This window comes from Biomphalaria glabrata, chromosome 3 (assembly GCF_947242115.1).
Source record: "Biomphalaria glabrata chromosome 3, xgBioGlab47.1, whole genome shotgun sequence".
Lineage (NCBI taxonomy): Eukaryota > Metazoa > Mollusca > Gastropoda > Planorbidae > Biomphalaria > Biomphalaria glabrata.
This window is the reverse complement of record NC_074713.1, coordinates 3,371,190-3,947,905: the sequence shown is the minus strand read 5'-3', so window position 1 is coordinate 3,947,905 and position 576,716 is coordinate 3,371,190. Positions and strand designations below refer to the sequence as shown.

Sequence of the window (576,716 nt, the reverse complement as noted above, 5' to 3'; positions counted from 1 at the left end):
CTACTCAATCAAGAGAAATTTTATTTAAAACGAAATATTTTTTTTCTAAAGGAGCATACTACTTCCAGAAACCTGATATGATTGTGACTAACTTTCAAATTGAAGATGATCTAGCACAAGTGAGATTATTTTTTACTTTCTCCAATAACATTGTATGTTGTATTTTTTAAATATAATTTTTATCTTTAAATTATTTGCTATTGTGAAAAAAATAGGTAGAAAGTCACTTTAAGTACATGTTATATTTAATCCAATGCATACATTTTATTTAAATTACCGGTGTGAACAGGACAATTAGTAATGCGGTAGTCTTACATTTTTACTAGCAAAGATATATATTTATAACAAGTCTAAACTTGTTTGAATTTCTTTTCTTTTTTTTTTCTCAGCTGCTCATGGATTTTACGATTGTACAGCAAATAAAGAAACAAATTTTATCTGCTTCCACTTATACAAACAGCATAGAAAAGTGCTATTGTATTATATTAAATCACCCATTATATACAAAGTTACTTAATGACACTCTCAAAAATGTATTGACTCTTTCAGTAAATCGCTTAATTTAACTCACATTTAGAATATACATTTAAAAAAAAAATAATTGTCAAATGTGATGAAAAAAAAGAAAAACAAATATTCCAAACTGGCAGCACCATACAGCATCATGCAATCAACACGAATGTCGCAAAATAAGTTTATACCGGAAGTACTGCGCCCTGAAGTTTTTGATAAACAAAACTTATCCTTAGTTACCATAGTGTTGGCAGTCCATGTATATATATATATATATAGTCTATGGTTAGAGCTACCGCCATGTTCTGCAACTTATAGCTTGCTCGGTGTGCTATAATGCAATTTGTTTTTTACTTGTGGGGTGAAGCGTGAAGGAATGTCTGGGCGAAGGTTTCCTTGCTGCCTTTAGGCGCTCATCAAACACAACTCAGCTCAAGTAGGGATTCAAACTAGAATCCCCTTGACACAGGCCAAGCAGTTTTTGCCACTCAGCTAAAGATATCCAAAAAAAAAAAAAACGTTATTTAGAACTGAATAGTAGTTATCCTATCCCAAGACACAACAATCTGATAATAATAATAATAATTTTATTTATAAAGCGCTGTTAACAAACAAAATGTAGGCTCATGGCGCTGTAATAACATTACAAACACAAACACGACAGTTAGAATGACAGTCAATCTAAAAAAGATTTAAACAGATAGGTCTGAATGTTCTTCTTTAAAGTGGTGTAGCATGTTGTCTGTCTGAGATCAATGGGGAGTGAGTTCCAAACTTTTGGTCCGTGAACTGAAAAAGCCCGCAGACCGTAGCTTTTGAGGGAGAAACGTGGCACTACTAAAAGCGTTGAGAAAATCTGAAAGTAAATCCATCCACAAAACGAAATCTTCCAAGTAGGAAGAGAAATGAGTAAAACAATATTTCTAATCATTTAACCTCTCTAATCTAGATTCGATCTGAATTGTAGATCTAGATTTAGAGACCACTTAATGACAATGTCCTCGATTCCGTATATTAATGATGAGTTATTTGAATGTTTCACTAATCATATGTGTTGACATGACTACGCCTTCGGTATACGCAGAACCGTGAATGGCTTAAACTTTAAGGTATACACAGAACGTGTTCCTGTTGCGACTTCACGGCTTTTGTAAGTTTGTCTGCTGTGCTGTACGAGATGCGGAAAAAATACATAGATTCTGAAATTCTAGAACAACAATAGATATATTCCACTTAATTTTGTAGCATAAATCTACTAATCTCATCTCTAATTGGTAGCTGTAGATCTGCTATAAGATTACCAACGCATTCATACAGGCTATATCTATACCAATTAAGAGTTGTAATTTAGATCTTTACGGTATGTGTGTTAACGAATAACGTTACACAAGAAACGAACCTGGGTTTTTCTAAATTCTGATACTTGGTGTGTATTACGATATTTAAATGATTTTTTTAAAACAAAAATGTCTAAGATAAATAGGAAAAATTTTGGAAGACAACAGCCACCCGCTCCATCATAACTACGTCTAGTCGTCGCGAAGTGGGCAACTACTGTCAATCAAGACAAGAACAGAGCGGTACAAAATACAAAAACTCGTTCATACCTTGTTTTACATGTTTCGGATGTTCCTTCAGAGTTGAAGATAATTACTTCCTAGTCCAAACCTCCCACAGGACGACGGGGGATGGGAGCGGGCAGGGTTTGAACCCGGGACCATCGATAAATCTGAACGACAGTCCAGCGTGCAAACCGCACGACCAGGCAGCCATCCAGTCTTTATGTAGATTAGGTGAAAGAATCGTCTCAATTGAAAGTATTTAAGAAAAAACATCCAACAATGGCAATGTAGTTGTTACAAACAGATTGGATTTAATGATGTTGAAAAATAAACTAGCTATCTAGTATTTATTCATTCCAAAATGTTTATAATTATTTATCAAAGACGTTTTACTAGTTCATAATACTTAACAAGAAATATATAAGATAAACTAAGGAAGTGACAAAAAATAAGTGTATAAAAAAAACCATTATTAGTTATAAACTTCAACTATCAAAGAAATGAATTGAATTATCAAAAGGAGAGATTAATAATAATAATAATAATTTTTATTATCAGTAAGGAAATTTGTCTTACAATTTGTGCATTACACCAAACAAAAAACATTATAACTATAAGAAACCAAAGTGTACATTCACACCAGACTCACTCATAATTTACATGTGACAAAGTTTAAAATGTTTAAAAAAAAGTTAGCAGATAATAGTATACTTGACTTAGAGAGTTACTAAGCCAATGCTAGACAGATTGATGTAATAAAAAAAAAACAAGTATCATTCTATGACACCCCCTTTTCATTGCTTGGATCCTCCTCTGTAATTCCACAGGTAATGTCCAACATTCACAAGCATACAGTGATGTCGCAATGACCATGGGGCGCATCAGTTGAATGTAAGTGTGAGGGCTAGGCCTTTGTCTTTTCCATATTGTCTTTAGCTTTGTAAGTGAGCCTAATAAATTGTTATCCTGTTTTTTTTTCTTCTATGATTGGATTATGATCTAAATCTCTTAATTCAATACTTATATCCTTTATTGGCCTAATACGTCATTAAATCCTGAATTTGACCGCTAAGAGTCAATCCATGCGACTATATATGCACTAAATCAGGATTGGATTATGTCAGTTTATCTGTATTATATTTGTAAAACACCACTGACTCACGGGCTGATTTACTGTTAAAGAGGTCTCGTCAACTGCCGTACGGATTTGCATTGATTGGCCAAAAGCATGTGTGCATGTGTGTGTCGTGCGTGTGTATGTGGGGGGAAGGGGCATTATGAAGTGGGTAGTTCCAAATCATGTCAAAAGTCTATGTCGGAAAAGTTACGAAGCTTAGGTTAAAAAAAACAAAATGGGGATTTCAGAGAGAGAGAGAGAGAGAGAGAGAGAGAGAAAATAATTCAATTAAAGTGTGTGTTTCACCTTCACCTATCCCTTAGTCTATTGAACAGTTGGGGTACCACACAAGGTTATTTGAGCGTCTTTCTCCATTTCTATAAAGGGTGGATCTATATCGGAGGATACTAAAACAAAGTAAAAGGTTGTCATTGTAATAATAAAAATGGACCCAAAAATGTGAAAGCGGTTGTATGTGTGTGTAGGAGAGGGGGTCACGGTGAAAAAGAAACATTATAAACATTGAATTAAGAAGCCAAAGAAAAGTTAGATTGCAAGTAGAAGTAGCTTTTTTATTGTGGATGAATTGGTTGGGGGGGGGGAGAGAAGGGGAGAATAAAAATGAAACTAGAATTCATGGGTCTAAAGCATGTATGCGAGTAGGTGTCAAGGGCGAAGCTAAGTATTTGGAGGCCCGGGAGGGCTGGACCTCTTTAGCGGACCCTGCATTTTGACATTCGACATCATGACATGAGAGAATAACGTCATATTCAATGAAAAAACAAATTCCAAACACTCATCCTCCCTCAAGTGGGGGGCCCGTGGAATTTTTTAATTCGGAACCCTTCCTCCCACCCGAGGTACGCCACTGGGGGCGCGTTATAAAGCGTGTTTTTTCAAATTAAGTCAGAAGTCTATGTCGGAAAAATTACTGTATGCAGTATAAAAACAATACAAAATGGAGTTCAAGAGAGAGAGAGAGAGAGAGAGAGAGAGAGAGAGAGAGAGAGCGGGTAGTTAAATTTCATTGTAATAAATACAGAAATTTACGGGCTGAAAAGTTGAAAAGGCGGATCATTAAAACGTGGCTCATTTATTGAAATTTCAAAGAAAAAAAAAAGAGGGGCTCTTACGAGTGTAAGAACATAGGAATAAAAAAAATGTAAAAATGTCTTGTGATACTACCACAGCTGTTGCGCCAAACCATTCATTGTCTCGTTTTCAGATTAAACCGATTAACATCGCTATCAAACGAGTAAGTAGATTTGAGCTTTTTTTTTTTTTCAGGCAGATTAAAATAAGCATTAAAAAAAAAAAAAACAATAAATATCTGCAAATCTCTCCTCACCATTAATTTTTAAAAAATTTACTACATGTTTGGCATTTTATTTTTAGAAAATCTGGTATGTCTGACATATAGGGCATTAGCATTAATCTCCCCTTTTGCGGCGAGCAACGCCCCTAATAGGCCTACACGCATTCTGTCCTCTATAGTGAGTCTATAGCAACCAAGGAAGACATATTGCTCCATCTCAACGCTATACGCTTTAAAAAATCCATTACCGATACATTCTTAGAGATTCATCTACAGAAGACATGAGACCTGCTAGTAGTGTACACATCGTCTTGCTGGTCATCTTGTTTGTTATCATGGGTACGTTCAAAGTTCTAGTTACATTCTACATAGCATTTAAATTGAGTACATAGCATAGCCTAATTCCTTCATAAGTCGGCTGCCTTGCGAAATGGTTTTAAGAAACTCTCAAAGACACACTGTTGGCAAAGGAGCATCTGCGAAAGTTCCAGATTAATGTTAGTGAACGCTTTAATTAAATTAAAATACAAGCAAGCAAAATATTTTAAAGAAACGCAATAGTAATTTAAAACAAAACACAATGCAGATCTAAGGGGAAGCACCGCAAAATCATATATCACAATACTGAAAGGCTTAACTCCCTTTTCTATTTAAAACCATTAATCGATTAAAAAAGTAAAGTTCCCCTTTCTGACTTTGCGATCTTTAGGGCAGATGATTGCATCTGTTTCTGTGGCTCTCGGTTAACGAGGGTGTCATGTGTTCAGCACAACGACCAACTGCCTTTACTTTTCGCAACTAACGTCATGTACCCATTAGAGCTGGTTGGACTCAGAGGCGACCAAATATCTCGAAGATAAAATTCTCAGTTTTCACCATGATTCGAACCCGGGACATCTTATCTTATCTTATCTTATATAATACAGACGTTACTTCAAAAAAGAAGATGATTACGTCCTACGCGTCATGCATTTAGTCATGCAAATTAACCAATGACTTAAGTTCTGCCAAGTCACTGGTTTTCCTGGCTAGCTCAGGCAACCCATTCCATTCTCTAAAAGCATTAGGGAAGAAGAAGTATTTGTACAAATTTGTCCTAGCATATGGGACGAGGAATGTGCCTTTATCTTTGTGTTTTGAATCACATTCATCTATTCCTTAGTATGTTGTGGCACCATACAAGAACTGTCAACCGCCTTTCTCCATTCCTCTCTGACATCTGCCTTGGATAGTATTTCATTCAATGACAGGCCTGTCCATTCTTTGATGTTGTCTTCCCATCGCTTATTCTTCCTGGTACAGTCCCCTGAAGGAGGGTCTGTGCGGGCCCTGAGGACCTTGTGATTTGCCATTGGTTTTGAGTTGACAGTGGTTGGCAGGTCATCATGGGATCCAATTCATGTTTCTTATCTCTTCATTCATGATGCGGTCTTTGTAAGTGACACCAAGGATCTTTCTGTAGCATTTCTAGGGAGTCTCTTCTCGAGATATGCAGTCAGCGTCCAAGATTGGCATGCATATAATAATGTGGCCGTGACCAGGGAGCGCTTCAGTCTGAATTTAGTGTCGTGGGGCTATGCCTTTGTCGGTCCAGATTTTAGTTTTGCAAGTGCTGCTGTTAACTGTGTAATTCTACCTCCAAGATATTTAAAGCTACTGATACTTGTCATCTTTTCGGCACCAATGCTGATGTCCCTTTTAATTTTTTTGTCCACGCTTCGACGGATTTCTTCATTTTGCTCAATACTATTTCACTAACCTGTTATGATTAAGTTTCAATAGTTTTTTTGTCGTTTGTTGTTAGAAAATGTTTTATTAGGTAGAAAATTAAAGGGGAATGCATGCTCTTTTTATATAACACGAAATAAAGTTTATAAAATTAAACGCTAATGAGGTCAAATCAACGACAGGAGGGAAAGAGTTAAAGCCCTCTTAGGCAAAAATAATTGCCCTATAAAGAAGGTGTTGTCTTTTAAAAATATTTTATGTTATGTAGGAATTGGAACCAATGAGCTGTCTTAGTCTCAGAATGAGCAATTTAAAAAAAAAAAAAACTTTCTTTACTAGTTCATGGACAAGTCGCCCGATGGAGTAATGAAAGGCTAAATAAGAATTTAAAGAGAGTTTCTTGCAGTAAGAATCCAGCTTTCGGAGAAATGACTTTTACAGGTGGTAAAATGTGTTGCTTTTGGTCAGTCATCCCCAAGACATTTGCAGATGCCAAAGCAGATTGTGAAGGTTTGTTTGAGAATTTGATCACATCCTAGAGATTCTCATGTTCTAGCTATACTATTTATGCTCTATACGGAGACATTTTCATCCTAGAGACTCTCATGTTCTAGCTATACCATTTATGCTCTATAAAGAGAAATTTTTATAACATCTTATACATGTTCATTTTTAATCGTTTTTGAGTTACCGGCTAGTGATGTGTGACGTAAGGTATACGGCCAGTGATGTCTGGCTGAGTGACAAGAGTCCCTTGGCTACTTTCCAAATGGTCTCGAGCCGAGTTATGTTTGTTGAGCGCCTAAAGGCAGGATGGAAATGTGCCGTTGTATGATATTGTGTTTTAAGTGCTTTATAAATTGTTTCCCCTTGAGCCTTGTAGGAAGCTTTTACTTTATTGATAAAGCTAATTCAGCCTACAATAAGATGGTGCGCTAATTTAATTAGGCCTAATTGATTCATTAAAACTTGTTCATGTTTGCAAAGAAATATTTTAGTGAAATGCTGTAAGCCAGTGACTTAAATGGTGCCCAGTTTTTTCCCCCTTTCTTGCTGTAGGCCGAGTGACGTAAGCAGTGTCAAGTTTTTTTCCTCTGACGTCATTTGGAAAATTTTTTATTCATAAAACATTCTAGCCAAACTTTTCGATAATGAAACATTTTCAAACCGAAATAATGTCTAACTCGATGTGGTCATAGATTTGAGATTTTTTTTTTCTCATTAATATACACATATCGTGAAATTTTAAAGAAAATCGTTAGAGTCGTTTTCGAAATTAAAGTGTATATACATATCAGGTTCTACAAAAGCTTACAAAACAAATAGACATCGATCTTCATGTAATATTGATACTTTAACGAGCGATACATTTTTGAGCATACGAATTTTGCTATGTATCATACGAGGCACTTTAAACATATTACATTTCTTGACAACTTTTTTTTACTTAAACATTTTTTTGAATTGCAGCTAGAGGAGCGAGACTTGCAGTCTTCAAAGGTGCTGACAAAATGGCATTTCTGATAAGTCAGTTGAGCATTTGGGCAAGAGACATTTGGATAGGACTAGATGATATACAAAAAGAGGGCACCTTTGTGTGGCATGATGGGACAATCCTTTACAAACACGAATATCACCCACTTTATTTTAGTAACGGTAATGAATACCATAATTGGTATTTTGAATATCAACTTCATCTGTGTGATGAACGTTTATGGGTTAAGAGATATTGTGCAAACATTTTCTTCAGTTACATATTAATAAGCAATATCTGATTTCTTAAGCAATATCTGATTTCTTAAGCAATATCTGATTTCTTAAGCAATATCTGTATTCTTAAGCAATATCTGATTTCTTAAGCAATATCTGTATTCTTAAGCAATATCTGATTTCTTAAGCAATATCTGTATTCTTAAGCAATATATGTATTCTTAAGCAATATCTGTATTCTTAAGCAATATCTGTATTCTTAAGCAATATCTGTATTCTTAAGCAATATCTGATTTCTATGCAATATCTGTATTCTTAAGCAATATCTGTATTCTTAAGCAATATCTGATTACTAAGCAATATCTGTATTCTTAAGCAATATCTGTATTCTTAAGCAATATCTGTATTCTTAAGCAATATCTGATTTCTAAGCAATATCTGTATTCTTAAGCAATATCTGTATTCTTAAGCAATATCTGTATTCTTAAGCAATATCTGTATTCTTAAGCAATATTTGTATTCTTAAGCCATATCTGTATTCTTAAGCAATATCTGTATTCTTAAGCAATATTTGTATTCTTAAGCCATATCTGTATTCTTAAGCAATATATGTATTCTTAAGCAATATCTGTATTCTTAAGCAATATCTGTATTCTTAAGCAATATCTGATTTCTAAGCTACATTTACGGTGATTGACAATAGTTCATTTCCAAGAGCAATAGAATCGTTCTCTTCATTTCCGACATTTAACTCTTTCTATCCTAATTGACGATGCCAACTTTGATTTGATCCCATTAAACTAAGTTCATTTTTAAACTTTAATTTGTGTTATGTAATGCGAGCATGTATTCCCATATAATTTGATACCAAATATAACAATTTTTTAAATAACAAACAAAAAAGGTATTGAACATTTATCATAACAGGAGCGTGAAATACAAATGAGCAAAATGAATAATTCTATCGGAACGAGAAAAATAACTACGGAGAGAAAGAGTTAAATAAAAATAATTCTCCTTTCAGTTAGTCTAAACTCTAAACTAGAAGAACTAGCTAGCCTTACTCTCTAACTATGCATACTCAAATGCTGAGATTTCTTGATACATAGGCCTACATGAATCAGTCAATCAATCAGTCAGTGGTATTTGGTAATTATATAACAGATGAGATTAATAATTCGAAAACAATTTATTAAACAATGAACTCTTCATAATTTTAAGGCAAAGCGTATTAGAGGCATGATATGATTTTATGTTGTTATCAATTCAATCTAAATCTAGATTAATCTAGCATTAAAAAATGTAGTTGTCGTTTAAAATGGGTCATTATCTTATCTTATTACAGACGTTACTCCAAAAGAGAAGCTAAATACGTGCTAAGAGTATCCATGCATGTTAATCAATGACGTAAAATCTGCTAAGTCGTTGGTTTTTCTGGTTGATTCAGGCAACCCATTCCATGCTCTAATGACACTAGGGAAGAAGGAGCACTTGTATGAATTAGTCCTAGCAAATGGAATAAGATATATTTCAGTGCATAGCTTCCGATATTCGTGCTAAAAATGTTAAAAACCTGTCTACCTGCGATTTGGACACATGGGCGTAGACGTATGGGGCCGCCTAAGTTTGTTTTGTTTATGTGATAACACAAACTTTTTTGGAATATTGTTGTGTTTTTTTTACTAGAAAGTTAAAAATCTTTCAGACTAACGAGTCCCATAAACTAGTAGGCCATATTTCCAGAAAAGGGCGCGGTGGCTTAGTGGATAACCTGGGGTTCTGAGACGGATTTTAAAATTCTGGATTTTTAGGGCACCCATGTGTCTTCCCAACTCCAATATACACCTGACTTTTGTTGGGGAAAGTAAAGACAGTTTGTCGTTGTGCTGGCCACGTGACTCCCTGCTTGTTAAACGTTGGCCAAAGAAACAAATGATCTTAACGCCAACCGCCCTATAGACCGCAAGTTCTGAAAGGGAAACTTTTTTACTTTTCATTTGCAGACTGTGCATAAAATGAATCTTTTAAAATGTATAATCTACATGAAGGTGTGAGACTTTATGATGTGTTTATTTCTAAAGACATATTTGAATCATAACCAGTAACGTAACGTCATTCTAGCTGGAACAGAGCAGACCTGACCTTGACCCACTGGCGGATCCAGAACTTTTGAGGGGGGGGGGGCGCGATTTTTTTCCAAACCCTAACCCTAATGCCCAGTAAACCCTAACCCTATGCAAAAACGTGCGTATATATATATATATATATATATGAGAATTTTTAAAAAGAAGCATTTCTCAACCTTTGGTGAAAAACAAAACAACTGAGGCAGTGCTATAAGGTTCCCTAGTGGGGTTCGGGGCGACAAAAGATCTTTTCTTGCTTTTTTCACTGCAGAAAAGTATTCTCCTTACATTTACAGCTCATTATTCATCAATGGAGTTCGGGGCGAAGCCCCTCCGCCAAAAGCGTTTTCTTGCATTCTTCACTGTAGAAACGCATTCTCCTGACATCTACATCTAATTATTTATCAATGGAGTTCGGGGCGAAGCCCCGCCGCCAAAAGCGTTTTGTTGCATTCTTCATTGCAGTAACGCATTCTCCTGACATCTACAGCTCATTATTCATCAATGGAGTTCGGGGCGAAGCCCCGCCGCCAAAAGAGTTTTCTTGTATACTTCACAGAAGAAACGTATTCTCCTGACCTAAAACTCATTATTCATACTATTAAAAAAGGACTTTTTGAATAATGTTGTACTTGAAAAATATTCTAATATGAATTTATAGGCCATTAATACATTGCAAAAAATCCGATTTGTTCCTTGAAAAGATAAGATACCCCACATATTTAGATTTTGGCTTTGAGGATCTCCGCCGAAAAAAAAATTCTTCAATAAATAATATTCAATAAAATCAAAGTATAAATTGTGAGTTTTAGTCCCAAATTTATTTAACTAGAAAAATATCAGATTGAGTAAAGTTTAGAAAAAGGCGACTATGAAAAAATGATTTGAGTTTAGAACTCATCTCAATCGTGACTCTTATACTGAAAAATTTCGTTTGAATTCTAATTTTTTGAATGCAAAGTCTTTCTTAAAATAGTTATGATAAATTCATGTGAAATTACATAAACTCTGTCTGGAAATGGGAGGGGCGGTAGAGTGAAAACGATTAATTTCTGCTAAAGATTGCATTTGGCATTAAAGAATATGGGTGTGGCGACTCGATATAAGAATTTAATTTATAGTATATATAAATTATATAGTGACAGATGTTTTTGTTTTGTAATTTCCTAACTGTAATACAAAAAGAAAAAGTATTGGTTTGTCCGATGGGGAAATGGCGATTGCACCTGGTACAACCCTTTTTCATTTAAATTTTACTAATGACAAAATTTGAGATTAGAGTGTGGTACGACATAATATACAATGAGTTTACATATCAATATGTAGTTTATATTATATAGATATTCAACTAATTTTGTTCACAAACTATGATTCTCCATAAAAATAGGACCGCCCCCCCCCCCCCCACTCAGAGGGCTAGAGTGGGGAGGGCAGTACATGCAATTTCCCCCTCCCCCAACCTCACCGAAACGGCCAAGATACAAGAAGCGAGCGACATAATATAAATCTATATATTAATTCAACTAATTTTGTTCACAAACTATGATTTCTCCATTAAAGTAGGACCGCCCCCCCCCTCAAAAGGTTTAGGTGGGAAGGGCAGTAGAGATAAATTGGCAAACAGGGAACGACATAATACAAAGATCAGTTAAAATATCAATAACAAGTTTTAATCACATAGTTATTTAATTGATTCTGTTAGCAAGCTGTGATTTCTACAAAGAAATTGGACCGCCCCCCCCACTCGAAAGTTTATGGGGGGGGGGGGGGCGGGATTGATACCATCGTCCCCTCCCGACCCCACCAAATCGGCCAACATACTAGAAAGGGGGGGGGCGAAATAATCTAAAAATAGGTTGAAATATAAATAATTAGTATATATTATTAACATAAGTAATGAATTCGTATACAAATTGTGTGAATTCTATACTAAAATTCGTCCGCCCCCCCCCCTCTTCGGGGGAGGGTCGGCCGAGTGGGGGGGGCGATCGCCCCTACCGCCCCCCCCCCCTGGATCCGCCAGTGCCTTGACCTAATCTTAATCTTCTTTAAAGTATGATAGGAACAATTAAGGAAATGTCTTCTACGATTAAAATGTTAACAAAATGGCGGAAATAGGATGTGCTCATAGACATAAATAAATATATGTCTATGGATGTGCTTTAATTTTTTTTTAATTTACCTATTTATAATTTTCTTGATTAAACAAAAATTATCTATTCGGATGATTTGTTGACAACGTATTCAGTTATTGTGTTTTTGGGTTGTGATTTTTAGATAACCCGGATAACGATGACAACCAAGATTGTGTTGATCTTTCGTGGTCTTATTGGAAGTTCGACGACGATTCCTGTTCCAAGTCAAAGAATTATGTCTGCGAAAAAGTACTCTAATGAGCTGGTGAAGATTTAAATATTAATATCAATGATTGAAATAAAAAAAATAAATGCATAATGAGATTTCTTTCAGTTATTCTTTTTTTTTTTCATCGCCTTCCTTACGAGTAACTGAAGTAAAATGGAAATTTATATCTAGATCTTTTGTTTTTGAATCTCCTTTATTGGTTGCGAGCTTCCGTCATGCGCTGCAACTGATAGCGTGTTCAGTGTGTTATAATGTAATTTTTGTTTTTGGACATGTGGGGTGAAGCGTGAAGGGGTGTCTGGGCGAAGGTTTCCTTGCTGCCTTTAGGCGCTCATCAAACACAACTCAGCTCATGTCGGGATTTAAACTAGAATCCCCTTTACACAAAGCCAAGCAGTTTTTGCCACTCAGCCAAAGATATCCAAAAAACGTTATTTACAACTGAATAGTAGTTATCCTATCCCAAGACACAACAATCTGATGACAATCTGAAAGTAAATCCATCCACAAAACGAAATCTTCCGATAAGGAAGAGAAATTAGTAATCTAATCTAGATTTGATCTGAAATGTAGATCTAGATATAGAGTCTACTTAATGACAATGTCATCGATTCCAGAGGTTAATTATGAGTGCAGTGTTTACTATTTATTTAAATGTTTCACGAATCACATGTGCCCATGTGGTGACATTACTACGCCTACGGTATACGGAGAGCCTGATCCTGTTGCGAATTCACGGCGTTTGTAAGTTTGTCTGCTATGCTGTACGAGATGCAGAAAAAAAAATGTAGATTCTAAAATTCTAGAACAACAGATCCACTCCACTTAATTTTTAACATAAATCTACTATTGTCATTTATAATAAGTAGCTCTAGATCTACTATAACATTACCAACGCATTCATACAGGCTATATCTATACCAAAAAAGAGATGTAATACGGTGTGTGTGTTAACTAATAACGTTACACAAGAAACGAACCTTAGTTTTTCTAAATTCTAACACTTGGTGTGTATTACCATATTAAAATGAACTTTCTGAACAAAAAATGTCTAAGATAAATAGGAAAAAATATTGGAAGACAACAGCCACCCGCTCCATCATAACTGCAAGTGGTCGCGAAGTAGGCAACTACTGTCAACCAAGACAAGGACAGAGCGGTACAAAAACTCGTTCGTACTTACTTGTAAAACAGTGTGGCAAGATATAGGTCACAGCTGGGACTGCGTATCCACGGAAAATACTGCATTTCTGATTAATCTTCGGACTCGAAGACAAGCCTTATTATAATTAATAGTTAAACAGCACTTACCTTATCATAAATATAAATCAAATACCTATATATACTATAGGTCTGTGGTTTTATATTATATAACTTTCGTAATTTCTTTTGGGCTATTAGCGTCTAATACGTATATAATTTTTACGTTCAGAAATATAGTCCATTGACGCAGTGGCGTCATGCGGGGGAGGGGGGGTGCGGGCCGCACCGGGTGACACCCACCAGGGGGGTGACACTCAAGTCGAAAAAACGCACATTTACGAAATGCAACTTTTAGAAATGCAACTTTTAGAAATGCAACTTTTAGAAATGCAACTTTTAGAAATGCAACTTTTAGAAATGCAACTTTTAGAAATGCAACTTTTAGAAATAAAAATGATTACCACGAATGTCTCTATAGTTTAGTATCAGCATGTCCCAATCCTTCTTAACTCTTTCTCTCCGTAAATTTTTTACCACATTCTGCTGCCATCAACGCTGGTATCGTCAGTTCGGAGAGAAAGAGTTAATTTAATTCTATTTGACTAGTAATCTTCTTAATTATGAGAGAAAAATAATGAGTTGTAGACGCCAAGAGAAAGAATTTCTGAAGCTCAGAAATGTAGAAACACGCTTGACGCAAGGGATTCGCCCCGGACAACTCTTAAGGAGCTTCTGACGCTTCCCAAAACATCTTATCTGACCATTTGAGTGGCAAATGTAACATTTGATATTGTAAAATGTTGAGAAATACAACTTCCCAGCTGGTGCCCACGAAATTCAGTATTTCTATAAAGGTGTGACGTCATGTTAGACGTGAACAGCCATGTTTTTTGCGTTCCTCTTTTCGACTCTCATGTTAAGGCTGACTTTGGTCAACGTGTATTGTTTTGTCGAATAATGTATCACAAACAGAGACGGGCTGGGTGTCATAATCGGCCCGGTCATTTCTATATCATATGATGGACATTTCTAGACCTACATGTCCTCAAAATCATTAAGATTATTAAGTTTGATAATGTATCATATGCATGCATACAGGGCCGGCCTTAGGCCTCTGCAGCCTATGCGGTCGCAGTGGGCCCCGCGCTTTCATAGGCCCCGCGCTTATTATAAGTATTAAACTAAACCAGTGATGCCCAAAGTACGGCCCGCGGGCCAGAACCGGCCCGCGACGTAGTTTCATCCGGCCCGCCGAAACGTCGGCACAAAAGTAGAAAATCAAATCCTCACCCCTTCAAAACTGTTAGGGCCTCCACTTTTTCTCTGAAGGATTGGTACCATGATCTTTAATGATTGTGCGTTTATGAGTTTATGAAATGGGAATCTACCGAGAAAAGTGAATGGATCTTTTTTTGTGGAACATGATAATTAGCCAGCATATTTGTTTTGTAAAGAAAGTCTGGCTGTTTCAAAAACAAGAACATATACATATACAGCGGCATTATAAAACAAATATGAAGGCCTTTTTGGTTTGAGCCGCGTATAAAAGATTGGTCAAACTACGCCTAGAGATTGGAGGGTCGATGGGAATATTAACCAAAATGAGACAAGAAAATAAGTTGGTGGTAAAGGTAGCTACAATGTCGCTCACATTTTAAGTAGAGAAATGATCCCATTTTTAGACGCGTAAAAAATTATGACTTTAAATATCCCATTAATTAATACTAGATCCAATATTTTCAAATAGTTTTTGGAGAATTTGGATTTCATTATTTTACCTTTTATTGATGTGGCCCGCGACACGCGTGTCGAAAGTTAAAATGGCCCGCAGGTCGAATTCGGTTGAGCATCACTGAACTAAACCATTATAACGTAAATAAATTAACAGGGTTTTCGCGACCTCCTGATTTTCCAGGGCCTCCAGGAAATCTCACGAAAAGGCAAAATATGCGATAAAGTCCTGAACTTTTTTTTGAATTTATTCAAATCTCCTGAATAATAGACCAAATTGACATTTTGGGGTGCCAATAAATAAAAAGTGGCATTGCGAGCTTTCATTTGATAAAAATGTATTGCAAAGACGAAAGTAGGCCTATTTTCTAATTAAAATTATTTTTTTGACATTATGCTTATCCCTACCCAGACTAGGCCCCGCGCGATCCGTTTCGCATAGGGCCCCACAAATGCTAGGGCCGGCTCTGCATGCATACAGTGAACTCTTTATTCTTATTAAAAAAATATAGGCCTTATAATACTTTTTAATCGCTAAGTATGTAGGCCTTAAAAAGATTAATTCCACTAGAAGCACTGTCTATGAATGAAGGCTATTATATTATTTCAGAAAATGTGTTAAATTAAAATAGTATTGCACTGTAGAGTCTCTGAAAGATTTGTTTTTAAACACGACGTTCAGATGGCCTTTTGATAAGAGAATCTGATATGTGCCATTCGGTTGCTCTACCTGCCCATTATGGTACCGGCCCACCGGGCATTTGCCCAAATGCCCATATAGCCAGTCCGCCCCTGATCACAAATGTCAATCGACGTTCAGTAGACACTTTCCTTAGAGGGCGAATGCCTGTGCGGGCAAAGATTTCTCTATCGGTAACATTTTCTCGGTACGTTATTCTTAGGATACTTCCCAGCCATCACTGCTCAGCCTCTTTTCAACCTTCCGCGTCTCGAAGTGTAGGTGATTGTATTGAGTAGGTCGTACGTGGATGTTAATCTCCAGGCGAATTGATTTTATGGTTCAGATTAAGGTCTTACTTTTGGAAAGAAGGCTCCTGCGTACCTATCCGACATGCAACACCATGATATGCATCTTCGTCGCTGAGACAACACTGCCTAAATAGGTTATCCTTTCTCTTTGTTCAGGATCTGCATGACCAATGTTGATGGAGGTAGGTCTGCTGGATAACCTGCAGCCAATATGCATAAGTTATAGTCACTGTATGTGTAAGCTCCTGGAAAAGTTCTGGTTTAATTAGCTTTATTGATGCTAGATTTGACCTTAAAGTCTTAAACAGGACATTAGTCGATCTGGTTGTGAGCTAGCCAGGAAAACCAGTGACTTGGCGGAGTTTAGGTCATTGGTTAATATGCATGACTAAATGCATGACGCGTATGGCGTAACCAACTTCTTTTTTTTTTTTTGAAGTAACGTCTGTATCATATTAGATAAGATCTTACATTGTGGAAAAGTAAAGGCATTTGGTCGTTGTGCTGGCTACATGAAACCCTCTTTAACCATGCGCCACAGAGATGACCCTAACATCATCTGTCCCATAGGTCGCAAGGTATAATAATAACAAAAACCTTATAAACAAAACATAAATAGATCAGGGGAGATAATGCTTATTTTCTTTAGGTGCTAATTTTAGATATCACGTGATATCTTTTCCCTAGGTCCTTTGACTTGAGACTAGTTAGCTAGTTACTAAGTCGTCTAAGTTAGTTAAGTTAGTAGATCTAGAATTCTAGATTATTCTACATTCTAGATCTGGACTAGATTCTAGATCTATACGATTTACAGAATTACTTTGTATTGAACCATTTTACGATCTCTGTTTATGATTAATATGATGCTCATGACTCATGCCTCATTATTTAAAAAGTGCAAGTCAGAAGTCCTGAGAAGTCTTGATTAGTGAATTTGAATTATAATTAGGCATTTATTTTTAATTTTACTAATTTTAGGGACTTAAGTTTTAGTCTATGTAGGACTCTAGAGACTATGAATATAGTAAATAGTATGATAGGTATCTTAGAATATCTAGTATAATCTAGATTCTAGATCTATATAAATATAATAATGTAGTGTAGATTGTGGAGGCATTAAAAGATGACAGTCGCTATAAGATACATTTGGATAATAAAATTATCTCCAAAAGCTAATGCAAATAAATCAACTGTAACATACATAAGGTAAAACATAAGTCATGATAAGTTTACATAAATAATTGACCTGAAAAACTAAGGGCTTATGGTCGGAAATTTTTAGCAAAAAATCTAAATTCTAATACTTTGTATTTAATGAATAGATACAAACATAAGATTATTTATCTATGACCTAGAGCTCATCTTATTCCTAGAAAAGAATGTTTATAAAGCAAGTAAAACATGATGTGAGTGTAAAGCAATTTAATTAAACATGGTGTGATAATAAAGCAGAAGCATAAATGAAACAATTGAAACATGGTGTGAGTGTAAAGATTAAGATGTTGACTCATTATGGAAATAAAAAAAATGTAATTCATAAATCGTCTGTGCTTAACACAATTGTTCATGAATCAAGACATAACGAGAAATCTTCATTAAACTCATACTTTACTATCTTTTTTTTTTCCACAGACGATTTCCAACAGTTGAAAAAAGAGCTAATTTGTTACCTGGTAACATTCCTGTCCCAGACATATCTCAGTTGCATCCACTGCTGGTTCAAGAGATTTCACAGACTTATAATGTATCGCAGGCTAGTGGGATTTTCAGTTTTAAAAATGAAATTTTACATTTAAGAAACAATTATGTTTCTTTTGTTTCTTAAGTTTGATGCTTTATGAAACATCTATATTTAAACTAAGAGTCATCTGATCACCCATTCATCCCAAAACAACCAATAGAACAATCAATGTGAAATGCTCTTCCAGCTTCTTGAAACATGCATATGAAACATTTCATGTGGTTTGTGCTCTGGACCTATGTCTCGATGGTCTAGGATTCAGACCCTACCCGCTGCCATCCCCCTTTTTCTTGTTTGGCAGCTAGGATGTTATAATCTTTGATTAAGAAGGAACATCCGAAGCATGTAAAACAAACTTAAAGTTATGACCAATTATTAATGGAAATACATCAACATGTAAAGTGTATTTTGTAAATACTATGTAAATAGACTTACATTTTTTTTCTTCAGTTCCTTCCATCCAGAGACAGATGTGATTCTGTGGTTCAGAAACCTGTTTATCAAATCCAAACTGAAAATGGATTTCTTTGGCCAGTGGTTGCTTTAGAGAGGGTTAGTTATACATTATCTTGTAGTTACCCTACATTAATACAGTTTTTAAGTAGTTTATCTTTTTGTTTTATTCCGTTAAGGTTTAACAAGAGGAGGAAGAAGTCATTTTATGTCTTTTTTTCAAAGCTTTTATCAACTCTGTCTGGTACAAATTGTGTACTAGTTAGTTCTACCACTTGTCATTCTCGGATCAAGTTGAAACTTTGCGCAATTATTTATTGTCAATACATGAATAAAAAAAAACAACAATTAGTCATCTAGTGGTAATTAATTAGTTTGTTTTGTATAGACAGTCTTGCAGTATTGCTGTAAGAGTGAAGTTCTTTCCTTATATAAGCCATGTTTTATACATGTAATGTATTTTTTAAATTTTGAGTTTATTATATGTCAGTATACATTTCCAAGAAAACAATACAAAGCAACAAACAAGATGGCAGCTCCCCATGGGCGCACTCGAGAACAAAGTCTTATGATCACTGAATAGTTTAGCTCGCTGATAAGCCATCACAACTTTTTGTTACACAACACATAACTGTTTTAACATTAATGTAGACTGAACATTCCATATGATCTTTCATGTATTATAGATGTGGTTTTTTTTTCATCACAAATAAGGTGGCTTTTTTAATTACAAAGCTTACACACTGGGATGTGATGATTTTTTCATGAATTATTTTAGAGTCAATTATTCAGAAGAAATGAAGAAAGTAATAGTGAATTGAATAAATGAGAAATGGACAAGCTCTCATTTCAATCACAAGAAAGAAGAAAGATGACGCCTACTATAAGCTATCCCCACAAGATCAACATTTAATCTTTGGCCTCAGAACTAGGACACAACAGAATGAGACGACATATGGAATTGGAACCAGTCAAATCTGCCCATGTGGAGTGTCACCAGAGGATACTGACCATGTCCTTCAAAACTGCATTCTTTACCAAGAGGCCCGAACAAGACACTGGCAACAACACATCCCAATAGAAAGTAAACTATTTGGAGAGCTCCCTGATTTGGAAGCCACTGCGCGGTTCATCTCATATATTGGTCTAGTCGTCTGAACACTCCAACATAAAAAAAAGAACGAGGAAGAAGAAGTAGAGTCAATTATTTGTAGCATTGATTACTTTATACAAAAAAAAAACAATGACAATAAATATGTGATTCGCAAATGCTTCTTTTTCCTTTTTTTTTTCTTCTTTTTTCGTTGTAACATTCATTGGAAAGAATTAGCTCTCTTTGTTTCCAGTGTATTGGCACAGAACTATCACCTATATTTTCTTTCTTTTTCTAGGCAAATATTTTATATTGTTGTCTTCCTCTGGTAGAGCCCCAAGGTCTACCATCTCAAGACATCACAAAGATGCAACTGATTAATATGTAAGTTTAATTAAGATCTTTTTTTTTAAAAGTATAATTTTATCTTAAAATATTTGTACTGTATGGCAACCCAGTGGAAATGTACATCAGAGAAATATAGGGAAGCAAAAAAAAAAAAAAAAAACTCCACTGGGGTGCCCAATGGAAATGAGCTCATTGCACTGGCAAGGATGGAAGAGACCCCCAATAACCCTGTCACAATCCACTCACCATTTCCCAAGGAGCCATTTTCAAGGCAGACCTCACACAGCTGATATGGTAGTGAGAAGGAAAGCGTGGGGGCCTCCCCAGGGTGCTCTTCCTTCTGCCTCTAGTCCCTAGTGTCTTGGGTATCCAGAAAAAAAACAACAGGTGTAACAAATTAGCATCAGCGCTTGTTCATACAGGCCCCCTAGAGGGGAGCTTCCATTGGTCTAGAGTTTCAAGAGACGTAGTCTCAACTCTTAAGACAATAACAAATCTGTGTTTGTGTGACATATACTAGAACACATTATTATTATTATTATTATATCGCATTAAGATTATATTTGTTTCTGTTTTACAGTCCATCAATATCACTTGGATTTTCACTCTTGTGTGTTTTGTCTGAGTTCCTTAAAGTTCCAAGCCAGGAGGTAATAGTTCTTTATATAACTAATTGTTTTAAATGTTTACATTACTTAGGTTATCTTTGTACATCATATATATTTTACAAACATAATTTGTTATATTGTACAATTAAAAGAAAATCAAAATTGTTTTGTGCATAGTGGCAACTAAAGTCAGTATTATTTATTAGAATCTACTAGTCAACAAATGCAGCTAGAATCAATATAATTCAATGCATTTTGTTAAGAATTCTTATGCAACTACAGTCTGCAATAATTGATGTAATATATTGTGTTATAATCAGTGTTGGTAAATGTTATATTATCACAATACACTTAACAATACTGATGTTTAAAGTTACACTCCAATTTTATTAACATGAAACAGAGAGAACAACCAGTAGAGACTAATACACAGTGAATACACACTACTGACACACTTCAGAGTAAACCGTGAAAACGTGAACATACTGAACAATAGAACAAGGGAGACTACAAGAAAACAAACACACACACAACATACATAAACATAAATTAGGGGTGCACCGGATAGTCCCTCCGGCTTCTGCCGAATATCCGGCATTTTTTACTATCCGGTGCTATTCGGCTCCGGTCGGATATCACTACCGGATAGTAAACCGGATAGTAAAAAATACACCTATTTAATATGCATAAAGTGGACCTCGTTCCATTAATGTCTGTTGTAGAATGTATTAATGTTTATATTAAAACAAAATAATGTGCTTAAAAATAGAGCCATTATGAATATGCACCAAACATCGTTTATTATAAAGACAAGGCATGTAAATAACTTAATATAAATAGAAATGAAACTTTACATCATAAATGCGCTTTACATACAGAGCAGCAATGGCTGACACTTTTTTCAATTTTTCTTGACCTTTGAGTAGGTTAGTTAACATGTTAAAATGCTACATTCCTTGACTACGTCATGCTGATCAGACGTCTGTCTAGCTGTGCGAGTATATCTCCAGAGGAAGAGATGAACAACTCCCACCCCTTTTTATTTGTTTAGTCCATCACATTGAGTTTTTTTTTATAGGCAGTTGACCACAAGTTAAATACGATGGACGTAGGTTTAATGTCAGCGTATTGACACTCTCTAGAGGTCACACCTTTCGAGGGAACTGAGTTTGTTTATTTAGTAGTTAATCTTTATAAGGGGGGGCTGGACTACAAGAGCCACACCTCTAAGGTAACTAGGTATATTTCCAGATGAACTCCCTCCCCCTTTTATTTGTTTAGTCCATCACATTGAGTTCATTGATTGACAGGTGACCCCAAGTCAGATACGATGGACGTAAGCACTCTCTAGAGGTCACACGAGGGAACTATGTTTGTTTACTTAGTAGTTAATCTTAATTGGGGTGGGGGGGTGGACTGGACTTCAAGCAAAACATCTACACGGGTATCCGGACAAAGAGTTTGCTTATTTGGTTGGTCTAGAGGCCACACCTTTTCAAGTGTGCTACGTTACTTGAACATAAATCTCAATTAGTAAGCTGGACTAAAGATCACACGCACCTAAACGAGTGACATTTAGCTACACAGAACACAAACCGCGAGATTATATAGCCCAGTAAGCCAGTAACTAATTATTTTGTAGAAGACACGAACAGGGCTATCTTTAAATGGAGAGCTAAACACCCCCTACTCTTTATTTTATTTCTTTCGTCATTGACACCCAATTTATTGATAGACATTGACCATTTTTAAGCCAGAATGAAAAAAACGCAACTTGCTAACAAAGGATATTACACTGTCAATAAATATTAACGTTAAATAATTTTTCTAACGTGTCAACTTGAATATTACTCCTGCAGTTAAGTGTCTTGATTTGATAACAATATTCTTAATAATTTGTGACAGTCAATTAACTCCTTGTTATTATTATTATTATTTTTTTTTACTTAAGATGCGTACTTAGCCTCTGTGTATCAGGCGAGGACGACTTTTACACACCTGACATTCATAGGATTACTATCGTTCCCTTTTGTAACAGTTACTGAAACCACGAATAAAATAATTAATAAGTATTAATTAAGAAAGATGTTTCAAACATACGATCTTTGCATTTAATGTTTCTTACGTACGTTCTTTGCACTTTAAAATAAAACAAAGATGTGCATGTTTGCGTGTGTGTATTTTTGCCTTGTATTAAAACCTTTAGAAAGAAAGCTAATTTCATTATTTAATTCTTTTGATTTAATAAATAACGGAAAACCTTACAGTAAATTTTTAAATCGCATAAAATAAATTGAATAATAGTACCGCAGTTAGATCTAGTAAACAAAGAAACAATATGCTGGAGCGTAAAAAAACAAAACAACCCTTGACCTCTAACTAGTGGACGGGTATAATTTATCTATATGCTTGACTGGCCATGCCAATGTGTTATCTTTTTTTGACTGACACCCAACTCTATTGCGTGCGTATGCTCAAGGAAAAAACAATGCTTGATGGTTAACACAAACAACTATACACACTACTCTAGGACTACATGTGTAGACTCACTAGGTATATCTGACCAGGTTGTTGCTCTGAAATGCATGAACACATACATCCGACCACTATATAAGGCAGATTGCACTTTACTTATGAGAGATTTACATTAGTAATTAGTTAAATATATACTAACATTATTTACATTGACCTTCCTACACATCCTTTACAGTTGGTGGTATCGTACATACACACAGACACACTCATGCTATACAGATTTTTAGAAATACTGTTAAGTTTGAATAAATCAATCAGTAACAGAGTTTAAAACACTAAGGTATATAAAAGGAAAAAAAATAAAACCAACCAATATAGGTATGTTATTTAACAGTTTCGTAAAATGTTCAGCAACACAAACTATTAACAAGACACTTAGGTATCCGGCCCCGGCCGAATATCAAATTTTACTATCCGGTCATATCCGGCTCCGGCCGGATATCAAAAAGTACTATCCGGTGCACCCCTAACATAAATACACATATAAATGTAACATCCTCCGGTGTTTGAGGTTAGTTATATACATAGTCACCGGTTCTTGTGGATTTGACCACTCGGCCTAACCTAGTTGTATAGGTTGTCGACCTATGAGACCGTCTTATATATGGCTCTCAGGTCTCTGAGCAGTACTTTCATCTGTGCTGGGTGCATCCACAAGTGCGGGATTGTCGGGCTCGGTCGTACCTGTTGGTGTAGGCGCATTCGTTTCAGCAGGCAGTGGGATTCTTCGTAAGTGAAGTCTATTTCGGCGATAAACTCCTCCGCCCGATTCAACTTCATATGACCGTTGCTGTAACTGACGAGTTATAACTCCCTTTTGCCAACGCTCGTGGCCACGCGACCTTGACTTTAGTCTCACCTCTTCACCCTTAGCAAGGGGAGGTAAAACCATGTTATATTATCACAATACATTTAACAATACTGATGTTTAAAGTTACACTCCAATTTTATTAACATGAAACAGAGAGAACAACCAGCAGAGACTAATACACAGTGAATACACACTACTGACACACTTCAGAGTAAACCGTGAAATCGTGAACATACTGAACAATAGAACAAGGGAGACTACAAGAAAACAAACAAACACACACACAACATACATAAACATAAATACACATATAAATGTAACAGTAAAGTCAATTTTATGTAGTCTGATGCACTAATATTCATGTTATCTGTTGTACATTTTGTTATAAAGATCTACACTGGCTTACATATTTATAACAAAATGTTATTGTTTAAGTTTTAATTTATTAAAGTTATTCTTTGTCAGTTAGCTGCCAGAGTTCAAGATCTTACAGCTTTCATCAATGAGGCAGCACCATTTGGAATTCTTAGAGATGTCTCCACTGAGAATATAATTTCCAAACTTTCAAACAAGTCAATCAATGTATCCAAAACACAGAAGGTAATTATGTCCCATTTGTTTGATTCATTTCATGGTTGCACAGGTTCCCCTTATGTAGTTTATAAAAGGCCTTGCAAACTGTGCTTAGTTGCCACTTGCTCCTGAGTTACCAGCTTGACCACTTGACCTGTGTTGTGTATAGTATTTTTTCTGTTAGTGGTTGTGTGTCATGGGGTACTCGGAGAAGTGTGCCCTGCTCTGGAGATCTTTGGGCTAAGTATATCTTTAGTATTATTGTATATTATATAAGGTATTTATAAGTAGATATAGCCTCAAATGATTTCCAGGCAGTATATTTTTACCCTGATGTTCTGCATCCTGGGGTACTCTCAAATGTGACATATTTTTGTAGCCTTTCTCTGAGGGATTCAACCTGTATTGAATCATCAGATGGGCTTTACCAAACGGATGTCTATAGGTGGGATTCTATGAAGCTTGTAGGCTCATAGGTTTCCCTGAAGCCTATAGTTCATCATGACCATTTTGTTTGTTTTTTTTGGCTAAAAGTGGCTAGTATAAGCCTGAAGCCTGTAACCCTAGAGTAGCCAAAAGTGGTAGTGTTTCGACCTGAGGCATGTGACCTAAATTTAGTTGGCTGTGTAAGCCTGAAGTTTGTAACCCTAGAGTAGCCAAAAGTGGTCGTGTTTCGACCTGAGGCCTGTGACCTTTATTTTACTCTTGTAAATGTGTATTCTCCAGAATGTGATGACAATGTAACATATGACTAGGGCTGTGTGCCATACTATTTTTGAGTATCTTTTGTTTACTTTTTGTTGTGTTGGCCTGTGAGTGGATGGCCCTTTATTTACACATTTATTTTACTCATGTAAATAAACTTTGTATATATGTTTACCTGCGACTTTGTAAAGTCTTTTGTTGCATACATTAGTTGAATTGTATACCTGGAGGTTATACCTAATAACCTAGGCAGTACAAGAAGGGACCAGTACACCTCTGGACGAACGTGCCAGCACACTTTTAACACTGATCTATTGATCTAAAGTACCTAAGTCTAGCTATCATTCTAATAGAATATTTTTAGCTATACCCACTACTAGGTAATGTGAACTGATCATATTGGTTCATGAATCCTTGGTAGAGCTAATTTAATTTTTGCATTAAATCAGCTGTAGATACATGTGTTATGAAGTGTGTGTGTGTGTGTGTGTCCAAAGCGATGCATAAAAAAAGGTGCTTTGTAGTCTTGTAAAATGATGCAAGATAAGTTGCTCTGCTCTGTTATAATCTATAATAAGATTAGGAGATGACTCTAGGATGCCAGAGCATATATACATGTTTTAACTGTGAGTTATATTTGTTTAATCATCTGCTTATTTTATTTTATCTTAAGCTGAATTTGTCTATATTGTAATAGAAGTTATTTCTAGTTTTATTCACAAAAGAAGTTTATTTCAAGTTCTATAATTTAAAATCTAATAGGCCTTCATTGGTTTAGTTGTCCACTAGCAATCTGGTGCTATAAGCTATTGGTAGATAACAACAAGTCTGACTATATTGAAATAACTCTGCCCTATGCACTTCCAATCCTCAAATTATAGTGCATTATGGGGCAAGAACATATTGTTAATACAGTGAAACCTTCTTCCACCTGTGGCGATGCGAGCTCCTTTTGAATGTGGGTTCATTATAATTGTGCTTATATTTCTTGGAGTTCCATTGCCAAACAGTAAAGACGATATAATAGTAATGAGAACATTTATTTACACAAGTATAAGTTTACAATCAATGCTTCTCTAGTCTACACCATAGTTTACTTCTGACTTGACACACTGTTCTTCCAATCCTAGCTCCTACAGGCTACTTATCAACAAACACACCCACGTGACTAACTGTCCAGTCAACAGGTACACTATATCATTTCTTCAGCGCACACAGGGGCACTTCTCTTGACTGGGTGTCATGGTCGGTCACCGATATCGTACAATAACTGTGTCACCACACCACCTAAAGTAACAAGAAGTAATCAGGGAGTCTATTGTTACAAGAAAACATTCTTCATCTTGCCTGATAACAGCTTGTGGATCTGGAGCAAACACTTGAAAGTGTGTTGTTGGTCAGGAAAGAGGTTAGGCAGAAAGGACAGGCAAACCTGATAATGAGAATTCATGGGTGACTTGAAGGCTTGACTGAGATTCCTCATATGTTTACTGTGTTTTGAAAATCTGTGTGCTATTCTAATCATTTGTATCATAAAAAGTTATGAATTTATTGAGATGTGAAATACAACCATTTCACAATGCCATGTTTGGAGGGATCATTAACACACACACACACTTATCATTTTGGTTTTGACACACTCAACTAAACAAAGGCCAGACTCATTTTTAAAGGGGGGTTGTACATTTATAAAATCTATTTTTTTTATTTGTCATAAAAAAAAGAAGGAAATCACATAATTAAAGGTAATTGACAGATGTCAAAGTAGGTGATATAAAGTTAAATTTTACTTTAAAAAAAAAAAAGATTATTTTTAATGATTGAATATAAAAATTAGAACTTGATGAAACTCATTCACCTAAAATATATTTTTTGTTTCCCCAGTACATACATAGATTGATTAAGATTTGCAATTTTCATTTCTGAAAGTTTTCATGAAGATTAATTATGCATAGCAATGTGGAATATCATTTATGGATATATTTAATTATGCACACTTTTTTTTTTAAATCTTTCCCACAAACCACAGTTAAATGTTATAGGTGAAGGTCTAGTTTTAGCAGAGTTTAAAAATGTTGAATACTTTGATGTATTTCAGCTTGCAGCCTGGAGAGCATCAAACTTTAAGGGCAGGCAGACACTTCAACTAATCATCTCAGAACATGTCAGTGCTTCTCAGGTGAAAGACATAATCACTTTCTACTTGTTTTACCTTATTGTTTTAAATGTTCTTTTGTGTGTTTCTCAAAGTTATGAAATCAGCACACCAACACATCAGCACATCTATATCACCAACAAACACAAAGACTATAAGAAATTGAAATTCTTGCGCCCACCCTTATGAAACCGTAAACCATATCCTCTTTGAATGCCCCTTCCTAATCCACCTTAGGCAGAAGCTACATCCACTCCAGCCCAACATAGCCAACACCCTGTACAGCAGTGCTGAACATCTGAAGAAAACAGCACACTTTTTTTCCTTGGCACAGTCTGCAAAAGAGCTGACAGCTCAGCAGCAATAAGGCTGGCTAGAAGAAGAAGTATATTGCCAAACATTGGGAGAGATTAATACACTGCTTTTCAGTGCTTGAGTTAAATCTCTAATTTTTAAAATAGCTAGCACCCATCCACATTTAAAGACCACCTCACAAACCAAGAGATTACAGAAAGGGTTACTGCAGCAATTGGACCCCATGATGACCTGCTAACTATCGTAAAAAAAACGCAAGCTAAAAATCTATGGCCATATTACAAGGTCTTCGGGGCTCGCAAAGACCTTCTTTCAGGAAACAGTACCAGGAAAAAGAAAAAGAGGCTGACAGAGAAAGCGATGGGAGGACAACATAAAAGAATGGACGGGACTGCCATTGAAAGAGATACTAAGGCAAAGACAGAGAGGAATGGAGAAAGATGATTGACAAATCTTGCATGGTGCCCCAACAGACTAAGGGATAGGTCAAGGTAATAGCATCCATCAAGACTTGTACTCAAGACTTTCAGTTCTGCAGTCAAGCAGTTTATGCCACACATCACATATGACTAGAGCCAAGCCACATTGATAGATTCTTTCCATCCAAATTTATTGATATTTGTTTTCTTTCCTTGACTTAGTGTGCGAGGGAGACATGGCAAGACAGCTTGCAGGTGTTTGGTGATGTTACATGTCGGGCTGAATTGGAAGGAGGAATGACTCACGTCACAATTAGTTTGTCCCACCAAGGAAGTGGGATCAATACACCCCTTGACTTGCTTGTTGTCCATCCCTGTGTGCAGAAAGCAGACTGGCAGGATCTCAGTGAGTAGCCTTAATTACCAGTAGCTTTCTTCATGTTACTGTTTCTTGACTTGGTATGAGATTAACTGAATCCAACCAAATGCCTTTTCATTGTTTTTATTTGGAAAAGTCAAATAAATGTAGTGACAAAACAGGTGATCATACTCATGAACAATTAGTTTTTCCCACCTTTGTGATGATCAATCAATATTCACAACATAATCATGGCATCACGTAAGATAAGCCATCACTATAACATTGGTGGCACTGCCATGGACTCACATAAGATAAACCATCACATTGCAGCTTGTATCAAGCGAATACCATCTAAGACTCCATGACTCACCAGGGAAGGCTTGAACCATCAATCAAACTGCATTTATCAAGTACAATTGATCTTGCCTAAATGATCATCTAAAACATAGAAGTGGTTTCTTGTTGGGACAAAAGCCCTTGCAAAGCTGGGGGCACATGAGATACCATGACCAAGCTCCCTTCCCCAATACTATACAGGCCTGAAAAAAGCTATTATATCCTAAATGGAGTATGGAAAATGCTTCATCGGTTCTTATTTAGCATGATTCAGTCCAAACTTTGACAAGCTGTGTCCCTACTATGGGGTGAAAGAAATCTTATGTTCTTTTTGCCGATTCCAGACTTTAAAAATTGTATTTGACAGATTGGGGATGTAACAAACTTGCTCTTCACCTATATGGAAACAAAAACCTTTTAGGTGCAACTGCAGAATTTTTATCTAGAGATTTTCAAAGGGAGGATTTAAACAGTTTGAGGATGAAAGTATATTTTTGAATGTGTTTGATTAAAGAGTTTTTCTTCATATTCATTCATTTCTTATTTAAAATCTTCACCAGATTTGTCTCATGACGTGGCACCTAGAAGAATTCGCTTCTCCCCTCCTGTTGAGAGTTTCACACTCTGTCATTACACAGTGAAAAGACTTTTAGAGTTGCCAGTATTTGGTGTCTATCACATGAAAGTGGGTTCCATAATTTATTTAGAATTAAAGACCTTAGGAGTGATAATTCTACACATCATAATCTCTTTATTGGATTTTTACCTTGTTATTTGTTATTTTTATTTATTTATTTTTATTTAGCCTGAAGAAACCCGAGCATCAATCAATATTCAACTCAAACTCAATGATCAAATCAAAAATAGCTTTGAGTTCTGTGAGCTTCGTATTCCATTTTATACCAGGTAAATTAGCAATGGTCCATAATTTTTCAAGGAAAGCCTTTCATTATTGTTACATAGTGGAATGGTGCGATTGGGTGTTGAAGGGGAGAACCAAAATGGAGGAATCACAGACCTATATATATATATCATATCTATACAGGACATGGAGATCTCTTAACACTACAAAAAAAAATGTGTGAAAATTCTCAAAAAAGCTGAAACAATGCCTTGTTTTGTTATAAGAAGTAAAGTTTTTTTTTCAACCCTAACCTATGTAACAGGAAATGGCCTTGTTTCATATATTTGCGGGAATAAATAGTTATGTGATTAATAGCCCATTTTATTTTAAAAATCCGGAAAATGGTATTGCATTATTTCTAAACTTTGAAAACTAAAGATCAGTACTTTTCTAAGACAGAGAAGATTGATTTTCCTAGATTCGGGATGATTTCCATTACAGCTTGAAAAAAAAAGAGTTACGTACATAATAATCTATATATATGTCTGTATTCGTTATCAGATAAGATTTTGTTTCCGTTTTCCATTTTGTGTATTATATATATATATAGGTCTATGGGAGGAATATAAACAGAAAAGTGTTTATAGTGTTAACTGCTAAATTAAGCTTAAATTATTTATATAACTATGATTTTGACGTTTAGTATTGATGTATTGCTAAAGAGAGTCTCATCACGTAACAAAACGTAACAATTACAAACTAATCAATAATATTGAAGGTTATGTCAAACTATGTAAACCCAAGCATTCAACAAAAATGTTTTTGTTTGAGAAAAGCTCTCTTGAAGCTGAAGTTAAATGTACCATATTGATAAGTAATGACAAGTTAAATGTTCCATATTGATAAGTAATGACAACTGCTTAAGGTTTTGAATTGTTTGCTTTATGTTGAAAAAGTATTGAACTATGATTGTATATTGTCATACATGTTTCAGGGCACCAATACTTAACTATGAAGGCACACCTACACAGGGGTCCATTTCTTTATCCTCAAACAAAAAAGAGCTCATCTGGAATATAGGTAAGGGCATACAATGCTTTGATTTCAGTTTTTGGAATAATACAGAATTCAATAAAATACCGGTATGGAAATATGGCGCACGATTCATCCTGGTATTATAAAAGTCGCAGGTTTGAAGTAAGTCTAATATACAAGACTGGTCAATATCATCATGCAAGAGACATTAGAGGTAGTAATTATAATATAGCATACATACAAATTTAATAAGCCTGATTGGTGTTCAGTAAGACTTCTTGTTGTAGACCTTATTTTTTGTTGCACAAAGTCATCAACATAAGGATGTACAACTATAGAAAATTTTGCCATTTAGGCTCAGGTGCTTTGGGAAGAATCATGTTACTGAAGACATTTTCAAATGCCTTCCAAGAGTTTTGAGTTATTGTCTTACAGATGCTTCTCGTGAATATGATATAAATTGAATACGTTGCTATTTGAAGATGAAACATGGTTTACTTAAAATATTTTAACTTTATTTTATTTAAATTTTATTTTGCTTAATTAATTTTCAAACATGGATTGATAAATACAATAACAATTTTTTAAAGTTTGCCCCTTGAAAAATAAATTGTCTGGTTAAGCCCCCCAACGCATTTTTTTTGTGTCAGGATTTTGCACCTCTGTTGGCCATCATTACATCATGGTTTATGGGATTAAATCCATTTTTATTAAATGATTTAAAACCATCTTTTAAAAAAAGAAATCAAGGATGCTGAATTAAAAAATATATAGTCAACTTTATGGTTAAGTATTATTATTATTATTATAGCTTTTATATAGCGCTACTTTCATGCTTATAGCATGCTCAGAGCGCTTTTGGTCCAATCTCATTTGTGGACCGGTGGGGGGGAGGGGGTATCTAGGAGTTGGTTTTCCATGCTGCCTTTAGGCGCTCAGTAAACACAACTCTGCCCGAGTCGGGTGTCGAACCTCGAGCCCCCTTCTAGGAAGCCAAGCCAAGTTCAAGCGCACTTGGCCTCTTGACCACGCTTCCCACCGTAAAGGAATCAAGAAGTAAAAAATATCATTGCACCTGTCTGTGGATGTCCTTTTTTTTATAGTTTGAATGGAAATATTCAATTTAAAAGTGCAATGAAGGCTGGATTGCAAAACCAAAAGCCCAGGTAGATTATTTCTATTGGCTATCAAAATATGCCTCAGTTCAACCATCAAAAAAATGTTATTTTCTATCTACCTCAATCCTCGTGATGTAAGCATTTTGATACAGAATTATTTTTTTTCTGTTTTGGAATACCTTTAGGGATAGTATTCACCGTCACGTTCACCTATCCCTAAGTCTGTTGAACTGTTGGGGCACCATACAAGATCTGTTGACCGTCTTTCTCCATTCTTCTCTGTCTTATGCCTTGGATAGAATTTCTTTAATTGACAAGCCTGCCCCATTGGTTTATGTTGTATCATTGTATCAGGCAATGTCTTCACATTTCTAAAAGAAAAAAAAAGAATTGAATCAGAGTTAGTAACCAACTTGAATCTCTTTAAAGATAGCCATTCCAATCACTATTAGAAGCAATACTAACAGTTGGAAAGAGTAAAAATGCAGCAATAATTATTATTATAGCTTTTATATAGCGCTACTTTCATGCTTATAGCATGCTCAGAGCGCTTTTGGTCCAATCTCATTTGTGGACCAGTTGGGGGGGGGGGGGGGGAGGGGGTATCTAGGAGTTGGTTTTCCGTGCTGCCTTTAACAGTAAACACAACTCTGCCCGAGTCGGGTGTCGAACCTCGAGCCCCCTTCTAGGTAGCCAAGCCAAGTTCAAGCGCACTTGGCCTCCCGACCACGCTTCCCACTATTATGACAAATCCTGCTTTAACTGTGTATGAAGCGGACATATAAAAAAGCCAGTGCAGAACAGTCAACAACACTAACGTCTGGTACAGAAACAATACATACCAGAGCAATAAGTATGATAACAAGAGACATAGTAGATCCACACAAAGCTATAGCCCAAGTAACAGAAGTAGGCAATAGAATAGCAGCCCCAACAACTACAACGTCCAGAACTATCCCAGACAATCCAGACGTGATGGCTATGATCTCAACAGATACAACAAGAACGCCATGAACAGATGGCAAAATAATAATAACAGCAGAAACTGTGGTCATCCTAGCAACAATGTCAACACAATTGCAACTGTTGAGAGTCATGAACAAGAACAAATAACACTCAAAGTCAAATGAGGCTGTGACAATCAGAGTATTAACTCTTTCTCTCCTAACAGATGATACCAACGTTGATTCCACCAGAATGTGGTAAATAATTATGGAGAGAAAGAGTTAAATATCCCAATATTCAAAATCTTTTAAATAACTTATTTATAATGCTTTGGTTTAAGTTGAACCATAAAGCTTTTTTTTTTGTTCTCTCCATATTATTAAAAATATAAAAATGTGGTTTATAGGTCAAAAGTTTACAAGTAAAGATCAACAAGCCATCCTGGCAGCTACTGTTGTGTTTAGTGGATCAGATCAAGGGTTGCCAGCGCCAACTGTAGAGGATGCTTTCTGTAGGGGGAATAACTCTTATGCTCAGGTATTAAAACATCAGTTGAAAAAGGATATGATTCACTCCAGCATTACATCAACATCCTCAACCAACATCCTACATTTAAATGAGGCTATGCAGTGTGCTTTTTTCATTGCATTTCTTTTAAATTATAAAAGGTTTTGTTATAAAACCACTGGGTGGCTCATCTTTTAGTATTTTAGTTTACATGACTTAATATTCAAATTTTATTTCAACCTAATATGGCCCTTTCTTAAAAAAAAAAAAAAAAAAAAAAAAATAACTTTAAATTCTTGAATTTACTTTAGTCATGTGATTAGAAGCAAAGTAAGCAAACGATTTATGAAAGTAATTACATTTTTCTAGTTCCCCTTTCAGACCTTGTGGTTTATAGGGCAGATGATGTAAAGGTCATCTGTTTTCTGTGGCCTACGGTTAACAAGGGTGTCATGTGGCCAGCACAACGACCAACCGCCTTTACTTTTCCCCAACTAATGTCAGGTACCCATTAGAGCTGGGTGGACTCAGAGGCGCCCGAAGATCCCGAAATTAAAAATCCCAGTCTTCACCAGGATTCGAACCCCGGACCCCGGTTCGGAAACCAAGCGCTTTACCGCTCAGCCACCACGCCTCCTAATTAGATTTATCTAGTATGTTAACAATTAATCCCATTCTTCTAAAATATATTTTGATCCTCTCTTCTGTCCCTTTACTATTGTCATAAGGTTGCTGTTACAGTTCTTATGTCATAAGGTTGCTGTTACAGTTTGTGTAATCAAATGCTTCCAATTTTTCCAGTCAGCAGCTTGTTCTTTGCAGGATATCAAGAGAGAGTCTGGTCCATTCTTTGATGTCCAGCCAGTTTTACTTTGGATGACCCTTTCTTTGTGCTTTCTCTTCTCTGTACCTTAAAGTATGACTTTCGACATTGAGTCATTTATTAAATATGACCAAACCAGCTCAACTCTCATCTCTTCAAGTAGTTTCTCTTTATTGCTTAATAATTGAAAGTGTTGTTGTTGTTGTTGTTGTTTTTTGCCAAATTTAGCACAATTTTTTGATAATCAATAATTACTTTCATAGAAAAACAAATTCTGGCTTATCTTAAGTGCAAGGTTTGTGCTAAAAAAAGTTCCTCTGGCTTTATGCCAAAGTTTCTAGTTCAGGTCATTGTTGTTGTTTTTTTTTTATTTCTGAGACTTTTAAATTAACTGACACATATCTTTGAAATGTGTGTCTGTGTAACATCACCTAGGTCTGCTGTATACATCTTAAGTAAAATAGGTCATAAATAATTACCGTTCTGGTATTCAGAATTATTAACCACATTAAACAAAACATGGAATTCAATAGGATGGCTGCCTGGTCGTGCGGTTTGTGCGATGGACTGTCGTTCGGATTTCAAACCCTGCCCGCTCCCATCCCCCGTCGTCCTGGACTAGGAAGTAAACTATCTTCAACTCTGAAGGAACATCCGAAACATGTAAAACATTTTACAAACAAACATGACTGTTTTACTTGTATAGGACATTATTTATAAAACTTATTATTTGTCCTATCATCCTTTATATGCTCCAATGTTTTGTTGTTAATGTTTTTAATTGCTTTCTCACAAATGGAGTAACAAAAATATTGCATGATAAGAGAAATTCTGTAATTACTAAAAAAATATTTTAGTGATTAATTTTAAACTTTGCAGGCCCAGAATGTCTTGCATGTGAAGTTAGCATAAATGCTAATGCTTCCAATTGCATTTTTAATCAAATAATATATATTTTTTAAATTGAGTTATATATATATATATATGAAATACATCAGGTTCACCTACTTTTTAACCAGAATTGATTGAACTAGTTATGTACATTTCAAAATCTCTTTTTAATAATTTAGAACTATTATGTTTTTCTTTAGCTTTTGAACCATAGAATTCAGGATATTCAGAATTTGTTTTATCAATTTTTTTACTTTCAGCTTTCATTCAAAATCCCAGACTTCACTCACTCTGGTTGTGGCATTGATGCAAAGTCTGTTCAACTTTTACCTTCAACTAAATTTAAGTTAAATTTGAGTAAGTTTTGTTTAAAATTTAAACTCCATTCGTTTATCACAATAGAAACTAATTCTAGTACTTTCAACCAGTTGATGGTTGCCTGGTCTTGTGGTATCCACACTGGACTGTTGTTTAGTCCTCTCAATGGTCATGGGTTCATACCCTGCCCTTTGCCATTCCGCCATGCTGCGGGAGGTTTGGATTAGGAAGTAGATTACCTTCTACTCTGAAGAAACATCTGAAACATGTAAAACATTTTACAAAAAAAACAAAACAATAGTTTTAAAAGTCTTAAGTTTACAGCTTTAAATAAAATGAAAGACACTTTGAAAAATAAAAATAAAAGCACCATTTATAATATACTGAATATATTTATTTCACTGTATAGTGCAAGTTTAGAAAAGGAAATGATTTATTATTTAAAAATTCAAATTATAGAAAAATAGAGGATTTCTACTATGAAGAATACAGTATGAAATAATGTAGAACATAATTTTTCCAATCTATGAAATGCAGTGAATTAAATATTTTAATATCACAATCACACCAATTAACTGCACTATTCTTGGATTTTGTTACTTATGCTTGCAAACATTGCTGGCATGTTCACACAAAACAACAATGTAACATGAAGATAGTAATAAACTGTTATAACTGTAGTGGCCACTCGATAGAGTTAACTGTGTGTGGAATCAGCTGACACAGGTCAGTAAGATAGGTCAGTGTGCTGCTAAATGGTCAACTGTCTCATAGGACAAGGGAACTCTCCACATGTATACCTGCGATATGGACTTGTGATTGGTTCTATCATTTCAAGAAGGCCTTCGGGGACAAGATATGGAGACAGAGTGTTGTGTTATGAGAGGCAGTTCAGATCAGCGACTGTTAGTCCACAGTGAAGTCAGACGAGTACTGTGAATCCAGAGTGTAGTAATGGGAGTTTCAGAGAGACCAGTAGAGTTTAGTAGGACAGTACAGTTATGTACAATGAAGCATACATAGTCAGTGTATTGTGTTGCCAGTTGTACAGTATTGGCTGTTGATATTATTAAACTATCACTTTATTTTTGGAACAATTTCAATCAAGCTTTTAAGTTAGTTGAATAGTGTTTGCAGAGAGCCTGTTAGAGATGTAACAGTACCAATCCCCCATATTCAGTCACACTTAATCAACAGATTCTCAGATTGTTTAGCAAGGATTACCTGTATTTTACTTTCTTTAATTACACAAACTTAGAACTTGATTATACCCAGATGGGTGACCATGAACCTTGTTTGCTGTAGCCAAATGAATAGTACTTAGTTACAGCGCTAATGAAGGAAAAAAATGAGTTGCTGTGTCACATCTGCAAATGGTAATATCAAGAATAGACAAGACTCATCAAATAGTATTTTAAAAATATAAGGAAAGTGAACAAGTTTAAAGATTCATTTGGAGATTTGTTCATCCGTTGTTTCTTATTCATATTGCAAGTTTGGCTTAACATATCTATTTTATGTAATTTCACTAAAGTGGTTCAAACATATTGTTAAGTATTTGCATTTCAACTTGTGGATAAATCTAATTGGTTTATTTATTTCAGTTCTCATTGTATTTATAATTTTTAAAAATCTACACCACAAATACAAATGCACATTAAATAATAGCACAGTGTTATACAAATGTTTAGTGATTGTTGCTTTTCTTTTCTCCAGGTAGAGAATATTCAACAGTTGATTACAAGATTTGGAATTCTATTGGAGAGGCACTGTGTACATGACCTCTATTTTAAATTAGTATAAAATTAGATTATCTAATGACAAGTGCATCAAACAGACTTGTCTTTCAAGAGCTGACAGAACAAGGATTCACATGTATACAGTCTCAGGGTATCACAAATATATATTGCATTCTCCATGCTAATACAACAAATGTGTCAGACATTTAATTTAAACATTGTGCATAGATGAATTAAATTTATCAGGACAAAACAAATGTTCTGTTTGTTTGTTTTTTAAATTCTTTTACTATATTAGTGGATAAAATAAATCCCAGATTAATTTGCGTTTCTTTTAGCATAAATATAAACTGATTTTTATGTTCATTAACTTATGGTACCACTTATATTTGAGAATAATAATAATAGTAATAATAATATAAATAATAATCTTTATTATCCATAAGGAAATGTGTCTTACAATTTGTGCATTACACCAAACAAAACATAACTATAGAAAACCAAAATATACATTCACACCAGACTCACTCATAATTTACATGGGAAAAGTTCATATCAGATAGTTTAATTTTATTTAAAACTTATATAAAAAAATATACAACTTTAGCACTTGTTTTCTGTACAACTCATTAGCATATTACACAAATAGCAACAACAGATCACAACTTAATTTATCTGTAGATCTGGATTTTATGTAATATATTGTAATTCTGGGTTTTGTAACTTATTCCTAAATCTGGGTTTTTGAAATCAACTTATCTTCTTGATGTTTGCCATAAAAGATTTCCTTTGTACCTTTATTAGCCGGGGGAGGGGGCGTGGTGGCTGATTGGTTAAGCACTTGGCTTCCCAACCGTAAGTCCCGGGTTTGAATCTCGGTGTTGCAAGAAAATATACCAGAAAATATGTAGCCAAGTTTGTGACCATATAAACTTAATTTTCTTGCAGTAATATCTTAGTGGTATCAATTCACATTTTTCTTAGTCTGATGCCACTGTATTGAGCATTGACTGTTGTACGCTCAGTTTTCTTTTATGGCTTATATTGCTGCTTGTGTACTGATGTGGCGATTTTGGGCAGAGGGAGGGCAATATACTGATTGTTATTTGTTATTGTAAAACCAGCTAATTTTTTTCTTACCACTACCCAATCTTTAAAATGTGTGCGACCCTCAATTTTCGGTCACCCTTCTATGGGTAGCAATTCATTTCTCAGCATTCTTTTTTTTAAATGTTTCTAAAAAGCTTTTGAGGTACTCCTGTTGGACTTCTCAGCTAGTACTATTTACACTTTAGTTCTTTGGGAACTTTACTAGAAATACGAAATCTATAAATAATGAAGAATGTGCAATGTTTAAATAAATTTGGAGAGTAAAATTTTTGTTGCTAAAGGGAAGTAATTTTTAAACGGAGATGGTTTGAAAAGTAATACTAGTAATGTCCCTTCCTATGCGTTTGAGGAATAATCAACAAAATAGGCTTACACTCAATTTAACAATGTCTCACCATGGTCTCACTTTTTCCAGTCTTACCGAAATTGACCTCAATTGAAAAAAAACAACAAAGATTTCTCAATAGGTAAATTAGGTTTATTCTTTGTGATTGGAAGCTATGAAAATTCGAAGAATATTAGTAATACATGTATTGAGAATGAATTTACTCCTCTTGTACCGATGAGAATCTATTTTTAAAATAGTATTCACCAGAGAGTTGAGTTGTTTCTTTTATTTTAATTATTTCTTGTACTTTATAATCCAATATGGCATAAAATAAGACAGAGTTATTACCTCAGCAACTAGTAAAAAAAAAAAAAAAGTAGAACTCCTTTCAGGGAAGGTGATGTGAAGGTCTTTTTTTTTTCAATGGCTCTTGGTTAATGAAGGTGTTATGTGACCAGCATAGCGACCAACCAGCTTAACTTTCCCCAGTTGTTTGTTACCCATCAAGTTGGCTCGACTCATGGGCGTCCTAACAATCTCGAAATTCAAAAGTCTTCACACCGGAGGGCATGGCATATGGCCTTAATTCTGCCGATGTTCCATTAAATCTAAATCTTCACACCGAGATTTGAATCCCAGACTTCTCGATTCGAAGCCAAGCGCTTTATAACTCAGCCACCTCGACCTTACCCCCAATAACTAGCACAGTGAAAGGTTAATTTGTTTTCTGATGTACCGCCCCTCTTCCCCCACCCCACCCCCACCCCACCCTCCCAGGCTAGTCTGAAGATCGAGCACCATATAAAAGACCATTTACATGTATTGGTATATCTAAGTTCTAAAGTGTCCCACTGCTTCACTGGATGAGTGACTAATTGTATCGATAAGGATGAATAAGGAATAGTTTGCGTCAAAGGTCGCCAGGGTAAACTTCCCCGAACTTTCGCGTTTCTTCCGAGTTAACCAGTCAGCCTCGTTTTCGAACTATTTTCTTTCGGAACCCGGAAGTGGCTACGTGAATATCCGGACAAGCTTTTGCCACCAGACACGTTAGACAACTGTCCTACCCATGTTCAGGGTTTGAGATAGAAGGCTTCTAGATCTAGTCATGTTACGACATGTATTTTTTTCATCAGGATTCTAACCCGAAATCATATTCTTTCCCACGTGGTGAAGATTTTGTTGCGACATTCATGGAATGAAAGAATACGCACATTAAAATGCGAGAAATCTTCTAGAAGCTTTGGATTACAAACTCTTGTCAATGAAATGACCTCATTAGCTTGTGACACCATTAATCATTTTTTTTAATCTCCTTTCAAAGAGAGGGTTCTGTGTCAACATGCGTACTACGTCATCTGAAAGTAGAGTGAATGTCGTTCTCTAATCATGACAAAGAGTGCACTGGAAAAGAGCGAGAATAATTAACAGCAGATGAATATCAAATTGTTTACCACCTCAATCATTTAGTCTACACAAGGAACCACACCGTTTCAATACAAGGCCAACTAGACTTTTTTTAAAAAAAAAAAGCTGCTTTTAAAAAGTGTCGCTTAACTTAGGCTGTGCGCTGAGAATTGTCTGACGGTTATAAACAGTTCTCCAGTCAGTGGCGTAGCTAAGGATATGGGGGCTTGACCTCGTTAGGGGCCCCTGCATTTTGACATTATGGCATGAGATAATGTCGTAATATTTAATGAAAAAAAAAAACAAATTTCGGACACTCATTTGGGTGCCACCCTCAAGTGGGCCGGGGGACTTTTATTATTTGGAACCCACTCCACCCACCCTAACTACGCCTTTGTCTCCAGTTAGCGCCTTGCTTTGCCTAGCTCTTTGGTAACGGTGACTGTTGGTTGGGTCAAGAAAAAGTATTGTGATAAAGCTTTGTTTTTTTTACTTTGGTATTATTGCATGTCTCTTCTTTAATCAGACTCGAATACATTCGCATTATAGTATTTAATTATCATCATGTGTCAATCTGTATAGCCTGCTAAAGAAAGATTCGCCCTTTTCTTTTTGCTACATGAGTGCTATGTGGCGGTACAACTACTGACAGCATTTATCTGTCCCATCTGAAGTCATGTAAGACTACTTATTACAGTAATTGGAAGCTAGACTAATTAGTTTGTTTTTTTTTCGGATATTAAGAACACATCACCATGATTATAGCCAAAAACTTAAGTAACTTTTTTTTTTAAACGTAAGTAGATATTTGTTAAAAGTAGCCTCCCTTAACTTACATTGCTGTCATCTCCCCTTTATTCTCTACAGACTACACTACGCTATCATTGAAGCTTTGTAACTGGTAGACGCCGAACATTAGATCTAAGACTTACTGACTCTGTAATTAGAGAGTTCTATTCATAGCCCATCGTTCTGTCATTCTTGTCACGTGATCCGTCTCGTCAATCCAAATAGTTCAGGGTAACAAGGTCTAGTGTTGCAGCCTGTGACAATCAAATAACAAAAATATATTTTTTTTTTAAAACCTCTAGACTTGGACAAAAAAAAACTAACTCCTCTTAAAGATCCCCCACTCGAAAAAAAAAACCACAATTATTAAGGTAAATTCAATCAAGATTAAATCCCTGTTAATGATATGTTCGTATCGATAAAACTTAATGTTAAATAGCTTTGTGGGTTCGTTTTGCTTTTTAACCCAACAAAACCGCTTTTTCGTAAACCCAGAACATTTCTTTAACGGCTACATGATTATAATTACAGGGTAATTAAGTTAAAAGCCTCTTAAAGACAAGTCTGTCAGAGAGTTAAGCAATAAAACAGAAGGGGAAAAAAAAGTGAAATCAATAAATGATTGCATTAGCTGTGTGTTCAGATCTATTGTTGGCAGGTTTGGCGCAGTGTTTAGGATCATACTAGTCGTTTGTTCCCGTCCAAATGTCGGGAAAGGCAGAATGCCATGACACTTGTTATTAGATTCTAGTTGCCTTTCTGTTCCTTTCTTTTTTGTTTTTGAGAAAGGCCTATTCAATTAAGTGAACATGTCCATTTATTTGTCTTCGTGCTAGTTGTCTGTCTGCATGCTGAACGGTAATATGTGATATATAGTGCGCAAATGCATTCCACAGTAACGTGAGCTTTGACCCTTTTAAATCGTGTGCTTTATATTGAGCTCGAAGTCCGGTGTGACATTTATGTTGTAGCCATTATGAACTACATAAACTGCAGATGTTGACATATATAATATATATCGTTACAGGCTACAGGGTTACAATGATAAAATTATTATTATTGGATTATTACTAGAATCTAGATCTATTCAGACTTAGCTTTTACTTTCATTCAACCTGAATAAGCTTAGCTTTTACTTTCATTCAACCTGAATAAGTTTACAATGTCCTGCCATGACTTGATCTATCGTCTGCTATTTTTTCTCTCACAAATCTTGTTTTCAATGGGAACTATTCTTTTAAAAAGTGTTGCTATTTTTGTAGACCAATATATTGTGGTACAAACATGAACGCTATAGAGATGTACGTTCATACTCAACCATTCATTCAGTTGCCGATGACATTAACTATAAGGTCAAGGATGAATGGATCCTGATCATACCACTCAATTTGTGATCAAGATTTTTCTGGTAATGTGAAAGTCGAAATTCAGGGATACAGTAACTTTCTGTATTCTAAGACATTCAGGGATACAGCAACTTTCTGTATTCTAAGACATTCAGGGATACAGTAACTTTCTGTATTCTAAGACATTCAGGGATACAGTAACTTTATGTATTCTAAGACATTCAGGGATACAGTAACTTTCTGTATTCTAAGACATTCAGGGATGCAGTAACTTTCTGCATTCTAAGACATTCATGGAACCAGTAACTTTCTGCATTCTAAGACATTCATGGAACCAGTAACTTTCTGCATTCTAAGACATTCATGGAACCAGTAACTTTCTGCATTCTAAGACATTCAGGGATACAGTAACTTTCTGCATTCTAAGACATTCAGGGAACCAGTAATTTTTTGCATTCTAAGACATTCAGGGATACAGTAACTTTCTGCATTCTAAGACATTCAGGGATACAGTAACTTTCTGCATTCTAAGACATTCAGGGATACAGTAACTTTCTGTATTCTAAGACATTCAGGGATACAGTAACTTTCTGTATTCTAAGACATTCAGGGATACAGTAACTTTCTGTATTCTAAGACATTCAGGGATACAGTAACTTTCTGTATTCTAAGACATTCAGGGATACAGTAACTTTCTGTATTCTAAGACATTCAGGGATGCAGTAACTTTCTGTATTCTAAGACATTCAGGGAACCAGTAACTTTCTGCATTCTAAGACATTCAGGGAACCAGTAACTTTCTGCATTCTAAGACATTCAGGGATACAGTAACTTTCTGCATTCTAAGACATTCAGGGAACCAGTAACTTTCTGCATTCTAAGACATTCAGGGATACAGTAACTTTCTGCATTCTAAGACATTCAGGGATACAGTAACTTTCTGCATTCTAAGACATTCAGGGATACAGTAACTTTCTGCATTCTAAGACATTCAGGGATACAGTAACTTTCTGCATTCTAAGACATTCAGGGATACAGTAACTTTCTGCATTCTAAGACATTCAGGGATACAGTAATTTTCTGCATTCTAAGACATTCAGGGATACAGTAACTTTCTGTATTCTAAGACATTCAGGGAAACAGTAACATTCTGTATTCTAAGAGAATCAGGGTATGCTGTAACATTCTATATTCTAAGAGAGTCAGGGTATGCTGTAACATTCTGTATTCTAAGAGAGTCAGGGTATGCTGTAACATTCTGTATTCTAAGAGAGTCAGGGTATGCTGTAACATTCTGTATTCTAAGAGAGTCAGGGTATGCTGTAACATTCTGTATTCTAAGAGAGTCAGGGTATGCTGTAACATTCTGTATTCTAAGATATTCAGGGTATGCTGTAACATTCTGTATTCTAAGAGAGTCAGGGTATGCTGTAACATTCTGTATTCTAAGAGAGTCAGGGTATGCTGTAGCATTCTGTATTCTAAGATATTCAGGGTATGCTGTAACATTCTGTATTCTAAGAGAGTCAGGGTATGCTGTAACATTCTGTATTCTAAGAGAGTCAGGGTATGCTGTAACATTCTGTATTCTAAGAGAGTCAGGGTATGCTGTAGTATTCTGTATTCTAAGATATTCAGGGTATGCTGTAACATTCTGTATTCTAAGAGAGTCAGTGTATGCTGTAACATTCTGTATTCTAAGAGAGTCAGGGTATGCTGTAACATTCTGTATTCTAAGATATTCAGGGTATGCTGTAACATTCTGTATTCTAAGAGAGTCAGGGTATGCTGTAACATTCTGTGACTTGAACAGTTATCCTCTTAGCGCTTGGGGTAAAACCAATAATGGACAACCAGTCCCAATTATCTTTGAGTTTTTTAACAAGCGGCTGGCATGTATAACCTTTAACCCTGCCCATATAACTTTCGTAGCACACACACACGCACAGACAAATAAGCTAAACATCTCTCACTCCACCTAAAACTAATTATCGCCTTTGTGTCCATTAACCTAATTTCGGCTATATATTGCCCTACAATCCAATCATAAACAAACAAGGTCAAATAGTCGTGACACGCGAAAGCGAAGCATTCGATTGGTTGATGGTCAATTTAAAAAAAAATTAAATTCATTTATTTTCGTACATTGATTGCTCTTCCTCGACAAGTCAATGGCTTCTAGTTTCGTACTTTCATAATTTTCACAACAATGTCATTTAGATTCGACCTTGCAAAAAGAAAGCTTGTCATAAATAAGAATAAATTAAATATCTGTCAGCAGGAATCGGGAACTTCATTATCAATAAGATCATTAGTAAAATGATGATTAGTATCAACAAGCCAGTCGAAAAGAAGTCTATTTCAAGCACCATCGTAACTAAAGGGAGGGAATAAAGTCAAATACAGTTTCAATCGCTATTTAGACTATCCTTTTATTGAACTAGTCAAGACATCCCAGACCAAAAAAATGCATTTTCGGAAAATGCCTGTTGACAGTATGTCTGAAACTTCGAGTCAGGTGAAAACAATGCACGCTCTACTGCTTCATGCCGGACGCGCTATAATATTTTCTATTGTAACGTCACTAAATGAAGCCTGTGTGGCGCTTGTGCGTCAATGTTTCTCAAACACTTCAACTGGAACCCCTAACTTCATGTCCAACTGTGACCTGCAATCAACCGAGACCAGTCGTTGTAGAAGGCCTGAACAATGGCCTGCAACGTCACAACCTGTGGGCAGTTTAGACCGATAGCTCGTTGCCACGTCTTGTATGAATGGTTTAAACTTTTTTGCATAAATTCTACAAATTTAATTAGAAAAAAAAATCGATTTTAGATGAACGAAAGTAGTTGGTACACTTATTTTCAATACGGCGGGAACAATGTTGCAATCTGATTTTTAATTGTGCTTTATTTTGAGGTCTAAATGTGACAGACTGATAGACAGACAGACTGCACATAACGGTAATGACTTTAAAAGTTCACTAAAGGATTTTTTTGATAGAGAGATACTACAGACTAGTCTATGTCTGCACGTGGTACAGTATGGGTGTGACTGTGTCCATGTCTGCATTAGGAAGAGTATGGCTGTGACTGTGTCTATGTCTTCATGTGGAAGACTATGGCTGTGACTGTGTCTATGTCTTCATGTGGAAGACTATGGCTGTGACTGTGTCCATGTCTGCATTAGGAAGAGTATGGCTGTGATTGTGTCTATGTCTTCATGTGGAAGACTATGGCTGTGACTGTGTCTATGTCTTCATGTGGAAGACTATGGCTGTGACTGTGTCTATGTCTTCATGTGGAAGACTATGGCTGTGACTGTGTCTATGTCTTCATGTGGAAGACTATAACTGTGTCTATGACTGTATGAAAGGCTATGGCTGTGACTGTGTCTATGACTGTATGAAAGAGTATGGCTGTGACTGTGTCTATGACTGTATGAAAGAGTATGACTGTGACTGTGTCTATGACTGTATGAAAGACTATGGCTGTGACTGTGTCTATGACTGTATGAAAGACTATGGCTGTGACTGTGTCTATGGCTGTATGAAAGACTATGGCTGTGACCCTGTCTATGGCTGTATGAAAGACTATGGCTTGTGACCTATGACTAGTGGCTACCTACACGAGAACGACTCCTCTCTTTATTATGAGGGCGTCTGTAAAAAAAAATATTAGCGCCTGCTTATTTCGGATGCACTTTCCCAGGTCAGACTGTTGGTATGATTCACGTGTCATCGATCACCGGATCATTAGCATGTCTGTAATTTGCGCTGATAATTACAGACGTCTGGAAACTTTATCTGGCATCACGGAGACCTGCCTGCACTGAGATTGGGCGGGGAGCGGGAGATATACAGAGAAACGTTTGTGTGTGCGTGTATTTGTGTACGCATGTCTTTGTGTGTGTGTGTGCATGTGAAGTGAGTGTGCGTAAATCTAACAAGATGTGACGTAGGCTAGTTTTTGTGTTCTATATTTAAATATAACTAAGTCTAGTCCAATAAAGAAAAAGATCCCTTTATGTTTTGTCAGTAAAAAAAAAAATGTTTTTATTTAGAAACTTAAAAAAAAATACGACAAATGCGAACAAGTACGTGTTTGACCAAGGATGACCATTTCAACCCACCATCTTGATTATCTCCCTTCCTCATGACGCATAAAATGTATATCCAACACCTGCGTCCTGACAATGATAGCTGCCTGTTTAGCTGCATCGAGACCAATAGTCACAGAAGGCCTGTACACTGACCTACGACGTCAAAACCAGTGGACAGTTTAGAACTTTAGGCCAGTAGCTTGATGGCAGGTCATAGGTCCGACATCACGACCTGTGACGTGGCAACAAGCTATTGGTCTAACCTGCTCACAGGATGTGGTGTTTCGTTGAAAATGTAGATCTAGAATGAAGTTTTACTAACTGAAGTTCGATTCAATCCACACAACAAATATTAAAGTCTATGAATAACCTGATAAGACTTTATAAACTTGAGAAATATCAATTAATACACAATAATAGGGCACAGTCCTAATGTCACAGTTCTAAAAAGAAACTAACATCTTGCTTGCTAAAAGAGTGAGTTCGTTATTTAACCGTCATCTTCCTTTCAATTCCTTATTTTGTTAATTTCCCATCATTCCCTAGTTCCGTCTAAAATAGTCTATTTATAGTCTCGTCATTTTCCCGATCACCATTCTAAACCTATAACATATTTCCGTGTACAGGCCTTCTTTAACTCTTGGTCTCGGTGGACTGCGCTTTAAAATGTGGCTTGGGAAATCATCGTTTCTTGTGTCCGATCAACCACATAAAAAATGTTGGTACCCACGATTCTTAAAAAGTTTCACTATGTATTCACTAAGAAGTTGTTTAATCCATGCTCAGAAAATAATGGAGTTATTTTGAAATCCAGAAGGAACATTTGGTTTTTGTATTGCGTTTCTTCGCTTGATGGACCATGGTGTGACAACCATGACACCAAAAGTTTCATTTCTTGATGGACCATGGTGTGACAACCATGGCACCAAAAGTTTCTTTGCTTGATGGACCATGGTGTGACAACCATGGCACCAAAAGTTTCTTTGCTTGATGGACCATGGTGTGACAACCATGGCACGAAAAGTTTCATTGCTTGATGGACCATGGTGTGACAACCATGGCACCAAATGTTTCATTTCTTGATGGACCATGGTGTGACAACCATGACACCAAAAGTTTCATTTCTTGATGGACCATGGTGTGACAACAATGGCACCAAAAGTTTCATTGCTTGATGGACCATGGTGTGACAACCATGGCACGAAAAGTTTCATTGCGCCCGGGCCAAGAATACTTTGCAACTGCTCCCTGTCGCTTGAGTCTGTATAAGTTAGTCCCTGGTATACGGACCTGACAGTAGAGCCCTAGTTCTCGCTCTAGATTAGTCGTAGGTGCAATAAAAGTATTTTTGTGCTCCTATTGTGTCCCCAAGTAGCCCGCTAGTCAGATAGAACGCCGACACCTTCTTCAGTTGTCTGTGGTTCACCTTCAGTCACCAGAGTAAGCTTTTGAAAGTCATTACACGTATACAAATACAAGAACGCACAATCGCACGTCATTATCTGCTCTGGTACTGCCAAAGACAGGTGTCACGTGATAGGCGTCCCCCTTGATGACAGTCAATAAACTCATCTGTCACCAGTCCACTTGGTGCTCATGACGCTCTTCTGTCAGCGACCCTCGGGGCATAACAGATTAAAAACTTCCAGTGACTTCAACACAGTCACACGACCACTATCACTCTCACACACACACAGACCTCGAGCACATGCGCGCAAAATTTTTTAAAAAAAATCATTCGCTTTCTCTTTAGTGACGTTAATGTGTGTGTGTGTGTGTGTGTGTAGCAGTAGACTTTATTCTGGTGAAGATTAAAGACTGAGGTGGTCACTTGCAGTCAAACTGAATGTCCATTTAATTGGACCAATAAAAATTATCTTATCTTATGAAGAATACTGCCGTTCCATCGATTAGTGAGACTCCAGTGAATAGTAAAGACTCCGTTGTATATCGAGAGCCTTCTGCAGAGTGAGACTCCCCTGTGTGGTGAGAACTATGCGTAGTTAGGCATCACTGTTTTGTGAGAATCCGCAGAATAATGAGAATTCACTATACTGTAATACAATCATTGCATAGTGAAACTCAACTGCACCGTGATTCTCCTTTGCAATGAGACAATTTGCTGCTAGTGAGACTCCACTGTGAGACTTCATTGTAACGTGAGACTCTGCTGTTAGTGAGACTTCACTGTGAGACTCCAATGCAACGTGAGACTGCTGTGAGACTCCATTGCAACGTGAGACCCTGTGGTTAGTGAGACTTCACTGTGAGACTCCAGTGAAACGTGAGACTCCAATGCAACTTGAGACTCTGGTGTTAGTGAGACTTCACTGTGAGACTCCATTGCAACGTGAGTTTGCTGTTAGTGAGACTTCACTGTGAGACTCCATTGCAACGTGAGTTAGCTGTTAGTGAGACTTCACTGTGAGACTCCATTGCAACGTGAGACTGCTGTGAGTGAGACTTCACTGTGAGACTCCATTGCAACGTGAGACTGTTGTGAGTGAGACTTCACTGTGAGACTCCATTGCAACGTGAGTTAGCTGTTAGTGAGACTTCACTGTGAGACTCCATTGCAACGTGAGACTGCTGTGAGTGAGACTTCACTGTGAGACTCCATTGCAACGTGAGACTGCTGTTAGTGAGACTTCACTGCGAGACTCCATTGCACCGTGAGACTGCTGTTAGTGAGACTTCACTACTCTGATGTAGCTGTTATACATTTACCCTTGTAGCACATTGTGTTAGAGCCTTAGTTACAATAAACAAACAATGGTCGCTAAGGAAAATTTGAGAAGGGTTGAGTACTCCAAAACATCCACTGTGAGAAACTTTTAACAAGTTGGAGTCAAATAAAACTTCAAATGTATCTGTAGATTAAGGCTGTCTAGTTATCAAATAGGCTGGAATCTAAAAATATCTTATCTTACAATAGTTCCTTAAAGTTAGAGGGGTTTGCTACCTGTAAGACTATGGAGTTCTTCATTGTAGTGCATTTACCCTTTACTATAACCTTTATTTTTTTTCTTCAGGGGTCGTGCGCTTTGCATTGAGAACCACCCTAAAAAACTAATTGTACAAAATATAATAACCTTGAGACATTTAAAACGAAAAAAAAGGAAGAACATGGGACGTCAGAATCAGAAATAGCAGACAAACAAATTGCACTGTCTTTTTCGCGCCTTTTTACCACCGCCCAGCCTGAGCTTTAAAAAAAAAAAAAAAACTCAGTTCAATTACCTCCCCCATCTCTTCTCTGTACTCTCCCCTTTCCCCCCACTTGTTGCTTGCGGAGTTTTACACTATGACCTCTCACCACGTCACCACACTCGCCCCCCCCCTTTCCCCCTCGTGTTTTGTCGTAGATGTAAAAAAAAAAAAAAATGAAGGTCGATTTCACAACCGTTTCTACTACGCGTTGTTTGTTCAAGGGGCAGGCAACTGCGTGCACTTGGCTAACACCAAGCTGCTAACTTGCGACGCTCGATTGTGTCCCTTTCAGGGATGTCATTTCAGTTCTAAAAATAACTGTTAAAAAAAAAGGGGGGGGGGGAGAAATTCGGTTTAGGGGAAAAGATAGCGACTTCTCTTTTTTCGAGAAATTAAAAGCAAGTCGGTTTTATAATTGAAGTCAAGTAGATCTGTCTCTAGATCTGTATCTACCTTGGACGAAGTGTGAAGGATGCACAAATATTCAACAAGTTCAGATGATACAAGAGTGTGTGTGTGATGCAGTTGTGACCCTTGTGGATCTGTCGTTCAGTCGTAGACATGTTGATAATAGAGAACACAAATTATGCTGCCTGGTCGTGCGGTTTGCGCGCTGGACTGTCGTTCAGATTTATCGATGGTCCCGGGTTCAAACCCTGCCCGTTCCCATCCCCCGTCGTCCTGCGGGAGGTTTGGACTAGGAAGTAATCTATCTTCAACTCTGAAGGAACATCCGAAACATGTAAAACAAATAAAACAATGTTTAAAATGGATGCGGGAGTCGCCTACGACTAATTGCCCCACTGGTATATAAAACATGTCAATTTGTTTTAAGTGGTGTATGCCACATTTTTTTAAATTATAAAATAAAAACAAAGCGATTTGTTTACAAAAGGCAAAAGATAGCCGCTACACCTGTGTTATAGATGAGACAGGTGCTGGGGAAAAAAGCGTTTTCATTAGCGTTTTAGTGTTTGACATGTAAATGTGACGGACAAACAGCACAAAAACAATGGCGGCTTTCCCCTGGTGAGCCTATAAAGGTGCTTGGCAGAAACGTGAGTATTTTTAGGTTCACAGATTACAAAAGTTGGCTTCGGTACGTCAAATTAGCATTTAAGTTTAGACATTTAAAGAGTCAATGAATACAAGTTACGCCTATAACGAAAGGCAGCCCTTTACCGTTCAATCTTTCGGCTTGTGAGGGTATATATTGTACACATGGTCAGGTATATTGTACACATGGTCAGGTATATTGTACACATGGTCAGGTATATTGTACACATGGTCAGGTATATTGTACACATGATCAGGTATATTGTACACATAGTCAGTTATGTTGTACATATTTTCAGGTATCTTGTACATATTTGTCAGTTACGAAAAACTCTTGGGGAAACCAGTGATGTTTAAAAAAAAAAAATTTCCATTAATATTTTTTGAAAACCCATGGTAAAGCCCTTCCGCGAAAGTAGGACCCTCGAAAGTTAAGGGACCACTGCACTTGTTATTTTATTTATTTCTTTTTTGTTATGTTACGAAACAAATCTTTTGACCCTTCCCCTTCCCCTCCCCAGTTGAAACAAATCGTAACAAACTTTTATCCCCCCCTCCCTTTTTTTATTTATAGTCGTTACGTATTGTTCGAAAGTTCAGCTAAGAGGAACAAACTCTGTTGGAGTAATGTAAATTTTGTCGTATGTTTCAAGTGTCTTTAAATGCTGTGTTCAGTTGTATCGGACGGGCTACCAACGAACGTCCATTCACAGGTGCGATCCCACTACTGCGTGACACGGGGAATTTTGCCTGCTGGGTTTCCCCCCTGAGCCGGTGCTTCCCTCCTTAGTCAACCTGGAGGTCCCACGAGAACGCCATATTGATGCCAGGCTTAGTGCGGACACCCGATCGACACAGTACATCCGAGAGCATAGCTCCCGTCCTCAAACCGTCCAACAACCCAAGCCTCCAAGTAGCTGGATTACAGGAATGGCGTAGTTTTGTATCTGTGGTATTTTATGTTATGATGCAGCAGTTGGGGGGGGGGAGAGTGGCCGTTTTGAAAACAGTTTTTAAACAGCTTACATTTTTCTGGGTATCTGCATTGTCCAGTGTATAAGGATATTTTAGCAATCCTTTTATTTCCCATTTAACTTAATCGTTTTTGATTTCCATCTTCGGGCGACATAATTTATAACAGGGAATAAATGGAGGGGGATTTGCCGACCTTACCCAAGACATTCTCCTGCCACACGCATAAAAGTAAATTAACTCCCTTTTTTTTTCTCTGTCCTTAAATAAATATTGAATAAATTAGTGAACACAGGAAAGTCCATAGCGCGTCAGTTTTCGTTAAGGCACATTCCTGAAGAACGCTTCTCGGCCTACACGTGGCGCTCGGGTGGAAACGATCATCAAATGATTAGACCTAGGGGAAGCAAAACAAAGTCCATGTTGGGGTGCCTAAGGACCGAGTCCATTGCACAGGCGGGGATGGAAGAGAGCACCAACAACCATGCCGCTATCCACACACCGTTCCTCAAGGGGGTCGTTTAATGACAGACACCCGAGCGGCTGATGTAGTACAGAGAATGAATATGGGTGAGTATCCCCCCGGGGCGCTCGACATTCGGCCTTGCCTCTAACCTTATCGTATTATTAGCCAACCCTGACAGAACAGTTGGGGGAGAGTTTCCATGGGCCTAGAGTACCAAAAGTCTACGACTCAACTCTTGGGATATTTACAATGAATAGCATATTCCGGTGTACACCCAAGACCGAAGCCCACTTTATTGAGCAGATGGGAGCCTCGTTTCCATTTCCAAATGGCGAAAGAAGAAGTAGCCAGTAATGTTTATAAGGAGAGCCATGAATTATGTTTCGGTGTAGAACTCGGCATTTAGCTCACATGTTTGGTAGACCACTGCATTTAGCTCACATGTTTGGTAGACCACTGCATTTAGCTCACATGTTTGGTAGACCACTGCATTTAGCTCACATGTTTGGTAGACCACTGTATTTAGCTCACATGTTTGGTAGACCACTGCATTTAGCTCACATGTTTGGTAGACCACTGTATTTAGCTCACATGTTTGGTAGACCACTGTATTTAGCTCATATGTTTGGTACAGCACTGCATTTAGCTCATATGTTTGGTACAGCACTGCATTTAGCTCATATGTTTGGTACAACACGTCAGTTTATTTCATCTGTTTGGTATAGCATGGCCATTAGCTCATGTGTTTGGTATAACACTATATTTAGCTCATATGTTTGGTATAACACTATATTTAGCTCATATGTTAGGTATAACACGATTTTTTTAGCTCATATGATAAAGTACTTTATAAATATTTGAAATGCAAACATTTCGCAGCAACCTAAGATGTATTGGTGCATATAGTTTCTATTAATTCAATTGCTAGACTTCTTAAAGATAATAGCCTACAGCAGTGATGCCCAACCTAATTCGATTCGCGGGCCATTTTAATTTTCAACACTCGTTTCTTGGGCCACACCACCAAAATGATAAAAAAAATGACTTGAAATCATTTTTATGTAATTATTCACACATTAAATACATGTTAGAAATTTATTCGAAAACATACTTCTGACTATACGGCTGCATAGATGAGACACAAAGTCAGAGCACTGAATCCAGACTCTCGTTCGTGATACGAGGATTTAATATTGGTTTCGCCTGTTTCATCACTGAAAAAAAATGTGCTTTTAAACAAGGTGACCATCCTTAACTCTTGTTTCGGGGGATCTAGACAAGTTTCTGCAGGCACCACGGAGTAGAAATCAATTGTCTGCATGGTTAGAAATTTATCAAGAAGGGATGTCTGGCTTTGTAAGTCAATCAGTTACAGTTAGATGTATGTCAGGGCTATTGACACATCGGCCGCTAATGGTTTTTTTAAACAATTTGAAAATCCATAAATCTTTCAGTGAATAATCCTTCATTAGCCTCAGAAATAAGATCGTTGTTTTTTTGTTGGGATAGACACAATAAGCTGTTTGTATTTTTGTAGAGTGGTACGGGCTAGAATGTGACAAGGTGCACCCCTTCCCCTGCTGAACGAAGAGCTGCATTGTCGTTCGAAATCGCTTATGTCAGCATAAGACATGCTAAGAGAAATCCACATGTAATTTGATATTGAGTTCATTCAGATGTGACGTGATGTCTCATAAAATAGCCAAATCCCACAACCTTGTGGGGTAGTTCAGTTGAGATACTTGCTTTGAATGCTCTGTCTTAAATATTGACATTTCATGTTTCAAAAAAAAAAACAACACGATTTAGTACCTCATCATATGGTCCAGATTCAAAAACTTGCCACTGAGGTGCTAGTTGGTGAATAAAGCAATGAAGCCGCAGACACCCGGCTCCTTCTGAATCGACCACCTTTCTAACAACTCTTGCTTCCAGTCCACAGTGGAATCCATCCATACTTCTGGCGCCGTCAGTAGTCACTCCCATAAATTTCTCTCAAGAAAAATATCCTTCATGATGGTTGAAACCTTTTTGAACAGGTCTTTGAGTGATGGTCCCATGCATCCTTCTCATAGCTATTAACCACTCTATTATTTCAAAATTGCTGTTAATACCATAAATACCAAGAGTTTAGAGGTTCAAGATATACATGTTTCATATTATGTTTTTGTTTTTAAAAACATCCACAGTATCTTATCAAACAAATATGTTGACTCACTATCATGTTCTTAAAAAAAAGAAGTAAAGTTCGTTCACTTTTCCTGGAAGATTTCAAATTTAAATTTAAAAGGTCATGTTACCAATCTATATATGAAAGCGTTACTGTCCAAACCTAGGGAAAGATACATTTTCATCCCTTTTTTTTTTTTGGAAAGGGGAAGTTTTTCTACGCTTTGTGCTGACGTTTCGGCGGGCCGGATGGAACGACGTCGCGGGCCGCATCTGGACGTATTTTGGGCATCACTGGCCTACAGTATGTATTGTTATGACATGATTAGGAAGTAGTTAGGAATTAGTTATTTGTTTCGGGAATAGGGTAAAGTTTTAATTAGCGACAAGTGACGTGACAGATCTTTAAAAAATAAGAACGCTCTAAACGACGCTAGAAGGAGGACGCTTATTGTAAAGTAGTAGACTTGAGTACGACATTATTGACATCGGACGATTCCCTTTTGAGTATTAAACATATTGTTAGAACAACATATCAGCGTCGACTACATATTTGATTGTTTCGGCCTTTCGCCGGTGTTACTGAAGTGTTAAATTCAGCGTTACCTACAGTCAGATCTACACTAGACAGATTGTCAAGAATCAACACCGCGCAGAGGTCTTAACAGTATACATGAAGTTTTATGTTTTTCTAGATCGCTGTTACATGATTATCTTGATTTCATATAGCTAATACAGCATTTATAGAAATGTTGACACTGTAGCAGGTTGTCGAAGTAGGTCAAATGTTAAGATACTCGCAAATACAAATTGAATCAAACTTAAGTAGGTCACATGTGAAGATACTCTCAAATACAAAATTGAAACAAACTCAAGTAAGCCTTAAAAAGAGAATACAAATCTCAAGAGACCCAAATCTCATTGATTATACCTGTGTATTTTTTTGTATTTCAAGCAAATTAGTTATACCAGTGTATTATTTTTTACTTAAAGCAAAATGTAGTTTCGTGCTTAGCTGTAAATTTGATTTTAAAAAATGCGTAGTTTTTTTAAATGAAAAAAAGTGTTTTTTTTCTTCTGGAACTATTTTTTTTTTAGAATCCAAATTTAATGGTCCATTAAAGCGTTTAAAAGTTGATATAAGAAGATTAATACTTATACAAATGTGCACAGTTGAATTCATCAGGATGTCATAAGTACTATTGTTAGCTTGTTATCTTCAAGAGCTTTCGGGTAAAGTGGAAAATGCTTGACTATATCTCAGTATCTGAGTTCGCTGGCACGACATCCGCCTTTACATGTACCTCAGAGGACGAGCTCGCTGGCACGACATCCGCCTATACCTCAGAGGACGAGTTGACTGAGATTAATTGACTACTGCTAGGATTTTGGACCGTTTCTTGACTAGAGTTTCTCTCATTGCCCTCCTGAACCTCAGATTTAAGTCCCTGCTTTTGGCTTTCATTTAGATACTCTGGCATTTCTTCGTTCGCCTTTTCAAGGGTCGTTACTATGCTGTCATCGGCTGGCTTATTAGAATACAAGATTCTTCGATCCTGCCTCTGGAATTTCCCACTAAAAAGTTGTGTGGGCTTAGGCTTGACTTCTATGACGGGCTTAGGCTTGGCTTCTATGATGGGGTTAGGCTGTGCGTCCAACATTGAAACGATATGGCTGGTAGTGCTCAAAGGGGCTGCGACATGCCAATCGCGATATTGGCCATTCGGCGTGACCAGCCTCGACGAGCGCTCGTTCTTTAAGCACGTGGCAGATTTGGGCGATGTGATACAAAGCGGTTTATTGTTCACCTTCGTACGCTCGAATGCAGACTTGTGCAAACTCGTATTGGTCAGCGATTTGTAGTTCGATGGCCGTCCTGGATGACCCTTACCTAAGCCTGCGTCGCTGACCAAAGATTTCGTTTGCTTAACGCCGTGGTGGACATTTCGAGCTTGACCGTCGAGTTTCATAGAGTCTTCTTTCATGACCCGCTGGAATTTTTTCAACATTACACGGAAACGCTTGGCATCAACTGGACTTCCTTTGGTCTTTGCGCGTTTTTCCCGTTTTTTGAGGGAGATCTGGTCGTTTGGGAGGGTCATCAGTCTCTCCTCACTTCGAGGTTTGCGCATCCCATTTCTTTTACACGACACATTACTTTGTGTTCTCCGAGCCTCATTCCAAGAGTACGAATCCTTCTCAGGTTTATCTCTCAGCCCTCTCCTCAGCATACCGTTGGTGTGACTCACGCTCTTGCCCAACCTCGACTTGGCCGAATCGCTGCTCAGCCTGTGACCGGCGGCAGCGTTCACAACATTCACCTTGCTGGCGCCTCCACTGGTGTCTCTCGTTGGGATGGCCTGCATCTGATCACCTAGCGAAAATGAGCGAGACTTCGAGCAACCGTCATAGTCTGGGTCAGCCACATCGTCAGAGGACGACGACTGATTAACAGCAAACATCTTAGATACGTTGGTCCAGATGGACCGGAAATATTCGGTAACATTCCCAGCGTTGCTCTGTTCTTCGATCTCTTCCAGTTCCTCTTCATCCTCCTCCTCGGGCATTGTTTGATCCTCTGAAGGTGTCCTGGGTGAGTCGTCTCTGACCAGCAACACCCCGTTTCCCTTTTGATTCTTTTCATTTACGATCGGGTGTGAAGGCTTCCTCTGAACCTGAGCCAACCGAGGCCCAAACTGGCCAGCGTGCATTTTTGAGAATCCCTGCGATTCTTTGATTTTAAGCTGTTCTAAAGGTTCCTTAAAATTTTCTGGGGATATTTTTCTTGACAATGCAATATTGTCTCTCGGGTACCTTCGGGAAAGTTTGGCTTGGCTGTACATAGTTAACGCTGGAACTGTCTTCACTCGATAGCTACCATTCTTTGAAGCTTCTTCCTTGCAGTTTTTTGTGTTTTGCTGTTGAATGGCAATATACTTCTGTACCTGGCTAGATGGAGCTTGCAGTCATTTTTTTTCCTTCTCTGGGTATGACTTTAGCTTTCCTGAGTTATGAGCTTGGACAGGGATTTGGTCATCTCTGATGTCAGATGGTCATTCGGGGAGGGATCAGTTCAATGGAGTAAAACATCTGTATGAGATGGACACGTTTAAAAAGAAGCAATTAGACTTTTATGAAATCTTATTTCAATAGTTGTAGAGCGAAAGAGAGGGAGAGAGGGAGACAGAGAAAAATGTTAAGCGCTTGTGTAGAACAAGAAATGGATGGCAGCTTGTCGTGTGATATGCGCTCTGGACTGTCGTTTTGAGGGTCCCGGTTCAACCCAACGCCTTGATGCCGGGAGTTTAGGCTAGGATGTAATAATCTTCAATTCTGAAGTTACATAAACAATCAAGAAAGAAAAGAAAAACAAAAGCCTAAGGGGAAGAGTTCCACATTCACAATAATGTAAAAGTTATTTCCATTTTTCGATATTAAAAATAATTAATTACCAATAATTAATCGACTAATTGATCAATTTTTAAAATCGATTCATGTTTTGTTAGGTATAATAATTGTGTAAAGCTTCATCTTGATTTAAGAATGGGTGTGGGAGAAAAAAAAAGTGTTCTAAATATTTACCAGACAGACAGACAGACAGACAGAGTGAGTTAATATAAGAATTGTAAAAATACCAAAGTAATGCACTTATTAACTAAGACATGTATACATAACATGCACAGATGTCCGTTTTATTTGGGAGTCTCAACACCACATTCGTCTGAACTTTTATTCTTGTTTATTTATCTTTAGCATACTAGTCTACTCTTCTATTGCTGTGGGGGGGGGGGGGGGTCGCGGCAGAGTGGGGGATTGTAAAAAGGGTTCGCCAAGCTTAAAAGGTTGAGAACCGCTCCGTTAGACGGTAAGAGGAACCCAACAAGCGTAGGAAAGAAAGACTAAAACATTAAAGGGGGTAATGCTATCGTGCCTCTTGACACGCCTCTGAGGTTTGCCAGTGAGTTAAAGGAGTAAGCATCATTTAGTCGAGACCATTTGTTATGGAAAGCCTGAACACTGACCTGCGACGTCACAACCTGTGGGCAGTTTAGACCAATAGCTCGTTGCCACGTCACAGGTCTGTCAAGCCAACGTTCGAATGGACCGTGTGACAAATGCTTTTAAGTCTTACTATTCTTTAGGTCTACAAAATTCATATGAAGCAAAATTATTTCACGGTGACACGAAGACAGTGTAGCTCTGAAGATTATCTTTGATCAGTGCCGTAGCAAGGAATTTCGGGAGCCCGGGGTGCTTGGCATTTTGACATTCGACATTATGACATGAGATAATGTTACTTAATAAATATATAAGTCTAATGTGTAGAATACATGCAACATGGTCACTGATTTACATAACAACTTGAATAGCAAGATAACATGTCATTGGCTTGATATTTAATGTAGAAAAAATTTGGACACTTATTTGGGGGACCCCTCACGTAGGGGCTTGGGGGGGCTTTCAAATTATGATCCCCCCCTCCCTACCATAGCTACGCCACTGTCTTTGATTGATCCCTGAACCCGGTGGACTATTAATAAGATCACATCCAGCGCAGAAATAACCGTTTGCCAGCCGATGGTCGAATGGGTTCTTTTTTCGCCCACTATGTCTGTCCGCGGCAGTAGATTTTTAGGTCTCAAATGTGTATGCCGCGGCCTTTTGTAATACATCTCCAGCTGTGTCGTTCGAACGTTGTCTGATATAAGCAGTCACTCAATACTACTTAACTTATAAATAACTAGATGAAACGTCTAGACTTAGATCTAGATCTATATATAGATCTATAAATATATCTAGATCTAAATTCTAAATATAGAAATATAGATCGATTATTAAAAATGGTGCACATCACAAAACCTAGATTGAAAAGTGAATATCTAACGCTGTTGTTTTTTTTTGTTTGTTATCGGGTTCAAACATTTACCATTTTTCAGATGCCCTTTTAGATGCACGGTATTAGCAAGGAGTAGGCAGGATGTCATCTCAAGTCAACATCCTTTCCTATTTTGAACCAACTTTCTGTTTCAAGGACTGAAGACCTTTCACTAGGACATCTTTTGGGGCGGTTCAAAGTGCTTCGGGGAGCAGACGGTGAGCATCGGATTTTCCCGTAAATCACTACCGACTTTCATAAACATATTGATGCGGTTTAGCACATAATTTAAATACTGATTCGTGGCAACTATTCGGAGAGTTTATGAAAGAGACACAGGAATGTATTCACCGTTGAAGTACCAGAAAAACACCGTAATTTGGTGACTTTCGAAGAAAATGTTACTCATATCGTTGAGCTCAATGATCTAAGCAGCTACGTAATCCCAGCTGTGACCTACATAATTTGCCACATCAAACGTAGACAAAACAGTTGTCTCCTGGTGGTAGATTTAAGTTATCTTGTCTCTTTTGAAGTGTACGTTTGAAATGTACTTTTGAAATGTACTTTTGAAATGTACTTTTGAAGTGTACGTTTGAAGTGTACTTTTGAAATGTACTTTTGAAATGTCCTTCAGGAAAATGAAACTATTTTATGATTAACAGGAAGACGACAAGCGCTTTGAACTCGAGGTCATAGCGTGAAAACTACTTAGTTCTGACCCATGCCCTGGCTAGCATCTTAAAGTAACGAACACTTGAAGGACAGCATGTCTGGACTGACTACGTCAATTATTTTGTTTATCTTTATCTTGGATGCTCACTCACTGTGTTTGCAACACAAATTTATATCGATTGTCGTTTTTGTTTTGTTTTCATATGTTTCTTGTGTTTCGTTAGAATTCAAGATTATTTAAGCGAGACGGCACTCCAGAGAGCATACCACACGATTTGGTAGTTAGCTGAACAAAGACGATTATTTAATTTTGTTATCAACATGTGGGATCTATTTATAGCTTACAGCGCATCGCTCTTCGCTACTATTTGAAACCGACAAAATGTACGGAATATTTAAAAGAATAAATAAATATCGAGACTAGATTTATAGCAGAATAGGCACTCTTGTAAATTTGCCTGTCTTTTAACTCTTTCTCTCCTAACTGACGATACCAGCGTTGATTCCACCTTCTTCTTCGTAATTGTCATAAAATTTGAGTCATTGACTCTTAGAGCTCCAGGCCTATGGAAGCTTGCCTCCATCCGCCTGTCAGAACAAACTTCTGCCTGGGAAAGATTTAAGCAGATGTACATTTTTTACATCCCTATAATCCAGGGGTTCTCAACCTGTGAATAGCGACTTCTTTGGGGGTCGATTGACGATTTACCAGGGGTCGCCTAAGACCATCAAAATGGTGGAAAGTTATTGTCTACTCTTCTATTGCTGTATGTGTGAGGGTGGGTGTGGGGGGGGGAGGGGTAGAGGCAGAGTGGAGGATTGTAAAAAGGGGTCGCCGAGCTTAAAAGGTTGAGAACCGCTGCTATTATCGATGGCTCGACTCGTATCCCAAGAAGCTTCCTTATTCCTTCTCATTCAGCTGTGTGGGTGTCCGCTGTCATGGAATAAACAAGTCTGTCGCTTTGTTACTTTCAATTGAAGAAATAATGTCATTGTATTATTGATATTTGTGATTAACGTATTCTAATAAAGCTTAGCACACGTTTTCTTAATGAGCTTTGAGTTCGTTGCTTTTTCAGTGTGTAGTCTGCACAGGTCTTCAGGTAGATGAATGAAAGAGAATGCGGGGGGAGGGGGGGGACACGCTTTACACATACCAACAATGGGAGGGACTAGGCAAATGAATGAAGTGGCAGAGATGACCTGCAGACGCACCTGGGGACAAGAACTGGAAGCAGTCCCCTATTCTCTTGAGGACAAGACGTTATGGAGATATAGGTTTGGCAGCCCATATCTAGAGTGGGAGGGGGATGTAAGGTGATATACAGTGCAAACCTAAGGAAAGAGAAGGGAAGGGAAGATTAAGATGGAGAGACAAAAAGAGGCACGGGGAGTACAGGAATAATATATCGCCTTTAAAAAGAGAGAGAATGAGAGACAGAAAAGAGAGACTGAGAGAGATGAGACAGTGAGAGAGAAAACGAGAAAGGAAAAAAGAAAGACAAATAGAGAAAGTGACAAACGAGACAGAAAGAGGGAAAGGGGTGGTGGGGGAATAGAGTGTATGCTGACGCCATAGTAAAACACTCATATCTGAAATCGGGCGAAATTTCCTGCTTAATTTAATAAATAAGCGAGAAAAAGTTTGTCTGTAAAATGTTTGACATGTTTCGGCTGTTCCTTCGAAGTTGAAGATAGTTTACTTCCTAGTCCAAACCTCCCGCAGGAGGACGGGGATGGGAGCGGGCAGGATTTGAGCCCAAGGCCATGGATAAGTCCGAACGACCAAGTAGCTGCCGAGGTAGAGAGAGGTAAGGAAAGAGATAGTGCAAGATAGAGCTAGAGAGAAAGTGAGAGAGAGAAAAAAAAGAGAAAGAGAGAGAAAAAAGAGATAAAGAGAGAAAGAGAGAGAGAGAGAAAAAGAGAGAAAGAGAGAGAAAAAAGAGATAAAGAGAGAGCAAGAAAGAGAGAGAGAAAGATAGAGCTAGAGAGAGAGAGAGAAAGAGAGAGGGAAATAGAGAGAGAGAGAAAGATAGAGAGAAAATAAAGAGAGAAAGAAAGAGAGAGCGAGAAAGAGAGAGAGAAAGAGAGAGAGAGAAAGACAGAGAAAGAGAGAGAAAGAGAGAGAGAGAAACAGAGAGCGAGAAAGAGAGAGAGAAACAGAGAGAAACAGAGAGAGAGAAAGAGAGAGACAGAGTGAGAGAGAGAGAAAGAGAGAGAAAGTAACATACGCTCCACATCCTCCGTGTAAAAATAGAAAGTCTTAAACAGTCAAATCAGAGACTTAGTCTTCTACAAATTTGGGGAAAGGGAAGAGGGGGGGAGTCCTCTTTCCATTTGGTCGTGTGGCCTTTAGACTTAGAAATGGAGGCCGGGGGGGGGGAGTGGTGGAGACTCGTCCCAGATGTTGTACACTGCCATCGTCCACCACAACAACAAACACCCAGGTCCGCTGGTAATCGACTGACATGTTGACCAATGTCCACATGTCAACAGGCTGGTTTGAACAGATTTGAACTCACGTGCCCCCCGTCTTTGCTCGAGCCGGACGTTGGTCGTACGCCGTTCCCGCGCGCGGGGCTACTCGCGCTGTCATAAAACGGACATGTCTGTTATGTCTGTTGTGACACAGCAAACAAAAGAGTTGATTCTGTGACACAATTAAGAGTCGGCAGAGCGATTTCAAGTTTCTATTGTCACATTATACTTAATACATGATGTCAGAAGTTACTGAAAAAAAAAAAAGAGTGGCTAGCGCTAGATCTTGGCTGTGTGCATTCTAGCAATGTAGAGTCTATGTATATTTTGTAGATTTCAATTGTTGTACTTTAGCATATCAAAAGCCATGTTACATCTAAAGCTTTATTACACTAAATGACAAACAACTACACACATAGTAGAGATCACAACACGAAATATGGTCAATACACAATCTAACAAATGTTAACAAACACTAGGGGCGACAATCAAATAAACAAATTCACGACACCTCATTGAATAGAAACATAAAGTGATTCATATTCCATAATTAGTATAATTTTTCTTTATGCTAAGGAATATCTCTGGCCTTAAAATACCGGGCGTAGCCAGAGGGGAAGGAATGGCAGTAATAAGAGCTGACAATGTAAAAGCTAGATGGCGAGGTGGCCGAGCGCTAAAATGATTGGCTACCAAACAGCTGGGTCTCGAGTTCAATCCCGTGAAGACATGGATGATGAATTTCGGGCTTTTTAAGACCCCCCTGAATCCCACCGAGACCAAGCGTTATAGAAAGCCTGAACACTGACCTGCAAGTCCCAGGTCTGTACGACGTGGCAAATGGCCCACTGGTTGTGACGTTGCAGGTCAGTGTTGAGGCCTTCTGTAACGATTGGCCTCGGTCCAACCCCAGCCCTAATGAGTACCTGACATACATTGTTGAAGTAAAGACGGTTGGTCGTTGTGCTGGTCACATGACACCCTCGTTAACCGACGGCCACAGAAAGCGGTGACCTTTACACCATCTGCCCTCAAAGATCGATGCTGAAAATGGTACATTATAGCTTTCAATATACGACCTGTTGTCTACTGGTTACGCCCGGTATTTGAAATAGATAAATATTAAGATATTCAGTGTATAATCTTAAATGATGAAAATATCCTCAGGCTACACATCTTTGTTTGAACTAGACTACAATGCAGCTGGGCGGAGGACTGAACTCATTCTCATCATTTAAATGTACGAGATCTACCGTTTGGCCACCTTGTCACTTGATATTGTTCAGATGTTTGAGATCACTCTAAAACACACAGACGTTTACATTCAACTCACAATATGACACACACCAAGGATGCAAACACACAAACAAAGAGATACACACACACACACTAACCTAAGAAAACTATGACTCATTGGGGCGTCCAGAGAAACTTCAGTGAGTATTTTTTTTTTAAATCCTTTTTTTTTCCCCACACACGGTGATATTTTTGTTAATATTGACCTACACACATATACGCTTACGAAGACACACACCTGCAAACAGAGTCAATCACTTAAATATACTCACATTGAAGAGACGCGCAGGCATATGGCTGCCTGGTGTGCGGTTTGCGCGCTGGACTGTCGTTCGGACTTATCGATGGTCCCGAGTTCAAACCCTGCCCGCTCCCATCCCCAGTCGTCCTGCGGGAGGTTTGGACTAAGAAGTAAACTATCTTCAACTCTGAAGGAACATCCGAAACATGAAAAACATTTTACAAAAACATTTACACAGGCATGCACATGTTTTCAAATATACACACATACACAGGCATGCACATGTTTTCTGCTATACACACAAACACACATACACAGGCATGCACATGTTTTCAACTATACACACAAACACACATACACAGGCATGCCCATGTTTTCAACTATACACACATACACAGGCATGCACATGTTTTCAACTATACACACAGAAACACATACACAGGCATGCCCATGTTTTCAACTATACACACATACACAGGCATGCCCATGTTTTCAACTATACACACATACACAGGCATGCCCATGTTTTCAACTATACACACATACACAGGCATGCACATGTTTTCAACTATACACACAGAAACACATACACAGGCATGCACATGTTTTCAAATATACACACAGAAACACAGACACAGCTGTGAACTGGACTCTGTTTCAAGCCGGCGATACAATTGAAACAATCAAACCTGTCCTGCCATCTGGCGACCTGCTTAAATTCCATAAATCTAATGAAGACAACGGTCGAAGAAAGCACTTTTGAGATCTAAATAAAGCCTTTGCTGAATAGATAGTACGTGCGAAGCTGCTTAATTAGGAACCCTTAAACTAAACTTATTGTGTAGACATCTTGTCTATGGAATTAGAAATTGTCGATTTTATAACAGTTGTGACATTTGATCTCTATTCACACTTCTTCCAAGAGGTAGGGGCGACTCCACATGGTCCTCCATCCGACATTTGCTTGTTCACCCCCCCCCCCTCTCTCTCTCTCTCTGACCGCGCATGTCAACTGAATTTATGAGCCATCTTGATGATAGTGACAGTTGATGCAGACGTGAGCACACCCGAAGCATCATTTTTTTTTTAAACTCATTATACTTGTCGACCCGTTTAGCTCCTTTTTTGTTCGCATGTTAAATCAATCCATTCTGTCAAGATGCCCGATCAACTCGTTCATGATTTAGAGATATTCTCGCAGCTTTCGAATCGTCATTGTATTAGTATTGATTGAAAATAAAATAGGATTCGTAGATTCAATGAAAGATTTGTTGGATTTTACCTGTTGCACCTTTTCCATTCACCCGCCCTCATCGTCCCCCCCCCCACCCCCCATCTCCTACGCTGTTGTTATTCGTTCGATGGCCACCCATCCCATTTCCCACTTGCCACCCCTGACGCCAGGGCCAGCCTTAACAAGTGCGGGGCCCTATGCGAAATGGATTGCGTGGGCCCAGTCAGTGTAAGGATATGGATAATAAGTGAAAATTCAGATTTTGTATTAGAAAAGAAATTCGTCTTTATATTTTATTCATTCTTTACTAAATACAAAATCATGATCAAATTTTACTAGCTTTGCATGTCGCCTAAGTCATACAGTATATCATCAAAGTTCTGTTTCCCACCTAGATCACGCCCAATAGCATGAATTACCAAATTGTCCATTCTATCTTCGTGAATTGTTGACCTCAAGTAATTCTTGATTAGTTTGAAGCGCTATAAGCTTCTTTCACCAGATGCCACAGTTACGGGTAGGCTTATTGTTAAAAATACTCTGCAATATAGTAGTTTGGGAAAGCAGTGTATCTTTCATTTGTGGACAGATAAGCTAAAATATCTACCTGGGTTTTGGCGGTATTTGGTAGAATAGGCCTTAAAGATGGAAGTTTTGTATTTTTCAGGAGATTTTTATGGGTTCTCATGAGATTTCCAGGAGCTTGAAAAATCAGGAGGCCTCGGGAACCCCGTTATAAGTTATAATGGTTTAGTTTAATAATTTACATCTAGAATTAGTGCGGAGCCTATGAAAGTGCTGAGGTGCGGTGGCTGAGTGGCCGGGGTCCAGGGTTCGAATCCTGGTCAAGACTGGGATTTTTAATTTCGGGATCTTTGGGCGCCTCTGAGTCCAACCAGCTCTAATGCGGTTGGTCGTTGTGCTGGCCACATGACACCCTCGTTATCCGTGGGCCTCATAAACAGATGACCTTTACATCATCTGCCCTATAGACCACAAGATCTGAAAGGGGAACTATTTACTTTACTATGAAAGTGCGGGGCCCACTACCGCCGCATAGGTTGCAGTTGCCTAAAGCCGGCCCTGCCTGACGCAGTAGTGAAAAGCACTATACCTAAATGCACGCGAATTAAACGTTAAATAACTCAATGTGTTGACCATCTTATATTTCTCATTATGACAGAGAACAGTGGAAGATGACCGGGACCAATGGCATTAATTTGAGAAAGTGTCAGCACAGAAGATAAATATATCAAATATTTGAATGCTTTGCGATCAAGGGCGTACCTAGGAAATTTTCATCATTTGGGGCCCGGGGAGATCGATCTCTTTGGGGGCCCCTGCATTTTGCGTAATATTTAATATAAAAAAAACACTCATCTGGGGGCTCCCTTCAAGTGGGATTTTCAAATCTTCTCCCTCCTTCCCCCACCATGACCACGCCACTGTTTGCGTTCAAGAGTTTTATATATTTTTTAGGTTTATATGTCTGTTCTTGCTTTTAGTTTATATATTTGTTCTAGTAAAACCTGTTTTAGACTTTATATTTGTACTAGTTATGTAGTTTTATGTCTGTTTTTGATTTTAGTACAATCATGGTATAATGTTTGTTTCTTTTAATTAATTAGGTTCTCTTGTGATTTGATCATTAATGGTCATTCTTGTCCGTAACGTTTGTTATGATATAATATAATGCAAAAAGTATTGGACCACCTATAAATAGAGTTAGAGTTTGTTAAGGTTGTGAATATGTATGTGTATGTTTATTACTCTATTGATTATATTGTATTAGTTATCAACAATTTACAAATCATAACCAACATAGTGACAACAATCTACAATTAGTCACTTAGTGATAAAAAAGGGAGATAAACATATATCATTATAGTATCTTAGCGACGCATACGACACGATTACATCCCTTTTTTTCTTTTGTACCAAATACAACTGAGTTGTTCCTGCTGTCCACGCCCCTGACCCGTTAACCGCACTGTCGCTAGGTGCACCTTGTCACAGTGTCACCTTGTGGCTACTTGTGGCTGGCAGTGATACTAGGGGGGGGGGGAGCAACTTGTTCACGTTTCGGTAGATGCGCGCGTGTGTGTTTGTGTGCTAAGGAGGTGGTGGGGGGGGGGAGTTGTGTCCACCTGAGAATACATTGGCCTCAGAGAAAACTAGCCTCGATAGTTAGAACAAAGAGGGAGGAGGGGGGGGTAGTAGAGAGATTTGGTGTTGAAAAGGCTGGATTGGGGGGTGGGGGGTGGGGGAGAGTACAAGCTGCTGATCGTACTTGTGATGTTAAAAACTGGGGGCTTTTTTTTTTCTCTCTCTCTTCTTGAAAAGACGTTTAATTGTAGTTCAATCCGGGGCATTGTTGTCCCTTATTCCCGGCTCGTTTGGGGCTCAATCTGGGCATTGTTGTTCGCGATTCCGGCCTCGTTTCGGACTGCTCGCTTATGACGCTGACCCGTCTGTAATGTTTGCCCAGACACACTACCGTCCCATAGACAAACACTGGTGGTCAGTGGCCGGTGTTTTGCCCGTGAGGTTGGGGGGGGGGGTAGGCATAATGTCACTTTACCGTTTGACAAACTGAACAAGCAAAAAGAAGAAAAAAAAAAGGATGGGTGAATAACTGTGTGTGACAAATAAAAAAAAAGATAAAAAGAGGGGTGGGGAAGGAAGCATAAAGTAAATAATGTTGGACCATCTATGACTCACGACCAGACTTAGAAAGACGAGTTCACATTTCAGGGTCGTTAACTAACAAATGAAGTCATTTTCCTAAATGAAGACAAGCAAGATCTATGACTATTGTTTCTATTGACTCGTTTGTTTTTTCTATGAGTAGTTCATCTTTTTTACTTTCCAGCTTATCAATGAAACATTTTACTCCCCCTCCCCCCCCTCTCTCTCTCTCTCTCAAATTTTTATTTTCTCCGCGTCAGATTTCGGTTTTTTAATTGACTTCACGGACTTTATTTTAATATCTCTCCCTGACCATGTTTTTTTCTTTTCATTTCTCCCAACTGTAACGTTAAAGAGACACCCTGGCAGGGCATAGACAAAGGCAGAGAGTGGTGACATAGCAGAGACATACAGTAAGACATAGGCAGAGAAAGACATAGTCACAGACAGAGAAAGACATAGTCACAGACAGAGAAAGACAAAGGAAGAGAGTGGTGACATAGCAGAGACATACAGTAAGACATAGGCAGAGAAAGACATAGTCACAGACAGAGTAAGACAAAGGCAGAGAGTGGTGACATAGCAGAGACATACAGTAAGACATAGGCATAGAAAGAGAGAAACATAGACAGACAGAGAGAGAGGTGCAAAGAGAGACAGAGACATCACAATAAAGGGAGAAAAAGAGACAGACATAATCAGAGAGGCAAAGACATGGATAGAGATTAACATATACAAAGATATAGACAAAGACAACCATAAACAGAGAGATTGACAGAGAGACAAGAGGGACATGTTAAGAGAGAGAGAGAGAGACAAAGAAGTCATAAACAAACAGATAGATAGATAGAGAGAGAGAGAGAGGGACACATTTACAGAGAGAGAGAGAGACTTGGACATATGGACTGAGAGTTTCTCTTTCCCTTTTTCTATTACTCTCTCCCTCTTTCTGTTTCTCTCTGCCTCTTTCTGTTACACTCTCCCTCTTTCTGTTACACTTTCCCTCTTCCTAATTCTCTTTCCCTCTTCCTGTTTCTCTTTTCCTCTTTTTTTCTGTCTCCCTCTTTCTGTTTCTCTCTGCCTCTTTCTGTTTCTCTCTGCCTCTTTCTGTTTCTCTCTGCCTCTTTCTGTTTCTCTCTGCCTCTTTCTGTTTCTCTCTGCCTCTTTCTGTTTCTCTCTGCCTCTTTCTGTTTATCTCTGCCTCTCCACCCTCCACTCATCAACTAAATTCATAGCCAAAATCTGAGCTTAAAATGCAAGGTTTTACAGTAAATTAATACTTGATCATATTGTTTGACCTTTGCACCTTTCTTCATCCACCCCCCACCCCCAGCTCGCTCTCTCGTATACCTCCGCCTCGTAACAACTGACGTGGTGACGTCACCAGGTTCCATGATGCGCCTCCTCAAACAAAGTAGTTAGCAGAAACTTAAAGACGCGGCAACAGTCTGCAACCAAATGACAGGCATTCCAGCAGAGAATGTTGAGCACGTCTGCCAAACTCTGCATTAAATCAGACGACATACCTGACCAGCGGTCAGCTGGTCCTTCTAGGGTGTCCGCTTGCAATTGCTGTTTGTTCTTTGAATTTGTTCCGAGATTGGTGGGGAGATATTTGCTTGCACAAAGGGAATCATTGTTGTTTTGTTTTTTACAAACTTGTTGGGAGTCATAGAGGTCATATACTATGTATTTCTCTAGGTACTTTATAGACTATGTATTTCTTTAGGTACTTCTTAGACTATGTATTTCTTTGGGTACTTTATAGACTATGCATTTCTTTAGGTACTTTATAGACTATGTATTTCTTTAGGTACTTTATAGACTATGTATTTCTTTAGGTACTTCTTAGACTATGTATTTCTTTAGGTACTATATTTAAAGACTGCGTATTTCTTTAGGTATTTCATAGACTATGTATTTCTTTAGGTACTTCATAGGCTATGTATTTCTTTAGGTATTTCATACACTATGTATTTCTTTAGGTACTTTATAGACTATGTATTTCTCTAGTTACTTCATAGACTATGTATTTCTTTAGGTATTTCATAGATTATGTATTTCTTTAGGTACTTCATAGGCTATGTATTTCTTTAGGTACTATATAGACTATGTATTTCTTTAGGTACTTTATAGACTATGTATTTCTTTAGGTACTATATAGACTATGTATTTCTTTAGGTACTTTATAGACTATGTATTTCTTTAGGTACTATATAGACTATGTATTTCTTTAGGTACTATATATACTATGTATTTCTTTAGGTATTTCATAGATTATGTATTTCTTTAGGTACTTCATAGGCTATGTATTTCTTTAGGTACTATATAGACTATGTATTTCTTTAGGTACTTTATAGACTATGTATTTGTTTGGGTACTTCATAGACTATGCATTTCATAAATTACTTCAAAGCAGAAGCGCCTCACGAACTTTTAAGCTGGGTGGGGCATTTTGTTTTAAAATCATAACCCAAACGTTAGTAAATCCTCCCTCTTTTTGTATTTCTCTAAGTACACCATAGCCTCTGTATTTCTCAAGGTTCATCATAGACTTCGAGTCACAATAGACAACATTGAAACAATGTTAACATTTCTCAAGCAGAGGTATTCGGTAGCTGCTAGTTATGGAGTTGCCCAGTGTTGTCGTTCGGACTCTGGCTTATGTAGAATTTACAGAGAACTTCGGATCAATGCCGAATGTACCACAGGGCAAGACTACGCAGCCGCAAAGAGCCTCCTCCTCGACTGTGTTTTGTCTTTGTAAATAAAGTATCGATGATCTTTTACTGTAAACCCTCATTTATTTGTCTCACCACAGTGTATAATTATTTTATGGCCGTATTTATATTAGATATGTTAAAACTATACTCACAAAGACACAAAAGTTGAATGTCTTACTTTCTCTCAGTATATTTCACACAATGGATTTTAAATTAAACATTGTATTCAATCAGCAATATGTAACGCGCTAATTAGAGTGATTGATTTTCATTGGTCACGAAGTAGAGTGATTGGTTTCCATTGGTTTCAATTCAGGTGAAACGCTTGAGATTTTTAGAAAGTGTCTTTGTGGATTTTGCTCTTAGGGAAACTGGGAAAGTGTAAACGATTGCCCCTTTTTCTTGACCAAATTGACACCCCTTAGACACCCCTTTAACATTTGGTCAATATAAAAAAAAATAAAGATTAGCTTTGCATTTTGTTTATCTCAAGGCGTTGAATTTGAATTAGAATAAAGGTCTGAGCCAGTTCTCTAGGGTAATTCCAGTTAAAATAATGGCCAATTTCTTTAGGGTGATTCCAGTCAATGTAATGGCCAATTTCTTTAGGGTGATTCCAGTCAATGTAATGGCCAATTACTTTAGGGTGATTCCAGTCAATGTAATGGCCAATTTCTTTAGGGTGATTCCTGTCAATGTAATGGCCAATTTCTTTAGGGTGATTCCAGTCAACATAATGGGCAACATCTCTAAGGTGATTCCAGTCAATATAATGACCAAGTTCTTTAGGATAATTCAAGTCAAAACCAATGACCAAGTTTACAAGAGTGACTCTAGTGTCTAGTCGCTGGCCTAGGAACTAAAGTGCAAAATGTTGGGTGACTAAGTTAAAAAATTCCTAGTCTTGCAAGGTTTGAATTCGTGACAAATCGTTGAGAAGTCAAGCGCTCTGCTACTTGACCACTACGCATCATTTTCTTTTATTTATTATGTATTTTTGTTTCTCTCATTATCGACAGATTTTCCACAGACATCAACCACAAATGAAACTAAAAATTAAAGGTATATATATATATATATATATATATATGTAGGCCAACTTTAATAGTGCGACACTACTCTGTCTACAAGAGAACAAGAAGCTAATGCCGTGCTTGTAAAGATTATTTTACTTATTTAAAAGTGTATTTCTTTTTCAGTCACACACACACATGCCAACACGTATACACTTTCTCGCGCATGCGCAAAGGCAACAGTTCTTTTTAAAAAAAAAAAAAACAAGGACAAGGCAAGTGAAGTACGACAACTCTCCTGTCTTTCATTTCTTCATATGATTTTATTTTTTTATATTTATAATTTTAAAAAAAATGCAAACTTTGCATAACTGTATTTAAAACATGCAAAATTTAAAAAGTTAATTTTAATCTTACATTAAGGTTTGCTGTGCTACAGAAGATTAATATTCTGTTCACACATCATACTAAAATACGAAGCAAAGAATATATAGATTATAACACATATTGCAATCCAATTTAAAAAAACAAAAAACAAGCAACAGTCCCATGACAATAGAATACAAAACAACACTATGTTTAACAGAGATTGTAATCGAGTATTATCGAATGTTGTTGGCCTTCTTCAGTCGTAGAACGATGTAATCGAATACAAAAAAGATTAGACGCTGTAATTGATACTAAACAAACAGTAATTAAACATTGAATCGAATACACATTTAGAAAATAGCGTTTACAAATTGTAAACATTGGTAATCGATTTTGTTAAGAAATTGAAAGAATGAGAAAGTCGATTATCAGCTTTGGTTCAGTCGTAACTTATTTATATTGTTTGCAATACTTGGGTTCATTGTATACATATATACATAATACTTTTGTGACGCTTTTAACGGCCTGAGTAGACATGGTGATTGTGTAGAATGTTCAACAAAGTCCTTTAATGCATGGATGTGAGTGTGTGTGTGTCTATAGATTACCACGATGTCAGACAGCTAACTAGATTTAAGAATGTGCAGAAGTTATGCATATTAAGAAAAAACTACGTCGATCTAGAGTGAGTCCAGGCCATATAATGCCAACTCTTCTATGCCGATTCCAGTCAATATAATCTAATAGTTAAGTCTTCTAGAGGGATTCCAGTCAATATAATAGTCAAGTCTTCTAGGTTGATTCCAGTCAATATAATAGTCAAGTCTTCTATGTTGATTCCAGTCAATATAATAGTCAAGTCTTCTAGGTTGATTCCAGTCAATATAATAGTCAAGTCTTCTAGGTTGACTCCAGTCAATATAATAGTCAAGTCTTCTAGGTTGATTCCAGTCAATATAATAGTCAAGTCTTCTAGGTTGATTCCAGTCAATATAATAGTCAAGTCTTCTAGGTTGACTCCAGTCAATATAATAGTCAAGTCTTCTAGGTTGATTCCAGTCAATATAATAGTCAAGTCTTCTAGGTTGACTCCAGTCAATATAATAGTCAAGTCTTCTAGGTTGACCCCAGTCAATATAATAGTCAAGTCTTCTAGGTTGACTCCAGTTAATATAATAGTCAAGTCTTCTAGGTTGACTCCAGTCAATATAATAGTCAAGTCTTCTAGGTTGACCCCAGTCAATATAATAGTCAAGTCTTCTAGGTTGACCCCAGTCAATATAATAGTCAAGTCTTCTAGGTTGACCCCAGTCAATATAATAGTCAAGTCTTCTAGGTTGACTCCAGTTAATATAATAGTCAAGTCTTCTAGGTTGATTCCAGTCAATATTGTAATATCTCTGCCAGTGCGAACGGAATCTGGACGGTGAAGTCCGAAGACCAAGACTGCTATCTATGGGATGCCCTCACAATACCTGTAAATAAACAAAATCCTCTTACAGCCAATTCTCGTTGAGTTGCCCCTCTTTGATTTGTTGCAATAAAATGGCCACGTTTACTTGGGTGATTTCACTCAATTGAATAGCTCTTAAGGGAGTCAATAGCTGATAGATTCTAGCGTGGATAAGCCGCCTCTATGCTGAGTACTGACAATTAAATTTTACTCTGAATTTCTAACACAAAATATTTTTTTTAGGGACAAAAATCTAACTAAGTCTCCCATTTTTTTTTTAAAAGGTTACCTCCCCTTTATATGGCTGCCCAAGAGTTCATGGGCCGAGCAGAAGAGGCAACACCGATACTCCTGTTGTGTTGACCTCGAGCTGTGTTACATTACTGCAGGAGCGGCGTAATGAGTAGGGAGTTGAATAGGGAGAAGGGTCCAACAACAAGCATGGCTAGAAACTCTAATATCCTCGCTTTCATTAGTTCCATTACTATATTTCATGGGCTGTTTTTGGAGGCAACAGAGGAGGAGAAGGGGGGTAAGAGAGGGATGGGGAGGGATGGGGAATCCAATTCAGTCTATTTAAGTTAAGCTTGTAGATGATCTATTGTTAAGGCCTCCGCGCGGTGTTGATTCTTGGCAATCTGTCTAGTGTAGATCTGACTGTAGGTAACGCTGAACTCAACTACTTCAGTAACACCGGCGAAAGGCCGAAACAATCAAATATGTAGTCGACGCTGATATGTTGTTCTACAAATATGTTTAATACTCAAGAAGGGAATCGTCCGATGTCAGTTATGTCGTACTCAAGTCTACTACTCTACAAGAAGCGTCTTCCTTTTAGCGTCACTTAGAGCGTTCTTATTTTTTAAAGATCTGTCACGTCACTTGTCGCTAATTAAAACTTTCCCCTTATTCCCGAAACAAATAACGAATTCCTAATCATGTCATAACACTATACATAAGAGTAGTGAACAAAAAAATGTTTACGTAGTTTATATCTATAATGTTAGGTTGAAACTTCATATCGGATATTTTCATAAATTGCGGACCAACTAAAAAAAAAATCTAGTTTCTGTTGTAACCGGTGTACAAATTAAAGGAAGTGTTGATAAACTAGGCTTTTTTTTTGTTTTAAATTTGTACATTTTTATGTTTGACTTTTTTTTTAATACCGAAGAATCAAATTAAAAAAAAAAACTTTTTTGTTTGTGACACAAAAATACTTTCAATGTGAAGGAAGCAGACGACCTTCACCCTGTGACCTCAAACTTATTTCCAAACAAAAAGGTCACAAACTAGCGGGAATAGAGAAGAATCGGCACGAAGATGAAGTACCAGTGAGAAAGTGTTCAAGATGGATCACTTCTTTTAGTTAGTTGGCAACAGCGGATTTCTATTTAGCGTCCTTGACATTGCTGAGTTGAACTGGAAACTCCTCCAATACTACGGAATCTAGTAGATCAGCGGTTCTCAACCTTTTAAGCTCGGCGACCCCTTTTTACAATTCCTTACTTTGTCGCGACCCCCCCCCCCCACACACACACACATAGCAATAGAAGAATAGACAAAAACAATCCATATTTTCGATGGTCCTAGGCGACCCCTGGCATATCGTCAATCGACCCCCCAAAGGGGTCGCGACCCACAGGTTGAGAACCCCTGTAGTAGATTAAACACACGGACATGTATTATTACCTAGACTGGACATGGACATCTCTAACACTACACAAAAATGTCGTGAAGAACTTCCAAAAAAGCTGAAACAAGTCGTTGTTTTGTAAAGTAGTTATAAAGAAGTGAAATTATTTTTTTTTCAACCCTAACCTATGTAACATATAATGTAATTTTTAGATCAAGATCTCTCGTGTGGAGTTTTTGATCTCCCATCGAGCGCCTCCCCAGGTGGCGGATAGGGGAATGCCCTCCATAGTGGGTACCGGGGAAATAAAATACCCGGGGTGGACCAAAATCAAACCTGCTGCCTTGCAGGAAGTGGAGGGATCCACAAAGGCTATGGCACCTTACCCGAAAATAAAGGCAGCTATCCAGAGAGCTGAAAGGGGCAGCCCCCCAGATGGTTATGCACAGGGCTAACAACTCTGTCATATAAAAAATACTGTTACGAAAGCTAATACACACAAGAAAACCCGGACAGATCTCAACGGAAAACGACCTAGGCCTGGAAAAGGATCTGAAGCAACTTGGGGTTAGGGCGTGGAGACGAAAGGCCCAGGAGAGATCTGACTGGAAGGATGTGTTAAAGCAGGCCAGAGCCCTCCACGGGCTGTAGCGCCACTGGGATGGATGAATAGATCTAGATCTAGTAATTGAACATCGAAATAAGAGCACTATTATTATGTGGCAATTTTTAGATACATAATCTAGAAAGATCTAGGTAATCAATCTATTTAAATGTACATAAGATGACTAAAATCAATAGACGTGCATTATTTCGATCTAGGATTTTCGAAACATTATCTTATCTATATCTTAATGGAAACTAACAAGAAATGGCTTTATTTCACAGATTTGCTCGAATATTTAGTTCTGTGATTAATAGCCCATTCTACTTCAAAAAATTCGCAAAATGGTATTTCATTATTTCTAAACTTTGAGAACCAAAGATCATTACTTTTCTATGGCAGAAAATATCGATTTTCTTAGATTCTGGGCGACTTCCCTTACAGCTTGAAAAAGAGTTACGAACATAACAATCAATAAATATATAGGTCTGTGATCCGATCATTATCAGATAAGAATCTGTTTCCGTGTTCCAGTCTAGGTATAATATATATAGGTCTGTGATTAAACAACAATAATAACCATAGAACTCTCGAAATCCAGAGTAATATTGAATTATATTAATTCCATAGGCATAAATAAATATAGACTGGCCGAAGGAAGTTACTTCATGTAACTTGAAAACACGTATATCTATTGTATTCGGATTTCCGAATTATGAAAAGTTTCATGATCTTCATTCTTAGAGATTAAACAAAACTATTGTAATACTTATATAGGTTATGGCTGAAATGGATATTAATACTTAACTTTTATACTGCTCATAAATGCTGTATAATAAAGTACACAAAATTGCAAGTCACAAATTTTCGTTTCATAAAACTCTTTAATCGGCCAGTCTATATTTATTTATGTCTATGATTAATTCATATGTATATTAAGTTAATATTAACTTTGTGACTACTAATTTCATAATGGCCTGATGGTCTAATTAACTTAAACCAGGTTTTTAAATATCATGACTTTATTGACATTGCATCTGCATGCTATATATAAACTTTGAAAAAACAAACACAAAATCACATTGTCTTTAGAATAAATGTGTCAACAAAAATACTTTGTCGCATCTTTACTTGACATAAAGAAAAAGAAACATTGTTGTAGATATCACTCCGGAGCTGTTAAACATTTTTGTTTTAAATAAAAAATACAATTTGGTTTGTTTTAAAGATATTAACAGAAAACATAGAAATAAAATTGAAAAAAATGTACATGAACATAATGATAACTTTATGGATGTATATAGAATTTTAAAAAAAGTAAACAAGCAAAGTATAAAAATACTTATAAAACAAAGATTATATAAAGGAAACAACTGCACATTTACAACCATTCATCTCAATACTGTAATATTTATTTCATATTTTCTACAGCAAACAGAATTAATTAATTTCCATTTATAAATTATTTCATTATTTTTTTTTTATTGATTCGTGTTTTGTTAGGGACAATGAATAATTGCCCAAAGTTTCAACTTCGTCTGAGAATGGAAAGTTGGAGAAAGGATGTGTACAAAATGTGTACTAGACAGACAGACAGGCATACAGACAAACGAAGCGAGTTGATATTAGCTTTGTAAAAAAGTAACACTATTCATCTTCTTCAGATTTAAAAAAAATACATTTAACTTAACAGACAGACATACAGACAGAAAGCATATAGAAGAAGGAAGGCAAAGTGAACTAGTTGTCTTGTATTATGTAATAAGATGCATGATTGTTTGGATTGATTGCATGATTGTATGGATTGATTGCATGATTGTATGTATTCTCACAGACGATTGTTTTTTCAGACAGTGTGTGTGAAAGGATAGGAAAGAAACTATGTGTGTGAATAATTTGTGTGTGAGTACGTTGTGTGTGTGAATAAAATGTGTGTGAGTACATTGTGTGTGTGAATAAAATTTGTGTGAAAAGCAAAGTTTGTGTGAAAACAGAGTACAAATGTAATCAAATCATCTGTTTCATTCCACAAGCCTTAATTTCAAAGAAAAAAAAAAACAACAGTTGTATCTCAATCTTAAAAAGTAAAAAAAAAATGATTTTAGGATTATAGGTTAAAGTGTACAATATCGTATGTTTTATACATTGCATGAGTGTCTTATCAGTAATCAGTATTGGATTCAATCAAATCATCGAATAAAAATAATCAAATCTGTAGTTTTCAAGAAGAGGACCAATATCTAAATCTTCAATGAATTAGATTCAGAAAGCACAAAATAAAAGTATTTAAAAAATTGATTATAAATCCTCCTTGGACTTAACTAAAATGTACATTAGTAGGGGAAAAGTAAAGGTTTGCTGGCCACAAGACACCCTCGTTAACCGTTGGCTACAGAAACCGATGACCTTTACATCATCTGCCCTATAGATCGCAAGGTTTCGTTGGTTCTATACATTGAATCAAGTGTTTGATCAGTGTTTCAGATCATGGAAGAGTTCACTGTCGCGTTTAATGTGTGGCACGTCATTAGTTCCTCGCTTACTGCAATGCTGCTCTAGCTGTAGACTTGCAACAGCTCAGAATCATCTGAGAATTGAACAAGCTCGTCCTGGGATATGGCCAAGAGAGATGTTACATCGTCCAGTGTGGCTAGATCATCGCTAGGTATGATTTGATCCCTCACGTCCAAGCTGAGCAGCCCATTCGTGAAAACGGCACCAACGTCTTCGTCCGTGGCCATGTCCGAAAGGCTCGGGGCAGCATCTGCGTCGGCAGAAAGCAGGTAGTGGTTGTTGTTGGCCACGTGGTGGGCGTTGTTGTTGACATCCAGGTGCGTGGCGTGAAAGACGTCGTCGTTGTCCAGATCTGGGAGATCCACAGCGCGGTGCTCCTGGATGAGGCTCAGCATGCTGTCAGAGTGAAGGCTTCCATGGGACGAGACGCTGTGGACTGGAAAGTCCTCAGAGGAGATGCTGGAGTGCCTGGCGTCGCACGAGTCTGACATGGACGCAGTGTCCGAGGCGCTGACAGAGGGTGCCCTATGTCTGATGCTGCTGGTGAAAGGAGGCGTCGACCCGACGTGGTGAAAGCCTGGGGATGGTGAGGTTTGGGGTGGCCCTTGCATAGATGGTGTGCACTGCAGAGCAAAGTGTACGGGACTGTGAGAAGTACATACCTGATCAAGGCCTGGAGTCAAACAAGGCAGTAACTTGCAATCATAAACGTCATTGGGCGTACTGTTTTCAAGTGCGTTCCCACCCCAAATAAAACGCTCCTGAGAAGAGTGTAACATCACACAGCTACGTTTGATGGACAGATTGTCCGACTGTTCTTCCATTGGAAAGAATATATTTTCTTTCACCGGAATTTGGCTGGGACTACCCATAAGTCCGTTACCGGATCTTAACGATCTTCTTCTCTCCACGCCATCTTTAGTCGAGAAGACATTTCCGCAGGGGCACATAACTATTTGATTCTCCGCTCTGGTTTTATAGTCGTCTCTCTCCCTTGCCACCTTCTCCAATTCCTGAAACAAGACCTTGTTGACTTGAGACATCTTCTCAAAACTCTGGGAATTAAAACAAAACAAACATAAATCATCAGATAATTTAAACAAACTCATAATGCCCCACGGAAACGCTTTAAAGACAGCTTAGGCGCCAACTTGCGTTAGCTAACATAGAATAGAGCACCTGGTTGCATGCGAATTTAGAACGAGGCTGCTGGAGTCAGTTTACTTAAGGTACTTGAGGCGATGCTGAAGGCCAAACACTATGGGGAGACCTCCTCATTTTCCCTCTCTGTACCGGCCCTTTGTTAAACGCTGCGTGGATTGTAAAAGTGCCGTTGGGGGTTCTCAACAGTCCCCACCAATCCAATAAACTCGGTCCCATTTGTTACGTTGCTACAAATAGCTTCGCGGAGAACCCCCAGTATGAAACAAACATGGCAGTAGCTTAACTTTAAAAACAAAAAAAAAATTGCGCGGGAAAGTCGTCTGCCTCGCACACAGGTGGCGCTGCAGATAAGAAGCTCAGCACGCGACACGCGACACACGAGAAACTAGGGACATGTTTTAATTAGTACCACTCCTGTTTGTGGCTTTCAGTCCGCCCAAACCGTCGCCTCGTGGCGTAAAAGTAAGATACGCGCTGATCATTAACAGATGTACGCCACGATAGCCGATTTTTTTTTTCATAAATGCATGTTTGAAAAAAAAAATAGTCGGTTAGTATGTATGGTGTCTCCTCGGGACGCAAAACAAAATGATGCAACGTCGAGGCGCACTTGCATTGTGGTTGTAATCTCTTTACGGTGGTATGTGAGATAAGTGAAGTAGGTCGCCTAGCTGGAGGATAAAATCTCTCAGTCTAGGGCAGTGGGTACACCAACTATTTTACAAGTTATTCTACTTTCCATGATTAAAATAGTATACTTTTAAAAATATAGACCTCCTATAGAAATCTCAAAATCGCGTAACTACGGTTCCGAGAGTCTTGGGATGAAAGCCCTTGGAAACATAGATGCATCAATTAGCATCGGTTTGAATTCTTTTCAGACAAGAATTAATCAAACAGGCTGAAGGAAACTTCCGCTGACTGGCACTATTAACGAGGAATCTTATAAGGGTAGAAACGGTAGAGCCTTGAGTAGTGGGGGGAAAAGGTATCTGTATATATAATTCCCTACGTCGTCCAACCATGCGGGACACCACGCACGCACGTCGACTCTCTAAGCCTAATATTAAGGTAATAAAGAGAAAAATAGATACTGGGCCACTGGCAGATAAAATATCGAACACATTTGATAGCAATAAGTAGCCCTGTCTTTAAACAAGACCTTCTAGCCCTGTCTTCAAGCAAGACCTTCTAGCGCTCTCTTCAAACAAGACCTTCTAGTCTTGTCTTCAAACAAGACTTTCTAGCCCTGTCTTCAAACAAGACCTTCTAGCCCTCTCCTCAAACAAGACCTTCTAGCCCTCTCCTCAAACAAGACCTTCTAGACCTGTCTTCAAACAAGACCTTCTAGACCTGTCATCAAACAAGACCTTCGTTCCACCATAACATTTGCAAATGGAATGGTGAAAGAAATACGCAATGAATGTATTTGTTAATGGGTCAATGGTTTAAATTCTAGAATAGGCTGCGTTGACATGCAGGGGAACAGATCGACAGCATGAAATGGGGAATGCAGACTTTAAAAAAAAAAAATTCATGGTTTTAAGTTGGCAGCTGGTGGGCTCTTCAAAAGGAATCAAACTTTAAAGTCGGCTGCCTAGATCACAGTAAAGTAATTCTGAATGGACTTACATGAATGGCGTTGCTTTGATTAAGTCTTTTCTTTGTCCTGCACCTCTGCGCGGCCCTCCTGTTCTGCTCCCTACGCCGCTCTTTCTTCAGGATCTCCTCTTGCGTCAGCTGAAACACACGACAGTTGCGTCATACGTGAAGTAGAAACTAAATACATGTCCCCATCAGGAGCCTAACATGTGGGGGATGTAAAGAAGGGGACGGGGAGGGGTAGGGGATAATGGTCAGAGGCTGCAATATAATATGTCGGTCAGGTATTCGGTTAATAGTTTTTATTTCATCGTTCAACAGAGGCGGGTGATATTAAGGTCATCAGTTGTTTTGGCCAACGGTTAACGAGCAGGGTGCCATGTGGCCAGGCACAACGACCAACCGCCTTTACTTTCCCAAAACTAAAGTAAGGTACCCATTAGAGTTAGGTGGACTCAGGGGCACCTTCAAAATCCCAAAATTCAAATCCCAGTCTTCACCAAGATTCGACCCCAGGACCCCACGTCCGGAGGCCAAGTGCTTAACCACTTAGCCACCGTGGCCCCTATTAGAAAGTTAACTCTTTCTCTCCGTAATTATTTTCCTCATTTCGATAGTATTTTTCGTTTCGCTTATTTGTATTTCACTATCCTTGTTTTTTTGTTTGTTATCAGAAAATGTTATAGTTGGCATTGAATGGTAGAAGAAAGCATGATCTTATAACACAACACAAAAGTTTATAAATCCAAAAGTAAATTGAGTTTAATAGAGATTCCCAAATCGACGCTGGCATCGTTGATTAGGAGAGAAAGAGTTAAGGATAAGTCTCTTCTCAGTTATTTGCTTTTTTTTTTTTTCACACACTATCATTTTGAAATGGCGCCCACAAATGATAGTGTGGCGCCCCACACATGCTAACGTTGCGCCTATATTCAAGTATTTTTTTTTTCTGGAACATCGGGTCGGAGGTGTCAGTGGGTCAGGTACAGGAGCTGACCTCTGAGATGACCCGCGATGCCAGGCGCGCTGTGTGGGCCGGCCACGTGATCAGGGTGATCTTGGGTCATTTCATTTACTGGCATGAAACTGGTATGCTATTTAAGTAGGTGGTGTTTACCGGGGCCTTAAATATTTTCTGTCAAAGGATAAAAAGTGAAAGGGGTTGATTTCAGGTTTAAAAAAAAACGCCCCCCCCCCCTCCCCCTTTCCTCGAAGAAGTAAAGAACAGGACGTGTCTGTGTGTGTGTGGGGGGGGGAGTACATGGGTCATTTAAGATTTCCTTTTCATGCAAACATTTGTAAAAGATACAAAAATCAGTTAAAAAGTTCAAAATAGTGGTAAACAATATTTATTTTTCTACCTATAAATAGTCATTAAAATAGGTGAGAACTGAGTAGTAGGTTCGTCGGAATGTATTGAAATGTAATGAGAATGTATTGAAATGTAATGAGAATGTATTGAAATGTAATGAGAATGTATTGAAATGTAATGAGAATGTATTGAAATGTAATGAGAATGTATTGAAATGTAATGAGAATGTATTGAAATGTAATGAGAATGTATTGAAATGTAATGAGAATGCATTGAAATGTAGCTGAAATTGATGTTTTCGGTTAAGACTAAACACAATATTTAAAAAAAAAAGTGTGCTGTATTTGCTTTCGCCCCAGTACAAGATTTACAGAAACATTCAAACTAATTATTTGGAGGTCATGCAGATGACAACGGCGTGATACCGAGAGTAAAGTTCACTGTTTCGTAAATCCTAAATACAAATGTGATGCTAAGTGTGCATCGTTTAACTAAGTTTCTATCTTCTTTAATTGTATGTTCTCTTTAATGTATTCTACACGGCACTCACCTATTTTACGTCATAAAATAAAAAAATTAATTAAAAAAAAAAAAAAAAAAAGTAATGGTATCGATTATAGCGATAATTGGACTGTATTAGAGCAATCTAGAAATATCAACATCTTACAAGTAGCGGAAGAGATACTCATCTACTAGGGAGCGGCTTGTGATTGCGCCAATGTGTCTCGCTCTGAAAACGAGGCATGCTTAAAGCCAATCATACAATTCCACTGAACAAGGGTGACTATTCTAGTTCGTGCCGTTCACACATCACAATCCTTTAGTTGTCGCTAATGATCACACGACATTTTTTTCCTTTCTCCGGAACAATGTTAGTCCCCTCTCAGTCACTAACATCCATTTACATAAGTGAATTGGTCTTCGGGGGGTCAACAAGTTCACTAGCGAATTTGTCCTCGGTAGGAGAGATAGATATAAATACCATAAACTATAAATATATAAAAGGCAGAAATGCCCGACTTTATCATCCTCCAATGACAGATCCTCTAATGACAGCTGTACATATGATGTGCTTATTGGGATCCAAACCAAGTGCCCCATCCCTCAGCCCCACGCCCCCCCCCCCCCCAATAAGAGCTAGGTTAGGTTTAAAAATCGTACTTATAGATCGTATTGAATGAATAAAGAGCAAAATTGACTGCATTGGGCCTTCTCAAACATAATTTAAGACCGCTGGATACTGAGGCACTCACTGCCATAGATCTAAATACGGCAATGTGCAACTCCCTTTTTCTTTATAAAACATAATTAACCAATTACAGCTGATTGTTTTTTTTTTTAATGTTTTTTTTTCTTAATTGATTCATGTATTGTCATGGACTATGAATAATTATGCAAAGTTTCCACGTGATCCTAGAATGGGAAGTGTGAGATTAAAACATGTATAGGATATGCACCAGACAGACAGACAGACAGACGGAGTGAGTTGATAAAATAATATAGATCTAAGCTTTGTAAAAGTCTCGCATGTTTGATGCTATAGCAAGGTACCGAACACATTTTCATTTCTTCTGTCATTCTTGCTGGTGTGGTGGTCAGTGGGATGGGGAGAGGAGGAGAAGGCAGAAAGTGCCTGGCTCCCACAAGTCGTCACTGGAAGATTGGCAAATGAAAACAACTCGACCTACCTCCATTTTTTGAGGGTCCTTAAATTCCACTTTGATCTGGTGTTGACCTCTGGCCTGTCTCCGTGCTATAATGATTAGCTTGAGATCTTCCTTTAGCGTTCTTTCTTTGAAGTCCAGCTCCTCAATCCTCGTGAGAGTGGACATCTAAACAATAAACAATGAGTTCATCGAATCAGTCGTATGATCAATCAATCAACCAATCGATCAACCGATCATCTGCCAATTAATCAACCAATCAATCAATCAATAAATCAAACAATTAACCGATCAATTAATCAACTGATCAATAAGTTGTAGATGGGTCTATCTCACTAGCTGAACATGATAAACGTCAGTCTTTTTCATTGTGTATGACATACCCATCAATCAACTTATTAATAAATCAATCAACCAACTGATCGGTGGATCAACTGATCAATCAATTACTCGATCGATTAGTCAATCAGTCAATCAATTAATCAATAAACTAATAAATCAACTCTAGATAGTTGTCTATCTCACTAGGAGAGGGATAAACGGCCAAAGTCTTTTTCATTGGGTATGACAGATCAATCTATCCACTGATCAATCAATCAGTCAATCAATCAATCCACGACCCATGAATTCCAGATATCTACTTCACTAGCTGAAGTGAGTCGCTGTGATGTGAGGGATAAACATACACAGTTTTTTTTTCATTTGGTATGACAGATCAATCAGCCAACTGATCAATCAATCAATACTAGATAATTATGTGTCAGACTTCAGACTCACTAAATGAAAGGAGTAGCAATTTTGAGAGGGATAAACGGCTTAATCAGTAAATCAACCGATGAAACAATCAATTAATCAGTCCTAAATATTGACTTACGTGTCAGCCACGCTAACTGAAGGGAGAATGTGTCTTAATAGAGACAGACGACGCCCACCTCACACCCTTAAGTGAATTAGAGACCAGTTTTTGAAAGCGACTCGTATCCCAGAATATTTTACTTATTCTAAAGTTGTCCTCTTTTTCCAAAAATCATATTTCGACATTCAACTACGTTCCTTTGCCAGCTAAAAAGTCGGAACCCAATCCTAAAATATTTTTTTGGTCTTCGTAGAAGTCGCCTTGTGACCGACCTCTGTGGGGGGAGAGCGTGCCGCCCTATACGCCGAACGGCCCGGGAAGAAAGTAAGTCACAAGTTTAAGTCTTTGCAGATTTTTCGTTACAAAGAATATGCTTAGTTTTGAAGTGTGACTCGAGTGAAGACAGAAATTAGAGCTCAAAACACTTCCACACTCTGCGGATTTTCACCCTCTCCCCCTCCCCCACACACAGATACGCCTTCGCCCGATTCTGAAAGACCCAACACCTACCTCGGGCTATACCCATGACCACAGGACTTTGGTACATTGCAGGTCAGTGAACCAAAGTCTATTCTTTGAACTGTGCCAATAATTCTCATAAACGCTACTGTAACGGAACGGAAAAAATAACTTTGAATGTCCCACACGTAGTCGAGTTGATAGACAAAAAAAGTTCAATTCAGTTGACTTCATGTGGTGTCATTCACCAAAACGGAAAGGAAATAAAAATGATGTAACGAATATAACATTTCTGAAGGTAACTACAAAAATAGAAACGAAAACGGAAAGGAAATAAAAATGATGTAACGAAAATAACATTTCTGAAGGTAACTATAAAAAAATAGAAACGAAAACGGAAAGGAAATTAAAATGATGTAACGAAAATAACATATTTCTGAAGGTAACTTCAAAAATAGAAACGAAAACGGAAAGGAAATAAAAATGATGTAACGAAAATAACATATTTCTGAAGGTAACTACAAAAATAGAAACGAAAACGGAAACTGGAATGAAAGCTTTGTGAGCTCCGTGGTGAATTGGAGATTTTGCGATAAAACTCAAGAATGTCAAGGACGCGAAGCAAAACTTGAATTGCTGCCAACTAAACCAAAGCTACTAACGGGAGCGCTAAGAAAATTTGATTCTTCAGGGCATCAAAATGCTCAAAAAATTATCATAAAACTTTAAGACAAACAAAAAAAAGCATAACTTATCAACACTGGCGATCCTCTAAAAGCAAATAATCTTGCTATTTCAAGAACAAACTCCAACCACAATATATAGGATCATTTGAGAAGTCAATGGTATTATCAAATATTATAACTAACAGTCAAAACTTTAAAGTAGTCTAAACAGTTACTATAAAGTGTACGTATCTCTCTATATAAAGTCCCACATGAATCTCATTAAAGACTATTCTGTCAGGCCTGGCTGAATGTTTTAAAATATCTACTTCATAGGAGACTAAAGTGTTTTAATCCCAGTAGATGGTCGTCGAATCTTGCATGGTGCCCCAACGGTCCAACAGACTAAGGCAGCGGTTCTCAATCTTTTATGCTCGGCGACCCCTTTTTACAATCCCCCAATCTTCTGCGACCCCCCCCCCACGCTCACATATACAGAAATAGAAGAATAGACAATAACAATTCCTTTTTTCGATGGTCTTTGGTGACCCCTGGCAAATCGTTACTCGACCCCCAAAGGGGTCGCGACCCACAGGTTGAGAACCCCTGGACTAAGGGATAGGTAAAGGTAAAGGTAAAAAAGGTCAAGAAGGTCATGCGATCACGTGCTCATTTTATTTTAACTGCACCATTAGGAAAGATTGTCTTTGTTGACGTTTGGACATTCATGCTGACTTCTAAGATCTTCGAGGTATTCGGGTGCCCTCTTGTCGTAGTCGATAGTTGTTGTTTCTTTTTAAAATCAGGATTATTTTTTTTTTATTTCAGTATTTAATAAATACTGATCAGTCAAAAACCGCTTCTTAGTGAGCGCCGAGGAGGTAAAAGGAACTGTACGAAATTTCATGCGAATCCGTACGACAGTTGATGAGATCTCTTGATCAATCAGTAAGTGAAAACTTCTAAATATATAGAAGAAAACAAGGGCAACAAGGAAATTTGTTTAGGTCCTACAAAGGAACAAAGGTGAACATTATTCCTGGTTCATTGGTTCCAAAAATAAATGATTTCTGACAAGTTCAATGTCAGTGTTCACTCCTAAGAAATCTCAAAAAAAAAAAAGAAAGTAAGGAGCAATAAGTAGCAACTCTAATTATAGATAAATTATTGAAATTAGGAATAATGCTTTTTTAAATTCAGTAGTTCAAAAAGTTTTTACATTGTCAAAAACAAAATTTCATGGTCTCTCATATCATGCTTCCCCAGAAGTTCATCATATTTCAATTGGTTGTCCTGCTGTAGATACGTGTCCTCACGTGCCAAATAATGAAATCGGGATTCATCAGAAGGCAGCCGTGTCGTGTTTCCTTAGAAGCCAAGTAGATACAGTCCCGGAAATTATGTTGTGTATTAAAAGCCGCGATTGTGACATACTTCTCCGCTGTCTAGTAGATATGTACATTTATCTATAGGAGAATTAAATAAAAAATTGCAGTTTAAAAAATGGTTCTTTAAAAGTTGCATAAAAAAAAAACATATCTGAAGGCGAAAGTTAACAGACAGAATTTGGTACATAGGATATTTTCATACATGGCGAAAAAAAAAAAATAGATAGTTTTTAGGTGTATCCGGTGTACAAAATAACGCACGTGTTAATAAAGTGTGCTTTCTTTTAAAGTATATGAAACTTTCTGTGTCGTTTTTAGCACGGCAGAATACAAAAGGCTAAACTCTCTCTCAGACCTCTCTGTTTGTAGAACAAAATAGTTTCAATATTGAAAACTAATAGACTTTCCATCAATGAATTAAAATTATTTAAACACAAATGTCAACTAACTGGAGCAGTGATGCCCAAAATACGGCCCGCGGGCCAGATCTGGCCCGTGACGTGGTTCCATCCGGCCCGCCGAAACGTCGGTATAAAGTGTGTAAAATACAAAGGTTGAAAAATTTATCTTTACCTACGTTAGAGCCCTCACTTTTCCTCTGATACATTGGTACCACGAGCTTTAACATTTGTGCCTTTATGAAAAGGAAATTAAGAATCTACCAGAATCATTGAATTGATCTTTTATGTGGAACATGGTAATAAGCCAACAAACTTTTTTTTTTTATAAAGAAAGTCTGGCTGTTTCAATAAACAACATACAGTATTACAGCAACAGCATAAAAAAAAAACAATTATGACGTGGAGGATCCATGGGAATATTGACCAAAAAGAGACAAGACCATGACTTAATGGCGAGGATAATGACTAAGCTGCTCACAATTGAAGTAGAGAACTAAAGCCATTTCCAGACACGTAGACCTAGAAAAAAAATAGATTAAGGATAAACTTGAACTAAACCAAATTATGAATGTAATTACTAGATCCACGTGTTTTTAATGAAATAGTTTCAGGTCAATTTCAAGGTGTTTTTTTTTTAACTTTTTTTTTGGTCATATGGCCCGCGACACGAGTGTCTGAAATTAAAATGGCCCGCAGGTTGAATTAGGTTGGGCATCACTGAACTAGAGGTATCAACTGCCAAGCATTAAGGATAGTGTTAAAAATTCCATTTTGTTATGTTATTTGGTTGACAAAAAGGCAGAGCCATTTAGCGTCCTTGACATCGCTTAGTCAATCGTAGTCAATTGAAGTCTATAATGTACTATAATGTGCTTTACTACAAGTAAATATAGCTTGTATTGTTCCGGAAAGAGTTCATGACTTGTTTGAAGTCTATAATGTACTTTACTACAAGTAAATGTGTCTTGTATTGTTCCGGAAAGAGTTAATGACTTGTTTGAAGTCTATAATGTACTTTGCTACAAGTAAATGTATCTTGTAGTGTTCCGGAAAGAGTTAATGACTTGTTTGAAGTCTATAATGTATTTTGCTACAAGTAAATGTATCCTATATTGTTCCGGAAAGAGTTAATGACTTGTATGAAGTCTATAATGTACTTTACTACAAGTAAATGTATCTTGTATTGTTCCGGAAAGAGTGAATGACTTGTTTGAAGTCTATAATGTACTTTGCTACAAGTAAATATATCTTGTATTGTTCCGGGACTACGACGGGTCTAGCAACTACCACATGACTATAACACAAGGGGAAAAAAACGCTATTAAGTTCATCTTTTATCTCATGTATACAGTCTGCGCTTCCCCCCCCCCCCCTCCGCCCGTTCTCTCTCTCTTTTCAAAGGGGCGGTCCTAGATTTCAATGTAATGTAAAAAGATAAAAACATGAGTGTATTTCGTAATGCGATAGAAGACACACTCCTTGTCTTGTGACTCTGAGGCCCTCTCGACACAAATCCTGCAGGCAAATATTTACTTAAAGGAAATCGGTGAGACTGTTTAAAACTTCCCTTCCATTCTGGCAACTTTTTTTTTTTTTTACAGCTATTATTTTTATTAGCCAGACTTTTAAAACCTCGACAACTAATTTCAGATTATTTTCCCGTGAGGTGTTCTTAATATGAATTGCTTTCCCTTCCTCTGGCCTTTGTCTCCCCTCCTTGTCAGGACCTATTGCCAGGTAATAGACGGGATTACGCATAAAGCCAGCGAAATAAAAACTGGGCTATTTGTATTGCTTAAAGCTTCTAACCCATATTCCGCAAAGCCTGGCCATTATTAAACACAGCGTGGATTCAAGAAAATGGAACTAGCAGATTAGTGACTTCTTACAATTAAAAAAAAAAAAAAGATATGAAAATATTTTTTTTTCAAATATTACAAAATTAATTAATGTCCCTGATACTAATGAATCCTTTTTTTTTTAAACCTTGGTGGGAATACGCCTAAATAAATGGTCTCGTCATCATCAAACTCCATACGAGTGAGGGCTTGAGAGGCTCAAGTCGTCTCATTCAATAGCCCTGGACCAGGGGTGGACTGGGTGTCTAAATCGGCCCGGGCATTTCTTTACTATCCGGCCCATAAATTGTATATATTCATAATATAAGATAAACGGATGAAACCTACAAGTATGTGTCAGGGGTTCCTTTGTATGCTTGTCTTTGTCTTGGCTCGCTAGGTGGTTCTTCAATACTCAATTACAATTGCGATCTATGGGCAGTGGAGTATGCCCTATCATTATGCCGACCAACTGTCTTCACTCCCCCACCCCCCCAATCAATGTCAGGTACTCATTAGAGCTAGATGGATCCCGAAATTAAAAACCACAGTCACACTAGGATTCGAAAGCCAAACGCTTTACCACTCATCCACCGCGATTCTTGTCTACGGGTGTAGGCTAGTACATTAGTTCGAAAACAAAATGTGCTAGATAAAAGTAGTAGTACACTGTAGAAGATTATTTGAACACGAAAACAGTCACTTTTATAAGATAATATTATAAAACCTCAATCCATGAGGCCCTTTAGATGCCCTACCAGCCCATTTGGGTACCGGCCCACCGGGCATTTGCCCGAATGCCCATATAGCCAGTCCGCCCCTGCCCTGGACAGAAACCCTGCTGTTTTGTGTAGTGCATATATGTCATCATAAAGGTCAATGTTCCTAGACCTGTCGAGACGGAGATCAGCAAGTCTGGTTGCAATCAAATAGAGTATGAGTCACGGCATCATCTTCCCTGCACCATTGAGTCCAAATTTGGCCATAGCCGTGCACTGTGCTATAAAAGTTTGCTCAGGCCTGGGCAGCCTCTGCCATAGCATTTATGTATATTGTGTATCTTTGTATGTACACCTACAATCCTTAATCCTTTTTTTATCTTTTCATTTTATATTTAAAACTCATTTTGGGTCCAGCTTATTTGCATTTTTTCAAATGACACCATTTAATGAGAAGACTGTGATGACCTTGCTCGAAAGGCCGCGTCCTCGCTCGCTCTTACGTAATTTTAAGGTGAAGGTCACTTGGTGGCCTCGGTTGTACATCTTTGCCGACATCCCAAAACATGAGGAGAGAGGAGAGACACGTGTAGGGCTAGGGAAAAAAAGGGGGGGGGGAGAATGACATAGAAAATAACTGAGAATATCAAACAAAACGAAGTCAGATATAAGACCAAATAAAAGTCAATCAATCAATAAATTAATCAATCAATGTTGAATGCACGATTGTTAGACAGCAGAAGCGGAAGTTGTTAAAGATGCGTACAGCGAGAAGAGCAAAACAAAAAACGGAAATTAAAATGGCGCAGCGCAAAACGAAAACGTAAAACCGCGCTTTATAAAATTGCGCCATTCCAGCGTTCAATGTTAGCAGAAAATTTGTGGAACACCCCCCCCCCACCCCACCCCATCTTCCAGAGAAAAGAATCCTGGTTAAGCGAATGTATACATGTATTAGACTTTATTATATTCAAATGATAGGCCTTTACTAAAAGCACTAAATTTAGAAAGCCTTCCGGAGAGAAGACTCAAAAGTAAAGTAGCAATCATACATAAAACACTGAATTATAATCTTCAAATACAAAAACAAAATTTAATAAAATACTCCGAAAAAACACAAAGATAAAGGCACTTTCCTCGTTCCATATGCTAGGACAAATTTGTACAAATGCTCCTTCTTCCCTAGTGCTATTAGAGCTTGGAATTTCTTTTTTTAAATTTACGTCTGTATTTTATAAGATAAGATAAGATAAGATAGAAATGTTCCTGAACATTAATTTATGAAACTTTTAATGAATAGGACATAGACTTAACTCTTTCTCTCCTAACGTTTTTTCCACCAGAATGTGGTAAATAATTACGGAGGAGAAAGAGTTAAATTTTATAAGATAAGATAAGATAAGATAGAAATGTTCCTGAACATTAATTTATGAAACTTTTAATGAATAGGACATAGACTTAACTCTTTCTCTCCTAACGTTTTTTCCACCAGAATGTGGTAAATAATTACGGAGGAGAAAGAGTTAAATATAGGCTATTATATCTAGACTGGAGATGGAGATTTTGTAACACTACGAAAAATGTGAAAGTTTTTTTTTTAAAGTTGAAACAAGGCGTTGTTTTGTAAAGTAGTTATATGAAGTAGTGTTGTGTGTGTTTTTTCAGCCCTAACCTATGTAACATATAATTTAATTTTTAGATCTAGATCTAGTCATTGAACATCAAAAATAAGAGTACTCTCGTCTCATAATTATTATTTTGCAATTATCAAATTTCTAGGAAAATCGTTAGAGCCGTGTCCAGGTTCTACCCAGAAGTTTTTTTCCACGAAGGTATGAGTTGAATAGAGGCATAGTAATAAGAGATTTCGGTGGAGACTAAATTCCCGGGATCTCTTGTACAAGAGATCGCTTTCCGAGAACTCTACCTTACAATAACAAGGAAGGCGGTGTTTACATAGCACTGGTCAGACTAATGGATAACAATAATAATCTAGGTATCCTGGTTATCAAAGACCAACCAACTGGTCAATCAACCTGACCCACATAGTAATGGAGAAATGCCTGACCTCGGTGTAATCAAGTTACCTGAGAGTTACCTGAGAGACAGAGAGAGAGAGAAAGCAGAGTGGATGTTTTGACCCAATTTGATTTGGCCTGACTGACCGCTCGGCTGTCGGTCAGTGACCTGTTTCGTCTGCTAACCGAGCCGAGCGTTACGGAGAATGACCCTGAAGAGTGGCCGGGCTTGAAATGGTTTTGTGAATGGACCTTCCGCGTTATAATCGACCCTGAGAGACGGGTGGTTGAGTGGCTTGGCTACCTGTCAATTGGGGAGGGGGGGGGGGGGGGGCTTGAGTTAGAAGCCGAAAAGTGGGAATTGCCTGGCTTGGCAAGTTTAAATGAATAGACTATTTACTACTATTTGACCACCGGCTACACCAGGCGATTTGATCCAGCAAACTTAAACTGTAATCTTTTTGTTGCCACAGTAGCCATCAACCGACGATGGTATGTGGCCGACACATAGAGCTACTGAATTTAATTTGTGTCATATCAGGCGTCTGTTTGGCTTGACACTAGGGTGATCTCCGGAACTAAATAATAGTTCAGACCTTTTGGCAGCAGTAGATCTACCACTTAGACGCTTCTCTTCCTTTATCCGATAGCTGGGAATTGCGAGACAGTATTATTGCGCCAAACAAAGTAGTGCAGTAGTGAGTCTACATTTTTTTATTCATAATATTTCTTTCTTCCAGACCTTTCATTATTCAATTCATTCTCTTTGATTTCCTCTCTTTCTTTTTTCCTTCCTTCAACATCATTCTCTATTTTTATTCTTTCCTTTTATTTCTTTTTTTTTTTTTTTTTGTTTTGGTTCTCTTTCTTTCGCTCGCTCTAATAAAGTTAATTTTAATTTGGAATCTAACTTTTTTTTTAGTTATCAGTTTCTCTGTATAGCGCTACTAAGTCTATGGTTTCTACTAATTCTGTGGTCTGTGGTGGCATTACTAAGCCTGTGGTTTCTGTATAGCGCTATCAAAGCTATGGTTTCTGTATAGCGCTACTAAGTCTGTAGTCTGTAAAGCGCTACTAAGTCTGTAGTCTGTATAGCGCTACTAAGTCTGTAGTCTGTAAAGCGCTACTAAGTCTGTGGTCTGTATAGCGCTACTAAGTCTGTAGTCTGTAAAGCGCTACTAAGTCTGTAGTCTGTATAGCGCTACTAAGTCTGTAGTCTGCATAGCGCTACTTGTAAAGCGCTACTAAGTCTGTAGTCTGTATAGCGCTACTAAGTCTGTAGTCTGCATAGCGCTACTAAGTCTGTAGTCTGTATAGCGCTACTAAGTCTGTAGTCTGTATAGCGCTACTAAGTCTGTAGTCTGTATAGCGCTACTAAGTCTGTAGTCTGTATAGCGCTACTAAGTCTGTAGTCTGTATAGCGCTACTAAGTCTGTAGTCTGTATAGCGCTACTAAGTCTGTAGTCTGCCTAGCGCTACTAAGTCTGTAGTCTGTATAGCGCTACTAAGTCTGTAGTCTGTATAGCGCTACTAAATCTGTAGTCTGTATAGCGCTAACAAGTCTTTGGTTTCTGTATAGCGCTATTAAGTCTGTAGTCTGTATAACGCTACTAAGTCTGTGGTCTGTATAGCGCTACTAAGTCTGTAGTCTGTATAGCGCTACTAAGTCTGTAGTCTGTAAAGCGCTACTAAGTCTGTAGTCTGCATAGCGCTACTAAGTCTGTAGTCTGTATAGCGCTACTAAGTCTGTAGTCTGTATAGCGCTACTAAGTCTGTAGTCTGTATAGCGCTACTAAGTCTGTAGTCTGTATAGCGCTACTAAGTCTGTAGTCTGCCTAGCGCTACTAAGTCTGTAGTCTGTATAGCGCTACTAAGTCTGTAGTCTGTATAGCGCTACTAAATCTGTAGTCTGTATAGCGCTAACAAGTCTTTGGTTTCTGTATAGCGCTACTAAGTCTGTAGTCTGCATAGCGCTACTAAATCTGTAGTCTGTATAGCGCTATTAAGTCTGTAGTCTGTATAGCGCTACTAAATCTGTAGTCTGTATAACGCTACTAAATCTGTAGTCTGTATAGCGCTACTAAGTCTGTAGTCTGTATAGCGCTACTAAATCTGTAGTCTGCCTAGCGCTACTAAGTCTGTAGCCTGTAAAGCGCTACTAAGTCTGTAACCTGTAAAGCGCTACTAAGTCTGTATAGCGCTACTAAGTCTGTATAGCGCTACTAAGACTAGAATCACATCTAAAAATAATCTTGTCCACTTAAGATAATAGGAAGTTGAAGTCCAGACGACACTCGGAACTAGTCACACCAGGCCGTTCACTCAACAACCCAACTTCTGAGAGGGAAAGATTTCATGCATGGACGCGAGCGGTGTCCCACTATACACACACACATACAGAGAGAGGGAGCGAGAGAGAGAGGGGAGAGAGAGAGAGAGGGGAGAGAGAGAGAGTTCTTCCTACATCTCTATCTAGTGTCAGATATAAACACAGTGGGGAAAAAACAACATTGAACTGGAAAAGAAACAATGGTGGTGGATGGGGGAATCATGGGAGATAATTTCTACTGTTGTGTGAAGTGTGCGTAGGTTGTTGCCCTTAGTCGCTGCGGTGCATGTCTTAAGTGTCTAAATAGCTAATACAAATGTTGATCTTGTGACATTTACTACAGGGAGGGGGGGGGGGATTGATTCGCTAGCCGCTTCCCTTCCCTCAAAGACACACAATTGTCTTCTGCTCCAAGTTTTTTGTTATCAAAAGAATACATAAATATTAAATAAACAAACCTGTAGGACCTAGTGTATCCATTTCATTGCGTATGCTAGTTATTATAATCGTTGATTTGTTTTGCCATAAAGACATCAGTTTTTTTCTCTCTTTCCCCTCACTACCTGTCTCTCTCACACTCTCTCTCTCACTCTCCCTCTCTCATACACTCTCTCTCTCTCCCTCTCTCACACTCCCTCTCTCACACTCTCACTCTCCCTCTCTCACACTCTCTCTCTCCCTCTCTCACACTCTCTCTCCCTCTCCCTCTCTCTCTCCCTCTATCACTCTCTCACCCTCTCTCACACACTCTCTCTCCCTCTCTCTCACACTCTCCCTCTCCCTCTCTCACACACTCTCTCTCCCTCTCTCACATTCTCTCTCTCCTTCTCTCCCTCTCCCTCTCTCACATTCTCTCTCTCCCTCTCTCTCTCTCCCTCTCTCACACTCTCTCTCTCCCTCTCCCTCTCTCACTCTCCCTCTCCCACTCTCACTCTCCCTCTCTCACACTCTCTCACTCTCCCTCTCTCACTCTCCCTCTCTCACACTCTCTCTCTCCCTCTCCCACTCCCTCTCTCACACTCTCTCTCTCCCTCTCTCACACTCTCTCTCTCCCTCTCCCACTCTCCCTCTCTCACATTCTCTCTCTCCTTCTCTCACTCTCCCTCTCTCACATTCTCTCCCTCTCTCACTCTCCCTATCTCCCTCTCTCACTCTCCCTCTCTCACACTCTCTCTCTCCATCTCTCACACTCTCTCACTCTCCCTCTCTCACACTCTCTCACACACTCTCTCTCTCCCTCTCTCACTCTCACACTCTCTCTCTTCCTCTCTCCCTCTCTCACACACACACTCTTTCTCTCTTTCCCACTCAATCCACTTTCGGCCAGAGTGTTACAACTAGTTACAAGATCATCTGTCGTCATCGAGAGGTTCATAGAAGTCTAATTCATAAAGCGCTGGCTGTGAGTGTGTATGTGTCGTATTTGCATCTATATTGTTACAGTAGTTACGCTGAGGCTGTCAATTGTAGTCAAACTGAATTGCCATTTGATTGGATCAATAAAAATTATCTTATTTCCTCACCCTCTCTTTGACCTCTTTTTTGTTCTCTCTTTCACTCTTATTTTCCCCTTTTCTCTCTCTCTCTCTCTCTTTATCTCTCTCTTTCTTTTTCTCTAGATTGCCATGTCATGGTAATCAGAACACTTGATTTGAAAAGATAGCACCAACTTAACTCTTTCTCTCCTAACTGACGATACCAGCGTTGATTCCACCAGAAAGCGGTAAATAATTACGGAGAGAAAGAGTTAATACACAATTAGAAGTATAGTTTCATGTCTTCTCTCACTAAGGCGAACGGATTATAATTGCTAGGGGAAGTAAGGATAATTGAAGTGGGTTACTCGCCCCTGACATTGAGTTCCTTACTACCCAGCCCTAGTCCCGGTCGCTACTCAAGTTACGTCAGCTTCTATTTATAGACTAGTCAACATAAAACGTAGGCCTGCATGTTTGTTGTATGTAGCAGACGTATGTACAACCCTCTCCCCCCCCCCCCCCCTACATACACACAACACGTCGACACACATACTGCAGAAGAAGACAGACTTCAAATAGTACTAGGACATTGTGTTCCCCTTTCAGACCTTGTGGTTTATAGTGTAAATGATGTAAAGGTCAGCTGTTTCTGCGACCTACGGTTAACGAGGGTGTCATGTGGCCAGCACAACGACCAATCGCATTTACTTTTCCCCCAACTAATGTCAGGTACCCGAAATTCAAATCCCAGTCTTCACCGAGATTCGAACCCAGGACCCCAGGTACCCAAAGACACTCCGGCATAACATTATTTAAATTCAAATTGATCGAGTTTGTGAAATGTTTGACATGTTTTGGAAGTTCCTTCAGAGTTGAAGATAATCTACTTTCCAGTCCAAGCCTCCCGCAGGACGACGGGAGATGGGCAGGGTACGAACCCTGGAACATTGAGACGACTGAACGATAGTTCAGCGCACATCCCGCACGACCAGGCAGCCATCCTGAGTCTTGACCCTATCAGCTTGTTATTTCGAGCTTTCAACAAAGAAAGTATCTTAAAATGCTTAAAAATAAAACAACCAAAGGTTTTCTAATGGGAAGAACACATTTACAGCTACTTATCTCAATAACGGAGCAGTTATTTCCTTTCTTTGATATTAAACAAAGTAATTAATAACCAATAATTGGTTAATTTTTAAAATTGATCTCACGTTTTGTTAGGTACAATACATAATTGTACCTAAAAGTGTCAGCTTGATCCGAGAATGTAAGCGAGATAATAACGTGTACATTTATCTAAGGGGACGAAACCCTAAATAGGTTCTTGAAGTTCGGGAATTTTAGGGCGCTTCTGAGTGGCGCCAACTCACATGGGTACCTTACATGAGGAAGTAAAGGGCGGTTGATCTTGCGATGTGGAGGGGGGGGGACATGACACCCTTATTAACATTCGGTCATACAAACAGACGCCTTATAGACCACAAGGTATTAAAGAGGCGCCTCTCTTTTTTTAACCTTTATTGACGAAAAAGTGATGTTTCCACGACAGGTTGTTGTTTTTTTTTTTAAATAAAATTATGTATATTAAAAAAAAATATTAGTGAATTTATTACAGTACAATTATTTGTTATTGTTGTGGCTATTAGTCAAACCGCAATTACGAAACAGTTAGACCCCCCTTGACTAATTCCATGTGATGTCTTCCACCTGTTCTCTGGGACATTTTCAAACTTTCCAAGATCTAGTAGTCTATAGACAGGTTTAGCTTGAGATCCTCTAGGCTGAACGAATATATAAGCACCCCATAACCAAAACTACATTGAGAACCACTGTGTCGATTGTAAAGATAAGCACGTGAAACTGCATCCTCATCTCATAGACGAGTGAATGGATTTGCCAGTACAACGATATCCCCCTTTGAGAACCTCTGTGCCGATTGAAAAGATACGCCAATATAACCATATCCGCGTTGAAATCGTTGAGTGAATAGATACGCCTGTACAACCACATCCGTGTTGAGAACCCCTGGCCGAGTACAACTAATCCGCATTGAGATCACCTGCACTGCAGTGAATAGATCCGCCAGTACAAACACAGCCGCAAAGGAAATAGCGAGGGCGCGACGTGCAACCTCCCCCCACACACACACACACACACAAGGCACCCCAAACCAAATATAATATCATTTAACGAGGCGCGCACTTAAGAGGCCATCGCTGACACTTGTTTGCTCGAGGCTATGTTTTGTTAAATTGTTACATCTGGGTTTAACAGCGGCGCTGGGGCGGGATGTTAGCGTAATAAAACTTAGCCTGGAGATCACTGATATTATTCTATCACACCGTCACGTAACTGCGTTCACACTTAATAATCTCCCCTTGTTTAGGCATTTACTTAAAATAGAGTTGATTCTAGCAAGAGACACTGATTCATTTATCAAATAGTCAGAACAGAAAGGGAACAGATTAGCAGAGAGAGAGAGAGAGAGAGAGAGAGAGAGAGAGAGAGAGAGAGAGAGAGAGAGAGAGAGAGAGAGAGAAAAGATGAACAAGAAAAAAAAACAACTGGCTTAGAGGAGAGGACCTGCTAACTGTTGTAAGAAAAACAACAACAACACAAAACTCTATTACAAGACCTTCGAGGCTCGCAAAGACCTTCCTTCAAGGAAAAGCACCAGGAAAAAGAAAAAGATGCAGACAGAGAAAGCGATGGGAAGACAACATGAAAAAAAAAAGGACGAGGCTGCCGTTGAAAGAGGCTCTTTCTGAGGCAAAAGCGGAATGGAGAAAGACGGTCAACAAATCGTGTGTGGTGCCCCAGTGGTCTAACAGACTAATGGATAGGTGAAGGTGATATACATCGAAAGCGAGAGAGAGAGAGGGGGAGAGAGAGAGGGGGGGGGAGAGAGAGAGGGATAGAGAGAGAGAGCGAGAGAGAGAGGGGGGAGAGAGGGAGAGAGAGGGAGTTACGAGACGGTGATTGAATAATATTAGTGATCTCCAGGCTAAGTTTTAATACGCTAACATCCCGCCCCATAGAGAGAGAGAGAGAGAGCTACAGAAAAGAGAGATTTAAATGGAGCTGCCAATGTGTACACATTTATCGAAGAAATCAGGTGGAACAGCTTAAAATTACATCTAACATTTTGATTGGTTGCAGCAAATACGTATTAACATCCTGGGTAGGGGGAGTCAATCAAAACCCACCGTGACCCCAATCTTGACCCCGAGTTTGTTTGTACCTACAAATCATACAATGCACTTCCTAGTCACCGGTTGTAGTTGCTTTTTTTTTAAGACACCGTAAGTTAAGTACAAACCTGTGTCTTAGAATGACACAAATATTTACTTAAACACACACACACACACACACACACACACATGTGGACTCACACGAGAGTTAAGTCAGTACATAGTACATAGTCATTGTCTGACTCACCTGTCCTTAGTTTCACCGTAAACTTGCATACTCACGCACGCTACACTTAATAGTAAGCGCGAGTTTACTTAAACGGGTCAAAGTTCAACAGAGCTTTAAACACACACACACACACCATTCACTAATGAAAAAAGAAAGATCAACTCACAATAAGTAATTGAATCACAAACGAACTCCTCTGGTGACTGGACACTTTGTCATGAAAGCAAGTCCAGCGGTTGTCTAACTTTTAAGTCCAAGCAGAAGTGTCACAATTATTGAAACTGATGTGTACATCTGGTCCTCTGGTCTGCTACAAATCTGAATGAGGATAAACACAGGACATGTCATTAAATCAGACTGACTCTTCATACGAATCCACACTCGCTTCAAAAACGATGCAGCGATGGCGGTCGGTCGTTGGACAGTTCTCACGCGAGGCACACGGTAGACCTGTCACTTTTCCCTCTCGTAGGCGTGGTTTAAAATGTTGCGAACCAATAATTGGGCTGGATTGGAAAGGAAAGAAAACTGAGTCACACCGAGGATGTTTGTTCGCTGTTAGCGGGACCCAAACACATGTCATTCATCTCGAGAGCATTTTCCACGGCGTTGAGATTTGTCAAGAGAACCAACATTGGACCTGACTCCATTTCTAAAAAGAAAAACATAAAAAACGGAGAAGGGGAGATTATTCAAGATTTGAATGCTGGCAAAGTGTTTCAAAGGGAGATAATTTGGGGATAGGAGCGGTTAATTTCTCTTAAATGGAAGCATTTTCAGATCTGTGAGAGAGTAGTTTTAATCAAACAAAGTCACTTGATTTGTTTTCCTGACTTTGAGTTTTGTTGTGACATAGTTACAATAACACAATATAAATACAATGATTACTCCCTCACTATTATGACTATCGAAGAGAAGAATGTTCAAACATATCTATTTTAAAATAAAATCGAAACTTAATGGAGTAGCTGACGGACTGAACCTAAAAAAGCAACAATATGTGTTGGTCCATTGAAATGTAGTACCACCTGATTACCTCAAAGCTTGGAAGAACTAACACAAGCCAAGACAAAAAAAACCCATAGATATTTAACCGAGGAAATGGATGAGATAAGAAGATGGCCGGAATACTGTTCAGAGTTGTTTAACTTTGAAATCTCAAGAGATCCAGAGATACTAAAAGTCCCTGCAGTATCCAACATCGACGAATATCATATTCTTCGCTGGGAAGTAGTATCAACGGTGAAAGCCCTGAAAAGGTAAAATCAGCCGAAGTTGACATCATTCCTGGTGATCTTTTAAAATCTGGAGGAGAAACCATGATAAACGCACTTTTAAAGATTTTCAACCAGATCTGGCAGTCCTGGGCCCAATCATTCCTCGTACTATCCAAAGAAAAGCAATTTTTTAACTCTGTCAAAAGTACACCACCATCCCCCCTCAGAAGTCATCCCAGCAAAGTCCTGTTAAAAATGATACGAAACCGACTAAAATAGCAGACACAATTTAAGACCAAGCGGGTTTTAGACAAGGACCTAGCACTACAGAACGAATCCTACACATCAGGATACTCTGCGAGATATACCCTCAACACCAAGAGAATCCTTTTCATTTCTTTATCAAAGAAAGCTTTGAAAGAATGTGGCATGTGTCACTCTGGGCGACATAGATGGTCTAGCAGGGACAACAGAACTTGCAGGCTTGGTGAAACGCATTGAAAGGACTTCCGCTACATCTGTTATTCAAATAAATGCTGAAACAACGACAAAAAACACAAATATGACAACTAGCCAAGAGCACTTTAAAGTGGACATCAGTATTGGAGGTAAAAAAAAGTGTCAGTAGTTTTGAAATATCTCGACGCCATCGTCTCAGATGAAGGACCCAACCTTGAACTACTGCTCAAGATGCACAGTCCACGGCAGCACTGGCAAAACTCAAAAACAATCTGGAAAGACAAAATCAAAGCCCACGACACTAGTATCAGAGTGATGCGACCCTGGTCACGGCCACATTGTTAAATGCTTGCGAATCTTTAATGCTGACTGCAGAACTGTTGTCAGCAGAACTGTAGGGGAGGATCCTAGCAATAGAATTGAGATGCTACAGAGGGATCCTAGGTACCTGTATCATACCAAGACCGCATCACAAATGAAGATATTAGGGACAATATGTGTATAGTGTACAGAATAACTAAGCTTTATGAATATAAGTTATATATTGATATAAATATGGATACAGAAAGGTTTTTAATTCATTGCATATTTTTATCTTAATTTTTTATTTTTCTATTTCCTTTGGGTCCACCCAATTCGCTTTGCCTAGTGCCTCCAATAAGATAAGACCGGCCCTATCGGGTGCTATGATAACTTGCTAGCTATTGTCTTAAAAAAAAAAGGCAAAATAAAACTCTATGGCCATATCACAAGGTCATCAGGGCTCGCAAAGACCTTCCTTCGGAGAACAGAACCAGGGAAAAGAAGAAGAGGCAGACAGAGAAAGCGTTGGGAATATAGCATATAAGAATGAACAGGCCTGCCATTGAAATTGATTCTATCCAAGGCAAAAGAGGAATTGAAGAAAGACGGTCGACTTATCGTGTTTGGTTCCCCAACGGTCAAACAGAGTTAGGGAGAGGTGATAGTGAAGGGTGAGACCAAAACTTGAGTTCAAGAATTTGCTCTTTACTTGGCCGTTGAACCCATGTCGAACAATAGTCCCTCTCTTTCTTTCTTTCTCTCTCTCCCCCCTCTCTTTCTTTCTCTCCGTCTCCCCTCTCTCTATCCCCTCTCCTTCTTTCTCTTTCCCCTCTCTTTTTTCTCTCTCTCTCCCCTCTCTGTCTTTCTCTCTCTCTCCCCTCTCTGTCTTTCTCTCTCCCCTCTCTTTTTTCTCTCTCTCTCCCCACTCTGTCTTTCTCTCTCTCCCCTCTCTTTTTTTTCTCTCTCTCCCCTCTCTTTTTTTCTCTCTCTCTCCCCTCTCTGTCTTTCTCTCTCTCTCGCTTCCCCTCTCTCTCTCTCTCCCCCCTCTCTTTTTTCTCTCTCTCTCCCCTCTCTTTTTTTTCTCTCTCTCCCCTCTCTTTTTTTCTCTCTCTCCCCTCTCTGTCTTTCTCTCTCTCTCGCTTCCCCTCTCTCTCTCGCTCCCCCCTCTCTCTCCCCTCACTTTTTTTCTCTCTCTCCCCTATCTCTCTCCCCCTCTCTCCCCCCTCTCTCTCTCCCCTTTCTCTCTCCCCCCTCCCTCTCTCTCTCGCTCCCCCTCTCTCTCTCTCCCCTCTCTTTTTTTCTCTCTCTCTGCCCTCTCTCTTTCTCTTTCTCTCTCTCTCCCCTCTCTCTCTCTCCCCCCTCTCTCTCTTTCACTCTCTCTCTCTCTCGCTCTCTCTTCTCTCTCTTTGGAACCACAAAAGCTTATGAAAGGTTCAGTATAGGTACCTACCATTCATGTCAAGGACAAGGAGAACTTATCTGGTGGACTGGATGACCCTATCACTGGACCAGTCCAGTACACGTGTGCTTCACAGCTCATTGGTCATAGGTACATACTACTTTTACCATGAAGTAACGACCACTTCTGCCAAGAACTTCAAGGAGGGATAACTGACCTGAACATATAACCTGATTACAGTGACCTCAAAAGACTTTCCCAGAAGGTCTACGTGCGTGTTGGATAACATGGCGTTATTTACATAATTTAAGTTGTGGTACTGGCACGCGCAAGCTAATTATCACTTTCAAAATACTGACCGCAGGACATGCAATATTTAGAAATTCTATACTCCTTAATATTCAGACGAGGACAAATTTAATTACATACTTGAATGCGCTGGCAGGTCGGACATTGTGTCTTTGTATTTTGAGAGGTTAGACCGGCAGTAAGCGAATTCAGCGACTGAGGGCTGCAATGAAGGACATCGACACTTTTGAGTTTCTGAATGGCCAAGAAGCTGAATGCCAACTGTTCAAGTCTGTGAGCCAAAAGGTATGGGCCAGTTTGCCTGATGTAACGGCGATCTTCAAAGTTTTACTCAACAGGGGTGTCGCCTAGCCAGTGGCGTATCTACTGTCATGATGTGGTGTCGAACTACTTCGAATAAGAGTCAAACGTTTAGTATAAGATAAATAAAAACATACATTAAGTAGAGAAAGTACATGACTAATTGATGACTAAGTACATGACTAATTGATGACTAAGTGCATGACTAATTGATGACTAAGTACATGACTAATTGATGACTAAGTGTATGACTAATTGATGACTAAGTACATGACTAATTGATGACTAAGTGCATGACTAATTGATGACTAAGTACATGACTAATTGATGACTAAGTGCATGACTAATTAATGACTAAGTACATGACTAATTGTTGACTAAGTACATGACTAATTGATGACTAGGTACATGACTAATTGTTGACTATGTACATGACTAATTGTTGACTAAGCACATGACTAATTGTTGACTAAGTGCATGACTAATTGATGACTAAGTACATGACTAATTGTTGACTAAGTGCATGACTAATTAATGACTAAGTACATGACTAATTAATAACTAAGTACATGACTAATTGTTGACTAAGTGCATGACTAATTAATGACTAAGTACATGACTAATTGTTGACTAAGTGCATGACTAATTAATGACTAAGTACATGACTAATTGTTGACTAAGTGCATGACTAATTAATGACTAAGTACATGACTAATTGATGACTAAGTACATGACTAATTGATGACTAAGTACATGACTAATTGATGACTAAGTACATGACTAATTGATGACTAAGTACATGACTAATTGATAACTAAGTACATGACTAATTGATGACTAAGTACATGACTAATTGTTGACTAAGTGCATGACTAATTAATGACTAAGTACATGACTAATTGTTGACTAAGTACATGACTAATTGTTGACTAAGTACATGACTAATTGTTGACTAAGTGCATGACTAATTGTTGACTAAGTACATGACTAATTGTTGATTAAATACATGACTAATTGTTGACTAAGTACATGACTAATTGATGACTAAGTACATGACTAATTGATGACTAAGTCTGATAAAAGAATGATGACAATTAACGCTAGTAAGTGCAGGTAACTGGGTCCTACACATCAGAATATTTTTTTTCAGTCAGGATAATAAATAACAATTTGTCTGTCATCTGTCAACTGTAGAGATCAGAGGATCAATGCAATACAGCAAATCTTACATACAAGATCATATAAAGAAATAACAGCTTACCTTAATTTTAACTCAACTCATGGATCAGAGGTGAGTCGTCCATTTTTTCTAAACTCATAAAGGTGCACTTTCTTCCCTAGAACCATTACAACTCAGTACGGGCAGCGTGAATCAGCCATGAAACTAAACAACTTAGCAGAGCTTGTCTCCAGTTAACAGGTAAGACTAGATTAGCACATGAATACGCGTAAGACGTCATTATTTTTTTTTGTTTTTAAGGAACGTCTGTAATTGATAAGACAAGTGTTGTTGTTTTTTCAAATTAGCACAGCTCATGAAACACAGGATTCAAACATTAGTTACTATATACTTGCATGGATTTCTACTTCAAACTGATCAAGTGTTTCATTGATGCTAATATATTCAAAACTTAAGCTTTAGGTATAGTCAATATAAATTATTATTATAAACGGTCTTAATGGTTGGGGAAGGGGGGGGGGCAATAATTTGACAGAAATCCATGCTATACTTCACCTATACCGACCTCACTCTGTGCAATCAGAATGGAAACCAGAATTTCCAATATATTGACGACCTACGTGTAGATTTTGTCACCTAGGTGCAACCAATCCACTCTGAAACGACTGTCCACCCGTTCGTCTGTCCTTCGTGTCACTATTGCTGCCAAGTGCCAATCAACCACTGACCCAGTTTAAACCAAAAATCATTTATATTTGTCGCGCGGTGACAAATGGGACACTGACCTGGTTTTTTTTTTTGAGATCTATATTTAAAGCAAATGACCTCATTGATTTAGTCACGCCCTCGCTTCCCTTCCCTCCCCATTCTCCTCTCAAGATTTCGGCCATATTGTTTTGGTTAAATTCAATAAAGGCACCGGTATACATATGTGAGCACTAACACGAAAACGCCCTCTGGTGATGACCTAATTGCTAACTGGGTCGACGCCATTTTGTCTAATTCCATTCTTTTCCCTTTTTTTTTGTTTTTCTGGGCCACGGAGGAAAAAAACAGGGGCGGGTTGGGGGATGGAGTTAAATAGCTCGTCAACAAAAAGTCTTAAAGATGGAAGCGGAAGACAGAACTAGGTCTGGGAGGGGAGGGTGCGGCAAAGATCTCTGGACTTGTGCAATATTTGTTCATTCGAAGATGTTAGTCTCACCAGTTAACCTACTTAAGTGACCACACCTAAAGTACGTGAGTATGATTTTATGCCAGAGAATACTAGCCCTGCTAAACTTCATAACTTTCTCAACACCCCCCCACCCCGCCTCTCTCTCAATCTCCCCCTCTCTCTCTCACACACAGAAGGGTAGATCAAATGAGGTCAGCGCTGGGTGTCTGACCTGGTCTGCTCGGTACATTAAACAAAGGGCGGGCCGGGACAGACCGCCTACTTGACCCCCATACCAAGTGACGTAACACCTTTCTCAAGTTGTTAATTTCTATCTGCTGCTGACCCAAATACTCCGGAACGATTGCTCTCTGGGTAATTCGTCTTGCTAAGTGATCTGAATAAGTTATAAGACTGACAAGCGTCCATGACAATGTCTTGTGGGGGCATGTAGAGACTTTTCAGAAATATAGGTCAGCTGAAGAGTGAAAATCCCCCCCCCCCCGCTACTCATAGGCACCTGACGGAACTATTTCTTATGAATCATCAGAAGAGAGAAACAAAGAATTCAATTTTTTTCTATGTCTGACGAGTTGACACAGTTAGTAGAGCAAGCTGTTTCGCAGATTTTATTAGACAAATTTGAATGTCATAAAATCTATATCGCAGCAGTTCAAGACTTTCTGTCTTATATGATGTGTAATGGTCAGATTTCCCCTTTCAGACTTTACTATGTCTCTGTGCCCGAGGGGAAGCGAGGGTGTCACGCGGCCAGCACAATGACCAACTGCCTTCACTTAACCAACGTATGCAAGGTACCCATTAGAGTTTGGTGGACTAACAGGCGTCCTAGTCTCAGTCGAAACCGGGATTCGAACTATAGACCACCCAGCTTTAAGGCAAAGCGCTTTACAACTCAACCACCCAGCCTACATAAAAGAAAAAGAAATTAAGTATTAAAGTGGAAATAATCATCTTCTTTTTTGAAGAAAAGTCTGTATCATATAAGATAAGATTAGAATTCGAACCCGGGATTTCTCGGTTCTGAAGCCAATCGCTTGACCACTTAGCCACTACGTCTCTGAGTATGTTGAGGGTTCAATTTCATTCGTGCGATTAAACAATGTTAAATTGTATTTACAAGTTCCCTTAGAGTCCCAGATACCTCCAGTGCAAAGTAACGTACAGTCCCTTTCAGACCTTGCGATCTACGGGGCTATTGATGTTATGGTCATCTGTTTATTTAGCCGTCGGTTAACAAGCAGGGTGTCATTTGGCCAGCCCAATGACCAACCAACTTTACGTTCATCAACTAAAGACAGGTACCAATTAGAGTTGGGTAGACTCAGGGGCGTCCCTTAAAATTCCGAAATTAAAAATCCTAGTCTTCACCAAGATACGAACTCGAGATCTCTCGGTTCGGACGTGGACACGATCTTGTTTTAAATTGAGTTAACATATAACACCTTTATAAAATAAGAATAAAAAGTGCCATTAGAGCATGGTACGAGTAGCTTTAGCTATTTGGCTCCGGAACAACGTACAGGACGTTGATTTTAAAAAAGTGGGGAAAATAAAAGGACCAACGTTGAGGGCATCGGCTATTTAAAAATTAATTTTTCGTTTCTATTTCTCCAATTCATGTTTTTATTGCTTAATTTTTTATCTAGAATAGTTTCCCTTTGCTAAACATCCGGAATTTCCTTCATTTACAAGGTATTTATTTTGTACGAAGTTTGTAAAGAGATTACATTTATTTGTACTGTGTGCTTGTTTTTTTAACATTGAGCTTCAACCAAGGCCATATAAACTTTGTAGATCTAAATATTTCTTTGATGAAGAAGTATAATAATTCAGATGACAGTGATTTTGTTTTATCTGATGGTGATATTCAAATTGATAAATCTAATTATATAGATCTAGTAAATTAATTTATAGATTTAGATTCTAGACCTAGGGATAGGTCTAGTAATGATGACGTTTATCAGCTGATGAAGCAGCTCCACCCCCAGCTAATGTTCAATGTAGATCTAGAACTAGTTTAGCTGTCTCTACATCATCTAGATCTAAATCTAATCAGATAGATGTATATCTCTAGATTTATCATCTAGGCACTGAAACAGAACAATTTCAGATTTGTTCCAGTGAGTTCCACCAAGAAATTTGGGTGTCAACCTAGACTTAGTCAGCACTGCATCTATTGAGCTGGAATGTTGTTGTTTTTTCATTGACAATCACATTGTTGATAGTCTTGTCAACAAAATAAATAGCTATGCTGACCATAGGATTAAATTGAACACCTCTGCTAGAATAAGATCCACTTTCAGAGAATGGAGACCTATAACTATAAAGAAAGACAGAGTATGTAAACACTGTAGGTCAGGGAGAACGGTTTATGTTTGCGCTGGATGAGATTCGAACCCACACATTCATATTGACTGCTTCCATGAATATCACAACCAGAAGGACTATTTATATACTATGTACATGGAGAACTTAAGAAGAAAATACTATAAATATATATATGCTGTACAGTTGGACTAGATTTAGGGTAAAAGTTTTTTGTTCCAAAAGTGTTGCTTTTTTTATGGGCTTTTTCGTTTAAGTAGAGACGTTGGAGTATTAGTTCCAGTTTATTATTTTTGCGTCTATTGCTGTTTCTTCTATGGTGTTCTGTAAACAAATGGATAGATTGAGAAAAAAAACTTCTTTGGATTAAATTTGAACAATACATTTCTTGTAACATGCACTTGGATGGATATTTTCAATGTCAGTTGGTGAGTTTTTCATTTTTATTTTTATATTCAAAAACCCAAACTTACAACAACAACATGATTTGCAAACTAGAAAACATAAGAAATGGAAAGAGCATCCATTTCTCTTTAATTCTATATCAAATTTATTATTTTCCAATAATAAATAAAAATGTTATACAAGTTATATCGAAGTAGAGTAGCGCACTCTGAAATGGCGGAAAATTTAATTCCGTCCAAAGGTGTAAAATAATTCCGGAGTAATTCCGGAGTCAAAGAGAAATAAAATCAGCTATAAAAATCAGAAGAGTTAAAGTCTCCGACCATAGCTAATGCTCAGGCATTCATCTCATTTCTATGAGATGATCCACAGTCGCTTCGAGACTGAAGGTGACCTTACAAGATGGGGCAAGTGGTGGATGAGTGGCAAAGCACTTGGCTTTCTGAACCTAGGGCTTTCGGGTTCGAATCTCGATGAAGTCTGTGATTTTAAATTTCGGGGTTTTAAGGACGTCCCTGAGTCCACCCAACTCTAATTGGTACCTGACATTAGTTGGACATTAGTTAGTCTTTGTGCTGGCCACATGATACCCTCGTTAATCGTCGTACATAGAAACAGATGACATTTAAATCATACACATTACAGATCGCAAGATGTGAAAGGTGTACTTTTGGTGTGTTTTTTTTAATACGCGTGGGATGTAATTATCTTGACATTTGAAAGAACGCCTGTAATGTATTTGAAAAAGCCAAAAGGAACATTTGTGACAATAGTATCTGTATCTTCTCCTCTAGTCCTCCTTCTAGACCTCCAAGGAAAAAGAACTACTTCATACAAGAAACAAATGAAACAATATGTTTTAATCAATGGAAACCTTACTTGCCCTGCACTTGGCGTGACAAAGTGATTTTTTTTTAAAAGTACCTATTTCGGTCTTTGCGATCTATATGGCAAATAATGTAAGACTCTTGTTTCTATGGCTGAGGGAAATCATGTGGCCATTACAAAGACCAAACGCCTTTGCTTCCCCCAACGTACCCATAAAAGTTCTGGGTGTCCTAATATCTCAAAATTAAAAATCCCAGTGTTGACCTGGATTCAAAGTCGAAGCGCTTTACACTTGGCCACCTCGCCCCTTTGCACGCTTTATGTGCAGCTGATGAATAATAATAATAATAATCTTTATTATCCGTAAGGAAATTTGTCTTACAATTTGTGCATTACACCAAACAAAAAACATTATAACTATAAGAAACCAAAGTGTACATTCACACCAGACTCACTCATAATTTACATGTGACAAAGTTTATACCAGATTGTTCTTATTTAATGATTTGATTGCCAGGGGAACAAAAGAGTGTTTGTGTCTGTTTGTCTTTGCTATTGGTGTCTTGTATCTCTTTTGTGATGGTAAAATCACAAAATCCTGACACAAAGGGCGTGTTAATATTAGAAGATATATAAGTAATATCAACTATGAAATGTTTTTCTGTCGGAATGACACATAATTAATTATTGGAATGCGGTTTATCCTTAAAACATTATAATAATGGCGTGGTTAGATGTCGGAGACACACTGTGCTACGTTATAATTGACAATGACAGTGACAGTGACAGCGTTAGCCCGGCGGCTTAATTTATTATCCTCCCCCCTGACTTCTGTGACATGACACAGACTTTATACAACATCCATAAGACTCTTGAAAATAATTCCAATTTATTGTTAGTGATTCCCATTAAACAGGACGCCCACAAACACCCTCCCACTCCAGCCCGCTTCATTTAGTTCCAATCCAGTTAGTGTGCGCAGACAAAAAAAAAAAGTCCCTCCTGCTTTCTTCACTAAAAGCTTTAACCCCCCCCCCCCACCCACCCATTCAGCGTGATTCTCTTTTGGTCGTGGCCGGCAGACGATTGTTCTGCTCGGCTCTCACTTAATGGCCGCCGGAGTTTTGTTTCCCCAGCACACGACAATATCAACAGTGTAAGGGGAACGTCACTCCCTGCGTTTTTTTTTTCCCTCTGCTAGCAATAGCCGCGACACGGATCGGGGGGAGCGAAGACCTCTTTTTGAGGAAGACTTTTTTTTTTTTTTGTTTGTGTGCGTGATTTAGAGAGGTGAGGATTAGCGTTTAGCCGGTGAAGTAATTCCCTCCCGACCTGGCTGTACGTCACTGGCGTTTGGGGGGAGACGCAAGGACTTGGGGGGGGGGGGGAACCAAAAAAAGGGTGTGTGGGGGGGGGGAGTGGATTGTTGCATGGTTTGAGAATTGAGATGGCTTTGGTAAGTGCCCCCCCCCCCCCCCACCACCACACACTCAGGCACTTTTTTTTTTTTTTCAAAACATGGGGCGAGATGTAATTGACATCCAGGGAACGAGAAAGTGAAGTTAAAATATTGAATTAGATACCAGTCAGCCAGATCTCATGGGCAACTGGATGTATTGTCCTGGCGAACGTGTCATTCAGGGTATACTTTTACCAGCCGGGGGTTTCAGGTGTGTGCATAGCCTTTTGTGAGACCGTAACTGAGTAAACAGAATCATGTTATATAATAAATGTAATGTATCATACAATAATGTAACAAAGAATAATCTGGCGAAAAAACTATTTAGAAAAATCAGCGCGTGTTCAAAATGATTAATTGGAAAGATTTAATAGTAGCTCCTTACAGACTTTTGATCTTTTGGGAAGATGGTGTTTCTGTAGTCCATGGTTAACGAGGGTGTCATGTGCCCATCCCAATGATGAAGCGCCCTTACTTTTCCCCAACCAATTTTATGAGATGCATGAGTCTACACCACTGGGACGACAGGTTTTGGGGGAAAGTACATTTCTTGTTTGTTTTTAAACTCTCGTTTATAGGGGAAAGAGAAATTAAGAAATTACTGTGATCCGTTTCATTGGGCCTCAAGTCTTGTCAGCGATAAAGCACTTAAGTGAAGTCCCAATAACTAAATCCTATCTATAATCTATTTTGAATGGGCACTCTTCTTGAAGATGAATAATGCCCTCTCGTTCTAAACTGTCCATTGCTCAGCAACTGAAGTGGGTCCAACTCAACAGTGGGATAACATAGTCTCCAAACTGGTCAACAACTTTGTATCAAATAAAAAGTTACAGATCGAATCAATTGATCAAGACCAAACCACGAAGAGGGCTGTGTGAATTCAGGGGCGGAGAGCAGACAAGCTCCGCACTCGACCTCCCCGGTCAGATCCGCCCTCCACCCTCCACCGTCTCGCCCTTATCGGCGTTCGCTAATTAAACTTCAAATAATACTCCACATTAAGATAGCGCCCCCGTGACGTCAGACTAGGGAAGCGGTCGACTGGTGACAACGTGAGGCGGGAAGGCGAGAAAGCAATTCATTACATTCGCGGTCACATCTAGCAGACGAGAACTGTAAACAATGCGGTTTCCTCAGGTGCTCGACCAAAGGACCCGCTAGTCTAAACCATTTTAACGCGGTCACCGACGTATTCAAGGACAAGCTTTAAACACGTTTTAAGGGCACTAACTCAGTATTTAGAACACGCAAATGTTATGAATATTGATTTTGTGGTTTATCTTTTACCTAAGCTTTGATTAGATTACTCTATAAAAAAGAACGTTATGACGTCATAAAGAAAAGTCAGTTAAAGCGTTGCGCGCGGTTTATCCTGAAAGGCAAATTTCAGAAAACATTCACTGTATCACCTTCCATAGCGTACCTTCTGCAGTGCCGTGTTTAGATTTGAATAGGCCCTAAGCTATTTGTGATTAGGGCCGTTTATAAGTCCAGATACTTTGTGTCAGTGCTAAATATTTCTTGGGAGCCCTAAGCTATAGCTTGTATTACCTAGAGGTAAATCCGGCCCTGGACTTCGGAACCCCCCACCTCACTTTCATTGTGCAAGCGAAAATTATTTTTTTTAAATATGCAATGACTTTAGTAGGAGCGGTTGCTGAGCGGTAAAGCGCTTGGCTTCTGAACCGGGGGTCCCGGGTTCTAATCCTGATGAAAACTGGGATTTTTATTTCGGGATCTCCGGGCGCCTCTGAGTCCACCCAGCTCTAATGGGTACCCTGACATTAGTTGGGGAAAAGTAAAGGCGGTTGGTCGTTGTGCTGGCCACATGACTCCCTCGTTAACCGTAGGCCACAGAATCAGATGACCTTTACATCATCTGCCCTATAGACCACAAGGTCTGAAAGGGGAACTTTACTTTTTTTTAATGCAATGACTTAAATCAGTTCGGAAGAACTAAATTTATTTTGTTTGCTTGTTTTAAAGGCAATCATTTACCAGCTGACAACCACACGGGGGAGTCAACTTTGACCTTTTGAAGTGTCTGGTGTTTAATTCTTCACAGCACTTTGTGTCAGGGAAGGACTTGGGAGAGGGCAATACCCACCCCCCGCCTCGGGCAAGAACCGAGATAGAACATTTGTAAATATGACTTAAGGGGGCTGGAGTGCGTGGTCACTGAATAGTCGGAATGAAATAGCTACTGTATACTTAATACTGCATACCATACATTGCCCCAGAGCGTTTAACTGTGTATGTCTATAAAACTTTAGATTTGAACTGTAAAATGGACTGAGAATGACTTTGTTTTATTGTCTTAAGACTCACCTGCTTATAACATATTTATATCAGTTTGTCATTTAAATTATCATTGTACGTTTGCGATGTTCTATCGGCGCCTTGAGTCTACATCAGCGGTTCTCAACCTTTTATTCTCGGCGACCCCTTTTTACCCCCCCCCCCCCCAAACTCTGCCGCGACCCCCCCCCCCCCCTCGACATTCACATACAGCAATAGAAGAGTAAACAAATACAATCCATATTTTCGATGGTCTTAGGCGACCCCTGGCAAATCGTCAATCGATCCCCAAGTGGGTCGCGACCCACAGGTTGAGAACCCCTGGTCTACATTATATTTGTTTAAAGCGTTAGATAACATAATTAGAATAATACTAATTTTGTTTCCCTTTACCGTGGCTCGGCCATGGGAGTGTCAGAGGATGAAAATTAATACATTTCCATAATAATAACAATTATTATTATAGGCATGTTTACCAAGCGTCTTCGTGGGCTTACGAGTCACAAACTTTTTATTGAAGTGACATAATTAAAGCTGATAGTAACAGGCCAGCAAGCAAGTCTGTGATTAGAATTTGTTTGTTGTTGAGTATAAGATTAAAAAATTAAAAAGATGACGTCAATGTACTGGTGTTGTCTGCTATACATTTAATAATAGTATCATACAGTGGTTCATTCTTTCAGGATGGTATAGGCACTGCAGTTCTAAAAACGCCCATAAAAAGTTCTTACGGTCTGAGAAAAAAGGGAAGTAACCTTGCGCTGTTAATTATTTAATTAATTTATTTTTTAGATATTCTGATAATAATTTCTTTGCACTGTTCAGCCAAATATTTAATTATTTTTAATTGGTAGTGTTACGTCACTTTGTTACCTGACTGTTGGTGAAATGTTGACAAACGTGCTAAGTAGTCTGCCCCTAGTTTCTTGGCCCTGGATTATCAGAGTCATCCCCCCTTGTCTACACTCCATTTCTCTCAAACACACATTCGGTGGTCAGCTACGGTGGCTATCGGGGTCATAAATCATTCAGTAGAGGGCCAAGTCACCGAGGGGAGGGGGGAAGGCAATGAACGCTGAGACCGCGAGGAGTCACCGGGGCTACCATTCATGACCGATGACTAATTCAATGGTTTATTTTCTCCCAGGGGTCACTTTAAGATGTCGACCGCGGGAGGGTCAATGTCTATCGTCTTTTTTTTCTACCGAAACAAATCATTTCTTCCTTCTCCCCCTTCGTCTCTTGTCCGCCTCGCTTGACACCTCCCAAGACCCGACCCGCTTTTTCCCCTGCACCCATATTGACCTTTTATGTAGATGACTCGCCCCTGAGTTACGCGCGACATAACAGACACCGGGCGGCTATTGACTTGGTCAGTTTCGAATGTCTACCCACCGCAACCTCTGATTCGAAGGGTCAGCGATTCAATATTGTTTGGACCAGGCCGAGTTGTTCTGTACAAACAAGATATCCACGTTTAGTCGCGGTCTAATCTCAATCTTACCCTTAACCCCCTTAAGCGATTTGGGAGAGAGAGAAAAAAAAAGGGAGGATGGGGACGCGAAGTTTCAAAACGTCCAGAAACTCTTTCAATCTCATCGCCTCCCGATTGTTCCTTTGTTGATGTCCAGTTCCCCGGTAGAGACAAAGATTAGACGAGTCATAAACGGGAGGGAGGGGGGGGGTAGACTAAGAGAGCCGAAACAAAAAAGAAACAACGAAAAGACGTTTTGAAATGTGTCCGCAGAGTTGGCGGGAATGATCTCATCCCGTGACTGACTGACTGACGAGGATGTAAAAATCTCAAGTGGGTTTCAAGGGAGGAAAGAATTGTATGCAGACCTGGACGTTTCGGGGTTCAATAAAGTGGGGGGGGGGAGGGGGGGGATGGGGCAGTCCATAAATAGAGGCTCGAAAATAATGTGCCCAGGGGGGGGGGGGGATGATCGTAAAAAAAAAAGAGAGAGGCCGTAAGGTTTGAATGAATAAGTAGATGTATATATAAGCATTTGTGTATGTGTTTGTACACGGTGGTGGAAGAGATTAAAATATCCTTACCTCAGACCCGCCTACTGATAGCAATGTCTAAAAAATAAACTTTTCAATCGTTAAGATTACATTCGACATTTTCCTAAGACCATTTTGTTTTCTTTCTGTACTTATAGTTGTAACATTTAGAGACATTTAAGATTTGACACGCTTTGAGAAACTTTTATATTAGTAGAACTTGTAAACCTTTGAAGTGCTGAATTTTTTTTTACAATGAGTGGATACCAAATGGAATTACAATTCTAGTGGTTAGAGGCTAAACGACCATACAAGTCTAAAGGGTTTTAACTCTTTCTCTCCTAATCGACGATACCATCGTTGATTTGACCTAATTAAATTAAATTAATATTAATTTTTTAAAACTTGAATTTGAATTATATAAAAAGAGCATGCTTTTCCCTTTAATTCTATACCAAATACAACAGTTTCTGATAACAAACGACAAAGCTATTGAAGCCCAATCAAAACAGGGGGAGTGAAATAGTAATGAGCCAAATGAAGAATTCCTTTAAAATGTGGAAAAATAATTACGGAGAGAAAGAGTTAAGGAATGTGGAGCAATGAAAAAAAAAAAGTGAGTCTTGGACAACTAAATATTTTTACAAAGCTTATATCAACTCACTTTCTGTCTGTCTGTCTGGTAAAAAGTTTGCTCACGTTATTTCTCCCACACCCAATTTCGGATCCAGCTGAAATTTTGCAAAATTATTTCTTTTACCTGACAGCACAAGAATCAATTTAAAAAAAATAATATTTAATTAACTACTGTTTATTCATTATTTTCATTGGTATCTCGAACAAGGAAAAGAAATTGTACTTGACTGATGTGGTAGTATACGTTGAATTAACCCCCTTTCTACTTTATAAGTCTTAGCAGTTTTAAGCCAACAATAGATAACTTAAAACCTTGTATTTTCATAAGCGATTCGCTGGCAGAGTGGTTAGTTATTGTCTTGAGAAGGCTGAGGAGGCCTTAGCCCTGGAGTTCAGCGCTTTCGCCTTGTGTGTGTGTGTGTGTTTATAATTACATTAAAAAAGCGATCACCTAGATATTCCCTTCTTTTTCTCTTCACCCTTCCCTTCCCAACTGGTCCAGACATGTGATAGGATCAGAGCAATTGAGAAAACTAAAAGCACGACATTGCGCTAAACAAAATCAGTTTGGCACAAATAGTTGTAATCGCGCAAATGTATTGTTGTTTTTTTTTGGTTCTATTACAAATTTAAATACATGACTAATGCAAAGTAATTGATACAACTACGTTTAATATACGCTTAGTATTTTTCAAATTTTTTTTGTTTTTGTTTTTCTTGTATTTTATTAGAGACCTGCATGTAATCAAATAAAAAAAAATTGTAGACTATTTTCCTATATCCCTTTTTCAAATCATGCGTCCCTTAACCAAGTAGAGTTAGAGTTTGTGTCAGTCTGTCGGGTGTAAGAAAGAGTGCTAGGAGCAGGGCCGGTCCTACAGATTGCGGGGCCCTGTGCGAAACGGATGGCGCGGGGCCTATTCTGGGTTGTGATAAGGATAATAAGTGAAAATTAAGATTTTGTATTAGAAAATAAATTCGTCTTCGCACTTTATTCATTCTTTACTAAGAACAAAATCACTTTCAAATTAACACTTTACGAGCCATCTACAGTAGAAAATTTAAAAAAAAGCCGATAAACATTCAGATCTGCCATTTAGATTTACTATCCACTAGCAAAATATCCCTTTTTTTTTTTTTAAAGAGTTTGAGATAGATTGAGACCTAGACATAAAATAAGGATTAAGATCCATATGTATATGCCAGTGACTATTAAATTAAATTAAGAATTTGAAGTTCTTGTTTTGGTTAAAATTCGCCTTATTATTAAATTTTTTATTAAATCAAAGCTGGCAATGCCATTTTTTTTTAAATCGCGAGTAGGATTGGCGTTGTCAATACTGAATGACACCCCAAAATGACAACTTTGTCAGTTTTTAAGGAGATTTGCATCAGTTTTCAGATTTAAATAATTTCAGGATATTTTCATGACTTTTTCGTATATTTAAGAATTTCCGTGAATTCCAGGAACCCTTTAATAATAAGTTAAAATGGTTTAACTTTATAATTTACACCTAGAATTCGCGCGGGGCCTATGAAAGTGCGGGGCCCGCTGCGGCCGCATAGGTTGCAGTGGCCTAAGTCTGGCCCTGGTTAGGAGTTAGTGTTATAGTTAGAATGGACGGTATTCATCAATCGTAAATCAATGTCTAATCTTTCGACTAGTGACCGGACACAACAGAATGCGACAACACTTGTAACGGAAGCTCAAAATTGGAACCAGTGAAATCTGCCCATGTGGAGTATCACCAGAGAATGCCGACCACGTCCTAAAAACTGCTCTCTTTACCAAGAGGCCCGTACAAGGCACTGGCCCCATAACACCCCAAATAGAAAGAGAACTATATGGAGAGCTCCCTGATTTGGAAACCACTGCGCAGTTCATCTCATGTATTGGTCTAGTCATCTGAACGCTCCAACATAACAATGAGAACGAAGAAGAAGAAATCAATCGTAAACAAAATACCCTTGAGTCACGTGCTTCACAATCTATTCTACACAACTTACAACCAAATCGAGACAATTCGTATAGTTTGTTGCCACGTCTTACAGACCTACGATGTGGCAACAAACTATTGGTTTAAGCTGCCCACATGTTGTGACGTTGCAGGTCAGTGTTCAGGCCTTCTATAACGAATGGCCTAGACCCAATTCGAAGCAAACATGGATATCACGTGACCGTAATTTTTTTAAAGCGGTTATCACGTGACCGTTCGTTTCAGCTATGTTTCGATGTAAAAATTAGTGTAAATAAGTATCGAAAAAAAGAGAGATGGTAATTAAATAAAAAAGAAGATAGTTGAATCGAATACACTTCAGTGATGGGATCGATACTGAGCTCGATACCTCATCCCGGTCTGTTGGTCTAAAGCAGTGGTCTTCAACGGGGGCGATATCGCCCCCTAGGGGGCGTTTTCGAGATTTTGGGGGGCGCTGAGAGCCAAAGGGGCGGTAGGGGGGCGCTGAGCACAAAATGGGGCGGTAAGGGGGCGCTGGACATAAAGGCGGAAAGAAGAAATTTAAGGTGCTCTGAAACAAAACAAATTAAAAAATTCTTCAACATTTAAGCTGGGAAACTAAATATAGACAAATTATAAATAACTTGCTTCTAATTTAAGAACAGAAACAGCGTTAGAAAAGGAGTTCGGGAATCCCATTTTCTATTTTTAAATTCTTACTCTTTTGCTGTGATCGGAGAGTATTAATGTCCTTGGATCTGGCGCGTATAAATGTTGAAGATTTGATAAACAAACTAGGTAATACGCCTTTTAGATTATAGTTTATTTTATCTACATATGTTAATATATTGATATGTAAAAGTTAATTGCAAAAAATTTAATAGAATAATTTAACTTTTTAAAAACAAAAAACGTTGATAAAATGTTGTTACGAAATCTCACTGGTATGTCATGTAATATTTCCTTGAGATTTAGTAAATTTCCACTAGAAAAAAAGTAAGTTCTACTTTGATCGCATTTTCAGATGAGGTTATGAAACCAAGTCGGCTTCACGAATATATAGCGAAATCCAGATATAATTTAAGAATATTCACGAACAATTATAAAAATCTTCAATTAAAACAATATTAAAAACAAAAAACGGCAAAGCAGGATATGCTTTAGTGGCCTCTTAGAAAAATGCATAGCTTTTTGAAAATTCTTATAATGCTGAAAAATTGATTAAAACTAAATTTATTTTAAAACATATGTAACACAAAAATACTTTTTTTTCTGTTAGAGATGAAATATTATTTCAAAATTATCTAGTTATGTAGCTTCTGAGGACATATAGGAAACCATCAGTGGTTGGACGCTACAATGACTTTATAGGTAATATAGAATAAAGAACAAATCTATTTACTATTCACATTGTGAGTTATGATACACAAGAAAAGTTTAGCCCGCAATTTCATTTCTATATGAATCTAATTATAAAACTGTAAATAAAATACAAACCTATGCCAAAAATAAGCGCATCTTTCAGCAGTTTGGTGAAACAAATGATGAAAAAGGTGTTAGACTCTTGTTGTAAACTGAAGTTCGCTGGAATTTCGAAAGGGGTTTGTTAATTGTTATGGCTCGTTTTTTTAAGCTCTTAAATAATAATTTTTTTTTTTTTTTGAGAAACGGGAAGATTCAACGTTTGGCGATGACTTAAAGCAGGCTAAAAAAAAAAGTTTTCCATACTAGTCATCTCACACAAATGAATGAAACGAACCTCCGACTGCTAGGAAAGAAATTGACTGTCATTGATCATTTTCTCTTTTATCGAGGAATTAAATCTATTTTAAAGAGTTTTACACTCTCACATAACTTGTTTGTTGACAAATGAATTACTGCCCAAGGACACCGATATCTATGCAATTCACATAACAATGCTCTATGAAGAAATTAAGATTCGCTTCTAAAAGTAAAAGTATATATATATAAATGACAATTATTAAACATCTGTTACTGACGTTCAAATTGAGTTGCATGAAAAAATAGATTTACAAAACTATGTCTTCAGTAAAAAGAATGTAAACATAGGAGGCACACAGTGGCGTAGCTAGGGTGGGGGTAAGGGAAAATTGAAAATCCCCCGGGCCCCCATTTAAGGGGGGGGGAGCAAATTAGCGCTTTTTTAATTAATTAAATTAAATATTACGCAAAATGCAACGGCCCCCAAAGATGTCAAGCCCCCTGGCCCTCCAAACAATGGAAATTCCTAGCTACGTCCCGCAGGCACAACAGAGATGTGGCTGCATTTAAATGTTTAATTAAAATTCCAAAACTGTGGTCGAAATAGGAATTATGTTTTAGCTTTTCAGTAAACATGGTTAAGCTAGATTTAGTGTATAACAAAGTTAATGAATAAGCAAAGAAATAGACAGGATGTAGCGACTAGAGAAGACCATCGCCTTGCTTTGGCTAAATTAAAGCTTGAAATTTCTAATATTGTCAGACTGCAGGAAGCACAAGGTTAGCTTAATTTCATTTTGTAGTGAATTCAGCAATAATAATATTTATATTAAAAAAATAAAACTATATTTACAATTAAACTTAAAAACAGTAGGCCCTAATAGTCAAAAATTTAAACGGAGACTATTCTTAGGATTTGAAAGAAAGTCTTTACAATTAATTTTTGTGTGTAATCATTGCAAATTATTTGACATAAGTTTTTGCATAATGATAATATTGGCTGTTTTTTTTTTTTGCCTTTAATTCTGAAGATTACGGCTTAGTCCAGAGTTTCAAATAACTACGCAAACCCAACTGCGACCTACATATTTTCCCTGAATTTTATGCAGACAAAGCCTTTGTATACTGGTGTTCTATTTAAGTTTTCTTTCCGTCTTTTGCGCCTGTCTTCAATAATGGCTTTTCTTTGGGTATCAAATGTTAGTCCCGCAGTTTTTGTAAGAGCTCTCGAACTGTTTCTCTCAGAGGCTATCTGCTGCCAGAGAATGCTGCCATGTACTTTCCTCTATGCCAGTGAAAGCGAAATGAATAAATCTTTATAGCGTTCACCGGGGAGGGGGGCACCTCTGTAACTCAGTCCTCCTCAAAGCTCGTCAGTCATAGGCCAAGGAGTTCACAACAATCGCCTTTGGCATACGGTCGTCTCCCAAGCGGGATAAGTGTTATTGACAGCATAACAATTAATAGATAGATGATATTGTGTTCAAATTTGCCTTCTCACGCTTCTCTATAACTGTTTTTCTTAGAAGGGGGCGCTGGCGGATTTTTTTTAAAGAAAAAATTAGAAAAGGGGGCGGTAGGCCAAAAAAGGTTGAAGACCACTGGTCTAAAGAAATATAACAAGATACTGAACATAGGGAAATATATTATGAATTGAGGTCACTTTAAGAAGCATAGGTGAAAAGGAAGGGGGGGGTTTGAACAAACAATTAAATGAGGTTGTGGAAGAAGGAATGGAGAGGTGGTCTACGCAGAAGAGAATGGGGTGGGGGTGGGGAGACGGGTTGAATGTCGGAAGTAGAATGTCAATGGCTTCAGGTGATGAATGTTGGAGGGAGAAACAGATCTACCACGAGAGGGGAGGGGAGGGTGAGAGGAGATGGGGCGGGGATTACGTGGGTAAAAAACCGGAAATGACTAACTGTCGCGTTTGGCTATAGACTCGCTCCGGCTTAACAGTCAACGACTGGAAGTGTTTGATTTTCAACCACGGAGCGAACCCCACGCTGGGCCCAACACAATGGAGTGTATCAATGAGAGGATTAGAACGTAGGTGGGCCCTGGGACGTGGGCCGTTAGGGCCACCTTGTGGAACGAATTGTCTTTGATTCGGTACAAAACTTTTGGATAAAGCGTTGAAGACCAGTAATAACTCCTTCACCCCCCCCCTCTTTTTATTTAATTCTCGTCTGGGCGTTTGTATTTCTGTCAATTATGTCAGACGGCTTGTCCTTTTTTTTTTGTCTGGTGTCTGTCATCATGTCTGTCTCAGTGTCTGCTTACTTTGAAGTCTTGTTTCGGTGCATAAGTCTTTCTGTTTTCTGGTCTACTCGATACATTTGTTAAATATTTTAATTGTCGGTGCTCGGCTACTCGAGTTCACAATATTACATCAGAGAAACAATTTTAATCTACTTGATACACATTTAATGAAACGAAAATAATATTTAAAAAAATAGCAAACTGCTAACTAATTATAATGAATTAATATTGTATTTTTTGTATGTTAGGTTAAGCTAAAACTCTTGGCATTTTAAATGTAAATAAGCCTTTAAATTTTCACAGTAATTTAATAATTTGTTTAGATCCATAAATATGTATGTATAATAGTAAACACGAAAGAGGAATGCTATCAAAACGAATTTAAATTTTAATTTAATTCTATAATAGGCAAATGATCTTAGACCAGTATTATATCATTTCGTTCGTTAACGTTATGTCCCTTTATTTCTTATAGTACACTATATACTGCACAATTCAACCACATCTTTTTATGGCTTCTAGAATATTAGTGTATGCATAGCTGAATTACTAACTAGATCTAATTATTTAATGAGGGAGGTGTATCATGTCTGCCATCGATAATGGTTTGTGGGTGGAAACTGAAGTAGAGTAAATGAAATCTGGATGTTATGATTGTCATCTTATTTCAGTTTCAGTTTTTATTTCGATTTTACTCTTAATTCAGTTTTTAAGTATTTTCAGTTTCACTCTTATCTCCCTTGTACTCTTATGTCAGTTTTACCGCATTTTAGTTTTACTTTTTATTTCAGTTTTACCGCATTTCAGTTTTACTTTTTATTTCAGTTTTACCGCATTTCAGTTTTACTTTTTATTTCAGTTTTACCCCTTTTTAGTTTTACTTTTTATTTCAGTTTTACCGCATTTCAGTTTTACTTTTTATTTCAGTTTTACCGCATTTCAGTTTTACTTTTTATTTCAGTTTTACCGCATTTCAGTTTTACTTTTTAGTTCAATTGTGCTCTTATTTCAGTATTACCCACGCATTCGTTTCCTCTTTATATTCCTACGTTATTTCCATGCCCCTATCAATTAAGACCAGCTTCGCACTAAATCTAGTCACCCAATGCGGGGCGTTCCCCTGCGCTAGCTCGGGCACCGATACCCAGTTTAAGTGTGGAGTGATGTAGTGATGTCACTTGTCATTTGGCGCCCATTCACTTTGTCCTGTTCCTGTCCCATATATGACATCACCAACGTGCGAGATACCGCGAGAGGGTTTACGAATGGCTTCCGCGGACAGTGCCGGAAGTGAAAGTGGGTAACGCCTACTCGCTATGGGGGGTGAGGGGGGGGGGCATCAAACAGGTTAATGCTTTTAGTAAGCACGGACGGTAGCGGTCGTTAATTGTGGCCTCACCTCGCGCGATGGTCAACTCGCTGGTCAGTGTGAAAGAAATATAAAAAAAAATGACCACCGTCGCGGTAAAGATAAAAATCTCCAAAGAGATGACCGCTTGACCCAAGTCCAAGACTAATGGGCGGGGTAGGCGCTTGACCAAAAGGAAGCTTACTTGAGAACTATGACCTCTCTGCATATTTGTCATTATAGCTTCATTGTCGTGTGGTGTGCGTTCTGGAGTGCAGCATCGATAGTCACAGGTTCAAATCCTGCCCGCGGCCGCCACCGGTAGGTTAGGACTTCGATATAATAATCTTCAATTCTTCTGGAACATCCGAGCATGTAATACAGATAAACATGTTTCACTGTAAGTCTGTATGCCCGCCTGACTGCGGTCTTTATGTTTTTATACTACTCTTCTGTCGGCATGTCTAAAAAAAAAAAATAAAGTTCCTTTTTCAGACCTTGCGATCTAGAGGGCAGATGAGGTCATTTGTTTTTTTTGACCAACGGTTAACGAGCAGGGTGCCATGTGGCCAGCACAACGACAAACCGTCCTTACTATCCCTAACGAAAGTCAGATACCCATAGGGTGGACTCAGAGGCGCACTGAAAATCCCGAAATTCAAAATCCCAGTCTTCCCCGGGATTCGAACCCAGGACTCCAAGTTTGGAAGCCAAGCGCCTAACCACTCAGCCACCTCATCCCGTTTGCAAGTCTATGGTTTAAAATGTTTGATTAGCTTTTCCCGGAAATTCGGCGCTTTCCCTGATAGATGGGCTACACATCAAGGGAGATGGGGGGAGGGAGGGAGTTCGAATCCCAACTTGAGCAGAGACCTCCACTATTGCTATTAATGCCGCTATTAATGTTGTGTCGTCTGTCTGTCGGTCTGTCACATTTGGATCGAATAACAAGAGAAGTGATTTTTTTTTTTTTTTTTTTTTTTTTTTTTTGGCACAAAAAATAAATAAATATATGTCAGAAATCTTATTCTCATTAATAGGTTGATCAGTTTCTTTTTAAGAGAAAAACAACGCCAAATAATTATTTGAAATTGCTCTTCTGATATATCGTTCAGTTTGTTACGAAGCGAAAAAAAAAAAAAAACAACCAATAAAAAACCCTTTAAAATATTATTACTTTATTACGGCAATCAAAACAAATACATAGCTTGAGTTTTCCTAGTCAATGGGTGGGTCTTGCGGGGGGGGGCGGCTCTGAGTTTATGTGATAAAAAAACTCTCTTTGTAATCTTGTTTAAAAAACAAAAATTTAAGCTTCCTCGCTATTAAAATTATTTTGTGCTACAAACGGAAGTGATTATAAAATTTGATTCTCGAGTTCTAAAAAATATGCCCCCAAAAATTAGCATTTACCTTTAAAAGAGTTTATCTTGTACACCGCATGCACCAAAAATCCCGCAGTTAATAATTTCCCGCCATGTATGAAATTTTCCATTTAAAAAAAAATTCGTTGTGTGCTTGTGGGAAAGTTTGAGAGACATTTAACTAGAGGCCTAACCAATAAAATTTGAGACTCCTTGTCACTTCTCACAGACTGGATGACTCATTCAAAGGTTGACTCAAAAAAAAAATTTTTTTTGGAGGGAATTTCTGATATTAAAAATAGAAACATACCTCACCGCTCGTAATGACGTCATCAAACTTTGATGTTGTCTGGTTTCCCTGAACATTTGGTCCCTATCATAGACATAAATAAATATAGACCGGAAAAAGGAAGTAACTTCATGTAACTTGAAAACATGTATATCTATTGTATTCGGATTTCCGAAATATGAAAAGTTGCATGATCTTCATTCTTAGAGATTAAACAAAACTACACTGCCTCCTTATTTACAATATATATAGGTGTGTATAGATATGAATACTTAACTTTTATACTGCTCATAAATGCTGTATAATAAAGTACACAAAATTGCAAGTCACAAATTTTCGTTTCATAAAACTCTTTAATTGGCCAGTCTATATTTATTTATGTCTATGGTCCCTATCTACAACGCTATTCTCTTCTGTCTTATTGGTCACGTACACATTTTACATTCGTCCCGAATCTTGGGATGTATACTGGATGGACCCATGCGCTTTGTATAATTTAGTGACTGATAAAGAATGTTGAGGTGGACAATTGTAGTGAAACTGAATTTCCATTTGTTAGGGCCAATACAATTATTTTATGATAAAGTTGACAGAAGGGTTCTTTTTAGATCAGTAGAAGATTACATGGTCGAAAGCACACAAGACAAGGTAGAAAGTTTCCTGTTCACATTACAATTAGGGTTGTTCAGAAATCGTTCATACATACTATTAGGTGATTTGATTTTAGGCATATCGGCACAATTTAGGCCATGTTGTGCCTCATACTATTAGGTGGCCATTATTTACATGTAAATGCTATAATAAACAAAGTTGCAATTTTTAGCAAAATTTAAGACTATTATAGAAGTCTAAAAAAAGGTTTACGTAATTTGAATATAAGTTTGACTTAGCATTAAGAAAGCGGCGGATGACCTTGTGTGGTGTGCAGATAAAACAACTGAGGATGAAGAATTGGATTTGTAAATTGGAGTCTACATGCACGAGAACATGGCGAGGAGTGACACCAAACCCGAGGAGGAACACGCTATCGATGCGATAATGTGTATTTCGTATCTGTGGTTGACTGGTACGCATGGACCTTATGAAAGAAGTCACCGCATGATCAAAAATATGAAGGAATAGACTGAGAAGTCTCGTGACACAAGACAATTGGACTAGTTTATATTTATGTTCTATGAGTAATCCAGTTTAACGCTTTGTCTCCTAACTGACGATGCCAGCGTTGATTCCACCAGAATATGGTAAATAATTACGGAGAGAAAGAGTTAAAAGAGACATCAACGATGTGGAGAGTACTTCGTAGAAGGGGGAACTTCACTTGCTTTGAAACAAAAATATCCTGTACATGTTAATGTGGGTCTATATATGTTAGCATGGGCCTAGATTGATATGTAATAAAAAAAAAAAGTAAAGTTTCCCTTTCAGACCTTGTGGCCTATAGGGCAGATGATGTAAAGGTCATCTGTTTCTGTGACCTACGGTTAACGAGGGGGTCATGTGGGCAGCACAACGACCAACTGCCTTTACTTTTTTCCAACTAATGTCAGATACCCATTACTGCTGGGTGGACTCAGATGCGCCCCAAAGGTCTCGAAATAAAAATCCAAGTCTTCTCCAGGATTCGAACCCGGGACCCCCGGTTAGAAAGCCAAGCGTTTTACCGCTCAGCCACATTAATATGTGCGTGTGGCTTACAGTGTTCTCTGTCAGCCAAAACCGTAAGCACCAAGACTAGTCAGACGAAAGCAGCTTGTAAATCGAACAGCTTTTAAAAACACAACAGTGCTACAAGGATCATCGTTGCAACCCAGCTTGACCCTAACTCAGAGAACGCTTCAATTATGCTAAATGAGAGTTCTCAGAAATCTTACTCACGAGGGAGTCCTGGTTTAGAGAAAAAGGGAGGTAATCTAGGCTTACTAGGACACAAAAGCCATCTTTGAATTCATAGGAAATGAGAAATGTGCTCATCTTCGATCAGTGTTAAGAAAGGTAACATGTCAAGTGTTATACTTCACTCATTGAGTAATATCAGATCAAAATATTAAAATAAATTAGTCCTGCATCTAACCAGCCTACTTTTCTTGTAGGAATATATTTTGTTTCATAAACCAACGCATGCGTGCTGTCAGTTTTGTGTACATTACAAAACTTCGCCACCATGATCTTGTCTACAAGTATAATTGGATGCCCATCGTATGGCAACATGTGGGCCGGATTGTATACCATTCCCCGGACGATTTTTGACATCCAGTTCGCCATGGATGAAAAGCACTTGTCAACCACTTGATTTGTCTTGTATAGACCTCCATACAATCAAACTAGCCATCACTTTCACGAGGTTACCTACAGCTGTGAACGCGCTGCTCTGTTGCGGGCGACAAGACGAGACAAACAGTATTAAACTGTAACGCGATTGTGAGGGTATAAAAAATAAAAACTAATAGCACCAAGTATTGACAATGCAAATATAAAAAAAAAAGCAGACAAATAAACAGACAAATAGACAGACAAAGATTACAGACTAAAAAAAAAAAAAACCAGACGGGGAGAAAAAAATCAATTTCTCATTTTGCATTGAGCGTTCTGATCATTACGTGGTCACAGCTGCTGGTACAGGTCACTCGGGCTCCTTGCGCCCTCGCGCGCCCTCTACCCTTCTCCTTTTTTAAAAAAATATTTTTTGTGCTCTCGTTTTTTTTTTTGCATTTGTGTGTCTTTGTTTGGCAATCCCATCCAATTCGATACGTGTCGCTATAACTAATTTTGTTTTGAGTTAGCCACCTCGGTTAGTGGCTAGTGAGTGTGTGAGAGAGAGTGAGAGAGGGAGTGTGTGTGTGTGAGTGTGTGTGTGCGTGAGTGTGTGTGTGTTTTTTTGACGTGTTAGGAGTATATGGTGTTGGAAAGAGGAGGGAGCCTCTTGGTGTGGCAAAGCTCACTTTGGAATTGGAATGAGTGTGTGTTGATATGAAGCATTCATAAATACATATCCAATGATTTTGCAATTATATGTATATCACGTGGGTTGTAATGTAAATTTGTTATTTTATGATTTGAGAACTTGTTTTAAAACGGGTTTTTGTAATCTTCCTGTAGACGTTAAAATATATTTTTAAAAAGTCATGACTGATTAATGAACAGAATGAGACTACATATATTCCGAGAGCCAAAAAATTGGAACTAGCGAAATATGTCCGTGTGGAATGTCACCAGAGAATGCTGACCATGTTCTTCAGAACCGCATTCTTTATCAAGAGGCCCGAACAAGACACCGGTTCCAAATCACCCCTATAGAAAAAAAAACTCTATGGAGAGCTGATTGATTTGGAAACCACTTCGCAGTTCATCTCATCTATTGGTCTAGTCATCAGATCGAAACAACATAATAATGAGAACCAGGAAGAAGTAGAACTGATGAATGGACTTTTGAGTGTTTCAAAACGCAGGAATATCAGAGATTGTCTCATTCAAAGACTCTGAACAGAGCGCCTGAATCTCTCTTTGGTGTCAGTGAAATCCTTGCTTACATGTGTTTCAAATAGTGTAGTAAAGTAAGGCTAAGGGAGTAAACCCTAACAGAAAATCAGGTCCTGGAGCCCCGTAGGCGGGGGGACAGTAGTAAGACTACTCTGTGGCATTTTACTTCTCGAGAGACGATCTTTTCCCTTTGCAACTTCTTGTGTGATTAAAGAGGCCAATCCTTGATACACAGCTGCGATCGCAGGTTAGGCATATGTAATCACCAGGCGCCGTTGCATTTTCACCCTTCTTTCTGCTTCTGTTGTGTATGACATCTGCATTCCGTGACCCTTCCTTTATGCTCTCTCTCAATGTGGATCTATCCAGTGCCACCTCTTCCCAGCTGCTTGTGTCGATTTTGAAGAGCTTCATGTCGCGTTTGTATACATCTCTGGCAAACTCCTGTAGCCACCTGTCCCCAAATTGTGATGGCTCGCCATCCCTTTGGACCCGGTCAGTATGGAAGAGAGGCGTGTGCTGACGTGTGGGCAGCCCAGCACTCGCAAATTTACCGCCCAGGCTTTCCCCCCAGCAATAGAGAGGTCACTCCATCTCTGACAGTTATGTCTTTGAAAAAAAAACAGAGTAAAGTACAGATCCCCATGTGATCTACGGGAGCAGTTGATGTGAAGCACATGGCGATGGTTAACGAGGGTGTCACGTCGTCAGCATAACCATCTGCCGCCTTTAAGTACGTCAGTGGCGTCCTTGAAATCCCGAAGCTCAAAATCTCAGTTTTCATCAGGATTCGAACCTGAACCGTTTTGTTTCAGACAAGTGCTATACAAATCGATAAAAGAAAACTACTCACCTGTGTTAAAGAGTGCTTAAAAAAAGGGAAGTAATCCGACTTTACATAATCGTATGAGGAAGAGACCTCGTTGTAACATTTATGTACACCTTTTACATTTACAGAGTAGGTGCAAGTCACTGATGCCTAAACCAAATACAAAACTAATTGAAACACTTAATATAAGCTTTGGTTTCGATTTTTTTTATTATAACTCTGTAAGCAATGTTCACTTTAATTCTGACGACGACCTATTAAGGGGACTAATTTAGCTTATACCACCACTTCACTGAAGTTGACTTATGTACAAACTCTTTCCTTTGTTTTAGATATCAAACAAGATAGTTAATTACCAAAAGTTTATTAGCGAATTGGCTAATTTTTTTATACTTTTATTTTTTGTGTTGTCAAGTAAAAAGTAATAATTGTGCAAAATTTCATCTTGATCCGAGATGGGTGTGGGAAAAATAACATGATTTAATAATAAGGTATATAGTCATTTTAGATTGCTTCCATAACCGCTAAATCTCTTAAGATTAGGTTCACAGGCCTGTGCGACGCGGCAACGAGCTATTGGTCTCCACAGCCCACAGGCTGTGACGTCGCAGATCAGTTGTGAGGCCTTCAATAACTAATGGTCTAGGCTCATTTTAAAATGTTCCATTGTATTCAGTAAAACGTTGAATCATGGAACTATACTAATGGAACAACAGCTCCTAGTTTTTACTAGGGGAGTGCCGTCGCGCATCATTTTCACGCATGGTGCAATATGGAGAAATTCAGGAGGATGCAAAAGAAGAAATTTACTCCTCCAGTCACTTGGACTGACCTTCAATGAGAGTAAAACTTTCCTACGCTTTATTTTATTAGATCTCTAAAAACTTCATCCATTTTCTCACAATGTTTTGTGATTTATAAAATTTTCCTGAATAAGGGATCGTCACAAAAGTTATTTTTTTAAGGCCACCCCATTAAAATAGCTGTTTTCAGTACTTTCACATTTGGGTATTTTACACAAAATCTGGATATTTTTTTATGTACATTAAATCATTATCATCTGTCCCGCGTAACTAAATCCTCCACTTTTCCCGGTCACCAATGTTCTTAACAAGAGAGAGAGGCTGGTCCATTATTTGCGTAGTCCAGCCAGCTTTTCTTCTGACAAACCATTTTTCGTTTATTCTCTTAAAGGATATTTTTTTAAAAGTTAGTCTTACAAAATACAATTCCAAACCAACTCATGCAGTTATCGTCTTTTCACAGTAGGAGGAGTCATCCTTTTTGCCAGCCAGAGTGTTAATTGGCAAAAGTAAAAAATTCATTATTTTAATTTTTTTAGTAAATATTCACAACTATATCTTTTATATAATAATATATTTTTTTAATAATAATATCTTTTATATAGACATGCTTTAATATATCTAATAAATGATTAACGCGGCCCTACCAATATGGGTATATTAATACTTAAATCTGGGTATTTTAAATTTCGAATGCGCATTTTTAAAAAACCGAACTTATCTATAGATCTCTTATATCTAGAATAATCTAGATCTACAACACCCAGACTTAGACTATGGTTCTAGATCTATTTAAAAGATATTTTTTTAAAAATAACTCAACAGATCTAATAAAGTCATGATTTCCACTCTATTTTCTCTAGATCTAGACCATACATGAGGTCAATATGAATGTTTATAGATCTAGTATCTAGTCTACGTCTAGAACTCAGATCTATCGATCATCATCATGACTATAGTATAGTATAGTTGACTATAGACTGAGACTCTACTATAGTCTATAGACTGTATTATACTGTAACTGTATTACTAGTATTATATTAGTGTATAGTGACGGTAATTATAGTCACTATAATCAATAGTGTATTGCCTGTAGATCTAGTACCTGTACTAATATTAGTAGATGTAGATCTATAATAATAATACTTTTTAATAGTAGAAAGTAGATTTATAATCTATCTAATCTAGATCTAAATCTAGACTTCACTTTCACATCACATGATTATTGATACAGACAGTGAATGAAACGAATGCAGTGATTATATTTAATATATTATAGTTTATACTGACTTATAGCTCTACCAGTTGATTATCATCATCATCATCTGAGGTCATCTCGAATAATAATCTAGACTAGTATGTCAATGTCTCTATTAAAATAATTAATATCATCAGCCATATATCATTTTAAATATTAAAATAGTAGACATAGATTTCTATATTATAAATAGATAGATTAGATCTGATCTATAAAATATAATTTTACAAACTTTAGAAATGATTGATTTTATTTTTAATTGATCAGCCTTCTAGACTAGATCTAGCATCTCTAGCTAGACTCTAACCTGTAGTTTGTAGATCTTGGAATTGGATCGAAATTCACCTTCCTAAATTGTCTCTAAAGTCTGTAGCTGATTTGAGAGGCCCAACGAGGCAAGAGTCTATTACTATTAGTACTCTAGGCTGTCTCTTGATCTATCTAGTAGGCCTACTTAGTTAGTGCATTAGCCTTAGCCATAGTGTAGTCAAATCTTGACAACTAGTCTTCTAGATCTAAGCTTCTAGAATAATTAGATCTAAATCCAGTTTAGATTTAGAATATAAAAGTATTTTACTAGCTAAAATACTAAATCTACTGATCTAAATTCTAGATAGATATACAATATATAGATCCAGTTTAGATTTGGAATATAAAAATATTTACTAGCTAAAATTCTAAATCTACTGATCTATACTTAATATTTTAGATATTATATGACATCTACAAAAATTATTATTAAGATATAATTATAGAATCTAGACTAGTTATTTATGTACATAAAATATATAAATAAAAGATAAAATTTATGCAGGCCTAGATCCCATAAATTTATAATTGATCCAGATCTATCAGTAAAAGTTACCTTCGATGGGAAGTTTTACCCAATCTAATCTATACAAGACAATTTATAATCCATGCCTCGCGTACACCCCATACATTAAATAATAGTTCCCATTCCATGCCATGCCCAGACCCATGAGTTCATGAAATAATAAATGATGTGGTGTCAAGTTGGATCTATCCCCTGAAATTCAGCACTTTAATATAAAACTCTCATATCTAGTTAATTATTTGCTATGACACTCTGATCAACTTGGACTTGTGTGATACATATATGTTTCTTATCAGATTTAATGAATGAAGTTTTGGTGCATTTTAAGGCTACAAAAGTATCATCAGGTGCATTCTAACCATTGGTATTTTTCCTGGCAACATTTCTATTCTAGTCTGTGATAAATTATAAATTTAAAAAAATGTTTGTAATGTTTCAGTTATTAACAAGTAGAACCATGCCAACCAGTTCTGATGATGTACCAGAATGGCTCAAGGATCATACTTATACTATTTCTACTCTCTGGGCAGACATTAATAATATTAGCATCCATTCAATATTTATTGTAAGTACTACTATACAATTTTTATTTTAGTTATCTAAAAGATGTTTTATGAAGTGTGATTTTCATGGTCAAGCAACATCCAAATATCGGGGGATGGAATTTAACATTTTTCTCTAGTTTTTTTTTTATAACACTCTTAAGCAAATTCATCTTTCATGAATGCCTAATATACTTGGCTGTTGTGCAGGCCATTCCTTTACAATAAACTGTTAGATGAAATTAGGCAAAATTATGTCTGATAATTTGTATGTTTGATACAACAATGTATTCAATTTAATAATATTATTTTTTAATTTTAATGTTTTCAAAAGAAATTAGCCATTATGCCTAATTGTATAATTACAGTTATGTTTGGAAATGCAAGAAAAAGGCATGCATTCCTGACAAGTCAATGATTGGTTGCACCTCTTAAAGGTAAGGTACTGCAATTTTTCCCTATGCACTTTTCTCATAAGCTGAAGTACTTGTATTTTTGAAAAACTAGTTTTCCATGAAAATGTAAATCATAATATATGTTATAGTTGCTTTTAGATGAGTGCAATGTCCATCAAATTAACTGAATATCTGCCTTCACCTTTAGTAATAATTCATAACTATTAAGGTCAGGGCCATGTCTACACATTAACGCAGTAGCTCCTTTTAGGTACAGACTATTTTTAGAATAGCAAAATTATATAATTATACTTAATAACATATATACGTTTAGCATGGTCAACACATATGTCACACATATTTTTATTTTTTTAAAATCCTTTTATTTATTTTTATAACTAGATAACTTTCTGTTATGAGAAAAGATGAGATTCTTGGACTCCTGCATAGCACCACCAGAAAGGAAAATCCCATCATGTTGCAAAATAAAAGTCTTGGACCAATTTTAATTTAAGATATATATATTATACTGTAAGCTCTATACATATTTATGTATATCCTGTCATTCAGCCAACAGGTTTGGATTTAGTATTTCTTTAAATCTGTTTGATATTGTACTTGAAAACTATTAATCTGAGCCCCATTAAAACAATAGGGAGTGCAGTGAATGAGTGGTAAAGCACTTGGCTTCTGAACTGAGGGTTCCTGGGTTCAATTAAGACTGGGATTTTCAATTTCAGAATTCATAAGGCTAGGGATACATGGCAATAGTAAGGAATAAGTAAAGGCAGTTTGGGGATCCATGGCTGAATGGTTAAGTCATGGGTTTGAATCTCTGTGAAGACTCGGGTTAAATTTTTTTTAGATTTTTGGGTGCCCCTGAGTCCACCTAACTCTAATGGGTAGCTGACTTTTGTTTTGGAAAGTAAAGATGGTTGGTTGTTGTGCTGGCCACATGATGCACTGGCCAAAGAATCAAATGACCTTAACATCATCTGCCCTATAGATTGTGACGTCTGAAATGGGATTTTTTTTCAAAAGGTGGTTGGTTGTTGTGCTGGGTACATGACACCCTCGCTAACCATGGGGCACAGAAACTGATAAACTTTATATCATCTGCCCCATAGATTGCAAGATATGTAAGGGAAATTTTACTTTTTTAAAATTAAAATAAGAATCTATCAAAAGTAAACATAAAATATGGTGCATTCTCCTTAAAACTAAAACCTGGTGCGAAGGTTTAAAATGTTGGCAAAAAAAAGCAACATCATATATTCTTAATTCCCTTTGCAAAACTTACTGAGAAGAACATGCATGTTGTTCCCTCATAATTTTCTTGACAGAGGAAATCTTGTTTATATTAGATTTGAATTAAGCAAATTAAGAAAAAAATTATAATCATTATTTCAAATGGTTGTATCTAAACCTTATGAATTATTTTTCCGTTATAAGTATATTGAGATTAATGGATAATCATGAAATTGTAAAATAATTGCTGCTATCATTCCATTGACTAAAGAACCATAATTTTTTTTTTTTTAAATTAATTTCAAAATGATTTTTTTCAAGCATAGAGTTCACATAGATCTGTGAATTTTTTTTTTTATTTGACTAATGCTTCAATTTTATTGTATCATATTAGTTGTTAATTTTTATTACCCAGAATATTTAAAAAATGAGTACACTATTTTCATGTAATAATGTAACTTGGTATTCACACAATACTCAAAATACACCATAATCTTTAGGCCATACAGATTTGTATAAATTAACTTGTTTAAATACATTGTAAATGTATACTGTTTGGATAAGAATAAAGTTTTTCTGTAGACAATTATTGTTCAAGATTTGTTGATGCTCCTGCTTAATCAATTATATATACAGGTCATTAGTTTTAACACGTCTGATAATAAATGACAGTACAAGTTAGTGAATGAAAATTGGTCATTATTTCAGCTGCTTTAGTCCTACATCAATGTGAGGTACCAGTACTTTGATTGTGTCATGTAATAATTTAAAGCAATATTTTGAAATGAATAGTCTGTAGAATTGACAGTAAATACATTTAAGTGATGGGCTGTGATCTGCGTGAATTGGGAGCTGATCATGTATTAAATTTGTGTTTTTGATCTTTACTTCAAGTAAATGTTAATGAGCAATTAATTTTTAATGAATAAATAATTTAAAAATAAATACAAAAGAACCATAAACATCTACTTTAGTTTAATAATTTTTTTTCATCAGAACAGAATTTCCAACTTTGCATTCTTAAAATAAAATATAATTTATTAAGAGTAGAGTCAGAACACAAAATCATAGTTTTAAAATATTAAGTAAATTAAGCTAAGCTGTGATCTCTTATAAACATTTGTATATAGACTATACACAATTTAATTATTATTTTTCATCAAATTGCAGGAACTAGTAAAACCATAGTCAATGAAATAGTAATACTAGTAAATGAGATAAAAGTAAACTAAATATCATCAATGCTATTGAAGCCACACTTGTTTTTTTTTTTTTATCTAGTTTGGTGGACTGCAATTAAAGTTGCTATTAATTTTACTGATCGTCTTAGCTGAAGTGCCAGTGTCGTCTCTTTGAAACCTAAGCTTATTTTCTTGGTAACTGGAAGTCCAGATATTTGGAGTTTCATTTTAAGCACCTATACTTTCCGAAATGGCATTCCGATAGGCTAAACCATTTGCCTAACATGTCATGCACGTAAAGAGGTACCACAGAAATGCTTAGGCGCCAACTTACTTTAACTGACATAGAATAAGAGAGCACCTGGTTGCATACAGCTTCAGAACGAGACAGCTGGAGGTCACTTACAAAGGTGTGGTATACACCAATGAAAATTAATTGCCGAGGGTAGATGGCAAAAAAAAAAAAACTGATTCTACCACAGGTGGACAATGGTTATGCCTGTGCTCAGTGTGGCATAATATGTAGGTCACAGCTGGGGCTGAGTAGCCTCTGGAAACATAGCATTCCTCATAAGTCTTAGGAATCAAAGACAAGCCTATCATTTTTGTAGCATAGTTTGTAGCTTCTGTAAATGCATGAAATGCCGACACAAGTCCTCTGTGAGTTTGATGGATTATAAACATCTTACTTCTTTGCCTTATATTAAATGGTCCTTCTCTCTGTTCCTCTAGGTACTTGCGTTTATCTAAATATCATTGATATATCGTAACATGTCATCAAAATAAAAGATAGAATCTCTGCAACTCGTGTACAAGTCAGAAGTCATCAATCACACTTGCCATTTAAAAAATAACAATTTAGATTAGTCAAATTAGTGACTTATTATTCGATTCATTTAGGCCTATAAATTTTTTATTTGAATATATAATGATCCTTTACACTTTGTGACTTTACTAGTATACTTTGGAGTAGACTTGTTGAGCTAAAGTCGGAAGTACACATTGAGTTTTACTGTGATCTACTAGATTACTAGATCTAGATCTATATATATATATTATATAGTTATATTGACGTAGAGAGAGTATCTCATCAATAGTATCTGTCATATCCGATCGTGATCAGTAGGCGGCTGCAGGTTTATAGATCTATTCCATGACAAAAACCCTGGCTAGATTTAGATCTACTGGTCTAGACATCTAGATCTAACTAGAATTAAACTAGAAAACTGAATTAGAGAAGTAGCTTTCTGGATCTAGAACCAGAATCTATATTATTAATATTAGATCTAGTTGCGTCGAACGCTTAATTTTTGGTTGTTGTTTTTAATAAATGCACATAAAATACATTGTATTTTGGCAATAAAAATACCCAGTTGGTAGTCAAGTAATTCTAATAATTAATTAATGAATAGTACTATAAGTATTTGTTTTAGATCTATCAGATTCATATGACTATGACTTATTATTTATACTTATTTTGTATCGTTCGTCCAAGAAAATCTAGCTTTAGATCTATTTCATTTTAGATTAGGCTATAGTTGTTTTTTTTTTGGTCATTTTTTTTAGGCTACAATATTACCGAGATGAACTTTTTCTTTGTTTCCCACGAGACATGTATGCCTATAGCCTAGTCCTTTCGATAATAATAATAAAAAAACGATTAGAAATGCGTAGCTTGGAGTGTCAAAACTGTATTAGGCCTCCTATTTTTATTTTTATTTCGTGCAATTTAGTATATCGTAACAAATACGCATTTAGCGGAACGGTAGAAAGGTCTTCATCCAGATTTAGTGTAAATAAACCAAACACAGAAACACTGAAAGATTGTATTTTCGGAATTTAGATTCTATTTTTTTGAAAAAATGTGGCATTTTATAGGGTGGTCGAAAAAAATAACTTTTGTGACGATCTCTTATTCGGGAAAATTGTATCTTTTATATCAGATAGTCAGAAAATGGATGAAGTTTTTACACATCTAATCAAATAGAGCGTACGAAAGTTTTACACTCATTGCAAGGGACTGACGGAGTAAATCTCTTCTTTGGCATCATCATGGATTTCTCCACATTGCACCATGCGCTAAAATGATGCGCGACGGCACTTCGACTCTCTTTGGCTTTGTAAAAAACTCGAAGCTGGTGTTCCATTAGTATAGTTCCATGGTTGAATCAATAAATAAGCGTACATGAACATTTTGCGCACCGTCGTGTGTAGAAGTTCCGGTGCATATACTTTTGTCAAATCATGAGCTGGGCTGTTTCAGAATTTGATTGTGCAAATCTCACTGGAAAGACTCCTTGTATTAATGAAGCCTTGCAAGAAATAAATAGAATGAAAAATGATAGAGCAGCATCATCTTCATTGTAAAGATTTAAAATAATTTTTGGTTTGGTGTAATGCACAAATTGTAAGACAAATTTCCTTACGGACAATAAAGATTATTATTATTATTATGTCAGAAATGAACGAGTAGTCATTCTCTGGTGCTGCCAGGGTCGAGTTTCGTTCAAGAAAAACACAATTCATTGTAGTCCCGTTAACAGCTTCCACTGAGGAATTTTCTGGTGATGTGGCAGGTCTGCAGCAGTACCGCCCTCTGACAGGCAACGAGGATGTTCCTAGGAATGTTAAGGGCCTTGAAGGTGTCTGTGAGGTCAGTTGTTATTATCCCCTCGGTTGATATAGCAATGGGGTATATTGTTATTTTGGACAATTTCCATAGACGCTTAATCTCCAAGCCTAGGTTCCCATATTTTCTTTGTTTTTCTATCTCAGTTTTTCTTAAATTATGAGACAGTGGTACGGCGATGTCGATAATGGTAGCGTTTTATTCTTTTTTTTTATCAACAAACAGAATATTATTATTATTATTATGTTAGAAAAGAACGAGTATTCATTCTCTGGTGTTGCCAGGGTCGAGTTTCGTTAAAGAGAAACAAAATTCATCGTAGTCCCTTTAACAGCTTCCACTGAGGAATTTTCTGGTGATGTGGCAGGACTGCAGCAGTACCGCCCTCTGACAGGCAACGAGGATGTTTCTAGGAATGTTAAGGGCCTTGAAGGTGTCTGTGAGGTCAGTTGTTATTATCCCCTCGGTTGATATAACAATGGGGTATATTGTTATTTTGGACAATTTCCATAGACGCTTAATCTCCAAGCCTAGCTTCCCATATTTTCTTTGTTTTTCTATCTCAGTTTTTCTTAAATTATGAGTCAGTGGTACGGCGATGTCGATAATGGTAGCGGTTTATTCTTTTTTTTATCAACAAACAGAATATTATTATTATTATTATAATTATTATTATTATTAAAGCAGGAATAGTTTTTAATAACTTTTTTTTTATATTTTACTTGCTCAACTAAAGTTGACTTAACCACCTGCTCATGTCACGTGACCTGGTTTTGCTTCTTCCCCCCCCCCCCCAACCTATGAATAAAAACTTAGTCTGCGATTTCATAAAAACTAAACAAACAAACGCCTTGAGTGTTTCTGTATTTAAATGACTCGCCTTTATCTCTGTAGTGGACGGTCGTTGACCTGTAGCACCAAACTGCTGGTAGACAACTAAACTGCTGAAAGGCGTATTAGATCTTAACTTGTACAACTTAAAATAACTTCAATAAATTCAGTGTGAACAAAACTAAATAGAACTCGTATTACTATAGAGACAAAATCAGCTGGAGATGAAATGCAATAAATAGATGAAATGATATTTTGAACAAAATCGAACTCTGTACCAAAAACACGCCTTTTCACTCTGGTAATCTGGAGTCGTGTCCCCTACATAAGACCACTGACGACAATGTCATTTATTTGGCATCATTCACAACCGATCGCTAACCTCTTCCCACCGTCACCATAGAAACACACCCACACGTAAACTCTAACAATCTCCAGACTTCATTTAGTGCTAGGAAAAAAAAAGTTTTCAATACTCTAATACTCTGATTGTTGTGATTGTTGTGAGCTCCTTACTGGAATTATACTTTACACAGAGCGTACTAGTAATACTTCTTTCAATAACTCAACAGACGCCAGAGATGAATTAACAACAAAAATATAACTTTAATAAAAGTAATCAGGGTAACTGCAGCTGAAGACAACGCATCAAACGTTAACTAAATGAATATACACATAATTATAAAACTGACTTCTATATTACTCATATCGTACGACTAGGCTCCATAACTCAGGCCTCTAACAACAACAATAACAAAACGTAAGTGCCGTCACTCTGTCCCAACCAATGGACCAATGAAAAATAGTAAAATCAATAAATAAACATAGAATTCCTTGAATCTTATAACCCAGGTTGTATCAACTGCTGTTTACAATCCTATATACAAACATTATCACCACACTGATACTCTGATACCAAGCATTTTGTTTTCAATATGCCACTTGCCCATGTATCTAGCCCTAGCGTAATATAGGCACAAAACACTACATTATATCTAAGAACCGTTAGGTCTATATTCAATTACTGAAGCGCTCTTGGGATGTTTTGTGCAGCTCGTCAGTCGGTCTGTCAGCAACGGGATAAGGTTATTTACACAAGGACCAACACATTTCAAACGAAAGTACGCTCATTTACATGTTACTTTGAAATACGTACCAGCGCATAAACAAGATGATTGACTCTTTAAAAAAGGCGGCAAAATGTCTAATCGGCATTTGCCAACATGAATGGCAGAAGGGGGGCTAATCAACGGAGCGTAACGTTTGATACTCAGTTATCGGGCTTCGTCTCGTTATCCGGCAATCAACAAGTGTTCCTTTGACCTGTCAGGTTGTCGCTGCTAACACTCACTCCCACAGTGCACACTAATTTATCAGTTACTTGTTAATTATCTATTTCTCCCCTTTCCCCCCTCCCCCTCCTCTTCTCAACTGATTGTAAATCACAGCTGGAAAAAAAACTCTTTCTTTCTCTAGCCATAACTCTTTGAAAAAAAATGTATTGTGCTCAAAAGCTGTTCCGTAAGATCGATGATAATGAAACAGCGTGTGAGTAGATTTACACGTGCGGGAGCCCGACTCTTTGAATCACAGACAAACACCATGTTTTTACCTCTGTGTCTGCGTGCGCCCGTGGCGTGCTCATTTTTGGTAAGAGATCTAAAGGGCGCACACACAATTGGGACACCTGTCGCCCTTGGATCAGACGATTCAAAGTCTTTGATACCTGAGCACATAGAATTAGATCACAAAAATATGACCAACAAACAAAAACTTGGAACGGAGACACAAAAACAGATCCAATTTTTTTAATGTTACTTTTATATATTTGTTATTGAGTAAAAAGAAACGAAACAGAAAGATTTAGTTATTTTGTTTTTACTTTAAAGTGCAATAGTTTCTGATCAAACTGAAACTTTAATGAGATGGAGCTTCTTATAATGACCTACTGACAGAAATAAAGGAACGACCAGCAGAAGTCAAAACAATGTCAAGGAAATCAAAGAAAGCAACATATAAAAGCGTAAGACCAGTAGCCGTGTATGCCAGTGAGACCTGGACACTAACAAAGACAACCGAAAATCTACTAAATACTTGGGAACTGAAAATACTTAGAAAAACCTATGAGGCTATATAAGAGGAAACTGGGTGGAAGACACGCACTTAACCATGACATAATTCTAATGTATGAAGACCAAACCGAAAATCTACTAAATACTTGGGAACTGAAAATACTTAGAAAAACCTATGAGGCTATATAAAATGAAACTGGGTGGAAGACACGCACTTAACCATGACATAATTCTAATGTGTGAAGACCCAACCTTGAGTGACAGATATCAAAAGAACAGACTACGTGGGGCAGGTCACCTTGACAGAATGTCAGAGAACAGACTACGTGGGGAAGGTCGCCTTGACAGAATGTCAGAAAATCGTATACCGGCAAAACCCAAAACGGCAGGCGACCCAAAAGGCAGACCCCGAATGCGATGGATTGATGATGTGGAAGCAGATCTACAACAGTTTGGGTTTAGGGCGTGGAGATGAAAGGCCCAGGAGAGATCTGAATGGAGGGATGTGTTGAAGCAAGCCAGAGCCATCCATTGGCTGTATCGCCACTAAGATGGACGGATAGATTATATTGCTTTCTTCCAATAGACCTTGTAGCTTGAAAACCATATACTAGTTTTTGATAATTGTAGGATTGAATCAATAAAAAGCATATACATTTCCAGAATCGATTACTTAAAAATTGCTATCGTTTCAAATGCTTTAGATGTTCCTTCAGAATTGAAGAGCATTTTGCCTATTTCCTAGCCCAAACCTTCCACGGGACGGTGAGGGTAGGACTCTGAGGTAACAGGAGGCGTCTGGGTAAAAACCTGAAACTCTTCAGGCAACAGTCAGTCAGTCAATTACAAAATTAAATAAAAACAAGTCATATTATACAAATTTTCAGCGTCAAGGGGAGGGGAGAATCAGGTCAATTAACAATATGCACTACAAAATTAAGACCTGCCTGAGGAAAATTCTTATGATCCGCTGGCCAGACAAGATCTCAAATGAGGAACTGTGGCAAAGAAAAAAAAGCAGCAGCCCATTGAAGTAGATATCATTCAGAGACGCTGGAGATGGCTAGGTTTCACCCTTGCCTGCATCCAACATAACAAGGCAAGCTCTAACCTGGAACCCCCAAGGAAAGAGGAAGAGGGAACGGCCCAGGAATACATGGCTCCGCGATTTGGAAGCAGATGCCAAGCAGGTGAGCAAGACGTGGGGACAGTTGGAGAGACTTGCCCATAACCGAGATGCCTGGAGGAAGCTGCTTGGTGGCTTATGCCACAGAAGGGACCACAGGCAGAGATGATGATGAGATGATGACTAAAAGTGTTTACAATTTATTGACTAAATAAACAAGTGAAAAAAACAAACAAACAACTGACCCACATATGTCTAGGAAGATGCCATCAATTACTTGCTTCTTGTTACCTTAAGCCAGGGGTTCTCAACCTGTGGGTCGCGACCTTCTTGAGGATCGAATGACAAATTACCAGGGGTCGCCTAAGGCCTCAAGGAAATTTGTTTTTTTTTTGTTTAATCCTCATTGATAGTTATTATTTTATTTGATCCATTCTAATGTGCTGTAACAAGCTTATTTGAACGCTGCTTCTATTCTAACTAGTTCCTATCCCGTCCTGTTTGAGATTGTGTTCCGCCTTCTTCTTCCATTTCCAAGAACAAATCTTTGCGAAACAAGTTTTTAAAGCTTTTAGTTACTACGTCCGAATTCAGAAGCAGACTTGATGAAGAGGGTGACATTCTTTGTGCTACTAGTTTCTTGATCAGAAACAAGCCCAACCTTCGTACTATCATATGCTTGTTTGTAAATACTGCCGAAACACTATTTCTGTAACAATGTAGTTTACTGTATCAAAGATTGTTATACTTCACCATATTCGTTAAATTATCACTTAATTATGCAACATGTATATTGTGAATACGCAATAGAAAAGTAATAAATGCAAGTCTGAATAATAACATTTAAAAAAAAAATCTTATTATGAGCACAAAAATTTACGGTTTGGGGTCGCCGCTTAGTTGGAAATTTTATTAGGGGATCGCGGAACAAAAAAAGGTTGAAAACCGCAATATTATGAACACATTTTCTTCTAATTCCTAAATAAATCTTGACAGTGATGAAATCTAGTACTTTTTTTAGCTCTAAATTTAGCACCATCTTTTTAATAAAGCTCATCTTATGAATAACCAGCTAATAGTAATAGGCGATATTAGATTGAACAACAGCGAAGCGACTTTAATTAAATACCCATTTCTGAAGATTCATTATGGAAGCTGATAATTCAGCAAAGAGTCTCTGCCCATGGAGCCAGTTGGTGAAAAGAAATCAGAAGTGCCGGTGAGCTCCCCGATTGAGAACCATTGACTTTAAATGAAGCACTGGCCGAGTTGTTAAGTTTCATAGCAGTTCATAACGCCGGAGTTCAATAACGTGCACAAGACCTGGGAACGACAAATACTAGCGCGATGACCAGAGTCAACGAACAGCTAATACACAATTAGGAATCAGGAACCAAGTTTGTGGTCGAGCGAGGTCACTTCGCAAGGTCAGTGCCTGTCTCTGTCTCCCTTGTTCTCACCTTCATTACACCCACAGTTTGAGTGACTTTTCATAGTCCGAAGGGTCAGCGCTTCGTAATTGGCATTTTTATCTCTGGGACAATGGCTAGAGCGTTGTCTGGGTTGCACGTCTGCCATATTGGCACTCTGTCCCTCGTGGTGTCATGTGACCGCTGGACAAACTCGTGTGTTTTGACCTGGCACGCGCCCGAGGTCACGTGGGGTGTCATCTTCAGCTCATTAGGACGACAAAGACTCCCCTGGACTGGGCGAGCGGCGACTCCTGGAAGATTCCAAGCCGCGTGGACACTGTATTCGGTGAAGAGGGGTAACCCTGATCTCAAGGTGACCAGTGGTCATTTGAATAAAGTCCAGCTCGAGTGAATCTCTAGCATGAGACAGGGCGTATGTAGGGTGTCATTGTTTCAGGGCAAGGGAGAATACACACAGGGAAGGGGGGGCGGCTGTAAGAGTTATTTCTCCTGTCATCACATATAAGCGATGGATAAAAAAGAGAATTAACATATTCTGTTACCTTGATGACATGGTTACTTCTTTATTTGTTCATAGGGCGCCATGCGCCACGCCAATCCCCTACCCTACGCACGCATTTATAACTATCAACATTCGCCTACCGACATAAGAGATGACAGATTAACATTCAGGGCGGGGTAAGGTTCTATAAAACGAAGCGGAGGGGAGGTAGAGACGGGTATAAGTCTGTCTGTCGTAAACTCAAGACTATAAGGCTATAAGGTATAGGGGCAAGCGCTGGCATGCATGTGCAGACATCTGACCGCACCCCCAACAGCCTCTAAGGTGACACCACTTTGACCTGCAACTGACGCAGGTGTGACAGGTGAGTGGATGACGCTGATGGCTACATCAAAGTGGATGTTCTCGGATAACTAACTTAATTACACCTGATTAACTGGCGCTGTACCCAAGATGTGTAAACAAAGGCGCCGACAGTGAAACGCATAAAAGGGGACATTAGCATTGAGTGTAAATATAAAAAGGGCCATAATCTAGGTAAAAGCAGAGATGAAAGAGTGAAAGTTACATCGCGATGCGACTCTATAGCTTCCCTTTGTTCAGGGGCGGATAACTCTTTGGTACGATGACCTATAGATGTGTATCACAAGTACTTTAAAATATTTTGTGTACTATGTAATATATAAATCTTTCTCATTTTGAATGACATTTGAATCGGTTTATGAGCTGTGCCAGAACAACTTTGGTGCATTTTTAGACTAAGAAGTGTTACGATAACCATTGTCAATACATGTCCGCTAGAAATGAACAAATGAACCCATATGTAACAAGAGGGACAATAAGGACAGCTACTTTTTTTTTTCATTAAGAGTTAGTCCCCTTTAGTACTTGATTTAAGTCCCTGTTAACTGTTTACAATAGCCACTCTCTCTTGAGTCCTTGAGCTGACCAGTGTAGTTTGAAATAAGTCTCCATAATGTTTAAAACTAATACTTGTGTTGTTGTGCTCTGACTGTATTACTTACTCAACAGGAGTGTGCCACTGTTATGGGAAGAGTGTTTCGATAGTGAGCTAAGTAGACTTTATTTATTTGTTATTAATAAGTTGGTTTATGTAAATAGTATATGTCTACTTAGTCTCTTATCCTCCCTTATATATATATATATATATATTTTTGTGTGTTAAAGACATCTTTTGTTTTGATACGAGACAGTAGTGTGTCTCATGGATGACGTCATTTAATTATCTTGACATGTATTATATTATTGTAAACCACCGTTTTGGTTTCTGAGATGAGACACTATTGTGCCTCTGTGATGCTGGCTCTTGGATTATTTTGAACCGAACCTGTCCTACTATTTGATTTGTTTCATTATTTCATTTTCTTTTGATAGCCTTTAGTTCCGCTTTTTAGTTTACATGATCTATTTCTTTGGTTTCTAAATAAACTCTTTTGTTTTTTGTTTTGTTGCAACTGAAATTTTAGTATAATTACTGTCTCAGTAATTGTGTATATCTAGAGGCTATAGTTAATAGCCTAGATAATATATTTTGGGACCACAGAGTACCACTGGACTAACTTGCCAGTACAGCAGAGGTCACTGGTCTTATGACCTACCGGTAATCAAAATACTAGGTCTCGATAAAAATTGTCTTGTCATTTTACAACGCTTATATCAACTCACTCTGTCTGTCTGTATGTCTGTCTGTCTGTCTGGTAAAAAGGTTTGCACACGTTATTTCTCCCACAACCTATATCGTATCAAGCTGAAATTTTGCACAATTATTTCTTGTACATGCCAACACAAGAATCAATAAAAAAAAATTCACCAATTAGTTAAAGTTTGTAATTAATCGTACTTGACAGATGTGGTGGTATAAGTTGAATTAGTTCCCTTGAGGAATCCTGAGCCCTGAGTGAACTTTTTAAAAATGCTTTTAAATACGATCATGTAAACATTCACCAAGACCCCCCCCCCCCCCTTTTTGCACAACTGGTCCAGACAAGTGATATGATCCTAGTGCATTGAGATAGTTGAAATAGCCCCCCTTTATTGTTTGTAGAAAACAAAAAGGTCAACAACGTTAAAACCTATTTTTATAAGTATCTTCCTGGCGCAGTGGTTAACGTGTTGAACGAGGAGGCTGAGAAAGCGCCTCGATTTCAAATTCAAGTCGCTCACATTTTTTTTTAATAAATACATTTAAAAAGCGATCACCCAGATACCCCATTCTTTCTTCCCCCCCCCCCTTTTTTTCCCATTTCTAACTGGTCCAGACAAGTGATAGGATCATAGCGTATTGAGAAAGCTAAAAAGCATCAAATTTGCGCTAAACAAAAACAATTGGTATAAATATTTTCTAGTCTTAGTCTAGAGTCTAGATCTATTACACAAATGTAATGACATGACTGATCCAAACTAATTGATGCAACTACACTTTCTATAATCTTTGTTGTTCCTGTTGTCAAAGTATTCTTTTTTATTCTTGAAATCGGTAGTCACTTGTTTTAAGTGACCATTAGAAAAATACTGAACAAAATTAATAGCAAAAGGTTCCCAAACTCTCTCTCTCTCTCTCTCTCTAATCACCAAAGTCTAGCCCCCCCCCCCCCCCCAGTTATGGCATACCTCATCTTTATCTTACTCTTTCTCTCCTAATCGACGATACCATCGTTGATTTGGCCTCATTAAATTTAACTAATGTTTGATTTTGTAAAACTTTATTTTCTGTTATATAAAACGAGCATATATTCCCCTTTAACCCTTAAAACGCGTCTGGTAGATTAGCCTCTAAACATCAGAATTGTAATTCCATTTTGTTTGCAACTCTTTGTAAAACAGCTCAGCACTTTAAGGGTTAATTCTAAACCCAAATAAAACATTTTCTAATAACAAACGACAAAGCTATTGAAGCTTAATCATAACAGTTTAGTGAAATATTATTGAGCAAAATGAAAGAATCTGTCGAAAAATAATTACGGAGAGAAAGAGTTAAGGTGTCGAGTGCCTATCATAAGTATCGTTTGTATGCAATTGCGTCTAATAGCCCCTGTACAATCTATCACGAGTGGCGTACCTTTCTTTATGCAGGTAGGTTTTATTGTCAAAATTAGTTTGAATAGAAAGATAAAAAAATGGTCATCGATACTTTATATGACCTCCAAGTGTCCAGTTACCCTTGTTTATCGTCCTATTAGACCCGCGACTCTTCTATCGTCTGCAACAACCCGCGCTAATGACAGAGCCATGAACCGTCGAGCTCAACAATAAATACTCCCTCTACGGCTGACATGCGCAGTGAGTAGGCAGGATCGCTTTATGCAGTTAGCCATTAACTGGTTTTTCTGGCCAGGTCGCCAAGACAAAGAGAATCCCATCCCTGGATCACCCCCCCCCCCTCCACCTCAACTCACCCGTTTTATCGATATCTAGGTTATGTTCTTTTTGCTTTCTGTGATTTGCAAAGGACGTGACCTAATTTCGGTGTCAACGCGTTTCTGAATGAGGGACACTTGGCAGCAGGCTCCAAGGATTGATAGTCTAATACGCCATATTGTTTGAGTTGCTTCATTTGTGTCGAATGTTTGGATTGGATTAGGGAACTAGCTAGAAAATTGAAGAAATAGATGTGTGTTTGCAAGATAGCTGGCTGTGTGACCTAGATTTTTTTAGTAAACAACTAAATATGGCTTTATAGAAATGAGATAATGTCATGGGAACTAGTTCCGGTCTTTGCTGGCCCTTCTACATTGATGTTGCGAATCAAAGACCTTAATACGTTCGAGATTTTTAAGATGTATATATATGTATATAATATATATATATATATATATATATATATATATATATATATATATATATATATAAAGTAACAGGCTAAAGAAGACTATGGGGGCGTGGTGGCCGAGTGATAGAGTGCTTGCCGTCTAAATCGAGGGGTTCTTTGGTTCGAATCACCGCGAAAACAGAGATTTTAAATATCAGGATCTTTAGCACGCCCCTCACATTATTCAGACAGTAAAGGTGGTTGGTCGTCGTGCTGGCCACATGACACCCTCGTTTAATGGTTAGCCAAAGAAACAGATAACGTTATAGATTGCAGGCTCTGATAGGGCGAAATTCACTTAGTTATCTTTTTACTAAAGAAGACTATTAATAGATATATCAAAAAAAATAAAAAAATGCACTATATACTGAACTATACAATTTATTATTTTTTATAATTTTATTTCGATTTTTTTTTTATTCTTGGGTTGAAACTATATTTATATCTATTTCTCTGTAACAAAATAATAAATAAATAAAAAAATATGAAAATTAAGAAAAAAAAAAAGACCTGGGGAAATTACACCTACATTATTTATTTAATTTTTTTTTTCAAAATGTTCAAGTTTTCTTTGATTAGTAGATTTTTAAAAGGATTTTTAATTTTTTTTTTACAATAATTTATTGCCCCCTCCCCTTGTGTTTTTGAATTGTCACGCTTTGTGAGCACCAAGCACAAGACTTAATGGAAACAGACGATGTATGCAGCCATATTGGCCAATCAACTTTATAGTCAACTAGACATATGTTACCCGCGACCCGCGGGTCTTTATTTGCGCATTACTTTCGATATAGTCACTGAGAGTGTTTTGTAAACAATTAAACGAAATAATAATGTAATAAGTAAAGCAAATGTGTCAATATAAAAATAGTGTGAATGAAGCTATCAAATAAAAATAGCTAATAGGCTTAAATCTTTTTTTTTTTCAAATTAAAACATTTGCTTGTATGCCTACATATATTTGATTAAAATTTGAGATGAATAGACTACATTTTGTATGTTCATGTGTATAAAGTATAAAGTATATATTGAGGTAGACATAGATCTAAATCTACACTAATCTAGAGTTAAACATTGGCTTTTATAGAGTTCATTCTGTGCTGTGCATGCGTGACCTTTTTTCATGAATGAATTTATATAGGCCTATCTCAACACGGCTACGCAGCTTTAGCGAACAGCGAACGAATGTATTAAAATGCTTTAGAAAAACAAATTTGAATGTTAATTTGATTAAAATATGAAATGAATGGACAATAATTAGTATATTTATGTGTTAAAGCACAAAACTATCTTTGCGAAAAGAAGTTTTATCATCTTAGAGTTCAATAAGAGTTTTAGACCTAGGCCTAGGAATAGACTCAGTAGAGAGATGTGTTAATGTGTAACCATTGGTAATGTCTAATGAAATAATGTTCGCCAGGAAATCTGTAGTCACAGATATCAGGAACTAATTTATGTAAAAAATGCTTTTGAATAATCTAGTGGATTGGATTTAGATGTATGTTAAACTTAGCTAATAATCCTTTCACGTAATTTCTCTTTCGTTACGAAAATAAAATTAGTTTTGCGAAAATGGGTTTACCCGAAGTCGATACATTCGTATCTATTAAAAACGAAAAGAGCGATAGCTTTGTTAAATAAATGGGATTATAAAGTGAACAATTAAACGAAATTATATTTAGTACGCGATTCATGAATGAATATAAATTTAGGCCTATCTCAACTCGGCTTCGTGGCTTTCGTAAATGTATGTAGCTGTAGAAAACCAAATTTGAATGTTTATTTGATCAAAATAAAAAGTGAATGGACTTTAATTAATATGTATAAGTGTTAAAGTATAAAACTATCTGTGCGAAGAGAAGTTTTATCATCTTAGTGTTGAATAAGAGTTTTAGATCTAGGGATGGGATTATAAAGTAAACAATTAAAGGAATTAATATTTAGTACGCGATTCATTACGGTATTGTCTAATGAAAGAATGTTCGTCAGGAAATCTGTAATCACAGATATAAGGAACTAATTAATGTAAAAAATGCTTTTGAAACACAAAATTGAAGGTTAATTTTATTATATAATGAAATCAATGGATCTTCTTTTGTATTTTCATGTGTCAAAGTAAAAAACTATCAGCGCAAAGTGTATTTCTTAAAATTAGATCTAGGTCTAAATCCTTTCTATCTTTTCTTATGTCAACATTGTAGACATGGCCTAGATCCATAAAATACTATAGCTGTAATAGAGTCGGACAACTTTATTTTTTTTGAGGGTCTTAAGTTTGTTTTAGGGCTACAATACATACACTACGGTCTAAGTTGGTACCCAAGGAACATTCCTGCCTAGTTTTATCAAGATTGGTCAAGCGGTTTTGATGTCTATAAGTAACATACATCCATACATACACCACACATTCTACTTTATAATATAGACAAGAAAATACTCGAAATAAAGGCTTGGCTAATTAGTCTATATTGGCTAAGAAAATCAGTTATGAAGCTTTACAGTTATAGATCTAAGTCAGAAATTGATTTGTGCACACTTACCTCTGTAACATCTTCTTTAACAATTCAGTTTCCATTCATGATTTGCTGTAAAAGTGGTGGTAAAAATCTTCGGGAATGGTTTCTTTATATAGTAAAAAAAATCTACCGGAAGTCAATTTACCTTGCAACCAAGGACGCCTCCGTGAACGGGACTTGTTTATTGAAATATATAGGCTTAGTGCGTAGAGTTGGCAGTCCATGTAATATATAGTCTATGGTTAAACTTAACTAATGATCCTTTCAAGTTTTTTCTCTTTCGCTACGAAAATAAAATTAGGTTTGCGAAAATGGGATTACCCGAAGCCGATACATTCATATCTATTAAAAACGAAAAGAGCGATAGCTTTGTTAAATGAATGGGATTATAAAGTGAACAATTAAACGAAATAATTTTTAGTACGCGATTCATGAATGAATATAGATCTAGGCCTATCTCAACTCGGCTTCGCAGCGAATGCAGTCTCTTAAAAATAATGCTTTAGAAAACCAAATTTGAATGTTTATTTGATCAAAATATGAAATGAATGGACTTTAATTAATATGTTTATGTGTTAAAGTATAAAACTATCTGTGCGAAGAGAAGTTTTATCATTATTAGAGTTGAATTAGAGTTTTAGATCTAGGGATGGGATTATAAAGTAAACAATTAAACGAATTAATTTTTAGTACGCGATTCATTACGTTATTGTCTAATGAAAGAATGTTCGTCAGGAAATCTGTAGTCACAGATATAAGGAACTAATTTGTGTAAAAAATGCTTTTGAAACACAAAATTGAAGGTTAATTTTATTATATAATGAAATCAATGGACCTTCTTTTGTATTTTTATGTGTCAAAGTAAAAAACTATGTGCGCAAAGTGTATTTCTTAAAATTAGATCTAGGTCTAAATCCTTTCTATCTTTTCTCATGTCAACATTGTAGACATGGCCTAGATCCATAAAATACTATAGCTGTAATAGAGTCGGACAACTTTATTTTTTTGAGAGTCTTAAGTTTTTTTTAGGGCTACAATACATACACTACGGTCTAAGTTAGTACCCAAGGAACATTCCTGCCTAGTTTAATCAAGATTGGCCAAGCGGTTTTGATGTCTATAAGTAACATACATACATACATACACCTCACATTCTACTTTATAATATAGATAACACTCATGTCTGTATCTCTCGGGAATATGTCCTGAATAGACGTCGTGGATCAGAGCCAAAGTATAGATAGATAGATAGATAGATAGATAGATAGATAGATAGATAGATAGATAGATAGATAGATAGATAGATAGATAGATAGATAGATAGATAGATAGATAGATAGATAGATAGATAGATAGATAGATAGATAGATAGATAGATAGATAGATAGATAGATAGATAGATAGATAGATAGATAGATAGATAGATAGATAGATAGATAGATAGATAGATAGATAGATAGATAGATAGATAGATAGATAGATAGATAGATAGATAGATAGATAGATAGATAGATAGATAGATAGATAGATAGATAGATAGATAGATAGATAGATAGATAGATAGATAGATAGATAGATAGATAGATAGATAGATAGATAGATAGATAGATAGATAGATAGATAGATAGATAGATAGATAGATAGATGGATGGATGGATGGATGGATGGATGGATGGATGGATGGATGGATGGATGGATGGATGGATAGATAAATTGATTGATTGATTGATTAGAAGGATAGATAGAAAGATAGATAAATTGATTGATTGATTGATTGATTGATTAGAAGGATAGATAGAAAGATAGATAAATTGATTGATTGATTGAGTGATTGATTGATTGATTGATTGATTGATTGATTGATTGATTGATGGATTGATGGATGGATGGATGGATGGATGGATAGGTGGACGGACGGACGGATGGATGGATGGATGGATGGATGGTTGGATGGATGGTTGGATGGATGGATGATTGTCTCCTTCACTTTCTCATTTTCTTTGTGCATTTCTTCTTCTGTCTCACTCTCTCACTCTTTCACTCTCTCTGTCTCTCACTCTCTCTCTAGCTCTCTCACTTTCTCTGTCTCTCTGTCATTCTGTTTCGTGTTTTTCTTCCTCTATCTCTCGCCCTCCCCCCCCCCCCCCGCCCTCATGTGTCCCTCCCCCCCCACCTGATGTGTGAAGCTGCTACAAAGAAAAGCTCCCAGGCCGATCAATTCAACAAGCCTGCCTCTTCTGCTCTATCAGGTGTGGCTCACCAGACCATGATTTTTTACCTCATCGATCCGAACCCCCTCCCTTTCCGTACATCGTTTCTTTGTTTCACCCTCCAAGCGTCGAGTCCTTCGTGTGTCCAGCCAGTCTTCTAGTTCAAGCAGAGATGTTTTTTTCACGCGCGCACACATGCACACACTTGATCATACCCACTCTCTTCCTCATCGTGTTGTCTCTCTTTCTCTATCTCCTTTTCTTTTTCTTACACTCCTTTTCTCTCTTTCACTCTCTCCCCTTCTCCATCTCCATCTCTTCTTTTTATTTCTTTCTCTCTCTTACTCTTTCTCTACTTCTCTATGTTGCTCTCTCAATCTCTCTTCTCCTCTCTCTCTCTCTTACCTTCTCTCTTTCTCTCTCTCTCTCTCTCTACTTCATCTCTCTTCTTCTCTCTCTCTCTCTTTCTCTCACTCCCATTCCTTCTCTCTCTCTATCTCGTTCTCCATTTCTCTTCTGTCTCTTTTCTTCTTTCTCTCTACTTCGTTTTGGCACCGTAAAATGAGGGGGGGGGGGGGTGTTCACAGGAGAAGGGGCGAGGGGAGTGCATCACGAAGCGGGAAATCAGAGACGAGAAACCGTTAGATCCGGTCTTTTCCCGTAGATAGATACACAGCAGCAGTGGAGAAGAAAGCTCTTGTGACCTGGTCGTTGAAGACTTCGTTGACTGCTGAAGCTACTAAATGAATTCTATTTGCTCGCGTCGAGTCCCGAGAACAGTTTTTTTTTAAATGATTTATAAGCTGGAGTTGTCCACCCTTAGAGCAACTCTCCCCCCCCCCCCCCCCGGCCTCCTGTTTTGTGTTGTTTTTTTTCTTCTTTCCTTTCACGGAGAATTTTTCCCCAGGGCATTCAAGGGACGCAACTCTGCTTTTAAAACTAACAGCCGGGGGGGGATTATGGAAGAATATTATTGTAACATTTTTTATTTTTTTTTCGTTTCGTTGTCCCGCTCCAACTTTTTAAATTAGGCCCTGGTCTCTCTGAACAGCATTTGTTCATTTGATGAAATGAGAGATACCTATTCATTAGCTGCAGCTTGTCTGAGGTTCATTCAGCCGTGACACGCCGTGAACACTGGTTGGTCATAAAACAAGAGTTTAATCAGCTTTTAAAGATTACATGGGATCGAGCCTTTGGTCTACAGCTAGACAATAGTCGCATTCGGTTAGGAATGTTTTTAACTTATTCTAGAGTCTAGAGCAGCGGTTCTCAACCTTTTAAGCTCGGCGACCCCTTTTTAAAATCCCCCACTCTGCCGCGACCCCCCCCCCCACACACACACAGCAAAAGAAGAGTAGACAATAACAATCCATATTTTCGATGGTCTTAAGCGACCCCTGGCAAATGGTCATTCGACCCCCAAGAGGGTCGCGACCCACAGGCTGAGAGCCCCTGGTCTAGAGCATAGTGGTAAAGAAAAATCGAATACACACGTCATTTATGTGGTCGCTCTATACTGTGAGTACAATAATTAGCTTTGTGTTGCTTCGACAAATTATAGTAGTGATAACCTTTAGATTGGTACATTGTTTTTAACTAGTGGCTTTGCAGGGGTGTTAACCTTCCGTTCTAGAGTTATGACAGGGTCGGGGGGTGTCTTCAAGTGACCTGCACATCATTCTTTTTCCTGTAATCTCTCTTATTGTTTGATGTTTTCATCTCTTTTTGTCTTCCTATCTCTGTCTCTTATTTCTTTATCCTGTTCTCTGTCTCTTATTTCTTTATCCTGTTCTCTGTCTTTCTCTTCTTCCTTTCTCATTTTTTTCTTCCTTTCTCTTTTTTTTTCTTCCTTTCTCGCTTTTCTTTCTTTCTCGTTTATGCCTCTGTCTCTTTCTTTCTCTATTGGTTGGCTATAAAGTGAGATATAATTAGCTTTTAATCAATCAATAAATTAGCATTAAGACCACATGATCGACCTAACCTAGAAAATCCACAAAATCCAAAACTAATCAACAGTTCCCATTTTGGCAACAATGAATAATGATCGAAAGAAATAAAATAATTTTGCCGCGCATTTTGTTTGAATTCAAATTATCCTTTTCTTATTGGTTAATCTCATAACTGATCCACGTTGATCCCATAATGCAACGTTTAGGAGAGCTGGCATAACGCGAGGAGAAATAGATTAGAGATAGCAGACGCGAAGAAATTAAGTGGCGATCAAGTTCATGACTTTGTCGTTATATCCGGTTTTTGAGCGGCAACGACATGGGGGCTGAATGACGCCGTGGCTGAGCGACATCGAGGCTGAACCACATCGAGGCTGAACCATATGGAGGCTGAACCATATGGAGTCTGAACGATATTAAGGCAAAACGACATCGAGGTTGAACGATATCAAGGCTAAATCACATCGAGGCTGAACATGAAGGCTCAACGACATTAAGGCAAAACGACATCGAGGTTGAACGATATCAAGGCTAAATCACATCGAGGTTGAACGATATCAAGGCTAAATCACATCGAGGCTGAACGATATCAAGGCTAAATCACATCGAGGCTGAACGATATCAAGGCTAAATCACATCGAGGCTGAACGATATCAAGGCTAAATCACATCGAGGTTGTACGATATCAAGGCTAAATCACATCGAGGCTGAACGATATCAAGGCTAAATCACATCGAGGTTGTACGATATCAAGGCTAAATCACATCGAGGCTGAACGATATCAAGGCTAAATCACATCGAGGCTGAACGATATCAAGGCTAAATCACATCGAGGCTGAACGATATCAAGGCTAAATCACATCGAGGCTGAACGATATCAAGGCTAAATCACATCGAGGTTGAACGATATCAAGGCTAAATCACATCGAGGCTGAACGATATCAAGGCTAAATCACATCGAGGTTGAACGATATCAAGGCTAAATCACATCGAGGCTGAAATATATCAAGGCTAAATCACATCGAGGTTGAACGATATCAAGGCTAAATCACATCGAGGCTGAACGATATCAAGGCTAAATCACATCGAGGTTGAACGATATCAAGGCTAAATCACATCGAGGTTGAACGATATCAAGGCTAAATCACATCGAGGTTGAAATATATTAAGGCTAAATCACATCGAGGTTGAACGATATCAAATCTAAATCACATCGAGGTTGAACGATATCAAGGCTAAATCACATCGAGGTTGAACGATATCAAGGCTAAATCACATCGAGGTTGTACGATATCAAGGCTAAATCACATCGAGGCTGAACGATATCAAGGCTAAATCACATCGAGGTTGAACGATATCAAGGCTAAATCACATCGAGGTTGAACGATATCAAGGCTAAATCACATCGAGGCTGAAATATATCAAGGCTAAATCACATCGAGGTTGAACGATATCAAATCTAAATCACATCGAGGTTGAACGATATCAAGGCTAAATCACATCGAGGTTGAACGATATCAAGGCTAAATCACATCGAGGTTGTACGATATCAAGGCTAAATCACATCGAGGCTGAACGATATCAAGGCTAAATCACATCGAGGTTGAACGATATCAAGGCTAAATCACATCGAGGTTGAACGATATCAAGGCTAAATCACATCGAGGCTGAACGATATCAAGGCTAAATCACATCGAGGTTGAACGATATCAAGGCTAAATCACATCGAGGTTGAACGATATCAAGGCTAAATCACATCGAAGGTGAACGATATCAAGGCTAAATCACATCGAGGCTGAACGACATTGAGGCTGAATGATATCGAGGCTGAGCGACCTCAAGACTGAGCCACATCGAGGCTGTAGGAATGTTTCTTTTCTTTTCCCTACCATCTCCCACCACATAAAGAAAATCCCTACAGCTTAAAAAAATACCCAGCATCCCTGACCCAGGACTTGGACCTATGAACCCATGTTCAGGACCTCAGAGACAGGACCCTGACCTAGTACTCAATAACATAATAAAATGGTGCATCTTTACTTTATTTTAATACCATCTAATTTTTGACAATTAGTCACAGTATTTTGTAAATAAAAAAACAAACATTTTTTCCTCATATACTATTTACATGTTGCATACCTATTTTCAAATTTAAGACATTAACTAAAAAAAATATTCTGAGCCAAGAGAAGATAAGCGAGTAAAAATATACACCATTGGCTTAAGTATCATTTATTTTCACTTCGTATGTATTTAGATCAACCACTAACATTTCCATTACCATTTCATTATGCTAATGTCAATATGAGATTTTTTTTTTGTAAAAAAAAAAACTAATAACACAAATACATTTGACGTTCACTGGGTCAAACATTGTCTCGCCCATTGTTTTCAGCCATTAGTCAACATCTTTCTATTGTGTCTAACATTGTTCTCTTTCTCTGGCTTGTTTTTCAACGTTCGAACGAAAAGCTCCCCCCCCCCCCCAATCCCCGGATTGATTCCCCCCCCCCCCTTCTTCCCACCACACTTCAGTCCCTCATCTCTACACAAAGAATATGTCGCGAGCATAGAATAATTAGAAAAAAGGGGGGGGGGGAGGGAAATCCGCGTCAACGAATTGACTTCCTGTCTCATAAGCCACACCCACTTTGCTGTTTTAGATAACTGCTCTAACTGTATTTCCACATGGGGGAGGGGGGGGGGAGACTGGAGCATGACAATAAAGAAAAAAGAAAGTAGCTATTTTCGATTCAATTATACCCAGACCAGAAAGGGGGAGAAAACTCAACATTAAAAGCATTTGGAATAAAGAGCAAAGAACGTAGAAAAGAAAAATAGTCCGTAAATTATCGCGTAATCAGAATTGTATTGACCGATGTTAAGCTTTGTCCTGCTTGGTCTTTGGTCCACACTGGAAGGGAGAGTGGGGCATGGTGGGGCTTGCAGGGGGAGACAAAAAAAAAAGAGTCGCGCAGAGGACGACAGCAGACGTGAGAGAGAGACAGACAGTAGAAGCAGGAGAAAATTTTAAAAAAGTTATAATACGAAAGAGAGAGAGAGAAAGCAACAAAAAAAAAAAAAAAAAGACATGAACGGAAGTGAAGTCGTCTGCCAGTGATTACATTAATCTCTGAGCGCGGAGAGCGGGACTCTACATCTGAGTATCATGTGACGAATCTTATGGAGAGAATGTCCACCAGCGCAGCCTTTGTTGGGGTGTCTACATGTGTGTGTGTGAGTGCGTTGGAGTACGTGAGGAACTAATTAACTCAATTATTAATGCATTGGAAAAATACAGACGACAGGATTTTTTAAAGTTTGAAGAGAATTATAAAAAAGAGGAGAATAAACATAAACAATTTAAATATAATATTTTTTTTTGGTCAAAACCTCGCTTATTTTTGCATCAATTATTATGAATCAGTCACAACTGTACACAATTGGTTGTTACTCTCCTGGTTTTGCGACTGCAATATCGCTTTGGGAGGAGAGTACCGTTCAAACTTTTTACCAGAGAGACAAAGCTGATATAAGCTTTGTAGGTCTTTACCACACTGAATGAACTAACCCAGTAGACATCTCAATTATGTCGTGAAGACATCCCCAAGACGAGTTACAGACACAATGAAACAGAAAAAGAAACACAACTGATACATGAAATCACATTTACCGAACACCTTCAGCATTTACTTTGATACATGAAATCACATTTACCGAACACCTTCAGCATTTACTTTGATACATGAAATCACATTTACCGAACACCTTCAGCATTTACTTTGATACATGAAATCACATTTACCGAACACCTTCAGCATTTACTTTGATACATGAAATCACATTTACCGAACACCTTCAGCATTTACTTTGATACATGAAATCACATTTACCGAACACCTTCAGCATTTGTCAGCTGCCCATTAGAGCTGGGTTTACTCAGAGGCGCCCAAAGATCCCGAAATTAAAAATTCCAGTCTTCACCAGGATTCGAACCCCGGACCTCAGTTCGGAAGTCAATCGCTTTACCGCTCAGCCACCGCTCCTCGTCATTAACTGTGAGCAAATCGATTATTTATTTTTGAACTCATCAATAAGTATCAATAAGTATTAAAGATCTACCTGTGGAAACATTAAAATCAACCAGTCATCACATGGTGTTTATAATGACAACAATCTAACGGCCTGCGGGCGTCATCTATCCCAATAAGGATCACCCATCTCATCTTTGTGATAAAGACATCACTCCACAACTCATTGTTGTCTGTCGCAGCTCATTGATGTCTGTCGCAGCTCATTGATGTCTGTCGTCTTCTCCTCACGCCTTTGACTCATTAACCTAAAGTGAGGGGACATAATTATGTCATTAAAGAGGAGATCAAAAACAAAAGTTATCTTACCTTGCTTGTTTTGACATAAAAGAAGAAAAAAGCATAAACTAACTCACCCAGCCAATATATCACATACACTCAAACACATACACGAGACAGTTAATACAAATATGAAAGCCGGATATGGCCCACGGGACTGTTCCTTGTAGAGAAGTCTTTTCGAGCCCTGTGGATCCTGTGATATGGTCAAACAGTCATAACAGAAGGTCATCGTGGTCATCCATTGTGATCCTGTTTAAAATTTTCTCATTTATGATGCAGCATTTGTGTGAGAATCCTTAGGTGACATCTCTATTCCATGGCTAAGACCCTCCTTTGTAGTTCTGCTGTTTAAAGTCCATGATTAAAGATCCAGCAAAACTTAATTATGTTGTGTTTTGTGTGTGTGTGTGTGTGAGGTCATTATTAAACAACAAACATTTTTGTTGGTGTATTTTAAATGATAAACAAACATCTATAACGGTTAAGAATAACGGATTATAAATGAGCACACTTCAATAGCGATGTTTTAAACCAACAACCATTTCGGGGGGGGGGGGGGGGACATGTACACGAGATCAGGGGGGATAAATCTGACAGATTGGCAGCTTGCGCAGATCAAGGGGCGAGTAATCTCCATCGGAACACGAACTTACCTCTCACTGGAGAGTTTGCTATCTCGTGACCACGAAACAAATACACAAACAGGGGAGAGAAACAAAATCACTTTTATGACACAGATAATTGATTGCGCCCCCCTTGACAGTTTCTCGGTAAAACCATAATCAGGATCTCGATGATTCTTTTGTATGAACCCCTCCCCCATCCCTCCTTCACTCCCCTGCCCCCCCCCCCCCCCACAACACCACTAAACTAATTCAGTGAAGCCATAACTTGATCCATTCACTCCCGTTTTTTTTTTGTATTCCCCCCTCCCTCCCCTCCCCCATTTTCCATACCCGCCCCAGGCTTCTTTGTTGGCTGTGAATTCCCCCCAGAGAGAGAGATTAACAAGAGGGGTAACTACAGACTGCATTGTAATCAAAGCTGTTGCGCGGTCAACAGTGAATTATCAAGTACAGCGTAAATATGTTGATGAATGATAAATCAAGCAAACACGGTTCATCAGTCCGCAAAAGTTCTGGTTCTCTATTATCCACTAGTCCAGGAATGCTTTAACTATGACCTGCGAGCTATATCCGGCCATTCTCTAGCCCCATTCTCAGATCAAGTTGAAATTCTGCATAAGTATTCAGAGTCGATGACTAGAGTCAATCCAAAAATTAAGCAATTATTTTATCCATTAGTAGGATTACTGGATTTTGTTTTATATACCAAAAAAGGTAGCTAAATCCTGCCCTTTTCAGATTATTGGAATTAATTACGCGGTTCTTTCCCCTATATTGGCTTTGTTTTTTAAAAGAGGTTGTTTTTTTTTTGCTTGTTTACTTTTTCACTTTCTCAATTTTCTTTTCTACCTCTCTTTCTTTCACTATCCCATCCTTTACACATTTGATTTCTCTCACTGTCTCTCCTTTCTCTCCCTCCCCCAAAAATGTAAAGCGTAACTTTCGTTTCTTTATGTAACATGTAACATGTAACATGACTAGTGTACTTGAGAGATGCCAAGACGTTTCAATACATATACAACAATACTGGCTGACCTGAGTGTATGTAACATGACTAGTGTACTTGAGAGATGCCAAGACGTTTCAATACATATACAACAATACTGGCTGACCTGAGTGTATGTAACATGACTAGTGTACTTGAAAGATGCCAAGACGTTTCAATACATATACAACAATACTGGCTGAACTGAGTGTATGTAACATGACTAGTGTACTTGAGAGATGCCAAGACGTTTCAATACATATACAACAATACTGGCTGACCTGAGTGTATGTAACATGACTAGTGTACTTGAGAGATGCCAAGACGTTTCAATACATATACAACAATACTGGCTGACCTGAGTGTATGTAACATGACTAGTGTACTTGAAAGATGCCAAGACGTTTCAATACATATACAACAATACTGGCTGACCTGAGTGTATGTAACATGACTAGTGTACTTTGAAAGATGCCAAGACGTTTCAATACATATACAACAATACTGGCTGACCTGAGTGTTGTCACTTTCAGACGTCACACCTGGATATCGGTTTCAGACTTTACACTTAAATCTCACTTTCAGACGTCACATTTAAATTCCAATTTCAGACATTACACTTGGATATCACTTTCAGGCGTTGGAATTGAATATCACGTTCAGGTGTCACATTTGGATGCCACGTTCGGACGTCACATTGGGATGGGTCCTTAAAGCTTGGATCTTATTGTACCACATTCGAGATTGTTAAGTGAAATGTTATTAATATATAACATGTTAATATGTTGTTTTATTTATTTGAAATATTAAAGAGGAATGATGATTTTGTGATGTATAGTTGTGTAAGAGTTGGCTCCTTTAAACGATTAGGAGGTGTGTGTTGTTTGCTAATTAATATGGTTGATTAAAGCCTGCCTGTGTGTTTTGTGAACCGGCCTTATTGTTTTCTATCTCTATTTACACAGCACAACAATTTTTTAACACAAATAGTATTGAGTCTTTGTTTAGAAGAATCCATATGCTGAGTGTATATGTGCATGTACGGTACAAGACGTCTATAGTTTATGACGTATTTGTAAAGTATATTAGAATGGGTTGCAGAGATCATGCATATTTGTATGATGGCCGACGATTAACGACGGTGTCATGTGGGCAGCACAAAAAAAAAACAACCGCCAAACTTTCCCCAACTAATGTAAGGTACCCATTAGAGCTGGGTGGACTCGAAATTAAAAATCCCAGTCTTCACCGTGATTCGAACACGAAACCATTCAGTTCAGAAGCCAAGTGCTTTGCACTCAGCCACACGCCTCCTATAGCGACAAAAACATCTTCATATCACATGGTCCCCTAATGTGTAGGGCCGTGAATGGTCGCTCTGTTCTCGCCCCCCCCTCCCCCGCCCCCGAAATCCGCCATTGAGGCATCCATAAGAGCTAAATACATCGAATAACGTGACGGAAAACAATCCCGAAGCTTGCAGCTTAGAATCCTAACACAGCTCTCTGTCAGACGCTCACTTGTCCAACGCCCGTGTGCATCAAACAATGCTCACCCTTCACCCTGCCGCCGTGCACGCAGGTGACAACTAGACACGCACTTTGCACTTTCATCGTTTTGAGGCAATTTTAAAGGAAAACAAATTCAAAAAAAAAAATAGTGTTGAATATTTCAGTAGCTATAGGAAGTAATCCCTTTACAATGGCTTACAAGACGAAGCAACCCAGGGTTAGCGCGTTCAGACTAAAAGCCTAATTCACATCCTAAGAAAATACATGAACTTATAAAGGACAAAAAAATATAAGAGCGTTGTGCACGCGGCAAGTGTTTGGGACTCAAATGTCAGAAAGGCGTTGTCAATAAAAACCACTTTTATTAATATGTTAGCGGTGGTTTTGCATAATTATCTAACCACAGTATCAGGTATCACCTCTCCCCCCCCTCCCCCATCTCTCTCTCTCTCATTCACTTATTCTTACGCACACGCATTCAATATCCTGCTAATTAAATTCTAATCACAGTCAAAATGATTCCAGCCATCACCTAAACAAAGCCTCCCCTGGCTCATTTTGTGCAATACAAGGGGAGATAAATTGTCCCTTTCGGGTTATGCTAACAGCGGCGAGTTATCCTACCTTTGACACGCGGCCTCCATTAAAACACTGAAACACGAGCCCTGGGGTCTGGCTGGGACAGTAGTGTTTAGTGTTTTAAAACTGTGCCTTGCTTGGTTAGAAAGCGCATTTATTTAAGGGTGGTGGGTAGTGGCTGCTGGAAGTTTACCGGCACGGAAGCTGTTTTTTTTTTCATTAAAGGTTGCAGTTATTCGGTCCAGACGTTGTCCAAATAGTTAATATTATGGGTCTGTTTAAGGCATGTGGTGAAGACTGTAGAGCAGGGGTTCTCAACCTGTGGATCGATTGACGATTTGCCAGGGGTCGCCTAAGACGATCTAAAATATGGATTGTTATTGACTACTCATCTATTGCTGTATGTGTGTGTGCGGGAAGGGGGGTCGCGGCAGAGTGGGGGATTGTAAAAAGGGGTCGACGAGCATAAAAGGTTGAGAACCGCTGGTGTAGAGTGTAGAGATTAGATCACGGGTCGAGCAAATGAAGTTCAAAGTTCAAGACTGATTGCCTGGGGTGGGGGTAAAGTAATTTCTTTACACGCCATTCTAAAGTTAAATGTTTTAGAACCGCTGAACTAATGAAAAACAAAATGTCTCTCGAATTGTTAGAAGCAAGAACAAATGTAGTGAAGTGTAAGGGGAAAAAATAAGCAGCTCACGGGAGACAATCTAGAAGTAGATCAGGAGAGATAATCTGGCAGTAGTTCAGGGGAGAGAATCTTAATGTAGATCAGGCGAGATAATCTAGAAGTAGTTTAGGGGGAGAAAATCTTGTAGATCAAGGGAGAGAATACAGAAGTAGTTCAAGGGAGAGAATCTAAAAGTAGATCAGGTGAGATAATCTAATAGTTCAGGGGAGAGAATCTTAATGTAGATCAGGCGAGATAATCTAGAAGTAGTTTGGGGGGAGAAAAATCTTGTAGATCAAGGGAGAGAATACAGAAGTAGTTCAAGGGAGAGAATCTAAAAGTAGATCAGGTGAGATAATCTAATAGTTCAGGGGAGAGAATCTTAATGTAGATCAGGCGAGATAATCTAGAAGTAGTTTATGGGGAGAAAAATCTTGTAGATCAAGGGAGAGAATACAGAAGTAGTTCAAGGGAGAGAATCTAAAAGTAGATCAGGTGAGGTAATCTAATAGTTCAGGGGAGAGAATCTAGAAGCGATTTGATGTAAGGAATTAGAGGTCAGCTAGCCATCTAAGAAAAGAACAACTGAGCTCAAACCTCAGGCTAGTCTCAAACGTGGGGGTCAACCTCGAGGAAAAATCAGAACTGGATAACTTTCCAGCAGCGTGCGCGTGACAAATTGTCATAGAAACCCTAAACGCTGAACTGCAACGTCGCAACCTGTGGGCCGTGGAGACCAATAGCTCTTTACCGCTTCACAGGTCTGCACGATGTGGTGACAAGCCGTTGGTCTCCATTGCCCACTGAGTACTAGGTCGCAGGTCAGTGTTGAGGCGAGACCAATCGTCATAGAAGGCCGGAACACTGACCTGCAAACGTTGCAAATTGTGGGCCGTGGAGACCAATGGCTTGTCGCCGCGTCACAGGTTTGTACGACGTAGCAACGAGTTACTGTTGCTGGTCAGTTTTGAGGCCCTTTATAACGAATGTTAGTTTGGGGCACATGGTGCTGCATCCTGTCACAACCTGCCTATCTCGAAATGTATTGATTATTCTTATCTTATCTTATATAATGCAGACGTTACTTCAAAAAAGAAGATAATTACGTCCTACGCGTTATGCATTAAGTCATGCATGTTAACCAATGCCCTAAAGTCTGCTAAGTCACTGGTTTTCCTGGCTAGCTCAGGCAACCCATTCCATGCTCTAATAGCACAAGGGAAGAAGGAGCATTTGTACAAATTTGTCCTAGCATATGGGACGAGGAATGTGCCTTTATCTTTGTGTCTTTCTGAGTCTTTTATTAAATTTTGTTTTTGTATTTGAAGATTATGGCTCAGTGTTTTATGTATGATTGCTACTTTACTTTTGAGCCTTCTGTCCTGAAGGCTTTCTAAATTTAGTGATTTTTACTAAAAGTGTTACTCTAGTCAAGTGTGAATATTCGTTTGTTATGTTATGAATCTCACTGCTCTATTTTGTGTCTGTTCCAGTTTCTTAATGTTTTCTTGAGTTGAGGGGTCCCAAAACAGACGATGCATTTTCTATTATTGGCCTAACCAAGGTTTTAGTTCTATGTTCTTATTTGGTTTATAGAAATTTCTTTTAACAAACCCTAATGCTTTTTTTTTTTTTTTTTATAGTTTCATCAATATGGCGATTCCATGACAGTTTAATTAACCTAACGGCTTCCTATGAAGGAGGGGTGGGTACGACAACGTAACTTATGTGCATCCTTCAGGGAAAAGTAACCGGCAAAAGAAGAGGCGAACAGAGAAAGCGGTGGGAAGACAATGTCAAAGACTGGACTGTTACTGTCAGTGGCGTAGCTAGGGTAAGCGGAGGGAGATCCAAATTTGAAACTCGCCTCGGGCCCCCACTCGAGGGGGACCCCTCAAATGTGTGTCCGAAATTTGTTTTACATATTACTCCATTATCCCATGTCATGATGTCGAATGTCAAAATGCAGGGACCCCTAAAGAGGTCAAGCCCTCCTCCCACACGGGACCCCCAACTCCCTAGCTTTTCCACTGGTTACTGTTCTCTGCAGGAAGATCTTTTGATATTTAGCTATGGCGAAAATTGAGCCCTGAGGATCCTGTGACATGAATATAAAGATTTAGTTGCTTTTTTTTTTAACAGTGATCATCAGATCAGATAAGTATGTAAGTTTTGAGGCAATTTTAAAGGAAAACAAATTCAAAAAAAAAAATAGTGTTGAATATTTCAGTAGCTATAGGAAGTAATCCCTTTACAATGGCTTACAAGACGAAGCAACCCAGGGTTAGCGCGTTCAGACTAAAAGCCTAATTCACATCCTAAGAAAATACATGAACTTATAAAGGACAAAAAAATATAAGAGCGTTGTGCACGCGGCAAGTGTTTGGGACTCAAATGTCAGAAAGGCGTTGTCAATAAAAACCACTTTTATTAATATGTTAGCGGTGGTTTTGCATAATTATCTAACCACAGTATCAGGTATCACCTCTCCCCCCCCCTCCCCCATCTCTCTCTCTCTCATTCACTTATTCTTACGCACACGCATTCAATATCCTGCTAATTAAATTCTAATCACAGTCAAAATGATTCCAGCCATCACCTAAACAAAGCCTCCCCTGGCTCATTTTGTGCAATACAAGGGGAGATAAATTGTCCCTTTCGGGTTATGCTAACAGCGGCGAGTTATCCTACCTTTGACACGCGGCCTCCATTAAAACACTGAAACACGAGCCCTGGGGTCTGGCTGGGACAGTAGTGTTTAGTGTTTTAAAACTGTGCCTTGCTTGGTTAGAAAGCGCATTTATTTAAGGGTGGTGGGTAGTGGCTGCTGGAAGTTTACCGGCACGGAAGCTGTTTTTTTTTTCATTAAAGGTTGCAGTTATTCGGTCCAGACGTTGTCCAAATAGTTAATATTATGGGTCTGTTTAAGGCATGTGGTGAAGACTGTAGAGCAGGGGTTCTCAACCTGTGGATCGATTGACGATTTGCCAGGGGTCGCCTAAGACGATCTAAAATATGGATTGTTATTGACTACTCATCTATTGCTGTATGTGTGTGTGCGGGAAGGGGGGTCGCGGCAGAGTGGGGGATTGTAAAAAGGGGTCGACGAGCATAAAAGGTTGAGAACCGCTGGTGTAGAGTGTAGAGATTAGATCACGGGTCGAGCAAATGAAGTTCAAAGTTCAAGACTGATTGCCTGGGGTGGGGGTAAAGTAATTTCTTTACACGCCATTCTAAAGTTAAATGTTTTAGAACCGCTGAACTAATGAAAAACAAAATGTCTCTCGAATTGTTAGAAGCAAGAACAAATGTAGTGAAGTGTAAGGGGAAAAAATAAGCAGCTCACGGGAGACAATCTAGAAGTAGATCAGGAGAGATAATCTGGCAGTAGTTCAGGGGAGAGAATCTTAATGTAGATCAGGCGAGATAATCTAGAAGTAGTTTAGGGGGAGAAAATCTTGTAGATCAAGGGAGAGAATACAGAAGTAGTTCAAGGGAGAGAATCTAAAAGTAGATCAGGTGAGATAATCTAATAGTTCAGGGGAGAGAATCTTAATGTAGATCAGGCGAGATAATCTAGAAGTAGTTTGGGGGGAGAAAAATCTTGTAGATCAAGGGAGAGAATACAGAAGTAGTTCAAGGGAGAGAATCTAAAAGTAGATCAGGTGAGATAATCTAATAGTTCAGGGGAGAGAATCTTAATGTAGATCAGGCGAGATAATCTAGAAGTAGTTTATGGGGAGAAAAATCTTGTAGATCAAGGGAGAGAATACAGAAGTAGTTCAAGGGAGAGAATCTAAAAGTAGATCAGGTGAGGTAATCTAATAGTTCAGGGGAGAGAATCTAGAAGCGATTTGATGTAAGGAATTAGAGGTCAGCTAGCCATCTAAGAAAAGAACAACTGAGCTCAAACCTCAGGCTAGTCTCAAACGTGGGGGTCAACCTCGAGGAAAAATCAGAACTGGATAACTTTCCAGCAGCGTGCGCGTGACAAATTGTCATAGAAACCCTAAACGCTGAACTGCAACGTCGCAACCTGTGGGCCGTGGAGACCAATAGCTCTTTACCGCTTCACAGGTCTGCACGATGTGGTGACAAGCCGTTGGTCTCCATTGCCCACTGAGTACTAGGTCGCAGGTCAGTGTTGAGGCGAGACCAATCGTCATAGAAGGCCGGAACACTGACCTGCAAACGTTGCAAATTGTGGGCCGTGGAGACCAATGGCTTGTCGCCGCGTCACAGGTTTGTACGACGTAGCAACGAGTTACTGTTGCTGGTCAGTTTTGAGGCCCTTTATAACGAATGTTAGTTTGGGGCACATGGTGCTGCATCCTGTCACAACCTGCCTATCTCGAAATGTATTGATTATTCTTATCTTATCTTATATAATGCAGACGTTACTTCAAAAAAGAAGATAATTACGTCCTACGCGTTATGCATTAAGTCATGCATGTTAACCAATGCCCTAAAGTCTGCTAAGTCACTGGTTTTCCTGGCTAGCTCAGGCAACCCATTCCATGCTCTAATAGCACAAGGGAAGAAGGAGCATTTGTACAAATTTGTCCTAGCATATGGGACGAGGAATGTGCCTTTATCTTTGTGTCTTTCTGAGTCTTTTATTAAATTTTGTTTTTGTATTTGAAGATTATGGCTCAGTGTTTTATGTATGATTGCTACTTTACTTTTGAGCCTTCTGTCCTGAAGGCTTTCTAAATTTAGTGATTTTTACTAAAAGTGTTACTCTAGTCAAGTGTGAATATTCGTTTGTTATGTTATGAATCTCACTGCTCTATTTTGTGTCTGTTCCAGTTTCTTAATGTTTTCTTGAGTTGAGGGGTCCCAAAACAGACGATGCATTTTCTATTATTGGCCTAACCAAGGTTTTAGTTCTATGTTCTTATTTGGTTTATAGAAATTTCTTTTAACAAACCCTAATGCTTTTTTTTTTTTTTTTTATAGTTTCATCAATATGGCGATTCCATGACAGTTTAATTAACCTAACGGCTTCCTATGAAGGAGGGGTGGGTACGACAACGTAACTTATGTGCATCCTTCAGGGAAAAGTAACCGGCAAAAGAAGAGGCGAACAGAGAAAGCGGTGGGAAGACAATGTCAAAGACTGGACTGTTACTGTCAGTGGCGTAGCTAGGGTAAGCGGAGGGAGATCCAAATTTGAAACTCGCCTCGGGCCCCCACTCGAGGGGGACCCCTCAAATGTGTGTCCGAAATTTGTTTTACATATTACTCCATTATCCCATGTCATGATGTCGAATGTCAAAATGCAGGGACCCCTAAAGAGGTCAAGCCCTCCTCCCACACGGGACCCCCAACTCCCTAGCTTTTCCACTGGTTACTGTTCTCTGCAGGAAGATCTTTTGATATTTAGCTATGGCGAAAATTGAGCCCTGAGGATCCTGTGACATGAATATAAAGATTTAGTTGCTTTTTTTTTTAACAGTGATCATCAGATCAGATAAGTATGTAAGTAAGTAAGATCATCAGATATTATTCAAGTATCTTATTTTATTTTTTCAATTACAGACGTTCCTTCAAAACAGAAGATAATTACGTCCTACGAGTATCCATTTCTTGTTTAATCATTAAGTCATTGGTATTCCCTGACTGATTCAGGCAACCAGCACCATGCTTTAATGCAATACTCTCTTGAAAAAAAGGGAGCACTTGTTACGACTTGTACCGATTTATCATACCAATGGCTGCCTGGTCGCGTGGTACGCGCTCTGTCTTTCGATGGTCTCAATTGTCCCGGTTCGAACCCTGCTCAATTGTCTCGGTTCGAACCCTGCTCGACGTCAACCCCCCGCCATCTTTCGTTAGTTATGGCTTATGCTAGGATTCTCACAACTGAATTGACACCCGAAACCTGTAAAACAAAGATTAACAACTCATCCGGTTTTATGTTATTTGGGACTTACAGCAGACTAGTCTAACCATAATGATTGTATAAACCTAGCTTACAGGCCTGGCAGAAACAAAAGACAACGTATCGTGCTGTCAGTATGTATTAATTAGATTCGAGTAGCCCTATTTAAACACTCACTTTATCGCGCATTGATTTTCACTAAAACACTGTAAACCCCGAGTCATAAACCAGAGAGATCTTAGAGCTAGTCCCCGCCTACGTCAAAGTCAGCGCCCACCTACTATTGATTTATCCTGTGGCTGTGGGCGGGTCTAAAATTGGTTGACAGGTGGGGAAAAGGGAAAGAACTGAAGCAGACGTCAGGAAAAAAAAGAGCGCGACATCTCAAAACGAGGCAAATTCATACGAAATATTGAGCACTGAAGGTTAGTTAAACTCTAGATCTAGATCGAGGTATATATAATCTTTTTTTTTCCAAATCATTGATTCACTAAGATCTAGATCTATCCCTTTTACTGGTTGTTTGAACTATATGTAATTTAAATTTTGAATTTTCATCATATAGCCTCATTGTAGGTATACTAGTTAAGTATAGTACCGTATAGGCAGTGCCGGCCTTGGGCTACAGCAAAATATGCGGCCGCAGTGGACCCCGCACTTTCATAAGCCCCGCGCTAATTCTAGGTGCAAATTATTAAATAAACCATTATAACTTATAACGGTGTTCCCGGGGCCTCCCGATTTTCCAGGAACTCCTGGAAGTCTCCTGAAATGATTAAAATCTCTTGAAAACCCATAAACGTCTTCTGAAAAATAGACACAATTGTCATCTTTAAGGCATATTCTACCTAATACCGTCAAAACCCCGGTAGATATTTTAGCTTATCTGTCCACTAATGAAAGATACACTGCTTTCCCAAACTACTATGTTGCAGAGTACCCTACTTTTAACAATAGGCCTACCCGTAACTGTGGCATCTGGTGAAAGAAGCTTCTAGCGCTTTAAACTAATCAAGAATTACTTGAGGTCAACAATTCACGAAGATAGATTGAACACTATGACAATTCTTGCTATTGAGCGTGATGTAGGTAGGAAACAGAACTTTGACGACTTCGTTTCATGACAGGCTCGTAAAATTTGATCATGATTTTGTACTTAGTAAAAAAATGAATAACATACAAGGACGAATTTATTTTCTAATACAAAATCTTAATTTTCACTAATTATCCTTATCCCTACCCAGGCTGGGCCCCCGCGCAATCCGTTTCGCATAGGACCCCGCACTTGTTAAGGCCGGCCCTGCGTATAGGCTTATGGCTTATCTAACGGTGAATATGAAAATGTAGCGAGAGTTTTTAAGGAGGTGACAAGCAAATATCAATGAAATGTCATGTAGCTTAGATGTCGATAAGTTAGTTTCAGCTGTCGACCTGACGGGAATGTGATGCTCATACAAAAATGCTTTAATGTCATAAAAAGAACATGTATCCATCAGTCGCCATTAACACATCCATTCATTGAGAAAATCTTATGCCATGCAGAGTGTTTCCCAAAGCAGACAATTAAACTCCAGGCCACTAAACTAGACTCTTGCCGGCTACATAGCCAGCATTAGATTCTTGGCCACGTCAGTTTGACTCTTGGCTACTTCAATTAGACTGTAAGCGATTAGATTAGATTCTAGGCCACTATGATTAGACTCTGGGCCACAATGATTAGATTCTAGGCCAATTCAGTTAGACCCTATAGAAATACAGTTAGACACTGGGCCACGGCCACAATGATTAGGCTGTAGGCCAATATGATTAGACTCTAGGCCACTATGTTTAGATTCTTGTCGACTTCAAATTGACCCTACGCAATTACAACTAGACTCTTGACCACTACGGTTAGACTCTTGGCCACTATGATTAGACCCTTAGCCACTATGATTAGACCCACGGCCACCATGATTAGACTCTTGGCCACTTTGATTAGACTAGACATATCAAACTATTGATATAGTAATAAAATCGAAGTTCATTGTCAAAATTTATACATGTGTATTGTAGAATTTGCCGGTATCCAAAACGAAAAACCGCATTGACTCTAGAAAGTAGATAAGATCTAATATGCACAATTGTTCTGTCAACAAGTTCTGTCAACTTGTTCTGTCAACTAATTCTGTCAACAAGTTCTGTCATTCAAAATATAAAAAGATAAAATGTAAGTGTAGTCCACCTGTAGTACTCTCCTCTCCTCTCTGTGACTCTTTCTTCCCTCTCTCTTACCCTCTCTCCTCCCCACTTCTTTTATTCTCTCACCATCTCCTTCATGCTACCCTTCTCTATCACACTTTCTCTCCCTAACCTTTCTCTCCCCCCATCTCTCACTTTCTTTCCAGCACCTCCCTCCCTCTCCCCCCCCACTCCCGACGTATCCTCTTTCTCCCCTATCCTTACATCTCCCCTCACTCTCTACTCCCCCATGTCTCTGGCTCTCTAATCTCAAATCTCCCTCTCTATTCCACCTCCTCTCTCAATCTCCTCCACCCCACCCCCTTTATTCTATCTTCTCCCTTTAGGCCTGTTTCACAAAGGGGGGAGGGGGGAGGGGGGGGGAGGCACTGAGCTCTATGTCAAGACACTGTTCAATCTGGGTAATGAGGCTATCCCTTACCCTAGCTTGATGTTACTTAACATGCTTGATACTCTGCACTTATATATATATATATATATATATATATATATATATATATATATTATATATATTTATATATATTGGTGTGTGTGAATGCGTGTGTGACTGTGTGTGTATAACTGTTTACATCCCAAGATAAATATAGGTTTGAGTCATAGATAGATCAGGCTATGATAAATCAATCATCCAATCAGCCTTGACTAATCTTGTTGACAAACATTGTAGTTGGTGTCGATAAAAGTTCACTATGGTATCAATATTACATTTGTTTTTTGTTTTTTTGGCGGTCCTTCTTAAAGAACTATAGTAATCCTTCACCACTTGGCGCTTTAACTCTCACGGCTTCTCTATTTCGCGTTTTTCTTTTTTTAAATAAGAAATTAATAATTCGCTTTTTCGCGAAATTTGATTCATGGAAAATGTAGACCTATATATTTTATGAAGAAAAAAAATCGCAAAATTAATATATATATATATATGATTATATTACTAATATACATTCTTTGTAATACACTATTAGTAGTTAGTACCTAAATACGTTTAAAATGTCTTAATATAGTGTACAAATACTTTTTGCTTGCCCTGGGTGTGACAAAGTATGTAGGTCACAGCTGGGGCCTCGCAGCCACGGGAAATACTGCATTAGTCAGTAATCTTCGGACTCGAAGACAAACCTTAATATTATTATTATTATTTTATATATATATTCCGTTTCTACTTCACGGATTTCATTTCTCGCGGGTTCTGGAGAACATCTCCCACGACGAACTAGGGATCACTGTAGTTTAGATTTTGTATGCGCATACATATAAACAACATTAAAACAATACAGACATACTTGACAGTTTATGGTCTTTTCTCAATACTAGAAGCGAAAGGTGATATACACAGTACAGTCATGATCATCTAGCTGGAACTAGGTGTAAAGGCTATTTATGGAGTTTTATCTTGTTTCAATTGTATTCCGCACTTTTAGAAAGGCGAGTGGGTTTTTACAAAAACAACAAATTTAGTGGCGGCTAAAAGCATTTAGTTGGGGGGGGGGGCGCTGTCTACCGAAACCCATCCTTGTAGTAAGCCTGACTTCAGACCTGTGACGTGGTAACGAACTATCGGTCTCCAGTGACCACAGTTTGCCACGTCACAGGTCAGGAATCAGGCCTACCCTGTCTCGATTGGTCTTGGTCCCACACGCCTCACATACTTCCTTCTAGAGCAGCGGTTCTCAACCTTTTATGCTCGGCGACCCCTTTTTACAAACCCCCACTTAGACAATAACATTCCATTTTTTCTATGGTCTTTGGAGACCCCTGGCAAATCGTCAATCGACCCCCAACGGGGTCGCGACCCACAGGTTGAGAACCCCTGTTCTAGAGAAACTTTACCGACATGTGTGTGTGTGTGTGAGCGCGTGTATGTGTTAACCAAAGGCTGACATGGCTTTAATCGTGTAGATTTAAAGTAAACTATCCGGTGTTTCGTATGTGTGTGTTGATGTCTTGACATCAGACCTCTGACGTGGCAACGAGCTATTGGTCTAAACTGCCCACAGGCTGCGACGTCTCAGGCCAGTGTTGAGGCCTTCTATAACAATTGGTCTCGCTCTAACGATTGTACCGTATATCTTTGGGAAATAAAATTTACCTAATTGGCTCTACAGTGAAAACTCTGGTTTCATAAATTTGCAAAGAATAGAACAATCCTAAAGTAAAATGTATTTGGCTGACGTCTATTACTGTGAACACGGTTTCAGCGGGAATTCCCGCACTTGACTCAAATGTTTCTTTGTATTCAGTAACGAGGTGGTAAATAAATGGACATACTTGAACAGTTTGCGTGTCATCTTACGTGGAAATTAGCTGGAAAGTTAAAAGACAAACTTGTAGGGTTACGTTTACTAGGAAGACTCCTTGAAACACTTAAAGATGAGAACATTATAAGATGTAGACATTATAAGATGTAAACATTATAAGATGTAAACATTATAAGATGTAAACATTATAAGATGTAAACATTATAAAATGTAAACATTATAATATGTAAACATTATAAGATGTAAACATTATAAGATGTAAACATTATAAGATGCAAACATTATAAAAAATGAGAAGTAATATACCCAGGGCCGGTAAGTTTCTGACCCGTGGAAATTCGGATATATTTTTTTGTCTTTTATGGAGGCTTTTTCTTGAGGATACCCTTGGACTGTAGCCCCGCTCTCCAGCCCTTAAATGTGTCCCTGAATAGACCTGAATTATCAGCTTCATACAGAAAGAATTGATTTATTGATCTTTTTTTGTTACTAGTTTTCAATATATATGTGTCTATACAGTAATTTAATAAACATAAATATGCAGAGGTTGGGAAATAAAATTATGTAACTGCTTTACGCTTTTTAATTCGTAGTTAACTCCCTTTTTTCCCGTGTTTGTCTTCTATCAATGGTACCCAAGTGTCTCTATTGGTAGTGGTTTGAGTGAACCCCTTCGTGCCATGTTGCTACGCCAATGATAACTAGGGCTCTTTGATCTGTGTAATGGCTGCTACCTATAACACATTAATAGGACTACTTTTATCTGTGAAATGGCTGCTGCATACAACACACTAATATGGCTATTTTTTTATATGTGTAATGACTGCTACTTATAACACTTAATAGGGCTACTTTATATGTATAATGGCTGCTACCTATAACAGTTTAATAGGGCTACTTTTATCTGTGTGATGGCTGCTACCTATAACAAATTAATAAGGCTTCTTTTATCTGTGTAACGGTCGCTACCTATAATAACACATGAATAGGGCTGCTTTTATCTGTGTAAAGGCTGCTACCTAGTGTAATAGGGCTTCTTGTATGTGTCTATTGACTGCTACCTATAACACATTAATAGGTCTACTTTGACCTGTGTAATGCATCTAGGGAATCAATCAGTGACAAATATTATCCAGTTAAGCTGTTGTGCATTTTTTGTTTGTCCTAGATTTGTTCTTTAAAATATTCTCTTTAATAGGAGTGCTAATACTAAAGAAAAAAAAATGAAAGCAAGACAAAGGTCCACTTGATTTACTGGTAGTTGGTAAACGGCTACTCTATACTAGTGCTAGAAACAAAGTCATTAAACACTGGAGGAATACAATACAATAAAATGTTTACAATCAAAGAAAAACCGAGCAACGGGTCTCCAGATAAATCAATGCTTCGCACTGATCTGCTTAGCAGAAGTTGAAGGTATCTGTGACAAGGAAGTTTGATCTGTTACATTCTTTTCTGTTAGGATAATGGGAATCCCCCAACAAATCACGAATTTCCAGTCACCTGAAGCTTAAAAAAAAAAGTTATTCCAGGAAAGTCGGAAACATCTTTGAAGCCCCAAAATGTATCCCATAGACCCACATTTTCCAGAAACTGCACGCCATCAGGTCGAAGATTCCCATCCACGGATGAGCACGTCATATGTGGAGGCAACGTGAAAGCTAACACTTTAAGCCCTTGACTTCCTGCTTATCTTCCAGTCTCTGGTAGCCGGGCCGGTCATAACGATTGCGGGGGCCCACTGCGACCGCATAGGCTGATATGGCCTAAGACCTGCCCTGTCTGGTAGCCCCGAAGATTCTAGAAGGAAGTGGATTAAACATGAACTTACTACAAAGATGAACTTTTTATGGATTCGTTCATTTCTAATTGCATCAAATCCATTCTTAGCAGGTTATGGCCCTTGGAACACGCTTTGCACGTACAAGATCTAGGTTACAATGCACTGTCAGAGCCATGCTATAAATAGATCGTCCTTGACAACCCCTAAAGTGCTCAGAATTAATGTTTAATTTGTTGAGGACCCGCCCCATCGAACTCATGGCTTGCCCTGCTTACTTGGGTGGCAGTGACTGCAGACAATCTAATAGTACTTAGCTACCTCAGTATCGCTTATCTTCCTTATCTTTACATCTGTGTGCGTGTGTGTGTGTGTTTGACTTACACCCGTGACGTACTTTTAAAACACACACACACACACACACACACACAGCAACATTACTTAGAGTGCAATACGTGTCACCACGCCCCAGCATGTCTTCGTTGAAACAAATATCTACATTGACCATTCAGTTTAGACACTAATTAGTGAATCAGTGACTCGTGCTTCCGGTTCTCAAAGTATCGCGCTACGTAGAGGGGGCTGCAAAGATTTGATTTTTTTTTCCTAACGATCTTTTTAAATAAGGGCTTTAGAAATTAGGGGCGGCAAATGATGTTTATTTGTGAAAGTTATCTGCTCCATCAGTCAGAGAAACCTACTTAATAATAGTAATAATAATAATAATAGCTTTTATATAGCGCTACTTTCATGCTTATAGCATGCTCAGAACGCTATGGTCCAATCTCATTTGCAGGGCCGGTCCTACAGATTGCGGGGCCCTATGCGAAACGAATAGCGCGGGGCATAGTCTGGGTAGGGATAAGGATAATAAGTGAAAATTAAGAATTTTTGTAATAAAATAAATTCGTCATTGCACTTTATTCATATTTTACTAAGCGAAAAATCAAGGCCAAATTAAATTACAAGCCAACTACATCTACATCCAACAAAATTTCCACACATATACACATCTGCCTTTTAGATTTACCTCCCTAGAACTAGAATCTATATTTACATGCCACGGACTATTACAGTAAATTAACTATCGGAACTTCCTCTTTTGGTTTTCAATTCGCCTTATTATTTTTTATTAAATGAACCTGCAACCCGTTCCATGCTGTAATACCACTAGGGAAGGAGGAGCATTTGTACAAATTTGTCCTAGCATATGGAACGAGGAGGCCATGGAAGCCCTGTTATAAGTTATAATGGTTTAATTTAATAATTTACAACTAGTGTTAACGCGGGGCCTATGAAAGTGCGGGGCCCACTGCGGCCGCATAGGTTGCAGTGCCCTAGGACCGGCCCTGCTCATTTGTGGACCAGTTTTGGGGGGGGGGGGTGTATCTGGCAAAAGGGGTTTCCGTGCTCCCTTTTGGCGCTCATTAAATACAACTCTGCTCGAGTCGGGTTTCGAACCTCGAGCCCCCCTTTCATAGGTAGCCAAGCCAAGCCACCTTCCTCGCATGGAGTAAAGCTACACTTATGCACTGTTAGAATTATCTTTAAAAAAACAACAACACTTTATTGTAATATTGATTACATTAACTTATACCCAACACAGAAGACAACACAACATTGTGAGAAAGACTTTCTAGGACTCCTGACTCAATTGTTTTACAAAATCTACTTCCCTGGAGACAGAAGTTTTTGGATCACAATTGTTGGGACAATTCATTGTTTCTCAAACAAAGTAGAAAGTCAGTTGAGATCTTACACATACTTTAATGTTCCCACAATATGTGCTTCACTGGAGACAAGCGTTTTTTTTTTTTTTAAATTTATATTGTAGAGCGAATAATATGAAGTCCAACTACCATCTCTCCCCCTTTCGAGGGCACTTCATTCTGACTTAAAGCCAGAGACAATAAAACGCAACATTTGAAGTTAATTTATAGTAGAGGTATCTTTATTGACAAAGAACAGTGTCGTAAACGTGCTTCATAATTAATATTTTTTATTATTTAAAAATAGTTAATATGTATCCGCATACTAATACTTACTTACCATTATAATAATATTATAATATTTGTAATAACTAACTCTTTCCTCTCCGTAATTATTTCCCACTTTCCAATGGAATTATTCATTTTTCTCATTAGTATTTCACTACCATGTTTTGATTAAGCTTCAATAACTTTTTCGTTTGATATCAGAAAGTGTTTAATTTGGTCTAGAGTTAAAGGGGAATGCATGCTCTCTTTATGTAACACAAAGTCAAGTTTATAAAATAGAACATTAATTTAATTTAATGAGTTCAAATCGACGATGGTATCGTCAATTAGGAGATATATACTGTGGCATTTTACGTCTCGAGAGACGATCTTTTCCCTTTGCAACTTCTTGTGTGACTAAAGAGGCCAATCCTTGATACACAGCTGCGATCGCAGGTTGGGCATATGTAATCACCAGGCGCCTTTGCATTTTCACCCTTCTTTCTGCTTCTGATGTGTATGACATCTGCAATCCGTGACCCTTCCTTTATGCTCTCTCTCCGTGTGGACTTATCCAGTGCCACCTCTTCCCAGCTGCTAGTGTCGATTTTGTAGAGCTTCATGTCGCGTTTGCATACATCCGTATAACGTAAGAGTGGGCGACCAGCGGCTCTCCTGCCTTCTTTTAGATCGCCATACAGAGTGTCCTGTGGAAGTCGACCTACTGGCATTCTACGAACGTGGCCAAGCCAGCATAGGCGTCTGCTGCTGATAACAGAGCGGATGTCCTGGCACCCTGCTCTTCGTAGCACTTCCTCATTGGCTATCTCATCTGGTTGCCACATTTTAAAGATATATGCCTCTCTCTATATATAATATATATATATATATATATATATATATATATATATATATATATATATATATTGTATGTATGTATAAACATATATTGGTCAGAGGGTGGAACTTTACTAACGTTTTATTATTATTATTATTATGTTAGAAATGAACGAGTAGTCATTCTCTGGCACAGCCAGGGTCGAGTTTCGCTAAAGAGAAACAAAATTCATCGTAGTCCCTTTAACAGTTTCCACTGAGGAATTTTCTGGTGATGTGGCAGGCCTGCAGCAGTACCGCCCTCTGACAGGCAACGAAGATGTTCCTATGAATGTTAAGGGCCTTGAAGGTGTCTGTGAGGTCAGTTGTTATTATCCCCTCGGTTGATATAACAATGGGGTATATTGTTATTTTGGACAATTTCCATAGACGCTTAATCTCCAAGCCTAGGTTCCCATATTTTCTTTGTTTTTCTATCTCAGTTTTTCTTAAATTATGAGACAGTGGTACGGCGATATCGATAATGGTAGCGGTTTTTTCTTTTTTATCGATGAACAGCAGATCCGGGCGATTGAAATCTACCGTTTTGTCGGTCAGAATAGGCCTATCCCAGTACAGCAGATGTTCAGTAGACTCGAGAACCTCTTGCGGAAAGTATTTATAATAAGGGGGAGTGTCCTTACCGATCAATTAGTACGTCAAAGCCAGGTGTTGGAGTATTAACTTTGCAACTTGGTTATGGCGACCTAGGTAGGCTGATTCTGATAGGGCTGGACATCCTGCCATAATGTGTTCAATCGACTCGCCCACATTTCCACATTTTCGGCATTTGTCGACAACATTGAGTTTCAGGATATGCTTCTCGTAATTTTTTGTCCTGATTACTCTGTCCTGTATTGCTGTAACAAAGCCTTCTGTTTCAGGGTAGAGATGACCTGCTTTGAGCCATGTTAAGGAAGCAGCCTTGTCGATGTTGTCCCCATGTAATGAAGCCGGAAATTTTCCGTGGAGTGTTTTTTCTTCCCATTGGCGAATCTCATGCCCTACGTCGTCCAAACCGATATTGACATCAGCATTGTGTAGGTTCAGAGGGGTTGCATCGGAGTCGTATTTCCGTAGGAAGGAAACTAATTTGTTGCTGGAGCGAGCAGTTTTGATCGTATTTTTAAAACTTGCATCTTACACAATTTTATTATTATTATTATTATTATGTTAGAAATGAACGAATAGTCATTCTCTGGCGCTGCCAGGGTCGAGTTTCGCTAAAGAGAAACAAAATTCATCGTAGTCCCTTTAACAGTTTCCACTGAGGAATTTTCTGGTGATGTGGCAGGTCTGCAGCTGTACCGCCCTCTGACAGGCAACGAAGATGTTCCTAGGAATGTTGAGGGCCTTGAAGGTGTCTGTGAGGTCAGTTGTTATTATCCCCTCGGTTGATATTATTATTATTATTATTATTATTATTATTATTATTATTATGTTAGAAATGAACGAGTAGTCATTCTCTGGCGCTGCCAGGGTCGAGTTTCGCTAAATAGAAACAAAATTCATCGTAGTCCCTTTAACAGTTTCCACTGAGGAATTTTCTGGTGATGTGGCAGGTCTGCAGCAGTACCGCCCTCTGACAGGCAACGAAGATGTTCCTATGAATGTTAAGGGCCTTGAAGGTGTCTGTGAGGTCAGTTGTTATTATCCCCTCGGTTGATATAACAATGGGGTATATTGTTATTTTGGACAATTTCCATAGACGCTTAATCTCCAAGCCTAGGTTCCCATATTTTCTTTGTTTTTCTATCTCAGTTTTTCTTAAATTAAATTATTATTATTATTATTATTATTATATACACTCGTTCCCTTAAGGAACGACGAATAGCCTATACATTTTGGAATCAGCAGCGTCGCAGGCTCTGCCAGCTTGTAGCACTGTGCCATGGAAACTGCCTAAGGGTTACCGGCTCCTGATTCTCCTCAGGGTTAACTCTCGAAACTCTTCCTATGTAGTCGCAGGCAGAATGAGCTTGGATTCAGAGTTGTCCTTGTCCAGAGTGAGTGTCCAGTCAAGGCTAGTCGTATAACCAGCACGCTGTTTACTGAGGCTGTCAGAAGAATGTTGAATCTTGAGAAACTTAGGGTTAGGAAGAGGTTGTCAAATGTGAGGTGATGATTGCTGGGATCACGTGAACACGCTCTGAAATTGCAACACTTGATTCACTGACCGATATATTCTTTTTAAGGTATTGACACTGAGCATGCCAATGAAATGACTAGAGAAAGAGATGCTACAACAAAGCACGGCGATATGGTACTTGAAATAAAATTATAGGGTCTCCACAGGAGTGCTTGACCTTCGTCCGCACCTCACACCCGAGCGTCTTAAGACATGCCCCCCCCCCCGCAACGAAATTACATCTGCTCGGAACCTTTTTTCATACAGGCCAGTAGAGGGGAGCCTGCGATGGCCAGAGTTTTGAAAGTCTATACTCCGATACCACATCTGATACCAAAAAGTGAAGGGTTGTGCACGAGCTTGTCTTTTTAAACACTTGTGCGGGTGGCTTCTGAACGAGAGCATTGCCTCAGTTCTAAGGGCAGGTTCCGTTAAGGTCAGTGGCAGGTGGGGGTGTGAAACATATCCTTTTTTTTTTTGTAAAACATTTCGAGTGAATATTTTTTTTTTTTTTTTTTTGTATTTCGGCGCCAACACTAGATAACATTATCCACATGTTTGTGAAATAAGGTCAAGTGACAAGGGGAGATAAATGTTATTATTTCATAACACACGAGTTGTTTACCTTGACGTAACCTTGTAAGCAAGGAACAGTGTAAGAGTTATCTCTTCTTAATCAACACTCAATCAATACATATTTTAAAAGTCCAATAGACTTCATCTCACTCTCTCTCTCTCACTCTCTCTCTCTCTCTCTCTCTTACATTTTATCTCCCTCATAAATTATCCCCCCCCCCTCTCTTTATATATACACAATTGTACATCCATCCATAAAAAACGATAGAATTATTTTTTTTTCATGTAGAACAATAATAAGGGAGACAACATTCACGGTGACGAGCTATTGGTCTAAACTGGCCACAGTTTGTGACGCTGCAGATCAGTGTTGAGGCCTTGGCCTTCATAACGAATGGTCTCGGTGTGACGTAATCCTAATAGAGCAACATTGTACCCTAATGCGAGAGTACATATCCTAATAGAGCAATATTGTACCCTAATGCGAGAGTACATATCCTAATAGAGCAATATTGTACCCTAATGCGAGAGTACATATCCTAATAGAGCAATATTGTACCCTAATGCGAGAGTACATATCCTAATAGAGCAATATTGTACCCTAATGCGAGAGTACATATCCTAATAGAGCAATATTGTACCCTAATGCGAGAGTACATATCCTAATAGAGCAATATTGTACCCTAATGCGAGAGTACATATCCTAATAGAGCAATATTGTACCCTAATGCGAGAGTACATATCCTAGTAGAGCAATATTGTACCCTAATGCGAGAGTACATATCCTAATAGAGCAATATTGTACCCTAATGCGAGAGTACATATCCTAATAGAGCAATATTGTACCCTAATGCGAGAGTACATATCCTAATAGAGCAATATTGTACCCTAATGCGAGAGTACATATCCTAATAGAGCAATATTGTACCCTAATGCGAGAGTACATATCCTAATAGAGCAATATTGTACCCTAATGCGAGAGTACATATCCTAATAGAGCAATATTGTACCCTAATGCGAGAGTACATATCCTAATAGAGCAATATTGTACATATCCACGAGAATAATGGGTAACACGCCAAGTGCGCATGTCCCTCATGGGGTAAACCAGAACGAGGTCCTCAAACTTACCTTTACCTATCCCTTAGTCTATTGGACCGTTGGGTCACCATGCCAGACCCGTCTTTCTCCATTCCTCCCTGTCTTTTGCCTTTGTTAGAACCTCATTCATTGGTAGGCCCGTCCATTCTTTTATGTTGTCCTCCCATCGCTTTCTCCGTCTGCCTCTTTTTCTTTTTTTCCTGGTACTGTTTCCTGAAGGAAGGCCTTTGCGATCCCCGAAGATCTTGTAATATGGCCATAGATTTTAAGCTTGCGTTTTTTTAGCGGCCCCCGAAAGGGGATAAGACGCTATTAGTTTTGTGCGAAATGTATGTCCGTCTGTTCGTCTGACCGTCTGTCCGTCCGTCCCGTTTAAATCTCGTAAACTAGAAAAGATTTTGAAAATCCGACATCACAATATTTTAGACCATTCAAAGTTCTGATGCAACGGCTACTTTTTTTTTTCTGAAAACGAAAAATCTAATTTTAAAAATCAGTTATGCAAGCAGTTTTTTAAAGAGAAAAAGCTAATTAGTATGCATTATAAGTTAGACCCAAATTAAAACGAATAGTAATCTTGTAAACCTCATTTTCGTGCACTTTATGTGCGCACACAGCTACGCATAGAGCATTCGTATAAGATATTGGGCCTTTTCAAAACAATTACATCAATTATAAGACTTCAGTTAGGCCAGGAGAGGCGCGGTAGCTGAGCGGTAAAGCGCTAGGCTTCTGAACCGGGGGCCCCGGGTTCGAATCCTGGTGAAGACTGGGATTTTCAACTTCGGAATCCTTAGGCGCCTCTGAGTCCACCCAGCTCCAATGGGTACCTGATATTAGTTGGGGAAGAGTAAAGGCGGTTGGTCGTTGTGCTGGCTACATGACACCCTCGTTAACCGTAGGCCACAAAAACAGATGAACTTTACATCATCTGCCCTTTAGACCACAAGGTCTGAAAGGGGAACTAGTTAGGCCAGGTTCACATCTAACTTTGCATTCACTTGCACCTATCCTTTGATCTGCTGTACCGTTGGGGCACTACACAAGATCTGTCAACCTTTCTCCATTCTTATCTCTCATTTGTCTTTGATATAATTTCATTTGGATGTTCTTTCTGAAAATATTGAAGCCTGCCTGGGTGGACCACTTCGGGGGCCGATTTTGAGTTTGTGTTTCCACACAAACTGTCTTTGTAATCTTGTTTTTTTTTTACGATAGTTAGCAGGTCATCATTGGGTCCAATCTCTGCAGTAACTCTGTCTCTAATCTCTTGATTTGTGGTGCGTTTTTTAAATGTGATACCTAGGATCCTTCTGTAACATCTTAATTCCATTGCTAGGATCCTCCTCTCTAGCTCTGCAGTCGGCGTCCAGGACTCACAAGCATATAAAATGTGGCCATGACCAGGGAGCGTAACAATCTGATTTTTGTGCCGAGGGCTAAGCCTTTGTCTTTCCATATTATTTTAAGTTTTGAATGGGCTGGTGTGGACTGTGCTGTTCGGGCCAGTAATTCAGGTTTAGATCCCTAATCTGAGACAAGGGCTCCAAGGTATTTGATTGAAGCTGAAAGGTCAAAAGTGCGAATTGGTCGACAAAAGTCTAGGAACCTCAGTAGAAGGTCGATTGTGATCTCAATCTAAGTTTTCATGGAAGCATTTTAAAATCATTTTGAATAATTGAGAGGCGCGGTGGCTGAGCGGTAAGGCGCTTTACTTCCCAACTTGGGTCCGGGGTTCGAATCTTGGATTTTCATTTCGAAATCTTCGGTCGCCTCTGAGTTCACCCAGATCTAATGGGTACCGACATTGGTTAGGAAGGGGTAAAGGCGTTTGGTCGTTGTGCTGACCACATGGATCCGTGGGCCACAGAAACAGATGACCATTACATCTTCTGCCCTATAGGCCAAGAGGTCTGAAGGGGGAACTTTTGTGCAATTAAACCAATGGTCCAAGGTTTAATTTGTTAAAATTCTGTATTTTTAAAGTATTGCAATGCCGTAAGGCACAAGGCAAGCACTGAAGGCGTTATCCATTAATTGCTCATTATTTCTGATAAATTGGATTGTTCCACCTGTGGAGGCGTTCCAGCAAGGTTAATGCCGGGCACATTCAGGGAAATAAAATAAAAAAAAAATCTGAGGTTATCCATAAGCGAGGTACTTTGACTATGGATAGTAGAAGAAACAGTCATTGCCTCAGCAATAGTCTTCTGAAGGGGCAGGGTCTTTGCCCACCAATGGTCTTCTGAAGAAACAAAGTCATAGCCCTATCAACATCTTACATAACCTTGTGTTCTATTTCAAGTACTGTATTTGTCTGTTTGATATTGTTTACAAGCTGATACTAGTTAGTGGTGTCAATTATTTGGTAATGAAGAAAAATAGATATAAATTTACTGGTTCCTCATACTATAAATTCGTGTCTCTCCATCCCTTGTTATGTTTGACCCCTGGGTATTGAAATGAGCCAACTTGATCCTTCACCATGAAAGCGTAGTATTATGAGTAAGGGTTAATTGACCGTTTGACCCCGCAGGACACACGCCAAGGGCCCCACGTGCTGCGAAGGTCTCCTCTGGCAAGCGCTACCTTTTTCTTTTTTTTTATTTGTCGTCCTGCTTCCTAGTTAGCAGACGTTGTAGCTTGTGTCTGATATCAGCACATTTTGGTTCGATAGACAGCCTCGAACAAAAGACCAACTTTTTGTTTCCTCTCTTGTAGAGAGTTCTCGCCTCTCGGTTCTTGAAATTTTTATTTCAACTCTCTCTCCAAACCTCTTTCTGTCAATCAGTATCTTTCCCTCTTCTGTCTTTGTGTCTATCTATCTATCTATCTATCTATCTATCTATCTATCTATCTATCTATCTATCTATCTATCTATCTATCTATCTATCTATCTATTTATCTATCTATCTATCTATCTATCTATCTATCCGTCCATCAGACTGACTGTCTATCCACCCATCCATCCATCCATCCATCCATCTATCTATCTATCTATCTATCTATCTATCTATCTATCTATCTATCTATCTATCTATCTATCTATCTATCTATCTATCTCTCCGTCCGTCAGACTGACTGTCTATCCATCCATTCATCCATCCATCCATCCATCCATCTATCCATTTATCTATCTATCTATCTATCTATCGGTCTGTACGCCTGTCTTTCTGTCTGTCTGTCCAATCACCTCCGACTGTCTGTTGTCTGTATATTTGTCCGTCTTTCCATTCAAATGTACATATTTTTATGTACGTAATTTTGACACTATATTTATCCTTAGTCTTTTATTTTTATTCCTATCCTTGATTGAGATTGATATCTTATGTAATGATTATCTTGACAATTACCTGGCCATGTAACCCTTTCTAATTAGTCATACTTTTTTTTTTCTATCCTGAACCCCCCCCCCTTTTTTTTTTTTATCCTGGCCTGACCTCGCCTTGTACCTGAACACTTGTACAACTAGGCTAGGGTTATCTAGGTCACGCAAACCTCTCTAGCCAATCAGAGTGTGGGAATCGGGAAAATGACGTCAAAAGTGTTGCGTGTAAAAAGTAAATACGAAAGTCACGTGCTAGAGACATTTCACCAGACGATGTAATAGTGTCCCACAACAAACTTGGCGTAGAGCGTGTGTTAAGTATTTCATAAGACAGTGATTACGGCGCATTTCTTACGAGCATTGAATTTATTTGAGATATTCTTAGTAATTGAAAAAGATCAAAACTATTTTTAACCTGGTGACTATTAGTTGTACCCCAAGAGTCGATCAAGAATGCGGATGTGTGGGAAGACAGTGGTGCTGTTGTAACGACTAAAAGGCAGCGTGGCACGGCTTCTTTCAAAAAATATAAGCCACAATGTCATTCTAACTCAACAACATAACAAATAAACAATAAACGTAACCATTGTCATAACCGAAGCCGGGAGGCGGGGTGGCTGTTTTGTAAACGTCTTGGCTTTTGAACCAAGAGAACTCGGGTTCAAATCTTGGTGAAGACTGGGATTTTTGAATTTCTTTGGATTCTTAAGACTCCCGAGTCCACCCCCCCCCACTTTTTTCCCAGTTCTAATGACATTGCTTGGGGGAAAGTAAATACGGTTGGTTGTTGCGCTGGCCCGTGACATAGCAATGTATGACCTTCACATCATCTGCCCCATAGATCGCAAGGTCCGAAAGGCTTGCTTACTTTTACTAAAAGTAACAAGATAGATACAACTACTAATTATAACAAATAAACACATGTTGAAATTTGACAATTGTGTACAAAGGAATCCTCCTTGTCTGACTGTACAATTGCATGCCCTACCCCCCCCCCCCACCCCCCGTTTTTTTTTAACCCTGTTGGTAGCATATTAATTTTTTTTTGGTTACTTTTAAACAAAACGCAAATAAAGACAAATAATCGTGAGTGTTATCAATACACCCGCCCCTTTTTTTCCCTTTTTCTTTGTATAACTCTTGTTATAGCGACCCCCCCAGCCTCACCTTTATTTTTTGCTTGAACTTTTAAAACTATTTTTCTATCATCTTGTTGCCAAATAAATAGCATGACGTCAAATAAAAAACATGACGCCAACTAAATAACATGACGTCAAATAAATAACATAACGCCAAGTAGATAACATGACGCCCATGACGTCTACTATTTTAAGCAACAAAAAAATGAACTAATATAAATTACAGCTCATTTTCTACAGCCACCAAAACTCATTCCCCACCCCCTCCCCCCAATTTTCATAAGCATAAATTTAAAAACAAATGTCAAGGGTTTTCATAGTGACATTTCATCATCACCATTATCATCTCACTAAGGCGCAATAGACATCAAATAAGAAAACATCATTCCATCCTATCCAGGATTAAAGGGTTCGATGAAATTTTACACCCACTGACATAGTCTCTGTTGACAATGGGGGCCTCAGTTACTTGCCTTTTGGTGAGTCCAATTCAAGGCATTTTCGTCGAATTTTAATTATGAATGCCAATTATGCATTACCAAGAAAAGAAAAAAAAATACGCATCATATATGTAAGTCTTTTAAGCTTTTTATTGGTCCAGAAAATTCTGAATAATTGTCGAAAACGCGTGCTTTTTGGCATGGATCATCTTCATCATTAGTCATCTATTTCAGTACATGCATTTATTTTTAAATATATTACAATACCATTTATGACGTCAATGTTGGGATAGTGATAGCCTACCTTTTTTGTTCTCATCAATTCATGTTTAAATCGTGTATCTTGCTTAACAAATAATATTAATAATAATAATAAATAATTATAATAATAATAAAGGGACTACAATACATTTTGTTTCTCTTTAACGAAACTCGACCCTGGCAGCGCCAGAGAATGAATAGTCGTTCGTTTCTAAAATAATAATAATAATAATAATATAGTAAGACTGGCAGTACAAGATGTAGTGCTGCAGGGCCGGCCTGAGGTAATTAGAGGCCCAATGCGGGGTGGCTCCAAATGAAAAAGAAAAACAAAAAATTAAGGCAGAAAAATATGCAATGAGTTAAAAACCTTCCTGTATCTATATATAAATCAGATATATTCAAGTACTACAGATAGTACGTACGGGATACACCAGATACGGCTAGACTGGAAATAACGTATGGACATTTCACCAACAGAAAGAAGCAATCTTCTTCGAAGTGATTCTAACCTATGTAGTGAAACAATCTTCTTCTAAGTGATTCTAACCTATGTAGTGAAACAATCTTCTAAGTGATTCTAACATTTGTAGTGAAACAATCTTCTTCTAAGTGATTCTAACCTATGTAGTGAAACAATCTTCTAAGTGATTCTAACATTTGTAGTGAAACAATCTTCTTCTAAGTGATTCCAACATCTGTAGTCTAACAAGTAGAACTCAAAATTCGTAAATAGACCTTCAATCATAGTAGATTAAATCTAGGCCAGCAGAGTGATCTGTTAGATCTATGTTTGAGATTTGACTCATATTAAGTAATTTTTTCCTCTAAAAAAATTTTCTTTTGAGTCCTGTGCGAAGCCCCAACCAATCGGAGGCCCTAGGCGGCTGCCTAGTTAGCCTACGCCTAAGTCCGGCCCTGAGAGCTGGAGAAAGACAGAATCAGGACAGAGAAAGACAGAATCGAGACAGAGAGAGACAGAATCGATACAGAGAAAGGCAGAATCGATACAGAGAAAGACAGATTTGATACAGAGAAAGAAATAATCGACACAGAGAAAGACAGAATCGAGACAGAGAAAGACAGAATCGAGACAGAGAAAGACAGAATCGAGACAGAGAAAGACAGAATCGAGACAGAGAAAGACAGAATCGAGACAGAGAAAGACAGAATCGAGACAGAGAAAGACAGAATCGAGACAGAGAAAGACAGAATCGAGACAGAGAAAGACAGAACGATGCAACACTGATTCAAAAAGGGGGGGTGGGGATTTCCCATCAGATTTCCCCCCCCCCCTGTATTATCATTCAGGAAATGTCCAAAAACAATAAGCAGACAAGATGGGAGATAACGCACACAAATTACGCGTGACCTGTTATCTCGAGCTGCTGATAAAAGAACAAAAAAAAAAACAAAACAACAAATGTGTAAACAAAGCCACAAAGTGATCGTAGATTAGATGTGCTCTTGTATCTGCCCAAACAGAACATTGTAGTCTCAAGATTAGCTTTTCATGTACAGCTTGATCTATGCTGAACCAAAAAAGAAACAAAAAAAAATAATTTAAATTAAAAATAAGTTAACGTCATTGAGTGTCACAAGCCTTTTCACTACTTGATGGAAAAGGATGGGGTGGGGGTGAATGATAATTAGTGTAGTCGTAGGCATTTTAAATTCGAGATTTGATTCACTTAATAGGAAATCATCTTCCGAATACTGGTAACCTCCCCTCCCCCCCCCCCACACACACACAAAAGAGTTTGGACTTAAAAGTTACCATAGTTCACTTTCACCTTATTAGTCTGGTGAACCGATGGGGCACCACATATGATATGTAGACCGTCTTTCTCCATTCTGTCTTTTCCTCTGAAGAGAATCTCTTTCAAGGACAAGCCCGTCCATTTAAAAAAAAAATCGCTTTCTTTATCTGCCTCTTCTTCTTTTTCCTGGTAAATTTCCCTGTAGGAAGGTCTTTGCGAGCCCTAAGGACCTTGAGATATTGCCATTGGTTGACATTGTAGTTGTCGGGAAAAAAAAATATTTCTCCCATGTATCGTTACACTCTACTTATCACGTCAACCTTTGACCTCTGAACCCAAAGGCCTTGCAAAGGAAGTAACACACACCAACACTGTTAAACAGAAAGTATTAGCAATTTAAAATAAAAAAAAAAAAAAAGTGAAAAAAAAAATCGTTTGTGGTGAAAGTTTAACAAAATACCGCCAAAGTCAGGGGAGAGAATATGACAATACACCGGCAAACGTCTTTTACTGCTGCCAACTATCCAATTTTATTTTTTAAAATCCTTAGTTAAGAGAACAGAAAGATATTTCCATTTTTTTGACTTCAATGTAGTCTTTTTTATACAAGAAGACAAATCTATAAATAGCTAGTTATTTATTTATATCCTGTGTACGAAATATGGAAGCATTGATCAGCTATGTATTTTAAAAAGAACTGTAATAACTGAAGGGAGGCAAACTCAACGAGACATGGATGTTTATTTACAGAACATCACACATACATGTAGAACAAGATGTCTTGAGCACAACATCTTTACATCAGCTCTCTACTTGGGCGGAAATCGTTCTTCTCTCTCTCTAATGTCAACATCCTTCCTGTCTCGTCACTAATAGTGCGCACCTTCTTTCTGCACTATCTTGGATGGCGGTGTGCATGGCAAGGTTATAACAGTACCATAGACATATATATATAGACTGGACGACAAAGAACAAATTATTATCGGAAATATTTGGGAAAAGATAAGTTTGTAGATCCACATCACAAACCTATATATATTTGCCTATGTCTATGATTATGAAACAAAGACAAAATATTGGGAATATGGCAGTTTTGTACTTTTCAAAACTAAAGATCAAAGGTATATATTGGCTGAAATGTTAGTCCTAGAATTTATAGCTCAATCGCCGCCATTTTTTGTTCACATAGATATAGTACATAAAACATATTTGACTTCCCCCAAATAAAAATAACTTCCTACTTCCAGTCTATATTTATTTATGTCTATGAACAGTACATAATAATCTGTGTGCATTTTAAAGCACAACCCGATAAACATTCTTCATCTTGTAGCACAAGGTCTATTTGACAACAGAGTTCTTTGATTATACCGTCACTGACTAGGTCTAGTTTTGTCTTTTTTATTTCAGAATCTTTTCCAATCTTTCTCTTTCCATTTTCTTACGATTTTATTTAGGTCCCTCCCACCCAGACTTATTTCCCCAAATCGTTTTTTTTTTTCAATTAGTTTATATAGAGCATCTTTCATGCTGACAGCTCAATGTGCTACGCTCTAATCTCTTTTGTGGGCCTGTGGGGGGGGGGGTATTTGGGAGAAGTATTCAGTGCTGCCTTAAGTTTAGGGGCTCAGCAAACACATCACTGCTCAAGTCGGGGTTCGAACCATTGCCCCCTTGTTAGGTGGCCAAGCGTAAACAGGATGTTTTGGTCACACATCCCTCAAATGTTGTTTTTTTTTTCCTCTTCTTTTTCTTTCTTTCTGTATCTTTTAAAAATGTCATTTGAATGACTATGCCAACTGGCTTTGAAAAATTAAAATTTAACTGAAGAGCAGATGACTCTGATTGACTAAATTATTCAAATCCCATACAGTACTGTGCATTAAGAGTTATCTAACATTGCACAGTATAGACTTGACAGAAAGGTGAACGCCCGTAAGATAACGCTGTTGTTTGTTTGTTTTTAACTGTCATTATTGTAGTCTGTTAACCGTGTGAAGTCTTACGTAACTCGTGGATTTGTTGCTCTATTTCCCACGTGGATGAGTCACTATAATAAAACAAACATCAACAACCACAGAGCCTTGGTAGTGACGTGGCATACGTAATTGTTATACCCGGCCTTGGTGTTTTGTAAAAAATGTTTGACATGTTTCGGGTGTTCCTTCCGAGTTGAAGATAGTTTACTTCCTAGTCCAATCCTCCCACAGGACGACGGGGGATGGGAGCTGGCTGGGTTTGAACCCGGGACCATCGATAAATCCAAACGACAGTCCAGCGTTCAAAACGCACGACCAGGCAGCCATCCATAATCGGCTTTTCACAAAAGTGCAAAGTGTCATCCTGAAGGGATCACATGGGTCCCAATTGGGCACGACCCATGGGCCTAAAACGCAATGAAACTCCCTACATGTTGTTTCGTCACTGGTGTGGGCTCCTAATGGTCGTAGGCGCGGGTTCGTTGAACCCCTTCGCGCCATGGATGCTACGCCACTACCTATATATATATATATATATATATATATATATATATATATATATATATATATATATATATATATATATATATATATATATATATATACAGGGCTTTGTGACGGTACGCACCGGTACGGCGTACCGGCACCTTTTTGAAAAAAAAATTAATACCTTTCTTGTATTTGAACGTATATTATTAATTTTTAGTAGTTAAAAGTTAGGCAATCACAATCAACTACAGAGTACTGGCACCTAATCACTGAGTACCGGCACCTATATATATATATATAGAGAGAGAGAGAGAGACAGACAGACAGACAGACAGACAAGAGAAGGGATGGATAAAGAGTGAGGCAAGATGGATGGAGAGACTTGTATAGATACAAGGTATATCTTGGCCCAGAGAGCTGTATTTGTCTCTCGAAGCGTTTTCTTCTGGAAGCTTCATGTGTCTCTGTTCCTATGTATATGTGTGTGTGTGTGCGTGTGACGTCGAAGACGTTTACGTAACAAGGTTATGGGGTGGGGGGAAGTTGGTCCAACTCAGACCAGCAATATGTTTATAAATATGCATATGTATTTTTTAAAAAACTTGTTCTATAATTTATTGAGACAACTCAAAGCAGCCACAAAATGAATGCCACCCCTTACCCCACCCTGTAGTAGCTGAGGTTCAACCATTGCACTACCTTTCTGTCTTCACATTACTAAATGATAGAACTTAATAGAGATATATTTAGCGTGTCAATAAATGACGTGAGATCTATATTTAGCACTCCGCCAGGAACACGCCATGTCATAACTATCAACCTGGACTTATTTGTGACTGTATCGAAAATGTTCATTTGTTGTTGTTGAATGTTCAATTTGAGTTGATGAACTGAACATTATTTCAAAGACTTTATCAGGGGGACGTTTTCTGTTTAAGCATTGAATAAGAGTTGAAATATTGATTTCTGCGCCCTTGATAAGAGTGCATTGCACTTTAAAAGCCCTTAGAAATAGACCCGAGTCAGTGGCGTAGCTAGGGTGGGGGGAGGAGGAGGGAGAATTTGAAAATTCCCCCCCCCCCTGACCCCCACTTGAGGGGGGCCCCAAATGAGTGTTTTTTACATTAAAAATTAAATATTACGCAAAATGCAGGGGCCCCCAAAGAGGTCAAGCTCCCCCGGGCCCCCAAACCATTGAAAATTTCTGGTTACGCCCCTGACCCGAATGGGCACTAAATGTGAACCCTTTCAAAGGATTATTTGTTTTGTTTTATCAAATTCGTATTTTTGAAACATTTTAACACGTAAAAAAGTTGTTTTACGAAACGAAATAAACGTTCTGTTTTGACATCCAATGACCTTGATGACATTTATTTTTTGTACCTAGGGAGGGAGTTGGGGGGGGGGGGAATCATACAATAAAAGAATAATAACCTGTTTTTGTTTTCTTTAGTAACCCCTCCGAAAACTTACCGTTTGGGGGACTTTCAATTAACGTTTCGTTATCACCGAATAGAAGGGAGTTCCAAGGCTTCAGTGTTGTTGTTTTGTTTTTTTAAATACAAAGCTTATATCAACTGACTCTGCATGTCTGTCTGTCTGTCTGTCTAGTAAAAAGTGTTTTCACGTTATTTCTCCCACACCTATTCTCGGATCAAGTTGAAACTTCGCACAATTATTCATTGGCATAGACAAGGCGTGAATCAATGATGTTAAAAAAGTAACCGATTCGTCTATTAACTTCAGGTTGTTACTTTTTTTTTATACCAGCAAGGGAAAGTAATCCTTCAGTATTCACTGATATGGCTAAATTTGTAGGGTTTAGTCCCCTTAAATAATTGTTAACGCTGTTTCTCCCTTGTGTATTCTCACATCGAGTTGATACTTTCAAAAAAATAATTATTGTACCTAACAAATCACGAACCAATGCTCATATAGTCAATCAATTATTGGTAATTAATTATTTTTTTGATATCGAAAAAAGACAAATAAGTTGTACATTATTGATAGATATATTTTTAAGGGCGGAGTTCTTCCCTTTAGATAAGTTATGCTTATTTTTAAAGATTTGTTTTTTATTTTGCTTATTATATGCTGAAGTCCATTGTATTAAAAAAAAAAGTATTACTGTAAACATTTCATTCTTTGGTTTCGGTATTTCGAAAAGAGACATCCAAATAAAGTCTGTCGGTCTCATAAAGTGACACATTTTTCCCATTGACTGATACCTGCATTGCAGATGTGATACAGTGGAAGAAAATGAAAGGACGTAGCGCAGCGGTTCTCAACCTTTCAAACGCGGCGACCCCTTTTACAATCCCCCACTCTGCCGCGACCCCCCCCCCCCCCCCAGACACACACATACAGCAATAGAAGAGTAGGCAATAACAATCCATAGTTTCGATGGTCTTAAGCGACCCCTGGCAAATGGTCAATCGACCCCCCAAGGGGGTCGCGACTCACAGGTTGAGAACCCCTGACCTAGTGGGATCGCTCAGTTTTTTTGGCAATGCCAAATGCCTTACGATTAAAGAACTGGGAAAATAATCATTTGAACCCCCACCAGACAGAAAGATTGGCGTGTTTACAGTCCTGTGGAATGAAGCACTCGTGGCCCTAGAGACGACGTTTTTAATAACAAAATCTATTTTGTTTCCTGTGCTAGTAGATACACTGTGTTAATTTAGTCCAAAATGATAGTGGGCAAATACTGAAAGCTAAAAATTTTGGTCTAAAAGCTCAATTTTTGTTTTTCGATTTCGTTTTACTATTGATTTGAAGCGAGGTGAATGACTGCCCGGTGGCGTGGGATGCTCTATGGACTGTTGCCTTGATGGTCCAGGGTTCGAGCCCTGCTAGCTGCTACCACTCCCCCCCCCCCCACACACACACCCGAGGTACTGAGGGAGGAGGTCTGAGCTAGGATGTCATCTTCAATTTTGAAGAAACATACGAAACATAAAAAAATAACAAGTCAAGAAAGTTAGAAAAGAGCCACTAAGAGTCACAGATTAATGGGGATGTGTTCAAAGCGAGGGGAAAATGCTATTCGTAAGGAAAAACTCACTTCCGGACTCCATTTTATTTTATTTTTTGGTAGTGAAGAGCATATAAAGTAACGTAGAACCCCCCCCCCCCCCCAGACCTTTGCGATATTTAATGCAGATGATGTTAAAGTCATCTGTTTCTTTGGCCGACTATTAACGAGCAGGGTGTCATGTGGCCAGCACAACAACCAACCGCCATAAACCTTCTCCCAATTAAAGTCATGTACCCAATAGAGTTGGGTGGCCTCCGGAGCGCCTTAAAAAAAAAAAAAACCAAAATTAAAAATCCCAGTCTTCACCAAGATTCGAACCCAGGGCCCCAGGTTTTGGAAGCCAAGCGCTTCGACATTCACCACTCCTGGCTCTCCTGTGGGGGGAATCGATCCCAGTCTCCCGCATGACAGGCGGGAATACTTACCACTATACCACCGAGGAAAAGGGCAGACAAGCGTGTAGAAATATTGAGCAACCGGCAATAACGCTTAAGTTTCTAATTTTTAGTAAACAAACATCTTAAAAAATGTTCTAGTACGTAACGAAGCAGGAGAGTTATGTGACTTGAAACTCCTTTTTTCATTTTTTATTCAACTAGTGTTTACTGTGCATAATAAGTTTGTTTATCTTTCAGTTTATGGAGTCAAACTGAAGTTGTAAGTTGTTATAGATCGAGATGGGGGGTCGACACAGAGATAAAGGAACCAATGGAGGCAGGGGGAGATGTCGGTGGAGAAAGAGAGAGGGAGAGAGAGAGAAAGAGAGAGAGAGAGAGAGAGAGATTCTACCGGTAAGAGAAAAAAAAAAGAAATGTTATGTCAGTGTTTGTGTTGAAGACAGAAAGACAGACAAACAGACAGACAGATAAGAATTCACTTAATTTGACCTATAAGCGTGTCCACTTGTCAAAGTATATATCACACACCTAGATTCTACGTGATATGATTTTCTAGGTCAAGTTTGGTTCTTTTCAAGTGTCCTTCTGGCTGTCCTCTCGACTTCTGTCCAGTATTGACACTAGACTATTCAAAGAACATAGTGTGTGACGTGAAAACGTGTGTCTTACCGTGCACTTTGTAGAGAAGATCAAATTGGTTGGGTCCTGGTTGATTCTTTATTAAATAGTTTGTGGTTTGTGGTGCGTACGAGCTTTTCTTTGGATGAAACTTTATGCTCCCTCCACTGTAACTTGAAGAATGATTTTTGATAGTAAGTCATGTCTTATAATATGACCAAACCAGCTCAGCTTGTGTCTCCTGTGGAGTTCTTCCTTCTTGCCAGCCAGAGTGTTGAATCATTTTAAAACCAAAAGCACTTTTAACCTCTATATCTCCAACAAAAAGGGCGCCCGGCCTCCCCATTTTCTTGCCCGTCCTTTCCCCCTAACCTCTGCTCCCACAGACACAAACACACCTCCACCAATGCAGATTTGACCACTGGACAAGCCCGGAAGGACACAACTTAAAGGCTGGACACACTACGACACTGACCAATCGTTATAGAAGGCCTGAAGGCTGACCTGAAACGTCACAACCTGTGGGCAGTTTAGACCAATAGCTCGCTGCCACGTCACAGGTCTATAACGATTGGTCTCACACAGGCACGCTCTAGGACGTCATAATCTTCCTTTCTGAAGGAAAATCTAAAACAAAACATGTGTGTGTGTGTGTGTTGTTTGTTTGTGTGTTTATTTGTGTGTGTTTGTGTGTGTTTGTGTGTGTGTTTGAGTGCGTTTACTGTGTGTTTCACTTGCATTCTTTAAATCGTTTCACAGCTTCCATAAAAACATATTCCTGCATGTGATTGGCGCAAGAAATAGTATACAATTCTCTCAGGCGTGTTTACAAAACCTCCAAACAGTTAATGTTCCCGCACTCTCGAATTCCCTGACTTGCCGCCTCTGGTTCTTAGCAAAATATCAGCCAGTTCCAGCTTCCTTCATCTGATGAAATCTTTCAAGTCCAAAGTCCTCTGCACGGTTTATTGACTAAAACAACGGATACCGATAGCGTAACCATGAACAGCCAAGTCACAACAAATATCGAATTTTTCAGGAAATGGCTCTACGCAATGTATTTTGGGACACCGAGTCAAAGAGGTGGCTTTTTTTAACCTTATCTATAGAATGACGTGAAGGTTATATATATATAATCAATTGTATCAACGATAATCTAAATGTATCTTTCCGAAAAGGTTAAATCTGTGTATCGGTACTTCGACGAATTATTTTACCTTTCGAGATATTTTACCTGAACACATTTAGACATTTAGAAGGCATTAGACATGCGTTAGACTTTATATTGATTTAGGTCTTTTAAAAACATTCGTTATGATTGGGTGGCTTAATTATAAGGTGATTGGCTGTCCTAACAGTGGGTTACCAATTTTTTTTTTTTTTTTTTTTTTCAAAATTGGCTTTTAAATGCCCCTTGTCGTTTCTCTGTAATGGGCAACTGCTGTTCATCGGGGCAAGTATAGGAATTTATTTGTTGTTCCTGCCACACGACATCCTCGTTGATTTTCACCACAGAAATAAACGAATTTGTTTTTTTGCTATGCCAATGCGATTCAAAAGGAAAAAAAAATTACTTTCAACATGTTAAGATTTTGTCCAAAAGGGATAGTTATTATAATTTAAAAAAAAAAAAAAGATTGAAGCTCTAGATTATTCTTTTCATGCCTTAAGTGACATGCTTTTCGGCTTTTGTACGTCCTAACTTCAGGATTTAATATTTCCGAGTTTTCCACAAATTACACTCGACCATGTTTGCACCGTTGTTGTGCTCATCGCATCTCAGATCTAGGACTCATTACCCCCCTCTCGCCATTTTACAGGTCAACCCCCCAAGCCCATGTTACAATAATCTTTGACACTGGACTAATTATGAGCCCCCCCCCCCCCAACCATGTTACAGACACTGGACTAGTATTTAACCCCCCCCCCCCTCCCTCAATGTTATAGTCATTTTTCACTATTTCATTCTGGACCAGTCATAGACACCCCTAATATTACAGCTCATCTTTTACACTGGACTTATTATAACAACCCCCATTCCCCCCCCCCCCATGTTACAGACACTGGACTAGTTTTTAACCCCCCCCCCCGGCCCATGTATAGTCATCTTTCAGTCTGAACTAGCTATTAACACTCCGTTACAGCTCATATTTGACACTGGACTAATTTTTTTTTTATTCACTTTCCAAAAGATTACATTGCAAAAAAATAACATCAAATGTAAAATGTTTATTCAGAAATTGTTCATAATTCTTGCGTTCATTTGCTTGTCCTAGTTTCTCGCTCTAGACACGTGAAAGTCCGCATACATCCCACGTGGGCTTAAATCTCACAAAAAATGCATGATCTTCGGAGTTTTGAAGGGCAATGTCTTTATTTACTACTAAAGTCTAACATTCCTGGGATACATACACACACTGTAGTTTTTATGGATGGTGTGTTGTCAGTACTCAGTCATTCTCAAACTGTGAGGGAGGCTTGTGTATACAGGCTCTGTTATTTTGTAGTCAGAGAAATATTGAGGCGGACCAATGTGCGGTTGTTATCAAATACACTGTTCATTATAATATATCCGCTGGAGTTCATCAATTATAACGTCCTAGTCGCAGATATAGGAGCATTAGCGAGTGGTCAAAACAAGATCAGCTTTAAATGTTCATTACAAAGGTCGAAGATCCAAAATTATTTATAGTTAATGATGTTGTTGGATCGTTTACCAGCTGACAGATCAGCCTGAAGTCTTATTGGTCTGATGTTCTTATGTCCAACACTTAAAGCTGGGCTAATCAACAATGTTCCTGGACATCACGTTGCGGAACTCCACAAGTGGACAGACCGGTACGATTTCCTGATGTTAACTTATCGTCAACCCAGGACTGAGGCCAAACAGCATTGCAGTGAGCTCATAAGGAGTTTGGAGGACTATATATAGTCTAAGATTAATTATTCTTTACAATTTGTCTGGTCTGGTGATAATTTTTTCCTTAATGAAGTCCCGGAACAACTAATTTCCACCAGTTGACACCGAGAGGTCGTGGAGTTCTGTTAGAATCACCACAGAATGAAAAGATAATTTTTAAATAGCATTTCTTTCCAAATGGTCCCCATTACAAATGAAACTCCACGAGCTTCTCCGACCTTTTTTTGCTAAGTAACCCTAGTTTTTCCAATTTTAATAGCAAAGAAGAAGAAAAATAAATAGTTTTAACTGGATTTTTTCTGTATTTATTTTGGTCAACCACTGTTCACATTTGCACATTCCATTGCCGTCAAACTTTGGGGCTGCGCTGTCAAACCGGTCTTGATTCTTAGAAAAAAATTCTTTTAAGTCGGTTAGCAGAAATATCCGTTTTTAGCATTGAACTTCCGTGTTGCTTATTTATTTCTCTGGATTTAGTTTTGTCTCACTCTCCTCCCGTCCCTCCTCTCTCTCCTCAAACCAAATACTACAACCTACAAAACCAATTGTGTTCACTGTTGACAGTTATTTAGTACTTACATTTACTGTATCAAGACATGGGCAATGTTAATAATAGAACATTGCTTTCGAGGCTAAAATATTAAGGAAGAGTGCGGTATTTCACGTGGATACACAGGCCCAGCGGTGACCTACTTAGTTTACCCCGTGCAAGCATTGCCTTGGTGAGATGCGACACAAATAGCTGGCAATGTACAACCTAGACCAAAATAAATGTGTGAGAATTTTAAGATTAAAGCAAAATTAAATGTATTGCTTACTTTGCCCAGAGATATTAATAAGCATTTATTTTAAATGTATGTTTTGGAGTAAGTTAGTGGTTGGGAAATTTAAAAAATAAATCTAAATCACTGAGTTACACAAGCATTGAGGAAATATCCGATTGTGTACCCATAACTGTCCCTTTTGTATTTATTGTATTCATTTATTCAATTTAACTTTAACAGCATCATGGCTTTATAACTATCTCGCTGGTCAGGGTTTCTCAAACTTTCAGTAGAGACGCACCCTTAAAAGAATGTTAGTGCCCAGTGCCAGCTAGGAGTCTTAAAGTCTTTTTCTCATTTCAGCGCATTGGGCGCTAAGCTCTCCCCCCCCCCCCACCATAGGAATCTGCCACTGGCAATACTGGGCTAAGGTAAACTAGGCAGCCGCTTAGAACCTCCAATTGGTGTGAACTTCTTACAGGACTCCAAACAATTTTTTTAGAGAAGAAATTGCGAAACTTGTGGCCAAATTATTTATTGGAGTACACTAGGTTTTAAATAAATTCCGTAATATTATTTTTTTCGCTGTTTATTATTTATACCCAACCCTTGTCTCGCCTACCTGGAAGGTATTTAGAGAGGTTGTCAGGGACCGTTATTCTCAGCGCCCGAAATCCCGCCGTCAGCGAGGCGGCTGAATTCAATGCCGTTGACTCCGGAAACGTACTTTCGATATCCCACGACGCTTTTTGAGCGCGCCTCCCGTACCGGCGCACTCTGTTCACTTTGATGCACAGGCACCCACACGTGGGGCTGCACATCCTGGTCTTTGCGAACCCCACTCGAAACCGCTAGCGGGGGGGGGGGGGGCGGTCTACGTCAGCGGCTGCTAGAGGCGTTTGCATCGTTTCCAAGGGCCGCCGAGAGGAGGCCGAGACCAACCCAATACTTCAAGAGCGAGTAATACTGAGATGACCTTCCTTTATTTTTCTATTTCATTTGGGATCACCAAACTCACTTTGCAGGCCGGCCCTGTGTTATAACGTCTGCATCCTTCTACCAGCAGGTATCCGCATCAGAGAGATGCTCCAAGAAGGTGGGGTGCCCAGTTAACTAGGACGTCCCTGTTTCCTTATTCCGGCCACAATGGCAACTCACGGGATGCCATCCATCCCAATAGCGCTACAGCTCATGGAGGGCTCAGGCCTGCTTCAACACATCCTTCCATTCAGATCTTTCCTGGGCCTTTTGTCTCCACGCCCTGACCCCAAGCTGCTTCAGATCTGTTTCTACATCATCAATCCATCGCATTCGGGGTCTGCCTTTGGGTCGCCTGCCTTTTGGTTTTTGCCTGTATATGATTTTCGCTCCTCTGCCCAACCACTTTTTTTTTTAAAGGGTCGCGCACCACAGTTTAAGAACCGCTGACGTAGTTAGAGACCTTGGTTTACATTTAAAGGGACACTCCGCGAAGCAGTCTTTTAACTCGATCAATCCATATTCCCAATAGAAGCTCTATTTATTACTTGCGGAGAATTTGACACAGATAAACGGTAAAACCCGCAGCTATTGCGTTTTGTAAAGCAAACTTCAAGCGAGAAATCTCCGATTTGATAACAGCTTCCATTTAATCGAATTTCTGGGTCTCTTTCATTATCCGATTCAGATTTTTTTTTTTTACTTTTAATAACAATACTATAAGTTAATAGTTTACTTCTCTGTAGAAATTGGCTTCCTAAGATTTAATTTACTGTTAATTAAACTGGCTTGAGAGAAAGCGAACTTGGAATAAATCTTTTTTTTTATATATATATATATATATACTTATATCTAGATTCTATATCTACATATATCAAAGTATCCAAAAATGTTCTATATACTTTTTTCCTTATAATAGTTAATTTTACTAATCGGAATTAGTTATAAAGCAAAACAATTTTTTTTTAATTTAATTCAGAAATATTTTATACAACAAATGAACGAATAGATAACGTATTGAATTCAAGGGAACATAAAGTACATGCTGTACAAGGAAATATTATTGAAGTGTGATGGTCTCTCCAGCCACCCATAAAAGTGTCATTTTAAAATATACAAAAAACAACAAAGCGTATTTATGACAACAGAGTGACTAAACAAAATTACAGATGCTATAAAAAAAAAGGAAGAAAAAAAAAAAAAAACCAAAACAACAATTGAAAGCCTATCCAGAAAAACTCAAACATATGTGCGATTTTATTATTTTTTTTATTTTTTTTTTTATTTTCAGTTTAAAATATGTACATAAGTAATTTAAGCTTAAGATAAAAGTTGCGTTTTATCTCAAGTCACACGTAACTCAACACTGACCACTCTAGTCCACTGCTCACGTAGGCTATTTATAGTTTTCTAAATGACCCGAGAGGGGAGGTTAGGGAGGAAGGTGACCAGTGAAGACATTAGTGCAAATCATAGTCCAACTCTTTTTGCTTTATTTCAAATACTCGTGAAGGTCTAAACAACAAATACATGTGAAGGCCTGGTCAACAAATACACGCGAAGGCCTGGTCAACAATTATATGTGAAGGCCTGGTCAACAAATACATGTGACAGCCTGGTCAACAATTATAGTGAAGGTCTAGTCAACAAAGACACGTGACGGCCTGGTCAACAACGATACTTGAAGGCCTGGTCAACAAACACACGCGAAGGCCAGGTCAACAATTATATGTGAAGGCCTAGTCAACAAATACATGTGAAAGCCTGGTCAACAATTTTAGTGAAGGTCTAGTCAACAAAGACACGTGATGGCCTGGTCAACAAACACACGTGAAGGCCTGGTCAACAAAGACACGCGAAGGCCTGGTCAACAAACACACGTGAAGGCCTGGTCAACAAACACACGCGAAGGCCTGGATGGGTGTCAGAATGATTGGACCTCGATTATCTAATTATGACCTACATTTCTTATCTTTCCTGTCACACTGCATAACATACAGACGTAATAGCAGAAGCAATGAAGGGGGGGGGGGAGGGGGATTCAATAAAGTGACCTGGGTTAAGATCTGGCACATTTTTTTTTAAAAGTATACATTCAGGTAGCAAGCACGTGACTTTCCACGACTGAACGCTCGCGTCTTTCTTTGAACATGCGCAGTAAAGTTTTTTTTTTTTTTTTTGTATTCCCACTTTATCTCTTTGTAAGCTAGTATATATATATTTGTGTGTGTGTGCCTGCGTGTGCTTGTGTACCTATATATCTATGTATATCTATCTTTTGGTGTCACGCTAGTCCTATATCTCGCAGCCCGGTCCTAGTCAACTGTTATTACCTCAGTTAGGTGTCGTTTCGTACGGATGGTAAAGTGAATTTGGGGCGAAGTTACGTAAAAGCCTGCGGCATACGTTCGCAGGTAGTCATTGTTTTCTAACGGATACTAGTGTGAGCAGTTCACTGACGCAACAGGTGAGTCATTTAGAAAGCGAGGTTAAGGGCCTAGATTTTTTTTTCTACAAAAATAATAAATAATGATACATTCGATAACAGACAAATAAGGTTAATAACAGGACTATAATGTTAATTTCTTTATTTTAAAAAAGGGATTTTTTTTTTTAATTAAGTCAGTCGTATAGAGTTTATTAAAAGTATTTATGTATACATCTGTACTTAAATATACAGCTTCGTGATGAGATTGTAGTTTGGCGGCTTAACGGGGGTTGTTAACTTAGCGAGCCTTTACATCATGCATGTAATAGCCTGTATGTATGTTTCTATCTGTGTTTGAGTGTATATTTGTTTCTATGTATGTGTGTATGTATGTGCGGGTGGGATGCCTGTGTGTGTGTGTACGTATGTGTGTGTATAGCGAGACAGTGTTTCTAAGGAAACGCAACATTGTGGTACAGATAGTTTTTACTGTATATAAGTTGACCTACTTTCGGACACGTCATTGCGAGCGAAAACGAGGCTAAGATTAACGCGCAGACGGTACTGAATCTGAAAGTGAGACTCACTTAACCGAAAGATTCGCATAATGTCGATGAAACCCGAGACTTGTTGTTTTTTTTCACGCCCGTAATCTATTTACTTTCGGAATCACCAACATGATTCATTAATAGGTGACACGACTCCAGACAATTGAGACGTGACGGATGTCACTGACATAGGACACACTGTCATAGGACACACTGTCACAGGACACACTGACACAGGACACACTGACACAGGTGACACTGACAGGTCAATCTTCGTTTCTCAACTCACCTCTCCTATTCTTTAGTCTGTTGGGCCGTTGGGGCACCACACACGATCTGTCAACCCTCTAACTCCATTCCTCTCTGTCCTTTGCCGTGTCCATTCACTGACTGGCCTGTCCATTCTTTGGTGTCTGACCGGCCTGTCCATTCGTTGGTGTAAGTCTTCCCATCGCTTTCTCTGTCCTCCTCTCCCTCTCCAACCTGGTACTGTTCTCTCTGTTTACTCGAATTAATTTTACATTTCAAATAATGTTAATGTATTCGATCTGCCCAAAGTTTGACAATACAACTTTCCATTATATTTACAACATGGCTATAGATCTCCTTAGGGAATTCTCCCACTTGGTAACACTGCCTTGTACAGACGATACAGGGGGGTTGGGGTGGATCATATTTCTCGCGTCTATTCTGACGCGGGTGACTTGTTCAAGAAAGACATGGGTGTGACGTAGAAACAGCCTGGAAAAACTTGAAGGATGTACAGAGATTTGGAAAATCCGGTTCTGATAAGTCCTGCACGCTTCCTCGTTCGATTTAAACGTCTGTGATTTATTTATTTTTTTTGGTCATAAAATTTGAAGCTGTTTCAAGAAGTGACTAAATGTCTGGGACCAACTCGGAAAACAGACCACTTTAGACCAGTCATTGATGACCACTGTAGATCGCTAAAGTACTTATACAATTGTTGTTTTTTTTGGTCTGATCCTAAAGACAAGGCTAATGGCGGATGTAATCGGAGTAGACTTATTTTTTAAATTCTTTAAAAACAACTGCTGTTTTCCACGTAGTTCGCAATCTTGGAGTTTTCTTTAACTCAACTCTGTCTTTTAAGCCACATATAAGTCAGCTCTGAAAATAGGGCCGGCCCTGGATAATCGGAAGCACTAGGCGAAGTGAATTTAGTAGCCTTAACTCTTTCTCTCCGTAATTATTTACCACATTCTGATGGAATCAACGTTGGTATCGTCTGTTAGGAGAGAAAGAGTTAAATAAAAATTTAAAAAAATTAAAAGCTAACAGCAAAAAAAAAAAATTACAAATTAAAAAACAAAAAGAATTGAGTAATTTATTTTACAAAATTGTCTGTGACAACTAACTGAAATTATATATCGCAATTTCCGTACAAGAGACAAGAGTGAGACTAGAAAACATAAAGCCGTAGTGCTCTACTATATCAGTATATGTTTGAGATCTGATCCATGTTTTCGCATTTTTTTTTTCTCTAGTTTTTTAATCCTGTGAGAGGCCCCCCCCCACCAAATGAACGCCCTAGGCTGCTGCCTTGTTTGTCTATATCTAAGGCCGGCCCTGCTGCAAGGGTCTCTTATTTGCAACTGCGAAGATTAGACTAGATTCGACTTCTTCTTCTTCTTCTTCTAGCCAGCTTTATTGCTGCTGAGCTGTCAGCTCTTTTGCAGACCGTGCCCAGGAAAAAAAAGTGTGCTGTTTTCTTCAGTTGTTCAGCACTGCCGTTAGTTATGTTTGGGCTGGAGTGGAAGTAGGGTCTGCCTTAGGTGGATTAGATTCGACAATATTTGACAACGGTTTAGAACAAAAAAGCTAGCGGTGTCATTCGTACTATCCAGCCTTGACTGCTGTACTGCATTGTAACTCTCTTGTTTGTGTTTGTTACATTATTATAGCACAGTGAGCCTACATTGTGTTACTTAACAGCGCTGTATTAAATTATCATTATATTTAAAGTTGTAACAGTTCCAAGCCTAGTTAAACACCATCTGGTTCAGGATGTAACATTTTACCATCTTAAAAAAAGATACAAGACACCGATCACGACAACAACGCAGACACAAGAAAAATTTGCGTACGATCGTGCAGTTCGTTTGATTTTATAATGTATTCTCATAGGTAAAATACAACACTATAAAAAATTTTCTCAACATTATTAGTAGTAGTAGTATGTTAGAAACGAACGAGCATTTATTCTCTGGCGCTGCCAGGGTCGAGTTTCGTTAAAGAGAAACAAAATTCATCGTAGTCCCTTTAACCTTTTTTTTTTAAATCAATAAACAGCAGATCAGGGCGGTTAAAATCTACCGTTTTGTTGGTCAGAATAAGCCATATCCCATTACAGCAGATGATCCGTAGACTCGAGAACCTCTAGTGGTGAGTATCTGTAATAAGGAGGAGTATCCTTACTGGTGAAATTATGTGTCAAAGCGAATAGTTGGTGTATTAGCTTTGCAACTTGGTTATGGCGACCTAGGTAGGCAGATTCTGATAGAGCTGAACACCCAGCCATTATGTGTTCAATTGACTCACACACATTATTATTATTATTATTATTATTATTATTATTATTTGAAAACGAAGTGATATTCATTCTCTGGCGCTGCCAGGGTCGAGCTTCGTTATTATTATTTTACAGTTTTCTGAACTTTGTTTTATAAAAAAAAAAAAAAGTATTTTTAGCTTAAAGCGACCATTAGCTCATGGGTCCTGATTCACGGTGGTCGAGATATGAACCAAATGATCTTGAGTTCGAATCCCGAAGCTTATAACTTGACTTGAACCATATCCAAGTTCTGAGTCTGATTTACTTGAAATCAGGGGAGATTATGATTCTTCCGTGTAAGAAATCAATTCTGTGAATTGAATCGATCGCATTTTAAAATTAGAACACCAGATCGAGGCTGTTTTCCGGACATTCCTGAAGAGCTCTCCAACGGTAGATTTAGTGAAAGCAAGTTTCAAACTTTTCAGTAGTTCAGAGACTTTCAAATGATGTCCTTTAATCAATTCATCTCTTCGTTTATTTTCTTTGTTAATTAATTATCTCTAGTTGACATTAATTAGAGAATAACATGTGATTTATTACAAGAATGACAAAGTTCTGAATTGAAAGCCCAACCCTCGACATCAAACGGTTGATGTTCATTATACTTTCAAGATTAAAGGTGCATAAAATAAAACTGGGTCATCAAAGGTATTTCGAATCGGCCCTCTGTTTGTTCAAACTATCGAATCTATCAGTTTAACCTCATTTGGCCTTTAATTGGCCATTTTCCAATCAATGGACTGCGACTCGCCCGTTCGGGTCGACACACCGGCTTTCAATTGACAGAATGATCTTCCCTTTTGTTCGTCTGCTACACTGAGCCTTTTATGTTCTCTCCCCTTTCTAGTTCGCGCCACATTTTTTTTATTCCTAATTTGTTCATACAAATTTAAACAAACATTCTACGTTCTCTGACCACTGAGGGTGGGTGGGCGGGGGGGGGGCGCAAAGAGGTTGATTTTACTTACAAACATAGGTCACTCCAGGTGGTGGATAGGCAATCGTTTTAAGAAGGGCATGAAATAGCTTTATTCTGATGGATTATTTCCCTTGTGCACTGATAAGTTTATTTTTAGAATAGTGATGTTATTTATTATGGAAATTAATATGGAACACAGAGAGAGGGCGAAACAGTGAAGCGTGATGATCATTATTTTGAAGTGGACTAAGTGTCTAAATGCGTTTGAACTTTAACGGCGTTTTAGATCAGTGTTACCTCTGCCCTGACTCCCCCTTCTAGCCTTTTTTTTTTTTTTAACTTATTGCTGGATAGTCCGAACTCTATACAGGTGGCAGTCCTATGTATCAGGTGGCAGTCCTACGGTATACTTGGCGTCGCGGGCGGACGGGCCAGGTTCCAAGAATCTTTAAAAGCTAAAAATTCCGACAGTTTGATTCATTCTTCAAGTCAGTTTTTTTCCTTTCGGTAATTAGATGAACGAAAAAAAAAAGCAACATAGAACAATTTATAAAACAAACTTTAATCAACTCATGGACATTTCTTGGAGTGGAGTCTTTCTGTCTGTGAAGGATTTTTATGTGTTAAGTTTTCCTGACCAGTGTTTGCCATTCTTGTTACAGTTTATCTGTTTCAGTTTAGGACAAAGATTTGAACTCTTACCTTTACCGGCGAGGTAAGAAATTAAAGCCCAAGGGTTATCTGTCTGGAGTGCAGCCAAGCGTGACACACACACACACGCACATACAAAGCGGCTCTTGCAGCTCGCGATATTTTTTTTTAAATACCCAGAAACGGATATGACAGTGTGTGGGGGGGGTATATATATATATTATAGATATGAACACATGTTTGTCAATACATTAAATGGAAGAGGAAGTTACGCTTCAATGACTAGCTTGCCATTGATCGGATTGACATTCAATTGGACAAGATTTGTTCAGCGCATTTCCCGGTAAGCTTTTTAAATGATTCGATTCGATCTTGGAAGCGATTTGATCTAATCCCTGTTTGTTTGTGAGTGGTGGGCTGGGGGCGGATAGGCCTTCTTCATTTATTCGAAATGAAAAATAGAATGAATATTTAACAGCATTGAAGTCTATTAAAATTGCAGTTTTTTGTTTTGGCAAATAATATAAAAATATATTGATAGAGTGTTGTATTTTAACTGATACAAAGAAATGTTCCGTCCCTGATTAACATGCATGATTAACACACGGATACGTGATTATCTTTTCTATTGAAGTTGAAGTAACGTCAGTCATTTATAAGATAAGAACATTATTTCATCATAAAAAAGTTCCCCCTTTCAGACCTTGCTATCTATAGGGCAGATGATATAGGCCCTAAAGGTCATCTGTTTCGGTGGCCACCTGTTAATGAGGATGCCGGGTACCTATTAGAGCTGGGGTGTGCTCAGAGTCGCCTTAAAGAATTAAAAAATTAAAAACCACAGTCTTCACCAAGATTCGAACCCGGGCCCAGAAGTCAAGCACTTTACCACTCAGCCACTGCGTCTCTCTTTCCTCATGGGATCAAGACAAATTTCAGACGACTGGTTTAACTATTCTCGACAATAGTTTAACCAGACAGTTGTTTCACGAGTTGACGAGACAGTTGTTTCAATGGACAATTGTTTCATCGGACTATTGGTTCACCGGACAATTGGTTCACTCAATTATTGATTCAGAGACAACTGTCTGTCACTCAACTGATTCACCGAACAATTGGTTCACTCAATTATTGATTCAGAGACAACTGTCTGTCACTCAACTGATTCACCAACATCAGATTCTGGAAAAGAAAAGATCCCACGACTGATGGGGGAGGCGCGGTGGCTGAGCAATAAAGCGCTTGGTTTCCGAACCGAGGTCCCGGGTTCGAATCCTAGTGAACACTTGGATTTTTTATTTCGGGATCTTTGGGCGCCTTTGAGTCCACCCAGCTCTAATGGCTACCTGAGGCAGTTGGTCGTTGTGCTGGTCACATGACACCCTCGTTAACCGTAGGCCACAGAAACACATGACCTTTACTCCACAAGGTCTAAAAGGGGGACTTACTTTACATTACTTCACGACAGATGGTAAAAGAGAATGTCTTTACTCTAGATAAAACTCTTTTTATTTTAAACCTTTTTGGATATAAAACAAAGTCATATTATGCCGGTCAGTGCTTTTGAGCGAAATTTGTTCATTACTCGTTGGTCGTCAAATATAGAAAAGGTGAAAGTGGCATTATGTATGCAAATAGCCATGGTACATTCAAATGGTCTTAGTGCGTACAAATGGACACAATACACACACACATTGGCGCAATGCATTCAAGATGTCTAAGGCTTACAAATAGCCATTTTCTTATAAAGTACAGACGTTACGTCAAAAGAGAAGAAAATTTACGTCCTACGCATGACATGTGCCAATCTTAGTCACGCATGTTAGTCATTGACTTCACGTCTGCTTAGTCGTTAGTTTTCCACCCTGATTCCGGCAATCCATTCATTACATATTAAAACTGATGTAAATGTGACCATATTTAAATTAAAGGCTATCCCAGCATTCCAAAACATTTGTATACATGCACTAACTTGACATTTAATTATCTTCAGCCCATAAGTTTATGTTTGGTCTTATCTGTGTCCTCGTAGAATTTGACTGTCGGAAACATACAGGTTCTGTCCTCGTTAATACGCTTAGGTTTATTCATACCTACCCAACTGTCCCCCTCCCATTCTTCACTCCCACCTGGCCTGGTGTAGCCGGGGGGAGAGGTAATCCAGCATTTTTTTAGGCCGCTACTTGCTTTGAGTTTTACGATTGACGTCTGCTTAGAGAAGTGTTAACTTCAAATAACGAGGTCGTCCTACAAATTTTAGAATCCTTTATGTATAGCATACCAGGGTAAGTGTGTTTATAGAAAATAGAGGAATGGACTAAAGAGGGCGGAGGACTTTATTTGAAAAGAAACTTTTTGGCAGGATTGGGGTAAAAGAAGCCCCCCCCCCCCTCCCTCCATCTTTGTGAGTCCCTACAATGACGAAACGCTTAGAGTTTAAAGTCATTTAATGTCATTGAAAATTAAGGATTTCTTAAAAAACATTGACTTCTGAACCGAGGCATCTCGAGTTAGAATCCATCTTTACTTGTATAGATAACACAAACACACACACACACACACACAAGGACATACAAACAGACAAGCAATCAAACTCCACGCGATCACCCGCACACATACATATTCAAACACACTCAGTCGTCTATGCGGCCGCAGTGGGTCCCGCACTTTCATGGGCCCCCGTGCAAAATTCTAGGTGTAAATTATTAAATTAAAACATTATAACTTATATCTAATTACAGGGTTTCCACGGCCTTCTGATATTCCAGGGCCTCCTGGAAATCTCTTGAAATTGCAAAGTATACGAAAAAGTCCTGGAAATCTTAAACTATTAAAATCTCCTGAAAAATAGACAAAGTTCCGTTCCTATGCGGAAAAAAAAAAGCATCGTCAGCTTTCATATAATACAAACGGTATTGTCAGCTTTCATATAATACAAACGGTATTGTCAGCTTTCATATAATACAAACGGTATTGCAATGACGAATGTCTTTTCTAATACAAAATCTTAAGTTTGACATAAAGCTTATCCCTACACTGACTGGTCCTCGCGCGCAATCAGTTTCGCAATGGGCCCCGCAATTCTTAGAGCCGGCACTACGTCTATGAAGTGTATATAAAAAAAGTTCATTGAATAGTCTGTGTACACTAAGATATCAGATATATGGTCAATGGACATTTGTAAGTCATTTTTTGTGCTCTGGGTCGTTGAAATGTTATCTTGACATCATGCCGTCATTACTTTGGTACTCTTGGAAAATGTACGCTTATCAATAAATCACAAGGCAGAAGCGTTGTTTGAAAGCATCTTATGAATTGACAGCAAGTCTTATAATTTACTGATGAAAAGGCGACGCCCATGCACCTGAAGTTTTTAAGAAATAAAAATTTTGATGCTTTAGTTTTAATGAATGATTGATTTAGCCTAATTCAAAAGTACTGAATGTTTGATATTACTGATTGATTTGATTGATTCAAAGTACTGAATGTTTGATGTCACTGATTAAGTTAATTGATTCAAAAGGACTCAATGTTTGATGTCACTGATTGAGTTAATTGATTCAAAAGGACTCAATGTTTGATGTTACTGATTGATTTGATTGATTCAAAGTACTGAATGTTTGATGTTACTTATTGGTTAAATTTATTCAAAAGGACTGAATGCTTTATGCTACTGATTGATTTGATCGATGGTTGCCTGTTCGTGTTGTATGCGCTCTGGACTGTCGTCTCCATTGTTCCGGGTTTGAACCCTGCCCACCGCCATCCCCGCCGTCCTGTGTGAAGTTTGGGCGTAATAATCTTCAACTCTGAAGGAACACCCTAAACATGTAAAAACAAAAACATTTTAAAGGACTAACTGATTACTGATTTCATTATCTCCTATACTCCTCAGAAACATGACCTTAACCTTAAACAACGGACACATCAAAGAAGAACCCATTTCGCCCCCACCTTCGTCCACCATAGCTCCAAGGCACATGTCAGGGGCGTCCTTCTTTGACAGGGGTAGCAGAGAATCAATAATCACACCCAGCCCGCCGGCGGGCACCTACAACTATTACCCGTTTCCGGTTCGAGCAAGCTCCTACAACAGCGGGTCCGAAAGTCAAGGGTCGCCATCAATCAACAAGTCAAAACTAAAGAACAAGATCCTGGATCGAAGGCGGGCCAACGGACAGGAAGAATTTGGGCCGCTTTTTGAGGAAGAGAAACACCACGAGGTAAAAGATTTGAAATGGAACTTCTAGAATATCTGTATTCTCTCTAAAATATGTATTTTCTGTATTCTCTTTCACCTCTGTATTCTTTCTCATCTCTGTATTCTATGTTATATCTGTATTCCTTTTAGCTCTGTAATCCATGTATTGTATGTATATATGTATTCTATGTATTCCATGTAATCTCTATAATCTATCTGTTTTCTCGATAAGATCTGTAATCTCTGTATTCTATGTAATCTCTGTATCCTATGTATTCTCTGAAATATCTGTATTCTATTAATTCTCGTAATCTCTGTATTCTCTCTAATCTCTGTAATCTCTGTATTCTTGTAATTTCTGTATTCCCTGTAAGCTCTGTAATCTATGTTTCTCTGTAATCTCTATAATCTATCTGTATGCTCTCTAAGATCTGTATTCTCTTTAAGATCTGTTTTCTCTGTAATCTCTGTATTCTCTATAATCTATGTATTCACTGAAATCTCTGTATCCTATGTATTTTTTGAAATCTCTGTATTCTGTGAATTCTCGTAATCTCTGTATTCTAAGAATTCTCGTAATATCTTTCTATGAATTCTCTGTTATCTCTGTATATTTTAAGAATTCTCTTAATCTCTGTATTCTATGAATTCTCTTAATCTCTGTATTCTATGAATTCTCTTAATCTCTGTATTCTATGAATTCTCTGTATTCTATGAATTCTCTGTATTCTATGAATTCTCTTAATCTCTGTATTCTTTTTAAACTCTGTATTCACTGTATGTTTAGCTCTCTGAGTACATACCACACAACACACACGCACAGACAACACACACTCACACACAATACACACACACTCGTACATTTCGTAATGGAGTTGAAAATGCAATAGAAAGAAAGAGTCTAGGCAAAGCCCTTGGAGACCATTTGACTTGGAGACCATTTGACTTGGAGACCATTTGACTTGGAGACCACTTGACTTTGAGACCATTTGACTTTGAGACCATTGGACTTAAAGACTTTGAGACCAATTGACTTTAAGACCAGTAGACCAGTGGTTAGTCTAGAAAGTAGAAAAAAAAATGTCCTCCACATTTCTCAAGTTCCTCTCTGTCTGCCCCTTCTTCTTTTTTTCCTGGTACTGTTCCCTGAAGGAAGGTCTTTGCGAGCCCCGAAGATCTTGTAATATGGCCAGAGATTTTTAGCTTGCCTTTTTTTTTTAACGATAGTTTAGTAGGTCATCGTGGGGTCTAGTAACCCTGTCTCAAATCTTTTGGCTTGTGATGCACATTTAAGGACCACACTTGAGGACCTCTTAATCCATTATTGTTCTTAAATCCTCCACTAGACTTTGAGTATATCTCTAAGTAACTCTTTGTCTCTCTCTCTCTTTGATCAGCTGACTCAAGCAGACTTGGAAAGACGAGAACGTCGCCGCGAACAGAACAGGCGAGCGGCAAAGAGGTGTCGGAATAAGAAGAAAAGCATGCAGACAGAAATAAGCAAGGTAGGTCGACTTAAAATCTTGACATTGTTATATGTAGATCAGCGGTTCTCAACCTTTTAAGCTCGGCGACCCCTTTTTACAATCCCTCACTCTGCCGCGACGACGACCCCTACTCCACCCCTCACATACAGTAATGGAAGAGTAGACAAAAACAATCCATATTTTCGATGGTGTTAGGCGAGCCCCGGCAAATCGTCAATCGACCCCTAAGGGGTTCTCGACCCACAAGTTGAGAACCCCCGATGTAGACTGATTTCTGAAACAGTGCAGTAGTAATGAGATTGACATTCTTGACATGTGCAATATAAATGTGATAACGATGAATTCACTTTAGCGGCTAGCCAGAGATAGATAGATAGATAGATAGATAGATAGATAGATAGATAGATAGATAGATAGATAGATAGATAGATAGATAGATAGATAGACGGACGGACGGACGGACGGACGGACGGACGGACGGACGGACGGACAGACAGACAGACAGACAGACAGACAGACAGACAGACAGACAGACAGACAGACAAATAGATAGATAAATAGATAGATAGATAGATAGATAGATAGATAGATAGATAGATAGATAGATAGATAGATAGATAGATATAGAGGGTTGAGAGAGAGAGATGTGGCATACATTAAAGAGGCCAATGCGACATACACTGCAGTGGCCATTGCCAGTCTGATGGGGCTATGCACATAATCTGCAACTTACATTTGAATTTATTATGTAAAAAAAAAAATTAAACATGAATAGAGGGCTTATGTACTCTGTGGTCTATCTATCTACTGTTAGATTTATTATGATAAAAAGTAATATCTACTAACATATTCTGTCAAAATCTTTTTACAAAAAAAAAAATGTTACCGCTTTAGGGAGCCAAAATAAAGAATCCAGAGAACTAAGAACTTGTGCTGTTATTTAGAGGGAACTAAGATTGTGTTTCTTTTTTGCAGGGAACTAAGGCTTAATGTTATCTTTTTATAGGAACTTGGACTTTATGTTATTTTACAGGGAACTTATACTTAAGTGTTGTTGTTTTTTGTTGTTTTTTTGCAGGGAACTAAAAAAATAATTTTAAACTTAAAAAAAAAAAAAAAAAAAAAAAAACATATGCTTGAATTTTTCTGGATAGGCCTTCTAGTACAGATTTGGATTTTTAAAACTTTTTTTGAGTTTCTATAATTTTTGTTTTGTCACTCTGTTGTCATAAATACTTGTTTTTCTGCAGGGGACACAGGAGCTTGTCCGGGCTAATAATGATTTACGTAAAGAGAACGAAATGCTCAGGCGACAAATTGAACAGCTCAGAAACATTATAGACGATCACTGTAGATCGGGATGCTGTTTCCTTATTGGGGCATCCACGCCTTACGAGCACACTCATTACACTGGCTCCCCCTTCGACACTCAGATCTCCAGCGCCATCACTGGTGCACATTTAGCCTTGAATAACGACCTACCTCCCCAGGCTTCAGCGGCGACCGAGTTACCCAGCGAGAAGACTGTCAATTCGCTGCCGAGCTTGGATTTCTTCAAAACGACGATACCCCTCAGTGATATAGGAAAGAATTTAGATAGTCATAATCAAGGTAATTTGCCGAGTTGGGATTTGAACAATATCACATCGGATTTACCTGCACTTGCCGCCGAGTTCAGTGGCTTCCCCCTGGAAAACAACGCCGTGAAACTAGAGCAGCATCAGCCTCACATCTTCCCAGCAGTGCAGCAAGGCATCAACGATCAGCGCAGAATGCCGTGCATAGACCCCAACCTAGTTCAGAACGTCGCCAAGCTCCCTCAAGTTATCACCCTTGTCAGCGACGACATCTCCACCCGTCCTCCCCTTTCCAGCGCCACTACCTCCTATGACGCCAGTCAATACGGGCTAAGCTCCTCCCCTTTCAGCCACCAACACAGTGACCCCCACGCGCAGTTCTATTACGACACGAAGTCGTTCACGTGCGCCCAGGCGCAGCTCTGGCAGAACGGAGAAGATCTTCCGTTTTACCAATCATCGGAACACAATTAAACTATGTAGATGGATGATGTACATCTAGGTCACACAGGGTCTAGATTTATATATTTCTTAGGTTCGGAATTTCATTAGGCTTCAACCTGGCAACATTCAAACATTTTGAATTCAATCGATCCGGTTTCTTCTTCAACTTTTATATTATTGTATAGTTAAGCTATGATTGGAATCGAATTCTAATGATTTTTATACCCATATATCTAGTATAGGCTACTTTTAGTGTATAAGTGTGTGTGTGTTTTTTTTAAACCATTCATTTTGATTACTAGTATTATTAATATTATACTACATTATTCTTATTTCGAAAACAAACATCATGAAGGTTCCACGATTTGAATATCGTTTTGTCAGGTCTTTAAGGGTGTGTCAGCTTAAATTCATTATTTCTGTGTTCTGTATTCCTAGTGCAGCCACACCCGTCCCTTCCCCCCGACTATAAGATAAACACAACTGATATTTGGACAACTTTGCTGTGTACATACTAGATCTCTACTGACTCTTACACGTGCGTCAGTGTGCTAGGGTGTGAGTATGTGTGTGTGTGTGTCAGAGCGAATGGTGTGTGCTCTTGCATGATGTGTTCCGGGAGTACGCGGGGGCGTGATACGTGTGCTAGACTGTTTGCCAGCATGTCCGTGTGTGTGTGTGTGTAACTACACATGTGTATCTCAGTGTGTGCGTGATAGCCACTTCACTGATATTTCAACGTTTATCTGACTTGTACATACTTGGCACTTTATAGTTGATACGTGTCATTGCAATCACCACTATTACTGTATTGTCTTCCGTTCTAGATCATATGCATAGACCATATACATCGTACATATACATAGACCATGTACATATGACATTAAATACACATATACCATATATATATATATTTAGACCATATACATACGACATTTTAATTTTAATCATTTTGTTGGTCATAAAAACACACCTGGTCGCGCGGTTTGTGCGCTGGACTGCCGTTCGAATTTATCGATGGTCCCGGGTTCAAACCCTGCCCGCTCCCATCCCCCGTCGTCCTGCTGGAGGTTTCGACTATGGAAGTAAACTATCTTCAACTCTGAAGGAACATCCGAAACATTTAAAACATTTTACCAAACCTTTTACCCATTTAGGCCGCCCACCATCCCTATCATTCATAGGGAGAGAGAAAAAAAAAGTCACGGCTTCCTGGTTGTATTGTATACACTCTGTATGGTAGATCTGTATGTGTACGATATACTTCTGTATGTGTATAATGTACGTCTATGCGTGTACGCTACACATCTCATGACAAAGCCTACTTCACTGGTGTATATACTTTCAGAGAGTGGTGGTCTCCTTGTATGTTTAAGACTAGCTCTATAAGTCAACACTTATAGAGCTACCCTGCCAGGACAATCTATCTTTTAAAAAAAAAAACAAGTTATGCTGACTCGTTTGTTTCACCCTATCTCAACCCTTCTAGACCAATCTGTAACCCTCCCCACCCCCCATCCCCCATCTCACATATGTACTTGGTAAGTAATTCCAAGATCTCGCCTGGTCTAGATCCAGATATAGTAACCAAATCGACCTGGGCTCTAAACGGATATTCCCCAAAAACATTCCTTTTTAAAACGAGTTTTTTTAACTTACATATTCTTTCCCCTCAAGTGTTTCAATGTTGATATAGGTCTACGTCTAAGTAAACCTTGGGAAAGAAACCCAGATTTACTTTTTCCTGCTTGAGGCGTTCCAGTTATTTCTTTCTTGCAACAATAGCCGTAGGTGCCTTAAACCGACTGTTCTTTACACTCGTCCATTAAGTATTAAAATGTATAAGCATTCAGCTGGCTGTGTGTGTTTGTGTCGAGAGGGAGGGGGTTTGAACCTGATGGCTAGGCGTGTCCTGGGGAGGGTGAGGGGAGTAGACAAGAGTCATTATTTTTAAAAAGTGTTTTTTAAAAAATGTAGCTTTTGTAAGATTGTATTCCCTAGGCTAACGAAACAAATTTGTTTGTTTGTAACAGAATAGGTTGGTTTGTGACAAATTAGTAGGAATGTCTGTGACAAACAGAATAGGTTGCTAAGTGACAAACAGAATAGGAATAGATTGCTTTGTGACAAATAAATAGGTCTGTCCGTGACAAACAAACCGGATTTGTCACAAAATGGAAATATTTTTCCAGAAAAAAAAAATGGCATGACTTTCTGGTATCAATAGTCTTGCATTGACTTAATCAAACTTGACTTTGTTCCGTGGGGTGTCTTAGGAAAGTGACAAGACTTAGCATGTAGATCTATTGAGTTGACCTATATATTGCTTGACAAGCTTGAAGGATAGGGGGGGGGGGGCGGCAGCTTTGTCGACTAGAGAATTCGATAAAGTGGACGGCTGTTTAATTGATCGGGCTGTCCTGTTAGATGCTGTTGAAGCTTGCAGCTAGTTGTTTGATCTTGTAACATGAAACATATGTAGGTAGAGGACCAATGAACAGCTTGGTTTTAAAACCCTAGATCTAGATCTTTAACATTGGAATACATTTTGGGCAACTCTTAAACGCTGAAGACGTTGTGTCAAGCCTTGGGCGAGTGAACAGTTTCGTGCCCCACTTTCAGATTCACAGAAATCTTAGCAACAATAACTCACCAGAAATACAATATTGTAACTCGCTTTTTAAAGCAAGTCTATTGTGACTCGGTTTTTTTTTTTTTCTAATTTATCTGTTTTACAAAAAAAGTCTATTCTGACTCGGTTATTTTTTCTTATCTATATGTTTTACAAAAAAGTCTATTATAACTCGGTTAAATAACTCTATTGTAACTCATTTTTCATTTGAAGTCTTATGTAACTCGATTTTTAAAAAAAGTCTATTATAACTCGGCATACAAAAATTTCTATTGTAGCTCGGTTTAAATAAAAAGAATTGTCGATTGGTTAAAAATAGCCTTCATAAATAAAAGTCGTAACTGTATAATTATTTTTTTTTTCCCAAAGCTTGACCTTTGACATCTGTCCCACCCCAACAATTTCTCGAAAACATTTTCCAGATCTTACATTTAAAAATCATTGAGTTTTTGTACTTTGAATATTCTCGACCATATGTAAAAAATGTTTCTTTGCTATTAATCATGTATATGTATTATTATATGACGAGCACACATATGAAAGGATATGGTCGACGTAGACTAGTTGACCTTAACTCTGTAGCGTGTGGACATCTCATTCACATTATAGGAATTTTGTTGTCATGTATAGTAATTGTATTATATGACCATGTTATTCATTGTATATAAATTTGGGTCTTTTTTTTTTTTTTCTCTTAAAACTTGTTGTTATATTGCTGGGTCTGAGGTAACAATCTGTTTGTGAATTGTGGCTTCTGTATGGGCTGTGAATGGGTGAACATGGCTTTAGTACATTCCTTTTATGTGTATTTATTATAATTTATGCCTCTATAAATGTTATTTATACATTTCGTTTTGTTGTTCATATTGACTGGTATACTAATTAACTTTCTGTGTAAATAATTTAACTTAGGAAAAAAATATAATAATAAAATAACTAAATAAAAAAGTAAATTAAATAAATAAAACTAGAGCCAAAAAAAAAAAACAACTGACTAACTACTGACTGACTGACTGATGCTTCTATCTCGAGATTGGAGATATCAAACTCTTGTATTCTATCTATTGTAAGGTGACTGAATTGAATACATAAACCTAGACAATTCCAATCATTGTGCACGACAGACGTCCCGACATCTGAGGACATTCCAATTTGTTCCGTCATTTTTTTTTTTGGTCTCATGTCTTGTTAATAATGTATATCTCACGCAACCCAACAGCCTTTCAAAAAATATGCAAGGGTCAGTTTTTTTTTTGTTTCTTTTCTAGCTAGCGGCCAAAGTGGTCAGGTAGTTAGTCATTATAATAAATAATGAATGTTTCTCTTGTTCTGAGTCTTTTACGACTCGCCATTCATATACATGTATACCAATTTTAAAACATTAAAAATATTGAATGTTAAAAACTTGATGAACATGAAAACGTTCCAGGTCCGGTAATTTCTCCGTTTGAGTCATGATCAAAACAACTTTCTCATTTCTACGGGTCTCTCTTTGATTTGCTAGTATTCTCATTGTTCTATTCCAGTGGTTCTCAATCCTAGTCGGCCTGTGGGACATCGACATGTCAGGCCCGTGGGCTTCAGATCGCGGGGACCGAAAGAACTCTGGTTTAATAATGTATTGAGGGCGGGAGTTTCGAGGTGCAGGATAAGTGTAGAGTCACGGGCTGGGGAGGTCCCGCGGGTCGTACTTTGAACATCATTTTTTTTGTTATCCACTAAATTATATTTTAATTCTTAAGTATCATTATTTAGATAACTTTTCTATTATGTACTGTTGGTAAATCTTATATTTCATCAGATAAACCTTTTTTTTTTTACTTTGTCACATGCCATTGTACAATTTTATAACTCTTTGAACTTTTCCTCAAAAACATTGTGAAAAAAAAAAACAAACAAACCCAAGAACCCAGCCATATTGATATTATTTTGATCTTCCGTGAACACACTTATTTGTTTCCTCACTCTTCTGAGTTCAACTTTTTTTTTATTTGACGTGGATTCATACAAATCCACAACAGAAACAAGCAAATCAAAAAAACAAACTATTTTTTTTTGAAATTTATGTTAAGATCTTAACGAAACAAAAGATCAATTAACACACAACTTCCTTTTTGGGTGTGAAAAAGTCATGTGCTAATTAATAAACACGCTATCACCCCCTAGTCATATTTTGAAAAATGATATTGTGTATTCTTTTTTTGTCTTAATCTCACCTGTAATGACCTACATTCAAATCTCACCTGTATTGACCTAGTTTCTGCTGAGAAACAAAGCCGTTGTTAAACTTTGATTTTTTTTTAAATTATTTCTTTTCTTTTTTTTTTGTTTTGTTTTTAATCTCATTTGAATGTATTCTCATCTACACTAGTCATAGATTGTTGATGTCATGCCTTACCATGGATAATGGTTATCAGTTGAAACATGCAATACCCGCAATAAATCATTTTTTTTCTTGTACAAAATTTTCAAGTGTTACACTTTGTTGTTTATTTAAATCTTCCTCTTTCTCTCGTTCACCCTTCCACCAACCTTTCTCCCTCTTTCTATCTCTCCATCTCTCTCTCTCTCTCTCTCTCTTTTATTTCCAACACTCTATTTCTTCTTCTTCTCTCTCTCTCTCTCTCTTTTATTTCCAACACTCTATTTCTTCTTCTTCTCTCTCTCTCTCTCTCTTTTATTTCCAACACTCTATTTCTTTTCTCTCTCTCTCTCTCTCTCTCTCTCTCTCTAACTATCGGACTCTAGCTCTCCCTCTTTCTCCTCTATTATATGAAAAATAAGTAAATAAAATAAAATAAAATAAAATAATATAATATAATATAATAAATATAATATAATATAATATAATATAATATAATATAATATAATATAATATAATATAATATAATATAATATAATATAATATAATATAATATAATATAATATAATATAAGCCAGACAGAATGAGTTGATATAAGCTTCGTAAAAAAAACTAAAAACTTCAAGACTAGAAATAACTCTTTGAACTAGCCCCCCTCCCCCGCAAACACACATTACGCACAAACACACACAGATACATACGCATAAACACACACATACATACGCACAAACGAACTCATACGCACAAACACATACATTCATACGCACAAACACACACATACATACGCACAAACACACACATACATACGCAAAAGAAACACATACATACGCACAAACACACATACAGATGCACAAACACACACATATATACGCACAAACACATACAAACACACACATACATACATACAAACACATACATACGCACAAACACATTCATACTTACGCACAAACACACACATACATATGCACAAACACACACATACATACGCACAAACACATACATACGCACAAACACACACATAGATATGCACAAACACACACATACATACGCACAAACACACATATACATAGGCACAAACACACACATACATACGCACAAACACATTCATACATACGCACAAACACACACATACATATGCACAAACACACACATACATACGCACAAACACATACATACGCACCAACACACACACACATAGATATGCACAAACACACACATACATACGCACAAACACACATATACATAGGCACAAACACACACATACATACGCACAAACACACATATACATAGGCACAAACACACACATACATAGGCACAAACACACATATACATAGGCACAAACACACACATACATACAAACAAACACACAAATACATATGCACAAACACACACACGTACATTCGCACAAACACACACACATACATACGCACAAACACACACATACATACGCACAAACACACACACACATACATACGCACAAACACACACATACATACGCACAAACACACAAATACATAAGAACAAACACAATCACATACGCACAAACACACACACATACATACGCACAAACACACACACATACATACGCACAAACACACACACATACATACGCACAAACACACACACATACATACGCACAAGCACATTTTTTACGACACGTAGATGATTTTTGTTCATGGCCGCATGCCTGGGGTGGGGATGAGAAGAGTTTTGCCAAATGTAGCAGTTCCTTCACCCCCAAGCTAACTACGCCGCTGAAGCAGCTAAGGGTCAAAGGTTGTCAGTCCTCTAGACAGTGGTACGTAACTTCACTTATGATTTGAACAATGGACTAAAAACTGTTGACTTCATACAGTAGACTTGAGTAGACTTAGCACTGACTGACACACACACAGTTTACACACACATAATACACACACACACACACATAACGTACTCAGACACATATTACATCCACAAACGACTAGACAGTGGCGTACCACTATCTCATAATCTTAATCCCCCCAGAGCCACGAGCTTGTGGAAGCGTTAATCGTTAATTTGCAGACCGAAACCTTCTTACTTCGTCACGTCATGCCTAAAAAAAAAGGTCCCCCTTTCAGACCTTGTGGTCTCTAGGGCAGATGATATGCTTTTGTGGCCCACGGTTAACGAGGGTGCCATGTGGCCAGCACAACGAACAACCGCCTTTAGTTTTCCCCAACTAATGTCAGGTACCATTTATAGCTGCCAGACACACCAATGCGACTCGGTACCCACTGAATTATTACAGGGGTGCCATAGTGCTACTTTATGTTGTGTGAAGCCATGACGATAGTAAGTAGCCATTTGTCACATCGTAATAAATAGCCATTTGTCACACCATTGCCAGTAGTCATTTGTCACACCATTGCCAGTAGTAATTTGTCGCATCATTGCAATTAAAATCTGTCACACCGTTTTGAGAAGACGTGCATCTTTACCTGTCAACCTTTCCACTCCTCGCCAACCCTGTCAAACTTTCCACTCCTCGCCGCCCCTGTCAACCTTTCCACTCCTCGACGCCCCTGTCAACCTTTCCACTCCTCGACGCCCCTGTCAAACTTTCCACTCCTCGCCGCCCCTGTCAAACTTTCCACTCCTCGCCGCCCCTCTGTCAAACTTTCCACTCCTCGCCGCCCCTGTCAAACTTTCCACTCCTCGCCGCCCCTGTCAAACTTTCCACTCCTCGCCGCCCCTGTCAAACTTTCCACTCCTCGCCGCCCCTGTCAAACTTTCCACTCCTCGCCGCCCCTGTCAAACTTTCCACTCCTCGCCGCCCCTGTCAAACTTTCCATGCTGGTACACATCACCTCTTCAATACACTTACTCTGACACCTAGATCCTACAGAATGCTGCCACTAACTACACAACAATGTCAGTCTAAACAAAATGTGCGCGGAGCATGACATGCCGAGACAGAAAGCACAGTCCGGGTACATGGCCGACACACGTACACAGTACACGTCTCCAGTGTGTAGGTAAGTCAACACTTTAATTGATATATAGATGTAGCGACACACTCGGCTTGTGACGTAGCCTGTTATCTATGTCCGTAGAACTATTTCCAAACTACCGAGATTTCTACGCGTGTATGTCTACACCCTCTTACAGACATAAATCTTTCCCTATGCATCTTTTACAAGGAGCACGCGCTCAAGCCATATAACAGTCTGGGTAGATAAAATGGAACATCCTGGATGCGTCAAATGGTGTGAGTTCAATGCTAGATGTTTCCTTTGCCTTTCTGCGAAGTTATCGGAAATAAAATAATTCCCCCTTGCTGTTAAACTTGATTAAAATATATCTTTGAGTTACGACCCAGGCCAGAAGCATAGAAAGCTAAAAATAGGCTATACTAAGCTAGGGTATAAAACATAAAGATGTAGGGTAGTGCCGATGATAGATCTAGACCATACAAAGCTAATAACAGTTAGATCTTGAACATTGTTACATATTAATGGGGATTGATTCTAAAAGAGCACCCCACTCAATATAACAAAATTTTGATCAATTAGTTTACCTATTAGCGGGTATAGCTAAAAATATTCAATTAGAATTATAGCTAGATTTAGGTATTTAGATCAAAAGGTCAGTGTTAAGTGTGCTGGCACGTTCGTCCAGAGGTGTGCTGGTCCCTTCTTGTACTGCCTAGGTTATTAGGTATAACCTCCAGGTATACAATTCAACTAATGTATGCAACAAAAGACTTTACAAAGTCGCAGGTAAACATATTTACATGGTTTATTTACATGAATAAAATAAAGGTGTAAATACATGGCCATTAACTCACAGGCCGACACAACAAAAAGTAAACAAAAGATACTCAAAAATAATATGGCACACAGCCCTAGTCATATGTTACATTATCGTCACATTCTGGTTATCAAAAATACAGGTCACCGGCCTCAGGTCAACACATGACCACTTTTGACCACTGGGTTACAAACTTCCGGCTTACACAGCCAACTGAAAGTCACAGGCCTCAGGTCGAAACACGACCACTTTTGGCTACACTATGGTTACAGGCTTCAGGCTTACACTAGCCACTTTTAGCCAATAAAAAAAACAAAATGGTCATGATGAACTATAGGCTTCAGGGAAACCTATGAGCCTACAAGCTTCATAGAATCCCACCTATAGCCATCCGTTTGGTAAAGCCCATCTGATGATTCAATACGGGTTGAATCCCTCAGAGACAAGGCTATACAAATATGTCACGTTTGGGAGTACCCCAGGATGCAGAACATCAGGGTAAAAAAAATATACTGCCTGGAAATCATTTGGGGCTATATCTATTAATAAATACATTATATAAAATACAATAATACTAAAGACATACTTAGCCCAAAGATCTCCAGAGCAGGGCACACTTCTCCGAGTACCCCATGACACACGACCAATAACAGAAAAAAAATACTATTCACAACACAGGTCCAGTGGTCAAGCTGGTAACTCAGGAGCAAGTGGCAACTAAACACAGTTTGCAAGGCCTTTTATAAACTACATAAGGGGAATCACTCCTAACTATACAAGTAATCAAAAATAGTTATTTCCCCATTATGTCACACCCCACACCTTAAAAATGCCCTTGTGAGGAAAACATGACGCACAAGGCATTAAACTTAAACCAATGGGGAAAATGACAGTATCAAACAAAATAATTACAAGTTAACATCTCTATTTAGTTAACATTTCAACATTTCCACATTAAAACCTGTTTACAAAATCATCAAAATTCTGTACAACATTAGTCCACTATTATAGGTGAAAAAAAATCGCTAAATTTACATCATCAGCTTAAACTAATCAAAATCTGGTCAAGATTTCATGTACAATACAAATATGAGGAGACTTGCTTTACTACATTGTGAATTTATACAAAAAGAAAATACAATTTCAACTCTAAATACACTTAATATCCTAAACTTCATCAGAAGTCAACAGGCTTGTCAACAGGACTGGTGACTGGTTAGTTCAGTGCTCTTTGTGGTCATCTGGTAGTCTCTTGACATCACAGCCTGACACGGTCAACACGATTCTGCTATGTACTGTCATTCAGAATAATACGAAAGGTACGAGCAAACGAGCCAGATGTAGGAACTTCTGGTAGTCTCTCACGGCCTCTGGTAGTCTCTCACGGCCTGGGATAGTCTCTAGTACCTTCTGGTTACCTGAAAAGTTCAGTTGTCTACAACAAAGCTAACAAAATGTAGACACAACTATATATTACATCTTAAATATAAATCTCGTCACAACTGGCAAAACTTGAAAACTTACAGTAAATAAACAATATCAATAGTGCAATTATGTTTACTGCAATACATAACATCAGTAGGGTTCTAGGGTTTAACACTGATAAAATTATTTTTACGAGCCCCCATGTTACATATTAATGGGGATTGATTCTAAAAGAGCACCCCACTCAATATAACAAAATTTTGATCAATTAGTTTACCTATTAGCGGGTATAGCTAAAAATATTCAATTAGAATTATAGCTAGATTTAGGTATTTAGATCAAAAGGTCAGTGTTAAGTGTGCTGGCACGTTCGTCCAGAGGTGTGCTGGTCCCTTCTTGTACTGCCTAGGTTATTAGGTATAACCTCCAGGTATACAATTCAACTAATGTATGCAACAAAAGACTTTACAAAGTCGCAGGTAAACATATTTACATGGTTTATTTACATGAATAAAATAAAGGTGTAAATACATGGCCATTAACTCACAGGCCGACACAACAAAAAGTAAACAAAAGATACTCAAAAATAATATGGCACACAGCCCTAGTCATATGTTACATTATCGTCACATTCTGGTTATCAAAAATACAGGTCACCGGCCTCAGGTCAACACATGACCACTTTTGACCACTGGGTTACAAACTTCCGGCTTACACAGCCAACTGAAAGTCACAGGCCTCAGGTCGAAACACGACCACTTTTGGCTACACTATGGTTACAGGCTTCAGGCTTACACTAGCCACTTTTAGCCAATAAAAAAAACAAAATGGTCATGATGAACTATAGGCTTCAGGGAAACCTATGAGCCTACAAGCTTCATAGAATCCCACCTATAGCCATCCGTTTGGTAAAGCCCATCTGATGATTCAATACGGGTTGAATCCCTCAGAGACAAGGCTATACAAATATGTCACGTTTGGGAGTACCCCAGGATGCAGAACATCAGGGTAAAAAAAATATACTGCCTGGAAATCATTTGGGGCTATATCTATTAATAAATACATTATATAAAATACAATAATACTAAAGACATACTTAGCCCAAAGATCTCCAGAGCAGGGCACACTTCTCCGAGTACCCCATGACACACGACCAATAACAGAAAAAAAATACTATTCACAACACAGGTCCAGTGGTCAAGCTGGTAACTCAGGAGCAAGTGGCAACTAAACACAGTTTGCAAGGCCTTTTATAAACTACATAAGGGGAATCACTCCTAACTATACAAGTAATCAAAAATAGTTATTTCCCCATTATGTCACAAACATATAAATATAAAGGTAATAATACATAGTTTTTGAACATACATAAGTATATTATGTTCCTCTTTCAGACCTTGCGATCCATAGGGCAGATGATGGTAAGGTCATCTGTTTCTTTGGCCAACGGTTAACGAGCATATATATTCATGAATATTCACCAAGCAAAATGACATTGTTACCGATATTTTATAAAATTTTTTTTTTTCTTTTTAAAGAACAATGTGTTGTTTCATCTTTTAAGCGAAATATTTGGCTATACCGTTAACTCGAGAGGCGTTGCAATAATTTCGACTCCAGACGCGATTCTTTCCGACTTTCTAATGTCAAAAAGGTCGAATTTTTCCCTACTGCAGTAAATCGCCATGGTGACGACTTCTGTATGACGAAAAAAAAGGTCCACGACAGGACGTTTTACGTAACACGAAGTTGTCTTTTTAGGCGATCACGCTCATTATTACAGACGGACGTCTCTAACATATAAGTTTATGTCAATATAGGTCAGTAAAGGTCGGTATAGGTCAGTGCTGCGTCTTCCTTTATTAGAAGGAATTTTCACATGCATGTTGGTCAGTCCAGACCCTTTTTTAAATAATAATAATAATCTTTATTATCCATAAGGAAATTTTTACTTCAATTCGTACATTACACGAAACAAAACATTATAACTATAGGAAACCAAAATGTACTTTCAAACCAGACTCACTCACCATTTATATGCGAAAGGTTTATATCAGATAATTTTCATTTTCATGATTTGATTGCCAGGGGAACAAAAGAGTGTTTGTGTCTGTTTGCTATTGTGCAATTTCAAGAGATTGCTATCGGTGTCTTGTATCTCTTTTGTGATGGTAAAATCACAAAATCCTGACCCAAAGGGTGATATTTTTTTTAAATGTCTAAAAATTTTTTCATCTTTTTATTTTATATATGTTTTTCTCAAACAGCTGCCCAAATGGGTTTTACTTTAACCTTTTATTGACATATACTCTTCATATTAAGAGGGAAAAAAGTGTGTGTGTAAATGCGAGGAGAATGAATTTCTGAAACTCAGAACTTGGGAAAAAAAGCTTGGACTCCAAACATAGTGTACATATATATGAAAACAAAAACCGCAAAATCTTTGTGTATTGATGTTTCTAAGTCCCCCCCCCCTTTTTGTTTTTTTTTTCATCACATTTTTGTAACCAAGTTGGACCACACTGTGGTAGCTACAGCTTAGGGGGCACGCTAACGAATTTGTTTCGTCTAAAGGGGGAGGGGGGGCACCACTGGTAAAAGTATAGTAGTATATTTGAAGCATACGTTAGGAAATCCCATTTATGCACACATACACACACACACGTACACACAAACGCATACGCAGACACACACATAGATTTTTTTTAAAAAGTAATATGATCCATGATTGTTCGCATTTTGATTTTAAAATTTGATTCATATCTATCATTCTGCGAGGAGTTAACAATTCCAACAAAAACAATACAAGTCTATGGAAACAATAAGCCCTGGATGACCAAAAAAATCAAACACCTTATTACTGAAAAGAAAACAAAGTATAAGGCTAGCAACGAAGAGTTTATAAATGCTAAAAATAAACTGAGAAAAGCAATAATTGAAGGGAAAAAAACATACAAAGAAAAAATTGAGAATTTCTTTGCCAAGAACAACTCAAAACAATGCTGGGAGGGATTAAAGAAAATAACAGGCTGCGCCTCAAAACGAGAACGAATTTTAGTGGCTGATGATGAGAAATTCGCCAACGAACTAAATTATTTTTATTCTCGTTTTGACAAAGAAGATTTTGTTGATCTACACAAAGAACTTTTCAACACTCTGTCCAAAGGAAAACAAGAGCCCTACGTCAATTTTGTAACTGAGGATGAAGTGACCTTGTTATTTAAAAGAGTAGACCTAACAAAAGCTTCTGGACCAGACAAAATTAGTGGCAAGCTGATCAAGCTATGTGCTGAGCAAATTTCTTCTATCTTCTGTCATATCTTTAACCAGTCATTGCAAACGTGCGTAATTCCAAACATCTGGAAAACTTCAGAAATCATACCAGTGCCTAAGAAACCAAAAATAGATTGCTTAAATGATTTCCGCCCAGTAGCACTAACACCTATTGTTATGAAATGTTTTGAAAAATATATGCTTAAACAACTTGTAGCAAAAGTCAATAACAGCCTAGACCCTCACCAATTTGCATACAAAGCAGCTAGAGGAACTGAGGATGCCATTCTATTGCTATTGGACCATCTTTATAAGCATCTCGATATACCCAAAACCTACGCACGAGTCCTCTTCGTAGATTTCTCCTCGGCTTTCAATACCATACAGCCACATCTAATGATAAACAAACTGAGTAACTTAAATGTAAGCCCTTACTTACAAGCATGGGTTCTAAACTTTTTAACCCAACGGCCCCAGTATGTTAAAGTCAACAACACCAAATCGTCAACTCGAGTACTATGTACGGGTGCTCCACAAGGTTGTGTACTTTCTCCTGTACTATACACTCTTTACACTAATGACATAAGAAGCATCTATGACTCAGTTAAACTCATTAAATTCGCTGATGATACTGCCATAGTCGGTCTTATTTCAGGAGACGAAACTCAGTATCGAAGCTCGATAGAAGAGTTTACAAACTGGTGCACCGACAACTTTCTAGAACTGAATGTAACAAAAACTAAAGAACTTATAATAGATTTTAGAAAGAAAAAACTAACTATACGTGAACTGCAAATAAACACTACATCTATAGAACAAGTAAAGGCATATAAATATCTAGGCGTTATCATCAACAACAAGCTTTCATGGGAAGACCACCTTGGAACTCTGACAAAGAAAACAGCCCAGCGACTCTTTTTTCTATACAAACTCAACAGTTTTAAATTAAACAAGAAGATCCTTGAGACATTTTACGGCGCAACTGTACAAAATCTGCTAACATACGGAATAAGTTGTTGGCAAGGCAACGCCTCATCTAAACTGTTGCAACGTCTAGAAAACATCATTAAAAAAGCATAAAAAATTACACTCACAACATTACCACATTTAAAGGAACTTTTTGAACAAACGTGCCTAAGAAAAATCGAAAAAATCTTGGAAGACAACGGCCACCCGCTCCATCAGAACTACGCCAGGTCGTCGCGAAGTGGGCGACTGCTGTCAATCAAAACAAGAACGGAGCGGTACAAAAACTCGTTCGTACCTCACTCGGTCAGACTCTATCACCGCCACTCATTGATCAGGGAACATGGAATGCACCAAGATACCTGTGTGTAGTCGCTGAATGAACTCTTTACGTTGTGTCTGTTGTATTTATGTGTATGTTTCTGTTGTGTTGTCTTTATATGAGAAACGAGTCCTTGTAATCACAACAAATTTCCGTAAGGATCAATAAAGCAGTCTTAGTCTTAGTCTTAGTCTTACAGGGGCTAAAAAATGCATTAAATTTATTACATGGTTTCAAAATCGTTTAGCTTATTGATAATTCTATATTCTCTGCACCGGATACACCAATAAAAAGCTTGCTGTTTATGAAATGCCTTCATTTTTATTAAACACTCCAAAAGTCAGCTCCACAAAAAAAAATAAAAAAAGCTTTCTTTTATTCATTACATTTTTTTTAATGCAACCTGGCAAGTCATTTATGTAAATAAAAGTAAAACAGTTAGCCAAATATTATTCTACTTTGGCTTGAGCCCAAGTTTTCAAGATTGAGCTCACTAGAAATCAGCCCCTCCCTTCTAGTCCTAAGAAAAACTGTTTTCTTTAAAAAAAAATATATATACTTTCAGTTCCAATGCGTAATCTCTCTAGTGTTGAAGTGTTAGGCACGTAGATCTAACCCTTTTTACCACCCACATACCTGGCCATGTTTATAAGTACATCTAGTGATCGATTAGCTGATTGGCTTTCTCCCATGATTAGTCAGCCCTATCACAGATACTTTGGTCTCCATAAAGTTCCAATGCATTCTTTCTAGGAAACGAAGTTGGAAGGCCTACATAGAGTCCAATGGCTTACTTTGGGTATACATACCAGGAATAGACCTAGATCTACCTGGGTTACATTTGGGGAAAGCCCAAACGATTTTTAAAATTCTTTTATTTTCATTATTTGTTTGGTTGTTTTTTTGTTTTTGTTTGTTTTTGTTTTGTACTTAGTTCTTGAAAACGGCTCTGTCTCTGCATAGTTTGAGACTTAAAAAGTTGAATCACATGCATGAGCAAGTCACCTCAATGACACTAAACACGTGTCCAATCTTAAAAATATACACACTCAACCAACACATAGATAATAGATAAAAATAGCACACATAGAGCACACAACAAAAAACACAGACAGCACACATTAAACACAGAAAGCACACAACAAATAGCACAAGAAACACACAGACAGCACACAACAAACACACAGACAGCACACAACAAACACACAGACAGCACACAACAAACACACAGACAACACACAACAAATACACAGACAACACAAGAAACACACAGACAGCACACAACAAACACACAGACAACACACAACAAATACACAGACAACACATGAAACACACAGACAGCACACATCAAGCACACCGGCAGCACACATCAAACACACATTATTTGAATTACTTCCGTAAAACCTTTTTGCCATTTTCCCCATCAATTTTACCAAATAATAAAAACATGAAAAAGAAAAAGGTAAACAAAGGAGGGTTGAGGGAGGGAGAGAGGTATTTTCTCTTCACACACAGTTATACACACACACACACACACACACACTTTTAAACATTCCCTAAACAAAAACAGTTTTGCAGTTTTCAAATCACTCAAGGACACACGCACACAAGCGTCTCACAAGAAATACGTTTAGTTTCTTTGTATTGATATAAACGCCGAATTGTTGATAATATTCTTTTAAGTTCACTTCTGCCGAGGTTCAGTTCTTCTTCTTCTTCTAGCCAGCTTTATTGCTGCTGAGCTGTGAGCTCTTTTGCAGACTGTGCCAAGGAAAAACAGTGTGCTGTTTTCTTCAGTTGTTCAGCACTGTCGTACATGGTGTTGGTTATGTTGGGCTGGAGTGGTAGTAGGGTCTGCCTAAGGTGGGTTAGGAAGGGGCATTCAAAGAGGATATGGTTTACTGTTTCATAAGGGTGGGTGCAGTGTCTACAAAAGGGGGGGGGGGGAGTTGTGTGGGATTTATTTTATTGAGATGGTAATTTAAAAGAGGTGTGTGTCCTGTCCTTAGTTGGAAGATTGTAGATTGCTCTTTGCGGGGGAGGAAGTTAATACTGTCCAGTTTGTCCGAGGTTCAGATAAAGATTTGTTCCTTCAGGTCAAACATTTTATTTCATGTTCTTGCAATGAAAGCAATAGTAAGCGAACGTAACAACGTGAAATAATCATCATTTAATGATCATTTAATCATCATTTATTCTATGGATTTTACGCAGTGGCCTAGCTAGGTACATGTTGGAACCTGGCGTAGATTGAGCCGTATAAAAAAAAATGGAATCATCTGGTCATTTTGTGTACATTAACAGTTACATGCCAAAGGAAGTCTTTTTTTGGTGAGCTAAAAGGTGGTCGGCGTAACAGAGGCGCCCCACGGAAACGCTTCGAAGAAGGCGTCAACTTTCCTTGGCTGACATAGAAGAGAGCACCTGGCTGCATGCGGCCTCAGAACGAGACAGCTGGAGGTCACTCACGAAGCCCGCGGGATACACATTTGAGACCAAAAGACAAACGCAGACGACGAAAAGAGAATCTAAATCGACCACCTGCGGACAATGGTTAGGCTTGCCATGGATGTGGCAAAATATGTAGGTCACACCTGGGGCTGCGCAGCCACGGGAAATACTGTATTCCTCACTAATCTTCGGACTCGAAGACAAGCCTTATATACAGTTACATAAACAGTATTCCAAATACAAGAGAAGGTTTTTAGTTATTGCACGGTGCAGCAGAAAGGCAATTACTCCTACAGGTTTTCTTTTTCCACAAAGCCACCCCTCCCCCATGGTGATGGACCAGGGCGCAGTCAGTCCCTTCGCGTCAAGGTTGCTCGGCCACTTTTGATTGTTAAAGCGTTAACAAGAGATAACAGACTTGTATGAGTAGATTTAGAGGTCAGCTCAAGGACATAGTGTCTGTAGGCTGGCAGTTTGTTAATGATGCTTGGGAGAGAGAGAGAGAGAGAGAGAGGGAGAGAGTGTGAAAGAGAATGAGAGAGAGAGAAAGAGAGAGAATTTTTTTTTTCTAACTTGAAAAGAAACACTTGATTTTGATACTAGACGCTAGAGTCAATGTATTGTTAGTTTCACACTATAATGTAACGTATATAGTTAGTCTGTATATGAAGTGTGCTCTCGTAAAACTCATGTGTTAATAAAGTATCTAGCTCTATACGTCCATACCAAGTTTCCCTGATTCAATCTATGTTACGGACGTCGTGTAAACGCTAGAGCGTTCAAATGTTCACTTCTGAACTAAATACATGTCACGGCCATGCGGTAATAGTATTCAATCGCAAAGCAAGTAAACATTGCTGCCAAGTTCAGTCAACCGTGAAGTCCTTTTTAACGTCATAGTCAGGGCCTAATCGATGCAAGGTGGTCTTCCGGTCGTGTGGTATGCTCTCAAGAACTGTCGTTTGATCTGAAACTCATAAAACAAAACAAAGCAGACTTCAGGGCCCCCGTTAGTGAAACAAAACAGACTTCAGAACCCCCGTTAGTGAAACAAAACAGAATTCAGATCCCCGTTAGGGAAACAAAACAGAATTCAGATCCCCGTTAGGGAAACAAAACAGACTTCAGGACCCCGTTAGTGAAACAAAACAGACTTCAGATCCCCGTTAGGGAAACAAAACAGAATTCAGGACCCCGTTAGTGAAACAAAACAGACTTCAGATCCCCTAAGGGAAACAAAACAGACTTCAGAACCCCGTTAGTGAAACAAAACAGACTTCAGAAACCCCGTTAGTGAAACAAAACAGAATTCAGATCCCCGTTAGGAAAATAAACCTGCCGGTTCTTAAAAAAATATGTCTGCCACAGTTTGAATCTTAATATCTCGAGTTCATAGAACCAATATGCAATTAATATGTAAATGACATATCTTTTTTTTTATCTATCGGCCGTTAATCTGGTCCAGGTGTTTATCTAAATCACATACCTATTCTATCATTTTGGTGAATTCTCTTGATCCTTTTTGTCAAGCCATTCAGCCATTATGCTCGAGTCAACACAGACAGATTGGCACCTCTGTATGTAATACAGCTGACAAGGTAACATTCTTGTAGGACTCCCTTACATTTTGGTACTCTAGGTACCACTAAATTGGACCCATACAAAAAAAAGTAAAAGTTCCCCTTTCAGACCTTGCGATCTATAGGGTAGATGATGTAAATGGCATCTGTTTTTTTTTTTGTGTGGCCTACGGTTAACGAGCGTGTCATGTGGCCAGCACAACGACCAACCGCCTTTACTTTTCCCCAACTAATGTCAGGTACCCATTAGAGCTGGGTGGACTCAGAAGTGCCCAAAGATCCCGAAATAAAAAAAAATCGCAGTCTTCAACAGGATTCGAACCCCCCGGTTCGGAAGCGAAGTGCTTTACCTCTCAACCACCGCGCATCTTGACCAATGCTCCTTTACATTTTGGTGCTCTAGGTACCATGATCTTGGACCCATATTGCTTTACATTTTGGTGCTCTAGGTACCATGATCTTGGACCCATATTCCCTTACATTTCGGTAGTCTAGGTACCACATACGTCGATCCATGACCCTTTATATTTGACACACTAGGGGAAAAAACTCTATAATGCGATTAAATTTTATTGATATTCATTTCCTGAGAATATTCTGGATGAAGATTTGATTTACCAGACACCTACTCAGACTGTGTGATATATAATCTATAGTCTCTATGTCTACTACCTTTTATCTATAGCAGGGGTTCTCAACCTGTGGGAAACGACCCCCTTGGGGGGTCGATTGACCATTTGCCAGGGGTCGCCTAAGACCATCGAAAATGTGGATTGTTATTGTCTACTCTTCTATTGCTGTACGTGTGTGTGTGGGGGGGGGGGGGAGGGAGGGGGGTCGCGGCAGAGTGGGGGATTGTAAAAAGGGGTCGGCGAGCATAAAAGGCTGAGAACCGCTGAATTCTATAGAGTCACTTTTTCCTTTATCGTTTTCTTCTTAAATGCGGAGCGTTTGTATTTTTTTCCAGAAAAATTCGCTTCACATACTTTCCCGATTTGTGTTTTTGAAACACCGTTTTTTTTTTATTATTCAATTGTGATGCGCTATTTCCAAAAATAAAGAAGAAAGGGGACTCCACCCATGTAGACATAGAAGATACGTCGCAGACGACATGAAATACAATGTAAGTGATTCATTGCTTGACAATGCCCCATTTAGAACTCCGACTGCACCGATCTAAAGACACGAACCATTAACTCTATAACATTTCGTTATTGCAACAGAACAGGGTTGTTACTGAACCCATGAGCCTCACGCATTTGTAAAAGCTCTTATCTTATCTTATAAATTACAGACGTTCATTTAAAAGAGAAGATGATTACATCCTACGCGTGTTAATCTAGTCGAGCATGTTAATAAGAGACCTAAACTCTGCTAACTCCTTGGTTTTCCTGGCTGATTCAGGCAACCCGTTCCATGCTCCCATGGCATTAGAGAAGAAGGAGCACTTAAAAAGAATGTATCCAGTATCGCGGAGAGCAACAAAGATAAATATTAAAGTATGTTATTTGATCCGCATTAAAATTAAAAACACTACAGCTTTACACATTTAATTACATTATGTAAATTAGCTTGCAGTGACATAATGAGCCCCTCTGAAGATCAAATGACGGTTTTGAAGGTATCGATTGAATTTATTTATAATGAATCGATTCTGGCGGCAATGAAGCAGACGGCATGATTAAAATGACGGTTTGTCAACCGATTCTTTTACTACCTGCGCCTTGTAGTGTGGGGACGATGAAATGTCATTTGATTGATTTCATGAAAAACGTTAGAGTGGCCCGTGTAACTTTGATTTATTTTTGTGTGTGTAAGCGATGACTCTAGAATTGGAATGGAATAGACTTTAATATTCGTTGTGAATTCCAATAAATAAGAAAGGAGTTGGTTGAGAAGTGGAGGGGGGGTGACAAGAAACGTGGGGAGAGAAGGAAAGAGAGAGGGGAGGGGGAGAGAAAAAGAGAAAGGGAGAGAGACAAGGAAATAGAGATGTAGAGAGAAAAGGACTAGGGAGATAGAGAAAGAGAGAGAAAGAGAAAGTGATTAAAATAGAAAGAAAGAGAGAAACACACAGAGAGAGAGAGAGAAACAGAAAGAGAGAAAAAGGGAGAGAGAGAGAGAGAGAGCGAAGGAAAGAGAGAAAGAGAGAGAGAGAGAGAGAAATAAATAGATTGAAATAGAAAGAAAAAGAGAAACAGGGAAAGAATGAGAGAGAAAGAGATTGAAATAGAAAGAAAAAGAGAGAGAGAGAGAGCTAAAGAAAGAGAGAGAGAAATATATATATAGAGAGAGAGAGAAAGAAAGAGAGAGAAAGAGAGAGAGAAAGAGATTGAAATAGAAAGAAAAAGAGAGAGAGAGCTAAAGAAAGAGAGAGAGAAAGAAAGAGAGAGAGAGAGAGAAAGAAAGAGAGAGAGAGAGAGAAAGAGATTGAAATAGAAAGAAAAAGAGAGAGAGATAAAGAGAGAGAGAGAGAGAAATAAAGAGAGAGAAAGAAAGAGAGAGAGAGAAAGAAAGAGTGAGGAATTAAGTGAGATAGACTGAGAGGGTGATAAAAACAAAGTGGAAAAAAAAACATAAATAAAAGAAGAAAGAAAGGTGGAGAGTGGACAGATAGACCTAAAATAACAAAGATTGAACCTTTGCCATGTTTAAAGTTGTTTGGATACGTCTCTGCGGCTATGCGCACTCCAAGATTCCAGGTTGAAATCCTAAAACTAAGTGCAGAGATATGTCTGCGTTTCTATTGCCCAAAGATTCTACAAGTTTTAACTAGTTCGTTTCCCAGAATCCCATTTAACTTTTTATGTCTCTGTCTCGCCCACACCATGTAGATCTAGTTCCTCACTTGAGATCACAGAAATATGATCGTAGATGGGACTTGACTCTGTTCCTATATTTGCCCTGTCACGACGTCTGCTATTTTTGGTATTTACCAAACCACAAACCACTGTACATATATAGATCTACATTTTTTTTCTTCTCTGAAATCAAAATCTCTGGGGAAACTCTGTTTAAAGGAGATACTGATAGCCAGTCGGGGGGGGGGGGGGGGGTCACAGATTCCAATACGTTGCCGATATGCAAATTACCGTCCATGTTTTCGTATCAGTGATTTTATGGTAAGGGCGGTACGTATTATGTAGACCTAACAGTACAAGCTGTTAGCAGTGACATGTCATGTGTCCATGACATGACATGGAGACAATGGCATTTACATACCGGTTGAAGTGATTTTTATCGGAGAGGTCGCTAAGATTTTTCTGCCACTTTTTTTTTATGATTGGAGATAAAAAAAAAATAAATTCTTCTCTTAGTCTGTGTGTGTGTGTGTGCTAGTGTGTGCATGTATGTGTGTGTTAGTCTCAATGTATAGCCCTTTGTGTATGCAACATACATATTTCCGAACGTTTTCTAGTCCTGAGCTTTTATCAGAAATCATTTCGTGACCAAACGATTGTCTTCAGACCTCAGTCCAGCGTTTCTCAAACTTTATAGTTCCGTGGACCCCCCTTTTACGATTCCCTACGATGCGGCGATGCCCCAATGGTTTAATCATTTAAATTCATAAGCCTAAGTAACTGTGTTTCAGCCAGTGATATAAAATCGTAATCCTAATGTGAATATCAAGGTCTAAACTGCCCACAGGCTGTGACGTTGCAGGTCAGTGTTTAGGCCTGCAGCAGCGAGCTATTGGTCTAAACTGCCCACAGGCTGTGACGTTGCAGGTCAGTGCTCAGGACTTCTATAACAAATGGCCTCGATTTGATGCTCTAAAGAGTTATCTAAGGTCATCTGAATGACAACGTCCTAGAGGTTGACTGACCACTGGACAGCTATTACTACCAGGTCATAATACGTGTGTCGCGTAAGGTCATTTGGGCGGTGGATAAAATGCGGGGGGAGGGGGAAGGCTAGTGGGGTCATCGTGTCCCTGGTCCTGAGTTCGGACACCTACTCGCCTGAACTAATCTTCTCACTAATGATGGCGTGGATACCTCGCAGGTCATCTTCTTTCATCACCAGGAACACCGCGAGGTCCGAGCTGAGGTGTTGCCGTGACGGCTGACGATAGCCGCTTGAATCGGGCTGCGCGTGCTCCCCACGCGGTATTTGCTTCACGGTGCTGCACGTGGACGAGCTACCAAATGTCATTAGTAAAATGGGATGGGGGGGGGGGAGGAAGTGGAAAGGGGGGGGGGGAGAACTGATTGGACAATGTCCAGAGCGCGCGACGCGGCGATCACGTGCCCGCTGATTCTTAGCCGCTCTTTAAGTCGCCGAGAAATAATGGTGGAAAGCGGCCTCTGTTTGACGGCCCTGATCCCGTGAAATGAAAGAAAGCATCGCGTTTCGGCCCGTGGGTCGCCTGCCCTACCTCGGCCCAACCGTGCGCCGTTTGCTCTTCCTCTGTCAGCCCTTTCTGCTTTCCACGATGGCATAATTAGACTGGTCAATTACCCCCGCGGACTATTTGTATTTAGAGACACGCGGTCGGTCATTTTGGCTTCAGCGCCCATCACCCTCTTGACCACGTGAGATCGATCGTATCGGGGGGGGGGGGGGGAGGGAGAGGATGTTGTACTAGAGCCAATGTCCACCACTGGTCAGCTAATGCGGCTTGTCATATTGTTTTAGGGTACAAAGACGTCAGCTCACAAATGAGTGTAGAATCTACAGCCTCACAATGGGAACACGGGTGAGCCTACTTGCACTGATATTCATATCTTCAAATATTTGTTCATCCCACAGTTCACGAGCATAAATTAACTAGACGCATTGAATTTAAAAAAAAAAAAGGGATTTGACACAAACATCGAGTGGCTAGCAGATCTATGTGTACAGTTAGATCAGTGTTTCCCAAAGTGGAGTACGCGTACCCCCAGTGGTAAGGACAGAGTTTGAAAGGGGATACGCGTTGCAACTAATTAACTATGCTTGCACTTCTCATTTATTCAAATTAATGTTATTCATAATATAACCTTAATTTATACTTTTTATAAACAATTAATTTTTCATTTAATATATTTTGTTCATTGTACCTTAGGGGAGAAGAAGGGGTACTTAGAGTTAAGAAAATTATTGAAGCGGTACGCCTACGTCGAAGGTCTGGGAAAGACGAGTTAGATGACTAATAACGGTCACACTTTGGGGGAGAAAAAGATTACTTAGAGTTAAGAAAATTATTGAAGCGGTACGCCTACGTCGAAGGTCTGGGAAAGACGAGTTAGATGACTAATAACGGTCACACTTTGGGGGAGAAAAAGATTACTTAGAGTTAAGAAAATTATTGAAGCGGTACGCCTATGTCGAAGGTCTGGGAAAGACCCGATTTGATGACTAAATAAATTTAGATTTCAAGTACATAAAAATGAAAATAATATTATGTCTCTTGTTACTATTTATAATGTATTTTCATATAAATTTATTAGTAGTTTTAAACGAAATGGAAGTACAAAGAGTGCACTGTTTTAAGACATAAATAACAACATATAACTTGTTTGTTTACTGTAAGAAAGTATAATCACCATAATCACCATAAACATTATTCTTAAAGCTGAAACAACATCATAATAACAATATCATAGAGTCCATTGTTCAGTCCACTCGATTGTTTGTTGATCTCGTACTGACTGACCCGACACTCTCACGTCAAACTCAAATCATCGCTTTAAGAACAGAAATTAACGTTCAGTGATGTCCGAACTGCGACCCGCGGGCCATATTCGGCCCGGGTCATGCCTCCATCTTGTCCTTCGATTCTTCCTCTCACAGTGCACGACGAGGTCCAAAATGAATTGTTTCCCTTGGATATTTTTTTATTTCACGCGGTCTGTGACTCTGTCAGAAATTCAAGAAGATAAGAAGATAAGATAAATAGTTGTCCCTCGGGCCTACTAAAGTTGGCTATTAATGTGTTAAATCTCTTCCCAGAATGTTCACATTCTTATCTTATCTTATATAATACAGACGTTACTTCAAAAAAGAAGATGATTACGTCCTACGCGTCATGCATTTAGTCATGCATATTAACCAATGACTTAAATTCTGCCAAGTCACTGGTTTTCCTGGCTAGCTCAGGCAACCCATTCCATGCTCTAATAGCACTAGGGAAGAAGGAGTATTTGTACAAATTTGTCCTAGCATATGGGACGAGGAATGTGCCTTTATCTTTGTGTCTTTCAGAGTATTTTATTAAATTTTGTTTTTGTATTTGAAGATTATGGTTCAGTGTTTATGTATGATTGCTACTTTACTTTTGAGCCTTCTGTCCTGAAGGCTTTCTAAATTTAGTGATTTTACTAAAGGTGTTACTCTAGTCAAATGTGAATATTCGTTTGTTATGAATCTCACTGCTCTATTTTGTGTCTGTTCCAGTTTCTTAATGTTTTCTTGAGTTGAGGGGTGTGTGTGTGTGTGTGACGTGGGGGTGGCGGTATATATCGATCACCACGGCACATTTTTTAATATTTAAGAGATTATATAGTTCTTGCTTAGAGGCGCGGCGGCCGAGTGGTAGAGCGTTTGGATTCCGAACCTGAGATCTCGGGTTCGAATCCTGGTGAAGAATTTTTTTTTTTATTTCGGGATCGTTGATTCCAGCCAGCTCTAATAGGTAGTAGGTACCTGGTATTAGTTGGAGAAAAGCAAAGGCGGCTGGTCGTTGTGCTAGCCACATGACACCCTCGTTAACCGTGGGCCGCAGCAACAGATTTCCTTTACATCATCTGCCTAATAAATCACAAGGTCTGAAAGAGAGCTTAAGTTCTTGCCTTGTATTTTTCTATAACTATATGTTTCAATGTTTGACAAGATTAAGAAATAGGTTTGCTAATTAGTGCAGAAAACATTATGAAAACATGCATTCTTTCTAATCACTCTACTCAAAACCAACTATTTCGTTTTACAAGGTTGCCCAATTAATTGGTAAATTAACATGATGCCATTATCAAACTCATAGTCCAGATCAGAAATACCCAGACTCTAGATCTTAACGCACTTTCAAACGAGAGAGCGCTAGAGGACAACAAAAAAAAAAAAAGGTCGATGTCGTCTGGGAAGTGGTCAACGTGTAAATATTTCCCGACACTCCCTGCGGCAAGGAACGATGGCGCGAGTGAAAAGAACCAATCAAAAGTGATGAAAGACATCCTCGTTCTTGTAACTCTCCGAACTGGAGATCTCTTTCACCCCACACCCCCACCCTCCCATATCTCATGCCAATAATGTCCTCAATAAACTATTAGTCTTCTTTTAATTAGTATCATTTTTTTTCCTCCCGGGCTCTGCATATTTTTTTGAAGGTGCGCCACCCCGAATGTACACCTCCGTGCCAAAGTGGCTCGTGATTTTATCGCACGTGCCGTGACACCAGCTCCGTGACGCCTCGCACCAGGCGCCATCTTCACTTGTGACAACACATCGCCCCCCCGATCACCTCTTCAGGGGAACAAGAAAGATGGCGCATAGCTTTAAAAAATACCATGAAGGGAAAAAAAAACGCTAATCAGTATCAAAAGAGTTCTAACAGATCAGTGTCTAACCACGTGACCAGGTCTAACGAAACCCACCCAAGAGTAAAAAAAATAATCTAAACACGTGACCGGAAATTCAAAGGAAACGTCATAGGGCGAATGCGGAAATTTCTCATCTTTTCTCTGCGCGTGCGCAGCTGGAGAAAAAAAAAGTTAAGGGGTCCTTTCTCTTTTGTTTGATAGATTAAAAACGAGATATTGATGGCTGAGAGTTAGCAGAAGTGATTTTTTTTTTCGCGCCAATTATTTGTTCTCACAGCAAGCTAACACCTTGTCTTTCCTGATACTATGTAGAAATCTAGTTGTCTGTGAAAGTGGTACTTCAATGATCGAGAGTGCGTCTTATCACTCTTATACCAGCGGTAATTGGTGACTTAAAACTTTAAGGGGGCATACACATGTGGAGACACAAATGATCTGATACATATTTGTGTTTCTCGCTGACGCTCTGACTTAGTGAAAAATGGAGACTCTGTTTCTGAACAACTGTTCCTATCATATCTATTTTATTAGATTATCGATGATTCTCTTTGACACTTTCATCGATGATTCTCTTTGACACTTTCATCGATGATTCTCTTTGTCACTTTCATCGATGATTCTCTTTGTCACTTTCAGCGATGATTTTCTTAGACTACAATATGTATAAAATATCACTTAAGTATGTATGTAAAATGTCACAAAAGTGTGCATGTAAAATATCACTAACGTTTGCATGTAAAATATGACTACAGTAGGTATGTAAAATATGACTACAGTAGGTATGTAAAATATGATTACAGTAGGTATGTAAAATATGACTACAGTAGGTATGTAAAATATGACTACAGTAGGTATGTAAAATATGACTACAGTAGGTATGTAAAATATGACTACAGTAGGTATGTAAAATATGACCACAGTAGGTATGTAAAATATGACTACAGTAGGTATATAAAATATGACTACAGTAGGTATGTAAAATATGACTACAGTAGGTAGCCTATGTAAAATATGACTACAGTAGGTATGTAAAATATGACTACAGTAGGTATGTAAAATATGACTACAGTAGGTATGTAAAATATGACTACAGTAGGTATGTAAAATATCACTACAGTAGGTATGTAAAATATGACTACAGTAGGTATTAAAATATCACTACACTATGTATGTGAAATATCACTTATGTTTTCAATCAAACTCTAGCGAACGACGTCAAGGTCTAGTAGCAGGCAGAGCTAGGACACTGTACTTAAAGGTCTAGTAGCAGGAAGAGTAATAACACTATACATAAAGGTCTAGCAGCAGGCAGAGCTAGAACACTATACATAAAGGTCTAGTAGCAGGCAGAGCTAGAACACTGTACTTAAAGGTCTAGCAGCAGGCAGAGCTAGAACACTATACTTAAAGGTCTAGCAGCAGTCAGCGCTAGAACACTGTACTTAAAGGTCTAGTAGCAGGAAGAGTAAGAACACTATACATAAAGGTCTAGTAGCAGGCAGAGCTAGAACACTGTACTTAAAGGTCTAGCAGCAGGCAGAGCTAGAACACTATACATAAAGGTCTAGCAGCAGGCAGAGCTAGAACACTATACTTAAAGGTCTAGTAGCAGGCAGAGCTAGAACACTGTACTTAAAGGTCTAGCAGCAGGCAGAGCTAGAACACTGTACTTAAAGGTCTAGTAGCAGGCAGAGCTAGAACACTATACATAAAGGTCTAGTAGCAGGCAGAGCTAGAACACTATACATAAAGGTCTAGCAGCAGGCAGAGCTAGAACACTATACATAAAGGTCTAGTAGCAGGCAGAGCTAGAACACTATACATAAAGGTCTAGCAGCAGGCAGAGCTAGAACACTATACTTAAATGTCTAGTAGCAGGAAGAGTAAGAACACTATACATAAAGGTCTAGCAGCAGGCAGAGATAGGACACTGTACTTAAAGGTCTAGTAGCAGAAAGAGTAAGAACACTATACATAAAGGTCTAGCAGTAGGCAGAGCTAGAACACTATACATAAAGGTCTAGTAGCAGGAAGAGTAAGAACACTATACATAAAGGTCTAGCAGCAGGCAGAGATAGGACACTGTACTTAAAGGTCTAGTAGCAGGAAGAGTAAGAACACTATACATAAAGGTCTAGCAGCAGGCAGAGCTAGAACACTGTACTTAAAGGTCTAGTAGCAGGCAGAGCTAGAACACTATACATAAAGGTCTAGCAGCAGGCAGAGATAGGACACTGTACTTAAAGGTCTAGTAGCAGGAAGAGTAAGAACACTATACATAAAGGTCTAGCAGCAGGCAGAGCTAGAACACTGTACTTAAAGGTCTAGTAGCAGGAAGAGTAAGAACACTATACATAAAGGTCTAGTAGCAGGCAGAGCTAGAACACTGTACTTAAAGGTCTAGTAGCAGACAGAGCTAGAACACTGTACTTAAAGGTCTAGTAGCAGGAAGAGTAAGAACACTATACATAAAGGTCTAGTAGCAGGCAGAGCTAGAACACTGTACTTAAAGGTCTAGTAGCAGACAGAGCTAGAACACTGTACTTAAAGGTCTAGTAGCAGGAAGAGTAAGAACACTATACATAAAGGTCTAGTAGCAGGCAGAGCTAGAACACTGTACTTAAAGGTCTAGTAGCAGGCAGAGCTAGAACACTGTACTTAAAGGTCTAGCAGCAGGCAGAGCTAGAACACTATACATAAAGGTCTAGCAGCAGGCAGAGATAGGACACTGTACTTAAAGGTCTAGTAGCAGGAAGAGTAAGAACACTATACATAAAGGTCTAGCAGCAGGCAGAGCTAGAACACTGTACTTAAAGGTCTAGTAGCAGGAAGAGTAAGAACACTATACATAAAGGTCTAGTAGCAGGCAGAGCTAGAACACTGTACTTAAAGGTCTAGTAGCAGACAGAGCTAGAACACTGTACTTAAAGGTTTAGTAGCAGGCATAGCTAGGACACTGTACTTAAGGGTCTTTACAACTTAAAGGTGAGGCTGACGACTACTACTCAATCTGGCCATTTCATTAAATTTAATGCATATTTTGGCCACGTTTTTGTTCTTCGGGAAGTCCCAGGGTCTTGTTTCTTCAGAATCAAAGAACCGCTGACACGGGGACTCAAGAGGTAAAGATTAAGAAAGGGGCCAGGGTCTGGAGGGCCAGGGGTCAGCAAATGACAGGGCACACGAGTGGACTCACAAGTGCCTCGGTTTTCATTTTTTTATTTTTACTTGACCATTGACCGGACAGGACTTTGAAAATGATTGTGTTGCTGTTGTTGGCCCTATAGGATAAAAGTAAATTCATTAGAGTGGAGTACAATCAATTAGGGCTGACATCTTTGTTGACTGCACAGTGTATGTGTGTCTGCAGTTGGGTGTCTAAGCTATGTGAGCTTTTGCTATAATCGAATAAGAGAAAGATTTTTTTAAAAGAAAGTTCTGCCTTTATAAACCTGATGACATTTTGTAAAGGCGATCGTTCTATTTTATATAGATGCAAAAACAAGCAATAATAAAAAAAAAAACCTTTAAAAAGAAAACAACAAAGCTTATCTAAAGGGGAAGAACTCCATCCTTCAAACTATATCTACCAACAATATACAAGCTATTTCCTTTATTTGATATATAAAAAAAATCTAAAAATTAATTAACTAATTGATTATTTTGTGTTGATTGATTCATGTTTTGTTAGGTCCAATAAAAAATTGTTTAAAGTATCAACTTGATCGGAGAATGTGTGAGGGAGAAACAGCGTTAACAATTATTTAAGGGGACTAAACCCAACAACTTTTAGCCATATCAGTGAATACGGAATTATTAGTTTCATTGTTGCTATTTAATAAATTAATGAGTTACCAGTAATTAATTGTCTAATTGGTTGTTTTTTTTTTAATTCGTTCATGTCTTGTCTATGTCAATGAATAATTGTGCAACGTTTTAGCTTGATCTGAGATTCGATGAACTCACTCTGTCTGTCTATCTTGTCAAAAGTTTGTACACGTTATTTCTCCCACACCCAATCTCGGATTAAGCTGAAATTTTGCACAATTATTTCTTTTACTTGACAACACATGAATCAATAAAATGGATTTCCTGTTTGGTGAACTAACTATTGGTAATTCATTATTATGTTTGGTATCTCGAAAAAGGGAAAGAAATTTTACTTGACTGATAAGATGGTAATTAGTCCCCCTTATTGTTTGTACAAAGAAAACGTTTGTAAATTAATATAAAATCTATTTTCACAAGCATCTCCCTGGCACAGTGGTTATCGTGTTGGCTTGAGGAGGTTGATGTGGCCTTAGCACCGAGTTCGAATTCAGGTGGCTTACTTTTTAATTTTATTTTTATAAATACATTTAAAAAGCGATCACCCAAATACCCCATTTCTCCCTCCTGCTTTTGTCCAACTGGTCCAGACAAATGATATGATCATAGCGTATTGAGAAAGCTAAAAGCATGAAATTGTGCTAAAGAAAAGCAATGGTTAAAAAGTATTTCTAATCGGACAGATTTATTATTGTTAGTCTAGATCTATTCAGTGTTTACATTTCATGATTCGGAGGTGGTCAGTGTAGCCCATTGAATGTTTAGAGAAGACCTATTTTGTAAACTGACCGATGGTCGTAATCTGATCTTTAACACGGTTCCAGAAAAGGTCAGATGTTGTGACCACGTCATTTTCAGAGTCACTTAAAACTTCAAGATGCAAACAATGACCAATGGTCATCATCCAAGCGGACGAGACTGGAGAACAATTGAAAGAGGGAGTTTGACGTTACCTGTAAAGCCATGAGGTCACTCAATGGTCAGCGCCACCTGTGTCCACATTTAACGGGTCTTCCTCCACCCATCCCCACTGTCCAACATGTGTACAAGCTCTAATGACCTGCGGTCATCAAAGCTTTCGAAACAAGAGTAGCCCTTGGACATTAGGAGAGAAACTTGATTTCCTCGAAAGACAATCGTTCTTATTGAGACCCATGCAATTTCATATGGGAATCGTACGAGAGTTAAAGGGCGGTAATTATTCTTAACAGCGTGTTTGAATTACCTCCCGTCACAAAGGTTTGCCAGACCCGGCTCTTAACTCTTTTCCAATGATGACCATGCATCAAGACTCAGCCGCTAATGATAAAATAACAGAGCCTCGTCTTCTCGCTCCCTTTATCACTGGCCAGTTTGGAATGGGAAAATTAAAGAGTAGTTAAATTTTGTTCCACGCGTGAATAGCCAGGTCGACCTGGAGCAGATCATGTGACTCAACCTGCGGTTAGCATGTCAAATCAGAGGGCCGCTCAAACGCATTGACCACCATCGATCATCGGCGCCAGATCTGGGTATAACATCATGATTAAAACATTTTTCTGATCTGAAGGAAACAAGGAAAAAAAATCTCTTGAGTTAGTTCATGACATCAATAGCCAGATATAATTTTTGTTTGTGGTTTAAATTACTTTAATGGAAATTTCCGTTTTAAAACAGATTTAGCCTAAAAAAATAATGTAGCCTATTTCTTTTCTTCTGCGGAAGTCTTTCGTTTCAGTTCGTAGAGCCTTCAATCAAAAGATCAGACGATATGTTAGAGGGGGGTCTCATTATTTATAGTCATAATTATTCTATTCAAATTATTTGTCTCGTTCCCTCAGCTTTAGTTCTTGGAAATAGTTTTTATGTTTTTTTGTTTGTTTGTTTGTTTCTAGTTAACTCAAATTGGATTCAAAACATCAACACAGATTCTATAATGTTGCCAACTCTTCGTGCGGTATGTTCCTGGTTAGATTTAATACTAAGCACTTAGTGCAAAGATGCGTGATTTAATAAGTAAATCGACTATGTCTGACGTAAACAAGAAAGGATTTATGGAATAGACCCATAGTGTTCATTCTAAGTAAGACCTAATCCGTGGCTTATAACTAGAATTCAGTATCGGCAATTTTAAGAAGTACAAAGTAGTACAAAGGGAGATTAAAAGTATGGACGTTTAAAAATAGAATTCTTCGGTTATTTTAATTTTTGTCTCTTTTTTAACTTAGTTTTGTCTGAGATCTGTTGGGATTAAAATGTTTACATTTTTCTGACCTGGTCTCTGGCCAAGTTTTGTTTTAAAGTGGTTAACTAACTTCTATTTTAAAACCTTATCTGAAATATAGTTATTTTTCTTAATAACAAACTTCTATTTTAAAACCTTATCTAAAATATAGTTATTTTTCTTAATAACAAACTTCTATTTTAAAACCTTATCTAAAATATAGTTATTTTTCTTAATAACAAAGTTCTATTTTAAAACCTTATCTAAAATATAGTTATTTTTCTTAATAACAAAGTTCTATTTTAAAACCTTATCTAAAATATAGTTATTTTTCTTAATAACAAACTTCTATTTTAAAACCGTATCTAAAATATAGTTATTTTTCTTAATAACAAACTTCTATTTTAAAACCTTATCTAAAATATAGTTATTTTTCTTAATAACAAACTTCTATTTTAAAACCTTATCTAAGATATAGTTATTTTTCTTAATAACAAACTTCTATTTTAAAACCTTATCTAAAATATAGTTATTTTTCTTAATAACAAACTTCTATTTTAAAACCTTATCTAAAATATAGTTATTTTTCTTATTTTTTATTTTTAATGTTTTTGTTACTTTAAAGACGAAACAAAGTTTAACACAGCACGAGAGACTTGTAGACACCGCATAAGTCAGATTTCCTTTTCAAATGCGTCTGCAACATGCAGGCCAGGCTTTTCACAGCCCAAACTACAGTCTCGAGGGATATATATATACGGCCCGTTGCTATCCGGCTTTTCGAAACGTCTGCTGACAGTGCCTAATGAAGCCAGGTTCGTTAAATGCGCCTTTTGTTTTTTTAGGTGATGCGAGACACGCGCGCCTAATTTATCTGACCCCCGGGCGAAAAAAGTTTTGTGGGAGATGGATTGTTAAAATGTGAGAGGAAAATGTCATGAGTGAAGCCTCGAGGCTTTCCGTGTGGTAACGTATGTCTCACTTCACTGGAAACGTAATTAGGAAGTAATTGTCTTCAAATCTGAAGGGGCATCCAAAACATGTACAAGCAAAATATTTAAAGGTGCGGTGGCTGAGCGGCAAAGCTTGGCTTCGGAACTGGCTGTCTCGGGTTCGAATCCTCGTGAGGACTGGGATTTTTAATTTTGGGATCTAAGGCGCCGCTGAGTTCACCCAGCTCTAATTAGTTGAGGAAAAGTAAAGGCGGTTGGTCGTTGTGCTGACCACATGATACACTCGTTAACACTAGGCCACAGAAACAGACGACTTTAACATCAAAGGAAAACTTTACATATATCTCAATACTGCAATAAAGCAAAATGTTTTAATTAAAAATAATTGATTAATTAATTGGTTAATTATTTTTTATTGATTCATGTATTGTCGAGGATAATAAATGATGAAGCTAAACTTCAACTTGATACGAGAATGGGAATTGTTGTGAATAACATGTACAAAAATAAATAAATAATTCCACATATATAGCCACAACTCTCAATAATATTAGCATTTATTTCCCTTTTTCGTTACGAAACAAACTTTAAAAATTGTATTTTAATTGTAGGAAGTTTGAGCTTGATCGGAGGATGGGGTGTGAGAGAAATTACGTGTACAAACTTTTAATAGACAGACACATAGTTAGACAGACACATAGACAGACACATAGTTAGACAGACACATAGTTAGACAGACACATAGACAGACACATAGTTAGACAGACACATAGAAAGACACATAGAAAGACACATAGTTAGACAGACACATAGACAGACACACAGTTAGACAGACACATAGTTAGACAGACACATAGTTAGACAGACACATAGTTAGACTGACACATAGTTAGACAGACACATAGACAGACACATAGTTAGACAGACACATAGTTAGACTGAAACATAGTTAGACAGACACATAGTTAGACAGACACATAGTTAGACAGACACATAGTTAGACAGACACATAGTTAGACAGACACATAGACAGACACATAGTTAGACAGACACATAGAAAGACACATAATTAGACAGACACATAGTTAGACAGACACATAGTTAGACTGACACATAGTTAGACAGACACATAGTTAGACAGACACATAGACAGACACATAGTTAGACAGACACATAGAAAGACACATAATTAGACAGACACATAGTTAGACAGACACATAATTAGACAGACACATAGTTATACAGACACATAGTTAAACAGACACATAGTTAGACAGACACATAGACAGACACACAGTTAAACAGACACATAGTTAGACAGACACATAGTTAGACAGACACATAGTTAGACTGACACATAGTTAGACAGACACATAGACAGACACATAGTTAGACAGACACATAGTTAGACTGACACATAGTTAGACAGACACATAGTTTGACAGACACATAGACAGACACATAGTTAGACAGACACATAGAAAGACACATAATTAGACAGACACATAGTTAGACAGACACATAGTTAGACTGACACATAGTTAGACAGACACATAGTTAGACATACACATAGTTAGACAGACACATAGACAGACACATAGTTAGACAGACACATAGTTAAACAGACACATAGTTAAACAGACACATAGACAGACACATAGTTAGACAGACACATAGTTAGACTGACACATAGTTAGACAGACACATAGTTAGACAGACACATAGTTAGACAGACACATAGTTAGACAGACACATAGACAGACACACAGTTAGACAGACACATAGTTAGACAGACACATAGTTAGACAGACACATAGTTAGACAGACACATAGAAAGACACATAATTAGACAGACACATAGTTAGACAGACACATAGTTAGACTGACACATAGTTAGACAGACACATAGTTAGACAGACACATAGTTAGACAGACACATAGTTAAACAGACACATAGACAGACACATAGTTAGACAGACACATAGTTAAACAGACACATAGTTAAACAGACACATAGACAGACACATAGTTAGACAGACACATAGTTAGACAGACACATAGTTAGACTGACACATAGTTAGACAGACACAAAGACAGACATATAGTTAGACAGACACATAGTTAGACATACACATAGAAAGACACATAGTTAGACAGACACATAGACATACACATAGTTAGACAGACACATAGTTAGACAGACACATAGTTAGCCAGACACATAGAAAGACACATAGTTAGACAGACACATAGTTAGACAGACACATAATTAGACAGACACATAGTTAGACAGACACATAGTTAGACAGACACATAGAAAGACACATAGTTAAACAGACACATAGTTAGACAGACACATAGTTAGACAGACAGGCAGAGTCAATTGATATAAGCTTTAAAAGAAAATCAAATAGAACCCGTAACCTCCCTCCTGTGTTTTCTTTTCTTTTCTTTTATAAAGTTTTTCAGATCATGCTAGTTTCACTACTTTAATAGTTGAGTCACTATATTAGGTCTCAACGTTTTTCATTTTGAACACAATCTATATCTATATACTGTACTAACTGTACATATCTATACAATTATTTAAAATCTAAACATTAGCCTTGGTGTGACAAGTGCTTGACCACTAGCTAAGACGATCTGTTACTAATTAATAATAAGAGCTTCACGTGGACACTGTCCATCGTCCGACTAATTGAAAGACTCAAAAAAAAAAAAAAACACATGATTTTCTTCTGCCTGAGTCTTGAAGACATCAATCAAGACAGACAGACATTTGAGTTGGACAAACAAAAGTGTCTCAAGTAATTTTTTTTCTCCTCTTAACCCAGGTGCTGTTTCAAAGGTGGTGGGGTAGTGGGGGGGGGGGGCTCAAGCAAACTGCCCTTTGTGTCCGGCCTGTGGTCAGTAATTAAGTTATGAAATTAACCGAAGAGTAGCCACGCCTTTTGTCTTTTCTTCCCGCCTCATATTGAGATGTCCCCCCCACCCCATTAAGTAGAAGCTTTTTCTTCGGCCTTTCTTTCTCATTGGCTCTCTCCCACCCGCTCTGTTTTCACTAACTACCCTACAGGTCATCACTGGTCAACGGTAGTGGTCAGCAGGAAGTGTAAGAAACTTTATGAACAAAACAACCTGCACTTGAAATAAAAAACATCTTTTTTTATTTTATGAAACAAGTTAAACATTTTCATTTTAAAATATGATGCAGATGCCCAGTGGCGCTCGAGGTTGTCAAGGGAATAACAACTGTCACCAGTCCCATCCATCTGCCAAAAGTGAATGTAATTTATATTTACATAAGAACAGTCACTAGTAAGCAATGGCAAGCTTACATATAATGTATATGATCATAATATGATGTTAATGAGCTTAACGACGGACATATTTTATATTTTATGTATTGTTTTGACACCCATTTTGGCGCCCTTTACGTTCCTGTGCCCAAGGAGGCTGCCCCATCCTCCCTACCATTGGAACGCCCCTGGAAACGCCTTTCTCTCCGCCAAAGAAATAGGTATTTATATTGATCTTCAATTAAAAAAAAAACCAACCTTGCAAGTCAAGTATTTATTTTTAGAATCCATAGTCTTTTGTTTTTCAGATCACGTGTTTTATTTGCTAGCTATGATTGGCTGATATTGATTCCAAAGCGTTAATGGCAGTAGAGGAATTGTTGTGGGTAATAAACAGATGTGAGCACACATGTGAGCAAACACTTTCTCTCTCTTTCTCTCTCTCTCTTTCACTCACAAAAAGGTTGGTAATAACATCATATAGAATTTATTTCCTTTTTGCAATGCTGGAAGAAAATCTGTTCAAAAAAAAGATCACCCCCCTCCAATCTGCAGCTTGGTAAACTGTATAGTTAAACACTTCAGATCGCTTCCATCATGTCTTCCCCCCAGCCACCAGGCCTACTTCCCCTACACTTTGAGCAATTAATGACAATGTGTGTCCTCCTGGGAGCCGCTACCTGCTCATCAAGGAAACTCGGTACAAGGGGACAACGAAATAGACTCTCCATAGCTCATCAGTCATCACACAAAACAAATATTTCGCCCTAATCACTGGCCATCCCCCTCCCCCCCCCCCCCGCTACGTCTTGGGTCAGACTGTGGAGTTAATCTCATGGGAAAGTGACCAGTGGGTGACTAAATGGCACGGAAGCAGCTTGCTGCTTGGTCACAGCAGTGGGGAATGTTCGTTTCCACTCTTCCCGACTGCCCCCCCCACCTCCCTCTCAGACATAGATAGTTTAGGAAGCACCTGTGACGGCAGGGCTCGAACACAAAGATAAACACAGGCCCTGAGTGAGTGCATCTGTGTATGGAGAACATCAGTGGTGGTGGTGGGGTGGTGGGGGGGGGTGGAGCATCAGGAGACATCAATGAGTTGTCGTTCGTGTTGTTCTGCCAGATCCTGATTCCTAGGGGAGGGGACTGTTTGCAGAAGTGCCGTCCAGCTAATTACAGACCAGGGCGTCATCTTTTAGTACTCACGGGGTAACAGAGAGCTGAGCAGAGCAGAGAGAGAGACAGAGAGAGAGAGAGAGAGAGAGAGATAGAGAGGAGGGAGAGAGAGAGAGAAATAGAGAGGAGGGAGAGAGAGGGAGAGAGAGAGAAATAGAATGAGAGAGAGAGGGAGATAAAGAGGGAGAGAGAGGGAGGGAGAGAGAGAGGGGGAGAGAGAGGGAGAGAGAGGGAGGGAGAGAGAGAGGGGGAGAGAGAGAGGGAGAGGGAGGGAGAGAAATAGAGAGAGAGAGGGAGAGAGAGAAAGGGAGAGAGAGAAAGAGAGAGAAAGAGAGAGGAAGGAGAGAGAGAGGGAGAGAAAGAGAGGGAGAGAGAAAGAAATAGAATGAAAGAGAGAGAGGGGGGAGAGGGAGGGAGAGAAATAGAGAGAGAGGGAGAGGGAGAGAGGGGGGGAGAGGGAGGGAGAGAAATAGAGAGAGAGGGAGAGGGAGAGAGAGAGGGAGAGAGAGGGGGAGAGGGAGAGAGAGAGGGAGAGAGAGAGGGGGGGAGAGAGAGGGAGAGAGAGAGGGAGAGAGGGGAGAGAGAGAGGGGGAGAGAGGGAGAGAGAAAGGGAGAGAGAAAGGGAGAGAGAAAGGGAGAGAGAGGGGAGAGAGAGGGGAGAGAGAGAGAGGGAGAGAGAGAGGAAGAGAGAGGGGGGGAGAGAGAGAGGGAGAGAGAGAGAGAGGGAGAGAGAGAGAGAGAGAGTGAGAGAATGAGTACGATGGGTCCTAAAAAATTTTGCGTTCTGCATTCTGTTTTTTTATTTTTATTTTTACAATACCTCAACTCATAACTTCGTGGAGAGCGGAACTTGATCTCAAAAACGGCTCTAACGATTTTTCAAGAAATTTGCCTGTTGGTGTATATCGGTGAGACAAGAATCACTAGCTCGTTGGCCACTCTAGTTTGACCGTTATCATTTATTCAAGTAAAAAATTTAATAGATTTAAATTTGGCTAGAGATCTAGATCTAGGTCTTTATCCAACATCGGATTTGAAAGGACTATCGCTTTCGGAAATTTCCGAATGCAAGGCTTTTACTGACTAGATCTTGTAAACTGTAAAGATATTGAAAATCCGACATCATGTTATTTTAGACCATTCAAAGTTCTGATGTAACGGTTACTTTTGTCTTTTCTGAAAGCGAAAATTCTAATTTTTAAAATCAACTATGCAAGCAGTTTTTTCATAAAAACACACCATTTTTTTTTTTACAACTATTCCCTATTAATAGTAACAAACAGGGGATGCTATTTAGTAAGCGAGATGACTATTTACTATATTTTTAACACATTTATGCAAACGTTTTTAGATTTGTTGTAAAAAGATTTTTTAAATAATTGTATTGCTAAATTTGGTAAGTTCTGTCATACTAATTACTACATTTCAAAAAAATGTTTACTTTTTTTTTAAAGAGAAAAAATCTATTTAGTATGCATATAAGTGGAACATAATTTAAAACAAAAATTATAAATAGTCTTCATATTATCACGTGAACTGCAGACGGACCGTACCACAAATATTTCTTGAGGCTTTGAACAAGAGATTGACCATTTACAAAACAATAAGATCATTTAGTTAATGACATCAGTTAGGCCAGGTTCACATCTAACTCCACATTCACTTTCACCTATCCCTTGGGCTGCTGGACCGTAGGGGCACCACACAAGATCTGTCAACCTTCTTTCTCCATTCTTCTGAAATTCTTTCTGAAAATATTGAAACCTACCTGGGTGGACCACTTCGGGGGCCGATTTTTGAGCTTGTGTTTCCACACTAACTGTCTTTGTAACCTTTTTTTTTTCTTTGCTTAGTTTTGTTTCGTTTTTCTCAGTCGAGCAGACGTAGACTGCACCATCTTAGACCATTGATGTCAGTGGCGTAGCTATGGTGGGGGATGGGAGGGGAGAATTTGAAAATCCCTCCGGGCCCCCACTTGAGGGGGGACCCTACAAAAGTGTTGGTTTGTTTTTTTTTACATCAAACATTAAATATTTCGCCATTATCTCATGTCAGGATGTCGAATATCAAAATGCAGGGGCCCCTAAAGAGTTAAAGTCCTCCCAGGCCCCAAAATGATGGCAAATTTCTACCTACACCATTGATGGATGGTTAACTTTTTTTATTTTTTTGGCGAGCCTGCAAATAAAATTTAAAACCCAGCTAATGACTTACACTTTTGTATTATCAGAAATGAACAAATGCTATGTGTAAAGCTGTTAGTTATTTATTTTTTTACAATACCTCTATTCAACTCGTACCTTCGTGGAAAAACCTTCTGGGTGGGTGGGAAGAACCTGGACACGGATCTAGAAAACCGCTTCAAGGATTTTCCTAACAATTTGACAATTTATATATATATCATTGGGAACAGAATGACTAGCTCGTAGGCTACACTGAGAAAACTCTAGTTTGACAGAATGACTAGCTCGTAGGCTACACTGGGAAAACTCTAGTTTGACAGAATGACTAGCTCGTAGGCTACACTGAGAAAACTCTAGTTTGACAGAATGACTAGCTCGTAGGCTACACTGAGAAAACTCTAGTTTGACAGAATGACTAGCTCGTAGGCTACACTGGGAAAACTCTAGTTTGACAGAATGACTAGCTCGTAGGCTACATTGGGAAAACTCTAGTTTGACAGAATGACTAGCTCGTAGGCTTTATTGGGAAAACTCTAGTTTGACAGAATGACTAGCTCGTAGGCTTTATTGGGAAAACTCTAGTTTGACAGTTATACATTTTCAAAGTATAAAAAAAAACTACAAATTGGCTTGAGAAGTAGAACATATTTATCTGTTGTATGTAAGTTACCAGTAAAACGAAAGTCGGCCCGCAGTTCGTAGTTTACCAACCACTGTCTTCGATCTGCGAGTCAATTTGTGACATTTTACATCTCGAAAGACGATCTTTATTTTTCCCATTCGCAACTTCCCAGTGACCTTTGTGATCATTTTATACTTAGGATTGTGCCTACAATATAATGCTTACTTTTCCTTTGTGTATATATATAAAGAAAAAATGGCACAAAAAAGAATAAAAGTACTCTAATACACGGATGAAAGTTCTATATTATTTTTTCTTTCTTTTAATGAACTCCTTTAAATCATTAATTCAATAATTCACAGTGCACCACAACTTGACAATATGTTCTAACAGAACCACTGTAGTACTAAACTCACAACATAATAGTACTTAACTATACTGATACCACTGAACAACTGAGCTATTCTATAGTCATAGCTTCAGCTTTACTTTCACTAATATATAACTTCAATGATATAAAGTACTCAAAGACTTATAACAACTCTAGTACCCGCAACAGCTAAGGACCAAGAATGCTCAAGGACCCACAACTAACTCACTTTCCTCCAATTTATACCTTTTTCAATCGTATTTTTAAGAATCCTAGAAACTTCTGTTCTAAAATATTTCTATTATCTATAACCTTCTAGAAACTTCTGTTCTAAAATATTTCTATTATCTATAACCTTCTAGAAACTTCTGTTCTAAAATATTTCTATTATCTATAACCTTCTAGAAATTTCTGTTCTAAAATATTTCTATTATCTATAACCTTCTAGAAACTTCTGTTCTAAAATATTTCTATTATCTATAACCTTCTAGAAACTTCTGTTCTAAAATATTTCTATTATCTATAACCTTCTAGAAACTTCTGTTATAAAATATTCCTATTATCTATAACCTTCTAGAAACTTCTGTTCTAAAATATTTCTATTATCTATAACCTTCTAGGAACTTCTGTTCTAAAATATTTCTATTATCTATAACCTTCTAGAAACTTCTGTTCTAAAATATTTCTATTACCTATAACCTTCTAGAAACTTCTGTTCTAAAATATTTCTATTATCTATAAACTTCTAGAAACTTCTGTTCTAAAATATTTCTATTATCTATAACCTTCTAGAAACTTCTGTTATAAAATATTCCTATTATCTATAACCTTCTAGAAACTTCTGTTCTAAAATATTTCTATTATCTATAACCTTCTAGGAACTTCTGTTCTAAAATATTTCTATTATCTATAACCTTCTAGAAACTTCTGTTCTAAAATATTTCTATTATCTATAACCTTCTAGAAACTAAGTGTTCGCGATTTTTCTTCCTGACCTGTCTCTCTGATTGGTTAATTATAATTAACATGAGTTTACTCTATTCACTTTTTGGACCTGACCCCGTTTCTAGAAAGAAGTATTATGAGGTCATAGTATCGATTCGTGACATAATAAACTGCAGAGTTTTTTTTCGGAAAAATCCGCAAACACTTCAACGGAAATTTGTACAATTTACATTCCAGAATACCAGTAGCAATAGTTTCCGAGAAAGAGCCAAGCAGGACTTTTAAACTCGTTCTGAAATAGATCTATTCAGTAAACAAAAATCTCTTCCTTGACATCATCATGAGAATAAATATAGCACATTTAAATGATCTTTGATTTAGATAAGTCTTGAGTCATAGTACGTTTGTTGCCAACTACATAATGCAGATTAAAGGCAACGATAAAATAGTCAAGTTGGCGTTTTTAGAGGCCGCGTTATTGTATATGTGTTTTCTGTCTCGATTTCACTTTAAAGTATTAAAAAACAAAACGCTATTGAAAATCCCAAATATATCTCCAATGTATCGTTGTGAAAATAATTTCAAAGGCTAATTATGGTCATCTTAATGTGTCTTTTTGTTGTTGTTGTGTCCTATAAGCGTTATTGAATTTGTGTTGTCTGTCTGTGGGTCTGTCATATTTAGTGAAATGCACTACACTGTTGTTGCTGGCCGTGTTTCAGGGAGTGAGAAAGGAGGACCAGGTGAATTGCCAGGATTCTTCTTCTGGCCAACTTGTGTCCTGTTGAGCTGTTAGCTCTTTTGCAGGCTGTGCCATACAGAAGTTCAGAATATTGCCAGGAAAACTAGTATTGTTTTCACATGTCCTGTCAAAGTTTTAACTACATTTGTATGGGGGAAAGGAAGCGCGGTGGTGGAGCGGTAAAGCGCTTGGTTATCCTGGTGAAGACTGGGATTTTTAATTTCTGGATTTTTGGGCGCCTCTGAGTCCACCCAGCTCAGATGACACTTGACATTAGTTGTGGATAAGTAAAGATGATTAGTCGTTGTGCTGGCCGCATGACACCCTCGTTAACCGTAGGCCACAGAAACAGATGACCTTTTGTGTTGTATGTAAGGCATTACATTCTGAATAAACACCCGTGTTCAATGATAATATAAAAACTTGCCTATTGACATAATTAACAAAAAACAACGGAATCACAGAAGCCTTATACGAGTTTGTTTGAAAACACTAACTCCTTTCATCTCTAACGTAAAAGCAAGGGTAAAATAGTTTTTAAAAAATCCTTATAAGGGAGACAATTCATATAATTTTACATATATATTCCAACGTATTTAAAACACAAAACGTAAACAGAGTAACCGACCCTGTTATTAAATGTCATACTTGAAAACTGTACTTTTCCGAAACATATACAGCTAAATAGTTTGTGTTTAATTTCCCTCTAATAAAGTAAGTTAGACTGTGAACGGGTCTTCCCACTGTAAGTAAGACGTACTATTAACCTAGTAAGAAAGGGACAGGTGTCGAACAAGGACAATGGAGACTGTTATCACAATGATTCAACTTTCTATCCATATTTAAAAGACCTTCCTGGAAGAGCCTGTCTTGCTGGTAGATTGCGTGTCAGTCCACTGTATACGAGGGTGCTGTCATTTAGGGGTGAGATCCCAAGACATTCGAGATATGAGACCATTGTTTCATCGTTTCTGGAGCAGCGCTGAAGACTGCGGTAACGTTGTTAATTATAATAATTATCAGTAGTTATTACTATTTTTAGGGGTGGGGGCGCGGTGGCTGAGTGGCTAAGCACTTGGCTTCCGAACCTGGGGTCCCGTGTTCGAATCTCGGTGAAGACTGGGATTTTGAATTTCGGGATTTTCAGGGCTGACCATATCCTCTGCCATATTTGATCACAAGGTCTGAAAGGGAAAATTAATCTTTACTTACTTTTGATTACTATTATTATTATGATTAATATTGTGTCTATGGACTGTGGGGGTAGATAGTTAGAGCTTCCGAATCTCGGTGAAGACTAGATAGATAGTTAGAGCTTCCGAATCTGGGGCCCTGTGTTCGAATCTCGGTGAAGACTGGGATTTTGAATTTCGGGATTTTCAGGGCTGGCCACATTTTTTGCCATATATGATCACAAGGTCTGAAAGGGAAAATTTATCTTTACTTACTTTTGATTATTATTATGATTATGATTTAATATTATGTATATGGACTGTGGGGGGTAGATAGAGTGAGAATGGAGAAAAGAGGGGTGATGTTGGAGAGAGAAGGATTGATAAAAAGAATTGGAAGGGAACGAGAGCTAGTGTGTGAGAACCGTCATGATTGCATGTTTAATAATGAACTTTATTTGTATATTAGATATGTTATATAGGGGCGCGGTGGCTAAGTGGTTAATCGAATCGAACCTGGGGTCCCGGGTTCGAATCTCACTGAAGACTTTGAATTTTGGGGGTTTTTAGGGCGCCCCTGAGTCCACACAACTCTTAAGGGTACCTGCCTTGAGTTGAGGAAAGTAAAGGCGGCTGGTCGTTGTGCTGGCCACATGGCACCCTGCTCGTGAACCGTTAGCCAAAGAAACAGATGACCATAACACCATCTGCCCTATAGATCGCAGATTCAGAATGGGGAACTTTACCTTTATATATATAAATATATATATATATATATATATATATATATATATATATATATATATATATATATATATATATATATATATTTATTTATATTAATTGTAACTTTGACTGCCTTAGTACCACTTGTGCTTTGAGGGAAAATAAAATAAACTGTCAAGAAGAGAAGTGTTTAGGCTTCAAAAAGGCACTAATTCACCCATGAATATTCCTTTAGAACTGAATAATTGGCCTGCAAAGTGAAAGGTGCCCTTTTTTGGTTTCTTTTTGACTGGTCCTCAACGTTCAAATGAATCCTTCATGGCCTTGTGGCCTCCCCCTAAATCCACCTCTGCCTCTTTATGGAGGCAACCCAGCTCGTAGAGACTTGGTGTGTAGTTGAGTTGGGGGGGGGGGATTGGGGAGAAAGAAAGAAATATCTGAGTGAATTTTTACCGTAGTCGCTTTTTTTTTTTAAAAAAAAAGGGGAGGGAACGACCTTAATTCGAACTCATGACTCAAGCCTTAAGCCGACATCCCTACCACTCTGCTAATGAAATGCTTTTGAAAATAGAAGATTGTATAGTTATCTCTGTTTGTATAAAGTTACTTTGAACCGGCCACCTATAAAGGGGTCGGGTTCAGCTTTATGCCACCACTTCAGTCAAGTACTATTTCTTTCCTTGTTCGAGCTACAAAACAAAATAATTAATTACCGATAGTTACTTAATTAATGGATTACTTTTTAAAATTGAATCTTGTGTTGTCAGGTAAAAGAAATAATTGTGCAAAATTTCAGCTTGATACGAGATTTGGGTGTCGGAGAAACACAGTGAACAAAGTTTTTACCAGACAGACAGACAGACAAAGTGAATTATAATAAAGCTTTGTAAAATATGTTTATTTCTTATTGGATCTAGATTCCAGTCGAAATCCTATAGGGAAATGATCAGTCTATTCCTATTTTCATTGCGCGTGGCCTGAATCAAACACTGTTAAGGGATACTATTTTTAAAATTTCCACCCAACTGTCTTTGTGACCTTGTTTTGTTATTGTCTTGTGGAAACCCATAGCTCGATGCCACGTCGTACATGCCCGTGACGTGACACCGCGCCATTGGTCTAAACTGCCCACAGGTTGCGACGTTGCAATGTTGGTTCATGCCTTCTATGACGCTTGGTCTCAATCCAGGCCCGTCATCCACACACACACATTGTCCTGGTTAGCCTTGGACCTCCACCACAAGCCAAGTTAAAACTCCCAGTCACACTCTAGATCTACCAGCCCAGGCTAGACCGTTTAGACATTAGATGAAACCAAGGCAGACCACTGTTGACACTTAAGGGCGGGACAACTCATGAATGAGCTGCCAAGGACATATTATGGCGAGGGAGGCGAAAAATGAAGGATAGGTGGTGAGGGGTGACTGTCAACAGGAACATAGTAATATTTCTCGAAGACAAGCCTTATATATATATATATATATATATATATATATATATATATATATATATATATATATATATATATGTATGTATGTATGTATGTATGTATGTATGTATGTATGTATATATATATATATGTGTGTGTGTGTGTGTGTGTGTGAGTGTGTGTGTGTGTGTGTGTTAATATTAATTATGCCCACTGGTATTCTCTTGCCCCAAGACGGCTACATCTTTTTTCATGCTGAACTATCAACGCATTTAACAATGAGCACAACATTATAAAACCACTCCTTCTCTTCCCATAGTTATTCACAAGTATACACACGGTTCCCCAACACCCACACACGTCTTCACCAGCTGACGCTCACTGACGCAAGGCACACATACACACAGGCACTTTTCATCCAGACTCACATCAGCGCACAGTCACGTACACAGAAGCACGCTATCTGTGACTTGATACACAATTAATAGCTGGTTAACCAAAATCAAAGAGGCCAGGCCAAGCATCGCTAACGGATATCACTAACGGTTCATATGTGTAGGATTATCTCCCTTTCTTCCACGGTAGGTGGCACTGCACACGATAAAGACGTAATACATTATAATAGATAATGTCCAATATACACACACACATATCCCCCCCCCCCATTTTGGCCTAGATATTCATCAATGACTGTTGTTAGAATCTTTATAATTGTACTATAGTAACACTAATACGATTTGTAGCTAGCTATTGAATAAACGAGATATACTCCATATTAGTGTATATTAGTGTAGCGCACTTAATTGAAAATGTATTAGTAAATAAATTGGTTTACGACAATTTGCATATTTTTAATGTTTCATTTTATGTGTATACTGCACTTTGCCTCTATTCGATTTTTAGCGTCCAAAAGCCGCCACAGTTTGCCTACTCTCACAATGTATTGATTTGTAACTTGGCTCCTGGCCTTGATTGTTACTACCATAACAACAGCGATAACACGTAACCTACATTATATAAAATTATACAAAGCTAGCTAGATCTAGATCTAATGTTTTAAAAGCAGCAATTCCAGGCATAGATCTACGAACTGAAAACATATCTACTTTGTAAATTGATTCATCGATGAATTTGTTTCAAATGTCGTTCTATTGCTGAGGTTTATTAACGATTATTGACTGTTGGCCGATTCGAATCTGCCCAAGCTTCCCGCCAGTTTCTCCCGCCAACGAGACACGTCCCTGAGTTTCGATCCGTTCTCGCTCTCTCCTCCCACTTGCGTCACTTGTCCTTGCCCATGCCACTTGTTCAGCCCCGTGCTCACGTCTCGCCAGGCGTTGTTACAACATCAGCACGAGATGTGTTCTCGTGCCACAGCTCTCGTCTGCCTTGCAACCACTCACCGCGTCAGCTGGGCTATCGATCTCGGAGAGAAGAGAGAGAGAAAAACAAACAAAAAAAAAACAAAACAAACAAACAGAGCAAGAGAATCTCGCGAGTAGACCAATACGCGTGGCTTATCTCTCCTCCAACGTATGTGTTGCGTGCGCATGTGTGTGTGTTCTTGCTTCATATTTGAGTGTTTGTGTGTGTGTGTGCGTGCTCTGTTGACATGTGCGTGTCAAAGGGGAGGGGACTAAGGGAGGGGGGGGGGGCCCAAGACGAGGACGGACGACTCACTCTTGTCTGTGCTGGTATGTGACGTAGCAGGGTGCTCACACCTCTCTGGTCTAAACACAGGATCGATGACGTCATAGATCAATGCAGGACGGAGGAATGTCGCCTGGGACAGAACATTCGATCTTGTGTGTGTGTGTGTGTGTGTGCGTGCGTGCGTGTGTGCGCGCACGCTCACGAGGGCGAATGGGGGGGGGGGAAATAATAGGTCAAGGTCACATGCAATCAATACTCATTACACACCAGATCAACAGTGAAATAATTGGTGCATCCAAAACAATAGCAATCAATGCACAAAACGTCTGGTGATTTAAATATCCATGTCCGTTTATCTAAATATTTAAATTTGCACAGATCCACAAATGGCGAAAATAAACTTCAAATCTTGTATAGTATTCTCACAAGTCTGATAAAAGCTGAATTAAACCCAAGCCACACACTCTCGGTCGTACATACAAGGCTTGTCATTTGTCATAAGACATTTTAGAGGGCTAGCAATTACAAATTATTATCTTATCTTATATAATACAGACGTTACTTCAAAAAAGAAGATGATTACGTCCTACGCGTCATGCATTTAGTCATGCATATTAACCAATGACTTAAATTCTGCCAAGTCACTGGTTTTCCTGGCTAGCTCAGGAATATATATTTGTCTATATTTTATTGAAATAGTTACGGTCAGTCCTATGTGCTGCATTGGATGGACCTACGATCTAGTACATTCTAAGTGGTGACATATTGAATTGGCTCTGTTTTAGTGCATACATTTTTGTGTCCTATGTATTTCACCCCCACGAACACTGTCTATACTTTCTGCTATATACAAAATATATAGTCTCTAAAGACATATCATTGTTTTTTTCGTATTTGCACTAAAAGATTACATTTTCTTTATCAATATTTTATTGTATATATCACAGACGTTAATTCAAAAAAGATAATTACGTCCTACGCATTTCATGTGTCAATCTAGTCATACATGTTTATCAATGACTTAAGTCGTTGGTTTTCCTGGCTGATTCAGGCAACCCATTACATTCTCTAATGACACTAGGGAAGAAGGAGCACTTGTAATCATTTCTTCTAGCGTATGGAATAAGAAATATGTCTTTATCTTCATTAAAGTTTTTCATTAGGTTTTGTTTTTTTATAACTAATAGTCAATCATAGCTGAAGTTGGTTTTGGCATAGGAACAGATTAAAATATAAAACTACAAAAAAACAAAAATGTTGAAATGTATGGCAGTGCCTAATTAGGAAATTGATTTTAAAATTAAAACATCTTGTGACATTAAATGGGGCTGCGACGGAAAATATTTTCATCTCTAATTTGAAAATAAATAGTTTCAATATTTATATACAGAGCTTCTCACGTAAAGAGAGTGAGTATTTCTGTTTAATTACGCCTCAGAAATGTTAACTATTTTTATCATTAGTTTTGGGAATGGATTAAATGAATCACAACTATAACCACATTTCTTTAAATTGTTCATTTAAAAAAAAAAGAAACTAATTATAATTATTGAAGCCAATTTTGTCTTCTCACTAATTCTACAACAAAATATAAAAATATTACATATTTACATTTCGTGTCCAGCTATTCATATACTAATCAATTGACTTCACACAATTAAATCTAATTAACAAAACTATATATACCAATTGTTCAATTGTTTTAATTGTAACTATTATAAACTGTTTACACATATTAAGTTGAAGAGGTATTAGGTCTTAGCTTTCACGAATAAGATAGGGATTATTAGGTTTTAACTGTCTTGATTATAATTCCTTTCTAAAAAATACTAATTAAAATTTCTTTATACAAATAACAGACTATTATTTCAACGCGTATTCAATTAAATTATTTATGTTAATGTAAGTAGCAATTTATTTCAAATTATTTAACCATAAATTATGTTTTAATAAATCTGAGCTTGTTAAAATTGAAAAAGGTCATCGTGACCTGGACCTGGACAATTAGTAATCATAAGATAAAAATTTATAGATCCATTTAACCAAAACGTACTTAATAGTAAATAGTCAACATTTCATCAAGATATATATAAATATATAAATCCACAGCTAATCAATCTATATTTGTTCACTATAAATCAACAGTTAATCAATCTATATTTGTTCACTATAAATCAACAGTTAATTTAAACATATTTGTTCACTATAAATCAACAGTTAATTATTTGTTCACTATAAATCAACAGTTAATTTAAACATATTTGTTCACTATAAATCAACAGTTAATTTAAATATATTTGTTCACTATAAATCAACAGTTAATTTAAACATATTTGCTCACTATAAATCAACAGTTAATTTAAACATATTTGTTCACTATAAATCAACAGTTAATTTAAATACATTTGTTCACTATAAATCAACAGTTAATTTAAACATATTTGTTCACTATAAATCAACAGTTAATTTAAATACATTTGTTCACTATAAATCAACAGTTAATTTAAACATATTTGTTCACTATAAATCAACAGTTAATTTAAATACATTTGTTCACTATAAATCAACAGTTAATTTAAACATATTTGTTCACTATAAATCAACAGTTAATTTAAATACATTTGTTCACTATAAATCAACAGTTAATTTAAATACATTTGTTCACTATAAATGAACTGTTAATCAAAATGTATCTGTTCATTATATATACATCAATCTTCCTATCAAATCATTATATATTTGCTTTCCCTGGGGGGAAAAAAATATTGTAGATTTTTATTGAAACCCTTATACCACAGATAATGACTGACAGTTGTATAATGAATGACCTTGACCTATGTAATACAATTCTACTATTTTTATTTATTACGAAAAATTTAATTATAGAATAATCTTCACGTGTCAATGCGTAAGACGTAACTGCATTCACTTTTGAAGTAACGTCTGTAATGTATAAGATAAGAAGATATTTTGTGTTACAAATTTTGAATGTCTTACATTATTTATAAATAGATACACTTCTACTCGTATAATTTTTGTTTCTCCATATTCTGTTAAAAATATCGAAATATAATTAATTTTTTGGTTTTATTTTCCCATCAATCGTCAGATATTATTAATTAGTTAAAAAAGCGAAAACATACTTATGCAATAAATTTACAATTTTGAGTTTAAAATTAGATATATGTGTAATACTTTATAACTTCCCATACAAGAACCTCTCCCTGTAAATGAAAATTAATTCTTGGGGTTTTAGAAGACAACAGACTTATAATTAATTTAATTTACTTGAAATCACATAGTTATTGAAAACAAAGAAAAATAAATAAACAAACGAAATAATAATAATAACAATAATAATAATAATAATAATAATTTATATGATGATGATGATGATGATGATGATGATGATGATAAAAGCTAATAGATCTAGTCATACACTAGCAACATACATCAAGTGTTGTACCATGCTACTAGCTATGATTTTGTCCGGACCCATGCTACTAGCTATGATTTTGTCCGGACCCATGCTACTAGCTATGATTTTGTCCGGACCCATGCTACTAGCTATGATTTTGTCCGGACCCATGCTACTAGCTATGATTTTGTCCGGACCCATGCTACTAGCTATAACTTTATCCGACCATGCTTGTACCCTGCGGTTATCCAAATAAATCATTCTTAAAATGTAAAGTTATTTTTTAATAAATAGTATTTTAAATGAAAAACAATAAGCTCATTAATTGCTATAATTTATTGTGTTTATATCAGAAATCGCCTACTATGTTAGCTAATAATAAATTGATTGATATAGACCAAATGGGAATTCATTATCAATGACAAATTATTTATCAAAATCTAAACAATGAAAAATTATTTATTCATTGTATAAATTATATTGTTTTTGATTATAACAATGAATAACTTCATTGAAATAATACAGAAAAACAAAAAAATTCTACAAGTAGTTTAGGCTAATAAGTATGTGCATAAAATGTGCAATATTTTAAATATCAGTCTACTGGTGAATCAAAGCAAATTAATACCGGAACCAGTTATTCAAATACAGATAAATTAAATTAAGATTGTGAGAGTAGAATTCAGAAGATAATTTATTAGATTATCTTTCACTTTGTGTAGTATTATTATAATACTATATAGAAACATTGTAATTAACAATAGTTAGGAAAACTTTACTTGTAAAGATAACTGATCACTAGCCTATATGGAACCAGCTTAGGACTACGTCATAAGTTTACTATAAATTAGTGAATAGCAAATTACCTTAAAAGTCAATATATGTATATATTTGGTCTAAAGATCTGTCAACGAAAAAAAAAACTCTTAGAGGTCTATTTTAAAAAATTGCTCTAACTTTAGAGATCTGTCTATCCCCACCCCACCCCACCCCAAAATAAAAAAAAAGATCTAGGGGTCTGTCTACCAGAAAAAAAAAAGATCTAGAGGTCTGTCTACCAGAAAGAAAATAAATAAATCTAGAGGTCTATTTCCCCCAATAAAAATTAGGTATAGAGGTCTGTATACCAGAAAGAAAAAAAATTAAATCTAGAGGTCTATTCCCCCCCCCCCCAAAAAAAAAAAAAGAAACCCCCAGCTCTAGAGGTCTGTCTACCAGAAATAAAAAAAAATTAACTCTAGAGGTCTATTTTCCCATATAAAAATTAGATCTAGAGGTCTGAATACAAAAAAAAAAGTATCTCTAGAGGTCTGTCTACCAAAACAAAACAAAAAAAATTAGCCGTAAAGGCTTGTCTACCAAAAATAAATAGCACTAGAGGTTTAACTACCAAAAACAAAATTAGCCTTAGAGGTCTGTCTAACAAAAAATAATTAGCCCCAGAGGTCTGTCTAGCAAGCTAAATTAGCCCTAGAGGTATGTCTAACAAAAAATAATTAGCCCTAGAGGTATGTCTAACAAAAAAAAAATAATCAGCTCTAGAAGCATGTCTTCAAAAAAAAAAGCTCTAGAAGTCTGTCTACCAAAAACAATATTAGCTCTAGAAGTCTGTCTACCAAAAACAATATTAGCTCTAGAAGTCTGTCTACCAAAAACAATATTAGCTCTAGAAGTCTGTCTACCAAAAACAATATTAGCTCTAGAAGTCTGTCTACCTAAAACAATATTAGCTCTAGAAGTCTGTCTACCAAAAACAATATTAGCTCTAGAAGTCTGTCTACCAAAAACAAATTAACTCTAGAAGTCTGTCTACCAAAAACAATATTAGCTCTAGAAGTCTGTCTACCAAAAACAATATTAGCTCTAGAAGTCTGTCTACCAAAAACAATATTAGCTCTAGAAGTCTGTCTACCAAAAACAATATTAGCTCTAGAAGTCTGTCTACCAAAAACAATAGCTCTAGAAGTCTGTCTACCAAAAACAAATTAACTCTAGAAGTCTGTCTACCAAAAACAAATTAGCTTTAGAAGCCTGTCTACCAAAAACAATATTAGCTCTAGAAGTCTGTCTACCAAAAACAAATTAACTCTAGAAGTCTGTCTACCAAAAACAATATTAGCTCTAGAAGTCTGTCTACCAAAAACAATATTAGCTCTAGAAGTCTGTCTACCAAAAACAATATTAGCTCTAGAAGTCTGTCTACCAAAAACAATATTAGCTTTAGAAGCCTGTCTACCAAAAACAATATTAGCTCTAGGAGTCTGTCTACCAAAAACAATATTAGCTCTAGAAGTCTGTCTACCAAAAACAATATTAGCTCTAGAAGTCTGTCTACCAAAAACAATATTAGCTCTAGAAGTCTGTCTACCAAAAACAATATTAGCTGTAGAAGTCTGTCTACCAAAAACAATATTAGCTCTAGACGTCTGACTACCAAAAAAAATCTCTAGAGGTCTGTCTACCAAATAAATTAGCTCTAGGCCTGTCTTTTAAAAAATTAGCTTTAGAAGTATGTCTACACAAAAAAAAAAAGCCGCTGAGGCCTGTCTACCAAAAAAAAATAGCTCTAGAGGTCTGTCTACCAAAAAAAAAAAGCTCCAAAGATCTGCCATCTGTGACTATCTATCTATCTATCTATCTATCTATCTATCTATCTATCTATCTATCTATCTATCTTTCTTTCTTTCTTTCTTTCTTTCTTTCTTTCTGTCTGTCTGTCTGTCTGTCTGTCTGTCTGTCTATCTATCTACCTATCTATCTGTCTGTTTGTATGTCTGTCTGTCCGTCCGTACGTCCATTCATTCATCTATCCGTCAATCCATCTGGCTAGCTTTTTCAATATATATGAACATGGGCGTGCCAGGAATTTTTTCGTGGTGGGGAGGACTGTAAAACTGTTTTTAAGCACACACATATACACACGCATCTTTCTATAAAAACACAACACACACAATTAAATCTTATTGCTAAACTAATAACCAAAGAACGTTTTAGTACTTGCATTGTCAAATCTGTATTATTTTCCTTTAAAGTAAACAAAAAAAAATCCCTATCTGTTACATCTTTAATAGTGGCCTATCTACCAGCAGACCCCTCCACACGCACACACACATCAACACACACACACACATCATGTATTCCCACTTCTCTCCCGGCCTTTTTTTTTTCTCTCTTCAATTGACACTTCTTTCCTTATCAAGTTCTATATGCCAGGGTTAACTCTTTCTCTCCGTAATTATTTACCACATTCTGGTGGAATCCATGCTGGTATCGTCAGTTAGGAGAGAAAGAGTTAATTATCATGCATGTGTGTATCTATTAGACGTCATGAAATAGCACAAAGTTCACTATAGATGTATAACGTTTTAATGAAGAACAACAATAAAGGTTGTTTTTTTTTCCTTGTATGTGTCTGGATAATAAAAAAAATGCGAATTGCTTTACAAGAGGACAAACTGAAACCAAACTTTACAGCGCTAGTTTAAAGAATGTGGGTCACTTCTGCTCGCCTGTGTACTCGCTAGGTTAGAACAATATAGAGTCATTTTAGTGTTTAAATTGACTAAGCTATAATAAGTTCCTAAATTTAAAAAAAAAAGAGGGTTGGGGGGGGGGGCTTGAAATGGAAGGGAAAAACTTTGGACGTTAACCCCACCCCCACCCCCACATTGATCCCCGCATGTACAAGTTTGTTACAGTTTAGCATTAACAGTTAACCATTGCCGTTACGTTGTCGTCTAAGTATTGACAAAAATAAATAAATAATTACCTAGAGCCACATAGTAATAGAATTATAAATCTGCATAAAATATTCAAAAGGTATCTTTTTTCCCCCATCAGGCAGCAGATTCGGTTAGTAAGGAGAAAAAAAAACCTTTGACCCAATGGAGTTCAGCATTCTGGAAACCCCCTTCTAAAAATAGAAATGACGTTTTAAAACGATTCACCGGTTGCGCTTCTAGATTGAAAAATAATGAAAGTAAAGCATAAAACTATGTAAATTATGCGAATTCTTATCAAAAACAAATATATTTATACAATTACATCATAAGATTGCATTTAAAAGCCATAAATCATACTAGTCTAGTCCCAAACAAGCCACTGATCGAGGCAGTACTTTAAAAGAAAAAAACCTGACCTAGTTTCTCGCTACAGCCAATGGCATGCGCCTGTGACGTCATGCGAGGTCGTCCAGCCTGCGTGTTGAAACTTGCCTTGTTTTTTATTAGAGCGAACATCGCGGCCTTTTAAATGCTCGGCTTTTCATAGAATTCTGGGGATAATAAGACATCTTTAAGCGTTCAGGAGTATATCTCCAGGTTCGTACTATTATTTATGAATTTTACGTAATTTTCATAAAATTCTTATACCGCGTTTACATCATTTTTTTGTTTTTTAAGCGTGAGTGCTAGAGCTAGGATCGTTGAATAGCGCGCTCTCATTATGATAAATATCTAAGTAGGCTATTTTTTTTTTTTATCTACGTTTGCAGTTGTCGGAGTTTTATTAATTTGTTATTATTAACGGGATGTTTTTAGTGCTTTGTTTTATGCATACATTATAATATATAGATGGGGAATGAACATTTTGTGACCGCAGGAATGAGGCACTTTTTTTTTTTTTTTTAAATCTGGCTCTTGATTGGTGTGAGTTACGCTGCCTTATAGATCTTCTCTCCCCTTCACTTTGTCCATTTCGACCAGTAGATTTTGGTGTCGCGAGGACTGTCCGTGTGTGTGTGTGTGTGGGTGCGTGCGTGTACACTGGCACGAGCGAGCGCCTTTTTTTTTTTTTAATTATCGTGGTCATTATTTGTGTTAATCTACTAGGATGGGCCATCCATAGCATAGTTCGTTGTAACATATTTATGCATTGGAGCAGATAGAGAAGGCTGCCTTTATAATGCCCCATCCAACATAATAACATAGCTATACCTTAAAACTTTGCAAACTTTAAAATGCCCCCCCCCCTTTAAAGTGCAATTAGATCTATACCTTGTGGGAAGTCTAAAAAAAAAAAATAAGTAAGCGTGCTTTTCGTATCTGAATAATTAATTATGCTTTTTTTTTCATTAATAAATTATTAGCATGCTCAATTAGTAGACCATAGAATAGTGATTCTTAAGTGTTTAAATAGGGGGTGGGGAGAAATGTACTATTTACCACCTTGTAAGCCTAATCTTTTTTTTTCTTGTGGGATGGAGCTCACTTTTTTTTTTTTGGGGGGGGGGGGGGGGGCTTTGTAAATGCATAGTTTATAAACTAACATATCGGTAAATAAGCAACTTTTACAGATATTTTTTTATAAGTTCCATTCTATACCAAACCTACCACAAGACGACAGGGCAGGCCGATATGTCAGCTGGCAGGGCAGGCCGATATGTCATCTGGCAGGGCAGGCCGATATGTCATCTGGCAGGCCAGGCCGATATGTCAGCTGGCAGGTCAGGCCGATATGTCAGCTGGCAGGGCAGGCCGATATGTCATCTGGCAGGGCAGGCCGATATGTCAGCTGGCAGGGCAGGCCGATATGTCATCTGGCAGGGCAGGCCGATATGTCAGCTGGCAGGACAGGCCGATATGTCAGCTGGCAGGGCAGGCCGATATGTCATCTGGCAGGGCAGGCCGATATGTCATCTGGCAGGGCAGGCCGATATGTCAGCTGGCAGGGCAGGCCGATATGTCAGCTGGCAGGGCAGGCCGATATGTCATCTGGCAGGGCAGGCCGATATGTCAGCTGGCAGGGCAGGCCGATATGTCATCTGGCAGGGCAGGCCGATATGTCAGCTGGCAGGGCAGGCCGATATGTCATCTGGCAGGGCAGGCCGATATGTCAGCTGGCAGGGCAGGCCGATATGTCATCTGGCAGGGCAGGCCGATATGTCAGCTGGCAGGGCAGGCCGATATGTCAGCTAGCAGGGCAGGCCGATATGTCAGCTGACATGGTAGCCCTGACCAATATTTCAGCAGGCAGGGCAGGCCGATATGTCAGCGGGCAGGGTTTGAACTCTAGAGCGTCATGTCTACACTCCGAATCGCATACCCTTAGACCAGGCAGCCGTATGTAAATAGTACATGAATTAGTTGTACAAAGGAGCACATTGTTCAGTACTGACATGTGTGTAGTAGAGTAAACACAAGCACATGTGTAATCGAATACACACTAAACACACGTGTAAGAGAATACATGATGTTACTTCAATCTCAGCTGACGATCAGACTCCAGAGGTTCAGTAAAATCAGGTCAACCTGGTCCAGTGCGTTTCATCATTAAGCTTAATCCGTTTGTGTCTGGCCCATATAATACGTTACAGGTAGTATATCTCCCTTTCTCTTCCCTGCCTCTCTCTCTCTCTCTCTCTATCTATCTATCTCTCTCTCTCTTTGCAAAAAACTATTTTTCGTAGAGAGCCCTCTGTTTTGCATTGTCAGTCATATGTCATGACTTAGGCTGTCAAGACCTGGCGTATGTTCCATGTACTGTTATCTACTTAGTCCAACAGATCGTGTCTGTATGTGTAAACATTAGGTCAGAGGTCAATCCTGTTAGGCCCTAAAGGGGGTGGGGAACCGTTTTCTTTACTTTAAAGAATTATTATCTATACAAACTATTTTTGAAAATCTTAATAATTACACACACACACACACACACAAATGCGAATTAAAAAAAAAAAAAAGCTCAGAACATTCTAGCTGGTTTTCAAAAATGGGATGAAAAAAAAACTGAAATAAACGAAATTACTCTATATTCGTATCAAATTATATTTTTAAAAAGATGCTATTTAAAGATCTATTAAGGTAAATCCGTTCACATAACTATTACGCAATGCCGTATGCATTATAATTGGGTCATAATGACAAATCCTTGAACGTGACGTAGCCCAGGGTTCCGCATCAAGGATCAGCCGTATATTTCATCTTACCTATAAGTAGATCTACCTGGCTCCCCTACCTTGCTTTTCTCCCCTCCCCCACCCTGGCTTACTCAGCAGTCACCAGGTAAACTTTGCTGACTGTTATTTTGGTAAAGCCCAATCTACCTGTCTTTGTAATGGGGAATCAGTTAAAAGCGGTTCTAAACGTGTTGTCCCGGACACCGTTCTCCACCTCCGGATAACCAATTATTTATATATATGTATAATATGTTCAAATATTATGGTTTAAATCTAAACGTTGACCTACATACATATTAACAATTGAAAATGTAATTGTTTGCATGTCATAAAATGTGCAATTTATCCCCAAATTGAGCAAATTAATACTATCGTAAAATTATTCAATAAAAATGAAACAGTATTTTATGTTTTTATTCTGACTTTGAAATAGTTACACTGACTTCTGATTGCAGAGCCTCTATTGCTTGCATTGTATTGACACAATGTTTCTCAAACTGTTGTTTATGACAGTCTTTTGTTTCGTAAGAACTGTATGGAACACGTGGCTCTTGTTGCGATGCTTGTATACCGTAAGTGAGAACCACTGTAGAAGTAGATTCTTTTAAATCTATACTTGTCAGAAGTGAGGATCTCTGTAGAAGAAGATTCTTTTAAATTTGTACTTGTCAGAAATGAGGACCCCTGTAGAAGAAGATATTTTTAAATGTGTGCTTGTCAGAAGTGAGGACCGCTGTAGATTGAAGAAGAAGATTCTTTTAAATTTGTACTTGTCAGAAGTGAGGACCCCCTGTACATTGTAGAAGAAGATTCTTTTAAATTTGTACTTGTCAGAAGTGAGGACCCCCTGTACATTGTAGAAGAAGATTCTTTTAAATTTGTACTTGTCAGAAGTGAGGACCCCTGTACATTGTAGAAGAAGATTCTTTTAAATTTGTACTTGTCAGAAGTGAGGACCGCTGTAGAAGAAGATTCTTTTAAATTTGTACTTGTCAGAAGTGAGGACCGCTGTAGAAGAAGATTCTTTTAAATTTGTACTTGTCAGAAGTGAGGACCGCTGTAGAAGAAGATTCTTTTGAATGTGTACTTGTCAGAAGTGAGGACCGCTGTAGTAATTTTTTTTTTTAATGATTGCATCTGTAGAAACTAGGTCAGATTCATTGCTGGGTTGCCAGTAGACTTGACATATAGATAGATTTAGTTAAAGATAGCTGTGCACAAGTATAAGCGAAGGTTCAAATCCTAAAGGACATGTAACCATAACACTCATTTTTTTTTTACCACTCATTTAACCCGCTCGAGTGAAAAGCAAAATCTAGTATTCGATATATAAAATAAAGGAAGACCATGTGTAACAAAACCTTTCATAACGTTGTTAAGTTTTAGGTGGAGTAAATTTTGAATAAAAATTCAAAATGTTTTACACATCCGAAACATTTAAAATTTTTTACATTTTAGAACCTCTACCATAACCGCTTTTGGTTTGGATAATTGAAAAGTTCTTCAGATAAATGCTTAGAAAATTACACACGGCATTATATTTATAGGTCTGTGAAATTACTATTTAAAAAGTACCACTCATATGTTGGGCAAGAAAAACTCCAGTTCTTTGTACTATCTAGGTAGAATTTTTTTTTCCATTTGACTACACATTAGTTATACCTAAATTATAACATACTTTTTTAAAAATTAGTTGTCCTGTACTATCTAGGTAGAATTTTTTCTCCATTTGACTACACATTAGTTATACCTAAATTATAACATACTTTTTTAAAAATTAGTTGTCCTGTACTATCTAGGTAGAATTTTTTTTCCATTTGACTACACATTAGTTATACATAAATTACAACATACTTTTTTAAAAATTAGTTGTCCTGTACTATCTAGGTAGAGTTTTTTTTCCATTTGACTACACATTAGTTATACCTAAATTATAACATACTTATTTAAAAATTAGTTGTCCTCTACTATCTAGGTAGAATTTTTTTCCCATTTGACTACACATTAGTTATACCTAAATTATAACATACTTATTTAAAAATGAGTTGTCCCTTCTAGTTTTGCAACACTAAATATACATATGGTAGATCATTTTCATTTATTTCATAGAAGCTTACAATGAAAGTTACAAGGATTCTTATTTTGTTTTTTTATGTACAGTGTTAGTGACACATTTGAGCAAAGTCACTATCTTAGAAAAGCACTAAGCAATTCAAAACTTTGAGAGATAGAAAGAGAAAGAAAGAGAGAGAGAGAGAGTAGAAAGAAAGACGGAAAGAGAGAGAAAGAGAGTAAGTGAAAGAGAGAGAGATGTGGATACATCTATCGAAGACTAAAAACATCGATGCCAAACAAAATATAAATATTTTTTGTTCATGCCACACAGCTCTAACCTAACACACATAATTCAAGGGAGAGAAGAAGCAAGGGGGAGTAAATCTAATTATCCAACTACAATCCAATTAATTTCGTTAGCTGCTAGCCAGGACACTTTCAATTCCTCACTTTGACAATATCTTGTTTTTCCTGACTCAATGCAAGACTATAAGATTTAGCCTTTATCATCTACTCATCAATTATGTCCCTGTCACGTCCCTAGTGACACCTCACTGTTCACAAACTGAGGACAGTGTACCTATCTCGAATCAGGTCACGCGTACCCACGCTTAAATGCCAGAAAGACGCTGATTGATACTTAGTTTAAGGCTACAGCAGGGAAACATAATTAACGTAGGTTAAATTACAAAAAAAATTAAAAGGAAAATTAAATGCAAACGTGTCAAGGAGTCAAGGATGGGTATTGAGATGTCACGGTTCTTTATTCTAAGGAAAGATATAAAAGGAGGAGTGTTAGCTTGGGACGGGAGGGAGAGAGAGAGAGAGGGAGGGAGAGAGAGAGCTAGAAAGTTAGACTTAGAAGTCGCTAGTTTTAAAAGTAAATAGTTACTCATTTTATTGATCATTTGTACTGTATCCTGTATCTGCTTTATATATCTACTGTACATACATTTATTCTTTCAAGTTCAAGTTTAAAATAATTAAAAACTCTAGAAAAGCATACCAACAGTTTGTTACTTCATTGAGTATATATATAATTAAATATATATATATATATATATAATTATAGTGCACACTTAAAATGATTACTTATATTTATAGAAGAAGAAGAAGAGCTTAAAAAGTATTAGTACATTAGAATCTTATGGATGGCTTTTTAAAACCAATAGCCTTTCAAATATATATTGTACTGTTATACTTTATATATAGAGAGAGGGAGTGAGGAAGGGAGGAGACCTTCCTCAGTGTCAACCATTTTAAATCTCTCTACTAAAACAAGATAACCTGTTGCCATGGTAACAAAAAAAAAAACACACACACACACAGACAAAAAAACCCAACTAAAGCTAACAAGCTCCACCTCATCCCGCAACAACCTGGCCACAAAACAAACTGAGGGAGGGAGAGAGAGAGAGAGAGAAAGAGGGAGGGAGAGAGAGAGAGGGAAAGAGAGAGAGAAAGAGATAGAGGGAGGGAGAGGGAGGGAGAGATGAGAAAAACAAAAAAAAAAGTTGCATATTTTTGGAATATCTCTTATCTCTTCGTCTCTCTACATTTAAATCAGCCAATAGAAACTCTGTCACACGACCCACGTGATCACACGATGCGCCTAGTCTAGTTTGTTTTGTCTCTGTCAATTGAGTTAATTTTTTTCATGCACGTAAACACATGTCTATTAGGTGGGGGGGGGGGTAGGAAACTAACAAGAAAAAAAAAGGGGGGTTTGGGGGGGATGCTTAGTTGCGCGAGCCTGTGACTTGCTGGTATTGAACCTCGAGCAGCCAATGAAAAAGTCTCGAGTCATGTGACATCTTCAGACAACTGTTGCCGCTCAGTAGCCTTGGTGTATTCTGAGCGCGACAATTTGCTGTGTGAGCATGGTAGAAAAAAAAACACATATTTCTAGGAGGGAGTTTGTCCAGTTCCAGAACTTTCTCTTTATGTCAGTACATCCACGTATTTGTGTAGATTAGCAAACAACTCGCAGTGGCATTTTTTCTCTAAACAGGATAGACCGAAACACGCAGGTAAATGTTGGGTTCATAAAGAGAATCTGTATAGAAACTCCAGATAACAGATTAACATAATGGCTAAGTCATAGTGATTCATTGATCTAGGAATATATCAGTAAAAGTTAACCTGTCGTTGATTCAGTCTTATAATATCTTATGTAACAATGTAAGAATATAATATTTTAAAATATAACTTTTATCCTGTTTCTTTTCATTCAGTAAAAATCCGATATTTTAAATATGTAAAAAAAAATAATAAATCCAAAACGAATTCCTATTAAGAAAAGAAAATTCTACGACCTGTTAAGCGTTTTTAAATCAGCATTCAGAATATCAATATTTTTATATCAGAATATTTTCAATTCACGCTCCGCATCCAGAAAAATGTTTCTGTATGCATTCTCTTGTGTTCCAGCCTTTCGTATTGTGTATGTAGGTGCGTGTTTGTGTGTACATTATGTTAAAATTATGTACAATAATGCTAATACATAATTTTTTTTTGTGGAGCGAAATATATTTGGAAAAAAAATTTATTGTCTTTTTTTTTACAAAGCTTATATCAATTCGTTTCGTCTGGCACACATTTCTTCCACCTCCCACCCTGACTCTGGGATCCCTAAACAATTACACAATTATTCATTGTCCCTAAACAATTATTAATCAGTTTTTAAAAAAGGCCAATAAATTTATTAATCATTGGTAGTAGTTAATTTTGTTTGATTTATTAAAAGGAAAATACATCTTTTAGTATTGAGATATATGGCAGGAAATGTGCAGTTTTTTCCCCTTTATAAGCATTGTATTTTTTAAAAGAATTTATTTATATTTTGCTACAATATAACTCACTTTAGCGAACCGAAAAATGCGTTCGTAACGATACTACAAAAATATTTGCATCTTTTGAAATTTCTTTGAAATAATTGTGATAAAAGGCGAAATAAAGGTTACTTTAAAAAAAAGGGAAATAATGCAATATATAACACTCAACACCGAACAGCATCCCCTTAATTGTATTAAGATTTGGCTTGTTGTTTCCCTTAAATTTATTGAGTTATGCCCCCTGAATTTTTTTTTAAAAAAGCTTTGTTTTTCATTTTATGTATGTCATTGATGTTCGTCATGAGGCTAATGACTATCACTAAAATAATAATTCTCACGAAAATAATTTCTATTATAAGTAATGTCTATTTTTAGAATAATGCGAATTGTGAATACAATGCATATTACGAAAATTATATCCATAATGAAGATAATGCGTATCATGAAAATACTAATTATCGTGATGAGGGTATTGATATCATGTAGAGGATGATTATTGTAAAGTTAAAGTCTATCTCAAGAACAATGACCACCATAAAGATAATGCCTAACATAATTATTTCAAGTCAGTACTGAAACATAGGCTAGTGGACCGCGTCGAACCCCCCCCCCCCCCCCTCTCATGAAAACATTTAATTAAAAAGTATTACATAATTAAATGTTCACTTGTTGGTAAAGTGTGCACATTCTTTTGAGAGCATGTATCAAGCACAATTTGAAATGTGAACTACATGTAGTAACCTTCTTCCCTCCCACAGTAGGGAGTAATAAGAATTCTATTTACATCCTGCTCGTAAACGGTAATATGCAATTACATTTTTGTAAAGGTGACGTTAACAAGTCATGCAAGGAGACTCTACACGAAGTTAAGAACAAATATAAATAAATATTTTTTTGTTTCATTTTTGTCATTTTAAATTCCCAGTTTTACTTTTGTTTATTGGGTCTACCATTTTTTTTTAAAATCTTTTTTCTGTCTAATTACGTCCCCTAACTACAGACCTTGTACTTAAAGATTAGGGGCCGTGGACATTTTTCTCAATTTCTATTTCGACATTGTAATTAGCTCAGAAATCTATATTAAAATGTGAAATTAAACAATTCTTGTATTAAAAAATTAAACAATCTTAGAATTATCTTTATTTATAATTAAACAATTGAATAAAAATGTATGTTTTACAATTATTTCAAATTTTAATAAGCTATTATGAACATGATATTAGGAAGTAGAAAAAAAAATGTCCGTAACCTTCGTTTGCTCAGCATAGGGCATAGGCATACCTACTTGACTAATAAATAAATAAATAAGGTTAAAGGTAAAGTGTAATATTGTTTCAGCTTCTAACATCATACTTCATTTTAAATTGCTGCACCATAAAGATTTATTTATCTTGATACCGTATAAACATTTGTTGGTCTTTAAAGGACAAATACAGAAAAAGATTGCATGATTTCTACACAAATTGAAATATTACTAACGTTGAAGACCACATTTATGTCATATTAATCTTGAATTAAATTTTATTATGACTTTCAATTGAATAATGTCCCACCCCATTGAAAACATACAAAATATAAGAACCACACGTATTTCTTCACCCTATCAGAGCATGGAACGGGCTGCCTGAATCAGCCAACATAACCAAATGACTTAGTAGAGTTTAAGTGTCTAATTTGCATGCACGACTAAATTAACACGTGGATACGCGTTGGACGTCATTATCTTATCTTTTGAAGGCACGTCTGTAACCTTTTAAGATTTACAACGAGAAAACAAAAATAGGTTTGGAATATTTTATTTTACTTTTTAATCTAGATCACTATAATAAAACACGTTTTTTTCTTTTTCTTTACGGAAGAAATAGATGAAAGTTAAGGACGACTTCCATCCATCCTATTGGCGCTACCATGGTGGGACTTGACCTGCTTCAATACACTCTTTCCTTTCAGAACCCTCCTGAGCTTTTCTAATGATACCGGTAGCTTAGTGAATGAAATTGTGTACATATGTTACTTATTTTTAGTTTTTAATTTAGAAACAAGAAACATAAAAGAAGTTTAAAAAAAAAACTTTATTGGTCTACTTTGAAAGTGATTATTTTGCTTTTAATAACTAATGAATGATAGATTATTTTTAAAAAATGGAACATTCTTTACCACGCCCCAAATCCCCCCCCCTCTCCCCCCCCCCCCACCCGGAAAAGGCTCCTGGTTAAACGAATGTATAAATCTCTTTAAGTATAAAAAAAATAATTCTACAGACCCATACTGAGAAGACGATGCGCAAAATGAAACGTCAATTCATTCCAATCATGAATCATGAATGCATGCGGGAATACCCTCTGACGTAAGTCTGCTCAAGATATTGAGTTCCCTGTACCCCAGACCAAATTGAACGTTCACATTATTATCGTCCAAAAAGACCAGAGTTTTCCCCATGCGGCAGATATAAGCTGAAAGTTTTTCTCAAAGATATACATAAACTGTCAAAATTCTAGGAAAATAGTTTGAGCCGTTTTCGAGATTTGTTTCCACCCAGGTTCTACCCTTGAATTTGCAAGCTTAATAGAGGATTTTTAAGTAATAGAATGCCCACACTTTCAAACTCTAGAAATCAGTTTCATAGAAACGTTGAATTAAGAATGTTAATTAGTGTATATAGTGTTTCAGAGATAGATGCGCGAAAAAAGTTACACCCTTCCATGCATTTCACTCCACCCCTTGTTACCTTTCCATTTTCACTGACCCCATTGCCCCTATGGTACATTTGCCCTCCAACCCATGTTACTTTTCCATTTTCACTGACCTCATTGCCCCTATGGTATGGTATATTTGCCCTACACCCTCACCCCTATTAGTAAAGTAAGCGAAGTGCCCCTTTCAGACCTTGCGATCAGTTGGGCACCTGAGATGAGCTCCATTTGGTGGCAAGACTGGAAGGATTGGTCCTCCTGTAGAGCCTTGGCTGTTAGGCGTAGTACCTAGGATCAGTGGGGCAGATAATGGTAAAGGTCATCTGTGTCTTTGGCTGACGATTAACAATGGTGTCATTTGGCTAGTTCAACGACCAACTGCCTTTCACTATCTGCAACTAATTTCAGTCGGGTGGACTCATGGGTGTCCTAAAATCTCCAGAATCCTCTCTCTTTTCTCTCTCTCTCTCTTTCTATCCCTCTCTGCGTTAATTTATATGATTTTTAAAAATTATCTTTCATGGGTAAAAAAAAAAATAAAAAAAATTAAATGTCCAGCAGCTCGTGGCTCCTCTTTATCAAGTAGACCAAGAATAGCTGTGCCATAAGCCGAGAGTTGGTTCCCTTTGTTGTATTTCCAATTCACATTTTAACTGTGACTTTTCCGATATTATCTGTTCAGATTTAATTTTATTTTTAGAGCGAATCTAACATCATGTGTATAGCGGGGAATGTTGACTATGTCTGAATCTTGAAATGGGAGATCTGTGGACGCGCTCGGGTCTCGCTTCAGTGGTTTAAATATAGAGGCCGTATCTAGCAGATAAACTACATTTTGATGGCATACTTCTGACGCCCAATGCGTTGCATTTGTTACTTAAGTTTATAGATATGTGTGATACTTTGATGACTCTGTGAGACACTCTACTAAAGGTAAACATTAGACAAAGCATTTATTAATACTAGTACATGTGCAAAGTGGGAGTATGTCCTTGGACTTTGTTTTTATGGACAGCCTATAATGTTCTTAGACTTTCCTTCTATAGTCATTGGCGCTGCCCTAGCTTATTATGTAAGCTGCACTATTTCATTATATATTATTTATATTCATTTCAAACTTGGTCTGTATGTAGACCTATAATATATTCTTAATTAGTTTGAAGTACGTTTGATATTTTATAGAGTTCAGTTGAAAGGTACAGACATTACTCAATGAAGTTTTGTTGTTTGTTTTTTTTTTAAATATCTTTATAACAACTTTGAAACAATAGGTATCTTAGAGTACTAGCTTCCCTCCCCGGCCTAGGACAGAATGAAAACTTAAGTTTGTCTTGAAACTATTTTTAGAAACACGTTATTAAGTATAATTATAATTAGAACTATCTGAATATCTGTCTGTATGTTATATATATATATATATATATATATATATATATATATATATATATATATATATATATATATATATATATATATACATATATATGTGTGTGTGTGTTTGTAGGCACAGTGTATGTGAGTTTGTAGGAGGTTCTGCATGTTTGTAAGTTAAGTAAGTACCCCTTAAAGACCTTGTGATCTATAGGGCAGATGATGTAAAGGTCATCTGTTTCTGTGGCCTACGGTTTACGAAGGTGCCATGTGGCTAGCACGACGACCAACCGCCTTTACTTTTCCCCAGGATTCGAACCCGGGACTGCATGTTTGTATTGAGTGAATAAAGATTTTTTTTTTTTGTTTATTAATAAAAGGACGAGGGACTCGAAAGCGTCCTTGGCCTCAACATTTTGAGATGTTCGAGAAACAAAGTAATGGAAATTTACCTTACCTTTTTTTTATCTGAAGAATATTTTTTCTAATTGTCACCAAAAGACTGCAAACTAGAATTAGATACCAAATATTTTCATTTTTAAATGGCCGAAGTTATTTGACCTGTCCAGCGTATTAATTGAAATGTCTATATGGCATAAGACAAAATAGTAGCCGAAATCATAGTCTCAGAAATATTGTTTTAATCGAGAAATGTACAAATGACCACAACTAAAATGGAGAAGTCAAAATAAATAAATAAAAAATATTTAAAAAAAAAAAAGCTTATATTAAGCATAGTTGAATCAATTAGTTTGGATTTGTCATGTAATTAAATTTGTAATAGATCTAGTCTAACAATAAAAAAAAAAAGCATTTATAAAAGTTTTAAGAAAAGGGGGAATGACTTGAATTCGAACTCGTAGGCCTAAGCCTTCCCAGGCTTCTCAAGCCAACACGGTAACCACTCTGCTTGTGTAAAGCTTATGTTTGTATAGTTATCTATTGTTTCTATAGTGCCGTCCTATTTCATGTTTATTTCCTATAAAGGGGACTAATTCAGCTTATACCACCACTTCAGTCAAGTACTTTCCTTTGTTCGAGATACCAAACAAAATAATTAATTACCAATAGTTAATCAACTAATTGGTTAATTTTTTTTTTTTATCTTGTGTTGTCATGTAAAAAAAAATAACTGCAAAATTTCAGCTTGATCCGAGATTGGTTGTGAGAGAAATAAGGTGTACAAACTTTTGGCCAGACAGAGGGAGTGAGTTGATAGAAGCTTTGTGAAAACAACAACAAAATAATACGTAGTTTGGAAGTAGCATAACTAAAACCACGGTCATTTCAAACCATAACCCTAACCCATAATATTTTTGAAGCTATTAGATCTGATTCATTTTCTTATCTATGTTTAATGAGTTTGAAAATTGTGTATAAGTATATTACTGTTTCTTTTTTTCCACAACCCTCAATATAGATTATATCAACCCTCTGTGTTGTGTTGTCTGTAACCAAAGCATTTAACACCCGCAGTTATTTGTTATTGGCTTCCTCCTTCAGTACCTCTTGTCACTGACATTAAGGGGACTACTTTTGCTAACATGGTCCTTGGCGAGTGAGTCATGTTGTTTGCCAACATTGTCACCTGGCCAATTTTTTTTATCAATATACAATAATTTTTTTATCTATCGATTCACCCACACGGCTTGGGCCTCTTCTAAGCAAACATACATGTATAACTTACATACATATTAAAATACAAACATTTTCCCAGAAAAAAAAAAAAAAAAAAAGTAAACCTGGTCCAGTTTAGCCCCGGCATTAAAGTTAGCTTATGTGTTTAATGTGTGTAGGTATAGCCTTCATAATGGACACACATGTGTTGAAGTTTTATGTAGGTGTGCGTTTCCGTGTCGTGCTTGATGATAGACTTCCTTACAATGATGACCTCTGACCCTTGAGTTATAGCATTTCCGCCAGGAGTCGTTGGCAATGCACTTACTACATCTAAGACGTAAATTAAGGCCCCTGCTCGTATCTCATCATCAGGCGGAATTAATCATTTTGTTTATTTGTAGTTCACTTCTCTGTTGTGATTAAACTTCTATAACTTTGTTTATTAGAAAATATTTTATTTGTGTATAGAATTAAAAGGGGAATCCATGCTCTTTCCATATAACACAAATTAATGTTTATAAAAAAAAATAATTTAATTGGGTCAAATAAACGACGGTATCGTCAGATAGGAGAGAAAAGTTAATAGTGTGTATACAAAGCTAGAAACTAGTGGGGATAAAAAAAAGGTTTCTGAACAACTAAACTCAGAGCGTAACGTGTTTCACACTTAATTGAACTGTTGTACAGAGCTAACAAAAAAAAAAAAAAGACTTAATTGGTAAATCAACTTTGCATCATTAAAAAAGGGGCGAGGGGATTCCCCTATGATTAGAATGAGACGAATTCGTTTATAATAGCTGTGGTGATTGAATCTTGAGTCCGGAGTTCCGATTATACTTTTTTATTAGTTAATTATACTGGTCAATGTGTGTGGATTTTCCCAATCGATGACGTGTTGTTTTTATCCACTAGCATATGAAATTAGGAAATCAAAAATACGTTCAACTGTAGATAAAAGATAAGCTTGACTGCATCCTTCAAATAGTTTTTGTAATGGACCAGAAAACGGTTGGTTGGATCGTTGCGCCTTCTGTAAAACAGATAAGGCTAAATTACAATTATTTTTTAAAAAGTAATAGAATGAGGGAGTTTATATATTCAAGTGCCAATATCTTCTGCCTACGAGTTTGTGTATAGGTCATAGACATAAATAAATATAGACTGGCCAATTAAAGAGTTTTATGAAACTAAAATTTGTGACTTGCAATTTTGTGTACTTTATTATACAGCATTTATGAGCAGTATAAAAGTTAATCTATACACACCTATATATATATTGTAAATAAGGAGGCAGTGTATTTTTGTTTAATCTCTAAGAATGAAGATCATGCAACTTTTCATAATTCGGAAATCCGAATACAATAGATATACATGTTTTCAAGTTACATGAAGTTACTTCCTTTTTCCAGTCTATATTTATTTATGTCTATGGTATAGGTATAATAATTCATGTATGCTATAGTAAAGGTTTAAAAATAGTTTTCCGGGATTGACTGCAAGAAATTAACAAAAAAAAAAAAATCTAGATTCTTATAGGTTCTCAATGTACTTTCACTTTTACAAATTGATATAATGGCGTGTACCCTTTGAGTAGCCCGGTGTAGATCTATATCATTAGCTTACATGTCATTGTCTAGCTCGGCGTAGAGCTAAATGATTCAGTACCTTGGAGCCTACTTAGAGGATATAGATCTGTATAGAATGCGCTTAAGGCTTACAAACCTATGTCAAGATAATAGAGATGTAGTTCTTTTTTTTTTCTTAATAAAATCATTGATTTTTTTTTCTCTATTAAGTTTTTTTTTTCATTTGTGTAGCCTATATCATATGAATGTTTTTGTTAATTATATTTTTATAGTACCTTATACTATATTTTAAAATCATCTTAAATGAAAGTATTCCCCCATTCAAATCTCATTGTTTCAATGTCCCAGTACTGTTATACGAATACAAACCCTGCAAAGTTTAACTGCAGAGCACGCTTTCATAAACCCAAACAAAAGTGTTCGTTTGAGTGTTTGATTTATTTCGACCCACATCCTCGGCAACACACCTCCCTCGCCCCTCTTCATCTTGTCATAACAAACAATTAGTATCTAATCATAACAAGCACAGGGGCGCGCTGAGAATAGATTGCCAAGCTCTAGGATGAAGCACTGATTGTCAAAGAAACAGCCGGCCTACATTATTATAGCCATTATATGCTTTCGTGTAAATTTATCTGTTGAAAAAAAAATATGTAAAAAATAAATGTAATTAGACTATATATATATATATATATATATATATATATATATATATATATATATATATACACGTGGTGACCTGGTTATGAACATTAGTGTGGGTGATAGATTCAAATAGTGCTCATTAAAGGAATAAAATTGGTTTAATAATAATGCATTAAAACATACGTCTTTTTTATAATTAAAAAAAATAAATTTAAAAAAGCTAAAATATAATTTTACTACTGGTATGTGTTCTGTTTAAATCATCCATCTCTACTTCTATACATTAACTTACAAAAAAAAAATAATATAAAAAAATTAATAAACTACAATTTAAAAAGAATGTTAAGTAAGATTTAAAAAAAAAAAAAAAAAAACAGTATAGTTATAATTGATAGCATAATTTTTTTACAACTTAAGTAACGACAAAAAAAAAAAAGCGAGACGGTCGAGGGATTTATAATTGAACACAATAAAATAAGATAAGATAAGATAAGATAAGATAAGATAAGATAAGATAAGATAAAACAAATGTATGCATTTGAAAGCTAGACCAGTTGAAGTGCATCTAAAGAAACAGAGCCCAACAAAAAGATTATTTGTTTAGAGTGAGATACAGCCATAGTTTATACGCGAGATTATAAAACAGCTATATAGCGGTCTGCTACATTATATGAATACAGAATTCTCAAAAGAATTTAGTTTGAAGTAACCCAGGAATCTTATACTTATACATGCCATTTGATATAACTTTGAGTGGGGCACTGTAATTGGGGTAGTCGTGTTACCAAGACACTGTAATCTTAGACCTTATGTTCATACTAAAATAGTGAGTACTCACAAATTACCTAGTAAAGTTTAAAGTATAAGTATTATACCAAGATCAATAAGCTGACAAATTAATATGAAAACATAAACAATACTGTAAACATAAAATCAATTTTTTTTTTTGTAAGAATTGATAGAATAACTACATTATAATTCTTTTTTTAAATTGTATTTTACGATCACGTTAAGAAATGTAGAAATAAAGTGTTCCTCACCTCTGTAATATAGTTGGCAAAGTTTTGACTATATATTTGAAGTTAAATTGTCAACCAAAAAAAAAATACTACTAATAATTATATATTAAAATTTAGGCCTTACGTATATAGTTGTTGCGTACAGTGCTAGCTAGGTCAGAAAAAATCTAGGACGTAGGTCTATGTAGTATTGAGTGCTGGCAAAGTCAGTAAATATCTAGGACGTAGTCCTATAGTAGGCCTATAGAGTGCTGGCAAGGTCATTGAAATATAGGACGTAGGTCTATAGTGGTAGTATGAAGTGCTTGCAAGTTCAGTAAAATCTAAGGACATGGCAGTAGGGCCTAAATCTTATTTTACAGAAAACAAAACAGAAAATAATTAGGTCCTAAACATTAATCAGAGACTTAAACTCTGCTAGGTCCTGGTTTTCCTGGCTGATTCAGGCAACCCATTCCATGATTTCTCGGCACAAGAGAAACAAAGGAACACTTTTAAGTATTTGTCCTAGCAGATGAAATAAGAAATATAGGGCTGGCAAGGTGAGTAAAATATATAGCCTATTTAAATGCGTCAATAGCATACAGCCAGCCAGCATATGAAATAAGAAATATAGGGCTGGCAAGGTCTCTTAAATATATAGCCTATTTAAATGCGTCAATAGCAAACAGCCAGCCAGCATATGAAATAAGAAATATAGGGCTGGCAAGGTCTCTAAAATATATAGCCTATTTAAATGCATCAATAGCATACAGCCAGCCACACCAAAAAAAAAAAAAAAAAAAAAGGACTGTAAATATAATGTTTCCCTATTCTTTGTGATATTTTCACTTATACACACAGTTCCTCGTTATAGACAATATTGACAAAATGAAACAAACAAAAATGACCTCAAGATTAAATGTTTTACTGTAATAGCAGCATTGAAGAAAAAACATTTAGATCTAAGACTTAATCTAAACTAGATCTGAATGGACATTCTCTAAAATTGTCATTCTGTTTCTGTATTGGCCTCTTTTCTAATTTAATTTTGGTTTAGTGTTTAAAAAATAAAATTAAACATTATATGTACATCATCAGAATGTCATAAATATATATCTATTATCAGAACACGGTTGATACTCACACACATGAATTATATGGGAAAGAAATTGCTTCCTTTTAAAAAAAAATAAATAATTTGTTTTGTTGGTTAAATATATCTGGTCAGTGGACTTTTAATGTGAAACAGTTGGCCGGAAGCAGTCTGCTAAAGCTAAAGTGCTGTGTTTTACTAGCTCTAGACAACTTTGGCTATGCTTAAATGTGTTACTCATCTTTGATAGCAACCACACAGGGGGGGAAAAATCCACAAGAAAAACAACATGTTTGTTCCTAGATCTAGTCTGTTTAGCTCGGTCAGACCTTGTTTTCCCCTTCCCGCACCGTTGCGTCATCGATTGACATGAACGGCCATACAGGACGCTCGATTTCCCTCCCCTGTTGCTAACACGGCACGCGCGCAGCGCGAGAGAGTCGTTCCTATACACAGTGGCGGTGACGAGACAAATTGTTCACTGCGATGTGGAGTACTGCATTTACACGCGTTTGTCGTTCTTTTTGCAGTGTTCTTACTTCTTTTTAGTCAATATCTTTCTATTTTCAGAAGTGTCGCCTGGCATGGAGACCAACGACAATAACGAGGACTACGATGAAGCGACCATGGCCATGCTGTGTGCTAATTTACCCAGCAATGTGTTCAACTCGAGCACACCGGACCCGCGGCTTCAGAGGGCGTGGCAAGAAACGGAGAGAACGAATCAGGTCACGCCAATCCTGAAGGAAGAGCTTCGTTTTTACATCCTGGCCAAACGGCTGAAGAAAGGGGAGCCGGAGATTGACACGACCTCAGATGTGCCTAAGAATTATGAGGTATTTTTTTTTTTAGAACCGTATGGTATACCATTTTAAACTAGATCTAGATTATATCTAAACCTAGATCTAAATCTAGATCTATAAATACAAGACCTGAGAAGAGATCTAGATTATAGATCGGCTTGATTGGCTAGATTTAGATCTAGATCTTAACCTACACTGTGACCTAGACCTATCAGCTATTGTGTGAGCTACATTTTTATACGTAGATCTATTGCCAGATAGACTACCCAAAATTTTGAGAACCTCTTACTTCAGCTGTTTTCATAAGTAGGCTTCTAGATTTAAACTATATCTAGATAGTAGATTGTAAGTTCATACTCGCATAGATGTAGAATCTAGATTTATAAATGACTAGGTCTAATCTATTGATCTGTCTATGCTGTAGATCTATTTAAATATTTTCAAAGTAGATCTAGATATCTAGATAAGATAGGCCTAAAGATTATATCTAAATATATATTCAGATCTAGGAGTTTAAGGCATGAGGATGAGTCTAAATCTGTCATAGATCTATCTATATACATAATATATGGCCTCCTTCAGTCGCGAAAAGCGACTATGGATCATCTCATGGAAATGAGATGAATGCCTGGGCATTAGCTGTGGTCGGAACGATGTCACCCACACATCAGTTCCCCCCACTCCACGCAGCTGATGTATCCAAGGGAACGGCAGTGCCGATACAGTTTGGGGTCAGCGGCGTCGCAGGTTCTGCCAGAGTGTAGCACTGGGTGCTGCAAACTGCCTTAGGGTCGCCAGCTCCTGATTTTTGGTCATGGTTGACTCCTGAAGCCTTTCCCATGATTGGGTATAGCTGCAAGGCAACAGAGGTTCGAATTCAAAGTTTTCCTTCTCCTAGGTGGGTAGCCAGCCATGGCTAATGAGCCCCTCCTGCCCAAAGCTTACTGGTTAAGGCGCCAGTTACTCGCCTTTGCCCCTTCCTCTGTTAGTGAGAACAGTTCCGCCGGACTCAAAATCTGAGCCACACGTGAAGGCCAGGAGTTAGACTGGTTGTCTGAGGCTATTTGAGACGCATGCCATTAGGAAGCATTTTATAGGTAGTGGAGTGCTTACATCCATTACCACTTCCGGCAATGACAACCTTGCAGATCTAGATATATAGAGTCTAAAACTCTAGATCTGCTTGAAAATTCATCATAGAACAAATATTTAACATAACAAAGCAGATCTAGATATATATTTCAACTAGTCTAGTCTGTGCCATGTGCAGGTCTGTATGTAGATCTAGCTCCAGATTTTCAATTTTATTAATAATTATTATGCTATTGCATCAACCATCATGTATAACTTAGAAGTAGAAAGGCTAGATCAAGGTCTACCAAATAGTTTCTGGATTTATGAGCATATGAGAAAAGGGGTAAGGAGTATCGAGCATTGTATGTAATCTGTCAGCCCACAGAAACCGGTGAGATTAGCACAAAATGCTAAATACAAATTGTTGTTACCGGTTGTTGACTTGTAGCACCAAACTGCTGGTAAACAACTAAACCATTGTAGGCGTAGTAGATCTAGAGTCTATATCTTAACTAATAAAACTTTAAATAACTTGAATCACTTCATTTCGTGGACAATACGAAATAAAACTTTATTTATAGTAGCCTATAGACAAAATCAACTACTGATGAGTGAAATAAATGTAGTAGACTTTAGTAATAATATATTTTTTTAACAAAATCTAACTCACTACACTAACACAACCTTTCAGTCTCACGTTCTAGAGTCATCTCCCCTGAGATCAAGTGACGACAATGCCACCTATGCTGCATCATTCACAACCAATCGCTATAACCACCGTCAGTCACTATATAAACACACTCACTCCATTGTCTCAATGGAACATTTATTTGTTATTGGTTAACAATACCAGCTAAATATAACACATTTATTTTTATGATGAAGGAAATTACCGAATTTCAATTTGGGGAATCAGTAAGCTTAGAATATTTCTTTTCTAGCGGGAAAGCAAATATCTTTCACAGATTTAGCCATTCTTAAACGCAAGAATAATTGTACGGCAATTTCCGAATTTGGATTTTTTTTTCGGGGGGGGTCACATTTAACCCCTTCCCCTTTTCCACGTCCCATTAGACTGTGAGTTGCGTAATGGGTAAAAACAAAATAGCCAGCTTTGTTGTGATACTTTATTTTATTTTTTTGTTTTACTCAAAATATTTAATGGAATTTCGCAAGTATGTAAGGCTGGGTTGTTTTTTTAAATAAAAATTAACTCACTTGAAAAACTGGTGTTCAACATTGTACAAATTTATTTTTGGCAAAGTTAAAAACAGAAACAGAAACTTATTAAATACTTAGAAAAACATAAACTTATTTACAAAAAAAAAATACAGTGTCACACATTTACTTTGTTTACATTTGTCTTTGTTAATTAAAAAAAATAATTGTATTATTCAATAGACCTAAGCTGTTGTTTGTTTGTTTGTTTTTTTTGCAACAAATAAAACTATTATTATTCAAAGCCAAATGATGTTGTGTATGTGTTACCACAACAGATAATTTTTAAATTGAAAGACAAAATTTAAGTAAAAAAAAGTGTAAAACATATTCATTGATTAACATGCATGACTAGATTTACACATAAAATGCATACAAGCAATTCTTCTTTTTTTTTTTTTTTTCAGTAACGTCTGTAATCTATAAGATAAGAAAAATAAAAAACTCAAATTTTTTAATGGTATATTTATCTCATACTAATCATTAATACCTAAATCTCATATTACACTTACAGCATATAGAAATAATTTGATTCAGTGAAAACAAAAATACCACTTTTATGTTCTTATTTAATGACCAAAAAAAATGATATCATTAAAAGACAAATAACTCCTACATTCTTTATCAATACATATATCTCCCATTACAAAAGGGCGAAACAAATATTCAATGAAGATACAACTTTTATTTTTCACTAACAAAACAAAACAAAAAAATATTAAACTGATATAAAAGGACCAATAAAAATATATTATTAAATGAAAAGAAAATCTCATATACTTTAGGAAAAGAAATCTTGTTTTAGAAATCTTGTTTTGTAAAACAATGATTATATCTCATATTATTTTTATTATTTAGTGATAAATAAGTATACATATATTTAACGACATAGGAATCTCATATTGTTAAATGATAAATAAATTTCTTATTACTAATAAAATAAGAAATGCCTATAATTTATTGAACTACAAATACATTTCATTTTTTAAGCAATAAAATGAATATCGTATTACTAAGCGACACATACATATTGTTTTATTTTACGACAAATAAATATCATTTTATTAAATGATAAATGAATATCATATTACTAGGAGACAAATATATATAATTTCATTTTACGACAAATAAATTTCATTTTCTTAAACAATGAATGAATATCATATTACTAAGCGACAATTAAATATCATTTTAGTTTAAGACAAATAAATTTCATTTTTTTAAAACGATAAATGAATATCATATTACTAAGCGATACATACATATCGTTTTATTTTTCGACAAATAAATATCATTTTTTAAACGATAAATGAATATCATATTACTAAGAGACAAATATATATAATTTCATTTTACGACAAATAAATTTCATTTTCTTAAACAATGAATGAATATCATATTACTAAGCGACAATTAAATATCATTTTAGTTTAGGACAAATAAATTTCATTTTTTTTTAAACGATAAATGAATATCATAATACTAAGTGATACATACATATCATTTTATTTTACGACAAATAAATATCATTTTTTAAACGATAAATGAATATCATATTACTAAGCGATACATACATATCGTTTTATTTTACGACAAATAAATAAATAATAATAAATAAATAAATAAATATCATATTTTAAACGATAAATGAATATCATATTACTAAGAGACAAATATATATAATTTTATATTACGACAAATAAATTTCATTTTTTTAAACAATGAATGAATATCATATTACTAAGCGACAATTAAATAACATGTTATTTTACGACAAATAAATTTCATTTTTTTTTAACGATAAATGAATATCATATTACTAATGGACAATTAAATATCATTTTATTTTATGACAAATAAATTTCATTTTCTTAAACGATAAATGAATATCATATTACTAAGAGACATTTAAATATCATTTTATTTTACGGCAAATAAATTACATTTTTTTAAACGATAAATGAATATCATATTACTAATGGACAATTAAATATCATTTGATTTTACGACAAATAAATTTCATTTTTTTAAACAATAAATGAATATCATATTAATAAGCGACAATTAAATATCATTTTATTTTACAACAAATAAATCTCATTTTTTTAAATGATAAATAAATATCATATTACTAAGAGACAAATATATATCATTTTATTTCATGACAAATCCCATTTTCTTTAGCGACATATCAATATCATATTGCTAAGTGACAAATATATATCATTTTTTTTAATGACAAATTTTATTCAATGTAAAGACACAGACTTTTTTTTTTTAATGACTAATAAAAACTTGATTTCTTGTAAATCAAAGAAATTTGTTTTTCTTCACACGAAATTAATTCTAACCTCTTTTACCTACAAATACATGTCATATTATTTAATGACAAATGAGACTTATACCAATAAACAACTAATTAATTTCATATTTAACAACAAACAAATATCATTGTTAAACAGAAAACAAATATCATTATTAAACAACAAAGTCTCTCAAATTGAACAAGTAAATATCATATTGTTTAGTGTTAATCAATGTCATATTATTTATCGACAAAAAAAAATCATATAATAAAATAACAAAATGTCTTATATTTAAAGACAAACAAATATCATATTGTTGAATAACATATCATTTCATATTGTTAAGTGATTTGTTTTAAAACTATCATATTTTTATTGTCAAGAAATATATCTCATATTAATTTAATAATTATAAATCTCAGATTTTTAAATTATACTCACATTTTACTTCCAAAATTTCCCATTATAAAATATATAGACTAATGTATACTATTTAATGACAGAACAAATTTATTTCACTCAACTAATCACAAACACAATCTTTTTTTTTTTTTGTAATATATCAAAATCTCATATTAAAAAAATATTTTTTTTTAAACAAAGTCTCATACAGTCTACAGTTTAATTAACAACAGAACAACGTTCCCTTATCTATGACAGACAAGTTACTAATGAACAACGCGACATTCACTGCCATTTACAGTAGTTACTCACTGATCTATAATGGATACATAAATTAACCTTATATTTAATTACAGCTGTTCCATCACTTACCTAGATCTATCAGCATCACTTGCCCAGATCTATCAGCATCACTTGCCTAGATCTATCAGCATCACTTGCCTAGATCTACCAGCATCACTTGCCTAGATCTATCAGCATCATTTACCTATAAGTAAATCAGTAGCACTGAGCTACATTCTTACTTTTCAAGCCACACAATGCTCTTCAGAGTTCTAAGTATAAATACAGACAATGAAATAACTTAAGCTCTGTATACATAAAAGAAGTTTTTGTGAACAAAATATGCATCCTCTGTTTGGGACTCCTCCACTCAAAAAAAAAAACAAAAGTAAGAAACAGACGTTAAAGAGCCTTGAGGCTCATAATAAATGAATATTCACATTTGACTAGAGTAACACCATTAGTAAAATCACTAAAAGCTGGACACTCTAGGACAGAATACTAAAAAATAAAGAAGCAGTTATGCAAAAGGCACTGAACCATAATTTACAAATACGAAAAGCACAACATTATGAAATAATTCGAAAAATACAAAGATATTAGCACTTATTAAATTCCTTATGCTAGGAAGCTCTTTCTTCCCTAATGCAATTAGAGCATGTAAGGGGTTGCCTGAATCAGCCAATAAAGCCACTAACTTATAGTTTAAGTCACTAACATGCAAGACTATAGATTGACACATGGATACGTGTAGGACGTAATTATCTTCTTCTTTGGAGATACGTCCGTATTTAAAAAAAAAAGGCTTGACGGGCTGTTTTATTGTGACATTTTTATGGTAAACATAAGACTTCAGTTGTTCTGTTCTGATTATAGTAAACATGGGAATTCAGCTGTTTAGTTCTGATAGTAAACAGCATTAGTATGAGCTGTTGTGCCTAAAGTCTAACACGTTCTGCTGTTTCCCCAGTTGACGGAAGAGGAGATGAGGAAGAAAGAGAGAAGGAAAGAGCAGAATCGTAAGGCAGCCAAAAAGTGCAGGGAAAAGAGAAAGATGAAGAGCCTGAGTGAGGCAGAGGTAGGTGTTCTTAGAAACTCTTTTTGAGTGAGGCCTTCATTATATATCTGTTTGAGTGAGGCCTTGATATATATCTGTTTGAGTGAGGCCTTGATATATATATCTGTTTGAGTGAGGCTGACGTGCATGTTTTGTTTTCAGTGAGGCCGAGGTATGTGTTCTTAGAAATTCTGTTTGAGTGAGGCCTTGATATATATTTGTTTGAGTGAGGCCTTGATATATATTTGTTTGAGTGAGGCTGATGTGCATGTTTGTTTTCAGTGAGGCCAAGGTATGTGTCTGCTTAAGTGAGGTATTTGAATCTGGTGTGTGTGGTATTTTGTGTGTGTGTGGGGGGGGGGGGCACATTATTATTTGAGCATTGGGTTAGGCTATGTGGCATGTATCGATTCCTATGTAGTGTGTCTGTTAGATTTAATATTTACAATGGCCCTGCCCAAACCTTTTTCTAATCGGGTGCTCGCGTAATTTCTACTCGGATGTGTCCCAATCACTCTTCATGTGTAACCTGACTACACTGCTGGAGAGATGGGCGCCATCGTGTTATCCGGGGTTACAATTCTATTAATACACTTCCCATTGCCTTTGACTTCCATGCAATGCTTTAAAACTTTACATTTCATTTTCGTTGAACAGATTACAGATAATAAAAGAAAGGAAAACCAGCGTCTAAGAGACGAAGTGCTCAGGCTGAACTTCATCGTGTCTCAACTGCAGAGATATTTGGACGAGCACCTTCGAAGCGATCAGTGTCTTAAAGTGAAGCCAAACTTTGAACCCATGACGCATGGCGCCGAGCCTGAAGCTTTAAGACACTTGCCTCTCACGTCCTTCGAGACGCCCCCGAAGGAAATCAGGAAACGCCCTTACCCGTTCACCAGAGAGAAAAGCTCGGAATATTTGTCAGGGGTCCAGAACAGAGTCGCCGAGTTCGCGGGACCTTCTGGAAGCTTTCCTGAAGGCGTTGGGTGCTTTCCGGATGGATCCATATTGCCAGAGCATTACACTCAGCAGTTTATCTCGCCTGAGTTAGATACACAAGGTGACATGTCAGGTTCACAAGGCAACGGCTCTGAGATGCCAGCGTCACCCCGTTATTTCCCCTACTTGTTGCCTAGAACATCTGCCTTCCAGGGATTCAGCCAGTGCAGTGAGATGGCCGCTGACCAATCCAGCGTGAGTGACGATGTCCTGGCGGTCTTCATGACCTACAAGCCCTTGAATGACACTATGTCCGACGCTGCATCGCAAAGCACCATCAACGAGAGACTGGAGACGGACGAATCCGTGGAGGCAGGGAATGACTTTCTGGAGAACTACAACTTCTTGAGTGAAACAGAGCAGGAAACCAGCTTCAGTGAATACCCCATGGAAGATTCTGATCAGTTCCTCCAAGCCTGTCCCCCATCACCGCTGACCCCTCTTTCCCCAGTGTCACCCTCCTTTCCCCCGCCCACGTCATTGCCAAGCACGCCATCCCAGACGATGACATACATTCTGGGCAACGAGGGGCTTATCTCCCCATGCGGTTCGAAGGAGAACCCAGCCAGACCTCCAATCAGGCGCACTTCCTCCTGCGTGTCAGTCCCCTCCCCTTACGGCGGGCTCCAGTCGACATCCTCTATCAGCCCTCCCCCGAGCGTGCCATCCCCTGCCAGTCACGGTCTGCCGGAGTCTCCGCCCATTCTACAAGGCTTCGCTCCATTGGACGAGGCCAGGTATTTTACACAGTACTCTCCAACCAGCTCCGTTGCTGCAGAGGCCGACACGTTTCAATTGGCAGATCACTTCCAGGAGCAGCATGTCAGCAGTAGCGTTTTATTTTGACTGTAGTCGAAATTCTGTCTATAAACATTTAGGGTGCAAACAGAATTATAGTGACCCACTTTTTAATTAAGCTGTGACATAACTTTTTATTTAGTTTGTCAACCTTCTGGTCCTTACCTCCCTTTCTAAACTCTAGCCGCAGTGTTCTTATGACTGAAAACCATAACAAAAAAAAAAACAACTATATATATTAGTCTCTAAGAATGCTACACTGTTGTTTGTAACTACAGTTACACTTAACAGAAGAAGTACCTCCCAATTTATCATCAGTGTTTTGTCCCTTGAAAAGTCAATACACCGCCACCTGACAGCTATGAACCTAAGTACCTAGCCACTTACAACGCTTTCTAATTGTTCAGTGTTATGCTAAGATTTTAATCAAATTGTCCAATGATTCTGTTTTCCCTCTTGCCTTCTCCCTAGCTGCTCAGAATGTTCTAGCTGATTCTAGCTGTATTAAAAACGGTGTAGCTCTATAGCATGGGTTCTCAACCTGTGGGTCGCGACCCCTCTGAGGGTCGATTGAAAATTAGCCAGGGGCCGCGGCAGAGTGGGGGATTGTATAAAGGGGTCGCCGAGCATAAAAGGTTGAGAACCGCTGAATAGCATTAAAAGAGCTGAACGAATCTCGAATACAAATGTTCTTTAAAATAACATGCCCCTGAAGATTTCATCTTCGCGGCCCAATTAGCTCAGTCTTAAAGAAGTCTATAACTGCGTTAGCTGTAGTTATGAGTCTGTTATAGGTGGTTTAAAAGACTTAATCATAAACTAAACATTGAAGTGCCAGAGCAACACACCGTTTTGAGTGATCGAATTTCCAGTCATTTCAACGTCAAACCGATTACTGCTTTCCTCCAAAGCCACTGATCTCAGCGGTTTGGACCCACAACTATATATACCGTATATATATATATATATATATATGGTTCTGCAGAAAGAAATATAGAATCTAGATTTATATGTAAATATGTTCTTGACAGTATGTTATGTTTGTTACAGTTTTTTTAATGTAGATGACAAGAATTTCTTTACGAATGTATATTCATTGCTTGTTCATGTTATTGGCCTACATAAACCCTTGTTTATAATCTGAACATTCATGAAAAATGAGATGTTTTTTTTTGTTTTGTTTACTCTTACCATGACATTGTGTGGCCAAGTCACGACCTGCTTGGTTCCAAGTTGGGATACAAGCTAAGTTGTAGGTGTGTTCTAGAATTACTCTTAGTTAATCTGAAAACGTGTACACATTTACACTTTGTTTCTATGAATCAATCCAGTTGTAGGCCTATGTTGTATGTGTAAATAATGTACAATAATGTGTGTACATATACTTCAACCACTTGTTGGTTCTGTGTATAGACACTTGTACTGAACTCATGTGTACACTCTGACTTGTATGTATTTTATCAGTCGTTCAGATACCTGAGATACTAACAGAGTTATTTCATTCCTTTGTTTATTTTCTGAATCCTCCATTAACCCTTCCCCACCATTCCATTCTGAATTTTTTTTCCTTCTAGTATGTTCGTTTTTTGTTTTGTTTTTTTTGTTTTTTTGGGGGGGCAGTCTGTCTAGCAATGACAATAATTACAGCAGTAACTATATTCGACCCTGACACTAACTCAAGGAAAGGTTTACGAGGTTTATGTCCACCATGCATCTAAGAACTCTATTTTTTGGTCACTTAGTCATTCCTGGACCTTTTTTTGCACCTAACACTAAGCGTTATAAAATGATCACCAATGGATACAATAAACAGATTTGACCTAGCAAGTCACGCACAAAGCTGTCCCTATTTCATTTAGTGACCAACTTCGAGCGAAATCATTTGGAGGCTTGTAGAGTGAAGTCAACCCCCCCCCAAACACACACACACACACACATACATACTCTCTACAAAAATTCATGTTTCTCATTGACATATTATTAATACTAGTGTTCGCATACTGGTATCATCAACACCCCCTCCATCACTGACCTATATGGTCTCACCTTGCCATATGTTTCTATATGTATATGTATAATTGGGTTCATTATGACCTTTGTTTTCCTTGCATCGTACAGTGACTGACCATGTAACTAGTTTTCATATTATACATTGATATAACCGTAAACAATGGCATATGTATTTTAACCTTTTGTTCTTGACTATGTTACATTATACATGTATGTTATAGGCCTAGTTTTATTCTAAGTATTTTTTTTAAATAGCAGTTTTGTTATAAATGAAGCTGGCATGTCAGACTTAACACGTGAGCATGGTCAGGGCCGGCCTTAGGCATCGGCAAACTAGGCAGCAGTCTAGGGCCTCCGCTTATCTAAGGCCGGCCCTGTAATGGTCAACTATCAAAGTTTACACTTCATCATTAAACTCCACACAGTGCAAAGTGCTGATAGCTTGAGGACAAACGCGACATTTTCAGCAGAGAAGTTTCTTTTTTTTTCACACTTGACCTATTATTTTAAAAATTAAAGCTTTGTTCTAGACCTAGATGTGTAGACCTAAATCTGGACTCTGTACTAGTGTTTAAAATGACTAACCTCTTAAAAAAAGTTATCCTTTAAAATTTGTAATGTTTGATTCACGCCACACAACGGGCTTGTAAGAGCAGCTTGGTGGATTACTTTTCTATAAGATTATGACTAAAATCTAGATCGAACAATGAAATGCGTGTTCAGATGTGAGTCACATTATTTCACGATTACCCCGGAAGTGATACATAAAAATAGAATGAATGCAAAGAACTTGTAGCTATTTGTTTTGAAATATGGATGGGGAACTTAAGAATAGTGTTTTATTCTTAAAACTGTAAAAACTGAAGATCTGATCACAAGTATTTGTTTTTTTATTAGCTGAATAGCTGAAATCGCCAAACACCATTATGTTCTCCGCAGTGATATAAGTAAATAAAACAACAGTCTCATTGACTAGTCTATGTCTGTTTACATATAGTAGCCAACCTGACTTTGTCATTAGCACATTGGCCTTGAGGAACAGGTAACGTCGTGGTTCTTAGTCTGATAAAGTTAGTACCCCCTTTTGGCCACGTAATTGTGCTATAAATTGTAACCTATTCTGTGACCCGCTTAAGCGGCCCAAGTAACTAATTGACTGGGAAAATGGGGACGACCTACCATTCCGTTTGATAACTAGCTACCACTAATGGAAGGTTTGCAATTTTGGTTAGTTAGAATTCTCTGGCCAGTGGCAGAGTTTGTAAAACTATATCCAAACAAAAACTATGGCGTTGTTCTTAGTATGGGCTCGTAAACTTAGGCATAGAAAGATAGACTTCAACTCTATAAACATATATTGCAGTCGTGTCATAGGATTAACTAGCAACACGTGAACTGTCATAAACTGGTCATTGAGGAACCTGTCTGTCTATAATAACATTTCATTAGTATTTGTCGTCTGCTTATTTTAGGGTAAGATAATTTTGTTTTGAAAAAAAAAAAAAAAAAAACTAACACAGACCATTTGCTTTTATTCCCCTAGTCACTGGCCTGGTCTTCTCGTCTGCTTTCTACAGTAGCAGAAAACCGAAATTACAACAAGATCATCCATCCCCCCCCCCCTTTTTTTTTCTTTGTATTTTTCAATCTCAACTTTATTTTCCTTTCTGCACAGTGCAGTACTTTAACAAATTCGCTGGTGTAGCAGACTATTGAAGGTATGATAAATGGAGAAAGATAACTCTTGACTAAATGACCTCAGAAGTGGTAACATAGTTCATGCATATTTCAGAATGTTTGTATCAAAGAACTACATTTGGATCGGAAGCCAGTATGTTGAATGCAATATTAGAATAATGTTTCTGTTTACTGTTCGTTGAACTATTGATCTATTAAGATGAACATCTTTGTTTAGTGCTAATAAAATTACACTAATAAAATATGAAGAAAAAGCCATTGCTGTTTGTTTTATATTTTTCTGGTGTTTTTCTTAACTGTAGCATTTAGACCTTCCCATCGCAACAAGGCCAATGCCCCAGGCAGAAACATCATCCACTGAGGCCAAATGCCCCGGGCAGTAACATCATCCACTGAGGCCAATACCCCAGGCAGTAACATCATCCACTGAGGCCAATACCCCAGGCAGTAATATCATCCACTGAGGCCAATACCCCAGGTAGTAGCATCATCCACTGAGGCCAATGCCCCCAGGCAGTAACATCATCCACTGAGGCCAATGCCCCAGCCAGTAACATCATCCACTGAGGCCAATGCCCCCAGGCAGTAACATCATCCACTGAGGCCAATACCCCAGCCAGTAACATCATCCACTGAGGCCAATACCCCAGGCAGTAACATCATCAACTGAGGCCAATACCCCAGGTAGTAACATCATCCACTGAGGCCAATGCCCCCAGGCAGTAACATCATCCACTGAGGCCAATGCCCCAGCCAGTAACATCATCCACTGAGGCCAATGCCCCCAGGCAGTAACATCATCCACTGAGGCCAATACCCCAGCCAGTAACATCATCCACTGAGGCCAATACCCCAGGCAGTAACATCATCAACTGAGGCCAATACCCCAGGTAGTAACATCATCCACTGAGGCCAATGCCCCCAGGCAGTAACATCATCCACTGAGGCCAATACCCCCAGGTAGTAACATCATCCACTGAGGCCAATGCCCCCAGGCAGTAACATCATCCACTGAGGCCAATACCCCAGGTAGTAACATCATCCACTGAGGCCAATGCCCCCAGGCAGTAACATCATCCACTGAGGCCAATACCCCAGGCAGTAATATCATCCACTGAGGCCAATACCCCAGGCAGTAACATCATCCACTGAGGCCAATACCCCAGGCAGTAACATCATCCACTGAGGCCAATACCCCAGGCAGTAATATCATCCACTGAGGCCAATACCCCAGGCAGTAATATCATCCGCTGAGGCCAATACCCCAGGCAGTAACATCATCCACTGAGGCCAATACCCCAGGCAGTAATATCATCCACTGAGGCCAATACCCCAGGTAGTAGCATCATCCACTGAGGCCAATGCCCCCAGGCAGTAACATCATCCACTGAGGCCAAATGCCCCGGGCAGTAACATCATCCACTGAGGCCAATACCCCAGGCAGTAACATCATCCACTGAGGCCAATACCCCAGGCAGTAATATCATCCACTGAGGCCAATACCCCAGGTAGTAGCATCATCCACTGAGGCCAATGCCCCCAGGCAGTAACATCATCCACTGAGGCCAATGCCCCAGCCAGTAACATCATCCACTGAGGCCAATGCCCCCAGGCAGTAACATCATCCACTGAGGCCAATACCCCAGCCAGTAACATCATCCACTGAGGCCAATACCCCAGGCAGTAACATCATCAACTGAGGCCAATACCCCAGGTAGTAACATCATCCACTGAGGCCAATGCCCCCAGGCAGTAACATCATCCACTGAGGCCAATACCCCCAGGTAGTAACATCATCCACTGAGGCCAATGCCCCCAGGCAGTAACATCATCCACTGAGGCCAATACCCCAGGTAGTAACATCATCCACTGAGGCCAATGCCCCCAGGCAGTAACATCATCCACTGAGGCCAATACCCCAGGCAGTAATATCATCCACTGAGGCCAATACCCCAGGCAGTAACATCATCCGCTGAGGCCAATACCCCAGGCAGTAACATCATCCACTGAGGCCAATACCCCAGGCAGTAACATCATCCACTGAGGCCAATACCCCAGGTAGTAGCATCATCCACTGAGGCCAATGCCCCCAGGCAGTAACATCATCCACTGAGGCAATGCCCCCAGGCAGTAACATCATCCACTGAGGCCAATACCCCAGGCAGTAACATCATCCACTGAGGCCAATGCCCCCAGGCAGTAACATCATCCACTGAGGCAATGCCCCCAGGCAGTAACATCATCCACTGAGGCCAATACCCCAGGCAGTAACATCATCCACTGAGGCCAATGCCCCCAGGCAGTAACATCATCCACTGAGGCCAATACCCCAGGCAGTAACATCATCCACTGAGGCCAATACCCCAGGTAGTAACATCATCCACTGAGGCCAATACCCCAGGCAGTAACATCATCCACTGAGGCCAATACCCCAGGTAGTAACATCATCCACTGAGGCCAATACCCCAGGCAGTAACATCATCCACTGCGTGTACTTCCATTGCACTGAGGGTACACGTTTTGTTGTTTCTCAAAAGCCTTTAAATTTCTTGACACCAATGCTGATTGAAAAGACATTTAGATGTCAGAGACAGCTGGCATTCCATCGTATGCTGTGGCCTAACACGGTGATTCAAGAACACGATGCCCCCCCCCTTAACCAGAAAAATGGAAGGTTGAGAGTGTCAAAGAAAATGTCATCCTGCATGCAGTGGTGGCGAGTGAGGCAAACTCAACCTCTGAAGGTCCCAGAGATTATCTTTCAGTGGGGCCCGGACAAGTTCCTTTGCGCTAAGGTTGTTACGCCACTGTGCAAGCAATATGAAATGACAAATTTAGACTTGAAATAGCCCTAAGATGACATAAAAGGGGGGGGGGGCCTTTAAAAGTCTAGATATTATATGCAAGTGCTAAATATTTCTTGGGAGCCCAAAACTATAGCTTGTGTTGCCAATAGGTAAATCCGGCCCTGGCAAGGTGAGATGTTTTGATTATTATATTAGTTCCCCTTTCAGACCTTGTGGTCTATAGGGCAGATGATGTAAAGGTCATCTGTTTCTGTGGTCAACGGTTAACGCCAAAGAGTCCACCCAACCCTAATAGATACCTGATTTTAGTTGGGGAAAGTAAAGGCGGTTGGTCATTGTGCTGGCCTCATCACGCCCTGCTCGCTAACAGTTGCCCAAAAGAAACAGGTGACCAGTGACCTTAACATCACGATAGATCGCAAGACCTGAAGGTGGAATTTTTACATTTTCCAACATGGAAGTATAACTACAAGAAGCGATCAACTTTTTTTCCCCTTAGAAAAGTAAATTGACCTGAGTCGCCCTTCCCCCTCCTTGTTGACTTGGGTATGATATTTCAAAGCTCCGAGGACTTCGATTTCTCATGGCTCTCCACCCAAGGTCATGCTGAGTCCTTGATGTTTGTAGTGGGATTTGAGCTCAAGACGAACAAGAAGATAGCAACGCGTCCACTGCGTCCGGCAAGCTATTTTTTAATTAGTATTATTTATTTATTTTATTTATTTTATTTATTTATTTATTTATTTATTTATTTATTTATTTATTTATTTTATTTTATTTATTTATTTATTTATTTATTTATTTATTTATTTATTTATTTATTTATTTATTTATTTATTTATTTTATTTATTTATTTATTTATTTTTTTTTATTTTTTTTTATTTATTTATTTATTTTATTTATTTATTTTATTTTATTTATTTATTTATTTATTATTTAAAATATATTGGATAATGATTTTCTACAACTAAAAATAAAAAATCCACCACAAAAACAAAATACACGTCAACACTGCACTCTGAAAATTAATTGCACTCACATCTGCTGCTCTTCTGGGGAAATGGGTCAAAGACTTGAGAATAAAGGTCAAACATATCATTACAATACCTCTATTCAACTCATACATGTTTGTGTTTTCTTTTTTTTTTTTTTTTTTTGGGAGGGTGGGGGGAGAAACTGATTTTTTTGTTAGTCCTATTTTTTTTGGGTGGGTTGGGGGGGGGGGGGGGTGAGGAACTGATTTTTTTTTTGTTAGTCCTATTTTTTTTTTGGGGGGGGGGGGAATTGTTTTTTTGTTATCCTATTTTTTTTTTTGGGGGGGGACTGTTTTTTTGTTAGTCCTATTTTGGAAGGGGGGGGGGGAGAACTGATTTTTGGTTATTCCTATTTTTTTGGGCAGGGGAGGCGAGGTGGTTCAAACTACTGTTAAGAGGTATCATCATAAGTCTTCTCTAGCCCTATGGTTAACATTTTAGAATTCTTCAACCTCATCTCCCCCCCCCCCCATGCCACTTTTGCATCTAGATCTTTAGTAGTTCATTTAGAATTCCGGGCTCACATAGGTCTCACCAGCCACACGAGGAGGCACAAAACCGCAGTGCAAAGCCCTCAGCCCCCCTGGAGGACAAAAGTGGTCATCATCGAACCACGATGGACGAACTTATACAAGTTTATTTATGAGAGAAAATTTTCGACCAATTTTAAAATCACATTTAAAAAAAATAAATAAAGTTACAGTCTAGATCAGACTACGATACCAGAGTTTTGTACTTTTGTATACTGCTTACTTTTTTTTTTGTTTTATGTACTTTTGTGTACTGTGTACTTTTCGTTTCATGTACTTTTGTGTACTGTGTACTTTTCGTTTTATGTACTTTTGTGTACTGTGTAGTTTTCGTTTTATGTACTTTTGTGTACTGTGTACTTTTCGTTTTATGTACTTTTGTGTACGGAGTACTTTTCGTTTTATGTACTTTTGTGTACTGTGCAATTTTGAGTTTGTAGGTACTGTGCTGTGTACTTTCGTGTACTGAATACTTTTTTTTTAGATAAAGAGGGTGGCGGAGAGGTGTGTAGTAGGCCTACTCGTAGATATATTTGAGATTTTTAAGATAAACTAAACAATGTCAAGGACGCAGAACTGACCTTTCAAGTTGCCAACTAGCTCAAAGTTATAAACGAAGGAGCTGTACAAATTTGATTCTACACTGCTCAAACGTGCACACGCATGCACTTTGAAAAAGTCATAGCTTATCAACGAGTCCTTCCTCGTGTCCCCCTGTAGCGCCACAAAAAAAGCTAGCTGTTTATTGTTTTTCCGACATGCATACCAATCTCTAACACAGGGGTTCTCAACCCCCTTGGGGGGTCGATTGACGATTTGCCAGGGGGTCGCCAAAGACCATTGAATAAATGGATTGGTATTGTCTATTCTTCTATTGCTGTGTGTGTGTGCGAAGGGGTGGGAGGTCGCTGCTAAGTTGGGGATTGTAAAAAGGGGTCGCCGAGCATAAAAGGTTGAGAACCGCTGAATTGTCTAACAGATCCTGGTATACTTGGCGATGTGTACAATTCTGCTAAGTAACGTCTGTAATAAGATAAGATATAAGAAGAATACATGGTTTTGTTACTTCTGTAATAAGATAAGATATAAGAAGAATACATGGTTTTGTTACTGTTTGTGTATACATCTTTAAACTACAAAGATTTGAGAGCAGAAAAGGGCAAATATGGTGGCAATAATTTATCATACGACAGTCTTCTCCAAGTTAAAACTGGAAGAAAAAAAGTTTCTGAACCAGTAATCTAGATTTATTGACTGTGTATTACGTAACCCGTTTGCACAATTAAAAGAACAAGAAGATAAAAGTTGCTCTTCAGATGATCTAAAACAGGTGGTACTCTCTTTGCATGAACTGAGGCAAAGTCTGCCGATCCCGAATCGGCTTGTATAGTCGTAGTTGATTTCGCCCCGATTAAAAAAACAACAACACCAGAGTGATTCATTTGGGCGCATCAATTGTCAGTAAGATCCATGTAACAATAAGGCTAGTCTACGAGTCCGAAGATTATTGAGGAATGTAATGTCTCCGGTGGCTACGCAGACCCAGCTGTGACCTACATATTTTGTCACCTCAAGCGCAGGTATAACCATTGTCCGCCGGTGGTCGATTTAGATTTTCTTTTCGCCTCTATGTCTGTCCTCGGCAGCGGATTTGCTTTTGGTCTCAAATGTGTACCCCCGCGGCCTTTGTAAGTGACCTCCAGCTGTCTCGTCCTGAATCCGCATGCAACCAGGTGCTCTCTTCTATGTCAGTTAAAGCAAGTTGGCGCCTAAGCTGGCCCTTGAAGCGTTTCCGTTGGGCACCTCCGTAACAGAAGATCCATATAAATATGGACACATTTAGCATTACGAATGTACTCTCTAACCCTTTTGTTTAGAGATGCAGAAAAAACAGGAAGTTAGTCAGACGATATACACAAAATGGCTGTTTAACACAGTCTGTGAACTTTAGATCTAGATTTATCTTTCTGTCTGACAGATTACATAAACCCTATCATTTGGGCTTGAAGTTTAGATAGAGAGTTGTTGATGGACATTACTGCAAGTTCATTGACAGCTCTAGTCTGTAAATGGCAGAGTTCTCAGTTCCCAGATTGACATCTCAGCACGATCAGGGGATTTACAAATGGGAACATGCTGTTCTACAGGTTGGTAACATACGGAGCATTCTTTTCCTGTCGTATTTCCCACTTACCAGATCACAGTAAACTAAAGACATACCGAGCATTCTTTTCCTGTGGGATTTCCCACTTACCAGATCACAGTAAACTAAAGACATACCGAGCATTCTTTTCCTGTGGTATCTCCCACTTACCAAATCACAGTAAACTAAAGACATACCGAGCATTCTTTTCCTGTCGTATCTCCCACTTACCAGATCACAGTAAACTAAAGACATACCGAGCATTCTTTTCCTGTGGTATTTCCCACTTACCAGATCACAGTAAACTAAAGACATGTTTAGCAGGAAACAGGAAAATCTAGATCTACGAGTTGAAAGCTTGTGCCAGCTTAAGAGTTTCGTATTCTTTTGAAGGTTTTAATTTGCTAGTAGAAATAGTTGTATTAATTAAACCATTTTGGTCTTTCAATGGTTCCCGTAAGGTTTTTATTGCGGAAAGTGATAATGGCTATAAACACTCCACTACATATATGATGCTTCAAATGGCGTGCCTCTGACAGGAGAAGCGAGAAAGGCGAGCTACTGGTAAATAAACCACAAATAAGCTTTAGAAAGGAGGGGCTCGTTAGTCTTGTTTGGCTACCAACCTCGGTGAAGGTAAACTCTTAATCCCAACCTCTGCTTCATTGTGGCTATACCAAAACATAACCAAACATGGGAAAGGCTTCGGGAATCAACCCTGCGGAAAAATCAGGAGACGGTCTCTCTTAGGCAACTTGCGACACACAGTGCTACACCCTGGCAGAATCTGCGACACCACTGACCCCATACCCTGGACACACCAGTAGTGTGAAGAGCAACATTGTACACCCCATAGATCATGCCCAGTTGTTGTTTTTTTTAAATCTCATTTCTATGAAATGATCTATAATCTCTTCGCAATATAACGCATACACTATGAGGATTCGTTTAGTAATACACCGAAGAAACACGATATGAATATAAAGTTGAGAGGGGTTTTAAAACTCAACCCAAAGACCAAAAAAAAAATGCATAAACCCAAGCAATGAAATATATACAATCGAAACATCGTGTATACATCGCAGACAATGAAGCCCGAATGCCAGTATGAATTGATCAACAACGAGCAACTAATAACGCCAAGATCTCACTTTATCTTTCCTTTATAGAGTTTTACAAATAAGTTCCATAAACCAAACAACGATTCTTCTATTTTCTTGACCCGTTCTTCGAATAATTGCACAACTGCGTCTTTGTTCACACAACTAGTCCAAGCGAAACCAGTCGTCATAGAAGTCCTGAACAGTGACCTGCAAGGTTACAACCTGTGGTCAGTTTAGACCAATAGTTCCATGCCACGCCACAAGGTCTATACGACGTGGCAACGAGCTGTTTGTCACCACTGCTCACAGGTTGCGACGGCTCAGATCAGTGTTGACACCTTCTGTAGCGAATGGTTCCGGTCCAAGTTTCGATTTGAAGCTTGGCTGGACATCTAGAGTTTGAAAAGTATTTTTTTCCTAACCTACTTAACATGTATTAGAGCCTCATGTGCAGTCGAGCGTGGCAGGTCTCTTGAAAATATTTTTTTTTTACACAAGAATTTATTAGCTTGCTGTTCCCACTTCCCAGATTAACCATTTGAGAATCGTCCATTATTTGTTTTCTTTGCTTAAAAGGTTTTTGTTTTAAATAAGAATGTTAATCATTTTCTTTCCGTTGGATTAATTTCATTTCTTTCCTTGGCCTGAACTGTCACTTTTGATTCAGGTCGTCAAGAATCGTTAACCGAAGAATGTCAAGGTCACCACAGCTTCTACATCCACCCCGAGGGTTCGTTCAACCAGAGTACCTACAACATTGTCTACAGACCACCACAGTTGAATGAACGTCTAGCGCCTGGTGAGTGCTAAGGTGCAGCCGTTGTCTGTGTGTGTGTGTGTGTTTGTGTCTGTGGGCGTCTCTTATTTACTTGGGTGCGTATGTTTGTATTGAAGGGACCACTATCTCACGTGGTACAGACCTATGACGACGTGGCAACTAGCTATTGGTCTAAACTGCCCACTGGGTTGTTACGTTACAGGTCAGTGTCGAGACCTTCTATTACGAATCGTTTCGTTTAGTCACACTAACGATGATTGTATACATGTTTCTTTAAAACGAGGCTACAATGCTTTGCATCCACTAATGACGAAGACGCACATTCTTTAAAACGAGGCTACATTGCTTTAGACCCACTAATGACGAAGACGCACATTCTTTAAAACGAGGCTACATTGCTTTAGACCCACTAATGACGAAGATGCACATTCTTTAAAACGAGGATACACACATTGCTTTAGACTTTAGACCCACTGATGACAAAGAGGCACATTCTTTAAAACGAGGCTACATTGCTTTAATTTGCTTTAGATCTATTTACGATGACGATGCATGTTTTGTTTTTTTATTCAGGCGAGGCTAAGCCCAGATTTTGGCTGAACCCGAATAGCTTTGCCAGCGGCCCTGCAGTGGTCAGTATAGCGTGGTGCCAGTTAGGACAGACACATCCAGTGTGTCCCCCACCACGTCCTGTCAATAGTAAGTACTAGTCCTCCCCATTCCATGATGTCCTGAGACAACGTTAACAAGGATAATGTGAATGAAAACAAGAGAAACAACGACAGAGAGAAAAACAAAGAGAGAGAGAGAGAAAGAAAAAGTGAGAAAGAAAGAAAGAGTGTAAGAAAAAGTGAGAAAGTAAGAGAGAGAGAAAGAATGAGAGGGGGGAAAAGAAAGAGAAAAAAAAGAGGGAACAAGAGAGAGAGAGAGAAAGAAAGAGAGAATGAGAGACAGAAAGAGAGAGGAACAACGACAGAGAGAAAAATAAAGAGAGAGAAAGAAAAAGTGAGAAAGTAAGAGAGAAAGAAAGAAAAAGTGAGAAAGTAAGAGAGAGAGAAAGAAAGAGAGAAAGAAAGAATGAGTGGGGGGAGAAGAAGAGAAAGAGAGAGAGAAAGAGAGAAAGAAAGAGAGAAAAAAGAGGGAACGAGAGAGAGAGAGAAAGAAAGAGAGAATGAAAGACAGAAAGAGAGGAAAAAGAGGGGGAAAGGAAAGAGAGAGAAAAAGAGAAAGAAAGAGAGAGAGAGAAAGAGAGAGAAAAAGAGAAAGAAAGAGAGAGAGAAAGAGAGAGAAAAAGAGAAAGAAAGAGAGAGAGAAAGAGAGAGAAAAAGAGAAAGAAAGAGAGAGAGAAAGAGAGATAAAAAGGAAAAGAAAGAAAGAGAGAGAAAAAGAGAGAGAAAGAGAGAGAGAGAGAAAGAGAGAGAGAGAGTCAGAACGAGGGTTACAAGTCTCAGAATGAGTGTAGGAATACTAAGTCTTTCTGTTTGTCTCTAGTACAAACTCCCTCATTGTGTGGGCAGCCTTCTTGTAGAGATGATTTCCCCATTACGTTTACCTCAGCACTCTGTCTCCTGAGCGGTTAACTTTCTTCCCCCCTTGTGTCCCCAAACAGATAAACGATGGAACAAGAAAAAAACAAACAGAGTCGACTCCGAGAGGAGGCGCGACGCTTGTCTAGTGATCGGAGACATGGACAGCCATCTGGAGGGCAGGGAGAAAAACCTGATGGTGAAGGCGTATCCTAATTTTTTGTCTCCCTACGTGAACAAGGTGAGTCTTTAGGGCAACGCCCAAACGTTGGTGTAACATAAAAAGAACTGGTACAAGTTCTTACTCTGAACAGATTTTGTTCAATGTGTGTTGAACATAATGGAAAACTCTTCAAGAAGTAAAATATTTATAAAAAAATTTGTTGTTTTTTTTAAAAAAAGCTTAACTTAGGGGAAGAACATTAATATCACTGCCGTATATCTCAATAGTGCAGGAAAAAGGCTCTCTTTTTCTATATATCACTAAATTATTTAATTACCACTTATTGATTAAATAATTGGTTGCTATTTTTCATTGATACCTGTCTTGTTATTAACTAGAATAATTAATGGGAAATTTCAACTTGATCCGAGAATGGGAGTGAGAAAAAAAAACGTTAACAAAATATTAAGTGGAAGCACTCCACATATACAGTCACATATCTCATTAATTAGCATTTATTTCACTTATTAATACTTATTAATATTAATATTAATACTTACAAAATAATTAATTACAAAAATAAAAATAATTAAATGTTGTTTTTTAAATTGATTCGTGTTTCTTTAGGTACACTAATTGGTTGTGTAAAGTTTCAACTTGATCCGAGAATGTGTACTAAGGACTGTGCCAGACAGACAACAGACAGACAAAATGAGTTGATATAAAGAATATGGCCCATCCTCTTGGGTTCGAAATTTTCTTCTACTTCTAGCTAGCTTTGTGTTTGCTGAACTGAATGATGTATGCATTGTATTGTCTTATGAAGATTCCACACTGTTATACAGCGTGTTGATTATGTTCAATTGTGGTAATAGTGTGTCTGCATAAGGTAAACAAACTGGGGCATTCAAAGAGGCTCTTAATGACAGTTTCATAAGAGTGGGTGTTCTTCTTTTCTCAATATGACATTTTGACTAAAATATTTGTTTAGCTGTCCCATTGTTTTGATTGTTATAAATCTCTACAGTTTCGTTTTAATTCTATCATTCTTCTCTCCCAATGTGAACACAAAAATAAACAAGGACACTACTGAATTAGCTTTGGGTCACACGCCATGACAAGTTATTTTGTTGACGGACAAACATTTGGCAGCTAATTAACTTAATGGAAACCATTAGCGCCTCGCGCCACTCTCAAAAACAAATTTGACCTTTCGTAGTGTCATTTTAATGTCGCTACAATCGCTCCCAAACATGTGTCAATTTAAAACTCATGGAAAATAGAAATTAACAGGGTTGCAAAGATAGTTTGTGTGGAAACACAAACTCACCGTCGGCCCCCGAAGAGGTCCACTCAGGCAGGTAAAATGGCAGCTTTTTATGTTTTCAGCAAGAATATCAGAAGCTTTGAAATTAAAACTATCAACGGATAGAACCCAGTCTCTGACAATACAGAAAGAAGACACGCTTACGTCACGAAAATTTTGACGACATTATTCTATTGTTAGGCCTACTGACAACGTTATACGGAGATATGAGCGTATACTAACCTTATTATTATTACATTGTTAATATTCATATATATTCAATGAACTGATGGTTAAGAAGATATGGTTCAATATGAATCTGGCTCATCTGATGATTATCTAATTCACTTTGGTTAAATTTAATATATCTTATCTGGTGTGTTATATTCTTACAACTCTTGTATGAAGCTCGGATCTAAAACGTCTTATTTAAACAAAATAAGTTTGACCTATTTGCATAAAATATATACATCTTTAAATTCCAGTGTAGATATTTGTAGAAACATTCATAAAGTGTCACAAAAATTGAAACAAAGTTCTTTCAACTCACATCAAATAGTGCATTAAACATACGTCTGTCTCTTCTCTGACTTCAAGTCCCATTTTATCTTGTCCATCATCTGCATCAATCGATAGGAAATGTTACATCAGAATTCATCAGCCAATAGAAACATGCAATGAGCTTGTCTCTAACTATGTTTTGACTTCATATTTTAGAACTTGGGACTGAGATGAAATCTGATGCATATTCTTTTAAACGGGTAGAGGGAAAAAAAATGGATTGGTCTTAAAATCTCAAACTTAACTTTTACTTTAAAATTCAAAAAATGAAAAAAAAAAAAAAAAAAAAAAAACATGTCTCCTATCGATGTTACAATTCTTTTGAATTTTATTCTCGTATCAGGAATACACTATTGAAGTTAAATTGTGAAATTATATACGTTTCATAATACGTTAGAATGGACATTTCATGTGATGGACTGTATTCACCAATCGTAAACAAACAATATTTAGCCACGCCATTCTCTATCTCTTCTATATAAATTACGTAATCTGTAAAGGCTGTCACGTGATACGTCTATTTTCATTGTTTTATCAATATTATCGCATTTTAAGAATTTGCTTGCACCACGACGCGTGCAAACTCAATCTTATTTGACAATGTATCTTGCAGTGTTCCACTTATCAGGCAAGCTCAATCTTATTTGACAATGTATCTTGCAGTGTTCCACTTATCAGGCAAACTCAATCTTATTTAAGAATGTATCTTGAAGTGTTTCACTTATCAGGCAAGCTCACTGTTCCACTTATCAGACAAGCTCAATCTTAGTTGACATTGTATCTTGCAGTGTTCCACTTATCAGGCAAACTCAATCTTATTTGACAATGTATCTTGCAGTGTTCCACTTATCAGGCAAAGTCAATCTTATTTAAGAATGTATCTTGCAGTGTTCCACTTATCAGGCAAAGTCAATCTTATTTAAGAATGTATCTTGCAGTGTTCCACTTATCAGGCAAAGTCAATCTTATTTGACAATGTATCTTGCAGTGTTCCACTTATCAGGCAAACTCAATCTTATTTGACAATGTATCTTGCAGTGTTCCACTTATCAGGCAAGCTCAATCTTAGTTGACATTGTATCTTGCAGTGTTCCACTTATCAGGCAAACTCAATCTTATTTGACAATGTATCTTGCAGTGTTCCACTTATCAGGCAAAGTCAATCTTATTTAAGAATGTATCTTGCAGTGTTCCACTTATCAGGCAAAGTCAATCTTATTTAAGAATGTATCTTGCAGTGTTCCACTTATCAGGCAAAGTCAATCTTATTTGACAATGTATCTTGCAGTGTTCCACTTATCAGGCAAACTCAATCTTATTTGACAATGTATCTTGCAGTGTTTCACTTATCAGGCAAGCTCAATCTTAGTTGACATTGTATCTTGCAGTGTTCCACTTATAAGGCAAACTCAATCTTATTTAAGAATGTATCTTGCAGTGTTCCACTTATCAGGCAAAGTCAATCTTATTTAAGAATGTATCTTGCAGTGTTCCACTTATCAGGCAAAGTCAATCTTATTTGACAATGTTTCTTGCAGTGTTCCACTTATCAGGCAAACTCAATCTTAGTTGACATTGTATCTTGCAGTGTTCCACTTATCAGGCAAACTCAATCTTATTTAAGAATGTATCTTGCAGTGTTCCACTTATCAGGCAAACTCAATCTTATTTAAGAATGTATCTTGCAAGCTCACTGTCCCACTTATCAGGCAAGCTCAATCTAAACGTATCTTATAATATTCTGTTTATCACACAATTGTGTTCGATGGCTGTCTGGTCGTGTAGTATTTGCTCCAAGACTGTCCTTGCGATGGTCCCGAGTTTGAACCTCCCCCCCCCCCCGGCCGTCTTGCATGAGGACGTAAAGATCTTCATTTCTGAAGGACCGTCAAAAACGTTTAAAACGAAACAAAAAGAAAGACAAAATGTCCATAAACTCAAAGATTTCATTGTGTCTTTTTTCCCCCCTTCCCCCCCCCCCCTTCAGTGTGTACGGCTGCGGCTCGTGTTCGCGGACCCCAAGACAGAGCAAATGGTGGGCGAGCACAGCCACCTGAAGCACGGGCGTGAGTCTGAGACAGACCCGATGATGGAGATGTCCCACCTGGTGAGAAACATGCACTCCCTCAAGCTGCACCTGAGATACAGGTAACATTGGTACTGTAAGCACCGTACTGTGGGTAAGCGTGGTCGAGAGGCTAAGTACGCTTGGACATGGCTTGGCTTAGCTACCTATGAAGGGAGCTCAAGGTTCGACGCCCGACTCGAGCAGAGTTTTGTTTACTGAGCTGCCTAATGGCAGCACGGAAAGCCTTCTCCCAGATACCCCTCCACACACACACACTGGTCCACAAATGAGATAAATTGATGAAACAAATTGGACCACAGCCCTCTGAGCATGCTACAAGCATGAAAGCAGCGCTATATAAAAGCTATAATTATTATTAATGACTTAAAGATTCCAAAGAAATTGTTGTTTACAAAGCGTATACTAACTCTCTCGATCAGCCACACGTCTTGTCCTAGTTATTTCCCCCACTCCCCATTCTCGAATCAAGTTGAAACTTTCCACAATCATTCATTGTTGATTAAAACATATGAATCAATAAAAAAAATAATTAACCAACTCATTAACTAACTAGTAGTAATTAATTAATGTTATTTATGTAGAAAATGTAGATGAATCCTGCAGTATTTAGATATGTCATTAATTTTGCGGTTCTTTCCCTTTAATAATAGCATTTTGTTCATATTTTGCTTGTTTAATAATAACAATATTAAAGTGGGGGAGGGAAGGGGAAGGGAAGTCTCACTGAATTAAATGGCTGTCACCATAGCAACGAGAACCAAAGTGACAAGGGGAGTCCAAAAAAAACACGAAATACACACAAAAAAATACTTTAAAAAAACCTAAAGCTTATATTAAGTGTATCAATTAGTTTGGATCAGTCATGTAAATTTGTAATAAGCCTCAAACGATAATCTATTAAGGGGATTAATTCATCTTATTTCCACCACTTCAGTCAAGTACTATTTCTTTCCCTTGGCAAGGGAACCAATTCATCTTATACCACCACTTCAGTCAAGTACTATTTCTTCCCCTAGTTTAAGATACCAAAACAAAGTAATTTATTACCAATGCTTAATTAACTAATTGGTTACATTTTTAAAATTGATTCTTGTGTTGTCAGGTAAAAGAAATAATTGAACAAAATTTCACCTTGATCCGAGATTGGGTGTCGGAGAAATAACGTGTACAAACTTTTGGCCAGACAGACACACAGACAGACACATAGACAGACAGAGAGAGTGAGTTGATACAAGCAATGTAAAAAATGATTGGAATCTAATTAGTCTAATTGGCGGAACTCTTTTTTTCATTTGTTTCTGGCGTTCTTCCAGCAGAATTTGAGCTTGCGACCATTGTGACAACATTAGATACCGATGACTGTAAGGAACTGAAAAAAAAACAACATTTTAGTCACACTCACACACACTTTTCAATGATAAAAATAATTAAGTTGCAATCATCGAAGAGTAAAGTTGTTTATGTTGGTGAAAACCCATGTTTTAAATACTGAACATATCCAACAGATTGACTGCCAAAATCTTTGATTTATGTTTACCCATGTGTCCTTCTGACGAAATGTTATTTTTAGCCATTATGGTATGCAGCCTCGTTTTCAATTATGGCGAACGAATCATCTTCGGAAATTTCCGTTTGACTATAGAAAAAGTGACGTCCATGAGTAGCTTTGCCAAAATCTATATTTGCATATGATCTTGTTACTTTTGGCTTTGGAAATTTTGATTTCTACACATCGTCTGCTAGATCTAGATCTATAAGTGATCTCTACATGATTGATTTTAACTCATCGATCTAAAAAAAAAATTTGGCTCGTTAAGGTCAACAATTTTGCTTTATTGAAGTGCTGTTGTTGGCTGTGTGATCAAGAACTAGATTGTTATAGCTAAATCAAAAAAGGGTTCCCAATTCTACAACGAATAACCGTATTCACAGTGGCGTCTGGAACTGGAGCAGTAAATTAAGAAAGTCAAATGTCTAACATATGAACCAAACCTGTGATGTCATGTTTGTAGCTTGAATTAAATATGCATTTTTTTTTAAAGCCTCGCTTATATTGGGTGAAATAACATAAAACTATTTTGATTCAATCATGTACTTTATTTGTAATACATTTAGTGATAGACAGACTACGTCCAAACCTCACTTTTCATCATCCAGTGCTTACGCCTATACCTCACTTATCATCACTAATAACCTATGCCTATACCCACTTATCATCATCAAGTGTCTACGTCTAGACCTCACTTATTACCGTCCAGTGCCTACGTCTCTACATCACTCATTATCACTCATTACCTACGCTTATACCCACTTATCAGCATCCATTGCCCACGTCTCTACCTCATTATCATCATCCATTGCCTGCATCTATACCTCAATTATAATAATCCATTGCCTACGTCTAAACCCCACCTATCATCATCCATTGCCTACGTCTCTACCTCATTATCATCATCCATTGCCTATGTCTCTACCTCATTATCATCATCCATTGCCAACGTCTATATCTCAATTATTATAATCCATTGCCTACGTCTAAACCCCACCTATCATCATCCATTGCCCACGTCTCTACCTCATTATCATCATCCATTGCCTACGTCTATTTCTCAATTATAATAATCAATTGCCTACAACTATACCTCACTTATCACCATTCAGTGCCCACGTCTATACCTCAATTATAATAATCCAGTGTCTCCGTCTATACCTCACTTATCATCATTCAGTGTCTACGTATATACCTCACTTATCATCATTCAGTGCCTACGTATATACTTCACTTATCGTCATCCAATTCCTACGTCTATATCTCACGTATCATCACCCTGTACCTATGTCTCTACCCCCACTTATCATCACCCTGTACCTACGTTTCTACCCCACTTATCATCACTCAGTGCCTACGTCCATACCTCACATATCCTCTGCTTCTTGTATTGCAGTGGATTTGTCCCAGGTTTACCGGAAGTACGTGTGGAAGAGAACCACGGCGGAGTGAAGCGGATGAAGCGAGTTCGTTACCGGGTCATGCCGGTCAGCTGGATTGACCTTGACCACCGGAAGCCAAGCATACATATTGTTGGTAATTGAGTTTCACATTACTTTCTTTTCTAACCTTTAAAAACTGCTACAATTTCTTTCCACCACCACACACACACACTCATCGCATTTGTCTTGCCTTAAACTGCTACGACTACTTCCCACCACACTTCAACAGTGATGTGTCCTATGTCCGTCTAGTCTCGAGACACATTATGTTCAAGAATGACATTGCTGTATGCCAAATATTTAATGAAAAGGAAATTGAGTCAGCGCCATCAAAACAGAATTAGTATATTCTATAAACATTTTTTTTTAAATGAGACTTATCTGTATATTTGCAATGAAATATCAACCAAAATGAAGCCTCAACTTCAACAGTAAATAAATAAAAAAATAAATCGGGCCATGAAAAGCTCCTTTAAAAAAGTCTACCCACTGACATACAACCTCATGTGTGAGACATTTAGTGTAGCAGAAGATATGGAATGTAATCAAACATTTAAAAATACATTCGAATTCGGTTAATCAAACCAGCCGCTTAATAGACCGAAGTATCGAAACAAATCGTATTATTCAGTTGAATCAACCTAACCGTTGTTAAGACCAATATTATCGCTTTCCGACTTGCTCCGATTAACCGGATTTGACTTTACATGTAGTCAAAACTAAAAGCACCTGGGTTACTATATTTCAAGAGACTAAAACACTGGACTGTTTTAACGTCAGGAGTGATTTCTGGACAGAGTTTTTAATACAAATCACAGTTTGATAAACTGTATCGATCTATTTGAATGATTTCTAACTTGACGTCTTAAAATTCTATATACACTTTGCCTGAGATCGATACTTGATCTAAAAAAGCTTTAGGAGGGTTGTCTGCCGCTGTGGTTAATTTCAAAAGTGAGCCTCACATTAAACGAGTTCATTGATTGGTTGTTTACGTGTGTACAAAGTTTTTAATCTTCAACCCAAATACCGATTTCACAAAATGAAAAAAAAAAAAAAAGCCCTGTGCCATATGAGATGTTTTTATTAAAGCTAGGGAGAGGAGGGGGGGTCGGGAGGTACTATGTTGACCTTTAGCAAAAGTAGGGATTCGCCACTGGTAGTCCATATGAAAAATTGAGTGCAAAAAAACAACAAAAAAATACATAAAATGCGTTATAGGGGACCTTGTACTTTCGACATTAGATAAGGGAAGATTCGAATGACAAGGCTAATAATGATGAGTATTATGGATGCCTCATCTGATGAAATAGTGGCTGGCATCGTCTGTTTAGGCTAATGTACATTGTCCTGAAACCCAGATTATTTTGCAAACGATATTTAGCTAGTGGAGAAGAGTTTGGTATTGCATTTGATCGGAGTGACTTTCCCCTTTTGTTTCTTGTTGTGTTTTTAATAGTTATTATTATTTTAAAACCACTATATTGTGAATATTTTCTTTTGAATATTATAATATATATATTTTTTAAAAATACAATTACGTAGGTTACAAGGGCATTTTTCTAGGAACTCAATTTAAAACTACTTGCAGTATTACGATTATTTCCCTTGTTTCACTTTACCTATGATTTTTTTATTTTAAAGGTGAGCAATTTGAATTACTGCTCGGCCCTCCACCGCCATCTTTCACTCCAGCCGATTTCCCAGACGGAAACGGAGAGACCCCAAGGATTATGGGTATCTACGTCCGCGCCCTGGACACCGACCCAGACACAAGGCTTAATTTCAACGCCCGCTTGTACCACTGGTTTAACCAATCCGTAGACACGTGGAATGACGTCAGCGGACCAGAATTTAATACAGACCGATATTTGTGTCCTTGACATTGAAATTCTTACACCATCTTCAATATACAATATAAAATATAAAAAGTCTTCGGATACTTATGCTCTTTAATTCATTACAAATTAGGCATGATTTGTATATGTGCAGTCGGTATAGAACAGGGGTTCTCAACCTGTGGGTCGCGACCCCCTTGGGGGTCGATTGACGATTTGCGAGGGGTCGCCTAAGACCATCGAAAATATGGATTGTTATTGTCTATTCTTCTATTGCTGTATGTGTGTGTGTGTGTGGGGGGGGGGTCGCGGCAGAGTGGAGGATTGTAAAAAGGGGTCGCCGAGCATAAAAGGTTGAGAACCGCTGGTATAGAACAAGGCGATTGTTAGGCATCTCAGACTTTCACTGGAGATTCTCGTCTGTGACTGATATCTTATCTTATAAGTTACGTCCCTTCTTGATAAAAGATAATTACTAATTACTTACTATGCCTAATGTGTGTGTCAATCTAGTCGTGCATGTTAATTAGAGACTTAAAATCTGCTAAGTCGTTGGTTTTCCTGGCTGATTCAGGCAACCCGTTCCATGCTGTAATGGTACTAGGCGAAAGTTTGTCCTAGCGTATGGAACAAGAAATGTGCTGGCCTTGTGGGGCATCCGGTGTACAGAATATAACAAGTGCCTATGAAATCTGTGCATTTTAAAAGGTTGAAGATAATTGTGCTCTCTTTTTCAGCTCTTTTGCTTGTGGCATTAACTTATTATTTTATTTATTTGGCAGCAATGATTTGCCACTAATTCGTCCTTGACATTATTTAGTTGGCAGCAATGATTTGCCACTAATTCGTCCTTGACATTATTTAGTTTGCAGCAATGATTTGCCACTAATTCGACCTTGACATTGTTTAGTTGGCAGCAATGATTTGCCTTTAATTCGTCCTTGACATTGTTTAGTTTGCAGCAATGATTTGCCACTAATTCGACCTTGACATTGTTTAGTTGGCAGCAATGATTTGCCACTAATTCGTCCTTGACATTGTTTAGTTTGCAGCAATGATTTGTCACTAATTCGTCCTTGGCATTGTTTAGTTTGCAGCAATGATTTGCCACTAATTCGTCCTTGACATTGTTTAGTTTGCAGCAATGATTTGCCACTAATTCGACCTTGACATTGTTTAGTTTGCAGCAATGATTTGCCACTAATTCGTCCTTGACATTGTTTAGTTTGCAGCAATGATTTGTCACTAATTCGTCATTGACATTGTTTAGTTTGCAGCAATGATTTGTCACTAATTCGTCCTTGACATTGTTTAGTTGGCAGCAATGATTTGTCACTAATTCGTCCTTGACATTGTTTAGTTTGCAGCAATGATTTGTCAATAGTTCGTCCTTGACATTGTTTAGTTTGCAGCAATGATTTGTCACTAATTCGACCTTGACATTGTTTAGTTTGCAGCAATGATTTGTCACTAATTCGTCCTTGACATTATTTAGTTTGCAGCAATGATTTGCCACTAATTCGTCCTTGACATTGTCAGTTTGACTAAAACTTATCAATTTTATTCACCCGAAGCTAATTCTCTTCGCAAGAAGCGCGAAGTCTGATCTTAAAATGTAATAATAATAAGAATAACCAAATTAATACAGCAACACCTGGCTTTCAATCAATATTTCATTAATAAGGCTACTCCTCATCTCATTACCAATACTCGCCACAATGTGTTCTCGAGTCAACCGATCACTAATTATACTGAAATAGACATATTCTAGCTGACAAAACGTTAGGTTTTTAATCGCCCTGATCTAATTGTATTGGTAAAAAAAAAACAAAAAAAAAAAAAACTCTACAATCATTGACATCGCCGTACCACAATCCCACAATGTAAAGAAAACCGAAATGGAAAAACAAAGAAAATATGGGAACCTAAGGTTGGAGATTAAGCGTTTTTGGAAGTTGTCTAAAATAACAATATACCCTGTTGTTATATCAACTGAGGGGATAATGACAACTGACCTCACAGATACCTTCAAGGCACTTAACATTCCTAAGAAGATTCTCGTCTGTCAGAGGACGGTGCTGCCACATCAGCAGAACATTTCTCAGTGGTCACTCTTCAAGCGACTATAATGAATTTTGTTTCTCTCTAACGAAGCTCGACCCTGGCAGCGCCTGAGAAGACCAGAGAATGAATATTAGTTCGTTTTTCAAATAATAATAAGGATACTTACTTAGTTACTTAGGTCCTCCCGCGCCGTTCGGCGCATTGGGCATCAAGCTGTCTCCATAATGATCTGTCACTGGCAATGTCTGAAGCCTCCTCCCACCTGGTGTCCACTGTTCTGAGGTCCTCCATGAAGGTGAGTCGCCTAGTAAAACGAGGACGTCCCTGTTTGCGCTTTCCTCGTTTTGGCTTCCATGTTATCGCAACTCTTGGTGTGCGTAATTCATTTTGACGTAGGACACAGTGTCAGAGAATTAAAATTAATTCCTTTTTATAATAATAATAAAATGTTTGTTTGTAAAATGTTTTACATGTTTCGGATGTTCCTTCAGGGTATATCACATTTCAATATCTTTGCGTTACACATGCTACATGACTCAAGATTTTTGAGTGTGATGTTACCTTATTTGAAAGACTGATATTTATCTTAGTTATTGCTATCTGGCACATTTCAGGCCATGTATACAATTTACAAGTTTAATCGGACATCTTTCAGTCGTCTCGCGGACCCCCTGGGGTTTCGCGTACCCCAGTTTGAGAAACAATGACTAAGATGATTATCATCATTTACCTGCGTTGTGGAAAAGGGAAGTAATAAAATTGGAGGTGATTTCCTTTCGGAAATTTGTTTAAAAAGTGTAAAAAAGAAAATTAAATAGTTCATTACTGTTCGTTGCGCATTTTTTGAAATTGTAAATCTAAAAATTTAATATACCTGTATTAAAAAAAAACACTGTAGCATAGATTTAGTGTTTATGAAAATTGTAACACATACTTTTAAATACCAATTTTAAAGCAGATATAAATACCTAATATTGTTGCTGAACTAATAAGTGTAACATCCACAGCCATGATAGATTATTGATAAATAAAGTTTTCATGATAAGTTTACACATCAGGAAACCGGTGCCGTTCTGTCAACTTGCAGAGATTTCTCTACTAATTATGATGAAAATAATACGGCCAAATAGGCCCTAAATAAGGATCCTAAGTTTTTTCACCCTGTGTACAGTAGCGCAGAAAACAAAGACTTATACACAACTTGATGATGGCTGAGTGATTTGTAAAAAATGCTCCTTCTTCTCTAGTGCTATTAGAGCATGGAATGGGTTGCCTGAGCCAGCCAGGAAAACTTGGCAGAATTTAAGTCATAGGTTAACATGCATGACTAGATGCGTGACGCGTAGGACGTAATCATCTTCTTTTTTGAAGTAACGTCTGTATTGTATAAAATAAAATGTCCAGGAAGATTGTTTGCGTTGATAAGCCCAGTTTTAAGATAAGATAAGAGATAAGATAATTTTTATTGATCCAATCAAATGGAAATTCATTTTGACTACAATTGACATTCACACACGAAACACATACACACTCACAACCAGCGCTTTATGAATTTGACTTCTATGAACCTCTCGATGACGACAGATGATCTTGTAACACTCTGACCGACAGTGGGATGAAGGAGCTTTTAAATCTTTCTGTTTTAGTTCTAATGAAAAGGAGACGACCACTTCGTTCAGATCTGATGTAACAGTGGGTTTAATGGGTGCAGGTTCTAGTATAGATAAAAACATTTACAATAGAAATTCTGATCTGTCAGATAGTAAACGCACTAACGTAAACATTTAGCATTATGTTTCTTGGAATTTGAGGGCTTCCATAGAAACTAAAGGCAGTAGCTTTTAAAAGAATCCAATGTCAAGGACTTCGTTCGTTCGTTCAAGCACATGTATGACACATGTGTACGTACAGGTTTCTATAATAGAGAACAACAGACAACCTGATGATCGTCAAGTTTGAACAGCTTTTGAACAATGCTAATGTTAAGCGATGTGAAAACATGGAACTTACGGTTATGTCTTATGTGTATTCGGCAATGTCATTTATAGCTTTTATATAGCGCTACTTTCATGCTAATAGCATGCTCAGAGCGCTTTGGTCCAATCTCATTTGTGAACCGGTGGGGGGGGGGGAGGTTTTTCCGTGCTGCCTTTAGGCGCTCAGTAGACACAACTCTTCTCGAGTCGGGTGTCGAACCTCAAGCCCCTTTCATAGGTGGCCAAAAGACAAGCCAAGTTCAAGCGTACTTGACCACGCATTCTACTGATTTAAAACATCGCCTTGACGATTCTCATGTGCTTTAAATTTTCAACACTGAATGTAAGCCCATGTGTGATGTAGGAGGACTTATACTTGCCTAAATGTAAGCCCATGTGGGATGTAGGAGGACTTATACTTGCCTAAATGTAAGCCCATGTAGGATGTAGGAGGACTTATACTTGCCTAAATGTAAGCCCATGTGGGATATAGGAGGACTTATACTTGCCTAAATGTAAGCCCATGTGGGATATAGGAGGACTTATACTTGCCTAAATGTAAGCCCATGTGGGATGTAGGAGGACTTATTCTTGCCTAAATGTTAGCCCATGTGGGATGTAGGAGGACTTATACTTGCCTAAATGTAAGCCCATGTGTGATGTAGGAGGACTTATACTTACCTAAATGTTAGCCCATGTGGGATGTAGGAGGACTTATACTTGCCTAAATGTAAGCCCATGTGGGATGTAGGAGGACTTATACTTGCCTAAATGTAAGCCCATGTAGGATGTAGGAGGACTTATACTTGCCTAAATGTAAGCCCATGTGGGATATAGGAGGACTTATACTTGCCTAAATGTAAGCCCATGTGGGATATAGGAGGACTTATACTTGCCTAAATGTAAGCCCATGTGGGATGTAGGAGGACTTATACTTGCCTAAATGTAAGCCCATGTGGGATGTAGGAGGACTTATACTTGCCTAAATGTAAGCCCATGTGGGATGTAGGAAGACTTATACTTGCCTAAATGTAAGCCCATGTGGGATGTAGGAGGACTTATACTTGCCTAAATGTTAGCCCATGTGGGATATAGGAGGACTTATATTTGCCTAAATGTAAGCCCATGTGGGATGTAGGAGGACTTATACTTGCCTAAATGTAAGCCCATGTGGGATGTAGGAGGACTTATACTTGCCTAAATGTTAGCCCATGTGGGATGTAGGAGGACTTATACTTGCCTAAATGTAAGCCCATGTGGGATGTAGGAGGACTTATACTTGCCTAAATGTAAGCCCATGTAGGATGTAGGAGGACTTATACTTGCCTAAATGTAAGCCCATGTGGGATATAGGAGGACTTATACTTGCCTAAATGTAAGCCCATGTGGGATATAGGAGGACTTATACTTGCCTAAATGTAAGCCCATGTGGGATGTAGGAGGACTTATACTTGCCTAAATGTAAGCCCATGTGGGATGTAGGAGGACTTATACTTGCCTAAATGTAAGCCCATGTGGGATATAGGAGGACTTATACTTGCCTAAATGTAAGCCCATGTGGGATGTAGGAGGACTTATACTTGCCTAAATGTAAGCCCATGTAGGATGTAGGAGGACTTATACTTGCCTAAATGTTAGCCCATGTGGGATATAGGAGGACTTATACTTGCCTAAATGTAAGCCCATGTGGGATATAGGAGGACTTATACTTGCCTAAATGTAAGCCCATGTGGGATGTAGGAGGACTTATACTTGCCTAAATGTAAGCCCATGTAGGATGTAGGAGGACTTATACTTGCCTAAATGTAAGCCCATGTGGGATATAGGAGGACTTATACTTGCCTAAATGTAAGCCCATGTGGGATATAGGAGGACTTATACTTGCCTAAATGTAAGCCCATGTGGGATATAGGAGGACTTATACTTGCCTAAATGTAAGCCCATGTGGGATGTAGGAGGACTTATTCTTGCCTAAATGTAAGCCCATGTGGGATGTAGGAGGACTTATACTTGCCTAAATGTAAGCCCATGTGGGATGTTGGAGGACTTATACTTGCCTAAATGTAAGCCCATGTAGGATGTAGGAGGACTTATACTTGCCTAAATGTAAGCCCATGTGGGATATAGGAGGACTTATACTTGCCTAAATGTAAGCCCATGTGGGATGTAGGAGGACTTATACTTGCCTAAATGTAAGCCCATGTAGGATGTAGGAGGACTTATACTTGCCTAAATGTAAGCCCATGTGGGATATAGGAGGACTTATACTTGCCTAAATGTAAGCCCATGTAGGATGTAGGAGGACTTATACTTGCCTAAATGTAAGCCCATGTGGGATATAGGAGGACTTATACTTGCCTAAATGTAAGCCCATGTGGGATATAGGAGGACTTATACTTGCCTAAATGTAAGCCCATGTGGGATATAGGAGGACTTATACTTGCCTAAATGTAAGCCCATGTGGGATGTAGGAGGACTTATTCTTGCCTAAATGTAAGCCCATGTGGGATGTAGGAGGACTTATACTTGCCTAAATGTAAGCCCATGTGGGATGTTGGAGGACTTATACTTGCCTAAATGTAAGCCCATGTAGGATGTAGGAGGACTTATACTTGCCTAAATGTAAGCCCATGTGGGATATAGGAGGACTTATACTTGCCTAAATGTAAGCCCATGTGGGATGTAGGAGGACTTATACTTGCCTAAATGTAAGCCCATGTAGGATGTAGGAGGACTTATACTTGCCTAAATGTAAGCCCATGTGGGATATAGGAGGACTTATACTTGCCTAAATGTAAGCCCATGTGGGATATAGGAGGACTTATACTTGCCTAAATGTTAGCCCATGTGGGATGTAGGAGGACTTATACTTGCCTAAATGTAAGCCCATGTGGGATGTAGGAGGACTTATACTTGCCTAAATGTAAGCCCATGTGGGATGTAGGAGGACTTATACTTGCCTAAATGTAAGCCCATGTGGGATGTAGGAGGACTTATACTTGCCTAAATGTTAGCCCATGTGGGATATAGGAGGACTTATACTTGCCTAAATGTAAGCCCATGTGGGATGTAGGAGGACTTATACTTGCCTAAATGTAAGCCCATGTGGGATGTAGGAGGACTTATACTTGCCTAAATGTTAGCCCATGTGGGATGTAGGAGGACTTATACTTGCCTAAATGTTAGCCCATGTGGGATGTAGGAGGACTTATACTTGCCTAAATGTAAGCCCATGTGGGATGTAGGAGGACCTTTACTTGCCTAAATGTAAGCCCATGTGTGATGTAGGAGGACTTATACTTGCCTAAATGTAAGCCCATGTGGGATGTAGGAGGACTTATACTTGCCTAAATGTAAGCCCATGTGGGATGTAGGAGGACTTATACTTGCCTAAATGTAAGCCCATGTGTGATGTAGGAGGACTTATACTTGCCTAAATGTAAGCCCATGTGGGATGTAGGAGGACCGTCACGCGTCTAGATGTAAGCTGGAGGTCAATCACAAAGGCCGTGGAATACACATTTAAGACCAAAAGAAATTATGCTGCCGAGGACAAACGCAGATGGTGAAAATAAAATCGTAATCCACCACTGGGGGACAATGGTTATGCTTGTCCTGGAAGTGAAAAAATATGTAGGTCATAGCTAGAGGTTGCGTAGCCACGGGAAATAATGTATTCCTCTTCGGCAAGTCTTATTATTATTATTTAATAAATGAGTATTATTGTGCAATTGTGTACAATATATAATTGTAAAAAAAAAAAAATACTTAAGAATAATAAAGCTTACACTTCTAGTGCAAGGGAAACAACCTTTAAATTGTTATTTTTATAAGAATTTTTTGAATTTAAGTCCCCTGAAATTTAACATACTACTTCAGTCGATAAACGTAGTCCAAAGTTCAACCAGGTCAAAGTTCACAGTTGCCATGTTAATGTATGATCCCGTTTATTTCTACAATGTAAGTAAAAGAATCAATCTATAGATCTAGATATCAATATAAATACGTTTATAATAGTTGCTACGCAGAAATCATAAATCTTTCTTAGAATCTTCTCTTCCTATATATACAAGAAGAAAAAAAAAGAGTTTTAATAGAGTTACTCTTAACTAATATGAACTAAATGCTTATTTCACCAATATAGTTAGAGACATCAGTCTGGACGCTGTGACATTTCAATGTTGCTGGGTTGGCGAAAAAAAAAGGCCACACACAAGCCCTGTGCGTCGTCTATGCGGCCCGCTACCACATACCTTCCACTTTTATAAGTTAAAAAAAAAGTTAATAAAAAAAACTTTTTTTTTTAATTTAACAAACGCACTATTCTTACGATTGAAAACATATAGTCTGTATGGATATCTACCTAGAAGAACCTAGATCGATTTATATTTATTTTATTCTTGAAGTGTGTGCAGTTTCAGACTAGTAAATAAACTCTTTCTCTTGCTGGTCTTGCCGATTTATTTCAGCTGTGCTTTTGATGCAGTGAAACCTCCCTCGCACTGTTGGGGAAAATGAAATGGCTGGTGCTCTAGCTCGGGAAGAAGCGCTGTCTGTGACACTTTCGAGCCCCCCCACGTATGTTTTCACAATCTATGACTGTTATCTGAGAGTGGGTGCATGTGAAGTCAGGGCGGAATTTAAGGCGCCGGGGGGCTCCGCAAGAAAGGGGCCTTCACAACAGAGATAAAAATATATCCAAATTTCGACGGGTCAGAAACTTTTTGTACATCGGGGTTTAGAATCATAGCACCATTTCCCTAGAGAAGTGGTTCCCAAACTTTGTCACAAACAGAACACTTTGCACTTTCTGAGTATTTAGGGAATACTTTTCTTATATTTTAGATCGTATTTTTTTTCTATTTCTTGGATTAAAAAATTTAATTAAACCATATTCTAAATTAAGCATTGTTTTTTTTTTTCAAGTATAGAATTGTAAAAAGAACACACAACATTTTGACCTATATATATGATATAAAAGTTCATTGGCCTACATATACAAATCTGAATTCCAATATCTTATACGGCGTCAAGCCAATTTCTAGACTTTGACTTTGATACAACATAAAAAAAATCCTGCTTCTCACAAATGAATTGTATGAAACCTACTGGAATTGAAAGCATGTCTTCTATGTGTAAATTGTGTTTCAGAATTCAATTGGTTTGTAATTATTGAATTTATTTTACATAGCTTATAACTACTAATCATCATAAGTCTACTATTGAGATACACCCATGGAGAACAAGGTCCTTGTGGTTGGTCTGTGTATAGAAGATTTGAACTCGTGTGATCTATTAGTCAGCCAGATAGCATCAGGGCATATTTTCGGCCTTGATCAGGTAAGCTTTTATTAAGTGCTTAATTTGAATAAAAAGAACCTAGTCGACAAATATAGGCCTATATCTGTTGGCGTTGTTGGCTTGTAGGCCTACAAAAAAATGCACTGAACTGTAATTTTTGCAACAACTAAATGTAATTATAGACAAGATATAATGTAATTTTTTTTTCTAGAAAGTTCATCTTATCATCCAAGGACCTAGCATTCAGCAAGTCCATGACCTATGTTTCGACATACAAGACTGTGCCTATACCTTGGTGCAAGGTAAGTGAATCCGTAATGTAATCACCTGCATCTCTTCTTTTATTATTTATATTGGTTGAGTCTTAATCGTCTGCTAGTCTACTTATGTTCGTAAGTTATCGTTCTTGATTGTTTTCGTCTTCGAAAGTAAACAAATAAATTGATATTGGAAAAAAAATTGCCCAGAAATTAAGCAGACTATGTAATTGACTATTAGTCTGACTGAACATTGTGTCGTCAGTTCAATGAATGCCTGCTTTAGTACATAAGTAAGTATTCTGAGATCATGTCATGTAGAGATCAGTTTAAAATGGCTATGTCTTTGGTGTTTGTAGCTGATTTTAGTTCCACTTAGGTGACATGAAAAAATGTACATCTCTAGGAGAGTGAATGTAAACATGAATATTTTCTGTTAATGTATGCTTAGAAAGTTGTGATTTAGAACTTTTGTTCATTGCAGCTATTACAGGCTGTGCTTCTTTACTAGACACGAACCTCAGACCGGATGTTGTGATGATTGTTGTGTCTGCACCCTGTTGCCATGGTAACGTCACACGTGACCCACCATACCCAAGCGCAATGGACCACCTCGTCAGCTACATTAACGAACTGACGCAACTTGTGACTCCGAGTCAGTGGCGTCAGTCTCATGTATGTTTCTCTGTTTTTTCTTTGTGTCCCCCTAAGGGTGCTTACACACTTGTGGGAAGTGTCATCCTAAGGATGCTTACACACTTGTGGGAATCAGCGGAAGGAAAGTTGTAGCAATGGCTGTCAATTTTTGTAAAGGCGTAACACCATCATACTGCTGTGTGCATCGGCTAAAGCAGGGGTTCTCAACCTGTGGGTCGCGACCCCCTAGGGGGTCGATTGACGATTTGCCAAGGGTCGCCTAAGACCATCGAAAATATGGATTGTTATTGTCTATTCCTCTATTGCAGCATGTGTGTGTATGGGGGGGGGGGTCGCGGCAGAGTGAGGGATTGTAAAAAGGGGTCGCTGAGCATAAAAGGTTGAGAACCGCTGGGCTAAAGGGAAAAAAAGGGGGGGGGACAGGGAGTGTATTTGGAAATAAAATATATTTACATACACTACAGATGTAATAGGGGTAAATAAAACGCTGATGTGTAGGACATATTCATAACCATGGTGGAGATATTGCAATGAGATATTTGTTAAGTAACTTTATATATTTTAAAAGATATTGGTCTGGCCAAACAGCTAAATGATCAGTTTAAAGTAAATGGTTTCAGGTACAAGTTCGATTTATTTTAAGCAACTTTGGTCATAATCTCAAACTGACTGACTTAATTGAAACCAGATCCTCAGTCTGGAAACTCCATCTAATTTATGTAAATAGATAAGAACATACCCGCACATTATTCACACAAACACAACAGCTAGAGCTCGTATTTGTAAAAAAAAAAAAAAATGACACTGTCTGACTACACGAGAATCATTAACTTCATCCTTGGTGGTTGCAGTTCAAATGTTTGCCCAGTATATGGCATGTGGCTGGGTCAGGGTGACCTAAACGTGACAGGCCTTGATGTATGTCAGGGTTGGGGTGACCTGAATGAGACATGCCACGGTGTATGGCAGGGTGTAGGCTCTTGTTACAATGGGAGGCAATACAGAGTGATTTATTCAGAATAAATGTAACATGAAAAAAGAGATTTGATTGAAAGAAGCTTCTTGCTATCGGCCAAAAATGTATTACTGATTTGGTAAAATAATTTATTAGTGATTTGGCTAAATAATTTATTAGTGATTTGGCTAAATAATTTATTTTTTTAAATCTGAAAAATATCATGGTTCAGGTTGTATTTCATTCAATGTTTGCAGCTACAGGAAAAATCACTAGAGTAAGCACCCTTGCTAAAGCTGTACATACCATCTTATCTAATACTAATATCTAACGTTCAGTTTCCTCCATTGCTCTAGGTCATAGTGACAGGAGACATGGCTGTGATAGCAGCCAACTTACTGTCACAAAAACTCAATAACATTGTCACAGCTACACAGATAATGGCTGTTGACGGCGACTTGGTGAGTAGATAATGAAATACCATTGTCATTCTGCAGCTCTTCTTTGACCTTAACAAATAAACACAACAATAGATGATCACACAAAATCACTGTTGAGTTTATATATAATATATGACATCAACAATTTTTATCAAATAAACACAAGGCTACAAAGATTAAGCAAACAATTTAGGTTTAAAAAATACATTCCCATCATAACAAAAAAAAAGCAACAAGGAAATGTCACTAACAACCAGCACAGAGAAAAACTATTTGAATAAATGTGTACCACATTAAGAGGCGCGGCGGCTGAGTGATAAAGCGCATTGTTACCAAACTGGAAGTCCCGGGTTTGAACCCTGGTAAAGACTGGGATTTTTAATTTCATGATCTTTGGGGGCCTCTGAGTCCATCCAGCTCTAATGGGTACCTGACATTAGTTGGGAAAAAGTAAAGGTGGTTGGTTGTTGTGCTGGCCACATAACACTCTCGTTAACCGCGAGCCATAGAAACTGATGACCTTTACATCATCTAGAGATTGCAAGGTCTGAAAGGGGAATTTACTTTTTACTTACTGCATACCATATTAGAAAATATACTGTTACATATGCAAATACATTATTATGTGATTATACATCTTACACACAACATTCTCGATATACTATCAAGGCACCAGACAGCCTGAAGCAGAAATCAAACAAACTGAGTTACATTGACAGGCTGTGTAGCAGGATCAGGCAATGGTGGACAGGGTCTCAGGTAGGAAGTTAATGTTTGTATTCCTTCTGATCTGGGTTTTTTTTAAAAAGGGGGGGGGAGGGGCAGTAGTGTTACAGAACTGATGGGTAACAGTGAAACAGCATTTAATATAGCACACAAGCAAAACTGAAAAAAATAAATTATGTGTATTTTGGGGGCGGGGCAAGATTAGCAATGCTAAATGATCATAAACATTACAAAAAGATATAAAAAAAATTTTTAAATTTAAAGAAAGAGCTACAATGTGACATAAACTTCACCAAAGATTCAACATTTTTGTGTATCTACATTTCTAAACTTGTATTTGCTTCAGAGTGCTGCAGTGACCTACTTGGGCAGCTACTTCATTGACCTTAAGAGATCAAGACCAACAAGATCTGGGTATTTCTTTTCAATGCCTGTGGAGATCCTTGCACCAAGAAAGTTTCAGGTTAGAGGTCAGAGTGAGTTCAAGGGCAACTACATCACTGACATATGCAGAAAAAGTGATGCAGCACAGGAAATAATGAGACAGTTAAACATGGAACCTGCCAACAAAGTTGAGTTCTACCCAGCCAATTTGTGATCACATAGTTACCAGTACCAATGTAACCAGTTTGTGATCACATAGTAACCAGTACCAATGTAACCAGTTTGTGATCACATCAATATGAATGTAACCAGTTTGTAAATAAAAGTTTTGTTAGTCAATCAAAAAACAAGTCATACAACTTTCAATTAAATATTGAGGAATAATTTGTACAAAATATTTAAAAATTTGTACATTAAACATTTCAAAATCATACACCACACAAATACATTTGTTAAAATAAGTCTTTGTGCTGCCATGGAAATTGAGTTGCTTTAAAAACATGTAGAGAAAATAAATTCTTGTAGAAATGTTTTTTCCTGAAGTGCATAGTGTAACAAAAATAGACAGCATCTAGACATTGAACATGTAATTGAAAGATTGAGTATAAGAGTGTTGACATAATAGGAATAACTCTGGAGTTCAAAACATATCTGGTAAGTTTGCATAACAAAACTAAGATGCATCAGATCAACAAGACCATGTGACCAGCGCAAGATGGCAAAAAGTAAAAGAAGTTGACCATCTGCAATATCTTGTATTTATCAGGGTTTATCTCACTAAGGCAGGTCATTTTTAGACTTCTCTTTTATAGTTCATCAAAATACGTTCTACAATATGCAGAGAAAATATTTCAACAACAAACGCAGTTTGCATAAGGACAAGACACTATGTTCTCTAAGCTGATTTTAAAATCAAATCTTACTAGAATTGTAACTAAAAATTAAGATGAACATGAAACATTGTTAAGGTGTTCTTACACATCAAATTTCAAGGGGACATAAATGCATTTAATTTATTTGTACAGTGGTCAGTGTATTTGTATATTGCTCATTAGCCATAAAAAAATACATGAAAGCGTTGACAGTAAAACAATTAGGCTCAAGATTTTAGTGAGTACGATATAATAAATATATTATATTTTAAATGAAGAAAATGTGATGCATTCTACATGTCAAATTGTCACGACCCAATGGAGACAGTGAATGACTACAATTAAATATATGCTTTAAAAAAATTATCCAATATGTATTAGTTCCACAGTTGTATAAAAACACTCAAGAAGGTGAGACAAATGTTGTGATAGGGGCATTTCAAGACTTTCATTATAATGACATAATCTCACTAAAATAGAAAACATAAACATAATATATGCTGACAATAAAAGACTTTGGGCTTATTGCAAGAAATGCATTTGTCAAATTGACAATAATTGTTAATACCCAGTCCCTGAACACGAGCCCAGCTAGCGGGTGACAGTGATTATACCAGCTAAACAATGAACTATAATAAAATACTTGTACACTCAGTCAAACAATATTTATACATGAATGACCTTGATTGGAGGAGATTCATACATTTGAATGCAAGCTTCATGACAATGTTAGTACTCTGCACAAAATAAGGTGCACAAAGATATGTGCCTGCTGTTATTTTGTTTGTTAAAACAAACATTTATGCTTTTTAAACTGACCTAAAAATATTGCATTTTCATCTAAAGTCCAGTAGAGAATAGGCATTGCAGGCCTCATCATCCCAATTAACCATTAGAAAGCATTTTATCCAATGACCATTTATGGACCAGGAGCTATTCACCCCAAGTCCTGTTAAAAATTCCACAATGGTAGTGACTAATTAATACATGTTCCTATACACCATCACTATTCCATGTAAGGGTCACCACTCCAGCCCCTGGTCTCTGATGAGCAGAAATTAGGAGACCTTGTAAATATAAATGTTAGAACAGTGGGGACACTGATTGAAGCAGATGAGAGTAACAACTCGCCTCACACTGAATAGTAAGAAACAACATATTGAACTATCAGCTTCTGTGAACTAATGATGTCATTAGGGCTGATTGTGGGATAAATGGAAGGAACTAAAGTGATGAGACTTAATTAAGTGATGAAAAAGCTAATGAGAACTATTGATGTTCCATAAATGAATGATGTGATAAGAACTAATGATGTGGTAAGGGCTAATGATTAGATGAAGAACTAATGATTTGATAAAGAACTAATGGTTTGATAATGACCTTATGAATTGGTAAAGAACTAATGGTTTGATAATGAAATTATGATTTGATAAAGAACTGATGCTATGGTAATGAGCTTATGATATGATAAAGAGCTAATGCTTTGAAAATGAGCTAATGCTTTGATAATGAGCTTATGATTTGATAAAAAAAACTAATGCTCTGATAAAGACTTAATGAGAACTAATGGTGAGCCTGAGAAAGACTTGATCTGTAGCTCTCGAGTGATGTCACAGCTTTCCTAATGTTGTCAGCATCAATATCCCCTGGCTCCATTTCCAGAAACTGATTAAAGTGGTGAATAGTTTTGTTCAACAACAAGGTGTGGTCCAGCTGGGTGTGGACATGTATCAACCTCTCACAGACAATGGCATAGTTGCGATGCCAATAGCTGGGCACAATGCCATGGGCACTGAACTCTTTGGTGTACAACTGAACACACAAAAAAAAAGAAATTGCATTCAGAAATAACATTCTTGCAATGGGACATTAAATAAAATTATAGCTTTTATATAGCGCTACTTTCATGCTTATAGCATGCTCAGAGCACTATGGTCCAATATCATTTGTGAACCAGTTTGGGGGGGGGGTGGGTGGGAGAGAAGGTATCTGGGAGAAGTTTTTCCATGCTGCCTTTAGGCGCTTAGCAAAAACACTCTGCTCGAGTCGGGTTTGGAACCTCAAGCCCCCTTCATAGGTAGCCAAGCCAAGCCAAGATCAAGCGTACTTGGCCTCTCGACCACCCTTCCCACTTATAGTAAAGATAATTAAAAGAAGAAATATATTGTTACTTCAGCTTAATAACTTGAACTCAAAATTACATACACTATAAGTGTATAATTTACTGTAAAATTAAAATTAAGGCTCACCCGATACGATTCTTGAAGAAGTTGGAGATATTCTGGACTGTTTTCTTGGTGTTCTAAAGCTTCCTCCAGGTAAAATAATGCTGTTACAGTTCTGGAATTTTATTTTAGAACATTGATTGTAACACATACCATGCCATCACAATGAACAAAAAATTTACTAAGCTGAAATTTGTTACATGAAATGTTGTTTCTAAAGTAATTTTAAGATTTATTTCCCCTCTTCTACATAAAATATAATTAATACATTAACACTAATTGACTAATTTATTTTTTGGATGGATTCATGTATTGTCACCAACAAAGAATAATTGAACAAAATTTGAGGTGGGAAGGAGAAAATTGTACCAGACAGACAAACAGACAGACATAGTTGATAGTAGCGTTGTTTAAGAAATGTACAAACTAGAAAACATCATCAAAATTATAAAATAAATTTTAATAAATTATAAATATTATTCATCATTGAATTACTGAGAACATTTCTAGCCAAAAATGAAGCATGAGAAAGAACTGAACAATAAAATGGATTGTCTTACTTTGCTCTCCACATTTCTGAACTGGCCACATTTTCCCATGATCCATCATTCAAGCTGCGGAGATATAAGAAAAACATGAAAAATTAAAGTTTGTTAAAAGTCTTTGAGTGAAAGACACTTTGTGACTATATCCACGTCCATTATCTAGACAACTGATTCTTTAAGATTCAGGACACTTTTTTTTTCCTTGGTCTTTTTTTTGGAAGGGCCAGGCATTACAATATAAAGTAATCTGCAGGATAAACTAATCAATGCTGAAATTGCTAATTTGGTTCATTATGAACTATTCTGCTGGATAAACTAATCCGGTTTAAAAATTGTTAATTTGAACCTGTCATATTTTGTTGAAAAAGAAATCTCGTCTCTAACCCTCGGCTATTTACAGCCCATTGATCGGAGAAATGTTTCAGCCCAGACCAGCACAGCTTTACTCTCATCAAGCAGCTTGGTATTTGTTGTTTGTTTATCATTGTAAATGTTAATTCTCTCTGTTCTATTTACTGGGTGCAAAGGTTGTTCTTCTTTGTTTACACTTTTGGAGGTGCACTTTTTGTTTACAATAAAAACATAATTGTAGTAGCACTTACTTTCTTTGCATGAATTGTTCAGAACCTTAATTGTGAAAAAATTGTGTTCCGGTTTTATGATTTTATAAGAGACAGAATGCATTTTGGGATTTCCCAATATTTATGGATTAAATGTAGGAACAAGATGATAAATCTTAGACAATTTTAACTTATAATGACTTACTCTATTCTATTTGAAATTGGGCTTATTCTTTGAAAAATTAATTTTATGTAAGTGAGAAAATAAGATAATTGGCGTGATTGTGTCGTTAATCTCCAAGGTCACCACCTGGTGGTGCTAGATGTTTACCTGTTCAAGGGATAAGTCCAGGCACATGCCAAATCAGCCGTGTAGTTGGTCCATGTAGCTATGTCCAGCTCTTTGTCTTTGTCAACCAGCTGGAAGCACACACCATAAGGCCATAGTACATAGGCAGACTTCCAGGAGGGTTCATGGTTTTGCATTCCAATACAAGCAAAAATTGGATGGCTAGAACACAGCAAGGCAAGAAGAATTAAAGAGAAAGACAAATTTCATCAGCAAACATCAAAAACATTAATGGACTGGAACTTTCTGGGAGGAAAATTTAATGGCTGTTTTTGAATATCAACTATAAAAGAAATTTTCAGGCAGATTTGATAATTTTGATTACCTTGCTAAAAAGCTTACTAATGTCAGTAGTCTCAAATACCTCGAAGCTATTGTCTCAGATGAGGGAACAAAACCTGAACTACTGGCCCAAGTTGCACATCCACATCATCACTTTCAAAACTCAAAATAATATGGAAAGACAATGGCATAGCTCTCAGCACCAAAATCAGGCTGATGTGCTCCCTAATCATGGCTACATTCTTATATGCTTGTGAGTCTTGGACACTGACTGCAGAGCTAGAGAGGAGGATCCTAGCAATGGAATTGAGATGCTACAGAAGGATCCTAGGTATCACATTTAAAGACCGCATCACAAACCAAGAGATTAGAGACAGGGTTACTGCAGCGATCGGACGCCCATGATGACCTGCTAACTATCGTAAAATAACGCAAGCTAAAAATCTATGGCCATATTACAAGGTCTTCGGGGCTTACAATGACCTTCCTTCAAGGAACAGTACCAGGAAAAAGAAGAAGGCAGAGGGAATGGGAAGACAACATGAAAGAATGGATGAGCTTGCCATTGAAAGAGGTTCTAAGGCAAAAGACAGAGAGGAATGGAAAAAGACGGTCAACAAATCTTGCATGGTGCCCCAAAGGTCCAACAGACTATGGAATAGGTAAAAAAAAAGGTAAAGTGCTAACAACATATAAGACAGTGTATATTTTATTTTTAAAATTTAGCTTACCTTTTGTAGTTGGCATCAATTAAATCTTTAAAGGTGAATGATCTTTTGCCATTTTTAATAACACCTGTGTATAAGTGCATAAAATCTCCTGGAAAATTTATCTTTGGCCAGAACTGTCTCATCATGGGCAGTGACCATTCATAAGTCAAAACCTGCAAGGAGACCAGATGTAATTTTTTAGCACTTTGATAATTTTCCAATTTTGTATGCAGAAATTATAACATTGGATTAATCATATAATTTCAAAAATGTCACAAGCTAGAAATTAAATAAAAAATTTTGACTTCTGTCTATTCTAAAATATCTATACTCACTGATCATTTAATATAAAAAAAAATATGTACATAAAAATGTAGGCCTACATGTTAACAATTATGTACAAATTTATAGGATCCTAGACCTATTAGCCTGAGACCTTTAATTCATTTGGCATAAAAGACTTTTCTGGTGTAAGCCTATTCTTTTATTAGTTATTAATTAAGCACGAACTGGCTACTTAGTGTGATCTCCCCCCCCCCTTCCTCTTTTATCAATTATTTCAAGATAATCTTTGGCGCTCTACTCTAATGGAAACACAAAGAGTTCTACTTACTTCTTGATCAAATAGTGACAAGTCAGGACGGACATTTTCACACAAGTGAAAGTACCTTTGGAAAGTGAAATATTCAAATCAGATTCAAAGAACATTTGGAATGCCAAATTCATCTTGACAAATAGTTCAAAGGTTAAACAACTCCTTCTCTTCTATGATTTGTTTCTTCTATAAAGAATTTGAGTTTAAACACTCTATCTGGGAGGATTCAAACTGACATTGTTAAGTGCAGGCTTAATATCTAGGTAATAGTCACCCTCCATCACTCAATCATTCAATCACCACCAATGGGAACACCAAACTTTTGTTGTTCATCGACACAATGATTGTGAAATGTAATCTCATAAGAGCTTAGGTCCTGTAGCTTCATTAGAACTTAGATGCTATAACCTTATGGGAACCAGACATATGAACATTTTCATTCTTGCTGTATTAAAACTACTAGGATGGTGACCAAAAAAAAAAAAAACCACAAAACATTAGGATTTATCCAACAGCCACTACAGCATAAACATGCCAGAATTATAATATTACACTATTTAAGAAAAAAAAAAAACTAACAGATTCACTGACCTAAATGTATTAGAAGGGAGATCACCTTTGGTTAATATAATTGAATCTTTGGGGAATTTCTCTAATGTCTGGATTGCAAAGTCATGGATAATAAAATTGTTACTTTGATCAGACCATGCCCAACCTTGCACCTAGATGTTGGAAAGATAAACACCACATTAAAAAAAAGTAAACATTCCAATAATTTATTTAGTAAATAGTTTCTTTAGTAAATGTTTATAGAAAGGACAAAGGAAACATATAAACATACATTAGTAACACTGAACAATGAGTTGCTTTGCACTTCAAGCTCCACTGACCTAAATATGAACATTACGTGCAGTATCTAAGACAAAATTAGAAAAAAAAAAGGGTGGGGGTGTCTAGTAACTTGTAATAATTTATTCATGTATGCATACAATTAGTAGTATTATTCTTCTGCCATAAATGAGATATTGTAAATTACACTGAATCACATAAGTTTACTACAGGCCACAGCCAAGTATTCAGAGTTCAGAAAAACATGTGTCTAATTATTCGTAAATGTTTTCATCATTAGAAAGTACTTCAAACACAATGAAACGAAGGTGTGATACAACTTGTTTTGTAATTGAAGTAGAAATTTAATCAGTTTCTTGATGTGAAATGTGTGAAGAGAGGTGATATGAAGGGGGGGGGGGAGGGTGTCTTCTTAAAAGAGGAAATAATGCCTCCTTTAAAAAAAACTTGATCTTAGAAACTACTCAGTATAATGTCTAAAACTGTAAAACAGCAGAGAATGACGTGACCATAAGTATATACAAAATGAAAGTAACAAGTATAAACAAAATGAAAGCAACAAGCATAGACAAGATGAAAGTAACAAGTATAGACAAGATGAAAGTAACAAGCATAGACAAAATGAAAGCAACAAGCATAGACAAGATGAAAGTAACAAGCATAGACAAGATGAAAGTAACAAGCATAGACAAGATGAAAGTAACAAGTATAGACAAGATGAAAGTAGCAAGGATATACAAGATGAAAAGAGCAAGACTTTACCAGATGAAAGAAAGTAACACAACTTACAATATAGGAGATGACCAAGGGCCAAACAAGAATGCTCTCTAAACTCAGTTGGCTGATATTCAGCTTGGCAGAAATAAATCTGGAAAAGGAAAGAATGTAAGAAACATTGAAATGAGAAATATATTTACAATGGCAAACACACATCAATACTGTGGTAGTGACTAGAAAAAAGACTTGGACTTGCTGGACAAGCAAACAATAAAGTCTTATGTTATTAAGACAAGCCTCTAGACCAGGCATGTCAAACACGGCATGTGGCCCGCTTGGCCACCTAAAAATTATCAAAATAATGTTAAACTATTACGCTGGAAAATAAGAGTTGACAAGTTACTTGAATTGAAAAATAGTATTTGTTAAACTGAACAACGAGATTGAGTCTGCAGTGAAAGCCAGCTACATTTTGTCAAAGCCATAGCAAATAATTTAGTAAATGTGATTTTATGAAGGAGTTTGTCCTTGAAGCCGAAGTAATTTGTCCAGAAAAGGTGAGAGCATTCAAAGAAATAGCCTTAACTAGGCAGATAGAAGAAATGACATGTCAGTCAGATTGAGTGAACAATTAAAGAACAAAATAGCTGATTTTCAATTATTTTTATTGGCTGAGTCAACTGATGTAATGGGTGTAGCACAGTTGGATATATTCAAAAGGGCCTGTGACAGGAATTTTGAAATACACGAGGAGCTACTTGAGTTCTGTTTTATGCATAACACCGCAATAAGCAGGGATGTTTTTGAGAAATAACAGGAGGTGATATTGCAGTACAATCTATCTATCTGGTAAAGCTAACTAGTCTAGCAATGGATGGCGCACCAACCATGAAATGAAATCATTTAGATGCAAAGCTACTTGCATAATTAAGAGAGACTGATGCTAATTTTAAATTTGCTCATTTTCAGTGCATCATTCACCAAGAAACATTCTGCGCACAACAATTACATCTCCAACATGTCATAAGACTGGTTTCAGTCGTTATCAATTTTGTTCGTGCCCGTGGCTTAAATCATCGCCAATTTTCAATGTTTCTGAATGACATTGGACACGAATTTGATTGTGTTCCCTACTACACAGAAGTCAGCTAATCTCATGTCATAAAGTATTAAAGAGACTTTTTTGCACTGCGTGAGGAAATTGTATTGTTTCTGGAAAGGTGAACCTGTTGAACATTTCCAAATTGACAAATGGGTTCGGGATTTGGCATTGGCAGTTGATCTCACTGGTCACCTGCATGACTTGAATTTGAAACTTCAAGGTAAAGACAAAATTGTCACAACTGCGTGTAATCACGTGAAGTGCTTTCAAGCAAAATTACGACTGTGGATAAACTAAAAATGAAGAGTAAATCTTGTTCACTTCTCAACTTGTCAGCAACTAAAAAGATTAAATACGGCTGCAACATTTGGTAAATATGTCTTACACCTGGAATCATTAGTAGAAGCTTTCAATGACCCTTATCGTGACTTTGTTTTATACGAGCAAGAATTTTCGGTGCTTGTATCTTCATTCTCATTTGATTCTGAAAATGCTGCTGGTAATGTGCAACTAGAGCTGAAAGAATAGAGTAGGATTCTTTGTTGAAATCGAAGTATATGGAATTGGCTATGCCAAAATTTTAGTTATTTACCCTGAACGGTACGGTGAATTGCGGAAATTTGCAGCCAGAATTCTAGCTATGTTTGCCAGCACTGATCTCTGTGAGCAGTTCTTTTCCATAATGAAAGCTAGAAAAACACCTCACTGTTCAAGATTATCTGATCAAAATTTGTCCTCAGTGATGAAAGTGACAGTGGCAAACAAACTTCAACCTGACGTTAATAAACTTGTATCCCAGAAAAGATGTCAAGCATCAGAGCAAAGAAAATAATGCATAATCATAGTAATTTTTAATTACCAAAAAATAGTACTACAAATTTAGCTGACTAAGGGACAGGTATGTCATTAATTATTGTTTTCTATTGTGTTATTTCTAATTTACATAAAATTAGTAGGCTGTTTTGCAACTGATTTTTTGCTGCAGCCCCCCAGGTCATAGTAAGTTTTTATGTGGCCCATACACCTTAATGAGTTTGACATGCCTGCTCTAGACTTTAGCAAATTTTATTTCTCATTAATGCTTTTATTTGCATTTTTTTTTATATTGTAGCTAGTTCTATGAATTAATGCCATTGTCTTTCTGACTTAAAAAAAAACAAAAAACAGCTTATCAGAGAAATCTCTTCAGAGATCTTTTTTTTTTTTAAATCATTAATTTTGTTTAAAGAAAAAAATACCAACTCAATAGAGGTCAGCAAGGCAAATAATTAGTCAAAAGTTGCATTCACTCTTATAGTAAGAATAAGATCTAATACTTGTATAATAGAATCATTCTAAGAAAAAATAATACAAACTAACCCAAATGAGGAGAATTATTTTCTATGCACAAAAAACAAACCAACTATGTACCTGCAAACATCAGCAAATGAAACACTGGCCAATATCACAAGAATTAAATCACTTTGAATCCAAAATCGTTCAACCTAACAGAAAAAGAAAATTAACAAAATGAATTATGTACTGTTTCCACATTAAGTGGACTTTCACCTTCTGTTAAAATGGATTTAAAATTTATTTGTATTGAATTATATAATGACTCTAAATGTTAATTCCTTTACCAACTAATTTCACTAAATTTTCTTTCATAGAAAGAGCTCACATTCTCACCACTTTATAAAATAATGGGTTACTCAGGTCCAGATTAGCTCTCCAGCAAAAGAAAACCACATACAGCAACAGTGACAACATAAGTACAACTAGCACATTACTTTTGTTGACTTTGTATCTGGAGAGTTAGAAAGAAAAATATAATAGATAAATATTGTAAAAAAAAAAATCTACCAATTTTGTCTATGAAAAAACAAAAAAATGAAAAGCTAATTGAATAATAATTACATTATAAATCATTTTGGAGTGCCCCATTTTCGAAGAAATATTTATTTATTTCATCACTCGATATAGACAAAAGGTCACTACAATCATCAAGGGAGCAAAGGGCATGGATTTGCATTTTTTTGTCTCCACATCTGGCTGGCGAGGTCTATTGGTGTCTAAAATGTTCAGCTGCCTATCTGGCATGGTATTATAGCTGCAACTTGTATGGAACTGTTATGTTATGCTGTTAAGTTGCCTTTTGTTTAAACATAAACAGACATAAAAGTAAAGTAAAATTCCCTATCAGACCTTGTGATCTATAGAGCAGCTGATGTTAAAGTCATCTTTTCTATGGCCAATGGTTAATGAGAAGGGTGTCATGTGGCCAGTACAACGACCAACCACCTTTACTTTCCCTAACTAAAGTCAGGTGGTTGGACTCAGTGGTGCCCTAAAAATCCCAAAATTCAAAATCCCAGTCTTCACCAAGAATAAAACCCAGGACTCCCTTAAGCAGACATACTGTCCAAAAATGGAAGAATGAACCAATAAATGAAAATCGCTCTCTAACCGAAGAAATGAAAAAAAAATAATAAAGAGTAGAATAACAGAGAAAAGGACCAGCTCTCACCCCAATTTCAAGAAAAGTGATGCCTATTACAAGCTGTACCAAACATTTAATTTTTTTCACCTCAGAAACAGACACAACAGAATGAGACAACATAAGTTCTGGAAGTTAAATATTGGGATTAGCGAAACTTGTCCTTGTGGAAAAACACTAGAGAATACTAATCATGCCCTACAAAGCTGAGAGGCCCAAACAAGACACCAACCCTGAAACTCTCCTATAGAAGAAAAACTATAAGGAGAACTGCCTGATCTGGAAACTGCATGGTTCATCTGAGACATGGGATTACTTGTCTGAACCCTTTATATAAATAAGAATGAAGAAAAGGCCTTTTTTTCCTGCCAAAGCTGTTTCGTTGTATTCAGCTATTTTTGAGTGGTCAGCTTTTACAGAGCAATGCCATTATATTGTGATATTTGCATCCAATCTAACCCTCTCACCCCCACCCTCCACAATTTTGTGTTCACTTAAAATGTTAAAGTGAAATTTTCTAGAGACAAAAAAAAAAATAATTAATGTAAACATGCAATATTAATAATGATAATTATAATAACAATTATAAAACTGCTAAATTATCATAATAATAATAATAATCTTTATTACCCGTATGGAAATTTGTCTTACAATTTGTGCATTACACCAAACATAAAACATTTCAACTATAAGAAACCAAAGTGTACATTCACACCAGACTCACTCATAGTTTACATGTGACAAAGTTTATACCAGATTGTTCTTATTTAATGATTTGATTGCCAGGGGAACAAAAGAGTGTTTGTATTTGTTGCATTATTTTTTTTATTTCTTCCAAAATGCATTTCTAGTTTATCTAATTCTAACAAAGAGGATAAAATAAAGGCTTACCTTGAATATATAGAAATTAGAGACAGTACGGCCAGAAGTAAGACAAACAATGAAAGGTCTGCTGTGATGTGGTTGATGTAAGCACTGAAATACAATCGGGTCCATTACATAAATATAGATTGATTCCCTGCCATAATTAACTTTTTTTTCTCTCAAGAAAAAAATATCCAGAATTTTCTAAAAGGTTGACATGAAGTGATGTTAATAATATCAAGATTCTGGTCTACAATGTCTGTGTAGTGCAGTGGTTCTCAACCTTTTATGCTCGGTGACCCCTTTTTACAATCGCCCACTCTGCCGCGACCCCCCTCCCCGCACATACAGCAATAGATGAGTAGTCGATAACAATATCCATATTTTGGATCGTCTTAGGCGAATCGTCAATCGACCCACAAGGGGGTCGCGACCCACAGGTTGAGAACCCCTGGTGTAGTGAGCACCTTGGTAGCATTGACAGGTGGCCGACATGCACCAGAAGCATAGATTAAACTGATTATCTCCTGGTAAGATCATGAATCAGGAAGTTTTTTATAAATGCTAACGTCACCTTCCTCTTCAGCTATCCCTTAGTCTGTTGGACCGTTCAGGCACCATACAACAACAGTCAAGCATCTTTCTACTTTCCTCTCTGTCCTTTGCTTTGGATAGAATTTCATTCACTGACAGGCCGGTCCATTCTTCGATGTTAATTTACTGTGTATATATTACCAACACAAAGAAAAATGGCCTTAGACATGAAAGACACAGGCAATGCTTCTCAGCCTCAACGTGGTACCCAGGTGGAAATGTTCATTTGAAAGAAGTAAAATAGAGCCTCGTTAGGTATCTAAAGCTACCAAATAAATTGCACTGGCAGGGATGGAAGAGAGCCCCAATAGCCTGCCTTGCCTACACATCCTTCCATGGAAGACACCTACATGCCTGATATGGAACATAAAAGTAAAATGTGAGGTCTTCACCAGGGTGCTCAGCCCAAGAATATGAGCCTCTGGAAAAAATACAACAGGTGTAACAAATTAGAACTACCTGGAACCCTTTCAGACAGAAATATTGCTTAGGCATGAAAAGATTTCCTAAACACTGCTGATGCTAAGAAAACAGGACAGACAAAATGATGCCCAAAACAGACAAAATGATGCCCAAAACAGACAAATGATGCCCAAAACAGACAAAATGATGCCCAAAACAGACAAAATGATGCCCAAAACAGACAAAATGATGCCCAAAACAGACAAAATGATGCCCAAATGCTTAGCTGCAGAAAAGACTGCTAACAGAACCTCAGCTATTAAATAAAATATGTGAGAGAAAAGGTCTAAAATATTACAGAAAGGGGACAGAGTGAATGTGCTGGCATGACTATCCCATAGCAAAACTGCAGAGACTTACTTAGGTGAAGATTACAGTTACACACAAGGTCCAACTCTCTGCTATTGGCCTGTATAATCTTCCAAACGAAATGGGAACACCAGTGAATTATCTCTGGGCACATTTCAGAATGAACAAGATTTACATGGAATGATGAATACATCATGTATTGTTTTTTTTGTAGATCAACTAATTTTAATATGTGAGTTTTACATTGTCTGTTTTTGCTGTTGCTTTTGTTTGTTTTGCTGAAGTATAAATGTTGGAAAAACATGTTATCTGACAAAATTTCTATTAATATCAATAATCCTACAAACATCTGATATGTACCTGAGAACCACTAAACATTTTGTATTGAAAACTACATTAGAAAAATTTAAATTCAATACAAAAGAATTTGTCTCAAGAAGGAAGTGCAGATGAATGTCCACTGACATACTTCTTCTTCTAGCCAGATTTTTGCTGCTGAGCTGTAAGCTTTTTTTACAGACTGTACCAAGGAATAACAGTGTGGTGTTTTGAATAACATGCTTATGAGGTAGATCAAAGGGGCTTACATTATACCAGTTAGAAATCCTTGGCCTATATGATCTTTTAACTGAAAAAAAGGGAGATAAGTTTTTAATAACAAGAAGTTCATTATGTGTCACAATGATAAATAAAAATACATTTAATTACATGGCTAGTTCTACAGTTAAAACTCAGTTATTGAAATGATGTTTGAAACTTAAAACATAATTAATTCCCCTGAATAAGTGAATACTCATACAAAATATCTGTATCCAACTACTGAGTCATTAATTCCAACTTTCAAATTTTATTCAAAGAAGATGCCACTAAAAATGATAACATTCAAGATAAGCTCATAGTATTAGTTTTGCTACAGGTGACAGGGTGTTACGCATGAAAAGAGTACTCCCAATATAATTCTGTTTACATAAATCTGAGACTGGTCAAGGGAAACATCAAATAGTGCACAGTTCTGAATGACAGTACAAGGTCTATGACAAACATCAAACATTTTCCAGAGAAGGTCTAAAATAAACATCAAACAAAGTTTGTCAGGAAAGGGTCTAAGATATCAAACAAAGTTTGCCAGGAAAGGGTCTAAGATATCAAAGTATGTCAGGAAAGGGTCTAAGATATCAAAGTATGTCAGGAAAGGGTCTAAGATATCAAACAAAGTCTGTCAGGAAAGGGTCTAAGATATCAAATAAAGTTTGTCAGGAAAGGGTCTAAGATATCAAAGTATGTCAGGAAAGGGTCTAAGATATCAAACAAAGTCTGTCAGGAAAGGGTCTAAGATATCAAACAAAGTTTGTCAGGAAAGGGTCTAAGATATCAAAGTATGTCAGGAAAGGGTCTAAGATGTCAAACAAAGTCTGTCAGGAAAGGGTCTAAGATATCAAACAAAGTCTGTCAGGAAAGGGTCTAAGATATCAAACAAAGTCTGTCAGGAAAGGGTCTAAGACATCAAACAAAGTTTGTGTCCCTAAGTCCTTGTTCACATTTCACCAGCAGTCAACAACCTTCACACTAAGTCAACCTCAGATATACTTTTTAATTAAAAGCAGATTGTGTATATACTAACCAGATCCCATGTGCCATACTCTACACGCAGAAGATGAATCAGAAATCCTTCCAGTGTCCTGGAGTCACCCCATGTCCACCTGGCCAAATGAAGCCATGAAGATACTGGGAGGTACAAGTAGGGGGACAGACCCAATGCAAACAGTAGACCTTGTTTCACTAAAAGCTGAGCACTCAGTAACTGCCAAAATTAATTATGTAAATAAACAATATACAGACTGAAAAATGTCAACAAAACTAAATTGTAAGCTTCAAAAGTTAGACTTTATTTTATAGTTTTTTTTCATTTTGAAGTTTTATTCAAATGTCTTATTAACGCATGGGAAAAATTTCTTCGCAAGTTCAAAAAAAAATTTTAAATGTATGAAAATTCTTAATAAAAGTAATGCTTGACTGAAAAAAAAAAGGTAAATCAGCTAATAGTCATGCAAATTTGTGTTTGTGTGTGGTTATGTCAACAAGAAGATGTACAATGTAAAACATGTTTCAGATGTTTTGTTTTTTTAGAGTTGAAGATAATCTACTTTCTAGTCCAAACCTCCAGCAGAATGACAGACATGGCAGCAACCAAGGTATTAACCCTTAAGACAGCCAAACAATGACCAAGCAGCCATCCATACCAAAAGGTATCAGAAAAGTCAACATAAAGCCTTATATTTCCTAGCTGTCTAGAATTGCCTAAAATGAGTGATTGACTTAATAATATAGATGCAAAGTAATCTCAAAGTTAGGATTCCTAACATATTTTTCAATTATTAAAGATATAGAGGCATAGTGGCTAAGTGGTTAAGCACTTGGCTTCTGAGATGAGGGGTCTCAGGTTCGAATTCTGGTGTAGAGGGAAATTTTGAAATTTCTAGGAAGCCTCTTAGTCCAACTCTAACGGTAACCTGTTGGAGAAGTTTAACAAAGTGCTGGTTACATGACACCCCGTTATCTCTGGACCACTTAAATAGATCTTTAGATCATCTGCCCCATACATTGCAAGGACTCAAAGAGGTTACTTTTTTTAATGCCCAAGATTTAGTAAGGTAGAAGACATATGACATTAGGACATGACAGAGAGAGAATCTTTTAGACAATTGAGACTCTCCACTCTTACTGTTAATAAACATAGAACAAAAACTTCCCAGAAGCCTTGAGCATTTAATACTGATACCTTATATCTTACCTTTAATTTCCAGAGCGTGTACAACACCCAGGGAATGATGGGAAGAATATACAAGACACTTGTATGTTGATTGGTTAGGCATAAACCACAAAGAAAAGATCCTTTCAATGAAATCTTTGAACATAACAAAGAAAGTTCTGAAATCTGGTTGTAATTTGAAATGCTTATAACAAACTAACAATTTTTGTTTACTAGAATGCAAATTTAATTTTAACCATTAGAGATGCTGAGTGTTTCAAACATGTATGATTATAAAGGTCTCTGATCCCATTCAGAATTCTAGTGATTTACTGACTGAATTGGTGTCTGATCAAGCAAAAAAATTTTAAATGATAAACAGAAAAAAATCTCAAAAAAAAATTTAATTTAATTGGTAGAGTAAATAATAGTTAAACAATATCCATCTTGACTCTAACTAAATATACAATTAACCTGTAACTGTCAAACTATCAAAGGTCAACTGTATCTTATAAATAATAATTTTAAAATGTCTTTACCTTTGCAGCTGTATCTTTGTCGGAGGATTCAAACACTACTGCACTGAAGATTAGGCTGGACAAAAGAAGATTATTGAGACTGAACACTTCCGCTGCTAAGGACCACACACACACAAGAGGACTGAAGCTAAATACTGTTGATGCAAATAGTGCTGCTCCGTTTGATAGTGTCAGCCTAACAAGAGACATGTGATCAAGAATAAAATATTTCATCAATAAATAAATGTTAATAAACCAATTAACATTTTATAAATAATTTTGAAGGGAAATAATGATTAAAAAAATATATAATAATGCTTTTTTTTTATAATTCAAAACTAGTATATATAAGTAGAAAATAAAACTTTGCATACTGGTGAACTAAGATCCTAAAAACTATTTGGACTAAGTTATCAATAGACATTTGAAAAACAAATTTAAAAAAAAACTCTATAAAATACTATCGTGGCAAAATAAAAGTAAACTGTTCTAACTTACCGATGGACCAGTAAATACAAAACTGCTGAGTTTAATGCGGCACAGAACGCTGACAACAAATTGACTTTCCAAGCAACGGAGGTCCCTGGAATCAAAATGATGAACAACTTGGCTAGAAGTGTGAAGAGGGGATAACCTGGTGGATGGGCTACCTAAAAAAAAAACGTAAAAATAAACTATACAGTTACAGTAAATATTTCTGGAATTAGAGAACAAAACTGTTTAGTTTTCAGATAATTGTTTGTTAGAAATTACAATTATTATTAGGATTATTACGAAATTAGATTTATCATTATGATTATGAACAAAATACATTTATCATTATCATTGAGAAATTGTATATAAAATGCATGCATGTTTCATTGTGTCACGCTGTTGTTTGAAAAGATAGAGATGTATCTTCTCCAAATCTTCCGAGATGTGCCATTAATATGAGACAAACACTAAGATGCAATAAAATGTCACGGTTGAGATGTAATTTTATTGAGTTAAACTCTTTTAAACTCAAACTTGAAACAATAAACATAGATAAAATACAATTTAGTTACAAGGAACTACAATATAAGTGATGATCAAATAGACAAACTAACTGTTTACTTTAAACTAGCGACATCTAGCTCTCACTCTCCAAGTCCTAGCTCTAATTAACCCTGACTGCAGCTAAAGGAAAAAACTTCCACTACTTCCCTTTGTAATCCCATCCCCAAAGCCTCTATATTCTTTCTCCCAAGCCAGGCTATCAGACTTCACCTTTCATTTCCTGCCTTTTTGTGACCCACACATGAATCTGCATTCAAGATCATCCAATTATGCAAATTCACATTCTTGCAACTAGCCTTGACCTTGTGTTTAAGGGTGACACAATAGAATAATACAATTGTATTATTAATAACCAAAATTAGTTTAAGCTAAAGCACAACTATATTGTTTTTTTGTTAATTTACTTGATCAATGCCACATACCCCTAATTCATGTGCAGCAGCGATCAATTCCCCTGAGTCTCCTCCTGGTAACGAAGGATGTAGTCTTACAACATACAGAACTAAGCTTGAGACGAAGACAACAAACCCAACAACCAATGAACTTGGAGCAGAAAACATTTCATATCATTCTGTGAAACAAAACCATACTTCGAACTTACAGTTCTTTTTTTGGCAAGATTTGATGACAACTAAAGCTAAACAAGAACCCATTTAACTCCATTTATTGAAGGTAACACAGAGAGTCTTGGCAAGTTTAGATGCAAGACATGCATGTGATATCTAAAATATTAGACCGTCAAGTTCTAATGCTGGTTTCTTTCATAAGGCAACAATGTAAAAAGTTATTGAAATTGACTAAGTGTTTACAATCTATGTCACCAGAAAGAATTAATTAATTATAACAATTTTACTACAAATAGCTAGCTATTTAAACAAAACTAAGATTTTTTTAATGTAATAAATAACTGTAAGATACAATTGCATAGAATGCAGTTGACATTGTGATGTTATATATATAATATAAATAAATAATTATATTATATTATTTTCCCTTCAAAATAATGTCTAATTACTCAAACACCATCATAATGAGTGTGAACAATACCATCATTACAATAACTACAATGAAAATGCAACTTTTTTTTTATTTTTGAAAAGAATTGGCCAGCTCTGCCCCCTATTGTCTTGTCACGACCCCACCCAGAAGCACTGATCTAGAATGTCTGGATAAGTAGTCTCAGAAGATGATTAGAATGGTTGAGTTTGAGAATTTTACACCCACCAACTAGCCTAGCCCTAGTCTCAAGAATAGATCTCGACTTTGAATAGAGAGAGAAAGTCTAGATCTAGATATTGTATATTATAACCCATCTAGTAGTACAATAAAGACTAATTAATAAACTTATAATTTATATCTAAATCTATGAAGTCTTTTTAAGTTTATAACTTATATTATATACTTATAATATAGTATTAGTTATAACTTTAACTTAATTTAATATAGATCTAAGTTATATTAGTTATAACTTATAAAATAGTCAATAAAAATTCTTAATAATTAAAATAATTTTAATTGTTTCAAAAGACGATTATCCTAATAACCTTATAAGTAATATTAACTAATATTATTATAAAAATAAATAGTCAGTATAGTGACAGTATAAGTATAGTCAAGTCAGTGAGTAGTCATCACTATAGAGTCATAGACACTATCACTAAAAATGACTATGTGATGACTATCTTAGTATCTAATCTATGTCTAGTGACTAGTCGTGTATAATAATAATAAATTGTCTCAATCTATATATAGTTAATATAGATCTAGGACTTACACTCTAAAATCTATATAGAGTCTAGATTTAGATCTAATACGTGGATCTAATAGATCTCTAGATTACACTTTTATCTAGAGTCTAGAATCTAGACAAGAGAAGCCTAGTCCCTAGTATTATACTATTATAGTCTATTGTTTTAGTTACAGTCCTTTCAGTTTACAAACCAAATGTAACTTCTTGCAGTTAAAAAATACTTGAACGGAACAATCACTGAACTATATAATCAAGTAAAGCAATCTTCTTTTATGTGTCATTTAAAAAAAAAAAACAGGGGGTAGCATCTTTTGCTTAAACAACTCACGGTATTTTTTAAACTACTTAAAACTAACCTTTAATAAGTCCTTCCGTCACTGTCATCTAAGAAAGCTGAACAGACAAACCATAGATAAGCCTAGACTCTATCCATCCATCCATCCTACTGGCGCTACAGCCAATGCAAGGCTCTGGCCAGCCTCGACACATCCCTCCATTCAGATCTCTCCTGAGTCTTTCGTCTCCATGTTGTAAATCTGCCTCCACATTATCAATCCATTGCATTCGGGGTCTGCCTTAAGGTTGCCTGCCTTTTGATTTTTTTCTTTGCCAATATATAATTTTCGCTCCTCTGTTCTCTGACATTTTTTTTCAAGATGAACTGCTCAAAGTAGTCTATTACTTTTTTTTTTATTCCTGTCACTATCGGTGGGTCTTCATTCAGATGACATATTTCATGGTTAGTGCGTGTCCTACACCCCTTTTTATCTTGTATAGCACTATAGATTGTCTTTTTTTTTTGTTCCAAAGCTAGATTCTAGATCTAGGCTATCTAGGATTCTAGTTCTCTGGCGTACTACTAGGAAGGCTGCAGACCGGAGCGTAGGGGGCGCAAAAATCCAAAATGGGTATCAAAACACTACATAAAATATCAACTAAAATTCTTTTGAACCGATTAAAGAGCTTCAGTGGGTAACCGGAGAGTTTGTCTGACTTGGCATTGCTAAGCACAGAGAAGGAACTGGTTTAGACGATAAACTTTCATGATGGCATTACCAACTTAGCGAGTGTAAAATCACGAACTATGAATTTTTGAAAATCTATCAACTTCATATTTGAATTTTTACTGATTTCCAAGTAATAGATCTATATAATTATTAATGAATTTATGTAGCACATACAATATATCAAATAACAAAAAAAAAGAAAAGAAAGTTTTTTTATTTGCTAAGATCTTTTGTTGAACTGTTTTACATAAGTCAGATGTTCCTTTAGAGTTGAAGACATTCTACATCATAGCCCAGACCTCCGTCAGAACATTGGAGGATGACCCAGGACCCTAGAGACTACTGAATATCTTGTCTTATAAAATACAGACGTTACTTAAAAAAAGAAGATGATTACGTCCTACCCGTCATGCATTTAGTCAAACATATTAACCAATTACTTCAATTCTGCCAAGGCACTGGTTTTCCTGGCTGACTCAGGCAACCCATTCCATGCTCTTAATAGCACTAGGGAAGAAGGAGCATTTGTACAAATGTGTCCTAGCATATATAAAGGGGAATGTGCCTTTATCTTTGCGTCTTTCTGAGTATTTTATTAAATTTTGTTTTGTATTTGAAGACTATGGTTCAGTGTTTTATGTATAATTGCTACTGCTACTTGCTACTGCTACTTGCTACTGCTACTTGCTACTGCTACTTGCTACTGCTACTTGCTACTTGCTACTGGAATAGCAGTCCAACACGCTTGCTACAGTCTTTTCAACTCCTGTGGACATCCATGCATCCAGACAAATTCAGTTTAGTTGTCAGAGTGTGTTGAAAGACCACTACATCACTGACATATGCAGAAAAAGTGACGCAGCACAGAAAATAATGAGACAATTACACATGGAACCTGACATCAAAGTTAAGTTCTACCCAGCAAATTAGTGACTACATAGTTACCAGTACCAGTACCAATATAGTAATCACAAAGTTACCAGTACCAATGTAACCAGTTTGAAAATAAAAGTTTTCTTAGTCAATCAAACAAACAAGTCATACAACTTTCAATAAAATATTGAGGAATAATTTGTAAAATATTTAACATCTGTACAGTAAACATTTCAAAATCATACACCACACAAATACATTTTTTTAAATAAGTTTTTTTTTTTTTTTGTGTGCTGCCGTGGAAATTAAGCTCATTTAAAAATGTGTGCCTAAATTAACTTGATTAATTCTTGTCTAAACTTTTTTCCCCTGAAGTGCACAGTATTTAAAAAATACAGTTTATTGACATTGGGCATTTAATTGATAAATTCAATATAAGAGTGTTTACATTACAGGAATAGCTCTGAAGTCCAAGCATAACTGGTTAGATTGCATACAAAAATTGAGAAGATGTACCAATGAGATCAGCTCAACAAGATCATGTGACCAGCAGAGGATGGGGGAAAAATAGCCAAGTGCAATGTATGAAGTTTATCATTATTTGGTTTTGTTTAACTAAAGCATGACAACTTTTAGACTATTCTTGCAGGACAGGCCCGCCGCCAGAAATATTTGGGCCCCAGACAAACTGGGTACGTTTTGGCCCCTACCCCTTCCTTTCACACGCCAAAAAAGTTTTTCAATAATCATGATTTCATTAATCTCGGCATCTTGGGAGGCTATCCCTGTTTCTTAATCATGATTAATGTAATCATTGAATGAAAATATCCACGTCCCTTTGTGATGGAGTGTGTGTGTTTCTATGGTGACAGTGGGAAGATGTTAGCGATTGGTTGTGAATGATGCAAGAAAAGTACAGGTAAGGAGAGAGAGAGAGGGGGGGGAGGGAGGGGGGGAGAGGGGGGTTAGAGAGATGAAGAGAGGAGTGAGGTAGAGTTAGAATAACAGTTTATGATGTGCCGAATGTGTCGTATTGTTTCTGATGTCAAAATCTTAAGCATCTAGCATGCAGTCAAACATATTCACATGCAGTCAAACATATTCACATGCAGTCAAACATATTCACATGCAGTCAAACATATTCACATGCAGTCAAACATATTCACATGCAGTCAAACATAAGCATATGCAGTCAAATATATGCATATGCAGTCAAACATCTGGACATGCAGTCAACTATATGCACATTCAGTCAAATATACGGACATGCAGTCGAATATACGCACATGCAGTCAAACATATTCACATGCAGTCAAACATAAGGACATGCAGTCAAACATATGCACATACAGTCAAATATATGCACATGCAGTCAAATATATGCACATGCAGTCAAATATACGACATTCATACGAATATATGCACATGCAGTCAAACATATGAACATGCAGTCAAACATAAGCATATGTAGTCAAATATATGCATATGCAGTCAAACATCTGGACATGCAGTCAACTATATGCACATTCAGTCAAATATACGGACATGCAGTCGAATATACGCACATGCAGTCAAACATATTCACATGCAGTCAAACATAAGGACATGCAGCCAAACATATGCACATACAGTCAAATATATGCACATGCAGTCAAATATATGCACATGCAGTCAAATATACGACATTCATACGAATATATGCACATGCAGTCAAACATATTCACATGCAGTCAAACATAAGCATATGCAGTCAAATATATGCATATGCAGTCAAACATCTGGACATGCAGTCAACTATATGCACATTCAGTCAAATATACGGACATGCAGTCGAATATACGCACATGCAGTCAAACATATTCACATGCAGTCAAACATAAGGACATGCAGCCAAACATATGCACATACAGTCAAATATATGCACATGCAGTCAAATATATGCACATGCAGTCAAATATACGACATTCATACGAATATATGCACATGCAGTCAAACATATTCACATGCAGTCAAACATAAGCATATGCAGTCAAATATATGCATATGCAGTCAAACATCTGGACATGCAGTCAACTATATGCACATTCAGTCAAATATACGGACATGCAGTCGAATATACGCACATGCAGTCAAACATATTCACATGCAGTCAAACATAAGGACATGCAGCCAAACATATGCACATACAGCCAAATATATGCACATGCAGTCAAATATACGACATTCAGACGAATATATGCACATGCAGTCAGAGATATATGCACATGCAGTCAAACATATGAACATGCAGTCAGATATGTGAACACGCAGTCAAACATGAACAAAGGTTCTCATAATAACCGGTATTGTAAAAGTCTTACGCCATTCATAACTGATGTTTTATTGTTAAAATTTAGTGTACACAATTAGTCTAATTTGACAAAAGGCCATATCCAAAGACTAAATAGGTCATGACCCTAGATTTCGCATTATCAACATTAATGACGCTACAAAGATAGGCCTACATACGTGATTGTATTCATTGCAATACACATCATGTCCTTGACAAATCCTGACCGTAGTCCTAGATTCCCTCAAGTGGGAGAAGGCATCACGACTTCTTCTAGAAACACACAGTTGTCAAAAACTAGACTTATTTGTTTAACATATTTAAATGCCACTAGAGCATACATTCCTTTTATACACTCCAACTTTGAAATATCAAAAAATAAATAAAAAACACGCAGATAAATATCAAAGTATATAAAGAGGAAAATGTTTGAGATTATTGTATTTAAAAATGTGCTAACTTTATAATTTCATGTGAAACTCAGGATACATTCACCTATCACCGACACAAACAGAAAAGGAGTACGTCAAGTCGGTAGTGAACGGATTATTTAATAATCTTATTAAACAATTAGCTTTTTTTTTCTCCGTTTAAGTTAGGGGTAGATAGAAAAACTAGCATTAAAGAATTAGACGGCACATTAGAACAGTAGAAGACAGATCAATAGATGTAGAGCAGCATAAGGCTAGTTAACAGTAAAATATTAGAATAGACCAGGAAGAAAAATTATCAGATGGCTTTAAAGTTCAATAGAGGAGATCAACATTACCTTAGATAGATCAGGGCAAGACTTAGGCATAGACTAACTATGCAGCCGCCATCCTATTGGCGGGGGCCTCGCATAGGTCTCAAAACATTTTTTTAAAAGAAGAAATAGTGAAATGTATGTTATAGTTGTTTTTTTTTTTGTTCATAAATTTTCTATTTGATTTCATCGTCATAATCCTCTTCAAGTTCACCTTGCCTAGGGTCTCTAATTATCCAAGGCCGGCCCTGTTTAGATTTAGATAGATCTAGATATATCAACAGAATTATACATTAACAGTAAAATATATAGATTAACAGTAGGCCTACTCTGACAGTAATAGATTTTGCAGTAAATATCGCACGTTTTTTTACATTTTCATAGAACAAAATTAATATTGATTGATATACGTTGCCAGTTTGGTCGACTACTGTCTGAATACAGAGATGAAGAATATCGAAGACATCTTAAAAGAAACTGGAGGGGATGGCAGATTTCAGCTCATTTTTATCACTTTCGTTACACTACCCAGGCTCCCGATGATGTGGATTATGTTGGAGGTAGAAATAACTTTTTCTTTCCTTCACCAAAGCTCACTCTAGATTCACTTCTATTGTAATACCTAAGTAGCGTATTAGTATTGCCTTTATTTTTGCCTACTAAATGAAGAAAACAAAAGTTTCCTAAAAAAAAAAAGTCTAGCCCTCTCTAGTGGAGAGAATCAAAGGCAAACAAGAAAAGCATATGGAATACTATATAAGTAAACAAAGCTTATATTAAGTGTAATTTTATCAATTAGTTTGGATCAGTCTTATGTGTATAGTTGACTGTGCAATTAGAAATACTTTTATCAACTGATTTTGTTCAGCTTTTAGCTTTCTTAATGCACTTGTCTGGACCAGTTGTGAAAGGAGGAGGGAAGAAAGGGGTATCTTGGTGAGTGTTTACATGATCGCTTTTTTAAATGCATAAAAAAAAGTTCACGCAGGGCTCAAGAGTTCTCAATTTATGCCACCACATCTGTCGAGTACGATTTCTTTCCCATGTTCAAGATACCAACCAAACAAAATAATTAATTACCATTAGTTAATGAAATGAACTAATTGATTTTTTTAAAATTGATTCTTGTGTTGTCAGGTTAAAGAAATACTTGTGCCAAATTTCAGCTTAATCCGAGAATGGGTGTGGGAGAAATAACGTGTACAAACTTTTTACCATACAGACAGACAAGCAGACAGACAAACAGAGTGAGTTGAAATAAGCTTTGTAAAAAAAAAAAAAAGAACTAGAGATAGCGTTTTTTTTTTTAAATTTAGAAGTCATTTTACCGATGGTATAAGGTTCAGTGGAAGATTTTTATTGCTTTTTGTAAAAGCTTTATTGGAACTAAAAAAAAATACTTAAACATCCCGGTAGGACCACGCAAATCCCTCGGAACATACACTTTGCCATATGTTTGTCAATATATATTGTTTCAAACGTATTTGCTCCAATAATTAATAGCGCAATGATTTAATATTCACTTTTCAAACGTCAGATGTCGTATGCCAACTATGTGCCAGAATGGTGCTGTCTCCCTGACAATCAAACCAGCCAATCAGAAGAAAGCTTAGCTCAGAGTTACTGCTATCACCAGAACACCAACATATCCATGTTTTCCAAATCTTGTACCAGAAACAATTCCACGTGTGACCAGAAATTCTTTACTACAGGAACTGACACAATCGTAAACGAGGTGGGTCAATGACGTCATTGTTGGACAAATTCAAGTTTAAAATTAGTAACGTCGACGCTACCGGAAGTTACAGGATCACCTCTTTATTGTTTCATTTCTTTTTTTTTTTTTTTATATACAAGTACAGTGATCCCTCGTCTCTATTATATAAGATAAGATAAGATATGTAGCCTACTTCAGGCCATTCGCAATCCGCGAAGCAGAAGCGGTATATTTGTTTTAAGTTTTATTTACTAGATCTACATGAAGACTGTATAATCCCCTGTCAAACCGTAGACAAAATACAGCAAGAAAAGAACAATAGAGTACAAAATCTCTCTCTCTCTCTCTCTCTCTCTCTCTCTCTCTCGACAATGTACTCAAACAACCAGGCGCTACGATACAACGCAAGCAACCAATCGTCGGTTGTTTACAATTGTGAGTAGGCGCGTAGCGTCTCATGTTAAAATTGACGCCGGTAATAAATGGCGAGGTATCACTGTCCAAGCAATAATGGCGGAACTTATATTTTGTGTATCCAGTGCCCCTTCCCTCACTCTTTAACACACACACACACACACACACACATTTTCGCGTACAAAATATTTGCAGCTTTTGTTAAAATATGAGAATTTAGTAGCCAACTCTTTCAATCATCTAGAAGTCTAAATCTAGAATCAAGCTAAACATTTTCCTAGGTCTAGGTCAGGATGCCCAAAATAGGTCCAGCAGGCTAGCCGCCCCTCTCGAGATTTCCGCGCACGGCGCTTAATGAGCCATCATAGCGCGGTGACATTGGACACAATGACTTTGACGCAGCGACTTTGACACAACAACTTTGACGCAGTGACTTTGACACAACTACTTTGACACAACGACTTTTGGGGCGATGCGTCCAGTGACACTTGTGTCGGAAATTTTTCTATCCCTCTGGTCATTGGTCAATACTTTTAGGTAACCTCTTAATTGATTAATACATCTATTCATTATCGAATTCAATATTTCAGTACTATAACATCTTACTCTTGCTTTACCTCCCCTGAACAATTATTTTCTACGAAATACATGTATTACTTTGAATTGTTTTTGTGTTGTTGTTTTTTTATAGTGGGATTTGGTGTGTGACAAAAAATGGATAGTTCCCATGGCAACATCTATTCAGATGGCGGGAGTTCTGGTTGGCGCCTTTCTCGGCGGACAGTTGGCGGACTGGATCGGAAGAAAGAAAACATTATTTGTCAGCATCTTCGTGTGCGGGGTTTTTAATATCGTTGGTGGATTTTCCGTTTCCTGGGAGATGTTTCTGTCTATGAGGTTTGTATTGGCGACGTACTAGCTGTGTCAACAAGTGCCCGTCAACTTTTAGAAGTTCATTTACGTAAAAGCATCTTAATACATTATTTTACAATTACAATTTATAAGCCTATATAGGAGAAATGTATACACTGTTATGTGTGTATAAAAGATGGAATGATGTAATAACATAAACTGAGGGTATGATATTTTTTTTTAAAAGATCCAATTTTTAATCTGTTCGGGCGGTGTTTCGATAACTTTTGGACTCAGAAATAATTGGCTTTCTTATCATCAGATAAATCTGAAAAAATTTTCACCGTTTTTACAATCTCTAATGCAGGCAGGCGCGGCAGGTAGCCTTCCTTCAGTGCCGGAGTTTAGTAAGTAAGGGCCCTGGCAAGAATTTTGTGGGAACTTTTTCCCTCTTCACCGACATAAATGACTTCATAATATTAATAGATACAACAAAAGGTCATATTTGTGATAAGCAAACAAGGACACTAGATTTTATAGAAACAAATATATTTTGAAATACGGGGGCCCAATGTATGTGCTAGGTCCTTGGAGATAGTATCACATTTCATTAATAAAACTCGGCCTTGTCTTTATCGCAGCTCTTTTGTTTACTTGGCAATGGTGTTTTGAATTTTATTTTATAAAATACTTTTTTTAAGTCCAGTAACTATTTCATACACCTATATATTAATATGTTAATATTAATTCTTGTTGATAATTTTTATCTTAATTTATAAATAAACGACTAACTCTCTCGTTTTGTCATATCAACAAAGAGAAATGAGACTACAGTCTATAAGAAATACACAAATCTAATACTGCCACCTTGCCATTTCTTAAAAAAAAACAAATTAAAATAAAAAGTTCTCCTATCAGACGTTGTGATCTACAGAGCAGATGATGCTAAGGTCATATTTCTGTGGCCAATGTTTAACAAACAGGGTGTTCTGTGGCCAACGGTTAGCGAGCAGGGAGTCATGTGGTCAGCAAAAAGACCAAAGGCCTATACTTTCCATAATTAAAGTAAGGTACCCATTTAAGTAGGATTTACTCAGGGGCTCCCCTAAAAATACCGAAATTCAAATTCCCAGACTTCACCGAGATTCGAACCCAGAACGCGAAGTTTTACCCATTTTTTTTTTAAATCACCGTTTTTCTAACAGGAGGTGCCGTGGCTGGGTGGTTAAACACTCGGCTTCTGAACCTACAGTTTTGGAGCCCCTGAGTAAATCCTACTTAAATGGGTAAAAAATTGTTCATTTCTTTTCACTCAGGTTTTTCATAGGTGTTGCCATTGGGGGATTCCTGGTGGTCCCCATGCCCTACATGATGGAGTTTCTTTCGCCTTCTATCAGGGCGTTCCCTACCCTCATACCAGCGTCTCAGTTCGGAGCAGCACTAATGGCACTGACCGCCTGGAAGATACCAGATTGGAGATGGTTGCACTGGATAGGCGGGGCCATAGCTATCCCAACAGCCATTGGGTACTTGTAAGTATGCGACTGTTGAATATCAGAAGCACTGATATCTATTTTTAAACAAAAGATGGCGATGTTAAAGTGCTTCTATCTTTTCTAATTTTAGTTTTGTACCTGAAAGTTTAAGATGGTTGACAGTACAAGGACGAATCGAGGAAGCAGAAGACGTGGTCAAGCATATTGCTAGACTGAATAAGAAACCAGTGCCTAAAGATTGTGTGGACATATTAAAAGTGAGACATTTTGGTCATCAAATACGTAGGACGTAATTATCTTCTTTTTTTAAGTAACGTCTGTAATATATAAGATAAGATCTTCCCTTAAAGTCAATTTTTAAAGTAGGCCTACTTGTCTTACCAATCTGATCTATTTTGATAATTTCATCATGAATTGCAGACGTTGTTTTTTTTTTTTTTATCGTCTGCTAGGGTATTGCTGATCGTGAGAGCCAGTCAGCTTCCAAGCGATACACTTATATTCATCTCTATAAGGACTGGAATCTTTTGAAAACTTCAGTCATATTGCAGTTTTTATGGTAAAGATAATTTAAGATTCCCTACATTATAATTAAGTATACGTCTAAGAGAAATAATCAAAACCTATTTTATTTTAGAAATGAGAAAAGTTTCTTTTCCAAATTTAATCCAATCCATCTTTTTTTTTCTACCATGTTATTAGCTAGAAATATGAAATAAAACTGATATTGCATTGTTCATATTGGTTTGGAATTGCTGTGGAGAGGCTATGTACTGGCCAATCTGCAAGGGTTTCAGAAAAGGAAGGCCCACAAGATGTGGGGCCACAATTGGCCTGTTGGTATGCGGACGCGCCCTGCCGCCCAAAATCAAACTCTAGCGCCCTATCTATAGATTAATAGCCGTATTGACCAATGTACCTCATTCACCAATCGTAAACAAACAACATTTAGCCACGTGATTCTCTATCTCTTCTATACAAATTACGTAATACACACAGGCTGTCACGTGAGACGTTTTTTTTCGTTGTTTTATCAATATTATCACGTGGCTAAATGTTCGTTTACGATTGGTGAATGAGGTCCATTGCTTTTTGTCCAAGTGTTATGGAGTGTATGTTTGTGTTTCTATGGTAACGACGAGGAAAGGGCACGTTTGTATTTGGTATTGTAAAATGATGAAACCATGAGCTGCTCTTTCATAATGTAGGTTAAGAAGTCACGTGGGTGATTGGGAGGGAGTGACGTGAAATACAAGACGTGTTCGAATTGGTTTAATTATCCCTTCATTGTATTAATACTACAACTAGATCATCTGAAGTTAATTATAAATAAACCTTAAATTCAAGTTTGTCTTAAAAGAAGTCTGTTTATTTCAGGGGGTTTTTACGCTAAAACATATACTACGCAAACATCGGTTTAGTTCTACTAGCTGTTTAGTTCTACAATGCATCGACCGACCAATGACAAAAGTCTCAGTCTAACCCAAACAGAAAATTCCGTTTTAATGAGTCTCTGGCAAACCTCTGCAGCCACATGACTCTCTAATGCGATGGCGTTCCGTCTGTTTAGATCCGGTCAGCATGCTGACGTTTGTTCAGCCCAGCTCTCGCAAATTGATCTCCTAAGTTTAGAGAGCTCACTGAAGTTGTAAAGGGAAATAATCGCTCTCGACGTAAAATGCCCATTACTTTGATTTTTGTTTTCCGTTAGTTCAGTATCTCACGATCAACTCCATTTGCTTGACTAGATGAGCTTCAACAATGACTTGAATTTAGATTCCATTTCATTTTCAAGGTGTGTCCTCTCAATGGGAAGTTACGGGATGTCGTTCTCGGCAGCCTCGCTTGGATTCAACCTGTATCTAAACATCTTCATTATGAATATGGTCGTAATCCCATTTAACCTGTCCTTGACGTGTTTGGTCAACAAGTAGGTCACGTTTATGCAGTAAGTAGGTTTAGTGCACAAGTAGGTCAAGCTTATGTTGTTAACTGTTAGTTAGTAGGTCATCATTAAACTATACAGTTTAGCCAGAAAGTAGGTACCCTTAAGCAAGCTATGCAAGCTAGCCAGAAAATAGGTCACATTTAGAATAAAGTTTAGCTAGAAAGTAGGTCACCCTCAAGCTACAATGTTTAGCCAGAAAGTAGGTCACCCTTACTAGGCCAATCTTAGGCAGAATTCGTAAGAAGCAAAAAAGAAAAAAAAAGAAGTGCTTCCTTTTTGTTTCTGTTGCCTACCGTGATCAAGTATAAAGAGAATATTTAAAACCGTTTGTAAACTTCCCGGTGTTGTGTTTGTTTTAAGATACTGATATATTTTTGCAGCTTTTTTTCTATTCGCCACAGAAGTTAAGGATTTGAGAGAAAGCACCCTCTCTCTTTCTCTAGCCTCCACATAACCTTTGTAATGAACATTATAAGGAACTTTAACCTTTGACCTTCTCACTCATTTAACATACAATATTTGTTTTTCAACACGCTTTATTTCTTTGTCTTCAAATGTCAACAACGACAGCTGAAACAACATGACCAACAAAGACCTAGTTATTTCTCTCCTGATTTATCTCGTACTAATTATACTCGTGATAAACTGATTCTCCAGTCATAACATCTGCAATTCTTTTAATTATTTTTTTTTTCTTTTAATTATTATTTTTTTTTCTTTTAATTATTTTTTTTTCTTTTAATTATTTTTTTTTTCTTTTAATTATTTTTTTTCTTTTAATTTTTTTTTTTTTAAATTATTATTTTTTTTTCTTTTAATTATTTTTTTTTCTTTTAATTATTTTTTTTTTCTTTTAATTATTTTTTTTCTTTTAATTATTTTTTTTTTCTTTTAATTATTATTTTTTTTTCTTTTAATTATTTTTTTTTCTTTTTATTATTTTTTTTTTCTTTTAATTATTTTTTTTTTCTTTTAATTATTTTTTTTTCTTTTAATTATTATAATTTTTTTTTCTTTTAATTATTATAATTTTTTTTTCTTTTAATTATTATTTTTTTTTTTTGCAGTATTGGACGTAAAAAGTCAACAATGATATTTCTGATTGTGTCCAGCGTATGTGGCATAGGCAACTTGATCGCTCATTTAGTTAGTAAGTTGATAGAAGGGAAGTAATTAGTCTTAATGAATGTAAAAAATAAAAAAGCCCCAGTTTCGTACGTGGTTGAAAGCTAGAGCTATCGCCCTTCACTTCAACAATAATATGGATTTTGGAGGTGTTCCTTACTAGATTTTTCATTCTGTCAGATCAGACCTTTGGGAACGCGGGGCCTTTGTCATTTGCTTGGACTACATGGTCACCCTTGCTAAAAACAACAACTTTGGAATTCTTGTAAAAATGTAGGTCAAAATGTCCGTCGTCCGTTTATTCTTAGAGTTGCTTGGTATAGGATTTAAAGATTTAAGAGATCATTAAAATAGGTTTAAAGTGCATGTGTTAGCTGGTAATCTGGCAAGCGCTTCACTTTAGTTGTCACGAGTTCAGGAAGTCAGTTCCGCCCGCAAGTTCTACGTATAAATACCTCAGACACCACAGAAGTGTCTTGAAGGTTCTCCTCTTTGTTTTGATCACATGGTTTATTAAAATATGTAACATTCGAACCATGAATAAGCTTAATAACGAAACAAATTTCTTGCATCTAAACCTATTCACAGTGTTCGATATACATTTGTGTTGCCAGGAAGCTGCCCCCTGCTCCCCTCTGTTTTTATTCCTGATTCAGATGTCCTTAAGGTCCGAGAACGTCCAGTTACCTATTATAGGACCTCTTGACCAAGGAAAGGTTTTTATCCATGGCCAGGATGGGCATCGGCTCTTCACCAATCCCTCTGTCCGAAGTCCCGCCTTATCCGAATTGATCATATAGTCACAACCGGTGTGTCGCTAGTCACGACCCCCTTGAGCCCCGCACGAGTTCCCTCTCCCGCGCGAGGCCGGAGGCCGAGCTGCGTGGGGGCCCTTCGTATGCCTATAATGTCCCACCGAACCCGTGCGAGGGTCCATCACAGCGCGTATGGCCCCCGTTAGGGAACGAATCGATGGGGGGTTGGACGGGTTAGCGAGCCTTTGTTACATCCTTACCACGTGCAGTGTACAATCTCTCGATCCTACGTGTGGTAGCCCACTGAGAGCTATGTGTGCTACCGTACTTCGCCTATCCGTTTCCCTTGGCGGACGTTTCCACAGGAGGGCCACGCTGAGGCGACGGAAGCATTCCTCCTGGTTTTTATACCAGCCTAGTACGTCAATATCAAATAGTAATTTTTTAAATTTTGTGACGTCATTTCCAGTTTCAGACAAGTACACACGTGACCTGACTATCAACATCCTTAGCATGATATTCCGAGGGGCGCAGACGACTTCCTGGAGTGCTATCGGTATACTGAGTAATGAGATTTACCCCACAGTCATTAGGTAAGTATAGCTCAATAATTATCACCAACACAACAGCTTAATAATTATCACCAACACACCAGCTCATTAATTAGTACCAACACACCAGCTCATTAATTAGTACCAACACGCCAGCTCATTAATTAGTACCAACACACCAGCTCATTAATTAGCACCAACACGCAAGCTCATTAATTTGTACCAACACGCCAGCTCATTAATTAGTACCAACACGCCAGCTCATTAATTAGTACCAACACACCAGCTCATTAATTAGTACCAACACACCAGCTCATTAATTAGCACAAACACAACAGATCATTAAAAGCACCAGCACACCAGCTCATTAATTAGCACCAACACAACAGCTCATTAAAAAGCATCAACACACCAGCTCATTAATTAACACCAAAACAACAGCTCATTCATTAGCACCAACACACCAGCTCATTAATTAGCACCAACACACCAGCTCATAAATTAGCACCAACACACCAGCTCATTAATTAGCACTACCACGTCACAGGTCGGTATCGCATCACCTTCATAGGTCATAAAAGGATGAGAGTTATCGTCTAGATGTCCATCTTGTTTGAAAGGAATAGCACCTTCCTGTTCCTTCAGTTCTTACCAGCGGCCATTATTGTTGCATTTTTAAAAGTGCAGGTTAAAAGACTTAAATTTGAAATGTTTACGCAAGCGCTGTACAAATATTGAGTTTGAACAATTTAATCACGTGCACAATAAGAGTATCAGATACTTGGTACACTCTATTACTAGCAAATAACTTTGATTACATTTAGATCTATATTTGAAAGGGGACAAGACTGAAATTGACACATGATGCGGTTACATAGCTTGTGTACCAATGTCATCGTTTAAACATTTTTTTCTCACGTGACCTAATTTTTATCATAAAGAAAATGTTACCCAATGTGAAGACTGCAAGAAGTTCGTAATGTAAACTTTTTTTTTTCTCCAGAGGTCTAGGAAGTGGGGCACTAAATACCGCAGCAAGAATCGGAGGAATTGTCGCCCCTTTCGCTCTAAATTTGGTATTTACCGTTTATACATCAACATTTAAGATACAAAAATTAACATTTCATCATATTGGATAAATTTTAATACATTAATGATACATTCAACTCAGACCATTTTGTCAAAATCATGAAATCCAGCTACAAACATAGCTATTAGTAGAAAAATAAATCTATCAGATATGCTGGGAAATTCATACTTGATTCAATTCTATTAATTATTTAAAGAACTTTATAATGTTATAAAAAACTTCTCCAGGAAGATCGGCCAGTTGTTGCTTTCTCTTTAATGGCTGGACTGATGGCAGTGTCTGTGATATTGGTAACATTTCTAGAAGAGACGAAAGGGCTAGCAATGAAAGACAGCAACTTGGAGGATCAAGAGAAGACAATTTCAGCAGAGAGGGACCCAAGGGAGGTCAGCGACTTCAAGTCAGCAGACGATCACATAGAATTGACAGACAAAGTGAAGGAATCTCACGCGATCCCAATTTCTGATGACGAAGTCCACAAAACACCCAATCAAAAACATTTTGGTTTTGAGAATTTAGTCTATGATGATGAAGATGAAAAAAATACTCAATTATAAAAACAAGGGAAACTAAAATCAACGTTTTAGTTAAACTTCAAATGTTAAACTCTTTCTTCTCTTGCGTTTTGTTGTTTAGTAGATGTCCAATCATCAATTCTCAATGTAACAAACTTAGCCCATCCATTGAATTTAATCATGTCATAGAATTTTGGTCTTTCATTGAGTTTAGTCATGTCATAGAGTTTAGCTCAACCATTGAATTTAGTCATGTCATAGAATTTAGCCCTTTCATTGAGTTTAGTCATGTCATAGAATTTAGCCCTTTCATTGAGCTTAGTCATGTCATAGAGTTTAGCAAAACCATTGAATTTAGTCCAGTCATTGAATTTAGCCCAGTCATTGAATTTAGCCCAGTCATTGAATTTAGCCCAGTCATTGAATTTAGCCCAATCATTGAATTTAGCCCAGTCATTGAATTTAGCCCAATCATTGAATTTAGCCCAGTCATTGAATTTAGCCCAATCATTGAATTTAGCCCAGTCATTGAATTTAGTCCAGTCCCTGAAGCAAGTGCACTTATTGAACCTAGTGTAGTAATTCAGCATGTATCCAACATGTATCAATAAATGCGTAGAGCTGGACGGGACTAATGTCTGGATGATATCATCTAGACTACTGCTATTGACTACCATTGACTGCTATTGACTGCTATTGACTACCATTGACTGCTATTGACTGCTATTGACTACCATTGACTGCTATTGACTGCTATTGACTACTATTGACTGCTATTGACCTGCTATTGGCTGCTATTGGCTGCTATTGACTACTATTGACTGCTCTTGACTACTATTGCCAAAGTTTTTGTCTCGTTCTATGAAATGAGTCGCTCTGTGACTGAAGGAGGCCCACGAATGAACACAATGTATTGACAATACGATCCCAAGTCCTTGTGTTTCCCTCAACATTCAGCAGCTCCTCGTCTTCAATTCCTCAAGCCCTACTGACATTCAGTAGATGTGAATGAAAGATAACTTTGGTATACACAATGCCTGATATAAAGCTACATATAGTTTCACCAACATAAAGCTGAATTTTTGTGTAATATTTATCGAAATTTTTGTATGATATAAGACTAAACTTAGTTTGTGCGATAGATTAATATGTTTGTTTGATATGATGCTGAATTTCATGTATGGTTTGAAGCTGAATTTTGTTTGTGTGATTTAAATTTATATTTTGTGAAATGCAGAAGGAAATTTTATGATATATAGCTGAATTTTTTGTTTTATTATATGATGTTGAATTTTTTCGTTTGTTGTATATTTTATATTTTGTTGTGATATAAAGCTGAATTTTATTTTCATGATATGATTGAATTTCTTTTTAAAAGCTTAAGTTGAAAAAATAAAACTTACTCTTAACATTGGCTAAATCTCTATTTCAAAGAGAAACTAATTAGGATCAAAATCATCCCTCTCTTTATACACATTTCCTATTCTATATGCTAGGACAAATTCATATCAGAGCTCAGAGCCTTCTCAGGTGTCATTAGAAAATGGAATTGATTGTTTGAATCAGGTCATGAAAACCAACATCTTTGTAGAGTTTCTCAGACACTAACCAAATAAGCTCACACACATGCCACGGTAAAGTGTTGGAACTTATAATGTACAGGTCTGAGATCAAGTCAAAGAAATATTTATATAGGTCATGACACATTATATGGACACTTTCGTATTTGGATGTAAGTCAAAGGAATATTTATATAGGTCATGACACATTATAGAGACTAAGCAAGACTAAGACTGCTTTATTGATCCTTATGAAAATTTGTTGTATTTACAAGGACTCTTTTCTCATATACTGAAAACATACACATTAATAAAACACTTATGTATTTGGATGTACTTATGTGTGCGTGTGTGTGTGTGTTTGGGCTAAGATGTTATTTGGTTTCCTATCTAATCTACAGATGCTACTTTGAATATTTGACGGACACTCTGTTTAATATAGGTCAATGCCTTAACAGCAACATTTTTCTTGACACTTGTGCAGGGGCGGATTTAGAATATGATACCAGATTGTAGACCTAGATTAGATAGGAAACCAAATAACATCTTAGCCCAAACACACACGAAAAGGTGCCGGTACGCCGTACCGGTGCGTACCGTCATAAAAAAGCACTGCATATATACATATATATATATATATATATATATATATATATATATATATATATATATATATATAGGCCCTATATACCCTATACAGGTATGTCATCTGGAAAACTTTGTCAGGTTTCATCTCAATAGGTTCTAACATTTCTACTATGTAACACTAATTTTATTGAATATTTTCCCTGGCAATGTAATTCAAGTTCTCAAACACAGCCCGACTATGGAAGGATGAAAAATGTTCAAGTAGGCCCCATTGATACGGATTGGTGCCTCTACCTTGCCTGTGTATTTCCCAGTATTTTGAGCTGCATTTAAAGCTACAAAAATTAGGACTTTTTTTTAGGTTATGTGTGTTTAGCAAGGGGAATAATTCTTTAAACGTGTTCGTTCTGAACTGGACACCCTTCATTATTTTATTATTATTGATTATGGGAACTCTCATCTCCCGTGTTCACACTCTGAAGAGCTCCTTCAAGGAATGCTATATCGACATTCACGGCTGGGAAACACTAGCTATTGATCGCTACTCATGGCGTAAAGCTGTGAGTCTCGGAGTCTCAAGATTTGAAGCAAGAAGAGTGGCCAGGGCGATAGAGCGCCGAACCAACAAAAAGCTGAGAGAAGAAGAAGGCCTATCTGCAACTGACCAAACTTACTCATGCCACGTATGCCGCCGGCTTTTTAAAGCGAGATTTGGACTTTACAGTCATCTTCGAGTCCTAAGGAAATGAGAAATGTGCTCATCTTCGACAACGAAGGAGGATATATATATATATATATATATATTATTGATTATGCGCCACATAATCTTTTGCTTGAATGTAATATGTCTAATATGGGTCTGCAGAATTGTTGATGATCAGAAGATTGTTCTTTTTGTTTGCGTATTATAAGTGATGAGTTCGTATTACCAGCAGACGAACTAGACATATTCTGGATTGACGTGAGTGAGAACATATAAAGTCAACTTCAAAAGCTTCAATATAATGGAAAAAAAAACATGCAAATTTGTCAAATCTAAAGAAGTAACATTAGTATTACTTTATGTAAATATATATTACATTTGTACAAACAATCTGTTGCATATGCGTTTCGTGAATTAAAAACAAATTACTCTATTGCTAGTAGGCCTACTTAGCAATGAAAGCTTTGTAGGAGAAACTGTCTTGGCTTTTTAAACCCAGACTTTTATTTCCACTACAAAATAATGTGAAAACTTTCCAGCACTTTCAAAGTTGAATGTGGATTCAGAATCAGGTCAAAGTCAGTCAGTTGAATGTGGATTCAGAATCAGGTCAAAGTCAATCAACAATTAAAACAAACGAGTTTCGTGATGAGCAAACGTTTCAGACAGGCTGAATGTGGAACTCGGACCCACCTTCGACCAACTACGCCCCTGCTTCAAAAAAACGTATCAGTGAAAAAAAGTCACCATTGACCGATACACAGACGCTAATAGCGACTCAGTTAAATGAAAAGAAAGTACAGATACCTGATGATACCTGTGACTGTCCGATAGTGTCTACCTATAAACAGAATAACAATGACATAATAACTGAAGTTTATAGGCCATAGTGTTTTTTACCTAAATATACTTTGTTATCTTATAGTACAGAAAGTCATTGAAATCTTTATAGTCACTCTCTGTTTACTTACAATGAATCAAACATACAATGGAATACACTCGTCTTATTTTTAATTTCATTGTGAAAAGAATTCAGTGAATCTCCTTATAATAATGTAAGTACAGAATCATAAACTTGGCGGGGAAGTCTATTGATGTAGCCTACTTTGAATTCAAAATAAAAACAAGTGTGATAGTTAGATTTATTTGCGAGAATCTACACGCATATGCGCTTACATTCATTTGGGTGTGGATCTAATTATAGGCCTATCTGTTGAGTTGAACATGACCATTTCAATCTGCACTTCTTAGCTGAATTGTATTATTTGCTCTAGGGCCTACAAGTTCACTAAGTCGAAGTTTTCCAGACCCTAAGCTACCATAGACCGTATGCATGATTTTTGTTGAGGGCCTTAAATAACGCACACAGGCCCTGTTACTAAAGAACAACTTTTTCTTATAAAGGCATATCAATTATATTTCAAAGTAATATTTTACATTAAAATATATCACTAATCATTTGCTTATAATGCGATAAAGTGAATCAGATCTCTATAGAGACCTCATAAACATGGGGTTGTGTCTATGCGTAACGTCTGTATTAGCAGACAATGTATTTTACGAGAGATTTAGGCAAAGTATTCCACCAAAGTTACTGAGCGACGATAGGCAGCAGACCTTTAGATTGAATCTATGTATTTGGATAAGTTATCCGGATAAGTAGCAAACTTTTAGATTAAATTTATGGATGTGGATAAGTTATCCAGATAAGTTGAAAACGTTTAGATTTTAGATTAAATCTATGTATGTGGATAAGTATATATATATATATATATATATATATATATATATATATCAAGCTAAGTAACAAACTTTTAGATTTAATCTATGGATGTGGATAAGTTATCCAGATATCCAAGATGGATTATTTAAAAATCCGTCTCAGTGTCTTACTCGTATGACTGAATGTTGATATTAGAAACAAAACTGAAAGGCCTCTATGTCCCCAGAAAGATGGCCACTAAATTGAAGACCATTGAAGATGTATTGGAGGCCGCAGGAGGCAATGGCAGATTTCAAGTCATTTTTGTCCTACTTTTAACTTTGCCAAGATTTCCAATTATGTGGACTATGTTGGAGGTTTGCTTTGACACCATTACACAGACACAACACACACATACATATATGTATAGATAGATAGATCTAGAGATATAGATAGTGTTATGATATGTATTTAGAATAATGTTGAGTATTAATCTCGAGACCAAAAGAGTAGATAGAACTAGACTGGAAATACGTCATGTTTAGAGACGTCAGAGAGGGAAGGACAATACAGACGCTTTACAGAGAAGACTTGACGACCATTTTCTTGTAAATAAACGCTTTAAATGTTTGCTAAGCGTTATTCAGTTATTTGAAGAGCGTCTGGAAAGCCGAGCAGCTGTGTGATCTCGCATGAGCTAGAATAGTTTTGATTGGAGCATAACAATAGATAGATAAATAGATAGATAGATAGATAGATAGATAGATAGATAGATAGATAGATAGATAGATAGATAAATTGATTGAATGATTGATTGATATATAGAGAGAGGTTGATTGATTAGAAGAAGATTTAAAGAAGGATGGATGGATAGACTTATTGATTGATTGATGTCCCCATTGATGTATTCATTGATTGATTGATATATATTTTGGTTGATTGATTGATTAATATATTGGTTGATTGATTAAAAGAAAGAAACATATATTGATTGATTGATATATTGATGGACTGATTGGAAATTGGAAGAAAGCAAGATGAATAGATAGATTGTTGCAAAGTATTTCTTTTTTTTTTTTCGTGTCTTATACTCACTGTCTTAAATGTGTCTTCTGCTAGATGTCTTTCGCTAACTTCGTTCCCCAATGGTGCTGTGTTCCTGAAGCAAACACCCATGACCCGCACGACTTCTGCTATTCCAAGAACAGTAACTCATCAATGTTCTCCAAAACGTGCCAGAATAGCACATCTTTGTGTGTCCAGAAACTTTTTGCCACGGGCATTAACTCCGTAGCAAATGAAGTAAGTTCTACGGGTACGTCTGAAGTAACAGGGGGTCGTGTTAACAATTCAATATTTACTTGAATATAAAGTACAAATGTTAATTCTTTAAATAAAAAAGCAACAAAATGACATGAACACTGAGATGTCATTTAAAAAAAAAGAATAATAAAAATAGTTTGCTGTGTAATCCATCTACCATCATTCTGATCGAGATGAAGTTATAAGAAACCTCAACCCAGATAATTAGCGAGAATCTAGTTTCTACAAAACTACTTCCCTTTTTCTGAATTCTTTTTATTTTTAAATGCAGCTTTCAAACATCATAATACTTGTTGTTCTGTAGAATGTTTTCAGAAGATACAACTCAAACTTAGGAAATCAAAAATAAAATTTTTTATTAAGAGTATTTGGACCTGAGGTGTTAACATTAACAGCTAAACACAAATCAGTAAGTTATGCCCATTTTTTTTTTTTCAGTGGGAGCTCGTCTGCGAGAGAAAGTGGATGCTACCACTGACCACTTCAGTCCAGATGGGCGGTGTACTAGCTGGGGCCTTCCTGGCTGGACTGTTGGTGGACCTTATTGGTAGAAAAAAGACTTTCTATATGAGCATTGTTCTTTGTGGTGTCTGTAACATCATCGCTGGCTTTTCCGTCAACTGGGAAATGTTCACGGTGTTTCGGTAATTAGACATTTCTCTTAGCAAAAATGTATGTAACTCTTTAAGATATGTTTCAAGTTTTTCGGAAGATGATTATGTCTATTTAAGCAATTAAAAACTTATTAAATGTTTTATAGTGTATTCCGAAGATTTAAGATGAATGCAGAATTTCACTTTACCAAGCAAACCCTGTTGTGACCAGCACATTTTGCCATATAATGCATGAATACAAAGTCTTTGCGCGCAGGATAAGGGGGGGGGAGTGTCTAAATAAGTTGTCTATTCATCTATTCGCCTGTCTTCGGCAAGTTTACTTCAGTGAGTCTTAAATGTGTGTCCCGCGACTTTAGTGAGAGCTCTCCAACTGTCTCTATCACAGGCCATCTGCTGCCAACTGCATTATTTTATGAAATGTAATATTTATATTGAACGGTATCTGCATATTTATCTAGTTGGCAGCATGCAACTATTGTTCTCTGATTTGTGTTTTGTTTTCCAAAGAAGTCGAATCTTAGATGTTTTCTTATTTACATTTGTACCTTCATTCTGGTGTGATTGAACGAATTATTTCTTTTTTTTTCCATCCCTCTGTGAACTGAATAATTATATTAGTATCAATAATAATTGTTTATGTATCTTTTTTAACTTCTTCTAGAAAAACAAACCCTATTAAATCTAAATACCACAAGTATCATTTAAAACTGAAAAAAAAAAGCTATATTTTTCAGGTTTTTCATTGGCTTAGCTATTGGTGGCTTTTTGACAGTCTTAAATCCGTATCTGATGGAATTTCTGACTCCTTCTGTGAGAGCATTGCCTGGACTTATACCGGCCTCCCAGCTTGGCCCAGCCCTGATGGCCCTGACGGCTTGGAGAATGCCAGACTGGCAATGGGTTCACTGGATAGGTGGGGTCATAACGATCCCTACAGCATTGGGATACTTGTAGGTTCTGTATAATTAATGCACTTGCTGTGTTGGCATTAAGTCTTAATATAAACATATGAAAGGAGAAACAAAACATTTTAAGTTTAAATTTTAGTCATTTTGACAAAGTTTGGATCAAGTCACTCTGTCTGTCTGTCTGGTAAAAATTTTAACACGGTATTTCCCCCACACCCATTCTCGGATCAATTTTAAACTTTGCACAATTATTCAATGGCGAAGACAATACACGAATCGATTAAAATAATCACTGTTAATTAGTTCTTTTGTTTAAAAAAGGTAAATGAATTTTTCAGTATTGATACATGTGGCTAAATATGTGGGGGTTTTGTCCCCGCAGTATATTGAACACATTATTTCTCCCACAACCATACGTACCTAACAAAACATGAATCAATATAAAAATGTAACCAAATAGTCAATTACTGGTAATTGGTTATTTTGTTTGAGGTCGAAAAGGGAAAAAACTCTACATTATTGAGATATATGATTGTAAATGTGGAATTCTTCCTCTTAGATAAGCACTGCCTCTCTCTCTCTCTCTCTCTCTCTCTTTCTCTCTCTCTCTCTCTCTCAAGTATTTTTTCAAAATTTTTCTTGTTATAAGTTTGCTTTGATCATATTCGGTAAAGTCGTTTTTTCATCGCTTAATATATTTTGTATGTTTTCATTTGTGAGACTATGATATAGACCTAGTTATTTCTCTTGCAGGCAACCAGGGAATTATCTTATCTTATCTTATAAAATGCAGACTTTACTTTAAAAAAAAGAGATGATTTCGTCCTACGCCTGTTTCTAGGTCAATCTTGTCATGCATGTTAATCAATGACTTAACTTCTGCCAAGCGTTGGTTTTCCTGGCTGACTCAGGCAACCCATTCCTCGCTCTAATAGCACTAGGGAAGAAGGAGCAGTTGTACAAATTTGTCCTAGCATATGGAACGAGGAATGTGTTTTTATCTTTGTGTCTATCTGAGTATGTTATTAGTTTTTGCTTTTGTATTTGAAGATTATGGTTCAGTGTTTTATGTATAATTGCTACTTTACTTTTGAGTCTTCTATCTAAATTTATCTTATCTTATCTTATATAATACCGACGTTACTTCAAAAAAGAAGATGATTACGTCCTACGCGTCATGCATTTAGTCATGCATATTAACCAATGACTTAAATTCTGCCAAGTCACTGGTTTTCCTGGCTAGCTCAGGCAACCCATTCCATGCTCTAATAGCACTAGGGAAGAAGGAGTATTTGTACAAATTTGTCCTAGCATATGGGACGAGGAATGTGCCTTTATCTAAATTTAGTGATTTTACTAAAGGTGTTACTCTAGTCAAATGTCAAACATTCGTTTGTTATGAATCTCACTGCTCTATTTTGTGCCTGTTCCAGTTTCTTAATGTTTTCTTCAGTTATGCTATCGACATTCCATGCTGCATCTAGCGCGATAAGGCATAAATCGAGATTTTGTCGAGAATTTTTACTTTAATTTAAAACTATTTTTATGAGAATTGAAAAAAATTTCTTTCATTCTTCCTTTAAAGTTTCATCCCTGAAAGTATGAGGTGGCTTGCGGTGAAGGGGAGGGTGGGTGAGGCGGAGGAAGTTGTCCAGCAAATAGCCAAGTGGAACAGGAAACCTCCGCCGGTTGGTTCGTTAGAAGTCTTTAAGGTAAGACCTCTTGCTAAGTCAATCTTTGACAGACACACAAGCACAGCTTTAGTCACTATTTAACAAAACACAAACATCTTCAGATGTAGACTCCCTTCCACAGACTATCGCCGCCATGGAAGAGACAACTCGTACCCAGACATATACATACATTCATCTTTACAAAGGCTGGAATTTGTTGAAGAAATCTTTCATTCTGCAGCTTCTTTGGTAAGTCTGTTGATATAAGTAGAGGCAGGGCCGAATTTAAGGGAGGGCAGGGGCTACAGCCCCGGGGCTTCCACAAGAAAGAGGTCTCCACTCTCCACAAAAGAGATTAAAAAATACATATCAGAATTTCGATGTCAGAAACTTTTTTTTTTCGTATTTTTACGGCTGGTAAAAATGTCGTGATGAAGAAGTGTACGCTTGTAGCATGCTTGGAATAAGTCAATACAGCTCCGGATTTACGACAGTGCGTCTACCAAGGGCCTTACCCTCCACACATTCAAAAACATAAACTTTATTAAACTAAAATATGCATATTATTCTTAAAAGGGAAGTGAGATTAAATTTACAAGGTTTATATTTCTCTCTTCTAAAAATAACATGATTTTAGATATACTCACTCATAAGTGGATCTTTATCAGAGCTTTCGAAAAAAAAAATCCTTCCCCAGGGCCGCCACATACCTAGATCCGGCCTTAGTCGAGATTAATTTTTTTCAGCGTGTAGTTGAAACACTTCGATCTAAGCTCGCTAACTACATCGCTGAATAATGTACCTTATTCACCAATCGTAAGCAAACAACATTTTGCCACGTGATTCTCTATCTCTTCTTTACAAATTATGTAATACACACAGGCTGTCACGTGACAATTTTTTTTCCGTTGTTTTTTCAATAATATCACGTGGCTAAATGTTGTTTGTTTACGATTGGTGAATGAGGTCCATTGTGAAATGTTTATATTGCGTCATTATTTCTTGTTGATGTTTTGTGAAAACTATTGGAAAGGATGTGACGTAACAACATGAGAGACTTCAATATCTACTCATAGACATAAATAAATATAGACTGGCTGATAATAGAGTTTTATGAAACGAAAATTTGTGACTTGCATTTCTGTGTACTTTATTTATGTCTAGGAGTTTTGTTTAATCTCTAAGACTGAAGATCATGCAATTTTTCAGAATTCGGAAATCCGAATACAATAGATATAGGCTACATGTTTTCAAGTTACATGAAGTTATTTCCTTTTTCCAGTCTATATTTATTTATGTCTATGTATCTACTCTATTCATTCTTACGCTTAGAGTCTGCATTAACTTATTTCTCTGTAGTAACAGAACAGTAATGCTGTGAATAAAAAGTTGTTGTTTTTTTCAAAACGAAACGAATAGTTATACATGTATACTTATACTCAGGACCGGATTTAATGGAAAGCAGGCGGAACTACTGCCTAGGAAACTCCACAACAAGGGGGCCCCCCACAACAGAGAAAATAAATCCATATTTGGATGGGTCATCGAGTTTACGTTGCATTTTTTTTTTTACATTTGAATCTTACAGTTGGTAAGACTGTCGGGATGAACCACCCCAACCCCCACACCCTGTCTACGCCCATGTAATGTAGGCTCAAGGCGCTACAACAACACTACAAACATAAACACAAGAGTTACAATGACCCAAACTAATCTAAAAATAGTTTGAACAGATCATCTATATTTAACAAAATAATTGCAAGACTTCATAAAACTTTAAAAAACTAGACATACTGACTTTTCATTTCTTGATATTTAAATACCATTTCAACACAAACTGGTATATAGCTTATCTTATCTTATGTTATATAATACAGACGTTACTTCAAAAAAGAAGATGATTACGTCCTACGCGCAATGCCTTAAATTCTGCCAAATCACTGGTTTTCCTGTTAGTTCATGTTCTAATAGCACTAGGGAAGAAGGAGCATTTGTACAAATTTGTCCTAGCACATGGAACGCGGAATGTGCATTTATCTTTTTTGTTAGGGTTAGGGTTAGTCACTGGTTTTCCTGGCTGACTCAGGCAACCCATTCCATGCTCTAATAGCACTAGGGAAGAAGGAGTATTTGTACAAATTTGTCCTAGCATATGGGACGAGGAATGTGCCTTTATCTTTGTGTCTTTCTGAGTATTTTATTAAATTTTGTATTTGAAGATTATGGTTCAGTGTTTTTATGTATAATTGCTACTTTACTTTTGCGTCTTCTGTCCTGGATACTTTCTAAATTAAGTGATTTAATTTGTCTATCGTTCTAGGTGTATTCTGTCTATGAGCGCCTACGGAGTGTCGTTCTCCACAGCAGCTCTCAAGTTTAATCTCTACGTCAACATCTTCGTCATGAACGTCATCAGCATTCCATTTGCCGCGGTCCTGTCATGCATCCTCCACAAGTGAGGTCTTCTTTTAGTTGTGTCTGTGATTGTCTCATTTCACCAGCAATTTGTAACGACGGCTAGTTGCGTCTTTAAACACGAATGACAGGGGTTCATTTGGTCTGACGCTGCTGAACGATTCTAAGTTAAATAAACTAATTAAAGCTATTCTTCTTAATATATTGCATACGGGTCTATTTTAGATTGAGACAGATCTCCAAACAAATATTTCACTTGAAACTATTGGTTTTAAATACATCGTTGCAATTAAAGATTTATGCATTAAATATACCTAGGGTATATTTTTCTTATGTGGCTTTTGGCGTTGAAATTTTGTATACAAATTAAAAAAGGTAAGCCCCTATTGCAAGGTCAAGAAAAAGAAATGCGTGATTAAAGAAGAATGGAGGACTCATTATTATATTTGTGTTTCACAGTTTTCACCGCAATTTAGCCCACTTTTTGTAAGATGACGCTTGCACAACTAGTCCATCATGTTACAATATTCCTCCGCACCTAGATAGACATGTGATGGAGTTCAGGGTCTACCATTGGACCATAAAAATTAATCAATCTGAATTATAGAGAATATATCTATTAAAAAATCAATAAGAAATCAATGCATAAAGGCTTACATGGACAAATATTGGTTTTGAATTTCGTTTTCCAGATGGGGTAGGAAGAAACCCGCCATTGTTTTGTTGTGTATATCAGCTGCTTGTGGCTTTGGCAACTTGATTTCTTTTTCAACTGGTGAGGCAGTCCGTGTTTTATAATAATGTAAATGATAAGATAATCTGTGTTTATAATGTAAATGATAAGATAATCTGTGTATTATAATGTGAATGATACGATAGTGTGTGTTTTATAATATAAATTAAATGATAGCGTGTGTTTATAATGTAAATGATAAGATAATCTGTGTTTATAATGTAAATGATAAGATAATCTGTGTTTTATAATATAAATGATACGACAATGTGTGTTTTATAATGTAAATGAGTTGGTGGTTATAAATTCCGTGACATGTCTTTCCCATGCTAGTCACTGACACCTATACACGAGACATTATCATCAACGCCTTGAGTATGCTGTTCAGAGGCACGCAGACCACTGCCTGGAGCTGTATTGGTATCATTACCAATGAGACCTACCCTACAGTCATGAGGTCAGCATAATCTTCTAATCAAAATTAGTAAAATTTGGATTAGCTTTGAATTCTGCTGTTGTAATAGTTTTACTTCGACTTTTGCTATATACTACAGCGCCTTTATACAGGGGCGTAGCTAGGAATTTTCCATCGTTTGGGGGCCCAAGGGGTTTGACTTCTTTGAGGGCCCCTGCATTTTGCGTAATATTTAATTTTAAATGTAAAGAACACTTATTTGGGGGCCCCACTCAAGTTTCTCTGATTGTTTGGTGTTGTGTCTTTATTTCTGCAGAGGTCTGGCTAGTGGAGCAGCAAATGTAGCAGCCAGGATCGGAGGAGTTATCGCCCCTTTTGCTCTTAATTTGGTAAAAATAAAAGTTTGTATAATGATGCACCGTATACCACTAGATCTATTCAGTAACCATATCACCGCTAACATTTTTAAAAATGTAACCACAGGAAGGGGATTTTAACTTGTTCACGAAACAATCAGGTTTAAACATGATGCCATCATATTTATATTTATATTTTAAAAAAAAAAGGCATGACAGAGGCGTAGCAAGATTCACGTAGTCCAAAGTGAGCTATGTATCAGTATATCTATAGAAAACTATTCTAGTGTCTGTTGCCTACAAGTAATGGTTACAAGACATGAAGACACTTAATTCAATGACAACACTCATTGCTTGAAAGTCCTTACATCAGTGCGCCCCTTAGCGCCAAGATTGCCACACCACTGCACACACAGACACACATACATACAAATTAACTATTGCTATCTGTAACATTCGCTTTGATATCTACGCTTGAACTTACGAAACTTGATTTAAAACAGGTCTGTTTAAGCCTGAAAAATCTCTTCAATTGTTGGCTTATTTTTAAACTCCAGAAAAGATGAACATCTTGGTAACGGTAGAATAAATATGGAATCTTTTCTTTTTTTTTTTTTAATGCGATTCGCAACTGGAACATACAGATGGTTTGTCTTGGCTTTAATACTGATTCAGAATTCGTCACTGATATGCGTCAAACTGCCATCATTGACAGAAAACTCAGCAGACTAAACGTGCTTAATCACCAACCTTTGCTGCACTTAAGAAGACAAAGAGTCTTCTAAACATTGGACGGCGGAAATTCCAGCTACCGTCGCCTCAGCGTGGCGCCTCCGTGGAAACGTCCGCCAAGGGAGTCGGATAGGCTAAGAAAGGTAGCACACATAGCTCTCAGTGGGCTAGCAATTGTACATTGCACGTGGTAGGGATGTAAAAAAAGGCTCGCTAACCAGTCCAACCCCCACCCTAACGGGGGCCATACGCGCTGTGATGGTCCTCGCACGGGTGCGGTGGGACATTATAGACATACGAAGGGCCCCCACGCGGCTCGGCCTCCGGCCTCGCACGTGAGAGGGAACTTGTGCCTGGCTCAAGGGGGCCGTGTCCAGCGACACACCGGATGTGAATACATAATCGCTTCGGATAAGGCGGGGGACTTCGGACAGAGAGATTGGTGAAGAGCCAATTTCTCATCCTGGCCATGGATAAAAGCCTTTCCTTGGTCAAGAAGTCCATAAAAGGGAACCGGACGTTAAGGACAACTGAATCTAAACATTGGAAGAGTTAATTAAAAACATACCAAAGACCGAGCACTTTTATATTAATAGGGATTTTAATACCCAGTGCACTATCTAATTATATAAACTTAGAATTTAATAAAATTACAATTTCATAAATTATAAAATGTAATAAATTTCAGTTTTCCTATAGGCCTTAAACATTGCCGTTATGACACTGTACCGTTTTGATTAGCGTTATACCGCCTAGCCCTAATTGCAGCCTAAACAAGTCCTATTTGGGACATGATGGGCGCGGTTATCTTTGCACATTTGTATCCTTAGGACCCCATCGTGCCAATATCACTACCAGATTCTCATCATTGATTTCTAATTACATTTATTTATTGATGGACTTTCAGTTGTACCCCTTTTAAATTCCATATGTTATTATAGAGTTATTATTACAAAGATTTGTCTATTGATTTGTCCTATCAGGAAGATCGGCCTGCTCTTGCCTTCTCTTTGATGGGTGGACTAATGGCAGTCTCTGTAGTCATGGTAACGTTTCTAGAGGAGACTACCGGGAAGGCTATGCAAGACGCCAATGCCAAACTGGATCTCGCAGACGCGGAGGAGCAGAAAGTTCAGCCAGACGCGTACACAGAAGATGGCGGGAGTAACAAATCTTCGACTTCTGCTGAGGATGATAAGCCGATCAAAATTCCGGTGACGGATTTTATTGGGGGCGACGATAGTGGCTGGAAAGATGTAGATCTAAAACTATCTGTAAGGAGTGATCAAGATGAGAAAGTCTCTTTTGGGAAAGACAATTACGGGTTTGAGAGTTTTGAAAACTCTCGTCTCTGACAGTGCCATGTTATTCCAGAAGGGAACTGATCCTTTAATCCAGGGGTTCTCAACCTGTGGGTCGCGACCCTCTTGGGGGTCGATTGATGATTTGCCAGGGGTCGCCGAAGACCATCGAAAATATGGATTGTTTTTGTCTATTCTTCTATTGCTCTCTGTGTGTGTGTGTGGGGGGGGGGGGGGTCCACGGAAGAATAGGGGATTGTAAAAATGGGTCGCCTAGCTTAAAAGGTTGAGAACTGCTGCTTTAATCACTTGGAAATCGATTTGACCTTTTACCTCATATGTTATAGGCCTACAAGTCTATGTCTATGATTTAATAGTATTCAAAATAAATTAATTTATATCTGGCACAAAAAACAATCTTGAGAACATAAAATATCAATATTGACGTATTATACGAAGAAAAAAAATGTTGATAAAAAAAAATGTTGATAAAAAAAATTTTGATAAAAAAGTGTGTTCAATATAAATTTAAACAAGGAAATTGTACGCTATTTAAAAAAGGAACCGCGATTTTATTATTATTTTTTTGCAGCAGCTTATTTTGAATACATGTAATCAATCAGAGCAACTATTTAAAAAAATGTTTTTGTTTTTACACAGCTTATATCAATTCACTTTGTCTATTTGTACACGTTATTTCTCGCACACCCACCCTGGGATCAAGTTACAACTTTGCACAGATAAGGGAGATAAATCCAGTTTGACTAGAAGTACTTCACACGGCACTACTACTATAACCATAACAAGAGAGATACAAACAATCAGCGCTCAATGTATACATAATGTTTGATATTCTCTGTGATGACTTTATATACAGTTTGTCTGCAATCACAGATCTCTTTATGGCATTAATTTACATTATATAAACACTTTTTTGCAAATAAAATAGGTTTTCCGTTTTTTTTTTAAATATTTTGAACCAATGTTATTTTCTTAACCTTTATAAAAGTTACATAATATGACCTCGACATATCACTTATAACCGTATCTCTAAATGTCGATTTAATGAATGGAAACAGTGTTAACTATTTTCCAAGATTTGTTGATGATATAGCATCAGTACTTATCATTTATTTGATTTCCTTGTGAAACTTACATATGTGAAACTCTTTTTGATAAGATTGACATTAAATTTGGAAGCCTTTGCTATAGTCTATTCTCGTTCAATGGCTAACTAGTCTTAAGTTACTGCTAAGAACGATTTAGTGTCACAAGTAAAAGTCAATCCATAGACATTGAATAGTCGCCATATTGAAACGTTAAGCGATATTCCAGATATTTTTTTCAAACTATTGCGACAATGTGTCTGCTTGCAGAAAGCTCCTCAAATTAAGCTGTCCAAGACCTCGACGCCACTTCTGTAATTGAGTTTGTGTTAAATCAGGCTGAGCCAGTCAAAGCCATTAACTCTCTGGTCGTGTGGTATGCGCTCTGGAGTACCATCTCAATGGTCCCGGGTCATACAAAAGAGAAGTTAGGAGCATCCAAAACATAGAGGCTACTGAAAACCAAAAACTTTTTCCGCATGGCGTAACAGAAAGAATAAATACCATTGCAACAAACATTTCTCCAATAAAAAAGTCGGGCTCTGATATATTTCATCAAGTAATAGATGATTTTAAAAAAGACCCCCCCCCCCCCCCTCCCAGTAAATTTGCATCTCAAAAAAAGAATCGCGAACGTCATTAGAGCTGCCTTTTTATTTTTATTCAGTGTTTTACAAACTGTGTTACGCGGAACCCTAGTGTCCAAGGACTGATTATATGTGTTCCACGAACTACTGGAATAAATAAGTAGTAGGCCACCACGTGAATTAATCTCTCTATAAAATAAGCGAAGTGTTCCGCTAAATACTCAGGATGTGCGAAGTGCTCCTTTAGAGAAAAAGGTTTTGGAAACACTGGCCTATATATACGTTAAGAGGTAAGATGGGAGGAGGAAAATATACAAACAGGAGACAAGGAAGATAATTCATATTAATCGAAATAGATTTATGGGAGGTAATCCAAATAAAATTATTTTTTTTCGTCACTAACACAATGCATTACTTATTTTTGCAATATTTTTTTTATTCTAATTTTTTTAATTGAAAAAATTTCAACTGTATAGATGAGTCTACAAATATGTTTTTTAAAATTAAATTATATATTTTTGATAACATCTATGTATATTTTTAAAAGTGTTTTTATTACTTAGAAAAATAGAAACAGGCTCTAAAGAACCAAAACTCTTGTAGATGAATATGAACTCAAAAATGCATTAATTTTTATAACCATATTATCATGGTAATCATATGTAATAACAAGGCTTGTCTTCGAGTCCGAAGACTATTGAGGAATGCAGTATTTCCCGTGGCAGCGCAGTCCCAGCTGTGACCTACATATTTTGACACTTCCAAGCAAGCATAACCATTGTCCACAGGTGTTCCATTTAGATTTTCTTTTCGCCGTCTGCGTTTGTCCTCGGCAGCAGATTTTCTTTTGGTTTTAAGTGTGTATCCCGCGGCCTTCGTGAGTGACCTCCAGCTGTCTCGTTCTGAGGCCGCATGCAACCAGGTGCTCTCTTCTATGTCAGCCAAGGAAAGTTGACGCCTAAGCTGGTCTTTGAAGCGTTTCCGTGGGGCGCCTCTGTTACGTCGACCTTCTTTTAGCTCACCAAAAAAAAAAAAGACTGCCTTTATCATGCGTTCGTCTCCCATACGGAATACGTGTCCTACCCAGCGTAACTGTCGGACCAAAAGAAGTCCCTCATATACATAAACATATATCCCATATTAGTACAAAATTACGTTCGTCCCAGAATACATTGAAACTACTGACATAAGGTGATATGTTAATTTATTTTTTAAAAAGCTGCTTTGGTTAAGGAAAACCACTATCTGGAGAAACTCTATAGATCAATTTAACCCTTAAAGCGCGTGTGGTAGTTTAGCCTCTAAACATCAGAATTGTGTATGCTCTCAATGTAAAACAGTTCAGCACTTTAAGGGTTAACAAAGCACTTTTGATAGAACTTAGCTTTTCAGTTACTATCCAGATTTCTCACCTCTCACCAAACTCTCAAGCATAAGACAACATTTCAACTCAAAATGTCAACACCAGTTTATGCAAAATTTAATAGAGCTTAGTAAAATGGCTCGTTGATTTAAGACAAAATATCTATGGGCTTGATCGTGGCCCGAAGGCAGTGGTTAGATCACATACCTATATATACTGCTATCTAGCCTATATATAGATCTGTGTGTTAGATGAGACTAACAAGATCAACTAAATCAGTATATATATATATATAGGCAAACTAGGCAGCTCCTCCTATTGGTGGTGGGGGGGGGGGACTTAAAAATCTTTTAGAGAAGAAATAGCAAAACTTGTGTCCAATGTTATTGTTGGAGTACACTAACCTATCTGGAGGCCCGGTGGCTGAGTGGTAAAGTGCTTAGCTTCCAAACAGGGGTCCCGAGTTTGAATCCTGCTGAAGACTGGGATTTTTACTTTCAGGATCTTCTATATTTGTTATATCAGAACATGGCCACAAATGTGTACATTGGGCTGATGATGACAGTAGATTCTCTTTATCATGGTCACTCCACTCACTACTCCTTAGACTGCCTCTTGTCACTCTGTCTACTAAAGCAGTTTGCACATTGTGATCAAGCAAAATCTTTTCTCTTTTGATTTAAGGGAGGGCAGGCCAGGCTACAGCCCCGGGGACTCCACAAGAGAGGGTCCTCCACAAAAGAAGCAATGAAAAATATCCGAATTTCGACAGGATATAAATTTTAAAGATTATTCTTTCTAAAAAAATGTTTTCATATTTTTAGAGTCAGTGTAAATATAAAGTAATACTATTAATATTAATAAGTGGATTTTTATTAAAGCTTTAAAAAAAGTGTAGGGTCTCCACAAAAATTCTGCCCTGGGGCATCCACTTACTTAAATTTGACCCTGGATACAACAAAACAGATGTAGAGGATGTTTGCAGAAAGTTAACAAATCATGAAACCCTCTTCATTTAGGTTTCAAAAGAAATTACCATGGGAGACAATTTTTATTATTGCCATGGTAAAGAAATGTTTACTCTGTGGATAATTATTTTTTATTAACATTTCATTTTGATGCTCAATTAGCTACTTAAACCTTTTTTTTTTTTTTTTTGGACTTAATTTTATTTTATATAAATTTGTATTAGTACTGTAGATAAAATTTTATATTTGATAAATCTTTTTGTAAGCCATTATTTCTAGATTTAGTATCAAATTTAATTTATTGTGTCCCAGGAAATAAAAATTAAATGTGCAAATGTGTTTGTATATAGCAGTGATGCCCAAAGTACGGCCCGCGGGCCAGATCCAGCCCGCGACGTGAGTCCATCCGGCCCGCCGAAATGTCGGCACAAGGTGTAGAAAATCCCTTTTTCCAAAAAACAAATTGTAAAAATGTATCTTTACTTACGTAAAGGGGGTTAGGGCTCTCAATTTTCTCCTAATGATAAGTTCCATGATATTTAACATTTGTGCGTTTTTGAAATAGATATCTGAGTGTAGAATGTACGTTTTCTACCAGGAAAAGTGACACGGTTCTTTACTTTGTTTGTGGAACATGATAATAAGCCAACATACATGTTTCATAAAGAAAGTCTGGCTATTTAAAAAAAAACAACAACATATAAACGACATTATGAAACAAATATGACAGCATTCTTGGTTTGAGCCGCAAATAAAAGATTATTAGACTAAGCCTAGAAATTGGAGGATTGATGGGAATATTTACCAAAAAGAGACAGGAAAATGACTCGGTTGTAAAGCTAGCTACAATGTTGCTCATATTCTAAGTAGAGGGATGAAGCCCAATCTTGCTGATATTTTAAGTAGAGAAATAAAGCCATCTTCTGACGCGGGGAAAAAAATATACATTTCAAATATCCCATTAATTAATGTAGCATGGGATCTACGGGTTTCAAGTTAATATCGTTTTCTTAGGCCTTTTTTTTTTCAAGTGGCCCGCGACACGAGTGTAAGAAATAAAAATGGCCCGCGGGTCGAATCAGGTTGGGCATCACTGGTATATAGTATTGATTATTATATAAAAAAAAGTATAAATGTACTGGTAGTCAAATGAATTTAAAAATTCTGAACTGCTGCAAAAATGTTTGCCTCCATGTTTTGCTAAAAAGGCTTGTCTTGGAATCCAAATATTGAGTTTGAAGTTTTTCATGTGGCTATGCAGTCCAAGCTGTAATTTGGCCATACCCAGTGAACATTGTCTGCCAGTAGTTAGTTTAGGTTCTCTTTTCACCATCTATATCTTCTGTGGTAGATTCCCTTTGGGTCTCAAATGTGTATCCTGCTGCTTCGAAACAAGACAGCTGTAGATTCTTTGAACTATTAATAATTTTTAAGGCTACATTTGTAATGTTAAATGTCTCAGAGCTAGGTGTAAAAATGTTCCTGCAATATATGTGCAATACTTCTAAACTTGCACAATCAATTATATATATATACACTGAAAATGTGCAATTCAATCAGATTCCCAAATAACTTTTGCAAGTACTTAACCTTAGTTCAGCAATGCAAACTGATACCTAAGTAAAATGGGGGAGGGGGGGGGGTTCACAACTAAAGTTTTTCTGAACATTTCTTTGGTGAAATTAATGAACCAGAAAACAATTTCTAAAAAAAAAAAAAAAAAAAAGTTTGTAATAAATGTGAAATTTATTGAATTCATTTCAATGGTGTAATGTCTTTCAATATATAAATATAAAATAACACAAAAAATGAAGAGAGAAAATGGAACAAGTCAACAGTGTAGTTGCAAACATTGACATGTTTAAAAAAAAAGTTCATTATAAATCTGAAAGAACAACTTGAACAAAATGAGTATCTAAACCAACCTGAGGACTTCTGAGATTAGATTTCATGGTCATTGTACACACAAAACTTTGAACACAACAGAATGTCACAAATCAGGAAAAATATTTGGCCTTACACTTGGCCAAAAATTCAGCTTCAAAAAGCCTAGCATTTCTGGCCAAACAATAAATGAGGGCAAACATTTTGGCTTTTACAAAGAATTAATTTCTGGCCATCAAGGGAAGTTAACTCAAAGAATGTTCACACAATGGTAAATCTATAGAGTTTCCAGTTGGCATAGGAAGAACTAAAGAGCTGAATAGATTATTGCTGATCAAAGTGTGAAATCCAACTGAGGATTAGGAAGAATTATTTGATAAAGCAAACAAAAATTCTGGTACAACAACCCATAGCGAAGCTCAGCTCAACTTTCTTAAAGATTTAGGTTTTCACAGATTACAGCATCATAACCTTTTCATAGGCTGCGGTCAAAACAATAAGTGTGTATTGTGTGTGTATGTGTGGGGGAAAATATTGAGGCTTATGTCTCGAGGCTCATTCTGAAAAGTACATCAGACGTCTATGTCTGCGGAAATGTTTCACAGCTTCATCAATCTCCTCAAGCAAAAACAAAATAAAATAAATGAATAAATACAACTTTATGTGAAATGCCATTAACAAAACTCTTGGTAAAACTCATGAAAGAAAACAAGTAACTTGTCAGGCCAATAACAACTTCATTATATCACAAACAATGAAATGTAAAAAAAAAATATTTCAATTCACTAACAGGCTCAAAAAATGAAATAACATTTAATGATATATTTAAACAAAAATCAAAACAATGTCTTCTTAAAAAGGGACTCTCAAGAATGAAACATGTACATGAAACAATAAGAGTTGAATGCATAATAGATTCTGTGTGTTGTCAATACGTCAGGGAATAGAAAGAAATATTGAAGAAAAAAAAAAAGATTGGAATGACTGAAGAGATAAACACATCACAAGGTCTGTACAGTGATGACGACACTAGATCAAACAGTTGGAGGTCTGCATGAGTCCAACACTTAAAAGTTTAGAGATGACATCAAAAACTATTGCATTCTTCCATCAAATATTACAAAAGAAAACTGTAAATATAACATCGATTGGTTTGATCATTGCATTCTCTCATAATATATCAGCTTGAATAGTGATGGTGTACATCAAATGAAGTATTGCATTCTCCCATTAATCTTGTAAATAACACTTTTTAAAAGATACTTTTACCAATGTACAAAAGAAATCAAATTCGTATCGTCATGGTAACAATTAGGGAAATGGTGAAATACTTAGAGGCAAAATTTTTTTACTTTTAATGATGTTAAAAAAACTGATGAGCTTTAGAATTTCGTTATTTTACTTGGGATCTAAATTAAAATAGGTCACTCGGTCATCAATTTGAAAACAAAAAATATTTTGTTGATTAGAAAAATCTGAAAAATAATGTAACAAGATTGCATAGGTTTTGTATCACATTCTGATCCGAGTTTAAACATCTCACAGAGTTTGAAACATTTCCTTCAGAGTGAGACATTAAAACTGTATTTGACTATTTTAAGTTAGTGAATCTTCTGGACTTAAAGAAAAACAAAGGAACTTCTGCTTTGATCACTTCCTGTTTGATGCAAGGCTCAACTAGCATTACGACGTTTCTAATTTCTCCTGTTGAAGAAAAAAAAGTTTAATTTTGGCCCTAGAAATAGTTGACACTATAAACAAAATAGAAAAGTTAATAAATATATAAATGCAGTTTCAACACGACGTAGTCATCTAGCATACCCTCAGGTTTTAGTTGATGCATTTTGGTGACACTCAACATTGTTAAGAACAATTAATAGTGCAACAGTCACAACCGTTAGGAAAATATTTGTTAAAAAAAAAAGAAAAGAAAAATGAAACGTAATTTGAAACTTGTTCAGAAACTATGCATTAGTTACATCAACAAGCAAGAACTTAAATGTTTTTTGATCTGGTCTCATCTTCACATATTAGTCAATTGTTCTTCACTGTTTACTTTCTCTATCAGTTCAGCGTCTTCCACAGCCTCCTCCGAGTTCTCGTCGCCCAAAGATCTGCTCTCTTTGCTTGGCGTGGTGACTGTTATGGTGGCGACATGAGGACCTCTCTCCAACTCCCCGTTAGAGTGGACGGCACAGGAGTTGTTCATGTCTTCCCGGTTGTCCTCTTCATTGAAGTCCTCCTCGCCACACAAACCAAACTCATCCTCCAACTTCTGAATACTGTCTTCAAATTCTTTTTTATACGACAACAAAACCTTTGCAAAAAAAAATAATAAATTGGAAAAAATGAATGCAAGAAAATCTTGAATGTTACATTAACAAACTATAAGTATAACATGTTGTCACAAGCCCATTGCAAGCACAAGAGACAAAGCCACGAATTTTGTTCACAGTACATTTCAACTAGAACCAATTTAAAGAAAATGAATTGGCAGAGTTTAAGTCATGTGGCAGAGTTTAAGTCATTTATTAACATGATTGACACATGAAATGCGTAGGATGCAATTATGTTATTTTTTTAAGTATCGTCTGCAATCTGAAATATATAAGATAATATATGATAACTGTGACTTGTTCTAGAAGGACTAAGAATGGGAATGACAATGACAAAAACAATCCTCCGAGGATAATAAGGTTTGAGAACAAAATCTCTCAATTCTATAAGGAGAGACATGGTACTGGTATCAAAGTATATGAGTTTTAATGTGTGGATTCTCTTTCTGTGCTTCATTGTGCTACGTGAGAACTCAAGAATCCCATTAGATTCCATCATCACAACTGGATACAAAATGTCAGCAGGACATCACAATAAACAGAAACTTCCAAGATGGAAAAGTTCTTTTCAGTGGATCCCATTGGGAATACAAAACAAGACATTTTGGCACAAAATGTTATCGTCATTGTATATGTGTCACAGCCTCGTTTGAGACTCCCTGTGACATAAATGTGATTTAGTAATCAATTGATCATCTCTGGCTCTTTTCACTGGAAAGTCTGAAACTGACCACGAAGTCAAAATGGCAGTTGTCTCTTGGGTCCTTGTAGAGTAAGGATGTGGATATCTTTCAACAGGAATAAGTATGTTGTAAAGAACTATTGAGTTTATTCTGAACATGAAGCTGTAACTATATTAGTGATATTATTATTTGAGTGTACACTGTGCCTTTGCTTTTGCGGCTGATTCAGCCAAGTTATTTATTCAATAAATCTATCGTCTGCTGACAAGTGTGTTACTAAATGTATTCTTATATTTGTTGTGCTGCATAAGATGCTAGCTTGACATGACATTCACATTGATTAGGTAAAGAAACACTAAGAGATGAATTACAAACTCATAAACTTCAGTTGTGTTACACTCATAAACTTTCAGTTGTGTTACAATATGTTCATTTTATTATGTCTTTAAAAAAAAAAAAGTGACATATATATGTTTTGTATGTGTGTTTGTGTTCAAACATATTTTGTATGTTAAGAACAAAGGTTATTTTTGTGTCCACAAGATTTGGGATTTAAGTTTGTGTAATTAATTAAATAATAATAAATAAACTATAGCTTTTCTATAGCGCCACTTTCATGCTTACAGCATGCTCAGAGCGCTATGGCCCAATCTCATTTGTGGACCAGTGAGGGGAAGGGGGTATCGGGGAGAAGGTTTTCCCTTGCTGCCACTAGGCGCTTAGTAAACACAACTATGCTCAAATCTCCAGCCCCCTTCAAAGGTAGCCAAGCCTAAGTTGAAGCGTACTTAGCCTCTCGACCATGCTTCCCACAATTGTTGGTATATCCCTAACACTATCATGTGTGTGTGGGTTTTAACATTGTACCACAAACAAAATAAAACAATAACAGCCAAAACAACAGGCAAAAAGTACCAACCTCATCTCTTTCTTTTAAATATTCTTTTTTAATGCCATCCAACTTGGTCTCAAGCTCACTTTGTCGTTTATCCAAAATATCTTTCAACTTAAACAAGAAAAAAGATAAAGTAGTTTAGAAAAGTGAAGTCAACAAATCAATTGATTTAAACAACAACATTCCCTGGAGATTAGAAATCTTACTCTAGCAATCAAAGTTCAACCAAACTAGAAAATAGTTTTGTATTGCAGTTGATATATTATAATTTATGACTTCTGGACTTTACTTAGACTACATCTACAACAGCATTATGTGCCATCCTCTGATTAGTTTCATGTTCATAGTCATCTCTACTCTAATGAGCCCCACTCATTATGTGCCATCGTCAGGGTTAGTTTCCTTCACTAGAGACATAGTTTAAATATGCAGAGCATGCTAGTTACAAGTACATTTTGTACTACACTTTAAATTAAGGAGATTACCTTTTGTCTTTCTGTTACAGCTGTTTGTACATGTTTCTGCTGAGCCTCACGTTTGATTCTATAAGAAACACAAAACATAAGATTACCTTAGTTCCAGTCACTAATTAAAATAATTGACAATAATTTTTTTTTAAAAATTAAGTAGACATTTTCTGTATCTCACTGCATTGCACCATCTCCAAATAAACAAAAAAAAACGTATGTTTTCTGTTGTTTGAAAGCATCCTTAAGAATTACAAACTAATCTTTTTATGTTCAAGTTTGAATGTAACAATCTTAAATAATTCAATAATTACAGTTTTCTACTGAGCCCACTGAAAGATTGAGATCAAGCTGATGGAGATTATCTGAAGGGGGACATAGAAATGGTCACTTGGAAGGACACTGGATCTTGTGGTATGAAATGCAGTGACATTACCAAATGAAACTGACCTAGATAGCTCCTGTTTGTCTTTGTGCTTTTTCCCAAGCTGTTTCATGTGGTCTCGACTTTTGGCATCCATTCTGTTCTTCAACTCCTTCACCTCCCTGTCATGGATCTCGTCTAAGGTTTTGGCATGACCTGAGTGGTTGGCCTCCATTAATTTGGCCAGGACATCATAAATATGTTCGTGATGGCGTGACTTGACCTCCAACTCAAGCTGGCAGTGCTCCTTGCACAACTTCAGCATGCTGCGGCTGTGACTGGCCTTCATTTCACGGTGCTGAAACACAGCATTTTTCAAGAAATTTACACAGACTCAAAAATAAAATGAACACCAACATGAAACACAAACAAGCAAAGAGAATAAAGTAAAATATTTGAACTAGGAGACCAAAATTGTTTCTTTTCTTTTTTTTAGAAAAATTGCGGAGAAAATTAGAAAAAAGACCTAGCCAGGACACAAACCCTAGACAACTCAACTAAGCAGACACCAACTAACCTTGCTAACCAGCCAGTTTCACATAAATGAATCTTTCAGACAAGAGAGACAAATAGTCTTAAATGCGCCACATACATGCATTATTTTTTTATGGGGAGATGTGCGCAGGTAAGCACTCTCATGGGGGTCAACACGTGTGTTACAAAGACAGCTGCCTCAAGGAGTGTGAAATAGAAATTCACATCTGGGAAATGCTAGCTCTCAATCGCTCCTTGTGGTGTGAAACCATGTCAGAGCCTCTGATCAGCCATCAGCAAAGAAAGATCTCAAAAAAAAAAAAAAAAACCCAGAGAAATGAACCAGGCATATTTGGAGCAGATAAACTTATCCATGCCATGTATGGGACATTGAGAAATGTGCTCATCTTCAACTACAAAGCAGAAGATATATATAAAACCCACTATGATATTTGATATTTCGGGTTTTTTGGCACATCTGCACAATCTAAGCCATGTCCTGCCCATAAAAAATATAACAAAATTCACTTTTTAAAAATTAAACTAATAAATTAATCTGGACATTATTCTATCTCAATTCTAATTCTGTGCATCTCTCTGTTGTGCCAATGACTGTGCAAGTGAAACAAAAAACTTTGTTCAGACTGGTACTCACTTTGAGGTCTTGAATGGTCAACAGCTCCTGTAACTCTCCTTTCAATTGATTCTGTTTCTGCTCCACATTTTTACCTTCTTTGGCAACTTTCTTCAAAACTTTGGAATGATTTTTTTCCATGGAGATTCTGGTTTTGGTTTGATTTGAGATGAGTTTCCCAAGCAACATCTGGTGCTGTTCTTCCAACATTTCTCTGGCCTGCAACAAACAACTCAATAGGGACACATGGCCTACATAGCATAGGGGCTAACTTGACTAGCATTTAGACTAGAACTGTCTGATTAAAGATTTTTTGAAATGTGTCTTGAGATAAAAACAACTCAATAGGGATACATGGCTTACACAGCATAGGGGCTAACTTGACTAGCATTTAGACTAGAACTGTCTGATTGAAGATTTTTAGAAATGTCTTGAAATAAAACAACTCAATAGGGACACATGGCCTACATAGCAAAGGGGCTAACTCGACTAGCAAGTAGATTAGAACGGTCTGATTAAAGATTTTTAGAAATGTCTTGAAATAAATGTGTTGTTTTTTTTTTCAAAATGACTTCAAAACAGCAGAACTGTAAAATTACAATCATAAAACCATTGATATTAGTATCACACTTTCAAATGCTTCCTTAATTATAAATAAGTGAGCCAGCCAAAACTCACCCTCTCATGTTTACGCCTCAGGGCCTCCAGCTCTTTCTCTCGCTTAGTTTCTGCTTTCTGGAATAATCTCAGTGTCTTCAACTCTGACAGCGGTGTTGGGTTTAGTATGGTTGTATCTGAATCAATGTTAGGAACCTAATCAGCATTGTGTAGTTCTAAGCACAGTTTTTAAAAACTAAATTTGATCTCTATTCTTACCTACTATACTTCACAGTAGAATGAAAAATTTTTTTGTTCATTTATTTCAACTTTTAAAAAAAAAAAAGATTACATTAGCAAATATTTCTATAAATTATAACAGACACACACACACACAATTTCAGTAAAAGTGTCTGCATATCAATCATGTAGAACTAGATTCAGTGCTTAAAAAAAACATAGAAAGCAGCTAAACATTCAATATTTCAGCTAGACATCTACAGACTAAAGAAGTTGCTAGCAATGTGTAAGATATGGACATATAGCACTGACATCAATTGTACACACACAATATCATCCATTGGAGCACAAAAGAATTTTTTAATTGTGCTACTTGGTCACCTCGCTGGGTGAGCTTACAGTGCTCCTCCAGACCCCTAGCTGTCAAGAGAAGGACCACCAAATTAACTGTTTGTTTTTGCCAAAGGTTAAGAAACACAGCTCTAATTGTAATATAGACCACCTTTTGTTTTTCTCAGATATATATATATGTTTGTGTGTGAGTTTATAAACAGGGTAGGGGTTTACTGGGCATTAGGTCTAGGATAATAAAAGACCTTTAATTTGTTGAATTATTTGGTTATTTTGAGACCTAACCAAATGTTTCTTTGCCTGCTGTATCTGGGCAAAAAGAATGCAAGTGATACATGGGTTAATATTTTATTACAAGACACCCATTTCCAATAGCAACAATATTACAATTTAAGACTAGTAAATTACTGCTTTGATTTCACCTACATAACGCTCAATATCACAACTCCAACACATTTTTTAACTCAAAAGTTCTGGATTCACTAGTGATTCCAGCTGTCTAGACAAAGTGAATTTCATACATAGCAGTAAAGTTCTAGATTTATGATTTAGCAAAAATATAAAATATAAATTCAATGGATTTTCCCAATGTTGGTCAGCACCAATCACTTCACTATAAATTTGTTATTCTTATCAAGCTCAGTCAAATCTGGATGTGTAATAATAAGATGACCTCTCAGTTCTACAATTATAAAGAAACCAATATATTTACCAGACAGTTTGGTGACCTGGACAGCAGCAGACGCCCCATTATCCTGACCCATAATTGTGGATGACATTCGTGTCATGGGTGCAGTAGCTGCTACAGACAAAAAATACCCACAATCAACAGTGTTACACGTCACAATGTCATCGACACAAACAGAGAATAATGATACAATATTAAACAATTGCTCACAATAATAAAACGTTCATGGTCAATTTAGAAAGCAAAATGAATAGAATTGTTTCTATTCTGTGATAACAAATTCTGTCATTATTGCTAGACAAATAGACTTTTTATACAGTAGAGTCTACATAAGACCAGAGTGGGTTTTTAAGCAAGTCAATGTTGTCAAGCTAATTAAAATACGATAATTTGTGCATGAGATCAGCCAGATTTAACTACAAGATTCAAAGTATAAAGTATTTTGTTTCAGAATCAAATGATTCTTTATTCTTTTAATTAGAAAGTCAAGATACTTGTGTTGGTATAACAAAATCTAAGATTCTCAAACTTTTCTAATACATGATCCACCTTTTTTTTAAAAATAAAATTGTACTTCTTATCTTTACAATGTCTGTGCTGGTTGTCAATTTAATATGAAGCCAGATTTGTTTTTATTTACTTGCTCAAGTTCTGGCTCCTTGCTATTCAAATATTTACATTAAATTTGTGAAGATATTTTATCTGGCACATATATATAATATAATATAATAATGGTAGGACTGTATGGCAGATTTAGACCAAAGGTACTCAATAAACCAAATGAATTAAAGATACAGAATAACTTTTGAAAGTCTGCATTCCCCTACTTAATTGTTAGGCTTCAATTAGGTGCAGTGATATTTGGCCAAAGCAAGACAATAACAAAACCAGAACCAGGTTAAATGTTAAGACTATGATTCATATAGACAGTGTGTTGATTGATTCCTACTACTGGTACGTGATAAACATGATAGCCACATATACAGTCAGTGATTAAACAAAACAATGACAATCATAAGATTATAGATGTAGAACTTAATAACTGGCTTTATTATAACTATATAAAACACTTCCACCAATGTTAATGGTATGTTCCAGCACCAAGTATATAAAGAAATGCAGTCATTTGTTATCAGAAAGTGAATAAGCAGCTTCTCAGTTTTCGTATAAAAACAAGCAATAGATTTTATAGATAAGCCAATAAGAGGTGAGTTTTGTAATGTTCAGTCTATACCACAGCTAAACACATATACTGTTCTATGGAACAAAGTTCTAACCAGACATAACTCCTAAGCCAATGTTTCAAATCTGATCTACTAGTAAAAATCTAAATCAATATGCCACTAAAGTAAAGTGAACATTGGTCACTGGCTGGTGACTTCATAAACAAATCATTAAAGACAATCTAAATGAAGGATTACTGGAAAATCTTGTAACAGAGTCCTATCTTCTTTTGTAATTGAGCCCAATATCAATATTTTAACAAACAGTAATACTATATTAATGTCTTATAAAAATCCCTAGTGATACTAAGCACAATCTCTTATTCTATTGGAGATTTTCACCATTAACTAAACAATGTCAAGGACATTAAATTGAACTTTTCTGTTGCCAAATAAGAGAAAAAGAATTGAGCTTTAGCTTTAACACGATCTCAATGCTTGGCAGTTGATCTTCATATCAAATCTCCTTTCTTACCACGAGTTATTTGCCAAATTAGTTGTTTTTTTAAGGTTTAAGTCATAGAAAGAAAGCCTAAAGCTTCCTCCATATTGAAACAATTTTGTGCTAAAAGGGGGAAGAGCTGAGATTCTGCATTGCTAAAAGTGCACACAATCAATTAGTTACCTTTGAAAACAAAAAAAAGCCTAGCTTAGCAACACTTCCTTTGTTCTGTACACCAGATACACCAAACAGCTGGCTATTTATAGTTTTTCCACCATGTCTGAAACTCTCCACTACAAGGACTCTACTGCCCTAATCAAACAGCAAGGTGCTACATTGGTCTATGCTGTGCTAGAGTACTGAACATAAACTACAGGATAATAAGATAGACCTATAATTTGTTGGATTATCTGGTTATTTGTAAGCCAAACCAAACCTTTCTTTGCCTCCTGTATCTGGGCTAGAAGAATGCAAGCGATACATTGGTTAATATTTTACTACAAGACACCCATTACCAATAGCAACAGTATAACAATACTACAATTAAAGACTAGTAAATTACTGCTTAGATTTGACCTATATAACTCAATAATTACAACTCTTTAAACTATATCACAAATCAAACACATTTTTCATTTGCATAATTTTGTGTAATGCAAACAATATATTAATCATACCCTATGACAGAAAGTAATAAGTTTTTTTTTACAAAGTTCCACAACCTAAGGCAAATTAAAGAAAATGCAAGTTGGCATTCTAAAACTAAGGATCATGTCGGTCCATGATTAAAATTTGAAACCGACCTTTGTATATGCATAACAAATAGAGATACTTACAGGAACCGCTACTCCCTTGGGAGTTGGCTGACTGGGAACTTTCCTGTTTAGTGACTGGGTTGTGGTTCAAAGAGTTGTTTCTCTTGGACATACTGGCGTCCGAGGGGGGGAGTGGACTAATGTTAACCACATTCCGCTGGCTGGTCACAGAGTTTTGGCGCTTGTTCCCAGTCTGGTCGGGTGTTGATGCCCCACCTATGCTGGCCATGGGGTCAACAGACGATTGACTGATGGACTGTTTTAATGCATCATCACCCTAGTAAAAAAAAAGTAATGGAGAATTTGAAAATGAATTATCTTTAAGAATAAAAATAAAAGATTTTACTTTGTAAAAATGTTTTTTTCAATGACACAAAGGTAAGTAATTCTTGTATAGCTTGCACTGTTCACAATAATACTAGAGAAAAGTTTGTAGTTTACAAAAATACTTCATACTTTATAAAGAGCATTTAAATACTTAGAATCACATAGAAGAGAGGACTAGGCTCTATATTAGTAAATTAATTTAGCGGAAAGTAAACCAAAATATACAATAACCAAATAACTATTTAACCCAACTTTAAATGTGAAGCTAAGGGCTGAAACAAATGATGTGTACGTATGATTAACCTTACACCTAGCATATATGACTGATCAACAAATATCAGTCTAATGAATAGTTCAGGTCATATTACATACTATTATTAGTGTGCTTTTATACGTGTGTGTGCGCACCTGTGTTGTATGTATATGTTTTGTTTACTCTTAATTTTTATTAGTTGTAATTATACACCCCCCAACTGTACACTATACACATACAAGCAAGCTATTAGTACAAAATTATTGTTTTATTTTGAAACATTTGGGGGAAAGAGAAAATTGTTTATCAATAACCAAAATTGAAATGCAAAACAACTTATGCTAGTCTATCAATGTTCTTTGGGTGAATACTTTCAATCTTATGTGATATAAAAAAAAATAGATAAAACTTCATCAAGAATAAGTAGCAATGGAATATAAATTCTTCACTACTGTATGTGGTAGCAGACAAAACATAGATACAAACATATTCTGGGATGTTTATAATGGGGTGGGTTTATGGGGATTAATAAAGTTGTATACAAATTCTAATAACATTTAACACTAAATACTAGGAGTGTAACTATACTCATAACCTGCAAATATTCTTAAACCACCAGAAGAGCTAGATATCAAATATTTTTTTGTAAAGAACTCGCATATTTAGATGGCTGAGTTTGTTGAACATGCTCTAGGAATATAGGATAAAACTTCAGGAGACTTACATTTCTAGAACAAAAGAGAAATCATTCAAGAACATCTAAAAGCAGAACAAAGTCTACATTAAAACTGGTGAACAGAGCAACGCATGCATTAAATGAGCTTCTACATTTTCAGTGTTGGTACTTAAAAAAAAAAAGATGTGCAAATAGACAAATCAAGATGTCAATCAGCATGCCAGAGTGATCTAACTACAGCAATACACACATTAAAATTATCACTAATTGGAAATACAAAATAAAATGAATAACCACAAGGAGATATAGTGAAACACACAGAAAGGGTTAGAGGACCAGAAAGACATTATATAAGGTTAGAGGAGAGTGTTGTTTTTGGTCAAGGCCACAATCAATGTAGTTCTGATTATTGAAAAACATTAAATATTTCTTCTATACAGCTTAATGTTATATGTGTAGTCGACGATAAATAAGACTTAACTATATAAAGTGAAATTCAACATCTGCCTGCAACAAACATCATCATGTGCCTATATTCTTAATAAGTTTTTTGTTTTTTTTCCACTTTAAAAAAAAAAATGAATAGTATAAAAATGATGGCAAATTTTTATTTCAAATGTCTGATAATTTATTTTTAAACATTTGATCTTATTCTCACTGTACTCTGGAAATGCATGCCAACAATATAGTCAACAGTTAATTCATGCCCAAGAACTAGAGATCCAAGGTGAGAGTTTTCAAACATGAGAGCACATTTGGAGAGACAAAGTGGCAAGTCATGCTCAACTTACAAAAGTATCCAATAAATCTGCCTCTCTTTCCTGAGGCAAGTGAGGTCAAAATTAAAATTAAAACAAACAAATGATAGCCTAACACACACACACACTAAATAAAAAAAGAATTGAACTAAATAAAATGAAATGAGTGATATACCAGCACATTCTAATTGAATTCACATACAATACTCAAACAACAACAACAAATTCTGTGTGAAGATACTAAAAAGTGTCCATTGTGCCAGATTTTTTTTTAGATTTCCAAACAAAAGATCAACCAAATTTTGTCAACAACATAAAGCACTATTCAAGATGTGCTCTCCAATTAGGTAGATGTCACTCACTGGAACAACATAACAGCCACTAACTATAGTGAAGTTGTCTTTTGTGGGGACAAAATGGCCTGCATGTTACAATGGAGACAATCAAACAATTACAAAGTCAAGAAAGCTTTCCATGAATTCAAGTAGAAAAAAAAAATTGACTATAAATAAATCAAATCTAAATTGCAACAAAACAATTCTACAGTCAAAATAAACAAATATTAGCATATTTTAATTATTTGAAATTAAGAAAAAAAACATGTACCACAAAAGAAAACACATAAGACCAAAAGCAGAAAATGGTGCTTTAAATGAGGTCTCAACAAAAACAAATTTACATTCAGTAATCTTATCACAAAATGAACCAATGTATTTAAGCATTTTTTTTAGATTTAATTTTTGGTAGTTGTTGTTCTTTTTATATATTTATATTTTTAACAAAATACTTCATTTTTAATTTTAACAATTTGTAAAAAAGGAAGACCAACAATATTTCAGACATGGTACTCTGCAGTTCCTGGAATTTCCAGTAATTATGCTAAATTGTGACAGACTCAGGTCAATATTTGAACATCAGGAATTACAAGTTCTACTTACAGCGGTCTCTTCATCAAATTCTTCAGACAAAATCTCCAGTTGTTGAGCATGTTTTTTGACCAAATCAGACTGGTAAGCAATAGGATTAGACAAAGCTTCGGCATACTCTGAGGGAAAACAAATATAAGGATTTCATTCATCATTTTTTTTTTCAAAAATGAAAATCTAGGTGTATGCTTTCTTTTGTTTTGATCAAGTGTGAAAAGGAATTTTTAACTTCCTAATCGATGTTGACATCATATAAAAAAAAAATCCAATTCAACAGATTTTTACACAATGAGACATAAATATTGGGAGAGTGAGAGATTCTATTGTTTTCTTCAAACAATTGTCACAATCTTGTTTGTTTGTAAAATATTTGACATGTTTCAGATGTTTCTTTAGGTTTGAAGATAATTCTATCCTAGACCAGACCTTGCGCATGACAGTGCGAGATGGCAGGGTTCGAACCCATGACTATACCCACTGAAATCAAAACATAAGGTAAGAGCTTCAGAAAATATAAAGGAAAAAAAATCAGGAAATGGTTCCCAATTATTTTTATCTCTTCAGAAAAAAGTGTCAAAATATTTTTTTTATGTTTTATAAATAATAATTTTTAATAAAATTTGTCCATCTAATGCCTCTGAACTCTATAATTTTCACATTACTGGATGCAGCTATTCTTACAATTTGAAAGTCCACTGACAGATTTGAAATATTTTAACTGTAAATAAAATTCAAATTACTTTATTATCTGCCTAAAAAAAAATTTAAGAAAATCACAAGAATTAACTGCTTGAAAGCAACAATCATTCATAGCTTCTAAAAGTTCATACATTTCTTGAGGGTAGAGTTATTGCTAACCTACCAGTCCATCAGGCACATAATCTTTGACAATGATGGAGACAAATAATGTAGGCATTAGCACTAACCTGCCAGTCCATCAGGCACATAATCTTTGACAATGATGTGGACAAATAATGTGGGCATTAGCAACGGTTGATTGCACTCATTGCGTAAAGGAATGTGACGGTAGCCGGGCCGCAAGGACTCCACTGGTAGAATTCGATGTCCAATCATAGATTTACCCTGCTCATCATAGACAGCTATTCTGACTGTTGCAAGATTGGGTAGAACAACCTGAAACAAGAATACATCAGACGTGAGGTCTATTTTGTTACTGAACAGGAAAAGTCCTTAGTTATTCATAAAGATTAGTTTAAAAAAAATAATATTTTTTCAGACCTTGCCATCAATAGGGCAGATGATGAAAAGGTAATTATTTCTGTGACCGAAAGTTAACAAAGGTGTTGTGGCCAGCATGATGACCAACCACCTACTTTCCCTAACAAATGTCAGGCACCAATTCAAGTTGGGTGGACTCTGAGGCGCCCTAAGATCCCGAAATTAAAAAATAATCCCAGAAACCTTTTGACTAGCTATGAAAAAGTGTGAGAATAATAGGAAATGAAAAATAATGATTCAATTCAATGTATAAAGTAGTTAAGAACTAGTCATACTTAACTCTTTCTCTCCATAATTGTTTACCACATTCTGGTGGAATCAACACTGGTATCGTCAGTTAGGAGAAAAAGAGTTAAGTAAAAAAAAAAAGTAAGCTTTCCAACCTTTTTGAAAACAAAGGGCTCCTCATCGTAGACTGGGTTCATGCCATTGTTTGGAACAATTTTGGTCCTAAACTTTTTACGTATTGTGTCTGTGGGTAGTCCGTACATGTCCACCTCCACATAAGTACTGATCTTTTTGTCTGACAAAAACTGAGCCGAGATGATCTGAGTACAGACATTCACAAAAAATAGTTTAAGTCACAGAGTTGACAGACTTATTGTTAAAATTTAGACATTATTACATACAAATAGTCAGCTATTACTCCTTCTATGAGACATCATCTTATATTTTTTTTACGTTCAAATGAATCTAGATAACTTTAGGACATTATTTTTTTATTATATCTAGATCACAAAAAAAAAATTAAATCTTTGTGATTTAATTATAAAAAAAACATTTTAAACTCAAAAACCTAGGAGGTTAAGATAATTTTACAGACAATTTAAACTATACAGCTTATATTATAAAGCACAAGGTTTAGATCTCTTGTTTCAAAGTTTTGACTCTTCTTCCTGGATTGCATTCGTAGCAGCAGTAAAGGATGGAAATAATTGCCCTAACCACTTCCAGATAAGAGATTGTCACCATCAGGGTGATTTGAACTTCTATCACCACTTGATCAGTCTGTCAAGAATTGACACATGGCACAAAACGCAAGTAAATGTAGCATCAAAAATCACCTTGACAGACACTGTTCCTGCGATGATACCATCTACTGTAGACTCAGCAAAAGGATCAAAATGTCTATCCCTTCGTCTCATAAAATCAGGTTTCAAAATGTACCCTGTTCTGCCATTGTATTCAAATATACCCAAGTTCACCTGCATGGCCAGATCTGAAATGTTCAAAAATTATTTCAATGAACAAACAAAAAATGGAATGGTCAATGTTTTATTTCCATAAAACAAATAAACTCTCACTGTACTGACCAAGAGTTTGAAAGTTTAAGGCCACCAACTGACAGCCAGCATTCCAAAACACTTGCGGCATAAAGTTGCTGGAATCCACTCTCGTGCCTCGAGGATAGATTCTGCTCATCTGGCGTTTATTATAACTGTTAAGTGTTAAGGTCAGTTTGAACTGTCATTGTATATTATAGAATTAGTCAAGTAGTTTGTGATTTTTAGCCTGAATCATTCGTTTAACGTGGAATAAAAAAGGAAATTTTTCTTGTTTACATTTTTACTTACAATGCTATGTAAAATTAAAAAGTACAAAAAAATTTTCATTTGCATTAAGCCACATGCTTAATGATTAGACAAGATTATTTATGTCCTGGCCCCAATTCGCAGCAAAGGAAGGCAGTGAGTGGGGGTTTAAAATGGGACCATCATGAAGGTAGTTTGGAATGTGTCTTAATCGACCTGGCAGCCAAAGTGACACTACCCTAAAATTTTGGGCACTTTGAAATATTTTAATATGACATTTTATTTTTGTAAAAAGTTCTCATAATCTTTAAGCTTGATTAGTGTCTAAGTCAAAAAATATGATAAAAAAGTATAAAACTCAACAACAAAACAAAGAGAATAAATGTTCTCCCTTATTCTTTACAAACAAAAGCATAGCCAAAAGTGGCAAGGGGAAGGATACTTGACAAATTCAACAGGGAATTCCTTCAGAAGTGACGTCCCTTGAGTTTCTACAAACGACGTGATCTCATAACTTCTCTTTCTTTCTGTAAAACAAAAAAGTAGAGGGTAATATTATACAGGAATGCACCATCTCAAGTGACAATGGGAACCCCCAGTAAATTGTCAAAGCTATATACTACATTCACTGCAGACTCACTTTCTGAAGCATCAAAGGAATGGAAATGTACAGGCTGGATATAGTTGACCAGAAGAGACATCTCCATAGCAGCAGAGGCTTCCTTGCCTGCAGTACCCTGTCAAATAAAAACTGACTTCTTTCACCACTGCTGTTTACTGATAAGTTGAATGGATAATAAAACTGCTTAATAAAAAACAACCTCTCAGAGTTAAGTTACCATGAGCAAGGGCTATGAGTCTAGGGCAGATAAGTCAGGGGTAATTAGTACTATACCTTTTAGACTACACTCGCACTTGTACCACATAATTTCACTCAGTGCTGAAGTCAACATATTGACTTGCAAATGAATTACAATTTTTCTTTTATTTAAAGCTATTGTGGGGGATGGAAAGAACAGGCGGGAGGAGTGCATCAATTATGACTCTGCACATAAGACATAAAGTCAATAAAACAGACTCTGCACACTATCGCAGTACTCACAAGACACAATCAAAATTAAAATGAATATACAAGAAAGAGTTTTAAAACTTTCCATGTCCAATTCAATGGTTTAAAAGCAAGCAAAGACATTCAAGTATTTTATGTTAAAATTCAAATCAGAGTAAGAGGCAGCTAGTATGTTCAACTGGTCATTCTTCTTAAAAGTTATTTTCATTCTGTTTTGCTACTCCTTATAATACTAATGGTGCACATTTTCTCAAAAAAGAAAAATGTAACAAAAAAAATAACCCACAGATCTACACTACAAAAAAAAAACAACACAGATCTACACTATACCTTTTCTTTCTTCATCCTCTGCCGCCTCTTCTTTTCTTCTTCTGTTAAAATTTTCTTCTGTTTCTTTTTATTGCTCTCCTTTTCAACATCTGGAACAGTTTCATCATCGTCATCGCTGTCACTGGATTCTGACTCACTGTCAAATGCATCGTCTGCTTCTTTTGGAAGCTCTGTTGTTTCAGTTGTACCTTCACTAATCAGATATTGTTTCAGAATAGGTCATTGATTTGTAAGATAAATTTACATATACATGAATGTAGCCCAATGGCAATGTGATGAAAGGAACACATATAAAGTTTGACTTTACATTGTGCTATTACAGTACTTTGTTTGGTTCTTCAATATTTTTTAAAGAAGTCATGTCCAATGAAATATGAGCACTTTAAATAACCATTTGGAGACATTCTGCAAATAATTTAATGTGAAAGACATAAACTGAAATACTAAACAGATTTTTTTTGTTCTAAAGCAGCTTGGAAACTGATTCAAAGTAAATTTTTTTACCTAGAAATGGACAAGTTTTTCTCCAGGGCTATCCTGCTGGGAGATTTGGGCTCAGGAACTGGTAGACTGACGGATGGATCAAGTACACTCTCTTCTGAGTGGGGCTCTGAGGGCTCTGGCACTGGGGTGCTGAGCTCCACGTCCTCCTCCACTTCACTCAGCCTGACTTTGGCCAGTCCCTCCCCACCAGCCATTGAATTGGTTTGCTTTGTTCTGACTCTCTTGGACATGTTCTGAGCTGGAGAAGTCAATTGACAATGAGAAACAACTCCATATATATATTTTTACATCTAATACAAAAATATAAATTTTAAAAATTTCATAAATAAGAAGTGGGGGAACATAAAGATAAAAACATTCTGTTAAATTTGTTTTAAAATGTAGACAGGTTATAGAAACAACTTATTACAATAACTTATTATAAGTTTACTAGTTAAGACAACTATAGATTTGAAATTATTCTTTTATTCTCAACTTTTCAGTTTAACTTTCAATTTGAACTAGTTATGCCCACGAGACAACTTCTGGCTAAACAAATACTAGCCAGAAGTTTGCGTCTGCTGAGAGTAACTCAATTATCACTATTATGAATCACAGTTTTTTTGTGTGATGATGAGCCTAGTCATATTAAAAATTATTCAATAGCAAAATTATTCAAACTTTTCTTTTGAAAGCCTTAAAAAAAATGAACAAGTTGTGGATCATATCAAGCAACAGTTGGGTTCAATTGATATCAGACCAGGCTTTAGGATAACATTTTTTTATATACCACGACCCTTAAGGCTTCTTTTAAAATAAAATAAAGTAAAGTAAAGTAAAGTATTAAAAGTTTCATTTTAAAAGTTTTATTTAAAAAATATCTAGTCAAAAAAAAATAAATAATTGTATGAAATTTATAGCTATAAATGATGTTATACTCATGAAATTGTACTAAAATAAAAAAAATATAGGTAAGACTTAAAGACTGCATACAGTAGAACATTGTTTATCCAGACATTTGTCTACTGGAATATCCTATATTTGGACTGCTGGACAGCTAAAGAGCATCTAAAGAAATCTAGTTCTGCTGTGATTACTCTCAAACAAAAATAATAAAGATAGCGTGCTGTAGTCTTCTCTACAAAACTTAAAGGTGAAGGATGAATGCTACATGTTACCAGGAAGCATGGAATTGCTTCACAAGAGAGAATTAAAAAAATACATGGAAAAAAACTGTGACCTGATATTGAGCAAGAATGTTCTGAGAAAATCCTACGAATCCCAGGATTTGAAATCTGTGACAAAGAAGACGCGCTTTGTCGGAGAGTGACAGAGAGTGAACTGGATTTCAAATCTTAAAAGATGCAAGAAACATCCTATTCTCTTGACAAAGAAATAGAGGAAGATTTAGACAAGGGTGAAAGCAGCGCACGGGTCCAACACATGGGGAAGCATTGGAAACGGCGATGCTATTGTATGAACAACAATCAGAATGCTTCCCCTTAAAAACATTCAAGACCTGACAGCGAAATGAGGATTCACAATCAGCAATTATTTCTCTCAATAAAGGTAAACTACTGCATATTACACTTTTTTCCCTGTATATTTTACTTGAATTTTAAGTTAACCCTTGGTGTGATGCCCACGTATAAATTTTCTTTACATTGTTGGTGAATAGGATCATTTATAATATTTGGTATTCTATTACACAGATGATCGATTATCCGGACTGACCCCCTTCCCAATTAATCTGAATAACCAACGTTCTACTGTAGTTGCAAAAGAAAATGAAAGTAAAACTGTTAGTTCCTGGGTCAAACAAAAGCAGGTTTTGGTTCAGATGAGAAATGCGGACACTTGTCTCCATTTCTGTTACACCTTCCGTTTTGTGGAACTACAAAATCTCTTTAGGTTTATATTGAAATACATGTAGATTGAAAATAAAAAAAACTGTAACTGTTAAATAGTGTGTGCACTTTATATCTCCCCTAAAGCTTCAAGTTTAAAATGGTGAGCGCATGGAAAGAGTTAAAAACAAACACTAGGTCAATGATATGGAAGAAAAAAAAAAAGTCATGTCTATTTGTGGAGTCAAAACACTCACATTGTTACCTTTCTTTTTAGCTGCAAATCAAAGAGACTGTTTACAAACTTGGGCATAGGACAAACATACAAACAATTTGTTTTGAGACTGTTAACAAACTTGGACTTAGGACAAACAATTTGTTTTGAGACTGTTAACAAACTTGGACTTAGGACAAAGAATACAAACTATTTGTTTTGGGGCTGTTTACAAACTTGGACTTAGGACAAACAAAACAAACAATTTGTTTTGAGACTGTTTACAAACTTGGACTAAGGACAAACAATACAAACAATTTGTTTTGAGACTGTTTACAAACTTGGACTTAGGACAAACAAAACAAACAGAAACAATTTGTTTTGAGATAACTTGAACATATAACAAACAATAGAAACAATTTGTTGTTTTTTTTCTCCTTGGATTTCATTTCAATTAGCTTGTTGAGAAAATTATTTTGTTTGTGTAAATCCATACATTTCAAAAATATTTTCAAAGCAAAGAAATCTGGAAAAATGTCCCTATTTTAACATAATACTTTATTTTATAACAATCAAAAGTAGAAAAAAAAAAAATCAATATTATTAACCCTCTTTTAGCAGATTATTTATAAACTCTTGCTAACCTCCTTTCTAATCCAAAATTAGTCTGCTAAATTATTACTACAAATTTTCTTTTTGTATGAATGCTTTACAAAGATCATTGATATAACCAACCAGACCTTCAATTAAAAGAAGAAAAAAAAAAAGAGCTATGGAATCCTCCACCATGACCACAAGTTAAAGGGCACATAACTGTCAGGAAAATGTTTTGTTACAACATGCAAGGTAGATAATTAAATAAGCCCATTAATTTCTAGAAGAATAATTTCATGATCTTGTATAAGGCTGTTCAAACTTAAAACAGATTTAGTTCTGGGATACTGATGAGAATACCAAAAAAGCCAAAAAGCCAATAAAAATATGTTGTGAAAATGTATATAAACATAAAGGCACTTTCTAGCAGTCTATGTGCTGTATGTATATATGTAGATTTAAATCAAGCTTGTCAAACCGTGTCCACATGCAAGTGAGGCAGCCATGAAATAAATACTGTCAACCATATTCATGTTGAGTTTGACATGCCTGATTTAAACCCATAATACCTCTAACAAAACGTATTAGTAGGGAAATAAAGCATTCTTACCTCTGTTCTTGCGAGAGTTCTTCTCTAAGAAACGTTTATAAAAAGGTTCATCTTTGACAAATGTGTGCAGTGACAAAATACATTCTTACCATTCACATGTACTGTGTCACCAGAGAAACAACCTTGGACTCAGACCTCAAGGGAGAGATAAGGATCTAACAGAGATGTCTCTATGGGCCAACAAGAGAAACTAGGAAATAATAATTCTACCATCAAGCTTCTTCTAAGGAGAAACTTGTCCACTGAATAAACCTTTCTAATGTAACATTGAATAGAGTCATTTTATTAATAAAATACTAGAGCCACTGGTTACTTAAAGAATTTTACCAGTCATAATCCGAACCCAGCTCGAGAATTATATATCTTTTAGCATGAATGGAATTGATTCTGTTGAAAGTTGGGTTCCTGTTTACCTCCCCTTGACTAGTCTAAGTCTACAGGACACTTCCTTGGTGACACCAGATACAACAAATGTCTTTTTACTTGTTTTCTGAGGTGCACCTTTTTTGTTGTTGTTTTTTTTGAAGCTGAAGGTTTTAAACTAATTCCAAAGTCCCAAAAGAAATGATTGCATTCAATATACAGAGCTGAGTTCTGTAGTTGTTTCAAATATTAGAATTTAAGATTACACACAGCATCACTGGATCTCCTATTAGTACTCACTTACCTATGTCTACATAGGTCAATGATAGTTTGCTTGTTCTTGTTTAAAGAAGAAAAATGTAGTTGAAAACTGCAGCCATATGTCTGCTATGCTCCTCAGAAAACAATGCATGCACAGTGTGAAGTATCACTAAAAACATTTCAGGCTGTGACACTGATCAAACAGCAAAACAAAATCCAACAAGCAAATCAGAGAAACTAAAAGCACAAGATTATTGTGTATCTGGGAACAACATAAACCTAGAAGCTAAAGCAATCAGATCTATTTCATTGATGCGCATTCCTTGTTCTCATACATCATTATAAATGGCACACATTACACAGAACATACTTTACACAGAGTATATGATATTCTCTCACTTTCAAAACATAGAACAAACCATCTGTCTGTTTATTATGGGGCAAGGGAAAAGAAACAAACATTTGTTTAGGTTGTTTTTTGTTTTTGTATATAATGAAGAACATATGAAACTTTAAAGCTTTATTTAAAAAATACAGTTAGTTATTAAAATACTTTAGCCAAACACAATCTTATCAATAATGGATTGTTCTATGGCAGTTTTCTAAACACAATCAAATCAATAATGGATTGTTCTATGGCAGTTTTCTAAATGCAATCATATCAATAATGGATTGTTCTATGGCAGTTTTCTAAACGCAATCATATCAATAATGGATTGTTCTATGGCAGTTTTCTAAACACAATCATATCAATAATGGATTGTTCTACGGCAGTTTTCTAAACACAATCATATCAATAATGGATTGTTCTACGGCAGTTTTCAAAACACAATCATATCAATAATGGAAATAATTTGTAGAAAAGAAAGAGGAAAAATACAGACCATTTACTTTCTAAGCAATGCAACAGACAATAGAGTAGAGCAATCTATTACCACAGATAATCAAAACTACAAACACAGAAAGGGGGCTAAACACATTACTGCTGCCACAAGGGTCAGAGGTCATAATGGATTAAATTGAAAAAAAGAAAAAATGAAACAGCTCTAGTCATTTGAATTACAACTCTTGTGTAAAAAAAATTAAAAATTCATTTCAATATGGACTTCAAACAAATTGTTTATTGAATTAAGGACTTGGTAGAAAAAAAACTGTAATCCAACTCATTAAAAGGGGGAAAAACAAAAATATGTCTTTGTTACGAGACATACAGAATTCTACAAACGTTTTAGCAAGAAGGCCAGACTCTTAAATCAAAGCTATTGAAACAATTTTTTTTTATTAAATCAAGAAAATGGAAGGGGAGATTTTGAGAATAACTAAATCCAAAGTAGATTTTTAATACTGTAATAATGTTTGGGGAAAAAAATACCAACATACACAATTCTACAAATGTTTTAGTAAGAAGGACAGACTCCTAAATCAAAGCTATTGAAACAATTATTTTTTATTAAATCAAGAAAATGGAAGGGGAGATTTTGAGAATAACTAAATCCAAAGTAGATTTTTAATACTGTAATAATGTTTGGAAAAAAAATACCAACAAACAAAATTCTGAGGCTCAATGTAATATTGTCAACTACCAATTTAAAAACTACAACTGGAATGTGGCATTTGAGTTGTACTTGCACTAACTAATCTAAATATATTTTGGCTAACATGTATTTGGGCTTTTCTACAAAATGACGTTTAGATAATTATATTGCAATTTGTGCAATACTAAATGAATTTGACTATTGTGTTGATGTGCTATGTTTTACAGATGTGACTAGAAAGCTTTCAAGGCAAACTTTAGTACTGAACCAGAGACAGCAGTTTCAGCAGAACATACAACACGAGGCAACGCCAAGACAACAAGCAATGCAGTATTTTTTACAGTTTTGTAAATCTAGAGCTTACCACGGTGAAAATGTTTTTTCTTATTCTTGATGATGATCTTACGCTTGAGCTGGTTTGGGCTAGGTAAGGGAACATCAGGCTTCAACTGTCACAAAATAAAAAATAAGAGAGCATCAGGCTTCAACTGTCACAAAATAACAAGGGAACATCAGGTTTTCACTGTCACAAACTAAAAATAAGGGAACATCAGGCTTCAACTGTCACAAAATAAAAATAAGGGAACATCAGGTTTTCACTGTCACAAACTAAAAATAAGGGAACATCAGGCTTCAACTGTCACAAAATGAAAATAAGGGAATATCAGGCTTCAACTGTCACAAAATGAAAATAAGGGAACATCAGGCTTCAACTGTCACAAAATGAAAATAAGGGAACATCAGGCTTCAACTGTCACAAAATGAAAATAAGGGAAATACAGGCTTCAACTGTCACAAAATGAAAATAAGGGAACATCAGGCTTCAACTGTCACAAAATAAAAATAAGGGAAATACAGGCTTCAACTGTCACAAAATTAAAATAAGGGAAATACAGGCTTCAACTGTCACAAAATAAAAATAAGGGATCTTCAGGCTTCAACTGTCACAAAATAAAAATGAATTTACACTGCTAGAAAATGTCCTCTCAATTTATCCCAATAGAATGCTACAAAGCATTTATTTGGTGTTGTCAGTAACACTTTACATCACAAGAACAAGTACAAATTAGAAAGCCAGTCCAAAAATGTATAATGTCTTTACATATTTAGGTAAATAATTGGTGTACACATTGGAAATATAAATAAAAAAATAACTGAAGCCCTTTAGAGAAATTGTTTAGTACAAGTAAAAACAAAAGAAATAAATGCTAGTACAAAAGCTCCTTCGTCCCTAGTACTATCACAGCATGGAACTGCCTGAATCAAGCCATTGACACCAAAGAGTTCGAGTGTAGAAGTCTCTAGTTAACATGCACACCCAGAATGAATCATGGGTGAAATTATCTTCTCTCTTAAATAAATGTCTGTAATTTGTAAGATTAGACTGTGATTTTGATAAAATGAAGAATACATGTCAGCTTTAGAAGGAGACTTGCTCACTTTAATTCATTCTCCAATCTGATGTCTATCAATGATCCTATCTTGAATTTCTACCATACAGTATATATAACAAGAGTAATAAAATAGTTCTTAATGAAAAATTTAAGAATCAAAAAACTTAAGAATCAAAATCTAATTTCATTTTCAACTGTAAACGTAAGTACTTCGGGTAACTTTGAAGAAAAGCAAAATCTATAAAGATGCAATTAGTGGCAAATCTTTTAATGCAATACTTTATGCCAAGTCATCGTGAAGAGGGCAACTACTGTCAATCAAGACAAGAACAGAGCGGTACAAAACCCCGTTCGTACCTTACTCTGTCAGACTTTATCAACACCACCCTTTGAACAAGAAATATGAAAAGGCTCAAGATGCCTGTGTGTAGACTCTAAATGAACTCTTTTATGTTGTGTCTGTTCTATTTATGTGAATGTTTCTGTTGTGTTGTTTTTATATGAGAAAAAGAGTCCTTGTAATCGCAACAAATTTCCATAAGGATCAATAAAGCCAGTCTTATGTCTGATCTAGTTTATAATGACAGTAATAAAGTAAGTCTGGTGAGAGGCACCATAGATCATCTGTAACCAATCTACTTACTGGATGAGTGTCCAAGGGATTGATGAGTAACATGTCTCCAAATATAGTCCTACAGTAGTTGGCCATTTTGGCTTGTTGTTTTGGGCTGAAAAAAAAAATTCATGTAAAAAAGCCTCAACAAAAGACCTTAACACTAACCAAAAGACCTTAACACTAACCAAAAGACCTTAACACTAACCAAAAGACCTTAACACTAACCAAAAGACCTTAACACTAACCAAAAGACAGCTTATCAGCAAAATCATTGTTCACCTAATCCTTACAAGATAGCAAAAATGGTATCCAAACATCTAATGGGACCCTATAAGTGTCCACCGAAAGTGAATGCAAAATCAAATTCTAAGTTTAACGCAGGAAGGATGAACTCGCCGCCCATTCCAGGCCAGTGGAAGGGAGCACTTGTTTGCTTTTACTGGCCTTAAGGTTCCAAGTGCGACGCACAACTCTACTCGACAATTTCAGATGGTGGACGAATTTAGGTTTACTTGGCGATTCATGTCTTTTCGATATCCAGTAAAAAGGTTTGGGAATAAAATGCCTGTTGAGCCATTTTAAGAAAAATGTTTAAATTAAAGATCTTTATTTTTGGGGGGGGGGGGGGGGGGAGGGGGGGGGAATTAAGTGCATTAATACATAAAATTTGAATTACCTGCAGTGGTTCTCAAACGATAGGATAACAGGGTACTCTGAAGTTTTAAATGCACTCTGGGCAATCGCTTCAATCACATCCTGATGATAAAAAAAACTTTTATTCATTTTGCTACATATGATACAAATGAGAAATAATTAAAAGATTTTATATAAATGTGCTATCTGCAAAACAAAAAAGTCTTTCCTCTTCAAAGACAATAGGCAGAAGTTAATTTTTTTTTTTCAAAAAACAATGCATTTTACTCAACAAGTTCTAAAATTCAGAGAATAATTAGAATTATTTCCTAAATCACATTCATTAGCTTAACATTAATCTAATTATTGTATGCTCTTATTGATTGTTCCTAGTTCATCTATTGAATGTGTAATATTAATATCAGATCAATGACATTATATAATAAGATCAATGATTGATTGGTTGATTTTTTATTTGAGGCACATCGGCACAATTTAGGCCATGTCGTGCCTGCAGTCCCTTAAGGACTACTCTCTCTCTAAACAACAAGGGCCAGATTCTATACAGTCATATCATTAAAATCATTGTCTATTCACAGTTAAAATAGTAAAGGTAGTAAAAATTTAATTATTTGGTAAAAATCTAATGTAAATAGTGCATGTTCACAAATTCATAAATCAGATCTTCGTAGATAGCCCCACTTCCCGGATAAAGCCCAGTACCTTCCCAGGGTCCACATTATCAAATAGTGTTTTTAAATTAGTGGCTCTAAAATATTTTATATAATAAGATCAATGACATTATATAATAAGATCAATGACATTATATAATAAGATCAATGACATTATATAATAAGATCAATGACATTATATAATAAGATCAATGACATTATATAATAAGATCAATGACATTATATAATAAGATCAATGACATTATATAATAAGATCAATGACATTATATAATAAGATCAATGACATTATATAATAAGATCAATGACATTATATAAAAGTATATCAAGGGAATTCCTTAGTGTTTGAGACGAATCAAATCAGAGGCCCCAACCTTAAACAGGATCTCAGTGCACATGGTGTATCCATGAGTGATGACTGGCTCCATGTCCGAGTCTTTGCCATCCCAGCAATCCAGCTCCACACATCGGCAGCCACTCAAAAGGACTTGATGGTACATTTCCACCGCAGACTTGCCAGTGAACTGATGACCTAGATATCAAACAGAAAAGTTGTCGCCAAGTTAAAGCATGATGTAGAAAACAAAACCTACGCTGTTGACAAGGTGTCCATTTAATATTCCCATTCATCCACTCACTAGTTCCTGCGATGAGGAACTTTCTTGAACCAGAATTTACATCAAGGAATTTTTTTTAAAGAATTTTTTTTTAAATACAAATACCAAGCTAATAGTGACAAGATTTAAAACTTTGATAACTAAAAAAAAAAAGGAAAATAAAACCATCTTAAAAAGATAACATTAAAGAATAGACAGGCCTGCCATTGAGAGAGGTTCTGAACTAGGCAAAAAAAAGGGAGGAATGGAGAAAGACGGTCGACAAATCTTGCCTGGTGCCCCAACGGTCCAACAGACTAAGGGATAGGTAAAGGTAAAGGTAAAAAGATAAGGAACTATTACTTGCTAGCTAAGATGCAGTTTGTGACTAATTTGAACTAATTGATTCAAGTTTGTGCCAAAGGTTCCAAGGAAATAAATGCATTTAATACAAGGAACTGATGTCTGTTGTTCTAGATGTTAGAATTCATGATTATACACAACATCAATTGCATTTAAAGTCTATAGTTGTACTGATCTTTAAAAGATAAGGAACATGGTTATCTTTTTATCACAATAACATTTTCAGTTACCATTGTTACCATAATATCATGGTCATCTCTATTTTTCAACATTTGATTTATAAATATGAACAGGGAACTACTATATAGACTGTAAATTCAGATCTACAATCAATAGACATAGACTTTCACTGAGATGATTCCTATGAGTTCAGAAAAAGGTGATGCGGTGATGCACTGTAGTCCTGAGTATTGGACACTAGAACATTCTGACTTGAACATTAGCTCCAGCACATGTGATACGAGATTCATGCATGTTAAATATCAGTTAACAAACAACATTACACATTCCCATCTAGCCTGCTAAATATGAGCTAAGGGCTCATTAACATTACACATCCCCCCTGGCCTGCTCTAACCTGTTAAATATGTATTGTGGGAAGAATTGATAAAATAGTGAGCCAGGGGCTGGTCCATGTCCTCACTCATGTCCAGCTTGTCTGGTGGAATCAGATTGTTATCCTCGCTCATAAGAAATTTCAAAAATCCATCTTGTGATAAATGTCCTGAAAGAGAAACCAGACCATTAAGCCATGCTCAATATCTGAGTCGAATGTTGTTTTTTTTGTTTTGGATGTTTTTTTCAAGGTTATATAAAACCCTGTAATTCAGACCAATATACAATTTAATTGTTCTCTAACTTAAGATGTAACACTAGATTACTTGCCATGGAAATAGCTCTTGTTCTTACACTGATTCACTAATCAAATAATAAATCACTCTTTTAATCCATTTCAAAACATTTTTATATCAGTTTATTCTAAGATCTATAGTTTTATCAGTTTATCATTTTTCAAATCATAAGAGCTATGTTGTTTTTCTCTATTTTTAATCACTATCTAGAATCTGGGAGCAAAGATTTGTATCCGATGGATATGATTCTACATGCAGCTAACACAAAAGGAAACAAACAAAATTTGGATCATGCACCTTAAATTATGGATACATCACACTCTGTCTGCATGTTTGATGTAATTATGGTGTTTCTACATTTTTCTGAGGTTTTAATCACTGTAGGTCTATATATTACTCTGAGGTTCTATTCTACTTAACAAAACTATTATGTAGCATGCACACAACAATGGATATTTATTTTTTAAAAATGTATTTTGTGCAAAATCTTTGATCAAAATGTGTATACAGGGGAAAGAAGAGAAAAAAAAAAGTATAGAATTTAAACTGGCTCTATACTTTGAGAAAAATAATAAACAAAATAAATATAAGAAATATGTTGGATATCTTGAGCTGAAAGAAATGCTAATCATATGGGCAAGCTGGAGAGGGACTAATTTGAAAATAATGAAAAGATCTTCATACTAGAAAAATTCATGGTAGATTAATTGAGAATAATGTGCAATGATGTAGAGTTTAGGGCAGATGTCCGCATTTGAACTTGAAAGTAAAATGGAATGATTGCGCCTATAGATATTGAAGTGAAGTCTGTTGGTATTAACTCTTTCTCTCTGTAATTATTTACCCCATTCTGGTGGAATCAACGCGGGTATCGTCAGTTAGGAGTTAAATAGTTAAGGTAAGAGTTAAACCAGTTTTGTTATTTCCATGTTAAAAGGGAATTAAATTTGAATAGGAAAGCAATGAACAAGAATCATTCATTTTGTGAAACATTGTAATATTAAGAATTGATTATTAAATTATTTTTTTTTTTTTAATTCCCATGAAAGAAATGGAAACAAAGAATGTATTTTATTTTCAATTAAACAAAAATGTAAACTATAAGAAGTAAAAATAAACTGCAAGGATAATAAGCTTGAATAATGAATAATAATAATAATAATTGCCAAACTATTGTGACAATTTTAAATCTCAACACACAAATAATACAATTAAATAAGAGATATTATTAAGTGAATAGATTAAAGGATAGACTACTCTAGTATTCCAACATAATCTCTAGATTTCAGGATACATTTTCCAAAGAGAAAACAACTATTAAACATTTCAGAATAACAAGCTGAAAAGTATGTATGAAAACATTGGTTCCTATGGCTTCAATTAACCTTTCTCAGATATACAGGATTATCAACAATTACATCATGATTGTCTGTTAAGACCAATTAGATTTATCCCCCAATCATCAAGCTGAGGGAGCTAATCTTGGCAATCAAATTGAGGCTCACCATTTCATTAGTTACAGTTTCAGAATTTCCCAATGTGATATGTTTAGAATATGTAAACAAAAATCCATGAAGTCAAATGCTAAAAATAAAAAGTTAGTTTGAAAATGTGAAGCAACTGCAATGTTAAATCCTCAATCAGTCTTTCAATTTCAATTAAAAATAATTATCATGATCGAGCAATATTTCAGTAAATATTCACAAAGTGGCTAATCTAATTTTTTTTTGGTTCTTCTCTTAAAAGTAATTTGTTATAAAGCCCCCAGTAGTAGCAATGAAACTCTGGTGGAAGTGTAACAAAATGTCACTTGACAAGGGGTATCCTCAATGAGTTTGGTCATAGGATGAAAAACAACACTTACAATTAAAACCCATTTAATCAAAATAAAATAAGCTTGAGAATTTGCTTTTTAAAAAATGTATATTGCCCTTAGAGTCATATGTTCAGTTTAATAAGCGATGCCAAAAGCATGTGTATTTGTTGTTTGTGTTATTAGTAATCTATTTCAAAGTCTTTCCTACCATTCAAAGGGACATGAGCAATGTAGAATCGGAAAGTTTTACCTATCAGAAGATGGGATCATTTATTTACGAGGAGCCTGTATGTATAGGTTAAAGAAATTCATAGGTGAAATTAAAATCAACACTTCTCTTCAACCAATACAGCTCAGGGAAACTCAAACAATATTTGAATAGCAAGCAATAACAACAAAAAAATTGCCCTTAAAGCAGAGATAATTTAAATATTAACAAACTAGTTAGTACAATCAATAAGATCTGGTTATAAAATGGAAGTCTTAGATAAGACATGGACATCACAAATCTGAATGAAGCTATTTCTTCTGACGAGAGGTAATAAAACATAGTCATTCAGGGTTAAAATTAAAACTCTTTCTTCTCAAGCAAGCTGTTAAACAAAAAAAACCTGAAAACTTAACACAATAGACTGCAATATCATAGTGAAAAAGACAAATAACTCAGGAAAATGCAGTTTGGAGCTTCAGTAATTTTAAAATCCCCCCAAGGCAGTCATGTAGCACTCAGACCCTTAAATCTGTTCAATGGTGTCTTAGTTTGACTGACTTAGAGGAAAAATCTCTCTGTATAGCAACCAATTGTTATTTTAGATAAGCCTCCCTGATTTTGTCAAGACTTTACTTTGCAAACCTCAAACATCAATGCCAGTTGTTGTTTTTTAAATTGAATTCTAGCACTAGTTGAAATGTGTATATGTTAGTATCTCTTTTTGAATGATGTGTGTTAATTAAAACATCAGGAGATGAAGTGTTTGGGGCTAAATAACACGAGGATTCAATCAAAGGCCATGTCATAGAGATGGTCTGTATTTAGGAAGTCTGGGAATTACATTTCTTGGAGCAGGCCAGCACTTGAATATATAGAAATCACATGCTTAGGTTTTACATTTCTATACAATATGATATTCATAATGGACACAAATAGTTAAAACTGCCAATGTCTTCATTTCGGAACATATTATCACTTACCATGCCAGTGTTATATTAAGATAAATAAACAATCAAAACCTATAAAAGAACAATTGCATGCATATTGCTTCTAAATATGCAATTGTGTAGATGTTCTATGACATATGTTATGCAAATTAATATGTAGACTAGTTGGGCTATGGGCTAAGAATAGGTATTCACTGCAGCATTCAGGGGGGAATCAAGCCAATAAAAAAAAAACATTCTGCATACACAACATTATCTTACCTTTGTCTGAAACATAGATAAAGAAAGGTTAGGCTGATGGACAAGCAACAAAGATATAAGCTTTGTAGTTCTTAGACCTTTATAGGTCAGCAATGATCACTGCATTACTTCATGTTCTAATGTCTATTTGCAAACACTGACCAAAAGTTCCCCGACCTCAACTCACAAACATGCTATTTAAAACACAGGTAGGAGACAGCTCAACCTTGAACTTAATTTTCTGTCTCTTTCTTCAGACTAAGTGCCCATAGGACATAAATTTACCATTAAAAATCTATAAAAACAAATTTCTACTAAAAAACTGAAATCCGAGTATTGGCTTAAGCGCAAAGAGGCCTTAAAATAAAATCTGATGTTTGTGAAAGTCCTAAACAGTTTAATCAATAATTGTATTAGTCTACAATTAACTCTTCAATATTTTAATGTGCAAATATGGAATTTAAATAACTGTACTGTATTAGGAAACTGTAAATGGCAAATGCCCACGTAAGTGGAGTGTTTAGGAAAATGATCAAACTGTATTGGGACAGTTTGAATGGGGCAAGTGTCTATTGAAAAGATTGAAAGCCTGTTAAGATTTTCAGCTTATAATTTTTTTTTTCAGCTAGTAAAAGAACTCATTGAACCAAGAGTTATTTGATTCCTCTAGACAGTGGAACTCTTGTAAGTTAAACTGTGTCTAGAAGAAATCACTTTGAAAATGTTTTTTTAATGAGCAATTAAGAAATTGCTTTCGTTTGCTTAGAGAAACTTTATAAATACAGTACCTTGCCTTTCTGTGTATTACTTTCTTAATCATATCCATGAATGTACTATAGCAGTGATGCCCAACCTAATTCAACCTGCGGGCCATTTTAATTTCCGACACTCGTGTCACGGGCCACATGAACAAAAACGTAGGCCTACAAAAACGATAGACTTGAAACCCGTAGATCCTGGGCTTAATTAATTAATGGGATATTTGAAATGTATATTTTTTTCCCCGCCTCAAAAGATAGCTTCATTTCTCTACTTAAAATATCAGCAACATTGGGCATCATCTCTGTACTTAGAATATGTGCTAGTTTTACAACCGAGTCATTTTCCTGTCTCTTTTTGGTAAAATATTCCCATCAATCCTCCAATTTCTAGGCTTAGTTTAAAAACCTATTATTCGCGGAACTAACCAAGAATGCCGTCATATTTGTTTTAAAATGTCGTTTTTATGTTTTGTTTTGTTTTAAATAGCCAAATTTTCTCTATAAAACAAATATGTTGGCCTATTATCATGTTCCACAAAAAAAGTTAAGAACGGTTCACTTTTCTTGGTTGAAAACGTACATTCTACACTCAGATACCTATTTCATAAAGGCACAAATGCTAAATGTCATAGTACCAATCAATCAGGAAAAAATTTAAGAGCTCTAAGCCCCTAATGTAAGTACAGATACATTTTTGCACCTTCTAATTCTTTTTTTGGGGTGAAAAAGGGGGGATTTTCTACACTTTGTGCCTACATTTCGGCAGGTCGGATGGAATCACGTCGTGGGCTGGATCTGGCCCGCAGGCTGTACTTTGGACATCACTGTACTATAGTGATGTTAAATTACCCAGTCTAAAGCTTTTCTTATGAAATTTACATTTTGAATGTGTTTTTAAATGGGGTCATGTATATGTTTAACTTTACAATGTCAAGATTCTCTACATGTTCCATTTGGTTTGAGTTCATTTCTCTACAGTTGCCCCACAATGCTATAAGAGCTTTACAATATTCCTAAGCAATTTCAGATATACATTTTCACAAATTGGAAAATCTTTTTAGAAGTAAACCTTTTTTCCCTCCAACTAAGGCTTTGGCTCTGTATTTTTGTGCCTCCGCATGTGACTGGTGAGGCCTATTTGGTCACATGCTCATGCAGTCAGCTAATCAAGCATATTTTCATTACCACCTTTCCAGTCAATTTCAAGTTTTCTGACTTTTATTCCCTTGAACTACAATTCAACAAAACAGTGATGAAGTTTATGAGTCGTAACATTAACTACATCAGATTTTTGTAGCTGATGGTTTGGGGGGGGGGGGGGGATTGCTTCAGCTTTATGTTCTTTCTTGCTGTCATCTAATCAAGCATATTTTCATTACCACCTTTCCAGTCAATTTCAAGTTTTCTGACTTTTATTCCCTTGAACTACAATTCAACAAAACAGTGATGAAGTTTATGAGTCGTAACATTAACTACATCAGATTTTTGTAGCTGATGGTTGGGGGGGGGGGGGGGGGGAATTGCTTCAGCTTTATGTTCTTTCTTGCTGTCATCTTAAAGCACTCATGCTTAATCTATGGACTCAGAGACAATGCCTTAGTATTAGTAAAGTGCAGGCAATGGTGAATCACACAGCAGCCTTCAGGGAGAGTTTTGTATCAGCCGCTGGTGTATGTCAGGTCTAAGCAAGGGTCAGCAGGTCATTGGGTGGTCATAAAATAGCTGCAGCAGCAAAAAGAGCTTATGCTTGGAAATCATTGCATTCACAAACCATGATAACCCTCCCATTCAACTGTTACAAATTTAAACACTTTATGGCATTCACAAACCATGATAACCCTAACCCATTCAACTGTTACAAATTTAAACACTTTATGGTATTCACAAACCATGATAACCCTAACCCATTCAACTGTTACAAATTTAAACACTTTATGGCATTCACAAACCATGATAACCCTAACCCATTCAACTGTTACAATTTAAACACTTTATGGCATTCACAAACCATGATAACCCTAACCCATTCAACTGTTACAAATTTAAACACTTTATGGCATTCACAAACCGTAATAACCCTTCCATTTAACTGTTACAAATTAAACACTTTATGGCATTCACAAACTGTGATTACCCTCCCATTGAACTGTTACAAATTAAACACTTTATGGCATTCACAAACTGTGATAACCCTCCCATTCAACTGTTACAAATTTAAACACTTTATGGCATTCACAAACCGTAATAACCCTTCCATTCAACTGTTACAAATTTAAACACTTTATGGCATTCACAAACCATGATAACCCTAACCCATTCAACTGTTACAAATTTAAACACTTTATGGTGCCCTGTGGCAAAAATTCTATTAGAGAAAAAAAAAAAGGCTTAGAAAAAGGAGGGGGGGGGGGGTCATGTTTACCTTTCTGTGCCATCCCAGCTTTATTCTCATACTTGTGGATGAGTTGATCGGCTTGCTTGAGAGAATAGTTTGGGTAGAGTATTTCATTCAGACGAGGGTCTCTCTGCTGCTTGTTCAAAAAGTCACAAAACTGTTCCACTGTTAAATAGGGCTTCTTCTTAGCACCTCTGGTCAAGTTTCAAAACAATGTTTGTAAGGGAAGCATTCAAAACAAAATAAAGTTTGTCAGGGAAACATTCACAACAAAACAAAGTTTGTCAGGGAAACATTCAAAACAAAATAAAATATTTCTTAAATAAAAAAAAGAAGTCCTATTCATTTTGTTTTTCTATTGTGTTACTTTACTAAGTTTACTTTGTCAAATCAGTATACAAAATAATGGATCTTACGACTAAAAATTACTATCAGAGAATCTTTCAATTAAACAACTAATAAAGATTTAAGACCTGCAAATAGCTGCTACTTAAGACCTGTAGATAGCTGCTACTAAAGACCTGTAGATAGCTGCTACTTAAGACCTGTAAATAGCTGCTACTTAAGACCTGTAGATAGCTGCTACTTAAGACCTGTAGATAGCTGCTACTAAAGACCTGTAGATAGCTGCTACTTAAGACCTGTAGATAGCTGCTACATAAGACCTGTAGATAGCTGCTACATGTAATTTTATTTTAGTAGGCAAGGTCAACTTACAACTCATCAAAGATCTTGTCTACTTCTGTCCTGCCACACAGGTGACGATAGAAATTGAAAAAACCTTCAAATGTAAACTTCTGTGGGTTGAGAGCATCTCCCTGGGGTAAAAATCATCAAATTTGTTAGAATTGATGATGAATCTAATTAAAAAAGAAGCGGAATCTTGTTCAAAATTAAGATGAATCAAGTTCATCATGTAGATGAATCTAGTTCACATGTAGATGAATCAAGTTCAAACTGTAGATAAACCTAGTTTCAAATGTATGCAATGAAAAATAAAAACTTAAAACTTCAATTTTTTTTTCAATATTAGTACAATCATTCCTTGCTGTTTTTAAATGTGTTTATGAATTTCAGAAAATTTCTGTGTTTTAAAAGATGGTAATGGAAACGAATGAGATTTGGATTGTTAAATAGTGTGATAATTATAATCTTGACAATTTTACTACCGTGTACAGAAACAGAAACCTAAATTCAATACAATAATAAAACTAGAAATACCTAAAAAAAAAAGTTTCTAACAGCATGGGTCAGTGAAGAATTCCCATGCACAAAACAATATTTATCTACTAGTGTTTTAATCAAAGTAAAAGGATTTGTATTAAAAATATATTAGATAGTCAAATCAAACAAAGGCTAACAACAAGACTGCTGTATGTAGAAAACACTGTAAGATTACATAGAAACTGTTTAGATAAAACTATAAAGGAATTTAATACAAAATAAATTCTATTGCTCCATTTTGGTCCATTTCATTTACCCGTTTTGTTTCTTGATAAATTCTAAGTTTTTATTACACCAGACAAAACTTATTAATACCCAAGAGTTAAAAAGTGTTATTTGAAAGACATTTGTCAACAGTGTTAGCAACAACAAAACTGGAGGCAGCTGTTCTATTATCCAGACCAATGTTACTTGTTGAACAGACCAGATAGGCTGTTTGAAAGTTATTCCAACAGTGTTACTTAAACGATAAAGAGTGTTGACTTTACCAGGTCGTCATTAAGAACGGAAACCTTTTTGCGTGGCGAGCACCTCTTGTCCTTTTCAGTTTGAGGAATAGACTTTTTTCTTTGCCACTCAAAAACAAAATTTACGATTATGAAAACTATCACATTCAAATGCTTTTCATTTATTTAAAAAAAATGAATCCCCTTAATGGCTCTCACCTTGTGAACAGCCTACCCAACCCAGATTGTCTTTTTAAAAAAAATACCTATATATCACCAGTGAATATTCAAAATGATATGGCCTTTGAAAAAGCTTTGGAATGTTTGATTGCAATGCCAAGTACAATAAAATGAAAGCTGTAAGTGATATTTATTATTTATCAACTAGTAGCAAGGTTGTACAATAAAGAAAAACCTCCTGTTGGACATGTGTGTTAGGGAGAGCTGAAAGTGACATCTTGATTAACTGAAGTGGCAGATTCATGGAAATTTGACTAACAAAAATTAGTGATAATATAATGAATACATTTTTTTTTTTATAACTTTATAAGACTTGGATAAGCACATAAGAAATTTGTTCCTACATTCTGTGAAAACCAATCTGTCTTAATATCTTAAATATACGTGTGCAGTCACATGTACAAATACAAAGTTATATCACCCAAAGTTTAAAGTGGCCCCAAGTAATGATTAGACTAGTGCTCTACCTTTCCTGCATGGAATCCAACACTCTCTAAGGCTTTTTCCACTTTCTTCCTGTCTTCTCTGTTGCTGGCTATAGTCTTGACAATACTAGAAGTACAGAGATATGCACAGTATGAATTGAATAGGAGAGAAACATACATGTGTACAATTAAAAATGTGTACAAATAATGAATTCTAGATATCTATCAAACAAATAAGTACACAACACTTGGGATTGTACCAACTGTACTACTTATATATATTTTGTTTACAAGTGCATGATGTGTTATATATTTATGGACCAGTTTTAACCAGTGCTACACATTCTACTTGTGGTGACACCCTTTCCTTTAACATTCACACAAGGATTTGACTCCTACAAGCAAGAGGAAATCCCATGTTAACCACTTCTGGTGTCTCTTTTCCTTTAACATTCACACAAGGATTTGACTCCTACAAGCAAGAGAGAATCCCATGTTAACCACTTCTGGTGTCTCCTTTCCTTTAACATTCACACAAGGATTTGACTCCTACAAGCAAGAGAGAATCCCATGTTAACCATTCACAGGGCCAGGGTTTGACAACACACAAACTGAAAGATGATGATAAAGAAATACTTTAATACAAACCAGAAAGTTAGGACAAGGTCAGGAGTCCTATACAACAACATTACTTACTATGTAATGAAGACCTGCATCAACAGTTAGGACATTAAGGTAAGGAGTCCTTTACCACATCTATAGTTAGGATATCAAGGTAAGGAGCCTTTTACCACATCTACAGTTAGGATATCAAGGTAAGGAGCCTTTTACCACATCTACAGTTAGGACATTATGGTAAGGAGCCCTTTACAACTTCATTCTGTGAAGACTTTAAGGTCATTGACTCAACTCGGCGAGGGAAATTTGAGGGCAACTCAGATTGTTGTGGTCACTGACTCAAAATCTGTACTACAGGCTTTGCAAAGCCCTGGACCATGGCCCCCTAATATCGACACTGTCATCATGGCTTCACACAACATAGGCAGCGCTATGGCACCCCTGTAATAATGCAGTGGGTACCGAGTAACATGAATGGTGTGAATGGCAACACAATTGCAGACTCCTTGGCCCACCAGGGCGGGCTAATTCCACCAACTGAACAGGCTGTATGTTTTCATCATGCTCAGGCCATAATTCAAAGAACAAAATGGAAAAGTGGTTTGAGTGCTGGGACAGTCCCAAAAAGCCCGTGGAGTCTGGGAGTGCATGAGGTGCCCTGACCGCACTTCCCCATGGTGGAGGCTGTCCAGCCCTGAGCAAGCTATTATAGCACAGTGCAGGACAGGCCACTGTCCTGTTGGCTCATATTTCTTAAGGCTATGGCCAAATTTCGATTTGCTGTGCCCCCGCTGCGGGGAAGAAGAGGAAACTGTGCCTCATATTCTATTTGACTACCCCAGGTGCTGATCTCCGTCTCTACAGGTCTGGGAAACCAAAATTTCTCGACCTGTATGGTGACGTGTATGCACTAGGCAAGACAGCAGGGTTTCTGTCCTGGGCTTTTGCAAGAGAGGATTAATGCCTCTCAAGCCCTCACTGAAATGGAGTTTGATGGTGATGATTATGATTACCACATCTACAGTTAAGACATCATGGTAAGGAGCCCTTTATCACATCTACAGTTAGGACATCATGGTAAGGAGCCCTTTACAACATCAACAGTTAGGACATTATGGTCAGGAGCCCTATACAACAACTTCATTTAGGATATTTTATTCTGTGCTCAGTGTATGCCCTAGAAACAGACATCCAATGATTGTAGAGCAAAGGGAGAGACATGATGCACATTCTCTGGTGGGAGATATTGAGAGAGGAATACACTTGTGGAGAGACATGAAATCTATCAGTCCCTTAGAGACCATCCTTCTAAATGAGCGAAAAGTGAAACCTGGCATCCTGTCTATAAATTATTGTGTCCGCGGTCAGGGTAGGCCAAAATGGCACATCAAATCTCTTGCCCCCCTCCTCCCAACCAAACATGTTCCCGAAGTTCCAATCACCATGATACTTTAGAGATTCAGTCCCAGTAGAGAACCAGAAGTAAAACATAATAACTGCAACATAAGAGTGATAGATAGGCAAGCCTAATGAGCCTTAAGAATAATTGCTAAAAATAAAAAACAGTAGAAATAATATCTCCTAGTTTATCAGAGGAGTATCTCAAATGTGGGCATAATTAATAGAGATGGGAAACGAACCATCCTCCCACCTCTTTATTTATTCATCCTGGTTGTCCTATGCAGCCTTTTTGTGAGGAGACATCCCCATCTCACTCCCTCCTGCTGGAGGTAAAATGTGCTAGCAACTTTATCATGGCAGCTTTCTGGCAGCTAGAGACCATGAGGCAAACACACACACCACAAAAACATGCAAACATGTAGCCAAAGATTTTGTATTTGGAGACTCTCCTAAACAATTAAGTTTGCTGGCATTGGTCTAGTCTGCATAGTCTTAGTCCTAACCCTAACCCCTCTAGCAAACACTTTATTCTTAATTAACATTTCAGAAAAAAAGAATATATACATATATACATCTACAAAGTGAAACTTATGCATAATAAAGCAAAAGAAAAAAAAAAGTAAAGTTCCCCTTTCAGACCTTGAAGTCTATGGGGCAAATGATGTAAAGGTCATCTGTTTTTGTGAACAACTGTTGAGGGTGTCATGGCCAGCACAACGACCAACCACTTTTACTTTTCACCAACTAATGTCAGGTACCCATTAGAGCTGGGTGGACTCAGAGATGCCCTAAGGATCCCAAAATTAAAAATCGCAGTCTTCACCAGGGTTTGAACCTGGGACCCCTCAGTTTGGAAGTCAAGCACTTCACCACTCAGCCACCATCACTCATTATACATGGCATACTAAATGTTCTTATATATGTGTGCTCCAGGGGTAACCCAGCAAAAAAGATCCCAATTAAATAAACTGTACACTAAAATGATCACAATTTTCACAGCAATTTCCAGCAACGAAACCACCAGTCCAAGAAGTTAAATTGTACAATAGAATCTCCTATATAAACTAGAGCACACATGTCATGTGATCTAACAAATCAAAACCCACTGTGCAGTGTACTATGTGTAGGAACCAATCACTCATTTAGTAGCTTTCAAAATATTGGAGAGACATGAAATCTATCAGTCCCTTAGAGACCATCCTTCTAAATGAGCGAAAAGTGAAACCTGGCATCCTGTCTATAAATTATTGTGTCCACGGTCAGGGTAGGCCAAAATGGCACATCAAACCTCTTGCCCCCCTCCTCCCAACCAAACATGTTCCCGAAGTTCCAATCACCATGATACTTTAGAGATTCAGTCCCAGTAGAGAACCAGAAGTAAAACATAATAACTGCAACATAAGAGTGATAGATAGGCAAGCCTAATGAGCCTTAAGAATAATTGCTAAAAATAAAAAACAGTAGAAATAATATCTCCTAGTTTATCAGAGGAGTATCTCAAATGTGGGCATAATTAATAGAGATGGGAAACGAACCAAACTTGAACCTCACTTAAGACCGAACCGAACTTTGAAACTGCTCCGTATGAACCGAACCGAATGAGTAGTGCGTTCTGAAAGAAAACACACCAATATTAGCCTTTTTAAAAAATTCTCTCTTCTTACTAAGAGAAAAAGGTTGGAATACGCTTAGCACCGAGTCCCGCCCAGAATAAAACTCCTTGCCAACTTGAGCGAAAACCTGCCGCTCCATTAAGAAATTTTTACAACGCTTAAAATTTATGTAGGCAACATTATTTTGCAAAAAAGTATTGCCCATAGGCATATTATATATTGCAAAGTATTTGTTTTATTTGTTTTATGTAAAAATTCAAAATGAAAGAGTTTTAACTAATAAATTGCATTAAACCTTATAACTTAAATTTTGCTATTACATAATTTCATAACATCGAACCGAGCCCAACTCGAACTTTAGACCTGACCAAACCGAACCAAACTATACTCATCATCAAACTGAACCAAACTCGAACTTAAATCTGATCCAACCAAACCAAACCCGAACTTTAAAAGTTGGGTTCGATTCCCATCTCTAATAATTAATAGCTTGTTTTATTATTAAACTTTCATTATTAAAAACTGTTGTTAGCAAAAAAATTAAATCTTAATCTTCAATTTATTAAAATTTCCATAGGAACAAATAGTTCAAATTCAAACATACAGGCCCCCCCCCCCCCCCGATAAGCTTCATCCATGCAACAACATTCAACATCAACATTGTGTCAACTTATTTGGCTTCTAAAATAAGTCAATCTACATATCTGTTGCTGCACAATCAACTGAATGAGAGAAGAGCATGGCGTCAGAAGTAGAAAAGGCCAACATACATCAACCATCAACAGACAACAAGATAGAAATCATTCATTCCCAAATGTTTTTTTCAACAGTGTATTCATGAGATGAATATGTCAAATCCCCGTGATTATGAGAGCAGGTGTGTATTTGTGTCATAGCAGTTTGTGTGTGTGTGTGGTGATTGCTTTACACACTTCATTAATGTACGAGTCTTGAAACCTAATTAATCAAGGGCTGATTACTTCAAGGCTGTTAGGAGAATGGTCATGTTCACACACAAGACAGCCAGCGACCTTTCACTTCCACTTTTTATTAATGACCATCCTCCCACCTCTTTATTTATTCATCCTGGTTGTCCTATGCAGCCTTTTTGTGAGGAGACATCCCCATCTCACTCCCTCCTGCTGGAGGTAAAATGTGCTAGCAACTTTATCATGGCAGCTTTCTGGCAGCTAGAGACCATGAGGCAAACACACACACCACAAAAACATGCAAACATGTAGCCAAAGATTTTGTATTTGGAGACTCTCCTAAACAATTAAGTTTGCTGGCATTGGTCTAGTCTGCATAGTCTTAGTCCTAACCCTAACCCCTCTAGCAAACACTTTATTCTTAATTAACATTTCAGAAAAAAAGAATATATACATATATACATCTACAAAGTGAAACTTATGCATAATAAAGCAAAAGAAAAAAAAAAGTAAAGTTCCCCTTTCAGACCTTGAAGTCTATGGGGCAAATGATGTAAAGGTCATCTGTTTTTGTGAACAACTGTTGAGGGTGTCATGGCCAGCACAACGACCAACCACTTTTACTTTTCACCAACTAATGTCAGGTACCCATTAGAGCTGGGTGGACTCAGAGATGCCCTAAGGATCCCAAAATTAAAAATCGCAGTCTTCACCAGGGTTTGAACCTGGGACCCCTCAGTTTGGAAGTCAAGCACTTCACCACTCAGCCACCATCACTCATTATACATGGCATACTAAATGTTCTTATATATGTGTGCTCCAGGGGTAACCCAGCAAAAAAGATCCCAATTAAATAAACTGTACACTAAAATGATCACAATTTTCACAGCAATTTCCAGCAACGAAACCACCAGTCCAAGAAGTTAAATTGTACAATAGAATCTCCTATATAAACTAGAGCACACATGTCATGTGATCTAACAAATCAAAACCCACTGTGCAGTGTACTATGTGTAGGAACCAATCACTCATTTAGTAGCTTTCAAAATATTGGCAGTCTCTATGCAAATATTTGACAAGACTATAATATTTGACAAGACCATAATATTTGACATACATACCAAGGCAGCCCTTGCATAAACATTCAGAAGACCATAATATTTGACAGAAGATCATAATATTTGGCATACATACCAAGGCAGCCCATGTGTAAACATTCAGATCATAATATTTGACATACATACCAAGGCAGCCCCTATGTAAACATTCAGATCATAATATTTGACATACATACCAAGGCAGCCCCTATGTAAACATTCAGATCATAATATTTGACATACATACCAAGGCAGCCCCTATGTAAACATTCAGATCATAATATTTGGCATACATACCAAGGCAGCCCCTATGTAAACATTCAGATCATAATATTTGACATACATACCAAGGCAGCCCCTATGTAAACATTCAGATCATAATATTTGACATACATACCAAGGCAGCCCCTATGTAAACATTCAGATCATAATATTTGACATACATACCAAGGCAGCCCCTATGTAAACATTCAGATCATAATATTTGACATACATACCAAGAATCTGAAATGTTTCCCTTATAATTCCAGTTTGATTTCAGAATAGTTTGTGACAAATAGTTTATGTAACAAATAGTTTATGTAACAAATAGTTTATGTGACAAATAGTTAAAAGTGACTTACTTTTTCATGGAGACCTTTCCCTCATTATTTAGAACCAAACTAAATCTTGTAAACAATTTATCCAGATAGGTCAGTGCACTGCTGTTCAGAGCTAAAAGATTGATGGAGTATTTCAGAAGTTCATCTACCCATTCCTGGGGAGAAAATAAAACAGTCTTATTCAGTCTACAGCCACTTCAACTTAACATACATGCAAAATACTTAATTACTATTGATGATTATCCGTACATATAATTCTCTATGTCGCCCAACCCATGCGGGAAAAGACAAACCCATGCCAATTCTCTAACCCTCGATGAAAAAAAAGTAATGGAAAGATAACTCTTTTATTTCTGGAAGTCGGACTAGAGTTACCCAGCGCAAGTTTCGCAGCGACAGATAGCGTGACTCCGAAACAAAAGAGGGAGTAGAGAAAAAAGTAATCTTCTCTGTGTATATATATAATTCTCTAAGACGCCCAACCATGCCCCCTCCAGCCCGCACCTGCACCCTCCCATTTGGACAACTGTGTCTCTCAGGAAGTGTTCACCCATCACCAAATAGCGGTGTATGCTACGCCACGGGTCGGCTAGTATAGATTAATGGATTGATGGGCACAATAGGTTAGGTTCTTCACATCATAGTAGCATTTTTTTTGTTTCAGGACGCTCTATACTAGTAAGATAAGATAATCTTCCTAAAGGGATAAGATAGATAGGATAGCTCTTTCTTCAAAGCAGGCAAGCTGATTTCCTTGAGAAGAGGTCAACATTAATTTGGCAAAGAGTTTGATAGAACCAGGTTGGAGTGGGTTTGCTTCGCCATGTGTGCAGCTTCAATAACACACCTGAATCACCTTAAAAGTGAGTGTTTCTAGACACTAAGTGTTATAAGAGGCTTCTATGAAGTAACTGTAGATTTACTGTAAGTCTACATTTGCCCTATCTAGATGTATCTACTATACACTTCATAGAATAACTAGAAGACCATAATGATCTACAAAAGGTACATTGATTCCACTAATATTTGTTGCACGACATAGAATAACTAGATCTGCACGACATAGAATAACTAGATCTACACGGGATGTTAATAGTAAGTTTAATTGCCCCAAATGAAAAATGGTTTTTAAAAAGTGCTTCTTCAAAACATGTCATAGATCTATAAAGAGGGTCTGTAAAACTGAACGGGAATTGTAATTTTCCTTAAGCACAACACAAATTGCATTATTATTTTGTTCTACACACAAAAAATAAGCAATAATTGTCTCACCCGATGTGACACAGAGAGAGAGAGAGAGAGAGAGAGAGAGAGAGAGAGAGAGAGAGAGAGAGTTAATAGAAACAATAGGAAACTAGGCAATGTATCCACAAATCTGGTTGCCAGCTCAAGTTAGCATTTCTCGACATGGTGAGTTCTATTACAATTGTGCGCGGTTGTCCTTGACCTAAATGCTGAACAGTTGAATGTCTCTAACTGGAATGACAAGCGGCTATTTACTGCTTGTCCAACTGTAACCTACCCAATAGATGTTAGGTCACTAAGACTGTGGTCCACCACGGGGAGCTAGAATATCGCGACCTGCTTTTATTTTGTATGGGTTGGCATGGAAGTCAACTGTTGTGTTTTGTATTCTCTTGTTATCACTTCCCTTGTGCTGCCAATCGACACCAGACGTCGAGACATTTGGGAGTTCTGGCCAAGCAGTGCAGCGGCGAATGTACGCTACCTCAACGCAAAGTGTGACAAAAAACGAAGGTGATTGTAAACTCGGAAATGTTGAAACTACATTTTATGGAAACTGAAGTAGGCCTATAAGACTCATGAACTGATGAACGACACGTAACACAAAGCAGCTAGTGCATTAAATTTATTTTTAGATTGAATACTTTCTAGCGCAAGGTCATGGTTGCCAAGTGATGACAAGTTTATTTAAAACGATGACGTTTTTTTCTTTTAATAATCTCTACAAATAGTTTGGTCGTTACTAGAAAAGGGGACATAAGGTACTATATAGAGGATGGATCTATTCAGTGTAGGGAGAGCGACGAGTAAAGTAAACGAATTGAAATAGAATTGTATTGTACATTTATGTAGTTGTAACATTATTTGTGATTTCTAGTTCCAGAATCAAAGCTTTGTATTTATTTAAAAGAAGATTTCAGTTTTGATTATATACTGTTATAAACTTGGTGGTGGTACAGAGAGGGGTAGTGGTGTGTGTGTAGTCAGCCGACGCAAATCGCCCCAGGCCAGCGCTAGACGAGCGGTCAACCGTGACGAGTTTCGACTGTCAGCCGAGACGAGTGTCAACACGGCGGTCCGGGAAGGATCGACGTTGTGAACAGAGCTCAGGAGCGTCACGAGAGTTGTAGTCATCTGACCACCTAGAAACGTCGAGCGGCGTTCTGTCCGGTTCGAGAAGGCCAGTAGGGACCCTATATAAGAGCGGAGGTGTCGCAGTCAAGACGGTTCACGGCAGGTGTTCAGAGTCCGGTTCACTACAGTCCGGTCGACTACAGCACAGTTCAGCGGTGTGGTTCTGTACGGAGCATTACGACGGTTCAGTGCGGAGTACTATCAAGTACAGTTGAGACGAACGGCGTCTTGATCTTGGTCTGCGATCGAGTCCGACACAACGAGCCTAGTGTGTGAAGTCAGTCCTGAACTGTTGAACCCAGTGCAAGCCCGGAACGAGACGGAGAGGCCAGTGCAAGAGTTAATACTGCGGAACGGTGTTATCGGAGAGATATTTGTACAGTGTACGTGTTGCCAATTGTACAGTATTGGCTGTTATTTGTTCAACTATTAAAGTGTTACGTTACTTTGGAGCCCTGAGTTGTCAAGTTCTTTAAGTTGGTGGTGTATGGTGCAGTTTGCAGAGAGCCTGGATAGCGAGATTCGTAACAATACTTTAAAGTAGCAACTCCGGCATCACGATATTGTTTCAGAAATTGTCAACAGGAGATGATATGCATACAAAATTGTAACATCAGAAACACACTGTCTGATCAACACAATCTCATCGTAACATCAAGACATAGTTGCCTGGCTCTCTAAATATATCGTCACAACATATCGTATCAATGAAATTAAAATTATTAGATGATTAAGATTTAAAAAAAACACACACACACACACACCGTATACTTTTAGTCGAAACAAGCAAAATTGCAGAATAAGTAGAATAGCCAGCTAAGCAGACAGGGGGAGTGGGGGACTTGTTTGTGATTAGCAACTAGATCTATTTGCAATTTCCAGGATGGCTGCTTGGTCGTGCGGTTTGCGCGCTGGACTGTCGTTTGGATATATCAATGGTGCCGGGTTCAAACCCTGCCCGCTCCCAACTCCGAAGGAACATCCGAAACATGTAAAACATTTTACAAACATTTTTGCAAAAGGTGATGAGAAAAGCTGAGTTCCATCGTGTACAATCTAAGAAAAAAGATGTATTTGTATTTCTAAGGTGTTGTTATGGCAACACAAAACTATTACGCTGAAACAAGATTCAACCAAAAATGTAAAGATGGAAGGAAGCCGAGTCAGTCGGCATTAAATATTTTATTTTTTTTAAATGTAGAGAGTAGACCCATTCCACGATAGAGCTGATGAAACATGTCCACACTGCTGGTTCCGGCAGGACACAGTGAACGCTGGTTCCGGCAGGACACAGTGAACAAGTACTATACAGGCCTCCATACAATGAAAGAAGCCTCAACTAAGCCTGTATCTGTAAATCTCTAGAAAACGTTCGTATTGTCAAGTTATGTTTACTGGGCCTACGGCTTCTAAATGTAAATATATGTATGGAATGTTTACAGCGCTGGAGCTAATTAGTAAGTTGACGCTAGAGCAGTGTTTCTCAAGTTTTTTTAGACTCTTTTATGTAAAGTTCGCACCCCCTTTAGCCAGTAAGTTACCGCGGTGGAGGATCGGGTGGGGGGGGGGTTAAGAATGTAATTTAAAAAAAAAAAAAAAAAGAAGAAGCCTAAAGACAAACATTTGTAACACGATTTCTCCGTTTTAGTTCCTCCTTCCCAGGCCAGGAGATCGCGCCCCTTTGACTCACAGTTTGAGAAGCGCTGCGCTAGAGAAATAACTTTATATTTAGTATTCCTGGCTTGAAAACTCAAAGGTAATAATTGTTTTCAAAAAAAGTTTTGTCTTAAGTTATAAATAGTGTTTTGTAAAGCTATTACGAAGTAATTCTTAAGAGGACTTCGGTGTATAGGACAATCAACGAAGTTTATACAAACATGATAGTTTCAACTTCAAAGCAAAGATTGATGAGCACTGAGGGAGGTATTGGCCCCATGCAGTGAAATCTGCTCTTGACAAAAAATGCAAAAAAAAAAAAAAAAAAAAAAACAGTTCAGACTAGCGAGGAAGTATATATATGAATGTGTGTTGAGTAACACCGAACACAGTTGAGGAGGAGGGGGGGGGGGGGACAGTGCCATCTAACTAGGCCCGCTGCTCCCGCTCCCCAATGGTAGTTTTAATTAAGGCGTTCGATCTCATCACGTGTCATGGCTTTGACGACTCTGATCAGTTCCCGAAAAGGGCTAATCAGGTTTACAATGCATCCACCGACTTCATTTGTTCCAAGGAGTGTGTAAGAAATATTATTAAGAAGTTGAAGGGCCTGGGGATAACAAGAGTTTCAGTTTCATACCCAGGTCAATGTAAACCAGTTCATTTACACTGGAAGTGTTCGGCCTTCAACTACTGAATGCACTGCCTGACAGACCAGGACCATTACTTCATCATGTTTATTTATTCAGCTTAGCCAATTAGTCCACTGTGGATTTCAATACAGCAATAGCTGTTATCACTGATCAAGTGTAGCTGAATGAAACATGATGTGTGTGTGTGTGAGTAGAACATGATGTAGCACTCCCTGTATAGTGTGAAGTACCAGTGCTCTGTAACATAGTACTCCCTGTATAGTGTGAAGTACCAGTGCTCTGTAACATAGCACTCCCTGTATAGTGTGAAGTGCCAGTGCTCTGTACTCTACTCTAAAGCAATGAACCTACCTGGGCAATATCGTACGAGATTATCTCGCCTTTTCTAGTCTAAGGCAAGGAACTTACCTGGACAATCTCTCATGAGATGTCCCCTACTCTAAAGCAATGAACTGACCTGGGCAATCTCTTTGTTGGTGGACACAAAGTTGATAGTCTCCAGATTGACCATATCTGTGCCATAAACCACTGAGACAATCTTGTCCTCCAGCTGGATGTCACTCTGACCAATCTGCAGGGATTCTCGGAGTTTATGATCCTGAAAGACAGACAAGAGCATATACAATGAAACATAACATTTTGTCATATAATTTTGTTTTTCTTTTAAGAAATAATAGCAAAATTGTTATGAAAAGTGCGTGCGTGTGTCTGATGTAACCAGGAGTAAAACTACAGCAGATTGTTTGTTTCTAATAGCTGAATAGATTCTGCTGTAACCACAGGAAGTCTGTCGTAGTTAAGTTATAAATCAAGGAGTGATTCTGATGTAACCACGAGGAAGTCTGTCGTAGTTAAGTGATAAATAAAGGAGTGATTCTGATGTAACCACGAGGAAGTCTGTCATAGTTAAGTGATAAATAAAGGAGTGATTCTGATATAACCACGAGGAAGTCTGTCGTAGTTAAGTTATAAATAAAGGAGTGATTCTGATGTAACCACGAGGAAGTCTGTCGTAGTTAAGTTATAAATAAAGGAGTGATTCTGATACAACCACGAGGAAGTCTGTCGTAGTTAAGTGATAAATAAAGGAGTGATTCTGATGTAACCACGAGGAAGTCTGTCGTAGTTAAGTTATAAATAAAGGAGTGATTCTGATGTAACCACGAGGAAGTCTGTCGTAGTTAAGTGATAAATAAAGGAGTGATTCTGATGTAACCACGAGGAAGTCTGTCGTAGTTAAGTTATAAATAAAGGAGTGATTCTGATGTAACCACGAGGAAGTCTGTCGTAGTTAAGTTATAAATAAAGGAGTGATTCTGATACAACCACGAGGAAGTCTGTCGTAGTTAAGTGATAAATAAAGGAGTGATTCTGATACAACCACGAGGAAGTCTGTCGTAGTTAAGTGATAAATAAAGGAGTGATTCTGATACAACCACGAGGAAGTCTGTCGTAGTTAAGTTATAAATAAAGGAGTGATTCTGATACAACCACGAGGAAGTCTGTCGTAGTTAAGTGATAAATAAAGGAGTGATTCTGATGTAACCACGAGGAAGTCTGTCGTAGTTAAGTTATAAATAAAGGAGTGATTCTGATGTAACCACGAGGAAGTCTGTCGTAGTTAAGTTATAAATAAAGGAGTGATTCTGATGTAACCACGTGGAAGTCTGTCGTAGTTAAGTTATAAATAAAGGAGTGATTCTGATGTAACCACGAGGAAGTCTGTCGTAGTTAAGTTATAAATAAAGGAGTGATTCTGATGTAACCACGAGGAAGTCTGTCGTAGTTAAGTTATAAATAAAGGAGTGATTCTGATACAACCACGAGGAAGTCTGTCGTAGTTAAGTTATAAATAAAGGAGTGATTCTGATGTAACCACGAGGAAGTCTGTCGTAGTTAAGTTATAAATAAAGGAGTGATTCTGATGTAACCACGAGGAAGTCTGTCGTAGTTAAGTTATAAATAAAGGAGTGATTCTGATGTAACCACGAGGAAGTCTGTCGTAGTTAAGTGATAAATAAAGGAGTGATTCTGATGTAACCACGAGGAAGTCTGTCGTAGTTAAGTGATAAATAAAGGAGTGATTCTGATGTAACCACGAGGAAGTCTGTCGTAGTTAAGTTATAAATAAAGGAGTGATTCTGATGTAACCACGAGGAAGTCTGTCGTAGTTAAGTTATAAATAAAGGAGTGATTCTGATGTAACCACGTGGAAGTCTGTCGTAGTTAAGTTATAAATAAAGGAGTGATTCTGATGTAACCACGAGGAAGTCTGTCGTAGTTAAGTTATAAATAAAGGAGTGATTCTGATGTAACCACGAGGAAGTCTGTCGTAGTTAAGTTATAAATAAAGGAGTGATTCTGATGTAACCACGAGGAAGTCTGTCGTAGTTAAGTTATAAATAAAGGAGTGATTCTGATACAACCACGAGGAAGTCTGTCGTAGTTAAGTGATAAATAAAGGAGTGATTCTGATGTAACCACGAGGAAGTCTGTCGTAGTTAAGTTATAAATAAAGGAGTGATTCTGATACAACCACGAGGAAGTCTGTCGTAGTTAAGTGATAAATAAAGGAGTGATTCTGATACAACCACGAGGAAGTCTGTCGTAGTTAAGTGATAAATAAAGGAGTGATTCTGATACAACCACGAGGAAGTCTGTCGTAGTTAAGTTATAAATAAAGGAGTGATTCTGATACAACCACGAGGAAGTCTGTCGTAGTTAAGTGATAAATAAAGGAGTGATTCTGATGTAACCACGAGGAAGTCTGTCGTAGTTAAGTTATAAATAAAGGAGTGATTCTGATGTAACCACGAGGAAGTCTGTCGTAGTTAAGTTATAAATAAAGGAGTGATTCTGATGTAACCACGTGGAAGTCTGTCGTAGTTAAGTTATAAATAAAGGAGTGATTCTGATGTAACCACGAGGAAGTCTGTCGTAGTTAAGTTATAAATAAAGGAGTGATTCTGATGTAACCACGAGGAAGTCTGTCGTAGTTAAGTTATAAATAAAGGAGTGATTCTGATACAACCACGAGGAAGTCTGTCGTAGTTAAGTTATAAATAAAGGAGTGATTCTGATGTAACCACGAGGAAGTCTGTCGTAGTTAAGTTATAAATAAAGGAGTGATTCTGATGTAACCACGAGGAAGTCTGTCGTAGTTAAGTTATAAATAAAGGAGTGATTCTGATGTAACCACGAGGAAGTCTGTCGTAGTTAAGTGATAAATAAAGGAGTGATTCTGATACAACCACGAGGAAGTCTGTCGTAGTTAAGTTATAAATAAAGGAGTGATTCTGATGTAACCACGAGGAAGTCTGTCGTAGTTAAGTTATAAATAAAGGAGTGATTCTGATGTAACCACGAGGAAGTCTGTCGTAGTTAAGTTATAAATAAAGGAGTGATTCTGATGTAACCACGAGGAAGTCTGTCGTAGTTAAGTGATAAATAAAGGAGTGATTCTGATGTAACCACGAGGAAGTCTGTCGTAGTTAAGTGATAAATAAAGGAGTGATTCTGATGTAACCACGAGGAAGTCTGTCGTAGTTAAGTTATAAATAAAGGAGTGATTCTGATGTAACCACGAGGAAGTCTGTCGTAGTTAAGTTATAAATAAAGGAGTGATTCTGATGTAACCACGTGGAAGTCTGTCGTAGTTAAGTTATAAATAAAGGAGTGATTCTGATGTAACCACGAGGAAGTCTGTCGTAGTTAAGTTATAAATAAAGGAGTGATTCTGATGTAACCACGAGGAAGTCTGTCGTAGTTAAGTTATAAATAAAGGAGTGATTCTGATGTAACCACGAGGAAGTCTGTCGTAGTTAAGTGATAAATAAAGGAGTGATTCTGATGTAACCACGAGGAAGTCTGTCGTAGTTAAGTTATAAATAAAGGAGTGATTCTGATGTAACCACGAGGAAGTCTGTCGTAGTTAAGTTATAAATAAAGGAGTGATTCTGATACAACCACGAGGAAGTCTGTCGTAGTTAAGTGATAAATAAAGGAGTGATTCTGATACAACCACGAGGAAGTCTGTCGTAGTTAAGTGATAAATAAAGGAGTGATTCTGATACAACCACGAGGAAGTCTGTCGTAGTTAAGTTATAAATAAAGGAGTGATTCTGATACAACCACGAGGAAGTCTGTCGTAGTTAAGTGATAAATAAAGGAGTGATTCTGATGTAACCACGAGGAAGTCTGTCGTAGTTAAGTTATAAATAAAGGAGTGATTCTGATGTAACCACGAGGAAGTCTGTCGTAGTTAAGTTATAAATAAAGGAGTGATTCTGATGTAACCACGTGGAAGTCTGTCGTAGTTAAGTTATAAATAAAGGAGTGATTCTGATGTAACCACGAGGAAGTCTGTCGTAGTTAAGTTATAAATAAAGGAGTGATTCTGATGTAACCACGAGGAAGTCTGTCGTAGTTAAGTTATAAATAAAGGAGTGATTCTGATACAACCACGAGGAAGTCTGTCGTAGTTAAGTTATAAATAAAGGAGTGATTCTGATGTAACCACGAGGAAGTCTGTCGTAGTTAAGTTATAAATAAAGGAGTGATTCTGATGTAACCACGAGGAAGTCTGTCGTAGTTAAGTTATAAATAAAGGAGTGATTCTGATGTAACCACGAGGAAGTCTGTCGTAGTTAAGTGATAAATAAAGGAGTGATTCTGATGTAACCACGAGGAAGTCTGTCGTAGTTAAGTGATAAATAAAGGAGTGATTCTGATGTAACCACGAGGAAGTCTGTCGTAGTTAAGTTATAAATAAAGGAGTGATTCTGATGTAACCACGAGGAAGTCTGTCGTAGTTAAGTTATAAATAAAGGAGTGATTCTGATGTAACCACGTGGAAGTCTGTCGTAGTTAAGTTATAAATAAAGGAGTGATTCTGATGTAACCACGAGGAAGTCTGTCGTAGTTAAGTGATAAATAAAGGAGTGATTCTGATGTAACCACGAGGAAGTCTGTCGTAGTTAAGTTATAAATAAAGGAGTGATTCTGATGTAACCACGTGGAAGTCTGTCGTAGTTAAGTTATAAATAAAGGAGTGATTCTGATACAACCACGAGGAAGTCTGTCGTAGTTAAGTTATAAATAAAGGAGTGATTCTGATGTAACCACGTGGAAGTCTGTCGTAGTTAAGTGATAAATAAAGGAGTGATTCTGATATAACCACGTGGAAGTCTGTCGTAGTTAAGTTATAAATCAAGGAGTGATTCTGCTGTAACCACGAGAAGGTTGGTCGTAGTTAAGTTATAAATAAAGGAGTGATTCTGATGTAACCACGTGGAAGTCTGTCGTAGTTAAGTTATAAATAAAGGAGTGATTCTGATACAACCACGAGGAAGTCTGTCGTAGTTAAGTTATAAATAAAGGAGTGATTCTGATGTAACCACGTGGAAGTCTGTCGTAGTTAAGTGATAAATCAAGGAGTGATTCTGCTGTAACCACGAGAAGGTTGGTCGTAGTTAAGTTATAAATAAAGGAGTGATTCTGATGTAACCACGAGGAAGTCTGTCGTAGTTAAGTGATAAATAAAGGAGTGATTCTGATGTAACCACGAGGAAGTCTGTCGTAGTTAAGTGATAAATAAAGGAGTGATTCTGATACAACCACGAGGAAGTCTGTCGTAGTTAAGTGATAAATAAAGGAGTGATTCTGATGTAACCACGAGGAAGTCTGTCGTAGTTAAGTTATAAATAAAGGAGTGATTCTGATGTAACCACGAGGAAGTCTGTCGTAGTTAAGTGATAAATAAAGGAGTGATTCTGATGTAACCACGAGGAAGTCTGTCGTAGTTAAGTTATAAATAAAGGAGTGATTCTGATGTAACCACGAGGAAGTCTGTCGTAGTTAAGTTATAAATAAAGGAGTGATTCTGATACAACCACGAGGAAGTCTGTCGTAGTTAAGTGATAAATAAAGGAGTGATTCTGATACAACCACGAGGAAGTCTGTCGTAGTTAAGTGATAAATAAAGGAGTGATTCTGATACAACCATGAGGAAGTCTGTCGTAGTTAAGTTATAAATAAAGGAGTGATTCTGATACAACCACGAGGAAGTCTGTCGTAGTTAAGTGATAAATAAAGGAGTGATTCTGATGTAACCACGAGGAAGTCTGTCGTAGTTAAGTTATAAATAAAGGAGTGATTCTGATGTAACCACGAGGAAGTCTGTCGTAGTTAAGTTATAAATAAAGGAGTGATTCTGATGTAACCACGTGGAAGTCTGTCGTAGTTAAGTTATAAATAAAGGAGTGATTCTGATGTAACCACGAGGAAGTCTGTCGTAGTTAAGTTATAAATAAAGGAGTGATTCTGATGTAACCACGAGGAAGTCTGTCGTAGTTAAGTTATAAATAAAGGAGTGATTCTGATACAACCACGAGGAAGTCTGTCGTAGTTAAGTTATAAATAAAGGAGTGATTCTGATGTAACCACGAGGAAGTCTGTCGTAGTTAAGTTATAAATAAAGGAGTGATTCTGATGTAACCACGAGGAAGTCTGTCGTAGTTAAGTTATAAATAAAGGAGTGATTCTGATGTAACCACGAGGAAGTCTGTCGTAGTTAAGTGATAAATAAAGGAGTGATTCTGATGTAACCACGAGGAAGTCTGTCGTAGTTAAGTTATAAATAAAGGAGTGATTCTGATGTAACCACGAGGAAGTCTGTCGTAGTTAAGTTATAAATAAAGGAGTGATTCTGATACAACCACGAGGAAGTCTGTCGTAGTTAAGTGATAAATAAAGGAGTGATTCTGATACAACCACGAGGAAGTCTGTCGTAGTTAAGTGATAAATAAAGGAGTGATTCTGATACAACCACGAGGAAGTCTGTCGTAGTTAAGTTATAAATAAAGGAGTGATTCTGATACAACCACGAGGAAGTCTGTCGTAGTTAAGTGATAAATAAAGGAGTGATTCTGATACAACCACGAGGAAGTCTGTCGTAGTTAAGTGATAAATAAAGGAGTGATTCTGATGTAACCACGAGGAAGTCTGTCGTAGTTAAGTTATAAATAAAGGAGTGATTCTGATGTAACCACGAGGAAGTCTGTCGTAGTTAAGTTATAAATAAAGGAGTGATTCTGATGTAACCACGTGGAAGTCTGTCGTAGTTAAGTTATAAATAAAGGAGTGATTCTGATGTAACCACGAGGAAGTCTGTCGTAGTTAAGTTATAAATAAAGGAGTGATTCTGATGTAACCACGAGGAAGTCTGTCGTAGTTAAGTTATAAATAAAGGAGTGATTCTGATACAACCACGAGGAAGTCTGTCGTAGTTAAGTTATAAATAAAGGAGTGATTCTGATGTAACCACGAGGAAGTCTGTCGTAGTTAAGTTATAAATAAAGGAGTGATTCTGATGTAACCACGAGGAAGTCTGTCGTAGTTAAGTTATAAATAAAGGAGTGATTCTGATGTAACCACGAGGAAGTCTGTCGTAGTTAAGTGATAAATAAAGGAGTGATTCTGATGTAACCACGAGGAAGTCTGTCGTAGTTAAGTTATAAATAAAGGAGTGATTCTGATGTAACCACGAGGAAGTCTGTCGTAGTTAAGTTATAAATAAAGGAGTGATTCTGATGTAACCACGAGGAAGTCTGTCGTAGTTAAGTTATAAATAAAGGAGTGATTCTGATGTAACCACGTGGAAGTCTGTCGTAGTTAAGTTATAAATAAAGGAGTGATTCTGATGTAACCACGAGGAAGTCTGTCGTAGTTAAGTGATAAATAAAGGAGTGATTCTGATGTAACCACGAGGAAGTCTGTCGTAGTTAAGTTATAAATAAAGGAGTGATTCTGATGTAACCACGTGGAAGTCTGTCGTAGTTAAGTTATAAATAAAGGAGTGATTCTGATACAACCACGAGGAAGTCTGTCGTAGTTAAGTTATAAATAAAGGAGTGATTCTGATGTAACCACGTGGAAGTCTGTCGTAGTTAAGTGATAAATAAAGGAGTGATTCTGATATAACCACGTGGAAGTCTGTCGTAGTTAAGTTATAAATCAAGGAGTGATTCTGCTGTAACCACGAGAAGGTTGGTCGTAGTTAAGTTATAAATAAAGGAGTGATTCTGATGTAACCACGTGGAAGTCTGTCGTAGTTAAGTTATAAATAAAGGAGTGATTCTGATACAACCACGAGGAAGTCTGTCGTAGTTAAGTTATAAATAAAGGAGTGATTCTGATGTAACCACGTGGAAGTCTGTCGTAGTTAAGTGATAAATCAAGGAGTGATTCTGCTGTAACCACGAGAAGGTTGGTCGTAGTTAAGTTATAAATAAAGGAGTGATTCTGATGTAACCACGAGGAAGTCTGTCGTAGTTAAGTGATAAATAAAGGAGTGATTCTGATGTAACCACGAGGAAGTCTGTCGTAGTTAAGTGATAAATAAAGGAGTGATTCTGATACAACCACGAGGAAGTCTGTCGTAGTTAAGTGATAAATAAAGGAGTGATTCTGATGTAACCACGAGGAAGTCTGTCGTAGTTAAGTTATAAATAAAGGAGTGATTCTGATGTAACCACGAGGAAGTCTGTCGTAGTTAAGTGATAAATAAAGGAGTGATTCTGATGTAACCACGAGGAAGTCTGTCGTAGTTAAGTTATAAATAAAGGAGTGATTCTGATGTAACCACGAGGAAGTCTGTCGTAGTTAAGTTATAAATAAAGGAGTGATTCTGATACAACCACGAGGAAGTCTGTCGTAGTTAAGTGATAAATAAAGGAGTGATTCTGATACAACCACGAGGAAGTCTGTCGTAGTTAAGTGATAAATAAAGGAGTGATTCTGATACAACCACGAGGAAGTCTGTCGTAGTTAAGTTATAAATAAAGGAGTGATTCTGATACAACCACGAGGAAGTCTGTCGTAGTTAAGTGATAAATAAAGGAGTGATTCTGATGTAACCACGAGGAAGTCTGTCGTAGTTAAGTTATAAATAAAGGAGTGATTCTGATGTAACCACGAGGAAGTCTGTCGTAGTTAAGTTATAAATAAAGGAGTGATTCTGATGTAACCACGTGGAAGTCTGTCGTAGTTAAGTTATAAATAAAGGAGTGATTCTGATGTAACCACGAGGAAGTCTGTCGTAGTTAAGTTATAAATAAAGGAGTGATTCTGATGTAACCACGAGGAAGTCTGTCGTAGTTAAGTTATAAATAAAGGAGTGATTCTGATACAACCACGAGGAAGTCTGTCGTAGTTAAGTTATAAATAAAGGAGTGATTCTGATGTAACCACGAGGAAGTCTGTCGTAGTTAAGTTATAAATAAAGGAGTGATTCTGATGTAACCACGAGGAAGTCTGTCGTAGTTAAGTTATAAATAAAGGAGTGATTCTGATGTAACCACGAGGAAGTCTGTCGTAGTTAAGTGATAAATAAAGGAGTGATTCTGATGTAACCACGAGGAAGTCTGTCGTAGTTAAGTGATAAATAAAGGAGTGATTCTGATGTAACCACGAGGAAGTCTGTCGTAGTTAAGTTATAAATAAAGGAGTGATTCTGATGTAACCACGAGGAAGTCTGTCGTAGTTAAGTTATAAATAAAGGAGTGATTCTGATGTAACCACGTGGAAGTCTGTCGTAGTTAAGTTATAAATAAAGGAGTGATTCTGATGTAACCACGAGGAAGTCTGTCGTAGTTAAGTTATAAATAAAGGAGTGATTCTGATGTAACCACGAGGAAGTCTGTCGTAGTTAAGTTATAAATAAAGGAGTGATTCTGATGTAACCACGAGGAAGTCTGTCGTAGTTAAGTTATAAATAAAGGAGTGATTCTGATACAACCACGAGGAAGTCTGTCGTAGTTAAGTGATAAATAAAGGAGTGATTCTGATGTAACCACGAGGAAGTCTGTCGTAGTTAAGTTATAAATAAAGGAGTGATTCTGATGTAACCACGAGGAAGTCTGTCGTAGTTAAGTTATAAATAAAGGAGTGATTCTGATACAACCACGAGGAAGTCTGTCGTAGTTAAGTGATAAATAAAGGAGTGATTCTGATGTAACCACGAGGAAGTCTGTCGTAGTTAAGTTATAAATAAAGGAGTGATTCTGATGTAACCACGTGGAAGTCTGTCGTAGTTAAGTTATAAATAAAGGAGTGATTCTGATACAACCACGAGGAAGTCTGTCGTAGTTAAGTTATAAATAAAGGAGTGATTCTGATGTAACCACGAGGAAGTCTGTCGTAGTTAAGTTATAAATAAAGGAGTGATTCTGATGTAACCACGAGGAAGTCTGTCGTAGTTAAGTTATAAATCAAGGAGTGATTCTGCTGTAACCACGAGGAAGTCTGTCGTAGTTAAGTGATAAATAAAGGAGTGATTCTGATGTAACCACGAGGAAGTCTGTCGTAGTTAAGTTATAAATCAAGGAGTGATTCTGATGTAACCACGAGAAGGTTGGTCGTAGTTAAGTTATAAATAAAGGAGTGATTCTGATGTAACCACGAGGAAGTTTGTCGTAGTTAAGTGATAAATAAAGGAGTGATTCTGATGTAACCACGAGGAAGTCTGTCGTAGTTAAGTTATAAATCAAGGAGTGATTCTGCTGTAACCACGAGAAGGTTGGTCGTAGTTAAGTTATAAATAAAGGAGTGATTCTGATGTAACCACGAGGAAGTCTGTCGTAGTTAAGTTATAAATAAAGGAGTGATTCTGATGTAACCACGAGGAAGTCTGTCGTAGTTAAGTGATAAATAAAGGAGTGATTCTGATGTAACCACGAGGAAGTCTGTCGTAGTTAAGTGATAAATAAAGGAGTGATTCTGATGTAACCACGAGGAAGTCTGTCGTAGTTAAGTGATAAATCAAGGAGTGATTCTGATGTAACCACGAGAAGGTTGGTCGTAGTTAAGTTATAAATAAAGGAGTGATTCTGATGTAACCACGAGGAAGTTTGTCGTAGTTAAGTGATAAATAAAGGAGTGATTCTGATGTAACCACGAGGAAGTCTGTCGTAGTTAAGTTATAAATCAAGGAGTGATTCTGCTGTAACCACGAGAAGGTTGGTCGTAGTTAAGTTATAAATAAAGGAGTGATTCTGATGTAACCACGAGGAAGTCTGTCGTAGTTAAGTTATAAATAAAGGAGTGATTCTGATGTAACCACGAGGAAGTCTGTCGTAGTTAAGTGATAAATAAAGGGGTGATTCTGATGTAACCACGAGGAAGTCTGTCGTAGTTAAGTGATAAATAAAGGAGTGATTCTGATGTAACCACGAGGAAATCTGTCGTAGTTAAGTCTTAAATAAAGGAGTGAAAGTTGTTGAAGAGAAGAACCAGCGAGAGATGAAAGACTGTGAAGAGTTGTATCTTGTTTAAATGATCATTATTTCACTTGTGTTTCTGTATATACTTTATGCATATTAATTATAACAAAGCTTTTTTTTTTTTAAACCTAAAAGATGAATACATTAAGCCCCTCTCATTTGTATGGTGCATTTGGTACTTCAAAGCAGTGACACGTGACATCGGCATGGCGGATAAACACATTTCCTGATTTCTATTAGGCATTAACACAAAAATTGACAAAGTCCATCCCCTTTTAAAAAAAAAAAAAAAAAAAGGCTCTGGTGCTTTATTATAGACTGTGTGCAGAGGTTCTGACACAGAGCATCACGATCTGGACACGGACCCCGGGCTTGTAATTTAGGCACCACTGCTTTAAACTGTCGAGACAGAGAATGGGGAATGGGCAGAGCAAAGACCTAATCTTTATTACATCAGAGATGTCCTAACAACGTGATACCGGTACACCGCATGACGAGGGTAGGACGGAGCTTTGGTGTGACATGATAATAATAATAGTGTACCCCGTAACCTGGGCAACCAGATAAACCGATGAATGGGTCATACAGATCACGAGCCACAGCCGTAGAAGCTGAGTATTTGATTAATTAACACACGTACTTTGAATCGGCCAGAAGGGCTGTCATCGGGTCGAGTTCGCAACAGAAGAATGTGTGTCGTGCAGGTGATTAGAAGGTGACAGAAGACAGATGTGTGTGTGTGTGACTAGCACAATGACTTAACTCACTATGTATCATCAGGCTAATAGTTTACTCGATGCAAAAATAAATACCGGTACTAATTTTAGGAATCAACATGTCAATACGACTATGATTTGACTTGATTTAGTTATGAAATAGACTATGTCATTAATATGATTATACCGGAACTTCTGGGGGGGGGGGGTTATTTGTTTTTGTTTTGTTTTTTAATAAAAGTTGTCTTTCACAAACCATACAAGTGACAGTTGTTAAGTGACCTTTTTATATTAAAAATAAAAGGATCCCCAAAGCAAACCATAATTAAAACAAATAGGGGAAAATGAATATTTAAAAAAAAATTACACATCTGCTCTAATTTCAAACTAGAGTTCCCTCCCATGGACAACACCCCCCCCCCCCTCCTCCAGAACTGATTTTTTCTTTCCCATAAGATAATGAATTCAACAAGTAAAAAAAGAAAGATCACTCTGACTAAAGATGTCGCCAAAAACTTGCTCAGACGACGCTAAGAGAAATGAGAAAACGAAGGGAGTGAAGCGATGGTGAAATCCGATTCTAATTTCTCCAGCAAGTAGTCGATTTAAGCCACAAGCTAAACACAATCGAAATCAAAGCTCTGTTCGGCTTTTTAGAAATCGATTCTTTTTTTTTTTTTTCCCCCTCTTCCTGTCTTTAGGAACTACTCGTCAATAACCCATGCTGATGTTTTTGTTTAGTGGTATCGAATTTCGTCACTGTTGGAGAAAACGAAATGCATGAACTTGAGAGTCTCTTGTTACTTGGATCAGGTATCCCCCCCCCTTCTGTGTGTTTAGATAATAGGCCGGTGCCACTGTTTGAATTAGCCTGTGTATATCTATTGATTAGTTCAAACCCATCGAGTTGAATATCGTAATCGCACGTGCATATCACTATATCTACTCCACACCAATGGGTTTAATATTTGTTGTGCCATTGCAAGGCGTCTCGCGATATGCAGTCTATCGTTGTAGAATGTCTACCTATGAACAACGCAAGGCTTCTCAAGCAATGTAGTCTACCTTTGAACAACGCAAGGCTTCTCAAGCAATGTAGTCTACCTTTGAACAACACAAGGCTTCTCAAGATATGTAGTCTACATTTGAACAACGCAAGGCTTCTCAAGCAATGTAGTCTACCTTTGAACAACGCAAGGCTTCTCAAGCAATGTAGTCTACCTTTGAACAACGCAAGGCTTCTCAAGCAATGTAGTCTACCTTTGAACAACGCAAGGCTTCTCAAGCAATGTAGTCTACCTTTGAACAACGCAAGGCTTCTCAAGCAATGTAGTCTACCTTTGAACAACGCAAGGCTTCTCAAGCAATGTAGTCTACCTTTGAACAACGCAAGGCTTCTCAAGCAATGTAGTCTACCTTTGAACAACGCAAGGCTTCTCACGCTATGTAGTTTACATTTGAACAACGCAAGGTTTCTCACGCTATGTAGTCTACCTTTGAACAATGCAAGGCTTCTCACGCTATGTAGACAACATTTCGGGTCAGCTTGGCCTCCCCAGACACAAGATGCAGAGACATACCTTCAGCCCTCTAGAAGTGATTTTTGCAATCGATGGACGAACTATATGCAGTCTCCATTTATACAATGCAAACATACGCTTTGTGTATAGCAAGGGTTCTCGAGCTATTTATCATTATTTTAAACAATGTCACTTTACAAGTGATTCTCAGCAAGGATAGTCTGTGACTTCAGCCAGCTTACAGCGTATTCTGATCGTGGCAACAACATGATTCGACAAACTCTCGTCCAGGCCTTTTATATTCATTCGGATTTGTTTTTAACTTTTTCAGTATACAAATTATTTGAAACAGCGCTTCGTTAGGATGAGAATCCCCGTTTCTATAAATAGATGTCAGCGTCTCACCTTTACAGGAAATTATAATTCCAGTGGGTAGGAATCGATACCGGGCCGATTGTGTGTAATCGGGTAAACTAACTAGACAATTTGCCGACTTTATTTTTTTTTTCACAACCACGCCTAGACGATACCGGCTGTGATCAATAACGAAGAAAAAAAAACTAGCTCTTGACAAAACGATCGGTAAGAAACAGTTAATGATGTCTAATGAATGGAGTGGGCAGTAGTGGCTAATCAGCAGGCACAAAGACATGCCCGCACGACAACTGGCTCAAGATGTTTGGCAAACAAAAAGTCAGCACCACCACCACCGCCGTGCTGTTGTTTATTTTCTAGAAAGTCCACTTTCCTTCAAGACGTTTTTTCTTTCTAGGCCAACCAAGGTGTTGTGTGGCCAAACAAGTGGCCAGGTGAACAGAGGAACATTAATCCAGACCTCTAAACAAGAATCACAATCACGATGTATTCACTATGAATCGAACCCGCGACTTTCGTGTGGACATCAGAGTGCTGGAGAAAGCAACAAAGGATACCCTTATTTATATAGTAAAATAGCCCATTGAACATCCTCTTAATTTCACTGGATGTCTCACAAGTTCCATATAAGATATAATCGTACGTAGGATCTTAGCATTAACACATGTCAACAAAATTGTACCTAGTCTAGTTCTGGGCACTACTTTAAAGTCAACAAAATTGTACCTAGTCTAGTTCTGGGCAATACTTAAAAGTCAACAAAAAATATTTAGATCTTTTGATCATGGCTTTAAATTTATTTTTTTTTTTAAATGGGTAAACTGTGGAGCATCTGGAAGAGTAACATCGGCTTCCAATTATTTCTTTAAAAAGACAACTGCTGGTTAGTGGTCACAGTTAGCCCTATTTGATTGTGAAAGTTGTCTTTACTGCAGGAAACAAATTCGTCTGGAGTCATGGTTAGAACAATTGGGATGATTTCATGTGAATCCAAGATAGATTTAGAACTAAGTTCTACAGGCTACAGCCCATGTTGTGGCTCTATATCCCCATGTTGTGGCTCTATATCCCCATGTTGTGGCTCTATATCCCCATGTTGTGGCTCTAATCCCCATACTGCGGTTCTACAGCCCATGTTGTGGCTCAATATCCCCATGTTGTGACTCACCAGCCCATGTTGTGACTCACTAGCCCATGTTGTGACTCACCAGCCCATGTTGTGACTCACTAGCCCATGTTGTGGCTCTACAGCCCATGTTGTGACTCACCAGCCCATGTTGTGACTCACCAGCCCATGTTGTGGCTCTACAGCCCATGTTGTGGCTCTACAGCCCATGTTGTGACTCACCAGCCCATGTTGTGACTCACTAGCCCATGTTGTGGCTCTACAGCCCATGTTGTGACTCACTAGCCCATGTTGTGGCTCTACAGCCCATGTTGTGACTCACCAGCCCATGTTGTGACTCACTAGCCCATGTTGTGGCTCTACAGCCCATGTTGTGACTCACCAGCCCATGTTGTGACTCACTAGCCCATGTTGTGGCTCTACAGCCCATGTTGTGACTCACCAGCCCATGTTGTGACTCACCAGCCCATGTTGTGGCTCTACAGCCCATGTTGTGACTCTACAGCCCATGTTGTGACTCACCAGCCCATGTTGTGGCTCTACAGCCCATGTTGTGACTCTACAGCCCATGTTGTGACTCACCAGCCCATGTTGTGGTTCTACAGCCCATGTTGTGACTCACTAGCCCATGTTGTGGCTCTACAGCCCATGTTGTGACTCTACAGCCCATGTTGTGACTCTACAGCCCATGTTGTGACTCTACAGCCCATGTTGTGGTTCTACAGCCCATGTTGTGACTCACCAGCCCATGTTGTGGCTCTACAGCCCATGTTGTGACTCTACAGCCCATGTTGTGGCTCTACAGCCCATGTTGTGACTCTACAGCCCATGTTGTGACTCACCAGCCCATGTTGTGACTCTACAGCCCATGTTGTGACTCACCAGCCCATGTTGTGACTCACCAGCCCATGTTGCGGCTCTACAGCCCATGTTGTGGCTCACCAGCCCATGTTGTGACTCATCAGCCCATGTTGTGACTCTACAGCCCATGTTGTGGTTCTACAGCCCATGTTGTGGTTCTACAGCCCATGTTGTGACTCTACAGCCATTGTTGTGGCTCTACAGCCCATGTTGTGGCTCTACAGTCCATGTTGTGGTTCTACAGCCCATGTTGTGGTTCTACAGCCCATGTTGTGGTTCTATAGCCCATGTTGCGGCTCTACAGCCATTGTTGTGGCTCACCAGCCCATGTTGTGACTCTACAGCCCATGTTGTGACTCTACAGCCCATGTTGTGGTTCTACAGCCCATGTTGTGACTCTACAGCCCATGTTGTGACTCACCAGCCCATGTTGTGGTTCTACAGCCCATGTTGTGGCTCTACAGCCCATGTTGTGACTCTACAGCCCATGTTGTGACTCTACAGCCCATGTTGTGGCTCTTCAGCCCCATGCTGCGGTTCTACAGCCCATGTTGTGGCTCTACAGCCCCATGCTGCGGTTCTACAGCCCATGTTGTGGCTCTACAGCCCCATGCTGCGGTTCTACAGCCCATGTTGTGGCTCTACAGCCCCATGCTGCGGTTCTACAGCCCATGTTGTGGCTCTACAGCCCATGTTGTGACTCACCAGCCCATGTTGTGGTTCTACAGCCCATGTTGTGACTCACCAGCCCATGTTGTGGCTCTACAGCCCATGTTGTGGCTCTACAGCCCATGTTGCGGTTCTACAGCCCATGTTGTGACTCACCAGCCCATGTTGTGGCTCTACAGCCCATGTTGTGACTCACCAGCCCATGTTGTGACTCACCAGCCCATGTTGTGACTCACCAGCCCATGTTGTGGCTCTACAGCCCATGTTGTGGCTCTACAGCCCATGTTGCGGTTCTACAGCCATTGTTATGGCTCTACAGCCCATGTTGTGACTCACCAGCCCATGTTGTGGCTCTACAGCCCATGTTGTGACTCACCAGCCCATGTTGTGACTCACCAGCCCATGTTGTGACTCACCAGCCCATGTTGTGACTCACCAGCCCATGTTGTGACTCACCAGCCCATGTTGTGACTCACCAGCCCATGTTGTGACTCTACAGCCCATGTTGTGGCTCTACAGCCCATGTTGTGGCTCTACAGCCCATGTTGCGGTTCTACAGCCATTGTTATGGCTCTACAGCCCATGTTATGGCTCTACAGCCCATGTTGTGACTCACCAGCCCATGTTGTGATTCACCAGCCCATGTTGTGACTCACCAGCCCATATTGTGACTCACCAGCCCATGTTGTGGCTCTACAGCCCATGTTGTGGTTCTACAGCCCATGTTGTGACTCACCAGCCCATGTTGTGGTTCTACAGCCCATGTTGTGGTTCTACAGCCCATGTTGTGACTCTTCAGCCCATGTTGTGGCTCTACAGCCCATGTTGTGGTTCTACAGCCCATGTTGTGACTCACCAGCCCATGTTGTGACTCACCAGCCCATGTTGTGACTCACCAGCCCATGTTGTGACTCTACAGCCCATGTTGTGGCTCTACAGCCCATGTTGCGGTTCTACAGCCATTGTTATGGCTCTACAGCCCATGTTGTGACTCACCAGCCCATGTTGTGACTCACCAGCCCATGTTGTGACTCACCAGCCCATGTTGTGGCTCTACAGCCCATGTTGTGACTCACCAGCCCATGTTGTGACTCACCAGCCCATGTTGTGACTCACCAGCCCATGTTGTGACTCACCAGCCCATGTTGTGACTCACCAGCCCATGTTGTGACTCACCAGCCCATGTTGTGACTCTACAGCCCATGTTGTGGCTCTACAGCCCATGTTGCGGTTCTACAGCCATTGTTATGGCTCTACAGCCCATGTTGTGACTCTACAGCCCATGTTGTGACTCACCAGCCCATGTTGTGGCTCTACAGCCCATGTTGTGACTCACCAGCCCATGTTGTGACTCACCAGCCCATGTTGTGACTCACCAGCCCATATTGTGACTCACCAGCCCATGTTGTGGCTCTACAGCCCATGTTGTGGTTCTACAGCCCATGTTGTGACTCACCAGCCCATGTTGTGGTTCTACAGCCCATGTTGTGGTTCTACAGCCCATGTTGTGACTCTTCAGCCCATGTTGTGGCTCTACAGCCCATGTTGTGGTTCTACAGCCCATGTTGTGACTCTACAGCCAATGTTGTGGTTCTACAGCCCATGTTGTGACTCTACAGCCCATGTTGTGGTTCTACAGCCCATGTTGTGACTCTTCAGCCCATGTTGTGGCTCTACAGCCCATGTTGTGGTTCTACAGCCCATGTTGTGACTCACCAGCCCATGTTGTGGTTCTACAGCCCATGTTGTGGCTCTACAGCCCATGTTGTGGTTCTACAGCCCATGTTGTGACTCTACAGCCCATGTTGTGACTCTACAGCCCATGTTGTGACTCTACAGCCCATGTTGTGGTTCTACAGCCCATGTTGTGACTCTACAGCCCATGTTGTGACTCTACAGCCCATGTTGTGGCTCTACAGCCCATGTTGTGGTTCTACAGCCCATGTTGTGGCTCTACAGCCCATGTTGTGGTTCTACAGCCCATGTTGTGACTCTTCAGCCCATGTTGTGACTCACCAGCCCATGTTGTGACTCTACAGCCCATGTTGTGACTCACCAGCCCATGTTGTGACTCACCAGCCCATGTTGTGGCTCTACAGCCCATGTTGTGACTCTACAGCCCATGTTGTGACTCACCAGCCCATGTTGTGACTCACCAGCCCATGTTGTGGCTCTACAGCCCATGTTGTGACTCTACAGCCCATGTTGTGACTCACCAGCCCATGTTGTGACTCACCAGCCCATGTTGTGACTCTACAGCCCATGTTGTGACTCACCAGCCCATGTTGTGGCTCTACAGCCCATGTTGTGACTCTACAGCCCATGTTGTGACTCACCAGCCCATGTTGTGACTCACCAGCCCATGTTGTGGCTCACCAGCCCATGTTGTGGCTCTACAGCCCATGTTGTGACTCTACAGCCCATGTTGTGACTCACCAGCCCATGTTGTGACTCACCAGCCCATGTTGTGACTCTACAGCCCATGTTGTGACTCACCAGCCCATGTTGTGGCTCTACAGCCCATGTTGTGACTCTACAGCCCATGTTGTGGCTCTATATCCCCATGTTGTGGCTCTAATCCCCATACTGCGGTTCTACAGCCCATGTTGTGGCTCAATATCCCCATGTTGTGACTCACCAGCCCATGTTGTGACTCACTAGCCCATGTTGTGACTCACCAGCCCATGTTGTGACTCACCAGCCCATGTTGTGACTCACTAGCCCATGTTGTGGCTCTACAGCCCATGTTGTGACTCACCAGCCCATGTTGTGACTCACCAGCCCATGTTGTGGCTCTACAGCCCATGTTGTGGCTCTACAGCCCATGTTGTGACTCACCAGCCCATGTTGTGACTCACTAGCCCATGTTGTGGCTCTACAGCCCATGTTGTGACTCACTAGCCCATGTTGTGGCTCTACAGCCCATGTTGTGACTCACCAGCCCATGTTGTGACTCACTAGCCCATGTTGTGGCTCTACAGCCCATGTTGTGACTCACCAGCCCATGTTGTGACTCACTAGCCCATGTTGTGGCTCTACAGCCCATGTTGTGACTCACCAGCCCATGTTGTGACTCACCAGCCCATGTTGTGGCTCTACAGCCCATGTTGTGACTCTACAGCCCATGTTGTGACTCACCAGCCCATGTTGTGACTCACCAGCCCATGTTGTGGCTCTACAGCCCATGTTGTGACTCTACAGCCCATGTTGTGACTCACCAGCCCATGTTGTGGTTCTACAGCCCATGTTGTGACTCACTAGCCCATGTTGTGGCTCTACAGCCCATGTTGTGACTCTACAGCCCATGTTGTGACTCTACAGCCCATGTTGTGACTCTACAGCCCATGTTGTGACTCACCAGCCCATGTTGTGACTCACCAGCCCATGTTGTGGCTCTACAGCCCATGTTGTGACTCTACAGCCCATGTTGTGGCTCTACAGCCCATGTTGTGACTCTACAGCCCATGTTGTGACTCACCAGCCCATGTTGTGACTCTACAGCCCATGTTGTGACTCACCAGCCCATGTTGTGACTCACTAGCCCATGTTGCGGCTCTACAGCCCATGTTGTGGCTCACCAGCCCATGTTGTGACTCATCAGCCCATGTTGTGACTCTACAGCCCATGTTGTGGTTCTACAGCCCATGTTGTGGTTCTACAGCCCATGTTGTGACTCTACAGCCATTGTTGTGGCTCTACAGCCCATGTTGTGGTTCTACAGCCCATGTTGTGGTTCTACAGCCCATGTTGTGGTTCTATAGCCCATGTTGCGGCTCTACAGCCATTGTTGTGGCTCACCAGCCCATGTTGTGACTCTACAGCCCATGTTGTGACTCTACAGCCCATGTTGCGGCTCTACAGCCCATGTTGTGGTTCTACAGCCCATGTTGTGACTCTACAGCCCATGTTGTGACTCACCAGCCCATGTTGTGGTTCTACAGCCCATGTTGTGGCTCTACAGCCCATGTTGTGACTCTACAGCCCATGTTGTGACTCTACAGCCCATGTTGTGGCTCTTCAGCCCCATGCTGCGGTTCTACAGCCCATGTTGTGGCTCTACAGCCCCATGCTGCGGTTCTACAGCCCATGTTGTGGCTCTACAGCCCCATGCTGCGGTTCTACAGCCCATGTTGTGGCTCTACAGCCCCATGCTGCGGTTCTACAGCCCATGTTGTGGCTCTACAGCCCATGTTGTGACTCACCAGCCCATGTTGTGGTTCTACAGCCAATGTTGTGACTCACCAGCCCATGTTGTGACTCACCAGCCCATGTTGTGGCTCTACAGCCCATGTTGATGCTCTACAGCCCATGTTGTGGCTCTACAGCCCATGTTGCGGTTCTACAGCCCATGTTGTGACTCACCAGCCCATGTTGTGGCTCTACAGCCCATGTTGTGACTCACCAGCCCATGTTGTGACTCACCAGCCCATGTTGTGACTCACCAGCCCATGTTGTGACTCTACAGCCCATGTTGTGGCTCTACAGCCCATGTTGCGGTTCTACAGCCATTGTTATGGCTCTACAGCCCATGTTGTGACTCACCAGCCCATGTTGTGGCTCTACAGCCCATGTTGTGACTCACCAGCCCATGTTGTGACTCACCAGCCCATGTTGTGACTCACCAGCCCATGTTGTGACTCACCAGCCCATGTTGTGACTCACCAGCCCATGTTGTGACTCTACAGCCCATGTTGTGGCTCTACAGCCCATGTTGTGGCTCTACAGCCCATGTTGCGGTTCTACAGCCATTGTTATGGCTCTACAGCCCATGTTATGGCTCTACAGCCCATGTTGTGACTCTACAGCCCATGTTGTGACTCACCAGCCCATGTTGTGACTCACCAGCCCATGTTGTGACTCACCAGCCCATATTGTGACTCACCAGCCCATGTTGTGGTTCTACAGCCCATGTTGTGGTTCTACAGCCCATGTTGTGACTCTTCAGCCCATGTTGTGGCTCTACAGCCCATGTTGTGGTTCTACAGCCCATGTTGTGACTCTACAGCCAATGTTGTGGTTCTACAGCCCATGTTGTGACTCTACAGCCCATGTTGTGGTTCTACAGCCCATGTTGTGACTCTTCAGCCCATGTTGTGGCTCTACAGCCCATGTTGTGGTTCTACAGCCCATGTTGTGACTCACCAGCCCATGTTGTGGTTCTACAGCCCATGTTGTGGCTCTACAGCCCATGTTGTGGTTCTACAGCCCATGTTGTGACTCTACAGCCCATGTTGTGACTCTACAGCCCATGTTGTGACTCTACAGCCCATGTTGTGGTTCTACAGCCCATGTTGTGACTCTACAGCCCATGTTGTGACTCTACAGCCCATGTTGTGGCTCTACAGCCCATGTTGTGGTTCTACAGCCCATGTTGTGGCTCTACAGCCCATGTTGTGGTTCTACAGCCCATGTTGTGACTCTTCAGCCCATGTTGTGACTCACCAGCCCATGTTGTGACTCTACAGCCCATGTTGTGACTCACCAGCCCATGTTGTGACTCACCAGCCCATGTTGTGGCTCTACAGCCCATGTTGTGACTCTACAGCCCATGTTGTGACTCACCAGCCCATGTTGTGACTCACCAGCCCATGTTGTGGCTCTACAGCCCATGTTGTGACTCTACAGCCCATGTTGTGACTCACCAGCCCATGTTGTGACTCACCAGCCCATGTTGTGACTCTACAGCCCATGTTGTGACTCACCAGCCCATGTTGTGGCTCTACAGCCCATGTTGTGACTCTACAGCCCATGTTGTGACTCACCAGCCCATGTTGTGACTCACCAGCCCATGTTGTGGCTCACCAGCCCATGTTGTGGCTCTACAGCCCATGTTGTGACTCTACAGCCCATGTTGTGACTCACCAGCCCATGTTGTGACTCACCAGCCCATGTTGTGACTCTACAGCCCATGTTGTGACTCACCAGCCCATGTTGTGGCTCTACAGCCCATGTTGTGACTCTACAGCCCATGTTGTGGCTCTATATCCCCATGTTGTGGCTCTAATCCCCATACTGCGGTTCTACAGCCCATGTTGTGGCTCAATATCCCCATGTTGTGACTCACCAGCCCATGTTGTGACTCACTAGCCCATGTTGTGACTCACCAGCCCATGTTGTGACTCACCAGCCCATGTTGTGACTCACTAGCCCATGTTGTGGCTCTACAGCCCATGTTGTGACTCACCAGCCCATGTTGTGACTCACCAGCCCATGTTGTGGCTCTACAGCCCATGTTGTGGCTCTACAGCCCATGTTGTGACTCACCAGCCCATGTTGTGACTCACTAGCCCATGTTGTGGCTCTACAGCCCATGTTGTGACTCACTAGCCCATGTTGTGGCTCTACAGCCCATGTTGTGACTCACCAGCCCATGTTGTGACTCACTAGCCCATGTTGTGGCTCTACAGCCCATGTTGTGACTCACCAGCCCATGTTGTGACTCACTAGCCCATGTTGTGGCTCTACAGCCCATGTTGTGACTCACCAGCCCATGTTGTGACTCACCAGCCCATGTTGTGGCTCTACAGCCCATGTTGTGACTCTACAGCCCATGTTGTGACTCACCAGCCCATGTTGTGACTCACCAGCCCATGTTGTGGCTCTACAGCCCATGTTGTGACTCTACAGCCCATGTTGTGACTCACCAGCCCATGTTGTGGTTCTACAGCCCATGTTGTGACTCACTAGCCCATGTTGTGGCTCTACAGCCCATGTTGTGACTCTACAGCCCATGTTGTGACTCTACAGCCCATGTTGTGACTCTACAGCCCATGTTGTGACTCACCAGCCCATGTTGTGACTCACCAGCCCATGTTGTGGCTCTACAGCCCATGTTGTGACTCTACAGCCCATGTTGTGGCTCTACAGCCCATGTTGTGACTCTACAGCCCATGTTGTGACTCACCAGCCCATGTTGTGACTCTACAGCCCATGTTGTGACTCACCAGCCCATGTTGTGACTCACTAGCCCATGTTGCGGCTCTACAGCCCATGTTGTGGCTCACCAGCCCATGTTGTGACTCATCAGCCCATGTTGTGACTCTACAGCCCATGTTGTGGTTCTACAGCCCATGTTGTGGTTCTACAGCCCATGTTGTGACTCTACAGCCATTGTTGTGGCTCTACAGCCCATGTTGTGGTTCTACAGCCCATGTTGTGGTTCTACAGCCCATGTTGTGGTTCTATAGCCCATGTTGCGGCTCTACAGCCATTGTTGTGGCTCACCAGCCCATGTTGTGACTCTACAGCCCATGTTGTGACTCTACAGCCCATGTTGCGGCTCTACAGCCCATGTTGTGGTTCTACAGCCCATGTTGTGACTCTACAGCCCATGTTGTGACTCACCAGCCCATGTTGTGGTTCTACAGCCCATGTTGTGGCTCTACAGCCCATGTTGTGACTCTACAGCCCATGTTGTGACTCTACAGCCCATGTTGTGGCTCTTCAGCCCCATGCTGCGGTTCTACAGCCCATGTTGTGGCTCTACAGCCCCATGCTGCGGTTCTACAGCCCATGTTGTGGCTCTACAGCCCCATGCTGCGGTTCTACAGCCCATGTTGTGGCTCTACAGCCCCATGCTGCGGTTCTACAGCCCATGTTGTGGCTCTACAGCCCATGTTGTGACTCACCAGCCCATGTTGTGGTTCTACAGCCAATGTTGTGACTCACCAGCCCATGTTGTGACTCACCAGCCCATGTTGTGGCTCTACAGCCCATGTTGATGCTCTACAGCCCATGTTGTGGCTCTACAGCCCATGTTGCGGTTCTACAGCCCATGTTGTGACTCACCAGCCCATGTTGTGGCTCTACAGCCCATGTTGTGACTCACCAGCCCATGTTGTGACTCACCAGCCCATGTTGTGACTCACCAGCCCATGTTGTGACTCTACAGCCCATGTTGTGGCTCTACAGCCCATGTTGCGGTTCTACAGCCATTGTTATGGCTCTACAGCCCATGTTGTGACTCACCAGCCCATGTTGTGGCTCTACAGCCCATGTTGTGACTCACCAGCCCATGTTGTGACTCACCAGCCCATGTTGTGACTCACCAGCCCATGTTGTGACTCACCAGCCCATGTTGTGACTCACCAGCCCATGTTGTGACTCTACAGCCCATGTTGTGGCTCTACAGCCCATGTTGTGGCTCTACAGCCCATGTTGCGGTTCTACAGCCATTGTTATGGCTCTACAGCCCATGTTATGGCTCTACAGCCCATGTTGTGACTCTACAGCCCATGTTGTGACTCACCAGCCCATGTTGTGACTCACCAGCCCATGTTGTGACTCACCAGCCCATATTGTGACTCACCAGCCCATGTTGTGGCTCTACAGCCCATGTTGTGGTTCTACAGCCCATGTTGTGACTCACCAGCCCATGTTGTGACTCACCAGCCCATGTTGTGGTTCTACAGCCCATGTTGTGGTTCTACAGCCCATGTTGTGACTCTTCAGCCCATGTTGTGGCTATACAGCCCATGTTGTGGTTCTACAGCCCATGTTGTGACTCACCAGCCCATGTTGTGACTCACCAGCCCATGTTGTGACTCACCAGCCCATGTTGTGACTCACCAGCCCATGTTGTGACTCTACAGCCCATGTTGTGGCTCTACAGCCCATGTTGCGGTTCTACAGCCATTGTTATGGCTCTACAGCCCATGTTGTGACTCACCAGCCCATGTTGTGACTCACCAGCCCATGTTGTGACTCACCAGCCCATGTTGTGGCTCTACAGCCCATGTTGTGACTCACCAGCCCATGTTGTGACTCACCAGCCCATGTTGTGACTCACCAGCCCATGTTGTGACTCACCAGCCCATGTTGTGACTCACCAGCCCATGTTGTGACTCTACAGCCCATGTTGTGGCTCTACAGCCCATGTTGCGGTTCTACAGCCATTGTTATGGCTCTACAGCCCATGTTGTGACTCTACAGCCCATGTTGTGACTCACCAGCCCATGTTGTGGCTCTACAGCCCATGTTGTGACTCACCAGCCCATGTTGTGACTCACCAGCCCATGTTGTGACTCACCAGCCCATATTGTGACTCACCAGCCCATGTTGTGGCTCTACAGCCCATGTTGTGGTTCTACAGCCCATGTTGTGACTCACCAGCCCATGTTGTGGTTCTACAGCCCATGTTGTGGTTCTACAGCCCATGTTGTGACTCTTCAGCCCATGCTGTGGCTCTACAGCCCATGTTGTGGTTCTACAGCCCATGTTGTGACTCTACAGCCAATGTTGTGGTTCTACAGCCCATGTTGTGACTCTACAGCCCATGTTGTGGTTCTACAGCCCATGTTGTGACTCTTCAGCCCATGTTGTGGCTCTACAGCCCATGTTGTGGTTCTACAGCCCATGTTGTGACTCACCAGCCCATGTTGTGGTTCTACAGCCCATGTTGTGGCTCTACAGCCCATGTTGTGGTTCTACAGCCCATGTTGTGACTCTACAGCCCATGTTGTGACTCTACAGCCCATGTTGTGACTCTACAGCCCATGTTGTGGTTCTACAGCCCATGTTGTGACTCTACAGCCCATGTTGTGACTCTACAGCCCATGTTGTGGCTCTACAGCCCATGTTGTGGTTCTACAGCCCATGTTGTGGCTCTACAGCCCATGTTGTGGTTCTACAGCCCATGTTGTGACTCTTCAGCCCATGTTGTGACTCACCAGCCCATGTTGTGACTCTACAGCCCATGTTGTGACTCACCAGCCCATGTTGTGACTCACCAGCCCATGTTGTGGCTCTACAGCCCATGTTGTGACTCTACAGCCCATGTTGTGACTCACCAGCCCATGTTGTGACTCACCAGCCCATGTTGTGGCTCTACAGCCCATGTTGTGACTCTACAGCCCATGTTGTGACTCACCAGCCCATGTTGTGACTCACCAGCCCATGTTGTGACTCTACAGCCCATGTTGTGACTCACCAGCCCATGTTGTGGCTCTACAGCCCATGTTGTGACTCTACAGCCCATGTTGTGACTCACCAGCCCATGTTGTGACTCACCAGCCCATGTTGTGGCTCTACAGCCCATGTTGTGACTCACCAGCCCATGTTGTGACTCACCAGCCCATGTTGTGGCTCTACAGCCCATGTTGTGACTCTTCAGCCCATGTTGTGGCTCTGTAGCCCATGGTGTGGTTCTACAGCCAATGTAAGGGTTCGTCTATCTCTAGCAATCTCTGTTATGTAGAGTCTCACTACAACAGCTTAGCACGTATTGGAGACATATTTATACTACATCTTACACAAGGAAACATAAGTGGACTGTTGTTAAAACTTAATATCTAGATTGCATCATAACAACAAGACAGCGTCCATAGAAACGTGAACAAACGGAAGTGTCTGGCCCCGCTTCAACTAGATCTGCTTTTTTTTAAATCTTCACATCACGTGCTCTTATCTGGTATCCCATCTTTCCAGCGGTAACATGTCAGTAATCAGGCTAATTGCTGACAGCCAACTGAACTCAGGCCTCCCAAATACACGACACTCACATCCTCCTGATTTTAAAAGATTCACCGCCCCCTCCCCCCTCCCCAAAATGTGTCCCGTCTAAAGCCACTTCGCTGTGTTATGGAGCCTGGCCTATATAAATATTGACCCTTGAACTTGATCTCTTCCACAGTTCCTGGTGGTCTTCTCCTGGTCAATTGCAAATGACTTTCTCGCAGAACCAATTTGTACCAGGCGTCCTTTCGGGCAAACTGTAATGCTTTGAACGCCTGGGTTCAAACCCCCTCCGTGTAAACTTTCTGTGAAAGTCCTTTGCTAAATTCACGGAGAATAGAACACTTGCCTAGAAAACCTCGTCTTTTTTTTTTTTTAGGATATAAATCTAATTCAAATTACAGCCCCTCCGCTTCCTTTCCTTTTGATAGAATCAGTTTTTATTTCAACGAGAAATCGCGAGACTTCAGAGGGAAAAAAAAGGTGAAGGGGGGCTCAAACTAATCTTTTAGTGTAACTGGAATTGGATTGATAAAAGAATTGGAAAAGGGGGAGGGGGTATCTTGGCCGTGCTCTCGGTGTAAAGAAAACGGAATTTGAACAAGACCCAGACAGATTACATTGAAGGACTGGACAAAAAACAGACAATGTACAAACCAGAGATTATCACTCAAACATGGACACAAATAGCAAGAAACTGTAAAAGAAGAACGAGGGGTCCAGGAGATCGGCTACTACAAGCACAATGTGGCGCGAGATGACCAGAAGATTATCATTTGTGTTGAGAAATCTGGTTTCAGTTAGTTCCATCCGAGAACACAATAGACTACGTTTAGTCCACGTGGCAAGTTTTGTTCAACGGTCTCAGTCACCAAAGTACAAGCTTTAAAATACTTCAAGTAGTCCATGATATAAACTTCAAAACATAAGCAAGACATGACAGAATCCTTCCGTTAGAAAGTTGTTCTTAGTTTGATACATTTGTGTGGGAAAAAAAAAAGAATAAAAAAAAAAAAAAAAGATTGACGAAATAGTCAACCCGATGAATCTAATTAGTCCCTAGAAAACAAAACTGAAGAAATAAACTAGGTCTCACTGTGACAAAATCTCCATAGATTTACTCTTTTGTTTTTCAATTAGCTAATGAAAATTGTAACTTGAATAACTACATGTCTCCCTGCCTTAGTACATACTATATAGTCTTGAAAGTATTGTTTTTAAAATAGTGCATTTGTATTACGAATGAAACGCTTCGCATTTTTTAATTTTAAAAAACAAAACGATTCGCTTTCAGAGGATACAAAGTAGCCGTTGCACCAAATCTTGGCAAGATTTAAAATAGCATGATAACAGATTTTCAAAATCTATTCTAGTTTTTTTTGAGATCTAAATTTGACAGCTGTCGGACGGACAAAGAGCACAAACAAAACTAATAGCGGCTTTTTCCCTTGGGGGGGGGGGGGGGCTAAAAACAGAGGAAAACATTCGTTTCCCATCCATCCCTGGAAGCCAACTTTTCGTGTCCATATCCATCCTCCCTGATGGTCATCCACGCAGTCCATCCAGACAAATGGACTCATCGTCTATGACCTGGAGGCAAGCTGTCAAGTGTCCGGTCCTCTCAGACACGGAGCTAACAGCCCCGTTAAGATGACCGTTGCCAATTAGAGGAGTCATGAAACAACGAGGTAGAGAAAATCCCTCCAGGCGACGATCGGTTCACTTTTTATGAGCCAGTCTATGGCACAGAAACAGATTTCTAATAGGCATGGACTTCAGTGATAGATGTTTTAAAAATGAATCGACTCAATGGTCTGAAAATAGGAATAGTTACAACATATTTGCTGAAAGTTTTTTTTTTCTAATACTAGTCTTACAAATATTTCTTTAACAGCAATACATGTATCCGAATTCCAGGTGGTGAGATCGATTGGAAAAGTTGCACCAAGCTGGCAGTAAATGAAACTTTCTTTTTCAGAACTCGGGGTTTACCAACCAAATTGGTACATGTTAAAGTTATGTGTTCAGATCATTTGTTTGAAGAGCCATTGCTTTGCTTCGTAGAATTAGATTATCAGAGCGTGACTTATTCATTTATATCCAAAACAAAAACAATGATTCTATTGGCATTCTAATATAGACCTTATGTTCAAGTCACAGTGACTATCTCTGTGCTTCCACTCATGACCTCCAATGATGTCTATCAATAACTGAACGGCGTTAACCAATGTGTGTGTGAGTGTGCTCTCAAGTCATAATTACAGGAGCTACATACTTGGACAATAATTACGCCTAGTGATATATATATATATATATATATATATATATATATATATATATATATATATATATATATATATATATATATATATATATATACACACACACACACACACACATATATATATATATAATAGAATGGGGGTGGTTGAGAAAGAGTCAAGTTCTTTTCTCTTCAGTGTGTGCATAGTGTCTCACTCTAATGCACACAGAAGAAGAAGATAATTTCCCAGCAGACGACATCTTTAAGATGGAGAACTACATCGCTTCCATAAATGTCTTCTGACGCACGCAATTTTGATTATTTTTTACTTTTTTTTTTGGTCTTGTGGTAGATCGGGAAATTGGTAAAAGTAGGTAGCAGCAGGAGATCGATCAATAGAACGGGGAGATCAATAGTCACATGGAAGATAATTTCTCGCCCCACCCTCTCCGGTGTGCCCAAGTTGGAACAGATGTAAATACAATGGAGTTCATTAGCGTCGAGTCTCCTGTCTCATTCAAATTCAAAATGAGCATTCACTTGTATACCAATAGCGCAGGACGTTCAATAGTGTGAAACAGTTGTAATGATTTCATTAACAGCTTTTGTTACCGGAAGCTCAGATTAAAGAGATGTGATTTGCGTCATGTATGACAGCAATAGTATAATGCCATTTGAGAACCTCCCGTTCCTTGACAAGGGTTCCTTACAAAATTAAACACGCGAATAGAAAATGTAAAAATATACTATCTTGTGAGCCAATTGTCAGTTAACTATTTATCGTGTGAACTATTTACCGCGTGAACTATTTATCGTGGATGATTTGTCAGTGTAAACCATTTGCCGTGAAGCTAGCGTCAATTACCCAGTTGTAGAATAAAATATTTATCGTGAATGATTTGTCAGTGAACCCTTGTGTCGTGAATTCCTTTAAAAATGAAAGGAGCTCGACCATTGTGAGGCGCATTCCTTTCCTTACATGTTTGCATCACTGAGACCCCTTGCTTTTCATAATAGGTAGATCTATCATTGTGTAACCCCTTCGTTTCATAATAGATAAATCTATCATTGTGTGACCCCTTCCTTTTCATAATAGATAAATCTATCATTGTGTGACCCCTTCGTTTCATAATAGATAAATCTATCATTGTGAGACCCCTTCCTTTTCATAATAGGTAGATCTATCATTGTGTGACCCCTTCCTTTTCATAATAGGTAGATCTATCATTGTGTAACCCCTTCGTTTCATAATAGATAAATCTATCATTGTGTGACCCCTTCCTTTTCATAATAGATAAATCTATCATTGTGAGACCCCTTCCTTTTCATAATAGGTAGATCTATCATTGTGTAACCCCTTCGTTTCATAATAGATAAATCTATCATTGTGTGACCCCTTCCTTTTCATAATAGGTAGATCTATCATTGTGTAACCCCTTCGTTTCATAATAGATAAATCTATCATTGTGTGACCCCTTCCTTTTCATAATAGATAAATCTATCATTGTGTAACCCTTACCTTTTCATAATAGATAAATCTATCATTGTGTGACCCCTTCCTTTTCATAATAGGTAGATCTATCATTGTGTAACCCCTTCGTTTCATAATAGATAAATCTATCATTGTGTGACCCTTCCTTTACATAATAGATAAATCTATCATTGTGTGACCCCTTCCTATTCATAATATGTAGATCTATCATTGTGTAACCCCTTCGTTTCATAATAGATAAATCTATCATTGTGTGACCCCTTCCTTTTCATAAAAATAGGTAAATCTATCATTGTGTGACCCCTTCTGTTTCATAATAGGTAAATCTATCATTGTGTAACCCCTTCCGTTTCATAATAGGTAAATAAAGGTTTATTTTGTCTATTTCAAAAGCTCTCCAAATCATCATCTTTTCATTTATTTATTTTTTTCTATAGTTCCAATATGTCGCTGCCACATTTCTTCAAATCAGTTTCTTTTCTTTGTCTCTCCTTAATTCATTTTTTTTTTGTTTAAATAAAGAACGTAATCTTAAAGCTAGGAGTAGATTACTGAGGTAAACGTTTAGTGTGAAGAGCCACACTAATTTTCATAAACTTTAATTGAGACATTATACTATAAAAATGAGTATATTAATTTAACTATTTTAAAGAAAAAATCTGGCCAATTCAGAATGTTTTGTTTTTGAATGTGATTTGCTTGGGAAATGAGAGACCAGGAAGTGCGTGCAGCTTTAATGTGTGTGTGTGAGATTTGGTGAGAGTAGCGAGGGGGGTAGCAGTGTACTTAGCATGTACGTATATTTGTTGTAAGTAGTTACCCTGGGAACCCGGACTTGACTTCCAGTTCGTGTGTCTTTGATGAGAGAGATGTCCAGAAAGTCCATTTCCTGGAATATACAAGAACACTCGTTAGCGTACACGCATCACATCAGAACATCTGAATCATGGCACACACACACATACGTCTGACACAATACATACAGTCATACAAAGACGTCTCTCATCGAGTCATACAAACAGGGTTTGCATACACATCAAGTCATGCAAACAGGGCGTGCATACACAGATCGAATCATACAAACAGGTCTTGAATATGCATCGAGTCATACATATTAGGGCTTGAATATGCATCGAATCATACATATTAGGGCTTGAATATGCATCGAATCATACATATTAGGACTTGAATAAGCACCTAGTCATACATATTAGGGCTTGAATATGCATCGAATCATACATATTAGGGCTTGAATATGCATCGAGTCATACATATTAGGACTTGAATATGCATCGAATCATACATATTAGGACTTGAATATGCATCGAGTCATACATATTGGTCTTACACATTATAGTCATGCGCATATACCTTTTACACATACGCTTAAAGACAAACACATCGCGCAGACAAGTCTTGAATGCAGGTCTGGCACACAAAGCCTATGCTCAGTCACTATGTACCCTATTCTACAATTGTCTTTCTTTACTCCTTCCTTCTCTTATAAGCAGCTCTACCAGTATGAGATGCATTCATCTCTTATAATCTTATAAAAAAGATCATAGTGAGACCTAATTCATTATAAATAACAAATGTTTAGGATTTTATTTGTGTACATGTAATGGATGTCGCTGAAGAGGGCTGACTATAAATAGTGAAATTTAAACTGTTTCAATGCTTAAATGTACCTCAAGTCTCTCTCATCAAATGTTAAGGTATAAACTTAACATTTCCGATAACTATTACACTATACTACGCTATTCAGTGGCAAAAATGCCATGTGAAACAATGCCAGTTCTAGTGACCAATATGAAGGCCAGTCAAGTGACCAAAGCCCCAAAATTCGACAAGTTTACTTGCTAACAGTGTGTCCTTGGAAACGCTGGCCCACTTACACAATAAACACGCACGCAATGGCCACTGGAACCAATTAGAGTGCTTCCTTTGATCGAGTGAGAGCGCATGCGTGACAATGTGCTCGCGCTAGGGCCGGGGACGGAGGGGGGGGAGGTTATGAAAGGTGAGCTAATCCCCCAAAGATCGGCCCAATGTCAGGAGTTGATCAACGACAACGCTCTCTTCTTGCCGCCTGCTGCAGGTCTCAGGGGATACAAATCTATCTAGAGTCCGGCTCTACCAAAAGCTCGGGGACTACCGTGTCGCAGACTTGTCACCGCTCGTTTTAAGTTCAAACTATCCCTGTCACACTGAATGAATTTTTCATGGCTAGGCTACATGGCTCATAATGGTACTTGATGTTTAAATAGCAGGTTAAAAACTAGAATGAACCAGAATCAACTTCCAGTTCTGCAATGCGGTGTTAGGTTGATTTGATTTGTTGATTTGAGGCACATCGGCACAATTTAGGCCATGTCGTGCCTGCAGTCCCTTAAGGACTACTCTCTCTCTAAACAACAAGGGCCAGATTCTATACAGTCATATAATTAAAATCAAGGTCTATTCACAGTTAAAATAGTAAAGGTAGTAAAAATTTAAATATTTGGTAAAAATCTAATGTAAATAGTGCATGTTCACAAATTCAGAAATCAGATCTTCGTAGATAGCCCCACTTCCCGAATAAAGCCCAGTACCTTCCCAGGGTCGACATTATTAAATAGTGTTTTTAGATTAGTGGCTCTAAAATATTTCGCCCTGACATCCTGGTATCTGGGGCAATCAACGAGGATATGTTCCACGGTGAGGTGAGAGTCACAGTACTCGCAAAGTGGGGGCTCCTCTCTCTTCAGTACAAAAGAGTGCGTGATGTAGGTGTGGCCAATCCTAAGTCTGGACATGGTTGTGCTACCACGCCTTGTCAGACCCTTAGATGTGGGCCGCCACCTGACATCCGCCACAATCTGCCTGAGTTTACTGTGAGTCTCAGCCTCCCATCGGTTCTGCCACTCTCGATAGGTGGCAGAGGCAATACTTTGTCTCAGGTCCGAGTAGGGAATTTGGGTTCCTGACACCGCATGATTTAGGGCTCTCTTTGCTTCTCTGTCTGCGGCTTCGTTTCCCTCAATGCCAACATGGGAGGGGACCCAGATGAAGGTGACATCCCTACGGTCGGCTGTTATTAGGTCCAACAGCTTCAGGCTCTTATGTACCAATGGGATGTCAGTATTCATCCGCCCCAAAGCTTGCAATGCAGATTTGGAGTCGGAGCAGATTATAAATTTACTCCTTTCTGATGCTTTTACGGCCATAAGTGCAAGCAATATTGCGTGCAATTCGGCCGTAAAGATGGAGCAGCCATCGGGGAGTCTACGGGAGATTGTTTTGTTCCGAAAGGAGCAGGCACACGCGACCTTTCCCTCCATTTTGGATCCGTCTGTGTAGATGGTGCCACAATCTCCGTAGCTCTCCTGCAGTTCCCTAAAGTGGACTTGTAGTATGCTTGGGTCTGTATTTTCTTTTTTGAAATTAAGGAGGGATAAATTTAATTTGGGTTTATTCATTAGCCAAGGAGGATTCTGAGGGGTTTCTATTTTAGAGATTTGGTCAATGGGTGGGGTTAAATTTTGGATAGGCCTTCCCATATTTCATGAGACAGTTTGCCACTATCATTAGCACTTAAAACACAAAGACAGTTAAACACACAATCATCATAACACATACCAAGACACAGATCAACACACAATCATCTTCACACATTACAAGACCCATATCAACACACAATCATCTTCACACATTCCAAGACACAGATCAACACACAATCATCATCACACATTACAAGACCCATATCAACACACAATCATCTTAACATATTCCAAGACATATCAACACACAATCATCTTAACATATTCCAAGACATATCAACACACAATCATCATCACACATTCCAAGACACAGATCAACACACAATCATCTTCACACATTACAAGACCCATATCAACACACAATCATCTTCACACATTCCAAGACAGAGATCAACACACAATCATCATGACACATTACAAGACCCATATCAACACACAATCATCTTAACATATTCCAAGACATATCAACACACAATCATCTTAACATATTCCAAGACATATCAACACACAATCATCATCACATATTCCAAGAGACAGATCAACACACAATCATCATCACATATTCCAAGAGGCAGATCAACACACAATCATCTTAACATATTCCAAGACACATATCAACACACAATCATCTTAACACATTCCAAGACACATATCAACACACAATCATCATCACATATTCCAAGAGACAGATCAACACACAATCATCATCACACATTACAAGACCCATATCAACACACAATCATCTTAACATATTCCAAGAGGCAGATCAACACACAATCATCTTAACATATTCTAAGACACATATCAACACACAATCATCTTAACACATTCCAAGAGACAGATCAACACACAATCATCATCACATATTCCAAGAGACAGATCAACACACAATCATCATCACACATTACAAGACCCATATCAACACACAATAATCTTAACATATTCCAAGAGACAGATCAACACACAATCATCTTAACATATTCCAAGAGACAGATCAACACACAATCATCTTAACATATTCCAAGACACATATCAACACACAATCATCTTAACACATTCCAAGACACAGATCAACACACAATCATCAACACATATTCCAAGAGACAGATCAACACACAATCATCATCACACATTCCAAGACACATATCAACACACTATCATCTTCACACATTCCAAGACACAGATCAACACACAATCATCATCACACATTCCAAAACACATATCAACACACTATCATCTTCACACATTCCAAGACACAGATCAACACACAATCATCTTCAAATATCTTACAAACTACTAATGACGCTGTGTAAGTATTTAACCCTCAGATGACTAGCAAGACGAGGTGCACATCAACTGTAGCATTGGAAGCTCTATTAGGACTTAAAGGAAGGAAACTTTGCACAATTGAAAATTACAGTCCTTTGTTTTAAATGACAAGTTAGAGAAGTTATTACATTTAATCTACACAAAGGAGGGATCGGCCTTTTTTTTTTTACATTACACAGAGAAGGGGTGGGCTTTTGTTAAATGACACAGGAGGGATCGGCCTTTTTTTTTTTTTTACATTACACAGAGGAGGGGTGGGCTTTTGTTACATGACACAGGAGGGGTGGGCTTTTGTTAAATGACACAGGAGGGATCGGCCTTTTTTTTTTTTACATTACACAGAGAAGGGGTGGGCTTTTGTTAAATGACACAGGAGGGATCGGCCTTTTTTTTTTACATTACACAGAGGAGGGGTGGGCTTTTGTTACATGACACAGGAGGGGTGGGCTTTGGTTACATGACACAGGAGGGGTGGGCTTTTGTTACATGACACAGGAGGGGTGGGCCTTTTTTTTACATTACACAGAGGAGGGGTGGGTGTTTATTATATGACACTGGAGGGGTGGGCTTTTTTTTTTACATTACACTGACGAGAGGGGTGTGGATCTATGTTACATTACACAGTGGAGGGGGGTACCGTTATATGTAAACTACACAGAGAAGGGAGGAGCTTTAGTTACATTATGACTAGACTGGAGAGCTATCGTGACATGTAAACAGTTACACTAAACAGGGAGGGGGGCTGTAGTTACACGTAAAATGGGGAAGGGCATTGCAACATGTAATTCTGGATGTTTCCTCAAGACTCACCTTGTTTTGGTCTCGCCAATACAGGATCTGACCTTTCTCGTCCACTTTCAAGGTGACCGGCGTCCCAATCTGTGAGCTCTGGAAACGAAAACGATGACGTTTTACACTTAAAAGACGCTGGCAGCCAAACACCAAACACAAAAATACAAGACAAGATCATAGACAAGAAACTCAATACAGAACGTCTTGCTTCCCTGATCTGAGACTTATCCCTAATCAGTACAAACGTAACGTCATTCCTATTCGAACTTATCCCTTATCAACAGAAAACGTAATATTATCCCTCAAGGCTTATGATAATCAAGACAAAACGTCACATCTTAATCCTTAATCACTACAAAACTTTACAACTTAATCCCAAATAAATAGCAGACATCCCTAATTTAGTCTTAACCATTATCAATACCAAAAAGTAACACCTCCATCCCTGACGTGGCCTTATCCTTGCATGAATACCAAACGAAACATCAGTTTCTACCCTATCCCAAATGAATACCAAACCTAACTTCATCCCTAATCTAAATCTAATCTTATCCCTAATTGTTACAAACCTAACATCTTCATCCCAAACCTATTATCCCAAACCTATTTATCCCAAACCAATATCAAACGCAGCATCTTCATCCCTATTCCATCCTTATTCCCAAGCAACAACAGACGTAACACCATCCCGAGTCAAACTTTCATTTAAAAAAAAAATGAAACATTATCCCACTTCTAGCTGTATTCCTACTCAGATACAAAGACAAAGTTCAATATTGAGACTCTTTGAAATTCAATGATGATTTCGTGACAAAACAGTTTAAAAAATTTATTTATTTTTAATTCTAATGAGACATTTTCGTCACAGAGGCGGAATATGAGTGTGGCACCCATGGAGTGGCTAATTCGTTTCTTACCGTCAGTCCATCTTGTAAACATGCGGGACCCCGCATATAAACTCAAGGAAAGCCCGCCTCTGGTCTTCGAATGTTAATATTATGTTGAAAAAAAATATTATTTTGATCAACATTTTTCTCCTAGACTCAATTCTAAACAGACTACAAGCCAGTTTAAATTATTGACTAAGTTGGACGACAGTAATAGCATGTCTATCCAAGAAATATACACGTCAGGGGTTCTAAACCTTTTCAGATAACTTGGGACTTGTCTCATGACACCAATGAATTGTGTCAATTTTTACAAAGTTTATACTAACTCACTGTCTGTCTGACGGGGTACTGTGAAACGTTTTTGCTCCTACTTCCCATTCTCGGAAAAAATTGAAACTTTTGGACAATTAATTTGAAACTTAGGACAATTAGTCATTGTCGATGACAACATAAATCCTTTTTTTTAAAGTAACAAATTAGTTAATTAATTAGTGGTAATTAATAATTCTGTTTTATTTTCAAAAGGGGAAATAAAACTTGCAGTTGTGATATATATGACAGTATATATGCAGTTCTTTCCTTTATACAAGCCTTTTTTACTTGTTTTCCTAATAATCTCTCTACGCGGTGCCCCCCCCCCCCAAAAAAAAAAATTACACCAATTATGTCCGCGGATCTCTTCATCGCGTTCAATTTATTTTACACTGGCTATCACTTCGCTGTGAGCACCAGTGGAACTGTGTATCCTGACCAATGCCTTGCTGCTACATGGTGGGCTCAGAAACAAACATGGGGAGTGGACAATTATTTCAGGAGCCCCTGTTGTGTTGCTACTTAATCACCTCAAACGTGACAAGCTTTTTGTATTTTCTCGAAATAAGTCTCTTAGACTATCAGACTAAAAGAGGAAGGAAAACTTAATCATAGAGAAAATTGTGGATATTAATTCCGGATTTCTTTTCTCCTATTGTAAAGCGAAGTTTTCAGCGTGATTTATTATTTACGACTAGCACAATTAAGTATTGCCAAGAAAGCTGGCTAAATGAAGACTCGTCTGGTTCTTTTGAAATGACGTCATGAGTTTTTGTTGTCTCAGGTGATGGAAGACGTCCATCGAAAAATCAACATTGTCAATATCACTTCCGTTGGAGAGCTCGAGTGAATTGTGGCACATAAGAGGTGGTCGGTTTGATTGTATTCAATCGAGTGAAGGACAATGCGGCTAATCTGTAAGGCTGTTACAGCTGAAATTGTGAAAATGTAGACCTATTAGACTAAAGGAAAGAGTAGTCCTATTTGACTAACGGAAAAAGTAGTCCTATTTGACCAATCGAAAAAGTAGTTCTATTTGACTAACGGAAAAAGTACTTCTATTTGACTAACGGGAAAAGTAGTTCTATTTGACTAACGGAAAAAGTAGTTCTATTTGACTAACGGAAAAAGTAGTTCTATTTGACTAACGGAAAAAGTACTTCTATTTGACTAACGGAAAAAGTACTTCTATTTGACTAACGGAAAAAGTAGTTCTATTTGACTAACGGAAAAAGTACTTCTATTTGACTAACGGAAAAAGTACTTCTATTTGACTAACGGAAAAAGTAGTTCTATTTGACTAACGGAAAAAGTACTTCTATTTGACTAACGGAAAAAGTAGTTCTATTTGACTAACGGAAAGAGTAGTCCTATTTGACTAAAGGAAAGAGTAGTCCTATTTGACTAACGGAAAGAGTAGTCCTATTTGACTAACGGAAAGAGTAGTCCTATTTGACTAAAGGAAAGAGTAGTCCTATTTGACTAAAGGAAAGAGTAGTACTATTTGACTAACGGAAAGAGTAGTCCTATTTGGCAAATGGAAAGAGTAGTCCTATTTGACTAACGGAAAGAGTAGTCCTATTTGACTAAAGGAAAGAGTAGTCCTATTTGACTAACGGAAAGAGTAGTCCTATTTGACTAAAGGAAAGAGTAGTCCTATTTTGGCAAACGGAAAGAGTATTCCTATTTGACTAACGGAAAGAGTAGTCCTATTTGACTAACGGAAAGAGTAGTCCTATTTGACTAACGGAAAGAGTAGTCCTATTTGGCAAATGGAAAGAGTAGTCCTATTTGACTAACGGAAAGAGTAGTCCTATTTGACTAAAGGAAAGAGTAGTCCTATTTGACTAAAGGAAAGAGTAGTCCTATTTGACTAAAGGAAAGAGTAGTCCTATTTGACTAAAGGAAAGAGTAGTCCTATTTGACTAAAGGAAAGAGTAATCCCTTTTTTGGCAAATGGAAAGAGTAGTCCTATTTTGGCAAATGGAAAGAGTAGTCCTATTTGGCAAATGGAAAAAATGGAAAGAGTAATCCTATTTTGACAAACGGAAAGAGTAGTCCTATTTGACAAACGGAAAGAGTAGTCCTATTTGACAAACGGAAAGAGTAGTCCTATTTGATTAATAAACTCGTGTGAATGGTTACCCACAGAAACACATGCAATGTACAAACCCCCATCAATCATTTCATACTTAATGACCACGAGGCATGTAAATCAAGACACCATTTTATTATTAATTAAAGCGTGCACTTTTTTTTTAACTGCTAATTATTATTAGGTATGCCAAGGTTATTTATCAACCTCGTGTGTCAATGTCTATAAATCTATTTTGAAAAAAAAATGTAATGATGTCATAAAATACAAACATGTATCTATCTTTATCATTATTATTATTATTTATTATTCTTATTACTATTGAGCTAAGAAAGAAGAGAGAGATCGGATCATGGTTAGTGTTAGGGCTGTAAAGGCAAATGTAGAGCTACCCTTTGAATATCCGTTCACATTATTTGCACTCAAAGCAAGTCGTCTAGAACAAAAACAAAAAGTTGGAAGTAGGTTCGGAATAAGTAGATTAGACAGAGACATAGACAATGAAAACCACAAGGAGTCAGTAGATTAGACAGAGACATAGACAATGAAAACCACAAGGAGTCAGTAGATTAGACAGAGACATAGACAATGAAAACCACAAGGAGTCAGTAGATTAGACAGAGACATAGACAATGAAAACCACAAGGAGTCAGTAGATTAGACAGAGACATAGACAATGAAAACCACAAGGAGTCAGTAGATTAGACAGAGACATAGACAATGAAAACCACAAGGAGTCAGTAGATTAGACAGAGACATAGACAATGAAAACCACAAGGAGTCAGTAGATTAGACAGAGACATAGACAATGAAAACCACAAGGAGTCAGTAGATTAGACAGAGACATAGACAATGAAAACCACAAGGAGTCAGTAGATTAGACAGAGACATAGACAATGAAAACCACAAGGAGTCAGTAGATTAGACAGAGACATAGACAATGAAAACCACAAGGAGTCAGTAGATTAGACAGAGACATAGACAATGAAAACCACAAGGAGTCAGTAGATTAGACAGAGACATAGACAATGAAAACCACAAGGAGTCAATAGATTAGACAGAGACATAGACAATGAAAACCACAAGGAGTCAGTAGATTAGACAGAGACATAGACAATGAAAACCACAAGGAGTCAGTAGATTAGACAGAGACATAGACAATGAAAACCACAAGGAGTCAGTAGATTAGACAGAGACATAGACAATGAAAACCACAAGGAGTCAATAGATTAGACAGAGACATAGACAATGAAAACCACAAGGAGTCAGTAGATTAGACAGAGACATAGACAATGAAAACCACAAGGAGTCAGTAGATTAGACAGAGACATAGACAATGAAAACCACAAGGAGTCAGTAGATTAGACAGAGACATAGACAATGAAAACCACAAGGAGTCAGTAGATTAGACAGAGACATAGACAATGAAAACCACAAGGAGTCAGAAGATTAGACACAGACATAGACAATGAAAACCACAAGGAGTCAGTAGATTAGACACAGACATAGACAATGAAAACCACAAGGAGTCAGTAGATTAGACACAGACATAGACAATGAAAACCACAAGGAGTCAGTAGATTAGACAGAGACATAGACAATGAAAACCACAAGGAGTCAGAAGATTAGACACAGACATAGACAATGAAAACCACAAGGAGTCAGTAGATTAGACACAGACATAGACAATGAAAACCACAAGGAGTCAGTAGATTAGACACAGACATAGACAATGAAAACCACAAGGAGTCAGTAGATTAGACAGAGACATAGACAATGAAAACCACAAGGAGTCAGAAGATTAGACACAGACATAGACAATGAAAACCACAAGGAGTCAGTAGATTAGACACAGACATAGACAATGAAAACCACAAGGAGTCAGTAGATTAGACAGAGACATAGACAATGAAAACCACAAGGAGTCAGTAGATTAGACACAGACATAGACAATGAAAACCACAAGGAGTCAGTAGATTAGACACAGACATAGACAATGAAAACCACAAGGAGTCAATAGATTAGACAGAGACATAGACAATGAAAACCACAAGGAGTCAATAGATTAGACAGAGACAGAGACAATGAAAACCACAAGGAGTCAGTAGATTAGACACAGACATAGACAATGAAAACCACAAGGAGTCAATAGATTAGACAGAGACATAGACAATGAAAACCACAAGGAGTCAATAGATTAGACAGAGACATAGACAATGAAAACCATAAGGAGTCAATAGATTAGACACAGACATAGACAATGAAAACCACAAGGAGTCAGTAGATTAGACAGAGACATAAACAATGAAAACCACAAGGAATAAGTAGATTAGACAGAGACATAGACAATGAAAACCACAAGGAGTCAGTAGATTAGACACAGACATAGACAATGAAAACCACAAGGAGTCAGTAGATTAGACAGAGACATAGACAATGAAAACCACAAGGAGTCAGTAGATTAGACACAGACATAGACAATGAAAACCACAAGGAGTCAGTAGATTAGACACAGACATAGACAATGAAAACCACAAGGAGTCAGTAGATTAGACAGAGACATAGACAATGAAAACCACAAGGAGTCAGTAGATTAGACACAGACATAGACAATGAAAACCACAAGGAGTCAGTAGATTAGACACAGACATAGACAATGAAAACCACAAGGAGTCAGTAGATTAGACACAGACAATGAAAACCACAAGGAGTCAGTAGATTAGACTCGGACGTAGACAATGAAAACCACAAGGAGTCAGTAGATTAGACTCAGACATAGACAATGAAAACCACAAGGAGTCAGTAGATTAGACTCGGACGTAGACAATGAAAACCACAAGGAGTCAGTAGATTAGACTCAGACATAGACAATGAAAACCACAAGGAGTCAGTAGATTAGACACAGACATAGACAATGAAAACCACAAGGAGTCAGAAGATTAGACACAGACATAGACAATGAAAACCACAAGGAGTCAGTAGATTAGACACAGACATAGACAATGAAAACCACAAGGAGTCAGTAGATTAGACACAGACATAGACAATGAAAACCACAAGGAGTCAGTAGATTAGACTCAGACATAGACAATGAAAACCACAAGGAGTCAGTAGATTAGACACAGACATAGACAATGAAAACCACAAGGAGTCAGTAGATTAGACACAGACATAGACAATGAAAACCACAAGGAGTCAGTAGATTAGACACAGACATAGACAATGAAAACCACAAGGAGTCAGTAGATTAGACACAGACATAGACAATGAAAACCACAAGGAGTCAGTAGATTAGACACAGACATAGACAATGAAAACCACAAGGAGTCAGTAGATTAGACACAGACATAGACAATGAAAACCACAAGGAGTCAGTAGATTAGACACAGACATAGACAATGAAAACCACAAGGAGTCAGTAGATTAGACACAGACATAGACAATGAAAACCACAAGGAGTCAGTAGATTAGACACAGACATAGACAATGAAAACCACAAGGAGTCAGTAGATTAGACACAGACATAGACAATGAAAACCACAAGGAGTCAGTAGATTAGACTCAGACATAGACAATGAAAACCACAAGGAGTCAGTAGATTAGACACAGACATAGACAATGAAAACCACAAGGAGTCAGTAGATTAGACACAGACATAGACAATGAAAACCACAAGGAGTCAGTAGATTAGACACAGACATAGACAATGAAAACCACAAGGAGTCAGTAGATTAGACACAGACATAGACAATGAAAACCACAAGGAGTCAGTAGATTAGACAGAGACATAGACAATGAAAACCACAAGGAGTCAGTATATTAGACACAGACATAGACAATGAAAACCACAAGGAGTCAGTAGATTAGACACAGACATAGACAATGAAAACCACAAGGAGTCAGTAGATTAGACACAGACAATGAAAACCACAAGGAGTCAGTAGATTAGACACAGACATAGACAATGAAAACCACAAGGAGTCAGTAGATTAGACACAGACATAGACAATGAAAACCACAAGGAGTCAGTAGATTAGACACAGACATAGACAATGAAAACCACAAGGAGTCAGTAGATTAGACACAGACATAGACAATGAAAACCACAAGGAGTCAGAAGATTAGACACAGACATAGACAATGAAAACCACAAGGAGTCAGTAGATTAGACACAAACATAGACAATGAAAACCACAAGGAGTCAGTAGATTAGACACAGACATAGACAATGAAAACCACAAGGAGTCAGTAGATTAGACACAGACATAGACAATGAAAACCACAAGGAGTCAGTAGATTAGACACAGACATAGACAATGAAAACCACAAGGAGTCAGTAGATTAGACACAGACATAGACAATGAAAACCACAAGGAGTCAGTAGATTAGACACAGACATAGACAATGAAAACCACAAGGAGTCAGTAGATTAGACACAGACATAGACAATGAAAACCACAAGGAGTCAGTAGATTAGACACAGACATAGACAATGAAAACCACAAGGAGTCAGAAGAACGCACGAATTCAAGCGGGAAAAGCTGTCAGATTTACAAAAAGGGCTGCCAGCTTTACATTGGTCCCAGGAGACCTGTCAGCTTTACAATAGACCAAAGTACTCTTCGTGGGTCAGGAGGACTGTCAGCTTTACATTGGTCCTTGAGGACTGTCTTTCGGGAGAAACAAAGAAAGGAAAAGCCGTGGAGGGGGACAAAAAGCTTCGAATTATTACCTCAACGACCCCGCTCTCAATCGGTCTACGCCAGCCAGCCCTCAAACTTTTTGTTTTTTTTTTTTGTTTTAATCTTGGCGGAGAGATTTCCACGTGACGTCCTGGCTTTGTTGACAGTGCCCCTCTGAGCGTCTCGCCCGTACATCAACTTCTAGTATCTGACTCGGTCACTTCATCAATAATTCACAACCACGCTTGGTCTGGAACACTTGGAAATATGCTTTCGTCACACTTTCCGGGGGGGGGGGGAAGCACTGGAAACAAGCACATCTACGTCAAACATAGCACACTACACACACAGTTAATACACACTGGTCACTTTGGGCCCTACATACCGGTATCTACTTCCTGGTGATAACTGTCCACATAGCCTATTGATCTACCATCAGAGACTTGAGAAATTTGCTTTACTTTACTGTGCTTTAACATTTTAGTAACCTACATGTTTACAAAGCTTGTATCAACTCTTTCTGTCTGTCTGGTGTCTGTCTAGTAAACAGTTTGCACACGTTATTTCTCCCACATCCTATCTCGGATCAAGTTGAAATTTTGCACAACAATTTCCAAAAAACAAGAATCAAATAAAAATAAACAATTAATTAAGTAATGGTAATTAATGATTTTGTTTGGTATCGAACATGGGAAAGAAATTGTACTTAAAAGATGTGGTGGTATAAGTAGATTAGTCCGATACTCCCTTGATTCTCTTCTCTCTCCCCCCCCCCCACCACTTTTCCCAACTGGCCCAGCTAAGTAATAGGATCATAGAGTAGTGAGGACGCTAAAAGCATGAAATAGCGCTAAACAAAAACAAATTGGTCAAAAAATATTTCTAAACGCACAGATTTATTGTTGTTAATGTACATCTATTATACATTTAATTATATGACTGATCCAAACTAATTATGAGCTGGGTTTTTTTTTTTAAGAGTTCTTTCCCCCGTTACTTTATATGAAAGTAAAGAAACTTGTTCTGTCTGATGAGGAACCTGCATTTATTTGTCTCACCAATAGCTCAATGGTAATATTAAACTATTTCTATAAGAGTCATTATAAATACTCTATGTACGCATCTTGCCTGTCTCTTTATGTCTGACTGAAAAAAACAACTTGTTTTAGTTTACCAAACTGACTTTCGAGTCGCCCTACTCCCTACCATGGAATTAGCACCGGAATGTCCACAACTACAGCAAACAATGACACAAGAGTAGCACTTTGAAAAGAGGCGATTATTATCACTAGGTCACTAGGCACTTATTGGCCCGAGTTGTTCGCCTTGGTCATGTTTTTAGACTACAAGAATTTCATTTCTAAACGCAATCACAGGCTACTACAACATTAATGGACTGGGAAGATTCTTAACTCTCTCTCTCTCTCCGTAATTATTTACCACATTCTGGTGGAATCAACGCTGGTATCGTCAGTTCGGAGAGAAAAAGTTAAGTTAACAGCTAAATGAGCCGCTTGGATCCAAGTAAACGGCTTTAGGAGACGTACATACCCCACTCCATCCTTACGTGACATTCAATAAGACAAATACAAAAAAAAAAACAGAAATAAAAACGTGACCCCTACAAGCAAAATAAATAAATAAATAAATAAACAAAGAACTAAATATTACACCATAACAAGGTTACACAGTCAGTTTGTGTGGAAACACAAACTCAAAATCGGCCCCCGAAGTGGTCCACCCAGGTAGGTAAAAAGGCTCGTTTCAAAATTTTCAGAAAGAATATTAGAATGAAATTCTATCAAAGGCAAATGACAGGGAAGAATGGAGAAAGAAGGTTGACAGATCTTGAGTGGTGCCCCAAAGGTCCAGCAGACCAAGGGATAGGTGAAAGTGAAGGTGTAGTTAAATGTGACCATGGCCTAACTGATGTCTTTTAATAATTATCTAAATAATCTCATTGCTTTGTAAAGGGTCAATCTGTTTTTAAAGCCTCAAGGGGAAAAAAAAACAATTCCGTAAAAAAAACATATAAAAATCCTTATTTTCCTTTCGCTGAGTGCAATTAGCGGAATTGCGGATCACGCGATAATATGAAAAACTACTTATTAATTGTTGTTTTAAATTATGTTCCACTTATATGTATACAAATGTTTTCCGGAAAAAAAAAGTAAACATTTGTTTTGTGAACGTAGTAGTTAGTATGAAAGAGCTTACTTGACTTATCATATAATTGTTTAAAAACATTTTTGACAAAAAATCTAAAACCGTTTGCATATAGGTGTTAAAAATATGGTAAATAGTCATCTTACTAAATAGCCTCCCGTGTTTGTTACTATAAATAGTTAATAGTTGTAAAAATGGTGTATTTTTTATGAAAAAAACAACAACTTGCATAGTTGATTTTAAAAATTATTTTTTTTGCTTTCAGAAAAGAAAAAAAGTAGCCGATGCATCAGAACTTTGAAAGGTCTAAAATATCATGATGGATTTTCAATATCTTTTCTAGTTTACGAGATCTAAACGGGACGGACGGACGGATAGACTGCACAAAACTAATAGCGCCTATTCCCCTTTCGGGGCCGCTAATAATGACATAATTGAAGTCAGATAATCAATAAAGTTCCTACTTGGGCAGAAACATGAAAAATCTATTATTTTAATTTATATTATGGCCAAAAAAAAAAAAAAAAAACTTAAAAAAATTGAATATTCCAGATTAATAACTAAATCTGTCTTAGGAGTAAGAAGACGCTTTGACCGTCTCCTATACGTTATTAGTAAGAGCCAAATCTCAAGCGTCAGTTTCCTACTTCCTGCACTGCATTCAAGTTTAGCAGAGCGGTCAGAGAACACAATGGCAGGAATTTGTTTATTTTCTTCTGGGTGTGAACCGACACAGAAGAAACAAAAGGTGGAGGGAAAGATGGCATTGCGGAGATAGGAGTGGGGTGGGGGGTAGAGATAGGTGCAGACTATCACAGGTGAGTCCGTCTGCCGAGTACGTAGCGGATGAGCGGGTGAATGGCGAGCAGTGGGGGTTATCCGGTGCTCTCACACAGTGGGGGCCACCTCACTGCCACTCAAGTACTTCTCAGGGACAGATCGTGCAGCACTAGCAGCGTAGACTTGAGTAAGCAAGAGATGGTCAATGGAGAGACAGAGAGGCTGAGAAAGGAAGAACATTAGAACAAGAGAGAAGGATGTTAAAAACAAACTTAGCCAAACGTATGGACACAAACATTGATTTATCTATCAAACATGTTGAGACTCATTTAGGATGACATCAATTGGACATAATGGTAAGCTACGCTGACTAGAGAAGTAATAACAATATACATCTATAAAACAGAGCTCGGAATCTACTGAGTAAAAAAAAAAAAAGGTCCCCTTTACGAAATTACTATCTATAAAGCAGATGATGTAAAGGTCACCTGTTCCTATGGCCGACGTTTAACGATGGTGTCATGAGGCCAGCACGCGTGGCGTCCTAAAAATTCCCTAATTAAAAATCACTGTCTTCACCGAGATTCGAATCCGGGAACCCCTCGGTTCAGAAACCAAGCGCTGTACCACTCGGCCATAAATACTAATTTTTTGTTGTTGTTAATTGATTGGGTTTCCGCTCTAAACAATACAATTGTTTACAGTTATTGACACTGTTCATGGCATGTGGTGTCTTGATGTGTGAATACTTTGGTTCTAGAAGTTAAGAATAGTCCACTTGATATGTTTGTCCATTCAAAGCATTAAGCTTCTCCAAGACCCCAGACTATACATTGGAACAAAGGTTATGTCAAGCGTGGCTTCTGTAACGAATGTAGGACATAGGACTGAATTTTTTTTTATAAGAGGGAGAGAGAGAGAGAGGGGAAAGAAAAAGAGAGCGAGAGAAAAAGAGAGAGGGGGGGAACGTATAAAAATAAACGCATTTCGTGTGACAACCAATTGCCTGCATTGATAAGCATTGTGTTTGAAGGAAAGGTCCTTAACCCAGATATTGATTGGCTCACGTCCAGGACTGGAATCAATGTGACACAAGCTGAGATGATATGACAGCAGCTTATATGTCTGGCACGACTCCACCTCACAGTCCGACATTTACAGACATGGACTCGAACTCGTGCTGATCTTGTCTTTCAAGTGACTGCACCAATAGGATTCCTTGACTTTGTACAAATGTACAGACTAGTTGCGTGTCGTCACACTGGGTCTCCAAGAGCGTCAACGCTATTTAGATTTCGCCCCCACTGAGTGGACGGTGGGTCGCAAAAGGGTGGACGTTATCCAGATTTCGCCTCAATGACTGGACACAAACTGTAATTCAGATTTCATCCCACTGAGTGGACAGTGCTAACCACGACGATGGTTGGGGGAGCAGTTTGAGAAAAAGAGGAAAAGGGGAGGGGGGGGGGGTCACAGCGTATATTACACTTCTTGAAAGGGGGAGAGCCATGAGACACACACATATATTAGAGGAAGGTCACGGGCATATCGATGTATGGCCATTAAGTCCATGCAGCTGTTATTTGAAGGAAATGGTAATTTGTGAAACCATCTAGTGAAGAAGTCAAGAGATGGCGTATCTCGACCAGTCACTGACTCTGACACTAGTAGTGATTATCTGTAACATTGGACAGATAATGACCTACTATTAGTTGCCCCAATAAAGTCCAACGACCAGCGTTTCAACTTTCACCATCAGGACCACCATCAGCCCCCCTCACCAAACAGCTACCCGATACAAATGTGAAAAGAACACGGCAGCTAATTGGACTGTTCAGTGTGAGTGTGTGAGAGAGAGAGAGAGAGAGGGGGGGGGAAGCAATGTTTGACACGTGATAGGCTAGAAAAGAAAGTACATTTTCTCTAAATCGGTCATTCTCAATGACCACATTAGTCAGGTCTCCAGTCACGTGGCTAAGGGTCAATGACTGACTACTACTAAAATAGTTGAATTTCCAATATCCAATACACTGGTTGAAATTGTTTCTGTTTGGGTACAAGATAACAGACACGACTGGAGAGATATTGTTCATCACATGGTTGTTGTTTGATGTGATACTGTTAACATTATCTGGTGTCATGTGGGTCATTTTGTCTAGTGGACAAGTACCAGCAGGTTTCAAAACTTTGGACTTTTTAAAATTACTTCTTGAATGTTTTACTAAAACATGGTGTAGAACTGACGATGTTTTATAACTTAACATGTTTACGTTTTGAAAAGTTCGTGTGGAAATGAAGATGTTTTGTAAGTTTTGAAAAGTTCGTGTGGAAATGAAATGTAGAAATGATGTTTTGTAAGTTTTGAAAAGTTCGTGTGGAAATGAAGATGTTTTGTAAGTTTTGAAAAGTTCGTGTGGAAATGAAGATGTTTTTAAGTTTTGAAAAGTTCGTGTGGAAATGAAATGTAGAAATGAAGATGTTTTGTAAGTTTTGAAAAGTTCGTGTGGAAATGAAGATGTTTTGTAAGTTTTGAAAAGTTCGTGTGGAAATGAAGATGTTTTGTAAGTTTTGAAAAGTTCATGTGGAAATGAAATGTAGAAATGAAGATGTTTTGTAAGTTTTGAAAAGTTCGTGTGGAAATGAAGATGTTTTGTAAGTTTTGAAAAGTTCATGTGGAAATGAAATGTAGAAATGAAGATGTTTTGTAAGTTTTGAAAAGTTCATGTGGAAATGAAGATGTTTTGTAAGTTTTGAAAAGATCATGTGGAAATGAAGATGTTTTGTAAGTTTTGAAAAGTTCATGTGGAAATGAAGATGTTTTGTAAGTTTTGAAAAGTTCATGTGGAAATGAAGATGTTTTGTAAGTTTTGAAAAGTTCATGTGGAAATGAAGATGTTTTGTAAGTTTTGAAAAGTTCATGTGGAAATGAAGATGTTTTGTAAGTTTTGAAAAGTTCATGTGGAAATGAAGATGTTTTGTAAGTTTTGAAAAGTTCATGTTGAAATGAAGATTTTTTGTAAGTTTTGAAAAGTTCATGTGGAAATGAAGATGTTTTGTAAGTTTTGAAAAGTTCATGTGGAAATGAAGATGTTTTGTAAGTTTTGAAAAGTTCATGTGGAAATGAAGATGTTTTGTAAGTTTTGAAAAGTTCATGTGGAAATGAAGATGTTTTGTAAGTTTTGAAAAGTTCATGTGGAAATGAAGATGTTTTGTAAGTTTTGAAAAGATCATGTGGAAACGTCTATCCACGTCTAGCTGGGGGGCAAGACCAGCTTTGAACTCAAGATTTCGACTAACATCCAATCGATCAGCCCACCTCAACCTCTCCACCTGGCAAAGTATTTGAAAGGCTACTCAGTTAACGCGGCGTCTTGAGACCGGCCAGTGATCTCCCATGACAATCTGAAACAAGTTAGCCCCCGAGCTCATCAGGCAAGGCCGGTTATAAAGCAGTCATGGTATCAGCACAGTCTGGCCTTTTGAAGGGCTATCTCACCACATACAGTCCCATGAAATAGAAGCCCATAATAATGTAGACTTAGACTATGTAGAGTCTTACATTCAAAGATATTCAAAGCAAATACATGTCTGTGGCTCCAATCGAAAGTAAGGATCCGCATTACTGATCAAAGCATTACATTTGAAATGAAATAGAATTTACGGCACACGAGCAAGTGTTTTGGCAAACGTCAATTCTATTCATGGTACGCTGGTGGAGGGACTTGTCTCAATCAACTATTGACCTTGAACCTGATGTAGAGCCGAAGGTTTCTTTGTCTTTCTAACCGTGTCCAAGAAAAGGTCGACATAAAGGTTGGTTGTTAGGCTTCATGTTGTTGTCGTCACTTGTTCATTTCATGACTTGTTCATTTAGCTGAGAAATGGCTTGTTCATTTAGATGAGAAATGACGTGTTCATTTAGCTGAGAAATGACGTGTTCATTTAGCTGAGAAATGGCGTGTTCATTTAGCTGAGAAATGGCTTGTTCATTTAGCTGAGAAATGGCTTGTTCATTTAGCTGAGAAATGGCTTGTTCATTTAGCTGAGAAATGACGTGTTCATTTAGCTGAGAAATGGCTTGTTCATTTAGCTGAGAAATGACGTGTTCATTTAGCTGAGAAATGGCGTGTTCATTTAGCTGAGAAATGGCTTGTTCATTTAGCTGAGAAATGGCTTGTTCATTTAGCTGAGAAATGGCTTGTTCATTTAGCTGAGAAATGACGTGTTCATTTAGCTGAGAAATGGCTTGTTCATTTAGCTGAGAAATGACGTGTTCATTTAGCTGAGAAATGGCGTGTTCATTTAGCTGAGAAATGGCTTGTTCATTTAGCTGAGAAATGGCTTGTTCATTTAGCTGAGAAATGACGTGTTCATTTAGCTGAGAAATGACGTGTTCATTTAGCTGAGAAATGGCGTGTTCATTTAGCTGAGAAATGGCTTGTTCATTTAGCTGAGAAATGGCTTGTTCATTTAGCTGAGAAATGGCTTGTTCATTTAGCTGAGAAATGACGTGTTCATTTAGCTGAGAAATGGCTTGTTCATTTAGCTGAGAAATGACGTGTTCATTTAGCTGAGAAATGACGTGTTCATTTGGCTGAGAAATGACGTGTTCATTTAGCTGAGAAATGACTTGTTCATTTAGCTGAGACTTGTTCATTTAGCTGAGACTTGTTCATTTAGCTGAGACTTGTTCATTTAGCTGAGACTTGTTCATTTAGCGGGCTCACCTAATCTATATCTTTGTTTCAGACTCGCCTGATCTTTTAGAACTAAATGTACGACACAGGCCTGAGCAGATCTCTGACTGTCCACTAAATGCCACACGCAGCCATCTGATATTTAGCTTATTATTAATTATTCAGCGTGCTACAATCACAATTATAACTATTCCTATCAGCATTGATGTCACAGAACGCGGATGGCCGAAATGCCAACATATGGCATTATGAGAGCACAACATAGTAATAATTGAATAGGGAAACCTCGATCAGAAATACCAACAAATAAAAACTCCGAAAGAATTGCATTGGAGAGCCGGTACTTGTTTTCAAGACGACGTATTGACGTGACGACTTTTTGACTGCTACATTACAGAAGTCAAATAACTAATTCTACATGATAACAGTTTTTAGTTCCTACGCCAGTTTGTCTAATGATTCCACTCTTTCACCCAACTGATCTAAAGGCCTAGAGGTGCAAGGTGGATACGAGGTGGGTGTACCGTGCTGAGTGTTGAGGTAATTGGTCACAGCTCAATATCCAACATATCAAGGTACAGTTTTGAAAAAAAAAAAAACATGAGCACACACACACACACAGACACAAATCTAAGCTGACATTATGGACGGTATGTTGACACAGCAATCAGAAAGCAGCACTGACTAGTGTTTGCATCTGTGTCATTTGTCTCTACGGCACTGGAACTAATGATGTAGACAGCAGCACGTGATGAGACTAATAACAAGTAAGTATTTCATCGTATTGACTTTTCAGACTCATGCCAACTAAGAGGGGAAAAAATCCCATGCGAAGAAAAAGAGTTTCAACTAGATCTAAAGCAGGGGTTCTCAACCTGTGCGTCGCGACCCCCTTGGGGGTCGATTGACGATTTGCCAGGGGTCGCCTAAGACCATCGAAAATATGGATTGTTATTGTCTATTTTTCTATTGCTGTATGTGTGTGAGCGGGGGGGGGGGGGTCGCGGCAGAGTGGGGTATTGTAAAAAGGGGTCGCCGAGCATAAAAGGTTGAGAACCGCTGAATTCTAAAGCAAGACACAACAGAACTACAACATTTTCTTGGTTGGTAAGTATACTAGACCTACAGCAATTAAACAGAAAACAATGTTGTTGTTGTTTTTTAAGGAGGGGGGGGGGGTATTTTAATATCATTAAAAGCAATATGGTTAAAAAGACCAACAGATTGAAAATCAAGAAATTTCATTGTCGGATTGGAGTGTGTGTATATATATTTAAAAAGGAAAGAGGGACATCATTAGGTGGGGGCGGGTGGGTTTCGGATGTGTTTTTCAATTAGAAAACAACAAATTTAAAATGTTTCTAACTTCACATTTTGTTAGGACACTCCCGGGTAATCAAACCTACATCAGAATCCATTTCCAACATATCATATTTAACTCCCGTCCTATTGGCTAACTCACCCAACTGTATGAAAGTCAATTAAGATCAGAATATCGAATAGTTAAGTTGTCAAGACTATGTAACGAGATGATGGGTGAGGACATGTGATAAAGAGAAAATACATATAAATATTTTTAAAATCCTACTTTAAAAAAAACAAAGCTTATCTAGTGGGAAGTACTCCGCCCTTACAACTATATAAATCAATAATGTAGAAGCTATTTCCCCATATTCAATAATAATCAATATCAACTTGATCTGAGAATTATTCAAGGGGACTAAAACTACACATTTAGCCACATCTGCGAATACTGAAGGATTCATTTCCATTGTTGGTATCAAGCAAAATATTTAACAACTAGCAACTAATTGAGTAATTAATTATTTTTTCTATTGACAAATCTGTTGTCTAAGCCAATAAATAATTATGCAAAGTTTCAAGTTGATCCGAGAATGGGTGTAGGAGTTTTAACGTGTACACACTTTTTACCAGACAGAGAGAGTTGATATAAGCTTTGTAAAAAAACGAACGAAGAAGGTGAGTGTAGGAAAAGAAGGAGAGATCTAGTGAGTTGAGATGTGGGACGCAAATATGTTGTAAGAAGGTTCCCCAAAGATGTCTTCCATGGGAATCTAGATAACCACATCAATAGTTTGGAGTTTCGGGTAGGTCTATCGTTACATGAGATTAAAGATACGAGAAGGAAGGTTAAACGTGAATTATTTTTGTTTTCAAGTTTCAATCGTCAGGTGGAGGGGGGGGGGAAGTAACGAGATCATGTCAACAACAAAAAAACATGTCGTATTTCAATAGGTTATTTATGCCTAATAACTTGATAATATTTCTGTCACCAAAGCAAAATAGTTGTGCAACAATCTTATTTAGCAAGAAAGTAAGTACCGAATTTAGGGCATAACTGTTAGATAAATGCTACTCTCCAATCGATGTCTGATAGAAGATGCATTAAAACTGAACTGAGTTGACGCCCGGGTGGTGTAGGGAGATCGACAGTTTACAAGAGAAAAACGCCGGGCTTTCATTGTGGACGTCTCACTGCGACCCATGCGTGACACACAATAACCCCGGCGCGCTTTCTCAAGCTACCACCCCAAACGGCATCGCCCCCCCCCCCACCTCCGCTGCCGTCTCCCCCTCAGCAAGTGGTTTCAAGCTCGGAGACTTCAAACAATGACGTCAAACGTTTCCAGAGCCGATGTCGTGTGAGCAGATACAGGGACGTGCGGAACTCACCGGGGAGGGGGGGGGGGATACAACAAGGAGGAGATAGCAGACAAAAATAACTTATTGATGTCTTTTAGACATTTTCACCCCCTGACCTGATGTCGGTTGGCGTGGGGAGGGGGATGCCTCAACAACGGACAAAAATTGTACTGTCTTCCTTGACATCAATGGAAACAGACGCGTTCAAAGCATTGGGTCCAATCGTTTGACATTGGTCTCAGTTGGAAGTGGCGCTAATTGAAGGCGAACCGATGGCATTGGTCATGCTAGAAAGAGCTGCTGATAAAACCATGGTATGGGACTGACTTGAGGGCAAACTGATAGCACTGGTCCCAACACAAGAGTGCGTGATAGGAGTGTGTGTGTTATATTAGTTTATTGTGACCAATACACTTGTATACACATGTGGTAGGCTCTCCCCTCTCCCATACTGTTATTGTTACCTCTGAATGATATCCTGGCCTATATCTTTACACTGCTCGGGGATTAAAGGGGAGACAATAAGTGTCCACGCAACGCGTTTTGTTTTTATACCTTCAAATGTAAAAGAGCGCAGTTTCAGAAACAGAAATGCCCCGGACGTTAATGTCTAGATCCATCGACTCGTCAGATATACACGACAACAGCCACGACCCCGCTACTGGAGGAAGCGAAATGAATGTCAAACCCAATGTAATACTTGTATACAAACTGATTTACCATTCTCCCCCCAAGCCTTTTTATGTTCTCTCTCTCTCACACACACACACACCTTCTCTCTCTCACACACACACACACCTTCTCTCTCACACACACACACACCTTCTCTCTCTCACACACACACCTTCTCTCTCTCTCTCTCTCACACACACACCTTCTCTCTCTCTCTCACACACACACCTTCTCTCTCACACACACACACCTTCTCTCTCTCACACACACACCTTCTCTCTCTCTCTCTCACACACACACCTTCTCTCTCTCTCTCACACACACACCTTCTCTCTCTCTCTCTCACACACACACCTTCTCTCTCTCACACACACACCTTCTCTCTCTCTCTCTCACACACACACACCTTCTCTCTCTCTCTCTCACACACACACCTTCTCTCTCTCTCTCTCACACACACACCTTCTCTCTCTCACACACACACCTTCTCTCTCTCTCTCTCACACACACACACCTTCTCTCTCTCTCTCTCACACACACACCTTCTCTCTCTCTCTCTCACACACACACCTTCTCTCTCTCACACACACACCTTCTCTCTCTCTCTCTCTCACACACACACCTTCTCTCTCTCACACACACACCTTCTCTCTCTCTCTCTCACACACACACCTTCTCTCTCTCACACACACACCTTCTCTCTCTCTCTCTCTCACACACACACCTTCTCTCTCTCACACACACACCTTCTCTCTCTCTCTCTCACACACACACCTTCTCTCTCTCTCACACACACACACCTTCTCTCTCACACACACACACCTTCTCTCTCTCTCTCACACACACACACCTTCTCTCTCTCTCTCTCTCTCTCTCTCTCTCTCTCTCTCTCTCAGAGGTTCTCGTTATTTTTGGAACCCGTTCTCATGTCAAAACACGCACTCACCCCGCACGCGCGAGTAGATCAAAGTAATGACGTGCCAGGTAACAAAAAAACAAAAAAAACACGGAAGTAAGTTGAGCGCTCACCAGCCAGGGTATACTGCTCATCGTCAAGAAGTAGTTCAGAGACAAGAGTCGGAGACCACATCGAAATAGGGGAAAGGGAGGAGAAATAACCAGGTTTTAGTTGGGCTCTGTGCGAGTCAAAGTGGTGGTTTCATTTGTAGCAAACACAAAATTTTATTAATATATAAACAGTTCAATCGCTATATATATATCGACGCGAGACAAAGCTCCCAGCCTTTTCCGCTTTTTTAAATTCTACGCCGCTGCATAAAGATAAACCCCTCGGTGTCTTGTGTGAGTCTAGTGTTATTACACTCCAACTAACAAGTGTCCACAAGAACAATGCACATGTTCTACCACATAGTCACATTTATTCACAAGTGTCCACAGAGATGGGAATGACCATGTGACTATTTTAGCTTAGAACCCTTCCTTCACACACACACCCCCAATATATTTCTATTACTCCTTTTTGAAAAACGCTATTTAGTTGTATAGAAAAGATATTTAAAAATACTTTTCAGACTGAAAAAAAAAAAAGGGGGGGGGGGATAACCTTTTATAGACTAAGTGTCTGGAAAGCAGCTTGGAACACGATTTGTATAGGATGAAACAAAGTGGTTATGTAATATATGGTTAACATGCCAACGCATTCGTGCTAGGTTACTTGTTGTTTTTTTACCTCGAAAATTTGTTTTTTTAGGAAAGCAAATCGACTAAATGTTTATTTCCAAATCGACTAAATGTTTATTTCCATTTTCAAACAAAGTAAGAAGACTGCTACAATACACTGCTACTATACACTGCTAAAATACAATGCTACAATACACAGCTACAATACAAAATATTGCAATTAGTCCCTGTCTTTCACGCTACTTTCTACAATGTTTCGTGATTTTCTTTTTTAAAGAAATTTGACAATAACTTCTGAAACTTGAGACCGTGTGAGAATCACTGAATATGTTTATATTCATGTTGATCAGCCTACAAATGACACTTTAATAACGTGAAAACAAAAAAATTACTTTGACATTTCTAGACTACTGCCGTCAATGGATGAGAGGAAAGCTGTCATCTTGAATGGTCCTAGTCTACCCCAGCAACTATCAAACTATCAGATGTTATTTAGCATACGTAACACCAACACTAGAAGATGACTGATGTCCTTCGATCTAGTAGGAAGCATACAAACATTAAATGAGAACAGTGAAACTGAAAAATCAGCGTTAACAAACAAAACAGTGAAATCTTATCTTATAAGTTACAGACGTTCCTTAAAGAACAAGATAATTACATCTTGTTCTTTTAAGTCATTGGTTGTCCAGATTTATTCAGATAAACGGTTACGTGCTCAAATGGGACAAAGATAGAAATTTGTCCTAGCATATGGAATAAGAAATGTGCCTTTACCCTTGTGCCTGAGTATTTTATTAGATTGTGTGTTTTTTTTTTATTCGCCAAGTTACGGTTCAGTGTTTCATGTATTACTGTTACTTCTGCCAAGTTGTCTAAGAAAAACAAAGATTGGGTTTTACATAACATGTTCTGCCATGTTGAGCAATGCAACAAACTCCACACAGGCCAACAATTTACGCTTGTTGCGAGACTATATCCTTGTTTAACTGCTCAGAATATACATTTGTTCAGTACTAAACATTTGGTAGTACACTCTATACCAGAAAAGTGCTGTGTGTATTTTTTATTATATAGCATTCATTATTCTGGGATGATGTCTGTAACCTTTTAACTACAAATTGTTAAGACTTTAGTCATGCGAAAGAAGCAGAAGTGAAGTAAGATCAATCAAGGAAAAAGAGTGGCATCCCTTCGTTGATCTTTTCTAAGCTATAAATATCAGATTGAAACGTTGAAAGTCTCATCGAGTGACTGGCCCCAAAAACTGTGCGCTGTATCAACATGATCAACACACTCCACTCTGACACCAAAAATATGTTTGTCACCTTATCTACAGTGTAAGCACACACCTACTAGGGTTCCCCCTTTTTTTTAATGAGACTTAAGCTCATAATAATGCTTCATTAGTTTAACACACAATAAATCATAATCATCTAACTAAACTTTCTGTTGACGCATGTTGTTTACCCTAGCAACCACAAACAAGGGGAAGTAACTATCAGATCAAGTAAGTTGACCTGCCATGAACGAACCCGTGACCTAATTAATCATTGACTTTTCAGCTACAGTGTACCTTACCTTCCCGTCTCCCAGCCCACACTTAAATTCATTTCCAGTAAACATCTAATTATAATAATATAATTTTACTGGCCAATAGCGAACTGTGGTTTGTTTACATACAGTGACTTAATTTGACACGCTTCCACTGTCTGAGGCCCTCGTTATAAACATATGTTATACACGCTAATACTGAACTGACACGTCCTGATAGGTATAGAGTTCAAATCCCGGCAAATGAAAGGTCATAGAAGATAAGGATTAAAAATAAAACAATGGGTGAGATGAACTACTAGATCTAGAGTAAAGAAACCGAGCTAGATAGATTACAGTGGAAAAAAAAGGGGGGGGGGGGGGAGAATCCAGCATTGAGTGTTAAGAATGTCTACCAGAAGTGAAAGTTTACGAAATCAAAGACTTGATTTATAGACACAAGTATGTGTTAGAAAGGAAAAGGTAAAAAAAAAAAAAAGGGGGGGGGGTTAAGTCAGAAACATGAAGAGAAAGAGAAACAGGCTGTAGTTGCTATTTAAAGCAACATTTGTGCACTGTAACTTTTGTGTCCCCCCCCCCCCCCCCCCATATTCAAGCTTAGGCCCAAACTCCTACGAACTAGAAAGCACAGAGAGAAGTAATTATTTGGTGGACACTTCAGGGCGCTAGTTACCCTCACTGACCTGGTTATGAAGTGGTGCCCCCGGGATAGGACTCAACACACACACACAAGACTAATATTTAGTAAGAAGGAAGACGAGAGGGGGAGTCTGATGGGAGTGATTACCAAAAAGAATGGGTCAAACTGCCTGACAAGTTGACAGCCAAATCTTGAACAAGCAAAAAAAATTGTGACTAAAAATAATTAGGCTCGGAGAAAGCTAGGCGCTGTGACGCGAGAGCTCAGTAAGGTAAATATAATATAATACTACAAACTAAAAGTGTATTAATAATAATAATAATAATAATAATCTTTATTATCCGTAAGGAAATTTATCTTACAATTTGTGCATTACACCAAACAAAAAACATTATAACTATAAGAAACCAAAGTGTACATTCACACCAGACTCACTCATAATTTACATGTGACAAAGTTTATACCAGATTGTTCTTATTTAATGATTTGATTGCCAGGGGAACAAAAGAGTGTTTGTGTCTGTTTGTCTTTGCTATGGTGTCTTGTATCTCTTTTGTGATGGTAAAATCACAAAATCTTGTGTTGGACAGAACATCTCTGTAGATCAACGCAGGACAAAACGTTTAAAACTTCAGAGAGTAATACTTTTGGTCAAATTACTAAAACTTAAAAACACTCAAGGTTAGATCATTTTAAAAATAACAAGTAGCGATGATATAAATCAAACATCTAGCAATAACAAATACATAGTACACAGAAAGCACACTCGGATAAGGAAAGTTTTATTATCCCATATAAAAGGACAAAGCCATATATTATTTTTTCCAGAGTGCTGTTGGAATTTAGAAAAGCGTTTCCTGAATCAGCAAGAAACTCAATGTCAGTAGACGTCTAGCCTCTAATCAGCCTGTACGTCTATGTTCCAGCAAGTATATGCCTACAATGTACCAATGTTGAGGGGACGTATCTGATCTATATAATGGAAGATATTGCATTGTTTACAACAAAACAAACAACACCAAGGATTGCATGCAACTGAACAGTAGTACGCAACATTTTGAAAAAGTAGGTCACAGCTGTTTATTATTAGCATACACTCTTTCACAGTTACATTAAATTTAAAAACGTATTCGAATATGAGATATAATAATTATACCGTTACAGCCATAACATTTATCCTGTGGAGATTTGTTACACTGTCAATGTGGAGATACATTACAAAGGCCAACATGTTTGTAATGTTTGTAAAATGTTTTACATGTTTCGGATGTTCCTTCAGAGTTGAAGATAATTACTTCCTAGTCCAAACCTCCCGAAGGACGACGGGGGATGGGAGCGGGCAGGGTTTGAACCCGGGACCATCGATAAATCTGAACGACAGTCCAGCGCGCAAACCGCACGACCAGGCAGCCATTGACGAAACTGCTCGTGTGGTGTGGACTGTATAAGGCCAACTATACCGTCAATCTAAAGCTATCAAGGTTTCTGTCCCACGACTGCACTCAACTCTATAGCTACATTGAATGTTTCCAGTCATTTTCACGTGATTAACTGACTATTCCTGGCTTGTTTGTTTAATTGACTTCCCTAACAAGCAATCACAGAGCTCGTCCGATAAAAAGTTGAAGGGAAAAATATTGAGCCTAATCAAAACCTTAAGCACAACAACAAAAACCCAATGACATAACAGTGTACTTGTTTCCCCCCCCCCCCCCCCGACATCTATTGAATCATTTCCGTTCGAATGAGCGCTTCAAAGTTATTTTTACATGTTATTTCATTGATTGAAAGAAGGAAGTGTTTTATAGGAGACATGTTTTGCAAATACACTTTTAATTATGCCGAAGACACGCCCTGAAATAAGAATCTGATTCTAAGTTAGTCCATGACACGCCCAGAAATTAAAATCTGAAATAAATATGTCAATGACAAGCCCAGAAATTAAAATCTGAAATAAATATGTCGTGGACACGCCCAGAAATTACAATCTGAGAAAAAAACTATGTCGAGGACACGCCCGGAAATTAAAATCTGCAATAAATGTTGAGGACAGGCCCAGAAAATAAAATCTACAATAAATATGTCGAGGACACGCCCAGAAATTAAAATCTGAAATAAATGTTGAGGACAGGCGCATAAAATAAAATCTACAATAAATATGTCGAGGACACGCCCAGAAATTAAAATCTGAAATAAATATGTCGAGGACACGCCTAGAAATAAAAATCTGCAATAAATGGCGAGGACACGCCCAGAAATTAAAATCTGAAATAAATGGCGAGGACACGCCCAGAAATTAAAATCTGCAATAAATGGCGAGGACACGCCCAGAAATTACAATCTGAAATACATATGTCGAGGACACGCCCAGAAATGAAAACCCGCTGCTAAGAATGTTCAAGACACGCCCAGAAATTAAAATCTGTAGACACTATGTGTTTTGTGTGGTCATGAGATATCCTCTTAGAACAAAGATCATCTGAAACCAATGGAACTGTATCAAATGTAGACTCAGCGATCACCTTGATGACTACAGTAACTTCTGTCAAGGTCACTCGACACAAATTGTACTGAATTTCTATGTGTACTGTGTTTATTTATTTTATATGTGTACTGTATTTATATGTGTACTGTTTTTATATGTGTACTGTGTTTATATGTGTACTGTATTTATGTTTTATATGTGTACTGTGTTTCTATGTGTACTGTGTTTATATGTGTACTGTGTTTCTATGTGTACTGTGTTTATATGTGTACTGTATTTATATGTGTACTGTGTTTCTATGTGTACTGTGTTTCTATGTGTACTGTGTTTATATGTGTACTGTGTTTATATGTGTACTGTGTTTATATGTGTACTGTATTTATGTTTTATATGTGTACTGTATTTATATGTGTACTGTGTTTATATGTGTACTGTGTTTCTATGTGTACTGTGTTTCTATGTGTACTGTGTTTATATGTGTACTGTGTTTATATGTGTACTGTGTTTATATGTGTACTGTGTTTCTATGTGTACTGTGTTTATATGTGTACTGTGTTTATATGTGTACTGTGTTTATATGTGTACTGTGTTTATATGTGTACTGTATTTCTATGTGTGTGGGTAATGTGCCACCCACCACAGCCGTCATCTCACACACTAATAGATAAGTATGTGTAGAATAGTTTTGTCTTGAGGGGTCCACGGAGGTTACAGACGTGTAAATATATATTTATTTATTTATATATATATATATATATATATATATATATATATATATATATATATATATATATATTAGTCAAAAATAAGGAGAATGGTAAATATTAAGTAGTACCGGTATTCCATTTATCTAGCGCTGTTTAACATAATGTAACCCCAAGGCTTTATGAAAACATAATAGACACCTAAAATGAGAGTTTGGCTACAACAGGTTAGGGTTAGGGTCTCCAGTCTATCTACAGTCTACATGATCTTCTACAATGAATCATGTGGTATGGTGTCAAAGGTTAAACGTATGCGTTGATTCACAATTTACGTGACCACGTCGTGGACACAGATCCAGCCACAACCATTTGTCAATCTTATGTCATATATCTAAAGCAAAAATAAAAATAATTAAGTCTCCAAACAAAAAAAAAGCGAATGAAAAGATAGAAGCATAATGGAAAAAAATAAAATTTGCATTGGATAAAAAAAAATATAAATACCACGCCAGCATTACCATGATATTATGGAAACGAGTTGTCGGCCTTCGCTACCAACACGGTTCGCGTGCTGAAGTGCGGTGCTGTCCCCTCGTGTGATTATCTCACAGATATTCTAGCTGTGACCCGACGGGCTGACATGAACCCGATAACTCTGATCAAGTTGGCGAGCAGTGCAGGAAACGGGGGAAGTGTTGGGTCAACGACTGGACATCACTCAAGATGTTTTATTGTCAGGAGGAAAGTAGGAAAGAACACGACAGCATGACGAGACAGACATTAGCCAGACAGCTTTTCTAGGTCACATAAAGCTGAAGTAACAAGTCATTGAGGAGACAGACATTAGCCAGACAACTTTTCTAGGTCACATAAAGCTGAAGTAACAAGTCATTGACGAGACAGACATTAGCCAGACAACTTTTCCTAGCTGACATAAAGCTGAAGTAACAATTCAAACATTGACGAGACAGACATTAGCCAGACAACTTTTCCTAGCTGACATAAAGCTGAAGAAACAATTCAAACATTGACGAGACAGACATTAGCCAGACAACTTTTCCTAGCTGACATAAAGCTGGAGTAACATGTCAAACATTGACGAGACAGACATTAGCCAGACAGCTTTTCCTAGGTGACATAAAGCTGAAATAACAAGTCATTGACGAGACAGACATAAGCCAGACAACTTTTCCTAGCTGACATAAAGCTGAAATAACATCTCAAACATTGACGAGACAGACATTAGCCAGAAAACTTTTCCTAGGTGACATAAAGCTGGAGTAACATGTCAAACATTGACGAGACAGACATTAGCCAGACAGCTTTTCCTAGGTGACATAAAGCTGGAGTAACATGTCAAACATTGACGAGACAGACATTAGCCAGTCAGCTTTTCCTAGGTCACATAAAGCTGTACCGGTATTTGATGTGTAAGCTACTTTTCTGTGAACTGGGGGGGGGGGGGCGTGAGGGCGTTAAAGGGGGGTGGGCTTAAAGATCTGCCATCAATGATATAAAAAGATCTATTTATAATGATTCGCTGTCTTTCGTTATTGTAATAATTCGTTTTTACTTTTTTTTTCTTTTTTTTCCCCGGTATTTATAAAAATGAGACGCTAACATTTGTTGGACAATCAGAGCAACTGAGTTATTATTAAAAGCTCTCTCAGGAGGAACTCCGCATGGGACTGCAGCAGTTTCTAAGACATTTCCCCACGCAGGTATCTGAGCATAACTTCGTGGTCCTCTGGAATGAAGGGACCAAGACAGCCCAACATGCACTGACAGTAGTCCAGCCATGAAGGCCCACTAATATTTTAGACTTAGTCACCGATGTCAACTAACTAAAACATCATGATGTCATCTTAATATCAAAGTGCTAGATAAATATCAGAACTAAACTTTTTTTGAGGACCTTATAAACTGTTTTCTTGAAATATTCAACAAAGTCAAAGTTTCAACCAAGGTCAATTTAAGTTCAGAGGACAAAGTCTAAGACTATGCAAAACTTCGTCGAAACCATAGACAGTGGCTGTGCAACCATTTGCTTAAAGAAAAGTTCACACGAAGATCACAACAAAAAAAAAATCGAACCAATAGTCCACAGAAACCCCTAGAATAAAAATTATTAGCAGTTTTATAATAAAATCAACAAGGATTGCATTTACAGTTTCGTGTGCTCAAAGTGAGTGTTTAGACCAGCGGTTCTCAACCTTTTAAGCTCGGCGACCCCTTTTTACAATCCCCCACTCTGCCGCGACCCCCCCCCCCAACACAAACACACATACAGAAGAGTAGACAATAACAATCCATATTTTCGATGGTCTTAGGCGATCTTGGCAAATCCTCAATCGACCCCCAAGGGGGTCGCGACCCACAGGTTGAGAACCCCTGGTTTAGACAATAATTCTCCCAATGCATGAGCCAGCCATAAAGATAGCCAAGAAGGAAATCCACAGGAAGGGCTTGTTCTTGGAAACACTAGGGACGTAACAGTTACAAACCTGAGTGAGACCATTAAAACACAAGTAGAAGAACTATGTTCAATGGGGTTCAACCGGCACCTTCGACACGGAGGTCACGGTTCAACAATTCTACTGTTTAATACAGATTAGACCACAGTCGAGCCTGTGTCGCTAGATGTCGCCTTGAAGTCCTAATGCCGACTGATTTCAATGATTTACCTTTACCTTTACCTATCCCTTAGTCTGTTGGACCGTTGGGGCACCAGGCAAGATTTGTCGACCGTCTTTCTCCATTCCTCCCTTTTTTTTTTTTGCCTTGTTTCAATGATACATCAACAAATTAAATCCCGCTATCCGTGACGTCGCTAAATGTCGCGTTGTGCATCGCTAAGCTCAATACGTAGACACACAGTAACATTTACAAATATGATGACAGATTTCTTTCTGCCACAACGCGGAGATAAAAGTTTCCAAGTCTTTGAAATTTCGAGGAAGTGTGATGGGACAGAATTAACGGATGTAGTTGGTGTTTTGAACCTAGGAACAAAGAAAACGAAGCGCTGGTGTTGGCGCAGCTCTTTTGATTTTTAACACCGTGAAGAAGAATGCCATTAAAAAAAAAAAAAACTCATTAGAATGAGTCTAGTCGCTAGAGAATTCAGATGACAAAGACATTTCGATTTCAGAGGTCCAATGTTGTAAGTGACCACTTGGTGTTATTTTTTAGATTATTTCTCGACTCCCTTCAGTTGCTAACAGATCAACGCCCTATATGCTCCCTATCATAATTGAACTAGTTTACAAAGATATCAAATCCATCCTGTTACCAGAAAACTCCTGCGTTTTAGTGAAGTACTTTTGACATACACACACACATACACAAGTGAACATTTGACCTTGTATGAAACAGAGCATATCAAGGCAGTGATGCGCAAAGACTATTAGCTTCAGTTTAGTACCGCTTGACAGACTTTAGTACTTTTTTTTTTTAGGATCACCAATACGCTTACAAGTGCAATCAGAACCAACCAAGGAAACGTAGCCCAAGTTCACACACGAGCCAAGCCACTTTGTCCCATCTACCCCGTTCCCCCGGACACCATTGGATGGACCAACAACTGTTTTCGTCTTGGTGAAATCTTGTACCACGTGATCTCTCCTCCTTCCCAGTCTCGGATCAAGTTGAAACTTTGCACAACTCTTCATTGTCGATGACAACACATCAGTTTGAAAAAAACAACAACAATAAGTAGTAATTCATTTTATGTAGAAAAGCGGAGATGCATCTTGCAGTATTGAGATATATCGCATTACTTGTGCGGTTCTTTCTCTTATATGAGCTTTGTTTCTTTTTTCTTCTTTTAGTATTTTTATATTTGCCTGTTGAGAATAAGAAAACCTTAAAGTTAATGCAGACGATTCTGCAACTGACCAAACTTACTCACGCTTCGAGTGTAATCGGCTTTTGATAGCGAAGAAATGAGACTTTGTCCGCAAAGGAGCAGCTTATACTTATCAACCAATAGTCCTGATAGGTCTGACAAGAATAATGACCTTCCTTTTATTCCAGTTTCAGATGACGTGACTTTTTGTTAGGACTTGTTTGCGAGAGGTTAAGTCTCATTGTAAAACAGATGCCGAGGACGATTTTAATCGCAAATAAAAACCTGCAAGCTACTACGTACACCCACACTTTCATATCTGTGTCTATATAACCCTAGAGTTATTTTTCTTTTTTTAAATTACGCCAGCATTCTGGGTTCCCGTTTGTTGAAGAATGAGTACGCATTAGTTCAAAACTTGGCCATGTGCTACAGATGGCCAGTTCGCACCAGGCTGTCCCCTCCGTTTCTTTCTCTTGTCTAAACATCGTTACGGCATTTATTGTCTGGGGCAAGGGAGTCCAGGTAACGGGTCACGTTGACCCAATGACCACGGGGGTGTACGGGCATATTTATAACGCAGCACGTCTACACGACATTAAAAGTTGTTTCCCCTTGAAAGGCTAATGTCACGCTGTCCTAGTTCCCTAAGTAGTCGGCTAGACCGAGACCAATCGTTATACAAGGCCTGAACACTGTCCTACAACGTCACAACTGTGGGCAGTTTAGACCAATAGCTCACAGCCACGTCACAGGTCTGTATGACGTGGCAACGAGCTATTGGTCTAAACTGCCCACAGGTTGTGACGTTGCAGGTCAGTGTTCAGGCATTCTATAACGATTGGTCCCGTCTAGAAATAAATCTTCTCGTTGAATGGCAGTTTCATTGGATGGTAGTTGTTTCATTGGATGGTGGTTGTTTCATTGGATGGTGGTTGTCTCATAGGATGGTGGTTGTTTCATTGGATGGTGGCTGTCTCATAGGATGGTAGTTGTTTCATTGGATGGTAGTTGTTTCATAGGATGGTTGTTTCATTGGATGGTAGTTGTTTCATTAGATGGTAGTTGTCCTGAAAGTCGCATTCGAGAAGATTTGGTTCACACTGTATGCTACAAAGTCGCCGAAGCCTTAATTATATCCCAGAGCTCAAAGCAGACAAGCGCTTCCGGTTTCGTTATTGTCTCGCCACACTCAACTTTTACACGTTAGTTTAGAAATATTGCCTACATTAACCTGACCAAGTTAAAAAAAACAACAACTTGTGAACAAATGTTTAGCAGCTAGCATTACAGCCGCGAGATCTAAACGGGACGGACGGACAGACATTTCGCACAAAACTAATAGCGTCTTTTCCCCTTTCGGGGGCCGCTAAAAAAAAAACAACTAATGAACAAATGTTTAGCAGCTAGCATTACAGCCTCGAGATCTATCCTTGAGAGTCTGCAAAACTACAAAGAGCAGTGTCAAGTATTTTTAGACAAGCCAGCGCCGCCCAATGACTTAAGTTCATTGTTCCGTGTCAGTGACAATCAGAACAGCCAAGAAACACACGAGGAACACGCTCCATTTCCTATGCCACATTAAAAAGTCAAGATGATACAATATCTACTTGTCTGCTCGTATATCATTTCAAAATAAATGTGCCTTGATTTCCTAAGTCAATGACCCCCAAGCGTGCTATCCTAGATCAAGATAAGCCAATCCAAATTTAGATGCCAGCCATTCATCCTATTTTTTGTTTATCGTCTTCCTTGGCTTCCTTCCACCAAACACTGTGCCGTATGGGACACTTGGACTTTGTCACGTGACCATAACCACAGAGCCTTTTTTTTTTCTCTCTCCCCCCCCCCACACTTTTTACAATGTTGAGTAAAACGTCACCCTGTCGAATGGGGGGCGATCACGTGTTTTCCCTTAAGATGTAAAGCGGCGCAGGTTTAGTGCAACACAGTTCGCGTCCACTCAGCAATTAGTTGAGATAGCAGACATTGACCTTGAACATGCAGACTTTGGTGCATGCAGTGATGGCAATATCTCGCCATCCATCCACGACCTGGCTCAAGGCCGGCGGTAGGGCGAGCGCTTTCATCACGACATGGAAAAGCCGTCGCAGTCGTGAGCTTCCCATCACGACAAACATGACAATGGGCTCGCGTGTCCAGCATGGGGCCCAACCATGAGATAATAGCAGATCTCCCGAGTCGAAGAACACAATGACACGCTTTACAGTACGACAGTTTGCGGGCGTCTTTCAGCTACGGCGTCATTTCTTTACCATTTTATCACTGCAATGACTATACAGAGGGGAGGGGAAAGGGGGACAGAAGCGTGTTAAATATATGCAGGGGATCATTTTTTTTTAGCTCATCTAGGATCTGGTTTCCGTATCCTTGCTTAGCGATTCTAGCGCCCTATCTCGTGTACCACATTTACATTAACTTTTGACAAGAAACATTCAATCCAGTGTAAACATTCAATCCAGTGTAAACATTCAATCAAGTTTAATATGTTTTTCCATTTACAAATGATGGCAGTGGAAAACGTATAGACTAATGAAAGTATCACCATTCTGAACTTGGACTCATTATAAAAGTATCCCTATTCTAAACTTGGACTAATAAAAGTATCCCCATTCTGAACATCAGATTCTGTGTACACTGAGGAATGACTTGCACCTCTTTCACTTCCTTAGTGCACGGTCTGAGACTGGCTAGTGAAGAACTTTGACTCAAGCGCTAGAACATGGCCTAAGATGTGAACTCACGTCGATATGGGTTCGAAACCATTTTCGCCGAGCTTGCGTTTCACTGTTTGTGCGTTGAACAGTGTGGTCGGCTTCATGGGCGTCAAGATGACATCAGAAAGAGCAAACTGATTTTCTCCCGTCCATAAATAGAACAAATTATCGAGCGTGATGGCAGCTGGGTGTGGCAGTCGACGAGCCGAAATTGGGCCACGGGGCGGAGCTTGAATACTTGCGGCATAGCGGTCTGAGCATCAATCGAATATCTTCTAATCTTTTGGTGTTTGGGTCGGGGGGGGGGGGAGTGATAGAACACTACATCACGACAGCGTGACGACGTAACGCTCTCAGGGTAGTCCGATTAGCCTACACACACACACACACCGCTTGTTTCACACATACATGCCACACTCATTGGCTTGGGGGGGGGGGGGGGGGGGGGGAGGACGTACGTCAACAGTTGGAACTCTGGAATCAGCAGTGTGTGTGTGTGTGTGCGCGCGCGTGTGTGTGTGTGTGTGTCATTCTATTTGTCACAGCAGTAAAACAAAACAAAAAAAAATCGAAATGTACCACTGACACCTCTAACACTGACAAGATTCGACAGCGCAACAGCCCCGAGCGCTATGATATAACCGGTACTAGTTCTAACACACACACATTAGCATTGGTGCCTCAGCAGTCAAACGCCATGATTTGAGGTTGCTTTTTTCTAAGTCATCAATGAAAAGGAACCGGGGGGGGGGGGGGATGGTATGAGTGTGAAAGACATGAAAATAGAGAAAAAAAAAGTAAAGTACCTCTATGAGACCTGCATCTGGCCAGCACCTTGACTTTAACAACCCACTTTACTTTTCCCCAACTAATATCAGGTACGCCATTACAGTCGGGTGTCCTGAAAATCCCAGTCTTCGTCGAGATTCAAACCCGAGACCTCCTGTTCGCCAAGCGCTTTTCCAATCAGCTGCCACGCCCACATTGAAAATAGAACAATAATATTTTTAAAAATGTCATTTGCCAGGGCCAAATAGAAACGGTCACATCATCATCATCGCCGTCTCTAAACTCATTGAAATACAGTAAGGTAAGTCTTACATTGTAGAAACAAGAGAAAGTCGAAGTGGCGAATAAAACAATGGTTATTAATAGTTATCATTGTATTGTACACGACTTCCGCACTACACAATCATGATTGGTTAGCCAAAGATAAGCTCATGCCTAGATGACTGATTATTCATAGATACCATGACAGTTTCAATGCTTTTAACGTGAATGGACATTTTTTTGTTTTACCTGAGAGTAGACACGATGATAGATAAGATTTTCTGTTCGGAATGAGTGAGTGCAGTTCACCCATAATTTACCCTGCTCAAGTCTCACAGCTAACAAATTAATTGCATTTTCTAATATGGTTAATGGAGTGTGTTTGTGTTTCTATGGTGATGGTGAGAAGACGTTAGCGATTGGTTGGTGGCTATGCAGTGTGAATGATGCAATATAAGTGGCATTGTTGTAAGCTGTCTTGGGTAGAGCAGACGAGTCCAGAATGCCAAAGTGGAAAGACGTGGTTTTGTAGTGAGGTACATGTTATTTAAAATACCATTTTATATCACTGAAATCAACTACATTTCATTCAGGCCATCTCAAAATAAATGTGTCTATATTGTAATACAAGTTATATTTAGTTTTGTTCACAAAAACGTTATAGAAGTTATTTCAAGTTTTATTAGTTAAGATATAATACGCCTACAAGGCATGCGTCCTTAGCACGCTACTCTACGGCAGTGAGTCGTGGACTACCTACACAAAGCAAGAGAGAAAACTAAACTCATTTCCCTTGCGCTGACTTCGAAGGATCTTAAAAATTAACATGGAAAGAAAGAGTGTGTAATACCGAGATCCTCGCAAGAACAGGCCTTCCCGGCATCTTTACGGTCCTCATGCAACGCCGCCTGCGCTGGCTCGGACATGTTCGAGGGATGGAGGACAATCGCATCCCGAAAATCACTCTGTACGGGCAAGTTGCGTCTGGCTCAAGAAAAACTGGTCGCCCCCCACCCACCTCAGTTACGTTGATGTGATAAAAAGAGATTTAAAAATCATTGAGCATTGATACTGACCGTTGGGAAGACATAGTCTTAGACCGCACTAGTTGGAGAGACACGGTGTCCAAGAAAGCTATAGACAGCGAGAAAACATGGGCCTCGATTCTTGAAGAAAAGCGTGCCACACGGAAAATGGCCAGTTTCTCTACCACCAAAACGAAAGCCACCATGACACGCCATATATGTGGACGGGAGTGTCTTTCCAAAATAGAGATCCACAGCCATATGAAAAAGTGTTCGAGATGAACCATAGTCGTTCTACGACTGAAGGAGGCCAATGACGACAGTGGTTTAGTTGCTTACCAGCAGTTTGGTGCTACTTAGACAACTACCACCCACAACAACCTTAAATACAGCAGGGAATCCCTCCTCCCTGAGAAAATGAAAAACAAAATGCAAGAGGCAACTAGGACATTGCCAGCATGTGAAAACAATTGTAAAAGGGAGCTAAATCTAGTCTAGAAAAACTCCAGAATCAACCAAGATTTGAAAACCTAGAAATAAGCGGGATAACGTTTGGGTGTACTATGATAAAACTGACTTTTCACACGGGGACATAGGCACTTGTTAAAGGATGGCGAGGGTCATAGCTCCTTTCCTTTTTTCACCTAGCGAAATTAAATATTGCTAAGACTTTCTTATTGGACAAGGGAGTAGGCAGCGCAATCGATCAAAACGCGAAAACCCGACGATTGGTCTCGCCTTGCCCCATAATGGTGGTCTTTAGACTACGATTTGTTTGGGAAAGATTTTGAAAAAAAGAACAATGCATAAAAATTAACACATGTAGACGGTTAGTGAATGTGAGGTGGGGGTGTGCTGTGAAATACTTAATGCTCGGTTACAAGTGAAGATCCACAAGTAGTTTAGGACAAGACCAAAATACAGGGGAACTCTCTATAATATAAAGTGTCAGGTGTTGTTTTTTATCTTATGTTCATCTATCTTCTAGCCCCCGTCTAGTAGCACCACTTGGTTGTAAAGTAACAATCGAGACAGAACTATTCTTTCTTAATTACATCAGAGGTGGGGGGGTCGTTTTAACCGCGGTCATGTACTGCACACATTTCCCCACTGCTCAATGATTTCTCTGTGGCCATGGCCTGGATGTACACGGCCTCGTATGTCAGTGGGTCATGTTTCTCCGTGACTACCCCACCCGCCCCCCAACACCACCACTACGCATTTCCTTTTACAACCATCGGCCCGCGTCAGTCTCACTAGCGGCAAGTGTAATCTGGATTACCAGTCCATCACGAATCAAACACGATGGGAACTGCAGGTGTTTTTACTGCTGCTGAAGGCCAACTAACACAAAGGCACGCCGTTACTAACAAATAGGCTGTTGTGCCAGGCCTTCAAGTGGGATACAAGTTCAGCGGTAGGTCACTCTGACCGACGGTTGGGTGTACACAAGACGACACGACAACTTTCTAAGGGATGTATACGTTCAACAAATCAATAAAAATGTTGAACTCGAAGATGTCGCGATTCAGAGTCCCAAGTGTGACGTGTTCCAATGAGCCGGTTGAAATTTAATGGCAGAGCAGGGAACCAGTGGCCTAATCGTGACTTAATGGCCCAGAAGGGAATCAGTGGCCTAACCGTGACTTAATGGCCCAGCAGTGAACCAGTGGCCTAACCGTGACTTAATGGCCCAGCAGTGAACCAGTGGCCTAACCGTGACTTAATGGCCCAGCAGGGAATCCGTGGCCTAATCGTGACTTAATGGCCCAGCAGGGAATCCGTGGCCTAACCGTGACTTAATGGCCCAGCAGGGAATCCGTAGCCTAACCATGACTTAATGGCCCAGCAGTGAACCAGTGGCCTAACCGTGACTTAAAGGCCCAGAAGGGAATCAGTGGCCTAACCGTGACTTAATGGCCCAGCAGTGAACCAGTGGCCTAACCGTGACTTAATGGCCCAGCAGTGAACCAGTGGCCTAACTGTGACTTAATGGCCCAGCAGGGAATCCGTGGCCTAATCGTGACTTAATAGCCCATCAATGAACCAGTGGCCTAACCGTGACTTAATGGCCCAGCAGTGAACCAGTGGCCTAACCGTGACTTAATGGCCCAGCAGTGAACCAGTGGCCTAACCGTGACTTAATGGCCCAGCAGGGAATCCGTGGCCTAATCGTGACTTAATGGCCCAATCGTGACTTAATGGCCCAGCAGGGAATCCGTGGCCTAACCGTGACTTAATGGCCCAGCAGTGAACCAGTGGCCTAACCGTGAGTTAATGGCCCAGCAGCGAACCAGTGGCCTAACCGTGACTTAATGGCTTAGATGCTAGTGAGGATACTCAGCCGTAAACCGAATCAAGTAAAACAAACATTTATATTGACTTAACTTTTCTTCACTGAATTCAGCATTAAAAAATGATTTTTTGCAGACGATCGTCCAATGATCAACTGATCATTACCAAACAATATATATATTGAGATATATATATATATTTATATATAATATACAAACTAACTATGCATCAGACATGAAGAAATTTTAAAACAGTGTTTACTGTAGTATATAAATTATGACCCCCAACAGACACCGTGTACTCTACGGAGGTGTAAGTACTAGATCTATCTAGCACAAAAACTAACAAGTGCAATCTGGCATATAACATATTTTTAAAATACTTTAAAAAAAAAAAGCTTATATTAAGCGTAGCTGAATCAATTGGATCAGTCATGAAGTTAAATTTGGTATAGTAAATCTGTGAGATTAGAAATATATGTACCAAATGTTTTTGTTTAGCGCATTTTCATGCTTTTAGCTTGCTTAATACGCCATGATCCTATCACTTGTCTGTCCAGTTGGGAAGGGGTGGGGGAGAAAGAAGGGGCATCTGGGTGAATGTTACTGTGATCGCATTTTAAATGCAGATATTAAAATTAAAAAAAAAAAAAACGACCTGAACTCGAGGGATCAAACCTCCTTAAGGTAACATACGCTGTGCCAGGGAAGCGCTTATGAAAAGTGAAGGTTTTTATAGTATCTAGGGTAAGTTTCAAACCTTAAAGCGGCCAAATATTTCTCTTTAAAAAGTATAAGTATATACCACCACATCAATCAAGTACAAATTCTTTCCCCTGTTGGATACCAAACAAAATAATTAATTACCAATAGTTAATTAACTAATTTTTTTTTTATTGATTCTTGTGTTGTCAGGTAAAAGTAGTAATTGCTCAAAATGTCAGCTTGACCCAATGATTATGTGTGGGAGAAATCAAGTGTGACCAGAGTAAGTTGATAGAAGCTTCGTAAAACAAAACAAGTACAATCTGGCACACAAGGAAAACAATTATTACACAAGTTTCGGTATATCAGCGATTTCAATGCCAAAAAAAGAAAATCAATCTACATTTTAAGCCACACGGAAGACAGTAAGTTAATATTAGGTCTCTGCCAGCTATTACAGAATGTCAAACCACTTGGACTTAGTGAGTGCTGGAAAAAAAAAAAGAGTGAAACATCAATAATTGCTGAAGATGCACTCTCACAGACTTCCGGTTTGAGAAACGTTCTCTACATATTAAAAAAAAAAAGTATTGTGTTAATTAAATGTCTACGAGTGAGCGGCAATACAAAGGTGTTTGCAAACGCCACGACGAAGCCCTTATATAGCAATATTTCTTTTGAGATATTTACAAAATTATAACGGTCTAACTAGAATTTTCCCCGTGAGGCCAACGAGCTAGTAATTCTTTTCTCGGCGATACACATTTACTGTTAAATGTATAGGACAATCGTTAGAGCCGTTTTTTTTTTATATCAGCGTCCATAAAGTTCTGACTTGAAAAGAGGTATTGAAAAAAAAAAAGGAAAAGTATAGGCGGTTGGTCGTTGTGCTGGTCACGTGACACCCTGTTCGTTAACCGTCGGCCAAAGAAACAGATGATCTTAACATCATCTGCCCTAAAGATGTCGAGGTCTAAAAAGGGAGCTAGTTTATTCAATAACATTTCACGAGTTAGTTTTTCGATAGCACCCCTTCAGATACCATGCCTTAATAGCTGTATAGCCCCCCCCCCACCCCACCCTAATTCCCCAGTAATTACACGGGGCCCACAGATAATTCCATATTCCATTTTTTCTAAGTTCAGCCAACTACTAAAGGAAAAGCCTGCATCAGCGTGTAGATCTAGAAGATTGTAACATTAGCCCAGGAAAGAAACCTAGGTAATCGTATCCTAAGAACCAAGGTGCGAATATCACTCTTAGGAAATCGATTACACTGGGCATAACCTAACTTCAGGGCCACAATGAATAGACGATCCCACCGATACCCAGCCAAACAACAATTGCTAGAGCTAGAACAATACGTGCCTTGTGTGGACATGTGCTTTTTCACTCTTCGTGTCAATCAAAGTGTTGAGAACAACAGCTAGAGCCACTTCCAAAACACGACCTAATAACACCGATAAAGGGACCCCACCCCCTTTTTTCGACAACATTGCACAAAAAGGGAAGACAGACAATAGAAGGACAGGGTTGAGAAGAAAGTTCTCAATTACTTTATTCTGTTTGTTTTTCGGTAGAGAATAAATAGATAGCTCTGTCGAGCGAGATTCACTGAAAGAACTTTAGGTTTCAAGAAAAAAATAATGTGTCCACCTTAGCGCACACACAGAAGTTCCTTATATGGGGAGGCATGGAAACGGTATCAATGTTGCTGCTACCCCTTCCCTAACCTATTGAGAGCCCTCATTTGAACAATTTATGTATCGTTACAATTAAGGACAATGACTAAAGAACACATTTCCAACACAATCTGACACTGGTTATAATTAACAAACAAGAAATCAGACGTGGAAAAAAAAAAAAAACGGATATAAAACAATGACGTCATTTCTGAATCAAGACTCTCACAAGGCGGACGTTTTTTTCTCGGGTTGGATCTAGATTATAAATACTGCAAGTTCGATTAAATAGTTCCTCTTAGTTTCTTAAAGTCTTTCGCGTCATTTCTCTTCATATTCTTACACCGGATGTAGTTCCATGCAGAGCAGAGTCTAGACATCCAGCATGACTACCACAAAATTACTTCGAGGACTTGTTCTTCGGTTCAGCAGAGACCAACTCGCGTGCTAGTATTGACCACTTCTGTCCTACTTGGGCTGACTTCCCAAGGGTCACGTTGAATCACGAGTGCTGAAAACGTCGTCACTGTCTGGGCTCATTGTAAACCCAGTGAACTTTTCAACCTCCGCCAAAAAAAGAAAAAAGAGAGAGACAATGTGTAACAGGCCACTAAGCTGGCTGGGATACTTTGTAAGCCGACACCGCGAGAGAAAAACTGTTGATTTTACACATTTGCGTATGAGAGGTCAGTTGTGAATGGACGTATACAAGTGTTTGCGAAAACAAAGTAAACTGCTTTTATGCAATCATCAATACAGAGTAGAGGAGGAGAATGCGTACACGATAAATATAGAAAGATCGATACTGGCTAAAGGGCGAAATAAAAGCAGATTAGAACGTAAGAGTGTGAGGATCTTGGGTGTGTCTAGCTCTCGGAGAATCGATTACGGGATTGCAGCCGACACAATGTGTGATGCTAAGAGAAATCGACTTCTCTGATTTCAGCCTGACGGTGACGCGGTGGATTGAGACAACTGATTCTTCGATTACTACCAGAGTTGCATAATCCAAGACTTTTCCCCCCAAGCCGAATCGGCGAAACAGATAAGTGGCGGGACAGTCCATCATGAGCCCGCCAGACGAAGGAGTGGAATCATCATGTGTATACCACTCATTACGACTACCAAAAGTTAAGAATAGGAAACGAGTCGGTCGTACGGAGGAGAAAGGAGTTTGATTACAGTGGAGATGTTGATGTCTATAAATTAGATTCAGACTTGTATTCTATGTGTTATTCAAAGAGCTAAAGAAAGACAACATATGATTGAAGTCAATTATGTAAAAAAGAAATACTGTCTAGAACAGGGGTTTTCAACCTGTGGGTCGCGACCCCCTTGATCGACGATTTGCCAGGGGTCGCCAAAGGCCATCGAAAAAATGGATTGTGTTTGTCCATTCTTCTATTGCTGTATGTGTGTGCGTGGGGGGGGGGGGAGTCGCGGTAGAGTGGGTGGTTGTAAAAAGGGGTCGCCAAGCTTAAAAGGTTGAGAACCGCTGGTCTAGAATAAAGTCTTTTAGATTAGATATGGGGTCCTAGCATTTCTTCAAAAGTACAGTGATAGAAAACAAAGTAAAGAGAGGAAGATTTAGATCATTCTGGAACTTAAGTCTATTTATTATTATCAGAGGATATCTTGATGTTTTTCATGTTGTTTGTTTTGTAATGTGCAAGTGACTGATCATTCTAGGATCATTTTTTTTTAACATCCTGGCTAGAAATAAACAATATTATTATTGTTATTAATGGCATACATTGATGAAAATGTTTTAAAATATCTGGCCATGAAGGAAGTGTTTACATGTAAGAGGGTTTGGAAAGAGTTTACACAGCATTTATAACTAAAGGGGAATCATGGACCCTGTGATTTTATGACACGCCGCTATCCACTACACGTCCTTTGACCTTTTGACAAACGTTATGAAAAGTAAATCGATACTCACATCTGTGAACATGATGAACTTATTGCCTTTGGTCAGACTCTCCACAACAGATATGGGGCGTAGCTGCACCACGTGCACCCCTGGCTTTGCGCCAGCCATGGTCAAAGCTGGTACTCACTGGTCAGCAACAGTAATCCGTGTCAGAACAACATGAAAAACTTAAATGTGTCTCTGGAAGTTTTTGTTTTATTAATCTTTAGTCCATCTCTAGCTGCTAGTGTTGTAATATCACTGCATAACTTTTCTTGAGAACTTTAATGAAATGCTTCAATTATTAAATAATTTATGGAAACGTGAAGAATGGGTTAAATCCTTGTATTAGCCATACTATGATAGCTATAAAATATGAATTTCACTTGCTAATCAAATGAACATCTTTTCTTAGCACATTTTCGTTTCCAAAGCCTCTAATAATTAAACCTTCTTTCAGTTATTTAAGCTATAAAAGTATGAATATAATTAGTTGCTTAAGCGTGTGAACACCGGCCAAAATAATTCTAGTTGTATGTTGACGAATCTTAAACTGTATTATATCCAAATACTAAAGACTTTGTCCATTGGTTCAAACACCTAGAAATAAAAAAAAAAAAATTCATTTCAAATTTTGTTAAATAAATTACTCTCTAAAAAGTTGTATTTATAGCTATTAGCTAAATGTCTTATATTATTAATGTCTAGAATCTAGATTATAATCTAGGCCTAGTGCTACTACTACAATGATAAATCTAAGACTCTAAACTCTGTGATTTCACTAGAAGTCAGATTAGCACATTAGATATGCAAATCTATGATTTCCTTGCTAGTCAGATAATGCTAGTAGATCTAGATCTCTCTAATGTAAGTAACACACAATGAAAATGTAATAGGTCTAGAATAATCTAGATATTACTCAGTGGTACATCTTGACTCTAGATCTAGATATAATTATAATAATATCTCAAGTCACTCTAGAAAGTCTATTAGATGTCTCTTGTAACTATTACTAAATCTAGTTATAGTACTAGAGTTTTGTGACAGAACTATAGAACTGGCAGCCTGCTCATATGGTATATGCTCTGGACTGTCGTCTCAATAGTCCCAGGCTTTAACCCTGCTATCTGTTGTCCCCCCCCCCCTCCCCACCATGACAACAGGTTTTGGCTAGGATGTAATTATCTTCAATTCTGAAGGAGCATCTGAAACATGTAAAAAAAAAAAAAGAGAAAAACAACCCTTGGAAAAGATCTATTAAATCTACAGGTTTATAGAGTCTAAATCAAGATTATTATTCTGATTCACATAAATGACCTACCAAATAACAGGATTATTTGCTGACGATTGCATAATATATAGAACAATAAAAACAACACAAGATACAGAGATTTTACAAAGAGAATTAGATGAATTACAGAAATGGGAATCCAAATGAACTTGGAGCATGTCTTTCCACCCAGGAAAATATGACTATTAAGATTAATAAAAAAAAAAAGAAAAAATTAAATAAAGAGTACTTTTTAAATCTTACTCATGGTTTAGTAAACCAGTTACACAGAAAAAAACTCAAAATATTTAGGTTTATACAATTATAATGAATAAACAATAATCATGAAATCCCCACATTGATGATATTATTTAAAATCAAACTAAGCATTAGTGCTTATTAAAAGAAATTTTTACATACAAGAGAATAATACTAAAATATTATTTAACCTTGGTTAGGTAAATAGTAGAATATATACATGTGTCATCTGTTTGATCCCTTCAACTTAAGAAACTGGAACAGAGGCATTAGAGTTTAACCATTAGTAAAATCACTAAATATTAACATAGAGACCCTTCAGAACAAAAGACTAATGTCATTAGAGCATGAAGCCTGGAAAGATTTACAACCTGAATCAGCCAGGAAAAGCAATGATTTGGCAAATTTTAAATCACTGATTGACATGCATGACTAGATTGACACATGATCAAAACCTTTCTACAGGACGTAGTTATCTTTTGTTTTAAATTAAATAGTAACATCTGTAAATTGTAATTTATAAGATAAGATTCTCCTAAACAATCTACACTAGATCTAGATTTTGTTTATTTTAGTGTTAGATCTATTCTAGATTTTGTATATTTTAGTAAAATTTAGTATTCTATTAGATCAATTCTATACTCTAGATTGATGTATTATGTAGACTTGAGTCTATGCTCTACACATATTTCAGCTATTATATTCTTTCCCATTTGAAGATTAGATCTAGAATCTCTTCATCCTAGTCAAAGTCAAATGATACTACTCCAGGCCCAGGAAATCCTTGAAAATCTAAAATATTTTTTTAAAGACTAAATCTAGCTGTAGCATTGTAGCTCTAGTCTTGAATATTCATGATCTATGACACTCTAGATATATGACTACTCCAGTCTAGACCTAGATCTATAAAAATTCTATAAATCTAGAATATTTTAGAATTCTAGTTATTATTATTTTTTTTAAATAAGTCTTGTGTCTAGTCTAAGTGGCATCTATTGTATATCTAATAATCTCTATAGAATATATATAATAGGTCTAGTTTCTACTGTTCTATATCAACCATACTTTTGTACTTATAACCTGCGGGTTATACAAGTCAAGTTTTTACAAGTGAATGAAAGATGTGCTGGGTATATAAAATTTATTTTACTCATAGCCGTCATAGGCATAACATAACGGAAACTATGGACATACTGGTTGGTCTTTATACAACATATTACATAGATGACTGTAGGCTCATATTTCACACGAGTTGCCCTCTAATATGTATCACTTGTTGTAACAAAAACTGGAGCATCATTACGCCTCCAGGGACAGACATTTGATGAGCAACAACTTTATGTACTAGTAGTTTACGCCTATGGCCATGGCTAGTCATGCTTTACACATGCGGGGTATATAAGGGTGCAGGATGTACAATTTGTAACAATTTGTTTTTACGCATATATGCGTGAAAATATGGTACATCTATTCAAGATTATAATAGACTAGACTAGAGCTCTCATAGAATATTATTTAATATTGATACTGTGAAAGGATTTTGGTGTGTGTGTGCTTGTCATGGAAAAATAGTGTCATCCTCACTACACAAACACACCAAAATACTTTCACAACAGAATCCATTTTAACTTTTAATAATTAACAGAATAATAGATTTATATATCTAAGTAGACTCCAGATTGAGTCTACAGTCTAGATCTAGTATCATAAGCCTCATTAAAGTATACTTTAATTTAAATCCTTACATTTAGAATATCTTATTATTAGATTAACTTATTAAATCTTATTTAACTAAGTAGATAATATATAAGATCTATAGACCTTGCTAATTTGCTTCAAAAAGATATTAGATCTTGATCTAAGTCTAGTCTTTAAGTTTACACACTGTCACTGTCTCTATCTAGATTTAGGGTTAGGGTTATAAATCTATAAATAAAACTATTTCTAGATTTAAGACTAGATCTAGACTGACTAGACTAGCTTAGTAGCTAGTCTAGAATTTAAAACTAGAGTCTTGATTATTTACTAGTCTATAACTATACATCTATCAATCTATCTAGATCTAGACTAGATGATAGATCTAACCTAGATTATAGATCTAGAATCTAGATAAAAACAGCAAAACACGGTCGGTAGCCTTCCCTAACCGGCCTAACCTAAGCCTAAAATCTAAGTGTAAGTTTTGTAAGTCACTGTAGTCGGAGTATTGAGTGTAGACTAGACACACTGGACACAGTCACAGAGATCTTATCACACTAATCACAGTACAGTTACACTACAGACTACAGAGTAACTTCAGTAACAGACTACCCCACTACACTAAGGTAGTGTCACTAATCTAAATTTCTAAGTCTAACACTGTTAGTAACAGTAACACACTGACACTGGTCTACAAGTCAAGACAGTCAAATCTACAGTAACACTTACACTTACAGTTGGAGTAAAAGAGTTACACACACTCACACATCGTTTTCCAGTGCTTACCTTTGCAACACATGCGTGCATGAGAAAAAATGTTTAAGTGTATCTAGTCCAGATGATGTTATCAGACTTACTGAATCTACTCTAATCTCTACGGACTGCTCTAAGTTTAGAGTCTAGATTCACTAGATCTAAGATCTCATCTAAAGCCTGCTGTCACTGATCCTCCAGGACAAACATGAAAAGAAAAAAAATGTCTATTGGTGGTACGAACGAATCTCAATACCGACACATTGTGAAAAAAAAATAAAATCACACGGTAAGCTGACCAATAGACAAGTGCATCCTATCCCGGTTTAGTCTCGTATCCAAAACTGAAGGTAAAGCTCTCCTCTCTCTCCTCTCTCTCTCCTTTCTCACACACAAGTCTTCGCTGTGACCGTGAAGCGAGAGGGAGGGGTGGAAGAAGCCAACTAGGCCTACATTTTTTTTTTCCCCAGTACACGGTTATCTTCACTTGAGCATAGTGATCAAGCCAAAGGCCGTGTTCACTGTTTGACAAGGAACTTCACTCCAAGCGCAGTGGCACAAGTAGATCTGGAAGGGGAGAAGTCGTGCTCCATCCAGAGAGCCGATGGGGCTGTCTATTTAGAAACCATTAGATTCGGTTACGAAATCGTCACCGAGCTATTTCATTTGTGCAGACAATTTCTCAATTAAAATGCGTTTAATTAACCATTACCTATCCAATAGTATCTTAAAAATTACAGACTTTTCTTCAAAAGAGAAGATAATCAAGTTCTACATATCTATTATTATCTATTAGTGTTAATAAATTAATTTAGACTAGATTCTAGTCGGGCATGTTTAACGTCATTGGTTTTCCAGGCTGATTCGTGCCATCCGTTCGATGCTCAAATCGGACTAGAGAAGGAGTCACTCCCCTAACTGTCCTGCGTGAGGTTTATGCTTGGGTGTAATTATGTACAAATATGAAGGAATATCCGAAACATGTAAAAGATACAGAAGTAGAAGAGAAAGCGCAGGACGAATCAATGTACTCATACATGCCAAAAAAGAACCGGGCTGTCTTTACACATATGAACTCTATTTGATAAGGTGTGTGAGGGATATGGAATGTAAACCACATCAATGATCATTTCATTAAAGTATCTTGGAATTTGCTTGGCGCGCTCTATTGCACACTCTAACCCTATATTTATAAATATTGAGGCCTACTTAACAAACATATTTTCTACAGTGAACAATTTGAAATAGAGTGTCAACCATTTAGATGTAGATGTCAAACCGATGAGTGGAAGAAATTGTAACTTTAAACCGCACAGACGCTTATGGTGCGCATCGTCACAATATTCATCACTGGATATGAACGGAGTGTTTATATGACAGTTGATTCCCACTCAATGGGCTAGATTGGTTCTGTCCGCCCAAAGTTATAAAAGGGATCCGCCATTAGACAGGCCAGCAAGATGAGGGACAGTTGTGGTGCTCTAAGGGTTGTCAGTGTAGGAAGGTGAAGGTGTCCGCGAGTGGCAGACGTTCCTCGTGGTTTGGGAGGACAACCGTTCTTGGTACAATCAGAGAAGATAAATAAACAGCTATTCTCTTGTACTGTTAACCCTCACTGTGTTGCCTCCCTTTAAGTTACAATACTATGAATCAAAGCTTTGGTTATTTAAGTGTGTTTGTGTGTGTGTTTGGGAGAAAGTTATGCCGAAATCTTCACCAGGCGCACGATGAGAAACAAAAACGTGACAAGTCAACTTAGCGATGTCAACAGCTTATTGTTGTCACGAGCTCTCCCATCTAGGAGGCATAATAGGGCGAATATCTAGCAGTTGGTGTTGTCCCTTAGCTCGTTGCCGCATAGCAGACGACACTTGAATTTCCGAAACTGAGTCACTCTAGTTAGTGTTCAATCGTTTTATTGTTGTTTATGGTGAGCTCAAGTGAGCTGTAGGCTATTGTTTGTTGATTCACGATGTAGGCTACTGCATCATCTCACAACAAAAGTCTCAGATATCCAATAACTTACTAAGGCTTCCTTAAAATTTCATTTAAAAAAAGGTTCATAAATAAGAGTGGATTGTTCCCAGTAGACAGAATCTTCGGTCCGCGGCCACTTTCGTCCCGTCACGTGATACTGTTTGGCTCCTCGAAATTTATTTGCACTTTGCTTATCTATGAAGTCGCGAAGGATCGATTCCATATTCCATTAGACTTGACTTTTTATTCGGTGATGAGACTAGTGACACACGTGTCTGACATTGATATGATTGAGAAACTTTCCTAGAAACCACAATATTAAGAAGTCTATTCTCAATTGAGTCCCCAAGTTTTTGTTGTTTTTGTTTGTTTTTTTTTTTTTTTTTTACATCACTTTGACCGTTTGATGTCTATACGAGTCACGTCGCTAATCACCCAGTGGATAATTAGAAATTACTAAATGTACATCTGTAGTATAGACTACAATAAACTATAGATCTACGTTACTTATTGAGTCGTCACATGTCCTAAAAATGTAAAATGTATTTTTTTAATTTGTTTTAGATCAATTTGTTATTGCTTTTCGTTAAATATTTTAGCCCCATAAAATGAACATTGATCACCTGGTGATGCATATTAGGCCTATAATCTGCAGCAAATTACTGCCCTTAATGTGATGGGATTTAAATTAATCCAATGAACATTGATTAGAAATAATGACTTTAGTCATTTTAATTTCGTCAGCCTGACCCTAATGAAATAGCGAAAAAGACTGGACTTCTAATCAACAAAAAGAATACAGAAGTTATGAGGATCAACAACAGACAAGAGAACCCAATCATGCTACAGGGAGAGAATATCCTTGATAGTGACCACTTCACATATCTGGGAAGTAGGGTTAGTAAAGACGGCGGAGCTGATGATGATATAGGTCTAGTAATTCGGATCAATAAAGCTAGGTTTGCCTTTTCAACTCTTCAAACGATCTTGCGCTCTAAGACATTATCTCTACACAACAAGATACGTATCTATTATACAAACGTTAAGTCTGTCCTTCTATACCGTTCAGAAACTTGGAGAGTCACTAAAACAAATATGGAAAAGCTCCAGACCTTTGTTAACAGATGCCTACGCTGGATATTAGGAATTAGGTGGCCAGAAAAGATAACTACTATCGATTTGTGGGAGAGAACTTGACAAAAGCCCATAGCCAAAGACATCACAAAACGAAAATGGAGCTGGATAGGACACACCCTGCGAAAACCAGCTACCAATGTTGCAACGTAGGCACTTGACTGGAACCCAAAAGGAATGAGAAAAGTGGGCAGACCTAAGCAAACCTGGAAGAGGTCAGTCATCAGTGAAGCTGAGGGCACTGGAATGACATGGGAGCAAATAAAGAAAGCTGCTCAGAACCGAGTTCGGTGGAGAGGTGTGGTTGCGGCCCTATGCTCCCCTGGGAGTACACAGGATTAAGTCAAGTAAGTCAAGACCCTAATGGGTACGGTACCTGACATTAGTTATGGGAAAGTAATGGCGGCTGGTCGTTACACACGAGCCACGGAAACAGAATACCTTTACATCATCTGCTCTATAAATCGCAAGGTCTGAAAGGGATACCGCAGTAGCTGCCTTAGGGGGTGGCAAGTGGGGCTACCGCCTCAGGGCGAGGGGGGCCTCGCTATTGGAGATTCCATTGTCATCGTCAACTTCGAAAACTAGGATATTTGGTACTATAGGATTTGATATGATACAAATTATTAAGTTCTTAACATGATATTTATGTTTCGACATACCGTTCTGTTTCGGCAAAGTCAGTATCTTATGACCTGCAGATTCTAAGAGTTTATAAAATTAAAAATGCGGGATTTTTTTTTTAAACTTCCCGCGAAATTCACATCTGCGAAAGTCAATGACCAACTGTGACTCCTACCTCATACTTTGTTTTTGTTCTTATACCAATGACCAAAGAGTATTGTGTTTTCCTTGTAAATTGTTTGGCGCGTTAGCTACTGAGGGCCAGTTAGCAAACAAAGGCTACTGCCACTGGAAGCATCTTGGTAATAAACTTCAGCAGATCGCTGTTTTTTGTGAATCACGCTAAGTGTGTGTCAGCGTGGTAGGATTGAGCTCTGAGAATGTCCAATAGATACCACGATGCTATAACAAATTACAAAAGAAAAGCTGCATTGGCGCGCAGTCTTAACAATCAAGCATTTCATGTGAGAACAGTTAACTCTTTCTCTCCGTAATTGTTTACCACATTCTAGTGGAATCAACGTTGGTATCGTCAGTTAGGAGAGAAAGAGTTAAACTTTATGCGCCAAACAACGGTCACGTTTAGTCTTGGTTGAGAATAACCTGAGATGCTGGCCCAATTCGACTCAACCATCTTCAACTGATTTAAAAACGCAGAGGCTCACGACCATTAAATCGGACATAGGATTCAAAACGAGCTTATGGACCTGATGGCATCAGAAGTAATAGGGAACGTTATTGATCAAATCAAACTTGCTAAATATTGTTCTGCCATCCTTGACTGCAAGTCATAAGGAGCAGATGTCCCTTATGTTTCATTTTGTGGACGTATCAGACAGAAATTCAAGGAACAAAGAGTCAGTCAAAGAGACAGTCAAAGAGTCAGTCAAAGAGTAAGTCAAAGAGTAAGTCAAAGAGTCAGTCAAAGAGTAAGTCAAAGAGTAAGTCAAAGAGACAGTCAAAGAGACAGTCAAAGAGTAAGTCAAAGAGTAAGTCAAAGAGTAAGTCAAAGAGTCAGACGCAAGAAATAAAAACAATTCGATTAAGAGAGTAAAGACGAATCAACATTTTCGCCAATAGCGTTAGAGGCGCCACAAGCCCGTTAGCGTGATGTGATACGATATGATATAGGGCCCCGCACATGACACGCGCCAAGGGCCCCGCGCACTGCTAAGGCCGCCTCTGGGATACCGGAGTACTTAACTTCTTTTTTTTTTTACTTTCACAGTGGCCTAGACTTAGATTTACTGGTATATATAGGGTCTAGACTCTAAAGAGAGACATTTTAATAATCATATTTTAATAGAAAGAAATATATAAAGAACCTGTACATTTTATATTATTAAAAAGAAATATATCCTTTAGGTTTGGAGAGGCTCCCATGAAGGGTGATTTCCTGGATGGCCACGCAGTTTGTAGGTAGGGCTTTTCAATTCGATCCTGTGTAAATATACCGGTATCTACATATCGTTTATCCATATAGGCCCAGGTCTGCCTTTCAACGACGTGATTAAACATTCTTATCAGTTGTGGGGGTCCCTCTCTTGAGGAGTTCCTGCCTGCCTTCCCATATATTCTGCCCTGGCTTACACTCACACACACCGCACTCTCAAAGCCCCATTCTTTTTGTGCTAACATACGCACGCACACACACACACACTTTGTCCTTTAAAAAAAAAAACACTTTCAAATCCGGATATGGCCAGTATACAGCACGTGGACATGCTCAGGCATCAGAGTGACCAGCTGAGCTGAACGGAACTAATTCGTCTCGAGAGAGTCTCACCACCGAGTGGACCAGACAGGAGACTTATTATCCTAAGACCGCAGCCTGTCTCACGAGTACCAGCGAGCAAGCAGAGAGTAACACGTGCCAGGTGGGACATCACACAAGAGCAGCGAAGAGCTGGACATTTTGAGACCTAATAGTTCACATCTAGCACCGGCTCTGATTTTCAGTTCTATCATTTATAATTTAAACATACAGTTAATCCAAAGAAAAATCTGGTCAATAGGATTGAAAAACTACAATCGGGTAGATGTAAACAAGCAAAATTAAAAAAAAAAAAACAACGAAGGCTGGGCCAATATAAGGGAAAGAACTGCACATGTACATATTTCTCAATACTTCAAGATTTATTTCCCTTTTCTATAAAAAAACTAAATTGATAAAGTTGATTATCATCTTATCTTATATAATACAGACGCTACTTCAAAAAAGATGATTACGTCATGATGCTACGGCTTTATACGTCAGGAGTTGTCATCGATAATCTCTAATTGTGCAAAGTTTTCAGCTTGATCCGAGAATGGGAACTGGGAGAACTAAAAGACACACAAAGTAAGCCGTGCTCGGTTGGTGCTTTTTATTTAAAAAAAAAAAAGAAAAAAAAAAAAGATTTAATTTCTTTGAGAACAAAAAAAAAAAAAGCTACCTATAAAACTAGGCAGGCATAATTATTTTTACCGGACAAGATTTCTTAAATCCCACAATTTAATGAAACGTACCATTGAAGTTTGAACCAGCAAAGCACTCTAGTTCGCTTTCTTACTGTTCTGTTTCAGCATCGACCGTTCTCTTTGTCTTGATAAAAATCTTTTTTGTCCTGTTCTGATCAAATCAGAATTGAAGAGCCAAATAATTTGACCGGAGATTACAGGATGACCTATTTAGAAAGCTAAAACTAAAAAAAAGTAAAGCAAATTAAAGCTACGTATCTTTTCCACGATAAACCATAGGCTAAAAATTAAAAAAAAATATTTAGGTGTTATAACGAATGAATAGTTTTCTTAGAATCCCCTTACTGACAAAAATATATAGGCCTAAACATCAAACATCAGGATTTAAGAGTAATTTTCAAAAAAGCAAACAAGAACATAGAACTAAAATAAACCAATATTAAAAATAATGTATCCTCTGTTTAGGTCCTTAACTCAAGAAAACAAAAAAACTAATAAGGCTTGTCTTAGAGTCCGAAGATATAGTTAGGAATGCAGTATTTCCCGTGGCTGCGCAGCCCCAGGTCTGATCTACATATTTTGCTACTCCCAGGGCAAGCATAACCATTGTCCGCAGGTGGTCGATTTAGATTTTCCTTTCGCCGTCTGCGTCTGTCCTTGGCAGCGGTTGTTCTTTTAGTCTCAAATATATATCCCGCGGTCTTTGTGAGTGACCCCCAGCTGTCTCGTTCTGAGGCCGCATACAACCAGGTGCTCTCTTCTATGTTTAGCGTTCTTTATGTGTGCAATGTTGTTTGTATAACAATAATACCTCTTCTGGTATTATTAAAATGTTCATGGTGTATTAATTAAATATCTTACTTCACGCCAAATTTGTTGTTGCGTATGTCTACATCTAAATCTAATGAGTAATATTACCACAACATGCCTGGTCGTGCGGTTTGCGCGCTAAATTGTCGTTCGGATTTATCGATGGTCGAGGGTTCAAATCCTGCCCGCTCCCATCCCCCGTCGTCCTGCGGGAGGTTTGGACTAGGAAGTAAACTATCTTCAACTCTGAAGGAACCTCCGAAACATGTAAAACAAACAACTCACTTAGCAGACATCATGTTTAATAAATGAAATAACAGTTCACAATAAATTGGCAACTTCAGCCATCAATAAATTGCATAAATCACATGGAATCAAGTACACAGAAATCAATTATAATCCCAAGAAAATATCAAAAATACAATTAGTAAAGCTTTCTATTCTACAGACCTAACACGTCTGTCCTCTGTAATACTCATGGCTTTGACTGCCCCTTGACCATGTGGTCAGCTCTCGAAAACGAGATTTTCTTTTTCCACAATGCAACTGTGGCCCCTTGATTTCCCCGTTCAACATCATACTCTTCACAAACAAGTGTTTCTCGTGCTCCACAGCCAATAAATGTCACTAACTATCAGACAATGATGTGGCACTTTGTCAGCTAAGGCAAAGAAACTAGAACACAAGCAAAATAGATTTAAAAAAATGAATTGTAATATTTTACTGCATATTCACCAAGCCTAGAGACACTTCTTGTCTTATCAATGATATAAAATACTGACGTTACTTCAAAAAAGATGATGATTATGTCCTAAACGTCATGTATCTAGTCATCCATGTTAACCAATGACTTAAATTCTGCCAATAATTTTTTTGTTTTGTTTTACTTTTGCAGTTATCCTTTACTATAGTATTTTAACTGATTGCTTAGAACAATATTTGTTATATTAGCAAAACATAATATCATAGATGTATGGTTATGTGAAAAAAATATTATAATAAGTATAAATATTTATATTATTTTATTTAGGGTCTTAAAGCAATATCAACAGTTTACAAAGTCATCATTAAGAATCAAGATGAAAACCTGATTTCCGATAGTAAATAAATGAATTAGACAAAAACATGATTGAGTTTCAGTGACATTAGAATCATATAATTTGTTATTAGGAACAAGTGTTATATCATAGCATGTTATGTTTACCTCTAGGATATCATTATTTATTATGTATAATTATTTTTATAATTTATTAACTCATGTATAGCTAATTATCACAAGGGACTTGAGTCTATAGACTCTATCAAAGTTAACACACTTGAAATATGTCAAATGATGACTGCGACCCAATGAAAAGAATTAGAAAAAAAAGTGGAATTTATGATCATTACATAACTGATAAGCATATGAATATACAGTGGATGCTCAGTATGTCTGATTCAACTGCACCACAAATTTTAAATTCTTTGTTTATCGACATGATCTTTGAATATTTCAGAGGTTTTTAAGAATAAACATAGAATTAAAGTTTATATCAAAATGAACTTTTTCAAAAGAGGAATTAATCTGTACAAGTTGCAATGATAAATGAAATGAAATAAAAAAAAAAATTATACATAAAATTATGCAAATGAGAAAAAAACGTCTTGATGATTTTTTTTTCATAAATAATAATATTTCAGAAGTTTTTAATACACATACAAAAGTATAGATCAAAATGAACAGTTTCAAAAGAGGAATTTATCTGTACAAGTTGTAACGAAAAATTAAATGAAATATAAAAAAAAATATTCTACATAAATTATGCAAATGAGAAAAAAAAATTATGATTTTTTAAAGTAAATAACATTTCCCCAATTTTTTAAAGAATACACACAGAAAAGTATATATCAAAATGAACAGTTTCAAAAGAAGAATTTGAATTTATAAGAAGCAAAGGAACAAGAACAACAATTTAAAAAATTATGCATAAACAATAATTATCAACTAAACTTCAAAAAAATAGATCACCAAGTATCATGTCAGCAATAATTGACTCCATAAAAATGTTGTCCTGCTCTGATGAGTCCTCCTCAAAACCCCAGTAAGATGTAACATACACAGTCTTCTAATCTTTTTGTCTTTCTGTTAGTATTTGTCCATAAAATATTTTGTCCTGTCCATTGTCTAGTTCCCATTTATGGTTAAATAAGTGATCTGTCATACTTTGACCGCTTAAAAATTTCTAGGAAAGCTTTCTGGCTTGGGACAACTTTTGTAAACAATTCATTGTCTGCAGAGACATTATTTAGTATGACGTTTTTAATGTCTTGTTCCAATTTCTTCCTGGATGCATTGTTAGCCTTCTGAGATGCTTGAATCCGTCTTAATTTAATGTTGTCATCAATCTCTTTATTTTCAAGCACTCCTGCTTTTCGGATCTGTGCTCCTCTAGTGCTAGAAAATTGTAATATTTTTCTTTGAAAATCCTCTGGTTTGGATTCAATCCACTCAAGAGTGTGATTTAGTTTTGCTTTAACTTTTGAATCCAGATAGCCAATAGTCGCAGAGGGGGCTTTTCGAAGTAAAATGTTCTGCATGCATATTGTTGGCAGGTGCTGATAGTATATCCTGTAATATTTTCTCAGTGGGGTTTGACAGAGGCCCAGATAAATAATTTTGCATTTGTCTCTGAATCACAGACTCAATAGAACTCAGAAGAGTTGATGTTAATTTGTTTAAAAGCATTCTTATGTCACTGGTTTTCAGCAATGACTTGTGCACCTCATCAAACACAATTTTTTCCCCAAAAATATCTAGATCTGTAGTCAACAAGTTACTGGGACTATTTTTCATCTGAGTAATTCTTTGACAGCAAATCTGGAACATTGGTACCTAAATTGAATGCAATGTAAATATACATGAAAAGGGATACACAAGATCGATAAACTACATAATATTAAGATGCAAAAAACAAACATTTAAATGAAATCAATTTTACTGTTTCACAAGTTTTAACTAGTATTATTATAAAATTTAAAACAATTTACTAGTTCAAGATTATATTTCTGCAATTCATTGCCATACACTAGTTTCATCCATGGGCCTGTAATAACCTTCCATATCAAATATATATATAGTCTCTAGGGCTTGCAGCTGAAGAATGATGACTCACATCATTATTGTTGTGTCTGAAAGTAAACATTGAAAAATTTTAACTTTGTTTTCAATCATAATTTTGAAGCTCTATCAATAATTTGTATAAATACAATCCTTAATTCTGAAAAAAAGACCTTAGCAGCTGCAGATGGAATATAGCCACTCCAGCCATGTGGAAAATTACATGTGATGAACCCTGTTGCCAAAGTGTTGCCAGATGTCGCAGAAGTAGTACAATCTTATCTTATATAATACAGACGTTACTTCAAAAAAGAAGATGATTACGTCCTACGCGCCATGCATTTAGTCATGCATATTAACCAATGACTTAAATTCTGCCAAGTCACTGGTTTTCCTGGCTAGCTCAGGCAACCCATTCCATGCTCTAATAGCACTAGGAAAGAAGGAGTATTTGTACAAATTTGTCCTAGCATATGGGACGAGGAATGTGCCTTTATCTTTGTGTTTTTCAGAGTAGTAGTAGTAGATCTACCTATTATTACTATCTTATCATTATATTCTTTGAAATAGGTTTTACAACTAGATTTAGATTCTAGATCTAGTCTATTACTCTATAAGACTAGATCTATATTATTCTATATGGTTGTATAGATCTACTGAAACAAGAATGTTTAAATAGCAAATTTTACTAGTCTATTTCCGGATACCCGACTTCCAAGATTAAACTCTTCTTAACAAGAACTCCTTACTATTATTATTATTTACAAGATGGCTGAAATGTAAAACAATATCATCCCGTAAGTAGTGTAGACTCAAAAACAAAAATTTACTGCTGCAGGGTAGTGTAGAAGGGTCTAGATCTAGACTAGTTATTTTGGCCTCAGACTAGATTCTTGTTATAGATCTAGATTATAATATAATAATAAGGCTTGTCTTCGACTGCCTGGTCGTGAGGTTTGCGCGCTGGACTGTCGTTCGGATTTATCGACGGTCGAGGGTTCAAACCCTGCCCGCTCCCATCCCCCGTCGTCCTGCGGGAGGTCTGGACTAGGAAGTAAACTATCTTCAACTCTGAAGGAACATCCGAAACATGTAAAACATTCTACAAACAATCCGAAGATTAGAATTGTAATTAGTTAATTACAATTGAATTGAATTACTTGGACTTGAATTACTATGAATTACACTGATTAATCCGACTGATTACTGTAGTATTGTAGTGTAGTACAGTACTAATACACTCAATTAATACAGTAGAGTAGACCGAGTAGATGATTGTCATGATATTATATTGATACACACAAGTTCCCACACTCACACACTGAGTGACTAAGACAGTTTCACAGTACACTGAATCAGTGATTGACTTGATTGAGTGAATGATAGTGAATCTGAATTCACTGATAGTACAATAGTACTACACTGACTACAGTACTAGTAGTATACTAGTAATAGTACTAATAGTGATACAGATACTGACACTGTACTTATTACTTCACTACTTGACTGTTTAGTCTTAGACTAAGACTTAGTGTTTAGACTTAGACCAGTTTAGTGTTTACTGTAATTTCAATTTTAAATTTAATTTTTGTGTAAAAACACTGTTAGTGTTACAAGCCTACACTGGCCTACAGTATATCATACTATATGACTTAATATAAGTATGAGTAAGCAGCTGTAAGTAGTGTAAGCCCACTTGGCACTTTTTTGTGACTTAGTTTATTATGAAATTAAATGATAAAATTTTAATTTAAGTTTTAGTTTATTTAAAATTAAATTTATTAAAAAATTATTTTAGATCTAAATCTAGAGTAGATCTAGTTTTAAATATAATTCTTATAGTCATCTAGAATCAAAGACAATCTAAGTCTACTAGATCTATCTAGTAATCATCTTCTTTTTTGAAGTAACGTCTGTATCATATAAGATATAGTGTCTACTAACCAGATCTAGTATTAGTAGTATCATATCATCTAATCAGATATTAAATAATCAAAGATACATTTATAACCAGTGCTTTTTTTTTTGTAAAAAAAAATAGTTTTTATATAGTTTTAAAGTATTATAATAGTGGATTAATAGACTCTTTAATCTAGGTCGGCTATTGACAAATATATATATATATTTATTATTATTATACTTTATGTCTAATCTATCAACTGATGTCTCTACTAAAGAGTAGTCTAGTCTCTATCTAGATTCTAGATCTAGTACTGTTGTAGAGTCTTTTTTTAATCTTTACCTCTACCCCTTAAAGTCTGTTGGGGCACCACACAAAATGTGTCGACAGTCTTACTCAATTCCTCTCTGTCTTTTGCCTTGGATAAAACCTCTTTCGCTGGCAGGCCCATATATTCTTTTATAATGTTGTCTTCTTATCGCTTTCTCTGTCTGCCTCTCCTTTTTCCTGAAGGAAGGTCTATGTGAGCCCCAAAAACCTTGTAATATATATGAGTTTTAGTTTGCATTTTTTTTTTACATAAGTTAGCAATAGAGTCTAGAGATCTAAGATCTAAAATATGATTCTTCTAGTAATAGATCTAGAATCTAGTATCAATGGGCTGTAGAGAAATAATTAGTTTAATACTGTAGAATTTAAACTAGATTTATATAATAAGTTAAATAACCATAACATTTTTTATTATCATTTGTTTGACAAATGTCAAATCAAACCAGCTCTACACCATATCTTTTTTTTTTTCTAAATCTAGATTTTATACTTATTCTTAACACTATCTAGAGTATTCTAGATTTCTAGAGATCACTATAATTTTTCTAATAGTAATAGAATAGCTTATCATCCTCATTGTAATAATGAATGATTGAATTGATTTGATCTTTTCTTGGAATGTGGAATTTTGACTACCTTGCATTGACACAAACTAGATCTAATAAATTCAATTGAAAATTAAATTTTTGGTAATTGAAATTATTTACTAGATTAAATATTTAGCTGTTACTGTCAAATGATATTTATACTGTTTATTTTTCAATAATTCCTTTGTTCCCAGCTGAGATCAGATATGTCACCACACTATTTAGTATCATAACAAAATTAAGCCATGTATTGGGATTGGGCTTCATTCCAAGAGGAGATTGAGTTTGACAGAGGCAACCAATCAGTCCTCCATAAGTTTCCTGCCAGTGTCGGTCGTGAAGTTGCCTGTCATGTTGTCAAGTACATTGCTCAGAGTCTGAGCATAGCTTCTGGGACAGATGAGCCTAGTAACCTTCAGGATGAGAAAGATGTCAATTGGACAATGGAGGTACGGTACTTACTTAATGGGCATCGCTTTTCTTCAGTTCATTATTTATCACTCGTAACCTTTTGCAAATTGTCTATTGTTACAAAATTGTTAAAATATTTCAGATAATTTAAAATTACATGTTGCTTCAGCAAAGTACTGATGGTTGTAGTGCTGACTGCCAGACATTCTTGCTATCTGTTGGCCACAGAAACATGGGTCCTAGATCTAAACATCTCTTTAAAAGTTAAACATAATTTAATTTCTGCAGCATCAAATGAAAAAAAAATTTTTTTTGTGTGTGAATTATTCTGTGTATTTTTGTTTACTAATGAGCTCTGCTTTCATAGTTGGTGCCTGTAGAAACAGACATTTATTTCTGTGTCTTTGCTTTTTGTTATACCACAGTTGGTCCGGTGTCAATGACACTTTCAAATGACTTTAAAAAATTTTTATGCTGCATTTCCTTTTCCATCATTTAGTCTCATTCCTTGGCTTAGCTGACCAAAGAGAAGCTATTCTGGATACAGGAGTGATTAATTCTAGAGATGTATCCTGTATTTTTAAGCTGCGGCTGCTCTAGGGTGGTATACATATTCAAAATATCTTGACATACTTTTGTGTCTGGTTTATTAAATATTTAGAATTTTCAAGCTGCAGGTTGGTGGAAGTGATTTTTTGGGCATATCTTCTCTATATTGTCCATGACCCAGAGACGTTGAAGTGTTTCTTCAGTAATTGGTACTGATTGGTGTTGGCTCACTAAAAAGTCCAAATCTCAAAAAATCCTGATTGAAATATCACTTCTTTTAGAAATGATTAATTAATTGTCATGTTGTGATATTAGAAGGTGAATATTGAAATTAAGCCTGCATCTTTCATGTTTTTTTTTACAACATATTGTTTTTCTTGTACTATTAAGAATCAGATTTGTTTTGTCTCAGAAGCATTGATGATTTGTTGCAGGTACTTTGTTTTGGTTTGGGTTTGCCTTTGACTGAACATGAGGCTATCAACAATTGTGTAAAAGTTTATGTGGAATGGTTGAGCGCCCTGGTAAGTCCCAAGCCTTGCGTGCCTCGGCCAATAATAGAAGATCCAAACCCATTTGCACAGGTTATGCTGCATCACCTCCTCAACCTGTTCAAGCCACGACCTGATTCTAGTAAGTTCATCAGCAGTAAGGAAATAAATGCACCTTAAATAATTAGCCAATGTAGAAGACTGACAATGGAGCATGATGGTTGAAAAAGTTTTTTCCTGCCAACCTAGGGTCTTAAGATTGAGTGCACTAAGCTATCAGCACCCAAAATTCAGTGGGAAAACAAAAGGTCATTACACTGGCCTTATGACAGTATTATTCACCTTATAGGTGAGCTTGACATAGACTTCCTGGGCAAGCTGAACTTCTGGCTCCTTTAAAAATACATTTATAAAAAAATAAATTTAAAAAATATTTCTTGACACCTTCAGCTTATTGCATATCAGGCAACTGTTCATGTTGCTGGTACCTGCTGGATATGTCATTACATCATCTGCTCCTTGCACTGCTAAATAAACTTTTGTTCCCTGTTTTCACTATAAAGGAGTGAGGTGGCTGAGGGGTTAAGAACTTGGCTTCTGAACCTGTTGTCCTGGGTTTGAATCTCTGTGAAAACTCTGATTTTGAATTTCAGAATTTTTAGGGCTTTCCATAGTCCACCCAACTTTAATGGGTACCTGAATTTAGTTGTGGAAAGTAAAGGTGGATGGTCGTTGTGCTGGCCATATGACACCCTGCTCGTTAACCGTTGGCCAAAGAAACAGATTACCTTAACATCATCTGCCCTATAGATCGCTTGGTACTGAAAAGGGAAATTTTTTGCTTTACTTTGACTATAAAAATATAATTTATGTTAATTATAGCAATAGATTTGTTTTTGCTTTTCCTGCTTTCAATAAGTCTGAAAGAATAAACTATTATCATTTTTAATTAAGATTGACAGGGATAGGGCATGTATGAATTTTGACATCTCAACCTGCACTTTTTAATTACTAGGCACTGATCTTGTTAATAAGCAAGCAGTACTCTGTCACCGAGTTTTAAGAGCTATTGAGAGTGTAGCAAAAGAATCGGCCATGTTGACAAGAGAAACCTGGGAAGTTTTGTTAAAATTTCTACTGGCAGCCAATGACAGCTTGCTGAGCCCTCCAACTGAAAAAGGTAAAGATTGTATGATTTTTATTAGCCACCCAATTTAGATTTTGTTCTTCGGATGATGACTTCCCTTGAACACATCAGAAAGTTCTGCTGCCATGATTGGTATTAAAGCAAACCTTTCTATAACACTAACCTTACCACATAGACTTTGTGTAACATAAAGCTACACTAGCCTCCTATCATGACTTTTAATTATCAATTGTTATAGACATACTTTCGTAAAAAGTAAAGTCTACAGAAAATAAATTTTGCAAAACTTACTAACAAAAAAAATATTTAAAATTAACCTTTTTTTTTAATGATTCAGAATGAAAATTGTAAGTACATTGGGATTGGCAATTAAACACAACTATTTTAGATCAACAACAGTTACTCTGATTTATTGGACCATAGGCTATTTAACCAGTACTATAGCAAATCCTAGAGCATAAGCTTAATCTTAATTTATTTGGACCAAAATTCTGTTAGATTGGTCCGAAGAAGAGTAAATAATTATGAGAAGCAACATATCACCCAAACCTCTTTTTTTTTATATAAAGGAAGATTCTCTGAATTTCTCCTTGTCAATCATGATTACATCTTTTCACTAACCTATAAGAGAAGTTGAGTTTGATCTTTATTTGGTACTTTTAGAGTCTAGTCCTTGACTGGCACCAAGTTTCCTCAGAATACGTCTGTTTATAAACAGGGCATTTTGAATAGATTCTACGTTTCAGATCATTTAGAAGAATTTCTCATTTGTTTTTAAATAAACAAAGTCGTTAAGTCCCAGTAGATCTTGTCTCCTTGATTGTATTATTGTATTATCTGTGTCCCACTGAGAGGCTCCCAACTTACGGTACTCGAGTATGTTACTTTTAGCTTGCTGTCTTTTAACACAAGATATGCTCATGTATTTGGACCTGCGAGTCATTAACCCCAGATTGATCATGTCCTGTACAGCCCAATTAACTAGAATCAACTGTATATGGTGATTAGTTTTCAGCTTGCTACTTAGTGAGACTTGATGATGGACTCACGTCTACCCTGTTAAAAAGTATTGATAATTTAAATGCGATAGTAAAGAGAGAACAACAAACTAGCTTCTTTAATTGTTGCACTAAATGGTTAGAAACGTTTGGTTACGATAAGAGAAAAAAAGTAACCCAACAGCCATATATATTATATTCTTGTATCTAGTTTTTATTCATATTTTCACAAGAAGTTTTATTTCATATCAAAATTGTATATCACCTTTTTTTATAAACATAAGAGTTAGTGTCTGGCACATGTTATCTTGTACAGAGCAAAAAAAATTAAAAAAATTAACAATGCATTAATTTTCATACAACATATGACAAACTAGTTTGTATCTATCACAAAGAGACTCTCGAACTATTAACATGTGCATTATGTCCAAATTGCCTTTCATTTCTCCAAAGCTTTCTGTGATTGTCTCTCTTGCTTTAAACTTATCCTACATGAAATGCAAATGTATAAAATTGCAAAACTCTATATCTGTCACTAGATAACCAAAAATAACCAACATGAACATGAACTCAAATAGAAAAAGAACTATTGTAAAATAAATAGTATATCATTATATGTTCTTACATTAATACAACTAATTAAACACTGACCTATGCATTTTGTTTCTAACTGATGTGCATGCTATTTCTCTACACCGTGTGCCTCTATTGGACAGATATAATAGGACTGAGTAATGGTAAGATGCTGTTCATAGGTGCAAGTGTGAACAATTTGATGCTTCACTTTTTCTCTCTCACTATATATATTTATATCTATTTATATATATATCTATTTATTTAACTCTTTAATATGAGTATAATGGAATGGAAAGTAATCCTGAAGGCAGAGCTTTCTCAATAGTAGCTCTTCATTTTTGTGTGTGACTCAAATAAATGTTAGCAAATTGTTACATTGTAATAGGCTATATTAGGTTTTGACTGTGATAAATTAGAGAATTTGTTTAACAATCAGCTTCTTATTATTAATGAACTCAAGCTAGATCATGATACAGCTATCATCATTCTGCCTCACTAATTTTGTATTAATTATGGTAAAAAGAAACAAAATAATTTTTTTTTAGCTTAGTCTTTTTACTTTTTAGTTTTACCTTAGTTTTACAGTTCATCCCTAGAATTTTGTCTAGAAATTGGACTGTTTTTAAAGCAATTTCTACTTTGTGATCTGCCTTTTGAATAGGAATTGTGTGACCTTATTTCTTTTTTTCTTTCTAAGATGAAATGAAAAGAACAGTAAAAGAGAGAAAGAAATGAAATTGAATGAATTGTTTTGTCTTCGTTGAGTCATTGAAACTCAGTATTGCTTTCCATTGCGTCTAGAAACATGTATTCCCTAGCTTCCTATCTCACTTCTAGAAACACATTTCTTTAACTTTTCTTTTTTTTTTTATGTACTTTTTTTTTTCTAAACAAACATTTAAATTTACTAACTATTTTTAATTAGTACTTTTGCTGTTTGTCAATTTTTTTTTTAAAAAGCACTTTTTTATTTACTTGAGGAAAATCTGTGTTTGGTCATTTCTCAATTTGGTGAACTAATTCACACCAAATGTTCAAGTCTGTGTAGCTACTTGATATTGTGCTTGTTATCAGCATGTATATTGTAACTGACTGACCTGGGTGCATCCATTGTCTTCCAAGACATGAGGAGCCATATATATATAGCTAAGTGTAACATCTTCTGGGACCAAAACTCAGTATAATTATATATAAAAATGTGTTTGTTTGCTTTATGCTGTGCACGTGTAGATCTCAATATATTCATATTTATCCAAGTGGGCTTAAATGATTTTATACATTACTGTATTTTTGTTTTGTTACGATATTTTTTTATTAGTATGCTGTTGTTGTTTTTTTTTAATAATGCTTTGTCTTTGTTTGTAATTAACAAACTATTCGTAAAGCAACCTCGGGTTTGATATGTGATGGAACCACATACACAATTATCTGCTTACTAGAGACACATTTCACAATAAGTTGATGATTATATAAGCGTCTCAATGGAGTAGACATTTCTGGAGCTAAGTTGAGCACCATAAAACATTCTCAGTTGAATAATCTCTAATTGCACTGGATTGAGCATCATTAAGTTTCTCATTTGAACAGCCACTAATAACATTAAGTTAAGCTAATTCCTTATTTAGTAGAAACATGGTCAACCTACTCTTGACAGGAGAAAAAGCTAAATATCTTCCACCTCCGATGCTTAGGGGGATTTTTAAAATAAGGTTGCAAGATAAAATAACCAATGAGGAAGTGCTGCAAAGAGCTGGGTCTCAGGACATCTGTGCAGAATGCCACAAGGTCTAACGGAAGGCAGGAGAGCCGCTGGTCGTCGACTTCTAAGGTATACTAATATATGCAAATGCGACATGAAGCTCTTCAAAATCGACATTAAAATAAAAAAAAAAAAAAAAAAAAAAAAGAGGCACTGGATAAATCCACATGGAGAGCAAGCATAAAGTAAGGGTCCTGTATTACAGATAGCTTACACACCAGAAGTAGAAAAAGGGTGAAATAGCACCTGGTGTTTACTGATGCCTAACCTGTGATGGCAGCTGTGTATCAAGGATTGGCCTATTTAGTCACATGAGTTGCAAAGGGAAAAGATCATCTCTCAAGACATAAAATGCCACAGAAAGTCTAAGTTCCTTGCAAAAAAAACAACAACAACAAACTCAGTTACACATTCACATAGTTGAATATGATTTTCAATCAATCATTTCTTACACAAGTTTTTCAATTACATAATCACAACATCATGAAAGTGACTGCCTAGAAAAAAACTTTTTTCTCTTTCTATAAAGTTTCCTAGATGGCAACTGATGTTCTATAACAATAACTACTAGTACACTTTTCTGTCAGAACATTAGTTTTGCTTTTAAGTAAATAAGACAGCTCTTTCACATAGCATATTCTCAACAGTGGCAACATGTTGTTTTATTCATACTGGTGCCAAATTTATCTCTAATAAAAAATTCTAATAATCACTTCCTTTATACTGTCAACTGCTCAACTATTTTGGTTTCTAGAGTATCTTCTTAGTTCATTTTTCTTGATATGCAAGTATTGTATCCATATTATTTAATATCGTTTGAATTAAAAAAAAATAATATGCAGCTTCTTTTAACCATTTTACCAAAAGTAAATGTAGCTAGAAATAATGTTAGATAAATGCCATATTAACAAACTGGCCACAAAGTAACAATAAATAGATTTTCAAAGCGCTTTTTTTTTCTTTTTTTTTTTTTCACCTTTACTTTCATTAGCCATAGGTGGGAAAATGGAAAAAGGAGCTGAATTTATTTACTTTTAAAAGTTAACTAAAAAGGCTCAACACGCAGGGGATTAATTCACATTTATATGATTACATCCTTTGACCAACTGTATAATATAAATTAGAAATTAGCAGTATTTTACTCATTCTCGAATTGAATGCCATTTTCTTGTCATTAAGCCACCTAAGCCATTCAGATGTATGTAAATCATGTAGATCATAGTTTAGAAGAATAATCTTTCTGACCAGAATCTTGCTTGTCAGTGAATCTTCTTGAAGATATTCATTCTTTTTAAGTTTTGTATAGAATTTAAAAGCAAAGGAATATAGTTAAAATAAAGGAAACTTTTTTATCTAGTGAGTAAATTAAGCTCTGTTATTATTATAGCTTACCAAAATTAGGCCAACAGTAGTTTATATAAATTAAAATGTGATTGATTTTTGTCTTTCATTTCATGTTAAACAGCATTAGTTTCCATTATTAATAGACTAAATTTAAATGTTTCCCATCTAGATGACATTGGAGATCACCTGTGTGACAGAGTGCTGAGTGTTCTGTTCATTATCTGGGTCACCGCATGTCACAAAAGTTTTCCCTCGCCATCTCTCTGGAAGACGTTTCGCAACATGTGCTTGTATTGGCGCCACCATGAGGCTCTGGTGACAATGTGGCATCGCGTGAACCATGCCCTCACTGCTAGCATGTTAAAGATCATGTATGGGCCAGATTTCCCAGAGATGACCATTTGTAAGTTACGCTGTATGCCACTATTTATCCTTATATTAAATTTTATAAAAAGTGATTTTTGAAAAAATTATTTTATTTAGATATATTTACTATCCTAAATGGGGCCCAGTGGCTGAGTGGTTAAGCTCTTGCCCTCCGAACCTGGGTTCGAATCCCGGTGAAGATGAGAACTGGAGGCCCGGTGGCTGTGCGGTAAAGCGTTTGGCTTCGAATCCTGGTGATGACTGAAAATTTTGAATTTCAGGATTTTTAGGGTGCCCCTGAGTCCACCCAACTCTAATGGGTACTGACTTAAGTCAGGGAAAGTAAATGGGCTGGTCATTGTGCAGGCCACATGACACCCTGCTCTTAAACTGTTGGCCAAAGAAACAGATGACCTTAACAATATCTGCCCCATGGATCACAAGGTTTGAAAGGGGAAACTACTTTACTTTTACTTTTTACTATCCTAAGCTTATTGCTTTAACATGGTTTGAATGTTTTTCTTACTTTCAGTGTTAAAAGAGGGCATGTTGACATGCAGAATTATTCCATTTATTCCATAAGTACATATTCTGTAATGAACATGTTTCATACAATAACAAAAAAAAACATTAATACCAAGGGCACTAGATTTTCATTATAGTTCTGTTACTTAAAGTGTTTTTTTTTCCTCTTAAAACTACCATGTATAAGCAGAGTATGTTATCACTATAATTAGCTGACAATCTCATGATACAATTACTGCTTCAATTTTTAGCTGAAGAGGAAGCTCAGTTGCTTCCAGCTGACATGAGCAACGAGTCCATCGCCCAGTGCTGGTTCAGGTTTCTGCACATTTTACAAAATCCGGTCGATCTGAGCCGCCCAAGTGTCGTCAGCAACACACCCAAGTTTCTGCAGTATGCACTGACCAGTGAAGCTGTCATAGACCCGTCCTATCATCCATGCTTAGGGAAGTTACCTGCTGTCTTCTTGAGAGCCATGAGGGGGATATCTGTGATGGTGAATGCTTTCTTAGGTCTGTATCACAATACACAGCAGCACAATGTAATGCTGATCATATGGAACAAAACAGTTGACAAAAGTCTATTTAGCCAGGAATACTATGTTGATATACCACCTTTCATAAAAAACATTTAACAGTATAAGTGGCAATATTAAATCGTTATCAATTATAAATTTCTTTAAAAAAAATTTTATCCTGTTAAAATTGACTTTTGCACCAAAAACTGGCTACTATTTTATTCAGTTGAGTATTGACTTACTGATACAGTAAAGGAAAATAACTGCAAACTTAATACAAATTTAATTCTGAAATAAGATACTTAGGTTTCTTAATTTTTTTATTTGCACATAAAACACATAGACCTATTCCATTCAATCATTTGATGTAATGTTTAATTTTTTCTTATTAGGTCTTCCCCAGGAACTTAAAATGGAAACATCTCAAAGTGATATGCAGGCTGGGTTGCTAGGCAGCAAGCTGGTCACAACCCCTTCCACACCCCCAGGTCAAAGAAGAGCTGCTAAAACCATCTCAGTACTGACTGGGACTTTGGCTACAAAAGGTAAATAATTAAGTACAGTTTACCAATTATTGAATGTTACAAGCACAGACTTGTATTCACTTCAGCCTCAATTGAATTCAAATTTTTTCATTAGCATGTTTTGTAAATTAATTATTTATTTAATTTGAATATATGTGCACCATTTTTATATCTTTTGTTTTAAAATGATGTCCAGTTGCTGGATTTTAAATGTATATTTTGAATATGTTGACAATAGAAAAAAAATGTGCATGAATGTAAGTCTGCTAATTCAGAATCATCATCTCATCTCTACCTATGGTCCTGTCTGGGGCATAGGCCACCAACCAGCTTCATCCAGGTGCCCCTGTTCTGGGCGAGTCTCTCCAACTGTTTCCACATCTTGGCTATCTGCTTGGCATCTGCTTTCAAATCGCGGCGCCATGTATTCCTAGGCTGTCTCCTCTTCATCTTTCTCAGGGGTTCCAGGAGTTTGCCTTGTAATGCTGGATACCAGGTCTGCAAAGGATGTGTCGTATATCTATTTCCAGCGTCTCTGAAGGATATCTATTTGAATTTCATAATCATACTTTTCTTCAGATTCAATCATTGGAAACATTTTTAAGCTCATTAGAAGATGGGAGGACGGTGGATTTAGTATTATGATTGACCCTAATTTGAAGATAGAATTAATTGTTTAAAGAAATGTTATATGAAATTTAGGCTCCGGCTTGAGAGAAGTGTTTTATTGTTTAAAGAAATGTTATATGAAATTTAGGCTCCGGCTTGAGAGAAGTGTTTTATTGTTTAAAGAAATGTTATATGAAATTTAGACTCCGGCTTGAGAGAAGTGTTTTATTGTTTAAAGAAATGTTATATGAAATTTAGGCTCCGGCTTGAGAGAAGTGTTTTATTGTTTAAAGAAATGTTATTTGAAATTTAGGCTCCGGCTTGAGAGAAGTGTTTTATTGTTTAAAGAAATGTTATATGAAATTTAGGCTCCGGCTTGAGAGAAGTGTTTTATTTTTACTTCACTGTTCTGTTGGAACATATTTTTTATTTATTACAGTATTAAGTGGCAATTATTTCAAGTATAAATGTTTCAGAAATAATTGAAGTATAAATCATATTTCTAATATTTAAAAAAAATGTTGGACAACTGTTTAATAAGAATCTGTTTGATTTCAGTTTCTTCCAAGACTCATGCTTCCAAGAACATTGTCCAGCCTCCAGTAAATAGCACCAATGTGGAGAAGCTTATTCTTGAGACACGTCTGCCTTATGCTCCAAAGAGACCCAAGTGTAACAGTATCCTGCATCTGTTTGATGCCTGGCTCTTTGATGCTTCTCTGGCAGGAGTGAAACTTCACCCTTCACATGCTGCACCAAGTCAGTTTTTTTTTACATTTCTGTGGCCATTTTTGTTAGTTACAATATTCTTGGTAATGGGAGCACACAAGTCTAATTTGTTTAATTCTTTGTAAGCATTTATTACAAAAAACAAATGCTTTTACCTTTATTAGTAATGAAAAAAAAATTTTACTAGTAAATTTCCTTTTCACATTTTCTCATTTTGTTGATTGAAAGATAATTATAAATATAAAATAAGATGATTTATTGTTGTTTTTTATTGTAGAGTAAATTAGTTTTCATTACGTTTTTTAAATTTTGAATAAATGAGATTTGTGCTTCTTTGAATAGATAAAGTGTTGTTTGAATAGATGGAATTAATTAACTTTTGGGCTTGTTCTTCTTACTTCTATAAATAATTGATGCTATTAATTAATATATAAATATAGGTCTGGTAAATTATCCTTTGCAATAGAACTGGAAAGCTGATATGTCTCTTTCCATGTTTAACTTTTAATGGTTTAAAAAAGTTTATTTCTTATGTAAGAGCTTATTTTTATTCATAAATGTTCTTACAATATAAACAGTATTCCTCACAAACAAAATATTTGATTTGATTCTTCTTTCAGCTAAAGAACGTAGGACAAGTTCATTTATTGAATCTAAACACAGTTCCCTGTCAATGGATCTGAACACAGATCCTAGTCAGACCAGGGATGTGGCTTATCAGGCTGGGAGGGCAGAGGCCTGTGGTGCCCTCTGTCGCATCTTCTGTGCCCACAAAACTGGTGAAGTGATATTGCCAGAATACTATGCTCGCTTCTACCTCATCATGTATTATGGTCTACAGACAGATGAGGTTAGTTTTTATCAACTAGCTCAAAATATGTGCAGAATGATTAAGAATAAATTAAAGTTGGGAATTCAAAGAATTTCTTGATAGAATTAGTCACTAGCAATGTGACAGCTGCCAGTTCTTTTCTGTTCTATTAATTTATATCTAAATGCTACCCCTGACTTTTCTACCTCACATATAACCAATGGTTGCTTGGTAGTCTAAACAAGTTAGGGTTAATCTGATGTTAGTCTTAGGAAACTGGTTTCACTAACATTAACTTGACTTTCTCTAAACTAATTTGATTCTCACATTTATTTGTTAAAGCAAAAGATGAAAAGGAATGTCTGGTCTGGGGGAAAGACATTTTACTCTGTTAAATGATAGAAGTTAATGCCAAGTGATTTATCACTCACACACCACACCCCCTGCTGTATGTACAAAATGATGTCCCCCTGCTGTATGTACATAATGATGTCCCCCTGCTGTATGCACAAAATGATGTCCCCCTGCTGTATGCACAAAATGATGTGCCCCTGATGTATGTACATAATGATGACCCCTGCTGTATGTACATAATGATGACCCCTGCTGTATGAACATAATGATGTTCCCCTGCTGTATGTACATAATGATGACCTCTGCTGTATGCACAAAATGATGTCCCCCTGCTGTATGTACATAATGATGATTCAGTTTATCTCTCTTGTTTCAGGCTACCATCAGTGGTGAAGTCTTGTCCAACATTCTCTTCAACTCTTGCTCACTGCTGCGTGTGGACCTGTCTGGAGTGCAGCTCTTGTTGCCATACATTCTGAAAGCCATTGAGCTAGTCCTGAGTAAAACAGCTCCAGACTTCAAGTAAGTCACCGTGCTTCTTTACATCTTTTGTACAGGAAACTTTAGGGACTAACTTTGGTGCATGAGTTTCATATTTTTTTTGCATGGACTTTGGAAACAATGCTTATAAATTGCTGTGGGGCTAGAACAGTGTTTTCAAAGATTAACACTGGGTAGTTATTAATATAGCTGGATATTCTAATAATAAGGCATTTATTCAATTCCAAAGAGTACAGCATTTCATGTGGCTATGCAGTCCCAACTGGGACCTACATATTTTGCCCCATAAAGTACAGATTTAGGCTCTATTTTCACCATCAACGATTTTTATCAATTTTGTATCCTGAGGCAATGGTAATAAATCTCCATCTGTCTCAATTGGAAGTCTACTGACAGGGGCTCTCATCAACATCAGTAAATGCAAGTTAGTGCCTAAGCTCTTCTTTAAAGTGTTTCCGTGGGGCACCTCTGTTACCCCAATTACCTTTCATCTCATCATAAAGATTGCCTTTGGCGTACAGTCCTCTCCCATATGGGAAGCATGCTGTGCCCAGCATAGCTGTTGAACTAAAAGCAGCACTTCTATACTGTCCATACCTCCATTCCCAACAACATCGCTAATTGTGGTGTGGTGTTGCCATTGTATATTCATAATGGAATGCAGACATCTTTGGGTGAAAGTGTTCAAGAAGTCTTAATTGCTTTCTTCTTATCTTCTTATCTTATATAATACAGATGTTACTTCAAAAAAGAAGATGATTACATCCTACGCGTCATGCATTTAGTCATGCATATTAACCAATGACTTTCTGTATAGTACCCATCTCTCAGAGCCATATAGAAGGGTTGAGAGAACCGAAGCAGGCCGTTTTGGCGCCGCTGTTTTGGCCCCGCCATTTTGGCGCGAAGGTTGTTTTGGCGCGAGCTGTTTTGGCGAAGGGACGTTTGGGCGCGAAATACATTTTGTATTATTTCTTTTTAAAGAATTATTCATGTCTATGTTTTGCATGAGTATTTGTGTTAACACATATTTTTCACATACTAAATGTAAAAGTGTGTTTGTTTTTCACATCATTTTCTTTAATAAACATTTTGGCTTGTGTATGTGTGTTTATTAAGAGGCACAATTTTATTTTCAAAAAAGTTTTTTCAGAAATTACTTTAAAATTAAAAACAAAAATCGCGTGAGAGAGGGGAGGGGTGGAGGAAAGAGTATATACAAGGAATAAAATGTGAGCAGAAGAGAGGGGGCGGGATAGGTGTCACTTGTAATGACCATTCCTAAGGAGATGATCGCCAGACGCATGACGCCAACGACCAGTACTGAGTGCTGGTCTTGTCTTCATTGTTTAACTCTACCTGCGTCAATGCGAGATGTGTCACCCAAATCACCCCTACCCAATTTCTCAAAATATATCTTTTCACGTTAGAATTTGTACTGACCACATTCTGTGTCTTGATCTTTACTATGTGTGGAGTTATTGTCGTCATTCAGCGTAATAGAGCTTTAGATGTTAACATGGTTTTTGTTATATTAAAGTGTGACACTTAGCTAGTTCGTATATTACACTAATGTCAAATAAAAAAAAAATCTTTTGGAAAGAAATCCAAAAATGTCATCCAGTGCAATTAGCAGAACTCACATATAGCATGTCATTACCAATCAGGAATCTGACTTATTATAGACCTATATTCATGAAATAATCAAAATCTTTATAATTAAAAAAAAAAACAATTTGCTGATTGGCGTTAGAATTCATACTATACATACAATATTATGGTAGAGTGAAATAAACATTGTTATAAAAGCTACGTGCTTATTAAATTATCGTCAAATGATATCTCGCGCCAAAACATCCCGTCGCCAAAACAGCGGCGCCAAAACCTCACGTACCGTGAGAGAACCACTGCTTAGTAGACACTGATTTTTGTAGGCAGGCAGAGTAATTTATTTTGCCACACTCTTGCTTGGAGGCATCCAAAATCACTTCTGCCCTAGCCAGTTAGTTGTCAAGTTTCCTTAAAAGTGATGCATTATTCGATACTGTGCTTCCAAGATATGTAAAACACAGTTTATTTACTAATCAAATACCCTCTACACTATTTATTAATGACGCAAGCTACTTAACTTAACAGTTGCATTCAAATGTTGTCTAGTTATATCTAAAGTAAGATTCTCTAAAGGATTGATGTGTTATTCTCTTACCTGGCAGGCTGTGTGAGCAAATTCCTTATTCAGAACTCAGAAAGGCCTGCATTCACTTGTTGATCTCAATGCTCTGTTTGCCTCTGCACTTCAAAGACTTAGAAATTAAAGGTAATGAAGTGAACAATTTTTGTCTAAAGAGCTTTTGAATCATTTTTGTTTTCAAACCTTTGAAGCAGTTTCACATATTTTCTGAAGCAATGTTGTATTCCATGACATGTCTCCAAAATGTTTTTTTTTCTCTGTTAGATATCCTAAAGAAAGATGACGGCCAACCTCCAGTGACTTTTATCTCCCTTAGATCTCGCATCACAGAGTTGATTCGGGTGGCACTAACTAACGAAGCAGATTCACAAAACACTCAGATGTTATTAGGTACACTTGATATTAGTTCTGTCTCTTCCGTAGGACCTTAGATCTTTTTTTTTCCCTTAAATTATATTTCATCTTCTAATTATAGGAGTTTTTAAAAAAACAAAAAACTATTTCATTGAACCAGGTGGTTTGTTGTTGGTGGTTGAAGATCTGGCTTCAAGTGAACAAGCTGACAATCTCCCGCTGCAGCCAAACCACGACATCAGCGACAGTGACATTCACTCGGGTCAGTTGTATAGATTTCATCATTGTGTTCGCTTGAGTCTGCAGATAGTGTTAATGAAATGTCTGTGTTTGCCTAAGCTACAGCCTAGTTTGATATGGCCAATTGATTTCTTTCTCAGACGCAAAAAGTAGCCCATTAGTGGGTTCAGGGGAAAGCTCTAGCTACCACGAGTCCAACAGGTTTCAAGAGACTTCTTTTTCAAAAAGCCCAACACCCACTAACATAGGTTAGTTACATCTTATAGATCTACTCGACTTTATTGGTTTATATTTGAACTAGTGTACTACTTAATTTTGTTTTATGTTTGAATGTTGGTGCATTGAAACCCACAATTTTAGATGGATCTTGTTTTAAAAGTGTTTTGATTGTAGTCAAAACACTGATATATCAATTTCATTTTTCTATCAAGAACTAACAGATATTTGTTGTTTTCTACAAAACTTATGAACTCAATCTGTCTTTGTCTCCCACACACATTCTCAGATCAAGTTGAAACTTTACACAATTATTTATTGTATCTATCAAAACATGAATCAATAAAAGCAATCAATTAGTCAATTAATTTTTAGTATTTAATTATTTTGTTGAAATAAAAAAGGGAAATAACTTCAACATTATTGAAAGTTATAAATGTGGCGTTCTTCCCTTAAATAATTATTTTTTTTCAAATGGTATCTTTCTATTTTTTCAGGTTCACAAACTATTTAAAATTTAAAATATACATACTTGTATACTGTCATGTATCAGTCTATCTAAATTTAACTCTTCCCAGATGTAACCTTGGTAATCAGCTCCACCTTTCCTTCTAGACTATTCTAAAGACAAAAACCTATGAAGTCATCTGATCACGCGATTGAAGCTTGGGTTTTACCTAGGAATGATGGGATTGGTTAGAGCGGGCTTGAAAGTGTCAGTTGTGGAGATGAATTCATAGAGAAAGGTTGTAGACTAAACATTTAGGAGATGAAACTCAAGTAATCAAGTTGCACATATTTGATCAGTTGTAGAAATAATATTTTTTGAATCTATTGGTTAACATGCTTGGAAGAAGATATTCATTTTGATACAGTTTATTTGTACATTTTGTATATTGAAGTGATTCCTAGTTTTTGAAGTGAAAGATCTTTGTTATTTAAATATCTAAAGATATTTAGATCTAATATCAATATCTAGTTCAACATAATAATCCGCAGCACTTCACTGAGAGAAGAAATTAAACTACAATGGCAGATATTGGCAACCTCAGGAAGAACCTGTGACACATACATTTATATACAATACACTAAACTATATACGAGGTCATTAAATGTTATTTCATAAAGTCCTAAAGTTATCCTGAAGCTTGCGTTGTAATCAATGCCACATTTGTTTGGCTCAGTTTTCTTCCACCTTTTCCTGTAGTATTGGGACACTGATACATTTGACTTTTTTTTTAAATTTGAAGAAACACTTTTACTTAACTTTTTCAGGTCAATTAAATTCTTAAATTAAATTCTTACTTTGCTCTCTGACCAATCTTGTAGACACAGCCTATGGTCTCTTTGGTCTGGCTACCTCCCTAGTATGTAACAGACTGATGGCCACCTGGAAAACTGACCTCAATGTTGCCCTGGCTGCTATGGAGCTACTGTCTGGCCTGGCCAAAGTGAAAATCAACCCAGCCAACTTGTTAATGTGTAAGCGTACAGTCAAGTGGATGTGTGATCTCATTGTCTATCAGGTACAGGACACAGAAACATTCTTATCTTATATCTTATAAATTACAGGCATCATTGTCTATCAGGTACATGACACAGAAACATTCTTGTCTTATAAATTAAAGGCATCATTGTCTATCAGGTACAGGACACAGAAACATTCTTATCTTATAAATTACAGGCATCATTGTCTATCAGTTACAGGACACAGAAACATTCTTATCTTATATCTTATAAATTACAGGCATCATTGTCTATCAGTTACAGGACACAGAAACATTCTTATCTTATATCTTATAAATTACAGGCATCATTGTCTATCAGGTACAGGACACAGAAACATTCTTATCTTATAAATTACAGGCATCATTGTCTATCAGTTACAGGACACAGAAACATTCTTATCTTATCATATCTTATAAATTACAGGCATCATTGTCTATCAGGTACAGGACACAGAAACATTCTTATCTTATTAATTCCAGGCATCATTGTCTATCAGTTACAGGACACAGAAACATTCTTATCTTATATCTTATAAATTACAGGCATCATTGTCTATCAGGTTCATGACACAGAAACATTCTTATCTTATATCTTATAAAGTACAGGCATCATTGTCTATCAGGTTCATGACACAGAAACATTCTTATCTTATATCTTATAAAGTGCAGGCATCATTGTCTATCAGGTTCATGACACAGAAACATTCTTATCTTATAAATTAAAGGCATCATTGTCTATCAGGTTCATGAAACAGAAACATTCTTATCTTATAAATTAAAGGCATCATTGTCTATCAGGTTCATGAAACAGAAACATTCTTATCTTATAAATTAAAGGCATCATTGTTTATCTGTTACATGACACAGAAACATTCTTATCTTATCTTATCTTATAAATTACAGGCATCATTGTCTATCAGTTACATGACACAGAAACATTCTTATCTTATCTTATAAATTACAGGCATCATTGTCTATCAGTTACATGACACAGAAACATTCTTCTCTTATATCTTATAAATTACAGGCATCATTGTCTATCAGTTACATGACACAGAAACTTTCTTATCTTATCATATCTTATAAATTACAAATATTTCTTTAAAGAGAAGATAATTACATTAAAATGTATGAGAATATTTGCTTATAGCATTTAGAGCTGTCAGTAATATCTGGTCAGAAACTAATTGTTCACCCCACATATTGTTCACTGACAACTGGTTCACAGACTATTGGTTCATGGCAAATGATTCACCAACAAATCATTCACTGTATAGTAATCTATTGTTAATATTCTTGTTACGTTTTTACTTTTGTTTACATTAAACGTACATACAGGGGATGAACCATTTGTTGGGTCAATGAATTGTCAGGTGAACAAATGGGCATGGATGAATTGCCAGTGAACGATTTGTCTGAACAATTGGTCATGGAACCATTTATCACTTTTAGAGTCCTTAGCAATCTTGACCTACCTGTAACATCTGTTAGTTGGATGCAGTTTATTCACTGAATAATGAATAAAAAAAATATTAGAACAGGTTTTCTACAAAGTCATATTTACAGATCATTATTGAATACACTATGAAATAACTGAAAGATTGTAAGAATGGAAGACTTTTAGAATTCAAACTCAATTTTACTTCATACTTTGGTTCAAATAGGCATGCAATGTAGTCTGTATTTTCATAAAAATTTAATGTAGCGATTAAAACTGCTCAGAGGTACCTAAATGTTTGAAGTATTTCTATATTCTTTTCTGCCACTGGGATGCATTAATTGTCATTTCTTCCCCTGTATAAATCAATAAAAAAATTTGTGTGTGCCTTTTTAAAATTTGTTATTTTTTATCACTGTCAATGTGAATTCATTTTGTAAACATTAACATTAGAGTTAATTCTGTTTAGTTTTACTTATTAATTGAGACCAATCCTGTTGCAGATAAAAAGTGAAGAAATTTGTAGAAACTCGAATATACTTTTTATTGAACATTTAATTTGCTGCTCAATGAAATATCAAGTTTCAAGTGATTGTGCATATATCCAGTCCTCTCATAAAAAAAAAAACTCAATTTCAAAATGAATAAAGCACAACTATCAACAAGTGGAAATTTGAATACAACAATACTTCCAACAATAAGCTCTCACAATACACATGGCCATATGTTTACCCAACACTTGGACTTTGTTATACTAGATCTAACAATGTTATGTATTACAAGTATGTTCAACTGATGTATGTTGTTGGACTTTGTTATACTAGATCTAACAATGTTATGTATTACAAGTATGTTCAACTGATGTACGTTGTTGGTTCCAGTGTTCCAGGCCAGCCCCTAGCCACTCCAGAGATCTCCATTCCATGTTGTGTGCTGCCTTCAAGTGTCTCCAGCTGTGGCTGGTGGAGCACAGCTCACTGCTCTATGACAGAGAATGTCTGCACCAAGTTCTGGAAGTGGTAGAGCTGGGCATCTCTGGGTCCAAATCTCAGGTAGTATTTTTTTCCTTCCATCTAGTCTGTGTTTTTAATAAGCCAATGTTCTCTTTCTCTGTCATGGTGTGTGTTGGGGTCTTCTGACAATTTTATCACAATAATAATATTAGTTTTGGTCCTTGGCAGTCCTCAGAAAATCTGGAAAGGACAGGCCTGTAAAGCAAGGAGATAATAGGTCTTGAGATAATATTCAGAAGATTCTTAGTGCAAACTGATTATGAATTAACACTAGCATTAGATATTTATCAATTTATTTCAATGATAGTTTAAGATTATTATTTCACCACCATTTTTTTTTTGTTTCTGACCTGGATTCAAAGATTATGTAACAATCTTTGTACTTAGCATCTAAGAAAAGTTGTTCAAACAGTTACCATCTTTATTTGTCTTTACTTAAGCAATGCTACATATAGTAAGTACAATTCTATGTTTGTATCTATGTATTTCAACTGAATTCCACTGTCCAGGCCCAGGCAGACACCCAGGAGTATTATCTCCACCAAACCTATAGACAGGTAATTAAACTAACACCTGAAGCACTCTAATTTGTTACTCAATCTTTGGCTGGCCTCTTTGCCTTTGTAACACTTGCTTTGTAATCAAGTCACTTTTCAGGCCAAACAGTCTGTGAAAGTAGGTAAGTACAGGGCCATGAGATGTACACAAACAACTGAGAAACATACTTCACTTTCTCATGTCATGAGCTCTTGTTTTCTTTGTAATGATATGCACTTTTTTCTTGTGTTTTCTTAGTTTTGTATCTTTTATCCAAAACTGATTTCAAGGATTTCAAATGTATTATGTAGGTTATATTTTTGGATCTGATGCAATGCAGTTTTAAAGCAGAATCTCGGAAACAATGTTGTTGATACGCTTACAAAGATTTATAGATATCGTGGTTTTCTCACTGCTTGTATTAGAGCTAATGGAAAGAGTTGTAAAGAAAAATTGAAACAAAGCAACAAAATATTTGATGAACATGTAAAATACAAACCAAAGATGAATGTCAGACATCTTTTATTTTATGGTGTTCATTTGTTCTTTACAATGTTTCCAGCTAAATTTGAATCTGCCAATATCTTCCTTGTGATCTCCACTCTTGCTGTCTGTAAAAAAAACAACATATTTTGATGTCTTTCCTCCAGTGATTTTTTTTGTTTTCTGGATTGCCCCTTCTGGAAAGTGTGTTCAAGTATTCAAAGTCTTATGACTTGACTTCACAAACTAAGTTTACATATTTGAACAGTGTACAGGAGCTCATGAGTCCTACCTACTCTTTTTGATTTGTGCATCCGTCTTCGATTACCTCTGTAGTAGCTAGGGCTTTTCATATTTACTGTTAGCCCTCTGAGCTTCAAAGGTTTAAAGACGTGCGTTTCCGAGAAAAAAAGTAAATGAAAACACATTTGCTGAGCCTGTCAATGCCTCTGTGGTCTGAATATTTCTAGCGGAGAGTTATGCTCTTCGTCCTTTGTGCCAAGCAAAGAGTAGAACAAAAGTTAGTTACTTGAAGGTGTCTCCACTAAATTAGATGCTATTGAAACTTACTTGTGAGAGATATGCTGTTGACATCTTGATATTGCAAATCAAGTCTACTGTTTTTATTTTTTTTAAATTTTCTCTGACAGATCGTTTCTTTTGTCTTCAAACGGAAGATTTGTTACTGCTCCAGAACTAATGCTTACATTTCTTTTTAAGTCTTCAAAACATTTTCCATAACTCCAGACTTATTTTTGTAAACAATAATTATTTCCCCTCATGACATATTTCCAAAGCTTCTTTGATCTTATTGATAAGAAGAGCGCTCATTATTTGTCTGTTAAATGGACAGCTAAAAGTAATTTCAATAAATTTTATTTGTAAAATGACAATGCCCACAGAATGTTCCTCAAATCTTGCTCTGGTTTTAATAATTTTAATAAAATCAATCATCTGCTAATCATATACACAGAGAGCTAGGTTTTTATTTTTAATTTAAATATCAATAATTCCTCTACGCTTTCAATTTATTAAATTTTGTGCCAATAATCATTTAATTAAACTGCATCTTCATTGAGCAATATAAAAAGGTAATTCTTGACAATCTCAATCAAATCTCTTAAATTTTTTTTTATTTCAATTCCAATTGATGTCCTCTTTCTTCTCAAATATATTCAATGTCTTTGATTCTTCTCTTACTGTTATTTAAAAAAAAAGTCAGTATTCAATACAGCCTACATATAACCAAAGTAATCAACTGCTACGTGTCAAACTCTGGCACTACTATTGCTAGTTTAATCTTTACATTAACACTAGCATTTGTTGCATCTACTAGAGCTTTCTACTTCACTGTCACACACTGTCACAGAGTTAACATTTAGCCATCAACGTTTAGCACAAGTGTAGGAACAAACTATCGGCATCCATTGCCTAGCCTTGCTTCAACATTTTAGTTTGGTTAACATTTTGTTTCGTTACACGTATGAAGTTTAGTCACATTGGCTTTATTTTTAAATAGCTATTTGCTTTAACAGTATATATGGTTTAATAACAATGAATATTGAAATAGCTTTATTAATGTAACAAACTTACTTTTTGTGTGTTTGTTGATGTAACAAAGTTACTTTTGTGTAGATGTTAATGTTTCCATTTTTTTGTTTTTTCATTCCTTTTGTTTTTTTCATTCCTTTTGTTTTTTCATTCTTTTTTTTTTCATTCCTTTTGTTTGTTTCATTCCTTTTGTTTTTTCATTCCTTTTGTTTTTTTCATTCCTTTTGTTTTTTCATTCCTTTTGTTTCTTTCATTCCTTTTGTTTGTTTCATTCCTTTTGTTTTTTCATTCCTTTTGTTTTTACTTCTTTGTTGAACAAGCAACTTCTTCTTTCAGACAAAGACTCAAGAAATGCAAACAGTTAAAGTGAAAATTGACAAGGATTCTAAATCTGTGTCAATGAAGGTACTATGGTCCTTTGTACACCTGCCAAGAACCTATAGTGCCAGTTGTTTTTTTTTCTTCTATTTTTTGTGTGTGTCCATGTCCATAGAAAAAGAGCCCTGGTGCTCCCTCACCTGAACTGCCTGATATGTAGTTGCATTTCATTCTCATTACATCCTCGGTGCTCATTGGTCATTTTATCCTTGGTGCTGATTGGTTATTACTCACAGCTTGCTTTAGTCGTGATGTTGGTGTTGATCAATTAACAACTAGGTCATTGCTGAATGAACACAGTGTAAATGGCTCATGCTAACATTGACCATTGTCAAACAAACAAACAAATCTGACTCATTTCAATAAAACTAAACAAAAAGATGATACAAGTAATTACCAGTGATTAAATTTTGTCTTGTGTGTATAAATCTTACTTGTAACCTGTTAAAAGTCCAGTTCTGAGCTCTTATATATTTATTCAACTTGTAAATTATAAAAAGAGAAAGTTTTTCTAGAAAACATGATTTTCATTTATTTTGCTATTTAAAAAAATGTTTTAAAATAATTATTTATCAGGTGTAGTACTTTGGAAAACAATTGATTAAAATCACAGTCATTTAGTTAGTAATTACTTGTATTGAAGGATAATTAAATAAAAGCTTTAAAAGTTTTTTTTTTTAAATTTGGTTGAAGGTCTCCACATTTTTTTCAAATTTTTGGCTGAGACATTGTTTAGACAAAGTAAAGAAATATTTCCACTTCAGTTTTCTTTGAGATGAGTCTGATTGCATTAGTTTGACTTGAAAAAACATTCAAGACAATAACATTCTAACAATTTAGAGGTAGCTTAATACAAGTATCCTGGATTATAAACATGCACAGAGTCTATCAAACGTCATATATATTGTTACTTGTTTAGTGATCCCAGATTTCTGTCCACACGAAATTTTACTTGAAATTTGAAGATTAAAAATAGGTGAAAGTCTTTCTGATTAACATTTATTTGAATAATCCATTGAGTTCTAATCTTTGAGCTTCTTTCTCAATACATGAATGTCAAGTGGGAAGTGTAATAGAGACTGAGTACATCTCTTTGTAATTGCAAATCTATTCCCGTTATCCAACCTATACGTCTTTACCCTATCACTGCAACCTTTGTGCCTCTAATTCTTAAGCAGTTTTGAGAAAAAATTTCCTATGATATCAGTGTGAGGTTTATAATGTTTGGACAAAGATACTTGTCTTCCTCACCGTGTAGAGTGTCTTATCTTTCTACTTGATGCTAGTCACGTTGTACACTTTATGAAGATAAGTTTTAATGTCTTCAAGAAACTTACTATAACAAGGGAAATGAAGTAGACTTAATTTTATCATGTCGACTAAGAAATACTTTTTTTTTTCCCCACTTGCTTTTGAGAAAAACAAAAACCCATTTAGTGTTTAATAACCCAGGATATTCCAGTAGTGCTATGAATGAATGCAGCGCCTAGATGTAAAGTTTTAAGGTAGCAATTGCTTGTATTATAGTTTGTTGTTTCTTCTTCCATCGCAATGATGTTAATCCATCTATAAGGGAAAAACATTTTGTTCAAATAAATCTTAACATTTGAAACATTAAGTTTGGCTTATTCATTAATTTCTTTTTATTTCCCAATCCTTTGGCCTACTTTTTTATTATGTTTACAAATAATAAACCTTTTTTTAATTAGTAAGATTGGAAAAGATTGTGAATTGAAATGTCCTAATCTCATTATTGCTGTGTTTTCTTTCATTATTTTGAATATTTAAAATACAATTCTCCTATGTAGATTTGACAGCACTTCAAACGTTTATAAAAACATCAATGTCTTCATCATTTGACTTTGTCTGTTTGGTATACATATACTTGTTTCAGACAGCCATTTCTTCATCATATTTTGTTCTGAATGTTTTGTTCACATTGGTTGCTGCAAAATATTATCTCATGCGTGCTGAATATTTATCAATATTTGAATTCATTTTAGCATTCAAGTTATAATCATGTCACATCTAAATTGCTAGGACATCTAGATCTCTATTTATTTTATTTATTTGTCAATGTGCTATTTAGATAAATTAACTTAGGATAAAGTAAAAGAAAACAAAACCACACACTTTTGCATGAAAGAAAGATTTGCAATATGGTGTCAGAAGTTTACGATGCAGTGATAGAATGGGATAGTTGGTTTACTTGTAACATTAGATCAAGGTAACAGGGTAACATGAAACAAGTAGTTTGGTAGTTAAGGTAAAATTGTTACTAATTTTACTTTATTTAGTATAAAATTAATTAAAAATTGATTCTTATTTTAAAAATACAATAATCTGTTTAATTCATCATTTATGAATTATAATATATTTTGTTTTAACTTTACTTGAAGTATTAAAACAACAAAAGAAATTCATATATAATTAATTCTAATTTTTTTACTAATAAATTCTCTTTATTTTAAAGACAGTCAAATATATACATGGATTCGTTTATTTTTTACCATGGTACTAATACTTCTGATTTCCTTTCTGTTATTTCAGAATCGAGCGAGTGACCCACCCAAATATAAAGGCAGTAAGGAGCTAATGCCAGCGTCAATGCGGGTAAAGGATGCGGCAGAGGCTCTGTTGACCTGTATCATAGATCAGGTGGTGCGTAGCAAGTTTTTGTTTTCATCTTGTCTTGGTGTTTTGTATGTACTCACAAAATTGTTCTTTGCCTTGACACATACACGTACACCTGGCCAGGTGTATGAGACTTGACTTACTCCGGTGAACCCCCCGGGAGAAGCATATGCCTGCAACCACACCTCTCCTCAGTACTTGTTCTAACAGCTTTCTTTATCTGCTCCCATGTTATCCCAGTATCCTGAGCTTGACTGACGATGAACTGCCACTTTCTTCATCTGCTCCCATGTTATCCCAGTATCCTGAGCTTGACTGACAATGAACTGCCACTTTCTTCATCTGCTCCCATGTTGTTCCAGTATCCTGAGCTTGACTGACGATGAACTGCCACTTTCTTCATCTGCTCCCATGTTATCCCAGTATCCTGAGCTTGACTGACGATGAACTGCCACTTTCTTTATCTGCTCCCATGTTATCCCAGTATCCTGAGCTTGACTGACAATGAACTGCCACTTTCTTCATCTGCTCCCATGTTATCCCAGTATCCTGAGCTTGACTGACGATGAACTGCCACTTTCTTTATCTGCTCCCAAGTTATCCCAGTATCCTGAGCTTGACGGATGATGAACTGCCACTTTCTTCATCTGCTCCCATGTTATCCCAGTATCCTGAGCTTGACTGACGATGAACTGCCACTTTCTTCATCTGCTCCCATGTTGTTCCAGTATCCTCAGCTTGACTGATGACCTGTCCACTTTCTTCTTCTTTCCAATTGGATGCCTTACAACATTAGTAGCTGGTTTTCACAGGGTGTGTCCTGTTCAGCTCAACTTTTGCAGGGTGTGTCCTGTTCAGCTCAACTTTTGCAGGGTGTGTCCTGTTCAGCTCAACTTTTGCAGGGTGTGTCCTGTTCAGCTCAACTTTTGCAGGGTGTGTCCTCTCCAGCTCAACTTTCGCAGGGTGTGTCCTGTTCAGCTCAACTTTTGCAGGGTGTGTCCTGTTCAGCTCAACTTTTGCAGGGTGTGTCCTGTTCAGCTCAACTTTTGCAGGGTGTGTCCTGTCCAGCTCAACTTTCGCAGGGTGTGTCCTGTTCAGCTCAACTTTTGCAGGGTGTGTCCTGTTCAGCTCAACTTTTGCAGGGTGTGTCCTGTTCAGCTTAACTTTCGCAGGGTGTGTCCTGTTCAGCTCAACTTTTGCAGGGTGTTTCCTGTTCAGCTCAACTTTTGCAGGATGTGTCCTGTTCAGCTCAACTTTTGCAACTTGATATCTTGGGCTATAAGTTTTTGCCTGGTTCTCTCCCACAAATTGACTGACAGTAGATATCTTTTTGAGCCACATAGTTCCCAATATCTAGATAAGACACACAAAAACTGACTGGGTTGTTGGGTCACAAGAAATTTATAGTGAGTTTTATTACTTTTTTCTTTTATGTTGCTGGTTTTCAAACTTGTTTCATCGTAATCGTTTCAGGGAGCCTTTCCTCCACCCTGTGGGCCTGAATCCCTGTTCTCATTACTGGATGAGAGGTCATTGCTCAAGTTTGCCAAAGGGAATGCACTCCCAGAGCAAGGGTCACTGTTTAAATATTTTGTCATAGATAACTCTGTCATTGTTGGCTTGATGGAACAACCACTTGGGAACATTGAAGGTACATTCTTATCCTGCTGGTTGCTATGTTAATGATGTATACACTTGTTGACTTTAACTCTTCATATTAATTTGTAACAAGTCTCACAGGTGATCATTCACAATGCTTTTTTTTTTTTAAATATAATAATTGCATCTATATATTGCTGTTAATAAACATAATGTAGGACAACAATAAATATTTTATAGAAGCAACTATAGAAATGAAATTATGTCATATTTAGAAATTTTGATAATAAACTTTTTTTTTCCAAGAGCAAGAGTCTCATTTACGGCTTTGTAACAATCAGATTTATAATTCAAGGGTTTGTAACAATCAAGTTACAGAATCATGCTCAATTCTTCATTTATTTCAGCATCCATAAAACCTTCTTTAGTTAGTTATACATTTAATTAGCAATTTAGCTGTGTTAACTATGCTTATAAAGCACCTTATAGATATTTGTATAGTTCCACTTTCAGACAGTGTGATTTATGGGGCAGATGATGTAAAGGTCATCTGTTTCTGTGGCCCACATTTAATGAGGATGTCATGTGGCCAGCACAATGACAGTCTGCCTATACTTTTCCCCAACTAATGTCAGCTACTCATTAGACTTGGGTGGACTCAGGGTAGTGTAAAATCCAGGATTTGAACCTGAGGCCTCTAGTGCTTTACCACTCTGCCACAACACTTTCCTATCTTACAGATAAATATAAGTCTAATTGGTCTTGCATTAAAAAAAGTTTTGGGAAAAAAAAGAATATTCTACTATTGTATTTGATGTTTAGATCCATTACCAACTGTAACTGCTCTGATCCGAGGAGCATTTGGACGCCATGCTTGGACTATGCAGTTGAGACATTCACCTAGAGTTAGTAAGGTATGTGGACTATTGGTAGGAGTGCAAAAAATTTCACTAGTGTGTTCACTGCTTGGTTCTATAACATTTCGACCTTTGTCATTGCTTGCAACAGATATCATCCAGAGCTCACTTGTCAGACCCAGGCAGACCATTGCCTGATGACAGTATTGGCCAAGCCCCAAGTGTCAAGCACAGATACTTCCCTGAGAGCGTGGAGAAGATTCCACAAACAAAGGCGTAAGTTTTCTGCTGTGCAACGTTGGCAAACATTTCTGTTAGAAAATTAAATAGCTCTAAGAATCACTGAATATATTCTTTAGTGATATCACATCAGATTATATCTAGAATATATCTATTTTATATCTATATAAATATAGGTTGTTGACATATACCTTTTATAAAAAAAAAAAAGACTGCTATTGTAAAATCATTAATGTTATTGAATGTCTAGAGAGAAGAGCATTCCACCATTGGAGTCGGTCTTGACTGAGAAACAAGCCTGTGATGTTGAAATCATGAAAGGTTTAATTGACCAGGTGGCCACATTTGAGAAGGAGGTCAGTCAGCGGGCCAAGATTGAGCGAGATAAAGCTCCCTTTCCCAATCCAGCAACAGAATGCAAACCACCAAAGTAAGTGAAATACACTCATGTAGCTACTTAAGTCAAAGTTAGTTATTGCTCAGTTTCAAAGATTCTATATCATTGTTACTAGTTTGATTTCATGAATTTTTTGAAAATAACTTGTGCATAGTTTGATTGAATGAATTTTTTGAAAATAACTTGTGCATAGTTTGATTTAATGAATTTTTTGAAAATAACTTTTGCATAGTGTCACTTTTATGCTTTTAGCCTGCCCAGTGCTCTATGTTCTAATCTCTTTTATAAACAAGTTGTGGGAGGGGGGAGGGTGTTATCTGGCAGAAGGTTTAAATGGACTTTCACTTGTATGACGTTTGAATAGCATTTAGAGCATCATAAGTAAATTGTTAATAAAGACTCTTTGAAATTTCGTCTCAGGATTTGTAACGAGTATCAGACAGCCCGCTTGTTTCTCTCGCACTATGGGCTTTTGTCTCTGGAAGCGTTGAAAGTAAGTCCAACAAAGTTTTCTGGTCTCTGTTGAAAGCAATTTTAATGTTTGTATGTGAATTGGTTTATTTCAGTTGAGTGTTTTAATTCCAGGAGCCTTCCAATAGCAGTGTTCCACCTGACCTAATTATGCTGGATACCACCAACTCTGGCCTGTTCACTGACCTGGAGTGCCTTGACTTTATTCCTAGCCGTGACAATGACACTGTCCACATTTTCTATGTAAAACCTGGACAGACAAGTGCCGCAGAGATTCTTAGTAATGTGGTAGGTGCAGTAGTCCCTTGTTGGTTTTGTTTTTCTTTATACTTTCTATTTGAAATTTGAGTGTCAAGTTATTTAATTAAATATTTTATTATTTTTGCTAAGCCTGGTTTTTAGTTTGTCAATCCAGAAATTTTTCTTCATTGACTTGCTCTCATAGTAGAGTGTGACGGGACAAGACTTTATTTGGGAATGTTGATGTTGTTTTTAATTGAAAAAAAAAAAAAAAGAGTCCTTGTAATCATAACAAATTTACATTAAAATAAGTCTTAATCTTAGTCTTTTTCCTTTTTTTAAAAAAATGGAACTAGGTTTTTTTTCCTTCATTGTAACCTTGCTGCTCTCTGACATTATTTCAAATTATCAGCTCCAGAAGAGCCTTCATTTTAAATGTGGCAGTACAAAATGTAATGCTAAGTGCCTTAAGCCTGCGGTTTAAACAGTTATTCTTGAACACGTTTCAAAATTGATGATTTGCTATCGATTTTTTCCAACAAAATTGTATTGCTTCTGTTGTTGCAAACGACCTTCTTGCCTTGTCAACTTTAGCACAACATAGCCTCCAAGTGCTGAATCAACACCTTTTTTTTAAAGTTGTTATTTTTTTAAGGCTTGTAAATTTTTAATGCCCATTAAATTTTCAATTTCAAGAATACTGATAAGCTGACCTTTTGGTTGACTCCACAGAGTTGTTATAACAATGTCCAGCCACAGTTTGTAGAGTTCCTCCATTCTCTGGGCTGGCCAGTCGATGTCAGGAAACATGCGGGCTGGACTGGTCATGTCGCCACCTCTTGGAAGATTATTGAGCCTGATGACATGGATGGTAGGAGAATTAAATGACATTGATTTTTGTAAACAATTGTTTGATCAAATTTAATATCATTTGCTTAATCAATTTCAATATAAATAGTATATCTCTTGATAGCGTCACTCAGTAACTAGTTCAATTCAGCAGCTGTGGACTAAAAGAAAGATATGTACTCACATGTGTTCTGATGAAGTGTCTCTTTGTTATATGATCTTAGCAAAAGAAAGATATGTACTCACATGTGTTCTGATGAAGTGTCTCTTTGTTATATGATCTTAGCAAAAGAAAGATATGTACTCACATGTGTTCTGATGAAGTGTCTCTTTGTTATATGATCTTAGCAAAAGAAAGATATGTACTCACATGTGTTCTGATGAAGTGTCTCTTTGTTATATGACCTTAGCAAAAGAAAGATATGTACTCACATGTGTTCTGATGAAGTGTCTCTTTGTTATATGACTTTAGCAAAAGAAAGATATGTACTCACATGTGTTCTGATGAAGTGTCTCTTTGTTATATGACTTTAGCAAAAGAAAGATATGTACTCACATGTGTTCTGATGAAGTGTCTCTTTGTTATATGACCTTAGCAAAAGAAAGATATGTACTCACAGGTGTACTGATGAAGTGTCTCTTTGTTATATGACCTTAGCAAAAGAAAGATATGTACTCACAGGTGTACTGATGAAGTGTCTCTTTGTTATATGACCTTAGCTTCTATATTAAAGATGACTTTTCCCATGGTCTGGCCAATTGTTGATTTGCCACAGATGTCTATATTGTTCTTTCTGTCCTATGCAACTATTACTCATGATTCCTCCTCCGTTTCCAAAACAAATTGCTTTTTTGTACCTTCAGCCAGCTAAGGAGTGTAGGGGAGGGATGCACATGTGGTCTAACATTTTATTGAACTTGAATTGTGACCTTAAAAAATGCATTCTCATTGCCAACTATTCATTAGAGTAAAAAAAAAAAAATGAAAGGCAATTTAAATGAAGTCAAATAAAGTAGGGAAGCATATTGATGGAAAGACTAGAGACTTGTTGGAACATCATTTTAAGGTTAAGTAACAGGACTTGTAGCAGGTTTGTTTTGGTTATGCAGAAAGCATCAACATATGAATGGTGAGATGCGCTAGAGAAATTCAACCTTTTTAGCATGAAAATGACATTGGCTTATATAATTTGAAATCTTTACATTAAAAGAATGTTTTGAGTGAATCTTGTTGCTAGTCCATAATTTTATTATTCCAATTTTTTTATTTTGATAAATGTCATATGTACTTGATCAATATACAAATACGGATTTATAACTTTCATGCAAAGTCAACAGACTTTTGTCACTTTGCCTTGTCACATCTGAAAAAAGACCTAGATAACTCAAAAAGTATTTGTCAAGTTTTAATGTAATTTTTGTTTGCATTTCTCAGAAGATGAATATCAGACTGGAAAAGGTGGGGAAAAAAACCCCAGATAACTCAAAAAGTATTTGTCAAGAGTTTTAATGTCATTTTGTTTGCATTTCTCAGAAGATGAATATCAGACTGGAACTGGTGGCAGTTTGTATGATGGGCGTCAGCAGGTGTTGTATTGGGCTGATGTGTTGTCTGAATTAGCTCTTGTGGTACCTTCTACAGAGACCTTCAGGATCAGGTCATCAAGTACTTCAGAGACAGGACCTGAAAGTAGGTTATACTTAACTGCGTTTTCCACTTTCATATACAAATTTTGTTCATACAGCTAGAAGAAAGAAGAAAAAAAGAATGTAATAGTTCATGTGTCATTATCTCTAAATGTTTGTGTTCACACCAAATCCAAATGCTCTAGACATGTAAATTTTTGTGTGTGCTCTAGGCTAGGCTTTGGGTTGTTGATGTCAAGCACATTATGTCCTCATGTCTCTTCACAGCTTAGTTTTCTATTATCTGCCTTGTGAACTTTCATAGCTCAGAACTTCTCTTTGATTATGACATGGCCAAAATATTTTCTCCACAGATAAATCACCCCCCATCTTCCGTGGACTTGGATCGTACATCAGTACTGACTCTCAGCTTTTGTCCAAGCCAACATCACTCTTGCTGGAGGCAGAAAAATCCCGTCTAATTGAGAAGGACTCTCCTGGCTCGCCCCCAGAGGTTCCTGCCTCCACAGCACCCCCAGCTCAGGGAGGAGTGAAGTTTAGGAGACTTGGGCGCCAGCCAGCTTCCATGACTGGACCTGATACAAAAGTTTTGGTGGTTTGGTTAGAAAGTTTTGAAGATCATGACAACTTCCCAATCTGTAAGAATTATTTGGCTAGGTTTTTTTTATGACAACTTCCCAATATGTAAGAATTATTTGGCTAGGTTTTTCATGACAACTTTCCAATATATAAGAATTATTTGGCTACGGTTTTTTTTATGACAGCTTCCCAATATACACGAATAATTTTCCTAGGTTTTTCATGACAACTCCCCAATATATAAGAATTATTTGGCTAGGTTTTTCATGACAACTCCCCAATATATAAGAATTATTTGGCTATGTTTTTTATGACAGCTTCCCAATATATAAGAATTATTTGGCTAGGTTTTTCATGACAACTTCCTATTATATAAGAATTATTTGGCTAGGTTTTTTATGACAACTTTCCAATATATAAGAATTATTTGGCTAGGTTTTTTTTATGACAGCTTCCCAATATACACGAATAATTTGGCTAGGTTTTTCATGACAACTTTCCAATATATAAGAATTATTTGACTAGGTTTTTTATGACAACTTTCCAATATATAAGAATTATTTGAGTAGGTTTTTTATGACAACTTCCCAATCTGTAAGAATTGTTTGGCTAGGTTTTTTTTTATGACAACTTCCCAATATGTAAGAATTATTTGTCAAGGTTTTTTAATGACAACTTCTCAATATGTAAGAATTTCTGGGTTTGGTTTATCATGTTTGTTCAAATAAAAGAAAAGAAAAAAGGAATGTTAACTTTTACAAAATGAACACGGTCATATCAAAGTATTTTAAATCTTATCTTATAAATTGCATAAGAAGATAAGTACGTCCTAGGCATATCCATGTGTTAATCTAGTCCTGTATGTTCAACTTCAACTCTGCTAATAAATTCTTTATGGGAATAAGAAATGTGCTGTTATCTTTATGTCTTTCTCAGTAGAGCTGTGATGGGAGTAAAGTTGTTTAGATTGTTTACAACCATTTTTTTTAGTTGAAGTTGACCACCATACAAGTCTCTGTAGCTTTTTCAAACTGCTTGTGTATCGTATAGCTTCATTCCAAGCATGAACTCTTGAACCTTTAGTCTCTAACTCTTAATGCTGTCTCTCCTGGTTCTGTTTGATCTTTCTAAGACTAAGACTAAGACTGCTTTATTGATCCTTACGGAAATTTGTTGTGATTACAAGGACTCGTTTCTCATATAAAGACAACACAACAGAAACATACACATAAATACAACAGACAACATGAAGAGTTCATTCAGCGACTACACACAGGTATCTTGGTGCATTTCATGTTCCCTGATCAATGAGTGGCGGTGATAGAGTCTGACCGAGTGAGGTACGAACGAGTTTTTGTACCGCTCCGTTCTTGTTTTGATTGACAGCAGTCGCCCACTTTGCGACGACCTGGCGTAGTTCTGATGGAGCGGGTGGCCGTTGTATTCCAAGATTTTTTCGATTTTTCTTAGGCACGTTTGTTCAAAAAGTTCCTTTAAATGTGGTAATGTTGCGAGTGTAATTTTTGATGCTTTTTTAATGATGTTTTCTAGACGTTGCAACAGTTTAGATGAGGCGTTGCCTTGCCAACAACTTATTCCGTATGTTAGCAGATTTTGTACAGTTGCGCCGTAAAATGTCTCAAGGATCTTCTTGTTTAATTTAAAACTGTTGAGTTTGTATAGAAAATAGAGTCGCTGGGCTGTTTTCTTTGTCAGAGTTCCAAGGTGGTCTTCCCATGAAAGCTTGTTGTTGATGATAACGCCTAGATATTTATATGCCTTTACTTGTTCTATAGATGTAGTGTTTATTTGCAGTTCACGTATAGTTTGTTTTTTCTTTCTAAAATCTATTATAAGTTCTTTAGTTTTTGTTACATTCAGTTCTAGAAAGTTGTCGGTGCACCAGTTTGTAAACTCTTCTATCGTTGGCATGAATGAGTTGATGAAGGGTTGCTTCAAAGCACTCTTGTTCTCATTTGTCCTGAAGATGCTTAGTTATAGTTAAATACTGTTATGATTCTCTCTCCTACTCAGGCCTTCTGTAAACACTGCTAAACACAACACTACACATCAACACATCAAGAACTTGACAACAAGGCTCCAAATAATCTGGTACTTTAATAATGGTCAATTAAAACAGCCAATATGACACTATTGGCAACACAATCAACTACTACAACGTTAGACTGTATATCACTGTACTAAACTCATAAACTCTACTGTCTCTTCCTGGACTCGTACGTTTCATTGGAGGACTGCACCAGGACCGATTCATGGCTGACTAACAGTCCTGGTCTCAACGCTCTGCGGTCTTGAACTCCACTTTCTTACATTCTGTGTCTCTTGTCTGCGCAGGCTTATGATCAGATGACCATAACACGAGCGCTATTCACGTGCAAAGTTCATGCCAGTACTGTCCCTTGCCTTTCAATATAGCACGCTAAACTGTATTACTGTGGCCTGTGTCACATACGTCAGCTGATCACACACAGTTAACCCTTTTGCTTCGCGAATAGGGTTATAATAATACTTTTAAAACTGTCTAATTAATGTAATCTTCTTGTCTCAGCTGAACTGCTGATAGTGACCAGCACTGGGCAGGAACAAGGGGCAACATCCAGTACGACCACTGTCCAGAGACCCCAAGAAAAGGATATCTATGTCATCTTCATCCATGCCTTGCAGAATGGTTTGTTCAGGATTCACATGATGGAATATGAGAAAACACAGACTAAGTAAGTTATGGACAACAGCTGCTAAATTAGCTGATTTTTTAAAACTCTCTTCTGACAGGAACACCATCTAACATTCTAAATTCAAAACAATTTTTATTTTTTAGTTCCGAATAAATTGTAATTTTGTTTTTCCATTTTGAAATAGAATTTTTTACATTGAATTTCACCTTCACCTACACCTTAGTCTGTTGAACCATTTGGTCACCACACGTGATCTGTTGACCGTCTTTCTTCAAACCTCTCTGTCTTTTGCCTTGAATAAAATCTCTTTCCATATTGTCTTCCCACCACTTTCTCTGTCTGCCTCCTCTTCAATTTTCTGGTATTGTTCCCTAAAGGAATTTGTTTACAAGCCCTGAGCACCTTATGATATGGCCAAAAAGTTTTAGTTTGCATTTTTTTAAAAGTACTTAGCAGCAGATCATCATGGGGCCCAGTTTCCACTGTGATCCTGATTCAAATCTCCTTATTTGTGATGTGTTCTTTGTAAGTAATACCTAGTACTACATCACAATTCCATTGCTAAGATCCTCTTTTCTAGTTCAGTAATTAGCACCCAAGATTTGCAAACATCCAAAAATGTGGCTATGACAAAAAATGAGTGTATCAGTCAGATTTTAGTTCTGAGGGCTCTGACAAGTCTTTCCAGATTGTTTTGAGTTTTGCCAGTGCTGCTGTGGACTTGCACTTCTGAGACACACATAGAAGTCCAATTCCTCAAGCTCTGGTTGTGTATGTGTGCGTGTGTTATAGTTTGCTTATGCATCTATATCATTATTGTTCTAGTAGAAATGTTGAGGTTGACATTTGTAGTCCTACAGAATTTCCATTTGTTTGGACCAATAAAATTATCTTGTCTCACTAATGGGTCACTTGTTAAATAATGAGAACATTGTCCCTTATATTTATTGACTCTTGTGAAGAATGAAGTTATTAGTATTGCCTATGTCTAATATCGTTATTTATCTTGTGTTCCACTGTATGTTAGGTTAAATTGTTTATTTCAATACATGTTTAAATTTGCACTCATTAATTGTTTGTTTTTTTTTGTTGTGTTTTCTTAAATCTTTTTGATAAGATATCTGTCACGGTAATTATAAAATGTGACTGTTTCCTCAGAATGTCCATTGCTATACCTCTTGTCGATGGAATGGTTGTCAGTCGCAGGACACTTGGCTCTATGGTGAGACAGACAGCCATCAACATTTGTAGAAGACGAAGACTGGAGAGTGAATAGTAAGTGGATCTTTGAATATTTCATCTATTGTGTCTTACTTTAAATCTTTACACCTGCTGTAGTAAATGAATATTGCTCATATGTATACAATAATTCCACACAATATCTCCACACATTTGCTTTTTTTTTTCAGCTACCAACCTCCTCATGTGAGAAGAAAACTCAAGATTCAAGAGATGGTCAGTAAGTACAGATGTAGCGTGTCTCCTGCGGAGTTCTACACAGCATTGTTTCAGGATAGTCCGAAATGATTCATCAAGATGATGTCAAAAATTAATTTCGGGTCTATTCAGAACAAGTGGACATGACATTTAGAAACTACAAAAAGGCATGATGACATTCAGTCATGTGACAGATACTTGTATAAAAGATGTTAAGGCTGGAAGAAAAGAATGGACTCAATGCATATGAAATTAATAGTGTTGATCACATGTACTTGTTATTGTGTAGATGTCCCGGATATGAAACAGTTAAGATATCTAGTCCTCAGTCTAAACAAATGTTCACAGTATTCTTCACACCGTAGCAAGTGTCTGCTTTATCATTGAATGTCTTACTTGACAAAGGACTGTGCAGATATCTTCATCGCACAGCTGCCATTGTTCCGTCTGTTTTGAATCAGTTTCCCATGGCCAGGGAGAGCTGAAGTACTAAGAGAAGTAGCCCATACTAATGTATCACTAGCTTATTTTCTAGCACTAAACTACCAGTCTACTAGCAAAACAAGTCAAAACAAGAAACACTAGAAAATGCAGTGCCTTTAAAACTTAGTCAGACTACATAGAGCTGAAGAGTTACTGTCCAAGTATTTTCAAGGTATATTTATTTCATTTGTTAGGGGACCATGCTATTCAGAATGTTTTATCTTTATGGAATGAAAATTAAGGTCATTGTTTGAATATCAATAGAGAATAGCATGCAAAGGTCGGATCTAATGTACTGGTCTAAGGTACTATGAATGTCTGGTCTAAGGTACTGAGAAGGTCAGATCTAACATTCTGGTCTTAGATACTATGAAGGTCTGGTCTAAAGTAGTTAGAAGCTCTGCAGGGACCAGACTGCTTCTTGGCCTGAATCTTATTCCATCTCTAGTTGATAGGGAGAACTTAGGTGTGGACATTAACTTGTATATACATTGTTTTGACAGCATTACTTGTTGCATGTTTCAGAGTGGCTACTGTATATATTGAAACAAGAAAAGTACATAAACATAATGAACTATATAATCCTGTAAAAAAAACATATTTATTTATGTGTTATTTTTAAAACTATGTTAGTGACAAAAAACTCAAACAGACAAGATCAATAGTTGGATGTTAAAGAGTGGCTACTATATATATTGAAACACAAAAATTACATAAACATAATTAGCTATTATATGCCTGTAAAACAAACAAAATATGTATTTATGTGTTGACCTTTTCTGTTTGTGACAAAAAAAAAACTATGATTAATTAAGATCAATTATAAATGTGATTTCAAACGTCAATTTGGCTGGTACATGCCTGTATAGGTTTAATCTATTAAATACACATTTTCATTTGGTCTTAGCAGATATTGTAACTATGAGAACATTGGTTCACTTGATGTCCAGGGAGAGCTATGTGCCGTCTTCTTTTAACAGTGCAGGTTCAGATCAATCTCCGTTGTACCAAATTATTTTGCTCAACACATTGAGTACTAGGATATTCATGTTTGTTTTTTTTTAATGTGTAACTCTCTCAACACAAGTTATGTTTCTTTGAGTGTCACTTTTCATAAATGAACTCAAGAATTTTTTTTTCACAAAATCATTTGAAGATTAAAAGGGTTTTGTCACCTCACAGAATCAACATGTCACCCGTCATAATCTTACAAGTTCTAACTTTTCCCATTAATGTATCATTCACTTCTGCTAGTGAATTTATCAAAGTGATGTCCCTTTGATTATGGTACACCTATGCTTGTCACAGTTTGTTTCATCTTTTGTAACAAAACTGAAATGTGAACCAAGATGTCATTTACTTTTAAGAAGACTTCTATACCATCTACCTCTCTCCCCCCCCAGCCTGTAGTCTCAACGTTGGTAGTTTCACTTCATTACAATTTTCCCGAAGCAGGACGTTTTGGCGCCGCCGGTTTGGCACGAAGGTCGTTTTGGCGCGAGCCGTTTTGGCGACGGGACGTTTTGGCGCGAAATACATTATGTACGTTTATTGTATTATTTCTTTTAAAATAATTATGCTTATCTATGTTTTACATGAGTGTTTGTGTTAAGACATATTTTTCACATACTAAATGTAAATGTGTGTTTGCTTTTCACATCATTTTCTTTAATAAACATTTTGGCTTGTGTGTGTGTGTTTATTAAGAGGCACACTTTTATTTTCAAAAAAGTTTTTTAAGATATTACTTTAAAATTGAAAACAAAATGAAACGATGATAGACTAAAAATTTATGCAATTATTTGTTTACATTAACGTTGGTTTATTTAATGACTGTATGGTATCTCCAGCTATACATACCAAACACTTGCTAATAATAAGTAAAAATATAATGTACTGTAATGTACCATGTTTCTCAAAAGACTTTAAGTTAAGTATACATAGATACCATGGTTATTTTCCTAAGTCGCTGGAATTCAAGGGTTCATTTAAAAAAAGCTTCGTGCTTATTAAATTATCGTCAAATGATATCTCGAGCCAAAACGTCCCGTCGCCAAAACGGCGGCGCCAAAACGGCACGTACCGCAATTTTCCATTGAAAGGCAACAAAGTAAATTCTGTGTTTTTATTGTTTTTAGTTGAACTTGATTTCTTGTTCTGTGAATATCACTTGACAAAATGTGTTGGCTTGTCTTCGTCCTCTGAGAGTATTTAGAAGCAGAAAACAAAAATCATTCTTTCAAGTAAAAACATTGTCAATCTGTGACTAGTGTATGTGTATTTTTGTTCTTTCTGGGTTTTTTTTTACTATGTTTATTTCTGTGTGAATGTTTAATTGGCGTGTATATTATTATTATTATATTATATTAATCTGTGGAACTAACTCATGATTACCAATAATGATTTTGTAATAAGTTTTTAAAAAAAATGTTGTTCATATGTTATTTGTCTGTTTGAGAGCACTCAACTTGCTGTTGAAATGTTCAGTCTATTATTAAGTCATCATATCATTTACAATGTATTTGGAATGTATGGTATTCTATTTGATAAACGTGATCAAAGTCTGATCAAAGTTGTAGGAGACATTTGGTAGGGTCTTGACATTTTTTTTTATATTTTTTTTTTACAAGTGCAATAGAATTAATTTTATGTTAAACTGTAAATATGAATATCACTTAATTGTTTGGCTCCATAAGGAGAGTTTGAAAAGTACTTAATTGGTCTTTCTAGCAGAAGTCTATAAACTTTTCTGTTCAAACATTGTGTGAAGAACAAAATCTCAAAGAAATAAAACAATGGGTAATCATTTAGTTCCATAACAAGATGAAAGTTCATTTCAAGGCAACTGATTAGGACAATGTTGGCCAGCCTTTTTTCTATCTTGGGGGTGCGGGGGGGGGGGTGCATAAAGTTTCCTTGTCCGTGGAAACAAATCTGAAAGTACAATTATGACAGGCCACTGCAAGTTCATTATGCTCTGTATGCAGGAGTGTTGAAGGGTCAGATAACATGGCATCAGGTGCCGGAAATTGGTTGGGCATCACTGGCGTGGGAAACTAAAAATTTTAGCTGTTTTAGGGAGTGAGTCATGGCTTCTCGTCACACAGTCACTCTGATCAAATAGTCTCTCTTTTTACTTCAAGGCTTTTTAAGATAGATTCTACATTTCTTTAGACTTTATTCTTCTGTCTGTGTTGAGATATTGATACTGGTCTCTATGTGTACAATTTGAGAGGAAGTGAGATGACAGTGATGTCTGAAATTGCTTTGCTTTCATTTGAAAGTCTCTGATATTAAAAGGATTGTGGTCTTTCAAAGTCATCACTGACAATAAAAAGTTTGAAACCCTCGATATTTGTTTTCCTTGTACAATGATTGACTTTGATAATAGCATGGGTGAATGATTGACTTTGATAATAGCATGGGTGAATGATTGACTTTGATAATAGCATGGGTGAATGATTGACTTTGATAATAGCATGGGTGAATGATTGACTTTGATAATAGCATGGGTGAATGATTGACTTTGATAATAGCATGGGTGAATGATTGACTTTGATAATAGCATGGGTGAATGATTGACTTTGATAATAGCATGGGTGAATGATTGACTTTGATAATAGCATGGGTGAATGATTGACTTTGATAATAGCATGGGTGAATGATTGACTTTGATAATAGCATGGGTAAATGATTGACTTTGATAATAGCATGGGTGAATGATTGACTTTGATAATAGCATGGGTGAATGATTGACTTTGATAATAGCATGGGTGAATGATTGACTTTGATAATAGCATGGGTGAATGATTGACTTTGATAATAGCATGGGTGAATGATTGACTTTGATAATAGCATGGGTGAATGATTGACTTTGATAATAGCATGGGTGAAGGATTGACTTTGATAATAGCATGGGTGAAGGATTGACTTTGATAATAGCATTTGTGAATGATTGACTTTGATAATAGCATGGGTGAAGGATTGACTTTGATAATAGCATGGGTGAATGATTGACTTTGATAATAGCATGGGTGAATGATTGACTTTGATAATAGCATGGGTGAATGATTGACTTTGATAATAGCATGGGTGAAGGATTGACTTTGATAATAGCATGGCTGAAGGATTGACTTTGATAATAGCATGGGTGAATGATTGACTTTGATAATAGCATGGGTGAAGGATTGACTTTGATAATAGCATGGGTGAATGATTGACTTTGATAATAGCATGGGTGAATGATTGACTTTGATAATAGCATGGGTGAAGGATTGACTTTGATAATAGCATGGGTGAATGATTGACTTTGATAATAGCATGGGTGAAGGATTGACTTTGATAATAGCATGGGTGAAGGATTGACTTTGATAATAGCATTTGTGAATGATTGACTTTGATAATAGCATGGGTGAAGGATTGACTTTGATAATAGCATGGGTGAATGATTGACTTTGATAATAGCATGGGTGAATGATTGACTTTGATAATAGCATGGGTGAATGATTGACTTTGATAATAGCATGGGTGAAGGATTGACTTTGATAATAGCATGGGTGAAGGATTGACTTTGATAATAGCATTTGTGAATGATTGACTTTGATAATAGCATGGGTGAATGATTGACTTTGATAATAGCATGGGTGAATGATTGACTTTGATAATAGCATGGGTGAATGATTGACTTTGATAATAGCATGGGTGAATGATTGACTTTGATAATAGCATGGGTGAATGATTGACTTTGATAATAGCATGGGTGAAGGATTGACTTTGATAATAGCATGGGTGAAGGATTGACTTTGATAATAGCATGGGTGAATGATTGACTTTGATAATAGCATGGGTGAATGATTGACTATGATAATAGCATGGGTGAATGATTGACTTTGATAATAGCATGGGTGAATGATTGACTTTGATAATAGCATGGGTGAAGGATTGACTTTGATAATAGCATGGGTGAAGGATTGACTTTGATAATAGCATGGGTGAAGGATTGACTTTGATAATAGCATGGGTGAATGATTGACTTTGATAATAGCATGGGTGAATGATTGACTTTGATAATAGCATGGGTGAATGATTGACTTTGATTAAAGCATGGGTGAATGATTGACTTTGATAATAGCATGGGTGAATGATTGACTTTGATAATAGCATGGGTGAATGATTGACTTTGATAATAGCATGGGTGAATGATTGACTTTGATAATAGCATGGGTGAATGATTGACTTTGATAATAGCATGGGTGAATGATTGACTTTGATAATAGCATGGGTGAACGATTGATTTTGATAATAGCATGGGTGAATGATTGACTTTGATAATAGCATGGGTGAATGATTGACTTTGATAATAGCATGGGTGAATGATTGACTTTGATAATAGCATGGGTGAATGATTGACTTTGATAATAGCATGGGTGAATGATTGACTTTGATAATAGCATGGGTGAATGATTGACTTTGATAATAGCATGGGTGAATGATTAACTTTGATAATAGCATGGGTGAGTTTTTTGGTGAGTGGCTTACATTATTAGCTTGGAAAAACAAAACATATTACAACTAAAGAGAGTTACGTCCCTTTGTTTATCTCTAATTCTACTGGTGTACCAAAGCATTCTATTAGTTAGTAGGACATGACAGGGTTGCTTGACACTTAAATGTACTTTGGAGCGGTGATTCTCAAACTGGGTGAAGGGGGTGTCCACAAAAAAGATGACAATTGTACACAATTGAAATAGCTTATTCGCTAAAAAGTCAGTTTATCCCATAGGATAATTTTAATACTAATCAATTGGCCTCTCACTACTGTTAATATGTCTACTATTCGGATATTACCTGCGGACCTTAGTTTTGGAATTACAGATCTACTGGATTTGAAGACACTCTTCACTTGGATATTCCCGAATGGTTATTGAAACATTTAGTGCGTGGACAAACTCATATCCCAATCACAGACGATTCAAAACTAATACAGGAGTAGTTTATTGTTCTATCCACTGAAGAGGAACTGAAACTAATGTCTGAACAAGGAGATCACAAATTCTGGCTAAAAAAAAAAAGATTCCAATTTTCTATCTTGCATTAAGGGTCATTGTACAGAAGTTGTTGACTGCCTTCTCGTCTTTGTATTTGGTAGAACGTGGATTCGTTGCCGCAATGAATCTCAGCACAAATAATACAAAAAAACGACTAGAAATGTGTTCTCGCTGAAGGAGAGTCTCTGCTTTGGAGACGTCGATCGCATGATATTCACTAATTAAAAGACTGATTAAATCTTTTGGTGAAATATTAAATATGAAGTTCATCCAGGATCTAGTAACACAACAAAGACAACAACAACAAAAGGGAAGTGAGGGTGGGGTGGGGGTGGAGAGGAACAAGGTAAGGCTATCTACTTAGTAGCTCGCGTCAAGTTGAGCTTGGAGTGTTGAGTTAACTTAGTACATCGCATCCAGCTCAACTTGGAGTGGTGAGCTAACTTAGTACATCGCATCCAGCTCAACTTGGAGTGGTGAGCTAACAGAAATGACTGCAATCCTTTACACAACAATGTGAGGAGTGGTCTATGGGTTATAAAAAAGAAAGCCACTTGGAGTGACAGGCCTTTAAAGTGGGATCAAACAAAACAGTTTGTTAAAGATTATCCAAAAGAAATCTATTTGTTACTATTATTATATTATTGTGGCATTTAAAACTTCATAACTCTACTTGTCTAGACTTGTAATCTTATAGCAAAACTTTCTATGCATACTTTCTCTTTACGATATAGGTCAGGCCTCACACATTTAAGACTCTATTGATCTGCAACTTTATCTTCATTGCCATTACAATGGAACGAATTGTTTATCTAGTTAGAAGCTCGGCACCTTATCAAACCCAGACGTAATTATAGCATATCAGTGCCCCGCAGACACGGTTTTATTTTAAATAGCTCGCCGGTAAAAACAAACTCAATAATAATGAAAGCATTCACTTGCCCAGGTTACTTGTGTATTGTGCTGAGACATCTCTTCAGGGGCTCCGAATTCTATTTTTATAGACAAGAGAAGGCGGCTACATAAACCTGATATCTGGACAGGAAGGACGCTGGTTGGCTACCCATTTAGAAAGAAAATTTAATCCAACCCTCTACTAACTTGCGACTAAATCTAAACAAGAACAAAAACTTATCTTATAAAATACAGACGTCACTTCAAAAAGAAGATGATTACGTCCTACGCGTGATGCATCTAGTCATGCATGTTAACCAATGACTTAAATTCTGCCTAGTCATTGGTTTTCCTGGCTGGCCCAGGCAACATATTCTATGCTCTAATAGCACTAGGGAAGAAGGAGCATTTGTACACATTTGTCCTAGCATATGGAACGAGGAATGTGCCTTTATCTTTGTGTCTTTCAGAGTATTTTATTAGGTTTTGTTTTTGCATTTGAAGATTATGGTTCAGTATTTTATGTATAATTGCTACTTTACTTTTAAGTCTTCTATCCTGAAGGCTTTCTAAATTTAGTGATTTTACTAAAGATGTTACTCTAGTCAAATGTGAATATTCGTTTGTAATGAATCTCACTGCTCTATTTTGTGTCCGTTCCAGTTTCTTAATGTTTTCTTGAGTTTTCTTTTGGAGTCAACCCTGAGGAAAAAACAGGAGCCGGTTAATTTTAAGCAGCTTGCAGCACACATTTGAGAAAAGCTGCTTATCCTTAGCCAAACTAAAGCTGCATGAGAGGGGGGAACGTTCTGGCCAACGCTAATACCAGCCTCTCATACATACCAGCCTCTCATCCATACCAGCCTCTCAACTATACCAGCCTCTCATCCATACCAGCCTCTTATCCATACCAGCTGAGCTGAGTCGTTAATACTGACTGAAGAGTTGCCAACATTCACCTCCCAGTTGAAATGTAATAAAACTCTGCACTTTTGTAGTATTTATTTATCGTCACCATTTCAGTAGTTCTGAGAGGGAGATAACTCGTACTAAATCTTAGGCCTACATGGCTTCTTCTGTCTCGGAAGACAATGGATACTCCCAGATGAGTCACTGGTTTTAGGTTCTTTTGAGACGGGGAAGAATATGACGTGGCTAATCAAGCCAGTTCTCGAGCGGCAAAGTTTGCCACAGTTCGTGCATGTGTCTTTGCTGCAGCACCAGAGTTTCCTCTCCCGGGCGTATTCCTGGACCTTAGATAAAAGGGTCATGGGTGACCCATACGTCATGGTCCGTCTCTGAAACTTGCTGATGTGATCCAACTCTTGCTACTTGCTTTTACTAACAGGTGAAGGGGGACACCTAGCACTAAAAAAAAAAAACGGGAGCTTCAGGCAGATGGAGTTCGTCAGCCTAGTAAGGCAATTAATCTAGGAGAGGTACTCTGACTTCAAACCTCGCTGCCTTGCGGTACAACGTCGAGGAAAAATCAGGAGTGAAACCCTTTAGGCGTTGGGAGTATGAACTATGACATTCCCTCCGGCAGCTTCGGCAACTGAGCTGGTGCCAAGTGTAATGCGAAGCGTTCCTTTTTGGATCTCTTCGTACTAAATAAAGATCTATTAATCTATTGAATGCTAAATATCCACTTGGGAAAAGGCAATTTGTCCAAGTTCTCTGCTAGCACTGCAGAACATGAATGATTTATCGATTCACTCCAAAGAGTAAAGTTCACATTTAAATTTAAAAAAAAAAAGCAATGATTTCTCAATCAATAATCAGCAGGCTGTGACAGACTTTATTATAAAGGCATTTTTTATTTTTCAAGTGCTCGAGAGAGAAAAATCATGATAAGACATCCCAACACACAAAAGAGTTCTGAGCTCGCCACTTAGAGTGTGCTGAGTCAACAAATAAATCAAGCTGTTGTCACTTACTTCTGCTGTCAGTGCATCTGGAACAAACACAACACACACAGAGTCTTGACTTGTCTTTATAAGGTCTCAGTTTTCTAGCAGTAATCAAAACGTCGAGTGTGTCATGGGCTTATGCCACTGGAATTTTAGACACGTCGACTGCGTCTAATGGCATGCTGACATACAGTGGCACAGATACAACACAGAACGTAGTAAATGTTGTGGGAAGTGATCGATCTATATGTGGCTGATATAGACTCCGTGTATGTGCACAGAATACACAGGTGTCTGTGCACATAGTGCACACGAAGCTTGTACATATATTGAAAGCGTAGTGATCTTAACTCTTTTTCTCCTTAATTATTTACCACATTCTGGTGGAATCAACGCTGGTATCGTCAGTTAGGAGAGAAAGAGTTAACGTACAAGTTTAAGTGTCATCATTTCTGATTGAAATATGACATCACGGGCTTGTTTGTGAAACTGACATTTGAGTTTCATGCTTGAAATGTAATATTTCACTTTATAACACGGTGAATTAAAAAAGAAAAACAGACCAATATTTATTAGGCCTAGTCTACATATTTAATAAAACCAACGTTTATCAAATAAAACGCACCCGTTTTAAAATTTACTGTTTTGTGGAATTATAAATCTAGTATTGCAAAGTCTTAGACGCATTTCCTGACATCTGCATCCTGAAGCCTGTCAAAGGTTTCCATAATTAAGACCCCTGCTATGTCGCAATGTCAACATCGTATCACCATGCTTCACATTAAAGTTATATCAATGTGTGTGTTTGCCTGACAAGTGCTGAGACAAACTCAAGGCTGGCTTAATACTTATTGTTCAGTATAGTGTATTGGTCTAACGTTAACGAATTCAGGGACAGAACAACTTTAGAAATATTTAGATCATAGTTGTGTTTACATGTGTCAAGTTTCCATTGATTGGGAAAGGGAGCGAACATTTTTTTTTTGCTTACTAATCGGCTTTTAGAAGACCAAGGGAAGCTATCCGATTTTGTAGGGATTGACGAAAGGTAAAAGCCGCTCTTAGTTTTGCGTGGTCTGTCTGTCCGTCAGTCCGGTTTAGACAGCTAAAACTAGGAAGTGTATTGAAATCTCATTTCATGATAATTTAGATCTTGCTAAGTTCTGGTGTAACGGTTTTATGAAAGCGAACCGTTTAGTGTATAATGAAATATGCATGCAGTTTTTTCTTATTTATAAAATACACAATTGTTACAACTATTCACTTTCTGAAAGCTGACTATACAATTGGAGAAAATATATAGATGTACAAACAGTTGTGTTTTTTTTTTTTTTTTCAAAAAAATACACCATTTTTACAACTATTCACTATAAATAAGGGAGGCAATTTTCATGTATATTTTAAAACATTTACTCAAACGATATTTTGTTTTTCTAAAACAAAAATTATACAAAAATAT

General features: G+C 37.5%; 13 protein-coding genes and 2 long non-coding RNA genes across 39 annotated transcripts; 10 read left to right on the top strand and 5 right to left on the bottom strand.

Moving 5' to 3' along the window:
* Positions 1–4,390: 4,390 nt before the first annotated feature.
* LOC129925167 (CD209 antigen-like) lies at positions 4,391–12,507 on the top strand. Of its 2 annotated transcripts, none has more exons than XM_056023855.1 (4): positions 4,391–4,447; positions 6,575–6,745; positions 7,706–7,891; positions 12,349–12,507. In XM_056023855.1, the coding sequence occupies exons 2-4, from the start codon at positions 6,664–6,666 to the stop codon at positions 12,462–12,464; spliced, it is 384 nt and encodes a 127-aa protein (XP_055879830.1). In that variant the 5' UTR covers positions 4,391–4,447; positions 6,575–6,663; the 3' UTR covers positions 12,465–12,507. The 2 variants fall into 2 exon arrangements, with proteins under 2 accessions (XP_055879830.1, XP_055879829.1); XM_056023854.1 differs by lacking the exon at positions 4,391–4,447 and adding an exon at positions 4,645–4,846.
* A 4,532-nt stretch (positions 12,508–17,039) lies between these two features.
* LOC106053125 (AP-5 complex subunit mu-1-like) lies at positions 17,040–37,289 on the top strand. Of its 2 annotated transcripts, none has more exons than XM_056023982.1 (14): positions 17,040–17,565; positions 17,992–18,112; positions 18,551–18,652; positions 19,945–20,030; positions 20,575–20,644; positions 24,414–24,548; positions 27,325–27,405; positions 28,338–28,521; positions 29,373–29,497; positions 29,618–29,718; positions 30,651–30,736; positions 33,161–33,291; positions 35,236–35,332; positions 37,010–37,289. In XM_056023982.1, the coding sequence occupies exons 1-14, from the start codon at positions 17,483–17,485 to the stop codon at positions 37,072–37,074; spliced, it is 1,467 nt and encodes a 488-aa protein (XP_055879957.1). In that variant the 5' UTR covers positions 17,040–17,482; the 3' UTR covers positions 37,075–37,289. The 2 variants fall into 2 exon arrangements, with proteins under 2 accessions (XP_055879957.1, XP_055879958.1); XM_056023983.1 differs by lacking the exon at positions 17,040–17,565 and adding an exon at positions 17,746–17,765.
* Positions 37,290–54,902: 17,613 nt separating this feature from the next.
* LOC106054248 (uncharacterized) lies at positions 54,903–59,060 on the bottom strand. The gene is made up of 2 exons (XM_013210036.2): positions 58,914–59,060; positions 54,903–57,076 (listed from the first exon to the last, which is right to left on the bottom strand). Exon 2 carries the CDS (start codon positions 56,827–56,829, stop codon positions 55,324–55,326), a length of 1,506 nt encoding a protein of 501 aa, XP_013065490.2. The 5' UTR covers positions 56,830–57,076; positions 58,914–59,060; the 3' UTR covers positions 54,903–55,323.
* A 17,039-nt stretch (positions 59,061–76,099) lies between these two features.
* On the bottom strand, positions 76,100–99,439 carry LOC106054249 (uncharacterized). The gene is made up of 4 exons (XM_013210037.2): positions 99,266–99,439; positions 83,553–83,696; positions 80,583–80,690; positions 76,100–78,841 (listed from the first exon to the last, which is right to left on the bottom strand). Exons 2-4 carry the CDS (start codon positions 83,694–83,696, stop codon positions 77,828–77,830), a joined length of 1,266 nt encoding a protein of 421 aa, XP_013065491.2. The 5' UTR covers positions 99,266–99,439; the 3' UTR covers positions 76,100–77,827.
* Positions 99,440–130,062: 30,623 nt separating this feature from the next.
* On the top strand, positions 130,063–134,323 carry LOC129925217 (uncharacterized). Of its 3 annotated transcripts, XR_008777011.1 has the most exons (5): positions 130,063–130,340; positions 130,648–130,815; positions 131,992–132,117; positions 132,463–132,531; positions 132,892–134,323. It is a non-coding gene; the product is annotated as an uncharacterized LOC129925217 (long non-coding RNA). The 3 variants fall into 3 exon arrangements; XR_008777010.1 differs by lacking the exon at positions 130,063–130,340 and having other exon boundaries at positions 130,522–130,815; XR_008777009.1 differs by lacking the exons at positions 130,063–130,340; positions 130,648–130,815 and having other exon boundaries at positions 130,837–132,117.
* Positions 134,324–201,936: 67,613 nt separating this feature from the next.
* LOC106061797 (transcription factor kayak-like) lies at positions 201,937–219,622 on the top strand. The gene is made up of 4 exons (XM_013220008.2): positions 201,937–202,157; positions 210,710–211,037; positions 212,413–212,520; positions 213,753–219,622. Exons 2-4 carry the CDS (start codon positions 210,714–210,716, stop codon positions 214,551–214,553), a joined length of 1,233 nt encoding a protein of 410 aa, XP_013075462.2. The 5' UTR covers positions 201,937–202,157; positions 210,710–210,713; the 3' UTR covers positions 214,554–219,622.
* Positions 219,623–222,367: 2,745 nt separating this feature from the next.
* On the top strand, positions 222,368–300,242 carry LOC106061796 (uncharacterized). Of its 6 annotated transcripts, XM_056022952.1 has the most exons (5): positions 280,717–280,951; positions 286,681–286,801; positions 287,905–288,170; positions 294,390–294,497; positions 295,134–300,242. In XM_056022952.1, the coding sequence occupies exons 3-5, from the start codon at positions 287,919–287,921 to the stop codon at positions 296,322–296,324; spliced, it is 1,551 nt and encodes a 516-aa protein (XP_055878927.1). In that variant the 5' UTR covers positions 280,717–280,951; positions 286,681–286,801; positions 287,905–287,918; the 3' UTR covers positions 296,325–300,242. The 6 variants fall into 6 exon arrangements, with proteins under 6 accessions (XP_055878923.1, XP_055878924.1, XP_055878926.1 ...); XM_056022948.1 differs by lacking the exons at positions 280,717–280,951; positions 286,681–286,801 and adding an exon at positions 222,368–222,516; XM_056022949.1 differs by lacking the exons at positions 280,717–280,951; positions 286,681–286,801 and adding an exon at positions 257,909–258,140.
* A 6,011-nt stretch (positions 300,243–306,253) lies between these two features.
* Positions 306,254–318,950, top strand: LOC106069945 (uncharacterized). The gene is made up of 7 exons (XM_056025158.1): positions 306,254–306,503; positions 308,270–308,401; positions 308,954–309,079; positions 309,990–310,147; positions 313,924–314,084; positions 316,971–317,110; positions 318,661–318,950. Exons 1-7 carry the CDS (start codon positions 306,482–306,484, stop codon positions 318,897–318,899), a joined length of 978 nt encoding a protein of 325 aa, XP_055881133.1. The 5' UTR covers positions 306,254–306,481; the 3' UTR covers positions 318,900–318,950.
* Positions 318,951–326,802: 7,852 nt separating this feature from the next.
* On the top strand, positions 326,803–331,964 carry LOC106069962 (uncharacterized). The gene is made up of 7 exons (XM_013229745.2): positions 326,803–326,854; positions 328,086–328,234; positions 328,407–328,497; positions 328,937–329,127; positions 330,421–330,525; positions 331,174–331,263; positions 331,577–331,964. The coding sequence occupies exons 2-7, from the start codon at positions 328,130–328,132 to the stop codon at positions 331,826–331,828; spliced, it is 834 nt and encodes a 277-aa protein (XP_013085199.2). The 5' UTR covers positions 326,803–326,854; positions 328,086–328,129; the 3' UTR covers positions 331,829–331,964.
* LOC106069944 (transmembrane protein 260-like) lies at positions 330,602–351,359 on the bottom strand. Its single transcript, XM_056024057.1, has 18 exons — positions 351,205–351,359; positions 349,853–350,001; positions 348,891–349,042; positions 348,414–348,588; positions 347,917–348,030; positions 346,747–346,926; positions 345,713–345,753; positions 343,788–343,871; positions 342,089–342,206; positions 341,831–341,904; positions 339,391–339,469; positions 338,344–338,474; positions 337,771–337,825; positions 337,179–337,330; positions 336,148–336,327; positions 335,272–335,325; positions 334,736–334,826; positions 330,602–334,298 (listed from the first exon to the last, which is right to left on the bottom strand). The coding sequence occupies exons 2-18, from the start codon at positions 349,988–349,990 to the stop codon at positions 334,050–334,052; spliced, it is 2,067 nt and encodes a 688-aa protein (XP_055880032.1). The 5' UTR covers positions 349,991–350,001; positions 351,205–351,359; the 3' UTR covers positions 330,602–334,049.
* Positions 351,360–355,834: 4,475 nt separating this feature from the next.
* On the top strand, positions 355,835–367,372 carry LOC106069943 (solute carrier family 22 member 7-like). The gene is made up of 12 exons (XM_056022793.1): positions 355,835–355,910; positions 356,553–356,694; positions 357,672–357,869; positions 358,957–359,162; positions 360,434–360,649; positions 360,744–360,870; positions 361,066–361,172; positions 362,409–362,543; positions 363,629–363,711; positions 364,911–365,034; positions 365,996–366,068; positions 366,310–367,372. The coding sequence occupies exons 2-12, from the start codon at positions 356,581–356,583 to the stop codon at positions 366,637–366,639; spliced, it is 1,713 nt and encodes a 570-aa protein (XP_055878768.1). The 5' UTR covers positions 355,835–355,910; positions 356,553–356,580; the 3' UTR covers positions 366,640–367,372.
* Positions 367,373–370,300: 2,928 nt separating this feature from the next.
* On the top strand, positions 370,301–382,437 carry LOC106069950 (solute carrier family 22 member 7-like). 2 transcript variants are annotated; one of them, XM_056024581.1, is made up of 13 exons: positions 370,301–370,502; positions 371,397–371,526; positions 372,269–372,451; positions 372,911–373,116; positions 373,824–374,039; positions 375,583–375,709; positions 375,813–375,919; positions 377,991–378,125; positions 378,778–378,860; positions 379,152–379,275; positions 379,550–379,622; positions 379,800–379,836; positions 381,305–381,440. In XM_056024581.1, exons 2-12 carry the CDS (start codon positions 371,401–371,403, stop codon positions 379,803–379,805), a joined length of 1,386 nt encoding a protein of 461 aa, XP_055880556.1. In that variant the 5' UTR covers positions 370,301–370,502; positions 371,397–371,400; the 3' UTR covers positions 379,806–379,836; positions 381,305–381,440. The 2 variants fall into 2 exon arrangements, with proteins under 2 accessions (XP_055880556.1, XP_055880555.1); XM_056024580.1 differs by lacking the exon at positions 379,800–379,836 and having other exon boundaries at positions 370,306–370,502; positions 381,305–382,437.
* A 4,936-nt stretch (positions 382,438–387,373) lies between these two features.
* LOC106069940 (1-phosphatidylinositol 4,5-bisphosphate phosphodiesterase beta-1-like) lies at positions 387,374–517,622 on the bottom strand. 10 transcript variants are annotated; one of them, XM_056022941.1, is made up of 35 exons: positions 517,272–517,622; positions 513,290–513,859; positions 472,043–472,159; positions 467,185–467,253; positions 436,069–436,209; positions 430,945–431,078; positions 424,706–424,790; positions 423,046–423,146; positions 422,356–422,522; positions 415,685–415,831; positions 414,523–414,680; positions 413,503–413,582; positions 412,854–412,938; positions 411,181–411,265; positions 408,658–408,708; positions 405,414–405,651; positions 404,910–405,102; positions 404,151–404,247; positions 403,953–404,037; positions 403,292–403,416; positions 403,043–403,197; positions 402,362–402,526; positions 401,666–401,873; positions 400,752–400,858; positions 399,847–399,876; positions 397,821–398,076; positions 397,421–397,444; positions 395,344–395,433; positions 394,122–394,237; positions 393,465–393,662; positions 392,362–392,633; positions 391,930–391,987; positions 391,469–391,555; positions 389,587–389,847; positions 387,374–389,234 (listed from the first exon to the last, which is right to left on the bottom strand). In XM_056022941.1, exons 2-35 carry the CDS (start codon positions 513,386–513,388, stop codon positions 389,214–389,216), a joined length of 4,305 nt encoding a protein of 1,434 aa, XP_055878916.1. In that variant the 5' UTR covers positions 513,389–513,859; positions 517,272–517,622; the 3' UTR covers positions 387,374–389,213. The 10 variants fall into 10 exon arrangements, with proteins under 10 accessions (XP_055878916.1, XP_055878913.1, XP_055878915.1 ...); XM_056022938.1 differs by having other exon boundaries at positions 387,374–389,847; positions 517,272–517,621; XM_056022940.1 differs by having other exon boundaries at positions 387,374–389,847; positions 395,344–395,430; positions 517,272–517,621.
* A 6,906-nt stretch (positions 517,623–524,528) lies between these two features.
* LOC106079544 (uncharacterized) lies at positions 524,529–528,036 on the bottom strand. The gene is made up of 3 exons (XR_008776885.1): positions 527,514–528,036; positions 527,271–527,411; positions 524,529–527,115 (listed from the first exon to the last, which is right to left on the bottom strand). It is a non-coding gene; the product is annotated as an uncharacterized LOC106079544 (long non-coding RNA).
* A 16-nt stretch (positions 528,037–528,052) lies between these two features.
* LOC106069960 (ral GTPase-activating protein subunit beta-like) lies at positions 528,053–569,758 on the top strand. 6 transcript variants are annotated; one of them, XM_056023006.1, is made up of 32 exons: positions 528,053–528,137; positions 530,352–530,606; positions 531,552–531,750; positions 532,624–532,788; positions 534,470–534,490; positions 537,602–537,835; positions 538,575–538,835; positions 539,233–539,385; positions 540,532–540,732; positions 541,323–541,552; positions 542,244–542,389; positions 544,582–544,685; positions 544,824–544,949; positions 545,074–545,175; positions 545,294–545,401; positions 546,699–546,895; positions 549,197–549,367; positions 549,838–549,885; positions 552,236–552,304; positions 554,828–554,938; positions 556,385–556,562; positions 557,333–557,424; positions 557,519–557,643; positions 557,858–558,037; positions 558,425–558,497; positions 558,590–558,763; positions 559,448–559,586; positions 561,099–561,254; positions 561,565–561,849; positions 564,360–564,525; positions 565,645–565,761; positions 565,896–569,758. In XM_056023006.1, exons 2-32 carry the CDS (start codon positions 530,403–530,405, stop codon positions 566,011–566,013), a joined length of 4,653 nt encoding a protein of 1,550 aa, XP_055878981.1. In that variant the 5' UTR covers positions 528,053–528,137; positions 530,352–530,402; the 3' UTR covers positions 566,014–569,758. The 6 variants fall into 6 exon arrangements, with proteins under 6 accessions (XP_055878981.1, XP_055878982.1, XP_055878983.1 ...); XM_056023007.1 differs by lacking the exon at positions 534,470–534,490; XM_056023008.1 differs by lacking the exon at positions 549,838–549,885.
* The last annotated feature ends 6,958 nt before the right edge of the window (positions 569,759–576,716 follow it).

Coding starts and splice junctions, on each gene's coding strand:
- LOC106069945 (XM_056025158.1), top strand. CDS start 306,482: ATGGGAACATGCTGTTCTACAG. Junction 306,504..308,269: donor GGGAACATGCTGTTCTACAG/GTTGGTAACATA, acceptor CTTTTGATTCAG/GTCGTCAAGAATCGTTAACC. Junction 308,402..308,953: donor GAATGAACGTCTAGCGCCTG/GTGAGTGCTAAG, acceptor TTTTTTATTCAG/GCGAGGCTAAGCCCAGATTT.
- LOC106069940 (XM_056022938.1), bottom strand. CDS start 513,388: ATGGCTGGCGCAAAGCCAGGGGTGCACGTGGTGCAGCTACGCCCCATA. Junction 472,160..513,289: donor AGTTCATCATGTTCACAGAT/GTGAGTATCGAT, acceptor TTTGGCTGCCAG/CGTCTTTTAAGTGTAAAACG. Junction 397,445..397,820: donor CCAAGGGAGTAGCGGTTCCT/GTAAGTATCTCT, acceptor GCATTCTTCTAG/CCCAGATACAGGAGGCAAAG.
- LOC106069943 (XM_056022793.1), top strand. CDS start 356,581: ATGAAGAATATCGAAGACATCTTAAAAGAAACTGGAGGGGATGGCAGA. Junction 356,695..357,671: donor TGATGTGGATTATGTTGGAG/GTAGAAATAACT, acceptor TTCAAACGTCAG/ATGTCGTATGCCAACTATGT. Junction 362,544..363,628: donor TTGACGTGTTTGGTCAACAA/GTAGGTCACGTT, acceptor TTTTTTTTGCAG/TATTGGACGTAAAAAGTCAA.
- LOC106061797 (XM_013220008.2), top strand. CDS start 210,714: ATGACCTTAACCTTAAACAACGGACACATCAAAGAAGAACCCATTTCG. Junction 211,038..212,412: donor AGGAAGAGAAACACCACGAG/GTAAAAGATTTG, acceptor CTCTTTGATCAG/CTGACTCAAGCAGACTTGGA. Junction 212,521..213,752: donor TGCAGACAGAAATAAGCAAG/GTAGGTCGACTT, acceptor GTTTTTCTGCAG/GGGACACAGGAGCTTGTCCG.
- LOC106069944 (XM_056024057.1), bottom strand. CDS start 349,990: ATGTTTTCTGCTCCAAGTTCATTGGTTGTTGGGTTTGTTGTCTTCGTC. Junction 345,754..346,746: donor AGTATGGCACATGGGATCTG/GTTAGTATATAC, acceptor CCTTTTTTTCAG/TTAAAAGATCATATAGGCCA. Junction 338,475..339,390: donor CCTTGGTCATCTCCTATATT/GTAAGTTGTGTT, acceptor TCCAACATCTAG/GTGCAAGGTTGGGCATGGTC.
- LOC106069950 (XM_056024580.1), top strand. CDS start 371,401: ATGGCCACTAAATTGAAGACCATTGAAGATGTATTGGAGGCCGCAGGA. Junction 378,126..378,777: donor CTGTCATGCATCCTCCACAA/GTGAGGTCTTCT, acceptor TTCGTTTTCCAG/ATGGGGTAGGAAGAAACCCG. Junction 379,276..379,549: donor ACCTACCCTACAGTCATGAG/GTCAGCATAATC, acceptor TTATTTCTGCAG/AGGTCTGGCTAGTGGAGCAG.
- LOC106069962 (XM_013229745.2), top strand. CDS start 328,130: ATGGAGAACAAGGTCCTTGTGGTTGGTCTGTGTATAGAAGATTTGAAC. Junction 329,128..330,420: donor GTCAGTGGCGTCAGTCTCAT/GTATGTTTCTCT, acceptor CCATTGCTCTAG/GTCATAGTGACAGGAGACAT. Junction 330,526..331,173: donor TGGCTGTTGACGGCGACTTG/GTGAGTAGATAA, acceptor TATACTATCAAG/GCACCAGACAGCCTGAAGCA.
- LOC106061796 (XM_056022948.1), top strand. CDS start 222,441: ATGACATGCCGAGACAGAAAGCACAGTCCGGGTACATGGCCGACACAC. Junction 222,517..287,904: donor TACACGTCTCCAGTGTGTAG/GTAAGTCAACAC, acceptor TTCTATTTTCAG/AAGTGTCGCCTGGCATGGAG. Junction 294,498..295,133: donor AGAGCCTGAGTGAGGCAGAG/GTAGGTGTTCTT, acceptor TTCGTTGAACAG/ATTACAGATAATAAAAGAAA.
- LOC129925167 (XM_056023854.1), top strand. CDS start 4,789: ATGAGACCTGCTAGTAGTGTACACATCGTCTTGCTGGTCATCTTGTTT. Junction 4,847..6,574: donor CATCTTGTTTGTTATCATGG/GTACGTTCAAAG, acceptor TTTCTTTACTAG/TTCATGGACAAGTCGCCCGA. Junction 6,746..7,705: donor TGCCAAAGCAGATTGTGAAG/GTTTGTTTGAGA, acceptor TTTGAATTGCAG/CTAGAGGAGCGAGACTTGCA.
- LOC106054249 (XM_013210037.2), bottom strand. CDS start 83,696: ATGTCCACTCTCACGAGGATTGAGGAGCTGGACTTCAAAGAAAGAACG. Junction 80,691..83,552: donor AGGACCCTCAAAAAATGGAG/GTAGGTCGAGTT, acceptor CGTGTGTTTCAG/CTGACGCAAGAGGAGATCCT. Junction 78,842..80,582: donor ATCAAAGCAACGCCATTCAT/GTAAGTCCATTC, acceptor TTTAATTCCCAG/AGTTTTGAGAAGATGTCTCA.
- LOC106069960 (XM_056023006.1), top strand. CDS start 530,403: ATGTATTGGGATTGGGCTTCATTCCAAGAGGAGATTGAGTTTGACAGA. Junction 545,176..545,293: donor CGACAGTGACATTCACTCGG/GTCAGTTGTATA, acceptor TTTCTTTCTCAG/ACGCAAAAAGTAGCCCATTA. Junction 561,850..564,359: donor TCATGACAACTTCCCAATCT/GTAAGAATTATT, acceptor TTCTTGTCTCAG/CTGAACTGCTGATAGTGACC.
- LOC106054248 (XM_013210036.2), bottom strand. CDS start 56,829: ATGTACAGCCAAGCCAAACTTTCCCGAAGGTACCCGAGAGACAATATT.
- LOC106053125 (XM_056023982.1), top strand. CDS start 17,483: ATGACAGTCGCTATAAGATACATTTGGATAATAAAATTATCTCCAAAA. Junction 20,031..20,574: donor AAGATGCAACTGATTAATAT/GTAAGTTTAATT, acceptor TCTGTTTTACAG/TCCATCAATATCACTTGGAT. Junction 29,719..30,650: donor CGTATTCCATTTTATACCAG/GTAAATTAGCAA, acceptor TACATGTTTCAG/GGCACCAATACTTAACTATG.